The sequence below is a fragment of the Budorcas taxicolor genome, chromosome 6 (assembly GCF_023091745.1).
Source record: "Budorcas taxicolor isolate Tak-1 chromosome 6, Takin1.1, whole genome shotgun sequence".
Taxonomy (NCBI): Eukaryota; Metazoa; Chordata; class Mammalia; order Artiodactyla; family Bovidae; genus Budorcas; species Budorcas taxicolor.
The window spans coordinates 23,730,671-24,307,386 of NC_068915.1; the positions used below are offsets into that span (position 1 = coordinate 23,730,671).

General features: G+C 38.7%; 1 protein-coding gene across 2 annotated transcripts; it reads left to right on the forward strand.

The window, feature by feature from the left end:
• Nucleotides 1–82,251: 82,251 nt before the first annotated feature.
• PPP3CA (protein phosphatase 3 catalytic subunit alpha) lies at nt 82,252–402,365 on the forward strand. Of its 2 annotated transcripts, XM_052641688.1 has the most exons (14): nt 82,252–82,480; nt 250,347–250,547; nt 328,248–328,372; nt 336,492–336,603; nt 339,062–339,207; nt 342,259–342,398; nt 352,069–352,146; nt 354,718–354,812; nt 371,793–371,918; nt 374,796–374,870; nt 393,199–393,283; nt 395,150–395,247; nt 398,309–398,338; nt 401,488–402,365. In XM_052641688.1, exons 1-14 carry the CDS (start codon nt 82,423–82,425, stop codon nt 401,682–401,684), a joined length of 1,566 nt encoding a protein of 521 aa, XP_052497648.1. In that variant the 5' UTR covers nt 82,252–82,422; the 3' UTR covers nt 401,685–402,365. The 2 variants fall into 2 exon arrangements, with proteins under 2 accessions (XP_052497648.1, XP_052497650.1); XM_052641690.1 differs by lacking the exon at nt 398,309–398,338.
• Nucleotides 402,366–576,716: the final 174,351 nt, after the last annotated feature.

The window sequence follows — 576,716 nt, forward strand, 5'->3', positions numbered from 1 at the left end:
AACTCAAATTCCTAGACTCCCTTGAAGTTTGGACTCAGTTATATATATGTGTGTGTGTGTGTGTGTGTGTGTGTATATATATATATATATATATATATATATATATGTATATACTTTGCCAGGTGGCTCAGTGGTAAAGAATCCACCTACCAATGCAGGAGCCGCAGGAGATGTGGGTTCAATGTCTAAGTTGGGAAGATACCCTGGAGAAGGAAATGGCAACCCAACCCAGCATTCTTGCCTGGAGAATCCCATAGAGGAGCCTGGCGGGTTACAGTCCATGAGATCACAAAGCATTGGACATGACTGAGCACGCACACATGCGTGCAAGCCAAGAAAGGGAGTAGTCTGTTTATGCATCTTCCACTTTTTCTGGAATGAGTAGTAAGAAGACAACTGGTATTTGAGTGGTGAGAGTCAAAACAAGAGTGGTTTTCAAGCAGTTGCAAGTTGGTCATCATGAGGCAGAGGGTCCCTGGTGGCCCACCAAGAGCTGCTTTTACCTCCATGTACACTGGGAAGCAGAGAAATGACACTTTGCTCATTAGGCAAACTCTCTGATGTAGTTTTGGAATTTTTTTTTTTTTTTTTCTTGCTTAAGACTGAGAACCATGATTACAAATGGTGAGCCAAAATACTGGAAAACTTCATTCATATCTAAATATTAATAAATGTTGTCAGCAAATCATCATAATAATAGCTTTATGTTTAAAACAGAATCAAATTAAATATCCTAAAAATCTACACATCTAATTAGCTTAGCAGAATACCACTAAGTTGTTGAGTCTCAAGGTCAAGCCAACAATATTTAACCTGGAACAAAGGCCCTCAAAGACTTTTGAATGAATTTATTTTGCAGGAAGTTCCTCACTTAGGGACAAACTAGATCCTAAAAAGCATTTTAGATCAGATGTACAGAATATATATAATCTGTAGGACATGCATGCGTGTATGCTAATTTGCTTTGAATGTGTCCAACTCTTCGTGGCCCTATTTACTGTAGTCCACCAGTCGCCTCTGTCCATAGGATTCTCCAGGTAAGAATACTGGAATGGGCTGCCACGCCCTCCTCCAGGGGATCTTCTCTACCCAGGGATCAAATACACATTTCTAAAGTTTCCTACATTGGCAGGCAGGTTCTATACCACTAGCACCACCTGGGAAGTCCTATGTAGGATATATATATATATATATATATATATATATATATGCTAAAAACCATTTTAAGAGAGCAGTTAGTTTCCTATGTTTAACACACAGATGTCTAATATAGTACATATGAAGAATAATGTTACCAAGAGTAGGAAAAAAACTAGCTGAGAAAAACCTCAGGATATGTGCTACATGATCAAGAAATATATTGAGAAAATGGTCTGAATCATTAGGCCAAAGCAAAATATATCTCTTAAATAAGAATGCTCAAACCTTTAGAAGAGAGAAAAATGTAGCTTTATCTTTTCTGATAATTATAAAACATCACTATAAATCTGAATAGTTGACTAAAAGTATATTTTTTACAGTAAAAATTACCCTAAAATTCCAATTCATAGAAATAACTCCTATAAACAGAAATAGCTTCTGATTTATAAATGCCAATAATTTTTCTATGTATACATAAAGATATACATTAAAGAACTAGATCATAGTATTCATGCCACATTTAATTGTTACTAAACTCTTCCAACTATTGATAGTGAACAAAGACGTGCATTCTGCTGCTGCTGCTAAGTTGCTTCAGTCGTGTCCGACTCTGTGAGACCCCATAGATGGCAGCCCACCAGGGTCCCCCATCCCTGGGATTCTCCAGGCAAGAACACTGGAGTGGGTTGCCATTTCCTTCTCCAATGCATGAAAGTGAAAGTGAAGTCGACCAGTCATGTCTGATTCTTAGCGTTCTGACCTCTTCCTAAAAATCAAGTGAAATTTAATACAAAATGAAAAACAAAAAATAAGGAAATGAGGAGAGATGCAAACAATAAAAGTGCATAATTGTATACAGAAAATGTGGAAAAAGAAACCATTTGGATCAGTTAACATAACTGAATAGTCTGACTTTTCCTTTCAAAATACAGACTTTCAATTTGTTTCAAATGAAGAAAATTCAGCTATTTACCCCTGATAAGAAGCACTCCTAAGCGAAGTGTCAAAAAAGAGTAAGTGAAGTTAAATCAAAAAAGTACTTAATTGGAAAAAATATTTTAATGATAAATGATATATCCAATAAGGCATAACAATCATAAGCCTTTGCGCCCCGAGAAAAGGAATGTGTCTAGAATTACAAAGAGAAACTGACAAAATGATTACTGAGTATATTTTAACACCTCCTTCAGAATTTAAGAAACATCAATAACAAAAAATAAGCTACAACATACAAAATCCAAATATACCATGATGGAGCTTAAATTAATAGAAATAATAAATGTTACAACTGGAACACAGAATACATGTATATCCCCAGAACACGAGCTGATAAATTCAGGAAAAGCACAGATGAGTAAACAAAACCAACAGACAGAAAGACACAATTGGAACTAATGTAAGAGCCAATACTCTATAATATGCAATGAGGGACACACACATCAATAAAATGAAGTAATTTTTGAAGCTTAAAAGGATCAGAGAGGAACTTAGGGTGTCCAGCTCCTTGTAACGAAGCCGCTCCATCCTAACAAGTGAAAAGCTGAACAGACTGAACTGCTGCCCCAACCCTGGAGAGACAGAGCGCCAGAGAGAGGCAGTCAGGGCTTACCAGAAAGCAGACTCGCGAGGGAAAACCCCTTGGGAACCCGCAGCAGGAACCCTGAACTGTGACTGGTGAGCTGCTGGAGGCTCAGAGGAAACATTCTGAGAGTTAAGAATTCCAGGGGAACCTAGGCATAAGGGGGCCTGCACAGTATAGTAGGGTTTACCTCTCCCAGTAAAATCAGAGAAAAAAATTCCTTAGGGCTTCCATGAGAGGGAGGAGGAAAGGAACTATTTTGAAATACTCCAGAGCAGTTTTGTTTTGTTTTGTTTTTTCTTAACAAGGCCTGTCTTTAGGGGGAACTAATTAATAAGAGCCTAACCTGCTGGAGCATTATCAGAGCCTAATTGATCCAGGAAAATACACAACTGCAGTGGACTCCGGCCAATCTGTCCCACCTGAGGGGAGAAGAAAAAAACAAAGCAGGACTCATGAAGTTCACAGTCCAGAGGCAAAGGCTCAGCTGAGGGAGGTATGGATGCTGAACAAACTGCACATCTGTATCCAACACAACACGTGTGTTTTCTGGGGGCCGTACTATTTCTTCTACAGAAGCTATGCTAAGAATGTTGTTGAACCATTTTGATTCCACTTATGTGGCAAGGCAGAGGGAGAAAAGAGGAATCATTTAATGGGTAGAGAGTTTCAGTTTTGCAAGATGATAATGTTCTGGAGATCTGTGTTACAGCAATATGAATATACTTCACAGTGCTGAACTGTGACAACTAAGAATGGTCACAATGGTAAATTTTGTGATTTTAGCATAAGAAAGAAACTTAGTTTTGGATAATGTAACCTGACTACCATTCGCAGATTATTCAAAAGTGCAAAACAGGCCAAGTCCAGTGTGAGTACACTCTTGGCAATTAATTTGGCCTGATCAAGCCTTATATTTCTACCTCCTTGGTGTAACACTTCCACACACATTGCCCAGGCTTTTTCTAATAAAATCAATGATGTCTTTTAAGTTTTTTTTTCCTCTTAATTTTGTTTTCTCCTAAAAGTGATCTTATACCCTCAATGCCAGTCTAGGCTATCTTGGAATCCAGCTCTTAGACTCACTCGTCCTGGAGGCAATGAACAGATGAAGGTGGGCCAGGGAGAGAGCAGCCATCACCTTGAGAGAAAACTGTGCCAGAGAGAGTGATTGGGAATTTTTTATGTTGAGGAAGTCTGGTACCCTTAAGTGGCAGAGATGCCCCATCTCTGCCAAAAATGAATTTGAAGGTTCTGGGAGAATACAAAGGTTCCAAGTTCTCAGGCTTACCCATTTCTGCTAAAAAGTTCCCGTATCTTGGGTCTGTTCCTTCCCCACTCATGCCTTTACTTCAGCTCTTAAAACATAGCATTCAGTTGTCACTACCATTTTGTCATCCTGATTGTCAGACCGTAAGTGTGATCCTGAGCTGTATCTTCCCTGCACCTACAGCAGATGCCAAATAACTTCAGGACTGCAAGGAGACCTGATAATCTCCACATTTCTTCTCAAATGTGTGTTCATAACTTTCAATATCTCTATTTACCCTACTTACATCTCTAGACACATAAGAAGGATCCAGCTGACTCCTCAATCTTTATCATTACTACTGTTGCCATAGAAGCTGAGTGCTACAGCCACTTAATTTCCTAATTCCTGCTACTTAATATGTGATATTATTCTGTTGTATCAGTATCACCTGGGAGCTTGATACAAATGCAGCCTCTTAGACATCATCACAGATCCATTGTATCAGCAACAGATTTTAACAAGAAATTGCAGTGGTTTGTATGTATATTAAAATTTCAGAATTACTGTCCTAATTTCATGCCTTCCTCAGGCACTACTGCTGATGGCTGTTTGAGTAAGTCTAACTCCACTGCATGTCATAGATGTATTTGTGGCACATGTTTCCCTCACCAGAAAGTTCTCTCTGCAATTTTCAATTTTGTGGGCAACCCAATCTCAGATACCATTTTGACATTGTATTTTCTGGGACCACTTCTGGTACCAACTACTTTACTAATCAGGCTCCTGCAGAAAACAGTTAACACGAAAATTATAAGTTAAGAATCGTTATAAAAGGACTAATCATAAAATGTAGACAATAACGGAACAATAAATTATGAAGTCATCAAAGCACATGCACACGCACATTCCAGAGAGTTTCTTTCTGTATGAAATTAGCCCCGTTTAAACATTTGGAGAAGGAAATGGCAACCCACTCCAGTGTTCTTGCCTGGTGGGCTGCCATCTATGGGGTCGCACAGAGTCGGACACGACTGAAGCAACTTAGCAGTAGCAAACCACATTCCTCTTTAAATGTCATGTAATTTTTATATATCTATTTCATTTATCTATGTTCCTGCTTTGTTTCTGAAATTGAAGTAAGGAAAATGCACAAAATGAAGACAAAGTAAATTCACAGGAGAAAACAGACTGGAAAAACAAAGACATAACACAAAGTCAAAAATGAGAAAAACGAGACCAGTAGGAAAAAACTGTATGCCATATACTTAGAACCAATAATGGCTATAAACTTCTAGCAATGAACAAAGAAATGTGCACAAGGCTAAATATTCAGGAGTAACAGCTTCTCCTACTTGAACACCAGAAATAAATATCTTTTATTCAAAGGCAGAACAGTACGTAACATAACAGTCATGGCTCTTACTAATGACTTTATAAAAATTGCAAGTATCTCAAATTTGTAGATTGAAAGGTTAAATCAATATTGAAACCTTAAAGGCACTGACTAGCATGTAAATCCTTTTTCCCAGTGTCAAATACTTAGCAAGTCAAAAAACCAACAACAAAAAAGGTATCTACAGATCCATAATCCCTTACCTTAAATTCTTAGAAGAATATGTGTTTTGCATATAATTTAAATGTTTTCCAATTTTAGAAGTCCAGTACAGGGGACAAAAACAAAATGAGAAGACATTCCCAGTAGGCATTCAAAGCAAAAGCCCATAATCTAACACATCGATACATCAGTGAAATACATGAATATTCAAATGGAATGAGATAAATGTAGGCCTATAAATATCCTCATTTCAGTCCAAGGTGACTTTTACCACTAAACATCATAGAACTTAGGTTTTTGTTTTTGAAATTTTGGATTTTAGATTTGTAGTTAAGAGGTTATGGCTCTACATCAATATCTTTATTAACCAAAAATAGATTATAGTTGCTGTTTAGTCACTAAGTCATGTCCAATTCTTTTACAACCCCATGGACTGTAGCCAGCCAGGCTCCTCTGTCTCTGGGATTTCCCAGGCAAGAATACTGGAGTGGGTTGCCATTTCCTTCTCCAAAGGGTCTTTCCCACCTAGGAATCAAACTCACATCTCCTGCATTGGCAAGTATATTTTTTACCACTGAACCACTTGAGAAGCCCCATATTATATTTACTAATATATTATTTGAGGACAGCAATATGAAAAAAAATTTCCAAGTGTTTAGAATGTTTCCAAGAAATAATATCCTCACATTGTGGAAATAAGTCAGTCATCCTTATAGTAACCAACAGAGAAAGCCTCCCCAGGTGACATGTCAAAACTCAAGATCTGGAAGAGTTAACTACAGGAAATGTTTATTGACAGTATCCTGTCCCTGTGGATTGTGTGAAGCTGTGGAAGAGGATTAATTCTCTTTTCTGTTTTTGGATCTCCAGACACAGAGGAGATAATCTGAACCTGATGCAGTGACTACTATATATCATCTAACAACCTTGTACTCTGAGCTACAAGCATCGATAAGATGAAGTATCTGAACTGAGTCCCATAGAGAAGGATTGAGTATTTCTATATGCAGACGGAATAACAAAAAACCATTTTGTTTTGTATCAGATGAGAAAAGCAAATGCCTCCCAAATCATTACTGGAGTGAGTGCCTCCTTCGTCTCTCTCTTCTTCTGTTGCAGCAGTGTTAGGAGACCCAAGCTCCAAAATGCTGTCCCTTATATGAAGGAAGGTCATTTCATTTCACAATGAACTTTTAATAAAAGAAAAATAGCATATTACCGTATATGTCTGGTGGGGTTTGAGAGTCGCTATGGACAAGTGCCTGCTATATATACATTATTCTCTTCATATCCAAATGAAAACTTCATGGTGGTTAAGCCACTGAGATTTTAGGTCAGTCTATTTGTGTTAGTTATTATACAAGCAAGATAAGGAAATAGGGAAAAATCTGAGCTGGTAAGTATTTCCTTTAGGAAGGCAGTAATATAATAGTAAGGGATATGTATATCCCATTTACATCAATGGACAGATCATCAAGATAGAAAACCAATAAGGAACCAAGGGCTTTAAACAACATATTAGACCAGAAGGACTTACCAGATCAAGTAGAACATTCATCTAACAGCAGCAGAATACACAGTCTTTTCAGGTGCCTATGGAACATTTTCTAGGATAGATCAAATGCTGGTCACAAAACCCAATAAATTTAAAGTGAATTAAAATCATAACAGCATCTCTAGGCAACCAAAACAGGATGAGACTCGAAATCAACTACAAGGAAAAAAAATGCAAAAGCTACAAACACATCAGGGCTTAAAAAAAAAAAAAAAGCTCTACTAAATAGTCAATGGATCACTGAAGAAATCAAAGGGAAAATTTTTTAAAGTACCTGGAGATGAACAAAAGTGGAAACAATGATCCAAAATATATGGGGCACAACAAAAGCAGTTCTAAGTGGGAGGTTTAAAGCTATACAAGCCTACATCAGGAGACAAGAAAAATCACAAATAAACAACATAATCTTACATCTAACAGAATTAGCAAAAGAAAAACAAATAAAACCCAGTCAATAGAAGGAAAAAAATCATAAATATCAGAGAAGAAATAAATGAAATACAGACTAAAAACAAACACAAAGGATCAATTATACTACATGCAAAAATTCTCAACAGAATATTCGCAAACCAAATTCAACAATGAATTAATAGGATCATACACTATGATTAAGTGGTATTTATCTCATGGATGCAAGGACAATTCATGATTCAATCAATGTGATACACCACATTGAAAAAAAGAAAACTGGAGGATAAAGATCATATGATCATCTCCTTAGATGTACAAATAGCCTTTGCCAAAATTTAACATCCATTTATGACAAAAATCCTCAACAAAGTGGGCATAGAGGGAACACACCTCAACATAACAAAGGCCATAAATAAAAAGCCCAAAACTAACATCATACTCAATGGTAAAAACTTGAAAGCTTTTCCTCTAAGTTAGTTCAGTTACTCAGTCATGTCCGACTCTTTGCAACCCCATGGACTGCAGCACGCCAGGCCTCCCTGTCTATTACCAACACCCAGAGCTTACACAAACGCATGTCGACTGAGTCAGTGATGACATCCAACCATCTCATCCTCTGTCGTCACCTTCTCCTCCCACCCTCAATCTTTCCCAGCATCAGGGTCTTTTCAGGTGAGTCAGCTCTTCACATTAGGTGGCCAAAGTATTGGAGTTTCAGCTTCGGCATCAGTTCTTCCAATGAATATGCAGGACTGATTTCCTTTAGGATGGACTGGGTAGATCTCCTTGCAGTCCAAGGGACTCTCAAGAGTCTTCTCCAACACCACACTTCAAAAGCATAAATTTTTCGGCATTCAGCTTTCTTTATGGTCAAACTCACATCCACACATGGCTACAGGAAAAAAACATAGCTTTGATTAGATGGACCTTTGCCAGCAGAGTAATGTCTCTGCTTTTTAATATGCTGTTTAGGTTGATAATAACTTTTCTTCCAAGGAGCAAGCGTCTTTTAATTTAATGGCTACAGTCACCAACTGCAGTGATTCTGGAGCCCAAATTAAAAAAAGTCTGTCACTGTTTCCACTGTTTCCCCATCTATTTGCCATGAAGTGATGGAACTGGATGCCATGACTTTAGTATTCTGAAGGTTGTGTTTTAAGCCAACTATTTCATTCTCCTCTTTCACTGTCATCAAGAGGCTCTTCAGTTCTTCTTCACTTTCTGCCATAAGAGTGGTGTTATCTGCAGATCTTTCATTGATATTTCTCCTGGCAATCTTGATTCCACCTTGTACTTCATCCAGCCTGGCATTTCATATGATGTACTCTGTATATAAGTTAAATAAGCAGGGTGACAATATACAGCCTTGACGTACTCCTTTCCCGATTTGGAACCAGTCTCTTATTCCATGCCCAGTTCTACTGTTGCTTCTTGACATGCATAAAGATTTCTTAGGAGGCAGGTCAGGTGGTCTGGTATTCCCATCTCTTGAAGAATTTTCCAGAGTTTGTTGTGATCCACACATTCAAAGGGTTTAGCATAGTCAATAAAGCAGAAAGAGATGTTTTTCTGGAACTCTCTTGCTTTTATAATGAGCCAACAGATGTTGGCAATTTGATCTCTGGTTCTTCTGACTTTTCTAAAACCAGCTTGAACATCTGGAAGTTCAGGTTCATGTTGAAGCCTGGCTTGGAGAATTTTGAGCATTACTTTGCTAGTGTGTGAGATGAGTGTAATTGTATGGTAGTCTGAACATTCTTTGGCATTACCTTTCTTTGGGATTGGAATGAAAACTGACCTTTTCCAGTCCTATGGCCACTGCTGAGTCTTCCAGATTTGCTGGCATATTGAGTGCAGCACTTTCACAGCATCATTTTCCAGGATTTGAAACAGCTCAACTGGAATTCCATCACCTCCACTAGCTTTATTTGTAGTGAGGCCCAGTTGACTTTCCATTCCAGGATGTCTGGCTCTAGGTGAGTGATCACACCATCATGATTATCTGGGTCATGAAGATCTTTTTTGTATAATACTTCTGTGCGTTGTTGCCATCTCTTTTTAATATTTTCTGCTTCTGTTAGGTCCATACCATTTCAGTCCTTTATTATGCCTATCTTTGCATGAAATGTTCCCTTGGTATCTCTACTTTTCTTGAAGAGATCTCTAGTATTTCACATTCTACTGTTTTCCTCTATTTCTTCGCAATGATCACTGGGGAAGCCTTTCTTATATCTCCTTGCTACTCTTTAGAACTCCGCATTCAAATGAGTATATCTTGCCTTTTCTCCTATCTTTAGCTTGTCTTCTTTTCTCAGCTGTTTGGAAGGCCTCCTCAGACAACCATTTTGCCTTTTTGCATTTCTTTTTCTTGGGATGGTCTTGATCACTGCCTCCTGTACAATATCACAAACCTGTGCCCATAGTTCAGACACTCTATCAGATCTAATACCTTGAGTCTGTTTGTCACTCCCACTGTATAATCACAAGGGATTTGATTTAGGTCATACCTGAATGGTCTAGTCGTTTTCCCCACTTTCTTCAAATCAAGTCTAATTTGGCAATAAGGAGTTCATGTTCTGACCCACAGTCAGCACTCAGTCTTGTTTTTGCTGACTGTATAGAGCTTCTCCATATATGGCTGCATAAAATATACTCAGTCTGATTTCGGTATTGACCATCTGGTGAAGTCCATGTGTAGAGTCTTCTCTTGTGTTGTTGGAAGAGGGTATTTGCTATGACCAGTGTGCTCTCTTGGCAAAACCCTGTTAGCCTTTGACCTGCTTCATTTTGTACTCCAATGCCAAATTTGCCTGTTACTCTTGGTATCTCTTGACTTCCTACTTTTGTATTCCAGTTCCATATAATGAAAAGGACATCTTTTGGGGGTGTTAGTTCTAGAAGGTCTTGTAGGTCTTCATAGAACCATTCAACTTCAGCTTCTTCAGCATTCCTGGTTGGGGCATAGACTTGGATTACTGTGATATTGAATGGTTTGCCTTGGAAACTAACAGAGATCATTCTCTCATTTTTGAGATTGCATCCAGGTACTGCATTTCAGACACTTTTACCGACTATGATGGCTACTCCATTTCTTCTAAGGGATTCTTGCCCTCAGTAGTAGATATAATGGTCATCTGAGTTAAATTCACCCATTCCAGTCCATTTTAGTTCACTGATTCCTAAAATGTCAATGATCACCCTTGCCATCTCCTGTTTGACAACTTCCAATTTACATTTATTCATGGACCTAACATTCCAGGTTCCTACACAGTATTGTTCTTTACACATTGGACTTTACTTCCATCACCAGTCGCATCCACAACTGGGTGCTGTTTTTGCTTGGCTCTCTCTTCATTCTTTCCTGAGTTAGTTCTTCACTGATCTCCAGTAGCATATTGGGCACCTACTTACCCGGGGAGTTCATCTTTCAGTGTCCTATCTTTTTGCCTTTTCATACCCTTCATGGGGTTCTCAAGGCAAAAATACTGAAGTGGTTTGCCATTCCCTTCTCCAGTGGACCAGGTTTTGTCAGAACTCTCCACCATGACCAGTCCATCTTGGGTGGCCCTACACGGCATGGCTCATAGTTTCATTGAGTTAGATAAGGCTGTGATCCATATGATCAGATTGGTTAGTTTTCTTCTGTGATTGTGGTTTTCATTCTGTCTGCTTTCTTCTGGAGAAGGATAGGAGACTTTTGGAAGCTTCCTGATGGGAGAGACTGACTGAGGGGGAAACTAGATGTTATTCTGATGGTGGGGCTATGCTCAGTAAACCTGTAATCCAATTTTCTGTTGATGGGTGGGGCTGTGTTCTCTCCCTGTTGTTTGACCTGAGGCCAACCTCTGGTGGAGGTAATGAAGATAATGGTAACCTCTTCAAAAGGTCCCTTGCTCCCACTGCTGCACTCAATGCCCCCAGTCCTGCAGCAAGCCACTGCCAACCCACACCTCTGCCTGAGACTCCTGATATTCACAGGCAAGTCTGGTCTAATCTCTTGTGGGGTCACTGCTCCTTTCTCCTGGGTCCTGGTATGCACAAGGTTTTGTTTGTGCCCTCCAAGAGTCTGTTTCCCAGTTTTGTGTAAGTTCTGGTGGCTCTATGGTGGGATTAATGGTGACCTCCTCCAAGAGGGCTTACACCATACTCAGGTCTGCTGCCCCCAGAGCCCCTCCCCCTGTGGCAGGCCACTGCTGACCCGTACCTCCACAGGAGACACTCAAACACTCAATGGCAGGTCTGACTCAGTCTCTGTGGGGTCTCCTGTTGGCACACAAGGTTTTGTTTGAGCTGAGTGTCTCTGGCAGGTATTGGGTTTGATTCTAAACATGATTTTGCCCCTCCTACCATCTTGCTGGGGCTTCTACTTTGCCCTTGGATGTGGGGTATCTTCTTTTGGTCAGATCCAACATTCTCCTGATGACGGTTGTTCAGCAGCAAGCTGTAAATTTGGAGAAGTCCATCTACTCCTCCATCTTATTGTGGTTCCTCTAAGGACGGGAACAAAACAAAGATGCTAGGTGTATATCACCTGACATCTGATGTTATTGTTTTTCTTATTTTTTAAAATAAGTATAAGTAGAATCATGCAATATACATCATTATGTGAAATTTTGAGAAATTTATCAATGTAATATATATCTTCAGTTTCATTCACTTTTATTGCTGACTATTATTCACTGTAGAAATGTTTATTCTCTGCACTTCAGTCAGTTCAGTTCAGTTGCTCAGTCATGTCTGACTCTTTGCAACCCCATGGACTGCAGCATGCCTGCCTTCCCCTTACTCACCAACTCCTGGAGCTTGCTCAAATTCATGTCCATCAAGTCAGTCATACCATCCAACCATCTCATCCTCAGTTGCCCCCTTCTCCTCCTGCCTTCAATCTTTCCCAGCATCAGGGTCTTTTCCAATGAGTCAGTTCTTCACATCAGGTGGCCAAAGTATTGCAGCTTCAGCTTTAGTTTTACCATTTTTATTATTATTTCACTCTTTGTTTTACTATTGATGTATACTAGGTATATTATCAGTTTGAGACTATTACAATGAATATTATGCATACATCTCCTTTTATATACATGTGTATTCATTTCCCTTTGGTATATATACCTGAGAGTTCAATTGTCAATTGTATGGTATGAAAATTTGGTATATAACATCAAGTTGTTTTCCAAAGAAGAAAATCCAATTTATGCATAGACCAGTAACATATGCCAATACAGAGTATTATTTGCCTTTAAAATTTTAACACTTAAGAAAATCCATAGAAATGGAATATATTGTCTGTAACACCTTATATCAAGAAATTTTGCAAAATTCACTTATTAATTCTAGTAACTTATCTGTATTATTTTTGAATTGTTATATACACAAGCATACCATGACTTTAGGGCTACCATTTGGAGAAGAAAAGAAGTATCAGTCCCAGGAATGGTCAAGGCAGAAGTCCAAATATTTATCCCTACTCTCACCAGGGAGCAGACAAGAGAAAAATGATCACTTCCTGGGAATAGCCTCACTCAGTGGCCAAACTCTTTTACTAAGGGATGTAGACCAAGAGGAGGTGAGAAGAGTTAGAAAACCTTTTGAAACAAATTTTGGAAAGGTCTTTCCAAGAAATAAAACACAATGCTTGTGTATGGTAGGGAGTATGGAAGACCTATCAGATATTTTGACAATTGGCCCATTGTTGAGTGGCTTCTTCAATAAAAGCATACCACTGTCAAGATGTAAATGACGTAGATTTGTTTCATAGGCCACAATGGCTTGAGTGGTAATTTGAAAAAGTGTCAATACTAGTGAAAAATGAACAACAGTCCAAGAGTGGTCAAAGGTGTGATATAGCCAGTCAGTTAGTAATGTTCAAGATCCCATTAACCTTCCTCCCTAACAAACAAGTGGGTCAACTTTGAGCAGATTCTTTAAAGGAAATAAAATCAATGTCAACCTAGAATTCTATAACCAGCAAAGATAACTTTTAAGCTTGTTGACAGAAGCAGAAGATATGAAGAAGAGGTGGCAAAAATACACAGAAGAACCGTACAAGAAAGGTCTTCACGACCCAGATAATCATGATTGTGTGATCACTCCCACTCACCTAGAGCCAGACTTCATGGAAGGTGAAGTCAGGTGGGCCTTAGGAAGCATCACTACGAACAAAGCTAGTGGAGGTGATGGAATTCCAGTTGAGCTGTTTCAAATCCTGGAAAATGATGCTGTGAAAGTGCTGCACTCAATATGCCAGCAAATTTGGAAAACTCAGCAGTGGCCACAGGACTGGAAAAGGTCAGTGTTCATTCCAATCCCAAAGAAAGGCAATGCCAAAGAATGCTCAAACTACCGCACAATTGCACTCATCTCACACTCTAGTAAAGAAATGCTCAAAATTCTTCAAGCCAGGCTTCAGCAATACGTGAACTGTGAACTTCCAGATGTTTAAGCTGGTTTTAGAAAAGGCAGAGAAACCAGAGATCAAATTGCCAACATCCGCTGGATCTAGAAAAAGCAAGAGAGTTCCAGAAAAACATCTATTTCTGCTTTATTGACTAATGCCAAAGCCTTTGACCTTGTGGATCACAATAAACTGTGGAAAATTCTTCAAGAGATGGGAATACCAGACCACCAGACCTGCCTCTTGAGAAACCTGTATACAGGTCAGAAAGCAACAGTTAAGACTGGACATTGAACAACAGACTTGTTCCAAATAGGAAAAGGAGTACATCAAGGCTGTATATTGTCACCCTGCTTATTTAACTTCTATGCAGAGTACATCATGAGAAACGCTGGACTGGAAGAAGCACAAACTGGAATCAAGATTGCCAGGAGAAATATCAATCACTTCAGATATGCAGATGACACCACCCTTATGGCAGAAAGTGAAGAAGAACTAAAGAGCCTCTTGATGAAAGTGAAAGAAGAGAGTGAAAAAGTTGGCTGAAAGCTCAACATGCAGAAAACTAAGATCATGGCATCCAGTCCCATCACTTCATGGAAAATAGATGGGGAAACAGTGGAAACAGTGGCTGACTTTATTTTGGGGGGCTCCAAAACCACTGCAGATGGTAATTGCAGCCATGAAATTAAAAGATGCTTGCTCCTTGGAAGGAAAGTTATGATCAACCTAGATAGCATATTCAAAAGCAGAGACATTACTTTGCTGACAAAGGTCCATCTGGTCAAGGTTATGGGTTTTCCAGTGGTCATGTATGGATGTGAGAGTTGGACTTTAAAGAAAGCTGAGCACTGAAGAACTGATGCTTTTGAACTGTGGTGTTGGAGAAGACTCTTGAGAGTCCCTTGGACTGCAAAGAGATCCAACCAGTCCATTCTAAAGGAGATCAGTCCTGGGTGTTCATTGGAGGGACAGATATTGCAGCTGAAACTCCAATACTTTGGGCACCTGGTGCGGAGAGCTGACTCATTTGAAAAGACCCTGGTGCTAGGAAAGATTGAGGGCAGGAGGAGAAAGGGACGACAGAGGATGAGATGGTTGGATGGCATCACCTACTCAATGGACACGAGTTTGGGTGGACTCCAGAAGTTGGTAATGGACAGCGAGGCCTGCCATTCTGTGGTTCATGGGGTCGCAAAGAGTCGGTCATGACTGAGTGACTGAACTGAACTGAACTGAACTGAAGGCTGTTAATGATGATGATGATGATGACATGAAAACCCTTTTGAAAGGAAATTCTTAAAGATATACTTCAAACAAAAGGAAAGTATGCCTGAAAGGAAAGTTTGGAATTCAAAAAGAAAAAGAGGAGAGAAGCACAAATATTATTGGATATTCAGAGGAAGATAACAACTACAAACTTTACAGACAGTAAAAAATATTATTTTTCATAAATAAGTATAATAAGAAAAATGTTATCTTTATTAAAGATAATAAAAGAATATTATGAGCACCTTTATAGTAACAGGTACAATTTAAATAGATAAATTCCTAGACAGTTTAAACAAACTAAGTAAAGATCAGAGAAATTCTTTCATTGCCTTATAAAATTGATATTGATTTAAGAAATTGAGTCAATCATTGAAAATCTTCCCCCAAAGAGACCTCCAAACCCTACATGAACTCTAGAATCAATAAATTCTACAGACATTCAAGGGAAAACTAACTCTTGCTTTAATTATAGGGGATTCTATGAAATAGTTGGTGAATACCCTACAAAATTATTAATGTCACAAATACAAAGAAAATCTTGAGAAACTCTTCTAGAGTAACAATACAAAAGGGAAACAACAACTAAATGCAATTCATGACACTGGAGTAAATCCTTAACAAGAGAGAAAAATATATATGTGTAGATATATATTATAAAGGACAAAATTGGGATAATTGGCTAAATTTTATTATGAACCAATCAGACAATATTTTAAATATGTTAATTTTCCTAATTTTTCTGACTATACTCAAGTGATATAACAAAGCAGTCTTCCCAAGTAGCTCAATGATTAAGAGTGGTTACAAATCTGACTGCCAATGCCGAAGACATGAGTTCAGTCCCTGAGTTGGAACAATTCCCTGGAGGAGGAAATGGCAACCCGTTCCAGTATTCTTGTCTGGAAAATTCCATGGACAGAGGAGCCTGGTGGGTTACAGTCCAGGGGGATCACAAAGAGATACAACTGAATGACTAAGTACACAGGCATGATATAACAAAATGATCTTCTTATGTGACATGCGGTGCAATTTTTAAGAATAAAAGTTCATGATATATGCAACCTATTCTCAAGTATTTTAGAAAAAAATAGAGAATGATTATGCTACTGTGGCAATATTTTAACAATGAGTGAAACTAAACCTAGGTGAAGCATACACAAGATTTTTTTTGTTCTATCATTGTAATTGTTATGGAAGCCTAGATTTATTTCAAAATAAAATGTTTTTAATAAAGAATTCCGATTTTGTCATCTGCATGACCAACAAGAGTTAATGCTCTCCCAGTGTTAGTTAGCATCAATATCTTAATGTGCATAACTTCAGTCTCAAAACGTGTGGTCAGGGCGCTCAGTTGTTTCAGTCGTGTCCAACTCTTTGTGACGCTATGGACCACAGCCCACCAGGCTCCTCTGCCCATGGATTCTCCAGGCAAGAATACTGGAGAGGGTTGCCATGCCCTTCTCCAGGGGATCTTCCCAACCCAGGGATCAAACCTGCCTCTGTTGTGTCTCCTGCATTGAAGGCAGGTTCTTTACCCATTCAGCCACCTGGGAAGCCCATAGTCACAAAACAGCAGGAACAAAAAGGAAAATGACAGGCCAATGTATGAACGTGAATGGACACATTTCTAATCAAAATATATAACAAATTGAATGCAGAAACATAGAAACGGATAGTGCATCCTGAATAAATTTTACATATCCCATGAATCAGGGGTTAATATTTGAAAATCAATTAATGTAATCCACCATACAAACACAGAGATAGAAAAAAAAAATGATGATATCATTAAATGACAAAAGAGATAAGGTTAAATATTGTTTTATGAAATAAATTCTAGCTAGCTAAGAATAAAGTACAATTTTCTTAAATCTACAACAATCAATATAGTTAATAATAAAGCATTAGAAGATTTCTTTTGAGATTAGGAACAAAATATGGATGCCTCTATCACCACTTCTGTATAATAGGCAAGTAATGTTGGCCTACATATGACTACCACAGACCACCACATAATGAGAGAAATAAAGGTTTAAGAATTTGGAAGAAAGACAACACTGTCATTTGCAAATAATATGACTACATATTTTTAAATCTTCAAAATAATCTGTATTATTATTATTATTATTATTATTATTAGGATTACTAACAGTTTACCAAGTTGTAAAATAAAAAATTAATATATATAAATTTTTATTTCTATACCAGCAACAAGCAATTAGAAAATGAGGTTAAAATATAACATTTTCCACTCCATTAAAACATATGCAGTATACAGAAAGTATAATATAAAGAATGAATCCTACCATAAACTATGGACTTCTGGTAATAATGATCTGTCAATGTAGGCTCATCAATTATAAATCTCACTCTGTTGGGGGATGTTGATAATGGGGAAAGTGCTTAGGCAGGAGACAGATGGAAAACCCCTGTACCCTCTGCTCAATTTTGTTGTGAATCTAAAACTGCTCTAAAAATTAAAGTCTATTAATTTTTAAGTACAGTATTTAAAAATAAATCTAATAAGAGAAATACAAAACCTCTACAGAGAAACTTTATTGAGGAATATTAGAAGAGCCCAAATAAGTGGGGACATACCATAAACATAGGTTGGCAGACTTAATATAAGTTGTTAAATCCATTCAAATTGGTCTATAGATTCAATGCAACCCAAATCTAAACCCCAAGCCCCAAACCCTACCCTTCATTACCACTCTAGAATGTAATAAGCAAATTCTAGAATTAACATGAAGTGATATAAAGGACAAGAATAACTAAGGCATCCATGAAGAAAAAACATCTGGGAGAAGTTGCTTTACTAGACATCAAGACATAAATTCACAGAAGTGAAGAGAGTTTCAGGTTGGAACAAGGGCCATTGAACTGACTGAAAGACCATTAAAGAGAGTCAAGGACAAGGACACAAATGAACACTTAACTAGACAGTTCAGCAGGGAAGAATGATAAACAATTGTGACAATTTGGTACCTGAAAGCACAATTGGAGCCTACCTTCTCCAATACAACTATTCATCCTAAGTAGATGAAAGACAAATATAAAAGAACAAATGAAAAAAAGTTAATAATAAAATCTAGCTTCATGACTTCAGAGTAGGGAAGGACTTCTTAAACAAGCATAAAGGAAATAATCATAAAAGATAAAGATATATAATTTAAATTAAATTAAAATTAAAGAACTTTGTTCTTCAAAGAGACCTAAAAAGATAAAACTCTATCAGACAGAAGTAGGGAGAAACTATGTACAACACATACAACCTACAATTATTTGTATCTGAAAACTCAATAAGGAAAGACAAGCATCTAACAGGAAAATAAGAAAAGAATAGGAACCAGAACTCATAAAAAAGAAACTCTAAATTGCTGAAAAATGCAAATATGCTCAATTTCCTTGGCAATAGAAAAATGCAAATTAAAACTACATAGTAACATTTCAATTTCAAAGTAGCACACATAAATGTATAATATTTATCTGAATTTTCAGAATATGTGTGTACATATTACACACTTTATTATTATCATTATACCCATTACAGTTCTCAGAGCAGCAAAAATTATCCAATCGTGCAATATATATGCTTTAAGAAACTCACCAATTATTTGTACAATTGTTGCTTGGACCCCTTTAAATATAAGGAACTCTAAGGAAATCCACTCAATCTTTGAATAACTTAGAAAGATGTTTCTTTTCCTTGTTTTGTTGTGATTCATTTGCTTCACTTTGACAATATTTATCTCCCCATTGTTCTCCTCACTTATATTTTGTTCTAGACTTAGTCAAATCATTTTTACCTGACACAAAAGACTATAAACTAAAAGAATCCAGTAATAACAAAGGTTAACTTAGGTAGTCGGCTCCTACTAGACGTCACAAGCAGAGGATGGATTATCATTTTTTATGGTATGGTGAAAAGTCATATGTGTTAAGTGACTTCCCAAGACACTCCAATGATTTTGTTTCACATAAGTCAAGCAACAGCCAAAGTTCCTTACACCATTTCTTTGGGAAAACATATCCCTTGAACACATCCTTCCTTCTGTTTGCCTCCTGTAACTACGCTGGCAGGTACAGTGGGATGTTGCCAAAATGGCAGTAGTAGCTTGTTGGGCAGGAACAAGGGGAGCTCTGATGCCCAAAGACCGTGATACTTTTTCTAATCAAGGACTTGCCCGATCTTTATACATATGAAAGAGCAGTTACTCTAAGCCTTAGAGCTGTGCTGTCCAATATGGAGCCACTAGCCACATATGGCTATTAAGCAATTGAATTGTGGCCAGTAAAAAGTGAAATATGCTGTATGCATAAAATACATGCTAAACCTCAGACTAAACACACAAAAAGAGTGCAAAATAGCTCATTAATAATTTTTATAATGATTACACATGAAAAATGGCAATAGTGTGGATAACCAGGCTAAATAAAACATAAAAATTAATTGTATGTTTTTTTTATTTTTTAATAGAGCCAGTGGAAAATTTTCAGTCACACATGTAAACTCAAATTTCTATTGGACAGCACAGCCTTAGAGACTAAGGGAGGGCTCAAACCTGATACTTCATAAGATAAATTCTGTTCACAGAAGTGTTTTGTTTGTCCCTTATGATATTATTAAAATTTACACTTCATTGCTACCTTTGAAAAGTCATGTCCATGCTCATAAAACTGAGATTTTTTTTTAAAAAATTAATCTTACTTTTCTTGAAAATCTAGGAGATCCAACATTTTGGAGGCTAGTTTATTACACAGCAACTATTTTTAGGAGTTGGAGAGCTGCTGACCCCTCTTTAGACCAGACTTGCCACTTCACCATAGTCGTCCACATTCGCTTCATTCCTTTCAACACCAATGTTTAGTTATATTACCCGCCTGAGCACTAGATTCTTTTGAGTTTGCAAGCCCTTTCAACGTCAATATCTTGGTATTCAACCTAAAAGTGGGGATGGGATTGTTGCCACATTTGGAGGATAGAAGAAGTGGCTTTTACTGGTGCATTATTCTACTGGCCCAGTTTCTGAATCAAGTGTTGAAAACTAGAAATCTGTATTTGCATGTGTTGAAATCACCTGTGGGAATAACTGTTGCAATGAAATCAGTGGAATGAATGAAGTAGATGAGGGTTCTTATCCACGTGTTGAAATGTAGGATTTTGTTCAAAAGGTGTATGGGGAATCCCACATCCTGAGATCAATAGGGACTAGTGATGCATGCGTAAGCTAGAAAAGAACTCAGTGTTAAGTGGTTTGTTGATTCTTCTTGAAGAGAAACCAAATGGCAGTCACCCAAGCCTTCGAAACAAAACTCAAAGGAAGCTACAAAATCAGAACAAACAAGGAAACCCTAGGGAGGTAGTGCCTGACATGAGAGAAGCCCTTGTTCCTGTAAGATAATCAGTTTATAATATGGCCACCAGGGGAGACCTAAGACTTCCAAAGATATTGGTATTTACAATTACCTTGTAGTCAAGATGGTCAGATAATAGTTCATTACATACCCTGTCCTTCCCAACATGTCAGTGTGTCTCCCTAATTACCAGTTGGCCTTTTGGAGAGCTGGTTTTCAAAAAAGACACAACTGTACATTGTTTTCTAGCTCAACACTCCTCCTGACAGAATTATTGAGGAAGCATTATGCAAATCTATTGTTTACCAAAGCCATAAAACCATCTGGTCCTAGGGGTTCATTTTTTGTAGCCGACTTCTGGAAAGCAGCATGGGTTTAACTTCCTCTGTTCTTCCTATTCTAGCTGCCAAGCCACTGTTGACAAAACACAGGTGTTTGGAGTTTCTCATTTTTGACTGCTCCTCCCATCCTGATCCTTGCTGTATTTACCTTTGTTCTATTTTCTGTACACGCACCTTATCTTCAGCATTTACACGTCGCGTCAGTTTCCACACTACACGGAGGTTTCTTTTGAAAACCTTCTGAGTATTTCCAAACTTAGTCAAACATTTATATCTCAGAGACACAAAGCACATTTGTAGGAAGTTACGAAAATGACCTTGGAAATCAAACATGAGGGCAGAGACATAACATTCAGATGGCAATGTCTGCATGCACAAAACATGAACCATCATCTGAGGAATTTAGGTTTTCAAAATCAGTCTCTGATCCTACTCATAAGTTTATGCATTTTGAATAACAGGAAATCTAAGACCATTGCCGTTAAGTAAGCTTAATAACGGTATGTAACACTCAAGTTCACTATATAAAAGTATAGTCTTTCTTTCCGATTTTCTATGAGACTTTGAGATATTTCTTTTAGAATTTCACTGTTGTTTAACACCACTGTTCGTTCAAATCATAACAGTTCCTGCACCTAGCTAAGGATTCAAACTATATTTCTATCCACAGAATTCCTCCAACATAAAACTATGGAGGCTGAGGCAGATCATCACATAAAAGCTGCATGATACCTCTTCTTAGTCCCTACATACCCTACATTCAGGCAGCTGTTAACCTGGAGCAGTTGGGGCTGTCCCCTAATCTTGCTGTGTGAACATGAGCAGGAAGCAAAAAAAAAAAAGTTATCTTGGTTCCAGTGATTAGGACAAGTAAGGAGATACTTGCTACAATATTTATTTTCTATGACAGTTAAAATGTTTCCAACACTTAAGAACTTTTAAGACCATTGTAAACAATGTTAGATCCACTACATTGTCCAAGCCTAGCAGAACAGGTTGAACCTTCTGTGTGCTCAAAGAGCTGTAAATTGAAGTCAACTAGAGAAGAAATTCCAATGGTATTTTGAGATAACAAAAGATAGATAACTTTTAACATAGGAAGATAAATTACTTGATTATCACTTTTGCTTGGTATCACCCTGCTAGAACATTCTGGCCAAATGAGCTTAGTTATTTGAGATTTCCCATGCCTAATATTTCCATAACTTCTATGCCCTGTGCTCCGTACTAAGATTATCGTAAGAACTGCTAGTGAAAGAAGAGGATATGACAGTGATGCAAAGACAACATGAGCTTTTGGTAAACGTCAGAATCCTGGGAGTTGCCATCAGCTAAAAAAAGAACGAGTGGGAGGAGGATGTGGCTGTTGCTCAAAGACCTATAGTTCTGCTCTTGCAGCCACATCCTGCCTGTGGCTAGGTCAACCCAAGTACCACATCTTACTGCTTTCCTGACTGATAAAACACCACCTGCTACTGAAGAAGGGGTCTCTCTTTGCAATAAACCAATGCCCTTATGAAAGATGAGTAAACATTTAGGGTTACGGGAAACTCGGCCTCTTGAGTATTTACATATACATGTGAAAATGTCTGTGGCCAAGATCTTTTATTGATCGTAAAAAATAACGTGATCATAGAAGAGAATTTGGAAAAGTACATAAAGATGCAAAGCAGAAGTAATTCAAAGTCACCTCCTCTGATATACTGAGAATAGCATTTTAATCTGCCAGTATGCATGTTTATGTGAATATACACATATGTGAATGATTTTACTTTTAAGTATATGATATATATTAATATTTACAAAATAGAAATCATGTTATACATAATTCCTATGATCATACTAAATGTGAACAAATTTTATTCTCCTTTTGGTCATTTAATGTTAGGTTTTAAAAATTTTTCCATGCTAAATGTTCTTTGAAAACATTTTGAGGGTCTGTTAATATTCCAGTACATTGGTGATTCTCAAGCCTTTGTATGCATCCGAATTATTCTGAAGGCTTTGTGAAGGCTTGGTCTACCCTAGTTTCCAAGTCAATAGGTGTCAAATAGAGCCAAGAATGTACATTTCTAAGAATTTGCCTGGTGATGCTGGTAGTGCTTGTTTGGCGGTTACACAGCGGTTTATTAGATTATGTAAACATTTCTTATAATTGCATATTTGGACTGTTTACCATGAATAGTATTAGAATAACAATATGCATACATGACAGTTTCACTGGATAGGTTCCTGTAATGGGAATAACTGGAAAACTTATGAACTTTTGGGGTATCTTCAATATGTACGGCAATTTACACTGTGTGTGAATGTTCTTATTCTACAAATCCTGGTTACGTAGTATATCTATGTTTCCCAAGTATTTAGTGAAAATAACATCTTATTTCAGTTTAGATTTCTTTGCTTACCAGTGAAGTGAAATATTTCACCTTATTTGTAATATCTATTTGAAAGAACTATGAACAAAACTCCATGGCTATTTTCTTCAAGCTGTTGGGGTCTTTTTTCTCATGTATTCTAGTAATCCTTTATATGTTTAGGCTGTGAATCCCTAGTTTGTTCTATTTGACATAGATATTTTCTCACTTGGCTATTTGCTTCTTTCTTGACTGACAGTTTCTGACAGTGATTTATTCTTTCAGTTTTTCTGTAGTGAAGTCATTTTTTTGTGCTTTAGTTTGTTACTTAGAAAACAGGATTCCTAAAGTAAACATTTTCCCCTGTTTCTTGTGGTTTCATGCTTAGCATTTGCTTCCCTAACCATTCTGGGATTTCTTACCTTTCTCTTCCTTCCTTTCTTCTCTCCTTCCTTCCTTCTTCCCTACCTCGCCCTCTCTCCCTTCCTGTCTCCCTTCTTCCTTTTCTCATTCCTCCTTTCTTCTTTCCTTCCTTCCTTCCTTCCCTTCTTTCTTTCTCTATCTCTTGTCCTTCTCTTCCCCTCTCTTCCCTTTCTTTCTCTTCCCCACAACATGAAGTGTAGCCCAAGTAGTTAATTAATTACCCAGCACCATTTATTAAATAACCATTCCTTCTCCTATTACAATGTGATGCACAATCACATTTAAAAGTTAATTTGCAAGCTGGGAGATTAGTTCTCGGTTGGTATTTGTAGGAAATGTGATCTGGTATAAGATATTCTTTTTAGTAAGCACAACAGGAAACACATGTATGACATCAAATGAGAAAACCAGAAATCAAGCCATGGTAAGGCACTGGTAGTTCTAATTTCAACATGTGTCTTGGCTTCAGCTTAGATTCCCAATCAGGCATTTAGCGGGTTTCCTTGTTTTGCTCATTGCCTTAAATGTGATGCTTTCAAAGGGACAAAACAACATTCCGATGCCTTCAGGAAATACTGAGAGTTCAGTGTGTTTTCCAGTTTGAGGCAAAAGGGAACTTTTATTTAAAAATCCCATTGAATCATTGCACAAAACATTTTTGTTGTCTGGGCTTACTTTTTCTTTCATTTAGTCTGCCAAACACTAAGTCTTCTCTCAGTCTATTATTTTTCCCATTCATATCAGAAATGCATTATATTGTGTAACACAGGTTAAAATACTCTTAGTATTTGCTTTGATAAAGGTAATTTTTGTTTACAAATGTGAAAGTCCCTCGTGTGAGTAGCTGTGAACAGTTCTTCAATATTACTCTAGCTCTCTCCATCAGAAGTATCTGAATGTAGTGCTAGTTACAAAAAAAAAAAGTTGCTACAAAATCCAATCTCTGAAGCAGTGACAATTATTAATCACTTTTCCAGTTACAGTAAAAGTAATTGTCTTTAGAACCACTGAGTCTCAGTTACTACAAGGATAAAACTGAGGGTTCTGTCCGAACTTCACACTGTTTACCAAAGTAATGACCAATTCCCAGATCCTGATGAATGAATGGCAAAGTAATATATTATTTCTCCAACTTGATTTTTCTAGGAACTCACATCTTATGGATTTTGAAATGGGGAACATTGCTATTAACAAAGACAAAAAAATGCATGTCTAATTCAAAGTCAAATATATTTTTAAAATTATTTAGCAGTTATAAGTGTTTATGAATTTTATTTTTAAATTTTCAATAATTCTGTATATTATTCTGTATATTATTGTAATTCAATAATTCACTATAAAGATTTGTGAAGGCTCAGTTTGGGTTTTGTGCAAATTACATCCAGATACTATATGCCATTCCTCTTGTTCAGTTTTTTCCCTTTTTCCCACCTTCATGCTGATACTAACAACACCATGACTGATATATTTTATTTTTCCTTCACCTAGCCACTGTTACTGATATGAATCAAAGGTGGTAGATATACTAACCACGTGCTGCAACTTCCCAATTCTGATCTGATGATAGATATCACTAGTCAACTGCAACATCTTTCTCTTTATATTTGCTATATAGAGTCTTTCACCACTTTTCTAAAAGCAGTGAGATAACTAAGCAGTTCAAAGGTCATCCCTGACACTGGCTGTGCAAAGTGACCTTATGACCGACTCCAAGTAGACAAAAGGAAGTAACAATGTCCACAAGGAAGTAACAAAGTCAACAAGGAAAGCAAAATTGATGAGAACAGAAATAAACCTTTCTGCTGTAGCTTACCTGCTGGTGGTCACTGAAATAATAAGGACTGCAGGACCCCTGGTTGCTAGTGTTACAGGAAGAAGCTGTGTGCACAGTTCTCCTGGACTAAGTGACTCGCAAAACAGAGTTCTCCCTTAAGAAAGACTATACTGCCACAGATACTTAAACCCTAAAAGGAAGCCTTTCTCTATTTACAGGCACAACTTTATCCATATCATTCTACGAATATATCTAAGAAAGGACTGCCGTCGTATCTACTTAGGTATGTATTTATCAGACCCAACTTCCAAACTGATTTCTCCAAAAACAATGCAATCTATCTGATCATCAAAGCTGAGTAATAAAATATGAAAAATCAGCACACACAATTCAAAACTATCAAATACATTTGAAACTATAAAATATTTTCTCCTGAAACATTTGAAATAATAAGAAATATTTGATCCATTGCTGAAATGCATAAGGCCACATATTCTCCTGCCACAAAAATAAGTTTGCAACAGAAAGAACGTGAGCACGTGGCCTCTGCTCTCACATGGGGTTCCCGGTACTCCTGGCACAGGCATTCCCATGGAACTGGGACAGTGCAGGAACTCAGGATCTTGGAGATTTGAAAGTGTTTTGGCTCACCTCCTTTATTTGGCTGTCTGTATTTTGGTCATCACTAGCATTTTCCCAAGAGCTATATTCAGGTTTCTAATATAGCTGAGAGGGTTACATAGAGCTGGATAAAATATTTAGTATGTTCCCAGACACTTTTTAATCAAAATGTAACTGATATTCTCTACATTCCTTTTTTTTTCCCCCTCCTCACCCACCTACCAACTGTTACCATCTAGATCACAGTTGGCTGATGTTTGGCAGGAGGATTCTACTCCTTCCATCTGGCCTCATCTCAGCCATCACTAATGGATCACGGAATACTTTCCCATCAGCCTCAGAGCCCTTTCAACACAGGACTCTCTGAACAGCCTTTTCAAATAATCCCCAGTAAGAGATGAAACCAAATGAACTCCCTGAACCAGTTTGAGGTCATGTGGTATAAAGATGTTCTGAACTTGGCAATGTAAACGGAATCAACTGGACATAAAAGAAGAATATCTGAACCTAAGCTAAACCTATCAGGTTAGGATCTTCAGGAGTGAGAGTTCTAGAATTTACATTTTAAACAATTCACCAGGATGATTATTGTACAGCCAGCACTGTACCCATTCACAGATTAGTATCTGGTGAGACAGGTAGAGAGGGAAAAAATTAATAAAAAATTAATTTATTTAAGATCGCTGAACTTCAGTTTGCTCATCTACAAGAACAGTATCACCATACTTTCTTCAGTGGGCTCTTTGTAAGACAAAATGAAATCATGTGCTTGGATGCACTCAGTGCTCAACATGGGATTGGTGCTCCACACCCGTCCGTTCCCTCTGTTAGCCGACTCACTAGCAATCTGACTTCAAGGGAAATTGTCCCGGTGCAATTAACTCCTCAAGCTGCTGTCAAGAAAACAAAAAAACACATATCCCCTTCTCTCAAAGACCTCTGATCTGAGTAGCTCCTGATACTTTTGAAATTACCACTTTTCTTATAGGCAGGAAACCAGGGTTCCATCCCTGGGCTGGGAAGATCCTCTGGAGGAGGAAATGGAAACCTAATTGAGTATTCTTGCCTGGAAAATTCCATGGACAGAGGAGCCTGGTGGGCTACAGTCCATGGGGTCACAGTCAGACATGACTGAGCAGCTAACATACTTTGTAGGTATTTGACACCAGTATGTTTTTTCCCAATAGTTTACATATATACATATTAAAGTAAGTCTTAAAATCTTATTACCTTTTGTCACCTTGACACAGAAATGAAGAAATGACACATATGTCCAATACTGGCTGAACAAGGCCATGAAATCTGAATTGCCTCTAAGACAAGTGGATGAGTACAAATTAACCACACCTCTGAAATAATATTTTAGCAGTTTCCTTCCAGCCAACATCTTCACCAAAAGGCACAACTCACCTGGAAAGAAACAAAGGCATGACTGAATGGGAGATGCACATGTATATTCACTGAGATATGTTTATGATATTCCTAAAATCATGCCAAATTTAATATTTTGCATTTATCACTTGCTCACAGAGCCAACTTTTTCCCTCCAAGATCTTGAAGACTTTGAAGGAGCTGTATACACTGAAATGAAGGAGAGATGGTGTTAGGACAATATGATTTTTAAAAAGATGTGCATTCTACAGTACAATTGGCCATGTCAGAGTTATGTGCTCTCTGTTCATCCCTGTAATCTGGGGAGTGGAGGCTGTAGGTGGATGAGGAGCAGGCATGATTGTAAGCATCATCAAGTTGACATGAACTGATGGAGGGCTGGTTTCCCCAAGAAACAGCAGCCCCAAACAGCACACAATAGATACTCTCAAAATCTAAACCTTCCCTATGAGATCCAGATTTTTTTCTGATCACTTGTTATCAATATTTGCCTGGCTAAATGCATATTAGTGACAATGAGATACAAGCTTAAGCATCTATTGTTCATTCCTCATACCACATGTTTTGTGAAGAAGAGCTCAATCTAGAAGTCTAATCAAAACCAATAAGAAAAGGATCTCTCAAAAGTATCTAAATGCAAGCTGGTTGGCAAAATTAAATGGGAGATAACCCAATCATTGGAGAAGGCAATGGCACCCCACTCCAGTACTCTTGCCTGGAAAATCCCATGGACAGAGGAGCTTGGTGGGCTGCAGTTCATAGGATCGCAAAGAGTCGGACACGACTGAGCAACTTCACTTTCACTTTTCACTTTCATGCATTAGAGAAGGAAATGGCAACCCACTCCAGTGTTCTTGCCTGGAGAATCCCAGGGACGGGGGAGCCTGGTGGGCTGCCGTCTATGGGGTCACATAGAGTCAGACACGACTGAAGTGACTTAGCAGCAGCAATCCAATCATTGAAAGACTCCATTTGCTTGTCATCAAACAATGCAATTCAGCTCAATATAAAATCTTGTAAGTGCTCCTTAAAATTATATGTACCATGTTGAATATCATTAGTGACTAAGAGAGTGCAAATCAAAACTACAGCCACACACCCCACACCTACTAAGATGGCTAAAATGTTAAAAGGCAAACAATAAAAAGTTTTGGTGACTTCTGGTTTCCAATCCAGCGATTTAGGAGATTAGAAGTCACCTCTCTGCCCTAACAACAGGTTAAAAACAATGATCAAATGGAAAAATCAGAAGCTCTTCTTACACTCATCAGAGAAGTGAGGACACAGGGCAAAGCCCAAATTGAAGAGACAGACAGGTAGGTACAAGAATCACAATAGTTTGGAAACTCGTCAGTAGAACCCTCCAAAGGGAACCTATGGCAGGTGGGAAAATCTGAACTGTAGTTGATGAACTGCTGAAGGCTCTCTAGACAAGTCTAAGGGTTAAAAAATGCAAGGGACACATAGTGAACCAAGAGTGAACACTAGTGTAAACTACAGACTTTGGGTGAGAACCATACATCAGTGTAGATGCATCAATTGTAACAAATGTATCATGCCAGTGGGTAATATTGCTAATAAGGGAAGCCGAGCATTTGTGGGGACAGGGGGCATATAACACCCTCTCCATTTTGCTACAAATCTAAAATGCTCTAAAAAATCTTGCCCCCCAAATTGCTTTCATCTCCGGGAGAACCCAGTCATAGTAGCCGCCTCCACCCCACTTTTTGCGCATTTTATCTCCACAAACCTTACCAGGTCCTCACAGTGAAAATTCCCTGTTGATTCTTCTAGTGGGAAGGGGAAAGTACCATTTTGACACATGCCAGAGCATTCTGTTCTTCCTAACAAGGTCTGCCCTCAGACACAACTATTCTGCCACAGTCTAATCTGCTGTTAGATCCTAACCTACCTGGGGAAGGGATACCCAAATCTCGCTGGATCTATGTGAGGGGAAAGAAACCTCAACTACAGTTCCCTTTGTCCTTCCATAAGGGAACCAAGTACTCAACTCTAGGCCTCTGTCCCACCATATATGGGTAGGCTGGGGCAAAACTGAGAAGTAATTGTGAAGTTCACAGTCCAGGGGCTGAGATAATTATAGGACTACAGAAATGCCCCTCCTCTAACACCTTCAGTTCAGTCGCTCAGTCATGTCTGATTCCTTGTGACCCCATGAATCGCAGCACGCCAGATCTCGCTGTTCATCATCATCTCCCGGAGTTCATTCAGACTCACGTCCGTCGAGTCCGTGATGCTATCCAGCCATCTCATCCTCGGTCGTCCCCTTCTCCTCCTGCCCCCAATCCCTCCCAGCATCAGAGTCTTTTCCAGTGAGTCAACTCTTTGCATGAGGTGGCCAAAGTACTGGAGTTTCAGCTTTAGCATCATTCCTTCCAAAGAAATCCCAGGGTTGATCTCCTTCAGAATGGACTGGTTGGATCTCCTTGCAGTCCAAGGGACTCTCAAGAGTCTTCTCCAACATCACGGTTCAAATGCATCAATTCTTCAGTGCTCAGCCTTCTTCACAGTCCAACTCTCACATCCATACATGACCACTGGAAAATCCATAGCCTTGACTAGATAGACCTCAGTCGGCAAAGTAATGTCTCTGCTTTTGAATATGCTATCTAGGTTGGTCATAACTTTCCTTCCAAGGAGTAAGAGTCTTTTAATTTCATGGCTGCAGTCACCATCTGCAGTGATTTTGGAGCCCAGAAAAATAAACTCTGACACTGTTTCCACTGTTGCCCCATCTATTTCCCATGAAGTGGGATGCCACTTCCCAGATGCCATGATCTTCGTTTTCTGAATGGTGAGATTTAAGCCAACTTTTTTGCTCCCCTCTTTCACTTTCATCAAGAGGCATTTTAGGTCCTCTTCACTTTCTGCCATAAGGGTGGTGTCATCTGCACATCTGAGGTGATTGATATTTCTCCCGGCAATCTTGATTCCAGCTTGTGTTTCTTCCAGTCCAGCGCTTCTCATGATGTACTCTGCATAGAAGTTAAATAAGCAGGGTGACAATATACAGCCTTGACATACTCCTTTTCCTATTTGGAACCAGCCTGTTGTTCCATGTCCAGTTCTAACTGTTGCTTCCTGACCTGCATACAGATTTCTCAAGAGGCAGGTTAGGTGGTCTGGTATCCCCATCTCTTTCAGAATTTTCCACAGTTTATTGTGAGCCACACAGTCAAAGGCTTTGGCATAGTCAATAAAGTAGAAATAGATATTTTTCTGGAACTCTCTTGCTTTCTCCATGATCCAGCGGATGTTAGAAATTTGATCTCTGGTTCCTCTGCCTTTTCTAAAACCAGCTTGAACATCAGGGAGTTCACAGTTCACGTATTGCTGAAGCCCAGCTTGAAGAATTTTGAGCATTACTTTACTAGCATGTGAGATGAGTGCAATTGTGCAGTAGTTTGAGCATTCTTTGGCATTGCCTTTCTTTGGGATTGGAATGAAAACTGACCTTTTCCAGTCCTGTGGCCACTGCTGAGTTTTCCAAATTTGCTGGCATATTGAGTGCAGCACTTTCACAGCATCACCTTTCAGGATTTGAAACAGCTCAACTGGAATTCCATCACCTCCACTAGTTTTGTTCGTAGTGATGCTTTCTAAGGCCCACTTGACTTCACATTCCAAGATGTCTGGCTCTAGATGAGTGATCACATCATCATGATTATCTGGGTCGTGAAGATCTTTTTTGTACAGTTCTTCTGTATATTCTTGCCACCTCTTCTTAATATCTTCTGCTTCTGTTACACCTACTATCACATTACTAAAGGTGTACTTATCACATTTCCTTTTACCCAGTATGTCACGTCCATGATGAGCCATCCTCAGTTGCTCACTTGTGTCTGACTGTTTGTGATCCCATGGATTGCACCCACCAGGTTCCCCTGTCCATGGGGTTTTCCAGGCAAGAACACTGCAGTGGGTTGCCATTTCCTCCTCCAGGGGAACCTCGCCACCCAGGAATCAAATCCGCATCTCTTGAATCGCCTGCATTCGGATTCTTTATCTCTGAGCCACCTGCGAAGACCCCTGCTGCTGCTGCTGCTGCTGCTAAATCACTTCAGTCGTGTCCGACTCTATGCGACCCCATAGTCGGCAGCCCACCAGGCTCCCCCATCCCTAGGATTCTCCAGGCAAGAACACTGGAGTGGGTTGCCATTTCCTTCTCCAATGCATGAAAGTGAAAAGTGAAAGTGAAGTCGCTCCATCGTGTCTGACTCTTCGTGACCCCATAGACTGCAGCCCACCAGGCTCCTCCGTCCATGGGATTTTCCAGGCAAAAGTACTGGAGTGGGGTGCCATTGCCTTCTCCAGGGAAGATCCCTAGCTATCATTAAATCTTTACACAGCATAACAAAATGTCAATAAATATAGTTTGCAAAGACAAAACCAAGAGAGTCATATATGCAAGAATGTTGGGATTATCAAACAAGCAATTTAAAATAACTGATTAGCATGCTAACAGCTCTAACACGAAAAGTAGATAATAAGCAAGAACAAAGAATACTGTAACCAAGAAATTTTAAGAATCAAAAAGAAATTCTAGAAAAAAAAATGCTAGAAAAACACCATAGAAGGAATGAAGAGTGCCTTTGAAGGGCTCATTGGTAGATCTGACATAGCTGAGGAAGGAATCTGTAAGCTTGAGAATATGTCAATAGAAGCTTCCAAGACTGAAAGGCAAAGAGAAAAAACGACTTTAAAAATGGAACAGAATATTCAACGACTGAGGAACAACTATAAGAAATGTAAAATATGCATAATGGGAATACCAGAAAGGGAGGGAGGGAAAAGAGAGAGGAAGCAAGGAAGGAAAACAATATTTGAAGCAACAAGATGAAGAATTTCCTCCAAATTAACTCAAACACCAAACTACAGATTCAGGAATCTCAAAAAACACCAAAAACACAAAATAAAACAAAACTACATCTAAGTATATCATTGTCAAATTTTGGAAAATCAAAGATAAAAAAGTAATTTTGAAAGAACTAAAGGGGGAGAAAATCTCATTTATAGAAGAGCAAAGTTAAGGGTTATATCTTGACTTCTTAGAAATCATGCAAGTGGAAAAAAAATGTATTAAATATTTAAAGTAATGAGAGGAAAAAAAACCCACTAACCTAGAATTCTATACCTTGTGAACAGACGTGAAGGAGAAATGAAGGCTGACTTTCTCCCACAAACAAAAGGTGAGAATATGATGCTAGTATGCCTGCCCTTTAAAAAATTTTTAAAAGAGTTTTTTCAGAGAGAAAGACAATAATATAAGCAAGAAACTCAGATCTCTATAAAGAATCATAGATCTATATTCATCAGAGGATAAGTGAAGGTAAAATAAAAACTTTAATTTTCTTATTCTTAATTACAAACAAGTTTGCTCAAAATAATTGCCACAATGTATCTGATTATGCAAAGATCCTTGTGTGAGAATGTATATATGTGTGTGTGTAATTATATATAAGTGAAATGAATGATAGCAGTGATACAAGGAATGGAAGGAAGGATTTAGGAATATGTTGTTATTATAGGGTATTTGCACTAGCTATGAAGAGGTACAGTGTTACTTGAAACTAGACTTGGACTAGTTGTAAATGTTTGCTGCAAACTCTAGAGCAATAAAATGGGGGAAAAAGCATAACTGATACACTAGAAAAGGACAGAAACTGGAATTATAAAGACAGCAATGGAAGACAAAAATAGAAACAAAAGAACAAGGGCTACAAATAGAAAACTGTAACAAAGTATTAATAGATACTAATTCAAATATATCAATAATCACTTTAAAGGTAAATAGTCAAATAAACCAAATAAAAGACAGAGATCCTAGAATGGATCAAAAAACAAGACCCAAATATAGGTAGTCTACAGAATCCACTTTAAAATAAAGGTATTATGCCCACAAATTTCATAAACTAGAAGAAATGAACAAATCCTTGAAAGATACGATCTGCCAAAACTCATACAATAAGAAATAGACAATTTGAACTGACCTATGTCAATTAAAGACATTAAATCAATAATTAGTTACCTTCTAAAATATAAAGCATTAGGTCCAGATAGATTCTCTGGTGAATTCTATGAACTTTAAAAGAAAGAAATCATTCCAATTTTATATCAATACTTTTTCCAGTATTAGAAGTATTGGAAAATACTTCCTAACTCATTCTCCCAATAGGAAGTCAACTTTAAATGTAAAGATACATAGAGATTAAAAGAAAGAGAAGAATAAAGATATGCTCTGCTATTGCTAAACAAAAGAAATTAAAATAACTGTATTAATTTCAAGCAAAGCAGACTTCAGAGCAATGAGAATGTTCAAGAATAGAGAGTGTGTTCAGTTCAGCTCAGTTCAGTCCGACTCTTTGCGACCCTATGAATTGCAGCACACCAGGCCTCCCTGTCCATCACCAACTCCCGGAATTCACCCAAACTCATGTGCATCAAGTCAGTGATGCCAGCCAGCCACCTCATCCTCTGTTGTCCCCTTCTCCTTCTGTCCCCAATCCCTCATCAGGATCTTTTCCAATGAGCCAACTCTTCACATGAGGTGACCAAAGTATTGGAAGAAGCACAAGTTGGAATAAGATTGCTGGGACAAAAATCAATAACCTCAGATATACAGATGACACCACCCTTATGGCAGAAAGTGAAGAGGAACTAAAAAGCCTCTTGAAAGTGAAAGAGGAGACTGAAAAAGTTGGCTTAAAGCTCAACATTCCGAGAGGGTGTTACATAATTATAAAGGGGCCAATACTCCAAGAAGACAATAATAATCAGTGTGTATAGACCTTAAAACAAAATGTCAAGATACTTGAAGCAAAAACTGATAGAACTGCAAGGAGCCATTATAGTTGGAGATGTCAATTCTATTAGAAATGGATGGATCCAGTAGTCAGAAAATCACTAAGTACATGGTTAAACTCTATAGCCCTACCAATTAACTAGATATAATTGACATCAATAGACTACTTCACCCAACAGCAGCAAAATATACATTCATCTCAAGCTCACATGGAGCATTCACCAAGACAGAATACATTCTATGTCATAAAACACACCTTAACATATTTAAATGAATAGAAATCATAAAATGTCTGCTCTCAGATCTCAGGGAATTAAGCCAGAACTCACTAACATTAAGATAGCTTGAAAATCTCAAATACATAGAGACTAAGGAACACATGTCTAAAAAACATGAGTTAAAGAATACATTTCAAAAGATTTTATAATATTTTGCACTAAATGAAAATGAGAACAAAACTTAAAATTTGTGTGATACACTGAAAGCAGTACCTACAGGAAGTTTTAGAGCATTGAATGTACATATCAGAAAAAAAGCAGCTTTATCCCAGGGATGCAAGGATTCTTCAATATCCACAAATCAATCAATGTAATTCACCACATTAACAAATTGAAAAATAAAAGCCATATGATTATCTCAATAGATGCAGAGAAGGCCTTTGAAAAAAGTCAACATCCATTTATGATAAAAAAAAAAAAAAACTCTCCAGAAAGCAGGAATAGAAGGAACATACCTCAACATAATAAAAGCTATATATGACAAACCCACAGCAAACATTATCCTCAATGGTGAAAAATTGAAAGCATTTCCCCTAAAGTCAGGAACAAGACAAGGGTGCCCACATTCACTGCTACAATTCAACACAGTTCTGGAAGTGTTGGCCACAGCAATCAGAGCAGAAAAAGAAATAAAAGGAATCCAAATTGGAAAAGAAGAAGTAAAACTCTCACTGTTTGCAGATGACATGATCCTCTACATAGAAAATCCTAAAGACTCCACCAGAAAATTACTAGAGCTAATCAATGAATATAGTAAAGTTGCAGGATATAAAATCAACACACAGAAATCCCTTGCATTCCTATACACTAATAATGAGAAAGTAGAAAAAGAAATTAAGGAAACAATTCCATTCACCATTGCAACGAAAAGAATAAAATACTTAGGAATATATCTACCTAAAGAAACTAAAGACCTATATATAGAAAACTATAAAACACTGATGAAAGAAATCAAAGAGGACACTAATAGATGGAGAAATATACCATGTTCATGGACTGGAAGAATCAATATAGTGAAAATGAGTATACTACCCAAAGCAATTTACAAATTCAATGCAATCCCTATCAAGCTACCAGCCATATTTTTCACAGAACTAGAACAAATAATTTCAAGATTTGTATGGAAATACAAAAAACCTCGAATAGCCAAAGCAATCTTGAGAAAGAAGAATGGAACTGGAGGAATCAATTTGCCTGACTTCAGGCTCTACTACAAAACCACAGTCATCAAGATAGTATGGTACTGGCACAAAGACAGAAATATAGATCAATGGAACAAAATAGAAAGCCCAGAGATAAATCCACACACATATGGACACCTTATCTTTGACAAAGGAGGCAAGAATATACAATGGAGTAAAGACAATCTCTTTAACAAGTGGTGCTGGGAAAACTGGTCAACCACTTGTAAAAGAATGAAAATAGATCACTTTCTAACACCACACACAAAAATAAAGTCAAAATGGATTAAAGATCTAAATGTAAGACCAGAAACTATAAAACTCCTAGAGGAGAACATAGGCAAAACACACTCCGACATAAATCACAGCAGGATCCTCTATGATCCATCTCCCAGAATTCTGGAAATAAAAGCAAAAATAAACAAATGGGATCTAATTAAAATTAAAAGCTTCTGCACAACAAAGGAAAATATAAGCAAGGTGAAAAGACAGCCTTCTGAATGGGAGAAAATAATAGCAAATGAAACAACTGACAAACAACTAATCTCAAAAATATACAAGCAACTTATGCAGCTCAATTCCAGAAAAATAAACGACCCAATCAAAAAATGGGCCAAAGAACTAAATAGACATTTCTCCAAAGAAGACATACGGATGGCTAACAAACACCTGAAAAGATGCTCAACATCACTCATTATTAGAGAAATGCAAATCAAAACCACAATGAGGTACCACTTCACACCAGTCAGAATGTCTGCGATCCAAAAATCTGCAAGCAATAAATGCTGGAGAGGGTGTGGAGAAAAGGGAACCCTCCTACACTGTTGGTGGGAATGCAAACTAGTACAGCCACTATGGAGAACAGTGTGGAGATTCCTTAAAAAATTGCAAATAGAACTGCCTTATGACCCAGCAATCCCAGTGCTGGGCATACACACCAAGGAAACCAGAATTGAAAGAGACACATGTACCCCAATGTTCATCGCAGCACTGTTTATAATAGCCAGGACATGGAAACAACCTAGATGTCCATCAGCAGATGAATGGATAAGAAAGCTGTGGTACATATACACAATGGAGTATTACTCAGCCGTTAAAAAGAATACATTTGAATCAGTTCTGATGAGATGGATGAAACTGGAGCCGATTATACAGAGTGAAGTAAGCCAGAAAGAAAAACACCAATACAGTATACTAACACATATATATGGAATTTAGAAAGATGACAGTGATGACCCTGTATGCAAGACAGCAAAAAAGATACAGATGTGTATAGCGGACTTTTGGACTCAGAGGGAGAGGGAGAGGGTGGGATGATTTGGGAGAATGGCATTGAAACATGTATACTATCATGTAAGAATCGAATCACCAGTCTATGTCCAATGCAGGATACAGCATGCTTGGGGCTGGTGCACAGGGATGACCCAGAGGGATGTTATGGGGAGGAAGGTGGGAGGGGGGTTCATGTTTGGGATCACATGTACACCCATGGTGGATTCATGTCAATGTATGGCAAAACCAATACAGTATTGTAAAGTAAAATAAAGTAAAAATAAAAATTTAAAAAAAAATAAAAGAATGAACAGGGAGGGAGGAGGGCGTGGGGAGGGGGATTCAGGAAGGGGAACACGTGTATACCTGTGGTGGATTCATGTTGATGTATGGCAAAACCAACACAATATTGTAAAGTAATTAACCTCCAATTAAAATAAATAAATTAATATTAAAAAAAAAAAGAAAAAAAGCAGCAATCAAAAACTGAGAACCTAAACTTTACTCTAAGATGCTGGAAAAAGAGCAAATTAAATCCAAAGTAAGCAGAAGTAAAGATATAATAAAAATGAGAGCAGAAATCAATCAAATTTAAAACAGGAAATCAATAGATATAGTCAACAGAACCAAAAACTAATTTTTAACAATATCAATAAAACTGATAAGACTTTAGCCAAGTTAACTAAGAAAAAGAGAAGGAAGACACAAATTACTAGTGTCAGAAATGTAGCTGGGCAACTTAGATCTTCAGCTGAGGAAACTTTTGCATCTTTAGTATCAGATATAAAAGTAGGGAAATCACTACAAGCTTCATAGACAGAAAGGGATAATAAAAGGTTATTATGAACCACTCTATGCTCTCAAATTCAATAACCTAGAAGAAATAAACCAATCTTTGAAAGATACAGGTTAAATCTTTCATACGAGAAAAAGCTCAAATAAGAAAAAATATACAATGTGAATGTCCTATGTCTATTATAGAAATGTCATCAACAATTAATAACTTTCCAAAACAAAGAGCACCAGGCATAGATGGTTTCATGTGTGAATTATCCAAACATTTAAAGATGAAATTATGCCAACTTTCTACAATCTCTTTCAGAGGATGGAAGCAGAGAAAATCCTTCCTAACTTGTGCTATGAGGCCAGGATTGCCTTAGTTCCTTAATAACAAGAAAAAGAATACAACCAGTACAATATCTTTCATGAACACAGATGCAAAAATTCTCATCAAAGCATCAGCAACTTGAAACGTACTTATATAAAAACTATACACCATAACCAAATGGGATTTATTCCAAATAAGCAAAGCTGGTTCAACATTCAATTAATGTAGTCCATCCATCTACAGGTTAATGAGGAAAACACACACACACACACACACACACACACACAATCATACCAACAGATGAAGAAAAGCATTTGGCAAAATCTACTGAAAGACGCTTACTCCTTGGAAGAAAAGTTATGACCAACCTAGATAGCATATTCAAAAGCAGAGACATTACTTTGCCAACAAAAGTCCATCTAATCAAGGCTATGGTTTTTCCAGTGGTCACGTATGGATGTGAGAGTTGGACTGTGAAGAAAGCTGAGTGCCGAAGAATTGATGCTTTTGAACAGTGGTGTTGGAGAAGACTCTTGAGAGTCCCTTGGACTGCAAGGAGATCCAACCAGTCCATTCTGAAGGAGATCAACCCTGGGATTTCTTTGGAAGGAATGATGCTAAAGCTGAAACTCCAGTACTTTGGCCACCTCATGCAAAGAGTTGACTCATTGGAAAAGACTCTGATGCTGGGAGGGATTGGGGGCAGGAGGAGAAGGGGACGACCGAGGATGAGATAACTGGATGGCATCACTGACTCGATGGACGTGAGTCTGAGTGAACTCTGGAAGTTGGTGATGAACAGGGAGGCCTGGCATGCTGCGACTCATGGGGTCGCTAAGAGTCGGACACGACTGAGCGACTGAACTGAGCTGAACATCTATTCATCTCAACATTCCAAAAACTAAGATCATGGCATCCAGTCCAACCACTTCATGGCAGATAGATGCAGAAAAATTGGCAACAGTGACAGATTTTATTTTCTTGGGCTCCAAAACCACTGCAGAGGGCGACTGCAGCCATGAAATTAAAAGACACTTGCTCCTTTGAAGAAAAGCTATGAGAAACCTAGACAACATATTAAAAAGCAGAGACATTACTTTGCCAACAAAGGTCTGTCTAGTCAAAGTTATGGTTTTTCCAGTGGTCATGTATGGAGGTGAGAGATGGAACCATAAAGAAAGCTGAGTGCCAAAGAATTGATGCTTTTGAACTGTGGTGTTGGAGAAGACTCTTGAGAGTCCCTTGGACAGCAAGGAGACCAAACCAGTCAATCCTAAAGGAAATCAGTCCTGAATACTCATTGGAAGGCCTGATGCTGAAGCTGAAGCTCTAGTACTTTGGTCACCTGATGCAAAGAACTGACTCACTGGAAAAGACCCTGATGCTGGGAAAGATTGAGGGCAGGAGGGGGGGATGACAGAGGATGAGATGGTTGGATGGCATCACTGACTCAATGGACATATGTCTGAGCACGCTTCAGGAACTTGTGATGGACAGGGAAGCCTGGTGTACTGCAATCCATGGGATCTCAAAGAGTTGGACACAATTGAGTGACTGAATTGAATGTCTCTTCAAGATCAAAATACTCAGCAAACTACAAATAGAGGGGAACTTCATCAATAGCATCTACAAAAACCCACAGTTAATACCAAACAGGATAAATTACTATGAGTTTTGGGCACTCAACATTGTTTGCTTTTATAATTAATTTGGGAGAAATATTTGATGTTGGAGGTTTTAGAATGGAAAACCTATTAGAAACTGTCACAAAGGAACTAGTAAACAACTAAATGAGCTATCTTCTAGCTTAAAGGTAGATCATCAAATTGGGCATCAGTAGAGAGGAACTTTATTGAAACACTTAAAGTACTCTGAATGCCTTCTCAATCCAACTAGAGAAAGGATTTAAAAAAAAAAAAAAGCAAAAGAAAGGGCGGGGGTTGGGGGAAGGCCTCAAACTACCACAGTGAGTACAGTGAATGTACTCTTATCTGATAAGAGTAGGAGCAGTAGTAGCTGGTCAGGTAATCAAAAAAAATAAAAATCGAAGGTTAAAACAAATAATCATATAAAGTGTATTTAAGTACTTTTAAGAACTGTGAAGGCTCTCAGATCTTCCAGTCTCCTTACAAGCTAATATGTTTGCCTGCCACAGCTTTATCTATCCACAAAACACCCCCAAATTATGGGCAAAACATATTGAAAAAAAATTTAGTGCATTTCTGAGGCTGATGGAAAGGAAAAATATGAATCCATCATTGAGGCCAGTGACAGTCTAAAGACATTTTCCAACTCCTGGTGGCATTTGTCCTGTGCAGCTGGTAGATGAGGTGCCATGCAATTATGTGACTCAGGAACCAATCAAAAGCCCCATTTTCTGAACTAGAATGGGACATAAGTAGGTTATCATGGGGAGGAGGAGGAGTCATCACCATTGAGTCAAGACTGGGAGACTGAAGCTGAGCCTCAGCCTATGGGTAGGTATTAGGATTGAAGACTTGGAACCAACCTGAATCTGGGGATTTAATAACCATACACTTTAATTCTATTTTCAGTGAATTCCTATAAACATGGGTCATTTAATCCCACCTTAAGTTTATAAAATTGGTTGAGTTCTTGATATCCTAGAATGTTGTTGTTACTCTAATTAGCACCTTATTTATTTGTAAATTGAAAGTCATCTATACCAGGTTTGAACGAAATAATATATAACTCAAAGATCAGTTCTAGGAATAAGGCATACTTGTTTTTTCCCCTATATACTGAGAAGTTCAAACCTTATTTATTAATTACCAAAAGAAAAGAGAAGGTTTACTTGATACCTTCTCTCAGAAAGGGAGAAAGTTTTTCTATTTATCTCTATGAGTGAACTGAAAAAACATTTTTTTAAGTGACATGCAAAAAGGTCAACAGTATAGGAAGGGTTTTGTGTGTGTGTGTCTTTGGTGTTTCTCTGTTTTGTTTTGCTATCATTGGGTTACACTGTCATTGTGCACTTGGAGAATCTCCTGAATACTTTCACTCTCATCAAGAATGATTATTTTGGATAATTGATAACGGGCAGAATTGAGGCTGTAAATTGGTAGAGAAACTAATGATAACTAATCCTGTAAACTGAGGGTAAGGGTATTGAAGGGTCTCATTCTTCGGATGTTTACTCTTATTATCACCATTATATTTTTATTATCATTAAATTATTACCATTATTAAATGGAGAGGGAAATGGCAACCCACTCCAGTATTCTTGCCTGGAGAGTCCCATGGACAGAGGAGCCTGGTAGGCTACAGTCCCTGGGGTCGCAAGGAGTCGGACACAATTGAGCAACTAACACAGCAATAGTTTCTTGGTTTTGAGCTTTGTGAGAGCTCTTCTGCTTACACTGCAACATGACTGACAAGGTAGAATCCAGCCTGCTTCACATAGCCAGGTTGCCAAGAGTGTCACAAAAATTCTCTGCCAAATTTGTGGGAACTTTGCACATTGGCTGGATAAATGTGGATCTAACAGAGCAGTCATTCATCACTGCCTTCACATAACTTCTGAAGTACAAAATAATTAATTCACTTAGGATGATCCACTGCATTTGCTGCTGTTGGCTATGTTAGACATTAATTGATCATAAAATGCTTTCAGGATATTACTTACATATTGTTAATTTATTGGCACAGACTATATTACTGGGATTTGAGGAAAGTCTGGGTGTTCATTGGAAGGACTGATGCTAAAGCTGAAACTCCAATACTTTGGTCACCTCATGCGAAGAGTTGACTCATTGGAAGAGACTCTGATGCTGGGAGGGATTGGGGGCAGGAGGAGAAGGGGATGACAGAGGATGAGATGGCTGGATGGCATCACCGACTTGATGGACATGAGTCTGAGTGAACTCCGGGAGTTGGTGATGGACAGGGAGGCCTGGCGTGCTGCGATTCATGTGGTCGCAAAGTGTCGGACACGGCTGAGCGACTGAACTAAACTGAACTGAATGATAATGTCTAGGACTCAGTAAGGAGAGTACTTACTTTGTTCCTAAAAGGATATAATACATCGTGGTCAGGCAGGCTACAGTCTACTAAAGAGGAATATTTATATAATGCAGGATGTAACTTTTGAGAGGGACATCTGTTTGTTTTATTGCTACATGAACCATACAAGTTAAATATAGCTGGCTGTTTGAACCAGCCAAAAGACAAAAGGTAAGACAAAAGTTCTGCTTGGGTGAGAGATTTATGTATATTGTTCTCTCACACTGCTTTCATTGAAGGCTGTGAGGAAATTCTGCTTAATAATGCATCAAACAGGTACTTTTCTTAAAAACATAAGAATATCAATAGATATTGATTTTAAAGACCTATTTTGGGGAAAACTTAGTAAAAAGCCTTAAAAATTCCAACTAATTCATTTTTTTCAAGGATTTTAAAATTTTTTTATTGAGGCTTTGAATATGTAGCATGTTGAAGACACAAAATTTTATGCAAATAAAAATTAATGCTAAGAATCATCAGCAATATATTGTATGTGTGTGCATGTTTGTGTGTGTGACACAGAGAGCAAGACAGAGACACTAGACCTATGTGTATGTGTGTTGAGGTATTTTAAATTAGCTTGTCATTTTTAGACCACAAGTGTTTCTGAATAGAAGAAATAAGTTGAGATCAATTAAACAAAAGACAAAAAAAATTTATCTTTTATTTTGTGTTAATAAATCTATGTTTTCAGAAATGAAATCAATCTAATACTAAATATATAATCATGAGGACATGTTAAAAGATCAGTATAAAATTTCAGGTAAAACTCTTCTTCTCTGCCTCTTACCTCAGAACTCTTTGGAAGAAAAGCTATGACAAATCTAGACAGCATCTTAAAAAGCAGAAACATCACTTTGCCAGCAAAGGGCCATCTAGTCAAAGCTATGGTTTTTCCAGAGTCATGTACAGATGTGAGAGCTGGACCATAATGAAGGCTGAGCACTCAAGAATTGATGCTTTTGAACTGTGGTGTTGGAGAAGACCCTTCAGACAGCAAGGAGGCCAAACCAGTCCATCCTAAAGGAAATCAACCCTAAATATTCATTGGAAGGACTGATATTGAAGCTGAAGCTCCAATACTTTGGCCACGTGATGCAAAGAACTGACTCACTAGAAAACTCACTAGAACTGACTCCTGATTCTGGGAACAACTGAAGACAGGAGGAGAAGGGGACAACAGAGGATGAGATGGTTGGATGGCATCACCCGACTCAATGGACATGAGTTTGGACAAACTCAGGGAGATAGTTAAGGACAGGGAAGCCTGGCGTGCTGCAGTCCATGGGGTCGCAAAGAGTCAGACACAACTTAGCAACTATTCGCATATTTTCAGCGATTATTTCAGAAATTATTTTACCAATTCTTCCCTACAGAAGACCGATATAATGATGACTTTGCTTGAAAGAATGACAAGAAGAAAGAAAATCCAGCAACAATCTCCCCTCGGGAACTCTTCATTTGCTGCAGTAGCTCACCATGTCAAAGATGAATCGGACAGGAAGTCTGACCTCTGACTGACCTCAGAAAAGCCAAAAGAAAGTGAACTAACGCTAACTTGCTATTTCTCTCAAATATCATTAAAACATTACTACCTTTATTTTTCTGAAGGTAAATCTAATAATGATAACTTTGCATTCAGTATATATCCTTTGGGGCTAGTCATAAAGATATTTTCCATTTCTTTTTATAAAAATATTTGACAAAAGGATTTCTTATTTTGGTTAATGTTCCCCTTTCTCAAACAGCCCTTTCTCAATCACCATAATTTTTTCTCCACCACCTAACTTTTTATTATCCTGAGTGTGGCAGATGTAGTAACAATGATGAAAAGTTTAGTGAAGACAAAAATACAGAAAATGAAGAAGAAACAGTTTACTGAGTTTTATTTTGTGCCAGTCACTCTTTTGAGAGCCTTGAACATCTTTACTCATTAAACTTCACAAAAATTTTGTAATATAGATTCTATTTTTAATCACATTTTAGATATAAGAAAACTGAGGACATTGTCCAAGGTCACACAGCATTCCCAAACTGTGGGCTTTCTAAGCTCAGTTCCACCAACATGACTTGCTCCTGCTTCCTGTATTTTGTAAGTATACTTTTCTCCACTCTGTCCACTAGTAGGGCTTCTGGAAAGTTCAGATGTATACCTCTTCCTTCCAAAACTTACTAGAAGAGACTGGACTTTCCAGCTGGCTCAGGGGTAGGAATCCACCTGCCAATGCAGGAGACGTGGGTTCTGTCCCTGGTGTGGAAGATTCCCTGGTTCTATCCCTGGAGTGGGAAATGGCAACCCACTCCAGTACTCTTGCCTGGAAAATCCCATGGACAGAGGACCCTGGCAGGCTGCAGTTCATGGGGTTGCAAAGAGTGACACAACTGAGCATCTAAGCATGCACTTTATGCAGTGTCAAACTATACAACCTAATCTGGCGTAAGTCTAAAACTTCATACTCTTTTCTCTTTCCTCCTTATTCACTGACCTTTCATGCCAGATCACCTTTCTTAGAATCCTGGATTCAGGATAAGGCCCTCCTTTGTGTCGACTATCAAGATCCCTAATAAAGCCAAGTCTAGTCAGTCTCCCTCAGTGTTGGGCCAAACTCATCAAGGTCACTCCATTTAGCCTGTTTTTCTTGGCATCTCCTAACAAGATCTCACCTTAGATTTCATCAGTGGGTCTTGCAATCAAATGTAGTCTACAGAACAGCAGCAGCAACATTACCTTAGAGCTTCTTAGAAATGTAGATTCTTTAGTCTCACCAGAGACTTATGATTAATTCCCATCCATGCCATGTGCCTTTTGATAAATAGACCCATGTCTCTAATGCAGAGGTTTTTAAACCCCAATGAGCATTAGAATCACTTGAAGATTAAAACACAGATTTCTGGATTCCCACTTGTAGAGTGTCTGATTCAGTAGATCTGGGGAAGGGGAATCAAAAATTTATTTTTCAACTAATTCCCAGCTGCTACTGGGGCTGTCTGGTGGACCAGACTTTGAAAACCACTGCTTTAACTCTTCCTGGATTTTCTCCTTTTCTGTATTTAAAACTTTTCTAGAAAGTTGTGAGTTCTCCCTACATGGTGTTAGGAAGAACATGGCCCCTGCGTGATTCAGACATAAGAGCTATTGTCTGAGAAGAAGTTGTGGACTAAGGAGAGCCAACATGTATAGGGTGGGAAAGTGGGGGTGGATGTCTGCAATCCTGGCCCTGACCCTGATGTCTAAACCATTGTTTCTTCCATCACAGTAATTTCATAGGATAATTTTACTTCCATATTTAACTGAATGGTCACAATTACAAACAAGATGAGACAAAATAAAGAGTCTGTTATAGGAGTTTCTAAACGAATAATCATGTAATAAAAAGACATTTCATTAAGAAATCCAACAGCTGGAGGATCATGGTATATAAGCAGAATTAGGGATTGAAAAAGATAAAACGGTGAAGAATAATAAACTGCTTGGGTCTTTACTGGACAAATGTCTAGTGAGCTTCTCACTCCCAAATTATTTTAGAAATTGATATTTTGAACTTTCTCCATTGTATAAACCTATAGGTTCAGTTCAGTTCAGATGCTCAGTCCTGTCCAACTCTGCGACCCCATGAATCGCAGCATGCCAGGCCTCCCTGTCCATCACCAACTCCCGGAGTTCACCCAAACTCATGTGCATTGAGTCGGTGATGCCATCCAGCCATCTCATCCTCTGTCGTCCCCTTCTCCTCCTGCCCCAAGTCCCTCCCAGCATCAGGATCTTTTCCAATGAGTCAACTCTTCGTGTGAGGTGGCCAAAGTATTGGAGTTTCAGCTATAGCATCAGTCCTTCCAATAGTTGTTCTATATCAAATCACTAAGAAAACATAAAAATAAATATGAGTCAGTTTATCACTGGCATATAAAATAGAAAACATTTAAGGTGGAATATTTAATTGTGGAATATTTCCCAGAACATTCAAGCTTTATACAAGACAGCCTGTAAAAGGAAATGGCAACCCACTCCAGTATTCCTGCCTGGAGAATCCCATAGACAGAGGAGCCTGGCAGGCTACAGTCTATGGGGTCGCAAGAGTCAGACATGACTTAGCGACTAAACCACCACAACCACCATGCGAGACAGCTGGCGATTTTCCAACATGATAATCATTTATAACAGGGTTTCAGGGGGAATAACGAGAATGGCCAATTACTAACTCTTTCTTGCATTTCATGTAGCTTGTTAGAATTTAAAATAAAGGATTGGAACATTGAAAACATACAGATATGTGTATATCCAATAGCTAACATGGCTTCTTCAAGACTGTTAGAACTTGTTTGGAATAATGAGAAAAAGTGGCTTTAAAATCTATTTAGATTTTCAGATATTTTTCTATATCAAACACTATTCAAATGCATTGAGTCACCAACCAATAAGTGCAGATTTTACAATGGACTTGGACAGGAATTACAGGATAACGATAACTAACTCATCTCTGTAGTCTCCTTTTATACCTTATAGATAATTAAGAGAAAGCAGTCTACCGTCAAATCTCCAAGTCTATAAATATAAAGTGTAAGGTCTTTATTGGAGTGAAATTCTAAGCTAAAGGAGATAAACAGTGGAAATCTCTTTTGACATGAGAGGGCATAATAATGGCAAATGAGTTTCCATGTGAGAAAACCCAGAAAGAAAGTGGCTTATGGAAGGTTAATCCAGACTTTACTCATTGAATGGTAAAATGGTAAGCTCAAAGCCAGCAACAATCCAGATAAAGGACTAGGAAATTATTATATACCCTCTTCTAGAGACTTCAGTTCACTATGCCATCTCAGGGGGAAACAAATCAAAAGCTGGTTTCTTAAAAGAAAATAAAATAATAAAATAATTGTCTGGATATTGCACAAAGTCATAAGGACACAACAGAAACGAAACCCAACAACTGGAATCTGAGACCATAAAGTGGGTGGTTTAATGAGATAGGGATGCATGGATAAAATTTTTTAACCTGCAAAAATGAGGCACTTGGCATGAGATGGAAATCTTCAAAATGTGAAAAAAGAAAACATATTAAATGAAAGAAAGAGTTATTTTACATAAGAGAGAAATAAATTACTATTGTTTCCTGAGACATAGAACAAGCTAAGAGAAAGTGAAAATATTCTGAAAGCTTTCTGATGACACTGTGGGTAGAGGTTACAATGATGTTCTCATTAAGGAAAGATGGGGAGGGACAGATTTTTACTGAAAGGTCCTTAATCTTTGGAGTGAGAAAGGTCATGGATGACCACTACAGGCTCCTGGAGCCTCATGTATGAACAAAAGTCTGTGAAGACCTACAAGACCTTCTAGAACTAAAATTAAAAAAAAAAAAAAGATGTCCTCTTCATCATAGGGGACTGGAATGCAAAAGCAGGAAGCCAAGAGATACCTGGGGTAACAGACAAGTTTGGCTTTGAAGTACAAAATGAAGCAGGGCGAAGGCTAACAAGAGTTTTGCCAAGAGAACGCACTAGTCATAACAAACACACTCTTCCAACAACACAACAGAAGATTCTACACGTGGACATCACCAGATGGTCAATACTGAAATCAGACTGATTATATTCTTTGCAACCAAAGATGGAGAAGCTCTATACAGTCAGCAAAAACAAGACGGGGAGCTGACTGTGGCTCAGGTGATGAACTCCTTATTGCCAAATTCAGACTTAAATTGAAGAAAGTAGGGAAAAACCACTAGACCACTCAGGTATGATCTAATTCAAATCCCTCACAATTATACAGTGGAAGTACAAATACATTCAAGGGATTAGCACTGATAGATAGAGTGTCTGAAGAACTATGGACAGAGGTTTGTAACATTGTACAAGAGGTGGTGATCAAAACCATCCGGAAGAGAAAGAAATGCAAAAAGGCCAAATGTTTGTCTGAGGAGGCATTACAAATAGCTGAGAAAAGAAGAGAAGCAAAGGCATAGGAGAAAAGCAAAGATATATCCATCTGAATGCAGAATTCCAAAGAGAAGCAAAGAGAGATAAGAAAATCTTCCTCAGTGATCAATGTAAAGAAATAGAGGAAAATAAGAGAATGAGAACGGCTAGAGATGTCTTCAAGAAAATTAAAGATATCAAGGGAACATTTCATGCAAAGATGGGCTTGATAAAGGACAGAAATGGTATGGACCTAACAGAAGCAGAAAATATTAAGAAGAGGTGGTAAGAACACACAGAAGAACTGTACAAACAAGATCTTCATGATTAAGATAATCACGATGGTGTGATCACTCACCTATAGCCAGACATCCTGGAATGTGAAGTCAACTTCACATGTGAAGTTAACTTAGAAAGCATCACTACGAACAAAGCTAGTAGAGGTGATGGAATTCCAGCTGAGCTATTTCAAATCCTGAAAGATGATGCTGTGAAAGTGCTGCACTCAATATGCCAGCAAATTTGGAGCAGTCAGTAGTGGCCACAGGACTGGAAAAGGTCAGTATTCATTTCAATCCCAAAGAAAGGCAATGCCAAAGAATGTTCAAACTACTGCACAATTGTACTCATCTCACATGCTAGCAAAGTGATGCTCAAAATTCTCCAAGTTAGGCTTCAACGGTATATGAAACGAGAATTCCAGATGTTCAAGCTGGATTTAGAAAAGATAGAGGAACCAGAGATCAAATTGCCAACATCTGCCGAATCATAGAAAAAGCAAGATAATTTCAGAAAAACATCTACTTCTACTTCATTGACTATGCTAAAGCCTTTGATTGTGTGGATCACAACAAACTATCGAAAATTTTTAGAGGTGGGAATACCAGACCACATGACCTGCCTCCTGAGAAATGTTATGCAGGTCAAGAAGCAACAGTTGGAACTGGACATGGAACAATGGACTCGATCCAAATTGGGAAAGGAGTACATCAAGGCTATATAATGTCATTGTGCTTATTTAATTATATGCAGAATACATCATGCAAAATGCCAGATTGGATGAAGCACAAGCTGGAATCAAGACTACAGGAGAAATATCAATAACCTCAGATATGCAGATGACACCACTCTTATGGGGGAAAGCAAGGAAGAACTAAAGAGCCTCTTGGTGAAAGTGAAAGAGGAGAGTGGAAAAGCTGGCTTAAAACTCAACATTCAGAAAACTAAGATCATGGCATCTGGTCCCATCACTTCATGGCAAACAGATGGGGAAACAATGGAAACAGTGACAGACTTTTCTTGGGCTCCAAAATCACTGCAGATGGTGACTGCAGCCATGAAATTAAAAGATGTTTGTTCCTTTTAAGAAAGCTATGACAAAGCTAAACAACATATTAAAAAGCAGAGGCATTACTTTGCCAACAAAGGTCCGTCTAGTCAAAGATATGGTTTTTCCAGTGGTTATGTATGGATGTGATAGTTGGACCATAAAGAAAAGCTGAGTGCCGAAGAACATTTGCTTCTGAACTGTGATGTTGAAGAAGACTCTTCAGAGTCCCTTGGACTACAAGGAGATCCAACTAGTCAATCCTAAGGGAAATCAGTCTTGACTATTCATTGGAAGGATTGATGCTGAAGCTGAAACTCCAATATTTGGCCACCTGATGCAAATAACTGATTCATTAGAAAAGACCCTGGTGCTGAGAAAGATTGAAGGCAGGAGGAGAAGGGGACAACGGAGGATGAGATGGTTGGATGGCATCACCAACTCTATGGACATGAGTTTGAACAAGCTTAAGGAACTGGGGATGGACAGGGAAGCCTGGCACACTGCAGTCCATGGGCTTGCAAAGAGCCAGACACGACTGAGTGACAGAACTGAATGATGTACCATGCTAAGTATTTTCTTTTTTTGTTGGTCTTATTGTTCTGAAAAGTAGCTCTCTCTCTGGCCTCAGTCCTCCCCTGTCCTTGGGGTATTTGTGCCTGTGTCCCATCCTGTGTCTCTGCTCCCTGCTCCACGCCTTCCCTCTCTGTTGTCTTCCCACTATGCTTTATTTTCTGTTCTACAGTCTTGCATTCTGGTCCTCTTTCTGTCACTCTATCATTTCTCCTATCCATAGTTTCTTCCGTTACCAGTGTTCTAAACTCTCTTCTCTAGTTTTCTTTAACTCTTGCCCTTGATGTTTTGGAAATTTTCAGGGGGAGAAAAGTTGGGGAAGGCAGATAAGAAGAAGTTTAAAGGTGAGGGCAGAGCTTTGGAAATATATGTGATACCTGTTGAGTCTATAGCCAAAGAACTGTAGGAACACACAGAAAAATGTATTCTATCTCTATTTACCTCATTCCACACTGTTTCAACTATGCAGCCAATAGTTGGCCATATCCTTTTGAATTTAACAAGCTAGACAGATACTGAATCAAAGAAGAATACCTACAATGATCTAAAGAAGTTACTAAAACTCTCCTCCCTTTCTGAACTCCATGTCTCTGGGAAACTGGATTTTCTTCATATATTTCAACCAAATATTGCAACACATTGAATGCAGAAACATATGAGAATCCAGCACTTTCACATTAAGCCAGACCTTAAGGAGATATGCAAAAATATAAAACAATGCCTCTGTTCTCATTATTTTTCTGGAAAATATAATTTTCATGAAAATATCTCATGTTAAAATATAATGGATTTATTGTGACTATTCTAACATAAATTAATAAGCAAAAATTTTAAGTTCTTCATTTTGATCGATAACATAGCATATAATGATAGCCATTACCCAGAAAAATTAAACGTCTGAGGTCCTCAATAATTTTGAACAGTGTAATTTCTTCATAAATTGTATTTTGTTATTTTTAAATAACAAAGCAATAGTTTGTTTAGTATAGTTTGATATACTAAGCCATTTTATTAACTGGGCAATACTTTATATTTTTCAGGTATGATCATCAACTGGTGAAAAACCTAGACTATGGTTCTGCGCTGAAGAGTTTTGAGGTTAACTTTTCTTTTAAAAAATTTTGTGAATTGATGGCAATAAAAAATAAAAGCCCACTTGAGGAAAATCCGTTAAAGTCCTGGATAAACTTCTTTAACATAAATGTTTGAGTTCGGAAATAACTAAAGGAAATCTCTACTGTCTTCTAAAGTAGGAGAAATTGAAACCCAGTGTGATAGTCAGGCATTGGCAATTTGGCAGCCCTGGAGGTTTTGCTAGGCTAAGTAATCAAGAGGCTTGGCCTTTAAAGGCCACATGAAGCGCTGGGCACCTGTGAGTTGATAAGTTGGAATGAAGATGACTCATGCAACCACGACCCTTGAAGGACATCATCTACTATGAAAGTGTGAACTTCATTAAAATCTCTCCACTTGAAAATGGACATGACAAAGGCATTTTATGTCATCCTCGGCTCTGGGGAAAAACCAAACCAAAACAGCTCCCCTAAACATTGTTTGCATAGGCTTGCTTTAATAATTTCAAGGATTTAAAGTCACACAGTTTTCATAGTTTGGAAAATTAATGTAAAAGTATTTCCCCAATTAGCAGATGCAAATTACTATATATAGAATGTATAAACAATAAGCTCTTATTGTATATCACAGGGAACTGTATTCGATATTTTATAATAAAGCACAGTAGAAAAGAATATATGCATAACTGAATCACTTTGCTGGACACCAGAAACTGACACAATATTGTAAATAAACTATACTTCAATAAAAAATTTTTTTCGAAGTATTTCCTAAAGAGGTAAATGGCTAAAACTGGAAGATGTATACCAAAAAATCTACTCTCTAAAGAGAAAATATCAGACCATCCTCCCAGGATTCCAATAGATAAGGTCAACTGAACAGGATTTCCCAATTCAAAGTTACAAAATAGGAGGGAAAAAAATCCATAAGGAGCCAAAGTCAAAAAAACCAAACAAATGGTAGAAATGCAGTCTAAAAACCTTCAAATGAAAGATGTATCAGATATGTCATAAAATCTTGTTTAAAATTAGAGAAGAGATAGAGGAAACTAAACACATGGGAAACAAATAAGATATTTCCAGAAAGACCAAGCAGTTTGGAATAATATACAAAGAGAAATGTGAGAAATGAAAAAATGTAATGGGTGATTAAAAAAGAAAAAAACATTAGAGGCAAGAATTAGGTTAAAAAAAAAAAAGATTGGAAAGAACCTAATGAAGTTGAATATATACTGGAGAAATTATTCAGAATATAACACATGAGGAAAAAGAAACAGGGAATGGGAAAGAGAAAAAGGTGCCATGAAGCATAAAATGAAAAGAACAGCATATATCTATACGCATTACAGAAGGAGAAAAAAAAAAAGAATGGGGAAAGCCATTGTTCACAGAAAGATAAAGAAAAAAAGAGAGAGAGAAAAGGCACAAATGAAAAAATACTAAACATTTAAAAGAAACAGAACTATGCATACAGTAGGTTTAATAATATATTTTTATGCTGGTATATTGCAAATTCACACAGAATGGACAAATTGCTAGAAAAAAAATGTGTGTCGCTAGGGTTGTCTCAAGAAAACATAGACTAGCAGGAGAACAGACCTATTAATATGAAAGTAATTGAAAGAATAGCTAAAAATCTACAAATTAAACACTAGTCACATGATTTTACAGCGGAATTCTCTCAATAATTACATAACAGGAAATCTTTATTCTATGCATTACCCACTTGTATAAGACAAGTCTGGATCTATCCTTAGAATACAAGGTTGCTGGTAAGATTAGATAATCTATACATTTACTCATATGATAACTCTCTGTGATAATAATTGCAGGAAGAAAAATTATATTATCACAATAGATGAAGATCACATATTTTATAAAATTAAATAGTTTATATATGACAATAAACAGAAGACTAGGAATAGAAGGAAATTTGCATAACTCAATAAATAGTATCTATCAAATTTTGCAGCATACAGAATATTTAATGGTGAAAACTGAGAATTTTTTTCAAGATCAAGAGTAAGACAAGAACATCCACTTTTAGTGATGAGTTTTACACTTTTTTCCAGAGATTCTTGTCAATATAATATAAAAATGAAATTCAAAACTAAGGCATACAGACAGATTGAAGTGGAGAAACTAATATTTGCTTCTCAGACATTATGCGTTGGACATTTTAAATGTTAAATGAATATTAAAAAGTCACTAAGATAAGAAAGCTTAGCAAAGTTATTTGATGAAAATCAAGACAAAAATGTAATTGTAAGTTTCTAATAATGATGTAATTGCTTGCATTGGACTAACCCTTTTGCTGAAAACAATTGTACATTCTGGGAGAAAAGATTTAAACTATCTTTTGAACAGAGATGAAAAACAAAAATTTGGAGTGATCTAAAATTTTGAAGGAAGGAATCTTGCCTGGGACAAGTTAGCATTTAGATGGCTTTTTGCCTGTGGGAACCCCCTAATGGTCTCTGTGGAGCTGCTGTCATGCTGGGTTCAGTTGCTCTGGTCCTGTCAGACTCTCTGCCACTGCAGGACTATTGTCCACCAGGCTCTTCTGTCCATGGGATTTCCCAGGCAAGAATACTGGAGCATCTAGAACTAAATCAGAAAAGCAGTAGTCTCATTGATCTACTGTCTGTCCTCGAAGGATCTGTTTTTCCTCAGGTCTCAGGCTACTTGGCTGTCCTGAAACCTCAGCTCCTACCATCAGTTCCGTTCAGTTCAGTTCAGCTGCTCAGTCATGTCCGACTCTTTGCAACCCCATGAGACGCAGCAGGCTAGGCCTCCCTGTCCATCACCAGCTCCCAGAGTCTACCCAAACCAATGTCCATCGAGTCAGTGATGCCATCCAACCATCTCATCCTCTGTCATCCCCTTCTCCTCCTGGTATCAATCTTTCCCAGCATCACGGTCTTTTCAAATGAGTCAGCTCTTCGCGTCAGGTGGCCCAAGTATTGGAGTTTCAGCTTCAACATCAGTCCGTCCAATGAACACCCAGGACTGATCTTCTTTAGGATGGACTGGTTGGATCTCCTTGCAGTCCAAGGGACTCTCAAGAGTCTTCTCCAACACCACAGTTCAAAAGCATCATTTCTTCTGTGCTCAGCTTTCTTTATAGTCCAACTCTCACATCCATACATGACCACTGGAAAAACCATAGCCTTGACTAGACAGACATTTGCTGGCAAAGTAATGTCTCTGCTTTTGAATATGCTTTCTAGGTTGGTCATAACTTTCCTTCCAAGGAGTAAGTGTCTTTTAATTTCATGGCTACAATCACCATCTGCAGTGATTTTGGAGCCCAGAAAAATAAAGTCAGTCACTGTTTCCATTGTTTCCCCATCTATTTCCCATGAAGTGATGGGACCGGATGCCATGATCTTAGTTTTCTGAATGTTGAGCTTTAAGCCAACTTTTTCACTCTCCTCTTTCACTTTCATCAAGAGGCTTTTTAGTTCTTCTTCAGTTTCTGCCATGAGGATGGTGTCATCTGCATATCTGAGGTTATTGATATTTCTCCCGGCAATCTTGATTCCAGCTTTTGCTTCATCCAGCTCAGTGTTTCTCATGATGTACTCTGCATAGAAGTTAAATAAGCAGGGTGACAATATACAGCCTTGATGTACTCCTTTTCCTATCTGGAACAAGTCTGTTGTTCAATGTCCAGTTCTAACTGTCGCTTCCTGACCTGCATACAGATTTCTCAGGAAGAAGGTCAGGTGGTCTGGTATTCCCATCTCTTGAAGAATTTTCCACAGTTTATTGTGATCCACACAGTCAAAGGCTTTGGCATTAGTCAATAAAGCAGAAATAGATGTTTTTCTGGAACTCTCTTGCTTTTTCCATGATCCAGCGGATGTTGGCAATTTGATCTCTGGTTCCTCTGCCTTTTCTAAAACCAGCTTGAACATCTGGAAGTTCACGGTTCACATATTGCTGAAGCCTGGCTTGGAGGATTTTGAGCATTACCTTACTAGCGTGTGAGATATGATTTCGTTGTACATGCTTACTGTCACTTCAGTCGTGTTCGACTCTTTGGGACCCTATAGACTGAGACCCACCAGTGTTCCACTGAACCACTGCGGATGGTTCCGTTAGGGTATTATCATTTTGCTAGGGCAAAAGCACCATTCTTTCCCACTTTCTACACCCTTAGAACGAAGCAGAACTTCGCCACCCCCAACCCATTCTTTAGCAAAGCCCTGCTCACCTTCCAGCAGTGTCAGCTCACTCTTAAGGCTAGATTTCAGGTGCTGGTAGACAGATTGCCCACAAATCTATACTTCTAAAATTTAATATCACATTTCTTACATTGTCCTCAGTTACGACATCAAAATGAAGCTTCCTCAGCGCTGCCCTCCGAGCCACGGAGCAGAAGTGGCAGCGCTTGTGTCTGGCCACGTTGGGTCACGGAAACTGCGAGAAGACCTTAGGAAATTTGGGCGTGCAGGTCCCCACTTCTGCTCCTTAGGAGCCTCGCCCTCAGCCACATTAGAGGAGCCTTGTTTAGATGCTGTTAGTTTCAGGGTGTATTTGAATGGTGCTGGCACATTATGTTGCCTAGCCAAGGGGGACTGTGAGGGCTTGTTGTTTCCTCTCCTCCCCAACCTGCTCTGCATGGTGCAGCCATCCTGAGCAGAAGCCCATAGTTTCTTTTTAACTTATTTAGGCAGGGTTCATTCAGTTCATTGGTGCATATCAAATTTTACCCATTCTGGATAAAGAAGATGTGAGAGAGAGAGCAATACTCTTTGGCTCAGACAGTATGGTCTGAGTCTGAGCCTTGGCTCCGCCTGCAATGTGGGAGACCTGGGTTGGATCCCTGGGTTGAGAAGATCCCCTGGAGGAGGGCATGGCAACCCACTCCAGTATTCTGGCCTGGAGAATTCCATGAACAGAGGAGCCTGATGGGCTACAGTCCATGAGGTCGCAAAGAGGACTCAACTGAGCTGCCAAGCACAGCACACACACATAAAAATTACATAATGCCATTTGTAGCAAATAGATGGACCTAGAGATCATTGCTTCTAGTAAAGCAAGCCAGACAGCAAAATATAAATACAGTATGATATCATTTTTATGTGGAATCTAAAATGTGACACAGATGAACTTATGACAAACAAAAAACAGACTTGTAGTTGCCAAGGGGAGGGGGATGAGGGAGGAATAGATGGGGAGTTTGGGATTAACAGATGCAAACTATTATATATAGAACAGATAAATAACAAGCTCCTCCTGTATAGCACTGGGCAATTGTATTCAATAACCTGTGGTAAAGCATACTGGAAAAAAATATAAAAAATACTTATATGTAAAACTGAATCACTTTGCTGTGCAGCAGAAATCAATAACATTAAACTTGATTCTACTTCAATAAAATAAATTTTTAAAAAATTCTTGTCCATTTTGTGTTTAATAGACATTTGGATTGCTTTATTGACTAATTCAAAATAAAATAGTCAAGAATATCTTTGAAAAAGCCTTTAATGCATCCTACTGAGTAAGAACCTACATGTGAAACTGCTGGTCTTCAGGAATATGTATGTTCAAAGTGAAGAGATAATGTTAAATTATTTTCCAAATTCCTTATACAAATCCTTTTCCAACTATGTATAATAAATCCAGTTAATTCACAACTTGCGATGACAAGGTTTTATGATACTTTATAAATCTGAATATTCTGGTGAGTATAGAAAAATCTCATAATTACAATTTGAATTTCCCTGATAATTAGTGCAATGAATATTTTCATAAGTGCAATGGCTACTTAATTATTCTAAATTTGTTAAGTGCCAGTTAATGTTTCATCCATTTTTCATTTGTTCATTTGTCTTTATTTTTCTTACCAGTCACATATGTTAGCAAATATCTTCTTCACTTTTTGTGTCACTCTCTTAAAGGTATCTATATATGAACAGCATTTTGATGCAATGCTACTTTTCAACATTTTTTGTATCTTGTTTTCAAAATGTTTTTCTACATTCAAAATCCTCAAGGGATTTTTCCCCTTCAAGAATGTCTTAGATATTTTTAGTCCTTTGCATTTCTGTGTAAATTTTAGACTCAACTTGTTAAATTATATTTTAAAATATCTTTTGGCATTAGCTGATTTTGAGAATTTTCTTCCCTTTAATTTTCAGGAAGTTTTACTATAAAGTTTCCACATGTGATATTCTTTATATTTATCGTGCTCTGCATCTGCTGTGATTCTTAAATATGTGGCTATAGTTGTCTCACCAATTTTGCAAAAATTTCAGTATTTGTCTATTTAAATATTGATTCTTTCTCAATTTTCTCTCTTCTTCTTAGGGAGCATCAATTGCATATGTTATATGTTATAACTTTTTACTATGTTTCCATATGTCTCTTTTCTGTGTTTTTCCATCTTTTCCCTCATGCTTCAGTTTATTAATCCTCCTTTCATCTGTGCTAATCAGTTTTAAACTCATTTACTGAGGCTTCCCTGATGCCTCAGTATGTAAAGAATCTGCCTGCAATGCAGGAGCCGCAGGAGACACAGGTTCCATCCCTAGGTCAGAAAGATCCTCTGGAGGAGAAAATGGCAACCTACTCCAGTATTCTTGCCTGAAAAATCTCATGTACAGAGAAGCCTGGTGGTGTACAGCCCATAGGGTCACAAAGAGTCAGACATGTGTGAGTATGCAGTATGCATTGAGTCCTCAAATTTGATTATTGTATACTTTACTTCTAAATTTTTCTTAGGTTTCTTTTTGTGAATTTTAACTTTCTGTTAAAATTCATCTTGTCTTATATTTTCCTAAATATTTCAATCACAGTTATTTTAAATGCCTGTATTTCCCATGTATTTGTTTCTATTGTTGTTATTTTTTTAATCTGTTGTTTCAGCTCATGGTATAAATTTTATTTCCATACAGTATTTAAGTTGAATGTATCATGCTTTTATTTAATGCAGGAAATTTTGTATGAAAATTTCTAGAAATAACAAGCAGAATGATAATATCTTTATAAAGAATTTAACTTGCTTCTATCAGTTAACAAATGAGGGACAGGTTACCTTTATACAGTCTAGGTTTCAAATTGAAGCTGGCCCTCAGTTTTGTAAATTCTGTTCTACTATTATTAGCTATCACTTATAAAGTGTACCCATTCCGTCATCCAGTTAAAAGCCAAAGTTTCTACCAAAGATTCTTCTCCTTGGAGACCTTCACACTCTAATTTTTTTCTTTTTTCCTCTCTCTTCACTTGGTCACTGTGAGACTCCCTAAAGCTTTGCTTAGTTTCTTGACCTTTTGGTCACCTTTCACCCAGTTTACCTACTTCTGTTATATTCATCTTCCTGGAATCTAGATAGATGTTTAATACTTGGCAAAACAAGTCATGCCAGATGTTGGGCTAATTTCAGTTTCTATCTTCTCTCTTAGATCTGTTAGCCTGTTAGAATTTCATGACTTTCTGATTGCTCCCAGTTTTTAAAGTTTTGTTTTGCCTGACAAACTTATTATACTAATAAGAACCTACACAGCTGTAGAAGAAACTGGGAAACAAAGTTCCAAAGAAAGAAACTGCAGAATCAGAGACAAGTCACTAACTTGCACTCCTGAAGCCAGCTGCTCCGACTGGCTGAAGAGAGAACAGAAAGGGATGTTACTGGAGAGGCCTCTGAAAGGGCCAGTCCTTCTGGACCTGGTGTAGAGCTTAAGATCACAACTGGTCATCATGAAGAGGATCTAAGTGTAGTGGAGAAAAGAAAGGACAAGGGGGAAACATGGACAGCCCTGCAAGATGTCAGATCCTTCACTTCTACCTCCCAAATCTCATATAAATTTTGATTTGGCCAACTCTAAGCTGGAACCATCCAGAGAAAGGAATTCTGGGAAACATAGATCTAACATAGGCAAGTTGACATGGTATAAAACTGGCAAAGATACGAAAAAGAAAAAAGTACCCACAGAGAGACCAAATAGCCAGTATACATACTGAAATAACTAAACTTCACATTTACTCAGAAAAATGCCACTTGAAAACACAGTGAGATACAGTATCACAAGCATGTCATTGGATAAAATTAAAAGTGTTAAAGAAGATCATATAATCCTGGCAGAGTGTAAATTGGTTCAACCGCATTAAGCTGTTAGGAATATGAAATAAAATTAAAGATTAGCATCCACTGTAACCCATTGATTTTACTACTAGACATATACTAATCACACAAGTACACAGACAGAAGCTTACCAAAATGTTCACAGCAGTATTGGTTTTAACAGAAAAAAAGTAAAATTAAATGTCCCTTAGAGGGATTCTAGTAGATAAACATCTATTTGTTCATGTGCCAAAACGACTATCGAGTAGTCAAATTGAAAGAATTAAAACTAAATATATGAACATGAGTGAATCTTAAGAACAGTGTTGAAAAAGCAAGCTGCTGAACAATATACAGAATGTAATAGCATTTCTATATGTTTTTAAATATGCAAAATAATACTAGTACATATATTTATGGAATTCATACATATGCAGTAGAAATATAAAACATTCCAAAGAGTGAGATGGAATTCAGAGGAATGCAATAAAGGAGAGTTCATGAGAGATTTCAATTGTATTTGTAATGATTTATTTCTTGTCCTTCGTGCTGGCTGCATGGATGCTTATTTTATTCCCCCAATGCTTATTTTCTCTCCAAATTTATTTCTTAATCGTTGAAAACAGAAACTTGATCTTGCCAAGTATATTTCATCCCGCCTGCCTTTGAAAATTGTCAGTTTTTCTTACCTACTCACTTTACAAGCCAGAGCATCTTCCAAACCTAATTTCCTTGTTTATTTAAAGTTTTTTCTCTCTCTTTACATAAAATTAACTGTAGTGGTTATATATTTTTAAGGCATGGTTAAGGCTGAGCTCTGATTTTTTTAAATTTGATATTTTAAATCTGTGACTTTTACTTTATTAAATAAATGTGGATATGTTTGATATATTTTTCTCTCTACAGGTAGTGTCTTCTTTTGGAATTGATTTAAAATGGGATGGGGCATTTACTGAAGAGTATTTAGAGAATTTATACTTTTTGTAAAAAAATTGAGAATTCCTTTAACTTTTTATTTTGTAATGTAGTATAGCTGATTAACAATGTTGTGATAGTTTCAGGGGGACAGCATAGGGACTCAGCCATACATATACGTGTATTCATTCTCTTCCAAACTCCCCATATCATGCCAGATAACATTGAACAAAGTCTCATGTGGTATACAGTAGGTCCTTGTTTGTTACTGGTTTTAAATATAGCAGTATGTACATGTCAACTCCAAACTCCCTACCAAAAAATTGAGAATATTTGCTCACCAGACTTCTAGGCGGTGACCTGGAAGGAAGAGCAATCTGGTAGGGCTGCTCCATTGGAGAGAGGAGTCTATGACACAGGAGAAACCAACAGGGGCATCCAGGCTTTGGAAGCTAATAGAATAGAAGGGAAGAAACTAAAAGAAGAGGCAATATGGGAGAATGTCACAGACTGTGTGAAACTGTCCTCCATCACAGCCTATCAAACATTCAACATGTTCATGACATCACAAAATGCTAACTGAGACTGAGATTTTGAGGGAAGAATGAAAGAGCGAACGTTCGCATCCAGGTGTGACACAGCAGAGAACTAGAATAGCACACGTGCATGGCAGCTTGTGTGTGTGTGTGCTAGTCACTCAGTCGTGTCTGACCCTTTGCGACCGTGTAGATGGTAGCCTGCCAGGCTCCTCTGTCCATGGGATTCTCCAGGCAAGAATACTGGAGTGGTTGCCAGTTCCTTCTCCAGGGGATCTTCCCAACCCAGGGATCAAACCTGGGTCTCACACATTGCAGGCAGATTCTTTACCATCTGCCACCAGAGAAGCCTGTATAGGAGCTTAGAAGCAGAGAACTTTAGAGAAAACGCAGCAAATAAACACAAAATTTCAAGAGAGCTTTGAGCAAGTAGACAAGTAGAAAGCAGGCCATGTTTATTCAGTTTTCCAAAGGATAGATGCATCACTACTGATCTCCCTATTACATGAAAAGATCTTTAAAACAGACTGGACAGTTCCCATCCCCCTTAATACAGCTGATAAATAAAATTGAGGTATACTGCTTGTTTTCAGAAGAGTTGCTTCAGAGCAAACAAATTCAAATAATACATTTAATTGTATATGTTCTGCTTAGGCCTTAGCTGAAGAAAAACTGTAATGTTTTCCCAGAGAAAAATGTGAGTTAAAGACAAAGTCACATGCTAATTTCATTTTTACATCTAAATATGTAATGAGAGTGGCTTATTGCTTTTTGGCAAATAGACATAAGCTTTTGCCTCTCTCTTCAGGAAATGTAGATGTTAATACTGCATAATTCCTAATCAAGGCAAAACTCTGTGAATAAAATATGCGATACTTGAGAAGATTTTTTAAATTAAACATTTTGTACTTATCACAATTATAATATTTCAACAATATTAAGCATGCATGTCAATAATTTTCATTGAAACTATTTTTTTCTTATTCTATTTCTTATGAACTATTTAATCAGTAAAATTATTCTACTTTATTTTAAATTTTAAAAGTGCTTATATTATATATTAGAAAAAGAACTATCCTAGAGAAATAAGATAAGTAAAATTTCTTTGATTAAAAATAGTGAGACCTGTACTATACTAAAATTTTCTTTTATTACTAAGTGACTAAATTTTAGTGATTTTTGGTTTTACATATAATATTTGTTTCTTTTAATTCCTTGCTGATATGAGAACTGTCTCAAATTATATTATGTCTTGATGGTTTTCAATGAGAGGAGAAAGCTGAACCAGAAATTTCTTGGTTTTAAAGATTCTTTTGCTAAGAAATAGAAAAGCTTATCTTCTATCAGAAGTTTCATGGATGGTAAAAGTTAAAACAAATCTCCTTAGTATTAGAGTGCAAGGCTCTAGAGTCAAAATTGTGATTCAAAATAACTACATGGGTAAAGACAAGCAACCAGGATAGGCAGCACAGCACAGGAGCTTATAATCATTATCTTTTAATAACCAATAATGAAATATAATCTGCAAAAATACTGAGTCGCTGTACTGTACACCTGAAACTAACATAACACTGTAGCTCAACTACACTCCAACAAAAATTAGAAAACAAAACAATAAAATACCACTTGGGTGAACTGCTCAACTGCTTTGTGCCTCAATTTCTTCATCTCTAAAAAGAAAATACAACCGTATGTCTCTCCTAGGTCTGTTGGATGGCTGGATGAGATCAAGTGTGTAGAATTCCCAAAGTAATGTTGGACATAAACTAAGATTTGCTAATTGCTAGTTCTGCATCATTTAAGAAGATACAGGCTAAAAACGGCCATCACAGATGACAAAGTTATAAACATAAATATGTATGCATGTAAATATGTAGATACACACAAACATATATATATATATATATATATATATATATCTCCCTGTTTGTATAAAGATGCAATCTGACCGAATAGAATCAGCAGGGCACAAGGCCCAGGCTGGCCTGCTGACCAGCTACTTTGTGACTTGGTGAATTCAATTTCCACACATCCCACTTTCCCCGTTTATAATTTGGGAGTTTAGACCAGAAAATTTTTATGACTCTTATTCAGTCCTAATAGTTACTGATTCTTTCTTTTTTAATAAGCCAATAGTATCAAACAGGAATATGTGAAGTCAAAGTTTAGAGAAGAGTGACTCTCTAAAGAGAAAAACAAAAAGCTAGAGATTATCCTGTCAAATTTGCTGAGCAACAGAAGCTCAACAATAAATTCAAATATCATTTTTATAAAGAGCTGTTATGAATGGAATGTTTGTGCTCTCCAAAATCTGATCATTGAAATTCTAAGCCTCAGTATGATGACATTAGAAGGCGGGGCCTTTGGGGGTAATTAGGTCAGGATGGTGGAGCCCTCATGAATGAGATTAGTGCCTTTACAAGATGATTCAGTAGAGCTTTCTCCCTCTCTTTGCTCTCTATCACGTGAGGATACAATAAGACAACCACTTGCAAACCAGAAAGCAGGCCCTCCCCAGACACTGGATCTGCTAGCACCTCAAACTTGGACTTCCAACCTCCAAAACTGTGAGAAATAAATTGTGGTTTAAGCCAACCAGTCTATAGTTTTCTGTTGCAGCAGCCTGAACTAACGCAAAAGTGACTTCTTCTCAAGAGTGAACCTATTTATTCTCTCGGTCATCATCGGGCCTCTAGGTGAGGTGATGAGGAAAGAGGCCCTCATCTGAAGAAGGGGACCCTTATTTTCAGGTTGTATATCTTTTATTTATATACTCTCTACTTCTCAGTTGCCCTCTTTTACAAAGAGGAGAATTTTAATATCTACTTTATAGAATATTACAAAAGTGTAAAGAGTTTAATTATTAACTAAACTGAATTCAATTGATAGAAAATCTAATCAATTTGTCAATTTTTCCTTTTAGTGATGTGTATTAATATTTATTTGTATATTACTCAATATACTATTTATGTGTTATCCAATACATTTTGTATATCAGTGTGTATCTGCATAGGTAACAGAGAAAAGGAAAGAAAATGGATATTCTAGAGCATATTCACTATGTAAGGCACAATGACAGATGATTAATAAATATTTCAAAAAAATCATCTGAATACCATGGTAATTAGTACTGTTCACATTTTTCAGATTAAGAAGTTGAAACTCATAAATGTTAAGTAGCCTTCCTAAGGTCATATATCTGAAGCTATATATCCAAAGACATAGCTAGTAAATGTTAGAGTCTGACTTCATATCAGATTGGTCAGCTGCATAGATTGTTTACCCTGGACATGAAACCATGTGACATGGGAAAGAGCTGAACTTCACTATCTGGCTGTACTGTCTAAAGCCTAAACTTATGCCCTAACTCCATCACTTGCTACCTGTAGAACTCTGGAGCAAGATACTTAACCATTCTGAGCCTGGATTTCCTTATTTCTAAAATGGAAAACTGGAGATGTTGTTGGTGCTCCCCCCAGATCCGTTTGATCATCCAATCCAGAGCACCCATTCCCCTTCTGCTATCAGTATTGATTCACAATAACCCCCTTCTCCAGAGCTTCCCTGGTGTCTCAGAGGTTAGTGTCTGCCCACAATGCGGGAGACCGGGGTTCAATCCCTGGATAGGGAAGATCCCCTGGAGAAGGAAATGGCAACCCACTCCAGTACTCTTGCCTGGAGAATCCCATGGACAGAGGAGCCTGGTAGGCTACACTCCATGGGGTCGCAAAGAGTCGGACACGACTGAGAAAATTCACTTCACTTCCCTTCCAGAGAATTGAACCAGAGTAATGGTCAAACAGGAACTTCCGCGTGCCCCCAGAGATCTTGACCAATGCCTGATGGATACAAAAGGTCAACTTCTGGCAACAATGGGGTACAGATTGTGCTCAGTTTTTCAGTGGGAATAGACTGAGTCTCATGACCTGATGCTCAGTTGAAATGTTCTTTTTGCTTAGTTTTTATTTCCCATCCTGTCCTGCTTCCTTCATGCCCCTTTCTCCTGTGGGTAGTTTTTCAACTTTTAGATGACCTCAGACAAAAATATATACTAAAATAATATAAGAACAAGATGAAATAAATATATGGGAATGACTTTAACTGTCCAGTTCAGTTCAGTCACTCAGTCGTGTCTGATTCTCTGCGACACCATGAATTGCAGCACGCCAAGCCTCCCTGTCCATCACCAGCTTCCGGAGTCCACCCAAACCCATGTCCATTGAGTCGGTGATGCCATCCAGCCATCTCATCCTCTGTCGTCCCCTTCTCCTCCTGCCCCCAATCCCTCCCAGCATCAGTCTTTTCCAATGAGTCAACTCTTCGTGTGAGGTGGCGAAAGTACTGGAGTTTCAGCTTCAGCATCAGTTCAGTTCAGTTGCTCAGTCGTGTCCGACTCTGCGACCCCATGAATCGCAGCATGCCAGGCCTCCCTGTCCATCACCAACTCTCGGAGTTCACTCAGACTCACGTCCATCGAGTCAGTGATGCCATCCAGCCATCTCATCCTCGGTCATCCCCTTCTCCTCCTGCCCCCAATCCCTCCCAGCATCAGAGTCTTTTCCAATGAGTCAACTCTTCGCATGAGGTGGCCAAAGTACTGGAGTTTCAGCTTTAGCATCATTCCTTCCAAAGAAATCCCAGGGCTGATCTCCTTTAGGATGGACTGCTTGAATCTCCTTGTAGTCCAAGGGACTCTCAAGAGTCTTCTCCAACACCACAGTTCAAAAGCATCAATTCTTTGGTGCTCAGCTTTCTTCACAGTCCAACTCTCACATCCATACATGACCACTGGAAAATCCATAGCCTTGACTAGACGAACCTTTGTTGGCAAAGTAATGTCTCTCCTTTTGAATATGCTGTCTAGGTTGGTCATAACTTTCCTTCCAAGGAGTAAGTGTCTTTTAATTTCATGGCTGCAATCACCATCTGCAGTGATTTTGGAGCCCAAAAAAATAAAGTCTGACACTGTTTTATCTGTTTCCCCATCTATTTCCCATGAAGTGATGGGACCGGATGCCATGATCTTCATTTTCTGAATGGTGAGCTTTAAGCCAACTTTTCCACGCTTTTATTTCACTTTCATCAAGAGACTTTTTAGTTCCTGTTCACTTTCTGCCATATGGGTGGTGTCATCTGCATATCTGAGGTGATTGATATTTCTCCCGGCAGTCTTGATTCCAGCTTGTGTTTCTTCCAGCTCAGTGTTTCTCATGATGTACTCTGCATAGAAGTTAAATAAGCAGGGTGGCAATATACAGCCTTGATGTACTCCTTTTTCTATTTGGAACAAGTCTGTTGTTCCATGTCCAGTTCTAACTGTTGCTTCCTGACCTGCATATAGGTTTCTCAAGAGGCAGGTCAGGTGGTCTGGTATTCCCACCTCTTTCAGAATTTTCCACAGTTTATTATGAGCCACACAGTCAAAGGCTTTGGCATAGTCAATAAAGCAGAAGTAGTTGTTTTTCTGGAACTCTTTTGCTTTTTCCATGATCCAGCAGATATTGGCAATTTGATCTCTGGTTCCTCTGCCTTTTCTAAAACTTTAACTGTAGAACACTATAAAAGTTTGATATGAATATTATGCATAATTATAAAACAAGTCAAATACTTTTTATACCTTTCCCTGGAATATTAAAAACTATCACCATTCAGACCTAGCATGCCTGCATTCTCTCTTCTCTCACACGTATCAAAACAAAAAATTAGTTTATGCTTTAATTCTTTAGTCTTTTGGGTAATTATTCAAACTGCGGCAATCTTAAGGTCAGGGGGCATTCAAGAATATGAAAAGAAAAGATGGATTTGATCAGTCCCTCTTGGTCATACTGGTTTAGTCCAGGTGAATATATTTTGCTAATCTGGAGGCATTCAGTGCTTTTGTTCAAGTACCTCCAAAAATATTTTTTAATTGTATTTTTAGCTGTTAGCTAAAGTTTTATTTTTAAGGCTTAATACTTAAACATAAGTTCCAACAAATTTTGTATTGCATTTGTGTGTTAAATATTTTTCATCAAGACATTAGGGCAACAAATTAAACATATTTAATTTAGAAGAAAAATAGCTGCCAAAGAATTAATTGGCAAAGCCAGTTCTTAACTGTGAAACCAATAATCTAAATTAGACTTTTCTATTGAGAGAAAAAAACTTGATTTTTTTCAATCACAGTAAACATATAAATATGCATTCCCACTATCATTTAACTTCTGAATTCTAAGATACAGAAGTAATACATGGCTTGGGGGGATAGAGTACGTTGCAGGAGCCTAGCCATCAGTCTTTCCCCTATATAAGAAAGGGCACTTTCCTCTGTAATATTTTTCCTGATGTCTTTCTAGCTTTACCATCTTGTGATCTTCCCCATGTCACTTCTCAAATTGTTTCTTTGTTTGGTATCCCAGAAGTGCCTTGGAATAACACACTGTACTGATTTCAGATGAGTGAGGGGAAACCAGAGGGTCTGTGAAGAGAAATATGGGAAAGAATTGGCTCGTTCCAGGAAATGCTCTAACAGATCAGTTTTAAGAAAGACTTAAGTATGAAAATCGGAGAAGGCAATGGCAACCCACTCCAGTACTCTTGCCTGGAAAATCCCATGGATGGAGGAGCCTGGTAGGCTGCAGTCCATGGAGTGGCGAAGAGTCTGACATGACTGAGCAACTTCACTTTCACTTTTCACTTTCATTCACTGGAGAAGGAAATGGCAACCCACTCCAGCGTTCTTGCCTGCAGAATCCCAGGGACGGGGGAGCCTGGTGGGCTGCTGCCTATGGGGTCGCACAGAGTCAGACATGACTGAAGTGACTTAGCAGCTTAGCAGCAGCAAGTATGAAAATCGACCTCTGAAAATATTCCTACCTGGGTAACCTCTGGAAATCCTCCTTATATCTCCAGGACTATGCATGTCACCACCCCTGCCTCTTGGTCAACCCACAGTTAGCCAGATGGCTAGAGACAAGAAAGGTCTGCTGGATTCCTCTCAGGGGGAGTCCATAGCTAAAAAATGTGTTACTCTTTGTTTCCCTTTGTTATTTATTATTCTTTGGTTACAACCCAGCTTCCTACAAATGGGCATGAATTATAGAACACATTGGGGTCTCACGGAGCCCAAGACCCATCGTGAAGGACTTTGGAACGCAGTGGAATCAGGAAATGGAACACTAGCACTCTTTCTTCCGTCTTTCATCTCTGCTCTTCTCTGTATGTTTGATTCACATCTCTCTCTCTATCTCTGCTTTTCTGATCTATAAGGTAGAGTAACACGACTACTGAAAATGCTTTAGTATAATTTTGACCTGTCTTCCAGAGAAAGACTGAATCTGCTTCTTCAAAGAAAGGAAATTTATGGGGGAAGATGGCATCATATACTCAGTCTTGATCAGTCTTGATGGAACTATGCCCCCTTGATTCATGTAAAATCACAGGGTTGAATCAGGTTTGAAATAAGGCTTCTGAATAGATAAAACATTCAGCATACACCCAATGCCTTCCAAGGTTGGACAGAAGATCTAGCCATGAGCATTTAGGACAATTCTCAGCTCTGAGTTGAGCCAATATAATTCCTGTCTTAGGAATATTTTCATATTAGTCTGCCCATAAAGGGATAAAATGCTATATTCTGAGACATAAGAATGTTATACAATAGAAGGGACATTATTTGAGGATTGCAAATGGAACAAGAATGAGACCATCTGCCCATGAAATCATATCATACTTACTCCTAAGAGGGTAAGTCCGTTGGAGGTGGGAGAGAAGACTAATTTGAAGTGATATGAGAAAAGAGGTAATTTAAAAAAACTGCTTATCCTCAATGAGATATGTGGCTGTTTTCCTTGCTCTACTCCTCTATCCTAGTGGTTTTCAATCCTGAGTAGCAGACATTTTCAGTGTTTACTCATATTCTTTCCAAACCTTTTCCGTTTTTATACAAAACAGCTGTCTGTGTGTTTTTACCTGCATCTCTGCAAGTCAGAGTGATATCCTCAGACTTCCTTAACCTTTGCCTCAGTGTAGAGAAAGCAGAAAGGGCCTAAGAATTTATATCTCCACCACTGACTACTAAGTAAAATATTCAGCTCTCTGGTCCCTGATGGGGACAGTTTAGAGGTGTGACTTAAAAGTGCAGAAGTCACCTGTAGGATTGAGCCGAAGTTACCATGTGGGTGTTTGCTTAACCTCAGACTGTTGACTCGCTTCCTTCCCTTTCCTGTCACATGCCATACTTCTCTGTGGTTTTAACAACTCACTTTTATTTGAATCTTCATCTACAGGTCTACGTCTGGGGACCCCAATCTTAGATACTGACTGTCCAGTAGAATTACCTAGGAAGCTGGCATATTTGGGAGAATAAAATGCTTCATCCAGGCCATAAGTAAGAGAAACAAAGTGAATTTTTACCCTAGAGAATTAAATAAAAAATGTTCAGTTCAGTTCAGTCACTCAGTGGTGTCCAACTCTTTGCGATCCCATGGACTACAGCACGCCAGGCCTCCCTGTCCATCATCAACTCCTGGAGCTTGCTCAAATTCATGTCCATCAAGCCAATATGCCATCCAACCATCTCATCCTCTGTCATCCCCTTCTCCTCCTGCCTTCAATCTTCCCCAGCATCAGGGTCTTTTCAAATGAGTCAGTTCTTCACATCAGGTGGCCAAAGTACTGGAGCATGAGTCCTTCCAATGAGTATTCAGGACTGATTTCCTTTAGGATTTACTTGTTTGATCCCTTTGCAGTCCAAGGGGCTCTCAAGAGTCTTCTCCAACACCACAATTCAGAAGCATCAATTCTTTGGCGCTCAGCTTTCCTTATGGTCCAACTCTCACATCCATACATGACTATTGGAAAAACCATAGCTTTAACTAGATGACCCTTTGTCCGCAAAGTAATGTTTCTGCTTTTTAAGATGCTATCTAGGTTTGTCATAGCTTTTCTTCCAAGGAACAAGTGTCTTTTAATTTCATGGCTGCAATCACCATCTGCAGTGATTTTGGAACCCAAGAAAATAAAGTCTGTTACTGTTTCCACTGTTTCTCCATCTATTTGCTTTTCTACCTTTTAATAAATATATAATGTGTTCCTATGAAACATGTTTATTTGTGTGCATGCACATGTATGAGAAAGAGACATCATCAGAGAGACTGAGAGATACAGATGGATAAAGAGACATTCTTTCTTGTTATTTAAAATAACTTCTGGATTTGAATTAGGAAAAAAAAGTATGTATTGTAGGTATCAGTCAGGATTTGAAGAGAACAATTAGGAGATACATATATATGTATCTTTATCAGTTCAGCTCAGTCACTCAGTCGTGTCCGACTCTTTGCGACCCCATGGACTGCAGCATGCCAGGCCTCCCTGTCCATCACCAACTCCTGGAGTTTATATGTATCTTTACGTGTGTATATATAAAGAGGTTTGTTTATAAAGGATTGGCTTACACAGTTGTGAGCTGACAACTTTGAAATCTGTAGGGAAAACTGGCTGGTTTGAAACAGGCAGAAGCTGAGCACTGTAGTCATGAAGTAGAATTCTTTCTTCTCCAGGAAACCTGAGCTTTTGCTCGTTAGGCCTTCAACTATCAATAATTGGATGAGGCCCATCCATGTTATCAATGGTAATTCCCTTACTTGAAGTCAATCAGTTGTAGATGTTACCATATCCATAAAATACATTCACAGTACAACCTGGCCTGGTGTTTGGTTAACTGGGTATTGTAGCCTAGTTGTGTGGGTGCTAAGTTGCCTCAGTCTTGTCAGACTCTTTGTGAGTGTGTAGACCACTCAGTACATGGGATTCTCCAGGCAAGGATAGTGGAGTGGGTTGCCATGTCCTTCTCCAGGGAATCTTTCTGACCAGGGATTGAACCCTGGGTCTCTTTCATCTTCTAGCATTTGCAGGCAGGTTCTTCACCACTAGCGTCACGTAGGAAACCCACGGCCTAGTTAGATTGACACAAAAGACTACTCATCATACTGCAGGACTAATAAAATAAGGAAGAAAAAAAATAGTTTTGTTGTGTCAAATTAGCACACAAACATGGCATTCCCAGAAACTGCTTGGCATTTATGCAGTAATAAGTTCGCATATTATTAAACTGATCATATTCACTTCATACAAAAGGCAGTGACTCAAAAAATAAACTCTATATATGCTGTATATCTGTATATAGGTATATTCATATTTCTAAATAAAAATTGGAAAAGAAGTTAATGCCTTTTGTTGCAGCTAAGACACATTCAGAGGACATTTGTTTGTAGTCCATTCAGTATAATATTAACAACACTCAGGAATTGCCCAACAGCACCCATCTATAAAACACTGGAGCGTTGGTAGTGTTCGCACTACAGTGTTGAGAGTGAGGGAGAAACGAAGCCTTGGCCTAAGGTATCTAACAAGTTTGCAAGAGAGGTAGTGACAACAGGATTGCTGAAGAACCGCAGGCCCTAGAGAAGGTGTAGTGAGATCAAAATCAGGCCAAGCGGAGTATAACCGATCCAGTCAAGGAGAGGCCATGCAGTAGTCTAGCGAAGGCTCCAAGGAGAAGCAAATCAGGCCTGCAGCCAGCCACAGGCATGCAGGAGGATCCTGGCATGTAAAGCACAACTAAGATGCACGTTCTAGTTACTGCCTCTCACACACTAGCAAGGAAACCCCCCATGGGTTAGACCAGTTTCTTAGAACTCCTGACTGGTGTTACTGTCCTTCACAAGTATTTGGTCTCCTTTTAATTTTGAACATGTGGCAAGATCCCATGCCTGTGCCCACCTGGAAATTATGTGTGGCCACATGAGGCGTTCGAGTCACTGAACTGTGAGGGTAGTCATTCGTGAGTGTCACTTCCAGACAGAAGCACTTGTTTACTGGAGCTCAGCTCTCCAGGGCTCTCCTCTCCTGCTGGGTGACTGTGAAATGCTGATATGGGTGCTTCTGCTTGCCTGATTGAAGCCGGCTGGAATGCTGAGCCAGCACACGGGGAATGACTGCCCTGGAGGGTGGCCCAAGCCTGCAGAGGACTTCAAATTGTGTTAAGTGACTGAGATGGTTCCGTTTACTGCAGCATAGCTTATAACCTGCCTGAATGTGATGTGGAAACAGGCATAGCACATATTCAATTAAATAGTTACAGACTTACTAGGACTCTCAAGCAGTTAGTCTCTGTCTCTCTTATAAACTGTTTTGCTCTTTTGATTTTGGGCACTGAGTATGCTATAGAAACAATGAGGACAGGCAAGGAGGGAATGTATTATAGTCATTTTTTTCAATGAAGAAAAGGAGTGGTCACAATTAGAAGGTGTTAACTTTTGAAAACCCATGGAGGGCATGAAGTAAAAATCTTAGCAGCTCTTTCTGTCATCTATATGATTCAGTGAGGAGTTTCTGAGTTTGTAAAAATATAAATCTCAAACCAGCTCTAGAAAACAGGATTTGTGGTCAAGATATTGAGGGGTCTCATAAATCCAGAAGAAGTTGTAAACAACCAGGCCTTTGAAAGGACAAAAAGAAAAACAGATTAGGAATCTCTCTGTCTCTGTCTTTACCTCCTCCCTTCACCCCTGTTAACTCTGACCTATGGTCCTCCGATCTGAATAGTTTTATCTGTTTACCTTCCTTACACATGAATCATTTGCTAGTGGCCAAATTAGTTCCGGCCTGCAAGCCCTTTCATTCAAACAACCACACCCAACTTTCCTCCTTTAAGTTATATTCTTCCAAGTACCTGTTTAGCCTAGCTTACTTTGTTAATTAGGTTTGGGAAGTTAAGGCCACTGGTTGTTAGATGATCTCTAGTTAGACATTCACTTATCCTAGTTCAGTCCTCTGCAATGTCAGCAGTTGAACCTGTGAACTGATGATCACTTAGCAGGTGCTACGGCTGGGGCATTTTATCCAAAATGGGAGTGGGCAGGGTGGGCACCTGAAAGCACAGCTAGAACAACTTCCCTGAACGTCTATACTTTCGTGGGCTGGACATCAAGGACACCCTGAAAGAGAGAAGGAAACTCTTTTGAGGGACTGCTTCTAAACAACCACCACCCAAATTCTGCCCACTTCCTCTTTGAAAATTGCTAATGTCTGGCGTAACTTATCACCAGGGAATAATTTAGATGTTGCAAACAATGGAACCCTTTGTGTATTTGGAGAAAGAGAAACTGTGAGTAACACTGAGCCCTCCCCTGAATTAACATGAGTAATTATGCTTACAGTGGGGACATGTGAGAGACACATCTCATATGAAAAAGGATCTCCTGAATCCCCATCCCGTTTCTCATTCTAGAGGCATGAGTCAATTTTTTTACCCTATGAAAGTTGATTTTGTAATTAAAAAAAAGTCTAAACATGAATTTTAATTTTTTTTTACAAATGCATTGAAATGCTTCTTTTTCTTTCTTAATTCTATTGAGATATAACTGACATATAACATTGTATAGGTTTAAGGTATACAACATGATTTGATACATGTATATATGGCAAAATGATTACCACCTTAAGATTAGTTAACGACCCAGATAATCATGACGGTGTGATCACTCATCTAGAGCCAGACATCCTGGAATGTGAAGTCAAGTGGGCCTTAGAAAGCATCACTACGAACAAAGCTAGTGGAGGTGATGGAATTCCAGTGGAGCTGTTTCAAATCCTGAAAGATGATGCTGTGAAAGTGCTACACACAATATGCCAGCAAATTTGGAAAACTCAGCAGTGGCCACACGACTGGAAAATGTCAGTTTTCATTCCAATCCCAAAGAAAGGCAGTGCCAAAGAATGCTCAAACTACCGCACAATTGCACTCATCTCACGTGCTAGAAAAGTAATGCTCAAAATTCTCCAAGCCAGGCTTCAGCAATATGTGAACCATGAACTTCCTGATGTTCAAGCTGGTTTTAGAAAAGGCAGAGGAACCAGAGATCAAATTGCCAACATCCGCTGGAGCATGGAAAAAGCAAGAGAGTTCCAGAAAAACATCTATTTCTGCTTTATTGACTAATGCCAAAGCCTTTGACTGTGTGGCTCACAATAAACTGTGGAAAATTCTGAAAGAGATGGGAATACCAGACCACCTAACCTGCCTCTTGAGAAATCTGTATGCAGGTCAGGAAGCAACAGTTAGAACTGGACATGGAACAACAGACTGGTTCCAAATAGGAAAAGGAGTATGTCAAGGCTGTATATTGTCACCCTGCTTATTTAACTTCTATGCAGAGTACATCATGAGAAGCGCTGGACTGAAAGAAACACAAGCTGGAATCAAGATTGCCGGGAGAAATATCAATAACCTCAGATATGCGGATGACACCACCCTTATGGCAGAAAGTGAAGAGGAACTAAACAGCCTCTTGATGAAAGTGAAAGAGGAGAGTGAAAAAGTGGGCTTAAAGCTCATCATTCAGAAAACGAAGATCATGGCATCCGGTCCCATCACTTCATGGAAAATAGATGGGGAAACAGTGGAAACAGTGACTGACTTTATTTTTCTGGGCTCCAAAATCACTGCAGATGGTGACTGCAGCCATGAAATTAAAAGACGTTTACTCCTCGGAAGAAAAGTTATGACCAACCTAGATAGCATATTCAAAAGCAGAGACATTACTTTGCCGACTAAGGTCTGTCTAGTCAAGGCTATGGTTTTTCCAGTGGTCATGTATGTATGTGAGAGTTGGACTGTGAAGACGGCTGAGCACCGAAGAACTGATGCTTTTGAACTGTGGTGTTGGAGAAGACTCTTGAGAGTCCCTTGGACTGCAAGGAGATCCAACCAGTCCATTCTGAAGGAGATCAGCCCTGGGATTTCCTTGGAAGGAATGATGCTAAAGCTGAAGCTCCAGTACTTTGGCCACCTCATGCGAAGAGCTGACTCATTGGAAAAGACTCTGATGCTGGGAGGGATTGGGGGCAGGAGGAGAAGGGGACGACAGAGAATGAGATGGCTGGATGGCATCACTGACTCAATGGACATGAGTCTGAGTGAACTTCGGGAGTTGGTGATGGACAGGGAGGCCTGGCGTGCTGTGATTCATGGGGTCGCAAAGAGTCGGACATGACTGAGTGACTGAACTGAACTGAATACCTCACACAGGCACAAATTTTTCCTTTGTGATTAAAGCTTTCAAGAACTACTGTTTAAGCAACTTTCGAATCTGTGATATAGTGTTAGCAACTATAGTGACTATATTTTACACTACATCCCTAGGGGTTATTTATTTTATAAATAAACGTCTGTACCTTTTTTTTTTTTAATTAAGTGTCTGTACCTTTTGACTACCTCACTAAATTCTCCCTCCCCAACCTCCTTAAAATACTTATTTCAACTATTTAAAAAATAAGAAAAACTAACTTGGGCTAGCATTGTAAGCCATTCTTTTTACAAACAGCTTTTAAGCACCAGAGATTCAAATAGGAACAAGACAAATTTCCTCCTCCTCTCAAAGGTCATAGCATATAGTTGCAGGAAGATAGACAAACACATCATATGCATTACAGATATACACATGTACTGTCAACTAATTATAAACATGAATAAGGGCGTAAGTCTGTATAAAGAGGCAGAGACTGATGAGATGCTATTTTGGATAGGTATAAAGACTGAATTGTGAAGATCACCAGTGAACTCCCCTTTTGTCAAAACTGACAGTCAGTTCTCAGTTGTCATTTTACTCAAATTTTCAGCATTGTTAACACTTCATGTGCTTGACCTCAGAGACACCACATTTTTCCCCCAGAAGCTACTCCTTTTTGTCAGATTTACAGGTCCCTCCACTTCTGCCAACTAAAATAAAGGACTACTAAGATGTCATGTGCGGTAGTTTGAGCATTCTTTGGCATTGCCTTTCTTTGGGATTGGAATGAAAATTGACCTTTTCCAATCCTGTGGCCACTTTTGAGTTTTCCAAATTTGCTGGCATATTGAGTGCAGCACTTTCACAGCATCATCTTTCAGGATTTGAAATAGCTCGTGAGTCTGAGTGAACTCCGGGAGTTGGTGATGGACAGGGAGGCCTGGCGTGCTGTGATTCATGGGGTCACAAAGAGTCAGACACGACTGAGCGACTGAACTGAACTGAACTGAAGATGTCATGACTACCAATTTTATACATCAACAGCCTGACCCTTGCCTCTCAAGTCCAGAGTCATATACGCATTACCTACATGCCATCTCCACATCCATGTCAAATGTTCACCTCAAAGTTAACATATCTAGAACTAGTTTTAGATCTTCTTCATAATATATGCTCTCCATTTCCGATGATCCCTTTCTCAGTAAATGGTAGCTCCATTTTTCATTTGTTGAGACACCACCCCAAACTTTGGCGTTCTTTACTCCAAGGAGTCCTTTTGATTTTCCCACACACTCTAGCCAATCCATCAACAAATCTTTTAGCTTTACCTTTAAAATATATTTGGAATTGGATACATTTCACTTCTTCCTTCTCACTAATCCAAACTATCTTATTTCTAGCTTGGATTATGACAATAATTGCATCCAGAGTCAGTTCTTAGAAGAGACTGATGGTTTTCTCTAAGCTTGAATCATATCATATCACTTTCCTAATAAAATACTGCTTATTTCACCAGAATAATGTTTAGAATCTTTTCTATGGTCTATGTGGAGAAGGCAATGGCACACCACTCTGGTACTCTTGCCTGGAAAATCCCATGGACAGAGGAGCCTGGTGGGCTACAGTCCATGGGGTCGCTAAGAGTCGGACACGACTGAGCGACTTCACTTTCACTTTTCACTTTCATGCATTGGAGAAGGAAATGGCAACTCACTCCAGTGTTTTTGCCTGGAGAATCCCAGGGATGGGGAAGCCTGGTGGGCTGCCATCTATGGGGTCGCACAGAGTCGGACATGACTGAAGCGACTTAGCAGCAGCAGCAGCAGCAGCAGCTATGGTCTATGAGGCCTTGTATAATCTGACTCTATAGCACCTCTGTGACCTAATCTTGGACCACTTTCTCTAGTTCATCATGCTTCAACTACACTGGCCTCCTCTGACAATTCTTTACAAAGGTCAAACAGGCTGTTACATTAGGGCCTTTGCACATGCCATTTCTTTAACACAGAACACTCTTTTTCCAGATAGCTGCAGAGATAGCTGTACTTCATTGACTCTCTGTTGAAATATTATCTTCTCAGAGATGTCTTCCCTAAACGATCTGTCTACAACAGTGAGTAACTCTACTTTGCCAATCACTCCATTCAGTGCTGTTACCAGTATACATGATTTTTACCACTTAGCTCATCCAACATATTCTGTATGTGTAATTGCTCCTTTTTGTTGTGTGTCTCTCCTCACTGGAATGTAAAGTATATGAACGGTGAGACTTGGTATTTTCATGTCATATTCCCAGTGTCTGATATGTGCAGGTGTTCAATAAATGCCTATTATCTATAGGCTTTCCAATAACCATGAATACTAGCAAAATAAAATACCATTAATCAGAATTAAATAGAAAGATGGCTGGTCTGACTGAAAGACTCTTTTAATAAAATATTTACTTGCAAATTCATGAATTTTCCATCAATAATGGGCAAAAGTAACTTTGAGTAAGGTTAAATTTCTGCTGGCTTTGAACAGTAAAATCCATTTCTAATTACTAAATTGATTTGGTATATGCAAATGTGCTTTTAGAGGGCTTGACAAAGTTTGTCCTAAATTGATTTACCAGGTCTTCCATAACATGTTATCTTTAGTTTGATTACTAAGCTGTTTGCGGTAGTTCTTGAAGATGTTCTCAAAGCACTTCAAGTGTAAACTCCAGCTCCAGGTCAAATATTCTGAAACTCTGAGTTTAGAAAAGTCAGAATACATACAGTTCTACAGCATGAATAGTTCTTGGATGTTCAGTATAATAGCGTGCATATAGCTATTTTAAATGTAAACATGTATGACATGACACCCTTAATCTATTCATAATTTTAAAATTAATAATGAAGCTAAAATTAAAACTAGCTAGGAGAAAGGACTATAAGATTTCTCTCCAATGTGTGTGTATAAGTAAATAAATATACATATACATACATTAACAATATATTAATATATATTTCTTATATTAGGAATATTGAAATATTCCTGAGTATGCACTATGGTATTTAACCTGTCATATATTGGATGCCAATATACTTTTTAAGTTCATTCAGCAAAATGTGTTGAGCACTTACTCTGTGACCAGAATCGGGATATGAAATGATGATACAAATATAAATAAAACAAATATAAAAATATTTATTAAATGCAAATTAATGATTGCCCATAGTCTTGCCAAATTTTACATAAAACATATCCTCTCTTTATGAAATTAGCATAGAATTCCATAAGTTATACTTTGGTCCCTGACTGAAAAAAGACCCAAAACAAACAAACATATTTACTCTTGAACATATTAGTTATAACAACTTTCCCAAATGAGTAAAACTAACTTCTGGAAAAAACATGGTTCAATAAAATTTCAAGGGGAATCCAAAAGATAAACAATAAGAAGGCCTTTTACTATAAATCTCAAATAAAATCTATTTTGAATATATTTTTCATAGAGTTTCTATAGCGAATAGGGTAGAACATGTTAAAAGCGAGTGTCAGAGGAATTAGCTTTAAGACAATAAATCTAATTCTCATACAGATTCATGGCTCCATCAGGATTGGCTATATACTCTGCAGGTTCTTCAGCATTTAGCTCCATCAACTCAGGTGAAAATAGGACAGACATACTGCTGTCTGCCGTCAGCTACTCAGAATGAAGTGCGTGCCTCAGATGAATCAAAACCAGAAGCTACTATTCAACTCTTAATGTCAAAATGATAGTACTTTATCAAGAACCAACAGGAAAGTAAAAAATTTCAAAGACGGATATTCTCAAAACAGGATATAAAATGAAATATCTTTACTTTTTTTTTCCTTTAAAAAGTTGCTAGATGTAGTAGAACAGTTAATAGCAAATTAACATTATCCATTTACTATAATTTGTACCAATGGAGGTAAACTGTGACGGAGCATTTGAATGCATAGCTGACTCCAAATTCTCAATATTTTCTTTTTTTCCATATATATTTATATTCATAATTACTTTTGATGAAGTAGCACCGTATACCTAAATGTTTGCATAGAGTATATGTGCAACTCACATATAACAAGACTTTGAGATATTTATAAAAATCAAAGTTTTACGTTCATGTATTAAAAAGTAAATATATTTTTAGTCTCCTGGTAATTTTGTTATATAACAGATACACAATAATTCTGGGCTTTACTTTTGAACTAACATAGTAACTTTTGTGTGCTAAAGTGATATTTCTAATAAGTGGGTAGCATTGTTCTATGTGGTAGTTTAGGCACTCAGCTCTTTCCATGTGAGGTTACACCCTCTCTAGGACTCTAGAAGTCTCTGAATTCAGCTATAGATGGGAGCCCATAGGCTGGAGAATGCATATCTGCTGCTCAACTGCCTAGTCAAAAAGTGATGAAACACTTCAGCCCACATATTGACCAGAACTAGTCACATGGACCTGCTCAGATGCAAGCAGGTGCAGGTGGGAAACGGAATCCGTATCTAGTTAGACGCTTTGCAGAGAGTATACTAAAAAAGGGGAAATACAAATTTTGGTAGATGGTGAGGTTTTTTTGCCAAGTTTTTAAAATTTTTTCTTTTTTTCTTCACAGAGGATATTGTTGAATTCAGCATCCAGGCATTGCGGTAACTTCTTGAAAATGTAAATTCCATGTCTAAGGTGAGCTGATGCAAATGGTAATATAATCAAAGACAGACTGGGAAGTCTAACAGGATAAAAAGAAGCATGACAGTAGGAGATAGTACGACATCTAAAAAAATACCTTAGATTTGGCTCTATCAGTAGGCCCGCTATGTGGACATAATTGGTCTCTAGTTAATAAGCTTCTGTCTAGTTTTCCTTGGTGTAGGGTCCAATTTTCACTAGGAAGATGTGTCTGTGTTGCAACAGTATGGAACCAGACACATGCATTAAAGGCACCTGATGATAATAAGATGTGTTGTAAAGTGATTATGATTCATAACACTTTTTCCCACACATATTTCAGCTAGGAGGTGTTCTAGACTTGTAGCGGACTGAAGGGTGTGCCTGAAGGGTGTGCCTGAAAGGTGTGCCTTTATTTCCTATCTGCATCATAAAACTTTTCTATGGTGCTGACAGTTTAAGCCCCTGAGCTTGGTACTAAGTTTTTTTTTTTCCAGGATCTGAAAAGTGAGTCCAGACATCGGTGGGAATTGTATCTCTGCTTGCAGTATGCGGGAAAGAACATTGAGGAGTTAGAAGCAAGCATCCGTGGACATGGTTTCCTGATCTTTCCTCAAGCAGGCCCTCTTCTTCACCTACAGGTCTTGGCATCCTTGCCTTGCTCTGTGCCATCTGGCTAGGGGCCAACTTCCCAAATCTGCCTTAGCAACTAGCTCTGTCTGTGCTCAAGAGGCTGTTTTCAACAACTCCTTCTTGAGGCAATACCCTGTTCTCTCCGAACTCATATTTTCATGGCAGTTCTAGGCTTCATTACCCGCAAGGGCCCTTTTCATTACCTATCACAGTGTCTGGCATATAAAAAGAGCAGGATTCATATTGATTGAATGTATGGTTTGCTTAAATACCGCATAACAATCTTAGAGTTGTGAATTGGGCAGAAGAATTTGGACCTAGTGGCAGTCTCCCTGAGCCAGGGACAAATCCTTTGGCTAAAAAGGCCTCCAGGAGGCTCACCTAACCTCCAACTGTGAGTTTCTATTCCTTGCAGACCATACTGCTGAAGCCACACTCATGTCATCAGCCAATTTTTTAAAACTTCTTTTCGAGTTTGAACGTTAATCCTTGTCCCCGACCTTTGCCGGTCCTCGGTCCTTGGGCTGAGGTTGTCTGGGGAGATGGGCTGTGGCGAGGTGACCTTCTTGCTGACGGAAATCTGCTCCTCATTAGCAGTCCAGAAGGGAACATTCGGGTCACAGTCACTCTTTAGCTTCCCATTCTCTCCTTCACACTCCTTCCAACCCGAGGATACCAGAATGGGGACCCGCCTTGGGCTGCAGTGCCCTGCAGGTATTAGGAGCACCAAGTGGGTATCGGATGATGGACTGGAGCTGGGGAGGCGGATGTTGTGTCACCAGTCCCGACCAGTCACTGGGTGTGCAGTGTCAACAGTGAAAAAGGCGACCCTCTCCGCTGTTTCTCTTCCCTCGCTTTCCCCGCCTAGGGCTAACCTAGGTAACTCAAGAGTTGGCCGGGGTCGCGTGTCCTCCCGTCCCCATCCTCAGTGGGCAGCTCGCTCCCGTGCCCCGCACGCTCCGCCACGTCCCCGGCTGGAGACGCTCGAAGCGGCCCCTCCACCAAAGGTGTGGATGCAGGGGTGGGAAACATTAATAATCACGACACCCCTCCCCAGCCCCCCACAAAAGCCCCAGTAGCAAAACAGGCAGTACACCCATCACAGCGGAGCCCGTCTCTCCAAGGTAAGTTGTTGGTTCGTCGCCGTTTCGGCGATTCTCTCCGGACAGCTGCGGCAGCGACAGCAGCTGTGAGGCGGCCCCGGAGCTCCTCGCGCTCTTCCTTCCTCCGCCCTTCCTCGGCCGCCTCTCACCCCAACCCCCTTCCCTGCTCTCTTCGCCTCCTCCCTTCTTGCCCTCTCGCGGGCCACGCACGCACACACCCGGAGACACCCTCCGCACTTGGCTACTCACACTGCGGCTTAACCCAAGCCGGCAAGGCACGGTTGCCAAAGCGGCGTGGGGTGTGTGTGCGGGGTCCAGGGAAGAAGGCCAAATGGGGCTGGGGGGGTGCCATGGCAGAGCCTCTCTCCTCCCAGCCGCGACCCCCCGCCCATTCTCCTTCCCTAATCCCGGGCTGCCAGCAACAGTGACACCTGAGCGGGGGACTGGGCGGTGGAGGCAGCAGGCCCGCCGATCTGGCAGCCCAGAGAAAACAGAGCGAGGGGCGGGGACGACCAGGAGGAGCGGGAGGCGGGGCCAGAGGGGAGGGCGCCGCTAGCAGTGAGTGACGCTCACGCTATCCAATGAGCGCCCACAGCTTCAACGTCAGGGGCAGCAGGGGGAGGGCTCCGCGGGGAGGAGGAGGCCGCTCCGGCGCTAGAGGAGGGGGCCGGGAGGAGGAAGGGGAGGAGGCGGAGGCGGGAGCGGTGGCGGCAGCGGCGGCGGCGGCGGCGGCGGCGGCGGCCGAGGCGGTGGTGGCGGCGGAGGGTAGGTTGCGCCGGGGACTGAGTCTGCCGAGCTCCGTGGCTGTGCCTGTATGAGTGAAGGAGCGGCGCGGGGAGGCAGAGGCAGGCGCGGGCGAGCGAGGCGGCGGGACGTCTCCGGCGGCCGCTGATCAGCAGCGGCGCTCGGTGTGGGGAAGCAGCGGCGGCAGCAGCAGCACCATCGGCGGCCGCCTCTCCGCCGCCGGGGACGCCGAGGCGCGGCTAGTGGCACTGACATCGGCGGCCCTGCCTCTCCTTCCTCGCCCCCGGCCCTCCCCATGTGATCGGTCTTAATCCCAGCAGTGTGCGCGCTTGGGGCTCCATTCCGCGGTGCCCGATCTCCGTGCCAGGGTGGGTGCTCGTGTGTGCGCTTCCCCACCCCATCCCCCTTCCCCCAAGAATAAAAGAAGAACCGAGAGGCGTGCTTAGAAAATAAATAAATAACCACCACACACGCGCAGCCCGGAGCAGAGTCGGCAGGGCTGGCGGCGGCGGAGGAGGAGTGAAGGCGGCGGCGGAGGAGGAGGAGGAGGAGGGACGCGCGGAGAAGGCAGTAACTTTAAAGCCAGCTCAGAGCCCAGAACCTCCAGCCAAGCGGTTTGCAGCGCGGCGGCAGCGGCGGCGTTGAGTGTCTGGCCCGCCGGTCCGGTCGGGGTGTGCAGTAGGACGGACGAGCAGCGCGTCGCTGTCCCCCGGCGGCTGGAGATGTCCGAGCCCAAGGCAATTGATCCCAAGTTGTCGACGACCGACAGGGTGGTGAAAGGTAAGCGGCGCGCTGCGATCGCCTGGGTGCACCGTGTGCCGCAGGCACCCGGGAGGCTCGGCTCCCCTCCCCCCGCCTGGGGTTCTCTCCTCACTCCAGCCACGGACCTTCTAGGATATTGTGCAAGCCTCAAATCCCCCCTCTCTGGCGCGCCCTTCCCCCACGCTTCCCACCCAGCCCCACTTGGGGCATTTTTATTTACGGGGGCGTCAGTTGGCAAATGGCTGAGCCGAGGGGAGGCGGTGGCGGGGGTGGCGGGGGTGGCGGTGGCGGGAGGGGGCGCCCGGGGGGGTTGGTTGCTGGCAGGGTGTAGCTGCTGTGACAGAAATAGGAAGTGGGTGGCTGCTCGCGGGCTTGCATGGGATCGGGTTTATGGTTTTCGTTTGCAGAGGGAGGGGTGATTTATGGCTTTTAAAAAATTAATATGGCATTTTTATGTGGCCGTGGCTTTCCACCGCCTGCCTCGCCCGGGCAGGGTTCTCTCGGCGCTCTATTGCAGCAATTCCCTCTGCGCCCCCTCCCCCTTCCCCTCCCCCCGAAAAGGGCCTGCACAGGACTCGCGAGAGAGCGGGAGAGCGTGGGGGGAGCCCGGCGCTTCCTTCCGCGCGGGGCGGGAGCGGCCGCACTGAGGGGGCGGCGGAGGGCACGCGCCGGGGGTGCGGGGGGCGTGGGAGGCGGGGGACGACCCGCGAGCCCGGCTGCCGCCGCAGCCCCGGGATTCCCCGCCAGGCCCTGAGAAAGACAGGAAAAGCTGTTCCCCAGCCTCCCTCGCCGCCCCCAGCCTTCCCCCGCCGACCTGTCATTGCTGTCAATGCTGCCCTGCCGAAGCACACCTCCCCGGTGCTGGTAACTTCACCCGGCTCGCCCCTTCCGTGCCCCTGGCACCCGCTCCTGAACGGGCTATTTGATTCCTATCATTGGCTCTTCTCCCCCGCCCCGGGATCACAGACTCCAGGCAGCAATGGCTCTGGGGTTTTTGGAGGAGAGAAGCCGGGATGCCTGGGGTGTGGAAGGGGACAAGTAGTGGTCTTCTCTCTCGCACCCGGGAATCCATCGTCTCCGTTGTACTCGGGGAGTGGGGAAGGGACCATGCTATACATTCTGGAAGGATGAAGCAACAGAGCAGATATACCAGCTTTAAGTAGTATCCCTACTTAATGTAAGCGTCCCTACACTCCTGGGGTCAGGACTCAGCAGAGCAGGGATGGGCATGGGCTACACGCTGAGCGGGCCTCTGAAATTGGAAACAGCTCGGGCTGGTATAGAGAGAGAGTGTGTGTATGCTTGTGTGTTGTGTGTAGAACAGAGATTGTATCTAATGTGGCTTGAGCAAGCAACTAGAGTGCAAGGCAGTGGAGTCATGTGCACCATGAACACTTAGGTGAAGTAACCCAGCAGTCGAAAAACCATGCATAATGAATGCCTAAGTCCTTCGGAGACTTCAGAAATGTTCATGGCTCCACTCAGGTTTGCTCAGTTTTTTTGTTTTTGTTTTTAAAGTGATGTGTGTGTGTGTCTTGTCTTGTTTTGGTTCTATTAGAATCATTCCTGCTTCGGTGCAGTATTCATAGACCCATCAAAATAAGTAAGTAGTATCTCTGCCAAAATGACTTGAAATAGGCCTACAGATGCACAACTGTTCTTTCTGCAGGCATGGATTCTCATGTAAACAGTCAATTCAAATTCATTCAGAATTATGTTTTGTGTTAAGGGCCTGTGTTGACATTTAAAAAAAATTAAGACCTTTTGCTATCTCCCTTAAGGTGTGAAGTTTAGGTGTAACTCCAGTCTGTATGTTGAGATTACCTTTTTTCAAAACTTGATATAAAGCTTACAATTTATATGGCAGCAGTAAAATGTGTCAGCAATGAGGAAACACTCATATGTGCACACAGAAGATCAGTTCTCTGTTTTAAGTCACAAAATGTGGCTTCTTAATGTAATTGTAAAATTGTCATCAAGTGAAGATTGTGAAAATAATTGTTCATACATTCTGGCTCAGTGTCTTTAATGGTTTATGTGAAAGTGTATTCAACCATTCCATGGTTATTCTGTCTTGCTTTTTTACAGTAATGTATATATATGATCATAAATGGCTTTTCATTATACATACACACGACCACCCATAATTCAGAAAATTTAGTTTACATGTTTTTGCAGAACTGAAATGTGGATGAGTATAATAGACTCAAAATAGGAAAAGTTAATTTTGCATATTTTTTTATAGGGATCTTGATGTGAAATTTTGTGAAAATTTTGTTTATTGAAAATGTTTTATTGATGAATCCTGATTTTAAGTTGGAAATACTACTGCTATTCCTCTTATGCTTTCTTATAGACTTTTTACTGTTGGCTTAAGAGGCGTTATTGAAAGTTGGCTTGAACATTTTGTCATACCTATGAGTTTTACAATTAATTGAGATGATAATCTGTTTTGATTATCAGTCTTCTATGACATAGCATTTCCACATGAATATATATGTATATACTTAGCAAGTAGAAAGTACGTATTTTCAGAATGGAAAGCGGATTACCAAAAGATTTTTCACAGTTACAAAAATTTGATAAGATACAATTCATGAAGCCATGAAGCCATGACTTTTAATTTTGTTAGACTTTATCTTTGTGATCTGAGATTGACTCATTTTTTTAATGTAGGCAAGGGAAATTTTTGTGTTCCATAAGCATTTTTTCATTTTAAGCAGTATGGATAATATTTACTCTCACATGGGAATAAGAACTTGGATCATTATTATTGTGGCAGGCCATGGCATTTGTTTATAGTTATCTTCATTACTGTGATCTGGCTTTTATTGTATATTATATTGCTATTTACGAATAAAGCTGTGCTTGTGGTTTTGTTTGTAGTAATGCGATGATGTGACAGCTTTCTTGATTTGTGTTTCCAAAACACAACTTTAGAAAGATAGGTAGGCTGAGTTTTAGTCTCCGTTGTGCAATTTTTCAGATATTCAGCATCTTCTTGAAGGTGTTCACACATGCTGGTCAGTTCGTAAACCTAAAGAATGGAAGGGAATGGCAGCATTGGAGAGGGAAAGCGTTCATTTAGATAACATCAGAAAGTTACTTCATCTGGCTAAACTGGAGCGGTTTTATTTAGACTGTTCTTGGAATAAAAACAGTGCAAAGTATAAAAATTCAGAGAAAACATCTTGGTAGTGCCATTTGTTGGAAATCAGAATAACTTGATCCATTTACTGTTTGATATTTTAAAAAAGAAAACACTGTATAATTATAAGGCAAAAGACAAAGGGCAATAAGTAGAAGAATAACTGTGTCCCTGTCCAAGTGGTGCTCCATGGGCCTCGTTCCAAACTCTGGCTTCCCTTCATGCCTCTCTGCCTGGTCCTGCCTTTAAATCTTGTTCTGTGGCCCTAACATTCCCTATGGTCTGTGGGACTCTGTCAAACAGGTGGAGGAAATTGACCTGCATGTGTTGAGTCTGCTGTTTTGTTCCATCTCTCGCCCTTTCCTCTCTTCCCATCTTCAGGTATTTTGTAATGGGCCTTTTCTCTTAATCCAAATTACTTGAATGGTAGACATTCCAGATACTGTGGTGAGTTGTTGAGGGGTTAGTTCCTGGAAAACATTTTGGGGAATTTCTCAAAACCCTTAGATTGGAGACTCTTGTGCTTTCTGCCAGATTGCCTCTGACTCTTGGGAATGCAAACAAACAAACAAACAAACAAAAAAACCCCCAAAACTAGAGCTGTCTTTCTGTGTATTGTCAATTTATATAGTATTTGTGCAGACAAAGTACAGGTAGAGAAATTCTGGAAAGATATCTAGTATCTTATAAGCAAGATGATTGTTGCTAAGTAGAATATTAAGTAAATAGGGATTCATGCCACTAGTGTTTCTAGCTGAGAGAGCCTGCTATATCAGTGATAACTGTCATGTTTGGTTCTTCGAATATTAAATAATGCCATTTTTTTGCTGTGTGTCAGGAAGAGTTCATTGTGAATTTATTTTACTGATGTTTGTTAAAATCGGTTGAGGTTTTCCATGTATTTGGTTTTCCGTTTGAATTTAGTAAAACTGCATTAATTCAGTGTCACTAATTGAAACTTTGACTAAATTTCCTTGTTTGGTGGCTGGAGTTTACATCAGCACTGGATGTGAAAAAAGGGGTCTGCTGATCTAATTAATACTATAAGCAACATGATTTGGTCATAGATAATAGAGAACAAATTCTTATCAGGACTTAGTGAACAGCATGCAAATTAATGCTGTTAATTACAAATTAGATTGATCTATTCTTTAATCCTTTCAGGATTTCTACTATAAAGTAAATATAACACAAGTGCATTATTTTCAAAACGTTTTGTCGGCTTAAGGCAACAGTTGCAGCCAGGATTCTGGGAAACTCCAGTGACTCTAAAGTACCATCAGTTAGAAGAATTAACATTTAAAAAATAATAGTTTTTTGGGAACTGTGGGAAGAGCCTTTGCTTTAAAGAACAATCTATATTAAGACATCCAGTTAAAATGTGAAAAAAAAGCAAACACTAGGTTTACTCTAACATTTGTTTATATTAGTTTAGAAATATGTCTTGTAAAATCTATTTATGATGCATTTTTATTTGTCATTTTAGAGATATGAAATATGACTTTGATATAGTGTGCATTTGTAACTTTTATAATTGGCCTCTTATGCTTTTGCTTATCTTTTTTGTGGCAGCCATGTGTAAAGTTGAAACTGATTATGAAACCAAATAAAGAATCCATTTAGAGTGACCTCCTTGGAAAACAGCATTTTTCTAGACCTACTTTCCTTTCAGCAAATCCAGTTAAATTAGCATTTTGAAACTTTCAGACACTTCTAGAAATGTAAAAAAAATGATGATTCATGATATTGAACTTAGATAAAAGCTAGCAAATCATTTTGTTAATTTTTTCAGCAATTTTCTAGAGTCGCATTCTGTTGATGTTTAAGAGGAATTCAGTGAGATTTTTGAGTTCTAGCTTCCTATAATCCCACTGTTATGTGTTATAACGTCACAGGATAGTCCTGTATGTAAACAGGCAGCAATTGTACTCATCAGTCACTGGTGAGAACAGAGGATCATGAAATGGGAATAGAGAGCTGGGAAGGTTACCCTTGATCCACTCACCTGGGAACCGCAGTTCAGACACTGCTGACACAGAATTACAAATGACAGTGTGTTAATAATGTATTTTCAGGGTCACTCAAGAATAGTCAGAACCATTAATACTGAAATCCATGAATGCCTTGGCTCTGCAGTGGTAGCTCATGTCACATTTTATAGTTGAAGAAATGGAGACAGAAAAGATAGAATGGTTGGTCACAGGTGGGATTAGAATGGAGGTAAGTGTAAGCAAATTCTTCCCTTTAGCAAAGAGTCTCTTCTCTCGAGCATCTGTTTGGAACTGTCATCACTTCTTTTAGCAATATCTAGGATGTCACATTTTGTTTCAAAGTTTTCTTTACTGAATTACTGACTGTATAAAATAGTTTTATTAGAAGAAGCTTTTGATCTCTGTTTAGCAGAAATTTAAATTTTGATGATAAATGTTATAATCTGGTTTGATCTTGGCATGAGGTTAACTAAGGAAAACTGTCAAACATTGTTTCCTATTCATGTAAATATGTACTCGGAAACAGAAATAGCATACTTTCCTGTTAAGGAATTTTTTATACTTTTATTTTGTAAAGTGTTATTGTAAGACTCTTTGTCTGAACTACAGATAACAACCCATGTTGTTATTCTGGTTTGAGGATTTAGTTAATTTCTAGAGAGAGCTCAAGTGAAAATAGGAGCCATTGCTTCTTAGGTGTTTTACTACTTTTTAAAAATACAGTCAACTGGAAATGATGTATACTGAGACAGAGTTTCAGTTTGTAAACTGTCTTTAATAGTCTTTGCATTTTCAGCATTTTAAACCCATTTTATTTTATATTTCCATCTCCTGTATTCATACAGGCTGTATTTATCGATAAGCTATCAATTATATTTTATGTAAGAAATCAAATAAAAAATTTGATATTCCTCCATGGTGAGGGATTCTGAGTAATCGCTTAAAACAGAGGACTATAAACCTGAGGACTTAGACCTATTAGTTTAGTTCAGTCATTCAGTCCTGTCCGACTTTTTGCAACCCCATGGACTGCAACATGCCAGGCCTCCCTGTCCATCACCAACTCCTGGAGTTTACTCAAACTCATTTCCATTGAGTCAGTGATGCCATCCAACCATCTCATCCTCTGTCGTCCCTTTCTCCTCTGCCTTCAATCTTTCCCAGCATCAGGGTTTTTTTCAAATGAGTCAGTTCTTCGCATCAGATGGCCAGAATTTTGGAGCTTCAGCTTCAGCATCAAGGAACACCCAGGATTGATCTCCTTTATAATGGACTGGTTGGATCTTCTTGCAGTCCAAGGGACTCTCAAAAGTCTAATCCAACACTGCAGTTCAAGAGCATCAGTTCTTTGGTGCTCAGCTTTTATAGTCCAGCTCTCACATCCATACATGACTACTGAAAAACCACAGCCTTGACTAGACGGACCTTTGTTGGCAAAGTAATGGCTCTGCTTTTGAATATGCTATCTAGGTTGGTCATAACTTTTCTTCCAAGGAGTAAGCGTCTTTTAATTTCATGGCTGCAGTCACCATCTGCAGTGATTTTGGAGCCCCCCCCAAAATAAAGTCTATCACTGTTTCCATTGTTTCCCCATTTATTTGCCATGAAGTGATGGGACCAGATGCCATGATCTTAGTTTTCTGAATGTTGAGCTTTTAGCCCACTTTTTCACTCTCCTCTTTCACTTTCATCAAGAGGCTCTTTAATTCTTCTTCACTTTCTACCATAAGAGTGGTGTCATCTGCATATCTGAGGTTATTGGTATTTCTCCTGTCAATCTTGATTCCAGCTTGTGCTTCATCCAGCCCAGTGTTTCTCATAATGTACTCTGCGTAAAAGTTAAATAAGCAGGGTAACAATATACGGCCTTGACGTACTCCTGTCCCTATTTGGAACCAGTCTGTTGTTCCGTGTCCAGTTCTAACTGTTGCTTCCTGACCTGCATACAGATTTCTCACGAGGCAGACCTATTGCCGAATTTCAAATCCATTTCACAAATGCATTTTCAGGTATTTGAAATATATATATATAAGCTCTGAGGAAGGAGTTATCAGTTGTTTAAATGCTGTTTATGGAATTGGATGGATTCCTTTTGAGACTGTTAAAGGGAAGATTGGAACCTTGTGTTTTTCTTTTTATTTCTCTAGTCTGTTCTTTTGCCTGACAGCAAAATATAGTCAACTCTGTTTTAAAAGATGGTCTATCTGACTTTCTATGAACATTTATCCCTTGCAGCTGGAAATTCTGCATGTCTCTGCAAAAGAGAAAAATGAGTAGAAATCGAGATTTATGTTAACAGCTGCCTGGAGATTATGACATACTACCTTTCAGCGTTTGTCAATTTCAGATACTTGCTACAGTTGTGAAACCAGAATGATGGTTGATATTCAGAGAGAATGTTTTATTCATATGCAGTTAAATTAAAAACAATTCCTGTCAGTTCCAGGATTCTAAGGGTTAAAGACTTTGGTGACCGTATAGCTCCCAGTTTTCTTTTTGGGAGGAGCAGCTGCTTCTGATTTAAATTTTCAGTTGTCTACATGTAGTATTAGGATGTTTTGGAAATTATAGTATGTCAGTGTCTAAACTGTGTCTCCCAAGTTGTTGCATTTACTTGGAAGTTACATAAAATGATTTGTTAAAATATATATTCAAGGTTTTAGTTTGAAAAATATGGTCATTGAACCAATAGTGCCAAGCTCAATGCCTTGCTCTTTATGCATTGAATAAATTCTTGTTGAATGATTTGGGCAATGCAAAATTATCAGGTGCCTCCAGAAGCCATAAATGGAGACACATTATGTGTTTATATTGAGTTTATTATATCACTTCTGATTCTCTGTAAATGGTTCTGCCTGGTTGATTGGAATGCTTCCTTCTCCAGCCACATCAGGGAATGGACTAGGAGAAGGCATTACTAAGGTGACACAGTTAGATTGAGGGCAGTTTTGTTGTTTGGTCATTTGGACTGGCTTTATGCCAGCTGAGTTTAAAAGGCTAAATCCTTTTCAACTTAGCATATTAACTTGAAAGCTTTCTTTCAGTTTCTGCTGTATTTCTCCTTAGCCTGACCGATTTCTGACAAGTGAGAAAAGATATGTTAATCATTCAGTGTTTGATTTATTGGGTGATTTATATGTTTTAATTATTGTCCATGCATGGTCATGAAGAGAAAAATGACCTGGCAAATTTCATGACAACAAAAACAAAGCAAAGCAAGACATAAAAAATCCAAACCAAAACAAAGCAAAATCCTCTTCCTTTGTTTGCATCTCAATTTATCATTTTCTGTAAAGCTTTTGTAATCCAGTAATGCAGCCCTCTTCAATATAATTTCCTGCCCTGCTATGGCCCCTGTAGTGTCACTTGCTGCTATCTAGTGGGAAGATATATGGGCTGTGAGATGGTAAAAGGTGGCTAATTCTTCTGACTTCTTATATTCTCCTAAGTGGACTTTATGCCATCCTTTGACATTTATATTTAAACATCTTGTGAGCTATACCATTTTATCAAATTAAATTAAAAGCACAGTCTCTTAAAATAATAGAACCTGAGTCAGGGCTTCACGTTTGTGTTACAATTTTTCTTTTTTTTTTTGCAAAGGAATTACCTTTCTTTTTATTATTAAACCTGGCATTGTTGGTCTGCTATGTATACTTAATGCTAATAAAGTACATGCATACCTTGTCTGTGTGGGTCTGACTATGGGCATGATAACAGTTCTCATTATTTAATTCTCATGATTACAGCTTTAGTTCAAATGTTACCTCCTGGGGGACCCACATCTCCTGATACCTTCAGCTGGAGTAGTGAAGGGACTCAGTCCCTTCATATTCACAGTGGACACCTTGACTAGAGCCTGTTGCTGTGATGGTTAGTTTGTCTGTCTGGCTCTCCTCCCAAGGAAGTGGAGAACCCGGAAGACTGGGGCTTGGTTCCATTTACTTTTGTATTGTTAGCCTACCCTAGATTGTTAAATAAATGAAATGATAGATCAAGGATAAGAGGGATTTAAAATTTTGAATTATAGGGTTCTTTTCTATTTTGAAATTTTTTTTGTGGATCTTAAATCATGGGTGGCTCATAAACGTGAGGAGTTTCTTAATTTGTAAGTGCCAGTCCTGTAGAAGGGTTTTTTTTTCACATGAGTTTTGAAATGCTCTGTTTCATAGTGGGGGTCCTATGATTTCTATGCAGTAACCAGCTTGCAGAAGCTGCAGGCAGTGGTGGCTTACCCAGGGAGTGCTTGGTTTTCAGTGAATCAGTGTCAGTCAAAGGGTGTATAGGTTAGTTTACTCAAAGGCAGGGGAAGATTTTTCATGGGGAAGATTGGGGATGATGCTAGGTTGAGGGATGAATTATTGTGACAGGCATTGAGGAGGTACAGGGTTCACTTACAGTTGTATTGCTTACTTTAAGAAACGTGTAAATCCAGATGAATAAAAGTTAATACATTTTGGAGTCAAAATAGAGATGGGAAATGTGCTGCAGGCCCAGATATGAGATGTCTGTGTAATAATAAGGAAGACTTGCAGGCCCGGAATGCAGGCTCCTTGTGAGTCAGCTCTCCTGACGGCACCTCTGCATGGTGAAGCCTTTGAGAAAAGTGTGGCTTTGGGGTCCATGTCAACAGGGTGGCAGTGTGAGCAGGTGCCTGCTCTCCAAGGGCTCTTGTGGAGGACCACAGATGGATCTGCACTATCCCAGACTTGGTCATATGGCTCCACATTAAGGCGGGCCAGCCAGGGCTTTCCAGGCTTTGGTTTGTGAGCCAGGACTTAATGTGTGATAGAAATACGTTTCCGTCAAGGAAACTATAGAGAAACTATAGTTTCCTACATAACAGTCTCATCATCGTCAACCTTTGCCCGTTTGCATTTAGCAGCCAGGAGGGAACCACTCTTGTCTTCACCTCCACATTCTACACGAGTGCTGTCTCACTGCACAGACACTTCTAGAAACAGATGTGAAAAATTTGGAATATGTTAGGGGGGACAAAAAAAGAGAGATCCCCTCCCAGTGATTAAAGGATTTTAAGTTACGACAGCAGCTGGGATTCTTCAGTCTTAAAAAGAAAAGGCTGAGTGGTGATTTAACTATAGATTTCACATATTAAAAAGTCTCTACAGTTTCTGCATATAACATCACACTCAGATGTTATCTACCACCACTTTCAAGTGGATTAGAGAAAATGCTATTCAGAAGCATTGGGGATTCAGGTGATTTTTGTTTTTTTTAACCAGTTAAGGACATTTAACACTGGCATGGATTGTGGGGATCTTCTGAATGGAGAGACCACATGATCCTCATTTATTTGAGTGTAAATGAGATCTAAGTCTAAAATTATGGATGTTTGGAGTTAGAAGAAACCTTGGAAATCTAACTCCTTTTCGGCCTGAGCCAGTCCTCTGATTGTGAATGGGGGAGGGGGACGGGAGACCTTTTATCTCTCATACTTGCTCAAGTCTGAACCTAACAAAAATTAACAAATCAGACTCAGAATTGGAAGGTGCCCCAGAAATCTGGCTCAGGCCTTCTCCAGTATGGAACCCCTGTCCAGACTGCCTGCGGGATTGTATCCCACTGCCTTGTGAACACATCTAGTGAGAAAGAGCTCCCAACTTCCCAAGAGTTCCTGCTCTAACTTGGCCCTTTCTGCTCACCAGAGTTTTTCCTGAGGTTTGACGTCGGTGTTTGTCCTTCCTAGCTTTGCCCTATAGAGTTCGATAAAATGAACCTTTTCTGTCTTTTACAAAAGAGTTTATTTGATATTAAAAACAGCTTTCATGTTCTTAAGTCTTCTAGCTTCTTCCCACATGGCATGGTTTCTGGGCTTTTCCCTATTCCAGTAACTTATAAAACCACATCAAGTTGTCAAGGCCTCTTGAAACTGGAGAAGTGAGCAAAGATTCACCTTGGCTTACTTCCTCCTGTGGAACCTCCAGCACCATGGGCTGGGTTGCTTCACTCTTCTTGCTCTCTGTGCCCCCGTGCTAACCTTTGAACTTCTTGGAGCTCAAGTCCTTCACTGAGGGGCCCCAGTCTAGCATCCATCCCATGATGGCCCTTGTCTGGGTGAGGACCACCATGGTCTGAGGGCTCTTACGTCTCTTGCCCTTTCCTACTGAAATTTTCTTCACTCGTATCTTTTCTCAGTCCCGCAGTACCCCCAGCGTTAAGCTATTAAATACTAAATCTGTTCTGAAGTAGGACATTTCCAGAAAACCTGGCTAGCAGATGCATTTTAACAGTGATTTTCTGGAGGCGTTGCTTGTATTTTGCTTGCTTTTATTTGGGATACAGGCGGGTACTGAAGTCAGCATGATAGCCTGACACCATGGTGGTTTAGTGGTGCAATTGAGGACAGGCCAGGTTCCTTGTTTACTTTTCATATCACACCAGGAAGGCCGCTCAGCACCCCACTTGACCAGAGCCGGAACGTGCGTCTTCTGCCTGCCCTGACTCCTGGCACTCAGTCTTTCAAAGTTGTTGATAAACAGCTCCTAAGGCCATTGAATTTGGCTAACCCAGAGAGTCTGATTGTAATTTGATAACTAGTTTAAGTTTCACTGAGGCCTAAAAGAGGCCAGTGGCTTCCAACTGTGGTGTCACAACACAGGTCTGTGTTACACTCAGCTGTGAGGTATTAGCAGCTACTGATAACCTACAGAAGTTTGCAAATGACATGCTTTGAAACATCTATATATAAACCAGGGTGGATTCAAGTTCAACCTAAAAATGTTGCTTTCACTTGCATTCTGGTGTGTTTCCTCATGCGGGAGAAGAAGGGATGGAGCTGCAGCTGTCACGGTGGGTATTTGCATAGCTTGCAGTCCTCTTGATCCTGCCGATATGGCTTTAATCACAGTGGAGATCAGACATCCTTATAAGCTGGGGCAATGTTTGCCTTTGTTTCCATGAACGTTTTCGAGCATAGCTTATTGGAACCTGGGTTCACTCATGCTAGTGTTTTGTGCAAGTGAGTGTCATGTCATATGACTCTTGGTAGGAAAAAAGTCTGAGACTTGAGGTTCAGAAAACAGACCTCTGCTAGACAGATCTGTAGACCGAATAGGTCTTGAAACATAGAGGTAGACATTTTTGGAGTGATTTCAAAGTGCCCTATGAAGCTTTCTCTCTTCGAACATCTCCCATGGGCCACACCTGAAATTCCATGATTAATTATTTATTTAGGATAAGATTGGCCTTCTTTGATAGAGGTTTCAAAAGCAACTGATCTTTAAAAAAATAATTTAGTGAATTGATTTTTTTTTTTTTTGCCTTTGGGTGACACTGAATCCAGGAAAACTTCTGTATTACAGGAGCCTTTTTGAAAGTGAACATTCGTTTCTCTTTTTAAATCCATATCTCACGCCGCTCATATCACTCAATTTTCCATACTGCTTCCTTCAAGTATGACTCATTTTAAATCTCCCAGTTGGTAAATAGATTAAATAATGCATTATTGAGTGTAAATTGGCTGTTTTAAAAAATATTATTTCCTTCACTTACCAAACAATTCATCTCCTCATCCATCCTTCCATTCTTTCCTTTCAAACATCAGAGTTTTAGTGCCTCCTGGCCCTGTGTTGTGTTCTTAGGGCTTAAAATAAAGTAGACAATCTTGGAAGGTTACTGTCCAGCAGTGGGTGTGAAAGCAAGTCACAATGTAAGTTACAGTCACTTTAATAGCAGAAGATGTGGCATGCTGTGGAGTGCAGAAAAGGGAGTGATTAACTGTCTTCATAGACCGTACTTTCAGTTTTTGGCAAAAATAAATGAAATTAATATTAATTTTCTCTGTGTAGTATAATGGGAACATTGCTAAGATATGGGTTTATTTTAAAATAAAGATAGCATAAAAAGTGCTGAGCATTTAGATCTGGAATTCTGTAGCTATTATAGTTATTATACCTGTGAGCAAAGTATGTGAGAGAATCATGGGCTGGTGGACGTGTCTTTAAAAGTCAACTACTTCAACCATCTTCCAAAAAAAAAAGGACCTTCCTGTTAAATGGTTAACACATCCCCTCCCTCCATTTCCAGTGATGGGGAAGCATAATCAAAATGTGGAAAGAGGTTTATGGTTTGACAGAACCTTCATTTCAATTCTCCTTTCTCTATGTGCCAGCTGTGTGTTCATGGGGAATTTTTGCAATCATCCTGAACCCATTTTTTTCTTACTGAAAAAGTGGAAACAGTAATACTGATTTTGAAGGTGGTAGTGACTGTGAGAGGAATTGTGTTTGAAATGCCTTCCCCACTGCCTGCTTAGAAAGAGCCCTCAGGAGATGTTCGGTATTGTTATTTTATTGTTGGACAGCTCCCTGGAAAGCGCAGTGGTGTTCTTCTAGAAGTAGCCTGTATTAAAGCAAAGACTTCCTCGTCTCCTAACCACCGTCAAGTCCATTGTAGGTTGGGGGCCTCTGCCATTCCTCTGAAGCACTTGATGGAGGTCACCGGTGACTGTCCAGTTGCTGGTCTCTGTGATACTTGGCACAATGGGTCAACCTCTTTCTTCCTCAAACATTGTCCTCATTGTCTGTCATGGATTTCCTCCTCTGACTTCTTTGTCAGCTCGTCTTTATTGAGTCCTAAGTGCTGATGTTCTTTTATCCCTTTAAAAGTTCTTCCAGGCAGTCTTACCCCCTTATACACATAGGATTTACTCCGGCTTCTAGGCTGATGAGTAACACATCTGTATTTGCAACCTAGTCTTTTTTCTGGATCTTTCTCTCATAGCTTATATGCAGCAGTTGCTGTGGATGGGTAAGGATGAAAATAAAGTGGGTTATTTGTTTTCCTGTGTTTTTAACCCTGGGTGGTCTGACCACCATCTCTCCAGTTAATTAAATCTGTTATTCAGTTCAGATCTTTTAAATACTCTGCCCAGTGCTACTGTATCCTCCCAACATTAGTCTCTTTGCTTTCAAACTTGTCCTCTCTCTGATACTATCACTAGAGTGATCAATTAAAAATGAATATCTGATTCTGCTCTGCATATTTGATTGGTGACCTTTTCTTGACTGAATTGTAAGAACTCTGTATTATGGAATTTGACCCTTATCGCCTGCATATTGAAACTATTTGTAATATAGTATATGCCATATTGTACTGAACTTATTTTAAGTCTCTGCAGTTTATTACAGTGTTAGTTCTTGGGAACAGGGAGAATATTTTGTATTTATACGTGTATTCTGTGTGTGTGTGTGTTAGTTTTGGTCGGTATAAAGTTGATGGAACTAAACTGAATGACTTAAAACTCCCAGTAAAACCTTCCACGGCTTTCTGTTTATTCTACTTCGGCACTGACCCCTGTTGCTTATTATCCTGTCCTTCTTTTGTGTAAAGCTATTTTTCGGATTCCCTCAGGCATAGCTGTCTATGTTTCCTCTTATACTTTGTGCTGAAAGGGTGTCACAAACACTTGCAACACAACTTTCTCTTTAATTGTGAAATCTTCATAGGCAAGAATTTATTCACTTCGTCTCCCTAGGCTTAGCATGATGCCTGGAACATAATTAATCTTTTTTGTTTTTTTCCTCTCCAGCAAACAAATTGACTGGAAAAGCTATACCTGATCATCACTAAAATGTAACGATGTTAGTGACTTCTTTTTTTTTTTCCCCCTAATCTCATACTTTTAATTAATGTAGACCAAATTGGGTTACTTTTTCTGGTAGCCTTGGCTTATACAGACCCTGACTTCCTTATCCCTCTTCTCAGGCATTTTCTTGTAAACAGATAAGCCAGGTCTCCTTTACTCTAGATTTTTGTGATTATTTTATACAATTCTAAGCATAAAATTTAAAGTAACACCATAATTTGGTTTAATATTGCTCATCTTGTTCTCTGGTTATAACCTTTTCAATCTTTCATTTAAACACATGGATTATTTTACCTCTTCTTTTTAGTTATTTGCCCAAGTTATGTCCTTAGTAAATTTGCCTGGGCCTCTATCAAATAAGCCTGGCAACCAAATGAATTTTTGGAGCCAGTCAGTTTGGATGATTGAGTTCACAAATTTATTTTAGGTTCTGCATATATAACATGGGAAAAAATCCCACCTGTGTTAATAAGGAAGTTGTGGCTTGTATTAAAAAGAAAAACAAAAGGGAGATTCTTGTGTAATTGTTGTCCTTGACCTTTTCGTTACCTAATTGATGTATTTTTCTATAACTGTACTTTAGAATGATAAAAACATTTATTTTTCCGATGCCTTTGTCTACTCTGAGACTTATTTTAATTCTTTGTCATTTGAAGAAGGAGTGAATTTCCCTGGGATAATGATTGGAGAGTTGGTGTGTTTATTAATGGCATATGTCTTGTAATACATTATTTCACGTGATTATATTGGAAGAGAACACCTTGTTAACCTGTTAGCTGCTTTGTTTCCCTGTAGAATCTTGCTCAAAGTAGATAAATAATAAAATGGATTTATCTACTTTTGAGCTTCCTGTTCTGAAGATGTTAGGAATAATATTGTATATGCCCCACATGTGCATTAGCTAGCTCTAGCCTTGTAATCACTCTGAGGCCAGGGGAGCTTCAGTTCTCTTCCAGGGTCATGTAGTGAGTCATAGTGGTTAGAGCAGAGTTTTGGACTCCAGATCCTGGGCTTTTTCCACCAGGACGCTAGGTTGACATGCACTCAAGGCCAAATCCATTAGGTGGTATCAATGAATTGATGAAAAGCGAGGCTTTGTTTTTATATAAAATATTGTTTACTGCTGAAAGTCACTTTAGTGGAATATCATTGGCCTTTCCTGTGGGAGAAAAATGTAGCTGTCTTATGGGGCAAAGATATCTGCTTCCTTTTTAGAAATACGCAGCTGATATTCACAAACAATGGGGATTATTAACCAGGATTATTAACTTGGCTATTACTGACCTTGTCATGGTGCTGTAAGACAAACTAATCTGAAACATAAAAGAAAAAGTGCTAACTGTGAATTAAAGAAGGTATGTTTATTAGACCTTGAGTTTTTTTCTCTAGATTAAAACTATGAAAAAAAAAGTTTGGTGCTGGTTATTGTGTCTACTTGATGGCCCTTGTTGTAGAGTCTTTGCTTCTTTATATTCGTTTTCATATTTTTGTCACTAAAGCAAATAAAGGAAGCCACACATAGCTAAAGTGAAAGCCACTTCAAGGAGACGTCACATGAAACATTTTGAGGAGGGAGTCATGTGGTTTCAGCGTAGCATTTTAGATGCAAATGCGAATTGTTTTGAGATCAGAATTTTTCATTTACTGCTCATTGCCATTCTGTACCATGACGAATGCTCGGGACTAGCCTAGTTACACTTTTAAACTGATGTAATTACTTAAAAGGGTGATGATTCAGATTCAGAATTTTAATGCATCTTTGAGACAAGTGATTAGAGACATTTATTTCTTTGTTCATATGATTGCTGAACACATTTCTGATCTAGCCGAATCAGGCTGGACCAGATTCAGCTGTGATAAGTCCTGCAGGTGAAATAGTTCAGGTCATAGGCTCAGCTGGAACCAAAGATGAAGCAGGCTACCTGATGGTCTGTAAATTCAGGGAGCTCTAATTTCATACTGGGGCCTCTCAGTTTCCCTTGCTTCATGGCTAAGGCCTTTGTGTGTGGGAAAGTTTCTTCCCTGCTGGAATCAACTTGGTTTCATATTTTCTTTCCTCTCTTTTTTTCTCCTTGTGACATTTTTATGAACCTTGGACTTCAAATATGATTTTTTTGGGGGTGGTTGTTTTAAGGTGTGAACACATAGAAGAAAAAAATTAAATAACCTTGATTCTTAGAGAGGAGTACAACAAGGATGTTTCATTGACAGTTCTTGTTATATATATGTGTGTGTATATGTGTATAATATACAGGTATATATGCACATGTATGTGTGTGTGTATATATATATATTTATTTATTTCATGTCCTGAAAAACAATATACGTTACCGTTTTCCTGCTGTGTGTGTATATTTTAATCCTTGAGCCAGACCGTGCCTGAAATAAGTTTTACCTTTTAAGGAAATGATACTAAGATATGATTATGCCTAGTGTTTATTATTGCACATATAGATAATTTGCATGTTATTAGTATAAGAAAAATATCAGGTAAGTCTCTATCTAGATAGGAATATCTAAGTAAAATAACCAGGGCGTGAGTAAGCATTCCACTCATTCCGTATATGAACAATGTGAAAAATATGGAAGAAATGTGCTTGGTTACTTTAAAAAAAAAATGTGGCTTTAACTTGTGTCTTAAGAGTGAAATTGTAAAGTAGAAGATTAATATAGAGTGCTTCTTTTGAGAATTCTCCTGGAAAGTACAGCTTCTGAACTCACTTTACTGTTTTGCTCTTTCTTGAACTGAGGAAGGAGGCCAGCATATTTGCAGTATATTCCAGGCTTTAGAATTTTTTCTTATGGAAGAGAGGCATGATCCTTGGAGTCTCATTTAGTGACAACATTTGATTAGAATTCAGTTGGAATGGACATGAATGAGACTTGGCATAGTATTATTTCTACGTATTCTTTTGAAAATGAAAATGTGCATAAATTGCTTACTATATCTTTATTATTTTAAATAAATTTTCCCTTTCACTCTTATGCTAAACTGTGTATTGTGAAGTTACACACACTTCTTTATAAGTTTTCTAACTATGAGGTTTTGTGAATGATTTGATTTTTTTCTGGAATGATAGAATCGTCTCCAGTAATGTATATTTTTACATGTTTCTGTAATTATGTTGCAGTTATGTTAGAGATAATAAAACTACCACCATCCGTTCCTATTTGAACTTCTGTCCTGTGAAGAGACAGAACGAGGAGTGGTATTTTGCTTTTGATTATTTGGCATGTGCTCAAGGTACCCCTTTCCTCCTGAACTGCTGTCCCCAGCTGCTGTCCAGAGATTTTCTTAAGTGAAGGTAGTGAGTGGGAGAAAAAGCCACGGGACTTCTAGTCAGAGCAGTAGTGAGCAGTTAGACGTGATACTTGTCTCTCGGTCATCCTTAGTTGATTTATGTCATCTGTAAGAAACTTTTTATGCGTTTATTTCAGGATACGGCATTCTAGAGAATTCATATGTTACTCGTTGCTCTTTATGATGGAACTTGGTCCGTAATGTTAAGAAAGAGGTGATACAAAGGATGGTGTCACTTAAGTGGTGGCACACCATCTTCAGTTGCCATAGACCCCTCTGTTTCTGTTTTAGACACAGTTTGCCATTCATTTTGCTCCTCTTTACATTTGGCCCATTTGGATTAAAATTACATTTGTCTCCATGCTCTTTCCTTTAATCCCTGTGGCAAAGCTTATCAGGTGGTTAATGTGGAAAGCTGTTCTGCCGAAGAGTAGTTTGGGATCAGAGAAGTTAAATAATTTGTTCATGATCACAGAGCTAATGGTGAAGATGAGATTCAAAAGTAGAACACTTAAAAGTTATTTTGAAAAATTTCAGGTATATGTAGAAGTTGAGAGAGGAGGGCATTTAACCCTCAGGTACTTAACTCAGTTAATCATGGAGATATTCTGACTTTGCTACATTTGCTTTATATATAAATTCTTTTTTTCTTGACTTTTTCTTTGTTGAAGTGTTACAAAGACATCATTTTATCAAATGTCTAATTTTGACTCTGGGGCAAATGTTTTATCTCTATACCAAATGGTCTAAGTATAGGAGAGACTGTCCTAATGTAAACACTGTGAACAAATGAAAGACATGGGTAATCACCATTGCTACTCATTTGTTAATAAAATGGAGATGAAGTAGCGAATAATTATTGAGTACTGATCCTGGACTAGGAACTGCTCCTGTACTTTATGCATGTTAACTCGTTTAGTTCACAGTAACCCCATGTTCTAAAATCATTTCATGTGGGTTCAAATTGCTTTCTAAAAATGTTTATCTTTATAAAAGTGAAATATTCGACCCCACCTTCAACTGTAACATCTTTTCCACTTCTTCTCATTTTTAATACTGATTATAATAATGTATATTGATGGAGGGAAAGAAGGTTGCTGCCCCAGAGTGTTAAGTCCATAGAGCAGCAGGATCAGCATTACCTAGAAGCACTGTAGAAATACAGACCCTCAGGCCATGCCTCAGAACTTTTGAACCAGTCTGCATTGTGAACAGATCCTCAAGTGATCTAAATGCATATTAAACTTGGAGAAGCCCCAAGTAGCATGTAAACAGTGCCTCCTGAGCATGGATGTACATATGATCTCCTGGAAAATGTTTAAAGCTACCAAAGCCTAGTCTTCCTGCTGACCAATTAAATTAGATTCTCTAGGTGAGGCCCCAGCCTCAGTTTGTTTTTGTTTCTGTTTTTAAGTCTCCTGGTGATTCTTAACTTTGGCCAGGCTTCAGAATGCCCTGGTTTAATAGGGCTGCAGTATCTTTCCATTCTGTTTCAGCCACTGAACTCTAAAACATTTCATCTTGTAAATCATATATAGAAAATGATGCTATCAATATAAATGAGCATTGAAAATGAAAGATATTTTTGGTTTATACTCGATCTTTTTTGTGATGGTAATTCATTGATAATTCTATAGAAAATAATTCCCTTTTATGCAACTGAACTTCCTCACTCTTCTTATCCGTCTTTGGCACTAGGGAATGAATATATTGCCAAAATTTATTGTTTTTTTTTCTCTTTTTTTCCCCCATCCTTTCCTTCAGGTGAAGAATTAGACAGAGGGAAGCAGGGATTGTGGAATACCAAATGAATAAAAACTGGGCTAAGAGTCATTAAATAAATTTATGAGATTACACTGGATAGGAGTCTGTGTATTATAATTTGCTCCTGAGTTTGCTGCCTGTGCGTGTATATGGATATGTGTTTTTCTTTAATTCAGTGACTTCAATTCCAGACATGTATTCTGTTCGTTCAACTGCAGTTACTGAGTGCTTAGTAAATGCAGCCAAATGAACAAAGTAGTTGAAGGAAATGTAACAATGCAGAGAACTGCAGCGTTTAGGCACTCCTTACCCTGAAATGCAGATGGAGTGGTTTAGAGTCTGGTTGTTGTTATTGTTTAGTCACCCAGTCCTGTCCAACTCTTCGCACCCCCATGGACTACAGCATGCCAGGCCTCCCCGTCCCTCACCATCTGCTGGAGTTTGCCCAAGTTCATGTCCATTCCGTAGGTGATGCCTCTGATGCCCTCTTCTCCTGCCCTCAATCTTTCTCAGCACCAGGGACTTACCCAATGAGTTGCCTGTTCACATCAGATGCCCAAAACACTGGAGCATCTGGAGCCAAACTACCCTCATGAAATCCTAGCTCTGTTCCTTGTTTGCTATGTGACCAGGGGCAAGTTAATCATGCGCCTCAGGTTTTGTTTTTTAAATCTGTAAAACAGGATAATGCTAGCACCTACCTATAATATTGTTGTGGTGAGTAGATGAATTAATATATGTATAAAACACTTTGAAGTGCTTTGTATTTGCCAATAATATTATGATTATTACATTTTCCATACTCAGAGAACAGGTGGTTTATATATTATAGTATAGATCCTTCCAGGATATGGTGAAGGATGGGGAGCCTGGCGTGCCACAGTTCATGAGGTCTCAAAGAATCAGACTCGACTTAGCAACTGAATAGCAACGACAGACCCTTACCCTCATGATTTTAGCATTTGAGAGATTCTTCAGACTAAAATGAGATTTTTGTTTGGGGAAATCAAGTCCCTGATTAGATCAGGGACATTGTGTTCAGAAATATATGTCTTCTGACTCCATTTATTCCTGGTTATGTTGGGTGAGTGGATTAATCAGTCTAACCTTGACTGAAGGGGGGTGGAGTGGTTAGTAACACTTGTTACACAGATAGAATTAACCTTAGTTTGTTGAAGTACTTTATATTCCTTGAATATGAAGTGAGTGAAATTTGCCCAGTCATGTCTGACTCTTTGCAACCCCATGGACTGTATAGTTCATGCAGTTCTCTAGGCTAGAATACTGGAGTGGGTTAGCCTTTCCCTTCTCCAGGGGATCTTCCCAACCCAAGGATCGAACATAGGTCTCCAGCATTGCAGGTGGATTCTTTACCGGCTGAGCCTTGAATATGAGGCACTGATGAAATTCAGATTTTAGTCTTTAAAATTGATTTTCCAAAAACCCTGTGGTTGGATGTTTGAATGTTTTTGTAGCCATTCACTGCATTAGTTGCATTTTATTGTTTGGTTTCATTTGGGGAATGGCTTTAGACATAGAGGAGTGTGGTAGACAGATTAGAAGGCATTCATGGTAGGCCTGTGTTATTGGAGTATTAGAGTATTAGGACCATCAAATATGGATACGTTAAGGGCAGTAGTGAAAGTTGCTCAGTCGTGTCCGAGTCTGCGGCCCCATGGACTATATGGTCTGTGGAACTCTCCAGGCCAGAGTACTGGAGTGGGCAGCCTTTCCCTTCTCCAGGGGATCTTCCCAACCCAGGGGTCAAACCCAGGTTTCCTGCATTGCAGACGGATTCTTTACCAGCTGAGCTGTCAGGGAAGCCCTAAGACCGGCAGAGGATGAGATTTTTGGATGGCGTCACTGGCTCAATGGACATGAATCACAGCAGATTCTGGGAGACAGTGAGGGTCAGAGGAGCCTGGCAGGCTGCAGTTCATGGGTAGCAAAGAGTCGGATACCACTTAGTGACTGAACAGTACTACCATGGGACCTGAAGGTCATGGTTTAGCCCAGGGCCTTTGTTTTACAGATGACAAAATTGTGGCTGAAATGTGAAGGTTTTAATGCTCTAATGAGAAATGTATATTTTATTTTTACTTATTTTGGATACTTTTCTCATTAATTAAATGTATTTTATATACATAAACACATATATATGTCAAGTGTGGAAAAATAATGTAATAGGAACACTGAGTATTTTTGTGCCCATTTTTATATCTCTTTAAAGTTGTGATATCAACAAAATAGATTACTTCTTTATCACAGTGATTGCATGCATTTGGAATAAATATGGCTTCTATTTTCTATGGGCAAGTTTAGCCATGTTTTTGTTGGCACAGAAAAAAATCACGATGTGAAGAGAGTGACTATTATTTATTTAACATTTCACCTGAAAGTCAAAATGTGTTCAAAAGAGTTCATTTGACAAGATTCTAGGTCAGAGTATTAAAGGACAAATGAAACAAGAATTCCTTATTCTTAATCAGGCTTGGGGGAAAGTGCCAACCTTCTGCAGGGGAAATGACTATAAATGGTCTTTGCAGTTAAGACACTGTCTATTGCGACAGCTGTGTTTCTCGTTGGCCTGTTTTTTCCCCCTTTCTTCACAGTACTGCTACTAAAAGCACCTTTCTATTGGCACTTGAACTCTGCCATTTGACTCTTCAACATTCTCATTTCCTGAATGCAGTTAAATTTTCTTGCTCTTATCTTTGCAGTTTTGTGCAGCGTTGGTACCAAGCTTCTCTGCTTTGTTTTCGTGTTGTTCCCATCTTGTGGGTGGGTCAGGGGGGTGTTCACTGGTACTCAGTATCCTTGGAAGGGTTCCCTCATTTCATGCCAGATGAAAACAACAAATGAATCCTGCTCCTTCCTTCTTTTATAGTTAGCTTTTTGCAGAACCAAGTTTAGAGTTAGAAAATTGAAAAAAAAATTATACTCTTAACACTGAAGATAGAATGACAGTTATTCTCATTGATGGGACTCTTCGGTCTTTGTTGTTGAAATTTTTAAGTCTTTAGGATGAGGATTGCTTTTCCTTGCCTTAGTGATGTAAGTAACATGTATGTGTGCACGTGCTAAGTTACTTCAGTCATGCCAACTCTTTGGGACCACGTGGACTGAAGCCCTCCAGGCTCCTCTGTCCATGGGATTCTCCAGGCGAGAATGCTAGAGTGGTTTGCCATTCCCTTCTCCAGGGGATCTTCCCAACCCAGGGATCAAACCCGTGTTTCTTACGTCTCCTGCATTGGCAGGCAGGTTCTTTACCACTAGTGTGACCTGGGAAGCCCTAGTGATGTAATAGGGCATGCCAAGTCACACCCAAAACTATGCATTTACCTATGAAATGCTGTTGTGTTTGTTTTTTCAAATAAATGTGTATGGTTTCTGAACTATGTCTACTTTTTTAAAAAGTTGTGACTCTAAATCATTTGTCCTGAAGGACTTGTGTGTTTGCTTTTTATTTTAGTTAGGATGTATAAAAAATAAATGTGTCTGGACATGCTTGCTTCTGTAGAGCTGCTGTCCTGGAGTTGTTTATAAGCATTATCACTGGTAACATATAAGTGAGAAAATGGAATCACAGTTTGGATCACATAGCTCACTGGAACATGGAGGCACAAGTTATGTCTGTGGTATTGGATAAGAGTCATTTGATAGCAAATAACATTAAAAAGCATCAAAAATAGCTTGTCTTACAACTAGAAGTCCAAGGATAGATTTGGCTTTAAACACACCTATAAAGAGGTGTAAAGAGGTGTGGGTTTCCTCTTTATGCCTCTGGGATGCTTTCCTCTTAGTTGCTTTAGAATCATGCAGGCTTTTTCCATGTTGGAGCAGGGGTACCTACCAGGAAATCCAGACTTACTTGGTCCTTTCACTAGAGTTCTTAGAGTAGGTCTGACCCAGCATCTATCAGAATCCGTATGATCTCTCTCAAAAGATTCTTCTTGGATCATATGCCCACTTTCGAATCAGTCGCTGTGGAGGTCTCATAGGCCAAGCAGTTATTTATAAAATTAATTATAGCGTGATTACCAATTAGAGAACTGCCTGTTGAACTCTAAAATGAGGGAATCGCCGTGATTGTGTTCTGTTTTGGTAAAACTCTTGTAGCTGAAACACCTGTTTTTTTTCTACAGAAGTGTATTTGTTTCAAGGAACACATTGAAATATTACCTTTAAAAAATATCCCATTGGCTGTGCTGATCTGATTCTTAAATATTTTTTTAAGCACCTGTATTATTTTAATATCCATATGTCAGTGAATAATTTAGTTTCAATTGATTACATTTTAGGGTAGCTTGTAGGGAATGCCTCCCTAATGCTAGTGTCTGATTTCAAATGTAAACTATTTTAATCACAATTTGGGATAGATTACTTCTATATTTTATTTATATATATATATATATATATATATATACACACACACACACATATACTGGAAGAGTTGTGTGTATAAACTCTTAGTAGTTTTTATAAGATAAAATATTATTTCCCGATGTTGTTCCTAGATTTAATGATTCTTCGTAATTTTTTGGCCTGCTGTTCCTCTATTCACTGACTCCTGTAGAAAATGGGAATTGAGTGGAGGAAATGTGAGATACACACAGAATCTTATTCTTCACCATTATTCTAGGGAAGTAGCTTTCTCCTTTTGAGAAGAGAAAATTGATATAAAGGGGCTAATTGCACCCAACTCAGTATATTTAATAAATATAATACCATAAAGACTAGTGTACTTAAAAGTTTGGGCTTCCCTTGTGGCTCAGCTGGTAAAGAATCTGATCCCTGGGTTGGGAAGATCCCCTGGAGAAGGGAAAGGCTACCTACTCCAGTATTCTGGCCTGGAGAATTCCATGGACTGTATAGTCCATGGGGGTTGCAAATAGTCAGACATGACCGAGCAACTTTCACTTCACTTAAAAGTTTTTACTGGATCTACTTTGCCACACTTAGTAGGCTATTAATTTTGTATTAACATAAGTTTATTATCTCTTGGATGTTTAAACATATTCAGTAGTTGATACCTTTATAGTTTCATTCTGAACCCTCCTCTTAATATCCCTGAATTAATTCTTAACTCATATGTTTTTCAGCTAATTTGAGAGAATTTTTTTCTTTTTTAACCCCATCCTAGTGTTCTTGCCTGGAGAATCCCAGGGACGGGGGAGCCTGGCGGGCTGCCGTCTATAGGGCCGCACAGAGTTGGGCACGACTGAAGCGACTTAGCAGCAGCAGCAGCAGCTGAAAGAAACAAAGTGCTATTCCTGTCAATTTTGTATTATCATCTAATCTACTACCACCCATTCAAAATTGATGATTTAATGTTTGAAGGAGTATATTTATTTTGAAGGAACCTGGCTTGTCATGTGAAATTTTCATGTACTCTGGAGTAAGATTCATACAACTTCTAGCTGCTCTAGAAATTTATTGAAAGTTAATGAACACTAAACAGATGTTTATGGGTGTGAGTGAACCTTAAATGAGGCATCTCCACTAATTTGTAGCCTTTCCTTGGAGGTATGCCAAACAGCTGAAAATCAGTAGTCAGCTATAATCTTAATCATTTCAAAAATAGCATATCACTAGCTTTTAAAACTGATCATGCAGTTTGTTCCTCATTCTTTTGTGGGGCCACATATTACTGAAGGAATTTCAGATAACTTTCTCATCTGTTCTTCCTTTTGTAAGCCAGGCAGCTTTTTTCAATTTGAAAAATCTTTTTGAGAGCGAATGCTTTCAAAACCTCAGTAGCTCATAAGAGTGAGTGCCTGCTTTTAAAATAAAATTTTCCTCTTCATTATCATTCTCATTTGCTGCTAAGTTAATTTTTTTGTTTGTTTGTTTAGAAGTTGCTTGTCCAGAAGAAATGAACCTAGCCTACTTTAAGATGCTTGGAAACCTGTGTAGAACAATGTAGGCATATAGAAGATTTGGAAAAAGAATCTCCAAAGTAGTTATCATTATGCATTTCTTAGAATTTAGGTCGTGCAAGTGGTAGTATGTAGTGGACAGAACTTTGTAGCATCAGAATTCTCTTAAATTTATAGTGCATTTTATGTTCATTTGAAAATAGAGAATGCTGGCTGTATTACATTAGACCCAAGCATAAGGTTTTAGATCCCAACTTTAAGAAACCTCTTCTATCCTTAACTACAACAGAATACTTTAATGGTCTGTTGATAGACACCATCTATCATAGTCTGCTCTTAATATTTCCTGTATATCTTTATGTTACTACTATGTACAGGTCTAGAACAACTATTGTAGTCCTAAAGATATAATTTTAATCAGCCTAATAATTTTAATAAGGCTCCTAGATTAATAGTTTAAGATTGTTTAGGTAAGGGTATGCCTACATCTTATCAATCTGCCCTAAATCTAAACACATTACTAATGAAGCCTACTTACCTACCACTTCCATGATTTCTTTCAAAACTATTTGATTATTCAAGGAAGAATATATAATTCTGTTTCCTTTCATGGGAAAATAATTTTTACTTAAAAAAATACAGTTGAAGTTACAGTTCTAAAGTATGCTGTAAATTTACTTAAAAGGAATAATTTCATAAACAAATGTTAGGATATTTCAGTAGTGAATTTTTTCATACCATTTGTTTAAATATTTCAGAATCCATTACAAAGTAAAAATCCAATATTTATTCTAAAGCATGTGTGTATGCTATATTTTTAGTGAGTAATTTATATCCTAGAATGCTTTGATGTGTTATTTACTACACTGCAGCTATGTTTTAGAAAGTGAGAAATAATAATAGGCAACACTTGTTGAGTGGTTACATGTATCCATTACTGTTTCCGCCTGTTTTTCATGTGGCCATTTCCCTAATATTCAGAACAACTTCAAGAGGTAGGTACTCTGATCATCATCATTTTACAGATGAGGAAATTGAGTCACAGAATGAATAACTTGCCCAAGATCACACAGTTGGTAAGTGATGTTGGAATCTCAACCCAGTGACTATGATTCCAGAGCCAATTTTTGCTTTTATGCAATATGCCTCCCAAAAGATTATAAGATTGCTGAGACTGTTATCAAGTAGATCATCAGGTTGATCCAAATCTACACACACCCAGTTTCTTAAATAGTCTTCTCTGATTAGAAGAAATGACAAATAATATTGTTTAATTCAGATATTAGACATGACAAGCCATGCCATTATGGCACATATATTTTAATATGACATTATGTTTAATTTTGAGCCTTGTTTTAATCATGATCCTTGGAAATTATCTAAATCTAGAGAATAATGAAATGTACTGAAACAGCAAAATAGAACTATAAAAAGAGTTTGAAGTGGCAGGGGATGCTGAACCTAGCATTTAAGACTGCAGGGCAGTAAAGAAATTCATTTGTATGTTAACTTTTCACAAATACATGAAATTGAAGGAAAATTTCTACTATCTTGATTGTGATTGAATTAGTGGAAATTGCATCCTGTTACCAGGGGACAAATTGAAGAGGTTCATCTTTTTGTGTGCGCATGTGGGTATGCATGTACGTGTTGGGAGTGCTGAGATACAAGAGCCCCAAGGTTGTGTTAAAAAATATCACGTGACTTGGTTTTATTTTTCTGAGGGCTGTTTGTCTAGCTTTGTCTAGCTGAATGCAGTCAGATGGGTTATGGAAAATGATTGTGGGGAATTGAGCAGGTGTTTAATAGAGATGAGATGAAAGTGGAGAGTAGGAGTAATGAAACATTGGGGGAAAGTATTTAAAGAGATTTTCAAGGACATTTGCTTTGTTGTATGTGAAATGACTACTTCTCTATCCTCCAAGAAAACTTGAAAAAATCAAGTTTTTTGGTTATTGTTTTTGAGATGATGTTTGTGTTTTTCTCAAATGCTTCATCTTGTCATGTAGGTGACATCACGGAACAAGAAAATCTACTTACGTTCAAGTTACAGGTTTTTAAATACTGATTAACTATGACATATAAGGAAATACTTGGGCCTAGGTGAATTACTGCTGCACCTTTCAGATTTGGTTCCTTATCCCCATCTGCATTTTCTCCTGTTATTTGTTCATGACCTTGGGATATTAGACGTTTTAGAAGATCAGTTCAGTTCAGTTCAGTTCAGTCGCTCAGTCGTGTCTGCTTCTTTGCGACCCCATGAATCGCAGCACGCCAGGCCTCCCTGTCCGTCACCATCTCCCGGAGTTCACTCAGACTCACGTCCATCGAGTCCGTGATGCCATCCAGCCATCTCATCCTGGGTCGTCCCCTTCTCCTCCTGCTCCCAATCCCTCCCAGCATCAGAGTCTTTTCCAATGAGTCCACTCTTTGCATGAGGTGGCCAAAGTACTGGAGCTTCAGCTTTAGCATCATTCCTTCCAAAGAAATCCCAGGGCTGATCTCCTTCAGAATGGACTGGTTGGATCTCCTTGCAGTGACCACTTAAAGTCTGTGGCACTCCCATTGGTAAAACTTGTCATCTAATCCAGTGCCCTGTATTCTAACCCTGGAAAAAGATCACCATTTATAAAACAAATCTCACTTGATTTTTTTCTCATTGACTTAGTGGTTCTTTATAATGCAAATGTTGAAAATAAGTTGCAGAAATGTAAAATCACATTTATTCAGTGGATTGCCTATGATGAGATGAATCCAGTGGGGTAATGTATTTTACCTAAGAAATGACATTGGGTCTGTCATTCTCAATTATCTCTGACCTGCTTAAAGATGTTGATAATGTTCCCAGTGTATCAGAGATTATATGTAACTTTTTATGACAGTTTCATCTAGTTGCCTTCAAATATCCATTCTAACCTTCCATTTTAGTAATAATAAAACTCTGCTATTTTATCTCAGCACCTTGCTATCCTATCCAGTCAGAAAAACTACATTCCTTAACTTTCTTTGCAGCCAAGTGTGTGCATGTGACTAGTTCTAGTTATTGGGAAAAAGTTGAAGTACTGAGTGTTACTTTGAGACACATCTTTAAAAAGGATGACTAACACATTTCTTTTCCTGTTCCTTCATTCTGCTTCCTGGAATACAGATGTGATAGCTGTAGCTCTGACAGCCATTTTGGATCATGAGGATAAAAATCACACTCTGAGAGAGTATGGAGTAGTCAGCTAAAAGGAGTATGGGTCTTTGATGATTTTGTGGAATTGTCATACTAAATCTGGATTGCCTACCTTGATTTATTTTCCATGAGATGGAATTAAACTCCTATCTTATTTAAGTCAGTGTTAATTTTGGGTTTGTTGTATGTAGTTGAATCTAATTCTAGCAGATATAATTCCCTTCAAGTGCAAAAAGACTAGTGAATAGGATCTTTCTTGGATGCTTAATTGACTTTATTCTCATGGACTTATTTCTTCATCCTGAATGAGAAACTGATTCCCATGTGTAAATGTCAGTGAATAATGGGAAGCAGCAAAGTACGTATAAGAAGAAGAATGTGAACTTGACTTCAGATTCTACTGATTATATGTAAGTTATTTAACCCCATTGAATCTCAGTTTTCTTTTCTGTAAAACTGGGATTGTATTGTCCAAGGTTCTTGTTGAATAAAATATAAATGCTTGACTCAAAGTGTAGCACACAGTGGACTCAGAATTTACATTTGTGTCTTCATGTTTTTCCTCTATATTATGGGATCCGAGTCGGGTCAAATGGTATTTCACTCTAATGGTGGAGAGGAAATAAAGCCAGAAAATGGCAAAATGTTAAAGCTATTGGCAGAAAAAAAAAGTCATGAAACTTCTGCCAGAGAAGAGATAGGAGGACCTTCATCAAAGGGCAGTCATAGAAGGGTACAGGCAAAAAGTGATTATAAGAATTCTGTGCAATCTAAAATGAAAATGGGAATTTCAGGACCTAATATTTATGTTTTAAGGCTAGTTTCAGGGCTTTGTACACAGAGAACAGACATTTAGTGATGTAAGTTAAACTTTCTATAAGTAGGACTGTGACGCTTAAATGAGAAATCAAGCACTATTTCTTTCTAATTATTTTTTGAAAAAATATGATTCATTATGCTACTGCAGAACATCTTTTGTCAAAGAGGAGAGTAAGTAATGTTTCTTGTAATGAAGGAAGATGGCCATTCAGATAACTCAAAGAACCAGATTGGAGGAATTTTTGATTTTTACTTTAGTCTCCTCTCTCTAGTTTAAATAAAAAATGTAGAAAGTCGGGATTACTTTTATTCTCTTAAAATATATATCGTTTAGATATTTTTCATTAAATTATTTAAGATGATAAATGGCAAGATAATGCCATTATTTGTAGCTTTCACAACAAGCACCTTAAGTGTTACTATTTTGAAAATTGACTCTTTTGTTAACTTGGTAGGTTACATCTCCTTAATTAAAATATGATCAGTTAGAAGGCTAACTCCAGAACTTATTCTTTAGAATCAACATATGTTGAAATATCTATAGTAATGTTGCCAGTACAAGTGTTGGATTGTGTGGTGCAAACATATTTTTGCAAATATCTGATTTCCTTCAGTTTCTGGATTGTCTCCCAGTTTTAAATGTAGGGTAGGTGATGAAATCACTGGGCATTAAATGCACTTAAACGTTGCAGATGCATTCCGTTTTCTGTTACAATTACTTGAGAACCTCTGCTTACTCTTTCCTGTTGTACAGTAAGGACTTTGTTCTCCTAGTGTTTGTCCCTTAAGGGAAACGCTCCTCAGAATAAAGAGCTTTGGGGACCATTTCCCCCATTGTTCGTGTGTTTGTTAATCAGCTGGGATTCATATTTGGTTATGCCAACACTCATATTCACAGACATTTAGAAGTTAAATTTTAAATAATCCAAACAAGGTGTATGTTAAATTTTCTTTTTAAATTTAAAATTCTGTTAATTTATAATATACCAAAAACCCAGGGTAGCCATTTGCGTATAATAAATCATGCCTTCTTCTAGGAATTTTTAAAGTATGTTTAATGAGACTCCTGAGTAGACAGCTGTGCTGTCTAAATTGCCTTATACTCTGAAAGCATTTTAGATGGAAGTTGCTACCAGCATGGAGTGCTGATCTCTATACAGACTGCTAAAGAGGGTGGTTCAGAAAGGTAAAGCTGATATGTTTTCTTGCAACTCAGAGCATTAACTATACAAATTAAGAGAAAACTGTAAAAAAATCTTCATGTCTACCACGTTGGGAGATATCAGCTAGACAAATAAGAACACTAATTTGAACCTTCAAGAAAATGACCCTTCATTTTAGAATAATACATCTTAGAAAAGAGTCACCTTCTTTTCTTCAGAACCTCAATGGTATGGCCTAGAGATTAATTCCACATATAGGATTCTGTTAGGACTCAGAATATCCTGGTATATTTGTCTTATATTTTGGTTTATATTTCTAAAGCACTTTTTTATGCTCACTTGTGTTTTGATTGTCTTATAAATTGTTTGCAATTTGCCCCTATATCACTAATCTATACACTTTTTTTTTCAAATTATGGTTAATTATTTGAAATTTCATCAGAAAATGATTGTATATTTTTTTCAAAGAACCTTTTACTAAAGGAGGAGCTATTTTAACTATTTTGTTTTACACATGATCTTTGAACATTAGTAAAGTGAATGGCCAGTCATCCAATCCAACAGCTAAAAATCATTCATGAATGTTCTATAAGAATGTAAAAATATGATTCTAAATATTTTATTTCATACATTTGTATTTTCTTAGATAAATTTTTTTCTCCAAGGTTCTTTTAACTATTCACAAAATATTATTTGATTAATTCTGCCTTCTTTGGTATGTCTCTTCACATAATTAAAACTATGGTTAATGCACTTAGAATAAAAATGAAGTTGAATTTGTTGTAAAGATCCTTGTTATATAATTGCAGTATTTTGCTTCACAAAATAAGTATGCTGCATATGTGTATCTTCTTTATCAAGTTTTTAGTTCAAGAGAATATAGTTTAAATCAAAAGTATGTGTAATCGTTACATATTTTTTTCATTCACTTCTGATCGTCTTTTTCAACTGCGTATAGATTAGATGAGGTATTGGTGTGAGCCACCCAGAACAGCATTTGACAAAGAGTAATCCATGGACGGAGGAGCCTGGTAGGCTGCAGTCCATGGGGTCGCTAAGAATTGGACACGACTGAGCGACTTCACTTTCACTTTTTACTTTAATGCATTGGAGAAGGAAATGGCAACCCACTCCAGTGTTCTGGCCTGGAGAATCCCAGGGACAGGGGAGCCTGGTGGGCTGCCATGTATGGGGTCGCACAGAGTCGGCCATGAGTGAAGCGACTTAGCAGCAACAGCAGCAGGCATTCATTAAATGTCAACTATTATTATAATTTTGATATTTAAATGTATATTATGATATATAGCAGTGGGGTGGTAGAGGATTGAGTCTGGAAAACTTATGAATGGATTTTCTGCATTATCTCCATACCTACCTTGAGTGGAAAGAGATAAATTTAAGAAGAAACAATACATTCACTGGCTAACACAGGGTGTGAATGCACATGTTTGTTCAGAACATGAGCCTTGCTAACAGAAAAATGGCAGTATTATTCTGAGAAATGGTACACCAGGATTTAGTGCTGTTTTATAGTATAGTAATGGAGCAAGAGTTGGGGACCAGAACACCTAAGAAATAGCTGCATGGCTTCAGGTAACATAGTCAGTTTTTAAATATTTTCAAATTCCTCATTATATAAATAGGAGTAATACCGCTAAACTGATAGAACTGGTTGTAAAGAGCAAATGAAATAACATGTGTAAAGAATAAGGCACAATGCCTTGTCACATACTAGGCTTTTAACAGATTTTAATTCTCTTTCTACTAGGACAGAGAAGAGAAGAATGGCAGGAAGATGCCAGAAGTAGAAAGACAAAATTGAACACGGGGCACTGTGTTTGCATGAATTTTTTAAAAATGTACACTTAATTCCTAGAATTTTAGCTATACTTGAGTTCACTGGCTAATAAATCCTAAAATGATGGATTATCTATTTCACTGCTATGATTTATTTAATGTGAATGAGAATTGACTCTAATTCTTGATCTTTAAATTAGTCTCTTTTTATTAAGCTTAATTTTTGTGTGATTTTATTCTTTGCTTAAATGGAAAGATTTTGATATTTTTCACTGTTCCATTTAGTATTAACTGAATTTTCTGCCCATGCCTTAGGATGATGAATTTCTAGTAATCTGCTATTTCATCTCAAATATATTAATATAAATGTATCTTGCCAAGTAAATCTATTATTTCTATTTAATATGAAGCAGACCCTTGACTCAGGATCTTATGCATATGTTCTATAGAATTTTGTCATGGATTTCATGTATTATTCCATCATATTTTTTTTTCTGAATTGAAGTAAATAATATTAATTTATAAAATCAAACAAATTCCTTCTTTCTTTGGAAATGAAATTTCTGTAATTTACCTGCATTATTATTCTTGCAGGACAAGTATCACTCTCTTTGAAATAATTTGAGAGCTTGTGTGATTACGTTATTCCTGTGAGCCAAGTTAAAATAGAGCTTAATAATCATTATTATTGGCTACTGAGAATTCATTTTTTTAAATTAAGCCTTATTTTGTAGTATTATGTTAATTGTGAGAAACTTAAAAAACCTTGGCAGTGAGAAACAAAGTAACAAAGTAGTATACGGAAAATCGGGAAGTCAGTCATGGAAAGCTTTTCTTTGTGAAAGTTGCTCGGTCGTGTCCGACTCTTCGGCACCCCTTGGACTTTATGGTCCATGCAGTTCTCCAGGGCAGAATACTGGAGTGTGTCTCCTTTCCCTTCTCCAGGGAATCTTCCCAACCCAGGGATTGAACCCAGGTCTCCCACATTGCAGGCAGATTCTTTACCAGCTGAGCCACAACACTTACACAAATACAATTATTAGTAATACTTCAATTGAAAAAAAATATAATTGATATATTTTAGTTAAACGTTAGTAGATATTAGGTAATTTCAAAATCTGTTAAGTTTTTGTAATTGTACTTATTTAAACAAATCTTTGCATGTTAATCTTCTCATATTGAACGTGGGATATAGAATTAGAGTGTTTGGGTTTGTTGGATTATTAGGATAAGTTGACAAATACATGTTTTCTTTTAAAGTAGACTAATATGTACCACTTAAAAAGTGGTTTTTCCTTTTAGACTGGTGAGAATATTCTGTAGCGATACTCAGCTGAATTGTGTAGTTGAGATGGGCTCTCGTTTGATTGATTCTGACCACCGTTCATTCTTGTGTAGACTGTAAAGAGAATCAATCAACAGAATAATGTCTTTTCCTATGCGGTATGCCTAGATTTCTATTCAAAAGATACACAACTGGAATGTCCTCATGGCCCAACCTGAGAAATATTGTATTTTTTCTTTCAGCTGCTTTATTTTGTTTTGGTAGGGCCCTGTTTCTTTCTCTGTAATTAGTGTTTCAGGAAGTTTTTTCTGAGCCCTAGAGCAGGGTGAAGCTTAAGGGACTGTCAAGTGTATCTGCCCTCACCCCATGCATGTGTAGACACACCAACACATGCACACATTTTGCCTTTGGGTTTCAAGTGTTTATATGACACCCACATCACAACAGAACTACTTCAGAGCCTGGCTCTCCCCACTTCAGAAGGACTACGTTTCTTCTGTTCTATTATTTATGGGTTATTGTCAAGTAGAAAGCTTTGTCATTTTATAATATCCCCAGGAACAAAGCCCCGTACAATGGGAAGACACAGGAAGTAACAAGATAACACCTGATGCACAGTATCCTTTTTTTTCCCCTTTCTGTTCCCTTCCGTTTATAAATCATAGATGACAAAGGCCTTGCTCTCAAAGTACAGAAAGGGAATGGCAGAGGAAGATGGGGCTGAGAGAGCTCTTTATATACAACCCTGGATTCCCTTTCCTGGGATTAACTTTTTTTCACTAATGTAAAACTCTTCATCTCATTTGCATATGTATGTATAGTTTCACATCATGGAAAGTATACTTTAATTGGATAATCAAGTGTTCTGTAAATATTAAAATAAATTAATTTTTGACTTAAATTTTGTATAAAAAGTCATTGTGAAAAATGTATATGCCAGGTATGGTAATAACAAAAATATGAATATACTGCATATATTGTGCAGTGGTAAAAACACAAACTATTAGGCTTTTGTAGAGTAGTTTCTTGTTTCCAGCCTTAAAGTCTAGGATTACTTTGTCTCTGATATAGTCATCTTGGAAGAAGGTAATTTTAAAATTTCCATTTGCATAGCATGAAGAATTTCAAATGTGAAAAATATATGAAAATCTTGATAAATTGTTCTTAATTTCACATTCTAGGTGAGCTTTTCCACGTGTGATCCTTTAAGAGCTCAAAGAGGACTGCTTGTTACATGTAGACATGAGTCATTACAAGATGTGTTGTTGTTTGGGACACACCCAATAGATGAAAAGGCTAAAAAATGTGTAAGGTGTAATTAGGAAATTCTCTCTTGATTACTCAGGTGCCATTGTGCTTTCTTTATCATTAATTATTTGGGGATAGACAGATTCCGTAGATTCATGGTAAGAATTCGTATTGTGAAATGGCAGTGTGTGTCTTTTGCTGAAAACTGACTTAGCATAGAATGGGATTCCGCATAAAGTTGTTAACAAAAAGTATATCCTTTAAAAAAGCAGTGAATATTTTAGCTATAGCCTCACTGGTTACTTTGGTTTGTGAAAAATCACTGAACATAGTATTTTCTCTGAAGGAAGGCTCCACGTACCAAGCACCTAGCGCCCAGCTGTCGACCTCAAGACACAACTGGCAGGTTTAGAAATGTAAGAGAAAAGAGAAAATCCCAACCAAAAAATGTCACGTAGTTGACCATGTTTTAACCTTTTAAAAACTAGACCAGTTGTAACTACATTTTATCATCAAGAGAGTAACCATTTCTCACATAACTGAGACAAGTCATTTGTTAGGAGAGAACTTTTTTAGGGAATATGTTTCTCCATCTGCAGACTTAAGAATTCAGCAAAGGAAGGTTCATTTTGAGCTGAGAAGTCAGCTAACTGTGGTCACCTATCTGGTTTCCTAGGTTTGTGCTGCCAAACTACATTCTCAGAATTGTTTTGCAGTGTTAAAAGCTCCCAAACACTAAAAATATGGCAGTTATTCATCCTCATCTCAGTCTCCTCTCTATTCAAGTTCTCTTGGACCAGGAGAAGTGACGTTGTAACGACAGCGTTGACTGGGGCAAAAGTGTGCAGGGTGGAGTTCTGGCCTCAGACATTCTTGTTTTCCATGGCATGTGGGGTCCTTTGTGTAAGGACACTGTCTGAGTCAAGTCTGGTGTTCTTTGATTTCAAATGAAAGGGAAGTGATGTCTTTTAATTCGACTTCAGATTCCTTGAGTGTACACCATGATTTAAGATTAGTGTATTTTGTTGGGAAACATGATTTGCATTTTGGTAGAGCTGTTATACCTACAGTGCTGCCCTCCAGTGAAAGTACTTCAGAGGAAGAGAGAAGAGGCACTGCATCCACGGAGACCATCAACAGGTGCTTGTGGCTCAGAAGTCTTCCTGGAAGAGAAAGCTCTGTCCTTGACTCATATACCTGGTCCAGCTTGGAAACCTTGCAACTCACTGTTTTTGTCTATCTGTGCCATAATTCTCACATAGGCTTCAGCAGTACCTGAACCATGAACTTCCTGATGTTCAAGCTGGATTTAGAAAAGGCAGAGGAACCAGAGATCAAATTGCCAACATCCGTTGGATCATCAAAAAAGCAAGAGAGTTCCAGAAAAACATCTATTTCGGCTTTATTGACTATGCCAAAGCCTTTGACTGTTTGGATCACAGTAAACTGTGGAAAATTCTGAAAGAGATGGGAATACCAGACCACCTGACCTGCCTCTTGAGAAATCTGTATGCAGGTCAGGAAGCAACAGTTAGAACTGGACATGGAACAACAAACAGACTGGTTCCAAATAGGAAAAGGAGTACATCAAGGCTGTATATTGTCACCCTGCTTATTTAACTTCTATGCAGAGTACATCATGAGAAATGCTGGGCTGGAAGAAGCACAAGCTGGAATCAAGATTGCCAGGAGAAATATCAATAACCTCAGATATGCAGATGACACCATCCTTATGGCAGAAAGTGAAGAGGAACTAAAAAGCCTCTTGATGAAAGTAAAAGAGGAGAGTGCAAAAGTTCTCTTAAAGCTCACCATTCAGAAAACGAAGATCGTGGCATCTGGTCCCATTACTTCATGAGAAATAGATGGGGAAACAGTGTCAGACTTTATTTAAGGGGGGCTCCAAAATCACTGCAGATGGTGATTGCAGCCATGAAATTAAAAGACTCTTACTCCTTGGAAAGAAAGTTATGACCAACCTAGATAGCATATTGAAAAGCAGAGACATTACTTTGCCAACAAAGGTCCGTCTAGTCAAGGCTATGGGTTTTCCAGTGGTCATGTATGGATGTGAGAGTTGGACTGTGAAGAAAGCTGAGAACCAAAGAATTGATGCTTTTGAACTGTGGTGTTGGAGAAGAGTCTTGAGAGTCCCTTGGACTGCAAGGAGATCCAACCAGTCCATCCTAAAGGAGATCAGTCCTGGGTGTTCTTTGGAAGGACAGATGTTGAAGCTGAAACTCCAGTACTTCGGCCACCTCATGCGAAGAGTTGACTCATCGGAAAAGACTCTGATGCTGGGGTGGGGGTGGGGGTTGGGGGCAGGAGGAGAAGGGGACGACAGAGGATGAGATGGCTGGATGGCATCACTGACTTGATGGACATGAGTTTGGGTGGACTCCGGGAGTTGGTGATGGACAGGGAGGACTGGCGTGCTGTAATTCATGGGGTCACAAAGAGTCGGACACGACTGAGCGACTGAACTGAACTGAAACCAAATGAAACAGAAGAGAAATGAGAGGACATTTTCACAAAACGAGCAATCTGTATGAAATAAGGAAGTTGGATATGGCCCTTAAGTCAATAATTCTGTAATGCTTGATGTGTCAACTTCAGAATTAGTGTAGGAAAAAAGTGAATGAAATCTGTAGCTTTGCTACTACTGAGTATTTTTTCCTTTTGGGTCAGAGTTTTTGTCTTCATTTATTTTTCTGAGAAGTGAGTATGGTAGTGGGTGGTGGTTGTTCAGTTGCTAAGTTGTGTCTGACTCTTTGCGATCCCATGATCGCAGGTCAGCCTTCTCTGTATACAGCCCATATTCCTTTACTTTTTGTGTAGCTCACACATCAGTTATTACTGTTGGTTTCTTACTGGAAATTTTCTTCCACCCTCCCTTTGGCTTTACCTCCAAATGCCTTCTTCTGTTGGCTGAAATCTAGCACTGTAATTTGTGGCTTTCCGGAGAGGGAACCTCCATGGTCAGGTGGAGAAAGCAGGCTGCATTCCAAACTGGGAGTGAGTGGTAGATGTTCCAAACAGAGCTCTGATTCTGGAGTGAGTTGAGGCTTGGAGGAGCGGGGGGAGTTGGCTACTAATTCAAGCTTCACCTGAGGCAGTATTTTTGAAACAGAAAAGTACCCTCTCTAATTAGCTCCTACACTATGCAATTAGATTAATGATAGCCAACCAATATAGAAACATCTTCCAGAATAAGCTAACCAAAGGAAAGATCTTCCAAGGACATGACAAAGCACTAGTTTTCCTGCGTGAAAGAATTTGTAGCTTTACTCCTTATATTAGTTGTGGCCTGCCTCATCCCCTTATGATGCTAAAGTGCATTCTTCTTTTTGGGAGGCAGAGTTAAAATGTCCTTCTCCTGAATATGTCTCTTTATGGGGGAAAAAAATGTCTTACTTAAGCATACCATCCAAGTAAATCCTGCTCTCAAAACACTGTGTGAAGCTTTGAAATGAACTAGTGTAATTGGTAATAGAGTTCTCAGGTACTGGAAATGGATGTATTTCCATCATTTCAGATACACTGAATATGTGATCATTTTTGTGAATCAGGAAATACTCTTAGAAAACTATTTAGTTGTTAGGCTAGATATATTTCAGTGATAACGTAGTGTATGTTCTTAAAATATTTTTTATACTCTTAGATGCTAGAAGATGATATGTGTAGAAGTTAAAAGCTTTATCATCGATTTTTTCCTAAACTCTTTCCTCAACTCCAAAAAAGCCTTTGACAACTGTTTACTGCTTTTAAAGTGGGAAGACTGTGATGAATGATTTCATTCTGAAATTGCACTCAAATAGAAAGTTTTGATATTACTAATCTTATTTTATCCTATTCAAAGAATATGGTTACCTTTTACTTTTTATATAAAAAAGGGATGATCGTTATTGTTTTCCCTTCACACTTGTACTCTGAAAGAAGTGTCATCTAGGCTTTCTCATCAGTTAGCTTAGCCCTAAATTAAATCGTGGAAACAGGTCATTATGATTCACATTTTAAATATTTGTCGGTTTTCTAGAAAACTTCAATTATGATTAAAAATGACCGTTTAATTTCATTTTAACATCTTTTTCAGAAATGTGAAACACATTTCTGTAAATGGGTTTCCATAAACCATGAGTCAAGGGTTCAGACTGTTGTACTTCCCAAGTTATGCAGAAAGTATTCTTTATTTCCTTTGATCACCTCTTAAAAATGTGACTAAAAAGTGGTAGAGGATGACAGAAAGAGTAACACCTTTCATGGTCTCAAATAGTTCCGTTTCAAAGATTTACAGTTCACATGAGCAGAAAAGTTACTCACAAAGCAGTTAAGCTGTTCGAAAACCAAGCAGCTTTTCTCGCCTGGATGTAGTGAAACCTTTTCCAGCCATTCCAAACCACTGGGATCGTTTGCTCTGATTTCAGATAAGCAAAATAAAATAAACAGACTCTTACCCATGTGGGAACTGGTTCTGCAGACTCTTGTTCTGACTCTTCAAAGCCTGAATATCTCCCCAGTATCTTTGAATGAGTCTTATTGTTTATTTATTGTGCTTTTCACAAGTGCTTGTAACTTCATCCTTGTTTTACTAATAGCTTTCTTCTAAAGTGGATTGACATTTCAGTTAGTTTTCAAAGGCCTCAGTGTTTTTCCTTAAATTGGGCCTTACTTGCTGATGGGCCTGTTTAGACTGTCTCATATAAATTGTAGCATATCAAAATAAGGAGCATTTGTTAGAGATTTGTGAATTTGTTTTGTTATTAAAAATGTAGGGTCAAAAAATTTTTTTTCGTTCCAACTCTTTAATTACTCGTGTAGGTAAATTGAATAAATGGATATCAAGTTTAGAACCTATGGAAGTTGTGGATTTTATTTTTATTTATTTATTTATTTATTTTTTCATGTTCTTTTTTAATTGTGAAAAATTTGCATAACAAAATTTCTGGATTTTATTTTAAAACCTAGTGGATACAGCAGAAATTAACATAACATTGTAAATCTACCGTATTTCAATAAAAAATAAACGTATTGGATATGTAAAGATAAGTTTTCATTCATTTTTAAATACAAAACTGTCTAAAATCTTAACATGAAGAATTTAGAAGATTGATCAGTGACTTCCTTATCTGGATGAGCAAGCTTTAAACTCCACACGACATTCCGTGTTTGACTCTTGTTACAATAACTTTAAAAAACATAAATTAAAACTTTTTCACCTATAGAAAGGAAACCGCAGTAGAATGTTGCCTTATCCCAAGAATGAAAACGTACAAATGACACGGCGGTACTAGCACAGAAAGGAGCAGCATCAGGCAAAATTCAGAGACAAGTTCTAGTTCACCGTGAAAGTTACTAAACGATAAAAATTCAATTAAGTAGAAAAAGCATGGATTATTCAAAAAATCATATAGCTTAAGGGCTTATTCAATATCGTACACAAAAATAGATTCTAAATATATTAACAACATAAGATTAAAAGCAATCTAAATAAAAATGTTAAGAGAAAACATAGGAGAATATTAGTAAAGTATCCTGATGAAAGGGGTCTTTGGAAGCTTGCTATAAAACTTTGATGTATAAAGCAAATACTGAAAGATTTGTTTGTATAAAAAGTAAAAATTCTCACTTGCAAAAGATACCATAAACAAAGGCAGAAAAAAGTTTGCAGAAAATGTGGTAGAAAATTTATATAATTATGTAAAGGGTTTTTGTTTGTCTCAGTGGTCCTGTCCTTCTAGGAATCCATTGTACAGAAAATGCCAATACATATAATACATAAGGATAGAATACAAGGTTTCTATTGTCAATAACCTATGTGTTGTTAATATGAGTTAATTATATATGTTAATTTCTATTGTATATATGATATATAAGTTAATTAAAATGTATTTTTATTAATTAAAAAAGCGGTGAAAACTTTGTGAGCCAAATGTAGTACATTCAGGCTGTGGAATATTGTGCAGCTTTAAAAATAGATTTGTAGATATTGGCAAATGTACATGGTAATTTTGAAGAGAACAAAATAAATTGCAGATATTTGTGTACATAGATATATGAGTTTGTATTTTATATCATTTTTATTAATAAAAAATAATTATCCATACAATGCATACATTTTTATATTTTTCTGTGTGGGCATGCATGCTAAGTTGTTTTAGTTGTGTCTGACTTTGCAACCTGATAGACTGTAGCCTGCCAGACTCCTCTGTCCATGGGCTTCTCCAGGCAAGAGTACTGGAGTGGGTTGCGATCCCCTCCTCCAGGAGATCTTCCCAACCCAGGATCAAACTTGCACCTTTTACATGTCCTGCATTGGCAGGTGGGTTCTTTACCACTAGAGGCACCTGGGAAGCCCCTATTTTTGTGTACGTATAATGAAAATATGGAAATTTCCCTTGGGGTGAGTTAATGTGAGATTGTTGGCAAGCTGGAGGTAAAAGAAATGTGAGTATCCATTACATTTGTAATTTTCAAAGTACTGGTAAAATTGTTTTAAATAGAAAATTTGACCATTTAACTTGGAGGAGACATTAATTTTTAGCACGTCAGAATGAAACATTTCATGAACAAATTATTACTGAATTCAGATGCTAGTAGACTGTACATTCTGCATTGTACTTCTTATTTTGACATAGTCGTGGGACAGAGTGAAGCCCTTCTTGATTATGAAACATCTCTCTGGTTATTTCTTAATAAAAAGATGAATTTTGAAGTGGGATACAGCTTTGAAGGACACAGGCTTTATTTAATGGCCACTCCCAATCGTTAAGTGAGACATAAATTTGTCCCTAAACTTTGCACTTAGTTTATAACTCTGCCTTGGAGTGATTCAGGAGGCACTTACTCCATACTCCTAAAAGACAGTGGCTGAGAGCCAGGGACTTTGGATTTGTCTTGCTAGTCTCTGTCTTGCTGATATTTGGCCAAATTACTCTTCTGACTCTGAGACTCAATTTCTCCTTTTGTCAAAGGGGAATGATAATGTTGAGAATTAACTAGTGAGTACTTTTAGATTATTTGGAGCTCTGTACAAAAGTGTATGATAAGGACTGATTTAGACATGACTTGTGTTAATTATCTTTTTATCGGTGGATGCTATAACGAACTGTCATTACAGATCAAGTGTCATTTATTGCTTTGTGGTAGTATACTGATTTAGAAAAGTTTTGTCCTTACCCCTGGGATTATATAATTCTATTGGAAGACCTTGATGCTGGGAAAAATTGAAGACAGGAGGAGAGGCGGATAACAGAGGATGAGATGGTTGGATGGCATCACTGACTCAATGGACATGAGTTTGAGCAAATTCTGGGAGATAGTACAGGGAAGCCTGGTGTGCTGCAGTCCACGAAGTCACAAAGAGTCACAAAGAGTTGGACATGACCTAGCAACTGAACAACAAAGATCCTTATAACAATGTAATATTTCAGCAGATCTTCTCATAGTATTAGAGCCAGAAGGGACCTTGAAGATGAGGCTGGAGATACATTTCAAAGATCAAACTGAAGTGAATTCCCCGTCCATGGTTACAGAGCTGGGATTTCATTCCAGCAACGTGCTGAGAAGTATTTCTGCCATAAGAGAATTAATAAATCATCTCTTTACTCAATATAGAGCTCCTTCTATAGCGTTTATACATTTTACTTAATATTTCCCTATTTTCATACATGGAATAAGTATTATTCAGAAGTCCAGGTAATCTCTACCAGTGAGATTAATTACTGTTTCAAAGAAAAGGTGTACCCTTGTAGAAGCTGGTAGTTTTGGTTTCATTTTTACTTTTTTTTCTTTCAAATTGAAATTTCTTTAGGATATCCTACAAATTGTATTCAGTGAACCAGTTGCTGCAAAAGACAGATATGAGTAATATTTGCTTGCATGTTTTATTTTAATTAGGAGTTTCTTTTGAGCTCAAGTGATTTAAAATATATATATATATATACATTTAAAAAATAGTATCTTGTTATTTGGAGTAAGCCCTGTCATTAAGTATGTAAAATAAGTACAAGATAATTTTTAAAATAGGTAAAACACCCTTTAAAAACCTAAGCAAGACTATTTTTCTTAGAAGGAGCATTATTGTTACATTTCTTGGGTGAAGAATGACAAGAGCATTGGGTGATTCATACACTAATTTCACTGGGAATATTTGAGTAGGGAGGGCCTAGTATGTAATAAGCAGTGATGTATATCAATTTGATTTTGATAGTAAGTAAATTGAACTTTGTAGTCTCAATAAGTTTTGGACATTTGAAGGCATGGTTGCTTGCTTTATATGTCATCAGTGTGTGTGTGTGTGTGTGTGTGTGTGTGTAGTTACGTAAAGTAAACATTTTATATGAAAATATGTATATATGTGCATTTGTAGATATAGATGTATATAAATATGATTACTGTGTTGGTATCTGAGATGATTCTATTTTTGATGAATAATGGTGACTTCTGTTAAGGACTTTTGAAATTATTTCCTAAGTTTGAGTACTTTCAGTGTAATACTACCAAGCCCCCTTTTTTTCTTCTTCTAATTATCTGTGATATTATTGATATGGAGAGAACTCAGCATTGTTCAGAAATACATGATTTTGGGGGAGTGGATTTCCAATGCAGTCTGGAATAACATCTAAGACCTTATATAAAATGTTGTATTACGTGGCATAAAATGGTTTAAAATATTAGCTTAGAAGTAATGACAAAAATTGTAACTCAGTTATGCTAAAAAAAATGGCAATGACTATGTTTTATCACTATGGTAACGCACATGCCTTTTCCCTAGTAGATTGTCATCACAGTTTATGTTTTGATGTGATCTTTGTCCTTTATGTGTCAGGAAAACCTAAGCCAAGATATGTGACTTGGCCAGTCTTTGATCCAAACAGGTTTTCTGACTAAACATGTTTTATAATATTTCTATGATTCATATCTTCTGGATACAAAGTATTTACATGGGTAGTTTGACGTGAAAGCTTGGAATGTGCAATACGTATGTGTACGAACCTTTTTACTTTGTTATATAAAGTTGATATTTTAGCTTATTTGTTCTTGTGATTTAAGTTATTTGTCTCTCTGAAATAGCAGTCAGCATGTTAGTCTTATTTGCCTTTTTACTTTCCTTTTCCTCTCTTCCTTAGTAGACTGTGTTCCTGAAGGGCAAAGACCATTAACTTTATAAGCCAAGTTATAACCATCACAGAGCTGGGATACATATAGATATTGAATAAAAGTTTGTTGAGGAAAGCCTTTTAAAGTAGCTATAGGGATGTGCAGGATACCATCTTTGATGATAAAGGGGGACAATAGTACAAATGTGTCTTTACCTACTAATGCTTCTGATCTGATGAAATTAAGTTGGATACTTTGTAACAGAAATTATAACTCATTTACTCAGTATCACTTATCCATGCTTACTGTGTGTTTGTTACAAACTTTCTATCCTCCAGCATTTTAGAGACATAGAGAGCGAAAACTATAAAATTATTATATGTAACATTTATTTAAAAAAAAAAAGATTCCTGCTAGGTGTAGGTATTGACTGCCAGTTATTAGGTGACCTTGAATAAACATTCTTTGCCTCAGTCCAGTTTTAAAGGGAGTGTGAAACTCCGGTGCTGAATGACTTTGAGGTGTACCTTAGGGACACTTCAGTCTGATGGGGAACACCTTTCTGTGATGCCGGTGTAGAAGAAGCTGTGTGACCTACTGGCTTGTGCTGATTCCAAGACCTCCAAGGATCTTTGGACCTGAGAGGAACCTCTGGAATCATTCTTTGCAATTGGCCTGTCACTGCTGAGAAAACCTGGTGGGGATTTGCACAATTCAGTCTGAGCAGAACCTGTTCCTTTAAGAGCTGTTCTGATCCTGTTGCTTTGTATCAGCAGTGTGCTCTTGCTCCTGAAGTGGTGGCGATAAAAGTAAAAACAGCTGAACTATTCAAACAAAAGGAGCTATAATCAAAACATCACGATAAGGCATGAAAAACCAGTCCCCCCAAAATTACCTTCATGTTTTACTTAAAAATGACTAAAATAGTATGTGTCAGACTTTCAGTACCTGAGATTTAGCAGGGCAGGGGAATCCTCATTGCTCAGACCCGATTTTTGCACAGAACACCAGAGGAAAATGCTTGTGGAAGCTTCTGTTACTACGGATTATGTTCAGAGTTTTCTGCTAATAGCTGGCTATGTAGGGGGTGGGGGTGGGGGTGCAGAGTTTGGGGCTACATGTTTGACCCTATCCCAGGGCTGGTCACCCAGTAGATTCTCCTTCCTGGCAACCCAGGTGATTGGCCAGGATACCCTCTCTACAGTCAAGTTACAGGCTTCCTAAAAGACCTTGCGTCAGCTTCAGTCACCTCATATAGATCTGCTGATGTTATCCTGGTGAAGCAGTGACCTGCATTATGAAATTAATTCATGGTATCCATACAGTAATCACTTAGGTCATGGTAAATAAGTGTGATGATATTTTTTCTCCGTGCCTTGGGTTCTTTATTGTTGAAATGGAAGTTACCCTTTAACTTACCATATTGTGGCCACTTTGCTAAACTAGGTAGCATGTATCATTCAGACTACATCCCATTGCAGCCCTCAAAGAAACAGAGAAGAGGAGGGAGGCTCAGGAGACTTTCACTTGCTAGTATCACTGACAGAAGGCAACCACACTTTATTAAAAAGAACAGATCACAAGAGAAAGTGAAGAAAGCAGCAGTGTATAAATATTTCCTGCTTTGTCCCTGGTGGCTCACATGGCAAAGAATCTGCCTGCCAGTGCAGAAGATGCAAGAGATGCAGGTTTGACCCCTGGGTTGGGAAGGTCCCCCAGAGGAGGGCATCGCAACCCACTGCAGTGTTCTTGCCTAGAGAATCCCAAGGACAGAGGAGCCTGGCGGGCTGTAGTCCATCAGGTCCCAAAGAGTCAGACATGACCGAGTGACTAAGCACACGCACAGCCGTGTTTCATTTGCTACTGCCTCTAAACCAGAGAGATTTTGATAGGAACTTTATATGTTCCTGGAATGACATTGTGTCCAATTGTGCAGATATTAAAATTTTTCTAAGGAAGTCCTCAGCATTTAAATATATTGTTGTTTCACATGTTTTTATTTAACTTCAAAACCTTTCTACAGCAGCTTGACTGCAGACTTTAGAAGGGATTGTTGAGAAGGACACATTCCATGTCTTAGCAGTGTTTAGCTACAAGTCATTGACTAATTCAGACATGGTTTTAAGTCTCCTAACTTTGGGTATATGACTGTTTATCAGTGGTACATACCTTTGCATAAATGTAAATGTTTGCTCTGTGATAGTAAATAAACTTCAGAAAAGATACCCTTTATTTTTAAAAAAGTTATTGGGAAATAGAAACATAGTAATCTAATTGAAACTCTCAGGAAAATTAAGCCCATGAGTAAAATGCTTAAATAAAATGATATAATCACCAGAATCCAGAAGAATAACACTGAGGTTTCATCTTTAAAGAGAAAATGTACGTATTCTCCTAATTACTTCATGATTATTTTTGAGGAGGTTAACCTAACACGCACACACACATACACAAAAGATGAACTGGTTTATCAGAACCTGGAGTGTAATGAAACTAGCTCATCCATCCTCTTTTTATTCCTCCTTAGCTTTCTCATAGAGCTATTAAGGAATAGTGAAATAGATGAAGAATAGGCACTGGGAGACATATGGACCATGTTAGACTCTAGATGAATGATCGACTTTAAAATTTGCATGGGTATGTAATGCCTATGTTTAATCATAGAAACAAACATACTAGCCAATATGTAATGGTTAACTCCTATCTTCTGCAGAGAATGAGACACAAATAGAATTTAAAGTAACCTAAAGATTACTTTGACATTTATTAAATTTTATCTTAGAAAATTACTTTAACAAGCTTGGTAATTCTTAACAAAGTTTGGAAATTTCTCTCAGGCTGCCATGTAAAAACATCTTTAAATTGCATACTTTTATTTTTTTAGGGTTAAATGGTTAGTGTGTCTCTGATCTTGACACATTTTGCTTGAAAAACATAATATTCCTTAAGAAATTAAAAAAAAAATCACAGCCTTGCCTGTTTTCAAATCAGTTGCAAAGTAAAACTGAGTGAGAAGGAACAATTCTTGAGGCCTTGCAACTGTGGAGAAGTTTGTGTAAAGTTCATAAGATGCTGGGTCTGGTTTATCTGAGTGAACAGATCCCAGTCTCTAGTGTTTGACTTGAATTTGAGTGATTTTCTTTTTACACTTTCCTCTGGGATTTAGAACCAGTTAAGAGGTCTCGTGGAAAAAGATGGAAACATCTTTAAATCATTGTAGTTGCTAATGTCTACATAGCAAAAGTTATTTGTAGACTTGCTAATTATCTGGTTAAATTTATTAGTGTTGACAGCAAAAAGCTATAATTTAGACCCCGAAGAGAAAAGTTTGAAGCAGACTAATCCTATCAAAAGAATTGCCAAATTTCCTTTTTGTTTTATTCTGTCTAGACATGGTCTTAAATCATGGGATCCACAATGAGGTTTTGAATGAGGGTGTCCAGTTTTTCAAAAGGAAATTTCCAGAAATGTTTAGGAAATGTTATTTAGGCTTCTTTAAGTCTTAGACCATGTGTGTGGGTATGCTCATGTTTGAGGTTTTCCACCTGTGTATGCTTTATGTACAAATTAGAAAATTGATGCTTGTTTTGATAAAACTCATTTGTCTTATTATTCACAGAAGGATTTAAGGAACTAGCAAATGAGTGAATATCCTTTCAGATAAGTACTTCTTTCCCTTAAGTAATTGCCTATTAGTACTAGATGGTACAATGATAAAGAATCTGCCTGCCAGTGCAGGAGACACAAGAGACATGGGTTCGATCCCTGGGTCAGGAAGATCCCCTGGAGTGGGAAATGGCAACCTGCTCCAGGATTCTTGCCTGAAAAATTCCATGGACAGCAGAGCCCCGAGCACTATATCCATGGCTTGCAAAGAATCAGACGTGACTGAGTGATGAGAACACACACACCATAATTAGATAATTAAATAATTTTAATGTTATTCCCCTACTGGTTCCCAGTGTGGTCAGAATAGGGGTTGTTGGTAATGTTTGGAGACATTTTTTGTTGTCATAACTGGGGATAGGGATCAGGCACTGGTGCTAATGAATCGAGGCCATGGACGCTGCTAAACATTCTTCAACGGACAGGACAGCCCCCCACAGCAAGGACTTGTCCACCCACAAATTTCAATCATGCCGAGACTAAGAAAACTTATCCTAGATGGGAAATTCTCTCTCTCTCTCTTCTTTGCCATATATAGTTTTTGCATCAGTTTTAATTTTTTCATCATTAACATTCACAAAATATAATTTTAAGATGTAGTGGTATTAGAAACTTAAAATTTAGGCCTTAGTGAAATAAACCATTAAATTAGCTAAAGTACTCCTGGAAAAAATAATAAACAGATTTTATAAAATTTAGGATGTATTCTAGGATTAAAGCTGGAAGGGCCTTCCTCATTGAGGTGATATGTTGGTAGGCATCAGTGCTTCAGAATTACTTAATGAAATGAATGCCTTCCTCAAAAAAAGAATATTTAGAATTCCACTCTCATATGAAGTGAAGTGAAGTGAAGTTGCTCAGTCGTGTCCAACTCTTTGCGACCCCATGGACTGTAGCCTACCAGGCTCCTCTGTCCATGGGATTTTCCAGGCAATAGTACTGGAGTGGATTGCCATTTCGAGGACTATAATCCCATTTCCATTCTATTTTATCTTTGAGAACCGCTGCTCTCTTCTACCCGATTTGACATACAGGGTCAAAAATGATGGCATCCTCTAGGTAACAGAGTCTTAGTTCAGTGACTGGTGAACTGAAAAAGCAGATTATTCTTCTTTTCCTATTGCTTTAATAGACTTGCTTTAAAGATGTTGAAATACTATGTATGTTCATTCTCCATAAACATATAGAATGTCTCCTAGATACCTGCCAGGCCCAGTGCTAGCCCCTGAGAACTTGGACATTATCCCTACCCTCACTGAGAAGGAGAGAGACAGAAGAAACAAATGAGCCAAAAGTAGTAAAAGCAAAGCTGTAGCAATATTTAATAATTGGGAACAAAAATATTGAACTGCAAGCAGTCTAGCCATCATTTGGATCATCTGAGACCCAAGGAGTTGAAGTGATTTGCCCAAAGGCACCTGTTTATGTGTCCAGATGGAGGTGAAAGGAGGGCGTGGACCACCCACTCCATGCTAGCGGGCATGCAGGTTGGCACAGGGCATCGTCTAGGGAAAGTCCTGGAGTAGGAGGAGGTGCTGCCAAGAGAAAGGGAGCAGCCACTTCTTCCTTTCTTAAGGGGACACAGCCGTGGCTGTGCAGGTTGGGCTGTCTTGGAGATCTAAAGGATGAAGAAAGAAAGAGTTCCTGAGCTTGCTCATCCCTTGGAGTGGGCTCTGGGCGGTCAGTCACTGCCCAAATTGTCATATGGTAAAGAGGAAGTGTGGGAAGGTGAAAAAATGGGAATCATAATATTGCCTGGAGGGGAGCCAGGAAGTAAGCAAGGAGAAAACTAAAAGCTAGTGGGATTAGAGTGGAGCAAAGACAAGACCAGTTTCTCTGCTGCTTGCACTTTCCTGCCCCAAGCTTCAGAATGCCCTTGCCCACACGCCACACCCCAAGTGTGAGGTTTGTCTCTAGGCTAGCTTCCTGTAGCCTAATGTACCACAGTACCAAATGTTTAGTATTTTGAAATAGTGGATGAGATTTGGGCAGTATGGTTAGGAAATTGATTAATCAAACTTACAAATGATAGCCTATGAATGACCACATAGTTTGGGGAAGGTTTTTAAAAAATTCAAATTTTATAATCTGATACATGAGATCATCATATGGAAAAAAGCTTCAATACAAACACGATTCACTATTCACCATATGAGGAAAACATATTTTGTTTTTTTTCCCCTTTTGAATCATATCAGCTCTTAAGAATTCATGAAATTTTGTTCAGGAATATGTGTGGCCCACCCCTGCTTCTTGTTCTTTGATTAATTGTTGTTTGCTCTATCATAAGAACTAAAAGCTGTAGTTAGTTCCACTTAGTTCATCATTCTAAACATTTTTATTTAAATTGAAAACAGCCTGATGAAGGAGTATTGTGGCCGTTGTTGTTGTTGAGTTGCTAAGTCGTGTCTGACTCTTGTGTGACTCCACAGACTCTAGCTCCCTAGGCGCCTCTGTCCATGGGATTCTCCAGGCAAGAATACTGGAGTGGGTTGCCATGCCTTCCTCCAGGGGATCTTCCTGACCCAGGGGTCAAGCCTGTGTCTCCTGCACCTTGTGCCCTGCAGGCAGATTCTTTCCCACTGAACCACTGGGGAAGCCCACTGTGGCAGTAGACACTTTCAGATTCATTGCCACAGCGTCGTGATCCCTGTATCTGGTACTCAGAAGTGAAATTCTCTCAAGTAATTATCTCTTTGGCTTCTGAGAGTACTCCAGTTATTCCTGTTAGTGAAAGCAAAGCAGGAAGTTACTTTGACCCACAAAGAAGAGGCTGATTTATAGGCCATGTGGAGATCCATGGGAAGAGGAGCCTCTACTGATATCATTTAGGATGAGCAGCTCTGATAAGCTTTCAGCTGTCAAAACAGATAAGGGAAAATTAGTACTCTGTTTAAAACAATGAAATTTAACTAGGGCTGGAAATAGCATCTATGGTCCTTTTCAAAAGTTTTAGAACAAAACAAATTTAAAGTTAATAAACATTTATGGGAGACATTCCGTGTTATATGGTAGAAAGAACAATAATGGTTTTATAAAAGAATCTTTTTATAAGAAAAATTGGACCCAATTCCTGCCCTCAAAGACCTTAGGACCTTTTAGGGGAGAAAAGATTCTAAGGTCATTGAGGGCAGGAATTGTGTCCATATTTCTTATAAAAAAAGGGATGTTGGGGGCTTTATAGTAGGGCAGTAAATGAGTACCATCAATGGGCATAGAGGAAGTGAGCGAAGTTGTGGACTATCTGAAACATGTGTTGATTGCCCCAGCCTTCACTCTGTCATTGTCTTCTGAGAATCATTCTGTTCAAGCAGCCATTGGCCTGCATTTGCTTTTACAGCTATTATTGGAGTATTCCCCTTCCGTTTTGAAATGTCCTTAAGAACAAGGACTGGCCTTATTTGTTTTCTTCTTCTCAGTGCCTGCTAAACATTTATTTAACAGCTCAATGCATAATGAATGAATTAATAGTGAAGCTTTGTGGAACAGGCAAGAAAGTAGCATGTGAGTATTCTATGTAGGACTGTTAGAGATTTGAGGCTGGTAGTGGAATGCAGAGGAAATATTTCAAACTCAAACAGGGTCGTACTAGTGAGTGTGATATGTGCTGGGAAGACAATTTGTGTTATATTTATACAGTAAATTGGGATGCATGTCAGTATAGAATCATTAGATTGCAAGTAATAGGAAACTCAGCTCAGACTGGATGAAACAACATCATACCAGTGACTCTGACTTTTCCAAATGAGGAGGTGGCCCCTAAGAGTACTCCTTTTAGTGAAAGCGAAGCAAGGAGTTATTTTGCTGTACATAGAAGAGCTGATACAGTCAATTTAGAGGCTCTGATTGCCTGAAGCAACTCCATAGCTCAGTCGAGGGGCACATCTTTGGATGTCAGTTGAACCAGACAATCATGATGTAACCAGGGCGTTCTCTTGCTCTGTTTGGCTCTGCGTTTCTGCCTATGATGGATTATTCTCATGATTGCCAGGTGGCTACAATAGCTTCACATGGAACATGTTCACAGCACCAAACACAGTGGAGCTTGCTTGCTCCAAACTTGTGCATCCGAATGACTCTGATCTTGTTATCTGCACATCTCAAAACCAATCAATCACTATTTCCAGGGAGTCTTCCTGGAATATGGGATATGCTATTTGATTTTTGCTCGTCTGGCCCGTTCCATGAGCCAGTATTTATTGAGGGTCTGCATGTTTCCTTTTAGGTGCTGGAGATGGTGTTTAAATCACATCTACAGACCTCCAATACCTTGGGCACTCCGTATATTCCTGCCTTCTTTTAGTTTTCTTCACAGCACACGCTACATTCTAATACACTATAGATTTTACAGTCGTCGTGGATTGTCTTTCTCTTGTTGGAATGTGAGCTTCACCAGGGAACAATTTTTACCTGTTTTCACTAGTCTTCCTCCTCTGTGCAGCATATATAGGTGCTCAGTAAATATTCATTGGCATGAAGGAAAAAGAAACATGCCCTTAGTTTCATGTGGGAGAAGACATATATTAAATCAGTAAATAAAAAAACACCAGTTATAAGTATTGTTAAAAATTAAACATCATGATGGGACAGCAGACACAGGAGGGGTGTTTCACTGGGGTGGCCATTCCACCTTGAATGATTGTTAACAGCAGAGGCATGGATCACCAAAAAAATTCTCCTGACTGTACAGAAAGAGGCAGATTGACAGAGAGATGACAAAAGTGATGTTCCTTACAGTGGGGGTCTTATGGCTTTATCAAATTAGTAATACAGCTTATACCCTTTAGAGAAACCACAGTTTGCAAAATTTAGCTGGTTACTTCCTGGCAAGTCTCATAAAGTTTCGTTGAGTTTAAACTCTGTGTCACCCATCTCTCTTAAACTGTAGTTTACTCTTTTGTCTTTCTGGCTACAGTGTTGGTGTTATACAGTCTTGGTTATCCACATGTGGGACACACGTTTCTGATGTCAGGCTTACTCCCTTCCTAAACACTTTCTTGTACTGCAGTAGCGACATGATCTTAAGGCATGCAAGGCCATTTTATTACAGGTCTTAAGCATAGTTAGGAAGGTAATTCTCGTACACACACACTCATCCCAGTGTTTAAAGTTTGGGGATTATCTTCTGTTTTAGGTTATGCAGGAGTGGCTCCCTGAGTATTGATATAATTCTTAGTGATGTTGCTATACTGAGTGTATAACTGGAATTGAGTGATATTTGAATGAGACAGAATCATATTACAGAAGGCATAGAGGATCTATTATGGACTCATATTTGAAGATAGGAGATTTAGTATTGTAAAATGAAAAAAATATTAATCCTACATATATATATACATACTTATATGTACAAGAAGAAATACACTCCAGATTGTTAACAATGAGACTGGAGTTTAGGAATTGAGAGAACATTGATTTTACTTTTGACTTTGGCAAATACATATTTGAAATTTATCTATGTGCATGTATTATTTATTGAATTCTGAAAAGTGAAAAAAGCTAAGAGCATTTAAAAAATTGACTCCAAACTGTCTCAATATTGAAGTAATTATTGGATATTTGTTTTAATTTATCACTCTTGGTATTATAAATGGTGACATTTTGGAAAAGCAATGAGGCATTATAGTTACTAAAAAATTGTTTACAACTTTTGATTCATTAGGAAGAAATTATTCAGCTGAGGAAGGGAGCTATATTACATGAAGTTACTCATTGCAGGTTTAGCTCCAAATGAGAGAAAAAACAATTGGAAACACTCTTAAGTGTCTAAATAGAATCATAGAAATCATGATCATGCCCCCCAATGATGATTCCACGTCAAGCCCATTCTGTAAGAGGGCATTGTAGAAATAAGTAAGCAAGGGAATAAATAGCTTATTAAATTTGTGAAATATTTGGAATTCTTAATGAAATTATAACTGCAAATATGTGGGGCATATGGAAAGTATTATAATTTAATGTTAAATGAGAGTGCAGAATATAAAACTGTTAGGGAACCATGGCTACATCTATGTGACCAGTATGTATTTTGATATATAAAGACGAAGGAAATAGGAAAGTAAACATGCATATTCTAGATTTGAGCTGGTTTTTGTTGCAGTTGTACTTTATAATTTCTTTTTTTTTACTGTAGGTGTATCTTTTTAATAAAGTTAGATTAGCATTAAATGTATAATGGTAGTTTGTAAAACATAGCATTCTCACGTCCTTTTTTCAAAATTAAAACCAGCAAGTTAGAACTTCATGTTTTTTAGTCTCACTGTGCAGACTGTTGTACTGCCCAAGTTATGCAGAAAGTACCCTTTATTTCCTTTGATCACCTCTTAAAAGTGTGACTAAAAAGTACTAGAGGATGATAGAAAGAGTAACACCTCTCGTGGTCTCAAATATTTCCGTTTTCAAAGATTTACAGTTCACATGAGCAGAAAAGTTACGAACAAAGCAGTTAAGCTTTTTGAAAACCAAGGTATTTGTCGTTGACCCTGGCTTTCAGGACTTCCTTCTTGCAGTCAAGTTAGGAGGAAATGTCTCAGATCAAAAAGGGGAAGGAGGAAGGGACACAGGCACTTCATTGTGTGTGGTTGTGATTGTGTGTGTGTGTGTGTGTGTGTTCTAATGGGTTAAAACATCGCCTCAGCTTGGATTATTTCTATCCTCAGAACAGCGTAAGAACATTTCTTTTTGGCGGAAAAAAAAAAGCTAAAATGTTTAGACAGCTGCTTCCTTTAGTTTTTTAAATATACAAATATTTTTACTACCTCAGAGACATCATCATGCCTTTGTCACTAACCTGCTTTTGACTCCTGTAAACCCCTTAACTTTATTTCTGCTTTTGGTGGCACTATTTAAATATCAATCTCCTTCTCCTTTCTAAAAAAAGTATTAGCCATGAATTTATTTGACCTAGGGTGTCTAAAAATGAAGTGACATAATGATTAATACCATATTTAGTATCACGTATTGATGTTGAATTGCGTTAATTTCACACTTATTTACTTTGTATGGACACCTTTGCAATCTTTTTCTTTCTTTTGGATGAGAGTAACCATTATTTTACCTCAGTCAAGTAAATGGCCTTTGTGTATAAAGAGAGACATGTGAAAAAAGTAGACTAATGTCCTTCACCTGTAGCTCTGCAACATTATATAATATACTCTTTGGTTTTTCAGTCTGCCACTTGGCCATTTTAGTGTTTTATTCAGTTACCTCGTTAATGTGGGTAGGAGACGCGAATTCTTGAGCTCCTTCAGATATCGCCTTAAGCTTCTGTTACCTCTTTTGCGTTTTTGGCCATCTGAACTGGCCGCGCAGTGTCCTTTGCTTTCCCTGGATTCCTTCGGCTCCTATTTTTATATCAGATTCTGCTTTGGTTGCTGGCATGACTTTCACCTGGCAGGGCAAAGGGCTTTCTCGAAGGTGACTGTCTCCTCAACCTGTCTGACTTCAGTAGTCTAGGCAAGGAGGGGGAAAATAAAGGCACAAGGAGACAGGAACGGGGCTGTTGGAACTCTTGTTTTCGCTTGCATTTTTTTTTTGAGATTGCACAGAACTTAAATTACCACCCATTGATTAGCAAGACAACTTTGAAGTGTGTCTTTGGAAAAATTTACCAAGACATATTTAGGCATTTTCCGCACATTAATTAAAAGAAGTTAGGAGACCTAACTAGCTCTGTTATGTATGCATTTTTTTTAATATGCCACATGATCCATATATCTTGGAAAAGCAAAAAAAGTAATAATTCTGTCCCAGTTTCAATTGAAGCTGGGAACTGTTTGCTTGACTTGGATGCAGAATGTTCGGGCCTTTAAGCAGAGGACTCTGTACACTTGAATAGGAGTGAGTAGAAGATGGACTCTCCAGAGCATCTGAACTTCATCCTCCCACGTGGAGGGCTGGACCACATATCCAGGAAAATTAAATTGCTTTTCCACTGTTTTGATCAGAACCTTGTGTTTTCATGATGAGTATTTTCAAAACAAGATCCCTGTCAAGTAGAAAAAGTCATCAGTTCTTTCTAAAGACTCCTTTCTATTGCTTTTTGGTGCTTCAGCACTAAATATATACATTAAAAGGAGAGTAGAAAAATGATTGTGACTCTTCAGTTGTGTTTCTCATAGTTAAGCACATATATTTCAATATCTTTAAAAGAATTGAAGCCATAAAGCAGATGACTATTCCAAAAATGTTAAACTTTGCTAGAGAAAGATAAATTAGCTTGGGTATTTCTGCTCGTTGTTATTTGCCTCCTCCCGACTCCCCCTGAAGTAGTTGGGCTTGAGAAATGAAATATAGATTGGAGAATGATCTTTTATTTAATCTTTACACATTAAATGTTTAGTAAATGTAATCTTGAAGTGCTTTTCCCCCTTATTTTATGAGAAAAGATGTATCACTCTTTTATACACATGCACCTTTTTCCTCCTATGTACAGCCTAACATTGCTGGAGAAAATATATATGTCTTCCACTAGAAAAAATGTTACCAATGACTTTTTAACAACCTAAACATTCAAGTCCCAGCTGTTGGAAACTGACCCTGGGCTGCTGCAGCTAAGGCATTCTCTTTCGAGAGGCCAAACCCTGTCACAGGTGACAGCTGACCCACTTACTCAAACCTTGTTAAAGGACCAGGTTCCTTTTGTAGGTCTCCAGTCTCTCTCTTGATGGCTTGTCATAACCAGCTGGGGCTGCTGAAGCTGAATGGCTTATACTGAATTTTTATAGCTTTAGTGTAACTAATCAGTATTGGAGGGAGGGTTAAAATAAACCTTTGGCAAAATTCTACAGATAGAGTAGCCTGTAATAGTGTTCAGAGTTCCATTTGAAATGAAGAGAGGGCCTGCCCATGCTGTGAGTTTGGTTCAAGAGCCCCTTCAATTATGTAAGAAAGTTTCTGTTTTTTAATCAGTGGTTTGATTTTTATTAAAATAATAAACTCCGTAATTCCCATTCATAAGACACCATGATTTGTCCTCCTTTTTGGTAACTTATTAATGTAGTAAGTATTTCCAGGTGCAAAACTTTATGACCTGGCTAATTTGTGGCCCCACCCCCCCTTGCAGTGTTTCAGAGGAGTCAGGTGTTTGAGTGAAGGCCAAGATAATGGTTGGTATTGGCGATCATTTTCTTTAGGATATACTTATTGGTTTTTGTACGTTTTTCTCTACGGAGCATATGCACTAGCCTTGCAGTTGAGGTGTTGAAGTTCATGCTGTTTTGCTTTTTGGTTTTTCTTGTCCAAGTTACCTGCTAAAACCTTTGCTGAAAGACTGCAAGTTCTTGGCCTGTGCTCCCTCGACTCTTCTTCGATGATTCACACCACCTTTGATTAACGCATGATTCATAGCAGCAGTCACTAAGTGCAGGACTTCCCCTTGTTGACTTTGTGGGTCATGTTCTGTGATCTTGGGAGAACGCTTTTCCTGAGATAGAAATGGCCAACGCCCTACACGTTAGAAAACTGTTTGAAACAAGTGTGTGTGTGTACATACATATATATACGTATATATTTTATATACAAGTATTTATGTATGTACACATATATTGCTTGTGTTTGAAAGGGAAGAGAAAATGTAGTAGCATTGGCTAACTTGTTGAAATGTGTATCATTGCCTCAGAAAATTTGGAACTTTGGTTTATGTGATGTGATATAATCGGGGGAAACATTTGCTTGTTTATTCTTAAGAAGGAAAAATCATACAGAAAATGAATCTGCAGTGATTTGATACATGCAGGGGTTGTATTTTACTCCATTTCTTTATCAACTGGTCATATAAGATACAAATCAGTATATGGGAAAACATGTAAGCCATTTATCTTTATGGAAAGGGTGATTGGGAGGTCATACACAATAAGAATTGTTTGAAAACAATCCTTTCTGGAAAAATTAACATTGCATGATTATTGAATTCTGTATTTACCTTAAAGTAACCTGTAAATTCTCTCTGCTGGGTGGATGGTCACAGAGTTCACCCACAGTTAGGTGTGAGAAGTGAGCCTGATGGAATGTCAGAATCCTCATCTACTGCCAGTATTCAGATGTGTGATTTGAAGTGTTTTTTTTGTTGTTGTTGTTGTTGTTATTGTTGTTATAAAGAACACATATGCTTTGTGGAGATGCCAAGAGAACTTGCTTTAGCAAGTTTAAATCTAGTGATGTGTAGGTATGGCATTTTAATACACATATTTTAAATAATGTTCAGTTACTATTTGTTTCAAAGCAACTGTTTCAAAACATCTCCAGCTATCCAGATTTCAGTCTGTACAGATAGCTAATTATGTGGCCGATTTGAACATAAAGTTTCCAGTGCAGAATGAAAATTACAATAAAAATGTATTTGTCTGCTCTCTGATTTGAAAGTACAGAATGTATTCTGGGCTTTTTAGATATTCTGACATTGAAAACTATGGTAACCATTGTGAATGTACCTTACAAAATAAATGAGAAAAAAAAGAGAGAGTGAGAGATGGGGGTGGGAAGCAGGAAGGAACTGGTGTAGTAATAGCTTGGTGAGTAAATAAATATTTAAACTTCATGCCTGGTTACTTGTTTAATCATGAGATTTGCAGTTATGTTGTGTATTACTGTTTAGTTGGTTTCTTATTAATCTTGTCTTAACCTATTAAACTAAATTTAAGTGCTTTCAGAAACAAAAGCAAATTACAAGCTGTCTGGGTCTTCATTTCTTCATGTATGAAAAACAGGAAATCAAATTAGATATTTGCTAAAGTTTTCCCAAGTTCTTAAATTCCATGAGTCCGTGACTCAGGAGAAGTCCAGGAATGATGTGAGTAAACTTAAAAGTTTTGAAGTGACATTAACTCCAAGACTTAGGACCTCTGAGAGTACCCAGAAGTCCTTTAAAAAATTTTCATAAAGTTACCAGTTTGCCGCCTATTCAGACTTTTATGAGTGCACATATAAAATACATAGACATAAAACAAAACAAATTCTGATCCTTAGTGGCTTAAGATAAAAGAAAGTTAATCAGAAGGGTCTGGGGCAGTGTTTTTTAATAGGACTTGCTTTGATGATGAAAACACTCTCTAAATCTGGCCTGTCCAGTATGGTAGCCGGTAGCTATATGTAATCAGTGAGCACTTCAAATGTGGCCAGTTCAACTAAAGACCTGGATTTAAAATTTTACTTAGTTTTAAGTAGTTTAAATTAAAAGTGTTCAGTACTTAAAGGAATCCTGGGAATAACAGCCATCAGTATTAATGAGGGTAGAAAGGAGCCAAGGATGGCCCTAAGGACTCAGTATTGCTTTGGGGTCTTTAGAAGCAGGAGTGATGGACTCTATATAGTTGCTGTTATCATGACTTAGATGCTTCCAGGCTGTGTTTATCAGATCAAAATGACAGCTTTCAGAGAGGGACATTCTGATTGTTTTAGCCTCAGTCTTGTGTGTCTACCCTTGAATCAGTCAGCGTGGGTGAAAAGTCAGGTTGGGTTAAAGAATTACAGTGCAGGTATAGCTCTGCGGATGGCAGTAGCTCAGGGGAAAGGACGTGGCAGCGATCTTGAGAATTGTCTGCCACATTACTTAGATCTTGTTCTCTGCATGCATTGATTTTCTAAACTCAAAATTTTATTAACTCATACTGCACTTGGCTACTTACATTTTTTTAAATTACAAATTATTTCAGTATCTGTTGATAACATTTCCTCAGCTGGGAGACTAATTTATAATATTATGTAGAAGAAAGTCATTGAACATTTTCCAGCTAAAGGCCACATTGTGAGTGTATTTGTCTATGCTCTTTTTACAGGTGAGGAGAGGAAGGCTGAGGTCTTATGTTACCTCAAGGCACAAAATGAGATGCTCTGTTAGGGGCCGTATACTTTCTTTTATCTGAACCTATGTTGTTGATCAATTCAGTGGTAACACTGGGTATTTGAAAACCATCCCTTTGAAATTCAGGTCTTTTCTGAAAATTTGTTTTTTGGTAAAATCATAATGCTAAAAATGTGTGTGAAATCTGAGTAGAGCAGGTTTTAATTTTCAAGCTTTTAAAAAAATTATTGAAAGCATGAAGAAAAGAGTTGATGGCGATTGTGATATTTGTGTCACATAAAATTATAAAAATCACTGCTTACATAATACATTTCAATTGAATAATACTTAACCTAGGTAAGTCAAAAACAAGTAGAAAGTAAAGACACCTATGATGATAACTGATTGTGTGAACATCAGAATTTGAGTAGCTATTTATAAGCCCACAATCCATGTGTTGAGGACTTCCCCGGGAACAGGTTTGTCCTCTCTGTGGACCAGACGTGTTTTTGTTTTGGTTGTGAGCCATGCAGTATCTTAGTTCCCCGACCGTGGATTGAACACGAGTCCCTGGCAGTGGACATTCGGGCGCTTAACTGCTGGACCACTAGGGAAGTCTTAGTGAGGAGAGTGGGAGCCGTGGCTTACTCCCTGCACCTCAGCAGGTTCAGGAAGGGAAACTTGCTGAGGTGCTAGGTCCTTACAGCCCATATGTTAAATCACCCTGGTGGCAATCTGTGGACATCCCTTGGCAAGAAAATTATTTGGGGTTACAAAGTCAACGTGATGCCCATCAGGGTAGAAAAAACCCTGATGCTGGGAAAGACTGAAGGCAGGAGGAGAAGGGGACGACAGAGGCTGGACATGAGTTTGAGCAAGCTTTGGGAGTTGGTGATGGACAGGGAAGCCTGGTGTGCTGCAGTCCATGGGGTTACAAAGAGTTGGACACGACCGAGCGACTGAACTAAACTGAACTGATAAAGTCCACAGTCAGGTCAGAGAGGAAATAAGAGTCAGTGAGAAGCACCCAGAGCAAGTGTGAGTCAGACACTTACTCCTCATGGGAGGACCATGGGAAGCCCAGAAGTCAATCAGATAGCAGAGGACGTGCTGCATACCCCTCCTCTGGAATAGGTCCCCAGAGGTTTGTCCCGACTTGAAGTAGTCATCTGGGAAGCGCTCTAGACACATAGGTCAGACTTGAGTCCTCCACTGCATTCCAGGGAGGTCAGTCCATCACATCCCTCTCGTCCTAATCTTTACCATCTTCTGATTTTCACAGATAGGAGAGAAAAACTGTTGTTTTTCTGTCACCACTTAGCTCTGGCTTTGCTGCCACCAGATAGATATGAAGTGGTTACTAGGGCTCGGAAGCACCCCATTTCAAAATAAGTTTTAGCAGTGAAGCCATATTTCAATGATTTTTGTAGTGGGGTTACCTGTACTCACAGAGAATAATTCCAAGGCACTTTTAACTCGTCACTGAGGGGAAGATGATGAAAAGTTCTTGTTATCTGGACTAGATCTTCCCAAGAAAAGGTATGTGGTAGAGAACTACCAAAGTTAAATTCAATTTTTGTAGATATAGAAAGACCATGAAGCTGTACTTCTGGGTTAAGATCTTAGTGTGTGTTGAATGCAAATTCTGTCCTCCTGTTTGCCTTCTTGTGCTTTGTCATTTAGGAACCAAGTGCAGGAAGAAACACCCATGATAACTGGCAAGCTGCCTTTGTTAAGTGTTTTCACTGATTGAGTAGAAGGTTATTATTTTGTCATATAAAATTGAAACAAAATTTTGGAAGGATGGGAAAAGGAAAAGAAATTTAAATACCAACAGGAGTTTGTTTTCCTGAGTTGGATGTTGTATGTTCTACTCCATTCTCGTTATTACGTTTGATTCATTTAAACCCAGGTATGCCTAGCCCAAATAACTGAAGAATTTCAGAAAGTGTGGCAAGTTTTCCTGACCCACTGCCATTCCTAGCCAAGACCATTTTATTAAAAAACATAAACAAACCGAATCACCCTGTAGCCAGTACACATCAGTTTCACTGTGACAGAAAGATGGGGGAAGGGCAGACCCCCATCTTCACTAGATCTCACCCCCTTTTAACTACCTGGGGGTGGCACTGCCCTGGAAAGTTCCTCTCTCTTCTGCAGCATTATTTTCCCTCCTTACAGGATCTTTCCCATTAGCAGAAAAACATGCTATAATTTTTCTGTCTTGAGATAACAAACTCTTTCCTGAGCCAACGTTCTTATCCAGCCACTAGCAGAACCCTTGCCTGTCTAAATGAAATTAATTTGTTCCAATGCCTGCTTCCCTTTGCTCCTTCTGACCAGCAGCACTGGCTGTCGTGATGTTCCTTCCCCACAGAAAACACGCTCCCACCTCAAGGCCTTGGCATTCACTGTTACCTCTGCCGACCCTGCTCTTCTCTCAGATACCCAAGTGGCTCATCTCCCCATCTCCCTAATCTTCGCTCAAATATCACCACTCTCCACTGAACCACTTTCTCATCTTAATTTTCTCTGCAACACTTTTTTTTTGACATGCTTTATCATTGTCTGTTTTTTAACTATTTTTCATTCCAGTGACTTTGGTCCATTTTATTCACAAATGTATTCCCAGTTCCTACAACAGTGCCTGATCAATGTAGGTGCTCAGTTAGTACATGTTGAGTGGCCGACTTCCTGAATGCGCCTCCCGTAATGATGCTACAGTTTAATGCAGTGGCAAGAACTGAAGACTTGAAAGAGCTTCCATCAGTTTCTCCTTGGAGGCTTTGCTGTAGATTTACTTCTCTGGTAGAGACAGCAGCCCCAGTCCTTAAAGGAAAATTTCCATTGTGTTCTTTCTTCTCTGCAGCTGTCTCTGAGTTGATTGCTCACCCTTGCTGCTTCTTGGAATGAGTCTCTCCTCCTCTGAACTTGGCCTTGGCTCTTCCCTCTTGGAGCTTGGCTTCTGTGCACCGAGCTTAGTTCTGCTTCCTGACCTCGCAGAGCTTGCCCTTTCTATAGTGAAAAGTCTGTGGTGATGTCATCGGCTCAGCTGGTTTCAATCAAGTTTCAGACCAAGCACATTTGAGCTGGTAAATGACTCTGCAAGTTAATCTTTTGATGGGCCAGGCTCATTCTGACACAAGACAAGTTATATACAGCACTCATCCTTTAGCAGTTATCACACGCAAGTCACAGGAATGAATGCATTTCTTCACTGCTCCCTAATGGAAATTCTGAATGATTGTCGGCTGTCCATAGAGATGAAGCATGATCAGGTGCCTGATACTGCCGGTCATCTGCTCCCTGCCTCTCTCTGCTCCTACCCCTTCAGTGCCTCCTGAAGCATCTTTGTTGCCTTAGTTCATTCTGCTCTCTAAATCCTCAGACCCTTAAATAAACTACTGAAAACTCATTTCCCACTGAATTCTTACTCATGCCTCTGTTGTTCCTGGATCACTTTTTTTTTTTTTTTTTGGTCTTGCTATCTGTAAAATGAATTGGATGTTTTGTGGCCATGATTTCTTCTTTTTAAAAACTGACTTGAATTCCAGGTGCTCATCTTTACTATGAATCTTGAATTCCCTACAGTAGCTCCTACTGTGACTTTATAACATGTAACAAACTTTTCTTAGTGAGAAGGTGATTGGCTTGAGATTCTTTTATTCAAGAAGGATGTTACACTCCTAATTCTGATGCAAGACATTTTTATGGCACTTTTTAGTTGAGAAAATGCTTTAAGGGGAAGCCACTCAGTTTTCATAAAAAAAAATTTGTAGAAATTTAAAGTCACTCCTTCATAGAATATAGTGTAAGTGAAAACTAGTGGTTGTGGAACTCCTGTAGTTGGAGTTCCGTAAGTTTGACAGCCGGTGGCGTGAAGGGGCTGGGTATCGGCATGGGTGGCTATTTAAAGGGACAGTAGGGAATATGGAAAGTGAATGAGTGTGACTGGGTGCTTTTGACCATGGGGACCACATAATTTATTGTCTAAATCAAAAAAACTTTGAAGGTGAAAGTGCCATGGGCAGATATTAGGACTGCCTTACACAAACCCTACTTCTGACATTGCTAGCACAGGTCAGAGGTAGGGGTAGAAGGTTGACCTTCCGTTCTCAGGTCACAGGGAAGCTATGTGGTTTCAGGATTTGCTTTGTAGCAGAGAGACTCAGGAAGCACACAGTTCAGGAGCCCTGAGGTCTGTATGGAGGGGTCTGTTTCTGAGCAGGTGTTATTTCTAAACCACAGCAGACGGGAGATGGAGGGGCTGACGAGGAGGGCATCACTTTTCCCTCTGGATGTTTCAGTTCAGTTCAGTCACTCAGTCGTGTCCGACTCTTTGTGACCCCATGAATCGCAGCACGCCAGGCCTCCCTGTCCGTCACCAACTCCCAGAGTTCACCCAAACTCAGGTCCATCGAGTCGGTGATGCCATCCAGCCATCTCATCCTCTGTCGTTCCCTTCTTCTCCTGCCCCCAATCCCTCCCAGCATCAGAGTCTTTTCCAGTGAGTCAGCACTTCGCATGAGGTGGCCAAAGTACTGGAGTTTCAGCTTCAGCATCATTCCTTCCAAAGAACACCCAGGACTGATCTCCTTTATTTTTATTTTTTATTTTTTAAAATTTTTATTTTCACTTTATTTTACTTTACAATACTGTATTGGTTTTGCCATACATTGACATGAATCCACCATGGGTGTACATGCATTCCCAAACATGAACCCTCCTCCCACCTCCCTTCGAATGGACTCCCTTTAGAATGGACTGGTTGGATCTCCTTGCAGTCCAAGGGACTCTCAGGAGTCTTCTCCAACACCACAGTTCAAAAGAATCAATTCTTCGGTGCTCAGCTTTCTTCACAGTCCAACTCTCACATCCATACATGACCACTGGTAAAACCATAACCTTGACTAGACGGACCTTTGTTGGCAAAGTAATGTCTCTGCTTTTGAATATGCTATCTAGGTTGGTCATAACTTTCCTTCCAAGGAGTAAGCATCTTTTAATTTCATGGCTGCAATCACCATCTGCAGTCATTTTGGAGCCCCCCCAAAATAAAGTCTGACACTGTTTCCCCGTCTATTTCAGTGGACCTAATTCTGAAAGCTAGTGAGAGGCAGATTTGGAATAGTGAAGTTATAGTGCAGGGCTGATAAATGACAGGGAGATTAATAAGATAATTTTTAAATAAAATACATTGAAAGATACTGTCCTTATATGATATATAGTTATAACTTAATTCTAAGTTATAAGCTTATAGTTTTTTTAAAAGTATATGGACATATATACTATATAAAATAGATAACCGACAAGTAAGTCCTTGTTGGTTATCTATTTTATATAGTCTGACTATATAACCATACAGTTATGGTTGTGGCATACAGTTATGACTGTATGGCAGAGGGAACTATACTCAATATTTTGTAATGACCTATAAGAGAAAAGAATCTGAAAAGAACATACATATTCATCTAAAAACCTGAATCACTGTGCTGTACGCCTGAAACTAACACAGTGTTATAAATCAACTATACTTCAGTGAAAAACAGTTGTATAGAAAGAATAAAGTGAACACAGTGTTAAATTTATACCAAAACACTGAACTTTAAAGTCATAGTTAAAAAAAACTGTACTTAATTTTTTAGCTTTTATTCCTTTCTGTTTGCTGCCATGTAAGAATTGAGAAGTGGGTCTGTATTATAAATATGCATTTTTATATATTAGGCAGGCTCAACATTGTGACTAGGGAAAAATATCTGACTTATTTAGGCTTTAAGTTAAGTCAAAGTGGATCTCAGGAGATAGAAGAGGACTTATAAAACTAAAATATAGTCACTATCTTAGAGTTATGACTGATTGCTTCAGTTTTTGTGGAAATTTCTGTTTAAGGAGAACATTGTATGTCATTGATATAGAGAGAACTCTCGCCACTCAAACCACTGATAAACAGAAAGTAGAGACCCTGTTTGCAGCCAACTCCTGACTTATAGTAAATACTTAATAAATATCATTCATTGACTTTGACTAAGGATTGTCAGTGGAAAAAGATGAAGCCCGTATACATGTATGATTTAATTTTTGGTGAGCATTTTGCAAGGCTGTGTACATCTCTTCTGTAGAAGTGGTGGCTGACTTTTCTGTCTAATGGGGATTGTGTGCATGTTTAAACTGAATGTGCACCCCACTTAATCCTGCTTGTGAAAGAATCTCTGGAGAGACAGGAACCATTAGAAACTCTTACGTACTTAGTTATATAAATATAGGTAACTAATTGCAAATGAAAGAGTTGGCAGGAGTTAGGAAATTAGAAAAAAAGCAGGTATTAATTTTCTTAGGGAAAAAACAAACATAGCAACTATGCTTTTCCATTTTTACAAAAAGACCAACTCAACCAGAATAAGTTGGAAACTTATGTCCATGTAAAACCCTGCACATGAATGTTTATGGCAGCTTTATTCAAAATTGACAAAACGTGGAAACAAACAAGATGTCCTACAATAAGTGAAAGTGTAAACAAACTGGGGCAGAGATAAAAAAGAAATGAGCTATAAAACCATGACAGGGAAAAACCTCAAGTCTTTATTGCTGAGTGAAATAAGTGAAATCTGAAAAGGTTACACGCTTTATGATTCCAACTATCTGATTTTCTGGAAAAGGTAGAACTATAGAGCAAGTAAAAGCATCAGTGATACCCAAAGGCTCAGGAAGCACAGGAGAGCAAGAGTCAGCAATAGGTGAGACACAGAGGGTTTTTAGGGCATTTAAACTACTCTTTATAGTTTACAGTGGTGGATACATGACCCACATTTGTCACAACTCACACAACTGTACAACATGAAAAGTACACTAATTTTAACTGTGGATTTAGGTAATAATAATGTATCAATATTGGACTTCCTTTGTGGCTCTGCTGGTAAAGAATCTGCCTGCAATGCAGGAGACCTGGGTTCAATCCCTGGTTTGGGAAGATCCCCTGGAGAAGGGAAAGGCTACCCATTCCAGTATTCTGGCCTGGAGAATTCCAGGGACTGTATAGTCCATGGGATCACAAAGAGTCGGACACAACTGAGTGACTTTCACTGTTAACTTTCACTTTTCAATATTGGCTCAGTTGTAACAGATGTATCATGCTCACACAAGATGTTAATAGAAGGGAATACTGTGAGAGGTGGGCTGGAGGGAGGTCTGTAACTTTCCATTCTGTTTCCCTTTAAATCTAAAATTGTTCTAAAAAAACAAAGTCTTTTCATGTGTTCTTAAAATGGAGAATCCCATTTTCCATTAGACACAGTGGATGTCTAATTAATATGTAGTACATAAATGTAAGATGGGATGGTGAATTTAATGGATGAGAAAGTACCATACATTTTTTCACAAATTGGTGGGGGGGACTTAAAAAAACAGGACTAATGACGAAAAATTAAAATGTGTAACTGTGAAAAAAATTCAGTGAAAAAGATTGAGCTGGCATAAGAGGAATTTAAATTTTGATTAAAGACTGAAGCAATTTTAAAAAGATTGATCTTCAGGGAAAAAAAAATCAGTATTGTTTCCTTTCTGTCAAAGTCAACAACTACGCTTCCAGATGTATGAATTAGGTAGAGAATCAGCCTGCAATGCAGGAGACCCCGGTTTGACTCCTGGGTCAGGAAGATCCGCTGGAGAAGGGATAGGCTACCCTCTCCAGTATTCTTGGGCTTCCCTGGTGGCTCAGCTGGTAAAGAATCTGCCTGTAATGTGGGAGATCTGAGTTCGATCCCTGGGTTGGGAAGATCCCCTGTAGAAGGGAACAGCTACTCACTCCAGTATTCTGGCCTGAAGAATTCCAGGGACTATTCCATGGGGTCCCAAAGAGTTGGCCGCCACTGAGAGACTTTCACTTTCACTTTGATGAATCAAATTACTGCTTGAGTAGTTTGTTGTGTTCTAGGTTTAAGTTACAAATTTCAGCGTGTGGGGGTCCTTCTTTGAAGGTTCTTTTTATTTCCTTTGTTGTTTAATGTGGTAGGTTTCCATAACATTGATACAAAACCTTAGTTAAATGTAAATGCACCCTCTTTACATAAAAAGCTTCCAGCAAAGAAGGTTGAAAGACAATTAAAAGAAATAGATAGGGGGACGTGTGTGTGCGCACACCCGCGCTCAGTTGCTTCAGTCATGTCTGACTCTTTGTGACCCTATGGACTGTAGCTCACCAGGCTCCTCTGTACATGGGATTCTGCAAGCAACAATACTGGAGAGGGTTGCCATGCCCTCCTGCAGCGGATCTTCCCTACCCAACGATTGAAGTTGCGTCTCCTGTGTCTTATGCACTGCAGGTGGACTCTTTACACTGAGACATTGGGGAAGGCCCAGGTGGACTATTACATGCATAATATTTAATAGTTTGGGGTGTTTGGTCTGAAGAAAACATACCAGTTCTTTCGTTGAATTCTGGAAGAATTTTGGAATGAGTTTGGTTTTCAAGTTTTACTTTGAGTAGTTGTTCAGTCACTAAATGGTGGACTACAGCATGCCAGGCTCCTGTGTCTTCCACTATCTCCCAGAGTTTGCTCAAGTTCATGTCATTGAGTTGGTGATGCTATCTAACCATCTCATCCTCTGCCACCCCCTTCTCCTCCTGCCCTCTATCTTTCCCAGCACAGGGTCTTTTCCAGTGAATTGGCCCTTTGCATCAGGTGGCTAAAGTATTGGAGCTTCAGCTTCAGGATAAGTCCTTCCAGTGAATATTCAGGACTGGTTTCCTTTCGGATTGACCTGTTTGATCTCCATGCAGTCCAAGGGACTCTCAAGAGTTTTCTCCAGCACCACGACTCAAAAGCATCACTTCTTCAGTGCTCAGCCTTCTTTATCGTCCAACTCTCACATCCGTATGTGACTACTGGAAAGAACATAACTTTGACTCTTCAGACATTTGTCAGCAAAGTGATGTCTCTGCTTTGTAATATGCTGTCTAGGTTTGTCATCGCTTTCCTTCCAAGGAGCAGGCAACAGTACTGGAGAGGGGTGCCAGAAGAGTCACTGTTTACAGTGATTTTGGAGCCCAGGAAAGTAAAATCTGTTACTGTTTCCACTTTTTCCCCTTCTATTTGCCATCAAGTGATAGGCCTGGATTCTATGATCTTAATTTTTTTAATGTTGATTTTCAAGCCAGCCTTTTCACTCTCCTCTTTCACCCTCATCAAGGGGCCCTTTAGTTCCTTTTCACTTTCTGCCTAGAGTGGTATCATCTGCATATCTGAGGTTGTTGATATTTCTACTGGTAATCTGGATTCTAGCTGGTGATTTATCTAGTCCAGCATTTCATATGATGTACTCTCCATAGAAGTTAAATAAGCAAGATGACAATACACAGCCTTGTTGTACTCCTTTCCCAATTTTAAACCAATCATTTGTTCTATGTCTGGTTCTAACTGTTGTTTCTTGACCCACATACAGGTTTTTTAGGGGACAGGCAAGGTGATCTGATATTCTCAACTCTTTAAGAACTTTCTATAATTTGTTGTGATCCACGCAGTTAAAGGCTTTAGCATAGTCAGTGAAGCAGAAGTAGATGTTTTTCTGGAACTTCCTTGCTTTTGAAGAGGCAGAGGAACCAGAGATCAAATTGCCAGCATTCCTTGGCTCATGGAGAAAACTTTCAATAATATAATAATATTAAGTACAAATATCTGGGAAGATGTAGTGCTCTTTTTCTCATGTAAGACTTTTGTTGTAATTGAAAATAACGGTGGAGAATAGCTTTGCAGTAATTCCTCTTTGGGAGAACTTTGTTTTTTCCAGTATTATATCTTCTTGACAGTGGTCTATAGGGATGTGAGTGGTGAAAGGTTGTCATGTATTGACAGCCATCGTTCTTAGGATTTGTCGTGAAAGAAGGTATACCTTCTGTAGGCTATTATGGAGAACAAGCTGCTGTAGGAGCACAGGGGGCTGCCTACCCTCAGCCCTGAGGAGTCAGGGAAGGTGTCCTACTGGGAAGTGACAGCAGGACCAGAGGGACAGGTGGCATTTAGCTACATGCGGAGGTGCCACAAGAGGAGTGTGCAAGTGAAGACATAGTCTGTGCAGAAGTTTAGAGTCAAGCCTGAAGAGAGTTTGAAGAACAGGGAGGTGTTCTTTGTGCTGGAATATATACCGTTAAGTGAGAGGGTGATGAGGAAATAATGAGGCTAATGAAGAAACAGGATTAGATGAAAGACCTGCAAGCCATGTTATGTAACTAACCTTTGAGGCCATTCATTTTTATTTTTGAAGTTTTGAGCATTTTGTAACTAAGAAATAAAAATGAGATATTGATGATTGATTTTTTTTAAAGGCTTTAAATGCTTTTTTTCACACAACTTGTTTGCTATAAATTGTCTCATTGCTTAAAATGGCTTGAAATACAATAAATTACCTGTTAGATTTGTAGTAATCTAAATGGAACTTCACTTTAGCTTGATTAAAATGTTTTGTGAAGTGAAACATTGAGTTATATAGACAGGATTTGTGGGAAGGAAAACTTTCTTTAAGGCCAAAAAAAAAAAAAAATCTGAAGGATTTTACTAATATGGAAAATACATCAAGTATCCTTTTTATGTCATCCATGACTTTCATGCCAGAATATAGTAGATAGAAGGAGGGATTAAAAGAAAAAAGAAGAAAGGCATATTTAAACTCTAGAAGAGTGTCATTTCTAAAGAAGAAATTGGGAAATCAGAAAGTAATGTTGGTTGAGTATTCCTGCAGAATCAATTATGCCCTAAATTATTGAATAATTCAACAGATCTTTGATCCGATTAGCTGAAATAAAATAATTAAAGATTTTGGAAGTTGTAGAAAAATAGCTGGGATATCCTTCAATACTAATTGAATAAGGACTCCAAAACAGATTGAAAGTTGAACACATTTTCTCATGTATGGTTCTCCTTTTACTGTTCTATTGAAAGAGTTATTCTGCAGTCTCATTACACAAAGCTTTTCTCCCCCCCTCTTTCAGGTGCTGATTTACTCAAATAAATTTAAATAGCTCTAAGCTATAATAGCCAACTTCCTATTGTTTCTTGGTCCAAGATGTTTTCAAATTTCATTACTTTTCTCCCCCCTTTTAGTCTACAGTGTTGATTGGTGCTATCGTTCCTGTAGAGGTGGTAGCATTGTTAGCCATTTTAAAAAAGAATTCTTTCATTCTGCTCCTCATTCATTCTCATCCTAGAGATTTGAAGCTTGTTTCTGAAAAGAGGGGAAATAAAGCTACTTATATGTCTTATAATCTCCTATACTCGAGGCTCCATTTCATAAATGTGAGTTGTCTTAGTAAAAAAGAGTATTTTTAATTATTTTCTGTATTAAAAATAGAATTTTTGAGTGAAGAAGTTAGGTTTATTAATTCTTTAAGAGTAATAGAAACTCTTGTGCAGATAGTGGGGAGTTACAAAATATAATCTTGATTTAGAAAGTAACACATGCCAGTTTGTATTTTCAGAAGATTAATAATACATACCATGCTAAATCAGTTAAGGACTTATGTTAAAGCTGATGTTGAAGGACTGATGTTGAAGCTGAAACTCCAATACTTTGGCCACCTGATACAAAGAACTGATTCATTTGAAAAGATCTGGATACTGGGAAAGATCGAGGGCGGGAGCGGAAGGGGATGACAGAGGATGAGATGGCTGGATGGCATCACCAACTTAATGGACATGAGTTTGGGTGAACTCTGGGAGTTGGTGATGGACAGGGAGGCCTGGCGTGCTGCAGTCCATAGGGTCGCAAAGAGTCGGACACGACTGAGCTACTGAACTGAACTGAAACCAATTAAATCATCAGTTGGAGGATCATAATCAATATTTACAAAATCTACTTACTGAAGTAAGTATGATCTTAACATCTACTATTTTAAATGATCTAAAATCAAGTTGAAAAATGCTGTTTTGGAGAAGGTCTGAAACCATTTTAGTTTCTTTTTTGCTTCCTTCTCACAGCTGTTAGGTCTTCATTCGTACCTGGGAACAGTTTGCTCATTGTCCACCCTTTCACCTAGCTCCTTTGCCCTAAGGGCATGCTTAAAAGTATTTGGGTTACAAGGTGTTTCTCTATAAATAAAGAACATGTTGTGCTGTCAGCAGAGTTGGCCATTAAGCAGATTTGATACAGTCTCCCCATGAGAGTGTTTTTGCTTAACAAATACCTGGCCCTTCATACTCTGCCAGGTAGCATTTCAAGCAGACAGTGTTAACTTACTTTTATGAAGTAGAGGGTGTTATTATCCACACTGTGCAGATAAGGAAACTAAGACACAGAGAATTAAGTGGGGGAATTGGGACTGGAACCCAGATTGTTGAAATGTATAATCTTTGTGTTGTTTTGCCTAAGACAAGGATCAGTACCAAAGAGAGGTATGCTAATGGTCTGTAGTGTTGAAAACATTTTTCATGAATAAGCTTGTGTTGAATAGGTAAATAAATCTTGACATGATTACCTTATTACCCTATGCTTCTTGTATATTATAGGATGAGGCTATCTCTGTGAAGTACTCAGGCTTTGATGCTTAATAGAACTGGGTTTAAATCCTCAATATCACTTAGTTATAATTCTTATAATTACTTATGATTCTAGGTAAATGTCTTCAAAGATAAAATGGAGCTAATAATACTTCACGAGTTAGTTATAGTATTAAATGAGGTAATGATGTGACATGCCATGTTTATTAAAGGCATTCACTAATCCTGTGTAGTCTTATTAAATGCTTCATTAGAATGATAGAACTAGTAGCTCTGCGGTGGAGGACATCAATCTAAAAATAGAATTACAATATTGTCATATTTTTGACTAAGGACAGAGAGTGGAATATCCTCAGCCACGTATCAAGATATCTAACCTAACTTGCAGGTACGAGGAGTATGATGTCAGGGAAGTCTTTTTGAAGCAAATTAGGCTTAACTACTAATAAAGAAAATGTCATTCCTAATTATTGAGTTAATAATTATTATATCATTATTAGGAATGACTAAGATAACAGCAGTATGTTGTGTTAACTTTTTGTTTTTAGAAAGGTAGATTATGTGAATGAGCAATGTTGACATTTGTTTAGCAGAAGCATTTTTGTTGTGTTTTTTATTTTTGTCATGTGTTTAATTTTTCCCACCACATTTTGGGTGCATCTTTTACCCATGTTTGTGCTGTAGCTACAGTGTGTCATTCCATGGGGAGAAGACTTTTCCACTTTATAAACAGCAGGAAGCTGTCCATTTCTAGTGGTGCTGACTCATGCAGTAACAGGAAGACAAATAATGCCTGAAGATGGGAGGGGAAGGGATAAGAACCCCTTTCCCTCAAAGCAGGGCAAGTTGAAGCCAGAACTAAAAAGCAGTGTATACAATAGATAAGTAACCACAGGTCAGAAGTTTTTGTCCTTATTTATGGCATTTTTTATCTGTGTTTCATTCTTGTTCCATTGGCTTACCCATGAAAAAACAATTGTCAGTGCTTACTACCTTTTAAATTTATAGTTGCTTTGTCCAATTAAAAGGTGAACAGATAATATCATCTATACACATAAAATATTAACTTCAACATCTAGGTGGTGTATGTGGGAAAATAGATAACTGCAACTTACCTGTGGTCATTGGCACCAAGAAATTCTTATTGGTTGAATGAAACAGAATTGTTGAATGGATTTTATGTATACCAGAGAGAACTGTCTAGTTAAATGTATGAATTGTTATGTTTGTCGTGAGTTTATGTTGACTAAATGCTGCTTTTTAATTTTTGAGGTTTAGAAAACACATGGGGTTTTATAAAGAGAAATCTAGAGGACTTAACAAAATGGGTGGGGAGTGCTGATATCTGAAGAAGAGCATTTGTGAGAAGTTCTCTGAGGGCCCTGGGGAACGCATGTATGAAGGGGCAGGTAGGTTTGCCAGTGGCTAAAACCAGCTGCCATCACTAATCCTGACAGAATCATCTCTATTTGTGTACCTGTGAAGTCCAGAATTCCTTCTGTTTTTCTTGTCTGGTTTTTAAAATTGAATGCATATTGTGTTTTATAAATTTAGCCACAAGACAGTTTTTACAGGGAAGTGTGGCTTCGTTACATGTAAAATGAGTACATCTTATAGTAAATTTGATAGGACCGCAGGTCTTTCCTGTTTTGGAAGCCAGTTTTATAATGTAGGGTTCTAACAAAAAATTATTAAAATAGTTTTTACATGTAGTTTTTGGAACTATTCTTAAAAGTTCATAGAATTGCTACATTTATCTATATAGGAGAAAAAACTTACAAAAAAGGAGTTTTAAACCATGATTTATTTGAATGCAAATGACATTGCTACTGCTAATGAAAAATGGATCTTATCCAGTAGTTAAAGTTGTGATAGGGAATCAGAGACTGGACCAACTAACTTCTAAGTTAAGAAATAAACACTAAATTAAACAAGTGAATAAATTAAAGAAGTTGGACAGGTCCTTTTTGCCAGTATGCTGATGTGCTGTTTCTAAGAGATAAACTTTAGTATGTTCATTTAACTAGATTAAGGTTTACTTGAGAACAGCTTTTGAAACCTCTTTTAACATACTGCATCTCGTATGATTGGCAAGCAATTGCTTTGCATCAGTGAACATACTTTTAGAAACTTACAGCATTATGCAGTGAGCCTTTCCTTTTATTTCAGAGTTTGAAGGAAGCTCAGTTTAAACATTGGAGAAGGCAATGGCACCCCACTCCAGTACTCTTGCCTGGAAAATCCCATGGACGGAAGAGCCTGGTAGGCTGCAGTCCATAGGGTCACTCTGAGTCGGACATGACTGAAGCAACTTAGCAGCAGCAGCAGTTTAAACATCCTTACTTAGCATCTGATAGTGGACGCCTCTCTATGCCTTGTGATAGAGAAATAAACAGAGATGCACATTTGTCACAACTAACAAACTTTTTACTTTTAAAATGCACATTTTTGTATAGGTGCATGTGCACCTGTATGAATGATCTGAGCCCTTCACAGGTCTTAAAACGCTTCTTATTCTGCAGTATCTATTAGGCACTTAGAAAGTTACAGAGTTAAATAATAAAAGTGCTATAAATTCAGCTCCTTGTCTTTTCATTTTGACCTTGTATTTTGAAAGTTGCTGTCTTTGCACAGTATTCTTTAGAGAATTTGATTGCAAAGTCTAGTGTTCCCTGAAGCACATGAAGTATATTTTCCTTCCTGTCTCACATATTATGTGCCCTTAACTCCATTTGTCGGACATTTAATGAAATCCTTAGCAGCTAACTCTGCTATGGAGATTACCATGGTAAAATTAAAAAAAAAAAAAATTAGGAAATTTTTTAACAGGTTCTTAGAGAAACCTATGGCCAAGTTACTATAGAGGCTGGCTAAGTAAAGGCCCACCTTCTACTGACATCACATTCCTGGAGTGCTGCCATATTTAGACACTTATCTTACGGATACTTGTATGTTATCGCCCACGATGTTCACGTTTAAGTGCTTCATTATGACAATGGTGTACTTTCTGTGTTTCCCAGCTGTAAAGCAAAGTGGATTAGCACCACAGCATGCCTGCCTTCCCAACAATCCAACCTAATGAGTGCTTGTTAATACCAGGAGGTTTGCTGAGTTCTGGAAAGATAGCAGCTAAAAAAAGAAAAACGAAAGCTTTAAAAAAAAAAAGACAGTAAAAATGAATATATACAACATTCCCCGTTTGCATGGAACTTGAACTTTTTTCTTTTGATTAGGTTATTTATTCCGTGGGTTGTCCATTGAATGATTATTGAACAGGCTTTCTGTTTATGCCACTTTTGTGTTTGTTAGGAGAAGGAAAAAGTGAATTTTTATCCCTATCTTCATGGATGCGAATAACAATTTAATACTGTTTATTTGAATTATTGAGTATAACTTAGAAATAGATTTAAAAAGATAGTTTGGTGCCATACTGTGCAAAAGCCTTGAGTAACAAACTAAGAAGACTACTTCATTTACCAGAGAATGTGGAGCTAGTGAAGATTGAAAGCAGAGAGTGACATGATTGCTGCAGGGCTTCTGGAAGATTTTTCTGCCATCAGGGTATAGGGTAAATTGTAAGTAGGGACTGGTCAAGTTTATGGCTGGAAAGATTTATTATAGCATGTTGCAAGCAGTGGATTGATTAAGGTGGATGGGCTAGTTAGAAGGGTTTCACCATATTTTAGGTGCAAGTTAAAAGTGCCCAAAGCAAGGCACTGGCACTGAGAGGGATATTTGAGACAAATAGAAATATCAACTAAATATTAGACCTTAGTAACTGACTGCAGGCATTAAGTGACAGACCTGAATGGTCTTGGATGACCCTAAGTTTCTGACTGGTCAGCAGATAGAGCAGTGGGCATGTGGAAAAACAGGAACGTGAGGTGTAGGAGAGCATTTTAAGCAAAGTAGAAATGCCATAACCAGAATACCCAGGGGTGAGGTGGGGGTGGGAAGTGAGGAATTAGCAGGCTGAGGCAGTCTTTATTTTTAAGGCATTCATAGAGGGAAGAGGAGGTATTGTGTTGAGAAGGAACAGGATTAGAGGAAAGGTTCTTTCTTTCCTCCCCTTCCTCCTCCCATGGGGAGACTTGAGAATTTTTGTAGCAAGCAAAAAGGAGTCAATTCATCAGGAGACTCTGAAAATGTTTAAAGAACTATTCTGCTTAATTGATTAAAAAAAAAATTAGAGTGAGCAGTGAGGCACTTTCAAGAAAATGAGTGGAAGAGTCACCTTGACAAAGAGGAAATATGCTCAAAACTCAGAAAAAGGAGGGGAGAGGGAATTGAGGAAGCAGAGGGATTTGAGGTGGAGTGGATTGTGGCTAATGGTGGCTATGGAGTGTTACAGCATATAGGCTCCATCTTCTAGGCAGAGTTTTTGAAGGCAGGCTATAGCATTGTGACAAGGTAACACTAAAAATGAAAAATGCTGATTTGCTGGTAGTAAACATAATAAACGAATTTGGTGGCTGCCCTTCGATAATTTTTATAACAGTTTGCTCCTGAACAAATAATGTTTATAAACTTTGGGAAGCTACTATTTAGCAGGAAGTCCCATAAGCTGACTCAGTTAAAAGAAACAAGTGCCAAGATTGGGTTCATGAGCATGACATAGAAATCAAATCATGATACTGCCCTTGGCTTTTGTCCCATAGCTGTTTAAGGAAGATGTCTTAAACACACACACACACACACACACCTTGGACTTTTGGTTCATAGATATGTTACCGGTATGTGTGATGTTACACGTTAGTATAAATGATAATCTATTAGGATACTGTGGGATTTGAATCTTCCTTAGGTTTTTCCAGGAATGGAGGGGAGATAAGGTTGCAGTTTTATTATTTTTAGCTCATGAACAGCCCGGTGACTGCAGTGTTACTCTGTGTTTTGCTGAGTCTATCTCGCAGCACTCCGTAGTGTTGCTGGCATATCTAGGGCACTGCTGTAGATGAAGACGGTTTAATGTGTTTGAGTGGATGGCAGCCTTGTGGTCCCACAGCACTGTGGAGTCAGAGTAAGAACGAGAGGGCAGCGCTCTCCCCTCACAGCTGCTGAAGGCTCACTCGTCAGTATGTACCACCTGAAGGATACAGTCACTAAAATGTGACAGTCTTGCCTTATTTTCTAAGATTTCTTTCATTGATAATTCACTGTGCAGATCTTTTTGCAGACAAGAGACAATGTCTCTTTCTCATTTGCTTTAGTTAAATCTAGACTAACTGATGAGAATTTATATATATATTTTTCCTCCTCTATATTGATTTAATCCAAAACATTTAGTGTAGCCCTGAAAAGAGGAAATTATTAATTTAAACTGAAAGTGTTAAAAAAAAAAACAACTCAAATATTTTTGTGTGGCTTGGGTTTCTCCTACACTGCTGCTGCTAAGTCACTTCAGTCGTGTCTGACTCTGTGCGACCCCATAGACGGCAGCCCACCAGGCTCCTCCATCCCTGGGATTCTCCAGGCAAGAACACTGGAGTGGGTTGCCATTTCCTCCTACACTCACTGTGGTTTTTTCATGCATCTTGTGTGAGATGTATTCAGTTTACAGTGCTTTAGTTCTTCTCCACTAGCTTCTAAATGAAATTAAAGGCATTTTATCTCCCATTCCATCTTATCACTCTTTGTGTTAAAAAAATAATTTTTCTTTCTGAGACCGAATCATTCTGCTGTTAGGAGGAGCCACAGTTACTTGCTTTCCCAGAGCATGCCCCGGTTTTTCTGGTATCCCTGCTTCTGTGCCCTTGTTCATCTTGACTGTCTGTGACTGTCTTAAGATATCTGTGATATCTAAGATATCTATGAACCAAAAGCCCAAGGTGTGTGTGTGTGTATTTATGACATCTCACTGTCCACTCCCACTTCAATTCTCAAGTAGCTTTTTTGAAGAAAAAAAAAATTGTATTTGTTGGTTCAATTAATTGCTTAAATAGAAATGGGAGTAAGACTCTAATGATTAACTGGAATTTGATTTTAGATGTCATGTGGATTTAGTTAACTGAAGCCCTAGTATTCAAGGACTTCCCTGGTGGCTCAGACGGTCAAGATTCTGCCTTCAATGTGGGAGACCTGGCTTCAGTCCCTGGGTGGGGAGATCCCCTGGAGAAGGGACTGGCTACCCACTCCAGTATTCTTGAGGCAGTTCAGTATTATTCCTTTGCTTAAAGTCTTTTCATGGTTTCCCTTTACTTAAAGGATAAAGTCCAAGCTCTTTCTATTTCTGCGTTCCTATTTGCTTCTCCTTCCGAACACTGTTGCTTCAGAGTCTTTGAATGTGGGCTTTCATCTGCCTGGAGCACACTTCCCTCCACTTCTTTGCCAGATTGCTAGATTAGATGTCACCTCCTTTAGAAACCAAATCCCCTTAGACCTTCGTCCTCCAGTCTCAGCGTAGCATGGGCTTCAAGTACTTCCATTATTAAGCCTTGTACTTAGGACCCTCAAAGCAGGCGCCACAGCATAGGTTCTGCACTGTGCTTGTTTGATTTCTTGTCTTTCCCACTAGATTACGAGCACCTGAAGTACAGGGATATTGTAATCCCAGGTATGTAACACAAGTCCTAGCAATTCCTAGGTCCTGAATGCATATGGATTGATTATTCGCATTTATGAGTAATTCCTACATATTATATATTACATTGACTTAAGAAAACCTTTTCATTTAACAGAGGTGGAATTTTATTCAGCTGTTCAGTGTGCCATTAATTTTATTCTTTATCTAATGTATCTGCTGTGCAGTACATGAATTATCTGGCTTCCCTGATGGCTCAGTGGTAAAAAAATCCTCCTGCCAACGCAGGAGTCTTGGGTTCAACCCCTCGCTTGGGAAGATCCCCTGGAGACGGAAATGGCACCTCTGTCCAGTGTCCTTGCCTGGGATATCCCATGGACAGAGGAGCCTGGCAGGCTGCAGTATGGAGTCGCAGAGTTGGACACGACTTAGGACTAAACATGAACACCAGCAACACGAATTATCCACTAATGTTTCTTTTTCTGTAAGGCATCTGAGCTGTATTTTCTAGAACCCTGTACTCAGTATCTGGGTGTGGAAATCTACATGCATACATATTATTTCATTCCTAGGTAACCAGTGAAGCCCCAGGGCAGAAGCAGATTGCTAAGAAGGTGTTTATCTGACTTCACGTGGTAGTCTGATCAGTAGCCTGGAAAGGCAGCCAGGGGTGGTGATGTGGTACATGGTGTCTCCTGTTCTTACAGCATTTGACTTATCTGAAGGCAAGGGTTAGTTGGTCAGATTCTATAGATGAAAAAAGACATCAGTAACCAACAGTTATTGAATATTTGCTATGTCTTGTTTCCTTTCAGAATATCTGTTCTCTTACTTTTCTTCTTTGAATGTGTTTGTGTTTGATACAAATTACCCCTAATTTTATTCTTTCATTTGGTTGAACTCAAGTTCAGTTGGAAGACTTCGTTGTGGACCTACTTATTTCTCATCATATTATCTCTGAGTTTGTTGTTATAAAGCCATTTTCTTTGTTTTATTGCCAACCTTGACTTTTTGTTGTTATTAGGTATTTCTTAGTTATAAGTTTTTAATTTTGTCCTTAAGCTGTGGTTTGCCTTGACTGAGTTAATAACACATGATTTTAAATGAGAGACATGAGGTAGTGACTCAGTTTATAATAGTGAAGCTAATTTTTAACATATATTAGTTAACTATCACATAGCCAGGGCTATATCTGAATTTAATAGCTTTATTGAAAAACTATATTTACCTTATAATTATATTTGCTTTAAAAATACATTTGCTATTGCATGTAAACCATAAAAGTGTAGGGATGTATGTATGTAACTATTATTATTATTTTCTTCCTTTTAGTTACTAATGACTTTATGTATTTTGACAGTTTAAGGAAAGAAATAAGAGTTTGAGGATTTATGAAAGAAAATACAAGATTTTGCTGCAAAGTACGGTAAATGAAGGGAGGGAATAAGCTTTAAAAACAGTGTGGAATTGTCAGTTTCTATCTCAGGCACTTGGTAAGAAAAGTAGACTTGTTGAAGTATAAAATTATTCTACTTTCACTTCGTATATATGAAGGTAATCCATTCACAGGCAGAGCTGACATGTAAATTCCGCGTTTCCTCCTGTATGCTGTCACAAACACATTTGTAAAAATATAGGTGTTTTTTTTTCTCCTAGGTAGAACATGCAAATTGTGTCACCATAGGGATACTTATCTATGTCACGTCCCTTGATTTATTCACCTGTATTACAAAATTACGTCTGTCTCTATCTTACAAGCAGTTGACCGATGAAGTTTGTCAGATAGTTGAGTTGTATTCTTTTGGAATCTTGTTAAATAGGTTATGTTTGGTTGGAGGCAGTGTTTGTGTAACTGTTGTTAATCTCCTGTGATTGTAGCCTCTTACTTTTCATTCAGCTTCTCCCTCAAAATGTTGATAAAAACAGAGAGCATGAGTGAGCAAAATCTCACTGTTTATATTTATTCATGTTTCCAAGTGATTCATGTTCGGTTATCCATTCTCTGAATCACTACCATTCATTAAAAAAAAGCGGGGGGAGGAACAACAAGGTCCTACTGTACAGTACAGGGAACTATTGATATATTCAACATCCTGTAATAAGCCATAATGGAAAAGAATATAAAAATAATGTGTGTCTGTATCTATATGTGTGTGTGTAAATAACTGAATCACTTTGCTGTGTAGCAGAAATTAACACATAAATCAACTGCACTTCAATAAAATAAAAGAGAAAGGTTCAGTCTTCTTTTTGCTTGAGTTCTGTGTTTGCTTGAGAACATTTTCAGGGGTTCAGACCAAATTAGAACAACTCAAGATGAAATCTTGAAGAAAGCAGACACTAAAGCATTACTGCATAGGAGTTGACAGATGCAGACTACAGAAAAGCAAAGTTCAGGGGAAGGCTTATGGAAAACAGAAGTAATGTGAATTTTTTTATTCTTCCCTTGAATTATCTTCCTTTTTATCCTCTGGATCAGCAGTGAAGGCTGCCTCCTAGTTCAGAGAGAAGTAAGTAGCCTATGAAGAAATAGAAGTAGTTTGCATTAGTTTCTGACATATAGGATTAATAAGTTTCATATAAAATCTGACTTTTTATAGCTACCTTTTTTTAGTAAGGGCATTATTGCCAGAACCCCACCTTGCCTCCTTCATCTCTTCTTCCCTCCATGTACACATTCAATTACTTTGTCCACCTGCTTCCTGTAGGTATTTGAGTTGGTTATTCTTTCTTGGGTGATTAAATGGGGTATTTGTTTAATGATTATTTGAATGTGACAAAACCATTGTGAGAAATTGAGAGTTATTGGCCTGCTAGCCTGTGGAGCTGGGCATTTAGAACCTAGATTAACTCTGAGACTGAGTCACAAAGGTTAGCACAATAATTGGATTTTATGTGCATTTGTACATTGTGCATTTTTCTATGTTTTAAATAGTAATTGCTTACTGATTTTGAAAAAGTTATTCATGAGTAAAGTTCTAAAGGAAACTTTTTCTTCCTTTCATAGTCCCCAGAAGTCATTTCAGTTTTTGTTTTAAATATTAAAGAAAAAGTCCATTACCATTGACATTAAAAATGCCAAAATTCAAATAGTGAATTGTAATAGCTTCTTATTTATTAGTTAAGTATTGGATCATTTATAAAAAAGAGAGATAAATAGAAATAGTACTTCCCTTACAGGAACTTCTTATGGACAAAAAGAAATGAAAAGAGATTTATACTCTATTTGATTTATTTAATGTAAATGAAATACTTTAAATGAGGATATATAACATTTCTGCCTATTTGCCTGTTTTGAAGCCTGCACTTATGGGCAGAATTGCTAATTAGTAAGAGAATCGGTTCTAAATAGGAAAGGAGTACATCAAGGCTGTATATTGTCACCCTGGTTGTTTAACTTATATGCAGAGTACGTCATGAGAAACGCTGGGCTGGATGAAGCACAAGCTGGAATCAAGATTGCCAGGAGAAATATCAATAACCTCAGATGATACCACCCTTATGGCAGAATGTGAAGAAGAACTAAAGAGCCTCTGAAAAAGGAGAGTGAAAAGTTGGTTTAAAGCTCAACATTCAGAAAACTAAGATCATGGCATCCAGTCCCATCACTTCATGGCAAATAGATGGGGAAACAGTGGAAACAGTGGCTGACTTTACTCTTTTGGGCTCCAAAATCACTGCAGGTGGTGACTGCAGCCATGAAATTAAAAGACGTTTACTCCTTGGAAGGAAAGTTATGGCCAACCTAGACAGCATATTAAAAAGCAGAGACATTACTTTGCCGACTAAGGTCCGTCTAGTCAAGGCTATGGTTTTTCCAGTAGTCATGTATGGATGTGAGAGTTGGACTGTGAAGAAAGCTGAGCACCGAAGACTTGATTCTTTTGAACTGTGGTGTTAGCAAAGACTCTCGAGAGTCCCTTGGACTGCAAGGAGATCCAACCAGTCCATCCTAAAGGAGATCAGTCCTGGGTGTTCATTGGAAGGACTGATGTTGAAGCTGAAACTCCAGTACTTTGGCCACCTGATGCGAAGAGCTGACTCATTGGAAAAGACCTTGATGCTGGGAAAGATTGAAGGCAGGAGGAGAAGGGGATGACAGAGGATGAGATGGTTAGATGGCATCACCATCTCAATGGACATGAGTTTGGGTAAACTCCTGGAGTTGGTGATGGACAGGGAGGCCTGGCATGCTGCGGTCCATGGGGTCACAAAGAGTCAGATACAACTGAGTGACTGAATTGAACTGAACTGAAGAGAATCAGTACATTAAGATAATTGTGTGGAAAGATAGCATTGGATGGGGACTCTACCTAGCAATTCTGTTGTGCCATATCAGTTAAAGTCCTCTTTTCTTTATTTTCTGTGTCAGCCCAACTGACCTCACTTAATAATTGGGTCAAGTGAGAAGAGTGATCAAAGATAGTTTGCATAGCATATCTAAATTTCTGCTCCACTTTTTAAAAACCCTTGAATGGTACCTTAATGGACATGCTAAATAGTAAAGCTAATGTGGGTTAGATGATGATGTGGTTAAATGGATTTTTCCCTGTTTGAACAAAGGAATTGATATTTTAATTAATTGATCAGTGTCAGTCTAGAGAAGTACTTCTTGTGGTGAGCAAGGGACTCTGACCTTTGTGTATGTATGTATGTGGGGGTGGGGTCAGGGGGTGTTGGCATTTTGTAATTAATTGTGGGAAAAACAAACAACAATATCACCAGCAAAAACCAAAGTAGAAATGTAAAGTTTCTACAGTGGAAAATACGAAACCATTATTTTAGAAAGCTCCCCTCCTTCACGGTACGAAACACATTAATGTGTGTGTGTGTATGTATACTTGATGCCTATCATACCTATGTAAAGGAGATATTAAAAAAGCATGTATTTTTGATTTAATCATTAAATGAGAATTAACATGTATTTTGGAAATACAAGGACAAGAATGGCACTGATGCCTAGACCTTGCTCTTAAAATTCTGATATAATTGATCCGGGATGGAGTCCAGGTATTAGCATTTTGTATAAGCTCCTCAGATAATTTGAATGTACAGTCAGGGTGAAGGGCCACTAATTAAGTCATTTATAAGTCCAAGAGTTTTTAAGATGGACCAAAGATTGCCTATTCCCACATGTTTTGCAATAGCTATTGCTTAGTGATATATACTTGTTCCTGGATTTTTCTTGATAAGATATGAGAGCTGAATAAAATGAAAATATTCCTAAGAATATCCGATGTAAGTCTCCAGCTGAAAATGTATTTTCATAGGTACGAACATACACCCCAGTGCCTGTGTGGCCCTTTGTAAGTACATCGACTTCGTGTGTGCTATGATTACAGTGGTGTGTTCTCAGCCTGAGTTTCTCCGGTTTCTTGTTTTCCAGCACCACCTCCTCCCCTCAGGGTCCTCTGAGCCCACAGTGCCTAAGGGAGCATACCAGGGCCACTGGGTCAGCCCTGAACATAAAGGTCAATGCAAATTTTCTTCTCATCTGGCCCACTAGCTATGGGAATAAGGTGGTCATGTAGATAGTTATAGCTAACATCAGCCTGATTTGCATTTTCAAATTACTCCTAGAAGGCATTATGTATAGTTGAAAGTTATGGAGCATGCTATGGTCTTGGAAAATTAAAACCACGAGAGTCAGACCTGCATCATAGTCTCAAAGGCTTTGGACCCCCTTAACATTGTGACTTTTAGCAACTTATTTACCTGCCTTTGCTCCCTTTCTGTAAGAAGAGCAGCTTCAATACGGCAGTCACTAAAGTTCCTTCTAGCCTTTAAAATGAAGCATGCTGCTTTTATTATTAGCTTAAGAAAACATAGGCATTCATGTGTAGCTAAGCACTGTTTTCTCATCATTCAAAAAATAGAAAAAGATGCAGCTAAAGTGTTCCCCTCTGGTGAATGATGTTGGTAATAGGGCAGGTTATGCGTGTCTGTGTGGGCCATGGTAATGGGAAACCTCTGTCCCTTCTCAATTTTCCTATGAACCTAAAACTGCTCTAAAAAAAGAAAATCCTAAAACCAAAAACAAAATAAAAATTAATGACTTCAACAATGTATACAATATCATGGGTGCATGCATGCCAAGTTGCTTCAATCGTGTCTGACTCTTTGTGACCCTATGGACTGTAACCCGTCAGGCTCCTCTGTCTAGGGAATTCTCCAGGCAAGAATATTGGAGTGGGTCTCCATGCCCTCCTCCAGGGGATTGTCTCAAACCAGGGATTAAAATTGTGTCTCTTAGATCTCCTGCATTGGCAGGCAGTTTCTTTACCAATGGCACCACCTAGAAAGCCCATATATATACCCTTAATATGATATTAAGGAAATCTTAATATGATACTATGGAAATGGCAACCCACTCCAATATTCTTGCCTGGAGAATCCAATGGACAGAGGAGCCTGGCAGACTACAGTCCATGGGGTTGCTAGAGTTGGACATGACTTAGGGACTAAACCACCACCACCATACCCTTAATATGGGGATATTTTGATTGGAATGTGTCTTAGTCTTATGAATTAAGACTACATCAGTCTAATAGCACAGAGAACTCTACTTAATGCACTGTGATGACCTGAATGGGAAGGAAGCCCCAAAGGGAAGGGTATATATATATATATATATATATATATGTACAATTGATTCATTTTGCTGTACAGTAGAAATTAATAGAACATTGTACAGCTAGTAGACCCCGATAAAAGATACTTTAAAAATTAACAAGCAAACAAAAAAGACTACACCAGTCTAGAAATTTTTATGATCTGTGAGAGTGAAGGCCATGGGTATAGTCTTACTATTGTCTTCACTTAAAATACTTCTATAAAATATAGATAATATTGCCTTTGATTGCCTATTTGTAAAGTGAGTATTAGTTAAATGGGGGATGATCGGTATATTCTTCTTTTTTTGACTAAAGGACAAAGATAATTTAATATAAAAATTGTTATGTTAAAAAATACCTTTATATTTTACCCTGGCTCATAGTCAATATTCAATTCACTTAATAATTGTTAGAAAAATCTTTCAAAATCATTTTTTTGTTGTTGCTATGTAGTAAGGTTAATAATCTCCCTGAATATTTTGTTTAATCCTGTAGAAATATATAAGTAGTTAGAGTGCATTAAATAATTCTGGGGAGAATAAACATTAATGCTTGATTCTTTCTTTTGATAGCTTTTTTGGAGGGGTCAGCAACACATATAAAGCTTAAGTGTTTTTAAAATATGATCTTTAGAAGAATGTATGAGAAAATCTGTGATGATTCTATAATTAATTTGGGAATTTGCAGACCTCATAGTTAACTGACTATTTCTGAACCAATATGTAAATCCCTGGCCAGTACTTTGCAATGAGATCATTGACACTTTTGTAGCAAATGAAATTCTGATTTTTTAGTTAGAATTTGTAAAAGGATAAAGCATGCTTTTTTTCAGAATGTGGTACTGAGAGTAATTACCTTATGAAGTTTGCAAATGCTTTGGAAGAAATGCAGTTGCTTGAGACATGCCTTTAAAAAGTCTGAAACAGTTATAAAAATTGTGCAGTGATAATGTTATATTAAGATACAGTAGCTTGATAGATATTTTTGCCTCTTTTTATGGAATTCTTTATCAATATCCTATCAATATTCTAAGTCAATATCCTTTCAATATGACTGAAAACTGACTTTAAGATTCTTAGTCATTCTTGAAGGAGTTTTTCCCAATATGCTGTAAGGAAACCCTGACTCTGACACTTGTACCTCTTCTGATCTTGGTGAAATAACAAGGCTGCCAGACCTCAAGCTTCCTTACTTCTAAATTGGAGATAGTAAGGGTACCTAACTCACAGAATTTCATGAAAATTAATTAAAACAGTATGTATAAACTGTTTAGCTAGACACTGCACTATAGTAAATAGTCAGTAAAAGTTAGTGATGATGTTGTTCTCTTGTCTGTATGCTAAAATCATTTGATGGTTTCTTTTTGAAAGTGATACCTTCAACTTTTTTTTTCTTTCTTTTAAGATCTCTTGTATCCTTAGGACAGTGAAAATAATTAAGTGCTTTACTTTAATGGGTCTTCCTTTATAGCTCATTCTAGATAGGAATAATCAGAAAGTAGGTGACAATGTTAATTAGAAACAGAAATTAACATCTTTTATGAGGATAATTTACCTAATGACAGTAATTGAGAAGTGATTCTAAGATTGTCAGAGGGCAATTTATAGAATGATTACTTTAGATGAACAGAGGTAGATAGTTTGGACTTACATTAGGGAAACGTGGAAAGCTACAGTATGTGGCTGGCATTCATGCTTTAGTTAATAATTTGGCTGATCAGGGGCATACCTAATGGTTGGTGCAGAGCTTGCTTCTATTGATGAAAGACCATGTGAAAGTTTTAATATAAGAGATTATTTAGATGACATATCTATCATTCTAGAAAGATTTTGGGTAGTCTCAAATAGGCCAGGAAGATCTTTACTAGGGAAGTAAAAGATTTCCAGGAAAATGGAATATGCTGTTTTGAGGAATGAGGTTTATTAGGTCATTTACTTTCTTCCCTAGTGGCTCAGTTGGTAAAGAATCTGCCTGCAATGCAGGAGACCCAGGTTCGATTCCTGGGTCTGGAAGATCCCCTGGAGAAGCAACCCACTCCAGTACTCTTGCCTGGAAAATTTCATGGACAGAGGAGCTGGGTAGCCTGTAGCCCATAGGATCTCAAAGAGTTGGACATGACTGTGCAACTAACTTTTACTTTCTGTATTAGACTTTGAATTCTCTCTCTCTCTGTCTTTTCCTCCTCCTTTGCATTATGAAATACTCTTTTAAGACCAGAAGGGATACCAGCATATTAAGAAAGTTTTAAGCTATAGTATTTCTAATACTGTATATACACACCACAATTTCTTTGTTGTCTCAGAATTATCCAAGGAAAAGTTTAAATTAGAGACAGCATGAAATCCCACGGTACTGAGATCTTTATTAGAATAGCAGCTTTGCATCTTTCTCTTTGCCCTGTCTTCAGGAACCTGTGCAGCTGAAGATGAGTCATTAAGAGAAAGTAGCATCAGTAAACTTGCATTTTTACAGTAATGCTTTCTGAACTGGTCATCTAGCTAAAATTGACTGAGGCTGAAAACAGCAGTTTCTACCTTGAAAGGGAAGAGTAACTAGTATTAAAATTGGTCAGGAAATTTCTTATGCATTGGGCCTTGACAGCTCTTAGTATTTTATTAGCGTATACTTTGAAAACGGGTTGTGTAGATTACATAGTAGATCATAGGGACTCCAGGCTAATCGGACAGTAGCACATAAACAGCGTTTTCTAATCTCAGAGAAGGGAGCATAGGACTGAGGATGCACATACTTCAATTTGCCAGTGATCTACTGCGCTAGTAAAAAGTCAGCATGTTTTAGGATGGGGTGGCTGTTTTTTCATCCAAGGACTCTAAAATACCTTTCAGAATTTATAAGTTGTTATGAACCTGATTTCAGTGTAGCACTGCGAATAAATCTGGCAATATAATGAAGTGCTTTATAACCCTAAACAGGTTATTTTTATATCACGTTGGATATACTCAGATGAGTTCATTTGTTAAGCTAGTACTCAGATGCTTCATTTTTAGCTCTCATGAAAGAAAATCCTTAGCTAGTATAATGATCCCTCAGCTCGAAGGGCATGGTCTGCGCTGTGGGAACTGGCCTATGGGAATGAGGAGGAGGGTTAAAATTACTGGGATTTGTTGATCTTCCTGCTGATTCTGGTCAGAACAGCACCCATGCTCATTGTGATTGTGTATCTATCAACTGGGAGAGGAGGGAGAAAACCATTAAATGAAGAAGAAAGTGTTCAGCAGTAAGGTTCCTAACAACTGGGTTCATGGCCCATGTTCTGAGTGGTTTCCAAGATTTAATTTATTGCAAGAACACATGAGAGGAAATGGTTGGCATGTTGGGTGGCGGAGAGGATGATACAGAGAAGAAATGTACTGGTAGTGTTATTTTCTCCAGAGTCAAGAGAAGGAAGTGTTCAGAGTAATAAAAATATTTAAATATAAACTGAAGAAAACCTCGGGTTCCTGTTTTCGGTAGAGGGGGAAACCCAGAGCAGAGATTAAGAGGTATAATCTGCTCTCTTTATGGAGTCAGCTGACAGCTCAGAAAGCAGGTCTTCTGACTCTGCTGGGTTCTCCCTTTAGCACTGTGAAGTCCTGGGTGAAAATCTCAATTCAGAGTGGTTTATTGGGTTTCCAAAATGAACAGTATGCTTATCTAGTTTGTTCTCAAAGAGGCTTAATTTCCCAGAGATTTAATTTCTTTCAAGAAAGGAAACTGAAGAATTCACTGCTAAGCTCAAGAGAAGAGCTGGGCTTTCTGCTTTCTGAGTTTTATCAAAGGAAGGCTCACAGCGACCCTTTCGGGAGAGGAAGGGATAAGAGCACACATGGAAATGAGTGGTGACAGAAATGGTTGAGCCCAACAGTAGGTGAATAACAGAGCAGCATTCAAAACAATGAACAGCTCCTCAGGGAGAGAGATTATGGTTTTGTGTCAAAATCACACCTTTCTCATCAAAGCAAAGAAGTTTAGATGGTGTGTGCTGTTTCCACCTGGGAAGTTAGTGTCTAAAACACTGACAGATTTGGGGAAACATACAGATTACTTTCTTGTCCAAGAGGACGACGTCTCTGGATGATGCAGCCGCCTCTGACACGTGTTTCTGTTTCTTTTGCTAGGGCCTCATTGGTTCTTCACAAAATTTGGGCAAATTGACTGTAGAGGTATGGATGATAGTTCTTTCACTTCAGTGATAATTCATTTGCATGATTCCTTAAGTATCCTCTACAATAGCCACTTTCTTTGGTGGAGTTTTGTGAAATTGTCTTTTAGCTACTATATTCTGCAGTTTTTTCCGATCATTATGAGAATTTAGTATATGTGCTTCTTGATTAAAGTTGGGGTTTTGCTTTTCTAGTTGATCTTGTGTTGTTTTGAATGTTTCACTACTGCTGGGATCATGCCTTCTTTTTAAAGAATTATTCATTTATATATCTATCCATTCTTATTATAAATATTTATACCAGTTATACCAAAATATTGAATACCAGTTGCCTGCAAGCAATTACTTATGTTTTTCTGACTTTTGATAAGTAGGACATGATATTAATAAATTTGGTTTGAATGCTGTTTTGTTTGTGTACATAGTTTTAAAAAGAATTATTTCTGGTCGCTATTGAGAAACAATGATAATACATTCTGGGTTTTCTAGATGGAACATAGAGGAGAAAAGTTGAAAATGTTTCTGAATACATGCTACATATGAATAATTCATGCTCAGCAATTAAAGTTCTTGGTCTTCCTGGGTGGCTTAGCAGTGGAGGATCTGCCTGCAGTGCAGGGGATGCAGGAAACTCAGGTTCCATCCTTGGGTCGGGAACATCCCCTGGAGAAGGGAATGGCACCCCACTTCAGTATTCTTGCCTGGAGAATCCCATGGACTCCATGGAGGAGCCTAGAGGAGCCTAGTGGCCTGCAGTCCACAGGGTTGCAGAGTCAGACACAACTGAAGCTGCAGAGCACACACACATGCAATTAAAGTTCTTAGACCAAAAGTGAGGAGAAGGCAATGGCAACCCACTCCAGTACTCTTGCCTGGGAGCCTGGTAGGATGCAGCCCATGGGGTCAGACATGACTGAGCGACTTCCCTTTCACTTTTCAGTTTCATTCACTGGCGAAGGAAATGACAGCCCACTCCAGCGTTCTTGCCTGGAGAATCCCAGGGACCGGGGAGCCTGGTGGGCCGCCGTCTATGGGGCCGCACAGAGTCAGACACGACTCAACTTGACTTAGCAGTAGCAGCAGCAGCAGCATTAGCAGACCAAAAGTAAATAAGAGGTATGCTTGTGGGTTAAGCATGAATCCTTTTACACAGTCATTAATATTGTCTTTTAGGGTTTATGTAGTATTTTCTGGTTTTTGTGAATGAACATAAGGAAAATAAGTAGTACTTCATAGATCCTGCTGTATGCCAGACCCTGTTCCAAGTATTTTACATATATTGATTTATTTAATTATCAGAATGATCCCATGTAATAAATACTGCTTCTATATCAATCCAGTAGTCCCTGATTTGCACACTGTAGATGAGGGAGTATAGCCCACAAGCAGTAAATGAAGCAATAAATGTGCTTCACAGCAAACTGTTAGCAGATTCTAAATGTCAAATAAAATGGCTGATGGTTTTCTTATTAATCAGTGGACCTAGAGCACTGACTGAATGTCTCCTATGTTCGCCTTCTCTCCAACTTGGGGTGCAGGCAGCTAACCAACCCATTTCTTTAATGTTTTTCCCTTTGGAGCCTTAATATATCTAATTTCTATTAAGCAGCCCTCCACCATGCATTTATACAGGGATAAGAAAGAAGACAGCAAAATTAAAAGAATCAGAAATAAATAATAACATGGAAGTATCTTTGGAACTTGTTAAGATGTGGAAATTGAGTCTCAGAAAAAATGAAGTAATCAGTGGAAGGGCACACAGTGGGGCTCAGATGTGTTCTGAAATCACACGTGTTTAGACTCGAATCCCACCCCTTCCCACTTGAGTGGCCCTGGAAAAATTAATCCTTCATAGCTTCTGTTTTTTCATGTGTGAAAAACATAGCAAGGATAAAACTTAGTTTTAATGAGAATACTAAGCAAATTAACATAGTACTTAAAAATATCTAGTTCAGTGCTTTATTTCTTAGTGGTGGTGGTTGGTGGTTTATTGGCTAAGTTGTGTTGGACTCTTGCTCCCCCATGGACTGTAGCCCACCAGGCTCCTCTGTCCATGGGATTTTCTAGGCAAGAATACTGGAGTGGATTGCCATTTTCTTCTCCAGGGGATCTTTCTGACCCAGGAATTGAACCCGGATCTCCTGCATTACAGGCAGATTTTTACCAACTGAGCTATGTGATAATGCCAGTTTTCCTTGCTCCACACTATCTCACTCTCCATGGCTTAATCTGCTATCCTAGGACACCCCTAAGACTACCATGCAACTTATGGGCCAGACAATCCCATTGGCAAGCTTTGCCAACACACACAGCTGTTTCATAACAGGTCTATTGACTTCTTCCATCATTAAAATTCTGCAGTCATCATATCTCAGTTTAACTTCATCAGACTTCTTAACAACCATTTAAATGGAAATTGCTGTTGTGGATATGGTTTATTTGATATCAATGAATACTAACACTAGTGAACAGGCAGCCTTTACTAGCCAAATATTTGCCTTTGGAGTCAGCCAGCGATTGTGATTACTCTTCTTTTATAGCACATATGGTTTCACTTCCAGCAGGTGGACATTTGAAATTTCTAGCAATGTTTATGTATCATTATATAATTACCAACCTGTTGTAAATCAGCCAGCCAGTGGTGATTTGCCAGAATGAACAATAGCTGAGATTGTGCATTGCTGACTTTTGCATTGTAACCTGAAAGATAGCATCCTTTTTCCTGGTTGGTATGAAATTCTTCTGACATAAGATAATTTTTAGAAAGTTAACTTGATTAATTCTGACTCTGGTTTGATAGCAAAATAGTCTAGTGTCCATATTGGATTAGAAACAAATCTCTGTTAAGAATCCATATGTGTACTTTTGTTAAAATTCTTAATGCATGCTTTCAGTAAAAATCTTGACATAACAAGAGTGATGAATAGATAAGTGCCAGGTCCAAGGGCAGAAAGGAATATAAATTGTTAGACATATTAGTAAATCATCAATTATTTTAACCATTCGATGGCCATTGTGTAGACAGAAGAGAGAATAAAATGATTTTATGATTTATTATCCTACTTTTAAAAAAGAAAGAAAAAGGTAAGTAAGAGTAGATTTGAAGGTTATTTTATGATTTTCTTATGAAAAAGTAACATTAACATAATACCAACAGTGAGTACAGTAACAAGACAAAGGGCAAGCTAACATACTTATTTGGTATTTGTGCAGTTTTGGACAAAGTATCTAAATACATGTGGCACCATACAGAAGTGTAAGAAATAAAAAGGAGGGCAGGAATAAACAAACCTTTAATTTAAATTTAAAAAATTTTGCTTTTACTTTAGGACGATTAGCATTTAAAGAATAGACTGCTTTTATATTGCCAGATCTCAGTCACTTTTAGTTGATAATAAGACTTACTTTTCTTATTAATTTTCAAATAAAATTGATATTATAAATGACACATTTGATAACATATTGAAGAAGTGAGTTTGTCTTAATTTGTTTTCTGTTTCCATTGTTGCCTTTCTCATGTAGGCCTTAGCATTGCCTCAGTGCTAGGTTATAGTGAAAAATGTAATAACTGAAAAATGAAAAATATAGTTTTCACTTCAAGCAGCCAGAATAACATGGGAACATTATATTTTTACCTTTAAAAAAATAACAATGATAATAGAGAACTTTATTCTCGTGAAGTAGGAATCAACACAGTTCACTGAGTTGGGGAGAGCAGAGGAAGAGAAAGAAGGACAGGTATCAAATTAGAAATTAAGTGGAAGTGCTGATTCTGATTTCTGTGCCAGAGTGCCGTCTCTTTAAATTGTTGGCATGCCTCTCCCCTCCCTTTTTTGAAAAACAGAGCCAGATGTTCTGCCTCCACGACTTATAGAAATTAGTACAAATACCTGGGATTATTGGTTATTAAATATTGTATAAATGGAAGTTTGAATCAAAGATATAAAGGAAGATGAGGGGGCCCTAATCTTAGGGAGATTAGGTGTTGGAAAAGACTCTTGAGAGTCCCTTGGACTGCAAGGAGATCCAACCAGTCCATTCTGAAGGAGATCAGCCCTGGGATTTCTTTGGAAGGAATGATGCTAAAGCTGAAACTCCAGTACTTTGGCCACCTCGTGCGAAGAGTTGACTCATTGGAAAAGACTCTGATGCTGGGAGGGATTGGGGGCAGGAGAAGAAGGGGACGACAGAGGATGAGATAACTGGATGGCATCACTGACTCGATGGACGTGAGTCCGAGTGAACTCCGGGAGTTGGTGATGGACAGGGAGGCCTGGTGTGCTGCGATTCATGGGGTCGCAGAGTCGGACACAACTGAGCAACCGAACTGAACTGAATCTTAGGGAATGGTCCTCTGAGGGTGGATTTGCGGTGGATTAGAGCAGAGTCAGTGGGGAATAGGGAGAAACAGAATTAGAAGTCATGAGGGATAGACTTTTCCATTCAGCGATTTCAAATTTGTAAAATTTGAGGGTTTCTGGTTCCTCAAAAAAATCAAAGAAACATATTCCTATATAGCTTTACATGTTGATCCTGGGACTCATGTTTTTTTTTTTTTTTAAATTTCCTCCTGCTTTTTATGTTTATGGTATCATGGAGGGAGAATTTCTTCATTCTCAAATGGCTCATTTCCTGCAATTACGGATAAGGCTCTGTAATCTGCATGATGGAAGATTGAACCTGAGTCTCCTGCATTGGCAGGCAGATTCTTTACCACTGAGCCACCAGGGAAGCCCATGATGGAAGATACAAAGGTGAACTGGACACAGAATTTGTCTTTAAGAATGGTGTAGTTAGAGACAGAAGCAAGGTAAGGTCATTAAATGTTGAGTGACTAAATGAAAAAAATTTTGACAGTAACAGTGGCTGTAGGAATGCAATTTGTGAAGGGCAAGACTCAATATTTAACATTTATGCTGCTGGCCATTGGGGTTGTTTCCACATCCTGGTTAATATAAACAGAGCTACAATGAACATTGGGGTGCATGTGTCTTTTTAAATTACGATTTTCTCTGGGTATATGCCCAGTAGCCTGATTGCTGGGTCATGTGGTCAATTATACTTCAAAAACAAATAAAAATAGCAAAAGAGAAAAAAAATTAACACTTAGCCTAACTGAAGGAATGGTTAACTAGTACTTACTGATTTATTAAATTTACTAAATGGGCTTCCGTGGTAGCTTAGAGGGTAAAGAATCCGCCTGCAATGAAGGAGACCTGGGTTCGATCCCTGGATTGGGAAGATCCCCTGGAAGAGGACATAGCAACCCACTCCAGTATTTTTGCCTGGAGAACCCGCATAGACAGAGGAGCCTGGTGTGGTGGGCTGCAGTCCATGGGGTCACAAAGAGTTGGACATGACAGAGCGACTAAGCACAAATGAAGTTGGTCTTCAAAGTCCATTTAGACAGTGTTCTCTCTGATCATTTCTGTGTGAATCATTGGATATCGTTCCAGTTTTTTAGTGGTGTGAGGGCATGCCTTTTCTTTTAAATACAGATTATATTATTTATTCTTTATTTGTAGAGACCTTGCCAACAGCCATCAACATTAACTATTATAATAATTAATGTTTAGCAGTTGAAGGAAGTTATAGAGCAATCACTAAATCAATGACTCCTGCATTTTAAGAGTTTGAATGCAAGGGAGTTTTAGTGATTCAGGAAGATATGTAAACTAGTATCTCTAGTTCAGTTCAGTTCAGTCGCTCAGTCGTGTCCGACTCTTTGCGACCCCATCAGTCGCAGCACGCCAGGCCTCCCTGTCCACCAACTCCCGGAGTTCACTCAGATTCACATCCATTGAGTCAGTGATGCCATCCAGCCATCTCATCCTCTGTCGTCCCCTTCTCCTCCTGCCCCCAATCCCTCCCAGCATCAGAGTCTTTTCCAATGAGTCAACTCTTCACATGAGGTGGCCAAAGTACTGGAGTTTCAGCTTTAGCATCATTCCTTCCAGAGAAATCCCAGGGTTGATCTCCTTCAGAATGGACTGGTTGGATCTCCTTGCAGTTCAAGGGACTCTCAAGAGTCTTCTCCAACACCACAGTTCAAAAGCATCAATTCTTCGGTGCTCAGCCTTCTTCACAGTCCAACTCTCACATCCATACATGACTACCGGAAAAACCATAGCCTTGACTAGACGGACCTTTGTTGACAAAGTAATATCTCTGCTTTTGAATATGGTATCTAGGTGGTAATAACTTTTCTTCCAAGCAGTAAGCGTCTTTTAATTTCATGGCTGCAGTCACTGTCTGCAGTGATTTTGGAGCCCCAAAAAACAAAGTCTGACACTGTTTCCACTGTTTCCCGATCTATTTGCCATGAAGTGATGGGACCAGATGCCATTATCTTTGTTTTCTGAATGTTGAGCTTTAAACCAACGTTTTCACTTTCCTCTTTCACTTTCATCAAGAGGCTTTTTAGTTCCTCTTCGCTTTCTGCCATAAGGGTGGTGTCATCTGCATATCTGAGGTGATTGATATTTCTCCCGGCCATCTTGATTCCAGCTTGTGCTTCTTCCAGTCCAGCGTTTCTCATGATGTACTCTGCATAGGAGTTAAGTAAGCAGGGTGACAATATACAGCCTTGATGTACTCCTTTCCCTATTTGGAGCCAGTCTGTTGTTCCATGTCCAGTTCTAACTATTGCTTCCTGACCTGCATACAGATTTCTCAAGAGGCAGGTCAGGTGGTCTGATATTCCCATCTCTTGAAGAATTTTCCAGTTTATTGTGATCCACACAGTCAAAGGCTTTGGCATAGTCGATAAAGCAGAAATAGGTGTTTTTCTGGAACTCTCTTGCTTTTTCCATGATCCAGCGGATGTAGTACAAGTGGCTAAATTGTAACTCGAAAAACAAACCTTACTGGGAGTTGGAGGTGATTTAGGTCACACTGAGTATATCAGTTTGGATACATATCTTTACAGGTAGAATGATTTCTTTTTCTAATTTTATCTGACCTGAGTATGATTCAACTCTATAACTGAGTTACTGTAGAAATTAAGTGGAATGGTTACAGATTAGAGGGGGATGGAAAAAATGACAACAGCAATAAGATGCCTGTCTGTACTTTATCATTTTCTAGAGTATGTTATTTGCGTTTATTCTCACCAAGAAAACTGGAATTGATTTCTTGTTTTCCAAGGTGGATCCAAAGAGAGGGGTGGTATCTTTTCCTTTCTTTTTTTTTTTTCACATTTACACAGTGATATGATACAAGATGGATTCATTCACTGGAAATAGTCTGAGTATGGGGTGGTGTTAGGTTCTAGAGCTCTTATTTCAATCAGAATGCTATAATAATCTATTAATATATTAATCAGGTAATCTGCAAACTTGTAATTTAAAGTCTATGGAGCAAATCAAATTTATTCAATACATATTCATTGAACAAATAAATGAACAGATTGGGACATCGGTGGTTTTTTATTGGTATAAATGATGGTGAAATTAAGAGAAAGCTCTTTTATAATTATACCAGACATTCGGTTTCCTAGAAGATGATGGCCAAGGAGGAATGACGTGCAGAAAAGAGGTGTGAGAGTGCCAGAGAGGCTCCGTATGGTTGCTGGGGTTCAAATAATGATGGTTGTTTATGTGTTTCTGAAAATCTTGGAGTCAGGCTTAAAATGCTGTTTTGGGACACAGATACTCATTTAAATATGACTTATCATATCTTTGAAATACAGGTATCAATATATATTTGTATGTGATTTTATAAGCAAGTACTTGTATATGTGCCTTCTAGATTTGGATAGAGAAAATAATTGTTTAGAAATAATAGATTAAATGAATTATTAGAGGCTAAAAACATATTTCTTTAAATTTCCTTTTAGTATAGTGTGTAGAACATAGACCCTACAGGCAGGATGGTGTTTAAGTCCTGTCTGAGTTTGAATCCTGACTCTGCCTCTTTATTCAGCTGATTGGGGGAATTTAATGATCTCTCTGTTTCAGTTTCCTCATCTGTAAAATGGAGATGAATAGTCTTTCTTTTTGTGGTCAGGGGCAGCTTTACAGGTACTCAGCCAGTGCTCAGCTCATGCTCTGGCACTCAGAATTTGGCCCTGTGCTTGTTGAATGCTCCATGGTCAACATCTTGACATTTTTAGCAGGTTTTCCTTTGGATTTATGTATGTAATGATGTCAGATGGGACATCTGACACTTGCACTGGGGGCTTGCAGCTTTGCCTTATGTGTGGTTCTGCCTGCTCCTGTCTCCCCGCTTCTCTGGAGGGGTTCTGAGATGCCCCTTCTCATGCCCCCTCTGCCTCCCCAGGCCTCCAGTGGGGCCTGGGCATGGGCTCTGGGGATGTCAGGTCAGCTAATGGTGCACCTGCTGAGTGTCAGGGACAGGAGATGGTCCAAGCACCTGTGAAGATCTTCCTTCACCCTGCAAGCATCTCCTGATAGGTTGAGAAAGACCGTGGAAGAAAGGAAAAAAAAAGCTTTTATCCTTCAATTTTAACAAGGGACCCTGTATTTTTATTTTGCATTGAACACTGCAAATTGTGTAACTGACCTTGAATAGGGTGTTTTTAGGACTGATGTTAAAGCAACTGGAATGATGCCAGTAATACAGTAGACACTACAGAAAGCATTGCTGTTGTTACCTGACATATTCACATATTTGTAAGTGATACTTATATGTGTTATAATGTGTTTATATAACATAATAACTTTATACAATAGATGATTAATATTGTTTCCTAGTACATGTTGTCATGAACAGTCTTTATTGCATCTATATGGAAATAGATCATTTAACTAATATTATTTCCTTGTACATGTTGTCATGAATAATATTTATTGCAACTTGATGGAAATAGATCCTTAAAAAATAATAGATGGCTTCCAATTGGTTTTTAATATATGAAGTCTAGTTAAGTATTGTAGAATTCATTTTTGCATTTTTCAGTACAACTGTAAAAATATCTGTAAGATAAAAGTTATATGCCGATGCAAAGTATATCTTTTGTACTGCATTTAGATGTGAAACCAACATGTTGCAGATTTTCCTTCATTAACATACTTTATACTATCTGGTAGCAGATGAGAAACAAACTCAGCCCTGATGTTTATGCTTTGCTGTTTATCTTGTATATCCTCTTGTGGTGTATACAGTCTATTTTCTGTATCCCTGATTTAGCTATTTGGAACTGTGTTACTCTTTTTCTTTCTTGTCCAGAAAATATCTGTGGGATACTACAGAAATGAATGCTTTTGTTTAGGTTTTATTCAATAGAGTGAGATTATAACAGATTTTATATATCATAGATGAATACTTGCTGTATATATTGCAAATGTTGAGAGCTTAAGGAAGAAGGCTGCTCTTGGCTTCAACAATAGTGTTGTCTTTCTTTAATCTTTAAGTAACATTCTGAACTTGACTAGCTATACAAAGAGCAGATGGTGAAATGGTGTCAAGTTGACATTCACCATCTGCTTCTTACATATATAATTTTGTATGCTAAAAAATGATATAGCAGGGATCTGCTATTTACTGGTTGTTGGTTAGAGAAACTGTACCATTTGGGACAGTCATATTTCAGCTTGAATACCTTCATTACATAATCATAAGCAAAGAAACTTGTCATGATAGAGCTCCATATGTGGTTTTGTCTATTATTTGCATGTACGAAATTTCATTGTTGTTTATGATAAAAACTTGAGATAGGACCAGAAATCATAGAAGGATATATTTGGTGCTTGGTTGAGTTTGACAAATGCCTGGACAGATTAAACAGTGTCTTTGCCCGAAACTGGTAATAAGCATTCCCTGCCCTCTGGTTTAATTTAAACTGGGATGGAAGGAAATAAGGCTTTTAGCCAAACAATACTCAGTTCTTACACATAATTTGCGAAAGGACAATCTGGATTTCCGAGTTAAGCTATCTCAGAGTTGATCAGGAACAAAGCCAGGCCATCCATCCTATTATAGAAAAAGTGTGGATGGATGAAGAGAGCTTAGATTAACCCTTGCGTCCTACTTGCTCAGTCAGGATGGGTTTCCCATCCTTTGGAGGGGTCCCCTTCTCTGTTAGATATCCCAGAGTCCTTTTCTTTTGATATAAGCCACATGCCTTAGCAAGAGGCAAACTCCAAAGTCAGCTGCAGATAAGAGCCTCATCCCTCCACTGCTTCTCCTCACCTCAATCTTAAGTGTGGGCTTGATGGCAGAGTGAGACTGATGGGAGAGCAATTCTCTGCTAAATTAGAGAGATACATCATTGAGAAGTGCCTCAGAGGAAGGGGAAAGAGACATAAGTAGTTAGGCTTGTGAGCCAGGCTGCTAATGTATAAAGAATAAATTAATAATGACTGTAAGTTGCCATGTATTTTCTAGTATCTGTAAAGCAGAATTATACTATACACGGACCTAATATGGAGCCAATATGTAATCTTCAGAGGATCTGAGAATTCCAAACTTCCATGCAGCATTTTCTTTTTTTGTTTAGATGGACGCAGTTAAAAATCATTACCGTGGAGTTATTGATATGAGTAGAGCATTTTTTCACCAGTACCACAGTGGTGTGTCTTAGTTTTCATTGTTATCACTAGCCAGGGAGAAAAAATAATCACATATAAATCAGAAAAAGATGGTGAGAAATAACTATGTTTTGAGTGGATGTTTAAAAGCAGAGACATTACTTTGCCAACAAAGGTCTGTCTAGTCAAGGCTATGGTTTTTCCAGTGGTCATGTATGGATGTGAGAGTTGGACTGTGAAGAAAGCTGAGCGCCTAAGAATTGATGCTTTTGAACTGTGGTGTTGGAGAAGACTCTTGAGAGTCCCTTGAACTGCAAGGAGATCCAACCAGTCCATCCTAAAGGAGATCAGTCCTGAGTGTTCATTGGAAGGACTGATGCTGAAACCGAAACTCCAATACTTTGGCCACCTGATGTGAAGAGCTGCCTCATTGGAGAAGACCCTGATGCTGGGAAAGATTTGAGGGCAGAAGGAGAAGGGGATGACAAAGGATGAGATGGTTGGATGGCATCACCAACTCAATGGACATGAGTTTGAGTAAATTCCTGGAGTTGGTGATGGACAGGGAGGCCTGGTATGCTGCAGTTCATGGGATCGCAAAGAGTCGGACACAACTGAGCAACTGAACTGAACTGAAGTGAGACCCTATGTTGCTTTTTGCTTTGGGGAATGTTAAATGCCTCTTACAGCTGGCTAAAATTGATGTGTACTGAATCTTTGAACCTCTTGGCAAAGGAAGGTGTTATTAGAATTTACTGCAGTGGTAATTTTTATTGTACACCGTTAGTTCATCTGGGACTTGAACATTGCTTTCAATCTTTATGACATTTTTGTTTTATATTATTCAGGAAGAACATTAGACAATTCCTGTGGTTGGCAATTATGGGGCATTTAATAAATGGTCTTTGATTCTAGAGGATAAAATGTCAGTGTGAGTGCATGCTTCGTCACCCAGTCATGTCCAACTCTTTGCGACCTCATGGTCTGTAGCCCACCAGGCTCCTCTGTTCCTGGGATTCTCCAGACAGCAATACTGGAGTGTGTTGCCATCCCCTTCTCCAGGGATCTTCCTGACTCAGTGATCAAACCCAGGTCTGCTGCATTGGCAGGGAGATTCTTTACCATCTGCTCTACTTGGGAAACCCAAAATGTCAGCGTACTGTATTCCAAAGGAGTGATCCTTGTTGAATCCAGCTAATTTTTGTCCTATGTACCTTATGCAGATGTTTCCTTTTATTAATACTTTTAGCAACTGGGGACAACATGTCCATTTTCACATAGTAGAAAAATCTCTGGAATTGAGTTTTGTGGTTAGCAAAAAATAAAAATATGTAAGGCCCTTCATTTGTAGCTACTATGGTACTATATTGAAAAATAAATGTGTATGTGTATTTTATTATAATATTGTTATGTATTTTTTTTTTTCTGGTGAAAAACCTACTTAAGACTTTTATCCACTCACCCCTTTAATTTTCTTCTTACTACTCCATATTTTTCTCTATATATACATCATTTTATGATACTTTGAGAACTACAAAAATCATTGCTAGTTCTTTTTTGAAAGTTGATGTTAATGCATAAAAATGATAAGTAATATGAGAATTTTCTCTTGATTAAGTGGAAATGTAGTTTCTCTTATAAAATTGAAAGTGTTCTTCTCTTATAGACTGTAGTAAAAGATTATTTGAAAGAAAGAACCTTTTTTTAATGAAAACCATTGTATTAAACTAATTGTTCAAGATAAAGGCCACTTTGTAATTACAATTGAGACATTTTGCTGGACTTAAAAATGTTTTATTTCCATTTAGTGTTAAGGTCAGCAGTCCACTGTATTTACAAAGAGCATTACACTCACTCTTAAACCATATTAAAAATTTTACAGTTGGAAAAAATTAACCTAACTCAGGGAAAAAGAGCCAAGACTAATGAATAGAAAGGAAAAACATTTGTTAAAGTTACTTCAGATTAACAATTATGCTGATTTATTATGTAGATGGCAAATGTACAGTTTCAAATGAGTTTAAACCTATATGGAAAAATATATATGTTGAGTTTTAAGTAAGTAGCAAGTTAGGCAAAATATCATGGTGACTTACAGACTTACAAAAAAGTAAGCAATTTAGATTGTACGTAGGTCTTTCTTTAATAAGCCTTGAACTTCACATTTGTTTACCATCTTTTATGTACTATGGTAATACTCTCTTCAATTTATGTTGTCACTACAACATAAATGCTTATGATTATGTCCTTTTTACAGATGCAGAAACTAAGGCCATGGATGACACAATAATAAGTGTAACATAGCACAGAAAGGGGTGGGCTTGGTTAGTATCCAGGTCTGTTTGACTCTAAATTGTAGGCCTTCTCACTATACCACACTAACTGTGTGACCCTGACCGAGGACTTTATTTATTTAGGGAACAGTTTCTTAATCTATAAACATAAGATTTAGAAATTTATATCAGAAATCTCATTGCTCTCACCTTCTGATAACTTAGTTTCATTCCTTGTTTTAATATTTAGACCATAAAGTGTTTACAGAGGTTACATATTATATAATATAGTCAATAAAATATTACCTTGATACCTTACACAGCACTTCAGAATGATAATCTATGTTCATCTGAAGTTGAATTTTAAAAGGTTATTCAGTTTACCTTAGCACTGAGAAAAATTAGAGAAACAGTGAATTGCTATATAATTTATGGAAAAATTTACTAGAAAATTAGTTGGATTTTATTTTGTATTATGTTGTAAATGTATGGAGAAGACACTGAAATGTGAAAAAACTTCTTTTACTTTATGATAATTTAGCTCTGTCATATTTAAGCTATGTTTGCTAATATATAAGTAAACAGGGAAAGTTGATAATTTGTCATCTTTGTCCTATTTAAAAAATAAAGCTTAATAAATATAAACTTTTTAAAAGCCTATCTGTATAAAACGAAATAAAAGCTAATGTCTACCACAAGTTCTTTGTCATGTTCTTAAAACTACAGTAGTTCTGATAACTTTCAATGAATTTATCTAGATATTGCAAAGTTAACATGTTGTCCTCACAAAATAATAGCTCAACTTCTACGTTTACTCTTTTTTTCTGTTTTCCTTTGGTTTTTAATGAGGAATAAATGCAGTAAACAAACAAACAAAAAAAATGGAACACTCTCTTTCCTCTTGAAGTGGATGAAAAATTTCTAGCAATCCTATTTCAAAAGATTTTGTCATACTTTTAAATGAATGATTTAATATAAGGATAAATGATAACATGGACATTATTTTATATGACATAAAGTCGAATTTTAAAGCTCAAATTTATTTGTCTTATTTTTGCTTACAGTGTATTTAAAGTTATATCAAAGGTAGATACAGGTCTATAAAACAGGAAATTGAAAGCATCTAATTTTATAGTAATGTCTGCATTTTTTAAAAGTATATTAACACTCCCTTCCACAAAGCAAGGGCTTCCCTGGTGGCTCAGCTGGTAAAGAATTGCCTGCAATGTGGGAGACCTGGGTTTCATTGCTGGGTTGGAAAGATCCTCTGGAAAAGGTAAAGGCTATCTACAGCAATATCCTGGCCTGGAGAATTCCATGGACTATATAGTCCATGGGGTCACAAAGCTGGACACAACTGAGTGACTTTCACTTTCATCACAAAGCAATGATTTGTTTTTTCCTGTTGAGTGTTGCTTAACACCTAAGGGTCACTGACTGATATCTTCAGGATATTTTAATTCACATTTGAATTACAGAGTACCTGCTAATGAGGGACAGGCAGAAGAAAATAAGCAGAATTTCACTAATTAGAAGTTTGACAGTTTTGTTAGTATGTAACCGTTGGACAGCCAGATCATCATTAGTGCCTTTGGAAAAAAGAACAGAGATACTTTGAAATGCAAAAAGATAACCCAACACAAATCTTTGTTAAATCAAAAATATTGATTGAATTGATCTTAAATGCCAATCAGTCAGCATAAATGGTTGACAAAACCCTTTCCCCAGAGCAGTTTGATGTGTAGTGGAATTTGATAGGATGTTTACTATTTACTAAAAGTAAATATGATAAATATGTACTTTTAAGCAGCTGAGAGATGAGAATCCATCTTATATGGTGTGACATATGAGACTCTCTCTGAAGAACAGTGTCTCATTGTAACTCAATAATTGTAATTTCTTCAGCATGTTTTGCACGCTGTAAATGCATCATCTCTAATTATAACCAGAATAATTCAAGGAAGAAATTCTAATGTAGTAACTGAATGCACACTTTCTTCTATCTGGCTGTAAACTCAATTTCTTTTCTCATTGTATTGCCTTCCTGTGACTTCTGCAGTCTGAATTATAAAGTAACAGGATGGGAGAGATAGAAGGAGCCTTCAGTTCAGTTCAGTTCAGTCCCTCAGTCATGTCTGACTCTTTGCGACCCTATGAACTGCAGCGTGCCAGGCCTCCCTGTCCATCACCAACTCCCTGAGCCTACCCAAACTCATGTCCATTAAGTCAGTGATGCCAGGCAACCTCTCATCCTCTGTCGTCCCCTTCTCCTCCTGCCCTCAGTCCTTCCCAGCAGCAGGGTCTTTTCAAATGAGTCAGCTCTTCGCATCAGGTGGACAAAGTACTGGAGCTTCAGCTTCAACATCAGTCCTTCCAATGAACACCCAGGACTGATCTCCCCTAGGATGGACTGGCTGGATCCTTGGCAGCCCAAGGGACTCTCAAGAGTCTTTTCCAGTACCACAGAAGGAGGCTTAAGGGCCATCTATTCAGATCTTCAGTTTTACACCTTTGGAAGGACCAAAGAGGTTCATGAACTTGCCAGTGACGAACAGAGACTAAAACTTCAGTCTTCTAGTTCCTAGTACTTGTTCTTCCAAAGCCCTTTTCTAATGCCATTCAGGGGCAACTAATCGTATACCCTCTTGGCATGTAGCCTGTATTACTGTTTTTGATGTTTGTATGTACATGTGTATGTGTGTGTGCTTTCTAAGTGGTTTTAGTCATGTCTGAATCTTTGTGACCCCCATGAACTATACAGTCCGTGGAATTCTCCAGGCTGGAATACTGGAGTGGGTAGCCATTCCCTTCTCCAGAGGATCTTTCCAACCCAGGGATTAAACCCAGGTGTCCCGCATTGCAGGTGGATTCTTTACCAGCCGAGCCACCAGGGAAGCCCAAGAACACTGGAGTGGGTAGCCTATCCCTCCTCCAGGGGATCTGTCTGATCCAGGGATCGAACCAGGTTCTCCTGCATTGCAGGTGGATTCTTTACCAGCTGATCTACCAGGGAAGCCCTAGTTGGTCACAGGTGCTTTATAATTTAATTTAAAAAATTTTTTTCTTTTGGCAAATAGGCTTTGGGACATACAATAGAATGCAGATGTAACCAGTACAGGTTTTAGGATATACTGAATAGTGTTTTAGGAAGTAAGTCTTCTACAGATAAACTGGGTAAATTTATCCTGATCCAAGGAGGCAGCAGTGACTTTGGAGGAAAAAGGTAAACTCAAGACCTTTTCAAACAAACAAATAAATAAAACCCCCACAGCATGTGGTAGCAAATTAAATTAAATAAAGTGATGGTGAAGATTTATGGTATATAGATACCGAATGTAACTCTTGTCCCTATTAATGAGAAAAAGGTGAAAAATCAGAAGCCAGTCCTTAGTGTTCGCTTTGAGGGGATGGCAGTTATCATGACACCATTACTGAGACTGAGCTTGCAGTGTCCTGGGGCTGGAACCATATGGGAGAAGATGGTGAATTAAACACAAGGGAAGCAAGTGTGGTTGAATGCTGAGACTGGGGCATTGTGGAGCTCAGGGTTGTAAGTAGTCTTGGTCCATCTGTGAGCCTTCTCTTCTGTATAATTAGAATTGCATCTCTTAAAGAGATAGACTCTTTAAAAGCCTTGACGGGAATCCATTTTTAAAAATCCATTCAAACAAGTATAGAGACAGGATTCCCAATCTCATTTTTACTAGATTTCTTTGAAATATATGCAGGCTGATGAGTTGTGATTGTCCAACTTCATGTGTTAGTTGCTCAGTCATGTCCAACTCTTTGCAACCCCATGGACTGTGGCCCGCCAGACTCCTCTGTCTGTGGAGTTTTCCAGGCAAGGATACTGGAATGGGTAGCCATTCCCTTTTTCCAGGGGATCTTCCTAACCCAAGGATTGAAGCTGGGTCTCTTGCATTGCAGGCAGATTCTTGACCATCTGAGCCACCAGGAAAGCCACAGGTAAAGTCAGTTTTTCTCCCTTTTTTATTTTGTCAGTGTCCTGTGTAAAACTATGACCTAGCTTGGAAGTGATTTCAGATAGTTTCCTTTAAAGCTGTTTCTCACAGAGAGATGTATTAGGCATGTCTAAACATTTTACCAACAGGTATAGGGTACAGAGTAGACAGTTTTGACTTGGTGTCAGTTTGACTTCAAAGTCCATAGTAACAGCTACTGAAATATTTTAAACTCTTAAAATATAGAAAGTATGTGTCACATAAAATAGCAGGCTCCATTCTCTTGTTTTCCTGTGTGACCTTGGTGTGTCCCTGTAGGTGTGCTGTTGGGTCTCCTCCATTTGCCTGGGGACAGTGTCCACTTTGCTTGTGCTCATTAACACTGTAGGGAGAAAGTGACTTCTTACTTCCTCTTATTCCATGGACTTGATGAAAGCCAACAGGTTATGTATTCTCAGTAACACCTGACTCTTTTGTATGCTGTTTCTGGATTGTTCAACTTGCAGATGGAAGGTTAATTATATAGCCTCCCTGTTTCACTCATTAACATTTCAAAAATGATTAAGCAAGAAAAATAGGAGATCCTATAGATGTATATAGACTCTAACTTAGTTCCGTGTGGTGTAGAGTAGACTTTGTCTGGTGGAGAATGAAGAAATGCATATTGTTGGAAGTTTACCCTGGTGTGACTTTTTTCCAAAAGATATTTTAAGAAATAAGCTTGTGTACAGGAAGCATGTTTTAAAATAACACTTTGGAACTAAAAATCAGATAGTTTAAAGTCAAAGTGACTAATGTATTCCTCTAATGTTTGAAATGTTACCATTATTTGGAAAGTGTTATAATCTTGCTGTAGGTATTGAGAAGCAAACATATTTCTCAGTAAGAGACTGTGATCCAACCATCATGAGACAGAACATTTTTGATCCTATACAAAAGAACAGAAAAGCCTTATCCTGCAAATCAAAATTGTTGTCTTCCTTTAAATTCTTTTTTTTTTTCTTTCAAGAATTAAGGGTTTTGAGTGGAAAGTGAATCAGTTATTTATTAATCCAAGGTTCAGTGCATGAGAAAAGTGAGGGTCAGAAAGATGAAATAATCACCCAAGACCACACAGGCATGAAGGGAGGGACTGGGATTTGATTCAGGATGTCCAGCTCCTGGCCAAGAATTATTAACCATGCACTTTATTCCCACAGCTGTCTTCTGTAACTCACTGTGCTGTTTCTCAGCCTAGAGTTTCTATGAGTGTTTCAGAATCGATGGTCTTTTCTATAGTCTTTGCGTAAGAGCATGTGCTGTGTCTATGCAGATGTGTGTGCTTAGGTGTGTGCACACAGGTGTGCGTGTGTATGGTGTAAGGGCATCAGGCTGAGAGTGCCTGAAGCAGCCGGGCCAGTGGTGGGACTTGGGCAGTTTTAGAAAAAGGAGCAGAAGGAAAAATCAGAAGATTCTTCTAGTCTGTAGGTTGTGAAGCCTGGGATATAAGAGGAAATGATTGTTTTACGTGTTTTCCAAATTTTTGAACCAGTCTTCATTTAGAACCACCATCAACCTTTCTGCTCACTTCAACCCTGTAATATTCCATTGCATGAACTGCTTCTGTTTAGTGGATCATGCAATACTGATTCAATGGCAGAAGGAGTTCTTGTTCAAGGGATCAGAAACAGATTTCCTTTTTTTTTTTAATTAATTCATTTTTAATTGAAGGATAATTGCTTTACAGTGTTGTGTTGGTTTCTGCCATATATCACCATGAATCAGCCATACGTATACATACGGCTCCTCCCTCTGGAACCTCCCTCCCACCTCCCACCCCTCCAGGTTTTGACAGAGTCCCAGTTTTGAGTTCCCTGAGTCATACAGCAAATTCCCAATGGCTCTCTATTTTACACATGGTAATGTATGTTTCCTCTTGATGAAAGTGAAAGAGGAGAGTGAAAAAGTTGGCTTAAAGCTCAACATTCAGAAAACGAAGATCATGGCATCTGGTCCCATCACTTCATGGGAAATAGATGGGGAAACAGTAGAAACAGTGTCAGACTTTATTTTTTTGGGCTCCAAAATCACCGCAGATGGTGACTGCAGCCATGAAATTAAAAGACGCTTACTCCTTGGAAGAAAAGTTATGACCAACCTAGATAGTATATTCAAAAGCAGAGACATTACTTTGCCGACTAAGGTCTGTCTAGTCAAGGCTGTGGTTTTTCCTGTGGTCATGTATGGATGTGAGAGTTGGACTGTGAAGAAGGCTGAGTGCCAAAGAATTGATGCTTTTGCACTGTGGTGTTGGAGAAGACTCTTGAGAGTCCCTTGGACTGCAAGGAGATCCAACCAGTCCATTCTGAAGGAGATCAGCCCTGGGATTTCTTTGGAAGGAATGATGCTAAAGCTGAAACTCCAGTACATTGGACACCTCATGCAAAGAGTTGACTCATTGGAAAAGACTCTGGTGCTGGGAGGGATTGGGGGCAGGAGGAGAAGGGGACGACAGAGGATGAGATGGCTGGATGGCATCACGGACTCGATGGACTTGAATCTGAGTGAACTCCGGGAGATGGTGATGGACAGGGAGGCCTGGCGTGCTGCGACTCATGGGGTCGCAGAGAGTCGGACACAACTGAGCGACTGAACTGAATGTATGTTTCCAAGAACAGATTTCTTAATTTAATTCTGATAATGCCACATATAGGTAGCCTAGAAGTCATGTCAATCCATGATGTGAGAAATGGGTGGAGAATTCAGCTTTACTATTTTTTTTAACTAAACTTACATTTTTCTTACTGAACAGTTTCAGGCACATGGAGTAGTTAAACTTCACTTCTGCTCTGTGACCCTTGTATCTGCCAAATTTCACCATTTTTTTTCCCTTTAGAAGTTCAGCTTTTTACATTCAACTAGTAACATACCTGTTTTCAATAGTTTCTTTTTTTTTTAACAAATGGTAGTTTTCAGGCTCTCTCACATAAGTATGTTTTGTGACTTAATTCAGTTTTTAAAATAATCTTGATTATGTCTTTTAAGTGCTAGTGTGTCCCCATTCAGTGGCTAATGTAATGCTAATTGCAGTCAGTAGTAAATAAATTGTTAGTGAATGAAAGTCTATCTGTAGACATTCATGTAATTTAGGTGTTTCTACTATGATTCTTTAAGAATTCCTCATACTGAAGAATTTTCACATCTAATCAAACCTATTTAATATATGCCATTATAGATACATCTGGGAATTGGGGAAGGAGATACTTTGAAGCAGAGAGGAGTGAAACAAGGAGACCCGTATAATTGACACGATGCCCCTTTGAGTTAGCTCCCGAATAGGAAGGAATTTTGACTATACAATCCAGTTAACAATGATCCTGAACTGAATTTATCTGAAACTACTATCTTGGTCCTATACTGTAATGTTTGTACAGATAATGCTTACCAATTTGCCATTGAGTATCTGTGTTAATAAATTCATTTTAGTTTAAAAGCATGGTTGGTAGAGCCAGTTTCTTAGATTTGATTTCTTCCATTTGTAGACTCTGTGATCTTTGATGAATTATTTAGCCCTGTGTTCTGAATCAGGTCATTTTCTTTATCTGTGAATAAAGGCTTATAGATGAAGTAGATTCTAATAGTAGATTCTACCTCATGGAGCTGTTGTCAAGTTAATATTTCTAAAGTCCTTTGAACAGGGCTCAGCAAATGGTATACACTGAATTCTTATTGGCAATAAACTGTAGAGAACTAGGACATCCCAGAATCTAATGTTAAATATAATGTTACCTATTGAAGTCATTTGGTGATTTGGTCTTGGGTTTTAGAAATTATTTAAAAATTTTTGTTCTTTCATTTATCAGTTAGTTGCTGAGCATTTGCTTTGTACTGTAGATAGTAGCACTGATACTCCTCTGATATCAGTGCTACCTTCTGTCTGTTTCATGGTCTTACCTTTATAAAGCCTTTCCAAATGTTAGCTTATATGGCTTTCCAGTGAAAACTGTGAGATAGCAACCTAAATGTCAGTTGATAGAGGAATAGATAAAGAGCATGGGGTACATATATATACAATGGAATATTACACAGCCATTAAACAGAAGGAAATAATGCCGTTTGCAGCTACGTGGATGGATCTAAAGATTGTTATAATGGGTGAGGTAAGTCAGACAGATAAAGAGAAATATGATATTCCTTATATGTGGAATATAAAAAAAGATGATGCAAATGAACTTATTTACAAAGTGGAAACAGATTCACAGACTTAGAGAATAAACTTACGGTTCCTGAGGGGAAGGGTAGAGAGAGATGGGGGTAGTTAGGGAGTTTAGGATGGATATGTGCACACTGCTGTATTTAAAATGAATAACCAACAAGGACCTACTGTATAGCAGAAAGGACTCTACTCAATATTATGTAACAACCTAAATGGGAAAAGAATTTGAAAAAGAATAGATGCATTTATATGTATAACTGAATCACCTGAAACTGTCAAACATTGTTAATCAACTATACGCCAATATAAAATAAAAGTTAAAAAAAAACCCAAACTATGAGCTAAGAAAAATTATATTGCTAGTTTCTGGATGAAGTAACTTTTCATTGGGATTTAAAGATATCCTTCATTACAGGAAGTACAGTTTAGGTAATTTCTTTTCCTTCAACACACCTGTCTCATGTAGGAAAAGCCTTGCTTATTTACATTCCCTTGGAGCCTGCTGTTTGTTGCCTCTGCAGGTTTACAGGTGGATCACTTGGACCTGGAACAACCATCCATGTTGATTTGGGTTCGTCTAAGGCTGGACCACAGTAATTCTATCCTTAGGTTTTTTTTGTTTTTTAATTTGTAGAAAAAAATTTTCTGAATATTACCAATATTGCATTTTTAAAACAATAAATTGAACATATTTGATTTATTCACAAAACATTTTAATATTTCTGATGTTTCTGTTTATCCTGTTGTGTCTTTGGCTTAACCAAATCCTGGTTTCCTTTTTAATCTTTTATCATTTTGCATATCTAACTGCCCACCTTTCCACATTTAAATTCAAAGTCCGGGCTGCTTATTTTTCCTTCAACATAGACAGAAATCTGAATAGGATGGGCAAAGTAAAACTGCCCATCAGATATGTAATGGGCCTCTCTAATAGATCTGATTGAATTGATTACCCGGTGGAATAAAAACCATAAGGCACTTATCACTTAGTCATAAATTTATTCATTGCAAAGAACCACATCCCATTAATTTTATGTAATTGGTAATTCCCAGTAGCTGCTGCCGAAGTGTGCGTTCCCCCTTGGTTTTGTGTAGTGACATTCTCTGGAAGGAAGAGAACTCTATTGTGTATGTAAACTTTAAAGGGCTAAAAGATTTTCAGAGCATTCCCAATTTTAACTATTGCTTTGATCCTACTTCTATTCTCATTCTTAAAAATGCTTTCCTCCACTGTATTTCTAAACCCAAGTACTTGTAGAACTGTAGAGTAACATGACATTTAAACCAGTTGTTCTTGTGTTCCAGGAGCTACCTGAAGAAGCAGTTGCTATAGCCTCCTGTTACCCTAAACCTCTTTGGTCAAACTGTCCTAGGTTTTAGTCACTTAAGATCTAGCCCATCAGTGTACAGGAAAATCTGCTAGAGCCCACCACCACAGGGGAGCTACATTTTAACTGTTATTATGCTTGAAGAGTGAAGTGTTGGTGTGGCTTGCCGTGCAGAGAGAATCCCCATTGTAACTGATTTCCTAAGGGAAGTGAAATTTGCTCCGCCGTATCTGAATCTCCACATACAGTCCATGGACTTCTCCAGGCCAGAATACTGGAATGGGTAGCCATTCTGTTCTCCAGACAACCTTCCCAACCCAGGGATTGAACCCAGGTCTCCCACAGTGCAGGCAGATTCTTAGCCAGCTGAGGCACCAGGAGAGCCCCAGTTGATTCCCTAAAGGAGTGATAATTTTGACAAGTTAGTTTTAGGCTGTGTTGGAATGTCAACTTTTTGTAGTGAGAGTCTATTCCAACAATTTATCTTAATATACAGTCAACAAAAACAAGACAGGGAGCTGACTGTGGCTCAGATCATGAACACCTTATTACCAAATTCAGACTCAAATTGAAGAAAGTAGGGAAAACCGCTAGACCATTCAGGTATGACCTAAATCAAATCCCTTATGATTATACAGTGGAAGTGAGAAATAGATTTAAGGGCCTAGATCTGATAGATAGAGTGCCTGATGAACTATGGAATGAGGTTCATGACATTGCACAGGAGACAGGGATCAAGACCATCCCCATGGAAAAGAAGTGCAAAAAAGCAAAATGGCTGTCTGGGGAGGCCTTACAAATAGCTGTGAAAAGAAGAGAGGCGAAAAGCAAAGGAGAAAAGGAAAGATACAAGCATCTGAATGCAGAGTTCCAGAGAATAGCAAGAAGAGATAAGAAAGCCTTCCTCAGCTATCAATGCAAAGAAATAGAGGAAAACAAGAGAATGGGAAAGACTAGAGATCTCTTCAAGAAAATTAGAGATACCAAGGGAACATTTCATGCAAAGATGGGCTCCATAAAGGACAGAAATGGTCTGGACCTAACAGAAGCAGAAGATATTAAGAAGAGGTGGCAAGAATACATGGAAGAACTGTACAAAAAAGATCTTCATGACCCAGATAATCATGATGATGTGATCACTAATCTAGAGCCAGACATCTTGGAATGTGAAGTCAAGTGGGCCTTAGAAAGCTTCACTACGAACAAAGCTAGTGGAGATGATGGAATTCCAGTGGAGCTGTTTCAAATCCTGAAAGATGATGCTGTGAAAGTGCTGTACTCAATATGCCAGCAAATTTGGAAAACTCAGCAGTGGCCACAGGACTGGAAAAGGTCAGTTTTCATTCCAATCCCAAAGAAAGGCAATGCCAAAGAATGCTCAAACTACCACACAATTGCACTCTTCTCACATGCTAGTAAAGTAATGCTCAAAATTCTCCAAGCCAGGCTTCAGCAATATGTGGACCATGAAATTCCTGATATTCAAGCTGGTTTTAGAAAAGGCAGAGGAACCAGAGATCAAATTGCCAGCATCGGCTGGATCATGGAAAAAGCAAGAGAGAGTTCCAGAAAAACATCTATTTCTGCTTTATTGACTATGCCAAAGCCTTTGACCGTGTGGATCACAATAAACTGGAAAATTCTGAAAGAGATGGGAATACCAGACCACCTAACCTGCCTCTTGAGAAACCTATATGCAGGTCAGGAAGCAACAGTTAGAACTGGACATGGAACAACAGACTGGTTCCAAATAGGAAAAGGAGTACGTCAAGGCTGTGTATTGTCACCCTGCTTATTTAACTTCTATGCAGGGTACATCATGAGAAACGCTGGACTGGAAGAAACACAAGCTGGAATCAAGATTTCTGGGAGAAATATCAATCACCTCAGATATGCAGATGACACCACCCTTATGGCAGAAAGTGAAGAGGAACTAAACAGCCTCTTGATGAAAGTGAAAGAGGAGAGTGAAAAAGTTGGCTTAAAGCTCAACGTTAAGAAAACAAAGATCATGGCAACCGGTCCCATCACTTCATGGAAAATAGATCAGGAAACAGTAGAAACAGTGTCAGACTTTTATTTTGGGGGGCTCCAAACTCACTGCAGATGGTGACTGCAGCCGTGAAATTAAAAGATGCTTACTCCTTGGAAGAAAAGTTATGACCAACCTAGATAGTATATTCAAAAGCAGAGACATTACTTTGCCGACTAATGTCTGTCTAGTCAAGGCTATGGTTTTTCCAGTGGTCATGTATGGATGTGAGAGTTGGACTGTGAAGAAAGCTGAGCGGTGAAGAATTGATGCTTTTTAACTGTGATGTTGGAGAAGACTCTTGAGAGTCCCTTGGACTGCAAGGAGATCCAACCAGTCCATTCTGAAGGAGATCAGCCCTGGGATTTCTTTGGAAGGAATGATGCTCAAGCTGAAGCTCCAGTACTTTGGCCACATTATGCAAAGCGTTGACTCATTGGAAAAGACTCTGGTGCTGGGAGGGATTGGGGGCAGGAGGAGAAGGGGACGACAGAGGATGAGATGGCTGGATGGCATCAGTGACTCAATGGACGTGAGTCTGAGTGAACTCTGAGAGTTGGTGATGGACAGGGAGGCCTGGCGTGCTGCGAATCATGGGGTCGCAAAGAGTCGGACATGACTGAGCGACTGAACTGAACTGAACTGATCTTAATATATGATTGGAGAAAAATTGGGAAAGCAAAGATGAATCGTTAAATGATCATCGTTTTCCTCTCTACTCATCAGTTTGTATTTAGCTATTACCCTCGTGATTACTATCTACTTGCTTTTCTCCATTGCTGCTTCTTATTTCTAAATCATAATAATTAAATATCCTAACTTTCTGTAGATCCTCTCCTATATCTGGATAGAATTATATTCTCCTGGGATTGCTTTTCTTCTTTCGGTAAAGACAGAATTTTAAATTCTTTTTTTTTTTCTTCATGGATGTTTATTTGCTTTAAGTTGGGCTAATGAGATTTTGACATTACTGAGAAAGAGAAAGGGAGTAATCAACAGTGACATTAAAGTCCTTTAATGCTTTCAGGAATGATAGTAAACAAAATGTTTAAATTTTTTTTGGGAATTAGAATTCGGTGAGCCTGTGAATTTTTTAAGAAAATGATCTATTTGTTTCCGACAAGAATGAGATGCTTGTATTTGCATACAGTAAGGTCCAATGGAGGACCGAAGAACTTCAGTTACATCTGTAACCCCTCACAGTTATTGGCAGAAATAAACTTTTGTTTAAAGTTCTGCTGATGAGATTCAATTACTCCTCATAATCTGTTTCCTGACTTGTAGTAAACTTTCTTCGAATAATAGTATTTGTAGGAAGAGGAAGTTAATTTAATTGTTGGTGATAGATGGGTATGTTTCAGTTTTACTAGGGAGTACTAGCAAACGGGAGGATGGTTACGTTAGAGATTTAATCCTAAAAATAATTAGGAGTCATCAAAGTGCCAGTAAAGTAATAATTGTGTAAGACATTCAAAACATCTTAGGTCAGAGGAGAATTAAGTCTCAGAAGGCTAGTCGAGGGATAGATGATAGGATTTGAGAATGTAATTCTAGTTTCCGGTGAATAGAGTAGATTCTTTTTTTACATCCATTAAAATTGAAGGGCTTCCCACCAAAAGAAGATTCTAGCCTGTAGTCTGAGATAAATATTTATTTTTGAAGCAGATAAAACTCTAATTTTTGAATCCTAACTCTTTAAGCTATGTACTTTAAGAGTATAAATAGCCCCAGGAGAGTTAAGTATTTTATATGGAGGAAAGTAAGCTGGAATAATATTCCCTGACCTCCATATTTAGCATATTTTGCTTATTATTTTCATTTGGATACAGTTGATTTTCAGTGTTGTGTTAATTTCTTCCATAGAGCAAAGAGAATCAGCCCTACATACACATATATCCACTCTTTTTTAGACTCCATTCCCATATAGGTCATTTCAGAGCACTGACTAGGGTTGGTTGTCCTATAGAGTAGGTTTTTTATTAGTTATCTATTTTATGTTAAGTAGTGTGCATGTACCAATTCAAATCTCCCAATTATTTTTGGTTTTTAAGACTTTTTTTGATATATATTTAATTTTTGCCATTATATATATGAAATTAGTTATGCTAAGCATTTATAAGCTGCTGTTTTAACTTAAAAATAAGATTTTAACTTTGTCATAGCAGAACTGAATTCTTTATTTCTTGAATTAAATCATTTTTGTCTGTAACTAAACATTAGGTCTATTCCTAAGAAGAAAGTAGTTGGGTGTGATGGTCTTAAAGAAATGAACTGGTCCAAGATGTCTGTTTTAACCACACATTATTTTGTCTATAGAAATAAGAATAATTTTCTTGAGATACCCATAGAACTAATGTCATCAGCCTTTTAAAGGACTGGGGACTTGGAGTGAAGGACAAGATATTAAACCAGCTTAGGTAGTAATTTTTTTGTTTGACAACTTAACATGAAGTAAAACAGTGCAATGGAAAGATGACTATGTTTTTAAAGCTTGTCCACATACTTTCTAATCAATTTAACTGTTGGCTTATGCTTTAAAGATGTGTTCTTCTTTCGAAAGAAGGGTAAGTATGGCTCTAGTAGCAAAATCATTCATTTATTCTACAGTATTTGTTGGGCGTTGTTCATATGGCAGGTTGCTGGGGAACAGAGCTTGAAATTTTTGTGCAGGAGGTCTGCTGATGGATCTACACCTGTGAAGGAGTGAAGGGAGTAAGGATGTGAAGTAAGGAGAAGCTGAGTCATGATGCAGTTTCGATAGAGGTGTGTGCCGAGCCTATCATGAGCTATGGAGCTAGATGGTCCTGCAGAGTTGTCCCATGTGGAGGCGAGGGGGTGGGCGTTTGCAGTCCTACCTCAACCAGAGAAGTGGTGCAGCCTTGAGTGGTGCAGTTGTAAGCAGTCAACAGCTAGTGCTCTTGGAAGCTGAGGGGGCCGCGGAGAAGAGTAAATCGAGTCTAGAAGGGAGTCCTTGACTGGGAGATCTGGGCGTCTACTACCATTGCTCACCAAGAAGCTCACTTTGATCTGGTCGCTGGGGACACCATGTTGAGCAGAAGCAGAATGATCACTCTTTCCAGAAGTTGAGGTCTATTAAAAAAACTATACAAACAAAAGCAAACTTGTGGTTGTTAACAAACCTAATACATCTTATTATGAAGGACTGTATTAAGAAGCTAAGAATCTGTTATGATGCTATTGATAAAATTTTTAAGTATATTGATGGTAGTCAACCTAATCTTTAGGCACACTCATTACTGGTTTGCCTTTTCTCATGTGAGCTTGCTGCTGCTGCTAAGGCACTTCAGTCATGTCCGACTCTGTGTGACCCCATAAACGGCAGCCCACTTTTCACTTTCATGCATTGGAGAAGGAAATGGCAACCCACTCCAGTGTTCTTGCCAGAAGAATCCCAGGGATGGGGGAGCAGGCAAGAACACTGGAGTGGGTTGCCATTTCCTTCTCCAATGCATGAAAGTGAAAAGTGAAAGTGAAGTCGCTCAGTCATGTCCAACTCTTAGCAACCCCATGGACTGCAGCCCACCAGGCTCCTCCGTCCATGGGATTTTCCAGGCAAGAGTACTAGAATGGGTTGCCATTGCCTTCTCTGCATGTGAGCTTATCTTGTATTAGATTTTTCATGGTATTTTGTGTGGATATTGTTTGACTTCTTAATGACTCAGTCTCCATATTAATGCCCAAACCCTCCACTCCCCAGAATGCTGGGTAAATCTAAATCAGATGATTCAGCTGACACATGATAACACTATATTCATCTACTCACAGGAAGGTGTTATTATATGCATGTTAGATTTTTTAATTGGAAAGCCACAGTTGCAGTTGTGATATTTTGTGCTGGGCTTGAAGTTTCCAGGAGGACTTGTATCTTCAAACCAATAGAAAAAGGGTAGCCAATGAAGGAAGACTTCTGCTTTTAATAATAGTTATGACTAAAATAATAGCAACTGTGACTTCTGATTATACTGATCTAGTTGCCAAGTGCTTTGCATAGATTATCTTATTTAATTCTTATTAGTCTACTGTTCTAAGAAGTTCACATAGATTATGTGATATAATCATCATAATATCTCTAGGGAATAAGTTCTATTCTTATCCCAACTTTACAGGTGAGAACAGTATAACTATGGTAACTAGAGTCTTTACACAACTTGTAAGCATAAGAATGAAGATTTTTAGTTCTTTTTTAAAAAATTTATTTATATCAATTGTAGGCTAATTACAGTATTGTAGTGGTTTTGCCATACATTGACATGAATCCGCCACAGGTGTACATGTGTTCCCCATCCTGAACCCCCCTTCCACCTCCCTCCCCATCCCATCCCTCAGGGTCATCCCAGTGCACCAGCCCTGAGCACCCTGTCTCATGCATCGAACCTGGACAGGCAATCTGTTTCACATATGATAATATACATGTTTCAGTGCTATTCTCTCGAATCATCCCACCCTCTTCCTCTCCCACAGAGTCCAAAAGACTGTTCTATACATCTGCGTCTCTTTTGCGTCTTGCATATAGGGTCATCATTACCATCTTTCTAAATTCCATATGTATGCGTTAGTATACTGTATTGGTGTTTTTCTTTCTGACTGACTTCTGGAAGAGTGAAGATTTTTAAAATGGACATCCTGGGTCCAGAGCTTTCTTTAGGGACATGTTGGTCATGGTTATTTGAAGTAATGTGTTGGTAGCAGAAATATCAGGGATGGATGACACAAGAAATGTTCAGCAATTTAGAAGAAAAGAAACAACTTTAAAAAGTGCTCCCTTCTTACAGATATAGAAAACAAGCTAGTGGTTACTAGTGGGAAATGTGAAGAAGTGGAGGCCAAGAGAGGAGCAGGGATTAAGAGATACAAACTACCGTGTATCAGATGGGCTTCCCAGGTGGTTCCTGCAGTAAAGAACCCACCTGCCAGTGCAGGAGATGAAAGAGACACGGGTTTGACCGCTGGGTCAGCAAGATCCCCTGGAGTAGGAAATGGCAACCCACTCCAGTATCCTTGCCTAGAGAATCCCATGGACAGAGGAGCCTGGCAGGCTACAGTCCACAGGGTCGCACCGAGTCGAACATAACTGAAGTGACTTAGCACGTGTATAAAATACATAAGCAACAAGGATATATTGTCCAAAAACAGGGACATAGAACCATTGTCTTATAATAACTTTTAATGGAATATTATCTGTAAAAATACTGAATGACTGTTTCATACACCTGAAACTAATATAGTGCTGTAAAGAAACTATAGTTCAGTTGAAAGGCAAGGGTTTGGTCACCATCAGTTTCCATACCTGCTCCACACTCTTGTTCTCCACATGATGAGGAGAGACACCTTCTGTTGGATCTTAGTAGTCCTCTGCCTAAACCCGTTAATGACTTCCTATTGCACTTGAGTATATGTTCTTTGCTGCTTACTTGTTTAGCCGTAAATGGTATCCCCACCTCAACCTCCTTAAACTTTGCTCAAGTCAACAAGGTTTCTTTGGGTTCTTGTAAGTGCTCAGCTCTTTCCCATCTCAGGCTTTTGCTCTTGCTGTTTTCTGTGTCTAGAATGTGTTTCTTTCTGCTTTTCACATGACTGAGTTTTTCTCATCCTTCAGATCTTGACTGACATGTCATTTCCTCCGCAGAGTCTGCCCAGACCATACTACTGAAAGTCGATTCCCTTTTACTCTCTTTGTATCCCACTTCATTCATTGTTCTTGCTGCCATTTGTGATTATCTGTTCCTTTGGTTGGTTGTTATTCAGATACTCTACAATACAGACGCTGGGTGCAGGGCTGGTGTCTGTCTTATTCCCTTTGTTTCTTCAGTGCCTGGTAGAGTCTGAGGCAGGAGATAGATGGGTCCCAGGCTGAGCAGCTGGAGTCTGTCCCCTGTGGACAGTTGCTCTATGACAAAGATAATAGCAAGAGCAGAGAGGAGCTGAGCCTGGCCCAGATAAGAGATTAGGAGACCACATATTTCTCATTCTCGAGGTCAAGGCGAACTTCCCCACTACACATGTGCTCCTGGGGGTCAGAAAGGGAGGGGTGCCATCCCCACAGTAGGTGATGTCAACCTACTCATAGGCCTCTCTGCTAGAATCCATCTTGGATAAGAGATGTGTGTGCACACAGGGGAGACCCTGAGATGAGCCATATATGGACCCAGAGCCAAGCAAAGCAAAATGATTGGCCAGAGGAAACCCAGAAGAAATGCCTTCTATAAGTGATTCAAACTGCCATGAGGGCAAGACTCTTTCCATGAATCCTTCCATGTGTGTCTGTTCACATGTACTCTTCATAAACACTTGTTTTGCTTCTGTCTGTCTCTTTGTGGGATTCATTACTACAAAGCTGATGGGCTGGGGTCTTGTCCCTGGCCACTGTCCCTGGTGGTCTAGTAACTAGGATCCATCACTGTCACTACAGTGAGCTGACTATATCTATATCTGTATATCTATATCTGACTATATGTGTATCTATATACAGTGAGCTTCTATATCTGGCTGGAGAACTGAAATCCTGCTTCAAGCCACTGCAGACTGAGCCGCCCTAGGTCATGTCCATGTTCTTTCTGTATTGTTTCAATGAATCATCAGCTGTGGCTGTATAGTGGTTTTTAGAGTCAAGCCATGGTGAATTTTTACTTATTGTCCTTTTTGTAGTTCTTTCAAAGTAGAACAAAGATTTAAATTTAAGTACAGAAAAATTACCAATTTTATAACAAAACTGTAGATCCTACAGAGTGCAAAGGGTACATTGATGTTAAAAGAGTTAATGTTCATTTTAGTTGAGTCTATTACCTTCAGTAACATCAGCGAGGAGGTACCTTTCTACATGTAAAGTTAAACCAATTTTAGACAAGTTAATTGTCAAAAAACAGTTGCAATGCAGGAGACCTGGGTTCCATCCCTGGGATGGGAAGATCCCCTGGAGAAGGGACTGGCAACCCACTCTAGTAATCTTGCCTGGAGAATTCCATTGACAGAGGAGCTTGGCTGGCTACATACAGTCCACGGAGTTGCAAAGAATCAGACATGACTGAGGGACTAATACTTTCTTACTTATTTGGGGGTAAATGTTAATTATATGGGGCTTCCCTTGTGGCTCAGCTGGTAAAGAATCCTCCTGCAACGTGGGAGATCCCTGGGTTGGGAAGATCCCCTGGAGAAGGGAAAGGCTACCCACTGCAGTATTCTGGCCTGGAGAATTCCATGAATTGTATAGTCCATGGGGTTGCAAAGAGTTGGACACGACCGAGTGATTTTCACTATGAGAAATTGTTAGCAAAAAAATCTGATTACTTCAACTAGTTGTTAGATAAATTGATTGTTCCAAAAGCAGGATTTCAAAGACCATAATATACTGTGTTAATTAAGCATGTTTACTGAGCAGGCACCATGTGCCCAGGCCCCTTTATAGGCTTCAGGGATTTGGCAGAGAAATAAAAGCAACCCCTATCTTCATGAAGCTTATAGTCTAATGAGGGGATAATGTTTTAATTAACAGTCATCTTCCAATGCACTTGATTTTACATTCATGTCCTTGCCAACCCCAAATAGTCACAAGTGGTGTTAGTGATAAAGAACCCACTTGCCAATGCAGGAGACATAAGAAACTCATGTTCGATCCCTGAGTTGAAACAATCCCCTGGAGAAGGAAATGACAATCCATTCTAGTATTCTTGCCTGGAGAACCCTATGGACAGAGGAGCCTGGTGTGCTACAGTCCATAGGGTTACAAAGAGTTGGATACAACTTGAAGTTACTTAGCATGCACCAGTATTCTTGCCTGAAAATTCCATGGGCAGAGGAGCTTGGCAGGCCACAGTCCATGGGGTTGCAAAGAGTCAGACATTTCTGAGCACACATGCATGCCTCTGCAACCCGTTGAAAATTCTGAAGTGACGTAGATTGAAGCTGACTGATAACGGGGAATGGTTAACCTCAGTACTGTTCTTTGAGCCCCAAATGAGATGTGATAAAAAGCTATTTTAATTTAAATTTTCTTTTAAGGCAATTCAGCCGCCTACACCAAATGAGTTAGATAACTTGTAAAAGGGTTTAGTTTTTAAAATTGCATAAATTATGTAGAACTTGGGTAGTTTAAATTCAGGTATATACTTTAAAAAGTTTTATTATTTTGATTACAACTCACACAGTATCTTTCATGCATTAATAATTTATATGTTAAAAAGTTAACTATTCCTGTGATTCATTCACTAGTAATATATGTGTGATTGAAAAGTTTGCTGTAAAGCAAACCTCCTTGCAGTAATTATTTGTAAATAACTCCGTTGAAAGCTTCATGTCTTTTAAGCAGATTAATTCTTTGCTTCTTTCGTAATTTTGGAATAATACTTAGACTCTGTGAGTTCATGATTAGAAACAAACCAGAGGAGAATTTGGTTTTTAGGCAAAAAGCTATGACTAAATGAAAGATGCTTGTTATATTTATCTTTGTATATTTTTTACTTTGTGTCAATTTCTTGCTGCCTTAACTATTAATTGCCTTCATACATGTTAAAGTAGATAGACTTTCTATTACTTTTAATATCTTGCCAAGCAATTTAGTACCACTTCATGGTACAAAAGTAAAAATTGATTAATGGGAACTTAACCCAAAGTGTTTAATTAAAAAAAAAAACCAAACCTGAAGTTTTCTAGATTAAGATTTCCCAAAGTTTTTATCTGAATTAAATAGCTAATAATTTAGTTCATTTATTTTACTTGACCTTTAAACTCAGACATAAAGTCCAGCTAACTTGGTAGTATAAAGTAAAAAAGTAAACATTAAGACTAAATTCCTTAACTTACAGAATGGATTTTCAAAAGCTTTTTTAGGGCTTGTTTATTTATGTTTTCCTTAAAATCTACAAACAAAACAAGTATTATTCTAAAACATTATAGAAGATAAAAATGATAAAAGCATGCATTTTCTCTCTAAAATGTTTATGATTTACTTTTAGTTCACTGCTATAATAAGAGAAACTGAAGTTCCCAGTTTTCTATGTCAAGTAGGGAGATTTTTCTGGTTTTAGCATCTTAGAAAGACTTGCATTAGGGGAAATATTCTCCTCAATTCCAGGCAAGCCAGGATGGTTGGCTGCTATTGCTGCTAAGTCGCTTTAGTCGTGTCTGACTCTGTGCGACCCCAGAGACGGCAGCCCACCAGGCTCTCCCGTCCCTGGGATTCTCCAGGCAAGAACGCTGGAGTGGGTTGCCATTTCCTTCCCCAGTGCCTGAAAGTGAAAAGTGAAAGTTTAGTCGCTCAGTTGTGTCCTACTCTTAAGGACCCCATGGACTGCAGCCCACCAGGCTCCTCCGTCCATGGGATTTTCCAGGCAAGAGTGCTGGAGTGGGGTGCCATTGCATTGGCTACTCTAATGTAAAATCCTTCTTGTTTACTGTTCCATTCATGATTTCCTGATAGCCATTGTTTATGTCTGTATATTTAAAAATTCTTTCCAAGTTTTTAAAGATTCATTTATATTCTAGGTATAGAGTCTTAAAGTTTAATTATTAAGCATGGCCTTTCCTTTGAAAGTAAGTATATATTAAAAAAAAAAAGCCTCATTTTTGTAGTTCATGTTGAGTTTGTTTTGGGAGAGGGCAACATGATGTGTGAAAATGACAAATAAATGAATAAATAATAAATTAAGAGATAATGAGTTGGTAAGTAGTGAATTGATTAATGTCATTGTGATGTTTCACATTGATATTGTTGCCTGGAAGTGGAGTATCAGTTTGCATTGAAATCCCTTAAATGAATATGAAGAGAAGAGCCTGATTTTGTGTTACTGTTCAGTTTAATAACTTGCACTGTATTTTAGTACACATTAATAAATGTGTATAGTGTTCTTTATATATTACTGAGGATTTCTTTTCTTCTGTTGAAATGCTAGACTATATACTATTAAAAAATAGAATAACATTGTGAATCAACTCTAAGTGTGTGTGTGTGTTAGTTGCTCAGTCATATCCAACTCTTTTGCGGCCCTATAGACTGTACGCCAGACTCCTCTGTCCCTGGAATTCTCCAGGCAAGAATACTGGAGTGGGTAGCCATATCTTTCTCCAGGGGATCTTCCTGACCCAGGGATTGAGCCTAGGTCTCCTGCATTGCAGGCAGATTACTTTACCATCTGAGCCACCGGCTGAGCCCAAATTAACTATACTTCAGTTGAAAAAATAGAGTAACATCAATTTTGAAAACTGACATTTTCAGAATAAATGAACCAAAAGAAATAGTATTTTTTTAATTTAAGTTCGTGAAATTAATTTAAACTCAAGAGTGTTAGAAAGGAGGATTTACGTAGAAATTGGAAGGCAGTGGGTATTTCTTTCTCTATGTAGCTGGTCTATAGTAGGGCCAGAAAGCAGTTGAAAGGAAAGCATGTAAAATTCAGCTTGTAAATATTTGGTTTACATGTGGTCAGTCATAAGATAGTGAGACCAGAACTGACTCATATATGAAGGAATTGGAGATGATCAGAAGGTCAAAAGTCTCCCAACAAGAGATTAAACATTTATGCCTACTGCATATGCTCTTGGTTATTTCATTTTGCTTTCAGTATTGTCACTTTGAGTGAAATAGCTGCATTTTTTTAAAAGGAAAAAAAAATAATGCCCCCTCCCCACTCTGTGGCAAAAATTATAGCTTAAATCCTGGCGGGCTATATGTATAAAAAAAATGTGTGCCATAGGTCCCAGGAGGAACCAAATGGCTCAGTCAGCACAATTCATCATTACTACTGGAAAAAATAACTCAGCATGCCTGCTCTGCTCATGGTGAGTCAGTGGCATCATGTTCATATACTGACAGCACTTTTTTGTTTTTAGGAATTACCCTGTCTATCCTGGGCCAAAGCACATGGCAAGAAGATTAAGTTAGGTATCAGAGTTCCAAAGAGCAAAGGCCAGTATCTTTATTTAAAATTAGTAATTCACTCAAAAGTGTTGAAGAAAGTTGACCTTAGGTACTGAGGTGATGACAGAGGTCAGTCTGATAGGGATCCTAACCTTGAGAAGCTTTTGATCTTATAGAAAATATGAAATATACTAATTTTTTTCATGATGAACAAGAAAGATTTTATTTTATTTTTTCCTTTTGAACTTTTTACTTTCTTTTGGGATATAGTTGATTAACAATCTTGTGATAGTTTCAGGTGAAGAGTGAAGGAACTCAGCCATATATATACATGTATCCACTCCAGTGTTCTTGCCTGGAGAATCCCAGGGACGGGGGAGCCTGGTGGGCTGCCGTCTATGCGGTCGCACAGAGTCGGACACAACTGAAGTGACTCAGCAGCAGCAGCATTCTCCCCCAAACCCCCCTCCCATCCGGGCTGGCACATAATGTTTAGCAGAGTTCCATGTGCTGTACAATAGGTCCTTTTTGGTTATCCATTTTAAATATAGCCGTGTGTACATGACCTTCCTAAACTCCCTAACCATCCCTTCCCCCTGGCAACCATAATTTTGTTCTCTAAGTCTGTGAGTCCCTTTCTGTTTTGTAAGTTCCTATGTATCATTTATTTTTATAGTCCACATATAAGGGATGTCGTATGATATTTCTCCTTCTCTGACTGATGAAGGAATTTTTTTAGTATAGTAGGCAGAGTGAGTTACAAGTAATATGAAATGGTAATCTAGGAGGGAATGAGTAGTTCTAGTTGGGAGGTCTTTTATTTTTTTCCACAATATGATTACTATTGTGTTTTAGGAGGAATTTTTAACAAGGATATTTAATTGTAGCTCTGCTTGATCTAATAATCCATCAAAAATTGATTGAACACCTAGAATAAATGAGATATTTAAGAGAATAAGAGATAGCTATACACAGCTGAAGTTTTTTAAGCAAGTTATGGCCCAATGGAGTGAAACAGATATATAACTAGTATTGATATTTAAAGCAAGATATGGTAAATATTATAATCCATGGGTAAAGGATGTCATTTCTTGCTTACAGTGTGTTATTTATATGTGCTTTAAATATCTGTATATATTTTTTGGTCAAAGCCTCTAATACTGGATTTAGTTCAAATTGGAAGATCCTCATCATATTATCTAATAAATAAAGCTAGTCTTCATTTGTCAACCTAATAAGCCAAATCAGACTTAATTTTTGGTAAGAAAAAGGACAACTTCATTTTCAATTTAAGTAAACTGTATGTCCTTCTGAAAGCATCTCATTTCTGCTTGCTAATTCTAAGTTAGATGAATTGATAGGCAAACAGTTCTACCCTGCAGTAGATAAAGGCATGGAGTCTGACTATGAGTTAGTGGACAGTGAACTAAGAGTCTGTCTTTCTCATTTCTTACTTGATTCTTCCAGGACTCTTTCTCCAGACTAGAGCTCTTGAGTTGTTTCCAGTTGCTTGGTGATTTGGATGTTTTAAGCCCTGAGCAATGTATTCTTGTGAGATTTGTAAAGTGGAGAAGAATAATTGTGAAAGAAAGGGGTGGCAGGTGGGGAGCTGGTGGAAAAGAAGAACCAGAGTGTTTTCAAGAAGGTGATTTTAAGAGAGAGGAGATTTGAGAATTGAAGATTTGGAAATTGATTCTTATAAAATTACGCATAGTAGTGTGCACTTTGGGATGACTTTGTGTTTTGAAAATGCTTCGTAAATGACCTCGTTAAGAAGTGTGAGTACAATTTTCCTAGATGAGGAAGGTGGAGAGGAGAGTCAGTTTGTGGAAAGGGAGCATTCATATCATACATAGAAAGTCTTGAGAGAAACCTGCTGTTTATGAAAAGTAGAGATCCTCATTGTGACTTTAGGATGGAGTTATATTGTGAGAGTGACAGGAAGTAAGACTAAAGAGCTGATTTGGTTCAGTTTGTGAAAAACGTTGCATGCTATTAATATCTAATTTAGATTTCACTTATGCAGACAGAAAGGAGACACAGTGACTTTTCATCTGAAAAACGCTAGTATGTACAGATAATTCATATGGCAGAGTGAAGGATGGACAGGAAGTTGGGACAAGAGATTGGAGGCAGACAGCCAGCTGAGAGATTTTACCCATCATAAAATGAACACTTTCTCCCTCCACATTCTGTAATTGAGATGCATCTTACCACTGATAGAAGTTTTAAACTAACTGGCAGTATTTTTTTTATTTTCTTGGAGATACGTAAAATAATGATAAAATATTTTAAAGTCAGTGAAAACTATAATTCAGGTCGAGGTCCTAAACGTAGGACCTGAAATTGAGAGTTAAATAGAATTCAAGATCCATTTCCAGAGAAGAAAAATTTGACTGATAGAGTAAATTTGTTCTTTGACTTATGATACGAAGTTTCTTTCTTGCTTTTTTCTTTAAAAGAAGTTTCTAAGGATTGTTAAAATTTAAAGTTTAAGACTTGTCAAGGTGAAGGTGAAGGTGAAGTCGCTCAGTCGTGTCCGACTCTTTGCGACCCCATGGACTGTAACCTACTAGGCTTCTCCGTCCATGGGATTCTCCAGGCAAGAATACTGGAGTGGATTGCCATTTCCTTCTCCAGGCGATCTTCCTGACCCAGGGGTTGAACCCAGGTCTTCCGCATTGGAGGCAGATGCTTTAACCTCTGATCCACCAGGGATTGTTGAATAAAGTCTTTTATAAAAAACTCAGTATGATTTTTATGGGAGCTGGATTATTTTTTGTGACTGAGAAAAGGTTTAATAGAGATAAAATATATATGTGTATGTATATGTGTGTATGTATATGTGTATAAAATATATGTGTGTATGTATATATATGTATACATATATATACACATGTGTGTATTCATGTATATATATATATATATATATACACGTGTATATTAATATAAGACTAGCAACAAATGGTTTCAAATATAAGCCCTCTTTACTTTTGAACATCTTTCTTTTTCTCATTCCTTGGACTTTTTCTTCCATCGTTTCCCAGGTCTCCATTTATTTTCTTCTTAATTTCCTTTCTTGTCCTATTTACCTGAAAAAAACAACTACTGTCACTCCAAAAGCACTGTTTACTTATCTTTCAGTTCTCTCCTTTCTTTCCTCTCCCTTTTCCTGCTGCCCTTTTTACCCCTGTTTTGTGGACAGTACTGGGAATAATATATAATACTAAAGGGAGCAATTAGCTGAGCATTTGGCCCAGGGATAAGGTAGAGACTAAGTAGCTTGTGACTAAGTCTTAAGGGCTCAATTTATATTAATGCTGCCTTAAGATTTGCTTTCTTCACCTGACTGCACAGGACCAAACTCCCTAGTTGTTTATTCAAGTCAAGATTTACTTTTGCAGTGAATGAACCGATCCAAATAGGAAACAAAGTTCTTGAAAAGTGCCTGTTAGAAGAGGCGATCACAAGATCACACAGTTTTGCTAGAATGCTTATCACGATATATGATAATACTTGTTAACTGAATCCTGAAGAACAGTCAGTTTCTTAGCACTGAGAAATCTTCAGCTCAAAACCCTTAAAAAGAGGGTTGGCTTCCAAAACTAGTGTAGAAATTCAGGTACTCTTCTTTGGGACTGAATATTGGCCATTCTGTTCAAAGCTGTAAGGCATTGTCTCTCATATGTATTCTTATTGTTTAAATAATGTATGTATAATAATGAGTATAAATTTTAATTGTGAAAATTGTGTTCAGTTCAGTCTGAGGAGGCCTTACCAATATCTGTGAAAAGAAGGGAAGCAAAAAGCAAAGGAGAAAAAGAAAGATATACCCATTTGAATGCAGAGTTCCCAAGAATAGCAAGGAGAGATAAGAAAGCCTTCCTTAGCGATCAATGCAAAGAAATAGAGGAAAACAATAGAATGGGAAAGACTAGAGATCTCTTCAAGAAAATTAGAGATACCAAGGGAACATTTCATGCAAAGATGGGCTCGATAAAGGACAGAAATGGTATGGACCTAACAGAAGCAGAAGATATTAAGAAGAGGTAGCAAGAATACACAGAAGAGCTGTACAAAAGAGATCTTCACGACCCAGATAGCACAGTGGTGTGATCACTCACCTAGAGCCAGACATCCTGGAATGTGAAGTCAAGTGGGCCTTAGGAAGCATCACTACGAACAAAGCTAGTGGAGGTGATGGAATTCCAGTTGAGCGATTTCAAATCCTGAAAATTATGTTACCCTTTTGGTATTATAAGGTGTTGCTTTTCTGTTAATTTCTTAGGTTTTTCTTGAATTATTTTTTGTTTGGCCCCTAAAAAAAGAATTCTGTTTTATACCATTCTGCAGCACATATTTGGAGAGATAGAATTATTTACTGGATTTAGCATGTAATCTGTTTTATACTTCAGCCATTTGCATGCCAGTAAAGTATTATTATAAAAATGGCTTATTATTTCAGTGCTATTAAGTGGAGTAGTAGGAGTTACATGCTGGATGTCCCATCAAAAAAAGATTTCCCAGAGAGTCACTCACACCTTAATTGGAAAAGCAAAACCAGTATCTTATGGGATAGCACCAGCTGCACTTTTGGGCAAGATTATCTTTGTAGTGTTTGTATCTATTTCCAGGTCTTTTCTGATTAAATGGATCTCTTTCATAGTAGTTTATTTGCCATTGCCTATTGTTTCCTGGCAATTAATAAATGAGACTATTATACTATGGATAGATTTCACTTCTGTTAGGATTGCTTGGCCCTGTCCTGATTCTAAAGTTTACATCTTTAATAATTGGCCCTTTGTGAATTTCAGTAAGCACTTCTACACAAATTTTGAATTTGTTCTATTTCTGTGAAATGCACCTTTGGTATTTTGAAAGGAATTGCATTGAATCTGTAGATTTCTTCATTTAATGAGGACATTTTAGCAGTATTAATTCTCCCAATCCATGAGCATAGAGTATCTTCCCATTTTCTATTTTCTTCAGTTTCCCTCATCAGTGTTTTATAGTTTTCAATGTAGAGGTATTTCACCTCCTTGGTTAAATTTATTCCTAGTATTTCCTTATTTTTGATTAAATTCTAAATAGGATTGTTTTCTTAATTTTCTTTTCAGAAAAATTTTTATTAGTATATAAAAACACAACAGATTTCTGTATATTGATTTTATAATTGATGACTTTACTGAATTCACTTATTAGTTCTAAGAATTTTTTGGTGGAGTCTTTTTGGGGCTTTCCTGGTGACTCAGATGGTATAGCATCTGCCTGCAGTACAGGAGACCCAGGCTCAATCCCTGGGTAGGGAAGATCCACTGGAGAAGGGAATGGCTACCCACTCTAGTATTCTTGCCTGGAGAATTCAATGGACAGAAGAGTCTGGCAGGCTACGGTCCATGGGGTTGCAAAGACTGGGACACGACTGAGTGACTAACACTTTCACTTTTTTAGTTTTTTTTTTTTAATATATATAATATGTCATCTGCAAATAATAACTAGATATGTATAATATATAAAATAGTTTTAATTGTTCCTGTCTAATTTAGATGTCTTTTATTTCTTTTTCTTGCTTAATTGCTGTGGTTAGGACTTTCAGTCTTATATTGCATAAAAGTGATGAGAGTGGGTAGTCTTGTCTTAATGAATGGATTACATTAATTGATTATTGAATGTTGAACCATTCTTATATCCCTAGACTAAATCTCACTTGATTGTTGTGTATGATTTTTTTAGTGTGTTGTTGAATTTGGTATGCTAATATTTTGTTGAGGATTTTGCACTGAATTATGTTCAGCAAAGACATTGACCTGTCATTTTCTCTATTTTTTGTGGTGTCTTTGTCTGGTTTTGTTATAAGGATAACCGTGACTTAAAATATGTTTTAAAGATTTCTCTCTTCTTCAGTGTTGTGCAAGAGTTTTGAGAAGAATAGATATTAAATATTCTTTCAGTATTTTGTACAATTTGTCAGTAAAGCTGTCTGGTCCTGGCCTTCTGTTTGTTGGAATAAGATATTTGTTTTTAAGTCAGGAAAAGGAGCTTCCATTTATTTAAAATTGTTTAGCATATTGAGTTTTATTTGCCATACTTTACCTTATTTGCTTAATAACTGAATAGAGAATCATTTTGAAAAGGCCTGTTAGATGGTGATAGGAATTCTGTTCATTATCTTTGAAGGACCACTACTGAGATTAAAACATGAAGAAAAGTTAGAAGTAAATATTTATTCATTCATTCATTCATTCGCTTAGGTAATTCATGAGATACTTTTGAGTAGCTTTCTATCTGCTAGAGGTACTAAGTATTAAATGATCTGTAAAGCATTTCTAACAATTATAACGTAGAATGTGAGTCTTAGAATTTGTGTGAAAAAAAATCTTGCTAACATTTTTTCTTCCTCTGAATATGTGTGTTTATTTCAGTACAAAAAAAGATCTAGGTTATAATTACTATTTCCTAATAACTCCCGGTGGCTCAGAGGGTAAAGCGCCTGCATGCAATGCGGGAGACCCGGGTTCGATCCCTGGGTCGGGAAGTTCCCCTGGAGAAGGAAATGGCAACCCACTCCAGTATCCTTGCCTGGAGAATCCCATGGATGGAAGAGCCTGGTGGGCTACAGCCCATGGGTTCGCAAAGAGTCAGACACGACTGAGCGAGCTCACTTCACTCACTTCTAGTGCAAGAAGCATGACTGTGCATTTGGAACTTTAGTGATATTCTAAACTGGCAGGTTTACGGAGTTAGAGCCGTTTTGATTTTGACGGTTGTTGAAAGGATCTTTACAGATATTCATTTAGCAAAACTTTTCCCAATATTAGTAGTCTGCAGTCTCTGACTTCGGTCATTCTGCTACAGATGTACACTATTTATCTCAAGGAAACCTTTGCAATTAACATGCATGATTATTTCCTACCTATCGTATCAGGATGTCAGGAGTTCTTAAGTTTTTAATTTTGTCACTTCTTTTGGGAAATTCTGCTTAGGTGCTGGATGTCATAACAATTAGAACGGAGAAAGGAAGGAGACTGTGTGTACATGTGTCACTCCAAGGAGCCTGGATTCTCAGAAAGTTCACAGAAATCTGTTCATCGCTTATATTAAAAACTGTTAGAGCTCAGTTTCCATATCTATATGTGTTTTTTTTACATGTAGAAAAAATATTGTTATTTTAATGTTAGAATTTCAGTTTCAGGTATTTCATGACAGTATTGTATACAGCACACTTTATATCTGTAAATATTTTTTATTCAAAGCAGATACATAGTTTGTACTTGTACATCACCATAGCTTCTTATTCCCTACACTCACAATGTACCTCTTGATGGAGAAAACTGAAAACTTGACTGTCAATGTTTCTGATGTTGCAATTTGCATTTTTATGTAATTTAACACAAAGTACTCACTATTAAGTCTACATCCATCTGAGATGTTTTAGAGACCAAAAGTCTTTGTTTTCCTATTAGTATTTTATGTATAATTTCCTGTGAGCATTTTATATATAAAATGCATAAAGGAATACTTATTTTTTTATTTTAAATTCCTCTTAACTGATATAAAATGCATATGTTTAATATTGTTTTAAAAATACACTTAAACACATAATAAAAGTCTTATTTGCTATGCCTTTTACTGATAAAAAACAGTCTGGAACAAATAAATTCTTTGAAATCCAAAGAATTTTGTATTTCAGAGACATCTAAAAGGACATTTGCAAAATTGCCAACATTTTACTTGTAAATTTAAAATTGTCTTTAGGCAACCTAGGCATGTAGAAGGATTTGTAACTAGCTTGCCAGATTGCCAGGCATTTTCATGAGCTTAGTCCATTTAAGCTCACAAGTAAGAGCTACTATTAAGAATTTATTTATTCAACAAATTATTATTGAGCATTTTTAAAAGCAACAGTCCCTTTTCTAGGCACTGGAGTTACAGTAGTGAGCATATTCAACAATATCATCTTTGTCTTTATGGAGCTTGCATTCTGCTGGGAACATAACAGAAAAGTAAGATACATGATATATCAAATAGTGATTTTATAGAGAAAAGATAAAGTTAGACAGGAAGATGGGGAGTGCTGGGGGTATTCAATTTAAAATAGGGTGGTCAGGAAAGGTCTCGTAGAAATGACCATTTAGGGAAGACCAAAGGAGATCGGGGAGTGACTAAGTGCTTACAGGGGAAATGTGTTCCAACCAGAGCGTATTCTCAATCCCTGAGGCAGTGGCTTAGCTGGAAGTCTAGAAGGCTTGGAGAGTTGGGTTGACTGGTACTCAGTGAATGGAGTTGACTGATACTGAGTGAAGGAAATGGAGAAGGCAATGGCACCCCACTCCAGTACTTTTGCCTGGAAAATCCCATTTATGGAGGAGCCTGGTAGGCTGCAGTCCATGGGATGGGAGAGGAGGAGAGGAAGAGGTCCAAAGAGGTATTGTGTGCAGGAAATGGGGAGATCATATAATACTTTGTGAGGAGTTTGGCCTTACTCCAAAGAAGATGGAAAACCATTTGAAAGCTCTAAGCGTGAAGAGTTAATGAAAACATCTTCAGAAACCCTAACTATGCATTGTGTGGTGAAACCTCTTATTTATAATAACTAGTTCTTCTACGCATCCCTTTCACATTTCTTCCTTTATTCTGAACGTTGAATTTAGGAAGACTTCACATTTTGAATATACATACCTCAAATAAGCTGCGGTAGGCTTTTCAGAGTCCAGGTTCAGGTGATGCCAAACACAGAGCAGTGTATCGGTTCAGGCAGAAACCAGACTGCAGCTTTCTCTTCAGGGCTCTGGCCTTGACATTTTGAAATGGAAACACAGAGGCCATAAAACGGAGACTGTAGAAGTCATAGCTTTTAAAGGAGATTTTTAGACTACTACACTTTTCTTGCCCTAGTTAATAGAATAGGACATGCAGAGAGAAGAAGGAGTTAAGTGGCTTGACTAATATTTTCCTGGATTGTAAAAGAGAAGTAGGGGTAGGAGGGAATGAAGGGGAAAAAAAAAATCTGACCTAAAAAAAAAAAAACCAACTCGAGATGCTTGGGAATCCTTGAAAAAATCCAGATGGTGAAGACATAAAATTAGAGTGATCATATGTCCTGTTTATTTCCCAGGAAATCCCAGTTTATGCCTCTTGTTCAGTCTAATTATTAATAGCCCCCCCCCTTTCATTCCCAGAGGTGTCCTGATTTCAATAATGAGCTAATGTGGTTATCCAACATAGAGTCCATTACTGTTATGCTTCATTTATATTAATATCATTTATATTATTTGAAATCATTTTAATTTTTGGTGTGTTCATAATTTTAGCTTGATTTGGGCTATTATTAATGTTCATTATTTTAATATTTTGTCTTGTCTTTAACATTTTTTCTCCTATGGGAATAGCTTTATAGATTTGTGTTTAAAGAGACTGGAGATTTTTCCCTTTCTAAGTAATTCAGAAAAATATGCATTTTTTATTTTAGAAGATGCTTATATTTATTTTACTTAACATTTTTTTTCTATTGAATGAAAGACTATTTTAGAGTCAAAGTTTCTGTAGTGTTGCTGTTAGAGTAATGTTAAATAACTTTATTAAAACTGCAGTGTTATATTTATGTATAACATAAATTTATATCCTATATAAACATCACAGTGCAGTGATGTTTCCAATTGAGATACTATATTAGCAAAGTGAATGTGGGTACAGATATAAAAGCGTTCATTCCAGAAAATTCCCTCAAAAATGAAACCTTTATTTTTGTCTTCAGACTCCTTGCATAAACCAAAACTCTTCAAAGCTTTTAAATAATACATAAATAGTGGTGGTTGTTTAATTGCTAAATTGTGTCCGACTCTCGCAGTCTCATGGACTGTAGCCTGCCAGGCTCCTCTGTCCGTGGGATTTTCCAGGCAGGTATACTGGGGTGGTTTGCCATTTTCTTCTCCAGGGGATCTTCCAGAGCCAGGGAATGTTTATTATGATGTATATACATAAATATAACATTCCCTGGTAGCTCAGTTGGTAAAGACTCTGCGTGCAGTGTAAGAGACCCGGGTTCGATCCCTGGGTCTGGAAGATCCGCTGGAGAAGGAAATGGCAACCCACTCCAGTATTCTTGCCTTAAAAATTTCATGGACAGAGAAGCCCGGCAGGCTACAGTCCATGAGACTGCGAGAGTCGGACACAACTTAGCAGCTAAACCACCACCATTTTATGTATTATTTAAAAGCATTGAAGAGTTTTGGTTTGTGGAAGGAGTCTTAAGATAAAAATAAAGGTTTCATTTTCAATGGAATTTTCTGGAATGAACGCTTTTATATCTGTGCCCACATTCACCTTGCTAATATAGTATCTCAATTGGAAACAGCACCACACTGTAAATATTCTTGTAACGTTCTTATAGACATGGCATTGTAGTATCAGAGCAAGAAAACTTAATGGAGAGTCTGGAAACTTGAATTCTAATTTTGTTTTATCTAGTAAGTGGCTTTCTGACTTTGCCAGTATCATCTATCCAGTCTGTGCTTAAGGCTGTCTCTCTGGCCTAAACCAAGTCATAGGCTATTGTGTGGAGCCATGGACCTAATATATTTGAAAGAATTTTATAAATTATCATTTCTATCTGAATCTGAGATTGCATTAGATCTGTAGAAAAAAAGAAAACTCTTTTAAGTGAGATGGTTAAATTTCTTTCCTAAGGAAGTTCTGAACCAGTAAGTTAATTACCTCTTTCCCCTAGGGAATGAATCAGCTAATTATAAAGAGAGAGCCAAGGTCAAATTTAAGCCAATCTTTCCATTAGTCTAGGAGCTACTTAGTTCATCCATTGCATAGCGGGAATTCTGGAGCTAATGTGAACAGTTTGACAGACTTGGGAGTTTAGGCAAACAGACTTTTCATAATGACTTCATTATTTTATTGAAAATAATGTGTATTAATAGACTGTCAGAGATACCCAAATGTCTGTCTTTCACATACAAATACTTTGTGGATTATGTGCACCAGTGACCTGCACGATTGGCATAGATAATTAAATATAACTCTCTGTTTGCAACTAATCCAGCTTAATATCTGTGTTTCAGTGTAGGACATAGCTTTCACCGGAGATATTGGAGCGAGAATGACTGTTTAAATAGGCTTAAGCATATTCCTTTTTAATAATGTTCATTCACAGTTTTATTGTTTGATTGAGTAGGTCCACATTCTGTCCTCCTATAGTTGGTCTATCTTTGACATAAATGGTATTTTTATGAACTACATTTTCATTAGTGCAATGAATCATCCGTTTCTGGATATCTGCCAATAGATCAGTCGTGACCTTGGAATAAAATAACAATTGGGAAAAATAATCAGATTTCCATATGTGATGCCAGGCAATGTAAAGAGTATAAGGTGTGCCCTTTCCCTAGCACACACTTATTCAAACACACAGACATGAAGGAAAAATGAAGTTAACCTTTTGTCTGATATTATTTTTAAGGACTGGAAAAACAATGACTAATGAGAGCAGTTATGGTGTACCATTGTTATTGAAAATACTTTTAATGTGTGTTTGGGGTGGGATTGGGGTGGAAAGGTTTAGAAGCTGGGATATCTGATTTAGTGTAGAAATGAGTTCTGGCCATTTACATTTTAATGTTTTTCTCGTTGTTTTTGTTCAATTGCTAAGTCGTGTCTAACTCTTTGTGACCCCATGGACTATAGCACGCCAGGCTCCTTCGCTCTCCTCTATCACCTGGAGTTTGCTCAAATTCTCATATATATTTTTAAAAGTTAAATGGCTCTTTCTCCTACAGTAAAAGAAGAAAATGAAAGAAAGAAGGAGAAAAGAGAACAGAAGGAAAACAAGTGAACAGAAGCTTCTGAATAAGCCCTAGGGTTGGTTCTTGACTTATTAATAGCTTGTTCTAGGTTTGTTTTTTGTTTTACTGGTTCTGGTGGTGGTGATAGTGATGATTGTGAGGAACATGGGTTTACCTTTACCTTTAAATATGAAGTATCAGAATAAATAAACATAGGTTTTAATAGTGAACATTTCAATAGGTTAAGATTCTTTAATTCTTAACAATTCATCCTTAATATATCATTGAACCAAGCAGACACGGCGTCACATAAATGATTGCATGAAAGCACTGACTGAAAAGTATACTGAACTGAGAAAACCGCAGTAAAAAATGTTAGATATTTTACAGATTTTAAAATATAGAACTTTTAATAATTTGCAGTGTTATTCTCTCAACTCATGTTCATTTTTACAGAAAGTATTCCAAGGATGTTTCTTTTTTTACCCAGTGTTATCCAGAAAATGCTCCTCTAAACCTAGACCTCTGTTAGATGTAGAGATGGATTTCAGGTACCTGTGCTGAGAATTAAAACTGTCGTGAGAATGTAGCCGGGTAATGCATAGTTGAAGTACCAGCATTGTTCCTAACTGGTGAGCCCCGTAGTATCAGATGTGCCTTTCATTTTTGTTAATGAAAATACCTTGTAGAATTCCTAGGGTTGTGTAACTGTGTGCTTGCTCTAAGGACCAGTGTTACTTCAAATGACTTCTGATGTTATATGTATTAACAGGACAATGATTACCAAATAGTCTAAACATTTATCAAACTTGTTATTTTCAGAATTCCCATGTAATATGGGCTCCATAATTTAAATACAGGTTATTTTATGTCTACGAGGGAGAATGAAAAAAATTCAGTAGGGTAAAGAAAGAAAAGAAGAAATTAAGAAAATTTCTCTAAAGAAAACAAGAAGGAATTAAGGATTCATAGGATACCTCCACCTGGTGGGATATCTTCTATTTTTAAATGAGTTTTGATAGTGTTAAGAACACAATCTAAAAGAGAGCGCCTGTGTGAACTTTATATCATCTTGGCTATTGGGTAGTGATTAGTACATATATTTGCTTTCAGAATGAAGTGTGTTTTGTTCCTTAAAGCATTTCGAAAGTTACTAGCTGATAATGTTATATATTATTTTTATACAATAAGTATGTTTGGAGTTGTAAATGTTACTGTACACCACAATGTGTCTATTCTTATGGAATGCAGTCATCCGTAAAGGTTGATACTTGGGAATCCTGAGTATGCCTTACATTTTTTCTTTTTCTTTTTTTTCTTTCTATAAACTCATTCTATTTTTTAAATGTATTTTTAGTTACTAGCTGATAATGTTATATATTATTTTTATACAATAAGTATGTTTGGAGTTGTAAATGTTACTGTACACCACAATGTGTCTATTCTTATGGAATGTAGTCATCCCTAAAGGGTGATACTTGGGAATCCTGAGTATGCCTTACATTTTTTCTTTTTCTTTTTTTTTCTTTCTATAAACTCATTCTATTTTTTAAATGTATTTTTAATTGGGGGAAATTTGCTTTACAGTGTTGTGTTGGTTTCTGCCGTACAACAGTGCAAATCAGCCATAATTATATGTACATTACCTCCCTCTGGAGCCTCCATCCCCTCATCCCATCCCACCCCTTTTAGTCATCACAGAGCACCAGGCTGAGCTCCCTGTGTTAAATAGCAACTTCAGCCTTACGTCTCTCCATGTGCCTGTTGAGGATGTTGGATTTGATTTTTGTGTGTGGTTTTTAAAAAAGTAGCCTGCTTTCAATAACTTTTTAAACATTTATGCTTTTTAGCAAAAGAAAAAAAGCATAGAACTTAGAATTTCAGCTTGCAATTGTTGTGGGGTTTTTTGTTTTGTTTTGTTTTGATACCTATGAAGGGATGCTGACTAGAGTCTGTTTTAATTCTCAAAATACGATTTTTCCTTGAAATGAACTTTTAAGTGGTATGATCTGGAATATATCAGATCTGATAAAATGAGAAATCTTTCACATTGATGTAAAAAGTTTTATTAAACCTGTTTCTATGAACAAACATTTAGTTCTGTTATACATAGCAACTACAGAGGAAGCTGTGTATTTCATATAATTCCATGTGAGTCCTTTATAAAAGACACTATAGTGTGATTTTTTTAAATGACTTTTGGATAATCCAGTATAGCACTTCACATTTTTTACAATGTACAGTTGGAATCAGTGCTTTCTACCACTTAGCAACTAATGAAAAATATATATGAAACCGTGAATCTATACAAGAAAGTCATTTTGTAGGAGGATTTGGAAGGTTTTTCTCTTATCAAATTGTAATATGGATGATTTTAGCTTAGAATTGTTGAATTCTACTTGACATCATTTTTTATAATAAAATTTCCCTCTTCGCTGGAATTTCTGGTACAAGAGTTGTTTGGAGTGATTTGGAATAGAATACTTGGACTTTCTTATGGTGTAATTTAAACAAGACAATCTGAATAAAACTACAGGAGGAATTTAAGACAAAGATGTCCTTTGGGTTTAGCTAACATTTTGCAGTGCAGTCCTTAAGGTAAAACACTAAGTATATCAAGCTTATTGAAGTGACTAGCATACAGGCCATTATTTAATATGAATGGCTAGTTTAACCTTTGAATGAGTGAGTGTATATGTGAGTTATTGACAGATAATGCGTAAGGGGCCATTAGATAACAGACATCATTCTCATGTGAATTGGGAAACTGAAGAGGGAAAATTACCAGTGTTTAATTTCATTTGCATGTTGTAAGGGAAGAAAACTGCTTCCCATAGTGCCGATTGCAAACAAGTGTATTTTTCCTTGAGTATCAGAAAAACTAGATTTTTTTATTCAAAGCTGTTCATCTCCAGCTGAAAAAGAATTAGTAATTCTGGTAAATGAAATTTACTGTCAGTATTGTCTACTTAAAGATTATATTTTAGACTAATTATAAAAAAGGGGACTAAAATAGAAGTGTAAATGTTTCTGGTGAAAAAGGGATACGTTAATTTTCTCTCTCTCGTTGGACTATTATTTTAGCAACAAAAGAAAGAGAAAAAAAGGAAAATAAAAACCAAACTTGCTGTCAAGTAATTGTGAAAAACAAAGCATTGGGTATACACAGTATTATTCAAGTGTATTAGGCTGTTATAAAAATTAGGATACTAAATGATCTGAGTTCCTTTATGATGAAAATATGCATGTGTATTTGCAATCTTAGTGTACAAGTGGCAGTAATACATGTTATCTCCCTAAGTATGTTCATCTGTTTTATATTTAACTGGGAGAAAATTTCTTTCAGTTTTCTGATTATAATGATAACATGGCATGCAAGAAACCAGAGCATGTTAATCAAATCTCATGATTCTAAGTATTTAAGTTCATGGAAAATGATCATTACAGATGTTCAATAACAATCATTTGGCCACGTTTTATGTAAAGTTAGTTCCATCCTTAATACTATAAAGTTATGCATTTGTGTATCTCGCTAATGAAGGGAATTTGTAAATCTTCTGATTTCGAGTTTGAATCTCTCATTTCATTTTGCAGCTTAGAAATTACTTTTAGAAAATCATTATGCATTGTTATATGAAATATAATTTGTTAACTGGCTTCTTCCAAGATTGTAATGTGTATTGTTATTCATTTTATTCCAGGTGTTGAGTACTTTTAAGTACTAATTTGTTTAAAGAAAATAAACCTTCTAAAAATAAAAGTTTTATTCTATGCCATGGATGATTCAGAATAACATCATTTACTTTCTCATTTGAAGTAACTTATAAATGACATTTCCTTATAGACTCCTGTACTGAAATTTCGCTAGATGAAAGAGAAATATGTGTTTAACTTAATGATGAGATTTTATTATTACAATTATTTTTTTAAGAAGAGATAAATTCTCTTGTCTGTTTTTACCTTCATGTTAGTTTTAAATTTTATTCTTAAGGTTTATTCAGAAGCTAAATATAAATATTATAGCTTTACTTTTAATTATATTTCCACTTATCTGCAATGTTCATTTTGTTATAGACTACTTTTTAAGGAATGAAAATATTTTATTAACATTTCATGCATATATTGTTCATTGCTGGATAGTTACTTCTATAAGTAGAAAAATATGGATATGAAGTATTGATTTCATTAGAACATATGAGTTGGAGATGTCACAGGTATAACTAATGATCATCATTGAGATAAAATATTAGGTTTTTTTAAAAGGAATTAATGTCAACAAAATCCTGTGCATTTTAACCGCTAATTTTACCTTTAGATTTTCTTTAAGTATCTTATTATGGTTTTAGGCATTTCTGTGCCTTTCTAAATATTAAAGCTGGGCTGTGAACACAAATACTTGTCATTAAGTCATATACATTTGAAATATTTCTTACTGTGGCATTTTTCTCAATTTATTTTCTCTTTTATATTCCATGACTCCACACTATTAATGGATCTTGAAATTATTGCTTAAATGTTATACTTTCCAGATGCAGTGATGAAATGTTTCAAAATATGAAAAATATGAGCAGATGATAAAACGTAGCATCTCAGGCTTTAGCAGTGAATCTGAGAACCCCAATCTCACCTTTCCATCTTTCCCCTATTCTTAATCCCTACAGTAAGAATTTAACAATTGATTTGGTAACACCTAGCTCAGTGTCTGATACATAATAGACATGAACAAAAGCTTTTTAAATGAATGAAGAAACTCAGATCTTCAACAGAGTTTCTCAAAGGGACCATATGTTTATTTGTGACATGAATAAGTGTCTGGATATCCAGTAAAAACAGTGGAAGATAAATAGTGGTAGAGAACATTCTTCATTTGGTGTTGATTGCTTATGCCTCATCTGAGACTTTTTTAAAAAGTATGTTTCTGTTCATTTCAGCCCTCAAAACCGGTTACTTTTCCACATCTGGTTAATTCATTAGTTCTGTGTTTCATCTAGGGAGTAGTTGGCTTTGCAGTTTATCCCCACTGCTGAAATATTCTTATTTGTGTCCTTATCTGGATGATGGAAGAACTGGTTTTCCATTGTTATGTGTGATTTTTTCCTTTGTTTTCTCTAAATGAATTGTTTCTAGAAAGGAATTTAAACTAGGGTAATTATTATTTAATCTTCCTAGTGTTTGTGAAAACAAAAGTTGACCTCATACAGTGAAGGGCTATGGGAAAACTTGGGTGTAGCAAATATTTTTTTAAAAGTAAAGGGGAAAACAATTCAGCATTGAAGGCAGGAGAGTATGCTTCAGTTTTCCACATTTTACCTCCAAAAAAAAGGTCACTCAAAAAAAAATGTAGTTTTTAAGAGATTTTCCTTAGAGTACTTCCATTATCTGAATAATGTTTGATGGCAAAGATCAAACAACTTTGATTCAACTCAGGATATGCTGAGGGTGAAATCTTTTTCTTTTGTGGAAGGCTTCATTCTCCCATGAACACTGAGAAGGAAAACTTGGGTACATTCTACGTAACTCCATTTAATAAATTTTCCTTTTCCTCCTCCCTTTTCCCCCCCTCTTTCCTCTTTTATGTAACACCTGTCACTTTCTCCTCTTTTTTCCCCTTTTCCTTCCATTAGTGTTTATTAAGAGTTTATTTCTTGCTGGGCTCTTCTTCAAGACACATAGTTCATCTTCAGACTCCAGAAAGAGACAAGAAGTAGTAGAATGGTGCCTTTTCTTGTCCCACCTCAACAAACAAATCCTTTCTGGAGATATAGACCCTTTCGGCATCACTCATGGCCTCTGACCCACTGCCGGGATTAGAAAAAGCAGAGGGTTTTGCCGCTTTGGGTTGGAACAGGATTTCGGTCCTCAGTTTCTGATCCTCTGAACCCTTTTGTGCAATACACACACTGCAATGGAATGCAGCAGCCCCGCCTTATGCTGATTTCTGTTTTTAAATGTGTTCCTTCGAAAAATGTAGCCCTGGGGAATGCCCCTGGGATTTATGATTTTACATTATAGGTGAATACTTGAAACGCCTGTGTGGCTTTTTTTTCAAAATGTAAGCCTACTGGTATTGTTCCCTCGTTTAATAAACAAGGCAGTTGAGTGATTGAAAAGTGAAGTTATGTAGCCGTTTAGTGGCAGAGACCTGCCTGAATCGGTCTGCAAATCCAGAGACCCTTGCAGCTCAGTTACCATTATACCCTGCTTTTTCCCTCACTCAGCATATAGACAGAATTAGATTTGATAGTCTAAAAATGGAGTATGTTTCTGAAAGTTACTTGGAAAACCTATTTTATTTTATAAATTAGGTAGTTTAGCATGATCTAGTATAGAGAATCGTTACCAGATGTACCTGGGTGTGCATCCAAACTCTACCACTTAATATTAGAATGAACTTGGACCATGTATTTAACCTCTTTTTCTTAATCTGTCAAATGGGGACAATAAACACTCATATTATGTGGTAATGGTGAAACCAGGTCTCAAATCCAAGGATTCAAAGCTCCTGACACCAGAATAAAGTGCCCCAGGGGAAATGAAATCCATGGAGAATGTCTGGCCTCAATTTACCCACTAGTGTAGCTCATTTCTTTAACAGATTTTAGCAGCATTTCTCAGAGCTAGCACTATTTAATTGATTTGTACTCCAAATAGCATCCTTTACTTACATAATTTTGGAACATTTTCTTTTCACTGATTGTTGAAGGTATCTTATTTATATTTGGACAACACTTCAGGGAAGTGGTTTTTCAGTAGTTTCACTTTCAAAACGTTTTGTGATGTAGTTTATCATAGATGTATGTGGCGATTTTATTTAATTCTATGAGGTAGGCTCTTATAGTAAACTGGACTCTTTGTAGCAAGTGAATAATTCTAGAAAGTTCTGAAGGACTCACTGGTTTTTGGAATGCAGGGCCTCCAATCTGGAGATCAGCTGGTGAAGTACAATATACAGCATTGTGACTGGAAACAGTTAAGAAAATTCAGGATTCAAGAAAGTATAATTTCTCTCATTTGTTGCCACCAACTGTTCCTTAATATTGGACAGTGCCATTTACTCTGCAGATGGGAGGAAAATAGTTCGTAAAATTGAAGTGTATTTGAGGACTGTATTACTGTAGTTTTTCCTTACATGGTACAATGGCTAAATAATCTTCCCAACTGAGAAATCATATATAATGTTAGGCATTTTATTGATGGTGAATATCTTTCCTTTGCATTCCTATGTAGGTCAGCCAAAAACTCACCTCAAAGATCATCTCCATTCTTAGATTTTTCAGTATATTCATTGTTGGCACACAGGTTCAAGACATAGGGAATTTTCTCTTTTAATTAAGCCAGATAGTTGTTTAATAAAAGAGCCTCTACATTTGGTGATGCTGTAGGCTGTCATCTACTGAATATGTCATACTTCACTATTTAGGTGCTGCTCTTATTGAGCTTGGTTAGAAAACTTATATCTTAAACTGATCATGTTATTTTTGTAAATAAATAGATTAGCAGTGCTGTAGAGTGAATCCAGTATATCAGCACTGTGAGGATTTTTTCTGGAGTGAATTGTATTAGCAATATTAAATTAAGACTTGTAAACATGCTTAAATGAAAACAACTGAGGTTAGTTTTATTTAGTTAAAAGGGACATTAGAGTTAGCATGGTGAAGAAGTCCTTGTTTCTGAAACACATAAATGAACTTTCTTTTCCTTTTCCTTTTGTTTTTTATTTTACCAAAGGGATGAAAATGCTTGTGCTGTAACAAAGTAAGAAATTATATTTTGCTTACAAGTAACTGAATGGTTAATAGGTAATTAAATATAGGGAAAAATATCTATAGAAAACTTTTGATTCCTTTTCTAATATTAGAAATGAGGAATTCAAAAGAAATTAATACAATGTATTAATTAAAGCATTTTGTATTTTGGTAATACCTTTGTTCACTTACATACAAGTATTCCTTAGAAAAAGAAGTCTATTTTTAGTCTCATATTTTGCTTATTATCTCTGAATAGCTGAAAACTTTTTTCCTTTAACTTCATAGTAATGTACATTTCTTTTTAAATTTTCAAAATAATTTTCTCTTTTTGGCTTAAAGGCACATGTTGCACGTAAATGCAATATTTGTACATATTATTTTTTTGTAAATTATAAATATTATTATTGTAAAGATTACAAATGTAAGTTTTTCTTTGGGCCAAATGACATTTATTCAGTGCAGACTTTCTTGAGTGTTTCCAAGAAAAAAAGCTCATGAAAGGACATGAGAGTAAAAAGGTACATAGTTATTCTATTACACCAGAGGGATGGAAACACTCAGTTATTGCTATTAGGGTATAGATTGTGTTCATCTGCTAACATTCTTCTCTTGCATTTTAGCTAAGGAATTATATTAATGTGAACAAAAATGAAGGAAACATCTAGGAGGAAATTTGCTCTGGCTGATTATAGGTATGCAGTTAATCATGTGCCAATGAATTGGATTTCTATGTAGTCAGGGTTTATCAAAATGAAACTTACACAGCACAGCTTGTCTCTTTGCATTTGATCCCTGGTTATTTCAGTGAGTTTTCTCAGGTGATCTTGCTGCCTAGTTGCATCAGTCTCTCTTCTCTAAAGCATGAGCATGTGTGCTAAGTCGCTTCAGTCATGTCCGATTCTTTATGACCCCGTGGATTGTAGCCCACCAGGCTCCTCTGTCCATGGGATTCTCCAGGCAAGAGAACTGGAATGGGTCGCCATACTCTCCTCCAGGGAATCTTCCTGACCCAGGGATCGAACCCACAGTTTCTTTTATCTCCTTCATTGGCAAACAGGTTCTTTACCACTAGTGCCACATGGAAAGTACAGTTACGTCAGTATCTTTTCTGAGTGGCATTATCTGTTGTTTCAATGTTTGATACTTTTCTAAAGTTGAAAATCATAAATAAATAGTTCTTTGTTCCAAATGATCACATTAAGAACAGTCTAATTAAGACAGCTAGGGCTTCCTGGCTGGTTCAATGGTAGAGTCTACCTGCCAGTGCAGGAGATACCAGTTAGATCCCTGATCCTGGAAGACCCCACGTGCTGCAGAGCAGCTAAGCCAGAGCACCACAGCTTTTGAGTCTGTGCTCTAGCTAGAGCTGGGTGAAGCTCTTGTGGGCTACAGCTGGTGCTCTGCAACAAGAGATTCTCACACAGTGTAGCTAGAGACAGCCCGAGCAGCAGCAAAGACCCAGCACAGCCACAAATACATAAATGAATAAAATTATAAAAAGATTGGTTTTGAACTGAAAGTATTAGGGATTTGTTTATTCTTGATTTAAGATACCTTATAACATTTAGTATCTTCATCTCATACTGGACTTAAATCATTACTATATGACGGTCATCATTACCGTTAAGTAAACACTTTGCATTGTAAGGTAAAAGATATTAACTTTTATTTCATGGTCATACTGTTCAGTATTGTGCATGTATCAGTAAGTAGACATCAGAAATAAGCAGATTTTATACTTCTTTTTTTTGAAATTGTTAGATAAATACAGTATATCCTGAAGCTTAAGCTAACATGTTTATGATTTTGATTAAAATTTCTGGCCAGTTTTACTGATATTCTCTATTACTGAATATTCATGTCTGTGTGAACCGACTCACTTTGTCAAAATGGTTAAACTGGTTATTTGGTTATAGTAGGTTTTAACAAAGCATATGTATCAAGAAGACATTTTTATAGAGTTGAAGCATTTCTGATCTCCCTGCTAGATAGTTGCCAGACACAATAGTGTGTCCAGATCTATAAGGAAACCTGTCCTGAATAAACCCTTTTAACCATGTTAAACAGATATTCCAGAGTGTTTTTCTTCTCCAAAAATCCTTTCTTTTACAAAACAGCTATTATCCAAGAACTGTCTTTGGGAAATGATGCTGTTTACATAAAATCTGATGTTCTTGGAAGGCCCAATAGTTCTTGAACCCCATTTCATATAAGGGATTCTTATGTGAATTGCTCCTCTGAACCTTCCACTAAGGTCTCATTAAACTCATAGTAAGAATTTCATATATGCCCAATGATGACTTCAGTTCTTGATTAGACACCCTCTTGGGACCAAACTTGCCAAGATAAGTTTCTTCCTATTAGACCACCTATATGATAGAAACCGGAGAAGGCAATGGCAACCCACTCCAGTGCTCTTGCCTGGAGAATCCTATGGGCGGAGGAGCCTGGTAGGCTGCAGTCCATGGGGTTGGCAAAGAGTCGGGCACGACTGAGCGACTTCACTTTCGTTTTTTACTTTCATGCATTGAGAAGGAAATGGCAACCCACTCCAGTATTTTTGCTTGGAGAATCCCAGGGATGGGGGAGCCTGGTGAGCTGCCGTCTGTGGGGTTGCACAGAGTCGGACAGGACTGAAGTGACTTAGTAGCAGCAGCAGCAGCATGATTGAAACACATTATTTTTTTTTTGAGTTATAAATAAATAAGCCAAGTGTACATTAGAGTTTCCAGGTGACACAACCAAATGCTGATGTATGAAGTAAAGAAAATTCTGTGGGAATTCACTGAACCACATAATTTTTAAAAAATATTTAAATTTGAGTTTCTACTTCACACTAAGTGTGGTACAAAGCACTTTTTCAAGTATGGTCTCATTTAATCCTTTCAACAGGCTCCTGAGTTATATAAATATCTCCATGTTATATGTAAGGAAACTGGTTTGACGAGGATGTCTTAAGGATGCATAGCCCTTAAAGCCAGAATGTGAAGATAGGTAATTAGGAACGTCAGAACTCATCACTACTACACTTTACGGCATTTAGAGCTTGAATTCTACTCCATATGAATGGAAATTGTCAACGCCAACTGTACTAACTTGTCTCTTTAAGGAGTAAAGGTTGGGGAGGCACACCTTTAGCGAAATCAGAGGCTGGACTGAGAGGCAGCCAACAGTCATTCATGGAAAACTTTTGGACAGAACCCAAGTTCAGTGCTATGAGGAAACACGGGAGGCACCTCTTGCCTCTTGAACAACCCATCAAGAACCAAATTACGGCTGAGACCTTGTACCTTTCACAATCTAAATACTCAAGCAATTGTTCCTTGCAGTATTTGGATCTCTTTCAAGTTGGGAACAAATAGATAAGAGGACCAGTTCAGTTCAGTTCAGTCGCTCAGTTGTGTCCGACTCTTTGTGACCCCATGAATGGCAGCACGCCAGGCCTCCCTGTCCATCACCATCTCCCGGAGTTCACTCAAACTCACGTCCATCAAGTCAGTGATGCCATCCAGCTCTCTCATCGTCTATCGTCCCCTTTACCTCCTGCCCCCCAACCCCTCCCAGCATCAGTCTTTTCCAGTGAGTCAACACTTTGCATGAGGTGGCCAAAGTACTGGAGCTTCAGCTTTAGCATCCTTCCTTCCAAAGAACACCCAGGGCTGATCTCCTTTAGAATGGACTGGTTGGATCTCCTTGCAGTCCAAGAGACTCTCAAGAGCCTTCTCCAACACCATAGTTCAAAACCATCAATCCTTCGGCGCTCAGCTTTCTTCACAGTCCAACTCTCACATCCATACATTACCACTGGAAAAACCATAGCCTTGACTAAACGGACCTTTGTTGGCAAAGTAATGTCTCTGCTTTTCAATATGCTATCTAGGTTGGTTATAACTTTCCTTCCAAGGAATAAGTGTCTTTTAATTTCATGGCTGCAAGTCACCATCTGCAATGATTTTGGAGCCCTAAAAGATAAAGTCTGACACTGTTTCCACTGTTTCCCCATCTATTATTTCCCATGAAATGATGGGACCAGATGCCATGATCTTCATTTTCTGAATGCTGAGCTTTAAGCCAACTTTTTCACTCTCCTCTTTCACTTTCATCAAGAGGCTTTTTAGTTCCTCTTCACTTTCTGCCATAAGGGTGGTGTCATCTGCATATATGAGGTTATTGACATTTCTCCCAGCAATCTTGATTCCAGCTTGTGCTTCTTCCAGTCCAGCATTTCTCATGATGTACTCTGCATATGAGTTAAATAAGCAGGGTGACAATATACAGCCTTGACGCACTCCTTTTCCTGTTTGGAACCAGTCTGTTGTTGCATGTCCAGTTCTTACTGCTGCTTCCTGACCTGCATACAGGCTTATCAAGAGGCAGGTCCTGAAGAATTTTCCACAGTTTATTGTGATCCACACAGTCAAAGGCTTTGGCATAGTCAATAAAGCAGAAATAGATGTCTTTCTGGAACTCTCTTGCTTTTTCCATGATCCAGCGGATGTTGGCAATTTGATCTCTGGTTCCTCTGCCTTTTCTAAAACCAGCTTGAACATCAGGGAGTTCACGGTTCACGTATTGCTGAAGCCTGGCTTGGAGAATTTTGAGCATTACTTTACTAGCATGTGAAATGAGTGCAATTGGGTGCGGTAGTTTGAGCATTCTTTGGCATTGCCTTTCTTTGGAATTGGAATGAAACTGACCTTTTCCAGTCGTGTGGCCACTGCCGAGTTTTCCAAATTTGCTGGCATATTGAGTGCAGCACTTTCACAGCATCATCTTTCAGGATTTGAACTAGCTCCACTGGAATTCCATCACCTCCACTAGCTTTGTTTGTAGTGATGCTTTCTAACGCCCACTTGACTTCACATTCCAGGATGTCTAGCTCTAGGTGAGTGATCACACCATTGTGATTATCTTTGTCATGATATTAAGATGTTCAAGGAGATTACTGCACATTCAGGATGAATGTTATTGGGATTTAGAGAATTATGTTATGAGATGTGAATTGTATATCAGCATATCATTGGACAGTTTGTTTTTTTTTTTTGATTGCATATACGTTTTGGATAGGGAATAATGAACTCAAAATGAGAGAGCATGTTTTGGGGAATCTAGAGAACTAGCAATGACTTCAGGCTTTGCCTTTAATTATCTTTCGATTATAGTCATGTCTGACTCATTGTGACCCCATGGGCTGTTGCCTGACAGGCTCCTCTGTCTATGGAATTTTCCAGGCAAGAATACTGGAATGGGTTATCATTTCCAACTCTAGGGATCTTCCCGACCCAGTGGTGGAACCCACTTCTCTTGCATCTCCTCCATTGGCAAGTGAACTCTTTACCACTAGCACCATCTGGAAAGCTCTGGATCATTGGATGACTCCCGTCTTACCTACTGTGCACTGTAGCAAGGGTTAAAAGCACAGCTCTAGAGTTAGGGGTCCTGGTGTGAGCGCTAGTGTCTCTAGTCTATTAAGTTTGTGAACTTGGTAAAGTCATTTAATTTCTTTGTGCCTTGAGTTCTTGCATATGAAAACTAGATTAATAGTATCCACATCATAGGATTTTTATGAACTTAATGACATGTAGTGTAAAGTGTTTAGAATGGTGTCTAGGATATAGGAAGTACCATGCGTTAGTGATTATTTTATTATTGTTTTAATTGTTATTCTCACTACTACTCTTATTCTCTTTAAGCCTCAGTTTTTTCAACCAGAAAATTAGGGGGTGAAATTCATATACTTGAGATCATACTTTCAGATTTGTACACATTTACTGAATTTAGCATAAAGCTCTTCTAATGATTTTGTGAGGTACTTTAGAATTATAAAAGTATGAAAATTAATATAAGCTGCGAGTGCTTTCTGTTTTTAGGGCAAAAATAAACACAAAGCAAACATAAAGTTAAAAAAACCAGAAAATCTGTGATTGGCAATTGAAGAACATCTTATTAAGTGTTCATTTCTCAAGGATACGGAGGTTTTAGTAGATAGTAGGCTTTGCATCTTTTCAAAATTATGACATTTGAATAGGAGTGGTTAGGAAGTTGAATGCTTAAGAAGGTGAGCAAGGCATTTGTTAAGCATCAGGAATATTTAGGAAGTATTTGCTATGCCAGTAATGTTCCAAGCACTTTATAAATGTTAGTCTGTTTAATCCTCAAGAAGCTAAACAACTCACCCAAGATCATACAGTGGTTGGAACTGTGTGTAAACTGAGCTCTTTGGCTTCTGAGTGTGTGCTTTTGTTATGTTTTTTGACTGTGCTTTGTGCCATGTGAGATCTTAGTTCCCCGACTAGGAATCAAACTTGTGTCCCCAGCCTTGGAAACACAGGTCTTAACCGCTGGACTCGCAGGGAAGTCTGAGTGTGTGCTTTTATTATGCTTTTTGACTGTGCTTTGTGCCATGTGAGATCTTAGTTCCCCGACTAGGAGTCAAACTTGTGTCCCCTGCCTTGGAAACACAGGTCTTAACCTCTGGAGTCCCAGGGAAGTCTGAGTGTGTGCTTTTAGCTCCTTTGCCTCAGTCTCTGAAAGGCTTCAAGGAAAGTATGAGATTACATGGAATACTTAGAACATATTTTGTATAATTAAACATGGCCAGATCATACGGTTTGAGGATAAGATGTATTAAGGGGAGATAACTGGTGAGTTAAACAAATAGGCTGATCATTATCTTAATAATCTAGGTAAGAACGTCTTTGGAATTTGATTAGAATGGTTACCATAGTAATGTTGAGGAAGCTATTATGTTGGAGGAGATCTTAGCCTCTTTGGGTCAGGGGTCCTTTTGAGAATCTATTAAACACTGGATTTTCCTTCCAGAAATGTGTGCAACATTCAACATTGCCATAAAATTTCAAGTTTCACAAACACTTTAATTTATTTGTTGCTTTACACAGCTTGGTTTTCCTCCCTTATAATAATTGAATATTTTCGTAGACATCTACAGTGTATCTTTACATTTGTTTTGTGTTTTTGTGTTCTCTTTCAGTAATCATATTTTTAATATTTTTCTTTAGATACCTGCTCTTTGCATACTAATTTTTACAAAATTATAATTTTGGCATGTTCTTGACCAACTTTTATCACCTTTGTGTCCTTGCTGTATGAATAAATATAAATAAAGAATTGCAATGAAATTCCTGTAATTTTCTTGCTTTGTTGCTTGAATACAAAAGTGTTAGTAGACCTTGTGGCCAGTAGATAGTTTCTGCTGATCCACAACATTCTGTGTTAATTCACAAATAATTTGTTATTTGAATAGCTGTATCTAGAGTGGGAGCATTATTTGCTTTAAAAAAAAAATCAATCCTATTTGCAAAATGCAACTGAAATAACCTCTTGTGTAGAACCAGAGCCAAGATTCTGTCTTTGCTTTTAGAACACATTTCAGTCTCTTGAGCATGGAAACCCTTAGGGTAATTAAGAGAAGAGAGGTAAGGGAGTTCAGAAGAGGTTGGGTGACTGATTATCATTTGTTTTGTTTATCATTTGGTGTGAGAGTAATAATTGGGTCCCCCTTGGCTATGTGGGGACTGAGCATTGCCAATACCTACGGGAAATTGCTCTAGTAAAATTCACATGCTGTTTAGGATTTTAATGTTTTTAAAAAATACAGTCTCACCTGGCAGTTTCGTGAGCTGAACTCAAATTTCACTTCCATCCTGAGGTGAGGAAAATTAGTTCTTTTCTTTCTTTCTCCTTTTCCTTTAATTTCCCCCTAAACTTTTACTCCACTTAGCACTGTTAAAGTCTCCAGTACAAAATGAGAAATCATTTCTTTGTGTAAATGTACAAAAATCATGATTTTAACCAGTTAGTTTTGAAGACGAAAGTTAGAAAACCAACGTTAGAGATTTCTGTATTTTCTCAGACTTCAGGCTTATAAATGAAAGTTGTTTTTAGTAAGTCAGTTTGCATTTATGTGATGGATGAAATCTTTATGACATTTTTCTTTATTCAGTACTTGTGTGTACTCTATATATCATTTAAAAAATATATCTATTCTATAGAGTATTAGCAAATCAAAGACTATTTTGACTTTCCTTATGAATGACTAACGGAGAAGGCAGTGGCACCCCAGTCCAGTACTCTTGCCTGGAAAATCCCATGGATGGAGGAGCCTGGAAGGCTGCAGTCCATGGGGTCGTTGAGGGTCGGACATGACTGAGCGACTTCACTTTCACTTTTCACTTTCATGCATTGAAGAAGGAAATGGCAACCCACTCCAGTGTTCTTGCCTGGAGAATCCCAGGGACGGGGCATCCTGGTGGGCTGCCATCTATGGGGTCGCACAGAGTTGGACACAACTGAAGTGACTCAACAGCATGAATGACTAAATGCAGATTTTGGGGAATGAGGACCTTTTATATTCTTAAAACTAATTGACAATACATATATCCCTGCATGTGGGACTTCCCTGATGGCTCAGTGGGTAAAGAATCTGCCTACAATGCAAGAGACACAGGAGACAGGGGTTCGATCACTGGGTTGGGAAGAACTCCTGGAGAAGGAAATGGCAACCCACTCCAGTATTACCGCCTGGAAGATCCTGTGCGTGGACAGAGGAGCCTGGTGGGCTACAGTCCCTGGGGTCACAAAGCTGTACAAGACTTAGCAACAGGGGTAAACCTTCATGCATGTGCTTTGATTAAGGAAGGAGATATTTTACTGAAAGTGAAATTATCACATAACTGAGACATGGAAAGGACCCTGATGCTGAGAAAGATTGAAGGCAGGAGGAGCAGGGGACGACAGGATGAGATAGCTGGATGGCATCAATGACTCCAATGGACATGCGTTTGGGTGGACTCTGGGAGTTGGTGATGGACAGGGAGGCCTGGTGTGCTGCAGTCCATGGGGTTGCAAAGAGTTGGACACGACTGAGCAACTGAACTGAACTGAACTGGGACATATCTCTTTTAAACACTTAAATTATTTAAAATTCTATTTAATGAAAGTGTATCAAAATTGTATTATACCTTTTCTCTTCGTAATAGTTTATTGTCTGGTAATGTAGAATAAGATATGAAGTGTGGAATGTATATCATTATGAATACCATGGATGTGTCCTGCTAACCTCTACAGCTGTTGTGAAACATAGAACTCTGTATACGAATGCTTAGTCATGCCTGGCACCATGCTTTTCTAGTTAGTATTCTGAGAATGCCTCCATTCGCTTCCTATGGAGTAATGGGCACAGATGTTGTGGCCTTCTCAGCCTAGCTCAAGTTTTGATTACTCAACTTCTGAGTGTGTAATTGCACTGTGGTTGGTGAAGACGATGGGAACCAGAGCAATGGAAAGTGGAGTGTTATCATGTTTCATGGGATTTAAAAAATACACACACAACTCAGTCGTTAGAGTAACATACACTGGTGTACCATTTGATGTGTATGTGTGCGTATGATTAGTTTTCACTGGATGTTGCCTGTGTCTTACACTTGTATTAACCTGTGAGTAGTTATACTTTTAATCATGATTATTTCTTGAGCAGGGATATAAGGCAAGCCATGATGTTAATGATGTGGTAATAAAAAAAAAATACTATGCTTCCAAGTAAGTCTTCCAATTGTGAATTCTGCACATGTGACTTTAAGAAAAGCATTAACGGTGCTATTTAAATGATTCACCATCATGCTCAAATGAGTATCTGTAACTTGGATAGTGAAAAAATTTATGAAACTGAAGCTTTTGAGATGTTTTAGGGAACCATGACCCAAAGTCATATATCATGAGAATTGCGTTGCCCAGTTTGTCATTGTATATGTGCTTAGAATAGTTAGATAACCTAGTTTTTAGCTATTCTTGACAGCTGCATTTCACTATAAATTTTTCATTTGTGTCTACAAGTAAGATTTGAATTCATTCTGACTGGTAGTGATAGCTTGTCAAACAGATACTAAAAAGAGAGGAACAGAAGTCCTGAACCACTTCTGACACTTCGAAATGCTGAGGAAGTATTAGCCTATTAAGTCTCAGATATCTCAAGTTTAACAATGAAAACAGCCTTTTTTACTGACACATAATTCAGTATGTATATATATATATATATATATGATTTTAATGGCATTCTTATAAACTAGAAAATGTTCTTTTTAAAGGAAATGTTTGAACGGCTTCCTGAAATTCCAGAGGATAGTGCTTTATGAGCTTAAAAACACCAAAGGACTATTGTACCAATATGATATTGTCTTTATTATTATTGGGTCAGTTTTACATCACAGATAGCAACAGATTTCGTATACGATCCTCACATGTGGTATTAAAACATTCAGTCCTAGGGACTTCCCTGGCAGTCCCGTGGTCAGGACTCTGCACTTTAACTGCCACTGCTGAAGGTGGGGGTTCAGTCCCTCATTGGGGAATCCTGTGAGCTGTGCAATGTGGCCAAAAAGTTTCAAAGTGAAATGACTTTAAAAAAATTGAGTACTTCAAACTTTTTGTAGTGATTGTTTTCCTTTCCGGTCTTCTTTGTTGCTCCCTTTTGACCATGTCTGTGTGTTTTATCTTGGGAATTGTCCTCTAACTCTCACCGCACCATCTGACATTCTTGGTCATTTTCTTGTAATGACAAGAAATCTTGTAATGACTTTTAAAGACAGATTTTATAAAGTTTTCAGTTTGAGTTATTTTGGCCATTGATTATCCTTTTTATAATTATGTACATACTTTTAGATATAAACAAAGCCATTTTTTCCTATTTCTTCTTAAACTACAGATCTTCTTTGACTTATGATAGAATAAATCCATCATTTATTTAATAAATCCAATAAATCAATACTAAGTCAAAAATACGGTAAGTTGAAAATTTATTTCGTACATACATCTAATCTACCAAATATCATAGCCTAGTCCGCTGCTGCTGCTAAGTCACTTCAGTTGTGTCCGACCCTGTGCAACCCCATAGATGGCAGCCCACCAGGCTCCTCTGTCCTTGGGATTCTCCAGGCAGGAACACTGGAGTGGGTTGCCATTTCCTTCTCCAATGCACACATGCATGCTAAGTTGCTTCAGTCGTGTCCGACTCTGTGCGACCCTATGGACAGCAGCCCACCAGGCTCCTCCGTCCACAGGATTCTATAGGCAAGAATGCTGGAGTGGGTTGCCATTTCCTTCTCCTAGCCTAGTCTAGCCTACCTTAAACATGGTCAGAACACTTACTTTAGCCTACATTGGGCAAAATTGTCTAACATAAAGCCTATTTTTATAATAAAACATTGAATATCTCACATAATTTATTGAATACTGTACTGAAAGAGAAAAACAGAGTGATTGTTCGAGTATCATTAATGCTTGGCTGATTGGGAGCCTGGGTAAAAGAGAGTATTATACTGCATATCACTACCTGGGGAAAGATCAAAATTCAAAATTAGAAGTACAGTTTCTACCAAATGCATATCTTTGGTATCGTGGTAAAGTTGAAAAATTAAAATCATATGCTGAACTGCTGTAAATTGGGGACTATCTGTAGTACTAGTGCCACAGAAGTTTTATCCAAATTCTGAGTGAATAAGGAGGAAAAAAAGTCATTTTTGCATTCATTCAAAAACATATTGATTGAATATCTATCAAATGCCAGGACACTGGACTTACACCTTCAGTGGGACTTGATCGTTATCTTTCTACTTATTCTGATTTTTTTTTGGAATAGTGATGGTTGATTCATTAAAGGTTGAAATTTAGTGTTACCTGTAACTTTGCAATTGGCATTATAATCCCTGTAATCTATTTCTTTAGTTATTTGAGAATTTTCTTTATGCACCAAATATGTGCTGCTTAAGAGTGGAAAATCTTTCTTAAGAGTACTTCTTTATTGAGGAAGGGAATGCAGTCTGTTGCAGCTTTATTATGAAATCAGACATTCTCCATCGGATAGATTAAGAAATGAATGTTTGATTTAAAATAAAAACTGACAAGTACCTTTTAAGGATAAATGAAACACATGAAAATGAAGTTTGAGAGGGTACAGTTGTGGGTGGTATTCACTAGAGCATTCCAGGTTTTAATTAAATGTGTGAAGATCATGATTTGGGGAGTACATATTTGAGGTACAGAGCATTGGGACCTCCTGTATGCTTCTGTATTATTCATGTGAGTGGGTGGTTCTTAGAAAAGGCAGACCGGAGAGTGTGGATGAAAGCAGGTCTGGTCCTCAGAGTGAAGCAACCAGTGTAAGCATTACTAGAACACTGGGTGGCCCAGAGGGCCCGATGTTTCACGACTGAGCCCGTGGGGAGTCAGGGGCGCAGAGCGAGAAAGCTGGGCAATTAAGAGCAAACCTGGGAATTTAGCTTCTGCCCTTGGCTCTCTGGAGGGTGACTCTGAGGTAAAGTATTTCAATCTTTGCTTCATTGTGGCACACAGATATAAGGCTACGTGCCAAATTCATTATTTTTTGAACAGTTATGCAAAAGTGGTAACATGGTAACATCCTCAGATTGCCACTTAGAATTTACGTCATTTGATATCATTAGGTCATACGTTTGCCATTTCATCAAGATCTTTCAAAGAAGAGAGAGTCTATTCATTAAAAAAAAAAAAAAAAAAAGAAGTATTCTGATATCTGTAGGCACTTAATAACCACCGGGGATGGGAACCATGGGTGGGCACATGGGCATAGAAAATGTGTGCGCATTGACAGCTGAGTAATGAACTTGAAAGAACTGTGTGTGGGCATAGATTGATTTTTTTTTATATTAACTTACAAGTTTAGGATTGATGATTAAGAGGCACACATTATGTTTTTCAGGTTTGCTGTTTTAAATGCGCAGATTTCCAAAGTTTACATTTATAACAAATGTCTAATCAAGTAGTTCAACTCCAGTTCAAGTTAAATCCTTTGTTATATTTCATGTCTTAGGCCATGGAGTTGAGAATTTCTGAATGATAAAGTATGTCTTGGGTTAAATAAAGTTTTAGAATCCCTGGATACTCTTCATTCCTAAGGGATAATTATTGTGTTCATAGGGATATGCTCAGTTGGGAGATAAATTCATCTTGTCTTAAAGTGTCTTGTTTGTGTCTTGATTTTTATCTCCTCCCGTAACATATATCTCCAGAGAAAAAGAAAATGTTCAAGGCGAAAAATAAGTAAAAAGCCCTCTATGTAAGTGGATCCAAGTGAATGGAATTTAATGCATTGCTGTAAATTTACTAGTCCAGAGATTACTATAAATACCCTTTGGTGAAAATATTGCTGTAGCCATTTCATCTAGTTCTGAAATTCAGTATAGCTGGGGTACCTACTGGTATAAATGATATGGCTGTCTTTATTTAAAATCAAGACCAAACAAAATTAATCAAAAAAGATCACATCTTTTAAAACAATGCATCTTCAATTATATATTAAGACATTTAAAATAAATAATTTAAATATCTAAAATAAAACATCTAATATTTAATTTAAATTCTTAGTTTAAATATTCAATATCATGTATCAGTACCACTAAATATAATTTTGTTTTTATCTTGTACATATATAATTTATTATTGGCCTTACCCACAGGTTAATCACAGAACTTGTGCACATACTTTCAAATTTTAACTAAAAAACCATATTTCATTTTAGTTTTAACATAATGTTGAGATATTTTGAAAGTTAAAATAAGACTGTTAAGTAATCTTTCATGTTGAATCATTATTGCATAATTCATTATGTAAGCCACTTGCAATTTTTCTAGTAATTAAATGAGCTGAACAAAATATCACAACTTCAAAGGAGTTTTGTGATAGAACAGCCCAGGACCTCATGTGGAGTGAGCTGTGGACCATGTCTTTGAGTCCTCCTATTCAAAAATGTGTAGTGGCCAGAAAAATAAGAAGAGCTGTATGTGGAAAGGATAGGGAGTGGCTGTATATTAATGGGTATTTTTAAAGGAAAATTATTTTGAAATTCAGACAGTTGAAAGAGCTTCTGATCATTAAGGTACACATTTTCATTAATTACTAATCCCTTGTTGTTGGAAAAATAATTATTTGCATTAATTCATATCTGATCTTTATTAAAGAATTGCATTTAGTACATTTCAGATTTAGGTTCAGAAAGTACTGTGTATAATAATATGTTTTGTAAGTCAGAGAAATAAATTGCTTGTTTTAATAAATATCTCCAGTACCAGAGTGCCCTTTTATTAACATTTTGGGGATGTTACATAAAATACCATTGTGTTGTACATTATATGCATGTAAACATTCAAGAGAACCAAGTGAGGTGTTCAGTTTGCTAGTGAAATGATCAGTACATGTACACTGAATACATTTTAAAGCTCAGGATCTGTGCTAGTATTCAGAGAGGATGGGTGAAGAGGTATCTGCTAAGGATAAACGAGGAAAAAAAAACAAACCAACAATAATTTAATAAATTGAAGTTTTATTTATAAACCTCAGTGAAGAATTTTTTAGCTTAAGTGGGGCTGGATGTCTCTCTTTACAAGATTAATGGTCAACCGTACTTGAGATGGACAAGCATATTTTAATTTGGCAACCATTGATATCTATAATGGGCTTCATTGGTGAAGAATCTTCCTTCCAAGCAGGAGAAGCGAGTTTGATCCCTGGATCTGAAAGATCCCCTGGAGAAAAAAATGGCAACCAGCTCCAGTAGTCTTGCCTGGGAAATCCCATATGGACAGAGGAGCCTGACAGACTTCAGTCCATTGGGTCTCAAAGAGTCGGACACAATTTAGCAACCAAACAACCATCATCACCAATATCTATAATGAAAGCCATAGGCTTTCAAAAAACAAGTGATGAATATCCACAGGAGTAGCACAAGTAGGAACCTAGTAAATACCTTTCTACAGTTTTTCTTAAAGGCCAACTGTGGTTAATTTTTAAGCTCTCTTTCCCACACAACATGTTTTTTGCATATAGACATTCTGTGCATGGATAATAAATATGTAATCCCCATACTGATAGAATATTTTTAAACCTAGAAGAATGTAGAACAAACCTAATTGCTCAGTGTTAGAACCCAGAGAAAATTTAGTAAAAAGTCACTAGTATTTCCTTTTATGTACCCCATTACTTTGATTGGGCTTCCCTTGTGGCTCAGCTGGTAAAGAATCTGGCTGCAATGCGGGAGACTTGGGTTCGATCCCTGGGTTGAGAAGATCCTTTGGAGAAAGGAAAGGCTACCCACTCCAGTATTCTGGCCTGGAGAATTCCATGGACTATATAGTTTATGGTGTCTCAAAGTGTCAGACACGACTGAGTGACTTTCACTTCAGTCACTCTGTTTAGAAATAGGATCAGACTCCATGTATTAAATTACTGATGATGGAGCTACTTTTGTATATTGCAGCTGGAATACTGTATCTTACAATTAGCATATTCTGTTTTTTATTACTTAGTTTCAAGACAGAGTCATCTAAAGAATTAGATATTTATTCAGTACTTTAGATAAAAGAAATGTGTGACTATAGATAAGGTTTCTAGGAACACAAGCATAAATTTAAGGTACATAAAGACTTCTCCTCACTGCTTATATCGTCTCTCATTTTCTTTAAATTTTGCTCTTAGGTTTTGCAGTTTAACACTTTGCCATCTATCTAAAGCAAAAGCTAGTGACTATACTGCATAGCAAGCTCATTAGAGTCTGGCTCTGCTTGTGTTTGTTTTCCTTCGCTCACTTCTCCCCGACCCTTGTCACTGCTTAGCATGGAATACAGTGCGTGCGCGTGCTAGGTCGCTTCAGCTGTGTCTGATTCTTTGGGACCCTATGGACTGTAGCCTGCCAGGCTCCTCTGTCCATGAGGTTTTCCAGGTAAGAATACTGGAGTGGGTTTCCATTTCCTCCTCCAGGGGATCTTCCTGACCCAGGGATCGAACCTCTGTCTCCTGCATTGGCAAGTAGGTTCTTTACCACTAGCGTCCTAGCGTCCTAGATTCTTTACCACTAGCATCCTAGTGGTACCACTAGCTACCATTGCACCTGGGAAGCCCAATACAGTGCATAGTAGGTGCTTAAAAGACTTGATGGCCAATCGATCGATTGATTGATATGGTTAGATTAGAATAATAGCTTGTGACATATACCAGTGTCCAGGAGGGAATAAATGGAGTACCCGTCTGTGGAGGCCAGGTGAGAGTGTGTTTTAAGTTATGTGTGACGTGTGATCTTCTTAAGCTGTTCTCTTAGCGTGTGCTGACATAAGTATCTCAGACAGGCCTTGTGCAGACAGTAGCCATGTGAAATATGGGACAGAGTTGCTCCTGGACACGTTCTTATTACAGAGAGAGATGAAATAGAGGTCTGCACTTGCAGAGAGACATTGTATCTGCTGCTGCTGATTGACATGGTGGAGCATATGTTTAGGTGGGGGAATTAAACTGCCTGGCGTTTTGTTTGTCTTTACTTAGGATATAGATAGGTCAGTGAATCTCCGCCTGGACTTCACATTAATATTCTTGGGCTTCTGTTAAAAGCCTGCCACTGTCCTGACCCTACCCGAGAGAAATTAAATCAGAAACTCTAGAGGCTAAGCCTGGCATCATTTATTTTTAAAAGCAATTCCAACGTGCAGTCGTTTTTGAGATAGTTTGAAGTTTTGCAGGATCTGACATGGAAAGAGGAGAAACAGTGAAGAATATACTTTCCACCACTCACCCTGTTCTCATTTACTTGTTCAGAAGGCTGCATCACTGTTCAATAATAATGGAATATAAACCATTTATACAATTTAAATATTCTAGTAGTGAAATTGGAGAAGGAAATGGCAACCCACTCCAGTATTCTTGCCTAGAGAATCCTGTGGACAGAGGAGCCTGGTGGGCTGCAGTCCACGGGGTCGCACAGAGTGGAACACGACTGAAGCGACTTAGCATGCATGCATGCATTGGAGAAGAAAATGGCAACCCACTCCAGCAGTCCTGCCTGGAGAATCCTGGGGACAGAGGAACTGGTGGGCTTCCGTCCACAGGGTCGCATAGAGTCAGATACAACTGAAGTGACTTAGCACCAGCAGCAGTAGTGAAATTAAAAAGAGGAAGAGTTTGAAACAATTTTAATAGGACCTATTATGTAGCCCAATAAATCTTATTATTAAAACATGTAATTAGAATAGGAATGTTAAAAGGGATATTTTACAGTCTTTTCCCCCTTGTATCAAGTGTTCTAAATTCAGAGTGTCTTATTGCTTCATAGCACTGCTTGGTTTGAACTGACTACTCTCCAAGTGTTCAGCCATCATGTGGCCAGTAAATTCTATACTGGACAGAACAGATCTGGAGGGTAAAGTGTTGGACCAGGAGACCTAAATGTAGTGTTGGTTTTGCCACTGACTAATCCTGTGACCTTGGACAGTTCACTGTTCCTCTCTGTTGGACTTCATGTCCTTCATATTTACTGGAGGGGGTCAGCAGTTGGTTTAAATTGGGAATTTTCTTATTTTACTCCAAAGAGCCCCACGAATTTGTGAGCACTCTTTAACAGCCATCATAAGGAAGAAGGGAAATAAACAATCTGCTTTAGGCTCTTGTTTCCTTTGGATATCCTTACATTTCTGGGTGTCATTTTGTTTGAGGAAACAAACAAAAACTTTAAAGCCAAACCAAGATTTGAAAAATCACTTGGTTCAATGTTTTCTTATGCCTGTGGTTCTCTCTTGTCAGCATTTGTAAGACTAGTCTAGGAAGAGGTCAGGCAGCAGGTATCCTCCTTTTCCTTCCAGTAAAGGGAGGTGTCATCATGACAGTGACTCATGAATACTTCTTGTCAAATTGTAGGAATTCCTTCAGTAGTGGTCACAGTGGCTCAGAGTTGAGAAACAGAAAGTCAGGTACCTGGGTCTACCACAGAGTGATACGGATCACCTGTGGCTACTGAGGCAAGCTCATAGTTGTGTAAAACTGACCGCCAGCCCAACTCTCAGGGGACCCTGACCCTGGAGGTGTGGTCCACATAGTCAGCCAGAACCCAGGGCTAAGAATACTCTGGCTGCAGGCTTTCTTGACTTAGAATGAGTTTCTCTACTGGTGAATGCCTAATTGACAAGACCTTCAAGGTTAAAACGTCTGCCTGTAATGCAGGAGACCTGGGTTTCATCCCTGGGTCGGGAAGATGCCCTGGAGAAGGAAATGGCAACCCACGCCAGTATTCTTGCCTGGAGAATCCCATGGACGGAGGAGCCTGGTGGGCTGCAGTCCATGGGGTTGCAAAGAGTCGGACATGACTGAGCGACTTCACTTTCACTTTCACTTTCAATAATTGTTATATAGATGCCAATATTGGATGCATGTGACTTTGGTTCCTAGACTGTTAACCTTCCTCCCTATCAGATAGCAAGGCTTCCCAGTGCAGGAAATGCAGGTTTGATACCTGGGTTGGGAAGTGGCAACCCGCTCCAGTGTTCTTGCCTTTGACAGAGGATGCTGGCAGGCTACAGTCCATGGGGTTGCAAAGAGTTGAGCACGGCTGAGAGCACACACGAACACACGTACTCCATCAGGTAGATGAACACTCTGGAGGCATCAACTAATAGGAAAGAGACAATATTGTATGCTATCCATTGGAAATGAGTCTTTGACAGGTTTCCACAGTCAGTGACATGGGAACACAATCCTAGTCCAGCACGTTGTCTGCATTTAAAGACTTTGTAATTTGTGGCAGGAATCAAGCAAGGACTTACATGTCCCATATTTTAGCTACTTTGCTTTTATTTGACAACAATAACAAAAAAGACACTGAGTGGGAATTATGAAGTAGGGAAAGCTGAGAAGGTTTCTGGTTATTTTTAGGATGCTACTAAGAAGTCTTTGGTGACACCATATTCTTAACGGGCAATTTTAAGAAAATTGTTTTGGAGTCAACCCAAACATCAACAGTTATTTCAGAATTTTTATTAGCATGTGCAAACTTAAGTCTTCCAGTCTTGGCCTGCTTATGTACCATTGAAAGCAGCTTGTGGTCATACTCAAAGGGAAGGAGGGAAGGGATAATCCCATTTTGTTGTATCAAGTGTTGTTCAGTCTCTCAGTCATGTCTGATTCCTTGCAACCCCGTGGACTGCAAAGGCTTCCCTGTCCTTCACCATCTACCAGATCTTGCTCAAACTCATGTCCATTGAGTCATGGTTGAATGATGCCATCCAACCATCTTATTCTCTGTCATCCCCTTCTCCTCCAGCCCTTGGTCTTTCCCAGCATCAGAGTATTTTCCAGTGAGTAGGCTCTCCACATCAGATGGCCAAAGTATTGGAGCTTCAACTTCAGCATCAGTCCTTCCAATGAATATTCAGGGTTGATTTCATTTAGGATTCACTGGTTTGATCTCCTTGCTTTCCAAGGGGCTCTCAAGAATTTTCTTCAGCACGACAATTCAAAAGCATCAATTCTTTGGCATTCAGCCTTCTTTATGGTCCATCTCTCACATCCATACATGCCTACTGGAAACACCATAGCTTTGACTATAAGGACCTTTGTCAGCAAAGTGATATCTCTGCTTTTTAATATGCTGTCTAGATTTGTCATAGCTTTCCTTCCAAGGAGCAAGTGTCTTTTAATTTCATGGCTGCAGTCACTGTCTGCAGTGACTTTGGAGCCCAAAGAAAATACAGTGAGTTAATGGAAGAAATGTTTTCTAAGCACGTTGGACTGATTGGTCCTTGAAGTTTTTGTTCAGTATTTGGCACAGGTCTGTTTGTAGGACGCTCGGTGAGAAGAGAAAGCAAATAAATGTGACCTTTGTATGGCTGATATTTTCTTTATGAAGCCAAAAGGTGCACAAATACACAAATATTAGCCCACTCTTAGTTTTGTCCTAGAAAACTTCTCTCTGGCTGACCACATCTTGGTTCCCTGCAGACCTTGCCATCTGTTTAACTGGTTAAGGAGCCCATCCTATCGGTGTCTCTCTCATTTGGTTGGAAATAGAGACCTCTGATTGGCCTTTTCCCTCTTTTTTCTCACTGCCGTTTATTTGGAACCATTTCCAGTATCTCAATGCAGGTGGCTTTACCTTCGCTAGTTACCTTAGGAAGAGCAGTTACTGGCAGGTAAGAGATGCAGTGAAAGGTGGGAGCATCTGTTATTGCAGTGATCTTGGCCTTGGGAGAGTCTAGCGACTTGGAGAAAGTCTAATTCATGAAGGTCATGCCCTACCTGGGGTGCTCTCCTTTTGCCTCTCACCTTCTTAAATGCTTCAGCTCTTTTTAACCTTTGATCCCTTTAAAATTTAATAAGGCCACTAGTATGTGGTAGTGCTAATGGTAAAGAATCTGCCTGCAAAGCAGAAGACGCAAGAGATAATGGGGTTGATCCCTGGGTCGGGAAGACCCCTGGAGTAGGAAATGGCAAATCACTCCAGTATTCCTGCCTGGAGAGTGCCATCGACAGAGGAGCCTGGGGGCCCAGAGTCCACAGGGCTGCAAAGAGTCAGACACAGCTGAGCAGCTGAATACAAATCACGGTGCGTATGTGACAGAGACCCAGTGCCTGCCAATAAACCAGCCTCCTTGCCTTCTAGGTTCCTATGGTTCTTACCTGACAGCTTTGCAGAGTCACTTAAACCTTGACAGTTGTCCTTAGAAACTCTCTAGAGGGGGAAAAAAAAAACAAAAAAAACTCATGGTCTTACCCCAAGTGTCCTTTTGAAGTTCCCTCATTTCTACCCCTATGATACCTCTGGGGAATTTTGAGTAGCTACCAGGTAAGATGTTTTCTAATTTCAAACCTAACATAAAGACCCAGGTAAAGAAATGTGGCCACTGAAATGTTTGCACATTTTGTTAGGCAAGAAAAGAAGGGAGGGCAAAGAAACAAAATGAACAAAATACTCCCCAAGTGCCAGAAATCTAATGACTTCACTTTTTCTTTTTTCTCCTCTTCATTTAATTCTTGAACTTTCTTTTATACTATGCTTGATGTTATGCTTTTTTTTTTTTTACTCTTTTTTTATGGTATGTGATTAACAGGTCTTTTATTTGTGGTAGAGAAGCAGTTAGAATAGTACATATGCAGTATTCAGTACACACAATAAAAATTAAATTCAAAACCTGTATAAAACAAAACACTGGAGAAAAAAATCATACAACTTAAGAGATATAGTGGGAAAGCCCTCTGCTCTTTTGATTATAGTTTGTACCCAACAGGACTTACCACACTGACCAAAATAATACAGACATTTTAGTAATGGGTGTATTAAGGTTATCCATATTGGTTTTTACAGCTCTATGACTAGAAGATCCCCTGGAGGAGGGCATGGCAAACCGCTCCACTATTCTTGCCTGGGGAATTCGCATGGACAGAGGAGCCTGGAGGGCTACAGTCCATGGGGCTGCAAAGAGTTGGACATGACTGAGCAACTAAGCACAGCACACATAACTATGTAGACATTGTTCACGTCACAGCCAAATAGCGTACTAGATTTGTGATTCCTTTTCTGTGTGCATTTTGTCTTTTATTTCACCTTTTGCTTTTGTATTGTATACCTGTTCTACTATAAGCTATTCCAAATAATTTTTGAAAATAAAAGTGGTCTTTATATCTCTCAGGATTCATTGGAATTTCTGTTCTAGAAAGAGGTTTACTCATCACTTTTTAATTATGAAGCACTGTCTTAAGTACTTTCTGGGAAGCGGTGTGGCGAAGCTGTTAACACAAGTATTCTGGCATCAGACTGCCAGAGTTTACGCTCAGTGGGTCTACATATAAATCACTAGGTGATTATCTTGGGCAAGATACTTAAGATTTTTGTCTCAAGTTTCTCCCCCAGAGTAATGTTATAGGGACCAAATAAGGTTATATATAAACACTTGTACTTAGGCCTTACTCATCTTACAGCTTTATTATTGTGTCTGACTTTATTACCCAAACAATGCCTGGCATAAAATAAAACACTCTATAAATGTTAGCTACTACTGTTACTATTTACTTTAGTTATTATAAAAGTCCTCAGATAGATCTAATCCCCAGTTTACAGGTGAGGTTGTTGTTGTTCAGTTGCTAAGTTGTGTCCAGCTTTTTGTGACCCCATGGACTGCAGCACACCAGGCTTCCCTGTCCTTCACTAACTCCCGGAGCTTGCTCAAATTCATGTCCACTGAGTCGGTATGACTTAACTGAAGCCAAAGGAGGTTATTTAGCTTCCCAGGGTCGTGTAGCTGGTGAGGGCTCTGTGCCAAGGTTTGCACCCAGGTTCATCTGACCAAGAAAGCCCTACACATGCCGCTGCCACTTCATCTTGGTGGCATAGTTCAGTAGATATGCTTGGATTGTTAGGAAAACCAAGCATGCATCCATTAGTACATGTTCATCTCCTGATTTGTCTTCTCTCTTAAGTAGCTGTAATTTCTCTTGGATAACAAATCTGTGCTGTTAGATTGCACACAATGTCTTGGCATAGGTCTACTCTAAATCTTGCTTCTTTGAGAGACACTCTTAGGAGGTAAGTGGCCTACGTTTAATCCATAACATTAAGAGAGGAGCTCCATATGGAGTTCTTATGTATATGGCATAATGCGCATGGCAGGTGAAAGTTAATATGAAACAGTGTTGGTGCTTCTTCCAGATGTTTCTGATAGGTCTGAGTTACCCTGTAAAGGAACCCTTGTGTAAAATAAAGAAATAATGAGTTTCCCCCACTGAAGGACTTATTTGCCATTTATTAACCTTTATAATACGATCTCTGATCATGGACCTTTGGATGTCCTGGCACATTGTAGGAATTTAGTGACTATCCTCTGGCTGAGTGAGTGAATGAATGTATTCAGAGATGTGAAGAATGACAGTAGCTGCAAGAGGCTGTCTTACTGTTAAAAAGTCAGGTGCATGGTTGGAAGAGAGTATGTTTGGCTCTAAGTCTGAGCAATAAGTGGGATCTGACATTACATGATGTGGCTTCTCTGGTGGCTCAGACGGTAAAGAATCTGCTGTCAATGTGGAAGACCCAGGTTTGATGCCTGGAGAAGGGAATGGCAACCCACTCCAGTATTCCTGCCTGGAGAATTCTATGGACAGAAAAGCTTGGAGAACTATGCCTCTAACACTTTCTTAGGGCTTCTCTGGAGGCTCAGATGGTAAAGAATCTGCCTACAATGCAGAAGACCTGGGTTCAACCTCTGCTCCTAAATGCCAATGTCTCTTTTCAATGTCATACTGTCCTGCTGTTCAAGAGTTTTCTTTCATACATGCATATACAAGTCCCGATTTTCTGTTTGGTATTCGGTGCGTTTTTGCATTTTTAGTCTCAGATTCTTGCTCTCTCCTTAAACAGTGAGTCAGTCAGTTTACTCAGGGATGTGACTCCCACTGGTTAGAAATCTGGTCTGGCAGGCTGTTCCTCATTCCTCTTATCCCAGTGGAGGAGCCTGCTTTTTAGTGGAGAAACATCTTTACCTGAGTCAAAATTGAACGGATGGATGGATAGTAAGTCTTTTCTTTTGCTTTTCTTCTGCTGTTTCGCCGAACAAACAAATAACTTTTGTTTTTGTTATTCACTCAATCAGTAGCTTTTAGATGAATGAGATAGGTACTGGATGAATAAGAACTATACATTTCCCTTCAGCAGTCATATTACATCTTGAGTTGAGGAAGACAGTCTTTAGTTCTTGATAGCCCTGGATCATATTTTGACATGAACTTTAAAAATGCTCCAATAGGTGGTGAGTGATAGGGATAGATACTTGGCAGTTATTATTTCATCTTCTGTTGTTGAGTTTCAATTAATGTGATCCTTTGATTTCTTCTCTTTCAGCTGTCCCATTTCCTCCAAGTCACCGGCTTACGGCAAAAGAAGTGTTTGATAATGATGGGAAACCTCGTGTGGATATCTTAAAGGCACATCTCATGAAGGAGGGCAGGCTCGAAGAGACTGTCGCATTGAGAATAATAACAGAGGGGGCTTCAATTCTTCGACAGGAAAAAAACTTGCTGGATATTGATGCTCCAGTCACAGGTAAGGCCTGAGGACAGTCCACTTGGAACCCATCCTTGCTGTTTATAACTTCAAATCAAAAGTCCTAGATACCACTGAGTCTTCAAAGACCACCATCATCTTGCTCGTTTACCGCCAAATCTGTACCTTAGGAACTAAAGATTTTATACATATGTAAAATGTTTTTATTTTCATGTATTAAATAACCATATGATGTGATGCTCTATAGCGTAGTGTTCAGCTTAGAGGTGATGGAGGTGTTCTGAAGTTAAACCTTAACTAAGTGATATTTTGTCAGTAGAACACTAACTGTCATGAAGAATCCAAGGTATTCATTGGGAAAGATCAGACAAAGCATAGGAATATTTCCACAGTGGTTACGTGACTAAGTTAGAGCAGTAGCTCATCTTAGACTAGCATCACTGTCGTCATCACCTGGAAACTTATTAAACATACCATCTCAGCCCCCACCCCAGAACCATACTGCTCTAGATTTTTAGGGTGAAACCTAACAACCCGTTTCATCAAGTCATGTAGGTGACCCTGATGCACATGAAAGTTTGAGAACCACTGAACTTCAGGAAGAAGACCAAATTTCTCTCCTTCCTACAGCATTCTGTGCCTCAAAAATACGTCTATTTTTTGAATGTTTTTGTTCTTTTACTCCTTAAGAGCAGATTCATACTTTGCATAAGTGGAACTTCTCTTAGACAATAAAAATTAACTCTTGTCAAAAAGTTTAGTATGCTATGGAGGGTCGGTTAGTAGAGACTTTTCAGCTATACTTGGTGAAGTTTGCTAAATTTTCAGGTATTTGTTTTTAGAGAAGCTTAAAAACAAGTATTTTCTCCTTAATTATTATCATTCTGGCAAAGGGAAAAATTTAAACATAGGATTTTATCCTTTTATAAGTACAAAGGATTTTTGAAATACTTCATATATACTACTGATTGCTTCCTTCTTCCAAACCTTCATATACTTTTAATATTATTGGCTTTGAAATATATTTTTGAAGGTGACTGGTTGGAGCAAGATAAGCTCTCTTGAATATCAGACTGGACCTTCTTTGATCATAATACCTCTGAATATTCCTATTCCAAAGAAATTGACATATACATTTTGTTTTGGGTTAGCCATAATATTTCTCTTATTTGTAATTCAAAAAAATAATGAATGTGTTTGGGGCCAGGTAGCAGGAGAAATTGACTCCAGTGGTAAGTCAGTGTTGGGCCAGTGGTGAATAAATCAAGCTATATACTTGCCTTGTGTGCATGACAATGATCGCCATTTTCCAAGTGTTAAAATGCAGTCATGCCTTATTATCTTTGACTTACAGACACTGTGGACATATAAGAACAAAACAAATATGAGTATGCTTTACTTTCTTAGATACTAAAATATGAGAAAATTTTAACATCTAAATAGTAGCATGGAATCCATCAGCAAAGAAGCTACTTTAAAAAACTGACTGTATATTCCACCAATAAATAGATGGCTGAATAGTAGCTTTAAATGATCTCTGTATCATTTGGATTATTTGGTTTTGGTAAGAATGAATGGCTTAATATTTTACTCTGATATAATATAATATGATAAATAGTATATGTTATAATATCATTATTTTTTTCTCCATTTGACATGATAATGTGTGACTTCCAATGAAGAATTCATGTTAGACTCACTAATGAGCCAGTAGGTGTTAATGAAGGTGATAATTGTAACTAAAAGAAAACATGTGAAATAAGCATTTAAGTGAAATCGCTGAGTCGTGTCCAACTCTTTGCGACCCCATGGACTGTAACCTATCAGGCTCTTCTGTCCATGGGATTTTCCAGGCAATAGTACTGGAGTGGAAGGTGATAATTGTAACTAAAAGAAAACATGTGAAATAAGCATTTCAGGGAATGTATTTTCTTGGATGCACTCAGCTCATTTATTTGATGAGGCTCTGTCTTAAGAGAACACATAGCATTCTGTAAAGGTTAAATTCGTGATGTTTTGTCCCTGAACCTTTTTGGGGTCTGTTGACTAACTGCCCTCATGCTCAGTAGAGGTTGGGCGTCATTCTTTCTAGAGAGATAGCAGCTGTCACTTTGGCAAATTTCAGAACATACATATGAAGAGACTTTAGAAATCAGGACTCGATGATGTATAACTTTCCCTGGGGGAGAAAAAATACAAAGTCTTTTAAATAGTGACAGAAGTAGCTATGGAGACCTCACAAAATATGTATCACTAGTGAAATATAACCCAAGCAGGAAAACCCCTTTCACTGGAGAAGTGTTTTATTTCTTGATGAAGGCATGATTCTAAGGTAGAAGATTCCATTGCTGTGATATCTTTCCCCCTTTTCTATAAAGATATGGAATAAAAGTAGTAGGGGTAATTTATTTTAATATTTCTATTAAAGGGGGGGGGGGGACCTTCTTTTGCATATAATTTACCAGAAAGCTAAATTCATAGCTTTGCATTCCCACCCATGAGCTTGCAAGCTGAAACACAGAGGACTGCAAAATAAAATCAGGGTATACTGATTGGAGAAACTTACTGTGCCTTTGTATTTCAAGATACTTCTTAGAATTTATTTGTAACATTTTATGATATATGATTTTATTCTGAGATCTTATTTCATCTGGACAGCTGAACATGCAGCTAAATTTTTATTTTTAGAATGTTTATTATTTGAATAACTGAATCAATAAAGTTATACTTTACTGACACTAGGTTATGCAGCAAAAGGCATAGTTTATCTTTCCAAATCTTCAGGGTAGTGAATTCTTTATATAGTTCGGAATTCCACACTTAAGTAAAACGGAGACCTTAAAAAACAATTCAGAGGAGAAAGTAGAAGAGGAGAGGGAGAGAAAAGAAAATATTAGAGTTTATAAATGAGAATCTGTGAAAAAAGATTAAAGGGAAAGAATCAAGGACTTAGCAGAGAAGCAAGGCCTTCTAATGTAGGGAGAAAAAGCCTGAAGCCTGACCATGTGGTGGTTTTCAAGTGGTATTAGAAATACCACTCTCTCACGTATGTCAGATTCCTAAAATGTAAGGTGAGTGGTGTGGGTAGGAACTGACCAGTAACTTTCTTGTTTGGAATGCAACTTGAACTGGACCAGGTATGTAACATCACAAAACCAAACAAATGGCAAATATTTTATAATTATGCACAAAATCCACTCCCCAGCTTCCCCTCTTCTTTTCTTTCCTCTTACCTTTTATTAATAAAAGCATTTCACTCTTAGATGTTTAAAGAGGAGTTGTGCTAACATCCATGCATGGTTTGCTCCCACTTAAAGAAAAATCCAGATATTAGTGTCCTGTTAATTTGAAATCTGGACACTATTTCATTCCTTAAGCATTTTTGTTTTCATGTTTAAATTTACAAAGCTGTCCAACTTCCCTTATTCCCTCCCCTTCAATTGTTTTTAAAGTGGTAAAAAGTTTATGTTCATCTAGATTTTTTTCCTTTAAAATTCTGTACTTTTGATTTTGGAGGAAGACCAGGAAACTGCCTAGTCCCAACCTGGCTCCTCCCATGTGTCCCCTGGGGAAGGAGATAAAGCTCTGTGTACCTTACCCTCCTGAAGCATAGATTTAGATAAGCCGGAACCAGGGCCATGGGAGTAGAGATGAGGATTAGTTATGGGTCCCCAGTCAAAGCAAGGGAGGCATGAGTCACATTTTGCTCTTTTCTCTAAACTAACTTGCTTGATTGGAATGATGGCTGTTTCAGAGATTTAATTTGAAGTATGTGTTTCTATATTGGAGGCAATTTTGTGAAGGAAAGTATTTTCCTTCTTTTCGAATCTTTCTTTTTTTTCTTTTAATTGAGTTGAAGTTTTCTGTGTTTCCTTGCAAACATACAAATGGATCATTAAAAACTGTGACCAAATATCTGTGTGGCAATTTGTTATGAGCTGAATGTTTCTGTCCCCACAATAATCATATGTTGAAGCCCTAATCCTCTTTGTGATATTTTTGAAGGTGGCATCTTTGGGAAGTGATTGTGTTTAGATGAGTTCTGGGGGTGGACCCATATGATGGTGTGAGTGCCCTGATGAGACACGCATGAGATGAGAGCCCTCTCTCTTTCCTCCATGTGGGGATGCAGTAGGAAGGTGGCCATCTGCAAACCAGGAATAGTTAGTTAAGTCGCTCAGTCGTGTCCGACTCTTTGCGACCCCGTGGACTGTAGCCCACCAAGCTCCTTCATCCATGGGATTCTCCAGGCAAGAATACTGGAGTGGGTTGCCATAACCAGGAATAGAGCCCTTTCTAAACCCTGAATATGCTAGCACCTTGATCTTGGACTGTCCAGCTGTCCAGAACTGTGAGAAATCAGTGTTTGTTGTTTCAGCCACCCAGTCAAAGATATTTTGTAATAGTAGCCAAACTAAGATACAACCCATTTGGGAATTCAGTTTACCAAACATTTACCTGGTACAGGTTGTGTGTGTTATACACAAGTGAGTAAGACCTGGTCTCTGCTCTCCCAGTGGTCAGAATATAAGAAAACTGAAGCAGGTATTTGCTGAAATATATGTACATCAAACTACTGATTAAATGAAAAAATATGACCAAGATTTTTTTAAGCAAATTTAGAAATGTGCAACTGGATAGAGCTAACTTGAAACCAAAAAGTTTTCCTGTCTTCAAAATGGCTAAGGTTTCTCTGATAGAGTCCATTGATTATTATATTATGTCTTTGAGTTATTGGAACTGTTAAATAGCTTGGACCCTATTTGTCCTGAATATAGACTGAGAACACTTTCAGAAGGTTAGGAACTGTGAATGATGCAACACATGAAGCGTACATAGTCCTTGACTAGAAGACTCAAGGGGTCTATCTGGGGAGTTAGGTACATAAATAGATAATTACTATAAAACCTGTTAAGGATTATAATTAAGGAGCCTATAAACTAGTATGGGAACTCAGAACAAGGACTGCAGGGAAGCCAAGAAAGTCTTGACAGATGATATGATGTTTGAACTGGAGCATGTGTGATAAGTGAAATTTTACTATGTGAAAAAGCTAGCAAAGTCTATTCTGAGCAGACACAACAAACAGCATATTAAAGACACTGATATTTTTCATAAAGTGGGAAGGCATGATCATGGAGGTTTGCTGTGGATAGACAAGGTCTCAGAAGGGTGTGAGGAGTAAGGGTGGGGGATGAAGCTGAAATGGGATGGTCAGGGTCAGATATTAATCTCTTGTGAGCAGCACTCAAACATCTGGTTACTGTTCTTCAGGCACTGGGGAGTGGAGAGGGTCTTGGAGTAGGGGAGTTACACAGTCAAGTCTGTGGCTAGAATCCTGAATGAGATGAGAAGAGTGAGTGGGGAGGAACTCTTGGGAGAGTTGTTGATCAAGAACCTTTCATCCTTGATCAGGGTGTCCCAGCAATGATTTTGGCAGGCTAGGAGAATTGGATCTGATTTTGATTACAGGGCCTTTCAAAAATGATAGTTCACATTGATCTTAAAATGTTTGATTAACTTGTACCTAATCAGTATCCATTAACGACGTCTTGAATATGGTACGGTGATTTACGCAGGAATCCAATTTATTACATTTTGCCTTCAAGTTCTCATATTTTCCTGTTTTTCTCTTTGACTTAGCAGAGAACATTTCCCTCATTTATAAAGCAGACGCAGACCAGGAGCTTGGGTCTTTGAAAGAAAATGATTTAGAACTCATTTTCTGCTCTCTGGGCCGAGGGGACCGGCCAGCATCAGCTGGGCAAACTGCTAATCTCTCTGGTCTGTCTGTTTCCTGCAGGGGGGGATTTGTCCCTAGGGCAGCAAAGGATTCCCTCGGTGGCTGTGCCTGCCATTTAGCATGTCAGGCAGTTGCCAGGAGAACCCTCTGGCTTTGTTCCTGGATGTGAGAATGAACCAGTGGCCAAGTTTAAGGTCATGGCATTCCTTCCCTTACAGCAGCTGACGTCAATTAGGAGAATTCCCCGTGCCTTTCCTCTGGGGAGAGTGAAGTAGGGGGTAGGAATCCAGTGTCTTTTGAGAACTAAAAGATCAGTGTTTATTCTCTTTATACTATCATTTGTCACTATCAACGCAACGTGGCCTTAGTTTATATGAGGATAAAATATTACTTCTGGGGCATTTTGCCCACTTGTGATTTCAGTGGCCAAATCTTTAGGGCCTGCCCTGCAGCCAGAGGCCTATTTTGGTACCCAGCCCACTGCTGGCAGGTCAGCACATTTCAGGCTCAGCCTGCGGCAGCAGCACCTCCATTTTTTGATGTTTGTGTTCCCCTTAATTTGGGCCCTTGAGTTAAAAAAAAATTTTTTTTTTAATGATGGTAAAGGGATAAACGGTCACTGCATGAGCGTGTCCTCTTCCCTGGTTTGTTTTCCTCCTTTGTTTTGCAAGGTTGGTCTTAGGAAACCCGTCTTACAAATGAGAGAAGGGAGTCTCAGTTTACATCTGAGTTTCTTAAACTTGAACATGGACCAGAATCTCCTGGATGGCTTCATAGAACACAGATTGCTGAGTCTCACCTCCAGACTTTCTGATTTAGTATCTGGAGTTGTTGTTTAGTCACTAAGTTGTGTCATACTTTTGAGACCCCCATGAGCTCTAAGCCTCCAGGCTCCTCTGTCCATGGGATTCTCCAGGCAAGAAAACTGGAGTGGGTTGCCATTCCCTCCTCCAGGGGATCTTCCCAACCCAGGGATTGAACTTGCATCTCTTGCATTGGCAGGCAGATTCTCTACCACTGAGCCTCCTGGGAGGGCCAGTTCTGGATTAGGGCCCGATAGTTTGAATATCTAACAGGTTCCCAGGTCATGATAACCTCCTTGATCTGGGACCCCTCTGTGGGAACCACTGATTTAAGTATTGACTTGAAGTCTGATAGCAAGCTGAAGACCTTGTTATGCACAAGCGTCTCCCAACATGACTCATGCCAAGCTATTACACTATATTCTGCCTCTATATTAAGCTGAAAAAAATGAAGCAGTTCAGTTCATTTGACTGGAATTTGTCCCTGCTCATGACTGCAGAAAACATATTAATTCTAAGCTTGCTGTTCAAGGTTCTCAAGAAATAGGAAGAATACATTATTTTGACTCAATTATAATTTATGATATTTCAAATAAAAAATTAAAATAACGTAAGGGTCAAGACCAAACAATAGTGCTTAGTATGGTTGGGGCACAGTGTATATATAGTTTTTCCCAGTGAAAAAATTTTGTAGTGCTTATCTTTACAAGCTCTTTGAGAGTTGACTGTAGAAAGTTACTGCTGGGTCTGTTTTTAAACGAAAATGAAGGAAAACTGGAATCAAAAGCATCTGTAAATGAATTGTGTGGTAATGAATATAGTATTATTTACCATCTGAGCCACCAGAGTATTATATTAAGAATAGTTGAGCCTTAGGAATTCAGCATTTGTGTGCAGTATACAAGTCAGTAATAATCTGTTAACATCAGTAGACATATAACACCATCCAGAAGAAGAATTTGGTAGTTATTACAATTGCAGCATGATTAAATGTAGAGATACTTTTCTTTAAGACACACTGCACCCTGTTCGTTTTCAGTTTGCCATGAGTCCGTACATTTCACAAATAGTAACCTGTGTAAGTACTGTTTGTTAAGGCAGTGCCTGTAGTTGTTTCCATAGGAAGATAAAAATCCCCAAGCTATTGGGCTTAAAGTCTGACAGTGATCACTTGCAATGATAATACTCTGATGGTTTTGGAGAAGGTTGAAATGTATTATTCTCAATACTACTGTGACTTTAAGAGAAGTAGTGAGTGTTTTTAATATTTTTACATTTTTTAACTTCTAATTTTATAGGGGAGTATATTTGATTAACAATGTTGTGTTTCTTTCAGGTGTACAGCGAAGTGATTCAGTGATATATATAAATACATGCATCTATTCTTTTTCAATTTCTTTTCCCATTTAGGTTGTTGCATAATACTGAGCAGAAATCCCTGTGCTATACAATAGGTCCTTGTTGGTTATTCATTTTAAATGTAACAGTGTGTGCATGTCAACACCAAACTCTCTAACTGTCCCTCTTCCCCTCCTTTCCCCTTTGGTATCCATAAGTTCGTTTTCTTAATTCTGTGAATCTGTGAGAAGTAATGTTTCAAACAACACTGAAAGACTTCCAGGGAAGGAAAGAGCAATTTGGATGCCTTGAAAGAAAACTAGACAAACTTCCCTGTGTCTGCAGGAAATGCAGATTATATTCGTGTTTCCAGCTTATCTGACATTCCATTTTCTCCCTGAAGTATCCCTGTTAATTTTAGATTCCAATGATTTTATTTTCTTGTGATCCAGTAATGTTTACAGGCTTTTACTGGACATTCCCACATACTGGCCACAGACTTGTACTGGGCTGTAACAAAGTTTTCTCTGGTCCAGAATGAAATTGTCTTTTTTCATTTTAGTGAGAATGCTTTTTTTATGTACCTGAAACTATGGTGATGATAGGTAGTAATTGTTTTTTATATATTCCATTGGGGTAGGCAGTTAATGAGTTATTTTTTACTATGAGGCTGATATTTGTTAGGTTCTTTTTTTTGCCACTCACTATTATAAGCACTGTACTTTTTAACTCTGAGTTTTCACACAATCCTACGAAGGAAGTGCTGTGATCAGTTCAATTTACAATGAGGAAACTGGATCTCAGTGAACTTGAGTATTGTATCTAAGGTTATTGATTAGAAAGTCCTAGAACTGGTATTAAAGCCCAGGCAGTTCAATAGTGTCTATTCCTATTTTATTTGGGGTTAGAAATTAATTTTACGGGTTCATGAAATGATTAAACTTGGGAGTAACCATATAGTGTGGCATTTAACTAGAGCTGACCCTTGTTTAACTAGGGGTTGAAGGGTGCTGATCCTTTATAGAGTTGAAAATGCGCATATAACTTACAGTTGGCCCCCCATGTACATGAGGTTTTGCACCCACAAAGTCAACGAACCTCCAGTACTGTACTATTTCCTATTGAAAAAGAAAGAATCCTCAAGGTTCAAACCTGTGTTGTTCAAGGGTCAACAGTATGTTGTACTGAATTTTTTGTTGTTGTTTCAGGCTATTATCCTATTAAATATTAACATCTGAGACAATGGATTTTATGTTATGGTTCTGTGAATATTCCTCTGTTTCACACTGATTTTAATGTAAATACGGTGCTGATTTGCACATAGTAAATTGTGTGTGTATAATGGAAATGCACAGGAACCTTTTAAGCAGAGTATATATGTATTTATGCATATATGTATTTATGCATATGTTTCTGTGTTGTCAGTAACATCATTTAAATAGCAGTTTTCTTTTTACTCTGTTCTTTTCTCCTGGCTGAAGTGAGAGGTTTTTGCTAAATGAGATACCGGATAAATACATGAACTGGTCATAAGTAGCTTTTTATAGATGAATCTGTGGTTTAATTAGTGGATTAATATGAGAAAAATATTCAGTTTTGAGACAACTGCTTTACCATTATTTAAAATGACTATCTTCTTATATAAAATGTGTTCCTTAAAATATAAATTAAATATTTTCATGTACACATCTTGCTAATGTTAAAACAGATTCCATGAGAGAAACCCGTTAGGTAGTTAAGTGCGGGTGTTGGTTTTGTCTTGGGTGTCACGTAGCTTTTCCTTCTACTATGTCAGGCTCTCCACCAGCATCATGGAGTGAGCATCACCTCCTGAAGTCAGAGGTGCAGAATCCACAGACAGTTTTGAGACCTAATTCAGCTGTTAAGTAAGGAAAAAAAGGAAAACTCAAAAAGTCCAGTGTTCATTCCTCATATGAAAGCCTAGATGGTGTATATAGAATCCGTTGTTGTTGTTAAGCAGCTAAGTAGTGTCCAGCTCTTTGCCACCCCATGGACTGTAGCCCACTGGGCTCCTCTGTCCATGGAATTTCCCAGACAAGAATACTAGAGTGGGTTGCCATTTCCTTCTCCAGGGGATCTTCCTGACCCAGGGATCAAACTCGCATCTCCTGCATTGGCATGTAGGTTCTTTACCACTGAGCCTCCAAGGAAACTGATACACACACACGTACACACATTGACATATATATATCAATACAAAAATCCAGTCCAAGAATAAATTGCCAACTGTTAACAGCAGTTAACAACTTTATGTTGCTTTTACCATATGAAAATGACATTTCTAGTTAAAGGTATTTTTTAAAGTAGGATTTTACTGCTTTTGTGATGATAGAAAAAAGCAAGCAACACACCCCACATCCAGGGGATAATCAAGTCTATTTCAGAGGTTTCTATGAAACAATATTGTATTTTAGTATTCTGAATAAGATTTCAGCTCCTGTTATCACATGGTTAGTTTTTGACTCCAGTTCGGTGTATGATATGCTCCTCTGTCATTAATTTCTGTTCATATTTGACATTGTGGTCCAGGTACCAGGCAGTTTCAGACATAGCAGCATTGTTTCATTCTGTTCCTGAAGGTATTTAAGGTTTGGAAACCAAGTTTTTAAGTGTCAGGTTCCTGAGAGTCATATATGAAGGTGAAAGGAAAACATTTTTTAATAAGATTTTCTTAATATTTCTCTTAATGCTCTCTGCTCTGAACTGTCTTTCTTATCTTTGCAATAAACAAAGTCCTCTGATAGAGTAAAATTAGGATTCGTGGAAAGAAAGTTTGTAGGTAATAATGAAGGAAGCATAAACTTACTAACCAAAATTTTCTTTTTCTCCTACAGCACCATTTATAATGATTTATTTAAAAAGATATATCAAGGTCACCATTTTATTTACAGTGACTTTCTTTTCAGATTTATATGTTTCGCTTGTATTCCAGACTACATTTTTGGGTTGTTTGGATTTTACGATTAGTGTCGGATATTTTAATATTAAAAATCTATTTGGAATTCATGAATTTGATTCCATTTCACAAATGTCATTAACTCCTCATCTCTGAATATGCTATCTGATTTTAGATGCCATCTGGTGGTACGCATTTGATACATCTAGTGGTAATTTGAACCGCCATCAGTCTCATATCCTTTATTGCTCATGAAGGAGAACATTTTTGAAAAGACTTGCAAAGACTTTTGTTTCCACTTCAAACAAAGGATCCTTTTTACCTTGCTTTTCTGTTTTCTCAAAGTAAAATGCATGTTTGCTTTGGTCTTTAGTAACATAATCTGAGTCTTTCTTAAGACAGCATTGACTTTGAAAATCAAGTTCCCATTTTAAGAAACTCAATTTAGTTCAGAGAAATAAGTAGATATATAGCATTGCCCTTAAAATGCTAATTATGTATGTTTTTTATTTCATTTTTAAATGGTAAAATTTGATTGGCTATTTGAATATCATGTGATGAATAGGAGATTATCAGATAATCATCAACAGGAAACAGAAATTGTCCATTGAAAATTCTCTTCTTCATGTTTTAAACATTAAAGACCAACTCCTTCAAAGGTGGACCTTAGCTTAATCTTAAGTACTGCTTTTATCACCTTCTTCAAGAGATAAGCTGGTAATACTTATTAAATATATATCAAAGCTAGGTAGAAATTAGAAAGTAAATTACCTGCATTATTGATATTAAATATCTATTCCACTTAAGAATCTGAATAAAGGAAGTGTTAAAAAGTACATGAGTTTTTTTTTTAAGGTCCTTTCAAAATTATTTGTGGCTGGTTAAATTAGTATAGTAAGGTATAGAGACTGTGGGCCAATTTATAGATTCTGTGGTCTGTTCAACATTCTCTGATTATACCCAAAATTCTGGTCTAGCCATTTTAATCTGAAGGAAAAAAAAAAGAGAAATGGTGTGAAAAGAGGTGAAAAGAAGAGTGATTTCATCTCTGCTGTCCAGATGACCTGCTGAGGTATGTCTCCTAATGACAGTGCAATGGCAACTTTATTTTCATCCTATGTAGTGTGGTATCCAGGTTAAAAATCGTGGACCGCTAGATTAGCATTCAGGATCTTCAAGTTCCTAGCTGTTTACCGCTGGACAAGATATTTCACCTCCATAAACCTCAACTTTCTCATCTTTGAAGAGATGAAGTGTGAGTTCATGCCTGTCACTCAGATAAAGTGAATGCTTACCAGTGTGGCACTTAGCTAGAGTAAGTGCCCAGCAAATAGTAGCTGCTTTGTTATCATGGCTATAACCATTTTTGTCACGGCTATTATTGTTGTTATGCAGCTAATATTGCAACTATCAGTTCTTTTCTATTGTTCAGTGATTAGGAGCACAGAGAGCTGTTAACTATATCAGTGTGGATGTTATAGCAGACTCTGTATATTACCTTTGATGTATATTACCTTTGACTCTGTATATTACCTTTGTGGATGTAAGTGATTACTGAGAGGGCTATGGAAAGAAAGATGAAACACATAGGTCCTTATGCCTATAACTCTCCACTAATCCTTTGTAAATTGCAAGTGAGTTTTAATTTTAATTAAAGAGAAATACATTTTGTTTTCGTGGTCATGCTGTCAGTATATCAATTAGAAATAGACAATGAAAAAATGTTTTAAAACCTTTGTAATATGGGCTAGGATGTCTTTAAAAATTAGAAGTAATTAACCAAAAATGGGAGGATGGCCCTTGCTCAAGAGTCACTTCAAGTTAATAATACTACTATGAATTTGATGGCTTAGAATCATTCAGATGCAAATACATTTTCATTTCAAATTTGGATGATTGAGCTTTTAAAAATATAGGTCCCTGTGCTATATAACAAATCTGGTTGTTTATGTATTATATATATAGTGGTATGTATCTGTTAATCCCATATTCCTAATTTATCCTCCCCCCATTTTTCGCCTTTGGTAACCATAAGTTTTTTTCCCCCGATGTCTGTGAGTCTGCTTCTGTTTTATAAATATGTTCATTTGTATTATTTTTTTAAATTCTACATAGAAGTGATATTATATAGTATTTGTCTTTGTCTGACTTACTTCACTCACTGTGATAACCCCTAGGCTCATCTATGTTGCTGCAAAATGGCATTTTTCCATTCTTTTATATGACTAAGTAGTAATCCATTGCATATATACATATATGTGTGTGTATGTATATATTTCATTATAACTACATATATGTGTATGTATGTCTATATATATATATATATATAGTTTCTTCTTTATTCATTCATCTGTTGATGGACATTTAGATTGCTTTCATATCTTAACTATTGTAAATAATGCTTCTTTGAACATTTGGTTGTGTGTATCTTGTCAAATTAGTTTTCTTTTTTTCCAGATATGTGTCCAGTTTTGAGATTGCTGAATCCTGTGGTAGCTCTATTTTTAGTTTTTTAAGGAAATTCCATACTGTTTCCCCACTGTGATTGCACCAATTTACGTTCCCACCAACAGTGTGGGAGGATTCCTTTTTCTCTGCACTCTCTCCAGCATTTATTTTTTGTAGACTTTTTGATGGTGGCCATGGGTGATTGGCTTTTTAAATAACAGTTCATGGAACTTCCAACAAAATGTCCATCATCTGGATTTTTACATTCCCAAATAATGTCCTACTATAGATTACTCAGTGACATTTAAATCAGAAATATGTGACAGGAATTTCCAGTGATTCCTTCCATCCCCTGACTGGCCACCATAGTGCCAAAAAATCAGTGATGTGTCCTGTGTATAAGATACATAAGATGCATTGACATACTAAGATGATTCAAATATTTTTAAAATTGTCATTGATTGGGTTGAGTCTGAGGAATTAGGTTGGGAGGACTAATGGGGACATTTCCATTCATATGATGGATGTCTAGGCAACCTGAAGTAACTAGGGAGTTTAATGTTGAGTTTAGTGATGGCTAGGTAGACAGATGCTCATTACAACAGTAACAGACATGACTCTTTCGAGGATAGACTGGAATAAATTTGGGGTTTGACTCACGATGGATTTTCCAGCTTAGAGTGGTGGAGGAAAAGAAAAAAGCGATTATAGCAAAATAAGTGTTATGATTGATCAAAGAATCTGGGAACTGTCAGATGAACCCTTAGGAAAGGGAGCAAAGTACCAAAAGCCTGTTAACCAGGGGCCAATGGGAATGTGACTATATTTATCAGATTATGTTACTTAAGGGTCAGTGATGGTCATGATTTTAATTAAATCTTTTAAAAGTAAAGACAGTGTTTCTTTTGGAGCAGATTTCAATTTTCTGTTGAAGTAAGGCTTAATTCTAAAGCCATGAGGTATTCACTGTGTTCTTGGCAAATAATAAAATGAGTATCTATGGAGAAGGTGATACTGAAATGGAGCGTGGATGTGTTCAGTTGTGTTCTAGACTTTTACAAGCAGCATCTCCACAGTCATGAGAGTGCTGTCAGGTAAGGTGCTGTCTCCTGGTGAAGAGAACGTTGGCTCTAGAATCAGACAGATGTAAGTTTTAATCCTGCTGCTGACAGGTTACTTCACACATCCCTCTCCATTTACTCATCTGTAGAGAGGATTGAAATAATTTCTACCTTACACTGCTGTGAGACAGGAGGCAATGTTCAGAAACTCTTCGCACAATTCCTGAGACGTAGTAAGAACTAAGTGAATAAAAACGATCCTTTATTCCCACTGATATTGGTGCTTACGCACTCATACCACTGAGCCTTCTGAAGTACAGGGATGGAAAACTGTAACTATTTCGTAAGAAAAGAAAAATTGTAAATCTCTCTCTGTAGTGGCTTACACAAAATGATGATTAGTCATGGGCTTAGGGATTTTGTTATTTTGTCTGTTAAATTTAACAATCGTTTCTTGGTAAGAAATATCAAACACTTGCTGATTTATTCAGCAGTTACTTCATATTTGCCCTTTTGGTGCAAGTTGAAAATCATTAAAGTAATTTATGATCACAGATTCAAAAATACAACTCATAGAATTTATACAGACTCTCTTCTTGTCTTGCTTGGTTTACTGTCTTATCATCTGAATTCTACCTGTCTTCTGACTCATGTATGAGTTACTTGATATTTGTTTTCATTCCAAGTGGAAGTATAGTTGTTTTAAGGAGGGTCTTCTTGTTATTATTATTCTAAAAGATTATCTTCCTCCGAACCTAACAAAAAAGGGACAATGAAAATAATGATCTTGGTGAAAACAACTGTCTAGCAGCAGAGGGAAAGAGTAAAGGAGTATGGATCAGGAATCCAGAGAAGTAGTGCCAGTTCTGACAGTATCTTCCATTCATGGGAAGATTATTCTAGATGATCTCAATGCTCTTTTCAGTTCTGATTCCATAAATGTGTTTCCTACTCAAAGTACCCATTACCTGACTTTAGAATGAATACTTTGATGAGATACTTCATTATCCTTATCAGTATTTTCTCCTGCCACCCTTTAAAAACACCTCTGTGTCAAAGTAACTGATAACCCCAATTTTTGTTATTGTGTGAGTTCATTTCTCCCATAGGATGGTTTCCTGAACATTTCAGAACCACCGGTTCTGAACTAAAATATTTCCCTGCATTCTTCAATAACTAGAATGACCTCTGTCATTAACAGCATAACCCTTTTTGTTATAACTGGAGCTTCCCCACCCTTCCCCACACGTGTTTCCTTCTTTTTTTTTTAATAGAGAAGGGCTGCTGCTGCTGCTAAGTCACTTCAGTCGTGTCCGACTCTCTGTGACCCCAGAGACGGAAGCCCACCAGGCTCCCCGTCCCTGGGATTCTTCAGGCGAGAACACTGGAGTGGGTTGCCATTTCCTTCTCCAACGCATGAAAGTGAAAAGTGAAAGTGAAGTTGCTCAGTCGTGTCCAACCCTCAGCGACCCCATGGACTGCAGCCTTCCAGGCTCCTCCATCCATGGGATTTTCCAGGCAGGAGTACTGGAGTGGGGTGCCATTGCCTTCTCCAGAGAAGGGCAGTTTTCCCTAAACATTTTTTCTTTAAGTGTATACTCTTTTTAGTCTTCTAATATAAGTGAATTGACTGCTTTTTATTTTGAATAATTTTATTGTGACTATAGAAAAAGATGCATCATGAAAAGGGGATGGACTTGTGAATTTTAAGTAAAATATCCTGATATATCACTATAATATAAGAAGAAATATATTTTTGGTCCCTGCCCCAAGTTCCTAAAACTCATAACTTCCTGAATGGTGGGGCAGATAGAAGCATCTTACATAGCACTCCTAAACCCCTTGGAATTTCCTGGGTGATAGGAGTGTCCTTTGTTCTAGTGAGGTGACTCTTGGTGGATTCCTGGAGAGTTCCAGGATGTGAGTTGTTCAGTAGACAGACCAAGCCATGAATAGAAGTTTGGAACTTTCAGCCTTATCCCTCATCTTCTGGTTGGGGGAGAGGGGCCGAAGACTGAGTTAATAATCTATCACGTCTGTGTGATGAAGCCTCCATAAAAATTCCTTAACCACAGAGTTGGGAGAGCGTCTAGATTAGTGAACATGTCTCCATGCTGGGAGGCCGATGTGCCCCAGCTCCACAGGGAAAGAAGCTTGTGTGCTTGGAATCCTTCCTGACTTAACCAGATGTAGTTCTTCATCTGGCTGTTCGACTGTACCCTTTAGAATATCCATTATAAAAAACCAGTAAATAAACATAAATGTTTCCCTGAGTTTTGTGAGTCATTCCAGCAAATTTTTGAACCAGGAACAGGGGTAGGCAGTTGTGGGAACCCTTGACTTTGTAACCAAGGCTGATAAAAGAGTCAGTACCCTGGGGACCTGTTATTTGCAGGTTATTTGGTACCTGAAGGGCTCCACCGACTCCTGGAAGTTACTGTCAGAATTGAATTAAATTACTGGGCTGGAAGAAGCACAAGCTGGAATCAAGATTGCCAGGAGAAATATCAATAACCTCAGATATGCAGATGACACCACCCTTATGGCAGAAAGTGAAGAGGAACTAAAAAGCCTCTTGATGAAAGTGAAAGAGGAGAGTGAAAATGTTGGCTTAAAGCTCAACATTCAGAAAACGAAGATCATGGCATCTGGTCCCATCACTTCATGGCAAATAGATGGGGAAACAGTGGAAACAGCGTCAGACTTTATTTTTGGGGGCTCCAAAATCAGTGCAGATGGTGACTGCAGCCATGAAATTAAAAGACGCTTACTCCTTAGAAGGAAAGTTATGACCAACCTAGATAGCATATTCAAAAGCAGAGACATTACTGTGCCAACAAAGATCCCTCTAGTCAAAGCTATGGTTTTTCCAGTGGTCATGTATGGATGTGAGAGTTGGACTGTGAAGAAAGCTGAGCACCGCAGAATTGATGCTTTTGAACTGTGGTGTTGGAGAAGACTCTTGAGAGTCCCTTGGACTACAAGGAGATCCAACCAATCCATTCTGAAGGAGATCAGCCCTGGGATTTCTTTGGAAGGAATGATGCTAAAGCTGAAATTTTGGCCACCTCAGGCAAAGAGTTGACTCATTGGAAAAGACTCTGATGCTGGGAGGGATTGGGGGCAGGAGGAGAAGGGGACGACAGAGGATGAGATGGCTGGATGGCATCACTGACTCAATGGACATGAGTCTGAGTGAACTCCGGGAGTTGGTGATGGACAGGGAGGCCTGGCGTGCTGCGATTCATGGGGTCTCAAAGAGTTGGACACGACTGAGCGACTGAACTGAACTGAACAGTACTTTCCGTTGATGTCTGAAGAGTTGAAACACTGGTTGGTAAGGGGAAAGAAACCCACACATGGGGCATCAGAAGTGTTATGAATAGAGAAGCAATTTTCCTTTTATTATGCAGATACTGATGTTAGTGAATCTTTGGATTTTTTTTTTTTTTTTTTGGTATGGTAAGAACCCACCTGCCAATATAGGAGACATAAGAAATGCAGGTTCAATCCCTGGGTTGGGAAGATCCCCTGGAGGAGGCCATGGCAACCTACTCCAGTACTCTTGCCTGGAGAATCCCATAGAGGAGCTTGACAAGCTACAGTCCATAGGGTCGCAAGGAGTCAGACACGACTGAAGCGATTTAGCATGTACTCACCAGGCAGGGGGAGATTTTGATAATAGTTGTATCTTGGTACTGCTGCTGCTAAGTCGCTTCAGTCATGTCCAACTCTGTGCGTCCCCATAGATGGCAGCCCACCAGGGTCTCCCATCCCTGGGATTCTCCAGGCAAGAACACTGGAGTGGGTTGCCATTTCCTTCTCCAATGCATGAAAGTGAAAAGTGAAAAAGTGAAGTCGTTCAGTTGTGTCCGACTCTTCATGACCCCATGGACTACAGCCTACCTGGCTCCTCCATCCATGGGATTTTCCAGGCAAGAGTACTGGAGTGGGGTACTAGTTGTGATTTAATGAACACTTTCATTATTCCTCTAAGGGTTCATGATTTCTAATATAGCTGATCACTGGTCATATCATTCCATGTTATCAAATTCCTGACTTTTAAAAAATATTTGAATTTTTTTCCCTGTGATTATTGTGTCCTGCTACAACCGTCACCTGATTTTATTTGTAAAAGAGACTAGAGACTGCTTCCAGCTATCAGCCTCACAATGAGAACACTGCTTTGGGGCAGGGCTTGGGCATGGCAGTGCCACCCACAGCTGGCTCATGCTGAGTTAGACCCAGAACGCCGGTCCCCACCGCCATGGCCCACTGCCCTTTTGAGTTCTGTCCTCTATTTTCTTCTCAACAATAACAGAGAATGTGGATGCTTTCACTTCTGCACCAAGTCAGTGTTAATTTTCACAACTTAATTTCTGTTGCCCGTCTTGGATTTTAATGTATATTTATGTACTTTTTTGGTGCACTACAAGTTATTCCCTTAGCAAGAGATTTGAGTGTTTCTACTCTTCCCTAGCCTGTAGTTGACATAAACTCGCTTTTCCCCACTAACCTTTAAATAGAGTAAGCCCTCAATGTCCTTCTCATTTTGCCCTTGATCTGGCGCTTTCTTCTGCTTCTTACATCGTATCTGGCAGAAGGGCAGAGGTAATGACCTGCGAGGCGTGATGTTTGTCCATTTCATGACCCTCTTTATTTAACTGCCGGGAAAGTTTCCTTCATTTTCCCCCGTAATTACCTTTAAATATCTTCAGACTTGAGAAAGTAGGGTTTTATGGAGACCACAGAATTCTAATGGGAGTCTACCGCAGAGCTCCATTTTCTGTTTCCTGTGGAAAATGGAATAAAATAGAATGTTTTGAGTTTCTCAAGTATACCAGTCAACCCTATTCATGATATTTATGCGTAAAGAGCAAACAACATTCTGCTCCACTCCTTGCTGAGGTTTCTTCCTGGCCATCACATTTCTCCATTTGAAAACAAGATGTGGGGACTTCTCTGACGGTCCAGTGGTTGGGACTTTGCCTTCAAGTGTCGGGGGTGTGGGTTTGATGCCTGGTTGCGGAGCTGAGATCCCACATGCCTCTTGGCAAATAAAAAAAAAGAAAACAGAGGCAATGTTGTAACAGGTTCAATGAAGACTTTAAAAATGGTCCACATCAAAAAGATCTTGTGAAGAAAAAAAAAGAAACAGAAGGTTTTTCATACATCAAAGACCATGAGTTACCAGTTTCTTACCAGATCTAGGCCTACAAATCTTTTGATAGTGTGTTCATAGGTAAAATTGTCAAAACATTTGATATGTATGTATCATAGTTTTAACTTCCTTTGGCCTCCTGAGATACTTCTTTAGCAAACACTCAAATGGAACCGTAAAAAAAGTACTACATCTGGAAGAAACATTAAGGAGGAAAACAGCTCAAGCAGCTGAGTGAAGGGAGTGAGGACTGTCACTAATCAGCTCGAATAAACTCAGAGCAAATCACTTCAACTGACCAGGCCTGTTTTCTCATCGATAAAAGGAGCCAGACAGCATTGGTACCAGGATGACTCGCTCCCCACATTTCTTTGGTTTCATTCACTTAGTCCTGGTGCTTGCTTTGCCCAGGAGTCTGCCAGGGCCCCTCTCCTGAGTCCCGATTTCAGATATGATCTTGAACGTTCCCTTTCATTTCCCAGAAGTGTCTTTGTTCCGTCACCCCCTGTTGGTTTCTGTGGCTTCAAAAACAAGGGTAGTGTCTTGCTAGCTTGTTCTAACAATTCTTTATTTTCTTGCTTTTAGTCTCTGTTTTGGGCCTCCCTGGTGGCTCAGAGGTTAAAGCATCTGCCTCCCATCCGGGAGACCCGGGTTCCATCCCTGGGTTGGGAAGATCCCCTGGAGGAGGAAATGGTAAACCACTCCAGTATTCTTGCCTGGAGAATCTCTGTTTTAGTATTTGCTTCCAAGGGATTCTCATCTCCTTTTCTTCCATCATTATGGATTTCCTAGATCTTTTTCATATCTCCCAGGATTTTTCAGGACTTTAAATCTTACCCTGATCCTCTGATTTTCCCCTACCACCCCTGTTTCACAAAGCACTCCCCTTCCCAGTGACATGGTGTCTGATTCAAATCCCAGCTCTGTCACCCTCCAGCTCTGTGACTCTTCAAGTTACTTATACTCTCTGTGATTCAGTGTCTCTCTCACAGAATTGTTGTGGGGATTAAGTGAATTGGTATCTGTAAGCTCTTAAAGCACCATCTGGCACATGGTACATAATATGTGATTGCTGGCTGTTCTAATATTACTACCAGCATCCCTCCCCTACCCCCCTCACTGTTATTCTTGGCCAAATGAGGGTCTTATCTTCCTCTGACTTAGGTTGCGTATCCTTTTATGTTATTTTGGATCAGGAAGTACATAGAAACTGATGCCTACCGATTTCCCTTAAATACTTCAAATTATGCATAATCTCGTATTTAGGGCTGAACACAAACATTTTATATTTTTCTAGTCCTAGAACTCATTCTCACAATACTTAGGGCCTTCACATGTTGTTGAGAAGAAATGTCATACTTTAAGAAAATGTTTTAGAAAAGATTTAAACCAGACCACAAGAATACATAAATGCAAAGGATTTATTAAGTATCTTTTAACAAAATAAATCACATCCAAAGACTTGACCATTTCATGATTTTTTCCCCAATTCCAATTTTGTGATATCTTAATGGGAAAAGTTACCCACCAAGTAGTTTGGTGGTTTTGCTTCCTTGAAAAGAAATCTTTTGGGTCCATATTTTAAAAGAAGTAATATTCAACAACTCATACTAAAGGAGACAATCTAAAGTATCAAAAGAGTTTAAAAGAATATCAAAAGAGTTTAAAACCCTAGAGCTCATTGAATTCAGTGATTTCCAAACTGTTTGTTCACAACCAAGGTCTTTTAATGTAATGTTATGTAAAACTTCGTTATTATGCCTAACTCCAAACATAAAACAGAGACTGGTTGTGTCTGTGTTTCATATTTGTGATGCTTTCCTTCCTTGTGATCAAAGACCATACAGAGAGAGTGGGAAACATCTGGCTAAATTTCCCCTTCTACCTCTGAAGAAACTGAAACGCAATAGAGGTTAGTTTCATTACAAGGATATTCAGCTAGTTAATGGCTGAGCTGGGAGAAAATATCAGCTGTTTTAACTCCTCTGTGAGCATGATTTCCATAGTCCATTCCACTTTTGTCCCAGGAAATTATTCCTATCGATATCTGTAAGCATTTGGAAAATCATGTGTTTCACAGCTGGAATTATATGGTTAGATTGATCTAGATTCGAATTCTGGGTCTCCCTATTTTGTTGCTTAACTGCACTGCTTCTTATCTTATGGTTAAGATTTTCCTTTCTGTGAAGCAGGTATGATAGTAATAATGGCATGTACCTCAGTGGGTTTTAGTAATGCTATTACATCAAAAAGTGCTATCTATTATTAGCATTGATATGGTCATTGTTGATATTATTATATCCAGTTAGCTAGTTCTGTTAAATCAGAAATTATTTTGATTAAAAAATTAAAATTAACTTTAAATTGGATGAAGAAAAATCTCCCTGCCAAACTGTTATTTAAAACTTATGCTCACAGAAGATTTTCATCCTTTATTTATATCTGTGTCTCTATCTATATAAATCCTGACATCACTGCCTTTCCTGGTGCAGAAGAATAAGCCTGTGGATTAAATATAACAACATTGATATTGAGCTGTTAATAAAAATGCAGATCACTAAAGCTGGATATGAGTGTGGAAATCACCTAGAGTTTTATTTTACTGTTGCAAAAAATAGGCCCACTAAAGTTTGGATTTTTTTCCCTCTGCATACCAGGTTTGCAAAATCTTGTAGCACATCCAAACACTAGCTTCTCCCTCCTACCACAGGCTAAATAAACACTCTGCCCACCACGAATCTAAATATTACTACTCATAGCAATGTCGTTAGGCTTAAAGGACATTTTCATGTAACTCCTTAGATCCCCCCGCCCAAAAAAAAAGCCACATACATACACACCCACAAAACAACTAGCCAAACAGAAGCTTTGTTCTATTAATTCTTAAAAGCAATTGTCAGTGCCCAGAATCTGTCTTCAACCTCTTAGCCATGTTGTTGCCCTGGTCCTGTGGCTCTGCTCCTACACTAAGAGGTAAAGATGGTGGCATAGAAGAGTCTGAGGAGGATGCAGGCATATGAGGCTCAGTGTGTATGTGGGTTATCCCAGATCTGGGGATGCCGAATTTAAATATCCAGGTAGCAATCTCAGTGCAAGGAAGTCTCGTGTAGCTATGTAGCGAGTTGATATTTATTAGTCTAAATAGTGGTAAGAAAGCAGTGCTGCAATTTTGTAAACTTTTTTAAAAATAGGCTCATCCTAGAATGTGTTAAAGTGATGCCATTGTTTTTAGAAAGAAGGAAAATTTAGAGATTTATGTTTAACATGTCCTGATTTAAAAATTAAATCTGCCCCCCTTTGCATTAGTGAACCAGGTAATTTCATGGGAACACGCACGTCTATACCTACTAAGACTCACTGTAGAAGGAGCTGCATGGCTCAGAGAGAATCTGAAACAGGGAAGGGGTCACAGAGTCCCATTCAAGATTTTCAAGGGAAGGGGAAGTGGGAATAACATTTTAGAGACATTCAGTCACAAGGGAACACTGACTAACAGTCTGTCTCAGTCACAATGCTAGGTGCTTGTATACATGTTTTCATATTTAAAGCCTTTAACAGCACTGCAGTTCAGTAGTAAATTTAGTGCCAATGGGATGCCAAGCACTATTCTAAGTGCTTGGGATATATCCATAAATAAAAAGCAAGATCAGTAAATACCTCTCTTTATAGATGAGATGGCTGAAACTCAAAGATCCTAAGCAGCTTGCTTAAAGCCCAAGATAGAAATGTCAGAATAGAGACTTGAAAACAGGTCTCTGATTCCACAGTCCAGGTTTTGGGTCTGTGGCATGAATTGCTAGGCACACTCATATTGAGTTGCCTACAAAATATGGTTAATGATACCTCTGCTCCCTATGCCATTGGCGCCTTGTGAGAATCAAGAAATGTTTTGGATTTGATAGGTTTTAGTTTCTTTCTTGTGTCTCCCACTGATCTCTATGAGCACTTTGATAGAGCATTAACCATATGGGCTAAATCTGTTTATAAGTATGACTCCTCTGGTAGAAAATGCATGTCTGCAATCTGCAAACTTGTCATTTGTTCCTTCAGTCAACCAACAGATATTTATTGAATGCTTCCATGCATCAGGCTAAATATAGGGGTGCCAGCGTATACTAGAGATCTGTTTATTTTCACGTGATTCTTACGTCCTAGCAGAGATGGGTATTAAATAAATTATACATTGTTTATATTTATAATGCATATTACAGAAGAAAATAGACACACACCTGTCTCTCTTATATCTGTACCTGTTTTCCAAGTAAATTAGAAAATTAATGAATGATAAGGATAAATTCCTCTGCAAAGTGGCATCAGAGCACAGGGACTTCAGCATCATCATGTCAGGGGTTGGAACTGAGCTCTGCCGCTTACTGAGCTTTGGGACTTGATGCAAGGTTCTCAGCCTCCCATGTAGTTTTGCAAAACAAGAATACTGGTTATTGTAATAGTGGAGTGAAAGAATATCAGAATACAGTTTATAACACTGCAAGAAATATCATGAGTACAGGAGAAGATTTAACTGTTATGATACTACTATCACAGGCTTCCATGGTGGCTCAGATGGTAAAGAATCAGCCTGCATTACGGGAGATCTAGGTTTGATCCCTGGGTTGGGAAGATCCCCTGAAGAAGGGAATGGCTACCCACTCTGGTATTCTTTCTGGGCAAATTCCATGGGCAGAGGAGCCTGGAGGTATGGGGTCATGGGATTGCAAAGAGTCAGATGTGACTGAGCAACTAACACTTAAACTTTCATGCTACTATTATGTAATATAATGTTTTAGGAAATTTTCTTTTATCCATAGCCTTCACCTATGCTATTTACCTTCTTCTAAGGGTTTATTAAAAGGAGTTTTCTTAAACTGGAGTATGCCTCAGGACCGACTATAGGGCTTTAAAGAGTACATGTTTCCAGGCTCCATTGTAGAAGATTCTTTTTCAGTAAGTGTGGGTTCAGTAAGTTAGGGAATCATCAATAACCCTACTTTATACCCCAAGGTAAAAACGGATGACTTTAACAATGACACACAGAGAGGTTGCACACGTGGCAGAGCAGGAATGTCACCCATTGACAAGTATCCCAGGACCTAGCTTTGTGTAATCTGCCCCTGAGTGACTATTAACAGGTACTTGGAAAAATGCAATCAGTAAGCAAACAAATGCATATCTAAGAATTTCTGTAGAGTTTAGATAATTCTTTCAGAATTCCAAAATGATTTATTAATTGACCAAATGAGTTGACTAGCCTAGGACATGAGCGCTTAAAGAACAGGGCTTGGTATATATTAGGTGCTCAGTTAACATGAATTGAAGTGAATCGAGTGAATTTTGAAAGCCTTCAGATCTTTTGGAAGTGATAAGATGGATGAATTATAACCTGCAGGAATTTTCCAGGGATGATAGATGAAGCATGTTGATTATTCTATCAGGTGTCTGAGTAAAATCCCGATGTAGGTCTATCTAGGAAAGATACAGAGATAAGGAGCATATGCACTAAGTGTGAAGTTGATTGGAGCTGGGTGGACAGTGCAAATGTGAAAGTCTCATCTTTTCACCACCTTTCCCCTCACGCCCTTGTCCTTTTTTCCCAGCTCTTTGCTCCTTGCCAGCTAGTTAAGTTTTATTAATATTTAATCACTTGAGCTAACATATAAAATGTTTATTGCTTCTGTATTTTAAATCTGACTGATATTTGTGTTTGTTATGTGGTTAACTATGACTTGAGAATTATTATGAGGCATTACCTTCTTGAGAATCAGAGGGATTCAAGTCAAACAGCCCCGGTGCTTTGCAGTGTCTTCTGGCTTTTGATTCCTGTGATTTTCAGTAAGAGACAGGATAATTATGTAATTGTGGGGAAAATCATGTCTTGAGACTTTAAATGACTGAAATTCTGAGTGATATATATTTTTTAATGCCACTATTCTTTTGTGATTTCAGTAGATATTCCAGAAATTTTAAATTACTGTCTGTGGGACAAAGTCACTATTGTATCATGTATTATGGTTCCTAATTGTGATGAGGATAATGCAGAGCAGAAACTGCTAGAAAATAAATAGGGGATTTTCCTTGGAAAATTATCAAAATGGGGCAATGAGCCAAACAGCTTGGACTTGCCTGATAGTTCACTTCAGCTCAGTTCAGTTGGGCTTGGTAGTGTCCCAACTCTTTGGGAGCCCATGGACTGTAGCATGTCAGGCTTCCCTGTCCATCACCAACTCTCGGAGCCTACTCAAACTCATGTCCATCGCGTCGGTGATGCCATCCAGCCATCTCATCCTCTATCGTCTCCTTCTCCTCTCATCTTCAATCTTTCCCAGCATCAGGGTCTTTTACAATGAGTCAGTTCTTCACATCAGGTGGCCAAAGTATTGGCGTTTCAGCTTCAGCATCAGTTCTTCCAATGAATATTCAGGATTGATTTCCTTTAGGATGGACTGGTTGGATTTTGCAGTCCAAGGGACTCTCAAGAGTCTTCTCCAACACCACAGTTCCAAAGCATCAAGTCTTCGGCGCTCAGCTTTCTTTGTAGTCTAACTCTCACATCCATATATACCACCAGAAAAACCATAGCTTTGACTAGACGGACCTTTGTTGGTAAAGTAATGTGTCTGCTTTTAAATATGCTGTCTAGGTTGGTCATAGTATTTCCTCCAAGGAGCAAGCGTGTTTTAATTTCATGGCTGCAGTCACCATCTGCAGTGATTTTGGAGCCCAGAAAAATAAAGTCAGCCACTATTTCCACGGTTTCCCCATCTATTTGCCATCAAGTGATGGGACTAGACGCCATTATCTTAGTTTTCTGGATGTTGAGTTTTAAGCCAACTTTTTTACTCTCTGCTTTCACTTTCATCAAAAGGCTCTTTAGTTCTTCTTTGCTTTCTACCATAAGGGAGGTGTCATCTGCATATCTGAGGTTATTGATATTTCTCCTGACAATCTTGATTCCAGCTTGTGCTTCATCCAGCCCTGCATTTCCCACGATGTACTCTGCATATAAGTTAAATAAGCAGGGTGACAATATACAGCCTTGAGGTACTCCTTTCCCAATTTGGAATCAGTCTGTAGTTCCATGTCCAGTTCCAACTGTTGCTTCTTGACCTGAATACAGATTTCTTAGGAGGCAGGTCAGGTGGTCTGGTATTCCCATCTCTTTCAGAATTTCCACAATTTATTGTGATCGACACAGTCAAAGGCTTTGGTGTAGTTCAGTACCTCTACTCAAAATATGCTGCTGTGTGGCACTCACTGTAAATTGAGCAGTCTTTTCAGAGTCAACACTGATTCCCCAAACTTAAGAGGATAAAAAAGTCACCAACATGTCTTGAAAAGAGAGCTTTTGAATGATTTTTGAATCAGCATTGCTTAAAGGTGCTTGTCATGGATCGCTTTAAGGTTGCAAAGTCATCCATCACATACTAGAGGCAACATTAAGAAGGTGTTTACTGCTTCTGGTCATTAGCATTTGCTTGAGCAATCCCTGCCTTCTAGCAGTTTATCATCCAATGCTGCAAACATATTATGTTCACATATAGTAAGGTAAAATTTGTCAAACCCATCCGTAAGCATTTAGTAACTGTCTTCTCTTGCATGACACATCTTTGTAGGCCTGTTTTCAGTTTATAGCCTTCTCTATAGATATTAAGTATATAGGTGCCATTACTGCGATTGCTTTTTAACTTTAGGGTAAAAGTCAGAGGCTGGTAGATGCTCCCCCGGGCTGCCAACTATGGCTGGCAGCTTTGCACTACCGGTGTCATGACTTGGCAATCTAGGTGACCAGCATCCTCTGCACTGTACAGGGTACAACCTTCATGGTCCTTTGCAGCTACCCCAAGTGTGCTCACCATTGTTTCTTGTCTCCACTTCTTACTGACCATCTTTACTTGGCACTGTGCCAAATACATGTAGAAGGTCATGCAATGAATTGCTCCCAGCAGCAGCAGCAGCAGCTTCGTTAGGATTTAGGTCGAATATTCAGTTTCCTAAGTTGCTTACACGCTATGATCACACTGGACACTCAGTTTGATCTTCAATGAGCCAGGCAAGCCTGGTGGTTGACTCTTGTCTCTAGATGTAATTGCTTAGCTGCTTATCTGTAGTGCCTTATTGTAATGAATTGCCCTTGTGGAAAAGTGAGTATCTCAATTTCCTGTTTGCAGTAGTTATTAAAGTCTATGAAATAGCTTTATCATTTGTTTCATTTAATATGTATTATTGATCGCCCAGCAAATAAGTGTAAACGAGAAGATAGAATTATCAAGAATTAGCTCCTAGAGTTGACCATTGCTTTATCGGGCTGAGATGGTGGCTTTGGCAGATGGATCATGGTATCTGTATAAGCAGACATAATGAATACAAAACTCCTGGAAGTTTAAATGTCAAATAGAATATTTTGAGATTTTACTCTGTCTGCATAGGATGATACAGCTCCTAAAAAACTTTCCAAAGAATGGTATCTGTGTTTTTAGTAGGTAAGATTCTGTTTTATAGTATTTTAACTCTTTTTTTTTTTTTTTTTTTTTTTTTTGCCATGGGCCAATTTTTAGTCCTTCCTGTATTGGACTGCTTGGCAAGTTGACACTCCCTCTTTCTTCCAATACATTCTTCACTTGTTTTTCAAGAAATTAAGGGAAAAGCGCTCCCGTTTGTCCCTTCGTTTGCCACTAGATTTTCTTAATCTCCTTCATGGTTCTGTCCCCTCTTAGAGTATCCCAAAGTTTAGCCCTTAGATTGCTTCTCTGCTCTGTCTGCATGTCTTTCCTTTGCTCGGCCTGTCAGTTTTCTTGCTTTCCAAACCATCCTCAGTCTGTTGCTTCCTAAATATCTGTGTTTCCAAGCCAGTGTTTTTCTCCAAGTCCAGCCTCATGCTTCTAACTGCTTGTTTACCTCCATTTACCTATGTAAGAGGCATCTCAAATGTCCCAAACCGCACCCCTTTATAAGCCTGCTTCCTTTATAAGCTTGCTCTTGCAACTGTCCTTTTACTTAGTACCAACAGCTGTATTCTTAACATCTCTTTTCACATCCGGTATAGAATCTGAAGATTCTTATGGCTCTGTCTTTAAAACACACCCAGAATTTGATCATGACCTGTCCCCTCCTGCTCTGCACTGGCCTGGGATGTATCGTTGAAGTGGCCAGTGTCTAATGGTTCCCAGCTGCTCCCTAGCTTCACATTCTCAACCCATCTGCCCATGTTTTCCTGATGAAATATTGGTGGGATTCGACTTTTCTCCTGCTCAGTCCCTCTCCATTGTGGAAGTTGAGAGCCTGGGTGCTTGCCCTCATCTTTCAGGCTTTATGGATTCTGACCTCTCTTCCCTTCTGCCCAGTGTATGCATGCACACTCACTTGTGTCTGATTGTTTGTGATCTCATGAACTACAGGCCACCAGGCTCCCCTGTCCATGGAATTTTCCGGACAGGAACACTGGAGCAGGTTGCCACTTCCTACTTCAGGGGATCTTCCTGACCCAGGGTTCAAACCTGTCTCTTGTGTGTTCTACCTCAACAGGTGGATTCTTTACCTCTGGCACCACCTGGGAAGCCCTTGCTGCTCGTATTTCTCTTTAATTACATCTTCAGCTCCCCTCCCCCTCATTCATTCACCTCAGCCATGCTGGCCTCGTATGAGCTCTGTCTTTGCTAGAGAACACTTAGTCCATGCATCCATACAGTCCTCACCTTCTTCATATCTCTGCTCAGAAGCCACCTCCTCAGTGAGGCCTTCCCTGACCATTCTGTAGAACGTGGCACCTCCTCTCCCCCACACCCACTCACCGCCTCTCAGGTGGTTGCCGTCCTGCACTTCAATCTTATTTTCCTCCGTTGCACTTACCATGATACTCTGTGCACGTGCGCTTAGTCGCTCAGTCGTGTCCAATTCTTTGTGACCCTTTGGACTGTAGCCCACCAGGCTCCTCTGTCCATGGGATTCTCCAGGCAAGAATATTGGAGTGATTGCTGTTTCCTCCTCCAGGGGATCTTCCAGATCCAGGGAACTGAACCTGCCTCTCCTATGTCTCCTGCATTACAGACAGATTCTTTACCTGCTGAGCCATCAGGGAAGCCCGGTACTCTTTGGCTGTTTTATTATGTTTCTTTCTCCCTAAAATGTATGAAGGAAAGTAAGAATATTTATTTTTTTTCCATGACTCTGTTCCCAGTGTCTAGAATAGTATCTGGACTATAAGTGGTGCTTTGTAAATACTTGTTTAGTCAGTGGTGATTTGCATATTTACTAAGCTCCTTTTTGATGCTTTATACTAGAGCTGTCCAGCTGAACAAAATTGACTGGTAACCATATGACTGGGATTTACCCCCAGTGACTTCCTTGTCCCTGAGAATCTGAAAGCAGTTGGCTCTTAAGTTACCTTAACCAAGAGGCCCTGCTGTGCTGGCAAGAATCATCATCTCTGTTACCCAGTAGAGACTGTGGCTCCTCAGGCTATTAAAATAATAACCATCCACAGAGCCTAACAAATGATCTCTCCTACATAAATGTGCTTTAGTTTTGTCCCACTTCCTTCAGTTAATGATACTCTAAATAACATATTGAGTTGAAAGCATGGAAGTCTCGAGTTTGACTTCAGGCAAATAATTTTTCACTTAATTTTCTCCTGAATTCAGGTTAAAATGTTCAGTTGCAGGCATGATTAACAAGGAGAGGCAGGAAAAAGTGAGACTGTCCGTGGGTTATTATTTCAGTTTTTAAAATTGTCTTATTGTTCTCTAATGATCTAGCTCTTATTAACGTCAATAGTACAGGGTAAATAAGTCAAGTGAGCGATCTGGCTTCGAGACAGAGTAGCAGTCACTCAAAGGTATTAATGAAGCCTAAGGAAATATAAAATGTAGCACTTGCAAATATGACTTAGGCAATGAGAAGCTGAATTTGGAAAATCTCTTTTTTTTTTCTTTTCTTTTTCGTTTTTTCTGGTTTTTTTTTTTTTTTTTTTTTTCTCTTTCCTGGAGAAAGAATAGAGTCAGGAAAAAAATATCCTTAGGGAGCAAAAGAAATTGGCTGAAATAAACATGGAAAGTCTGTATTGCGACTGAATTTCTCATTGAGACTGATGAAAATGTGCTGGGTCGTGTTGGGAAAGCAATTTCAGGTGTTTAAGGATTTTTCCTCTTATTTGGGGATAAAGCAATAGGAGAAAAGGGTTTAATATCAAATTTTATAAAGTTAAGAATTAAGCCTGACTGGGTAGAACGGTCAGGCACTGCATGGAAGACATTACAGGGCTGATACTGGGTTCATGTCTCTGCTGCCGTCTGAAAGATGATACGGCAAAGAGTGCCACAACAAATATTTTACTGTTTTTGTAGGGTAAATTATTTGTTCTGTATTGACATTATTTCATGTGGTTGGATCCAAAACCTGAAATGTTTGGGAGAAGCACTTCACCCTGATGCAGAGAGGAATATGGAATGAGAAAAGGGGCTGTGACAGTATACCATATGAAGTTCCTGTCTTCTTCAGTCCAGTTCAGTCACTAAGTTGTGTCCGACTCTTTGCGACCCCATGAATCGCAGCACGCCGGGCCTCCCTGTCCATCACCAACTCCTGGAGTTCACTCAAACTTACGTCCATCAAGTCAGTGATGCCATCCAGCCATCTCATCCTCTGTCGTTCCCTTCTCCTCCTGCCCCCAATCCCTCCCAGCATCAGACTCTTTTCCAATGAGTCAACTTTTTGCATGAGGTGGCCAAAGTATTGGAGTTTCAGCTTTAGCATCAGTCCTTCCAATGAACACCCAGGGCTGATCTCTTTTAGGATGGACTGGTTGGATCTCCTTGCAGTCCAAGGGACTCTCAAGAGTCTTCTCCAACACCACAGTTCAAAAACATCAATTCTTCGGCGCTCAGCCTTCTTCACAGTCCAACTCTCACATCCATACATGACCACTGGAAAAACCATAGCCTTGACTAGATGGACCTTTGTTGGCAAAGTAATATCTCTGCTTTTGAATATGCTATCTAGGTTGGTCATAACTTTTCTTCCAAGGAGTATTAAGCGTCTTTTAATTTCATGGCTGCAATCACCATCTGCAGTGATTTTGGAGCCCACAAAAATAAAGTCTGACACTGTTTCCACTGTTTCCCCATCTATTTCCCATGAAGTGATGGGACCAGATGCCATGATCTTAGTTTAGTGGGAGAAGTTGGGATTTGAGCAGACTTGAAATCAGAGAGGAGGTCATCCAGGAGATCCATGGAAAAGGGACTCTTCTCCAGTGAACAGCTAGAGCACGGCTCTAAGACAGGACCGAGCCTGAGTGCCCATGGAGCAGCGTGGAGGCAAGCGTGGCTTCCACAGAGTGAGCGAACTGGAGGCTAGTGTATCTGAGCACTGATTCTCCTAGTACTGTCCTTAGGAATTTGCCACCCTAAAGAAATCCTGAGTTACTTTGCTTTTATTTGATTTGTTTTGGTAAAATGGAAACTTGAGTATGCGTTAACCCTGGTTTAAATTATTTAATGTTCTATATATAAACAAACAGCATTTTTATCAGTATTTTCTGAAAGTGAGTTTCAGTGGTAGAGAGAATACTGGCCTGGATGTGGAATGGTAAATACCAATCTTCTGTCATCTACCAGCTCTCACCTGAGGTCATGAGAGAAGTCTGTCCATTTATGATCAGTAGCTGCTGGCTGAGCCTTTGGCCCTGAACCTCAGGGTAGTGCTTGAAGAGCTAGGCTGAGCCACATGGAACTCTTTTCTGGTCCCTTGAAGTGGACCAAAAACAATGTAAGAGCTTCTTGACCTATTTCCACCCCAAATTCAACTAGAACCTCTACACTGTGACAAACCCATTCAGAGACAAAAATGGAAGAGAATGGGGAAGACAATGTGTATTCCCACCCCTAGAGCTGTGCTTCTATAACTCAACCCAGGCCTGTCACAAGTGTGAGGAGTAACAAGAGAGAAGGAAGGCGAATATGAGTGAGAGTGAACCTGCCCCATTCAGAAGGCCCTGTGAGCCTTGGGGAAAGGGTGGGATAGGAAAGGGCAAGAGAGTAGAGACCTGCCCTCTTTAAAGCCTCCACCAGATAATTTTGAGACCACCTAAACTTATGCTACATCTTTTTGTGGAATCTCTTTGAAAATTCCTGACTTGACTCATGAACAAATAAACATCTTGAAATTTGACAGATCTAAATCACTGGTTTTTCTTGGGAGAAAGGGTTCAAGATAGAAAATGGAAATACTAGGTATTTCAAATACCTACCAGGTAGAAACAGATTTAAAAACAGTGAATTAAGTACCTACAAAAATGGTTGGAAAAAGAGTATCAGAGTTCTTTGGTTGGTTTTTCTGTTTTTAATTGTCATTGTTTGTTGCACTGCAAACTATGAGCAAGTGTCCACGAAACTACTGCTGCCATCCACAAATGAAGGAGAGTCCTGACAAAGCTATAGTTGCTCCTAACCTTGGGAATGTGGAGTTGCCAGTCACTAAACGCTGTTAACCAAAACCCACAGGCAGCAGCCCTGTCAGATGCTGGGGTAAGGTTGACTTCTACATTCCTTCATTTTTGACTATCACATGAGTACATCTCATTGGCAAAACCTAAGTTATCCAGAACCCCAGCATCACAGAAATCTGGGAAATGTAGTTCTTAAGTTTCTAGCCCTCTCATGCATGGGAGAGTACAGAAGGGATTGTCTTCCCTGGTGGCTCCGATGGTAAAAATATGCCTGCAAATGCAGGAGACCTGGGTTTGATCCCTAGGTCAGGAAGATCCTCTGGAGAAAGGAATGGCAACCCACTCCAGTATTCTTGCCTGGAGAATCCCATGGACAGAGGAGCCTCATGGGCTATAATTCATGGGGTCACAAAGCACTGGACATGACTGAAGTGACTTAGCATACACAAAAAAGATTAGTAATGAGTGCTGACATTAAAATTTTGTCAAGAGCATGTTCATTTTAAACGAAGAAGTAAAAGCTAAGTGGAAATTCTTAAAGGGAAGAGATGAATCAGATTTGCTACCGAGAAATTTTAATCCCAGGAACAAGATATTATGAACTGTATGTATATAATTGTGAGCATGCATCTATGCTTTGGAATGCTACTCATTGAGTGGATCAACTAAGAAATTAATTTTCGAGGGTTATGGGGGGAAGTCCCATTTATCTTTCTTTCTTTCTTAGCTTGAAGCAACCTGTTTATTTATGAAACCATTATGTTGGGGAGCTAGATCCCTAACACTGGATGTTTGACAAACACAAGGATCTTGTTGATTTTACTCACTTGTAGCTCTAGTGTTTTCCACCATGCCTGGCCTATAGTTTGCATTCAGATAATTTTTGTTGAATGAATAAAAGTGAGTTTCAAGGATCACTTGCTTCAGAACTACCCAGAGTCCAGTAGAGTGCAGAATCCTTGGGGACCTTGCTTGTGGACCTGAAATCCCTGGGATGTCAGAACCCACACAGACCTGCACCCAGTGCTTCTTTCACAGGCTGCATACAGTCTCAGAAGTACTGAAATTCAGTCTCTTTACTTTGTCAGCAAGAAAATTGAGGCTAAATGGTTTGCTCAAGGCCACATGGCTGATGACTGAGCAAATAGTAGGACCTTAATGGTCAGGCCCTGAGAAGTTCATAAGTTTATCTGCTTCCTCTAGTTTCAATATATGGAAAGCAGAGAAATCATCTAGCTTCCAGTTTTTTTGTTTTATGTTGTTTTTTCCCTGGTAGCTAGTTAATTTGGAGTCCATTTCTCATTGTCAGTTCTGTATCACTTCTTCCAGCATTATTTCACACTTTGCATGTAAAAACATGGTAATCCCTAACTGACATTTGTAATTAAAATTAATTTTTGAAATGCTTGTCAGTACCTGTGGACTTCTAAGTTTTCCTTATTTCATGGAGTAGAGCTATGGGAAAGAACTCACTCTGCCTAATAGGGAAACTTCTGAAACTCCTTTGATATATTTTTCTCAGACTGTTTTCCCATGTTCCCTACGGTGACAGCCATTCTCATATGCCATTGTGTCTGCTTTGCAAATACCAGATTCTTAGACTTCCCATTTATGTATTTTCTTCAGTGTTAAACGAATAGACTTTCATTGTTGAGCTCACTGATATATTTCACTTTGTCTTTTTAAAGAAATTTGGACTGTAAAGGTAGAATCTTCCTGCAGAATGCATGTACAGCCAAGTTGGGTACAGACTTGTGCCTGTGAGAAAGAAACCAGCTTGCCTGCTTCAGAGCATCTCCTATTATGGTGTACTGGTGAGACACCAGCTTCCCTGTTCTTTTGGGAGCAAATGGGTTTTCTCTCGCATCTTAACTCCATCTGTTCCTTTTCCTAGTTTCTTCAGAAATTTGCCGCTGTAGTTGAATCTGTTCAGATTTCTTTACCAAGTATCGCAGGATCCCCATATCTCTCACCTTTATATGTTAAAAGAGATTTTAGAACTGGGTAACCCAATTGTCCATTGAGCATTTTTCCCTAATGTCTATATTTAAATAATTCTTCAGAATGCAGGTCTTCTAGAGCTAATGAATCCTTTCCCATATGGCAGCAGATAGCTACCATCCCCTTCCCATCTGATCATTGTTCCCATAGCAACACTAAAGCAGTCTGTTTTAGTTTCATTAACTACCAAAAGTATACCCTGAGAAAGTATGTAATATTATGCCATATCATAGCACCTAGTGAAAGCACTCATGGGTGATTGAATTCATTGTGGTGGTACTGTTGGGCAGTTTGTTCAAAAAATCAAGAAAAATATTACAATTTCTTTTTGTAAGGGAGAAAAACAAACCCTTGGAATTGGAGTTGTTATTTTGAACTTTGACAAAGATTTAGATTTACTTTTGATGGTAGCAGATCTAAATTTCCAGAATTTATTTTCTCTATATTCCTAAAACCTGTTCCTTTATTATCTATTTAGAAACTTTCACAGACATACATTTTAAAGAACACCTTCATTTCTCTGATTTAAAAGAAGGTTTTAAGGAACAAATACATTCTGGATATATAAAAACAGAAATGTCTGTTGATTTATGAAAATCAAAAGTGTACCACCATCTCTCTCTGCAGCAGTACCATGGAAAGGTCTGTGCCACTTGAGAGGGTTGATGTGCCAATTTTAAGCAAACCAATAAAAATCTGTTTTCATAGAAACTAACAAGGAGGATCAGTAATCATCTTGCAAGATATACTTTGCTTCCTAATAATTTACCATTATTAAATTATAGTGAGCTTTTCATTTTTCTCTTTAACATGACTAGACTTCTCCATATTTTATTTACACAGAAATTTGGAGATACTATTTTTGACCTAGTTAATGAATATTACAGTTTGAAGAGAATAAATACATCATGTTGTCCATCCCCCTGCTTCTTAAGATGTAAGACTTGGGGTAACATCATCTTGTACATCTTAAGCTGGACAATTTTTATTTGACAACTACACCTCAATAACACTGGGGGGAAAAAACCTCAAAAGTCAGAAAGCTTGGGACAGAAGGAGTAACTTATCTGCCTAACATTTTAAAGGGAGCCAAACCTTATTTTAAAAATTAGAAGTATTTATCTTTGCCAATGGGCTTTCCATGCAGAAGTGCAGGTACTTCAGAATTTGGTAAGCTACTTAATCACTGCAGTTGCTATGTAGGTTTATGGTTACCATACTGTTAAATTAAATGGCACATAGCAGTTCAAATAGAGTGAAGAATGTGGCAGGCATACACCAATCATACTTTGCTCTTTTTTTTAATTACTTTTTATTGGCATATAGTTGCTTTCTGATGTTGTCATACTTTCCTATTCTACTTTCTGAATTACTTTTTCCTTTGCTACTTTCCAAAGGTAGCTGTTACCTTAGCCTATCTTGATTATTTTATAAAGATGCATGCATGCATTTTTTCTTTTTCTATTGGGCTGTCTTCAATAAGAACCAGACAGACTGTTTGATAGACAGCTACAATTTTTGTAACTCTGAGAGGATTACTGCCTCTAGCAGTGGCCCCGTTTCTGTGTACAGATGGTTTTGATGTATATATTTCAGGTATCTGGAGCAATGCAGAAAAGAGGCAGTCCAGGTTGATACCTATTTTAGAATTAGTCCTACATCCCAAAAAGTATATTTTTGAAAGATTTATTTCTGGAATTATGCAGTCCTGCAGTAAGACGAAATTTTGTTCTGTGACTTTTTACAATAGTGACAGCATTACATAGTGTAGAGATCATTTTAAGTCTGGAGGCATTGTGGGGTTTCCTAAATCTATTTTACACAATAAAAATACAGGTGTCCATTTAGACCATTATTGACCATTACTAAACAAAACTGTCTTTTTATTGACTTTAGAAAGAAAGCCAGTCCTCTGCATGGAAAACAAGCAAAAACAAAACTTCTGGTTAAAATCCTATCAGAAGACTGGATCTGTTTGGGAGTAGAAGGGTTGGATTACTGTCAAGTCCCTCATCTCTTCCTCTGAGATCACGTGAATCCAGATGAAATCTGCGGCGGCCATTGTTCTTACCCTAGATCAGGAGAGGCAGGTCAGTGGGCAAGAGAGGGAGGAAAACTTGGAGTACCTGCTTAGGTCAGCTTGGTGTCTGCAAGAAAAGGAAAATGTGAAGTGCTCGTCACTCAGGCATGTCCGACTCTGCAACCCCATGGGCTGTAGCCTACCAGGCTCCTCTGTCTATGGAATTCTCCAGGCAAGCGTGCTGGAGTGGTAGCCGTTGCCTTCTCTGGGGATATTCCCAACCCAGGAATTGCACCTGTCATTGCAGGCAGATTCCTACCATTTGAGTCATAAAGACTTCCACATCTGGATGCCTGTTTTCCAGTTCTAGCGTTCCCCTCCTCGTGAACTCTCTGTGGACCGTGAGCCAGATAGCTAGGACTGGGCCACATTTTGGTGACTGTTGGGCCTCTTGGCCTTATGAATGTGAAGCAGTTACCTGAAAGTCTGAGCCTTAGTTTGCTTATCAGCATAGGGAGATAGTAATAGTACCGTCCTTAAGCATTTGTGAGGATTAACAAATCCTTAGAGTAAACTAAACCAGATAAGACTGTCCTGGTTTAAATTTCTTAACCATTTTTGTACTTTATTTTTCTCCATTCATAAAATGAAGTATCATGGGCAATGTGAAGATGAAAAGAAATGGACAATACTGGTAAAAATAATTTGGCAAGTATTACTGAGCTGTGAATTAACTTTGATTAAAAGGCTTTAACTAACTTATATTCTCAGGTGCATCAAACATTAGCATAACAAAGCTTTACTGTGTTTAGCAAACTGCATTGTATTCATGGGGCAGGCAGATTTGGGTGTTTAGTTATTGAGCATTACATGTGCCTGGTTCACTTCAGCATAATTTATTGAGCACTTACTCTCGGAAATCATAACTACTCTCACAGCTTGTCCTCAGGCGTCTTGCTTAATGATCCTATTGTGCAGCGGCTCCAAAGCCCCAAATATTGATATGAAGAGTAGAGCCCCCCCTTTAAAGCACAGTTGATCTCAGTATCCATTCTGTGTCTGAACCTCCAGCATTATCTTAAAACTGAAAAAAATCCCTGTCGTCTTAAGTTTTGCTTTGTAAACCTGCTGCAGAATGTTCCCCCCTTTCTCTCCTACTGGGCTTCTATTTGTGATCCATCTGAAATAACTATTTGCACATAATAACACACTCTCTGTTCACTGCTGATCTTCCCTGGAGCTGCTGCTACTTCCCCTAGGGAATACAGATGAGGCAGTGTTCCACCAGGAGCTGGCCAGGGGACAGAGGGATAAAGATTCTTTGTCATTGTGACTAATTCTCTCAGTTTGAATTCTCAGCAATTATAGTTTTGTTTTTTGTTTTTTACCTTCTTGGTTTATATCTAACTTTAATTATTCCATAGGATGTTTGTCACTCTGAAGCTGTTTCTGGAAAACAAAGGTGAAAAATTAACACAGGAAAGGTATTTCACCCCTGGCTTTTCTCTCTCCGTTATGATGGATATCAGTATCATTATTTAGACGCACAAAAGTTAAATCACTTGTTCCTCTCAGATACTGACTGATAATAGAGCTCCCTGGAAACTAGTCAAGAAAACTGGGAGTTTGGTCCCCATCAGGCACAGTTCAAAATTTAGACTGTGTATGCTTCCCTTGCAGCTCAGTCAGTACAGAATGTGCCTGCAGTGCAGAAGACCTGGGTTCGATCCCTGGGCTGGGAAGATCCCCTGGAGAAGGAAATGGCAACCCACTCCAGTATCCTTGCCTGGAAAATCTCATGGACAGAGGAGTCTGGTGGGCTGTAGTCCATGGGCCTGCAAAGAGTCGGACACGACTGAGCGACTAACACTTTCATTCTAAAAGAAGGGACAAAACTGTACAATTTTGATTTGGAAAATCAAGAATGAGAGTGCCCCCAATCTGCATTGTTAAAAGAGCAGAAGAAAAAAGTAGTAGATAAACTCCACATACTGTAGGATGTATTTCAGAGAACCCTAAAGTTACCCGATTTGATTCCCTTCCTCCAGACAAAAGTTCGCTTAAATCAGCCTTTGAGATCTTTATTTAGTGTGCAGACACCTGTCGCGTTTGCTTAGGTGCTCTGCACCCTCCAGGTTTTATTTCTATTCTAGGCGCTAACATGCTCCCTGCCTCCTAGGCCTGAAAACTTGACAGCCCATCTGGATTTCTTTGCTTTCATCTGCCGTCGCTAGTCAGCCAGTATGTCCTGCCATTCCTTTCTGATGTCTTCTTGTTTCCCTTTTCTCCTTAACTTCTGTTGCCTTCCTCCTTACAGGACATCTGGAATGTGGCCAGTACAAAATGCCTGGACATTCCCAAGGAATGAATGTGTCGGACTTTTATAATTCCGTCACCAACCCCATTGCTGTATCATGGTGCACTTGCGTGCATGCTAAGTCACTTCAGTTGTGTCCTACGCTTTGCCACCCTATGGACCTTAGCCCACCAGGCTCCTCTGTCCATGGCATTCTCCAGGCAAGAATTCCAGAGTGGGTTGCCATGCCCTCCTCCAGGGGATCTTCCTGACCCAGGGATCAAACCTGTGTCTCTTACGTCTCCTGCATTGCAGGCAGACTCCTTACCATCTGAGCCATCAAGGAAGCTGCTGTAGCTGAAGTTTACCTGGAAGCATTTTGCATAAAGGAACATCCGTCTCCACTTAATGAAACAGACTGAGTATGGGACCCTGCTGCAGTGTAGTGGGGAGATAAATCCCCACTGGGAAGCAGAAATTTCTTGTTAGCTAGTGCTTGCTAGCTAACTCTTGCTTTCAAAATTTGGCCTCATAACTCTGTGCCCTAGAAAAATTAGAAATGAGAACATTTGGAGATCACTTGGGACAAGTTGAAATTATGAATGTTCAATCTCTGATTGCTAAGGGGCTGTGGTATTTCCTGCGTATTTTGCCTGCAGTTCGTCTCTCTCTTCCAATTCTTTTTTTTTAAATTTGCTAGATTAATTTTTCTGAAATACCATTTTGCATTCTTCATCTCCTGTTTAAAAACCTGAAGTGACTCACCTAATATTAGTTTTAGAAATCAACTCAAAGGCCTTTGTAGAGATGCCTGTTCCATGCCTCCCACTGTTTGGCCCATACCTACTATGTCTCCTATTTTTCCTTCATAAACCTGCAAATCTACCCAAATTGGGTTGGTTTTTTTTTTTTTTTTGGCTCTGGAGTATACATTTGACAATCTCTCCCTTTTTATGAATTATGAATTTTCTGTAAAAATAGCTTTCCAGTCTGATTCCCTCTCTTTAATGTCTGCTGTGTCTGTGTTCAGGCCATCTTAGGACCTGTGTGGTAGAAAAGGCCACACTAGTTGAAATGTAGAAGTCTGTGACATAAGTAAGTGTCATTACATCAATTATTAATGTTTATCGATGCAAAAAGTTAATTGAATTACGACTGAGGGTTGACCACACACTGAAAAGAACCATTCAATATGCCGTAGTTGGGACCATTCCATAACTGCTTATTTTGATAGTTCTACTTGCTGTAGTAAAGTAGGCGTCATACATTCATAAGAAAAGCTAGTTGAAGCTTAGGGCAGGTACTGGAAGCAGATTGTCTAAGTACAAAACCTCCTTCTGAGTCCTTCTGATTGATATGGGGGCTAGTCTCCACGTCTCTAAATGAGCATAATAGTGGTACCTATCTACCTTGTAGTGTAGTTGTGAGGATAAGAACAGCGCCGAGCGCATAAGAGCTTGGTAAATATTAGCTATTGCCATCAGTATTAATAACAGTATGAATATTATTATAGCTATTATCTGATGAATTTGGTATTTTTTCTTTCAGCATTTACTTTGCCACATTTAATTTTGAGTGAAAAGATATTTCCTGTTTGAGAACACAGTCTATTTCCAGTTAGGATAAAAATTCACCTAATATACCTTAAAGTAATAATGAGGCATTTAGCACAGTGAAGTGATTCTGTGTTTCCCAAAGTGGGAACTTACAACAAAGGAGTCGTTTAAGCTTAACAATTCCTTATATTAGTCATGTAATTATCCCTTCTCTTGGAAGCCTGGGGCCAAATGGGTTTGTTCCCAAGAGAAAGAAGCTCTCTCTCCTGGCTGAACAAAGATTGGAGTATAAAGGCTGTCTGCTCTCGGATCCATTGCTACCTTCCTGATCTCAGAATGCCTTTCTCTCCCTTGAAAAAGGAGAGTGGATGAGGCAGCAAGTGCAGGAAGGACCTTTTTATCCTTCTTAAAGCCAGTCTGGAGCTTCCCTGTTGGCTGAGCAGTAAAGAATTCCCTTCCAATGCAGGAAACACAGGAGATTCAGGTGCAATCCTTGAGTCAGGAAGATCCCCTGGAGGAGGACATGGCAACCTACTCCAGTACTCTTACCTGAAGAATCCCATGGACAGAGGAGCCTGGCGGGTTACAGTCCATGGGGTCTCAAAGACTCAGGCATGACTGAAGCGACTTAGCACACACACACACAAAGCCAGTGTGAGGCCTAAGACACAGGAAGAAAGGCCTATCTGAGCTCTTCAAGCAAAGGGCCCAGGGAGGGTGCTCTGAGTGTGTCAATCTGCTCATTCATTCATCCGCTCTTTTATTATCTTTTCCATTCATCAGCTATTTGATATTAGACATTCAGTGGGAGAGAATAAGAGTTAGTTTTCTGCCTTGAACTTAGGGAGATGTGTTTCTTTGTTGTTGTTTGTGCGCATTTTAATATAGCAAGTCAATTTAAATATTAAAACATTTCTCTTGGGAATGAAAACCTTTGAAACAGATTTGTGTTTGCTAAACTCAATGCCAAGAGGAACAAATGTAATAACGTGTTTAAAAATCATAAAATCGGAGCATTCAAGCAATTGGAGAATCTCTTGTTGAAATCTCTTGAGATTCTTGTTGAGATCTCTTGAAGACAACCAGAGTTGGACCCATGATGACCAGGTAACTCTGGGACATCAATTCCCAGAAATCTAACCAGTGATTTCTAAGATACAGTCACCCTATATTTCTGTGATAAGATGTTGGAGTTTCAAAATTACTACTAGGCCATATGATTTTTAGATGTGTAGGAAATATTTTTATTGTCCCGTAGTATAGCTTTAGAGTATCTTTCCCAGCATTTCACCAGCCTGGGAACAGAACTGTCTCCAAATTCCTGTGCATTATAAGCCACATATGTTGCTTGATTGTTGGCACTCATGTAAGTTTTGATCCTGTTTGTAAATTTTCTGGTCAGACTTATTGCTAGGGTTGCTGAAGTTCATACAGGACTGCAAACAGTGTTTCAGTAATGTGAACTTTTCCTTACTAACTAGTAGGAAAGGACTGTTCACACTTTCTAAAGCACTCTGGCCTCAAAATAATTTGGAGAGGTGAAAAGAACTGTTTCTTCCAAAACTGGGAGGCAAGCAACCCAATTTTTTGTCTTAAAAGTAGTAGCCATGGTCTTTATGTAATAATTTGTATCAAAGAGCAGCAGACAAGGCCATGTATTATCCAAACTGTTCCAGTATTTTTTAAGGAGTGAGTTGTAGTGGTAACTTGGAGAACTGCAGAAAGTGTGCCCTGTGCTTCTGAGACTCTCGCGCTGCTTGTCTTTGTGGACTTAAGCCCATCAGGAGGTCATTGTAAAGGTAAAAAATCCTTTTTGTTAGCTCAGTTACATGTGGGTGATGCTTGGCTCTTCCAAATCAAGGAGAATGCCTAGTTGAGTGCTAATAGTATCCTTAGTTTGGTTTTCTAATTGGAAGCCCTAATTAAGCTCCGACAAGATCTCTTTCTGTTGATGTTTTGACATCTTCTCTGTTGACCTGTCACTTTGTTCAAGAGATCTTTTAGCAGCTAAACAAACAAATGTGCGGTAATGACTAGAATTTTATATTTCGTGTGCCCAAGGTACAATTCCCTTCTGCCACTAATGTATGATATCTTCAGAAATCTTTTGCTGTATGTGTGCTGTTGACATGAAAGTTATTAAAAAGAAAGAAACATAGTCTTTATTTTATTTCTGGTTCATAGTTGAACTTATAAGGGGATGCTCCTTTATTTGGTACAATATCACACTTTGTTTAGATTGCATGTTGAGAAGAAGCCTGAGTTCTCTCTTTCCTGTCACGCCTGCCTCATTCAGACCCACGCACAGAGTTCTGCACACACACGTCAGTCCCTGCTCCTACACAAATCCTTCAATAGCTTCCCTTCACCCTTTGGAGAGAATCCAGATTTCTTACAGCCCCACAGGACTTCTTTCTTCTCCGGCTCCTCTGAGCCCTTTTCACTTTACTGTCTATGCCCTAGCTTTTACTGGATACTTGATATGTCATGGAGTTTGTTAAACACCCCCTCTAACCTCTGCTGCTGCTACTGCTAAGTCACTTCAGTCATGTCCGACTCTGTGCAACCCCATAGACGGCAGCCCACCACGCTCCCCCATCCCTGGGATTCTCCAGGCAAGAACACTGGATTGGGTTGCCATTTCCTTCTCCACTCCAGTACTCTTGCCTGGAAAATCCCATGGACAGAGGAGCCTGGTAGGCTACAGTCCATGGGGTCACACAGAGTCGGACATGACTGAAGTGACTTAGCAGCAGCAGTTCCTTCTCCAATGCATGAAAGTGAAAAGTGAAAGTGAAGCGCTCAGTCATGTCCCACTCTTAGTGACCCCATAGACTACAGCCTACCAGGCTCCTCCATCCATGGGATTTTCCAGGCAAGAGTACTCGAGTGGGGTGCCATTGCCTTCTCCGCCTTTAACCTCTACAAGTCTTATTTTCCCTTTAAGTCTCATCTTAAATGTCATTCCTGTGGGACATCTTCTCTTATCCTCAGAAACACGCAGTCTTCTGACTTTACACTCTTCCTTACTGATGAGAACAGCGCACTTAAATTTACTTTGCATCAAACTTTCCATGGCCTGTTGTCTGTGTTCCCTTCTAAACTTTGTTTATTTCTTGCAAGGAAAAGACTGTATTAATTTCTCTTGGTCTCTCTTCACAATGTGTAACACTGTGCTTGCCCCATGGTCACTTACCTTAAATATCTGTTAATTGATTAAGAGAAAAAAGTACACAGATACTTACTATGTGCTAGAGAAACCTGTTTTTCAAGTAAAATCAATGTATTTTATTTTCTGCTACATAATCTGTGTTAATAGTTACGACTTTCTAACTTTAAATGATAAATAGATAGCCTTATAACAGTTTGTGATATTATAAAATATCTTCATCCAAGCACCTACTACATAAGAATATGGTGTTAGTCTGAATTAGCAATTTTTAATGATAACTCATGATATTTTTCATGCTACTAAGAGCATTATAAATGTTATTTACTTCTAAACAATTGTGCTGATAATTCTCAATTGTTCTCTATTTCTCATAAAGACCTCCACTAATACATCTTATTTATATACTATATGTATTTTCCAAGTATTTACTTGCATTTTTATATCTATTTAGTCCTGTTCCATATGTCTGCTTAGTCGCTCAGTAGTGTCTGACTCTTTGCAACCCCACGGACTGTGTAGCCCCCCAGGTTCCTTTGTCCATGGGGAATCTCCAGGCAAGAATACTGGAGTGGGTTGCCATGCCCTCCTATTCCTCATTCAAGTTCCTCTATTTTTTGCTTAAATAGCTTATTTAGAATTTAACAATTTCTCTAATGTGTGCTCATGGTTTCAAAGATATAAAATTACAGCATTCTCAATAGAAATATTTTTAAACTGCCAATATCTGAAAATCCACTTTTCCATCCCTTTTAAAAATATAATAGGAAATCTCAACAAGAGACATTTTGAAAATGTATCTTTATCTGTAATGCATTGTATTAGCAAAACAAAATTAGAATCATTACTTTGATAGATTTTTTTTTTCTTTTTAAAAGTCTAATGCTATTGTGCTTAAAAAAAATTTTTTTTTAATTTGAAATTTGATATCCTGAGAGAGTCACCAGCTTTATTACACCTTTTAACAGTGAAATATACAAAGTTTAAATAGTTACAGTGAACCTTTCAGAGAAGGCAATGGCAGCCCACTCCAGTACTCTTGCCTGGAAAATCCCATGGATGGTGGAGCCTGGTAGGCTGCAGTCCATGGAGTTGCTAAGAGTCAGACAAGACTGAGCGACTTCACTTTCACTTTTCACTTTCATGCATTGGAGAAGGAAATGGCAACCCACTCCAGTGTTCTTGCCTGGAGAATCCCAGGGACGAGGGAGCCTGGAGGGCTTCCGTCTATGGGGTCGCACAGAGTCGGACAAGACTGAAGTGGCTTAGCAGCATACTTACTTTGATATAGCTATTTAAAAACTATGCATTTAATTTGTGGAGATAGATAATTCAGAAAACATATTCTTTCTTCCTAGCCTTTATTTTTGTCATATATAGCTCAAAGGGAGTATTTTTTCCAGTTAAATCTTAAAAACTCTTTAAGACCTGCTTTCTTTTTTAATATCATGATGAGATTTAACTCAGTAATAATACTGCCTATGATGCATCCTAGGGAAAAAAAGTTTCTCTTTCACTTATATTTTGGATGAGGGAGTCCAGATAACATTTTAAGAAGAGATAGTTGTTGTCTGCAATAGGCCCCAAAGCAGAGAAATTACTTGCTTGTGTTTATTTCAGGCAGAAACATAGACCTTAGTAAAATAGGAGAAGACATCAAGTTGTTTACTTGACTAGATTTTGAAAATATCCCTCTGCCCTCACAGTGATGACTAGAGACGTGTCACAACTTGAGCAGATAGTTCATTAAGTTTCAATCTTACAGTTTTTAAATGGATAAATACTAGCTCTTTAATGGCATTGACTTTGATTAACCACTGTGGAAAAAACAGCATAATATATGGTATGCGATCTGAACCCATAAATTGCTTTGTGTGTGTATATGTGTGTTTATGTAGGGTATGCGTGAAATGTGGGAGAGTACTGGGGAAAAATGTGGCAATTGTAACAAATGAATTGAGTGTATTACAGTTTTAAAAGAATAGCTCTTGGAAAGAATCCAGATTGGTCCAATTTCAAGTAGCAAAGGTAATAATATCTGTAAATTACCTGTATGCCAACATTCTTGTATTATATTTCAATGGACTCAGCTTTTTCTTCTCAGTGTAATAGGAACTCTGTGTCTTTTTTTAGTTAGTGGCCTTTGATATTCTCAGATAAAAGGCATCCTTCTGAATTCTTTGATCATGCACTGCAGCACGCCAGCAAACTCTCACTCATGGTTATCTTTGAAAAGTACTTGTATTCTTCCAATTCATTTTAAATTGTAATAATACTGTGACATTTTTATAGACTATAAATTAAGCCAGAATTTAATTGCATGCTCTGATGAAGAATTAAGGAAATGGGAAATTATTGGCCAGAAAAACCCTAAACTCTAGATTCAGCAGCATATCAATTTTTGACTATTCACTGCATTTATTTAAAGGAAGAGAATCCCATGGGGATAGCCTCAACTTTGGGAGAAATCTGGGTTCAATCACAGCTCTGCTACTTAGGAACTCTGACCTGCACCAATTACTTAACCTTTCTCTGCTTTAGTCTCCTAACCTGAATGGTGGGCATAAAAATAGTACCTTTTTCTTAGAAGAATGTTGTCCAAATTAAATAAAATACTCAATGAAAAGCAACAGTGCTTTGCAGATAGTAAATACATTGTAAACTGTGGGCTCTCCTCTGATTTTGATTCCTAAACTTCCTAACTATATGTTTGGAATCATGCTACTTAGGTCATCCTTTGTAAACCGAGGGTAACACTGACCTTCAGGATTGCTGTGAGAATTATGAATGATATGAAAATCACCTAGCAGACTGCCTGACATGCAGAAACACGTGCCCACAGGCAGCTCTACTGCAGAGTTCCTACCCAATTTCAGTTACTCTTTGCAGTGATTTTGGATACATCACAGAAAACGGATTTTATGCCCTTAGGAAGTTTGTAGAGTGGTAGGGCCTAAAAGGACTTCCCAGGTGGCTTCGTGGCAAAAAATCTGCTTGCAATGCAAGAGATGTGGATTCGATCCTTGAGTCAGGAAGATCCTTTGGAGATGGAAATTGCAACCCACTCCAGTATTCTTGCCTGAAGAGTCCCATGGACAGAGAAACCTGGCGGGCTACAGTCCATGGGGTCCCAGAAGACGTGACTTAGTGACTAAACAACAAGTGCCTAAAAACACAGGAAATAGATATAGGTAGTTGAGAACATCCCAGCCTTAAACATGAATGCAGAAAAATAAACAACAAGTGCCTAAAAACAAAGGAAATAGATAGAGGTAGTTGAGACCATCCCAGCCTTAAACATGAATGAAGAAAAACTTAATGAATTTGAATGCTTCTAAATTTAGGTCCTTGACACTTAGATCTGGACTATGCTGAAATTTACCTTGAAAACATCTGTGAATGAAGTGTTTATCCAACTAAATAAAATGTGAGATAGTTCAAAAGGAGATGATTGACATATTTAACACCATAGCTTGCAAGCAAAGTGTTTTTGTATAGTCATTAAAGCCAGGACCTTCACAGATTTTTTTATAGTTTACAGCAGTGTGTGAATTTCAGAGAAGTAGCATGATATTTCTTTTTAAATATTCTATGATTTTTCCACTTATCTACATTGACATTTCTAAAGTATGTATAAATGATACATGTTTTCTGATAACATTTATTGTTAAATTTACAGTTAAGGTAAGAGAAATAGTTAGCTAATTCAGAAATTTGAATTCCTTAAATAAGATTTTTTTCTAAGATACTACATATACAGCAGTGTTTTTCAAAATATGTATCACAAGCCATAAGACATGAAAGCAGTTTATTGTTATCAATACAGTATTTTTAAAGTTTAATGCAAAAACCTAGAATAAGAAAGAGCATATCAGAGTTTGTCATGCTAAATAAGAAGTATCTATAAAATTGTTATTTATTTGTGTATATGTATATTTATAATGCCTCATGATGTAAATTTTCCAACTTTGGCTTGTGATCAAATAATTTTTGAAAACACTTCCTACAGCACAAAACCTTGTACAGACTTTGCATTGTTCAGAGAAATATATCATAGGCAATACCATGAAAGAGGTTTCCTTAAGCATGATAGTAAACCTCAGAGAAGTAGATTAAAGTGGACTAAATAGAATATGCATTCTCCTATTCAGTTGGGAACTATTTATTGAACATTTAAATTTCTAGGATCCACAGTCACAGAATTGATAAATATATAGCCTCTGCCCCAAATGGTATCAGAATTTACTAGATGTTCTAGATACTGAAGTAAATCTATTATGAAACATATGGTAGTGTAAAATAAAAACTATTTGCAAAGGTTAGAGGCTGCCAAGTGAGTAACTCTGGGTATAGTTCAAGAGACATTGATTCTGATGTATGTGTTAAAAGACAAATAGCTTATCTGGCACATAGGTTTAGAGAGGGCATTCTGTACATAGGAATAATGTGGTCCAAGGAGCAGAGACATGTTTCACCTTGGAATGTTTGGAAAACTACTAGAGCTGAAGGCAGATATCAAGAGAGACTAAAGAGTTTGGAAGGGAGACATCTCATACACTACAAATAAGTAGTTCAGACTTCACTGTGTACAGATACTCCAAAGCATGTTTTGTAAGGAAAATGTTTGCTCCTATGTGGTATTACTATTATGTTTTATTTATCTGGACATCACTCTGAAGCTAGCACTGGAGGGAGAAATGTTGAAGGCAGAAAGACCGAATAAAATGTCATTAACGTGGTCCAGACACGAAGCTAAGTCAAGACAGAGGAAGGAATAGCAGCAGTAGAAAGGATGAGATTTAATTAAATATTTAAGACTCGATATCAAGAAGGAAGTGATTGAGGGGACCTTCCTGGTGGCCCAGTGGTTAGGAATCTGCCTTCCAAGGCAGGGGACAAGGGTTTGATCCCTGATCAAGGAACTGACATCCCACATGCTTCAGGGCAGCTAAGCCCGTGCACCACAGCTAGAGAGAAGCCCACACATGGCCAGGAAAGATCACTTGTGCCACAGCTAAGACCCAATGCAGCCAAAAATAAATGAAGAATAAAATATTTTTTTTAAAGTAGGAAGTTATGGGTAGAAAGAGAAATCTAGGATGATTTTCAGCTTTCTGGTTTATGTGACTGGATAGATGGTGATGCCACCATCCAAGACTGAATATCTCTGTAGAACAGGTTTCAGTGAGAAGACAGTGGATTCATTGTAGACAGGTTGAATGTGAGTATCTTCTGAAAGACCTAAGCAGACTCACCCAGTAAGCTGCTCTGTATGCATTTCTCAAGAGTTCAGCAGAGAGGCCCCGATTAGAGTTGCTACTCCAGAGTTATCATTATGTTGTTGTTGTTGTTGTTTAGTCGTGAAAGTGAAGTCATTCAGTCCTGTCCGACTCTTTGTGACCCCATAGACTGTAGCCTATCAGGCTCCTCTGTCCATGGGATTTTCCAGGCAATAGTACTGGAGTGGATCACCATTTCCTTCTCCAGGGGATCTTCCCAACCCAGGGCTCGAACCCGGGTCCCCCGCATTGTAGACAGACGCTTTACCGTCTGAGCCACCAGGGAAGTCTTAAGTCACATCCAACTCTTTTGTGATCCAGCGGACTGCAGCACACTAGCCTCCTCTGTCCGTGGAATTTCCCAGGCAAGAATACTGGAGTGGGTTGCCATGTCCATCTCCAGAGGATCTTCCCCGTCCAGGAATGGAACCTGTGTCTCCTGCGCTGGCAGGTGGATCTTTACCACTGAGTCGCCTGGGAAGCCCTGGCATTGGTAAAATGAAAATGAATGCTGGTAGAGAGGTAATGACAAAGCTGGGAAAAATGCATCCACTTAAGGAACAATGAAAGGAAAAGGGACCACAGGGAAGCCTGAGAAGCTATGGCCAGAAGATTAAGCGGAGAATGACTACCGTCTGAATGTTTGGGTCCCTCACTCCTGGCCCAAATTTCATGAGTTGAAACCTAATCCTCAACGTGATGGTATTTGGAGGTGGAGCTGTTGGGAGGTGCGGGCCTCATGAATGGAATTAGTGTCTTTATGAAAGAGATGTCAGAGAGTCCACTTGCTGCTACTGTTGTGTGAGGAAACAGCAGGAAGATGCAAGGAGCCTATCAGATTTATCCCTCACAAGACACCAAATCTGCCAGTGACTTGAGTCTTCCAGTGCCTTGACGTTGGACTTGCCAGCCTCCAGAACTGTGAGAAATAAAGTGCTGTTGGATAAGTTAGTCTGACTTTGGTATTCTATTGTAGCATCCCATGTGAACTAAGATGGAAACCGCAAAGAGGGGATAGTGTTAGTGGAAGCTGAGGAAAAGGGAACTGGAGAATGCCTGCAGGGCTTGAGAGTTAGGAAGTAACTGGTGCTTTCTGTCCATAGAAAGGGAGCAGAGTGGCTGGGACAAAGACATTCCTGATCATGTGAGTGGAGATTGAATAGAGGGCAGAGGAAGAGAAGGCACCCAGGGTCGATCACTCATGCAGGTAGCTTGACTGAGAAGAAAAGCATGTGAGTAGCATGAGATTACAGTCAAGCAAAGAGTTTTTCACCATGGAAGATACTCAGCTGTTTCTAAGTAAAGGGGAAGAAGCCAGTAGAAAAGTCAGAAATATATGTCCTTGTTGTTGTAGTCGCTAAGTCATGTCCTACTCTTTTGTGACCCCATGGACTGTAGCCCATCAGGCTCCTCTGTCCATGGGATTTCCCAGGCAAGAATATTGAAGTGGGTTGCCATTTCCTTCTCCAGGGGTTCTTTTCGACCCGGGGATCAAACCCATATCTCCTGTGTTGGCAGGCAGATTCTTTTCCACTGATATGAGACAGAGTAAATAACTGATGATAGAGCATGATCCTTGAAAAGCCTCCTGAAGGAGTAGCTGTGAAAGACAAGTGACCAGAGGCAACGTAGAAAGGACGGCAAGATCAGCGTTGGGGTCAAGACATGCAGCCAAAGGGATCTTGCACAGCCCAGTTCCAGGGGTTTCCGTGCCTCCTCCATCGTGTATCATGGCCACCCTGCCTGAAGCTTTTTCTAGTGTAAATTCCTTATCTGACTGTGTTATTAAAGTTCTTCTTAAAGGTGTTTGCCTTTTTTTCGTTGTTTTTTCATCAAAAATCCACAAAAAGTAAACACTAAGAGGGTGTGGAGAAAAGGGGACCCTCCTACACTGTTAGTGGAAATATAAATTGGCACAGCCACTATGGAGAGCAGTGTGGAGGTTCCTTAAAAAGTTAAAAATAGAGTTGCTATATGATCCAGCAATTCTACTCCTGGGCTTATATCCAGAAAAAATGAAAACACTAATTTGCAAAGATACATACATCCCAGTGTTCATAGCAGCACTGTTTACAATAGCCGAGGCATGGAAGCGTCCATTAACAGATGAATGTATAAAGAATATGTAGTATATATGTATTGATACAATGAACTGTTACCCATTCATAAAAAGGAATAAAATAATGCTATTTGCAGCAACATTGTTGGACCTAGAGATTATCATATTGAGTGAAGTAAGTCAGACAAGGATAAATACCATATGATATCACTTATCTGTGGAATCTAAGAAATGATACAAATGAACTTATCTATAAAAGATAAACGGACTCACAGACATAGCACACAAATCTATGTCTACCAAAGAGGAAAGGAGTGGGGAGGTGTAAATGAGGAGTTTGGGGTTAGCAGGTACACTCTACTGTATATAAAATAGATAAATAACAAGGATTACTGTATAGCCCAGGGAGCTATATTCAATATCTTGTAACAACCTATAATGGAAACAATCTGAAATATATATCTATTTAACTGAATCAACTTTCTGTCTACTTGAAACATGGTAAATCAACTGTACTTCAATTCTTTAAAGGTATTTTACTTAGTTTTTTAAAAGGGGCTAAAAGGAGGGATTGCGAAACTTAAAGGAAGTAATGAATGTTCATCGCTCTGTACAGTGCTGGCTCTGTGGTGGACACTCCATGCGTGACAGGTATAATTACCATTATTGCTGTTGTTGTATGTGTTCGAACTATTCTTAGTTTTCTCCTTTCTCATTGTCTTAAATGTTCAGATGACATCACTCTTCCCCATCATTTCTAATTCACTGACCACCTCCATACTGTAAGTGAAAATCAGCTAGAGAGTAATAGTTATTCTAACTATTTGCTCAAACTCTCTGCAGTGAAATTTATAGCAAGTCAAAATTAGGCCCGTACTTCATCAGGTAGATGACGCCTCCCATTTCTGGTATATTTTGCTTCTCTGTTGATTTTGTGATTTGTGTCTTGAATGTAATATCCATTTTATTTACCTTCCCAGATAATTTATAGCTAACTCCAGTAATTTCTATTTTTTGAAATTTTTGGTTCTCTCACCCCTACCCCTACCCACCCCCACCATCTAAAATGATTAACATGTATTGCTTGCTCTTTCATATCATCTTCCATTGGCATGCTAACATTAAGTATCATTGTACCACAGTTTATGAAATCTATGAGATTATATTTGCTACTTTGTATTATAACTGCAAATCCAGCCTTTGTATCGCTCATCTCCTACATTCCTTTGTTCATTCAAGAACATTTTGAGCAACATATTGAAATACAGCGGTAAACAGAACCAAGTGTCTGTTCCCTGGGAACTGTTTTCTAGTCAAACCAGTTTAAAGAATATATAACATATAAGGCTGTGACAAGTGCTATGCAGGAAGCTAAAGAAGGAATGTGTCCAGTAGGGAATGCGAGGGAAAGGTTTCTGTGGAAAGGTGACCCATCAGCAGGATATAAATAAAGAGAAGAGAGGAGCATCTGTTTAGGAAAGAATTCTCCAGGTAGAAGAACAGCAAGTGCAGAGGTCCTGTGGTGGGAGTTGGCTTGCTGTGCTTAGGAAAGCAAGGCCGGGATAGCTGAAGCAGCTTGGTATCCAGGAGAAAGGGAAGCTGAGGTTAGAGGAGCTGGGAGCCCAGAACATTCAGGGCCTTGGCTTTTGTTCAGTTCAGATAGGACGCCACAGGGTTTTCAGCAGAGAAGTAAAATATTGGTCGTAAGACATCTTGAGATTTTCTGTCCCCACCATGTTTTAGCCTCTTTTCTGAATCATGAACTGCTAATCAAAATTGCTCACTGTTCTATGAAACTGTTGTACTAGGAAACGGTATGCCAAACATAGATAGGTTAAGGTCAAATCCCTGTCTACCCACTTCTGTTCATTTCATGCGAGTAGAATGCTAGAAACGGATGATATTATTTCTGTTAAATTTAATCACATGTTTTAGGAAATAAGTCTGTTAATAGAGAGCCAGACCCATAACTCCAGTGCTCTTGACTCTTAACTGGGACACCCTGGGAATTGCAGACCATCTACATAATAATTCTGGCACCATGTCTTTTTTTGTCCCTAATAAAGTGTTTATGTGCTGGTCACAGTTACATCTTTTACCCAAAGTAACTTTAAAAGAAAAGTCACTTGAATTTTTTTCTTCCCAAATAAAAGCACAAATTAGAGTCCATTTTTCCATGTTATTCTGAACCACATAGTTAATGCATCTTATCCAGAGAAGATTGTGCTGAAAAGGGGAAGAAGAGGGAAAAGAAAGATGTTCCCAGTGTCTAATAGTACATGATTAATGTCCTAAGAACCAGCAAGGAGACTTGTCCCAGCTGCCAACATGGGCCTATCATTAACGTGACTGGGTATCTGCGTGGAGCATGGTATTTGTCTGCTCAGATCTATGTCTTGAAAGTATAGTATTTTGCAAATGAGAATATTATCAAGTCGTTAGTACTGAATTCTGCACTTAGCACTCAGCATAGCTATACACTTCAATCAAAGTTTGAAAGCTGAATTGCAAAGAAGAAATATAGCACTGAGTTCCACATCACTGAAGATAAATGAACATTCTTACAAGTAATCTCCTTCAGCAAACTGAGATAGAATGTATTGAATAATTATTACCTTTTTAAAAACTGTTATGTAGATAAATAAATGAACAGCTTGAAATGGTGAATTCTTACTTTCATCTTTCACTTCTAGTCAGAAGGCTGTTAGTAAAATATGAAAGTACTATACAAAATTCATTGGAAAAGCAATGCAGAAGACATTAATTTATAACAAAAGCCTAGGATTATGTAGTAGTGTCATTTTTGCCAGAAGGCTTAAAAATACCGAAAGAGAACATGGAAATTTAAAGACTACAGAATTCATTGTATTGTCCTATTTATGTTAGTATGTCTTTTCAAGTAGTGGGAGTTGAAACAAAGTTTAATTCAAAGCCAGTAGAAAACAGAAATTTCTCAAAGCCCCTTACCTTATTTGTTCAGTATTTATAAGACAAATACAAGCAAAACTCCAAAGCTCTGCTTTGGGTAAGAATCCATTTCACTTTGTATCAGGACTCTATTCAGGTTCACTTCTTTTTGGTTTATACCTAAAGCAGTTATACATTTGCCATGTTCTTTGTAGGGTTCAAGCAAAATATTATTGAGCTCCCACAGTGGGCAAATACCAGACATAATATTGGATTCTGTAGAGAACTCAGACAGGCTGTCTTTGTCTTCTAATTGCCTCATCAAATTTGGAATATATGAACATTACTGTACTAGGAGTTTAGAGTCCTAGACCTGACTCTGTCATTAACCAGCCAGGTCACCTTTAGCTAGTCATTTAAACCAAAGAGTTACTTTCCACTTTTATAAAATACTTATATTTACTGTTCTTTGAAAATGTCTTTCATATGTCAGATTTTCATATTATTTTCCTATCATTCATATTATCATTTCTTTTAATTTTACTTTTATGTCATAATATGAAATTATTAACCAAATAAAGTTACATATGTAACCTTATTAGATATACAACCTTATAACTATGTATAAAGTTATATATGTATATATGTATATAACCTTCTGTGTAGCTATATATAAACACATATGTATTTATTACAAATACAGACTGAGTAGTAGGAAGAACAAGCCTGATAAGGCTCAAGACAAATGAAAATGCAGAGTAGAATGCTTTTGTTATAATAATAGTTACCATTTATATACATTAACTGTATGTCAGATAGGGTCAGGGTGATTAAATATAGTATTATCCAACAAACTAATGAGTAGATAGATATCTCATATCCCCATTTTAGAGATGAGAACTCTGAAATCCATTGGGGTTTGGTTACTTGCCCGAAAGTTACGAATGTAATGGCAGTAGAGACAAGATTCCAATCGTGTAATCAGTGCTAAAGCTCACATGCTTGACTATAATGCCAACTTCTTCTCAATGCAGTTGACTGGAGGCGAGGCTGGAGAGGAGAGATAGAACCAGATTGTATTGAGAAGCGAGGATATGGTGGTGCCATGATAGGGAATTTGGATTTTGTCATTTAGACAAAAGGCAACCATTGATTATATCTGCCCAGAGAAGTGACACGGTGAAAGCAATGCTGTTAAGATCTCAACTTGACAGAAGTGGAAATATAATTGCTCGTTTATTAATGATCTGTTTTACATAGCACAGAATAATGAAGCCAAAGTCCTTGCTGGTTTGAGTTTTTTATTTTATTTTTTTTCTTTGAGGACTGACAGCTGTGAGTTATAATGAGCTTCCCAAATTTATCCATGCCTCCTCTCAGCCCATGGAGAGTAGTAAATTGCTCTCATTCTCATGACACATTTAGATCAGGAGAAGCAGTAGGGAGAGGGGTGTGGAGCTACATCAACTAATTAAAACTAATGTGGGATGATGAGCCTCCAAAAAGAAGATCAGCAATGATGAAAAGAAAAAATAGCACCCAGGCAGGCATCTCAACCAGAGATGGTGTGACTCAGCTCTTCCCCTGGGCTTCTGCCTACCCAGCTCTGGGGAGCCCTAGTCTCTGCTTTGGTTCAGTGGGGAAGGGAGGCTGGCTTTGAGGTGGTCAGTCCACAAAGAGCTGTGGAGATGACACACCCAGGAGATCGCAGACACGTCTGTGTGTCTCACCTCATCTGGCCATGATGCCTTGGAACTGCGAACCATTCCTCAGATCAGGGCCACTCTGCTTTGTGATTCCTTATTTAAGGTGTTCTTCTGGTTGCATTTCAAGGCATGATAGTCACATCTGCACCCCTTCTCCCATCTTGCCTTTTTAATTGCTATGGGAAGTTCAAAAAGTAATTTAGCAGTAGTCTGCCCTAGATAATACTAGAAAATCCCTTCTGTAATGTGCCTGCCAGCCTCTATTCCATTAAACTTTTATTGAGTCCTTCTTTTATGTAGACACAGGGGTACGTGTTAAGACATACACTCCCTGACCATTGAGAAAGACTACAATACAGTAACCAAACAGTACTGTATTTCACCAATTCTAAAATGCAGTCTTTTCATATTCTTACTTCTCTGAAATTTACCTCCCATCTCTCAATCACTAGGCAAACAATACTCATGATAGAGTTGTCATTACCTGTTCAGGTATGGACTTGGTCAGAACTGTTCATATTGTTTTCTCTGAGTTACTATGTACATTGTTGGAACGCATCTGTTGAGTCGAATTGCTGTTTACACTGTCTTCAAAAATATTAGACTTTGAAACTAAATGCTATCATGTAGAAAGGCACAGAAATAGGACATTGAGGTCCATTAATTGGATGGCATCACCTATTGAATGGACATGAAGCTTCAGTGAACTCTGGGAGATGGTGATGGACAGGGAGGCCTGGTATGCTGCAATCCATGGGGTCACAAAGAGTCGGACACGACTTAGCAACTGAACAGCAACAAGTAGAGAAGAAAATATTCGCTATTGGAGGACTGTCTGCACTTTCCTATTTTCACACAAAGCCAAATCACATGATTTATAAGACCTGAGAAATAAAGCTTACTATAACATGCTGAAGCCCAGTTTTCTTGCCAACACTGGAGACGAGGATTGCCCATCACACACCCAGCAAGACAGTCCAGAAACAAAATCCTGGTTTTAATACTGGAGCACTTCATTAGAGACACGATATTATGAACACTCTTTATAAACATAGATGATGATATTTGGTGAAAAAACATCAATGACTCTGATGTGAAAAAGGTTTCTGATGAGTCGGTCTAAATGGGAGGAAGATTTAGAAATATATTAATCATTATTTCTCTTATGAAGTATGGAACAAAGAGTTTAAGTGACAAGGAAACAGTTTATTTTTTAATTGTTTCATTTAGAAATACACAAAATACTGGTATTTCTTAGAATCAGTGGTATCTTAAGGTCATTGAAATGTCATAGTATCTGACGAGCAGAGTGCAATATGCTTTTTAATCTTCGGACAGCCCTGCGAGGTGAGATTTTATTCTTTCCATTTTAGAGATGAGAGTATTGAGGTGACTAGCTCAGCATCTTAGAAAATTAATACAGACGATTCTCAACTCACAATGATGATTTTTTGTTTACAATGAAAGTGATACATGTTTGGTAGAAACCATACTTCTGACTTTGAAATTTGGTCTTTTCCTGAGTTATTGATGTTTACGATACTCTTCCCCTGATGCTGGGCAGTGAACCACAGTTCCCAATCAGCCACCTGATCACATGAGTGGACAGTTGATCCAATAACAACCATTCTGCAGAAATATAGCCATTCTTTTTTTTCGCTTTCATACAGTAGTCAGTAAATTACATGAGATACTTAGCACTTTATTGCACAACAGACTTTGTGTTAGATGATTTCCCCAACTGTAGGCTATTGTTAGTGTTCTGAGCACATTAAAGGTAGGTAAGACTAAGCTCTGATGTTCGGCAGATTAGGTGTATTAAATGCATTTTCAGCTGACATTATTTTCAGCTTGTGATGGGTTTATCAGGATGGAACCTGGGCAGAAGTTGAGGAGGATTTGAAAAACTAATAGTTGGTTAATGGTAGCTGCCACTTGAACCAGGGTTTAAGCTCTTTACCCAAAGTAAGTTACCTTAAATGAAGAGAATCATTAATCAAAATGAAGAAAATTAAGGACTTTCCTTGTGGCCCAGTGGTTGAGACTCCTCACTTTCAGTGCAGGGGACATGGGTTTGGTCTTTTGTTGAGGAACTAAGGTCTTACATGTGGCACAGAGTGGCCAAAAAGAAGAGAATAAAGGCGGGACACAGGGATGTGAAGAATTAGCAATAGCAACTTGGGGACTTCCTGGCGGTCCAGTGGCTAAGACTCTGCACTTCCATTGCAGGGGGCCCAGGTTTAATCCCTGGTCAGGGTACCAGATCCCACTTGCTACAACTAAGAGTTCACATGCCTTAGCTAAAGATCCTGCATGCCACAACTAAGACCCACATAGCCAAAATTAATTAATTGAAAATTAAATAAAATCTAGTGTTCAAAGTCAGATCTCAGAGGTTTGTTAGGAAATAATAATAATAAATAGAGTATTTTTAAAAATAACCACTTGTTGCTCCACTCATGGCTTAAATAATTCTAGAGTGGATGAGCACATTATACCACAATACCAGCAACTCCATTCTGAATGGTTTTCTTATTAGAAGTGAATCTTTTTTTTTTTTAATTGGACAAATGGATTTCCTTTTAACTTTTACTCAACCACCTTTATTTTGCCCTCCAAAAAAGAGAAAAAATAAACCAGGTGTCTCATTCATAAAAATACTCATCATGTTGCTATCTGTTTTGCTTCCTGGACCAAATTACCCCTGTTTCTTATAAAACATGTTTTCAAGGCCCAAAATAAATGTTTATCTATTCCCTTTGGATATTCTATTTTGTTTCTGTGTTTTTTAACATACAAGAGTTCAGAGTGACCTGTTTCATGAGGAGTTTCAACACAGACATGACACACATTGAGTCTGCAATCAGCTAACACTTCCAGGACCTTTTCAAGATAATGGATATAAACCAAGGCTCCCCTTTTCCTGAGTTTCTCTAAGAAGGATTTTCATGTCATCTCTGAGGGCGCATAGCCCATCTCTTACTAGGAAAAGTTTGTGACATCTGTGTGGGGAAGGTGGTTCACCATGAAGATTCAGATGCTTGTGGTGGTGGAAGTCCTGTCGACACAGCAGAGAGGTGGCGGCAGGCGTGAAGAGCTGTCCTCAGTAACTCAGGTCCCACAGTGAGACTGCCTGGGTGTAAATTTCAGCTCTGCCGCATATTAGCTTGGGCAGATTGCTTAACCTTTCTCCAATCCCTGTCTGGAAAATGGTGATTAATAATTGAACCTACCTCCTGTGATAATTTGAAGATTAATTGAACTTAAGCATATAAGATACTTTTGACATATTTTAAGGACTTTTCAGGTGGCTCAGTGGTAAGGAATCTGCCTGCCAGTGCAGGATTTGATCCCTGGGTCAGGAAGACCCCCTGGAATAGGAAATGGCAGTCCACTCCAGTATTCTTGTCTGGAGAATTCCATGGCCAGAGGAGCCTGGAGGGCTGAGTTCATGGGGTCACAAAGAGTCGGACACGACTTAGCAATGGAACAACAACAACCAGATTTTCCCTTCTTATAAGGACACCAGTCATAATGGATTAGTGCTCACGCTAATGGAGTATGGCATCACATTAAGCTGACATCTGCAAAAACCCTATTTCCAAAGAAAGTCGCATTCCTAGGTACCAAGTGTGAGAACACCAAGATACTTTTGGGGGACACAATTCACCTCATTATATCTAGTAGCAGAGAAGTTCAAAACAGAAAACCTGGGTGTCCCAGAAGCAAGTAGAAGATAGCAATAGGGAGAGGAGTGTGATGGGTGATCTAAGAACAGGTGATGTTTTGAGATTTAAGCAGTGAATAGGTACTAGAGGTTTCAGTAAATAAATAATGCAGTCCAAATTAAACCTCTGGGCTAAGATAAGGGAAAATAAGATTTCAGGTCCTCCTGGGGGCAAATTTGGACCCACATCCTAGAGGGCCTGCAGTACTGAACTGGTTGCCAAGAGATTAGCTGTAAACCCAAAGCTAGCGCTGAGGATCCAGGTCACTCATGGAAGTGCCTTTCCGCAAATGTGGAATAAATAACTTCTTGACAACTTGGTGGTGTTAATATAGTTTTAATAGCCATCATAAAAGCAACATTGTAGATTTTGATTGCCTGGCCAAATTCCAACCTACACAGTTAGATTTTGTTTATTTAAGATGCTTTCGAAGTCTCCTGGAAGGAGAATGTGTTTGTTTTCTGATTGAGACACTTCACTAAGAATTTACTCTATATAACCATTAGGTATTGTCTGCTCTTGAGAGCTTTACTGGTGGATAAATATGAGTTTGTTAGATCCGTAAAATGTTTAATGATACTGTGAATAAAACGTGCATCATATATAGAGGCTTATTATGATTGTCTGTGTCTGTACCATCATTATTTCCAGAATAACCAGTCTTGATTTTCCAAATAGAAGATTATGTTTGCAAGTAAGAAGCAGTATGGCCAAAATATTAAGAAACTCATCTCTTTTTGTGTCTTCGTCAAAAAATCTTTTGTAAATATCATATTAAAGACAACTGTGGAAAGAGAAACATGGAAAGTCTACTTAACATAGAATTTTCTAATCCTTACAGGAATTTGAATCAACGAAGATTAGATCATCCCCTAAGTGGAATTTTATATAGTTGTTTCGTTTCCAGTTTTCCATGCCTTTCTCACACTTGATCTTTGTATGAAGCCTGCTGCCATCTTCAGAGACATGAGTCATGGTACTTAAGATGTTTTCACCATATTTTAGACATCACAAGATACAGTAGGAGAAGAGGAGAGTCCTGGCATGCACAGTTTTTACATTCTAAGACCTGACCTTTTGCAGCGGTTCGTTACATGTTTTAATTTAGCTTATGCACTAGGCTGACAGACCTCTCAGTATCTGATTTCATTTCGGCATTTTCCTTTCGTTAAGTATCCCCTCTGTGTTTACCTGTGTATCTGTGTATGTGTGTCTAGTATGTCTGTATATTTCCTATGAAAAATAATCTCTATAAAAAGATAGCCACTCCCTTTGGAAGTAAGAAGTGATGAGGTGATGACTTATAGCCAGAAAGAAGAGCTTTAGGTAAACTGCCATGTTTTTTTAGGGATTTCTATCTATACTATAAATGAATCCATCAAAAGTTCTTTACAGATACTAGTTAAAGTGAACATTAAATCATTTCAGTGAATTTTCCAGATCTTGCCAACAAATGCTTAAATGAGAACTTAAAACTCTAGCAATAGCAGTAGAATGCCTGCAGAAATGATCTTGGAGTTAAACAAAAGTAGAAGAAATTCAATCTTTTTTTTCATTCTTTCTTTCTTTTTAGCGCACAAACCCTTGTTTGTAGTTGCCTGGAATATTTACCCCATTGTCATTCCTTTTGATGATAGACTTTGCCCGCTCCCATCAATAAGTGGGAAGGGTCACGTGAGCCAAGAATGGCCAGTCAGAGTTCCCTGCACACAGCACTTCATTCCGCAGCGCGTAGCGCCAGTTAATCCAGGGCTCAGTTTTGCTGGAAATGGTGGCTCCGCCTCTTAAGTCAGCATGCTGGCTAGACCCGATTTGGAAGATACTTTGAAGGAATCCTAACTTCAGTAACAGAAATTAATGTTTAGCGGGAAACTGACATGAGAGTGAAAGGACAGCTTTGTTTAAGCCCAGATTCATTTGTGCCTAAAGTCAGTGATTATTTTTATTGTGTTTTATGGGAGAGTAATATGCTTAGTAATATTTGTGAATTGCAGAATTTTCCAGAAACTTGGGAGCAGATCTTTCATGTGGCTTAAAGGTTCTGTGGTTCCTGTGCCCTCCCACCTGTGTGCTGACAAGCTTTGAGACTTCATTGTTATCTTCGAAGCTTTGATGTAGTCTAATTTTCTGTGTTTTTAAGAAATGTAGAAACTCTTTGTTTCAAATACATTGTATTTACAAACTGTGGAAAACACTGTGTGCATCAATTAATAATTCAGAAACCTGTGAATGTTTACTTGCTTGAATAATGAATGCCAGTTAATGGACTTCATAAATGATGGAAACTCAAAAGCATGGAAATAAAAACATGCTACTCAACACCAATGTAGTCATTTCGGTATAACTTATATATATATGTAATTCCTGTTTTAAATATTTCTGCAGTTATTTTTTTCTGATTCAGTCATGTTGTGGGGGAAAAAAAAAAAGATGAATAAGAAAGCAATGTTCCCCTTGCTTGCACTTTTAAAAATTTTTTATTTTGTATTGGGATAGTTTCAGGTGAACATCAAAGGGCATCAGCCATACATATACACGTATCCATTCTACCCCAAACTCCCCTTCTTGCTGTTTGCATCTATATTTATAAAGTTGGGACCATCAGCTACTCATTGAGTGTGTGTGCAAAGTCGCTTCAGTTGTGTCTGACTCTTTCCAACTCCATAGGCTGTAGCCCGCCAGGCTCCTCTGTCCATGGGATTCTCCAGGCAAGAATACTGGAGTGGGTTGCATGCCCTCCTCCAGGGGATCTTCCCACCCCAGGGACTGAACCCGGGTCTCTTACTTTCTGCTGCACTGGCAGGTGGGTTCTTTACCACTAGTGTCACCTGGGAAGTCCAGCTACTCATTAGCTGCCCTTAAATAAAAGGTAAATTTTAATATATGATATCCAGAACTCTTTATCCAGACTGATGATAGTGATACCTTACCTTTGAAATATCGTTGTAGTCATTTACTGGGGTGTAGAGGGATGGAGGCAGCTTCAATCAAACGGAGCAAAAAATAGCTATCATAGAGAAAAAGAACATACCTTTCTTTGAGTTACTAATCTGTATCAATTGCTACATTATCAGATCTCATCGTTCCAACCACAGTGCAAGGTAGCTGCTATTGTCCTTATTCTGCACATTAGGAACCTGAGGCTTAGAGAGGTAGCGTGACTTACCACAGGTAAGGTAGAATATCTCTTGCCCAGATTCCTTCGGTGACTCCTCTTAGGATGACATTCAGACTTCTTGACTTCGATGACAAAAACCTTACTCTCTGAACCTTCATCTTGAAAGCTTCACCTCTTTTCGTTCCTTACCTAGACTCCAGGTTTACAGGCCACATTTCACTTTCTAAAATCTGCCACAAGTTGTTTCTTCTTCTGTGAGTCCTATTCCCTCTTCCTGTTCTTACAATTCTGTGTCTAAGTCCTCCTTCTTAAGATTTCAGCTAACATAGCACATCCTCCAGGAAACTTCCCCAAGTCTACTGTGCCCACTGTGTGTTGTTCATAAGTTCACTCAGCAGATATTTCTTGAGGATCCCCTTTGTACCAGGCTCTGTCCTGAGCACTAGGAATATAACAGGGAACAAAGAAGGAAAAGATCTCTTCCTTTATGGCTTTTATTCTCGTGTTATTATTAATAACCTATTTAGTTCGGTATCCTTCATGAGCTGCATGAGAACTTTGATTATATCTAAGTTGTTTTGTTGCATTCTTAGGGTCTAACACAATGGAATATTGTTGAAATGTTGCCGGCTTGAATATTTATCAAATCAGGGCACAGATGAATGACTTTACTTATTATGTCATTTATAATGGTTCTAATAGAAGTACGAGAATGTTCTGTTTGCCCTCTTTTATCTTTTCACACTGTCACCATTATCATAGCAGACCTCATTGTCTTGTGACTGTATTATTGCAGTGAACCTCTAATTGGAATCAACCTTCTTTCAGTTTTTCTGCACCATTGAATTTTCCACACATCTGCCAGATTTATCTTCTTATATTACTGAAATTGTTCTCCTTCTTCAAACAACATGCTAAAAATCCAAGTCCCTTCATAATCTCATGATGCCTTTCTACTTGACTTTAACTTCTGCTATTTCACATATACCTTTTAATCAATCCAAATTTTTTTGCAGTCCACTTAGTCTGGTTGATTTTCACTTTCCTACCTGAAGATCTCTTTCTCTTATTCTCTCATTCTCAATTTATTACAAATGTTATAGCACTTCCTTCACTTCCCTTCAGTTCAGCCAATCTTCATTTCCATAATCTCTGACTTTTTGTAAGACTTCTGTCTATGTCAATAGTATTCATAAACAAGTTTCAAGCAGCAGAATCTATCCCATCTCCTGCTTCAGCACACACACACACACACACACACACACACACACACACACACACACACGGAGGGAGAGAGTGGGAGAAAGAGAGTGAGAAGGAAAGAAACACTGCCGGAAACTCCAAGAGATAAAAACAATAAAAGTAGAGCTGATTGTAATAGTGACCCCTAAAATTCCTCATGTCCCCTTCAGCTCTGCAGAACACATTTGAAGCCGGTATGTGACCTCAGCCACCCTGGTCTTTGTGCAGTCTTACTCTTAGCAAGGGAAAGGTTGAAGGTGGTCAGGATGACAGCACAGCTGAGAAGGAAATCACTTACTCCCGAAACAGAAGTAAAGGATCATACATGCTATACCTGCCTCAGCACGTTTCAAGTCCAGTGTTTTTGGCTTCTGACCACTTCCCAGGAAACATCTGTAGAACACAGAGAGTACCGTATGATTTTTAGCCCCGTCTGGTCCCTACTCATGTGTGTAAGTCTTATATCCTAAGTATATTTTATATTTCTTAAGGGAATTAATTGTATTTATGTTCCTTTAGTATAAGGTTATATTTTATATTTATATAAACTTGTCTTCCTACCAGTGTGAAATAATAATGATTGTTTTTTAATTCATAATTAACAACCTATCACAAAGAAGGTACTTACTAACTCCCTGCTATTTAGTCCTGAATTAAATATCCTCATTTCTGAAGTTAGCTATTGTTTAGGATTATAAACACTTTGCCCTATCTGACATGTGAACTCTCAGTATAAAGTAAAGTATCAGAACACCCTAGGTGAAATCAAGTGTGCTTTTGTAAAATGTAGTTGAATTTGTGATGTGTCTAATAACAGACATTTCATATTTTAAAAGATAGCCTTAAGTATTAAGAACCTTAAAGATTTTGTTTAAAATGTGTTAAACAGGTATATGAAAGATGGAAGGAGTTCTGGAAATTTAATGAGATAGATCTATAAGGAAATGCAACCTGAAATTATGTGATTTTATGAAGCAAACTTTTCCCTAGTTAAAATCACCTAGTTTAGTAACTCACCAAACACATTATGAACATGTTCTTCATTTTTTTAATATATATATTTTGTCAAAGGAAAGAAAAAGAGTTGATTGATAATTCTGACTGGTCTTTTAGCCATTCAAATATATAACAAACATTCATCATTTCTAATTGATGAAAATTAAACTAAATTTTAAAGTATGACTACTAATAAACCACAAGTTATGATGAGTTATCAGCAGCTATTTTTTGTTCCAAACACCTGCATTAGTTTGTGGTTATCGCTCAGCTTATATGCCATATATAACATGTTAGGAAATATGATTTTTGCATAATTTAATTAGATATGTGTTATATGCTGAAGGAACGAGAAATGTGAGGCATAATTCATGCTCAGATTGGAGAGAGTCACATGTTTAAAGATACAAAGCAATGCAAAGGCTCTATGGATTCTGTGATTTCCATCAATTTAGGAAATTGTGACCTCTCTTTATATTCATAAAGATTAACAAAATTGACAGCTTTTATCTTTGAAATACAATCAACCCTATAAAAGGAGTCTTCAGTATGAGGGAAGATTAGGTCTGACAGAAATGTGAAATAACCTAGAACAAGTTTTCAACAATTTCAATTGATGCCCTTTTTGAAAATAAATAAAGCAATCTCATCCCCTTTCTTAATGAATTTGAAATTTCAAAATAAAAAAAATCATTACTAAAAGTAAATGGAAAGTATTTGTAATTGGCTATTTATTTTTAGAAAAACTGTATGTGTTCCTCCCTCTGTTAAGAAATTTGACATGATAAACAGGTAATGAAATGATTTGCCCAGATGGGAGACCTAAGTGTTAAACCCATATTTCTTGATCATGAGCTCAGAAGTTTCAGGATGGAGACAGAAATACTCTGATGTCAGGAAGACAATGCTTTTTCATACCATTTGTATATGTGTGCCTCCTCAGGTGTACTCTAAATTTCTTGAGACCATTCCTTGCATGCCTTCCATTTCTTCATTGTTCCAGTATAATCAGCACAAATAAAAAGTACTCAGCCTTTAATGTTGTTTATTTAGCATTTTAATACAGCACTTTAAGGAAATGTTTCATGTTTTAATGTTTTATTCATTTTCCCCTAGATAATCTAGACTATTTGCTTAATGAAAGATAAACAAGGAAATGATAAATAGATTAAGGAAAACTAGGTAGAATTAACTAACGGAGAAGGCAATGGCACCCCACTCCAGTACTCTTGCCTGGAAAATCCCATGAACGGAGGAGCCTGGTAGGCTGCAGTCCATAGGGTCGCTAAGAGTCGGACACGACGGAGCGACTTCACTTTCACTTTTCACTTTCATGCATTGGAGAAGGAAATGGCAACCCACTCCAGTGTTCTCGCCTGAAGAATCCCAGGGACGGGGAGCCTGGTGGGCTGCCGTCTCTCGGGTCACACAGAGTCGGACACGACTGAAGTGACTTAGCAGCAGGTAGAATTAAGATAGGCTTATTGTCTTTGTCCGAATTACTTTCCCAGAAATTTTTTTTCTTCACTAATTTTCAAATGAATGTGTTCTAACATGTCTGTGTGGTTCATATGTTTTTAATAATTGCTGAATTAAGAATTAAAAGTTCCATTTCCAAGCATGCCTCAGATAACAAATAAACATGTTTTTACTGACAAAATGGTGTAATCAATATAATATAATCAATCCTTCTTTCCATCAGGTCATTAAGTATCATCTGTTAGAAAGAGCACTTACTAGCTTTGTTTACTTACTGCTACTGCTGCTGCTAAGTCGCTTCAGTCGTGTCCAACTCTTCGCGACCCCATGGACTGCAGCCCACCAGGCTCCTCCGCCCATGGGATTTGCCAGGAAAGAGTATTAGAGTGGGGTGCCATTGCCTTCTCCAAGTAGACATAAATAGAGCTGACTACTTCAAAATCTGCGATAGGTAAAAACCCTTATATGAATATCCCCACTGCCTAAATTGCCAAATTAGTGATGAAAATGTGGACTTTAGAATTAAATATCATTAGTTTGCTTTCCCTGAGTTTTAAAAATATTAAAAACAAAGTAATTTTTTACATTGTCAAAATTTGACAGATATCATAACTCAGAAGATTTTTCTTAACCAAGTTTTCCAGAAACCAAGGCAAAGTAGTTTTAAAAAAATTCCATTTGGTGAAATACCTTACATTTTTTCTGTTTACTGTGTCACTTTCAGCTTTTAAAACATGACTGCCATTACACAGCCAAGGAACAGAGTGGTCTTGTAAATGAGCTCTGCTAACAAAAGAACATGGGACTAACTGGAAACATGGTGCTGTTGCTGGCTGAAAGATGGGTAATATCACTAAAGCCATTTGGAAATCCTCCCACTCTTAGAAAATGGAAATTGTGGAACATGAGACCTAGGCTATTTGATTTCAGCCTTAACATCTTTCAACATATGACAGCATACATTTGGATAAAAAGTGAAAGAAAATAGAACAGTTTTGTGTATGTTTTATTTATGGCCACGTTGACTACAGTTGCTCTCCATCAGTCTAAATCTGGCGGCAGAGATGTTTCTTAGTAGACAACCCTTGTAATAGTGGCCACATCTACCATTCACCTTGCACCAGTGCGTTGCATGTGCTACGACATGCTGAGCTTTTTTATTCATTTATATTGGTTCATTTAATTGAAAAAAAAAACTTACTAAAAAAAAAAAGGTCTATTATGAATCCTCTTACAGGTGTGGCATTGGAAAAGGAAATGGCAACTCACTCCATCCAGTATTCTTGCCTGGGATATCCCATGGACAGTAGTGACAATGGAGAGAGCCACAGTCCATGGGATCACAAAAGAGTTGGACACGACTTGGCAACTAAACACCAACAACAGCATGGATGAGGCATCTGAGGCCTCCTACAAATAGTTACACCAGTAGCAGTTTACAGGGGAAAATAGTCAAAAGCTTAAAGAATTGTGGTAAAAAAGAATAGAGTGCAACTGCATAAGATTTGGAAAAGCCCATGCTTTCTTGAGATGATAAAGCTGATTCAAAGAGCGTTAATAAGAAAGTGATTAACAAAAACGTTACAACTTATTGATTAAGGTTAATCAGAAGGAATATACACACAAAACCGAAACTCATGAACAGCAATTATGAAACTGAGCCTCACAGACTGTGTTTTCAACCATTACACGCTACTGCTTCTCACCCAGGAAAAAATAACATGTCCAAGAAAAAGCCAGAATTCAAAGTATAATGTGGCCACAGCTCCCAGACAATTTAAAAAAGCAAAAAACCTTCCAGATATAACACTTTGGAAGAACCAGGATGGGAATGCTAAGGCGTAGACCTCTACCCCTAGGTCTGGTTACTATGATGGGAGCCCATATTTCAGGATTCTGGAGGGAGTTCATAGAATCTGAAACCTGGTATCAGTATTTCAGAGAGTGAAGAGAACAATCTTTCATTTATTAATACATATATAAATATGTTATCAAGTTTAATTACTTTTGGATGAAATTACATCATCTCACAGATGATCCGGTACCCTTGATTATCTGGTGATAACAATCGAGGGTTTACTGAACTACATAATGTGGATAAATCCACATATCAAATAAGCTATAGTTTTCAGGACTGATCAAACTTGGACACATGAACAGAGTCATGATCAAATTTAATTAAATAACACTGTAAGTATTGTATATGTTACTTATTGTTTCTATTTGCTAGTATCACAGCCATGACGGTGACTTAAAATAATTCAATAATGTTATTATTGATCTGTAACAGGCATGTTGGTAAACTATGAATTATGCTGAAATAGAAAAATAGTGATAACAGATGAAACAAAGTCATTCTTATTCAGTAGATTAGGTTATTCCAGTAAATAAAATTTGAAAAAATCACAATAGTGAGAAGACTCATCTTTAAGGTAAAAAAAACCACATACATTTCAGTAGTCAACTTTTCTGCTGATTAGAATACATGGTGAATATACCATGGTGCTGTGTATGCTTAGTTCTTCTGTAAAACAGTTTAAAAATATAGACTCTTCTAATTTTTTTCCATCTAATTATCGTTGTAACCTGAGGTTGAGAGAATTCATGAAGTATTCATATTTAGTACTGTATTTTTATTTTATTATCTACTGTAATCTACAGGATATCCCACTCTTGTTTTTTCAGTTGTCCTGTTTCATTTCTCATTAACACTGGCTAACAGTATATCTTTGTAAAACAGTGTCAAAAATATAAAGAAAATGTTTGAAATTATTGCTGCTAATTTACACTAGGGCTATTATTGTTTTGTATTTAGCTTCATAACTTTATTTTTTTCTTTTAAATCCTTGAAATGTCACTACTTTGTGAATTTTAATTTGATTTAGAGGCTTTTCATTATTGTTTTATACTATCAAGCCCTGATTAAGAATTCATATTTTATGTTTTATAAAGTACCTGATAAATGTGTAACATTTGAAAAATAGTATTCATTACGGTAAAAATATTATTTTGAAGTATACCTCTTTGATGAATTAAAACCATCTTAGTTTTTCTTATTCAGTTTATTTTATAGTTAATGAAGATTTCTAGATGTATAGTGAATGCCCTAGTGAAACTCACTTTTATCTCAGTAATTGCTTAATTTCAGAAGTTTACACATTCTGCTAATGAACCACACATATTCAGGCTGGCTGGTTTCTATCTGAATTTACCATCCACTAAAGTTACATAAGCCTGGATTGTCAACAGGGGGAAACAGATATGTGCTTGAGGTACCCGCTGTGTTTAGCATCTAACAAAACCTCTAAATGTAAGATCATTCTCTCCGAAACTGCAGATTTTGGAACAGAAAAAGTTGTAGCAGATAGAGGATTCAAAAACCAAACCAGTAAATTCAATAGGATAATCTCCTCATGCTGAGAATTATACATAATGTTAGTTCCTTAACATTAGAATGGGTATCGTCTTGGAAAAATGTGGCTATTATGGAAAAAATATTGGGTTGGATTAAATGAAGCTGAAAGTAGAGTGGACTTCTAATGGTGAAAATTATTCAGCAACTCAGTAATGTCTTCTCTAAAAGAAAAATTACAATCTGTTAAGTTTTGTGAGAACTGGAAAAACTTTTAGAAGAAGTTATTCTACTTTATATAATCTTCCAAGATGATAAAAGCCAGTATTTTGGAGGAACTAAAAGATCTTTATAGAAAAATAAATAGTGAATCAAGAATTAAAAACACTTGACTTCTAAGTCATAATATTGATGCCATTTTGAAATACCAGTTCATGAAAAATCTATTTTCACCTGTACTGTATTATTTGACTGTTTTTGTGGTTTGTTTTTTTAAAACTCCTCTGTCTCTAGACATCCTAATTTCTATAGGCATTCTTTAACATAGAATTCTATGACATTATAAAATTTTTGCTTAGCAGAAGTAAAAAGTTGAACTATGGATGTTCCTTGAAGAATTTACTTAGATATAGACAAGTAAACAGGGCCAAATGTGGATATAGACAAGTTCAGTCCAGTTCAGTCACTCAGTTGTGTCTGACTTTTTGCGACCCCATGAATCGCAGCACGCCAGGCCTCCCTGTCCATCACCAAGTCCCAGAGTTCACTCAAACTCATGTCCATCGAGTCGGTGATGCCATCCAGCCATCTCATCCTCTGCTGTCCCCTTCTCCTGCCCCCAATCCCTCCCAGCGTCAGAGTCTTTTCCAATGAGTCAACTCTTCGCATGAGGTGGCCAAAGTACTGGAGTTTCAGCTTTAGCATCCTTCCTTCCAAAGAACACCCAGGGCTGATCTTCAGAATGGACTGGTTGGATATCCTTGCAGTCCAAGGGACTCTCAAGAGTTTTCTCCAACACCACAGTTCAAAAGCATCAATTCTTCGGTGCTCAGCCTTCTTCACAGTCCAACTCTCACATCCATACATGACCACTGGAAAAACCATAGCCTTGACTAGACAAACCTTTGTTGGCAAAATAATGTCTCTACTTTTGAATATGCTATCTAGGTTGGTCATAACTTTCCTTCTAAGGAGTAAGCGTCTTTTGATTTCATGGCTGCAGTCACCATCTGCAGTGATTTTGGAGCCCCCAAAAAACGTCTGACACTGTTTCCACTGTTTCCCCATCTATTTCCCATGAAGTGATGGGACCAGATGCCATGATCTTCGTTTTCTGAATGTTGAGCTTTAAGCCAATGTTTTCACTCTCCTCTTTCATTTTCATCAAGAGGCTTTTTAGTTCCTCTTCACTTTCTGCCATAAGGGTGGTGTCATCTGCATATCTGAGGTTATTGATATTTCTCGCAGCAATCTTGATTCCAGCTTGTGCTTCTTCCAGCCCAGCATTTCTCATGATGTACTCTACGTACAAGTTAAATAAGCAGGGTGACAATATACAGCCTTGACGTACTCCTTTTCCTATTTGGAACCAGTCATATACAGGGCCAAATGTGTGGATCAGAGCATGAATTCAAGGCTTTTGAAAGTAGTTTTATGACAAAGTATGTATTTTATTTTTCTTACACTTGTTAATGTGTCTCCCATTCAGGATGGAATCTGTAGCAGAGTCTTTACAAACTCTCACTTGTATAGCAAGTATACTGGGACTTCATCCTCATATGTTCAGTATGGTCTACTTTTTACATTTTTCCAAGATAGCAATTTAGTTGCCAATGTGAATTTAAAAACAATGGAAGTCTTTGAAAAATAGTTAAAATATGGGTATACTTTCTTGCAGAATCATTAATTTAGGCATGCATTCTTCATTACACATATCACATATGTGTAGTTGTTTTGAGCAAGTATCCCTTTTCGACAGAGAGCGGCATTTCTCTTAGTCAGGAGATGCAAAGCATAGGCTTGATCTTCATTTTGGTTATCTTTCCAACTTGTCCTCCATACTCTGAGCTTATTTTCTCAAGAGGCCATTTGCCGTCAATATGCTGGCCATTATCTTCTCTCTTTAGCAGTGTGCCAATTCTAGGGACTCTTAGACTTGCCCTGTGACTGATTCATTGTCCAGTTTGTAGATCCCAAGAGCTTTCTCAGCTAACTACAAAGAGCCTCTTGTTCCTGCCCCAGCTGTTTATTGCTGTTTCTCTTTAGCACTACTTTGCTGTAATCTACACTGAGAAATGTCTTGAACTTGTTTAATGACTTCCTAACTGGTGCACTGACCACTAATCTCCAAATAATTCCTCCTTTGTGGTGGGTGGCTTTATACACACACACATTTATATTTATGTTTACATGTACATCAACCTCCTAAGTTTGTGATTTCAAAGTTTAATAACTAGCTCCCTAGCAATGATATGAGAAATAAAAGCTATTTCCTTTCCCAAGAAACACAGACAGATTTTTTCTGTACATTATTTTGTTTCCCCCTTCAAAATTCCATGCTCTTCTTCAGAAGACTTAGGTCAAAAATTATGAGACCACTCATATGAGGGTCATTTTCAATAAACTTTCATTTACTGTGGGCTAAAGCAGAGACATTACTTTGCCGACTAAGGTCCGTCTCGTCAAGGCTATGGTTTTTCCAGTGGTCATGTATATGTGAGAGTTGGACTGTGAAGAAGGCTGAGCGCCGAAGAATTGATGCCTTTGAACTGTGTTGGAGAAGACTCTTGAGAGTCCCTTGGACTGCAGGGAGATCCAACCAGTCCATTCTGAAGGAGATCAGCCCTGGGATTTCTTTGGAAGGAATGATGCTAAAGCTAAAGCTCCAGTACTTTGGCCACCTCATGTGAAGAGTTGACTCATTGGAAAAGACTCTGATGCTGGGAGGGATTGGGGGCAGGAGGAGAAGGGGACGACAGAGGATGAGATGGCTGGATGGCATCACTGACTTGATGGACGTGAGTCTGAGTGAACTCTGGGAGTTGGTGATGGACAAGGAGGCCTGGCATGCTGCGATTCATGGGGTCGCAAAGAGTTGGACATGACTGAGCGACTGAATTGAACTGAACTGAACTGAAGAGTCACCAGGGAATGGAAATAGTATTAAAAGGCAATTACTCAAAAGTGATTTTTGCTTTGGTATTACTTATTAGTTGGTTATTTAGGCATAATTTATGTATTCTCTAATAGTAGTTGAGAGAAAAGTAAGAAAAAAAAAAACATGTGAGCATCATAAGATGTTAGTCCCTCTTGCACTGTTTGGTTGTACTGAGGATGTTAGAACAGCCACATTCAAAACCACTTCGTCACCTGACTTAGAAAAAGAACCAAGAAGAACGTAATGACAACCTTCTCAATAACTCGATTCTACTGCTCAGTGTTCCTGGTAGTTCTTACTTGCCCAGTGTAAAAACAAGTAGAGGACTTGTTGCATCTCACAGGAAAAAGAACCATCATGCTGTAGCACATCAGGAATGGATTAGGGTACTAGTGGTCCAGAAAAAAAGCTCATGTTTCTTTTCATTATGTGTTAATTAACTATCATAGCTATACATTTCTTATAGAAATATGTTTAAGTCTGGTCATAATCTATTGAAGACCTAATATGTATTTTTGAACGTTCATTCAGATGGATGGATAATTTCATAGAGATGAGGAGTGCTTTCATTACATGTCCTGTATTCCTATATTTTTGGTGCATTTTCAATATAGTAGGGCTTTCAAAGCTGGCCCCTAGTCAAGTTCCTGCCTGCCAGCAGTGTTCCATTGGAAATGAAGAGCAAATAATGGGAAGCTGGGGGAATATGGGAAGCAGGAGTATTTGGTGAAGAATGAGCTTGCCTTAAGGTATAATAGAACTTGTCAAAGGCTGTTTGTTCTAGTGAAAGTGAAGTCACTCAGTCATGTCTGACTGTTTGCGACCCCATGGACTGTAGCCTATCAGGCTTCTCCGTCCATGGGATTTTCCAGGCAAGAGTGCTGGAGTGGATTGCCATTGCCTTCTCCAGGGGATCCTTCTGACCCAGGGATTGAACCCGGGTCTCCCGCATTGCAGACAGGCGCTTTACTGTCTGAGCCATCAGGGAAGCCCCCTGTTTGTTCTAGAAGTGCTGTTAAAACCAACGACATTCAAAATGAAAGGACCTGGCCTCATAGGGCTTTACAGGCTGTGAGCAACCAAGCACATGGTTTGCCTCATTAGCTAAAATTTGCTGGACTTTATTTCTCTCAATGTTTTAGGTACCCAAGAGGGTGGAAGGTGGGGTCTATGGCATTGCATAGATGGAAGGTTACTGGGCTGTACTTTTCACTTAACGTGACATGGTACCCTTCCCTCTGTGTGATGTCCTAACCCCACCCTCCATCCTTTGGGTACTGAAGCATGAATACCTCAGTATGGTGGTCACTCTCTTCTTGATTTTTGAAATCACAATAGTGAATGTTCCCAAATATTAGGACTTTGGGATGAATTCTTCATCTGAAAGCTGAAATGCACAAGGCCTGAGCAATAGCCACATTCAAATGCATGAATAAGTGTGCTCTTTGTTTTAGATTCATCCCTCTGTCCTAGACTCCATCAAGCAATCACTTCAATAGCATCCTTTCAGGTAGTAAGGATTTCTGATCTCACACCAACCTGGGATTAGCATTGAACAAAATTGCCTTTCCAATGTGTGTCTCTCCCACCTGTGCGTACTGTGAGGGGAACCACACAAGCATGCAGGGTGAGGGCTCAGTCTGCTAAGACAGAGGGTGGAAAGCACTGGTCTCTCATCTTACTGGCTAGATAACTTCCTCTGAAGAGCTTGTTATCAGTCTGCATCTCCTGAGATTCTGATTCAGGACCCAGGAATCTGTAGTTTCAAAAGCTCTAGAAGTGTTTCTGGTGTAGAACCAGGTAAAGAAATCACCATAACCTGCATGAAGGTCCCTCATTCTCCCCCAGTCTTGCCACAATACTGTTTTGAAAGCTGTGACTTGAAAGGCTTAAAACAAATACCATCTCAGACAAGTTGAGGACCTTCAGCTTCCACCAGAGCAAACTCCCACTGTGGTCCATCTCTGTTGGTCTGAGGGGCCCCTCAAAAGCTTGACTTCTGTAATGAATGGGTTTCCAAATTCAGCACAGCACAGGCCCGGTGAAGAATTCTAGGGTAGCACATTTCTCTACCACTGGATGGTAGGCACCATTCTCCATGTCCAGGTTACAGTGGACAACAGCTGACAGCTTCTCACAGGTTATAGTTCTTAAACAGCTTACAGTCCAGTGGGAAGAATCAGGGAAGAAACAGACATGCAAATTAATCAGCTAGATTATTCCTGAGAGTAATAAGTACTATGAAGAAAGTATAACAAGTTAATGGAAAGAAGAATGCTTTTGGAAAGAAGTATACTGACAAATAGCTCAGACTTACTGGAAGAAAAAGGGTCAGCCTGTGGGTGTACAAGAAAGAAACATGGCCTATTTGAGACAGAGAAGACTGGCATCTACTGAATAAGAAAAGCAATAGGGTGGTGACCAAATAGATATAAAAATGATTTTGGGGAAAAAAAAGATACATGGTTTTCACTTAAACTGATCTGGGAAATCCTTCAACCTTAGTCAAAATATCTCAATTATTCAGGTATATTCTATTGGAGCTACTGTTTCCTTTCGTTGGGCTTTGAGTATTTTTTATGATTGTATATGCAAGTTGCTTTTCTTTGCTGAAGATTATCATAAGTGGTCCTTACTATAAAAGCATGGTTTGAATTGCGTGGCTGGTGTAAGGTAAAGTCAGTGGTAATGTGGCCATTCTACTAGTAACTGAATTTCAGAGTATCTTGTTTCCCATGCCAGCTTTACTGCAGTTGCTCCCTGATCTTTTATATCATCAAGCCAAGATCCAGTAATTGTGGTGATCTTGTATTGATATATCATTGAGATTCTCTCTTAGCACAAAGTGACTGTAAGCCAAAAAGAAGAGCTTACTTTCCAGTTTTTATAAAATTGCATTCACAATAATGTAATTCTATACTCCAGTGAAAGAAAAGTTGTTCTTAATGTCTACATCATCTAGAGCCCATGTATTTATAAAATTGTGTGATTCTAGTTGTCGGATTATGCTGCAATTGTATGTCAGTAATTCCAAGTTCATGATCCACAACCTGAATTAGTGTCTTGGTATTTGTCATTGACATGACAATATAAAAAATAATGACCCATGAATTTCCAGCCGTGGCCAGGAATTGAAATGGAGGAATGGAAAGGGCAAGAGAGGATAGGAGGGGAGGGAAAAGTGAAGAAGATGCTCCAGAATGTTTTTCATTCCTCCTTCCTCCGTTACCCTGAGCACCAAAATCCCATTCTTTCTGGTACCTTGATATTTTTGATACAACTATTTTGAAATGCCACTTTGATCTCACAGTTTTCAAGTTCATACCAGGTTTCAGGAACTCTTCTAATTCCATTACATTATTGATACCTTTAATTCTCACAATAGCCAAGTAAGTTAAAGTACCAATATCATCCCATTTTACACATGAATACATTGAGGCTCAGAGAAGTTGAGTAACATACCCAGAATCTCTCAGGATTGAAGCCTGAGGGTCTTTTGCATGGCAAAAATGAGAATTTATATGGCATTTTTATTCAGCCATTGTTTTACAGTATTTTTTTAAATCAGTGAATCCCTTTGATTCATATTTCCTTCTGTCAGCTTTCATCACATAAAGGGATGAAGTTGAAGATATTTCAGCTTGCTTTCGACTACAGCATAGAATGTGTTAAGATAGCAAGCATCCTTTGACCTCTTGATTTCCTATTCACTGATACATTCATTCTGTGAACCTCTTAGCATGAAAGAAATAGCCAAATCATTCATCATTCAAGCATAAAATTGTCTTAAAATATTAAATATATACACATATGTAAACCCTATAAAATGTCAAAGATATTATAACATGATAGTTGACAGCAAAAGCTTTGAATTAGACAAATCTGAATTGAAACTCTGTATCATTCATTTTTAACAGTGATCTTGTCCAGCCACATAACCATAATGGAGATAATATTTATTTTTTAGAGATTTGAAAGTAACAGATGAAACAGTACTGAATAATTGGTTTTTAAACTGAGAGACTACATGGCTTTTAAGAATTTTTGTTTTAAAGAGAAGGTGAGAAAGTTAAGAAATTGCAATTCCCAGTGATTTTTTTTTTTTTACTGTTTTATAGGATTTCATTTCAAAATTTGAAAAAAGTTTGACATCTGATACTAGGGTTCATCTTATAAAAATGCTCATTTATGATATCAATTTAAATTTAATTGGTTTTTTTCTTTCTCAATGGTACCTAAAATAATGATGTGTTTTATAATTGATGACATTTTAGAGTCAATTAAATATAATTTTTATAATATGTATCAACTTTTCTTCAGGAGAAAATAACATGTAATAGATATGTTTAGATATCAGTATATAGGTTATGCCAAATTCTTTGTCTTTGACACATCTGCAAAAGGAAAACCTATTCCATGATATTGTTAGTATTAAATTACAAACTGTGTATAAAACTGTCAGCATAGTGCAGTTTTGTTAAACAATTCTGGTGCAGAATTGTTAAACACACAACAATAATAGCTATTATTATTGTTGTTGTTATTTTTCCATTTAATCTGTGAAGTGATAGAGACCTGGATGCAAAGCGAGGTTTGCCACAGATTAACTTTGGAAACTCTGTCTTACTTTCCTGTTTTGCAAAAGAATGTTGTGGCTAAGATGGCCTCTGAATTCCTTCTGGCTCTAAAATTTTGTAATTTTATTATCTAATTCAGAATTGGAACATAATATAACCATAAAATGAATTTTCTTTGTTTCTTTCAGTTTGTGGGGACATCCATGGACAATTCTTTGACTTGATGAAACTCTTTGAAGTGGGGGGATCTCCTGCCAACACTCGCTACCTCTTCTTAGGGGACTATGTTGACAGAGGGTACTTCAGTATCGAAGTAAGTCTGCATGATTCCTTTTAGCTGTTGAGTAATGGATTAACACTATTTTAGCAAGATAAAAGTGGTGAATATTATTGTGTTAAATAAATCCCTAGTCTGTAACAATAAACTCTAATACATATACTTTGGGAGATGCTATATATTCCTATTTTTCATTGATTCCTATGTGCTTCTTATTGCATAGAAATGTCAAGGAATTGGCTAATAGTAAGATTTTGCCTTTTGTACTTTTTATAAATTTGCAACTTTGCAAAAATTGCATCATATTTTACATTAGCTAATTCTGTCTCCTCTTGAGAGAACTAATAAAAGTCGATTAAATAAACAGATTTGTGCGGTTATATCTTAGGAGGCACTAAGTTATTTTTGTAAATGGATAATCAAGTGCATGTCTGTCTGTCTGCATTTGTGTGTGAGTGTGTGTGAGTACACTCACAGCTGCTGTTTTGTCTTGTATGGCACCTGTCATCTAACTAGGGTTATTTGTCAAAATCATTTATTAAAACAAAACAGATAACCTTTGAGTAGACGTTCATCCTCAGCCTCCCAACTGCTTCTGTTTCAGGTAAGTAGAAGTTACGTTCAAAATAAAGTCAAGGGTCTTGTTTTATTCACACCTTTGCTCTTCTTCCTGGTGCTTAATGTGGTATTTCATACATAGAAATAACTTATAAATACTTATTAAAAGAAATAATTATAAATAAGAATAAGTTTTAAAGAGCTCATGCTATAGCAGATGACATTATATGTACTCTTGGAAATAATACTTTAAAAAGGAAAACAATTATTCTTAAGTAAAGAGAGAAATCAAATTTACTGAAGACCCACACCAATGTAATATATTCGTAGTAATCATTTATAAAAGAAATTCTAGGTTTTAAAATTTTATCATAATATTTTATTATAGGAATATTTAACGTTTAAAACATCACTCTTAGACGGCTTTTACTTTTAAACTGTTACACTAACTTTTGAAGGGGGTGGTATTGCAATTCAGTTCACCTCCAGTCATTGACCATATGTATGTGTGTCTGTAGTGTGTGTGTATATATATATGTATATATATACACACACATTGTGTATAGCCATCAATATATTAATCACATTTAAAGATCACATGTTTCTTAATTATTCATGCTGGTAAGGGAGGGAGGGTTGTAGAAGTTCAAAAAAAGGAAATACATTTAGGTATTTCTACCATTTAGTAAGCAAGTTTTATCAAGCACATAAAATGTATATGCACGGTAATTGGGAGAATTTAAAGAAGTATACATCCTTGCTCTCCAGAAGCCTAAATCAATACAGGAAAATATAACTATAAAAAGCTCTATAGAATCAGAAGCCTAAAACAGATAGTCATCCAGGATTCAATTGTTATTTGAACTGGTTATTAAAATCTTGGGATAAAAGGGGTACAGAAGATAATTACCACTGGAATATAGAAATTTGGGAGAATTTTGAGAGCATATATGGCTGGGATAAGAAACAAAGAACAAGTAAGATTTAGCTCAGAGGAAAACTGAAGTGAGAAAAGCACAGAAGAAGAAATTAAGAAACCTTGTAAAACCTCATTCATGGGCTGACTTCACCAACATGGCAGAGAAGCGTGAAGGAGTACAAATTTTGTGAGACCTTGTATCACTTTAGGGCTAGTATCTGCCAAGAGTAAAGAAAAAAATAATGGTGGTTTTGAACAGAAGTTTATTTCTCTCTCAAGTAAAAACCCATAGATGGGTGGACCATGACTGGTGTGACTCAGCCTGGCCCCAGGGCCCAGGCTGTCTGCCTTATTGATCTGATGAGTGTGACCTCCTTCCAAAGTCAACCTCATGACCCAAGAGGTTGGGCCACACCAGCTTCAGCCCTCATGTTCTCACATTACATGCAGCTTGAAGGAAAAGAAGAGAGAAAGAGTATGCCTTCTCATTTGAAGACGTTTTCCAGAAGGGGCATAGTTATTTCCTGTGGGCCAGAGTTTGTTGACTTGGCTAAATGTGATTTCCGTGTGTAGACAGATTTGAGCAAGACTGTAGTAGACAGGAAACTGCAATGGGAGGTAAAGAATTTCTGTTCTTCCCTTAAATTAAGGTTATGTGGAATCTAAGTAAATATTTTTAAAAATTATTTTAGTGACTCAAATTGACATTATTCATTTGACATTTCTATGTTCCTATGAAAGGTTCAGAGAATGACTGCAATCGGTGTACTATATACTTCCTTTGAATCTCATCTTCTAAGCAAAGAATGGTGAAGACTCTCCTGTAGGGACTGATTATTTTTATCAGCCAAATGATGGAGTGTTGTGTTAGAACTTTTTTTCTTAACGTTACCAGTCCATTTACCTCTCGAAACTTCATAAACTCTCTCTAATTAGAGCTTTTTTAGAACTGTTTCTTTAAAGTAAAGAAGTTGAGAAGCAGTAATCACTAACTGGTTCCTCAGTAGATTTTAATTTTAGTCTACAATTAATCTAGATACTTGAACTATGATAGTTTATATAATATATATTAGTATCTTCTATAATTTAAGCAAAGAATAAAAATCTGAAAACAAACGTTGGGGAAATACCAAATGTGGCTATCAGAGGACACTGATAAACTTTAAAACTTCTGAGATGCATGTACCATAGTTCCCATCTTTAAAAACAGCTCTTTAATTAAACTTTAGAAGTCTGAGAGTACAGCCCCAGGGACTTGGCCACATGCACACAAAATGACAAAAATGTGATGGCCTCATAAGTAAAAATGATCCATTTTGATTAGATTGTGATCTTTGAGGAGTTTGAGGATGGCTCAGTGATATGATCCTATTTCAAACAGAACAGTCATTTATGTAAAATATACTTACTGAAGATACTGTGAGGTTTTTAATTGTGGGTTAAGGAAACTGACATTGTTTGCAAGTTAGAAATGGTATTGTTTGCCTAGTATAAATGATCTCATTTATTCCTCATAGCTCTTCAAGGAGCTTGTGAATGTCTTCCTTTCCAGCCTGCAAAACCAAGGCTCAGAGAGACTCGCACACACAGTAAATGGCAGTGCCAAGATTCAAAGTCTGTGCTCTTTCCAGTCCCATGCCTTGGCCATATATTCACTAAACAAGCCATAAAAAAATGTACACGTAGGTGATGCAGACACTTTTATATACTGTTTTATTAATTTACAGGTGTGCAAACATGCACACAGTCCACTCCCTCACCAATGTAATCTAAAGGGCAAACCTGTTGCTTTAAGACAAATCCTAAAATGAGAGCTCAGTTTTCCAGAGTGTACTATCTCCTAACAGACATCCTGATTCATCTTAATAATTCAGAGTTGCACTGCAAGTCTTCTCCTTTGGCTGTTCTCTGGGCAAAGAAGAGCACTTAAGTTTAATTTTTACCAAATTAGCTTTGAAGAGTAGGGTCAGATTTCATACAGTCTCATCTGGGCAGTATTTACAGGCACTGGGTAATGTGTTCTGGGCAGTACATGAAGATCATTTTATGAACTCCCTCCTCGCCTCTCTTCCACTCTTCTTCTGCCAGAATTAGAAACTGACCCCCATAAAGTTAGCCCAAATAAAACAAGCAAGCTTTTGAGTAGTGATAAGAGAGGTAATTTTGCCTGGGGGTCATAATTTGTCTCACATCAAATACCATCCTCTTTCTGATGCTGGCATTATGCTGTCTAATCTCTTTGTGTCTGTGTGTGTGTGTATGTGTGTGTACACACATATAAGCTTACATATATAGGTTCACGGCTGAATGTATTTCTATGAGAATGCACGGAAAACTCAGATTTGGAAGAAGAGGCACACACAGCTGTGTCCTTCTATTCACTTCATCGGGTTCCCTTTCTAGCCATTCTGCACTGCAAGACATTGCCTTGAGCCCCTCCCACAGTACTAATAACTAGATCTCAGCCCAGGCCTCAGACTCCTTTAAGTAGGAAGAATTGTATTTACTAGCTGTGAACCCATAGACTAGCATGAACCACGGTACGTCAGGCAGTGTTCCGTGCTTCTGCCTGAGAATAACAAGCAAACAGTGCAGCGGGTGATGTTAGGTGACAGAGTGAAGCCACAGACACGAGGAAGAGATTGTTTGGCTGTCTCCTCGAATCTGATGCTCTTTATAGTGCATTGCGAGTCCCCAGCCCTGCTTCTCCGGGTGCTTGTCAGACCAGGCAAATGATGGCTTAGAGGAGCAGCATTCGACATTTCACAAATCTGGATCTTTTCCCAGCCGATACACATCCCTCACTTGATCGTCCTGTGACTGAGAGACAGCATTTTTGATTGGAATGTTTCATAGCATGTATAGCTATTTTAGGGAGCTGCTTGATATATATCCAAGGCTGAATATATATATACACACACACATATATATGTTTCCTTTCTTGCTTCTTCTTTTACATCCTTCTTGACTCCCCATACAAGTTTTTAAGAATAAACACAAAGTAAATCATTGCACTGCTGTAGTCAAGCCAATTAAACTAATGAAGAAAATTATATCCTTAGTGCTGCTTCTCTGAGGAAGATAGATACATAAGAGAAAACTATGCCTGTGATAATAATTAATAAAAAGATTAGAGGATGCGCAAATCTTTTGTATTTACAAAACCAAGCTAATTTTTAAATTATAAAGTGAAAGTGAAGGCTCTCAGTCGTGTCTGACTCTTTGCAACCCTGTGGACTGTAGCCTACCAGGCTCCTCTGTCCTTGGGATTTTGCAGGCAAGAGTACTGGAGTGGGCTGCCATTTCCTTCTCCAGGGGATCTTCCCGGCCCAGGGATCAAACCCTGGTCTCCCGCATTGTAGGCAGACACTTTACCATCTCAGCCACCAGGGAAGTCCACGTTAAATTGTAAATAACTGTTTAATTACTTAGACAGGAAAAAATAGTCAAAGTGTTGTTGAAAGTGGTTAGTGCAACTGATTTAAATATCACCATGCAAAAAAAGCCAATTGAACTTGCCTCTGTTTCTACCTTACTCAATAAATCCAATGAAAATTTTATTCATATTAGCCATCTGATACCACATGGACCAAAAAAACAGCTATTTAACTAATTTTTATTTCATTGTTTATTAATTGTGATAATGTTTTACATGGGGTTTCTTTCTTTGTTTTTTTTTTCTTTTAAAGAATATCAAGTTGTAATTTTAAGCTCTTCAGATCTCCAGAATGTTAGAACTTTAGATGACAAAATAGTTGCGAGCAAGACAGAGTTGTGCTTGGCAGCTCTCTCCCACCAGATGTTGAGGGCGAAGGCTGGCGGGGCTCCACTCTCCAGTCCACCCCTTGCCCTGTCATTTACTGTGCCACTTATTCCATATTGGCTGCATTTGTGGTTTTGTTCAGTGTTTGGGAAGATATTTTATTCTTGCCACGGGGGAGAGGGAAATAAAATGTGAAAAGAAGACTCTTATTTTTAGGGTCCTCTGAGCCAAGAATTTGGAAACTGAGTTTTCTTTAGTGTTTTCTTTCCTCCTTCCCTCCTCCCTCCCTTCCTTTTTCTCTCCATCATCTCTCTTTTTTCTCCCCCATTCTCTCTCTACTCCCTCTCCTTTCTGGTTGTGTTCCTTCTCATTTATAGGAAAGGAGTCACTGTTTCCTAAATTTCTACTCCATGCAGGGAGCTTTATGTCCATTACATAATAAGGGATATGAAATGTGTATTGAATCGTTGAAAAGGTAAATAGATAGGATAAGGAATCCATAGAACCTTTGAGTTTTCAGTTATGAAAGAGCTATAGTAATTAAGACTAGAGGTGATAAAACCATGTGCTGATGTCAAAACATGATCTTTAACAGATGGCAGAAAAAGAGTATGTGGGCTCTAGAATGTGATTCCTTTGGTAGTATCTGAGTGGGGTTAAGTTGCAGTTTAGATTTTTGTTGGAGAGATTATAGCTTTGCTTTAAAATGCATTGTTATAGGTAAAACTAATCTAAAGAGTTCGGAACTGTGGTAACATTTTCCAAAGGATATTGACTGGGGGAGGGGCACAAGGGAGCCATCTGGATGCTGAAATGTAACTGAATCTGGGTGGTGGTTTCATGGGAATATACATATGGAAAAATTCACTGACCAGTACATTTAAGATATATACATTTCACTGCATATAAATTATGCTTTAGTGAAAACAAAAAACAAAATCTTTTTAAAAAGTAACTACAATATAGCCAAAGCACATAGTCTCTCTCCCAGTATATGCCTTAAATACAATTTCAACAAGTGAATGTAATTTTTAAAAATTTCACATACCCATTCCTATTCCAAATCAACATCCAATGTTAGCAATCTATTTGGGAAAGATATATGCATATATAATTTATAATTTAATTTATATTTTCAATTTATAATTTTAAATTACACTATTTATACATAATATATAAGCAAAATATACATATGATAACAGTCATAAATTTAAAATCAGAATGGCTCTCACATTGACGTTAATAACTGTGTATATCTTCTCTGAAATGTGAGACAAGCTTGATAATATACATTCCTTTTGCTAGAACACTATAAGTGCACCTCTAAACCTGATACATAAGAGAGACTCATTGAAACACCTACTACCCACTGAGATAATAGGGGATTTTTACACTTATCAAAAGATCATAATCCTTCCATTTGGCCATTGGTCAACTTCTCAGAAAATAGTAATATCATCTTTCACATCAACTTTAGGCAATAATTATAAGCACAAACTAGTCATTGTAAAATTATTTAATGTAATATATATATTTAAAATTTGATGTTAGCTCATCATTTTTGTTTATTCAGTTATAATTGCATAGTTGGGGACAGTATCTGGCTTGAACAACTCAATAATGCATATTTTTTCTTTCTTTAAAACTAGGGCTATATATTCAAACATTTACTTCCATTGACTTAATAAATAATCATATGGGCTGACAGAAATGATGATTGTTCATAGGCAGCACTACAGATGAATTGGCAGTAGCTTGTCCCTCATTCCTACCATATGTTAGAAAGCTCATTATTAAAATGTAAATATTGCATTATTTGGGGTTTTAGATTTTAGTAACTAGAATCAGACTTGTCTCAATATTCTTCTGGTTCTTTAGCTTCACTTTCAGAATAAATTTCATGAGAATTAAAAAGCACACTTGTTTTCAGTGTGATTTTCTCTTCCCTGTGGATTTTTAATGAATGCTATTTGAGGATAATGAAATTGATGTTAATACTTGAGTATCCCAGTTATCTTAATTCCCGCTTCTGGAAGACTGTGTCAAGGGAGGTTGATTCCAAGCCTCATTTTTATACAAACTGCAATATACAACTAATCATTTTGTGAGTTTTAAGATATATGAAAAGTTTCCCCTAGCTGTCCACAGCATGTGTAGTGAGATTCCTTGCCCTTCATTTTGATTACAATTATATATGAAATGAAAAGGTCAAGGCTTTAAATACCAAAAGCACTGAAATAAGAGACAAGATAATGGGAGAGAAGACTAGTGAAGGAGAAAAGAGCATAACAGGAAATAGAGACACAATCCAGGTTAGCCTGAGCTTATCAGTGCCTGCTTCCAAATTTTGTCAGGCCTTTCCTTGCTAATTCTTCCATTTCTATTCAAAATAATTCGCTTTACAAAGAGAAGTGGCTTTATTTTATTTATTAGCTGTTCATCACATTTCTTCTCATACTTTTACGCAAGTATATTTTCATTTTTAATATATTTTCATTTTGGGTTTATCCGACAGACTGTATGTAGTCCATTGTTTGTTTGGGTGTGTTGTCTAGATCCCCAGTGCAACATTTATATTTTAGTATGGATGAGCATTTGGAGGAGGAAAGGGCAACCCACCCCAGTATTCCTGCCTGGAGAATCCCATGGACACAGGAGTCTGGCAGGCTATAGTCCATGGGTGTGCGAAAGATTTGGACACAGCTGAGCAGCTGAGCACACATAGATGAATCTGGCTTGGTACCGAAATAATATTTTCTGTTTGATTTTCAATATCTTCCTTAAAAAAGACATAGTCTTTTGGAGACTCTTGGCCATACTAGCACATTTTGTTAATATCTTCCTGGTATGTGAGCCAAAGTATGTGTAACTATAATGGAAAATATTTATTTTTATATTATTCTTTTTTTTCTCAGTGTGTGCTGTATTTGTGGGCTTTGAAAATTCTTTACCCCAAAACACTGTTTTTACTTCGTGGAAATCATGAATGTAGACATCTAACAGAGTATTTCACATTTAAACAAGAATGTAAGTATACTTCTGGTTTCTCTTTTAACATCGTGTATGCTAAATAGTCATTTTAATCCATACAGAGTTTTACATTACGATCCATTGCTTAAAAGTAAAAAGCTCAAAAAATGAGACCATATCATTTCATATTACTTTCTGAGCATGGCGAGTTAAGAGAATTAAGAATTTCTTTTCAAAGTATAAGTTCTTTATAAATGATATAAAATTTGAATTAATATTTGATGTGATTTAGCCTAAGGTTTAGAAAAGGCACAGGAACCAGAGATCAAATTGTCAGCATTCATTGGATCATAGAAAAAGCAAGGGGTTTCCAGAAAATCATCTAAGCCAAAGCTTTTGGCTGTGTGGATCACAACAGACTGTGGAAAATTCTTAAACAGATGGAAATACCAGTTCACCCTACCTGCTTCCTGAGAAATCTGTATCCAGGTCAGGAAGCAACAGTTAGACCTGGACATGGAACAACTGACTGGTTCCAAATTGATAAAGGAGTACATCAACACTGTATGTTGTCACCCTGCTTATTTAACTTCTATGCAAAGTGTATCATGTGAAATGCTGGGCTGCATGGATCACAAGCTGGAATCAAGATTTCCAGGAGAAATATCAACAATCTCAGATATGAAATGACACCACCTGTATGGCAGAAAGTGAAGAGGTGCTAAAGAGCCTCTTGATAAGGGTGAAAGAGGAAAGTCAAAGAGCTGGCTTAAAACTCACCCCTCAAAAAATGAAGATAATGGCATCTAGTCCCAGCACTTCATGGCAAATAGAAGGGGAAAAAGTAGAAGCTGTTACAGATTTTATTTTCTTGGTCTCCAAAATCACTGCAGATGGTGACTGCAGCTATGAAATTGAAAGATGCTTGCTGCTAGAAAGAAAAGTTGTGACAAACCTAGACAGCAGATTAAAAGATGCTTGTTCCTAGGAAGAAAAACTGAAAAACCTAGACTGCATATTAAAAAGCAGAGACATCACTTGGATGACAAAGGTCCACATGGTAAAAGCTATGTTTTTCTAGTAGTCATGTATAGATAGGAGTTGGACCATAAAGAAAGCTGAGTGCTAAAGAATTAATGCTTTTGAACTGTGGTGTTGGAGAAGACCCTTGAGAGTCCCTTGAACAGCAAGGAGATCCAACCAGTCAATCCTAAAGGAAATCAATCCTGAATATTCATTGAAAGGACTGATACTGAAGCTGAAACTCCAGTACTTTGGCCACCTGATGCAAAGAGCCAACTCATTGGAAAAGACTCTAATGCTGGGAAAAATTGAAAGCAGGAGGAGAAGGGGGTGACAGAGATGAGATGGTTGGATGGCATCACTGACTCAATGGACATGAGTTTGAGCAAACTCCAGGAGATAATGAAGGACAGGGAATCCTGGCATGCTGCAGTACATGGGGTTGCAAAGAGTTGGAAATGACTTACCAACTCAACAACAACAACAAGCCTAAGCAACAAGCGAGTAAGTTATATTTTAAAGTAGTCAGAATATTGCCGTTCAGGATAATCCTACTTTTTAATCTCAAATCACTCAATAAAATCAAATGGAGGACAGATTGAACCTTGTGCTTCTCTTTCTGGACGCAAAGGATTTACCAGCCTCAAGTAGATTTTACAGAATTAAAGACAACTTCTTACAGAAATAAACTAGGGGTGAGGAGTACCTCATATAAATGTCATTTTCCTCTGTCTTAATTTCCCTCATTGTCTTTGGAAACTTAAATTTCTTTCTGTCATTCATTTAGCCCTATTTCAATGGAACACAAAACTTCTCTAAAAACATTAGTTGTAAGTTAATAAAGGAAAAGCAATGTGCAGTGATTTAGAAGCAACATTGGAAACTTTCTTGCTATCTGCTTTTCTATAAGAAAGTTCGGGAGAATCATCCAGTTTTGTATCTTCTTCCATTGATCTCCTAGTTTTTGTGTTCTGTTCTGTATTTAATATACATTTGTAGATAAATAGGACTTCTCTGGGGGCTCACATGGTAAAGAATCTCCCTGCAATGCAGGCGATCCATGTTCAGTTCCTGGGTCACGAAGATTCCCTGGAGAAGGGAATGACTACCCACTCCAGTATTCTTGCCTGGAGAATTCCATGGATAAGGGAGCCTGGCAGGCTACAGTCCATGGGGTCACATGGAGTGGACATGACTGAGCAACTAACACTGTAAATAAATAGCAGAAATGTATGTATGCAAAAGTTCTCTCCTCCATTATAGAAAAAATTATTAAAGATGGTCAAATATGGATGAACCACAAAAGTAAAAAACAGTAGATGTAAACGTTAATATATAACTTTAAAAAGTCTTTAATCATATTTAGAACTTTGCATGTATAGTTATATGCTAATATGATTCCAGCAAGAAAACAAAAAAATTAATTTTTATGAACCAATCCTACTTCTGAAATCATAAGAGTAAGTAATTGGTTTTTGATAATGTTTTAAAGGTAAAATAAAGTATTCAGAACGTGTATATGATGCCTGCATGGATGCCTTTGACTGCCTGCCCCTGGCTGCCCTGATGAACCAGCAGTTCCTGTGTGTACACGGCGGTTTGTCTCCAGAGATAAACACTTTAGATGATATCAGAAAAGTAAGTTCTGTTATTTTCCAGGTCTAGCCATTTTTAGTCCTTCAGTAATAAATGCATAACATTAATTTCCCTGCCTTTAAGATAACGTTTTGAATTAAAATGATCTAAAGTAGTCATGGGAGAAGGCAATGGCAACCCACTCCAGGACTCTTGCCTGGAAAATCCCATGGACGGAGGAGCCTGGTAGGCTGCAGTCCATGGGGTCGCTAAGAGTCGGACACGACTGAGCAACTTCACTTTCACGCATTGGAGAAGGAAATGGCAACCCACTCCAGTGTTCTTGCCTGGAGAATCCCAGGGACTGGGGAGCCTAGTGGGCTGCCATCTATGGGGTCGACCAGAGTCGGACACAACTGAAGTGACTTAGCAGTAGCAGCAAACTAGTCGTGAATATCTTCTTTGTATTCATTTTTTATCTAGAAAGAAGGATATATTTATACTTTAAAACTTCAAGGTTCATTTTGCCATGTGAAATGACATTAGAAATGTAAAATATTTGATCACGAAAAAGATATACATATATGCCTTTTCATTTCCTTTTGACTTGTTTCAAACAACCCATTGTATATTCATGATATGTTACAGTTAAAAGACATCGTTTTTGTCTTGGGGAAATATCACAACAGGACTTTTAAAATGTGTCCATATTATTATTCTTTAAAAAATCTGCTTTTGCAGCTTAAACTTTTAACGTTACAATCTAACAAAGGCGATGATGCTCTTCTATTGATTGTATTGAGTGGTGAGGTGACAAGCAGTTCATTTTTTACAAGAGATATTTTTCTACTTAATTTAACACTATCTATTAGCATTGTTTTAGCCAGCAGAAAAGATGAGTTAGGTTGAGTGTAGAAATACCTCTTTCATGAGAAAATGTAGCATAGGATATTTTTATTTAGTGGAAGAGACATCTTTTATTTCTTTGATTATGCTCAGTATCCTTTTAAAATGTCATTGCTTTTTAAAGGAAAATGATATTTAGGTAAGTAAAACATTTGAATTCTACCTGAATGCTCTATCGTTAAAGTTCAGGTCTTCAAATGTAAAAAATAAGATTGTATTTACTTTCCTGTTAGAAAGGAAATGCATGGGTTTTATTTTTAAATTGAAACGAAAGTACATTAAATAAGCCTGCTCTGTGTGCTTGTGTCCTTTTTTATAAGATGCCATTACGCATCTGCTTCCGGTGTTCTATAACACACAAAGGATTGGTATTTGCTTTACATTTAAAGTTCTGTGGAGACGGAACACTGAAATGTAGTCATTGAGTTCACGTACATGAGTCTGCATGAATGAAACCAATTTATTCTGCAATCTGATGGACTCCTGAAATCAGTAACTACATTTCTTATCACAAATTATGTAGATTTTTAAAATATCCTTTGCTAACCCTAGGACTTTATTTCTAGCATGTTTCAGATAGTGTGTTCAATTCTCTCATTATCATTATGCTTTAGACTTTGAGGTAGAGTGATTTTTGGTTTGCGTTTTCCATATGTCAGCGTTTCTGCCACACTTATTTTATTTAATCAGTTTCATAGTTGTTTAGCTGTAGATGATATGAATTTTAGAATGCATTCCATAACTTTTCCAGCATAAGTTCTGTACTCTGGTTGTTTTTACCAAAGCCCTAGCTGGGAAGCCACTTTTGTCAGAAAGTGTCTCCTTTATGGCTCTAGCCCTGATACTAAGTTCTTGTTTCTTAGAAAGAAATTCTGTATTTTTATGGACAAGCATTATTTTTCTTGTATGAATTATTCCAAAGCATAAATTATTTAAGTCTCTTAAGCAAGTCTAAGTTCGCAATGAATATTTTATGGATCACAAAATGGTTCAAATATAGAGGGTCTTGTCTTATTGAAGGTTTTCATTGGGTGTTGAAAATGTGAAATATATGCTTCGTACTTTTTAGATATTAGTAAAAAAAAAAAAAAACACTATGTAGCAAGACCATTATTTACATTACCTTGTATGTCTCAGAAAAAGAATTTCGTGGGCTGTCAGACTTATATATTCACCTGTCCCGTGGGTTATTTTTTTTAATATTGTAGTATCAAATATGCAGAATTTCAGTTCTTAATGAGTTTTCATAGCTGTGTTATGCTTTTGTTCGAGAGACTCCCTAGTATCTGCTAACTTCACCCCAAATCCTTTCATTGCAGTTAAATCAGGATAAACTATGGGAAAGTGACAGTGTTATAAAATTGTTGGTGAAATATCATTTTCAGTTATTATAGTGCTCACAGCTTCTAAATGTACGATTTTAAATTGAAATATGGCTTTGCTCAACGTGTATAGCTAGAAAATTCGAAAATTGATTTCATATGAGGACTTCAGGTAAAGCTAGGAAAATTAGGACTGTGAACTGAAAAATGACCTGCTAAATTGGGGTTTATTTTACTGCTTATTGTTAGGATTGGTATGTAAGGTAACTCTAATCAGCTTGGTTTTAATTAGAAACCTAACCCCTAATGAGTGAATACCCAAAATGTCATACAGCACGTACTTACTCTCAAAATGAAAGCTGTCTGTTCTCAAAATTATATTGTTAAATACAAACACCATAAGTTGTTCCCTATCCTGATTTCTAAATCACATTTCAATGGGAGGCAGTAACAAAAATTTTCCCCAAAATCAAGTAAAATAAAAGCTTCTCAAGAAATGAAACACAGGTAGAACATCAGTTGGTAATAACTAAAACACTTGGCTAGAATTTAAAAAAGAAAATAAGGAGGAGAGAAAGACAAAGAGGAAATCAGGAGGAAGGAAAAACAGGGTGGGAATTAAAGAGGCGAGAGGGAGGTAGAAATGAAGGTGAAATGAAGGCAGATGATAATTGAGCATCAGGAAGAAGAAGGAAGGAAAACGGAAGAGGTGAGGAGTAGAAGAATGGGGAGGAAAGACCTCAGAACAGGAGAAAGGTTGGGGAGTTCACTCTGCACAGTGACTGGGAAGCAAAGATGGGTTTTGTGAAATGCTGGTTTCTTCTATTTTCTAAGTTCCAACTTTCCAAAGATTAGTATTTTGCTCTCTGTCTTCTATTTTTCTTAGTTAGACCGATTCAAAGAACCACCTGCTTATGGACCTATGTGTGATATCCTGTGGTCAGACCCGCTGGAAGATTTTGGAAATGAGAAGACTCAGGAACATTTCACTCACAACACAGTCAGGGGGTGTTCATACTTCTACAGGTGAGGTCGGAGAGCTCCGCCTCCTGGAGCATGTCGCGTTTGTAACTGTTGTCATTGATCAGTCCATGCATTTGATTCATTTGTTATGTGTGTAACTTTTCTAGGAAACAAATACAAATGAAGGTTCGCTTTGAAAGCCTGGTTCAAATAGATTCTTAGCCCCTGGAAAATAAAAATATAAATAAATAAATTTATAGATAAATAAATGGATGTGTTGATATAGATGTATAGATACACTATCCGTGAAGAATAGAAAAGGCATAAAAGAGGCAAGTAGTTTCATGATGTCCAAGCAGCTGAAGAAGATAGTAGGGTTTAGCAGAAAGTTGGGTCTGTTTCAAGAACCATAGGAAAAAAAATCCAGCCTTGATTTTTTTTTCATTCAATTATGTGATCACTTAAAAATGTTTTTACCAGTGTTCATATCTTAAATCAGAAAAACAATTTTAAATTGGTTAACTAAATTATTTTCAAGTTATTCTTAAATTTTCCTAAGTTCATCAGACTTCCTGAATAATTAATTAAAATTAGTAGCAACCCAGTATATAAGTACCACCATAAATTTATTTTTAACACTTGACAAGCCATATTGACAAAATTTTTATAGTAATGTTTCTGTTTGCAAATGTATGGAGATTTCCCCATACCCATAGCATTTCAGAGCACTTCAGAAAGAAGTCAGCAACTCAGTTGGGATTTTTACATGTCCTCATGATCTTCCTGGTATCTTATTTTACCTCAGTTTTAGCCTACTGCATTTTATTACCCACAGTTTCACTAGGTTCCCTTATCAGATGTACAGTTTGATGTGAAAGTGGCCAGAATGAAAATGAAAAAGAGATTATGGAGAAGTTGAGAATTTAAGTTCTAGAATACAGTGTGGGTTTTTTGGGGTTTTTTTTCTCTTAACTGAAAAATCATACCCAGTAGTCATTGAAGTTTACACTCAATTCCTGCCCTGGCAGCTAAGCTAATGATCAGACTAGACGAACTCTGTGAACTGCATCCAACTACGTATCTTTCATCTCTTGAGTAAGCAGATATCATCCTCCTGCATAACACTGATCAGAGTTATTCTGGAATATTTTGTTCCATACATTGTTTTCCTGATGGGGCAAAAACGTTTCCTTTTGCTTATCTGTTGATGTGATTGAGGAATTGAAGTTTGTGAACAGAAAGTCTTGTTCACTGTAAACCATCATTCAAAGAATAGTCTTTGTTTTAAATATTAAGAGGTCTGTTCTAAGCCTCTTTATCAGAAAATTTACAGTTCATTTCCAAGTTTTAGAAACTTTGGCTAAAATAAAGGTGTGGTATAGTATTTCCAAAAAGCCTGAAGATTTCTTTTCACTAATTATTTAATTGGGGAGTAATCTTTTATTCAAGACTTCTAACTTTTAGGGAAAAGTTGCTTTGTTGAAATACAACTATATTTGCCAAGTGTTCGATTTTTCAGATCTAGTGTTAAATCCTTAATTATACCAAGAGTGTTTAAATTACCTACTTGATACCACTGAGTTGCACTTCAATAATACAATATCAAACAAAATATAAACCTCTTGATTTTGATATTAACACATATAGTATTAATCATTCTTTAATTCATAGTGTAACATTCTTCTGTTAGCTGAGTTAGCTGTTCAAATATGTCATCTTCTAAATAAAGTCCTGTGCTGAACTTGTATAAAGTTATGATATTTTGTTTTGTGACTGTAGACTTATATGTGTTTATATCAGAGATAAAGTCCATCAACTAGATAATTAGAGGATTATGTGTGCTTTCACACCTTTGTTCTCAACAAAATGATTGTTAAACTCATCTCATTAGAGGTTCTTAAGAGATAGTGATCTTTAGCCATGACAAATGCTGACTGTCAAAATCCACAGCCTGTGTCCTCTGACTAATGGTAAAGCAGTGTGGATTATGTCTTATCTGAAGAAGAGAAAAATGGCTCATGCATTCCTCTAGAACTTTTGGATTATTTTTTTCTTTCGTGCCATCTTGAAGGTGTCAAGTCATCTTCTACGGCCAAGGTTTATAAAGCTGGTCTAGAACAGGTACAGAGGGACAAGAAAATTGGTAGAACAATAAAAACAGGTAGTTACTGGCAGTTATTACCTGTTTGAGTTATTGGCAGTTACTTTCACCCACAACTCCTTACTTTCATCCACAACTCCCAGTTTTATTTCACATGTATCTGTAGTTTGTGTATTTAATTTTCTCTGCCACTCTGTCCATGATTTAATGCATTGTCTGGGCAATGGTTTAAATGAAATGAAGTTCCACGGACAAATGCATCTAGAAGGATTTGCTGATGCTGCTCATGAGTTATAGAAGATAGTGCATGTGACAGAGGAAGGCATCTCCTTTTGCTCCAGTGCTACCATTACCTTTAGAACCTTAGACCAGAGTTTGCACGCTCAGTGACTGTAAGGTTGAAGCAACTGAGATGCTTGAACCAGCCGTGAGTTAGATTGTAAAGATTCGTGAAGATCGTGGCAAATCAGAGGTATTAGAGCAAATGAAACTGTTGGCCAGACTTGGTGCTTTGGGTTGTTGTTGGCCTTGGGTGTGTCCTGTGAGCTTTGTGTTCTAGATTTAGCTTGCTCCAGGAGTAAGTTTAACTAACCAGTCTCACATTCCTCTAAGCACTGAGATTTGAAAAACATCTTGAGGGGCACTTAAAATGTGTTTTTGAAGCTGCAAATGGCAGCTCACTCCAGTCACCGTTGGTTTCTTAATCACAGATCGGCAGCCTTTCCTCTGTCCCCAAGCTGCCCCACTGCTGTTTTGCAATTGGCACTCCTGACAGCCCTTTCCACCTAGACATCCTGTGGCTCCTCCTTTTTCACAGATCCTGCTTGCCCTCCAACTTATCAGGCAGATCCCTGTCTGTTCCACTGCGTCTCTTTGTCTTCCTCCAGTTCTTGACAGTTTTTCCTTCACACTTTACTCAAGAACCACATCTGTGTCCTTAGCTTCACTGTAAACTATGAACTCTGGTTAGATTACCAGATCTGTGCCTGGTCCATTTATCTCTTTATCTTTCCTGAGCTTGCATCCTCTATTTCTAGTTTTCTGCTGGAATTTTTCATCTTAGATGTTCCTTTGTTACCTTCTCTTGAACTCACCTTGCTTGAAGAGGTTTATTGTTTACCTTTCCACTGGGGATTTCTCCTGGTTTTTCTGTTTCTATTAACGGTTTATTTTCCCATTTATACAGAGTAGCAAATATTTTTTCTTTTTCTTCTTGCATTGAAATCACCACTAACCAGTCATCATATCTTAATGGCCTTCTCTTTAAAATATAACCAGCCTCTGGACCATCCTGCCTTCCCTCCTTCCCACTCTGAGTTCAAGACCATTTTTAGTCTGTTGAAATCATACCTGCTTTCACAGCATCCTTCCCCTCCCCTCACCTCAATTCAGCTCTTCCAGATTCACAGGTATTGTTTGGAGAATTCATTCACTCGTTCAATTATTTAACAAATAGTAGCCGAACTCATACTATATATGCCTTCTGTGAGGTTTTATAGATGCTTGGAGTCCCTGCCTTTGAGGGAATGATAGTCTAGTGTCAGACTCTCTCTCTTACACACACACACACACACACACACACACACACACACACACACAAGGATGGACGGTGTTTAAGAGACTCCTCATGGTGGAAATATTGTTAGACCTGTGCTTTAAAGGGTGAGTAGGATATATCCAACCAGAATCAGTGGTGAAGTCTCTTGCAGGTAGGGAAAGTGGTGAAAAATATGAGGAAAATAATGCTCTGGGAATTCTAGAAAGATGACTACCCAAATGGTCTCACTGGACCTCCAGTCCCAGATTATAGGTAGCTGCTTTGGTACACACTAAAGCTGGACCCTCATAACTAAGCTATTCGACTCCTGTTTTTATATCAACTAGAAACGCTTGCACATGTGTGCCTAAAGACATATACAAGATTGTTCATAGCAGCAGTATTCAATAGCCAAGTAATAGAAACAGCCCAAATGTCTATTTAGTAGAATGAATAATAAATTGTAGAATATTTATACAGCTAAATACAGCAAATGAGAATGAGTTAACCAAAACTGCACAGAACAACATGGATGCATGTCGCAAGTATAATGATGAGCTGAAGAAACCAGATACTAAAGGGGATATACTTGGTGATTTCATTGAAATAGGAATTCAGCATTAGAGTAAGCAGATCTATAACATTAAAAACCAGGATGGTAGTTACCCTTAGTGAGGAGGTAATGGTGCCTCAAAGAAGATGTGAAAAGTTGCTGGGATTCAGGTAATGTTCTTTGTCTCGATACGAATGCTAGTTACAAGGGTGTCCAGTTGTAATTGTCTGATTTGTGCAGTCTTGTGTATCAATTTGTCATCTTCTCATTTGTGCAGTTTGCTGTTAAAATGTTGTACTTCAATAAATGTTTGCCTTAAATAAAATTCGCTCACTGCTCCTGAGGCACCTGGCAGCCAGGAGCAAGTAAGGGCTTAAGCTCTGGTGAAGTTCTGGCAGGAAGAGTTGGAACCCTACCAGACATGATCCTTAGTGGGTAAAATGAAATTAGTTAGAGCACCCTTGGGCAGAGAGAAAACACAGCACGTCCTAGGAAACAATAGTCTTGGCATCATCCAGGCAGCACCAGGACATCCAATAATCCATTGACAGGTCCCAAGGAGCAGAGAGGGAGCTGGGCAGGGGAGTGAGCCCTACCTCCTACCGGGCTGAGAGCTACAGAGGCACCAGAGAGGTGAGTGGAGGCTTTCTCTTGGTCCACTGGCGAGGGGTTGCAGGCTGGCTGCCTCTGCTCTGCTGAAGCGAGTGAGGGAGAGAAACCCTTTGCATCTCTCACTTATGTAACCGCCCATGTTGAGGCTACTACAACAATTGCATATGAGCATCAGTAAGCTGAAAAATTGCTGCTGAGCATTTAGGATATGAAGACAAATAAAAGTGCCTGTCTCTTAAGGCATTCATTCACTGTTACTGCAGAGAAGATGTAGAAACATAAATTACACTATGGCATGACAAGTGATATATTAGATTCATATGTTATGGGAACATGGTGGATGCGGCAATTTTGTACACCTCAGGGTGAGGTAGGTTTGAAGGGGAGGTTTCCCAAGTGATAATTTAGCTCAGGCTTGGCGGAAAAGTGGTCCTTCATGAAGAAACAAACGAACAAGCACAGGGGAAAGGATATGCAAAGGCATAGAAGCATAAAATAGCCATTTTAATAATGCTTGCTGGGTGTTAGCATGGTTAAAGCATCTGAAATCTACAAGATTTATTTCAGGGTCTAAAATATATTTTAACATAACCAGAAACAAAAATAAGAGCATCAGCAGAATGAGTCTAGTCTAGTAAGAGCTGTTTGCTCTGATGCCAAAACAGGTTTTTCTATCATTTCTCAAGATTTTGTCTTTTCTACCTCACCTTTGCTCACGCTCAGTCTCCTTCCTATTCCTCCGTGTGTGTGTGTGTGTGTGTGTGTGTGTGTGTGTGTGTGTGTGTGTGTAATTCTAGCACCTTACCTGTCTACTAATCCCCGTAAGTCATTGCCTCTGAGATCTAACACAAGTCACAACTGCTAAATGGAACAGCTACTGCTGGAATCTGGAGTTGCTGACTCACCATTCATTCTGTGGTGTATTCTTCCCTCCACACCATGGTGGTGGGGAGACAAATAGGAGACATTGCTGAATGTCTACTGCTTCGGGCCAGAACATCTACATATATTGCTACCTCATTTGCTGTTCATCTCAGTTCTATGAAATAAATAACACTCTCTGCCGTTCCCTAGCTCAGTCCTTTCTGTCAAGCTCCCAAGCAGGCACCCAAATACATATAGGGCAGTATTTGAGAAAATGGGGGTTTATATTTTAAATTCCACTCTCATGTTATAGTTATACTTCTGTTTACTTTATGGTTAGATATAGTCTTGATAATATGAATTTTGTCTACAATACTATGTTAATAGTCTCACTATTCCATGGAAACTTCCACCTTGTTTTCTGCTCTGAGAAGACACAATTTCTAGTGCTTAAGGAATACTCATATTCCAATAGAAAAAAAAGAAGCATGAAAGAATACAATAACTTCTTCCCCCAAATACAGCTACACATTGTGGTAAATGAATATCACATAGCTGAAAGCATCCCTGACCTTCACCAACCCTTGAAGCAAGTGTTGTTATAAGACCTGCTCAGGACACAGGATTAGATGAAACCTTTCCAGCAAAATCACTCTTGGCAGATAGGTTGTTCCTGAAAATGTGCCCCTGTGGAGGTGCATGGCGGGGGGCTGAGATCCAGCCCACCTTCTGCTCAGAAGGCTCAGCCATGGCCCCTTTTTGGATTGATCAGCCTGGAGGAAGAGACTCTTTCTTCTTGGTGAGCTCAGAAGCATCACCTTAGTAATGAAAAGAGAAAGAAAGACAAGAAAAAAGATCCAGTACAAGAGAAAGATTTTTTAAAAAGATTTCCTCAGACCCGCATGCCTCGTTTCTTGCTTTGTAATGTCTCTATGAAACTTTACTGTTTTATCTTTTATGTAGCTTTTTAATTTAAATTATGTGTTTTTCTTTTCCTACCTAGTACATTTTATCTTCAGAACAGAAACCATTCCTTGCACTTACCATGCCACCCTCCTTGTGTCTCATAACAGATGGGGAAAAAAATCACCAATAAGTCTTTGAAATTATTCATGAATTAATGATTTTCCAGCTGTCTCTGTGTTGTTAATGTGTTCTGAACTGTGCTTTTCCTACCACTCTACATGTATGTTTTTAAATGCTTTTCAGCTAAACACTTTGTGGTTTATTCTCATTTATATTTCCATAAAAATATGGTAGAAGGTTTTTATCTCTAATTAAAGAAATTATTTAGAAAAATGTTTGTAATTCTTAGGAAGTTCAAGTATGAGATTGTACATGCTTTTACATTTTGAAATATCTTCTTCAAAATGAGTTTGTTCCAAGTAATAATGCAAGTGTTCCTCACTTAAAGCTATTAACCTAGCGAATTACTGCTATGTTAATTTTATCTTCTTCAGATTTTCGTTAAAAATGACATATATTTCCATGGGAGAAAACTCAGATTAAACATGTAAGGTTTAGCATGAGGAAAATATATTAAAATTATATTTTCATAAGACTAGGTAAGTTCTTCCAAAAGGAAAAAAATAGATAAAAAAGAGCAGCCAAGCCATGCGCCCAAAGAAAATAAGTAACAAACCTAGACAGACAACCTTTGTCTTACAGTGGTACAAGGCAATAAAGTGTCTTTCTAAAGAACCGTTGTGAGGGCACATGAAATGTAGGTACACTGCTTAAGGAGATAGAGAAGGAGCATTTATTGAGTGCCCTTGGCTGGGCATTTTACAGCTTAATATGTAACACGCAAATGTACTGTATTTTGAAGACCAACCAGTGTCTCTGAAATTAAGGTTTCTTTTCTTGACACACTGGTCTGGAAAGGTGGTATACACACCTTCTCCCAAAGTAGAACTGTCTTTGAAGACATATGTTGGTCAACTCATAATCTAGGTACCCTGTGGACATATTGCCATGTAGACACTTGGGGAACCATCTCCTCTAGTTAGTAGGTCATGCTAATGTTCATCAATTAGATGGTTTATTCATTTATTGGAATGACCTGGAACACTGGGAAGTGAAGGCCTCATGGATGTCTCCTCTTTATCTCTCCCTAGTGACTTGCTAGAATATTCTAGAACACACATATATGCACACTCAGACACATGCGCACAAATATATGTGCACAGGCACAAAGACTGTTTTTGATTTCAGGTCAAAAAACAGAATCCTGTTTATCATTAATATCTCTGCAATGGTATGCCATTGGTATTTTTTTCCTATTCATCAGAGAATTCTTAGAGAATCTGTAGTATAAAAGCTGTTTTCATCTTTTGTTTTATAATAAATTATTTCAGTGACATACATTATTTCCCCAAAGAGCTTTTTTTATAATTGGGACTTGTTTACTATAGTGTACGTTGTTGTTCAGTCGTTCAGTTGTGTCTGAGACCCTATAGACAGCAGCACACCCCAGCTTCCCTGTCCTTCACCATGTCCCAGAGCTTGCTCAAGTTCATAACCGTGGAGTCAGTGATGCCATCCAACCATCTCGTCCTGTGTCTTCTGAGAAAGGTTCTAGTAGTTTAGATTCTAGTGAATATCTATAATTGTTTATATTTAAACAAGCATCGGTTTGCTATCCCTTGATTTGAATTATCTAAAATGTATTTCTTTTTATGATATACATTTTCTCATTAAAAATTCTTGGAGCAGAGATAAACTGACTGCAAAAGATGTTCCATGTTTAATTTATAATTTCAGTCTCATTTTTAATTACATTTCCATCTTTGGTTTTGAGACTTTCTTAATAGACAAAATCATCTTTATCGTAGATTTAATATTTTTATTGAGTCACAATCAAGAATAAGCCTTAAGATAAAATTCTGTTGGTCATATTTAAAGTTTTTTAAATCTTGTGAATTTCATAATTTTGTTTAGATTTTGAATGACATATTCAGTTGACTTACCCATAAAGATGTTGACAATTTGACTCTCAGAAGGCTTACTCTCTGCCATTCCTTAGCTCAGTCATTTCTGTCCAGCTCCCAAGCAGGCACCCAAATACATATAGGGCAGTATTTGAGAAAATGGGGGTTTGTATTTTAAATTCCACTCTCATGTTATATTTATACTTCTGTTCACTCTATGGTTAGATATAGACTTGATAATATTGACTTTGTCTATGAGTGGATACTTTTTCTAATTTATACACCTCCAGCTCTTCAGAAGTATAGCTGTATGGACTCCCCTGGCGGTCCAAGTGGTTAGGACTCCATACTTCAACTGCTGGGGGCCCGGGTTCGATCGTTGGTCTGGGAACTAAGATCCTACAAGCCTCCTGGCACAGCCTAAATAAACCAATTAATTAATAGAAATACAGCTATAGGCAGATGTAAACTACTATACAGTTTACTGGAGAAGGCAATGGCACCCCACTCCAGTACTCTTGCCGGGAAAATCCCATGGATGGAGGAGCCTGGAAGGCTGCAGTCCATGGGGTCGCTGAGGGTCGGACATGACTGAGCGACTTCACTTTCACTTTTCACTTTCATGCATTGGAGAAGGAAATGGCAACCCACTCCAGTGTTCTTGCCTGGAGAATCCCAGGGACGGGGGAGCCTGATGGGCTTCCATCTATGGGGTCGCACAGAGTCGGACACGACTGAAGTGACTTAGCAGTAGCAGCAGCATATAGTTTACTATATAGAATGGATAAGCAGCAGGTCTCAGTGTATGGCTTAGGATACTATATTTAATATACTGTTATAAACCATAATGGAAAAGAAAATTAAAAAGTATATATATATATATATAATTAAATCACTTAGCTGTACAACAGAAATTAACACATCAACTGTACTTCAATTTAGAAAAAAAAATGAAAGTTTGGCTATAGGTATTTTTTCTGCCACAGGGCAACACCTGTCCTTAGATCCAAGAAGTTTGTCTCATAAATGTTGCATGTTTGATTACACTTGATCAGATCACATGGATCTGGATGTTATAGGAAGTATGCTCTTGATGATTTTATAACAGATGCTTCTCTTTTCTTTCTCTCTGGCAGTTACCCGGCTGTATGTGAATTCTTGCAGCACAATAACTTGTTATCTATCCTCCGAGCTCACGAAGCCCAAGATGCAGGGTGAGCAGTCTTGGGGGTTTATGAAGACCATGCATTACTTTGTCATTCCTTCATGTGTTTGGCTGGGGAGGTTCCCTTTGCCAAACTCTCCCGCTGAAGGATTAGATCTAAAAATTGCCTTCTGGTGTCATAGATATGGCGGGATCCAGAGGAATAAGTGGTTGTGGGTGTACTGTGAAGTCTGCTTTTAAGTGCTCTGCTAGCTGTTTAGGAGCCCCTGGTGGCTCAGACAGAAAAGAGTCTGCCTGCAGTGTGGGAGACCTGGGTTTGATCCCTGTGTCGGGACGGTCCTCTAGAGAAGGAAATGGCAACCCACTCCAGTATTCTTGCCTGGAGAATCCCATGGACATGGGAGTCGCAACACGACTGAGAGACTTCACTTTCACTTTATGAACAGGTAGAATTTTCAACTGGCTGTTTTAAGCACAGTGAGGCCACCTCCTCCTATTTCTTTTAGTTCCCGCCCTTACCTTTGTCCTGTAAGTGAGTAAATTACCAGCTACTTTCCAGTCTCCATCAGCCACGTTGGTCTGAATTACACATTAGTATTTAACAGAGATTGCATTGTTGTGTTCTTGTTTAAAGAATATCATCCGCGATCCCTGTAAAGTTTTAAAGGGCAAAAACAGAGACTTCAAATGACGGGAAAACTCCTATATTCTAACTCACAAATACATAACATGATTTTGTAATGACTGGTAAATTTTTAAAACATAAACAGGTTGTAAGGACATAGAAATTTAAAAAATATGAGATATGCACTCTGATGGTACATTAAATCTACATTTGGGATACAGGCATGGGGGAAATAAGCATAATTAACTTTAGGATTTGAAGTCCAGTACCCTTCCCAATAAGCTCCACTGAAAAGCACGGTTTTGCCTTAAATGCTTAAACTCATTCCTTCATATTCTAAATTTTCTGAAAAGGAGGAACATTTATTTTTATAACCTGTGTACTGAAATCAGAAATGTAGATGCCAGCATTCTGAAGTAAACCCAAACCTGTGAAGGTTCTGAATCAAGGCAGATCCTAAATTTTTTTCAAAATCAGCTTTTCTCAAGCATCAATCAACAAGTATGAAATGATCCGATACTGTACACTCAGTGCTCTTGTAGCTGATATTTGCAGTAATCTATTGATATACCCAGCCAATCAAGTCCTCAAATAATCTTTTTCACTTTGGGGGCAATGGGGTCACCATTGTTTTTTGGCTGACTGTCCCAACTGAACATGTTCATAGCATGTTTATCTTAATCCCACAATAGACCTGAAATCCATCTGCTTATTTGAAAATAGGTTAAGTGCATCAGTTAAAATCAACAAATATATTTGTTTAAAATGAGCAGTTGATTGATTCATTAGGAAAAATTGAGGTTACTTCATCCAGATTCTTTGTTTTTATTTATTGTTAAGTAAGCACAGTCAGCCACAATTTATAAAGTCAGAACACTAGGATTGAGAGTGCCACCATCTTTTACGTTCTGATTTTCTGCCAACAAAGCTCAGTTCCATAAGCAGAATAAATACTTTGAGGCCATTCCGAAAGATTTTTAAGAGGATATTGTCTCCTGGGAAAAATAGTATCAAAATATTTGTAAAATTAGAAATTTTAAGGTGATTATTTATCTATCCAAAGGTACTGTTTGAGGCCCATATAGAACTCAGCTAAATTAGGCATGATTAGGCTGCCAGAAATTACTGACACAAAATAACCAAAGAATGATAAAATTTTGTTTTGCACTTTAGGAATTTTTCTAAATTGATATTCCTGGAATCTGTCACATGGAAGTCATGAGATACCTTTTCACCTTGATGGAAAAGAACCAAATCTCCTGTATTTTTTGATTATTTGAGGACTAGAGTCTTATTTTTGTCTCAGTAGGAGAAAAACAACTGGATTGTTGATTTATTTCCAAAGATCTTGAAGATGTTTCATTACTGATTGATTAAATGTTTATATGCTGAGATTATAATCTTTGACCTACAGATACCAGAAGAGACTGGCAATAAATAAAATTCTAAAACAGAAGCAGTTTCTGCTTGTAAAACCCATATATTTAACCAGATGTTCTTTAGAAAGCAGATCAGCCTAGGCATAATGGATTTATATAGCCATAATAGAATATTATAGATAAATAGAATAATCAGCTTGGTAATTAGTGGTAAAGTTTGTATATTACTCTGCTTGTTTAGTCTTTTTATGTTAAAAATATTGGCATGGAAGCATGGTAGGTCAGATATCTATGTGCAAAAAGTGTGGCCTCTATCCTCTCTATTGAACATATAGAAATGAATTATGATTTTTCTCTAAATTCCACCCTCCCTGGGTCTCCTAACCTTAGAAAAGACCTATTTGGAAATTGTACGTATGACTCTGTGTTTTTATTGTCACCCTGAAATGAATTGAAATCTCTGTGTAACAACAGAATTTAGTGAGAAAATTTTGTTTAATGTTACATAATTGAATTCTCTTTGAATGCTAAAAATTTAATTTTGTATTTCTAAATCTATAATGTGATATATTTTTCATACTTAGCCTTGTTTTGACTTGCATTTAATTGTTTTTAGGTACCGCATGTACAGGAAAAGCCAAACAACAGGCTTCCCTTCTCTCATTACAATTTTTTCAGCACCAAATTACTTAGATGTATACAATAACAAAGGTGAGTGTTTTCAAATCCCTCTGTATAGTATGTGCTGTAATTCTTAAGTTCTCTTTTGGTTTGGTTTTAATTAAGCATTTTTAGTCATTCTTTTTCTCCTTACTTTTTCATTTATTGTCTGATACAAATGTTGTGATTATCTTCAGAGTTCCAGGTTCAGTTGGTCAGAAGTGAGGCCCAGGCACTGTTACTTTTTAATTGTTCTCTAGGAGACTGTAAAGCTATAGAAGGGTTGACAACTACTGCTCTGATAGGTATAGGCTTTCAAAGAAAGAACAACTGAAAAGTAATCCAAAATCATGATAGGCATTTAAATAATAACGGTGGGAATGCCGCATGTAAAGGATTGAGAAAAATAAGCAAAAAGAAACTATAGCTTGAAATCCAAATTCAAATTTCATCTATTGAGACCCTACCACTAATCAGATCTTGTGCTAGGTAAGTATATTACTTTTAAATACTCATTTAAATGTCATTTCTTTTTAAAAATTGAATTAAACTTTAAATATCATTTCCCCCGCAGAGTAAGTCTCTATGGTAATTGCCTTGCCCAAGATCACTCAGTCAGGTAGTGATGGACCCGAACAGGATGACAGAGGAGCCTGGAGGGCTACAGTCCATGGAATCGCAAGAGTCAGACAGGACTGAACGGCTGAACAACAGCAGAGAGTCAAACACTTAAGTCCATTCAACAAGAAATGATTTTTCCAGAATGGTCAGGGAGGGCCTTGTTTAAGATAAAATACAATCTGAACGTGGAAGAATGGTTAGCATTTGATTAGAAAGAGGAAAAAATAAAGTCAAAGCCACTGTTTTTGCAACTTGTTTCTTTTTCAGCAGCAAACACTTTGTTTTCCAGACAAAATCTCAGTCTTGAAGCCTCTTATGTAAAATCAGTAAGAAGTAGTTCCCTTCGATTGGAAAAGTCTTCTTCATCTTCTACCAGAAATTCCCTTGTGGTACATAGAAGAAATGCAAGAACTCATTAGGTTGTCTTCATGACCCACTGTGATCGTGTTATTTACCAAAAGTATATAAAATATGAACACTTATGTTTGTATTGTTTTATAGCATTAAGCATTTTTTTTTTCTGTTATATCTAGTGAAAACAGTGCCCACATGAGTAATTTCTTGACAGAGTTTGATTACTAAGTAGCATGTACTATATTCACCAGCTTTATAAAAATTAAATTAAAAAAAAAAACTCAAAACAGGGCAAGGATGGGAAGGAGAGAGAGAGAGAGAGAACTGGGATTTTACTCCATGGAAACAGACCTAGCCTTTATCCATTCATCAGAATGCTAAGCAGTGCAGTTTTGCTTGAGACCAATAGCGATTTCTCGAATAAGATATGCATTGCTTCTTTGTCTATGGTTCTGATTTAACAAGGTAGAAACTTAAAAAACAATAGACATCAGGGCATTGCTGTCTTTGAGGTTCTGTGGTTCTTTCGCTTTTGCCTTTAGGGCAGACCACAATCTCCCAGGGAGGGGATAGAAGCATTTCATTTTGGGAACCTTTTCATAAAAGAAAAAAGTCTCCTGAGAGAAAAAGATAAACTGATAGGAAGAAGAAAGATATATTCTTCAGTTTGAGCACAGTTTCAAAAGACCTTTGTGTAAAATCTCTGAAGTACTTTCAAGCTATTATGCTAACACTGTGTACAGTATGTGGGAGTGGGAGTTAGCTATTCACTGTTGAAGGGAGGATTTGAATAAAATAAATGTTAACAAGAATTTTAAAAGGCAGTGCAGTAAAACTGGGCTGCAAGCACCTTCAGAACACAATCAGTGGAAAGAAATAATGGTGAAGAATTTCTGAGTTAACCGTTTGATTCTTAGAAACAGGTGATCATAAAGGCCTCTGGAATTATTACCTCGTAGTTTTGATTTGATTTTTAAAACTCTCGCGAATTTAGGCAGCAGTAATAGCTCTCTGGAAAAATGAAAGAATAAGAAAAAATAAGTTTATTCTGCTGTCTCTTTTTTTGATTGAAGTATAGTTGATTTACAGTGTCATGTTAAAGTATACAGCAAAATGATTCTGTTATACGTGTATATTTTTTCCTTTTTCAGACTCTTTGCCCTTACAGGTTATTATAATATACTGAATAGAGTTCCCTGTGCTATACAGTAGGTCCTTGTTGGTTATCCTATATATGGTAGTGTGTATCTGTTAATCCCATTCTCCTAATTTATCCCTCCCTTCCTGCCCTCTTTGGTAACCATGTTTGTTTTCCATCTCTGTGAGTCTGTTCTGTCTAAAAACTGATAATAATCCTATGATCAGCCTTATGTTTAAATGTCCAATAGTTCTGATTAGTAGTTCACACTTGCCTGCAATTAAAACCAGCTTTCGGAGCTCAGTGAGGACTGTACATGTCCCCTCCCCTCCTCCATTCCAAGGCCCACTTCAGCCCACTCCACTCTTATCCTCTCCAGTCTGCGCTAACACAGGCGAACAGCTCGCCCATCTTCCTGCTTCGCTTTCCTCATTCTGACAAGCCCTGCTTACTCCTGCAAGATGCCAGGGCCAAAGACGTAGCTCTGAACCACAGCTTTGCCATCAAACAACTAACTCATCTAAATTTATTGACAAATGGTGACATCTCTGTAAAAGGAGAAAAAAATTTCTTTTGTGAATAATAGATGAAATTACTTTGAAACAGAATGTTGTGCACTATTAAGATATTATCATCACTGAATATTTTATGTTGCTATAACAATGCCACGTGTCTGTGTGGGATTTCCCCGTGGCTGGCAGCATACTCCTCTTCAGCTTTATAGTTATGATTTTACTTTATGAGTCAATCTACCTTGGAGACCTATCTCTCTGCTTCCCTCTGTGTGAACCCTTTACTTTAGCCAAATTATTCTGCTCATTGTCTTGAATAACTTTCAGCTTTCCTGTTCACATTTTTTTCCTACCCACTTCTTTCCATATCTATCTAGAATACTTGTCTTGCCCTTCTCTTCCCATCAAAATGGACTAGACCCCCTCCACTCTTTTTCTTAACACCTGCAGTAACAATCATTTGCCCTTGTATTTAGTGTTTACTTTTGTTTCTTGTTAGCTTTTCCATGCATTCCTATAAATTCCCAGTCATATTATAATTAGTTTGAATCAGAGGCTTTCTGATACACATTATAAAGTCAAATAGCATGCCTTATGCACAGTAACACAGCCAGTATGTGCACTGATCAAAACAGTTTCTTTCTGGAAAGTAATAGCAAGATAGTGCCCAAAAGTATCCTATCAGTATTGACCCTCGGAGCTTTATCTCTCTTTAAATTACTGCTGTAACCAGTGCTGATATCCTTTCTCAGTTGGAGTTAAACATGCACAGAGCCCTTAGCACCTTCGGATTGTTTTTCTCCTGTGAAGATGTTGCTCTAAGGGAAAAGCGATTTCACAATTATCCAGGTACACTCAACAGAAGAAACATGCAGTAATGGCAGGTAGCTACTTCTTCTCCCCCTCTTTCTCCTCCTCATTCTCTTTCTTCTTTTTCAAACTAAGTTTCCACCACATGAAAATGGCTTCAAACTCATCCACATGCAACAAACCTTTATTGAGAATTAACTGTATACCAACTACCATGCCTGGTACTAGGAATATAAAATAAACAACACAGGCATGGTCCTTTCTCTAGTGAAGTTTATAATCTAGTAGTGTGATAGATGTTCAATAAAGAATTTCACCAATAATTATGTAAGTATATTTACAAAATCCTACGAAGAAAAGAGTGGTATGCAAGGAGAGTGGAAATTAGCTGGTGGAAACCAAAAAAAGCTTAACTAAGAAAGTGACACGTTAGCAATCTTAGAGTGAAATCTCTTAGTGTTAAAAAGTACAATGGCAGATGTGAATTCTGCTTTAAACAATTCAGTAGCTGAAAACTATAATAAACCTCTTTTAAAAAGTGTTTTTTAAACCTTTATGTCTCTGGTGATTATACCTGTGCTTCAAAAATATCAAAATTGTAGTAGATTCCCATGTAGTGCCAGTTCCCTATAGTTCAGATGAGCTTTCATATGGGTGAGTAAGTGGCTCGATGGGCGGATATATGCCATGAAAGTGTTAGCCGCTCGGTCCTGTCTGGCTTTTTGTGACCCCATGGACTGTAGCCCACCAGGCTCCTCTGTCCATGGAATTCTTCAGGCAAGGGTACTGGAATGGGTAGCCATTCTCTTCTCCAGGGGATCTTCCTAACCCAGGTATCAAACCTTGGACTCATGCATAGCAGGCTGATTCTTTAGCATTGGCACCACCAGGGAAGCCCTAGATATATACTATAGACATATAGACCAGGGGCACACAGCTCAGTTCTAAGAAAAACTACTGACAGCAAAATGAGGTAGTTAAGTAAGATTTATTAAATAAAATGTATTTTGGATTTGAGAGGAAAATCTAAATAGTTACATAACTAATGTAGTATCAAGATCAAAGATTAAAATGACAACCAGAAAAAAAGTCAATTCAGTGTTAAAGTAGCTGAAGGAAGAGGATGGACAAGAAAAGCATTGTTCACTAGAATTTTGAGAGTTTTTTTTTTTTTTTCCTGCAAAAGTCTACCCTTTGTGATAGAAAAAAAAAAAGTATTATAATGTTTGAAACTTGACAGCTTGATAGAATTGCTTAATGAAAAGTATTGTAGTCTTACCAAAGCTTGCAGTTTCAACATCCTTGAATGTTTTCCAATCAAAAAGTAGACAGGGACTTCAGGAAGACAAGCATTTATAAATTAAAAGATAATGTATACTTGGCAGGAAGATATCATTGTACGAGAGGCTTGAATTGTTAATGCGATGAACCCAGGTAGGCATCTGATTGGCAGGCGTGATTTGAACCCTGGAGCGAAGGCAGCATATCTGATGCCCACTTGCCTTGCAGTTCTCCCAGCAGGGGCTCTCAGGCCTCAGGGACCCACCAGCATCACACGGTGGCCTTGCCAGGCCTGAGAAGCCTTTCCCCCCTGCACCACAGTCCTTTCACACTGGGAACTTTTTTCACCATTCAGGAGTAACTTCCACAAGCAGAAATAGCTGGTACCCACCTGGTTTAGGAGTCAAATAAGAACCAGATAGATTCAATCCTTATCCTGAGTGGAAGAGGGAGATGGGCAGGGGCGTTTTTGGAAGGCAGTAGAGTCATTGTCCAAGCAACCTGAGTAGCACCTTTGCTCTTTCTCTATACCGTGTTTAAAAGCTTAGTTCCCTGCAAAGACCCACACACACACACATTTTATAACAAGGGACCATTTCTGTAGAGTGAGGCCTTCCTTAAGCATGGGCATGACCTTTAGCCTTGACTAAACATTTGAAAACACTTTGAAGCATTTGCAACCACAGCCATAACTATGTTCCCTAGTTGCCTTACAAACTGGATAAAAGTAATCTAGAGACTTTGTCCAGTGGCAATAGTTTTCACAGCCTTTACTTTATTCCTTTATTCATCTCAAATCTAAAGGTTTTCTTAATTGGCCTTGAGCAGCTGTTTGGCCAGTTCACTTATTTCAATATAGAAAATGTAAATACATATTCATGGTAGCATTTTCTTATTTGGTACTTGCTAACAAATACTAGAGCAAAACAATAAGATACACTCCCACCAAAAATATTCATTTCTTTGTTTATTTGATAAACATATGAGTATTTGCAGAATTACACACCCCAAGAAGATAACGTCTTAATAATGGTTATTAAACCTAGCACAGTCCACCAAGAGATAGTATGGAATATAAGAGTCTATGAAGGAGCAAAGCAGAAACCATGAAACAACTGTTAGTATTAGCTTCCTTTACTATCAGTATGAGATGGTAAGAAAGAAATTTAGGTAGACATTTAAAGGTCAAGAGAACTTGAAGTTGGAAGATTTTGATTGGTTTTCAGAGAAATCACTTCTCTGAGATAAATGGATGAAACTAACCACAGAAAGATTTCAATAGAATGGCCCCTTTACACTGCCTTATATAACCAAGACTTCAATATGCGGAACTGATCTGTGTTGTGATATCCTATACCTATAGCAATAGTAATAACTAATAATATTGAACATATACCATTGCCAGACAGTTATCTACATTTCCATGAATAAATTCATTTAATCTTTCAATGATTCTATGAACTACACTATAATTTTGAGTTCATTGATGAGAAACTGGGACACAAAGGAGTTACATACTTTTGCCAAGGTTCTTACAAGCTGTTCGGGGATTAGCACTGAGACTGAAATTCAGCAGTCTGACTCTAGGGCCCACAAGTTAACCTCCTTCTGTGCTCTTGTGCATCAGCTTTGTTATGTGAAAGCTTTCCGGGCAGTGTTTGCCCTGATCCTCTATTCAGCTTTCAGCTTATTGTGTTTAGGTGACTGACTATTCTTCAATAAGAAAGGAAAAGCTTTTGAAATGAAGAGTCATTTGTTACTACTTTAAAATTGCATGAGTGTTATACATCCAAGTATATACTTTATTAAAAGAATAAAGTTAGAGTATCTTTTATACTATTCTGAAATAAATAATCTCTCCCTTGAAAAGATATCCTCCCCACCCCCACCCCCCCCACAAAAGCACTCATGCTTTTGCTTTTGTTTGACTCTGCAGTGAAAGTGTCATTGCTGGAGGCCACTTTCTAAATAGATTAGTTTTAGTCCAGTAGTCACCTTGCTTACATTTAAACATTTAATTAATGGGAAGTGAAAGTGAAGGTGTTAGTGTGTTTGACTCTTTGCGACCCCATGGGCTGTAGCCCGCCAGGCTCCTCTGTCCATGTGGTGGAATAGAAAATCAAGATTTAAAATTTAGGAACTACTCTCACTATATATTTTAACTAAATTAAGCTACATATAATCTATATATCTTTGCTCTAACGAATGACCTGGATTTCTTAACCAGCACCACTACAGGATTGTTCATTTCAGCAGTTTTCAACAAAATAAGTCTAGGCTTCCCTGGTAAAAAATCTGCCTGCAGTATGGGAGACCTGGGTTCGATCCCTGGGTCAGGAAGATCCCTTGGAGAAAGAACTGGCAACCCACTCCAGTATTCTTGCCTGGAGAATCCCATGGACAGAGGAGCCTGACAGACTACAGTCCATGGGGTTGCAAAGAGTCAGACACAACTGAGCAACTAACACACACATAACGAAGTATGATGTGGCAGTGGGTGAGGTAAGGCTCGCTTTCGGCCACCCGACGAGAAGAGCTGACTCACTGGAAAAGACCCTGGAAAGCTGGGAAGTATTGAAGGCAAAAGGAGCAGAGGGCGGCAGAGGATAAGATGGTTAGATAGCATCACCAGTGGACTCACTGGACGTGCACTTGAGCAGACTCTGGGAGGAAGTCGTGAAGGACGGGAGCCTGGCGTGTTGCAGTTCATGGGGGGTCACAAAGAGCTGGACGTGACTTAGTGACTGAATAACAACCCTCACTTTTCCCGAAGTTCCGCCCGTAGAATCAGTGCTCTGTGAACCCTTATCCGGGGATGCAGACAGGCCCTCCAGCGAAGCTGAGTCCTCGGTCCAGACACACTGTCAGTGCTCTGCTCTCGCTTGCGCAGGACCCATTAAGCCTCGCACCTTCAGGGGTTGCATTCGTTTTCTCACAGATGGTTCCAAGATTCTTAACCTGAACTAAAACCAACTTCTCTAGAAGTCTAATTGTCAATAAGGCATTTAACAGGAGGACGAACGGGAGCCATATATATGTAACAAAGACATAAGTCAATGGATTATCACTTCCTTTTCATTATCTAGAGGTTCTAGACCTTCAAGAGAATCAGTGACTTACTTCCACGAATAAAGTAGATGACAAAAAAATAAAATAGTAGATATCAAGTATATGGGCTTAATATTAACTCAGTTCCAAGGAGTTAATATTAACTAGTCGCCAAGCAACTAGTTGCTTGAAGAAGGAAATGGCAGCCCACTCCAGTGTTCTTGGCTGGAGAATCCCAGGGACAGGGGAGCCTCATGGGCTGCCGTCTATGGGGTCGCAAAGAGTCGGACACAACTGAAGCAACTTAGCAGTAGCAGCAGTTGCCAAGCACCCTAGAACCATTGCAAGCTACAGGGTGGAAGAGTGTTCTATAATCGCATGTGGATATAGAAACAGATACAGATAAGATACAGGTACTAGTTTTCAAAGTACATCCCACCAAGGTACACTTAAACCCTTGTTATATATTTGGAGTGGGTATCAACAATAAGAGCAAGGAGAAGGGGGTGACAGAGGATGAGATGGTTGGATGGCATCATCAATTCAATGCACATGAGTTTGAGCAAAATCCGGGAGATAGTCAAGGACGGGGAAGGCTGGTGGGCTGCAGTCCATGGGGTTGCAAGGAGTCAGACACAGCTGAGCAACTGAAAAATAACAACAGTGGACACAGTGTTTCGTATATCCATGCCATCTCCTTCAATAGTTTAAAGCTTCAGCGAAATCTCCCTCATTTAGTCAGGGTTGATTAAGTCATGTTTTAGCATTGTAGTAGTATAGATTAGAACTTAAAGGAATGTTTTCAGTTCAGACTGATAGGGAAATCAAAACTGCTGATGACTCCTTCTTATTGATGTAGCAAAAAATATTTAACAGTAGCCATTCAAATTCTCTTGATGAAATTGTAATGGTAGAAATGATTCACAGTGTTTGACTGGACTTGAGCTAATTCCAAGGATCAATTTTTGGCTCAAATTCTCTGGACCCTAATATAATGATGTAACACATGAGGTAAGAATTGTAAAATGGCAAAATTATTAAAAATAGATAGCCATTCTCTCCTCCAGGAATTTAAAACTGAGTCGTGGTACTTTACATTTTTCAGGTGCCAAAGACTTTATCTGATTGTATATATTATGAATAGTAACATATATGTTATTAATATTTTATTTGATTTTCATACTCTAAATATGACAGAACAGCTCATAATTATAGGCTTTCCTGGTGGCTCAGGTGGTAAAAAAATTCTGCCTGCAATTCAGGAGACTTGGGTTTGATCCCTGGTTTGGGAAGATCCCCCTGGAGAAGGACATGGCAACCCACTCCAATATTCTTGCCTGGAGAATCCCCATGGACAGAGGAGCCTGGTGGGCGAGAGTCCATGAGGTCACAGAGAGTTGGCCAGGACTCAGCGACTAAGCACGCAGCATGGTGCAACTCAAATAAATAATGAGAAAGATTTGCTCACGTTCACATGGTTACTGTGCGATAGAGACAGTATTATTTCTACTCTTATCTAGTTTAGACTCTTACAGTTTTGAAACAGAATTCAGCCTCTGAAGTGGCATATTACTTTTTCCCAAAATTCTTTCAAGCATCCTTCAGACTTCAATTCATATGTGGTTGGTTATATTTTTAATATCCTGTTTTAAAATTTTTCTCTATTTTTTCTTTCTTCACCTATCTTCCTTCTTTCTTTCCTTCTTCTTTTTCTCAGTCTTGTCCTTTTCTCTCTCTCTCTTCCCTTAAACTTTTACTGCAACCAACACTATTGAACGTTAACCATGTGCCAGGTATGGTACAAAGCACAATAAAAGAAAACAAAAGAGATCTGTGCCCTCTTCATCCCTTCTGTCATCTACCTTCCACTTACTTTACTCAAAACGTTGTGTTTGAATAATACTTGATTCACAATTTGCCAGTGCAGTGTTAAGAAGGAAAACGCATAACACACATACAGTCATTCAGTGACACACAGACATAATCATAAGATTGGCTCAGACAATTTCACAAATACAGCTAGTACAGTCACCTGCCTTTGTGTAAGATAATATCATCTGCATTTTCTGTAGGAGACTGTGACAAAGCAAAAGAAGGTGTTCGAGGTGCCGTGAAAGAGGCATGTACAGGGTTAAGAGGAAGAATAAGGGTTAGACGCAGGCATAAAAGAGTTACATATACAGAAACACATGTGTACAAAATCATTAGCTCTTAGCTTCAAGATAATTACATATACCTACTATTTGTATCCAGGAATACTAAAATATTTCAGGTTGGTGAAATTCAGTCACTATGTGGAAGTCACTAAGCATTGCCTGTGAGATGTGCTATCTTAAGTATTGAATTGAGTGATTTGAGCATTAAATTTCTCAAAAAACACACACTGAAGATTATTATTATGACAAAATTACCTACAAATTGAAGACTTGAAGTCCATCTTAAGAAATGACTTGAATACTTACTTTTACCTGAACTTATGAGCCATAGAGTAAGGGTGAGTTATAAGAACAGCCCTTGCTCACCAAATATAACAACCCTCATGAACTAGTAAATTTCCTTTGACCTAAGTCATGCCTTTTACCTGGCTTACTAATAATAAAAAAGGAATCATTTTAAAACAAAATCCATCAGGCAAGTACAGGACATGGAGAAGGGAAAAAAAAGGAGAACAAGAGTTAGAAATCAGATTTCTACATGGAAAGAATCAAGAGAGATTGTGTTCATGGATGCTATAACATGTAGTATGATAACTATGCATTTATGTAAATGTACATATATGTCTTCCCAAATTTTTAAATTAAAATTGTCCCCCACCCAAAAATAATCTTTATGGGAAAAAATATATTTGAAAAAGCATACCAGCATAATCTTAAAACACCACCAAAGGACATTTTGAGTACATAGTCCTACCTCAAAAATTTTATCCATCAAGCTATCATGCCTCCTTCTGTGATGGTAGGACTTTGCCAAAAGAACACACGGATGCTAGTTTTTTTACTAGGGTGTCTGCGGGTAGGAGAGTTGAAAGGAAAAAACATCCTGGGACTATTATGCCTGGTTTTTTCTTGCTATTTCTGGTTCTGGATGTCTTACAGTGATTCTGAAGTGCCCTCATTTGCTTTCCTCTCATCTTTCTTTCCTTTCTGTCCTTCCGTCCTATCTTTTGAAGAGGGCAGTACACGGTCAATTAAAATTAAAGAGATGAAAAATGTTAGCAGAAGGATCAAAAGAATAAACTTCATCATTCCTCTTCTGGTGGGCTCTTCTCTTCTCTGCTATTGAACAACCCTGCTAGTAGTGTTGAGAATGCTTGAGGTTTGTTGCGACTATTACAGTTACTAACCTGAAGGCCTTCAGAAAAGGAGCTCTATGTTTCTCTTGAAATCCTCTTGGACTGCGTTGGGCCCATGATTTGGTGAGCTAGTCAGATGCATCTTGTCAGCAATATTCTGCTCGTCTTCAGTTGCCCCTTGTGTCCCACTCTTTGAGACCGCATGGACTGCAGCACTCTCCTGGAGCAAACTCACACCCACTGAGTCAGTGACGCCATCCAACCATCTCATCCTCTGTTGCCCGCTTCTCCTCCTGCCTTCAATCTTTCCCAGCATCAGGGTCTTTTCCAATGAGTCAGCTTTTCACCTCTAGTGGCTAAAGTGTTGTAGCCTCAGCTTCAGCATCAGTCCTTCCAATGAATATTCAGGGTTGATTTCCTTTAGGATTGACTACTTTGATCTTGAAGTCCAAGGGACTCTCAAGAGTCTTCCTTATCACCACAGTCAAATATTTAGATAACTTCTCTTAAACTAGAAGCTCTCTTTTGACCTTATGTTTTTGTCATTTACTGCCCTATCATCAGCCTCCCTGGTGATGGCAATTGTAAAGAAGATGCTGAGAAATGTTACCAAGTTTGTGTGAAATACTAGATTTTGTGTCTCATCAATATTTCAATTTTCAAGTAAGAGAGACCCCTTTACAGATTTGGATTTGGTCTAGCAAGTTAGTGCATGGTTTGATAGAGAAAAGACTGAATTAAAATCTAGATGCTGTTCCTCAGGTTTCACTATATTAGAGGGCCTTGTTATATCACTAGGTATGATAGAGGTCCAGTGCCCCTTCCTATTCCCAAGTGGGAGCAGTCTCCTTATTGCTGGTTTTATATCTATCTTCTGCATAAGCAAGATGGGACCAGTTAATTGGATAGCTTTGCTGCCATAATTTTGGTATCAGAAAAAGAACTGGCAGTCAGGTCTCCAGATCCAAACAGATTAATACTCTTTGTCTCATACCAGATTTCTTCTGACTGTTCTTCACACCTGCATGTGCAATGGAAGAGCATTTGTTGCCGTGCTTTCTGGTCTGTTCTGAATTATGGTCGGTAACCTAAGGCCCGTATGTGTGTCATCTCCTGTCCCCTGGCCTCTAATACAGTTGTTAAAGGACACGAGGTCATGTATAATTGCCAGCGGAATAAAGGAGGCCCTTGATGATAGACTTCATTCTTTTTCCCTCCCTCTATTTCTCAGACAAGATCTCAGGAGGTGATCTCAAGTGATTCTTGAAATACAACCGTTTGTATTATTTATGTGGCCGGTGGAGATAAATGTCTTTCAAGTACTCCAGAGGAGAGCATCCTGTTAGGGCTCCAGTTGAGCTTCGTAATTCCAGTGACAGAGGCTGGCGGCAGGGGCGGAGGATGTGGGAGGTGGAAGATGAAATGTTAACTGTGAATTTCGTGACTGGATATTTGGGACTGTTCTGGTTCAAATTTTTTTATATATTTTTGTGATATATATATTATACAAAAAAAATCAAAATTCATCAGTTATTAATGTACAATTATTCAAGAAGTATATTTGCATGAGTATTTTATGTGGCTGAAGAAGAGAATACATATTGCTGCATTTGCATATTTAAATGAAAGCTATTTTTTTTAATATATTGAAAATTAAGGGAAAAGGTTCTATTAATGGCTTTTAGAATTACTGAGAACATTCATCAGTCTTTGCATTTATGCTGAGATCTTCGTTCCAAAAGTCTGTTAACATTATTCAGATCTGAAAGAGGTTGTGTAAATTATCTGGATAAACCCAAGTAGTAAAAAGTGAGGTAACAGACACAGAGACATTAAGTGTTTTGGGGTCTTGTGAGTAATTCATGACAGCATTCATCTTTCAGTTTGGGCGCCTGGGCTTCCAGTCCAATGCTCCCTTTTTAAAAAAAGGAATGAACATGGAGGGAGAATCTGTGTCCAACACTTGGTAGACCTGGAATGATTTATGCAGTTAGGGTGAGATAATTGTGAAATACTGAAAAGATGAGGGACTTCAGATTCAAAACCAAACTGAGGTTTGCTGCTTCTCATGTGTGACCTTGGACAAATAACCTCTCTGCTTATTTTGAAAATGTAAGTAAGAACCACTTTTTTGAGAGATATTGTGAAGGTATTTGATTATTAAACACCAAATATAGTGCCTGGTATAGAGCAGATGGGCTTTCCAGGTGGCAGTAGTGATACAGAACCCACCAGCCAGTGCAGGAGACGTAAGAGACACGGGTTCAATCCCTGGGTCAGGAAGATCCCCTGGAGGAGGGCATAGCAACCGACTCCAGTATTCTTGCCTGGAGAATCCCATGGACAGTGACGCCTGGTGGGCTACAGTCCATGGGGTCACAGTGAGTCAGACACGACTGAAATGACCAAGCCTGAGCACAGGAACACATAGAGCAGATGCTTAGAAAATGTAGCGTGTATTAAATGGTATTATTTCTGTTGCTAATAAACAAAAATAAAATCTGTAAACAGAATCTGCATTATCAGTAGGCACGCAGATAAATTGTGTTGAGCAGTGTCAAATGAATAAATGCTTTGTGTCACCAGCAACAGAACTTCCGCTTTATCTATTGGACAAGCTTTATCCACACTAGTGAATGTGCATCCTATTTCATTTTTCTCAAACGTGTATTTTGGCAAAAAGCTAAAACATCTTTAATTTTGAACATCATATTCAAAGTTAAATTAGTATAATAGCTTGGACTGGAATTCAAATATTGATCACTTAGAAGAGACAGAGGGATGTTAGAAAGAAGATGGATTTGGTGTCAGTAAAAGCTGAGTTTGAATTGGGAGTGAAATCTTCTAGTTCCTTGTTGCATGATCCTGAGACAGTTATTTTACTTCTCAACCTCAGATCCTTAGTCTATAGCAAGAGGGCAGTCACATCTGTTTCTCAGATTTGTAATGAGGACTAAATGACTTATTATCGAAAGCCTCCCTTTTCTCCTGGGTACTCTCGGTTATAACACTTACTTATTTCTTCCTGCTGCACCACCCTAAGCTAATAAAAAGTGGGGAAAACTTAGAGAAGAAATTAGTCTTCAAAAAGACAACTTAGAACCTTAAAAGATTCTTTTGAAGATGGGAAAATCCATTCCTGCTAAGAATATGCAGTATTTAACAATAGTATAAATACCATTTCCATGAAGCTGGTGCTCAGAGACCAGGTAGCTAAGCTGAAAGGACTTCACCTTTCTCATCTAGCAAAGGCAATGTTGTCATTTGCCATGATTTTTTCATTTTGCATGTTTTTAATACTGTGTGAATGTATCCTTAGGCCAAATGACATATCAAATCAATGATAGGATAATGAAAGAATGAGTTTACAGAAGTGTATGGAGGATTCAGTATTCTATAGGAAAGACAGTAACTCAGTGTTGATTATACCATCTGTAATTCTTGTCCCCAAACCATCTGTGATTCTGTTCTCTGGAATTGGGTTAGTCAGCCTGAAATATGATTCAAAGAAAAAAACCTCACTGTTATCAAGTATGATTTTTGTTAAGAGTAAGCTGCTGAAAACATCCACTTATTATTCAGGTGCAGTATGATGTATGTAGTATGCAAAGCACAGAAAACTATACATTCTTCTCATACTCTGCACTGATCATCCCCAGCAAAATTATATTAGTTTTGAGCCGCACTTGAACAGTCGCATTGCTGGTGTGACAAACATCCAGAATAGGATGTGCAGGTTGAGGGAAAGGTCAAAGGGATTAGGAGGAATTTTCTTGAAAAAGATGATGGGGGAAATATCAAGATATGTCCTTAGCTTTTGAGCGTCTATGCTAAGAAGATGGTGTGTGAAATGTTGTTGTTCATTCACTGAGTCATATCCGACCCTTTGTAACTCCAAGGACTGCAGCACGCCAGGCTCCTCTGTCCTCCACTATCTCCCAGAGTTTATTTTAGATTCATGTCCATTGAGTTGGTGATGCTTTCTAACCATCTCATACTCTGTTGCCTCCTTCTCCTGTTGCCCTCAACCTTTCCCAGCATCAGGGTAGTGTCCTGTGAATAGGCTTTTCGCATCAGGTGGCCAAAATACCAGAGCTTCAGCTTCAGCTTCAGCATCAGTCCTTCCAATGAATATTCAGGGTTGATTTCGTTTAGGATTGACTGGTTTGATCTCCTTGCAGTCCAAGGGGCTCTGAAGAGTCTTCTCCAGTAACACAATTCAAAAGTATCAATTCTTCAGCACTCAAACATAAACACTATTAAGTCTGCTGAAGGGTACTTTTCCTTACAGACATAGGGAGACATTGGGCATATACATATATACATAGAATACCTGTATTTAAATTAAATAATAAATGCAAATAGAGCTATAAGTCAAGGGCTTTGGGAATTCAGAAGAAAGACACTCGTCAGAAGAAATCAGAGAAGATTTCAAAGAGGCGATAGTGTTTGAGCTGGGCACCAATGTATGGGAAGAATTTGGAAATTCAGAGGTTCTGAGAAAACATTCGAAGTGAAATAAAAATGTGGAGCTATGAAAACAATGTATGTTAAAGGTGTCATCAAGTAAGAAGAAAAGATGTTAGTGCAGACATTGATGCAAAAGCTCAAACCTAGCAAACTTACAGTAATTTTTCAAAAAAAAGAGATTTTTAAGGCCTATGTTTATGCATAGGAATCACATGCTATAACTAATCTTTCCCATGTAAAATCAGCCTAAAAATTTAAAAGTAGTAAGAATTAATTTTTCTATATTTTAAACCCCCAGACAAAGCCATAAAAACTCATTTGACATCATCTAGGATCTGTTCAGTAATTTCCACTAAGATAATGCTAATCATGGGCTTCCTAAGTGGCTCTACAGTAAAGAATCCACCTGCAATGCAGCAGCCGCAGAAGACGCTGGTTCAAATCCTGGGTCAGGAAGATCCCCTGGAAGAGGGAATGGCAACCCACTCCAGAATTCATGCCTAGAGAATCCCAGGAACAGAGAAGCCTAGCAGGCTATAGTCCATAGCGTTGCAAAGGTTTGGACACAACTGAAGTGACTTAGCACGCACACACCCATGCTAATCGTGCCGTCATAGAAGGTCTGCAGTATGAGAGTTTTGTTCTTAATGTTTAAAGAAACAGAAGTGTACTTGTTCTGTATTTTCTCAGAAGGGAGGACTAAGATCAGTAAGTAGTAAAGCTTTTGCTTCATTGAAAGTATTCACAGAGACCTGCTCACGCTGTGTCCTGATTGCTATAGATGAAATTCTGAACCTGGTTAGAAGGGAGATCAGCTGTGCTCTTAGCATCTCTTCAACCATAACATTCCATATGAGTTATCAGTCCAGCCTACAGACACCAGACAAACCAGAGTAAAGCAAGTAGATTTATTTTCCTATTCTTTGTGGATGGTGCTTCCTTCTCAGAAGTCAAGGGTGGAGTCAGATACCAGCATATTATTTAAGGCAGAATTCAATCCAAACATTTTACTTTATTAAGTCAAGATTGCAGTCTAGTTTAAATTGTTTGTCCAACTGTTGTGAGTTCTACTGGGAAAAAAAAAAGTGTGGTTTAAAAGCAGTAGAAATAAATTCTGTTCAGATATTTGAGATTATTAAATTATATTGTACTAACTTACCTATGCCACTTTTATTTGTCTCATCAAATATTAAATAAGACTAAAATATTCTTGGCTGCAAAAAAACTTGATCTAATTCCTGGTGTTTGATTAACTATTTTTTATATATATTTGCCAAATTATAATGAATTTTCATATATAGCATTCATATATTTTGCAATTATATATCACACTGAGTGAAGATTAAATCCATAACTAGTATAAACATTCATGACAGATGAAGCTATTTGCCTTGATATTTTGGAGCTTAAGTCAATTAGTTGAATTTTCTTGATCAACTCAAGTCATGTGTAGAAGCAGAAATACATGCTTGTGAATCTAATTTCCTTCTTTTTGTTTTTTTCAGCTGCAGTATTGAAGTATGAGAACAATGTCATGAATATCAGGCAATTCAACTGTTCTCCTCATCCATACTGGCTTCCAAATTTCATGGATGTTTTCACCTGGTCCCTGCCATTTGTTGGGGAAAAAGGTGTGTTGTGGAATCCTGGGATGTTCTTTTTTTTTCTTTTTCTTTAGATATATTTAAAACAAATTATTTTACAGTGTTGCATTGGTTTATGTTATAACAATGCAAATCAGCCATTATTATACATACATCCCCTCCCTTCCTAGCCTCCCTCCTCTCCCCTCATCCCATCCCTCCAGGTCATCACAGGGCACTAGACGGGGCTGTCTCTGCTACACACCAACTTCTCACCAGCTATCCAGGTGTAAACCTGGTAGTGTATATATGTTGATGTTACATAAAATGATACGAGAAGGAAGGAGAAAACGTGTGGCTCTTTTACCATGAAATATTCAGAAAGAGAAACCCTTTGGTCTAACCAATAAAACTCACAAGCTGCACCATAGGAGCAGTGATTTGAAAGTGTGTCATTGTACATATTATTAACATGTAATGGATGGAATTAAGGGGGAAATAAAAGAAATGAGAACTATTAGGATAATTTACATAATCTTACTAGAATAATCCAACTAAAAAAAAGTAACAGATTCATAATTTTGACTGGCTTCAAGCTATAATGGCTACCTTCTCTTCTTACCCCTTTGTATTATAATTCAAAAGTTCTATTTTATTTTACAAACTACCAGTCAAAAGGTTGAGATAACCATGCTTTCTTCACATTTCTGATGTTAATAATAATCATTGTATGAAAGTGATTAATGTTTACAATATTTTGAAACACAGCATGTACAATAACAAAAATATATATATAATGATGGCTTGACAGTAAAGAATCCACCTGCAATGTAGGAGACATGGGTTGGATCCCTGGGTTGGGAAGATCCCCCGGAGGAGGAAATGGTGACCCACTCCAGTATTCTTGCCTGAAAAATCCTGTGGACAGAGGAGCCTGCCACCATGGGTGGCAAAGAGTTGGACACAACTGAGCAACTGAGTGATGATAAATATTATGACCATTAGATGAGATTCATATTTTAAAAGTTGTTTATTAGCATGCTCCAGTTTTTCAGAACAATTGGTCTTTTCTTTCTTTCCTTCAGTCTCCCTTTATCTGTTTTTTATGTTTTGACCTAAACTGCAACAAAAATTTTGAGGAAAAGCCTGTACCCACTGAACTTGAGTTTCCCATTCAGGAAACATGATGGTGATAGTCTGGATAATTCCTCAGGCAGTCTTGAGCATCACAGAGAAAGGGAATAGACATTGTAATAAACATAAGAGCTTGCATATGTTTTAGAAAAATAATGGCCTATAGGGGAATTTTAGAGAAAAGCTGTACATTTTTCTGAAACATTTGTATATTTATATTCATACATATATGTAATATATTAATATTAATATATATAATATTTATTTTCCTACAATCCTTGTTTATTTTTTTAACTATCCTTTGATGATTAAACCCAAGAAGTTATGAATTGTCATCAAAGAAGTCTTCCCCTTCAACACCAAAACAAGTCAAAAGTAAATTTTAAGAGTCAGTACATTTTAATTTTAATAGATAAATGTTCCCGGTACTCAGAGAAGGCAATGGCAACCCATTCCACTACTCTTGCCTGGAAAATCCCATGGACCGAGGAGCCTGGTGGGCTGCAGTCCATGGGGTCGCTGAGGGTCGTACATGACTGAGTGACTTCACTTTCACTTTTCGCTTTCATGCATTGGAGAAGGAAATGGCAACCCACTCCAGTGTTCTTGGCTGGAGAATCCCAGGGATGGGGGAGCCTCGTGGGCTGCCGTCTATGGGATCGCACAGAGTCGGACATGACTGAAGTGACTTAGCAGCAGTTAGCAGTTCCCAGTACTACTCCATGTCACCACTTCCTTGCACCCATCAGATCACAGAATGGACAGAAAAGCACTGAGAATCCTGACAGCTATCCTTGAACACCCTTCACGTGGGTTGTTTCCATTAATTATTCAGATTTTTTGATCTGTGACAAAAGAATATAGCAATATATATGTGTACATAACTGACTTTTTGATAATGAAACTGAAGCTCTGGGTTAATGTTGGCCCCACTGAAGTTTCACCCTTTAACATATATATTTAATGCTAGAAGAACATTGATTTTAAAAATGAACTCTTGAAGAAATACTGGACAAGCTTCTTTTCACACTCATGATAGAACCCAACCTAACTTTTAAAAATGTTCAATGCAAATAACATGTAACTTAGTATAAAGTGTTGCAGTACTAATTTCTGTGTATAATGCTTTTATATAACCCTCTTTTAATCTATTTACTCAAGTGAATTTCTTATCAGTCTTATCTAAGCTTCATTTGTAAAACCTTTTTGAAAATGAAATTTAATGATATATATATATCAACACATTAATTTTTTAAATCATTACTCTCAAAGCTATCTCAAATATATTAGTTCATCAATTATCAGTTTTTCTTAAACATAAACCACATTTCTATCACTAAACTGAGTTCTCTGGGGGACTAAAAATTAAAAAGAGATCCAGCATTCACTTGGTCCCTGTGAACCTAATGTTTGTAACCTTGTCTAAATCTAACAGCCTTGCTGTACAAATAAATAAAAATTAAAAAACATTTTCTCCTTCATGGATGTATACTATATTCACATCCACATTTTTCTTTGGTCCACTGTCTATTGATTGATACCTGGTCAATGTTTCCATTAGATTTCATAGGCATGAGCTGATAATTTTAAGAATATAAAGTCTACATAGAAACACAAAGCCTGATATCTTTTATGATCTGAATTTTATAAAAACTATTATGCAGGAAATTCCATCTTCAATAGAGGTAAGGATATTACTGCCAAGCCTGCTCATTCACAGTGCTAGAGTAATAATTAATATTGCAGGAAATTATTTAGACTATTTTTTCTTTCTTCCCTTTGTCTCCTCAGTGACTGAGATGCTGGTAAATGTCCTCAACATCTGCTCAGACGATGAACTGGGGTCAGAAGAAGATGGATTTGATGGTAAGAGCCTGGACCTTTGAGCTAATTCAGTTTCCTAGGTAGTTATTGGCATCTTACAGGTAACCCTAAGAGTAAATTTCTAAGATTTAGATTATGTGTAAATAATGTACTGTTGAGAATGAACAATGTTATGATATTTTATAGTTGCCTTGAAGAAATATAAGAAACAAAATCCATGAGAGAATTTTCCGATCACCTTGCAAACGTAGTTGAAGCAGTAAAGTACTTTAATAACCATCTCTCAGTATCTCACATTGCTAAGTCACTTTTTTGGCTCTTTTAGTGAAATTGTTCCTGTCAGTTATTCAAATTTTGATGTCTATGATAAAAGATAACTTCCACATTAACATATTGATATTTGTGTCAACTTAATATCTGTTCATATCTGTAATAATTAAATACATTATTAGGGTTTTTTATTATTGTTTTTTTTAAATACTATTTGGTATTTGGTTACCTTCAGAGAGTACACTTTTCTATAAAAGACAAAGATTCCTGATGTGGATAGAGAGAAAAATTACTCTGGCTCTTACAAAAGGGCCCTAAAAGGGATGGTAGTATACAAAAATGTAGTTGGAAGAGGAAAGTACAAGAGCAAAGTTCACTTCCATAAATGTTTAATATGTGACTACTCTGCACAGGGCACTCAGGATTCCAAAATGCATTAAAGACTTAAGAAGTTGCAGTCTGATTAGAGAGACTGATGTGTAAACAGAAAATATCAATAAAATAAGACATTATCAAATAAAAGGGGATGGTAGCAGTGGAAACGAGATATTGTGACAAGTTTAAATTGATACAATTTTTTACCTTTTAGAACAGTACATGTGTAAAATGAAGCAAGATGTAGCCTTTTCTGAAAGTTACTGTCTGAACAGCATGATTTAATATTTATTTGAGCTTAATACAAATCACATCTAATTTGTATTAGAATACCTAACTCTTTGCAGAATACCTAACTCTTTGCAGAAAACCTAACTCTTTAGGCAAAAATAAAATGAAAGTGTCCGTTCACTCCCATACATACAGTCTATATACTTAGGTAAATTTAAAGGGTACAATTATTTCTACCATCTCAAGGTTTTTCTACTTCCTGTAACTTCTCTTGTCTTCATTACTTGTCTCCACGTTACTATTCTTTAGTCATATATCACATTGCAAGGGAATGTACAATACAGGGAAGACAAGAATTCTTTTTAAACTTTTACTAGGTTAGAATGAGCTAAAAAAATAGTTTGTAAGAACTTTCTTAAGTAAACAAATTGATACATTTTAAAATATTCAGAAAACCAGTGGATGTTCTGTGCTTTATCCAGATTCTAGCTGTTTCATATGTTAAAGCCACAGTTTGCCTTTGTTAACTTTTCCAGGTATAGTTAGATGGTTATATACCATATATAACTATCTATATATAGTTAGATAGTTATAATACCATCTAAGAGATATTAAATCTTCCTAATGGAAGGTTAGAAAGATATTCTTTTTCCCTCAAGAGAGAATACTAACCTGATGGAATTTAAATCTTAAAAGTCAACAAGCATTTTGTAATAGGTACCTTTCACTATGTTTCTGTAATTCCTCAGAAATGAAGATTAAGTAGCATTCATACAGAGGTGTTCCTCCGTTAACAAATCTCTGTTTTAGCGAGGTTTATTGACCAATAATTATTAAATATGTAGCACATGGTATGAAATAAGTAGCCCTGCATATGATTGTAATTATATGTTAATTCACTCATTCAGTAAAAATATATTGAGCACCTACTATGTGCTGCCAGATCCTAAAGCCAAAAGTACCTGCACATTTCAACAGTGCTGGTGTTACCTGCACAGTTGAGTATCACCAAGACTGCCTCAGTGTTTATTTCACTTTAGTGAGTTCCTTTACCCACTTGCTCAGTCACTTAATGAAAGGATGCATTTTGGAACTTCTCTGCTTTAAAATAATTAGTTCTAATCAATGTGCTGTGCTCATCAGCAGTTGCTTTTAAACCTGTTCATGCCAATGATAGAAGCGCATGTCCTTTCAGGGCACTTGGAAGAATTCTTTTCTTTCTAAGCAGACCAGTGAACTGTTAAACTACCATGTTTGAATCTTAGGTCATTTCTGCAGAGAAACAGCTCCAACTTCTAAATGCTCATATCTCATAAATTTGCTGTCTAAGGAAGAAAAAGGAAAACAGAAGTAAAGTTTTCATTACAAATGTGTTTAACTTAGGGTAGTATACATTTCAGAGTAAATCATCAGAAATGTTCTTTAGTGCTTTATTTACCACGACACAGAAATTATGGATTTCCTCAGAGCTACTCAGAGAACAACTTGAGAATCTTCCCAGAACTGTTTAACTCTTTTGGGGACAATAGTTTATTGAGAACATATCTTGTAGTTTTTTTTTTTTTTTTTTTTCTCCTCTCTTTTTGTATGATGTTATTTTCAACCTGAGGATCAAGGTTCCATTCTCCCACCCTGTTCCTCCTTTAGGCAGCCTGCAGTGTCTGTCTCTCTCTGGGGGCTGGCCCTATGTTCTATCAGGCTTCGGCACTTGTTGTTGGATCCAGAAGTGAAAGCAGGAATCAGAAGACATCAAAGGACTTAATTAAAGCTCTTCCTTAACTTGCTGCTTAGCCTAAAGAGAAAGCATCTCTTGATGAGTCTTTATCAAACCTTTCTCAATATTTTGCTTAGTATCCAACATCAGCTGTAAGATCCAGGATAGTAATGGTGCCTTCCCCTGGTGGCTCAGTTTTAATGAATCTGCCTGTTGCAGTGCAAGAGAGCAGGTTTGATTTCTGGGTTGGGAAGATCCCCTGGAGGAGAAAATGGCAAGCCACTTCAGTATTCTTGCTTGGGAAACCCCACGGACAGAGGAGCCTGGCGGGCTACAGCCCATGGAGTTGCAGAGTCAGACGTGACCTAGTGACTAAACAACAACAGTGGTGCCTTTACAGACCATGCCTCTCAGAGTACCTTATCAGGGGCGCTTGTTCGTGTTTACAGAGTCTGTCACAGATGGGAGTTCTCCTCGTGCCCTTGGGGAGTGCTAGGTGTGGGATTCATTTTGCTTCTTTTCCTCTGGGTTCTGTCAGCTCTCCTTTACCACTTGACAATGAAGGTGGCCACAGCTAACGCTTAGGTGTTAGACATCATTCCAAGTGGTTTATCTGTATTAACTCTTACCCTTTTGACCAGCAAAAACTTATAATTAACTATGATTTATGTTATGGAAAGTTCCTAGGTGATTTATATTGTCCCTAATCCTCAAGACAAGTTTTTGATACAGGTGCTATGATTATCGCACTTTTACATAGAGAGCTCAGGGCTGTGAGGTTAAAACCTAAGGTCAAAGAGCTAGTGAACTAATGGAGCCTGGATTCGTGCCAATGTCTGCCTGTTTCTCAGACTCTTGAACTTTCCACAAGCTATAGTTATAGTGCTTGATTTTTTTTTTTAACAGCATGATGAGGTTTTTTTCTTTTTGCAAAACAACACTATTAGCAAAACATGATATACTTTAGTTTGTTCTGTTAAATAACCATAAAATAAAGAAATAGATTTTTTTGCACAATCATTTGGCCATGAAAGTCAGAGCAAATAAAATAGTTTTGTTTTACTCCTTTAACCTTAATTCACTCCAAGAAGTTATGTGTTTGATAATGAGAAAAATTTTATTGCATCTGAATAGACAAAAAGTCTCCTGGCTTGCCTAGGCTTCTGCTGGGTAGAAATCATGTCATGAATTTCTGCTCCTCAGCTTCTGCTTTACAAATAAAGGAATTTGATAGCCTGTCTAGAAAAAGATCACTGTTTTAAATTGGTCTGTGGTTCTTTTCTGTTGAAAATAAAATACAAAACTTCTGTTATCTTGTAAAGTTTTGAGGCAGTTCAATGCCAACTGAATGTCTTTTGAGAATCTGGTTTATATGTATTGGGGTCTTTGATTCCTGTTTCCACTTCTGATTTTGGATGAAAAAAGGATAGTCTGGTTTTAATTTGGGTTTGTTATTCCCCAGTATATGTCAGAGAAGAATGAAATCCAAGTAGATATATCTCATTTAGTAGTTAATTCTCATTAATGAAGAGGACTAATTTCAGAGCACAGATTAGTAAGTGATCCCAAAGTGTGTGGAGTGGGAGGCAGAGAAGCTGACAGAAATCAAGCAATCTCTATCACAAAGCTTTCTTTACTGTTCAGTATTATAAGAAGGAGGTCTGGAATAGCATTAAAAGCCTAATGACAGTTTCATGAGTTAGAAATATTTATTTGAAACTTTCTTTTTGTCTAAAATCTTAGACTCTGAGATCACTATCTTATATATATGTATATATACATATATGTAAGCAAGTTATGTTTGAGACTGTGATATGTGATAAGTCTGGCTAAGAGGAAAGAACTGTGGAGGTAAAACTGAAATCCTGTAGAATAAGAAAGAAAAAATAATAAAAACTAATACATTTCAAGCCAAGTATAGTTTCAAGCTGCCCTGGAAAGACTTAGGATTAAATTAGAATTTATGTCTCTGCTTTCATCTAAAGGAGCAAACCACATGGCGGAACTCTTGTCCTTTGTCCACATTTTTGCCTTATCCTAATGTTAACCACAGGCAAGTCACCGAATATGGAATCAGAGCAGTTTTTTGCATGCCTCTACGAAACCATCTAAATTGTATACAAGAAAATTATCTTCCATCATCTGCTTTGGATTATTAGATAATTCTTCAAATCTAATATCACAGGTTCCAGAGTGTCTCCCCACTGCTTTCTAACTTTAAAAAATTATGCAGAACTTTTTAAAGTGCGAAGTTGGAAATTAGTAGGACTTATGTGACATCTTACTGGTCCTTGAGGAATACATCTTTAAGGACTCGGGTAAATCATTTTCTACCGAAGCTGTATTTGTTTGCCGTGATGAGTGTTTGAGATGAATGTCATCTTAAAAACTCCCTTCTGCTTTGTGCATCTGGCAGCACATATACTGAGAACCATTGGCTTAGAGCTCTTCCTATGGCTGTAATCACTGTCATTTCGGAGCAGCTCATTTCAGCATCTCACATTTCAGGTTCCCAATCTGAAGGGGAAAAAAAAAGTTATGTCCTATAATAATTGGCAGTTTGGGAGCAAAAGTATTACATTTAATATGAAAAAATTCAAAGAAATGTTTAGACATACTACCAAACAAAGAACTCTGAGGGCACAGTGGCCATATGATTCTTGTTCTATCAACTCTTAGCATAACCTGCCATCATCTTAAAACCTATGTTTGAGAAAAAGCAAATACTTTCTTCAAGCTTGGAAAAATGCTTGGAGAAAGAACAAAGGATGAGTTGGGTTATAATTTAGAAACTGAATAAAGTATTTCAAGGTTGAGGTGACTAGATTGGAACAATGATAGTCTTAACAATAAAAGGAAGAGGGAGCTATTCCAAAGAGCGGCCAAGGACTTAAAACTATGGACTCAGTGGGCAAAGAAAACAAAGCAGGTTTGGATGGTTCAAACCTTGGTACCTAGGAGGATGAGAACAGTTATGGAAAAACTTCATCCATTTCAGGAGAAAGATGAGTTTAGTGTAGCAATCCCCAACCTTTTTGGCACCAGAAACCTATTTCATGGAAGACAGTTTTTCCACGGGCCAGGGATGTGTGTCGGGGGGGTGTGGGGGTGGTGGGAAGAGTCTGGTTTAAGGATGGTTCAAGCGCATTACGTTTATTGTGCACTTTATTTCCATTGTTATTATATCAGCTCCACCTCAGGGTATCAGGCATTAGATCCCGAAAGTTGGGAACCCCTGGTTTAGTGGTAGACATGAGTTTGAGTAAAAGTGACATGGCTCTGGAAACATCCAGACAGGATTTGGAAATGAAGCCCTGGAAATTGGGAATGAAATTGGAGCAGGTGACTGAGGCTTTGTGTTAAAAGTCACAGTTGAACCTACTAAGAGTCAAATGTGCCTCCAAAGTTACTGATGTGGGAGGAAATATCAGAAAGTTGAGCACTGGTCAGGAAAATTATCCCTTGTTTATGAAGCTGAAGAAAGATAAACAAATGAAATAGAGAAAAGAGTGATGAGGGAAAGACAGTGAGAACCAGGATTGTGAAGCAGTTCAAGCAGCAGCTGTTTAAAAATATTTGCACCAAATGCATAAAAGTTACTATGAGATATAAATCTTACCAGAAAACCAGAAAATGAAACATTAGGGTATCATTTGGTCAGATAAAAGATTATTGGAAAGAGGCAAATAGCAAAATTTGTTTAATGTTTATAATAGCTAAAAAAGAAAATTGAAATTATTTTCTAAAATGCCAAATACTAAAATAAAACTCAGAGCACCTCAATTTTTATATCATGGTATATTTCTATTTTATTTTCAATATTATTTTTAAATTTCTATATAAAATATTCATAGAATACCATTTTCTGTATATTCAGTAGTAAATAAACACATGGTCTCTGCCGTCATTGAGCTGAGAGTATAGTACAATAAGAAACCAATTTTAAATAGGTTGCTTTCACAGATGATTTAGATGGTTGGAGGAAGGAGTATAAATTGGAATAAAATATGTGATAGTTGGAGGAAACATAAGGGCATCTTTCTTGTTCTCTTCTACTTCTGACAAAGAAAAGAAAAACACTTTGTGTATTTTACTGTTTTAAGAAGTATGACCATGTGAGAAATCCATGTAATTTTTCCAAAAACTTACATTTCAAAGATGGATATCAGCTTATCAGTTTTTAAGTTCTCATATCTTTTTAAAAATAGCTGAATTTGTATTATATAATTGGAGAAAGGAAAGGAAGACATCTATAAAAAGAAAGACTAGTCAATATTTTATAAAAGTCTTTGTGGTTGCTTGTCATACTTTTGTTAATTACTTTCCAGTTTATTGTTACTTTTTTAAAATTAATATTTCAGTGTGTGATTTAGAGGCTAAATCAGTTTGTTCACATAAATGTATCCTTTGTACTTTGTTCCCTTCATAGTACAGGTAATGGCCTTTTTTCATCATGATTATGCTATAAAAAGGAAACAAATTTTATATCCAGTATATTATTAAAACTGAAACATGTCTAAAAATGTACACAGGTATTTACTAGATACTAGGGTATAAATTCCCATCCGTATATAGGGCTATTAATATTTGGGGGCCTGGACTACCAAACAAGACGCCTGGGTAGCCATCATATTGTAGCCAGTATCATCAAGTCTGACTTATATGTGATTACAGTAATGAAAATCTTTTTAAGTTGCCAGCTTAAAAGGTATAATAACACAGATATTAAAGGTACTTTTTTCTCTTCTTAGTACTACATGATTTTGCACAAATGAGTTTATTAGCTGGCATGATTTTCACATTACAGAAAAGTGCAGACTTTGCAGAATGAACTAAATGTTATATACAGCTCTCTCCCTATTAATAAATAAGTGTGGTAGTTGCTCAGTCATGTCCAACTCTTTGCAGCCCCATAGACCATAGCTTGCCAGGCTCCTCTGTCCATGGGATTCTGTAGGCAAGAATACTGGAGTGGGTTGCCATTTCTTTCTCCAGGGGATCTTCCTGACCCAGGGATTGAACCTGGGTCTCCTACCTACATCGCAGGCAAATGCTTTAACCTCTGAGCCACCAGGGAAGTACCATTTTCTTTGTACTAAAGCATTTTGTGGGTCCAACCTCTTAATCTGAAGATTGTACTTAGAATAATTACTAACTGATTGAACAATGGCAGAGTTATTATAAGTCCAAGTTTTGTAAAACAGTCTCTCTATAATTGTTTGATCTCAAGTGGCATGTTTAAAGGCTATATGAAAAGGTTTAATAAATGCTCAGAAAATCTAAAGTTTAAAAATATTTTTCTATCAGGGTAGTCTTATTTTTGCTCTCCTAAAAATCAATTTTTCCCCTTCATTTCTACTTCTAGCTTATGAGACGCTATGACATTTCATCCAGTTTTTCTCAGAATTTTAAAGAAACAGAAATCTTGATTTTATTTGGTCGCCCATCTTTGTGGAATGGTTTTTCTTTTCTTTTCTTTTTTTTTTTTTGTTTGACTTAAAACAAAGGCATTAGCATCCTGGCTTCTATTCTTTCCTAGTGAACTAACAACATCTGTGGTCCAGCCTTTAGCCTGGTTGGCACAAAACACAACTGAGGCCCCCAGCTAGGCAATTTGATATTAATGAAGATCACACAATCAGCCTTTTAATTTACAGTGAGAAATGTAACTATTAGAAGAACTGGATTGTCCACCTCTGCACAAGCATTTGCTTCTTAATATAAAGAAAAGACATTTTTGAGTATCATGTATCAAAGATCTGTGCTAAGTGCTTCAGCAGGTAGCATGGTACCTGGCGCTGGTCTAAATGCATTCTTCCAGCATTTGGTATGTATGTCCAGTTAGGTCCTTAATAAATACATTGTTCAACTGTTATATCCTCATTTATATTCAGAACAATCCTTGATAGGTTAAACATCCAGGCATTATGAGTGTTTCTTCTATAGACAATACATCTCCATTATTAGCTTGACACTTGTTATTTCAGCTTATTTTGCCTTTATTTCCATTGTCAGTTCATAAAATTGATGCATATCTGTTATGATAAAGAATTCAGTCCAAAATGGCATCTCACATGCTACTAGTTTCCACCTTGGCAAATATAGATAAACTGAAATGTCCTCTGTAAGGCATAGGCTGAATATGTGAGAGTATCTCAAAAAATCAACCAAGCTTCCTAATCTAAAGTCTAATTTTTACCCAAGTTATAATTATGGTTATAGCCAATTTCTGCAGCTATACCAAGGAATCATTGAACAGATGGAACACAGTGTCTCAGAGAACAAAAGTCCGTGGAATCAAATTAACACTTGGAAATGAAAGTAGCTTTTAACTATGTATTTAAGATAACCAAATAATGACAGTTATTTGACATTTAGGAGTAGTCTGTACATTTTTAAGACTTCCTATCCAAAGAATCCAGTTATGTTTTATGACAAGAGAAATTAGAATAAATAGTCTAGGCTGTGCTAGCCTTTTTAAAAACCCACTACACAGGAGAGTCTTTATATTTAAAATATATATATATTTTCAAAGATCCTCTGGTGCTTTCAAAATGATATGTAAGACAGACTAGCCCTATGCCAAATATCACATCATTGTAGGGTCTATTACATGCTGAGATTTTAGTTGAGCTAAAAAGCATATGGAAGAAATTGAGAATATGTGGTTTGGAGTGGTTTGGAATGAGTAGTCATTATGTCCCAGTTTTATCACCTATAGATATGTGAAATAGTATTGTTAAAATCAAGATTAGAAAGGTATTCCAAATATTTTAGGTTGTAGTCCTCAAAAAGATCAATTTTTACAGAGATTTTTAAATTTGTTATCGTGAAGGTGTTTTTCTCCAATAGAATAACCTACATAAGCATACACACAGCTGTTATGTGAGGGGCAACACCTCCAATCTCATTGAACTAGGTTTAACCAGCACTGACCCTAAATGGATCAACAATGCAGGATTCTCCAGTTATGGCTGGACAAGGAGATCTTCCAACAGCTATCGCCTGTAGAAATTGGGTGATATAATTCTTGACAGAGCAGTTATCTTCATGCCAGAGTATTTGGACTACTGGGATTCCCCAAAGGGATTTCAAGAGGAGTAAGGGAATCCATTTTTACATCCTCAGCCTACATGTGTCTTCATTTCTAAAGACAATCAGCCTGGGACCTGATCTGAGCTTGCATCAGATGCAAGCTCACTGCAGTCTTTCCTTTCCCACCTCCTCATTCATTCTCAGTTGCTTTTCTCTTATTTTAACAGAAAGGCATGGGCCTCCCTAGATAGTCACCGTGAACACTGCCCAGAGTACTAAAACAAAGTGACAATGGAAAAACTCAGTGCCTAGGGGGTCTCCTTAATCAAGGCAGTGTAACTGCCCTTTCATCCTTATCATTGAGGGATAGGTTCAATCAAAGTATATTTCTGTGTTTTTTTGAAATATTCATGAACGTTTATCATATACTTGTGCTACTCGGTTCAGTTATGTACTACTAATAATCGTGATTTTGATTACAAAAGAAGTTGTAAGATGTAAGGCCTCGTCTCAGGCAATTTCTAAAAATAAATTTAAAGTTTTAAACATATTTTTTGGAAGAATAGTATAATGTGATAAAATAGTGTATATAATATACTAAAGTAAAATCAAGAAAATTGAAATGGAAATGCAATTTCAAAGAAAAAAGGACCAACATAAGAATTTTTTCTTTGAAAGGATGATAGGAGGAAATTGCTATGTTAATTATATACCACTGATTTTTTTTTAAAAAGTAGTGTTGTCAGTTCATTTTAAAATGGCAATGTTTACAACATTATATATTCCACTTAATTATTTAAACTTGGAAGTGAGAATAATATTATTTGGGGGGATAGTCTTTTGTAGATGCATAAGTAAAAAAAGGTAAAGACTGCATCATTATAGCCAGTGCATCAGAGTGGACACAGTTTCTCAGAGCCTATGATACCATCCCTAATTCCCAGGACTCAAGTGCCTGCTGCTGCTGCTAAGTCGCTTCAGTCGTGTTCGACTCCGTGCGACCCCATAGATGGCAGCCCACCAGGCTCCCCTGTCCCTGGGATTCTCCAGGCAAGAACACTGGAATGGGTTGCCATTTCCTTCTCCAGTGCGTGAAAGTGTAAAGTGAAAGTGAAGTCACTCAGTCGTGTCTGACTCTTAGCTACCCCATGGACTACAGCCCACCAGGCTCCTCCATCCATGGGACTTTCCATGCAAGAGTACTGGAGTGGGGTGCCATCGCCTTCTCCACTCAAGTGCCTAGTGGTATGGAAAAATATAGTGAAGCGCTTGTCAAGCTCACCACAGCCAAGGGCAAAACTGAGTAAATGTTTAAGTAATTTCTGTACAACATCACTTTGTTGAATATAGAAGCTCAAGACTTGTTATTGTTAAACTAGGTCAGAGAAAGAAAAGACAAGAAAATAAGTTTTAGGCACATGGTTTGGCTCCAAGCCTTATGGGGGCCAATTCAGAAAACATGTTCTCCCATAAAAGATGGTCTATATGCTTATGATTTCATCATCATTTGTCAAGGGCTATAAAGACCAATTATGCAAAGTTTTTAGAGGCTTCTGAAGACATGCTCTGTCTTTGCATGGTATCCTATTTCTAAAGTGCTGATTTTGGCACTTTTGTCTTAAGTGTACACAACAAAAGATCTTATTATCTCAACACTTTAGGCTTTGTTCCATCAATAACCTTTATTCAAATTCAGTACTTGCCCTATGTGTCGAAAAATAAAACCTGGAAACATGTCTAAACTCTGCTTAAAAGTAATGAATCATAATAAAGTTTTACTTTCTAGTGGCATAGGTGTCTTACAGAGAGGGACTTTATTATCCTTTAACAAATTTGAAAAAAGAGTTTTCTATATTATTCTGATTTTGAATTAAAAGATTTAAGATATTTGAAGCCTATCAGCAAGAATATAGTTCTTAAACTATATCTTTCTTCTGAAAACGTGTGAGATGTTAATATATATATATACACTCCTTTTAATATAATGTATTTCATTTAAAGACATGCTATGGATACACTTGTTAAAAGTCCTTTAAAGAAAGAAGCCTAAATAATAAAAAATTTGAAGCCAGTGTGAAAATGAAGTGGAATTGTCCCAGTACTTTCTCCATTAAATATTAAGCACTCAATTTTTTGAAAACAGCTTTTTTACCTTCTAATCATATGAAAATATTCCTATTTTATAAGATATTTAAGTGTAAAACTTTTATGTAGTTCATCATTTTCACTTCCTACATTTTCAAAAAGGTATCAGAAGCAATTAGATTCTGTTGAATTGGGCTTATACAACAAAATCTTAGCAGTCCAAATTCCCCTTGCAGCTGGTTGGAGAAGAGCGGGGTTGGAGGTCACTGCACTGAGACCTTTTCTTCCTGACCTCCTTTGTTGAGCTCATGCATCCTTCATATAACACAAAGAAAGGGCAGGATAGAGAGACCCCTGTTCTTAAAACTGCTATCTCCCTTTTCTCTCAAAAGCAAGCTTCTTCCAGATAAAATGGTGTGTTTGTTTTTTATTTTTTTTCCACATTTTATTATGAAATGTTTCAGACATAAAGGAATGTTGAAAGAACTGTATAGTCCTGCCCCCATCACTTACTTTTTACAATTAACATTTGAGTGTATTTGCTTTCTCACATCTCTGTCTCTCTACCCAGCCATCAGTCTGTCTTTTTCTTTCTTTCTTTCTTTGGAAAAGGGGTGGGTAAGTGCCAAGTATGTTCTCTATACCTGTATGATGAGTATGAAAAGTGAAGTGAAAGTGTTTGTTCCTTAGTCATGTCCAACTCTTTGGAACACCTTGAACACCAGGCTCCTCAGTCCATGGAATTCTTCAGGCAAGAATACTGGAGTGGGTTGCCATACCCTTCTCCAAGGGATCTTCCTGACCAAGGGACTGAACCCAGGTCTCCTGCATTGCAGCAGATTCTTTACCTTCTGAGCCACCGGGGCTTATATCTAAATGTTTTCTTGGTTCCTAGCGCTATGCTAAAGCCTTTACAGTTTAGCCCCAGGCATGCCTTGCTTCTCTTCCCACCCTACCCACACCCCAGTGTACCCAAACTCGATGTGTGCTGTCTGGCACATCTCATCTGTCATCTGAACATGACATGGATTCTTGCAGCTTCCACGTGTTTGAAAATTCTCTTCCTTCTATGGAGACTTTTCCCTCCTCCTCAACTCTACTTATCTTTCAGGATCCTTCAACTGTCACCATTTGGGTGAACATGTTTCTCCAGACAATTAACACCTACTTCCAGTGGTAAATGTTTAACAACCCATCACTGCAGAAAGAAAATGGCCCTCGTTTGTAGGACTTGCAGATTTTGTTGGTATAAATTCTCTTCCCTACCACTGATTTCAAGCTAGGGACAGGAAGTTCGTTACTGAACAGGGAGTTTAAGAAGAGATGCGCTCAGTGCACTCTCTCCAGCTGACAGCAGCGCTCCCCACTCCACGGCCTCTTCCTCTCTCACCCTTGTCACTGTGTGCTCTTGGTGATCAAGTGATCTCCTAAAGCAGAAACCATGGTTCACTCCTATTTCTGTTGCTAGCTGTTAGCTCACGGCGGGCAATAGAATAAAAAAGGATTCACAAGAACACTTAATGAATAAATGATTTGGGTACTAAATTGTATTCTATAGAGTACCTTCCAGACACTGCTGATTCAGTTAAAACTGAGGAATTACAGTAGTCACTCAATGGATGGATGGGAACCGTGAGCCATAGGGAGCTAGGGTCTGTAATGTGTGGCCGGTAGCCCCTGTGTTAGAACCTGCCTTTGCCCTGGCACTTGACCACTCGTCGCTGTGATGCTGCTGCAATTTTCCAGTTCCCTTCAGAGCCTGTCAGCATTCACTCAGCAGGCCATTTGGCATAGGTACCTTCCAAACTCTATGGGAGTCAGCAGGGCACTGAGTTAAGGTCAGGAAGGACACATGGTAAAAGCGGTAAAAATCTTTAAAGATTCCCTTGGTCTGTACATTAACCTTTGAGGAAAATGGAGTGTGCCAGAGTGCCTAGCTTTTGAAAATAGTAGTATAATACCCCAGGCATAAAAGAAGATTAGAACTTAAAAGGTAAAGCAGGAGAGAGGCCAAAAAAAGAAGTGGTAATTATTTGAATGGAAACACAAAATGTAATTTTACTTAAAATTGCTAATTGTTTTTAACCTTATGAAAGATTGCCTCTCAGTTTTGGACTTTCGAGTTAAAATAAGTGATTATATTCTTCTCTGAAAATTTGTTTACAGTAGTTGCCTATTAAAAATTGTTTAATGTATGGGCTTCTTGGGCTTCCATGCTGGCTCAGATAAAGAATCTGCCTGCAGTGCAAGAGACAGTGATCCGTTGGTGCAAGAGACAGTGATCCGTTGGTTGAGACTCCGCGCTCCCAATGCTGGGAGCACAGGTTCAATCCCTGGCTGGGGAACTAAGATCTGGCATGCCATATGTTTAACATAAAAGTATTTTTTGTGCCCTGATTATTCAATATTCTGAATTTTAAGCTGAGCTACTGTGATACATTTCCACAACCTAAATAGAGTTAAGTTCCAAGAATGTTAAATGTGACATTGTATTTGCATGTCACAGCTAGTAAAAGTCTGAAAAATATGCATTTTTCCTTGACCTTTCTATAGAATTATGGACTGTTGAGGGTTTGCAATTGAGCCTAAGTATTTAAATGAGTTTTAATGCATAACAATACTAAATATGCAAGAACCTTTATATCTGAACTTAGTTCTATCCTGCTGTTGTTCAGCTCCTCTAAGTTTGATTGCATATTAATTCAGATATTTTATTTGAATGTTTTACATTTTCATGGGTTGTAAAGGTGTGGGTATTCGTTTTGATTTTGATGATGTGGAAAATAGTGAAGGTAATTGCCCAGGGTAAAGCTTTGAGATATTCACTTTTAAGGTCTCTTCTTACTGTTCTTTGCTTAAGTTCACTGACTTTTTGAGTAAATACATTTGAATTTTATAAAAGATGTACTAAAACCTCTTACTTACCAGGGTTACTGAGAAATCTAAAGAGAGAGAGCATCTTTCATTAAGATGAATTATTTACCATTACCATATGCTGTGAATTACTAGTTGTTGGGAGCACGGCCATGAATACATCACGTAAGATGCCTGCTCTGTCCCCTTTACAGTACTCTCCAGTAAGTCCCTAGGTCTGAAAGATAAGGAATCCTAAACTGGCTCTGACTGTCAGAATGTTCTTTTACATTTAAAATTCCACAGTTATTTGAGCATTTTTCTGAGTTCCCTGGCTCATACTGAACTGAAAAGGACGGCTCTACATAATTTGCTTCCCTTCCTTTCCTATTAGTTTCTTTGCTTTCATTGCTCTGGTTATGGTTTTTACAAGTCCTTTAATGAAAATTTTCTAAGAGATTAGCCTTCTTAGATATTTTTCACTTACTTGACTTGACTTTTTCCCCCCTCTCATTCCTCTTAAATGTATCCAATTACACTTCTAGACTACTCTTTGCTGCTTTTCTTGTTGTGCTTCTAAATATAGTCACCAGTTTTGGAGTCCTCCCACATGTTCCATTCCTTGTGTCTGTTGGATTGATTTTATGATCTGGCCATACTGTTTTTGGAGAGGGTCAGACTCTTTCCCCTTACTTAGCACATCATGACTTCTGACAGACTGGGTCAGTCAGACTGGGGAATATTAAGCATAGAGTGGTAATAATACACCAGTTAGTCAGACTGATGCAGGATTTAACTGAACAACTAAAAAAATATGTAGGAAAACCACTATAAGGCAACTAATTGCTACCCCACATTTTTTCCCCCTTAACAAATGTCCTTTAGTAGGCTTAAATGTCCTTTAGTAGATCATAAATCATCTAAAATTCAAGCACAGAAACTTTAAACTTTCAAATGGCCTTTAGGACAGGTTTTATATAAAGAATCACAATTGCACATCATAGATAATAACAATATTATTAGAAACTCAGAATAAAGTTTTAGGGAGGGCCAATAAAGTTTTAGGCACACTCCATTTTCTTCTCCAAAATTCTAACCAATTAACAGACTTAATTAACAGAACCAATTATAAATGAGAATCCATGTTTCCACTTGGTTATCAGAAAAACAGGATTGTAGCCTAATATTGCAAGCTATTCTGCCTGAAAATGAGTGAAATAAGTTTAAATCCATATGGGAGAAAGCCATAAGTTCTAGTTTGAGAGATCAGTATTTTTTAACACCAAGTAAAAATCCCATTATCTGGATGGACCACAGTAGATTCACCTACTGAAGGATATCTTGCTTGCTTCCATTTTGGCAATTATGAACAAAATTAGTATAGACATCTGTGTACAGGAGTTTGTGTGGACATAAGTTTTCAACTCTCTTGGAAAAATACCAAGGAGCAAGAGACAGAACAGGCCTGTGTGCATTTCAAGATCCTGCTAGCATCACTTTTGCTAATGTTGCTTTACCCAAAGCAAGACATGTGGCCACGCCCAGATTGAGAGTGGGGAAGTGATGGGGAAAAATAGATGCAAACCGGTTAGATGTGTTGGGGGATACCTTCTATGGTGTCATTGACACTAGAGAAAAAGAAATAGACAAAAATAGGAGCTGGGTGAGGGCTTTTAAGTCAGAGAAAAGAGGAAACCAGCTCCCAGGTACACAGCTTCTAAGGAATATCCTCAGAAGGGTATGCATTAGCATCACCTCTGACAAATTAACCCACCCAGAAGAAAAAAGTGACCCATTATATTTTTACTTCCTTGGGGTGAATAGAAAATCAGAGGCCTTTTTCTAGCCATTTCCAAATTGTGTAGGTGTGTTGCTGTGAGTTTTCTTTCTTATAAAAGTGTTAGGTCAGTGATTAATTGTTCAGCCCTTATCAAACAATGAAAAAGGTTTCAAATCCAATTCTTGGAAGTCATAAGAAACAACAAAAATATTTCCTTCCAAAAAAAGGTCATAAAGCTTGTACTTACCATGAATTAAGAGACCAAAATGTATACCAATTATCACCTGTAGACCAGTCTCTGAACAAACTGTGTGACTTAAAGTGTTGAATTACAAACATTTCTGATATTATCTGATATGATCTGCTAAGAATATTTTGTTATATTCCTATTAGTGGCAGTAGAATTAGAAAGAAAATCTGCTTGTATTAACACTTTCTACAAAGTCCCATATGTTTAAAAAGGATATCTTATCCCTTTTGGCTTCCCCATTGGCTCAGGAGTAAAGAGCCTGCCTGCAATGCAGAAGACACAGGAGATTCAAGTTTGATCCCTAGGTTGGGAAGGTTCCCTGGAGGAGGAAATGGCAACCTACTCCAGTATTCTTGCCTGGGAGATTCCATGGACAGAGGAGCCTGATAGGCTACAGTCTATTGGGTCCCAAACAGTCGGACATGACTGAGTGATTGAGCATGCATGCCATCCCTTTTACTTTGACATATAAAAATCTTAAAAAGAGAACTTTTTTTTTTCTGTTTTGCACTTCTTCAAACATTACCTTGAAAATTTAAAAAGAAAGAAAATAGAGTCACTAAAGATCATATAGCATTATTCTAAAATTATATAAATAAAAATATTTAAAAAGCAAAAATGTTTATAATAACAATAACTTATGTAGATTGACCTTTTTAAATTTGGAAAATGCAGTCAGTGGTAAAACTTAGACTTATGTGTAACTTTTCTACATAAGTGCTAAAATACAAAATATGTGCCACCCTCTCTCACTAAATCCAGTTCAGTAGGTTTCTGCTTTTTCTTCTAGAATTTGTGCAATAACCAGTAGCTGAAGGAGTATCAAGCGCTAACCAAATGTTTTACGGCCACTGATACTATAGATGTTGTAAATACTATAGATACCCCTAGGGAACATAAAGGGTTAAGAGACTCCCTAGTTTGATCACTTCAAAGGACAGCTTTTGCAAAAGATGTTTCCTAAAGTAGTCGCCAAGCATGGAGACCGGAAAGGAGCAGAAGATCCTGGTGACTCACTTCCTCTTCGTGCCAGTGCACGTTATCTTTGTACAAACAGAAGAGGACAGGAACCTGCCTCATTGGAAATCTCAAAAGTTGCTCTTTGGCATTTTTGAGAACCTCTAAAGTATCACAGGCAAGCATTTATACCTGGAAGCATAAGCTTTTAAACTTGATTCACAGATAAATCCTTGGTTTAATCGCTGAGTCATATCTGACTCTTGCAACCCCATGGACTGTAGCCTGCCAGGCTCCTTTGTCCATGGGATTGCCCAGGCAAGAATACTGGAGTGGGTTGCCGTTTCCTTCTCCAGGGCATTTTCCCAACCCAGGGGTCAACCTGGGTCTCCTGCATTGCAGGCAGATTCTTTACTGACTGAGCCATCAGGAAAGCCCAAGGGGAACAAAAAACAAACCTGATTTGGCTTACAGCAGTATTGGAGAAGGAAATGGCAACCCACTCCAGTATTCTTGCCTCGAGAATCCTGTGGACAGAGGAGCCTGGTGGGCTGCTGTCCATAGGGTCGCATAGAGTCAGACACGACTGAAGCGACTTAGCATGCATGCATGTGTTGGAGAAGGAAATGGCAACCCACTCCAGTGTTCTTGCCTAGAGAAACCCAGGGACGGAAGAGCCTGGTGGGCTGCCATCTATGGGGTCACACAGAGTTGGACACGACTGAAGCAACTTATCAGTTTGTTATACATGTAAATTAGTCAACTAGTTAGAGTTCAATAAAAAGTCACCTGACTTCTCAACTGTGTTTTTAAAACGCAGGAGCAACGGCTGCGGCCAGGAAGGAGGTGATAAGAAATAAGATCCGAGCCATCGGCAAGATGGCCAGAGTGTTCTCGGTTCTCAGGTGAGATCATGGTCCTCTGCTCTGTTTTGCCTTTGATTATATGTTGCTGAATAGTGTCTTAATACTTTAGTCTGATCATTTAAATATGTTACTAGAAACTATTTTCTTTTATTTAATTCTATATATATATTTTTTAAAATTTTTTATAATATTGTAAGTTAACTGTTAATAAAAGTAAATACATAAATTAATAAATCTAACATTCTCTTTTGCTCTTCATAAAAATCGTCTCTCTGCTTACCAAGAACTCAAATAGATTTATTATATTTTAAATGGAATTGTTAGTTCCTCACTATTTTAGTCAAATTGAAATCTACTGTTATTTCTGTAGAGAAAGCCTCTAAGTGGACTGCTTCACATATTATGCCCTCTGTGTGCTGCAGCACTTTAAAACATTTATTTCACAATAGGTTCAACATATTATGAAATAGAACAGCTATTATTATCCTATTTTTCATTTACTCCCTGTAGTAAAAGATGAATCTATCAGGTGCATTTCACTAGATATCTAGGAAATGAACATGAACCATAAAGCTTGTTTATGAGAATCTATATTATTCTAATAAATCATTGAGAATGAAAAGATTATTTAGAGTTTCATTTCCCATATGTTAGTTATTTTTTACATGGATCATGCATCATGTTATTATTATGCATGGACTTAAGAAAACAAATATTTTCTTAAAAAGGATTAACTACTCTTTACTTAAATTCCATTATCTATTCTTGGATAATGCAAAGTATATTTCTCTTCAAGAGATTACTTTAATCTACAGTTTGATTATATGTGAGGAGTATAAAATCAGTTCACAATTATATTATTAACAAGGGTAAATAGGACCGTCTTGGGGAAAAGTCCATCTCCACATTGTATAATATCATATTCTAATTTTTGCCAGATTTTTTCCAACTCTTTTCCATGGAGTAGCTACAGTGGCTCTTTTGATTTCTCCTTCTTGCTATTTCTATCTCACTCCTGGTAGAGTCACTAAAGAGTAATTTAGTGATTTGATACCTAAAGCAGGGAGCCGTGAGCAGGATGAAAAGCACCATCATCCTTTCCCAAAGACACCAGATCAAAGTCAGTAATAACTGTGCAGTAGCAGCCAAATCTTGAAAAGTCATGTTAAAGCTGAAAATAGAGCATAGTTGCTCCCTGCGGCCTGATGAATAAGGCCACCTTTGCTCTAATGCTTTACATTCCTAACTGAACTTGCAGGACTCATTCATTCCTTCTCAACAAATGTAATAAAACTTAGAGCAGCAATTATGTATCATGAAGAAAAAAATTAAATAAAACAATGTAATAAAACTTAAAGCAGCAATTATATATCTTGAGGAAAAAAATTAAAGTATAGTAACTAAGAGGATAATCCATAGGTCAGATTTTTTAAATCTCCCTTTTGCTGTCTGGTTTTCTCTCCCAAGTCAAATCAGCCCTGCTTATTTTGTTGAGCCTTAGCAGTAAAACTTAAAACAGCTCTTTCCCTGGCTCATTTTTTTTTTTAAACATATTTATGGTGTCGTGGAAGATACCCAGCAACACTCTGTTTTGTGAGACCTGATTACAAAATCAGAATTGTTTTCCATATCTTCAGGATTCAGAAGCATGTGAACCCCTGACAGTTTTATAATTTCCAACTTTATCTTAGCAGTCATGTCATTTACATAACATGGCTTCTATATGAATGTGTGAAAATACAGTGTGTTCTAAGTAAAAAAAGGGGGAAAAAACCCAAAACAACAAGGGAGCCAAGGAAGAGGTCAATGTGAGTTCTTATATACATTTTTTCCCTGTAAGTCTGATCTTTTTCTTGAAAGAAAATAAAAGGTAATGTCCCCTCCGCCCCCGTTGTGCCTTTGCAGAGAAGAGAGTGAAAGTGTGCTGACGCTGAAAGGCCTGACGCCCACAGGCATGCTCCCCAGCGGCGTGCTTTCTGGAGGGAAGCAAACCCTGCAAAGCGGTAAGCAGGCCCATTGGTGCAACCTGTGCTGGCACCTCGATCTGCTGTGTCATTAGAGCCCTGACCTACTCCTCCATTTAAGCTCAGTCTTGGTCTTCAGTTCTTCTCAGCTGAAAGAAGGGCTGAAACCGCCCCCCATCGGTTTGACCAGTCATGCCCCAAATGGTAGCTCCTTCATTTGCTGGAATGTGGTCCTTACCCCACCCCCATGTCCTCATTTGCACACTAATCACAATTTCAGGCCTCACTGTAAGACAGCTCATTTAGCTCACCTACAGGCCCTATAGGTTTAACCACTTGGAACCAAGCAGTTGCTAAAAACAACTTGTTAATTGCATGTTTATTAAATGTGCTGGTTATCTACTGGAGTGATGAAATAAACACATGCACACGTAAAAATACATATGTAAAATGTAGGATTTAGTGGAGAATGGAAGAAGAGTATAGAAAGATGATCTCATTTTGAATAGAAGTTGAAGTCAAAGGTGTCTTTCCTCTGACTTACTCATCAAAACTTGAGAGTGATTAGAATCATATTTCATTTTTTAAAAAGGATGAAAACATTTCCTTGAAGATAGCTTTTGTATTAAAATCTATAGTTTTTTGGATAAGTGCTATCCAGTAGAACTTTTTGTGATGGTGGAAATATCTCTATCTGTGCAGGAGCCACCAACAACGTATGGCTATTGAGTGTTTGAAATATAACTTGTACAACTGAGAAACTGTATGTTACCTAGCTATCATTACTTTGATTTAAATAGCCGTATGTGGTTAGTGGCTACTGTATTAGACAGCCCAGTCAATATGCTCTTTTACTTTTGTTACTTTTGTTATCTATTTTTACCAATATTCTCATTAATTAAAGTACCATTTCAGCATACTATATGGATATTTTGCTTTTAGATTAGACCCTAACAGAAAAAAATGAAAACAAAAATACGCTCTAAGGTTTTAAAACAGTCTCAGCCTCTTGCTTATTTTCCTGTATCTTTCCCTGAATCTTTTTTTTGTTGTGTGTGTGATTTCTTTTCTATTCCTGTCCCTCAGTCTGGAAGATCCTGGTATTCCTATGGTTATGTTATTTAGATACAGCTCTTTTACATAGAGAGTGATGCGCAGCTTCATGGATACGGCACTGCTAAACGGTCACCTCCTAGCAGCATCACTAAAATTTTCTTTATTTTCATGTGAATTTATTCCAACATCAATATATTTGAGTTTCCACCAAAAGAAAAAGATTTCTAAATGAGAGTAGGAAAATATCACAGTAAATAAATAAATAAATCCCCTATTTAATTTATAGCTAAAAAAATTATTTTAGTAACTTTGAAGGAAAAAATGAAAAATTTTCCCACCAAAGTAAACATGCTCTAAGAACACTGGCATATTTATTTATCATATGCATAATCATTTATATGCACGAAATGCACAACTACCTAATTAACTAAAATCTGCATAGTTTCTGAGAAGCACAGTTTTACAGTACAGCAAGTGTATTATCAGAAACTATGGATCACAGTTGCTTTATAAGAATACACTTAATAATGGACAGTACACATGTCTAATATGTGTTGGTGCTGGTGCAACTCCAGATTTCTTTGCTTTACTTTTAAATTTAAGTGACTTGAGTTCTTACAATTGTGTTTTGTTTTCAGATTTTCACCTGTATTTTAACCTGGAATTTTTAGTTGTTCTGTTGTTTTATTTTAGATCCATTTGTTTGCCATTTGGTGTTGTATTTACACACACACAAGCACATACCCACAGCAGACATAAGGTTTTACAACCTTGTTAGTCCTGAGAATTTGAAAAGTCAGTGTATATTTTAAACAATGTACACTAATACAGTTTCAAAATTTATTGTCTGATTCACTTAAATTTGTCTAAGAGGGGGAAACTACTAAAAGTTTTACTGTTTGGTTTTTCTCCATAGTGGTAACCATCATACATTTTTATCATAAGGAATTTAAAATGCACTGTAAGTAAATTATAGTGCACATTTAGCAGTTGCTCTAGTCTTAAAACCTTAAATTAGAAGAAACATGCAAATTAAAGTCAAGGGGTAGGATTTTAATATTAAACATTTTGGAATTACAGAGAAGTTTTGCATTTTAGCACTTAATTAGGGAAATATCCCCTAACCTTAATAACATAGAAAAACTCATGCACCTGTATAGCAAAAATATAGACCCTAAGCTTATTATAAAAATTGCTGATAAAGCAATGGGCTTTTAAAGTTTTGCCTCTGAAATATGCTGAGGTTTCAGTATTTAGACTAACTTTTCTTTAAAATGCTAATAGAATTATTGCTGCTACTGGCATGTTACCATTTGATAGTGACATTTCAAGAGTTTTGTTTCTAAAAACAATATTCCAGTGAGGAAAACTAATTGTAAACTGGGTTACCTGGCAGAAGACATCCAGACTATCCCATCCCCTTCCTCTTCCTTTTTCCTTTCTCCCTCACACTTGCAACATGCTCAGTGTTTGTCTTTAGAGTCACAATGTGTCATCAACTCGGAGGCAGCTCTTAATTTGCATGCCCCCTGCTTTTCCATTCCACTAGGAAATTGTGCTATTTAATATTAAGTAGTGTGAATTATTCCACTGACATTATGGCAGTGCTTCAAGTTTTGCTATTTGGGGGGACATTTTAAAACTGTAAATCACCAGTCATAGCAGTGGATTTTTTCATACTTCACGTGAGTCAGATGCACATTTTCGATTGACCTAGTCCCTTGTAGATTCAATCTAAGTCAAAGAAACCTTTCCTGAGTGTTTTCCTAAAGGGTTAATCATGTGGTCATTTATTTAGTGAGCAAAATCCAAAGCGGTTCACTCAGATATGTGTATCCAGCTCATTAAAAAAAAACTTATCATTTTCGTGTGTTTTTTTCTTTCTTTCTTTTTAGCATTTCTGTTTTGTTGTCTGTGCCAGAATCCAGCACTTACAGGAACACTAATCACCTTAGCTCCCTTGATCGTCACTGATTTGTTCTTAGAGTTAAAAATCCTCTGCTCATTTTTCTCATTCATTTTGCACCCCCTTTCTTCTCTTCAGCTACTGTTGAGGCTATTGAGGCTGATGAAGGTAAATTGGCCAGTCCCCTTTCTGTTGTACTTGCAACAGATAAGGGCTCTGCTGGGTGTATTCATTTCTTTCTTTCTTTCTTTTTTTTTCTTCTTTCCTTTTTTTTTTTTTTTTTTTTGCTGTAGCTTGTAAAGAGTGTGTGGGTGTTGGGCTAACAGTTGTGGCTCAGTATTAACCAAAATGTTCTTGCTTTAAAGGGGAAAATGTCCTTTCCTGGTTTGTTTGTTTGTTTTTTTCCCTTAAAGCTATGTTTGACTTTGTATATAATGATCCTAATATAATCACAGAAAACAAAGGATAACAGATCTTGAACATGTGGGGTGGGGGTTATGGCAGCCGTTTTGACAAACAATGGATAAAACAATATTCTTTGAGCTGAACCATGTCCCTCCCTCAAACCACTTTCAGTCAGCACTGAAAAGGAGAGGATAAAAATAGCTTTATGAAACCTAGTCTTCAGAAATTTCTAGCAAAAAACAAAAGTTCACTTGAATAGTGCTTTGTTGTAGTTTAACATTAATTTTTGTCTCTAAAATATATCCCAACAAGAGACACGCTGTATTCAAGATAAACAGTTCTGCTAGTCTTATGAAATTTTAACCTACTGGTATTTGTAGGACAGCTGGCACCACCAAGATATTTTAGAGTTCAAAAGTATCTAGTGGCTGTGGAAGTGACCGGTAACAAGCATAGTGAATATTGTCATCACTCAGCTGGTTACTGTCCACTGAGTGTGTCTGCTTTGCACCATGCACTGTGCTGCGAGCCTCAGGAAAATCGAGATTCGTACATCACTGACTGTCCCAGCCCTGCTCAGTGACGACAGAGTGGACCTCTCGCAGTTTCTTCTGTGCTCTTTAAATGTCAAGTTACGAGAGAACTGCTTATCCAATAGTTTTTAATATGATATATACCATATCCCCTGAAAATTTAAAAAAGAATAATTTGAAGTTCCCCTTTAAAACAAAATTCTTCAGTTGTATTTTGTTCTTGCAAGATAATGTTTCATTGTTCCCAAAATTGTGTGATATGTTCCTTTGATATGATGTAAAATGTGCCACTTCAGACTCTCTCATTTGTATGTGATTTGGATACAGTAGGGGAAATGACAGCACTGTAAGAGAAAATACAACTGTTTCCTAAATAGCAGTGAATAAACTGCTATTTATGTGGGAATTCTCTATTCCTCTTGGCAAATTCTAATCTGCAGTGTGCATTCTCGTTGATAGTTTGGCTGTTTTCTGTGGTTTCTGTGACTCTGTGTTGTGTTAAGTATACTACCAATGTAAATTGCTAATACCCATTGTCTGACCAGCAACTACAGCAGAGCACACATTCTTCCAGACCAGGGTAGACAGAATGATTACAAATGGAGCCCTATTCCAGACATAGCCCTTGTTCTCGCTAGATTTTGAAATTCTATGCTCCCACTCTATTGGCTTTTCAAACCTTACACAACCTAAAAAAGAGATTGCATTCTTGCCATTTCAATTCATAAAGTCGCATCATCAATTATGATGACTAACTTTTTATATTTATTCATTATGATGAAATGATATTCACAGTAGTTTAGCAGAACAGTAGATACTGCTTTTGTCCCTGAAAATCACTGAGTTCATTTTCAGGGTGGGGGTGCTCATTAGACAGCTCTGTTATTTTTGTGATTTCTGACTGAATTAGAGAAGAATTAAAAAGCTTTGCTTTGGGCCTTGGTCTTTCCCCATTTCCCCATCTTCTTCCTCTCATAGTTGACTAATCACCATGATGCTAACCTTTAAAATGCAGAGGGGGACGAACTGTTTCTCATCGTTTAACGAGTTTGGAAGCAACTGTGTCTATCTTTTAAGAATCTCATCCATACTAATGAAAAGCACTGTACATTTGTGTGGGAGTGGCTAGCAAAGTTTCGGCTTGAAACTGCTTTCCTTTTTTTCTCAAATAGGGTAGGAAGGATAAAGGTACAATGAAATTGTCCTTCATCAGCCATGGAGATGCAGCCCAATTCAACACTGGTGATTGGCCCTTCAGTGTCTGGCTTGCGTTTTCACAGGGAGTAAAGCAATCTGGTGTTTCCCATTTATGTATGGTTCCCCATTTATGTACTTTATTTTCAGCTCACTGGTTGGTGCACCTATTGAAGAAAACCTTAAGTCTCTTGTGCAAATGCTTTATCTATCTCTGGAGCATAGTAGGATAACTGGAAAAAAAAAATCAAATATCAGTGCTCCCCTTTTGAAAATTCCATGTTTTCATTGGATAAGGCCCAAACCATTCCCATTCATTTTTGCTTAAAGTTGCATAAAGTGTTTTCCCTTTGTTATTTGTGAACCATCATTTAACATCTACACTGATCTACTAAGAAAAGAATTTTTCTTTAATTTATGCAGTAGACCAGATGAACATCAGTTTGGCCTGTTTGCTGCTGAAGGAAAGACCAAATTTTTCTGCTTAGTGATCTGATCTTGATTTTTCTCAATTTCTTTTACCTTGTCATCCACTCCACATATTTCCTGAGTGGAGAAGCAGGTGTTTAGAATTTCATTTTTTTTTTCATGCCACCGTTAAATTGTTTGCCAAGAAAATCTCTCTGAGATGCTGAGATGGCATGGAAATGCCCGAAGTTCATTCCTTTTGTAGCTCCTTTTGGTTTCTGCTCTAAGCTCTTTACTAGATTTTTAGATTTAGCTGCTTCAGTGAGTCTACTGAATTTGCCATTACTAGCACAATGGAATAGTAAAAGTAGGACCATGTCCTGCCTCTCTAGGTTAGGGCATTTGATACAGTAATTGTGCTAAGGATGTGGCCAGTGCATGCTGGGCCTAGAGACCTGTTACTGGTAGCAGCCTTCCTTTTTATATACTACTTCGTGGATCTAACCATTCATGAAGACAAGAAAAACCTTTACATCTTACTAACTTGAAGAGGACATTTTGGTTGGCAAGAGACATTGGCTGTTACCAAACCTCTTGGTTATCTTCGGGTATGGTAAGGAGTCTGTTGTGTTGTGTTCAGGTCCCGTCACTTTGTTCTCTACTAAAGGATTCCCTCTCTCACTGCGAAATTTCTAACATCACCTGATGCAACAGCTGTGCCCTTTGTGTTCCTCTAACTAACCCCGATTTTTCTTTTCTTAATGATTTTCCATTTAGCTATCAAAGGATTTTCACCACAACATAAGATCACTAGCTTCGAGGAGGCCAAGGGCTTAGACCGAATTAACGAGAGGATGCCGCCTCGCAGAGATGCCATGCCCTCTGACGCCAACCTTAACTCCATCAACAAGGCTCTCGCCTCAGAGACTAACGGCACGGACAGCAATGGCAGTAATAGCAGCAATATCCAGTGACCACTTCCTGTTCACCTTTTTTTTTTTTTTTTTTTTTGAGCTGCAGGGCATGATGGGGATGGCTGCGTATCAGCAGTTGGATATTCTTGCCTCTGATGGTAGCTTATTTGCTCTGGGGCCAGGAGTTGGATTCAGTTTACACTATCATTAAAAGAGGGAGAGAGAATTATAAACTATATTTTGGTGGGGGTGGTGATTAAACACCTCTTTTGGGTATGCCTTTTAAAAAATGCTTATAGGGAAAAAAAATTTAAAAAGAAAGCTAATGCTAGTATATACTGCAATGTTAGGGGAATGTACATGTTTTCCTACTGCATTGGGGGACTTCTAGATAGGTTAACGAGAGGTCTTTTATTATGTTACTGGACACGAAAACTTTGTCTAATTTCTTACTCTATTGTACGTTTACAGTTGCAGCACTAAAAATGGATGACATCAACCATTTTTAACAAAATGATGTACAAACTAAATAAGGACTATTTATTGATAATGTTTTGCTACTCTTGTCAGACAATGGCTATAAAATGAATTAGGCAGTCTTAAAAAAAAAAAAAAAAAAACAGAAAAAGAAAAAAAAAGAATGTTGCAAATTTGTTAAAATGCCAAAAAGGACAGTTTAATTTTGTACAGATTATGCTTACCTCAGGTTTCTTTAGTGTGCTTTGAATGCCTTTCTTTCCATATAACACGTATTACTTTAGCAATGAATATCTTTCCTTTTCTTTTCTTTAAGTTTTAAAAAACTGGAATAATTACTTCTATCTTTTTTTTTTTTTTTTGCTGTTTATATTTAGGGGTTTTTGTTGATAAATCAAGTCTTGGTTGTGGCTTGCTGAATTAAATATTTATGAGTGGTGCATTTTTAAGTATAGTAAACAAGACACCATATTAAGTACAGTGATAAAGCATCTATATTCTGTAAAAAAAAAAAAATCTGCCTATGCATGTTTTTTAAGAAACAAAATGGCTGTATCGGCCTGTATGAGACTGTAATGCGCTTAGTGGTCTGACATATACTGGAAATGTATGTATACTGGCGTACTTTATATTCTCTAAAATGCTTCATGCCTTTGAAATTTTGTAATCAAAAAAAAGCTTTGAAAAAATCTAAAGGGGAGAGTATTCTTAAAAGTTTTTAACATAAGCTTGTCAGTGCACATATAGATGGTTAGCATGTTTAGCAAACCTTGTGAAATTTAAATAAGTTTGTAGTTACATGTGGAACTCTAAATGCATGGTAACTGTTAATGTCATAACGGTTTAGTTATTTTGTTCTGTTCTGTCATGTGCCACAAAATATGTACTTTTTTCACTTTTTTCCCTTTGTATATCAGTTACGGGTTACAACTGGTTCATTCTGAAAACAACAACCACCACAAAAAGTCCATTCATATTTTTTAAAAATTGTATAAGTGCCCAAGTAATTCACTACAGCCTAAAGCCTTGCCTTTGTAATTTGACTTCTGAGATGTTGGCAATCAAAGCATGCACTTGTAACAATGAAAAAGAAAAAAGCATTTTATATTACTACTCAATAAAATGTGCATGAACTTAAAGAACTCTCCTCCTTTCCCTGAGTCTGCTGAAAGGATTGACATGCACAACCACCATGCTGTCTCTAGGTGCTGGGCCCACCACAGGCATCACAGATGACTCTAACTGGCTTGTCTGAGAGCCTCGTGCTCTCAGGTGTGGTGCCTACTTCCACTGTAAGGATCTTGGTGGCTCTGTGTGTCAAATCAGACACGAGAAAACTATTGAAAGAGCAAATGCTGTCTTCTGGCTCCCTTGAAGATGGGAGCCAGTTAAGAACCAGAGCATTCCTTTTTATTGAAAAAAAAAATTGTTATCAGGTTGTTTCAGTTGTATTGGATGCCCTGTCTGCTAAATCAAAAAGAACTCAGCTACTAAGTGCATTTTCACCGCAGAAGAGAATTGCATTTGTATCAATAGTGAAATTTGTATCCCGGCGCTTCAGCTAATATCTAATCACCTGAAGATTTAAGATACACCAAATATTAGTTTGTTTCTAACATTGTTTATTTTCAGTGCACTTTGTTTTATGTAATAAAGTATGCCTGTTATATTAAATAATAAGAATATGGCAATTAGTGATATAGTGTACCAAAACAAAGATGTTCTAGATATATTCTCTGACAAAGACTATCCCAAATTTATCTTGATGAATTCAAGGCTTTTTCCCCCTGTGGGTATTTTTCCATCCTTTAAAAAAATTACACCCAAGGAAAATATTTAGAGGTGATATTTATTAGAATGATATGAAAAAATGGTAATTCTGATACCAAGGTGTTTATTTTCTTTCTTATAACTGCAGAGAAAATATCCCAACCAAAAAAAAAAATCTTTTCTTTGGATTCCTTTCTTTTACAAATTGTGCTGAGTCAACTATGGCATAGAAATAAACATTTGACATTAAAATAAGTGGTTGATGTGAGTATTGCCTGGTCTTTCTGCTCAGTAGTTAGGAAAGTTATAGCGTATATTTTTGCATAATAATTCAATCTATCAGAGAAATCAATGTAGAGCTTAAGTTATTTCTCTAAAAGAGATAACATGCCTGATCATCAGTTATTAGCTCTATCTCCTTCGCCTTTGGGGAAACTGTTGGTTTCTTAAGTTGCTTATTCCAGTGACTCTTTGGCTAAACACACACACACAGCCTTCTGTCTTCTGCCCTTCTTCACCCTCCCCCAAGGTGACTTACATCTCATGGGGTTCAAACCCAGTGCAGAATTTTTATCTAGCTTTTCAAGGATTAAGAGCTAGGTTTGACTGACCCTAGGTCAGCAGGTTTTCTCACCTAAAATATCCTCTACTTATAGTCTTTTAAAAGGCTTCTCTGATAGTTCAGTTGGTTAAGAGTCTACCTGTAAGGCAGGAGACCCCAGGTTGATTCCTGGGTAGGGAAGATCTGCTGGAGAAGGGTGGGCTACCCACTCCAGTTTTCTTGGGCTTCCCTTATGGCTCAGCTGGTAAAGAATCTGCCTGCGATGTGGGAGATCTGGGTTCAGTCACTGGGTTGGGAACATCCCCTGGAGAAGGGAAAGGCTACCCACTGCAGTATTCTGGCCTGGAAAAATCCATGGACTGTATAGTCCATGGGGTCACAAAGAGTCAGACTGAGCAACTTTCACTTCTTCTTTCACTTCGCTTTCATAGTCTTTTAAAATATTTTTTGAAGAAAACAAAGAAAAATCTTCAGACACTAAACTTGTATGAGGAGCAGTCACGAAGGGAGGAACCTCTCTGGGTGTCGACTGTGGGGTTCCCAAGGATAGCATGTCAGAGGGGAAGCATCTTGTGCTAACAGCCCAGAGAGTGTCATGCTGATGCTGAATCCTCCAGAAGGATCTTGCCCCAGTACATTTCTTCCCTTCTCTCCCCTACCACATTTATGTGAAATTATAAACCTGAGGACACATCCATCTTTCTGCCTAGAAACTAGGGCCCCAACTTGAAGCCAGCACCACAGGAGGGACTGTACCATGGGGATGACTTGAATGTCTCAACACTTGTCCTTGACTAGGTCAATATCTCGCATGTACTGGATCCCTCTTGTCATACTCCGCTGAGAAGCAGGGACCTTGAAGCTAGTCCTGCCTGCCTACATTTATTTCAAGACCGGAAGCCCCTTGAGCTGGGAAAATCTTCGATACCCAGACTAACGTTTGTCCTCTTCCTATTGTAGGTAGCCTTTGGCTTTATTCATGCCACAGAAAACAGCCTCTGCTATGTTCCTCGGATTGTTCTAGGCTAGTATTTTTTCCACGCACACAAATGCCTGGCAATTTTGTTATTTAGTCGCTAAGTCGTGTCCAACTTTTTGCAGCCCCATGGACTACTTTCCCAAGCAAAAACACTGGAGTGGGTTGCCATTCCCTTTTCCAGGGAATCTTCCCAACCCAGGGATTGAGCCCATGTCTCCTGCATTGGCAGGTGGATTCTGTACCACTGAGCCACCAGGGAAACCCGACAATCTTGACAGCCTATCAGTTTTCATTACAATGTTAAATATTAGCATTCTGTCTGACTAAACCAGTAAGACAGTCTGGCTTAAGGCTGAGCTGCTTTATAATGCCATTTTTACTTGCTGTTTCATCTTTATTCCTTTTATATAAATTTTGAGGTAATGCCAACCACAGAAAACCCTGGTGAGGTCCTTTCATGATAAATTTATTTTTTTATAAGTGTATACCTAGTAATGGGAGGCAAAAGTCAAAAGTGAAAGTCAGTCATGTCCAACTCTGCGACGCATGAACTGTAGCTAGGCGCAGGCTTCGCTATCCAAGGAATTCTCCAGGCAAGAATGCTGGAGTGGGTTGCCATTTCTCTCTCCAATGCGAGAAAAGAAGTGGCCAAAGAAATGGTCGTATTCCTGGTGATGGCATTTTCAAGAGGCAATACTGGCAAATTGGAATCATGTGAAAAAACAGGGACCCAGCAAGGAAGAGGGGCTATTTTAACGAACAATTAAAGAAGCTTGTAAGAGAAAGAGACATAATAGCCTTAACATTGAGTTGATTATTCCAAAAGACCTTGCTTAAATCAGAATGATGCCTACTGACCATAGATGTTGCTAGTGAATGAGGCAGCTTAACCAGAGAGTAAACTTCAGAAGAAAGTGGAGGCCTCCCCTTCACTGGAAGGATTAACACCTAGGTAGACTCAACTCAGTGCCACAAGTATCTTCTGAACGATGCTTCATGGAAAGAGCCGTGCCAGATACAGCAGAAGGCGCTCTCTTCAGAGAGAATATTGAAGCTATGTTCCAACAGGAAGAGTCCAATTCCACCCAATTGTCCAGTCTCTGGGGAACACAGAACTTTGGTTTGCAGACTGTTCCTTGGAACCTCGTGTTTACAGGAATGTTATGGGGCTGAGCTTTCTGCATCAGCCAAAACAGCCTGTTAATCTGTTTTGTATGTTGTGTTCTATATAAGATGTCCGCTGAGAAGAGTCTCCACTAGATTAGAAAGCGCAAAGACTATTATATAAGGTTAGCGCAAAGCAAAGTTGACTTAAACTCCAGTTTTAAGACGTTCTTATCAAGTTATATTCTGAAATCAGTTTACATAAGTGCAAGGGACATGTAGGTTTCTTCCCAAACAGTTCCACATTCCAACAGCGCTAAGTCCAATATCTGCAAGGCGGCACATGAGGCTGTTCACAAATCTGACTCTTCCTGTTCTACCCCCACTTGACCCAACCGGAACTTGAGCTTCAGCCATGCCAGACATTTAACAGTATTCAGAAAACACCAGGTTTCCTTAAGCCTGTAGATCTTTATTTATACATCTTCTTTCTATGTGGAATGACCTCTCCGTTATGGATGTCAAATTTACCTTAAATACTCGGACCAGACATTTCCTCCTCTCTTAAATGCGTAGTGTCCTGTACTGCCTCTATTTTAGCATTTAATACACTGTTTAATTGTTCATTGTCTTTGTCTGACACTTCAGCAAGAATTGTTGCTTATCTTTGTTTTCCCAGCATGTAACAGTGCCTGGCATAATATTTCTTGGAAGAATAGCAGGGAGGGAAAGAGAATGAAAATGTTTTCAGCGTGATCTCAAGATATGGGTTATCCCAGAGTCCAAGTAGCAAACCCTTATAAAGGACAGTGAAAAAACTTACCCTACCTCAGTTTTCCCACTCTTTCTCATAAGTCTCTCCTTGGACCTGAAGGTCTGGAGTGGAATCTATATTTTAATGAGCATCACCAAAATTCTTATGATCAGACAAGATTGAGAAACCATGTCCTACTTTATTTCTACAGAAACTTTAAAGTTCAGTCCTCTCTAATTCAACAGAGTATCTGGCATGGACAAATATTTTACTGTTCACAATTGCAATAGCCTCCCAGGTGGTGCTTGTGGTAAAGAACCTGCCTGCCAATGCAGGAGACATAAAAGATGTGGGTTAGATCCCTGGGCTGGGAAGATCCCCTGGAGAAGGAAATGGCAGCAGCACACTCCAGTATTCTCACCTGGAGTATCCCATGGACAGAGGAGCTTGGCAGGGCACAGTCCATAGAGTTGGAAAAAGTTGGACACAAATGAAGCAACTTAGCATGCATGCATTGCTACTGCACAGAATGAATTTAACTTTTGCTTACAGTTTAATGAATATTTAGATGAAAATATGGAAACTCAAAGTATTTATGTAAACCTCAACACCCACTTCTAGACAGGTTATGGGGAGGATGTGGTGGCCTTTTCAAGTTTATAAGACTTACCAAAAAACAGAGACAAGGTGGTAACTCCGGATACTCTTCTGTGAAGAATCAATGAAAAAACCTCATGTGTCTCAAAGTGAAGGAAATGTTTTCATATTGAAATGACTGTTTCCTCCACATCACTCCTCCTATAACAATCACACTCACTATCACCACCAGCTGGTTTATCTTTAAGAATCTCATAGTGTACCTAAAGTTTTACTATGAGAAAGTCATTCCTTTGACTTCAACAATACTTTCTCCGAAAGTCCTTTATTAAAAGATTCACAGTAGAGAAGAACACGACAAGCCACTATCAGCTGCTAACACCTTAGAGAGAATTAACTTACCCCAGTTCTGACAGGACTGACCAAAGACTAATATAGATAGGTGTTTTTATAGAAAGGGTCAGGCTGCAACTGGAGCCTGGCATGTCACTTGGATAAGCAGGCAGGAACTCTGGCTCTCAGAGAAAAGGACTCCGATATGATCAACCCATCCATTTATTGTGTAGCTGTTTGTGCTAGGCAGGTGTGAGCAGAGGAACATGCAATGAACCTCAAGTCACAATCTCTCCTCTCACAAGATACAATAGCAGTGAAAAGAAATCAGTATTTTGCGTGACACATGTTCACTTCTGTGCAATGTACTCTATATGAGTGCCAGCCTGGAGTTAGAACTGAGTTGGAATTTTTATAGCTCTGCTACTTACCAGTTACCTCTGTGACCTTGATAAACTTCCTAAGCTTCTTTAAACCTCACTGTATTCTTGGTAAAATGAAGGCAATAAGAGTAATTAATTCATAAACTTTCTTTGAAGATTAAAAAGCATAGTGCAAATAAAGTACTTGCATGGTAACTGGCACAAAATAACCACTCAATAAACTTTAGCTGTGGATGTGGTATTTAGCAGCATACTGAGTCGTATGGGTCCTTAAAATAAATATTCTATAGATGAAGATTGTGTGTATGTGTGTCTGTATGAGTGCACTTTCAGGTATATGTGACTGTGGTGGGAGCTGGGAAGGTTCATGTAGTCAGAAAACCCTTCTAGAAGAAATGGTATTTGGTTGGGACTTTTACTATGAGGGTGGGTTGGTAGGTGAGGGATGATCAGGGAGGGGATCAGAAGACTTTCCAGCCTGGAAGAAAAAGTAAGAGCAAATAAGAAGCTCCAGAAAAATAGTGTTATGTCGACCACTATGGTTAGAGTTTCCCTGGTGGCTCAGATGGCAAAGAATCTGCCTGCAATACAGGAGACCCGAGTTCAATTCCTGGGTCTGGAAGACCCCCTGGAGAAGGGAATGGCTATCCACTCCAGAATTCTCGCCTGGAGAATTCCATGGATAGAGGAGCCCAGCAGGCTACAATCCATGGGGTCTCAAAGAGTCTGACATGACTGAGTGGCTAAGCACACACACAACCTCTATGATTAAAGCATAAGAGTGGTGGTCACAAAAGGAGAATGATAGATCAAAGGGGAACCAAGTCAGTTATTTGTATCAGGAGGTTTTTCAGTTGCAAGTGACCAAATACCTGATTAACTGTGCTCAAATCGTTAAGACATTTACAGTCTGTGACATGGACAGAAGGGACTGCATGGCTCCAGGGTTAGTTTGGTGGCACAGTATTATCAAGGATCTAGGCTCTTTCCATGCTTCTTCTCACACTTTCTCTTGGCTTCTGTCTTCACAGTTGCAAAAGACTATCACAATATATGAATTGGATGGCAGACATCAACACAATATTGTAAAGTGATTATCCTTCAATTAAGAATAAGTTAAAAATAAACCTAGAATCCTGAAAATGTTAAAAAGTTGATTCTCATGAAATAGTTTCAATTAGTTAAAAGTAAACTGATAAGCTATAAAAAAATTCTATTGCAGCTCCTAGTGTTACTTCCTTTCACCACGAAAATAAATTGAAAATAAAGCAAAGTTTATACTATTTCTTAATTTATTTCTTACCATGGTCATGTAAATACTCCCCTGGCAGGGTCATAGTAAATCTAAAAGGAGCAAACAAAAGCATAATATGTAAGAGAGCTTTGTGGGCTGAGGTGAATCTTTGCATGGAGGAACCTGATAAGAATTAGACAAAATTTAACAAAATAGTTTAAGACTGGTAGACGCAAGAAAGGAAGAGTTACTAAGTGAATTTTGAAGGGATAGCAATAAGTAATTAGGATAAAAATTATTTTGTCTCTTTAACTTTTTTCCAATGGTTTATTTAAAAAACTTGTTTAGTTGAAGTATAGCTGACTTACACTGTTTTGCTAATTTCTGCTGTACAGCAAAGTGATTTAGTTATACATAATATACATTTTTTCATATTCTTTTCCATTATGGCTTATCACCAGGTATTGCATATAGTTCCCTGTGCTATACACTAGGGCCTTGCTGTTTATCCACTGTATGTATAATAGTTTGCATCCATGATTACAAACTAACAAGCTTTTGAATAGAATAAAGCCCAGAAATAGACACACACAAATGGTCAATTGAGAAATGTGAAAAGCAGTTCAATGGAGAAAGGATAACTTTTTCAGCAAGCGATACTGGAACGACAAGTTTCATTGACGAAAAGAAAAAAAAAACAACAGTGAATTCAACCTCACATCTTATACAAAAATTAACTCAAAATGTATCATAGACTCAAATTTTGAAACACAAAGCATAAAATCTTTAGATGAAAGTGTAGGAGAATACTTCTGTGACTTTGGATTAGGCAAAGATTTCACATGTATGATAACAAAAACACAAGTTATATAAGAAAAACATTAATAAATTGAACTGCATAATACTTAGAAGTGTTTTTGCTTTGTAAATGAGCATTGCTAAGAAAATAAGGACAAAAAATAGTCTGGGAAAAATGTATTCAAATTACATCTCTATCAAGTGACGTATATATAAAAAATATATATAAATTTTTCCTAATAAAGCAACAACAAACATACTAACCAATTTAAAGATGAGCAAAAGATTTGAACAAACATAGCAAACAATTATACAGGTGGCAAATAAACATAGGAAAAGATGCTCAATATTATTAGTCACTGAGAAATATAAAATTACAATGAGAAAGCACTATACATCTATGTGAAATGGCAAAACACATACACAGAGCAAAATTTTTAAATTACAGTATAAAGTGCTTGCAAGGGTGGAGAGCAACTGGAACTCTTGTACATTGCCGGTGGAAATCCAAACTGATACAGCCACTCGGAAAACAGTTTCTTATAAACAGTTTCAGATAAAGTTAACATATGCCCCAACAATCCCACTCCTAGGTATTTATTTTAGAGAACATTAATATTCACACAAAACTCTATACACAGATGTTTATAGCAGCATCATACATAAGCACCCAAATTATACAACCCAAATGTCCTTCAACAGATAAATGGATAAACAAACTGTGGTACATCCAGTTCAATGAAATGAAAGCAAAAGGGTTTGTTAGTCGCTCAGTCCTGTCCGACTCTGTGATTCCATGTACTGTAGCTCACCAGGCTCCTCTGGCCGAAGCATTTTCCAGGCAAGAATACTAAAGTGGGCAGCCATTCTCTTCTCCAGAAGATCTTCCCCATATAGGGATTGAACCCATGCCTCCTTCATTGCAGGCAGATTCTTCTATGACTTAGCCACTAGGATGGAAGCCCCAATGGAACACTGCTGCTGTTGCTGCTGCTGCTGCTAAGTTGCTTCAGTCGTGTCCAACTCTGTGCGACCCCATAGACAGCAGCCCACCAGGCTCCTCTATCCCTGGGATTCTCCAGGCAAGAACACTGGAGTGGGTTGCCATTTCCTTCTGCAATGCATGAAAGTGAAAAGTCAAAGTGAAGTCGCTCAGTCGTGTCCGACTCTTAGTGACCCCAAGGACTGCAGGCTACCAGGCTTCTCCATCCATGGGATTATCCAGGCAAGAGTACTGGAGGCGGGTGCCGTTGCCTTCTCCCCAGTGGAATGAATACTACTTAACAGCAAAAGGAAACAAACTATTTGTTATGGGGTAGAATTATGTACCCCTCAAAATATATATTGACGTTTCCATCCTCAATACCTGAGAATGTGACCCTATTTGGGAATAGAATTGTTGCAGATGTAATTGATTAAGATGAAGTCAAATTGAAATAGGATGGACCTTTAATCCAATATGATCGGTGACCATATAACAGGATAGCCATGTAAAGACAGAGAAACACAAGGAGAATGCCACATGACAACCACGGCAGAGATGGCAGTAATAAAGCTGCAAGCCAGAAACACTAAAGATGATTGACAAGCTACCAGAAACTAGGAAGGAATGAGGAAGAATTCCCCTACAAGTTTCGGAGGGAGAAAGGCCCTGTTGATGCCTTGATTTCAGACTTCTAGCCTAGAGAACTGGAAGGCCATAGATTTCTATTGTTTTAAATCAATATGTTTTGCTGCAGCCCCAAGAAATGAATACACTACTGATACACACAATAACATAATGAATTAAAATGCATTTTGCTAAATGGAGGGAGCATCAAGAATCATGAAGGGTCTGAGGTCTTACTCAATTTGCAAGCTAACAATCTATCATTTTCATAGTTGGAGACAGAAAACAGGAATCAGAGACAAAGGACTTCATTTCTCACAGTGCAGCAGCTAGCATGAGTTTCATGTTGGAAAATGTTCCTCTAGCCCCTAACCCATGGGCAAAATGCAAGACAAATGTAGGTTTAAACAAAAACAGTGGATTTTTGTCATAGTTGAGGAATGACACCTTAGAAAACCCCAATCTTATAAAGGGGGCTCCAAGTAATCCTGCTCAACTTTTGCTTATAGAGAGACCTAATCCTTAAAATGGTGGTCTGAAATAAATCTTCCCCCTGTCTCTGTCTTACCAAACAAACTTGAAATTATCATAACAGAGTCTCACAAAGGTAGTCAGGAATAAAGTTTGTCACAAGACCCATGGAAAAGCAAGGGAGAATTGAGCCTCAACAGAATCCAGTCTATAAAGATTGCATGCTGTATGATCCCATATCCCATTCATATGACATTCTGGAAAAGCAAAACTGTTGTGACAAGTTACAGATAGGTCAATGGTTAGGGTGGGGGCTAAGGTCTGGTCAGGACAAGGGAATTCTCTGGTGTGATGGAACTTCTGTTTGACTTCATTGTGATGTGTTTCTGTGAGTGAATACATGTATTACAAGTCAGAACTGTACACCAAAACAGAAGCTATTAATAATTTTATTGTATGGGAATTAAAATATTTAAAAATTAATAGTATATTATTCATCTTTTTTATTGACATGGATGAAGTTGACATGTAACATTGTATTCATTTTAGGTATAAAGCAAAATAATTTGGTATGTGCCTGTATCACAAAATAATCACCACAATAAGTTTAATGTACATCCATTATCACACAGTTTTTTTTATAAATAAGCTTTTAAGATGAATAAGTTCTGAAAATCTAATATATAATATGATGACTGCTGCTGCTGCTAAGTCATTTCAGTCATGTCTGACTCTGTGTGACCCCATAAATGGCAGCCCAGCAGGCTCCCCCGTCCCCGGGATTCTTCAGGCAAGAACACTGGAGTGGGTTGCCATTTCCTTCTCCAATGCATGAAAGTGAAAAGTGAACGTGAAGTCGCTCAGTCATGCCTGACTCTTAGCGACCCCATGAACTGCAGCATACAAGGCTCCTCCATCCATGGGATTTTCCAGGCAATAGTACTGGAGTGGGCTGCCATTGCCTTCTAGAGTTACATAACTATAATACAGTGTTGTACAACAGAAATGCACTATGAGTATAGAACTTAAATGTTCTCGCACACACACAAAAGTAATCGTGTGCAGGGTGCATGTGTGCTCTGTCACTCAGTCGTGGCCAACTGTTTGTGAACCCATGGACTGTAGCCCACCAGGCTCCTCTGTCCACAGGATTTTCCAGGCAAGAATACTGGAATAGGTTGCCATTTCCTTCTCCAAAGCAAGGGAAAGGATGTGTTAATTAAGTAGATGGGGGAACCCTTTCACAATATATATGCATATCAATTCATTATGATGTACACTTTAAATCTATTATAATGTTATTATCAACTATATCTCAATAAAGCTTAGGAAAAGAAAAAGCAGTGCAAACCTGTTACTTAAAACTATAGAGGCTAAGAGTTGAAGAGTTCTGTCTAAGAAGCAGGGCTTCTTTTGAGGGCTGGAAGATACAGTATGGCAATGCCGCTTACCACCAGATAACACCACCCTTATGGCTGAAAGCAAAGAGGAACTAAAGAGTCTCTTGATGAAAGTGAAAGCGGAGAGTGAAAAAGTTGGCTTAAAATGCAGCATTCAAAAAACTAAGATCATGGCATCCAGTCCTATCACTTCATGGCAAATAGATGGGGAAACAATGGAAACAGTGACAGACTTTATTTTCTTGGGCTCCAAAATCACTGCAGATGGTGACTGCAACCATGAAACTAAAAGATACTTGGTCCTTGGAAGAAAAGCTGTAACCAACCTAGACAGCATATTAAAAAGCTGAGACATTAGTTTGCCAACAAAGGTCCATTTAGTCAATGCTATGGTTTTTCCGGTAGTCATGTATGGATGTGAGAGTTGAACTATAAAGAAAGCTGAGCATCAAAGAATTGATGCTTTTGAACTGCGGTGCTAGAGAAGACTCTTGAGAATCCCTTGGACTGCAACGAGATCCAACCAGTCCATCCTAAAGGAAATCAGTCCTGAATATTCACTGGAAGGACTGATGTTGAAGCTGAAACTCCAATACTTTGGCCACCTGATGTGAAGAACCAGCTCATTGGAAAAGACCTTGATGCTGGCAAAGATGAAAGCAGGAGAAGGGGATGGTAGAGGATGAGATGGTTAGATGGCATCACCCACTCAATGGACATGAGTTTGAGCAAGCTCCAGGAGCTGGTGATGGACAGTGAAGCTTGGTGTGCTGCAGTCCATGAGGTTTCAAAGAGTCTGACACAACTGAGCAACTGAACTGAATTTTGCTTATGTGGAAAGCCTTTTAGCAGTACTTGAATGTTTAAAACCCTGCACATGTTTTAATTGGATTTTTAACTTTTTAAAATGTTTCTATTTATTTACTCACCTGGGCCAAGTCTTAGTTTCCACACCCAGGTTTGCCAGTCTTCATGCTAGCATGCCAACTGTTTGTTAAGGCAAATGGAATCTAGTTCCTGGACCAAGGATCAAACCAGGCCCCTGCATTGGAAGCGCAGAGTCTTAGCCACAGGACCACCAGAGAAGTCTCTAATTGAATATTTTAAAAAGAAAATCCAGAAGCCAAAAATCACCAAACAATCCTTTTATCCTTCCCCAAAACATTGTTAAGTCATAGTGATATTTTTCTAGAAAGCTCAAAATTCTATCAATGTAAATATTATTTTTAAGAAAGAACTGTGATGGATAACTTCAGCCACCTATAGATGGATATAATTTTCTTATACAAAGAAAAAGGGAGGTTTAAAGCAATTAAGTTCTTTATTTGTGATATATTTCATGTTTCTGCTTTTAAAAAATTAATGAAAATCCAACACTAATAAACAAACATGCTTGTTATGAAAAGAGGGCATTGGGTCTGAAAGAGTTATGAATCACTGTTCTAACCATTCCTTCTATTTCAAGTCCACTAATCATTTCTGAAATGCTGCTTCCATTTAAGGGATCAGTGGTCAGAGGCAGCCTGGTATGAACCATTTACACAAGCCTAGGAAAGTTCATGTACACAAGTCCACAGGAAACACACACAATAAAGTCTTTGAGAATTAGAAGACAAACATTACCCTTTTAATGTCTGCTTCTGACATTTGCTCAATTTAAGAGGAGCAAGTCTTCAGGGGAAATGGCTCTCCAATTGTGCCAACTTTCAATTACTCTCAAGCAACCAATTACATGATCTGTTTCCTTAAAAGATAAAGTTTGACATGACCTCCTTGGCTGAATCAGAACACCACACTTTCTTGCCAATATGTAGGCATTTTTCATTTTAGAAATGAAATGAAATGCTATATTACACCTGACCTCTTTTCCCATCACAAACCAGGCCATCTACGCTGAAACTCTTTCCACTCCCCCTTGGTTTTAATTTCTTTTCCAATATTCTTTTTCTCTTGTAAGGAACATTTCCACTTCAAACCTTCTCAGACCCTATCCTAAGGCAAAACTGATGCTTTGGGGAACTTGCTTAGAAGGTAGTTAATTAATTTCATACCAAATGTTTTTGACCTCCTATTACACCAAGGCTTTATGCAAGGAGTGGATATTGAGTGCAAATTAAGCCACTTAGGTCAAAAGAAACAGTAGCTTAAAAAAAATGATGGAATGTTGCTGTGTTTAATTTAGCATATAAGTCTGACTTCTCACCTATCACTTGTTTTACATCCACAGTGATTAATTTCCTCAAGTTTGCTGACTCTCAAAAGAAGGAATAGAAAATAAAAATTTTCTACTGCATTTAGAAAGTCACTGAAAACAACGAGTTAATTTTTCTTGCTCCAGGCGGCATAGTGGTAAAGAATGTGCCTGCCAATACAGCAGATTCAGGTTTGATCCCTGGGTTTGGAAGATCCCCTGGAGGAGGGCATGGCAACCCGCTCCAATATCCTTTCCTGGAGAATATGGACAGAGGAGCCTGGAGGTTACAGTCCAGGGATCGCAGAGTCGGATGCAACCGAACTCATGTGCGCCCTCCTAGCTGCTTCTTCCAAATCAAACATTTTCATAGTCTTTTGGGTTCTCTGTTGAGGTCACCTTCCTTGAGTTGCTCTGAGTTCATCCTTCCTTTTCTGTTTCCTGATCATATTCAACAGTAAAGCAGAAGCTGGATTCTTGACTGACATTTATGCCATTCTAAGAGGGGTTGGTGTTATCTTTAAAAATTATGAATAAAAATGAATTTTCTTTTGCTTCATTTTAACTATTTTAATTTTTTAGCCAGGGATTTCTTTGCTCAAGTGATTATGCTGGGTTCTGGGGGTAAAATAGTAGATGAAATAGACATCACCCTTGCTCCTGTGGGCGTTCGGTGAAACAAGCAAAGTTAAATCCAGTTGCCTTTAGTAAGTTAGGCATTAACTATACCAAAGGAGTGAATGGTGTTTTAATTTAGGTTTCTGAAAGCAGAGTGAGAGACAAAGCTTAGGATGCTGGTAGTTTATCCCAGGAAGCAGGAATGAGGGAACAGAGATGAGCCGGAAAGATTGCTGACGTGGGTCAGGCTCACTTGATGTGCACAATGCCTCCTTGAAAGCCGAGACATGGGAATGTTAATCCACCCAGTCCCATGGAGGGTTGTTCCCTGGAAACATGAACGCTCCCAGGCTCTTGCTCCATGTTTTCATGTTGGCATGGCCTGTTTCATGTTGTTTTCATGTCCTGCCTTGTCCAAGAAGGATACAGGTCAGAATGCAGGAAGACGTCTGCTCGGGGACTGACACTAAGGTGAGTCGCTGAGCAGAGAGGACTGTCTGCTGCGGCTGCAGGGAACAGAAGGGCAGGGCTGCGGGGCTGTGACAGAGGCCCCAGGCATCCACTCCTAGTGACATTCTAAGACTGCCTTTCCTGATGCTGAACAAAAGCTTCAGGATTCAAGGCTTCCAGAAAAAAATATCCGAAGACTCTAAATCTGCTCAGCTGTTCTTAATGAAATTGGACTGGGGAGGAGTTCCAGCCCCCACGTGTTTTCTCTCCATTAATCATTTCCAACTGGGGAAATACCCTGACAACATCCAGTTTAAATATTTTGGTCCTTATGGACCCTTTGGTCCTTTTCTCCCTGTCTTAACCCCACATTCCCAAGGCCGTATGTTGTTTGAAGAAGAATTGACAATATGATAAAGGAAACACATGAAGTTACAGATGGAAGCAAACAGATTGATCGCATAGACCTTGCCAAAGGAACAAACAGGGACTATTTTTATCTACAAGAGTTATGCTCTCATTTGTATTTGAATAGTGTGTTCTAACTTATCCCAGCACAGTTTAATGCTGTTTTTCCCTGAATAATGGCAATGAGGTTACTTTCATCACTCCACACTTCACCTTAGATATTTTTTGGTCAGTAGCAAGAATTTGCAGTATTAATAAGTGGTATAGATGAGGGCAATAGTCCATGCTTTGGAGGCCGTGTTCATAGGCATTTGATATATTATTCTTTTTATACATGCCAGTATGATTAAAATACGTTCACAATGACATTTGCAACTTACTTTCTGTGGAAAAATTTTAAGGATTGGAAATTAAGGTGAAGGCTATTTTGGAGTATATTGTATTATTTTTATGACTTCTCCATAATTTTAAGACACTTTTTTCAAAATTAAAATTTAACAGATATTGCATGATATATAACTACATAAGAAATATGTGACTGATGAAATAAGGTAGAAAGTATAAACAAATGAGATTAAGAAATATGACTGCTCAAAAGAGAGAAACAGATTTTTGCTTTACAACCTTACAGATTTCTTTTTATGACCTACAAAAAGGAAATGGATTAATTATTCAATCAGTCAATTAAAACAGACACAGAGCTGAGACAAATAGGAGAATCCACATATAAGGACATTAAAATAATTATTATGATGGTATTCCAAATAGAGTGAGTTAAGCACTTGCGTATCCCTGAGGGCGAGTGCCTTCCTAAAATTGTGTCCCAGACATGTCTTATGTCTCACCCTAGTCCTGGTCCTAATTCCAGATGTCCAAAATTAAACCAAGACTTAGAAGATGCTAAAAAAAAAAAGAAGACTGAAAGCTCTGCAAATGGAAACTACAATGTATAAGATGAAAAAAATACACTGAATACTGAATAAAATTAATGAGAGATTACACACCATAGAAGAAAATATTAGTTACCCTGAAGTCATAATAATAAAAATTAGCCAAAATAAAATAATTTGAAAAAGAAAAATGGAAAGAAAAGCTGTGAGCTGTGGGTTAACTCTAGAGGATTAATATATACTTAGTTCAGTTCAGTTCAGTTCAGTTCAGTCGCTCAGTCGTTTCTGACTCTTTGAGACCCCACGAACTGCAGCACACCAGACCTTCCTGTCTATCACCAGCTGCCAGAGTTTACTCAAACTCATGTCTGCTGAGTCGGTGATGCTATTCAACCATCTCATCCTCTGTCGTCCCCTTCTCCTCGTGCCTTCAATCTTTCCCAGCATCAGGGTCTTTTCAAATGAGTCAGTTCTTCCCATCAGGTGGCCAAAGTATTGGAATTTCAGCTTCAACATCAGTCTTTCCAATGAACACCCAGGACTGATCTCCTTGAGGATGGACTGGTTGGATCTCCTTGCTGTCCAAGGGACTCTCAGGAGTCTTCTCCAACACCACAGTTCAAAAGCATCAGTTCTTCAGCACTCAGCTTTCTTCACAGTCCAATTCTCACATTCATACATGACTACTGGAAAAACCATAGCCTTGACTAGATGGACCTTTGTTGGCAAAGTAGTGTCTCTGCTTTTGAATATGCTATCTAGGTTGGTCATAACTTTCCTTCCAAGGAGTAAGTGTCTTTTAATTTCATGGCTGCAGTCACCATCTGCAGTGATTTTGGAGCCCAAGAAAATAAAGTCTGCCACTGTTTCCACTGTTTCCCCATCTATTGCCCATGAACTGATGGGACCGGATGCCATGATCTTAGTTTTCTGAATGTTGAGCTTTAAGCCAACTTTTTCACTCTCCTCTTTCACTTTCATCAAGAGGCTCTTTAATTCTTCTTCACTTTCTGCCATGAGGGTGGTGTCATCTGCATATCTGAGGTTATTAATGCACAGTTAGAGTCCACATAGGAAAAGGAAAGAGGAGTGAAGGAAAGTAAAAATAAATGAAAACTAATGATTCAAAAATTCCCAATTTGATGGAAATTATAAACCTGTATATGCAAGAAGCTGGGCTTCCCCAGTGGCTTGGTGGGTAAAGAACCCACCTGCCAATGCAGGAAATGTGGTTTTGATCTCTGGGTTGGGAAGATCCCCTGGAGGAGGGCATGGCAACTCACTCCAGTATTCTTGCCTGGAGAATCCCACAGACAAGCAGATTACAGTCCATAGAGTCACAGAGTCGAAGATTACTGAAGTGATTGAGCACACATGCATGCATGCAAGAAGCTTAATCCATAGCACAAAAATCATAATTAAAAGGACATTAGGATGTATCATAATCAAATTGCTCGTAACCAATTATAAAGAGAAAAATCTCAAAAGCAGCCACATTGCACATAGAAAAATACTGTAACAGATGCCTCATAGGAATCACTACAGATAAGAGGACAGTGGAATAATGCTTTTAAAGTACTGAAATTTAAAAAAAGAAAGAAAACTGCATCCCTAGAATCTATACTCAGCAAACATAAGCTTCAGAAAGGAAGGCAGAAAAAAATAATTTCCCAAACATACAGAGACTGGAAGAATCTATCACATACAGTCCCACACTCCAAGAAATCTTAAAGGAAGTCCTTCAGGCAGAAGGAAAATGATACTAGATGAAAATCTGGATCAACATAAAGGAATGAAGAGCCTCAGAAACAGTTATCTAGAATTAGGAATGGTTTGAGCTTTTACTGTGTTTGCAAGTTAATAAGTTAGACTTCCACAGTTTCATGGCTGCTGGCAGAAGATACAGGATTCCTCAGAGACAAAGAATTTTATCCCTCATAATACAGCAAGCTGCATCATTCTATGTTTATGGGGAGAAGATTCGGTATCGATAAGATGCCAATTATCCCCATATTACTACATATAGATTCAATGCAATTCCACTCAAACTTCTGCTGACTCTCTATAGATATTGAAAAACTGATTCCTATGAAATTCATATGGAAATGCAAAGTACCTAGAAGAGCTAAAACAATTCTGAAGAGGAAGAACAAAATGGGAGTATTAACACCACCTGATTTCAAGATTCATATAGCTACAGAAATCAAAATGATGAAACAGAAGAGAGAGTACTCAAATAGATCCACACATACATGGCTATATGAACAACTGTTTTTCTCAATGTAATTCAGTGGTAAAAAATATTTTCACAGATTATCCTAGTATAATGGATATTATAATAAGTGAACTTGACCCATACCTTGAAATGCACATACACACACACACTTAAAATAGACTGTAGACTTAAATGTATACCTAAAACTTTAAAATTTATTTCTTTGATAAGATACCAAAAAGAATGATTCATAAAAGAACAATTTGATTAAATGGACTTCATAAAAATGATAAGCTTCTACTCTTCGTAAGATATTATTAGGTGTGAAAGACATGCTACAGATTGTGAAAAGACATTTGCAAATCATATTTGGACTTATACCAAGATACTAAATCTTGGACTTAGACCAAGAATATATAAAAATCTGTAAAAACTTAATGATTAAAAATATCCAAAACTTTTTAAAAAGAGGGCAAAAGATTTAAATTGTCTATTTAGCAGTAAAAGATATAAAGATGGCAAATGAAAGGAAAGAGGCTCAGCATCACAAATATTTAAAGAAATGCAAACTAAAACCACAAGATACCACTATACATCCACTAGAATGGCAAAAAATAAAAAGATTGTTAAAACCAAGTTATGACCAAGGTGTTGAAGAATTAGAATTCTCATACATAGTTGGTGGGAATGTAAATAGTACAATTATCATGGAAAAGTTTGGCAATGTTACTTAAAATGTTTTTCCTGTCATACCATCCAGCCTAGGTATTTGCCCAGGGCGGGGAAAGAAAAAGCATATGTCCACACAAAGACTAGTACATGCACATTCACAGAGTTGTGTTTGTAATAGCCAAATCCCTGAAACTACCCAAATTTCTATTTATGGGCACATAGAAGGCAATGGCACCCCAATCCAGTACTCTTGCCTTGAAAACCCCATGGATGGAGGAGCCTGGTAGGCTGCAGTCCATGGGGTCGCTAGGAGTCAGACACGACTGCACTTTCACTTTTCACTTTCATGCATTGGAGAAGGAAATAGCAACCCACTCCAGTGTTCTTGAGTGGAGAATCCCAGGGACGGGGGAGCCTGGTGGGCTGCCGTCTATGGGGTCGCACAAAGTTGGACACGACTGAAGCGACTTAGCAGCAGCAGCAGCAGATAAACAGTGGCATGTCCATATCATGGAATCCTAATGTCTTAGTTAGGGCTGCTGTACGAGAATACCATAGACTGGGGGGTCGGGGGTGGGGCTTTAACAAATATTTATTTTACACAGATCTGGAGGCTGCTAGTACACCCACATAGCTGTGATCTTGTCAAAGATACAATCCCTGGTTTTCAAACAACCATCTTCTCACTGTATCTTCTCTGGGTGGAGAGAGAGGGCTGGGTTTCTTCCTCTTCTTATAAGGCTGCTAATCCCATCATGAAGGCTCCTCTATCATGGTGCAGTTACCTCCCAAATGCCTCACTTCCAAATACCATCACAGTCATATTAGGACTTCAATATGTGAATTGGCAGACAGGGGAGACACAAACGTTTAGTCCATAGCAGTTAGTCATCATTCAAACAGAATGAACTATGGACACGTGCTACAACATAGATAAATATTAAAGTAATTATTCTAAATGAAAGAGGCTAGACAAAAGAATATATTCTGTATGGTTTCATTCCAATCACATACTAGGTCATGTTTGTGGACATAGGGAGTGTCTGGGATGATTATCAAAGTGAGGTTACTAAGGGGTATCAGGGACTTTGAGGCATGCTGAATATGCTTATTATTTTGATAAGGATGATGGTGTCAGTGGTATCAATATAAACATATGTTATATGATATATGAAAGTTGTTCAGTCATATTTGATTCTTTGTGACCCCATGAACTAGTCCATGGAATTCTCCAGGCCAGAACACTGGAGTGGGTAGCCTTTCTCTTCTCCAGGGGATCTTCCCAACCCGGGGATCAAACACAGGTCCCCTGCATTGTAGGCAGATTCTTTAGCAGCTGAGCCACAAATGGTATATTTAAAATATGAGCAGTTTATTTTATGTTAGTTACACTTCAATAAATCTGTTTTTTTTTTTTTTTTAAGGCTACTGATTATTGTTGTTGTTCAGCCACTAAGTCGGATCTGACTCTTTACAACCCTCATGGAATGTAGCAAGCCAGGCTCCTCGGTCCTCTACTATCACCTGGAGTTTGCTCAAATTCATGTCCATTGAGTTGGTGATGCTATCTAACCATCTCATCCTCTGTCTTCCCCTTCTCTTTCTGCCTTCACTCTTTCCCAGTATCAGGGTCTTTTCCAATGAGTTGGCTCTTTGCATCAGGTGGCCAAAGTATTGGAGCTTCAGCTTCAGCATCAGTCCTTCCAGTGAATATTCAGGGTTGATTTCCTTTAGGATTGACTGACTTGATCTCCTTGCAGTTCAAGGGACTCTCAAGAGTCTTCCCCAGCACCACAGTTTGAAAGCATGAATTCTTATACTACTACTATTGATCCATAATACTAATTTTTGTCTAGTAAGATTCCCCCATTACTCTCTTAACAGAACCACTGGAGTCTGCTGGCTTTTCCTCATCCATGTGTTCAGTCCAGTTCAGTCACTCAGTCATATCCAGCTCTTTGCGACCCCGTGAATCACAGCATGCCAGGCCTCCCTGTCCATCACCAACTCCCGGAGTTCACTCAAACTCATGTGCATCGAGTCGGTGGTGCCATCCAGCCATCTCATCCTCTGTCATCCCCTTCTCCTCCTGCCCCCAATCCCTCCCAGCATCAGGGTCTTTTCCAATGAGTCAACTCTTCACATGAGGTGGCAAAGTATTAGAGTTTCAGCTTCAGCATCAGTCCTTCCAGTGAACACCCAGGACTGATCTCCTTTAGGATGGACTGGTTGGCGTAGCACTCATCAATCTAAAGGTGAAGGTGACACTTTATTATTTTCTTTTGCACATACTTGATTACTACTAAAATTTACTTTGTTCCAAATATTTAAAAGAACACTATTGCTGTTTTCAAATACAGAATAGAATTTGTCTAAGTGCTTTAGTTATAAAATTTGGGGGTAGAGTGATTCCCAAGAGACCTTTCATTCTGAATTACTTGGCAATTATTTGTATAAGTTAGAAAAAAAAAACAAAAGGAGACTGAAAATGAGTTGGGTCAATGTATAAATGTATTAAGTTGTGTAGGTTTTTTTAAATCACGGTGAAAATGCATCTGTGTGTTAAAAAAACCTTGCCTAGTAGAAGAGGGAAAACACAGAAAAAATGATCATTTCCTAAGCTCTCCTCTAGTCCAGCTGATTCCCCAAATCTCACTCTTATTTTGTATTTGACCAACGGAAAATGCAACACTCCATTCATGTGCCCAGAGTTCTTCCTTCTCCACTCCCCTTTGTTGCTTTCATAATGGTATAAAATATTTTTGAAAACCACTGAAGAAATAATATAATCTTTGTAACAAGTGCAACTGGGCCATGGCAAGGAACTGGTTGGAAAACTTCACTCTCCTCATGAGTTGTACCAATCATACCTGGCAGAGGGCATTACCACCCACTCAGCTCCCCTGGAGAGCCTCAAATGCAGTCTGCAGAGAAGCAATTTGGGGTCTAGAAGCAAAGAAAGCATTCCTCCTGTGAGGACTATCTCTGAATGTTGGGGTTTAGTATCTGGAACTCAGTAGAAATGGCTCTGAACCTCAGAGTGTTTGAAGCGTGCCCCATGAGGACACCTCAAGGCCAGTTAGGGAATATCGTATGGATCAGCCTGGGAGCTAAGTTAGGGAAAGTGAGGTGGAAAGGGAAGCAGAAGTTCTACTTTTGAGTAAGTGATACTCATCACCCTTCACTCTCATTTGCCTTTTTTCCCCCAGAATACATTTTATAACATATATACATTTCAATTACATACAAACACGTAGCGGATAGTATCTAAAGGTAGCGCTCACCCATCTTAAACAACAACTGGCTGTTCTTCATGAAACTTGAGCTTCTCAAAATACAATGAGCTTAAGAGTCAACCTGCACATTCAAATGTATTTTTTTAAATATTCATGCTTTGGTCTGAGATTTTCCATTTCTAATAAACTCCTAGAAGATATAGATTCAGTGGCCGGTGAATTACTCTTGAAATAGTTGAGTTCTACACCCCTAGCTACCTTTATCCTCACCCACTCATTCAATCTGAGGCTTCCCAGATGGCTCAGTGAGTAAAGAATCACCTGCAGTGCAGGAGACACAGAAGACCTGGGTTTGATCCCTGAGTCAGAAAGATCCCCTGGAGTAGGAAATGGCAGCCCATTCCAGTATTCTTGCCTGGAAAATTCCATGGACAGAAGAGCATGGTGGGCTACATTCCAAAGGGTTGAAAAGAGTAGGACACGACTGAGCGATTAGGCACAGACTTGTACTGAAACAAACTCCAGATATGTCATTTCATCCATAAATATTTCAGCAAGTATCCCTAAAATAGGAGTTCATTTTGAAAACATAGCCATGATGACATTATTTTACGTGCTAAGTTGCTTCAGTTGCATCCGACTCTTTGCGATCCTATGGACTGTAGCCCTCCAGGCTCCTCTGTCCATGGGACTCTCCAGGCAAGAATACAGGGGTGGGTTGCCATGCCTTTCTGCAGGGGATCTTCCCTAGTCAGGACTAGCACCACCTGGAAAGCCTTTATTCTACTTTAAAATTTAACGGTTGCTCAATAACTTTAAACGTTTAGTCATTGTTCAAATTTCCTTGATTGTCAACTTGAAGATGTTTTATTTTTTTCCCTCACAGTTTGTTGGACTCAAGATTGAAGTAAATTTCATACATTGCAATTGATTGCTTTTTCAGAAGTCTCTGCATATATATATATATATATATATTCTTTCTCTCTATCCCCTTTCCTATCTTTTTATATTTCTTTGCAATTTTTTGAAGAAATTGCAGATGTGTCCTGCAGTTTCCAATAGTATTAATTTTCCCAACTGCACAGCTTTCATTAGCTTATTCCTTTTTTCCTTGTATTTCTTTTAAATGGTAATTAGCTATAGAGGTTTATTTTGGGGGTGGAGCAGTCAGGAGTGAGAACGGCAAGATTATTTCATGGATGGTGTTTTGCAGATAAGCAAAGATCTGATTCTCTTCCATTTGGTCATGTTAGCAGATATTATTGTTCTTTGCTAAGATTCATGCATTAATTAGATTTGTAAATTGTGATAATCTGTCATTATTTTATCATTTATCTTCTGGCATAGATTTAGAAAAAGAAGCCTTCCCTATCAACCCTGTTTCCCCTGACATTTTGTATAGAAAAGATGAGATAAATACTTGATCCTTTCCCCTTCTCTGCCAATTTTTAAATTAGAAGTTTGATTACCTCATATGTGACCAGTGAAATTATATGTGTATGGAGAGGGGGATGATACCTTTATGAACACATAGCTTTAATTATATTTGATCCATTTCAGCCCATTGTACTAATTCTTCTCAAAATGTCTTCCCTTTGTCAGTCATAGCCTCCTCAAATTGACTTCCATGTAGTACTTTGCTGGTAAAGAGGCTCTCAAGGAAAGGGGGGGGAAAAGGTTGTAATATGTAACATTTGCCAATTTCCTTGGTGTAGATTCTCCCTACATGGCTGATCTCAAACAACTAACACTTTAACAACAGAGTCAGAAAATTCTGGATATTTAACAATCAGTTCTAATGAGCCTATATGTCCAGGTTCTAACCCATCATTGTGCCTGAGACCTGTTAGTACAATCACTGAAGCCTTTGAGTGCTTCTTTGCTGTCCTATATGACAAGATATTCCAGGCTTATCAGTACTTTTCCTGCTGTAGGCCTGTAATACTGAAGCCCTGTTTTACTTCAGTGAGATTTTGAGAATATGGGCAATATGGGAGCACATTGATTTGGGATAAGCTTTTTCCAGACCTATTCAATGTGCGTGGTTGGGAAAGTTGCTCCTTTTCCAAAGATAACCTATTTGTAAGTTTCTGCTGGTAATTTTCATGTAAATTCAGGATTACACTGTTTTCACTTAGCTTTATCTTCCATCTGTTTCTTTTTTCTCCCACACAGAAAATCCCGGTTCCCAATGAACCCATGTAATTACTTGTTTGATTTATCCCACAATTCATGTGCAAAAAATCTTAGAACAAAAATACCAATACTATTTCCAACAATGTGGTTACTGAAAATATTTTAAGATTTATTATTTTGTTTCACGTAATTCTTTTTGTCTTATGACATATTTTGTTAGGAACTTACAATCAATTTATTCTGTTGTGAAGTTGATTGAAATAACTCCTTCCATGCAGTTATGCTATTAACTTGAAAAATGCTTAATTTTGTTTGTTTTAATATTGCTTTTGATTTTTAGACCAAAATTTTGTTTATAATTATGCAAAAATTCAAAAGTCAAATTTACAAACTATATTCAAAGATATCTATGACTATACTTGATCCTTCACCCCATTTCCTCCCTTCCCTTACAAGTGATTTTTTTTTTTTTTTGGTTTTATCTTTCCATTTATTCATTCCCAATATTCATTTCTTTCTTATGTAAACTACATTATGCTCCATGGTAAATCAACTTTTTTCCATGGAAGTAATAGAAAATATTTTTGTAGGTAAACATATATTGGAGTAGAAACTTGTGTGATCATGGCATTTTTAATGATCAAATCTAGAACATTCCAAACCTTTCCAGTTTGCAGCATCCCACATGGTATGTGACACTCCTGGACGTCTGGGTGCCAGTTCATTCTCTCTTTCTGAGAGCACATGGTCCATCACTGTACGGTTTTCTCCTTGGAGCTGGTGGGGACCCTTTCTACCAGTCTAATAGCATTTTTGATGCTTTTGAACTGTGGTGTTGGAGAAGACTTTTGAGAGTCCCTTGGACTGCAAGGAGATCCAACCAGTCCATTTTGAAGGAGATCAGCCCTGGGATTTCATTGGAAGGAATAATGCTAAAGCTGAAACTCCAGTACTTTGGCCACCTCATGCAAAGAGTCGACTCATTGGAAAAGACTCTGATGCTGGGAGGGATTGGGGGCAGGAGGAGAAGGGGACGACAGAGGATGAGATGGCTGGATGGCATCACGGACTCAATGGACGTGAGTCTGAGTGAACTCTGAGAGTTGGTGATGGACAGGGAGGCCTGATGTGCTGCAATTCATGGGGTCGCAAAGAGTCGGACACGACTGAGCGACGGAACTGAACTGAACTGAATAGCACTTTCACAACCTACCTTCATTGAGCCAGGTACATAAATGAGGAGGAAAAAGAAAATGAGGAAGCTGCTAGCCAGTCCTGTCCCTGAAGATCATTTGGCTTTATTTTGATACACATTTAGGTAAAAGATAAAAGGAAGAGCAACTCGACCTCCTTACCCAAGAGAGACTGAGAAGTCTTAGGAGCTTCCTCTGCTGCCTGCCATGTAAAAGGCTATCACAAAATGAGAGGGAGTTGGGGTGAGTAGGAGTTGCTATTAAAAAAGAATTTCCCTCACTGTATTCAAGAGGAACAAATAGTCTAAATGGCTGTCACATAAATATCCGGAGACAGAACATCACATTCTAAAGAAAGACTAATTATGAAGAAAAGTTGCTTATGGCCTAGCACTGTGGTTCAGACTGAATGCTTTTTAATTCCTTTGAGGATCCATTAGCTCCTCTCTTCAGAGGAATCATGGGGATTAATCTCTAAAATCAACACAGAAAGTGAAAACAAAGTATGGAAATAGTTACCATTGTAACCCCCTAAATCAACCAATACAGAGTTTATGGAGTTCTATGCACACAGCCCTATACAGTGATTTCTTTGCAAATGCAGGATTTGAACAAAGGAAGAAACCAAAGAGCTGTGTGCAGATGTCTGGGCATTCAATCCATTTTGTTTTGAAGTTACCCATCAAATCTCTAGGAGTTAATAACAGATGAAAAGAAAACTCTAAACCTGTCTTGCTTGTGGGTTTATACCTTTCTGCTTAAATAAATCAACCTTAAATATCAAGGCACATATTCCAATGGCACAAAGAGGTAGGCAGAAGCTAGTTATTACAAAGTCTGTTCTGATTGGTTGGTGCTCATGTGTGGTTGTTGTATTTGTTAAATACATGGGGATAAGAATCGAATGAGATGTAAGAGTTGGAGCTTACCAGGTAAGGCACACTGGACATTTCAAGCTTTAGGTCACAAGAAATGATGTTTATATGCTCTAGTATTATTTTTCCTGATAAAATATCTTTGCATATCTTTGTCATCTTCTTAAGTTAGTATTATGACCCAAACTGTGTACCAAATGGGAAAAATGTGACTAAGTCAAATTAACCGAGCTGGCACTGCCAATAAAGCCCTAGGAGCTTGTTTAGCTAATTAAGATCAAAGGTTCTGAGGCTTGTTCATAACGGACAGTTTTGGAGACAAGCCTGCCTCTTGCTGCAACTTCCTGTTAAAAGTCTGGATGTTTGTGCTTTGGGAAGCCATGGTAGTTTCTGAGTTGGAAAGTTACTTAAATCCTCACGCAACCAAGAGGCAGAGTTAGTGGCTTACAAGTGGTGGAAAAATAAAACTGGCTGAGAAGTGTTTGGGGATGTTTTTAATGCTTTTGGATCTTTTGCCACAATATGCTTTTAGTTATTTGATCACCAAATGTGCCCCCTTCCAAAATGTGCTTTTTCTTTTTTCCCACTGAAGTATTTGCATAAAGTATGTGACTCGACCAACTATTTGAAGAGTGTGCAGTATAAAAAGAGCACAAAATAATGAACTGTATACACACTGACCAAGGGATTGGCAAGGCCGTTTGTCACACCCCAAGGTTTAATATCGGTTCAAACAAAAGCCTTTGGTGAGTCATGGAACTGAGGAATCCATTTGGAGAAACTTGTGAAAACTTGAGAATGGAGGACAATAACCCAGTGATAACTCACTTCAGACCATATGAAGCAGTAGCCACAGTGACAAACACATCCTGTCCTGGTACCATCACACTGCCTGAGTGACTGCTCTCTCGTGAGCACTCACATCTCCTGGGGGCTGTTGCCTTTTACCAGCACCTCTCTCCCAAATCATGCAGCCAATCAAAGTGTTTCTCTCAACCCCACAGCACTCATCCCAAGGTGAACTATCATAAGTTTATTTCATTTCCTTACCTCTTTGTCCTCCTTCTGAATAGATCCTTGGAAATGGCCCAGTTGGCTCTTGCATAGGGTTTGAAGCAGGAGCTGGGTGTCAGTCAGAACTGTTTTAAGCCCCAGCTTAAATCTTGCGATTTACAAGATAGGTGCCCTTGGACAATTACATTCTATAAGCCTCATTTTTTAAATCTGTAAATTGGAGGTAATCATAATACTAACCTAACAGAATGGTTCTAAGCATGAAATGAGACTTCATTCAAGTCATTTAATAGAACGCTGAACCCATAAGAAGTACTCTCCAAAGGTTAACTGTCTATAGCTTTTTAATGTTAAGAAGGAGGTTGAAATTTAAAGTTGAAATTCAAAGAGGTGCCATCTCTCTAATTAGATGCCCCATCTCTCTGATTACTTTGGAATCAGTTTAGTATTAGAGTGAACTATATGTAATTGCTGGTATCTAACAGGTTTTAACCTATAGAAATGACAGCTTTATATCAGCTGTCAGCTGATATAAATGACAGCTTTATGATTCAATATCATCATATCCAAAGAATTAGTAGAGACAAAGTATTAACTTAATGATTAAGAATTTTACAAGATGCTGATTCTGTGCCAAACATTTACTACACTAACCCATATTCTCTCAATTTTCTTCTCTGTCTTGAGATCTAGGTGATTACTGAAAGCTGCCTGCATTAGAATACAAGTTCTTTAAAAACAAATCTTGTGCCTTGCTGTATTTGCTCCTGAAAAATATGGCCTCCTGGACTGTAGCCCACCAGGCTCCTCTATCCATAGAATGCTCCAGGCAAGAATACAGGAGTGGGTTGCCATTCCTTTCTCTAGAGGGTCTTCCCAACCCATAGAACCTGGGTCTCCTGCATTGTAGGCAAATTCTTTACTGTCTGAGCCACCAGGGAAGCCATCTAACATTAAAAAGCTCAATATCATAAAAAATGTAAAAATTCTTTCAAAAGAATCATTAGGAGAATTCCAAAAGGGACAGAGAAAAGAGAAAGGAAAAATATTACTCTGTAATGGTTTTTTGTACCTCAAGCTTGGTCTTTATATATCCCTGTGGCTTTCTTGAGCAAAAACGATCAAGTCACTACCTATGTTGGAAAATACACTTGATTTTCAACATACTGTTCAAAGAAGCCTATTTTCTAAAACTCTTTCCATTGGAAAGAGAGGGAAAAAAGTGAGTTGGGTCTTGCAGACTAGCATCAGAAGGCAAGAGCTTTGGAATCCACACCAAGCATCCCATTTAGAGACTTCGGGCAAGAATCACAAAGCAATTGTACTTGTGGCAAAAGCCAAAGGGAAAGTCAGTTGTTTCTTCTTCTTTTGCCAATTCCAGTGGCAGGCCCTGGCCTGCAGATCTTGGGATTTTAAAATGTCTTTCCAGCGAAGAATTACTTTCATGTTTGTATCCTTGTTGCTTATTGGATCTCTTCTCACAACGTCCTTCTTGTGCCGTGTCCAGGAGCCCTTTTTTGTCTGGAAGAGTTCTGAATCTCCTCTTAATGGAAACCAAAGCCTCAGTTGGCACTTATCTAAATGTCCTTCCTGCCTCATGCATTGTGGAGCATACCTTGCCAAAATGCATTAAAAAGCAAAATCCAATTGAGTAAAGGCCATGAAATCAAACTGCTTATGAGCCTACAAGTTCTGGATCAAATCCTTGAGAATACCATTTTGAAATCTTTCAACAAGGAAGTTATCAAAATTCCACTTTTAAATCTTCCATCAAGGAAATTATCAAAACAACGGAGAGTAAACCACCCTAAGTGCCACCAGTGTCCTGATGGAGCTGTGACCCCTTATCTTCAAGATGTCTTCCTTCTCTGTTCACTTTATTACCTCCTAACATTTGGAACCCTACGTGGTTTTTGTAAGCTTTCTAGAAGCAGGAAAAAGAGCTTGAAGGACCAAGTCCATGCTTGGTATAGGGGAGCATCTGTTCTCATTCAACAGACACTGTAGATCCAAAGATCCAGGAAACACAATTCCTGTCTGGAAGGATTTCCATATCTAGTTCACAAGGAAAAGAGAGATTTCCAGAACCAGGATGAAGGCATGCTTATGCTGCCATGGGAAAACTAAAGGAGGTTATTATGGGGCTACAGGAGAAGATCAGTTACCTATGCCCTACCAGAGCAGCAGGGGAAAGAAAGAACAAAACAGCATATCTTCCCCCTAAGTAAAAGCATGTGCAAAAGCATAATCGGTGGTTGTTTCAGTTGGGACTGCTATGTCACAAATCCCGTAGGGGAGTACCTTATAGACGAAATTTATGTCCCACAGTTCTGGAGGCTAGAAGTCTCAGACGAGGGTGCCAGCAGGGTTGGAGTCTGGTGAGAACCCTCACCCAGTTTGCAGACTGCTGACATCTTGATGTGTCCTTACTTGACACAGAGATTGGGTGATCCCTCTGGGGTCTCTTTTATAACGTACTAAACCCATCCACGAGGACTCTGCCCTTCCTCATGACATAATCACCTCCAAAAGGCCGACCTCCTAAAAACCATCATATTGGGAGTTAGGATTTCAACATATGAATTTGGGGGAAGACAGAGGCAAACATTCAGTCTATAACAGTGGTATAATGCACAGGTTCTCAAACTTGTAATGGCAGGAAAAAATATTATTGATGCTTGAGTTTCATTCTTACAGATTTCATTGGTATGGTATTCTATCAATATCTGGGCACTGGGATTTTTAGAAGCTCCCTTTGTCATTAGAATGTGCTGCTCATGATGAGAACCACTGTCACTGATTACCTTCTATCTGGACTATAAAGTTGTGGTGATGAATAGCGATAAAACTTATAAAGGGCTTCCCAGGAGATGCAGTGGTAAATAATCCACCTGCAATGCAGGGGCCACAGGAGACATGGGTTGGATCCCTGGGTTGTGAAGATCCCCTGGAGGAGGGCATGGAAACCCACTTCAGGATTCTTGCCTGGAGAATCCCATGGACAGAGGAGCCTGGCAGGCTACAGTCCATAGAGTTGCAAAGAGTCAGACATGACTGAAGCGAGAGAGCACACACGCAGGGCTTATAAAATAGGTGGAGTTCACTGTATCAAGCTCAGATTTCAAACAAAGGTAACAGAGTGGTCCTCAACAATTCTGGACAGGTGAATGGCAAGATTGAATTTGTATACTAGAAGAACTTAGATAGGTGGCTGTTGAGTAGTTTATGGATGCAACATTGTGCATGTATGTGGGGGTCGGGGGGGGAAGGCAATGATCTTGGGGAAAGGAAATAGATTTCTTAGAGGGAGCCTGTGGCTGGGAATCAGGAAGGAAATGAGGAGAGCACCAAGGTGGTGTCACAGCTCCATAAATATTACGGGTGGATTGAGCAGTGACAGGTGATGAGCACAGGAGTTCTCACTTGGGTAATTACATCCATACATCCATATTTTCCAGGGCTTCACTATAAAGGAAAGGCCTTTTTTGATTTACCTGGATGGTGCTTCTCTTCATTTTGCTTGTGGAAGACAGTCCTCAGGGAACCACAGCTAAGCTCACAGCTAATCGGAGTAGTAAGCATCTTTAAATAAAGAAAATGAGGTAATTCGATGGGCCTTTCTTTCCTTCCTTTCTGTTTTGCAAGCCAAGGCACACTTCTTTGCTTTTACTACTCTTGCTCTTCTGAAAAACCTGCAGCAATTTTTAAAAGGTCATTTGCCTGAGTTCTCTGAGATTCTCTTACTTTCTTGCTGAAACTATTATACTATCAACTGTGGTGCCGATTCACCATCCCAAGAAGATAACCCCCTAGTTTTCCTTCGCCTGGAGGTGAGTTCTCTTTTCCCACAGAAGAAATTATTTCTTCTGGTACAGTCCTTAAACAGCTGAAGAGTTTGCAAGTACCCTATCAGATGAAGTATGGCCAGCAGAGATGTAGTCATGGCTTCTGGCTAATTGGCTAGGCGAGCTCTGGCTTATGTAACAGTTACCTCTGGCAGTTGGTCCCCACACCCCGTTTTGGCAGCAGCACTGTGTTATTTTTAATGGTAACCATTTGGCCGGCATTCAGCCAATCAGCTTGTTCATTTTGCTGGCTGCAATTAGAGTTACTGTTTCTTTCACCTTGTTGCCAGCCAGACCTGGTTCTGTAAATGTGTCACCAGGGATTTCAATGGAGCTGTGCTCTGCATCAGTCCCTTAAATCCATTATTTCAGTTCAAGGAGTCATTTTATCTTGAGGCCCCATGGTAGAGCTGACCTTAATCCCAGGTGTCAGGTGGACCTGTGGAGAGGGAGTTAGATGTCCCACATTGTGAAGGCACTTTACAATTTGGAAAGAGGATTTGAGGATTGTCAGCAGGGAGGAAGGCACCTGGGCTTCTGGGGTTGGGATTCATTAGAAGCTGCCTTATATCCTCATGTCACTCATCACCTGGTTGTAGGGAGCTGCTGTAAAAGAGGTGCTCAGACAGAGTGTGGAAAGGGGAAAGGAGAGTCGATTTTCTGGAATTCAGTGTCTCTTCTTTACCTGCATCACCCCTGCCAGTACTGACTGTGGACAAAGAGAAGAGCTTCCTTACTTACCTTTAGCAGACCCTGGAGTTTTCTTTAAAATGCACTTTATATTGAAGGGCAAAACGCTAGGCATATTATGTAAGAAGTGCACTTATAAAAGGAGCTTCCCTGGTGGCTTAGTGGTAAAGAATCTGCCTGCAATGTAGGGAACATGGGTTCAATTCCTGAATGCGGAAGATCTCTTCGAGAAGGGATTGGCTAACACTCCAGTATTCTTGTCTGGAGAATTCCATGGACAGAGGAGCCTGGTAGGTTACAATCCATGTGGTTGCAAATGAGTCAGACGTGACTGAGTGACTAAACAACAATAACAACAACAACACTTATAAAAAATCACAAGCACCAGGGAATTCCCTGGCAGTCTAGTAGTCCCCCTTCCACTGCAGGGGACACGGGTTCAATCCCTGATTGGGAAGCTAAGATCCCGCAAGCAGACTGGCAAGGCAAAAATGAAAAAGACATAAAAACAAAACAAAACATGAATACTGTTCTCCCCAGAAAGAAAATTAAGCCTTCCTTCATCTTAATTTCTCTGTGAAATTGAGAGAAAGGCAATGGGGAGGGCTCTTAAGAGAAGTGTGAGAAGAGGGACTCACCAAGGAGAGTCAGGCATGTCAGCTCCTGGCCTGCCCTCATTTCCCTAAGTAAGTTTATTGCTGAGGGAAATGTTTGGGGGAGAAAAAAATATATACATATATATTTATATATATATATGAGCACACATGCTCAGTCATCTTAACTCTTTGACCCCATGAACGGTAGCCTGCCAGATTCCAACGTCCATGGAATCTTTCCAGCAAGAATACTGGAGTGGCTTACCACTTCCTTTCCCAGGAGATCGTCTGGATCCAGGGGTCGAAACCGCTTCTCTTGCATGTCCTGCACTGGCAGGCTGAATCTTTACCACTCTGTCACCTGGGAAGCCTCTGTGTGTGTATGTATAAATTGCTACGGATAATTTGGGCCACATAAACAGAACAGTGTCAAGAATAAATTTTGAATGAATATATTTTGAAGTATTTTTGATCCCAAATAATGATAAGCAGTATCTGTTCATCTCCGGAATGATGTTTTTTTTGAATGTATTCTTACTATTCTGATGACATCACTTTAACTTTTTCAGTTGGACAATGAGGAACTATGTATAACCTGCTAGTCTCCATTTTAACAGGGAGAATCCAGATATTCTTCGTATGTCATCAGAAGAGATTTTGGGCATTGGGAAGAAAGAATAATGAAAGGGCCCTGGAGCCCAGCAAAAGAAGATCTATTAGTTACCTCAACTCTCCTCTATCTTTAACCTCACCTAGACCAGGCTAAGGGACTAGTCAACAGGACCACTCAAATTACTTGTACATTTATCCAAATCCTGCTGAAGTAGTCCACACTCTCAAGTGAAAATCGAAAAAAAGGAATCTAGCCAGCATCAGCCTAAATGGGTATTTTTTTTTCTGGCACACACATGCAGGCAAAGGAAGCTGAAATTATAAAACTAAATAATTCATGAGCATGCCTGATACTTCCTCTAGAAGCAATGATTATATTATTATCCAAATTTTAACCCGTTAAAGTGCGTCTCGGAGAAGGCGATGGCACCCCACTCCAGTACTCTTGCCTGGAAATCCCATGGATGGAGGAGCCTGGTAGGCTGCAGTCCATGGGGTCTCTCAGAGTTGGACACGACTCAGTGACTTCACTTTCACTTTTCACTTTCATGCATTGCAGAAGGAAATGGCAACCCACTCCAGTGTTCTTGCCTGGAGAATCCCAGGGACGGGGGAGCCTGGTGGGCTGCTGTCTATGGGGTCGCACAGAGTAGGGCACGACTGAAGCGACTTAGCAGCAGCAGCGGCAGCAAAGTGCGTCTCAAGACATAGATTGGCTACGGAAATCTCAAAGGAAAATCAAATGCAGTATGAAAACCAAAGAACTAAGGAAACATGATGCGGAACTGTTTCATAATGCTGAGTTTTCTTTGGCTTCTAGAAAAAACTAATTAGTGACTCCACACCAAGTTTTCTGCTTGGTGAATTACCACAAAATGAAGATACAAGGGCATGACATCAGATAAATATATAAATATAGCTTTTCCAGACCCTCAGAAATTTGAGTTAGAGGTCCCAAACCTGCAATAAAGGAAGAATATGAAATTAAAGGTAAACACATTTGGAAAGAAAGAAATAAAACTGTCATTTTTCATGCTGATACTATTGAATATGTAGAAGAAAGTCCAAGATTATCTATAAGTATTAAGATTATTAAGCAAATTTAGCAAAACTACAGAATAAAAATCAATATGCACAAATCAATTATATTTTTATATATAAATAAAAAACAAAGAATGACATTTTAGAAAAAATATTATTTGTAGTAGCATAAAGAATTAAATATCTGAAGTAGTAGTTTTCAAGGAATGATCCAAAGAGCCCCGAGATCCTAAAATCTAAAATTCCATTCAGATGACCCTCTTTTACCCATTCTTTCATGAGTGAATGGTGGAGTTTTCCAGACATGCTTGATGTCTGACGATATACCAAATGGAATGCAAAAGTAGATTTTCAAATCCAGCTGTTGTCTACCATACAAAGTTTTGAAGAGATTTAAAGCTTTAAAGGAACTTACAAAAGTATAAAACAATGCCAGTATTTTTTTTTTGCCTGATTAGACTATCAGTTAATAAGACATGCATGTTAAACATTTCCACAGAGTTGTAAATGTGTATATTTCTATACAAAAAACTTGTATATATAATTTTGATAGATTCCTGCTTTAAACTTTAGATTTACTTTATATATTTTAATTTAGAATTGCATTATTTTATGGTGAAGTTATTCCTGGGTGGCTCAGATGGTAAAGTGTCTGCTTACAATGTGGAAGACCCGAGTTCGATCCCTGGGTCGGGAAGACCCTTTGGAGAAGGAAATGGCAACCCAGTCCAGTACTCTTGCCTGGAAAATCCCATGGACGGAGGAGCCTGATAGGCTACAGTCTATGGCATTGCAAAGAGTCGAACACGACTGAGTGACTTCAATTTCACTTTCACCTTCACTTTCATGGTGGAGTGAATATTTTATCATTATGAAATATCCTTCTTTACTTTTGTTACAGATTTTTGCCTTCAAAGGGTACTTCATCTGGTGTTTGTAGTTATAACTGGTTACATTTTGTTAATGGGTTTTTTGACATCTTTTTAAATCCTTTTGCCCTCAGTATTTCTGTGTCCTAATACAGAAATGTTTCTTTTATTAATAATGTAAATTTTTATTTTATTTTTTACCACCAGTTTGATAACTTTTACTTTAAATTTGAATGCTTAGTGCCTTTATGCTTAATGTAATTATTGATGTATTTGTATTTACTCCATAACCTTACTATTATTAAATTTTTTCAATGTTTTCAATATTCCTTTACCTCTCATTTCTTATTTCTTTTGGTCAGTTTTTTTTTTATTTCACTTTTTCCCTCTACATTATTTCATTGCTACTTCAGATATTACAGCATTTACCTGTTTGAAATGTATTTAGTCTTTGTTTTTGAATATTTTTTAGACATGAAATTCTAGGTTGGCAGTTATTTTCTTTCAGCATTTTGAGGAATATTCTATTATATTCTGGCTTCTACAGTTTCTATGGAGAAGTCAGCTCTCAGTTATATTTTTGTTTACTATGAATGTAATGAACCTTTGTTTTCTTATTGTTCTGAAACTATTTTTCTTTATCTTGGATCTAAGCAGCTTTATTTTGATTGCTCTCAATACCATTTTATCTGTATTTGTTAAGCTTGGGATTCAGAACTTTTTGAATCTGTAGTTTAATGTACCTTATCATTTGGGGGGAATTTTCAGGATTATTTCTTCAACTGTTACTTCTGCCCTGTTCTGTCCTTCTCATTCTGAGACTCTAACTACACATATGTTTCACCATGTCCTATGTGTTTATTATCATCATTTCTGTATTTGTTATCAATTTTTCTGTTTTATTTGTGAACTTTTTTTACTAACACAATTTAAAATTTACTAATCTTCTTCTCAGTTTTGTCTAATATATTATTTAAACTAGACACTGAACACTTTATCTCAGTTATTCTTTTATAGTTCTTAAATTTTTATTTGATTTTTACTGACTCAGGTTCTTTTTATCTGAAAAAGTTCTAATATATCAATCATAGTAAAAGTTTATGTTTGGTAAAGCAAATGTCTAGATCACATATGGATCTATTTTAATTATCTGTTTTCATTTTTGATCAGTTGGTTCTGTGTGCATGGCAAGCTTTTATGAACTGCTAGATATTATGTATAAACAGTTGGAAAGATTTTCCCTTCAAAAAGTTTAATTTTGCTTTTGACAGGTAGTTGATAAGAGGTGCGTGCGTGTGTGCATGCTAGATCTCTTCAGTTCTGTCCTACTTTTTGATACCCTGTGGACTGTACAGCTTGCAGGCTCCTCTGTCCATGGGGTTGTCCAGATAAGAATCCTGGAGTGGGTTGCTATGCCCTCCTCCGGGGATCTTCCTGAACCAGGGATCTAACTCTCGTCTCCTGGGGCTCCAGCTTGCAGGCAGATTCTTTACTGATGAGCCACTGGGGAAGCCCTTGATAAGGGTATATTTTGTCAGTCAGTCTGGGATTAAACTGAATAAAGATAAATTTTATTCTATAGGCTTTTAGATAGATCCTATAGAATATTACTATTACTAGTTCATCTTTACTTTTATTGCATAGTCTTTTAGGAGTCCCAGTAGAAAATTTATGATGTTTACTAGTTCTGCTTCTTCTTGGTAGGTCTTGAACGCTTCGTTTCTCTAGTATTTATAAGAGTGTCATTCACTTTGTTTAGCTTCTCTATCTCTTTCTGTTCGGCTTCTGAGATTTTGGGCTCTAGTCTACTTATACCTGGCGAATGTATCTAGAGGGAAATTAACCAGAATACTTGACTCACTTTGATGCATTTTCTTTTCCTCTGGGACCTTGATCACCTCAAGTCCTGGCTGCTTTGATAGTTCTTAATGCTTTCAAATGAATATTGTCTTTTTTTTTTTTACATCTAGCTTTTCTTACTTTTTATGTGAATTTGTTTTGATGCTGGCTAATCTTTTTAATTGGAGGTAAAGTCCCCAGAGGGCACCATTTTTTTTTCTCCCAACCTGTAGATCTATTCAGTTACTAAGTTTTGAAACTTACATATCTCTTAAATCTCCCCTTTCCTTTCCATTCTGAGTGCCAAAACTTTTAGTTCAGGCCCTAATCTTTTACTACTGGATTACTACCAAATGCCAGTTAGTAAATATCTCTATCTCAATCTTTGTTTTCACTCTCCCTAAACTATGAATCACAACTGCATAATTAAACCTATCCTGAAATTTTATATCACTTATAAAATAATAATACAAGCTATATACATGTACAGGCATTGTAATATTAATAGATAGATGCTAGTACACAATTTTGGAGAAGGAAATGGCAACCCACTCCAGTGTTCTTGCCTGGAAAATCCCAGGGACGGCGGAGCCTGGTGGGCTGCCATCTATGGGGTCACACAGAATCGGACATGACTGAAGCGACTTAGCAGCAGCAGCAGCAGTACACAATTAAAAATTATAATACTTCTGTGATGGACAAAAAATTAAAACTGAATGAAATGATTGTACAAATAGGAGATAAACCAGTATGCTCCTAGAGGTTGGTTCAGGATTTTAAGGTCTACCAAAGTGCCTTGTGGAACTTGGATGCTGATGAGTGAAACTCAATCTCTGGAGAAAAAAACCTCCTTAGTCTTTCTCAGTTATTTTTCAGTCGCAATATATGTGAATATATGAAAAAGTGAGGAAGAAAGGCGAGTACTTTGGAGAAGCAGAGCATAGGCTATATACTTAGAACCTCTGACTCATAGGTACACCAGCTCTGGACCTGCCAGTTCATTAGCTGCAAATAAGAAATACAAAACAATTACTACAAATCACTTCTAAGTATTTACTCTGAGTTTAAGGATAGCATCCTTAGCAGATCCAGATTTCCAGACTGTCTATCTTCACATTTTACTGCTCCCCAGATTGTGGCCATGAAATTAAAAGGCGCTTACTCCTTGGAAGGAAAGTTATGAGCAACCTAGACAGCATATTCAAAAGCAGAGACATTACTTTGCCAACAAAGGTCCGTCTAGTCAAGGCTATGGTTTTTCCAGTGGTCATGTATGGATGTGAGAGTTGGACTGTGAAGAAAGCTGAGCGCCGAAGAATTGATGCTTTTGAACTGTGGTGTTGGAGAAGACTTTTGAGAGTCCCTTGGACTGCAAGGAGATCCAACCAGTCCATTCTGAAGGAGATCAGCCCTGGGATTTCTTTGGAAGGAATGATGCTAAAGCTGAAACTCCAGTACTTTGGCCACCTCATGCGAAGAGTCGACTCATTGGAAAAGACTCATGCTGGGAGGGATTGGGGGCAGGAGGAGAAGGGGACGACAGAGGATGAGATGGCTGGATGGCATCACGGACTCGATGGATGTGAGTTTGAGTGAACTCCGGGAGTTGGTGATGGACAGGGAGGCCTGCTGCTGGTGCTGCTGGTGCTGCTGCTAAGTCGCTTCAGTCATGTCTGACTCTGTGCAACCCCAGAGATGGCAGCCCAGCAGGCTCCTCCGTCCCTTGGATTCTCCAGGCAAGAACACTGGCGTGCTGCAATTCATGGGGTCACAAAGAGTCGGACAGACTGAGCTACTGAACTGAACTGAACTGAATATGTATCTTATACTCTGCTTCACCAAAATACTTGCCTTTCTTCCTCACTTTTTCATATACTCACATACATTGTGACTTTTGCCAGGGGTACATTTCTCTCGGGAAAGTCCCTAGTTACCATTTTGAATCTGCTCAAGTACTGCCTCTTCTAGGAAGACTTCCTGAACCATCTATACCTCACATTATTACTATTTTTAAAATAATTTTCACAGCAGCTCTATTGGGACATTTACCTCTTTGTAATTATTTGTTTATTTCTGTCTTCTTGGTAAGAACGTGTTCTTTTCAAAGGCAGGGTTTTTAAATCGTTTCTTTGTGAGCCCATGGCCAACATCGTGCTTAGGACGTAAGAAAAATTCAGTCACTATTAGCTAAATGAGTTGGGTTTTCAAAATTATTAAATTCAATGGCTCAGCAACAGTGAATTTCTTTATCATCTGGACGAGATATCTGGCAAAAAAATTGGTATTCAGGTATAGTGAAATTGAAAGTGTTAGTCGCTCAGTAATGTCCAACTCTTTGCGATCGCATGACCACCAGGCATCACTGTCCATGGAATTTTCCAGGCAAGAATACTGAAGTGGGTTGCCAGTCCCTTCTCCAGGGGATCCTCCCAACCTGGGCATCGAACCCTGGTCTCCTGCGTTACAGGCAGAGTCCTTACCATCTGAACCACCAGGGAAGCGAACTACAGAATAAGTATTCAGGTGAAATTTGTTCAGTTGATGGATTATATTAACTACTGAGTAAAAATTTACCTGAAATGGGCTTCCCAGGTGGCGCCAGTAGTAAAGAATCTGCCTGCCAATGCAGGAGATGCAAGAGGAGGCGAGTTCGATCCCTGGGTCAGAAAGATCCCCTAGAGGAGGAAATGGCAACCCACTCTAGTATTCTTGCCTGGAAAATTCTATAAACAGTGGAGTCTGGAGGGTTACAGTCCCTGGGGTCACAGAGTGTCAGACACGACTGAGCATGCACATGAAGATATAGGGTTTTTTGTTTGTTTTGTTTTTTAATAAACAACTTCTAAAGAATAACTCAAATTTGGAAGAAAGAGTTTAGAGACTTGAAGTTGGAGGAAATCATTTCAGAATTATTTATCTGGAATTTAAACTGAAATTCTTCTTTGTATTACAGTATTAAGAATGAAATCACCGGTGTATAGATAATTGGAGGAAACTCAGTTTGCTATAAAGCCATAAGAAAACTATGTTGATGTCCAAATACACAATTTATTTAAATTTTTGACTGATGAGAAATAAAAACTGTATTCTGAAAATGTTTAAAATCAAAGAGCACCCTGCCTACTTCATACAGTTCCTAAACTCTGTGAAACCTTCACACTGTGCAGGCAAAGCTCAGTTGCTGTGGGGCTATATACGGACACTTAATCCCTAGGGATTTAAAGGAGCAAGCTCGGCTCAGTCAATGAAAAAAATCACTGGCAGAACTTCTGGGACATATTTTTATGCACATAAAAATTAGCTTCCAAGATATGTAATTGTAGATTCTCATTACAAAATCTCTGGGTCAAATTGTATTTTACCAGAAGGTGCTGTAAGAAATTTTAAAACTCAGTCAGATGAAAGGATTGCCTTTTCTGTTAACAAAGCTTACAGTGGTTTCTTTTCAGGTACTGAAATCAGGACAGTTGGCTGCTTTGCATTCTATTAGAACTCTGCGTGTTCAAGAAAGTTGGTACATATATGTTAGCTTGATTGGACCCCACTCACACTCTCAACTTGACTTTCTGTGCGATACTAATTTCTGAGTTCATAGCATTTTTTATTGTTTCCACAACTGACGTAGGAAAAGGGGAAACTTAGCAAGTTTGGATTACATTAAGAAATTTTGACATATAGATGGTTATATATTCTGCAAATATCTGTTTAGGCACAACTAGTTTAAAATATAAGGTTTGAAAATCTTTTTGACATTAGTTATATATAATATTTTTTTATATGTATATTATTATATATAGCTTGGTCCATATCAGCACTCAAATCCTGTTTAATTCATAATATGACTGAAAGTTTACACAGTCATATTTATGAAAGAGAGTACACAAAATATAATCACTGCTTTAGTAATTAAACAAATTTAAAATAATATTAAAATTTAATTCATTTTTATTATTAAAATAGATACTTGAGAAAAATAAAAAGCAATAGCAGTAATGCAATATTTGTGGGAATTTATTAAGGAACTTCTAGAACTGTTATAGTTATTTATATTTTGGGAGTATCAATTCTTTACTATTTCCAATTTTGTGGGAAAATTATTGGGTCTTTTTCTTTTTCTTGGTTGAGATCTAATTCTGCCTCATGTTTACCAGCCAAGGTTAAGTTGTTATTTGGCTCCCTAATGGGAAAGAAATAAAAGGAAAAATAAGTAATTTTTCCAAAAGTCACCAGCATAACAAATCAGTATAGATTTTGAAAAGAGATTACTGAAGGATTGTCAGGGAATGTTTAACAGGAGGATTCCTACGTGCTGTTTCTCATAAATCCTCTGTTCCTTATCAGTTTCTGGCAACAGAAATGAGTGGAACGGCACACCGCTCCCAGGACTGAGGTCATAGGATGGGACGTGTATGAATCTCCTTCAGTAAACATTCTCCTTATGACAAAACTTCTTAGTCTCGATCCTCTTTCTTGAGATATGGATTGCCTCCTGACCTTATGACCATTGTTAATCCCTTGTTCCCTTGGTAACAGTTGCTGTACATTTGTTTTCTGATCTTTATCATTGTCAAAAGAAATTCCTTGTACAACAGCCTATATATACTCACAGAAAGTTCATTAAAGCACTTTTGCTCCATCAGAGCTTGGGTCCCCGTGTCTTTCTTTCTTTCTCTCTCTCTCTCTCTTTATCATTTTCTTATCTTCGACTCTGGACCACCAGGTTCCGGTCTATTAAAGGACCACAACAAAGGATAACTGAAAGACAGAATGTATATAGATGGAGCCAAGAGTCCAGAAAGTGCAAAATCTTACCAGAAAAGGAGACAGACTAGAAGGAGCTCTTCATGTGAACATTTCATGCTTATAATTCAGAAAGTCCATAGTCGTCTATATAAAATTCTCTTTATTAGTTTCAAAGAGATTATCTACGTTTTAGTCAACTCTTGGAAAACCTTGCTTTCAAATATATAGCCCTTAACTTCTTTTCCCAAGAAATGGGAATATTGATAATTTCAATTGATTATTCAATTGAATATTCAATATTCATTGATAATAAATGTCTTTATTGATGTTGCTTGTATTTTTTTCCTTCTTTGTTGACACTTTAAGATTTTGTCTACTTGTTACACAAGAGAAAATCTTTGAAACTACTTCCCCTAGTCAGGACTGTTTTTTAAATTAAAGATGTAAAATTTTAGTAGCTCAAAATTAATTATTAACTTGAATCAGGCCCTCTAAAAAGGGCCCTCTAAAAGACAAAATCAGGAAATGGAACAACTTTCCAGCTCCTCTGATGTAGGGATATCATATCATGTCAATGACATATATCCATAGAGACAGGGGTAGGAGTGGGCAAAGTTGACTCTCTGTTACAGATAAGAGTGTATATGGTCACGTGGTTGGAGCCAAGAGAGAGCACCCAGCAGTATGAAATACAAGTGGAAACTAGCTAATGGCTAGGATTATGGATTTGAGTTGGGATATTGTCAGGGATTGCTTATTTCTGAAGTTCTACATCAAGGACTTATTCAGCCATTTCTGCTGAGCATTCTAAGGGTTCATCTCTCACACCTCCTACCTACCTGTCCCTGTTCTTGAATCTTTTTCTTTTTCATGTACTTGGCTGAGTCAGGTCTTAGTTGCATCTTGCAGGATGGATCTTTCACTGTGGCTTGAGGGCTCAGTAGTTGTTGTCCTCGGGCTCAGATGCTTAGCTGGTATGTGGGATCTTAGTTTCTTGACCAGGGATCAAACCTGCATTGAAAAGTGGATTCTTAACCACTGGACCACCAGGGAAGTTCCCAATTCTTTTGAATCTTGATTAGAATTCTTTTTCTGCTGCAGTTGTCTGCAGTAGCGTGTAAAAATAGAGTATGGATGATGGGGTTTCACACCACACACACATTTTCCTATGTTAGGAGGTAAAGGAAGGTGCTGGCATTCCTCCTTTTCTGCCAGCAGCTCTGGGAAGTGGCAGTTTCAATGTCCATGTGATCTTGATGTGAGAACCTTCCAGGACTCATATAAACGCTACATAAAATCCTTTCTTCTAAATGATCTCAACCAGTACCTTCTTGACTCCCTTATTTGCTTTGATTTGAATACAAGATTATTAAACACACCCATATTCAAATAGAAATCTTTGCATGAAAATGTATTTCAAGCCAACAATAAAGAAGTTTTGAATGGCCAAACCATTTGGAATTATTGATAGTATATTCCTTTTCCCGGCATAGATAGCAGATACTTGGCTATATGTCTTATATACATGCTTCCATTTTTGTGTACCCTTTTTTCCTCTGCTGCTGGGAAAAAACTCAAAATATTGCTTTGGAGTTGTTCTTTTGATTCCGTACCCAGCGAATTTATTCCGGAGAATAAATTTGGCTACTTTCAAGCTGTGAGAATATGGAATGCATAAATTTTCCTGCTACAAAATACGTTTCTGGTGTATTTATGTAACACAAAACAGATGCATCTACAAAGTTTACACATAGAAACACAGATTACTGAAGGAAAAGAGTCAGGTCTGGCTTGGAGAAGATTTTGGTATTTTTACCCTTCAAACATTTCCAGTGTTTAAAATTGGTATAAGTGAGGGACTTGGATCCAATGGTTGGGTTTTGGGTAGATTCCTGTAAAATGGCACAAGATGAGCATCTGACTACAGGCCATGTAACGTTCAGGTCTACAATCTTAGGTGCAGCCATGTTTATTTTTAAATTGAATTGGACAAAAGTCAAAGATTTCTTCTGTAAGATTTTCTGAATAATGGTAGCATGGTCTAATTTGAAATTACATCAAGCTTAAAAGTTAAATTTTTCTGGCAGTTGATCAAATCAACAATATGGTAATTTGAATTGGTTGCTAAAGTGGAAATTAACTTAAAAAAAAAAGGTTTCTGGAGTCTAGCATTTATTAAGCAGGCCACAGTTTCTCTCTTTGGTGCAGAGAAATGTGATCTGAGTGTTGGCTCATGGGTTGAGGTATCCAGGTGGTTGAGCAGTTTCCTTAGAATAGGTATATGACTGCTATAATATTTTTATCCATTTGCTTTCTTAGAGGAGGGAAGTCTAGCAAACACATGGGAAGGAGAGGAGGGACTGGTGGATGCTTTGGCTTTAGCAATATCAGGTAGTAATTATCAAAATGAATAATGGTTGTTGTTAAGGTTAATAAAGGCTTCTCCAGTGGCTCAGCGGCAAAGAATCCGCCTGCAATGCAGGAGTGCTGAGATGCATTCAATTCTGGGTCTGGAAGATTCCCTGAAGGAGGGCATGGCAGCCCACTCCAGTATTCTTGCCTGGAGAATCCCATGGGCAGAGGAGACTGGCGGGCTATAGTCCTTGCGGTCTCCGAAGAGTCAGATATGGGTGACAGTTCAACACACAAGGTTAAAAAAGTATGTCAAATTGTGGGTGATTCTTTGGCCTTAGTTTTCCAAATTTTCCATACTACAGTTGTCAGTTCATAATATACTGATTTGAGATAAAACTGACTCGTACTGTTTAAAAAAAACATGCTTATAAAAGTGATTTAATTTTTCAAATAGAGATTAAATTTAAGCTATTTGTGAGACAGTTTTCAAAAGAACTACTAATAGAAGTCATTAGTTCTATTAAATTTAGAAATCTTTCAAAAATATAAATAAAATATAAAGTACATCAGATACTTACTCCCCAAAAGCTTTGTCCTGTTTTCAATAAATAGTCTATTGTGTTCTTATAACTCCAGGGATTATACACTTAAGATTGATCTGGTTTCATTCTTTCATTCAGTAGATATTTGTTGCACATTACTTTGTGGCAGGTAATCATTATTGCCCAAGGGTTTATATATTTATTTTTGGTGTCCTCTTTAAATTAATACGATTGAAAATACTAACCTTTTTTTTAAATTACAATTTCATTTTTTTCTATTCAAAATCTGATAAATTAAAGCAAGAATTTTTAAGTTTTTAATATTTTAAATTTAATTTCCACATTTAAGATATTTAGTTCTTTTAACAATTTCAATTATATGACTAAAACTTACAAAGTCCTTGAGAAGTTGTTTATTAAAATTCTAATATTGTAGACTCATAGTGTATCATAAGTTGCAGTAAAATATTTTTATACTATTCACTTTAAAATCACAAACATAAATTAGAATCCCTTGGACTGCAAGGAGATCAAACCAGTCATTCCTAAAGGAAATCAGTCCTGAATATTCATTGGAAGGACTCATGATGAAGCTGGAGCCCCAGTATTTTGGCTACCTGATGCGAAGAGCTGACTCATTAGAAAAGACCCTGGTGCTGGGAAAGATTATATGATGGGAAAGACTGAAGGCAGGAGGAGATGGGGATGACAGAGGATGAGATAGTTGGATGGTATCACTGACCCAAAGGACATGAGTTTGAGCAAGCTCTGGGAGATGGTGAAGGACAGGCAAGACTGGCATGCTACAGTCCATGGGGCCGCAAAGAGTTAAACACTTATTGTGCAAAACAACAACAACAAGAACAATTTTGAATTGTACTCATAATTTCTAATATGCCAAATTATCTGAAATGTGACAAATGTATGAAATAAAAAAATATATGAAGGTTATTTGTTAGTTTAATGCAAAACTATTAATTCTATGGATATACTTTCTCATTTCTAACCTTAAAAAAATTCTCAATTGTCCCAAGATTAAAGACATTTTTACTCACTAATTAGATGATTTTTCCTTTCCCCAAGCAATTTGTTATTCATCCCAAGCAAACTGGTGTTACCTTTTGAAAGGGCAAAGAATTTGCCTAGGAAATGAGACCTGTAGCAGCTGACATTCAGGGTGATTTTTCTCATGATCACAAGAGACAAACCCAAGCCCTCCAAATGGTGGATTGGATTTGGCAGTGGGCACCTATAATAAATGTAAAGTTTTTGGTTTGAGCAGCTAGGTGGAGAAAGGTGCCATTTATAGAACTAAGAAATATGAGAGAAAAAAAAACACACAGATTTCAGAGAGAATAATCTAGAACTGTGTTTTAAACTTCCTGGGTTTGTGGGGCTAGTGGACACTGAAATGGATTTGTTAAAAGGATGAAGGTAAGTCCTTGGGAAAAAGGGCTGAACTGGAAGTTTAGGTCTGGACATCACAGGAGTATAGATGTTCTTTGAGTCAATGGAGCTGAAGGAAAGAATAATAGGAAGAGAAAATAAAATCCAGAAGACTGAATGGGTAAGATTTAGGGCTCAGGGAAGAGAGGAAGAGCTAGGAAAGAACTCTGAGCAGGAATAATGATGCAGCAAGAAAAAAATAAACAGTGAGCAATAACACAGAGTCAAGAGAAGAGCATGCTTCAAGGAGGAAGAATTTCAAGAAGAAAACTGAGGAGAAAAGAAGTCACAGAAATGAAAACCATATTTAAGCGATTAGAATAAAAGCAACTGTAGGTGGGAAGATCTGCAGTAGGCTTAAAGACATTAATTGTACAAACTGAAAGTGAAAAACCCACAAAGATACAACAGTAATCTCAGAAAAAGAAATAGATGTAGATGATAAAGGGGGACAGAAGATAGAGAGTAGAGGACCTCAGCACATATGGAATAACAGCAAAAATGCCTAAAATATGAATAATGCAGGCATTTCCTGAAATAAAGAACAACTTGAATCAGAGATGACTGAGGTAAATTGATACAGGGCTGGTAATGAAAATTTAAACCCTAGTCAAATTATTGAAATTATTGAAGTAAGAACTGTGGAGAAAAAAATAACTGATAGAGTTGTTGTAAAGATTGATACATGCAAGGCATGAAGATGTGTGCCTGAAATATAATAAGTACTTGATAAAAGTTGCTACAGCTTTGGGTTTTCCTCCTTCTCTTCCTACGTCTATGTGTTTTATTCCTGTTACCCTGATTATATCTTCCTCTGTTCCACCACTGAATGTTGGTATTGTTCCGGACTGGTCTTAGGCCCTCTGTCTTCTCAGTGGCTTCTCCTTAAGCAATCTATTCTACACACACATTTTCAATTATGCTCTGTTCACTCAGTTCAGTTGCTCAGGCATGTATGACTCTTTGTGCTTCTATGGGCTGCAGCACACCAAGCTTTCCTGTACCATCACCAACTCCCGGAGCTTGCTCAAACACATGTCCGACTCTGTTCACTTTTGACTCCCAAAGTTGCATCTCTATTTGAATGGCACAAAGCACCTTAACCTCAAATGTCCACGATTCATCTCATGCCCTCCTCCCCTTCAGAGATTCCTCTGCTATCTGTTCAGGAAGTTTGATCCTCTTCCAGTATCGCTGATCTGCAGGAGCACCACTGCTTCCCAGGTAACGGGTCAGACGCTTCGGAGTCATCCTTAACTTCTCCCTCTACGTAAGCCAGTGACTGTATCCACTTCTGCCCTCACAGTAGGTTCCTCACCAAATAGCATTTTAAATATATAAGCCAGATTATGAAGTTCTTCTGAAAGAGTCTTCCTATACTTTTCAGCTGCACACAGAAAAGGAGTCTATGTCCTCTACTATTTCTCGGGCCTCATTTCCAGTGCCCTGCCCTCTTCCTCACTCCATAGCAGCTAGAGTGATATCTTTCCTTTTCCTGGCATATCCCAGCAGGCTCTCATTTCAGGTAACTAGCTGATTCTTTTGCTTGGAAAGCTCTGTGCACAGCTATCTACAGGTCTCCACCTGTCAGGGCTCAGCTCAATTGTTACCTTATTGTCTGGTCGCTTTTTCTTCCTCTTATTCTTTATTGTTCTTCCAAATACTTCACCACCACCTGAAGTTTCATGTGCATTATCTGTTTTCTGTCCTTTCATTTCCTAAGCCAGCTATACTTTCTTATTTTAATTACTTGCTGTTGCCACAGGGCCCTTGCAACATGATGTTTGCACTACTTGAAATAGTTTTTTCCATCTCTTTTTTATACCCATTCCCTGCCATTTTACCTATTTAATTTCTTCAACCACTTTCATTTTGGCTTGGATGTCACTTTATCAGAGCTGCTTTGCTTGATTCATAAGTCTTGTCATAACTATTTCTCTATGACTTTCTAAAAACATTTTTCCCTCACATTTATAGAACTCATCTATATCTATTACTATACACTGAATTATATATCTGATTATTTGACCATCACCCTGCTATGTCAAAGCCTTTGACTGTATGGATCACAACAAACTGTGGAAAATTCTTAAAGAGATGGGAATACCAGACTACCTGACCTGCCTCCTGAGGAATCTGTATGCAGGTCAGGAAGCAACAGTTAGAACTGGACATGGAACAACAGACTGGTTCCAAATCGGGAAAGGAGTACATCAAGGCTGTATATTGTCACCCTGCTTATTTAACTTCTATGCAGAGTACATGAGAAATGCTGGGCTGCAAGAAGCACAAGCTGGAATCAAGATTGCCGGGAGAAATATCAATAACATCAGATATGCAGATGACACCACCCTTATGGCAGAAATTGAACAGGAACTAAAAAGCCTCTTGATGAAATGAAAGATGAGAGTGAAAAAGTTGGCTTAAAGCTCAACATTCAGAAAACGAAGATCATGGCATCTGGTCCCATCACTTCATGGGAAATAGATTGGGAAACAATGAAAACAGTGACAGACTTTATTTTGGGGGGCTCTAAAATCACTGCAGATGGTGAATGCAGCCATGAAATTAAAAAATGCTTGCTCTTTGGAAGAAAAGTTTATGACCAACCTAGACAGCATATTAAAAAGCAGAGACATTACTTTGCCAGCAAAGGTCCATCTAGTCAAATCTTTGGTTTTTCCAGTAGCCTTGTACGAATATGAGAGTTGGACTATAATGAAAGCTGAGCACTAAATAATTGGTGCTTTTGAACTGGACACCTCATGCGAAGAGTTGATTCATTGGAAAAGACTCTGATGCTGGGAGGGATTGGGGGCAGGAGGAGAAGGGGACGACAGAGGATGAGATGGCTGGATGGCATCACTGACTCGATGGACGTGAGTCTGAGTGAACTCCAGGAGTTGGTAATGGACAGGGAGGCCTGATGTGCTGCAATTCATGGGGTCGCAAAGAGTTGGACACGACTGAGAGACTGAACTGAACTGAACTGAACTGATGGAGAAGACTCTTGAGAGTCCCTTAGACAGCAAGGATTTCCAACCAGTCCATCCTAAAGGAAATCAGTCCTGAATATTCATTGGAAGGACTGATGCTGAAGCTGAAACTCCAGTACTTGGCCACCTGATGCGAGGAATTGACTCCTTTGAAAAGCCCCTGATGCTGGCAATGATTGAAGGCAGGAAGAGAAGGGGATGACAGAGGATGAAGTGGTTGGATGGCATCATTGACTCAATGGACATGAGTTTGAGTAAGCCCCAGGAGTTGGTGATGGACAGGGAAGCCCGGCATGCTGCAGTCCGTGGGGTCACAAAGAGCTGGATATGACTGAGCAACTGAACTGAACTGAACTGCTAGTTTTTGCTCAACATTATATGTCTAGCTCATAACACACATTTCAAGAACTCAAAATATTTGACAAATGAATAGATGAGCCTTCGACCATTGTAGGCTTCCCCGATAGTTCAGTTGGTAATGAATCTGCCTGCAATGCAGGAGACCCTGGTTCAATTCCTGGGTTGGGAAGATCCCCTGGAACAGGGAAAGGCTAACCACTCCAGTATTTGAGCTGTATAATTCATTGGGTCACAAAGAGTCAGACACGACAGAGCAACTTTCACTTTGGACCATTGTAATAATCTTTTTGTTTATTGACTTTCTATCCCATCAATATGTTACTTTGCAATAATTAACTGTCTCCAACATCTCTTTCTTCAGTCTCCTTTACACACTATTTCCAATGAAATCCTCTTAGTTCAGTTCAGTTTAGTTCAGTCGCTCGGTTGTGTCCGACTCTTTGCGACCCCATGAATCACAGCACGCCAGGCCTCCCTGTCCATCACCACCTCCCAGAGTTCACTCAAACTCACGTCCATTGAGTCAGTGATGCCATCCAGCCATCTCATCCTCGGTCATCCCCTTCTCCTCCTGCCCCCAATCCCTCCCAGCATCAGAGTCTTTTCCAATGAGTCAACTCTTCATATGAGGTGGCCAAAGTACTGGAGTTTCAGCTTTAGCATCATTCCTTCCAAAGAAATCCCAGGGTTGATCTCCTTCAGAATGGACTGGTTGGATCTCCTTGCAGTCCAAGGGACTCTCAAGAGTCTTCTCCAACATCACAGTTCAAAAGCATCAATTCTTCGGCACTCAGCTTTCTTCACAGTCCAACTCTCACATCCATACATGACCACTGGAAAGACCATGGCCTTGACTAGATGGACCTTAGTCAGCAAAGTGATGTCTCTGCTTTTGAATATACTATCTAGGGTGGTCATAACTTTTCTCTTAAAGCTACTGCAAATCACATCCTATGGATGGCTTTTCATTACTTTGGTAAGAAAATGAGAACTCATTTTTGAAACCCTCCCTCCCTTAATTTGTGGTGTTACCTTCTTAGTATGGATAGCTTAAGATCAAATGTAAATTGTATTAATAAAAAATTTGTTTCATTATACAGGTGACAAACATCTGCCTAAAACAAACAAAAGTGAGGCTGCAGGGAGATGCTACAGCTTGTGTTATTTAGGAAAGACACTCAGGATTGGAATTGTTTATATTGTGTCATTTCTTAGGACATAGTATTACTAATGAAATACATAGCATGAAATAATACAGGTATTGCAGACAGTCACAGTTAGTTGAGCATCCTTACTTTGTTGGAATGTGATGTTTTTTGAGAACCTTTCTCCTATTTCGATTCTTGGTTTCATGATAGCCTATGGTTAAGGAAAATATTCTTTTCTCATTCTATGAATTTAACTTATTTTCCTTTGTTTTGTAGTTTAGTGTTTGGTTTTCTAAATTTGAACTCGATGGATCTCACTTTGGAATGACCTGATATCCTGCACATATTTTAACTGAATCGTCCTAAGAAACAGAAAGCAAGCCGTTTTTGTCTGCTGAAGTCAGCGGGAGACAGTGCCTCTCGCTGCAGGTCATCTGATGATAACAAATTTGAAAATGGTTTGCACTATTTAAAAGTTGTCACTTATTTGAAATAAACATTAAAAATGTTACATATCATAAAGATATGTTATGATTTATATGATATATGATGTATATCATACTCCTTTATATTTTTAGAAAGCTACATGGGCTGCCTGGTGGTATAGTGGTTAAGAGTATGCCTTGCATTGCAAGGGACACAGGTTCAGTCCCTGGTCTGGAAGATTCCACATGCCGTGGGGCAACAAAGCCCATGGGCCACAACTACTGAGCAAGTGCTTTGGAGTCCACGAGCCATAACTACTGAGTCCACAAGTGGCAACTACTGAAGCCTGCATGCCAAGAGCCTGCGCTCTGCAGCAAGAGAAGCCACTACAATGACTACAATGAGGAGCCTGCACATCACAACTAGAGAGCAGCCCCCACTTGCTGCAGTCAGAGAAAGCCCACGTGCAGCAGTGAAGACCCACCCCAACCCCAAAACAAAACAAAACACCAAAAACTACAATGTATGAAACGTGATACATGAAAGTTATTTAAAGATATCTCTTAAAGTATGTACAGCAGGCTCTATTTTAATGTTTTGTAGGTAAAGACACTGAAGCTCAGAGAACTCAATAGGTAGCAGAGTGAAACGCTGGCCCAGGTGTTTTGTCCTGAGTTGGTTTTGCTTTGTGCCACAATAGCTCTTAACAAAGCGTAACTTTACAAATAGTACTTTCAATTCAGACTTCTTTTGTCACTCTGAAGGACTCTGATATAAGCACTGGAAATGTAGAAATACAAGGTTTTTCAAATATTACCTAATTTTTTACTGCATCTGTCTTTGGTTTCTGAAGTGGTGAAGCAATATTGCACAAAATCCAGGGCTGTTGACTTGGCTTGGGGTCTACTCACAAGATATTTACTACAAAGAGGATTCACAGAACTGATGACTTACTTAACCTGCCTCTAGTCTCAACGGCACTTTTCTTGTTCTTCTGGGCCAGTGCAGATGCGGGTTGAAAACAGGACTTGGTGAGTAAGGTCTGAGATGCCATTCAACCCGAACCCACTCTCTCTCCCAGTGCTATTGTACAGGATAAGCCCAACTCAGGAATACTGAGCCTGCCTTTGACAGCATCAAAGGGGAGGAAGTGCACCTATTATTAGGCTAGGTTGCTTTCTGAGACCCCAGTGTCATTAGATTCCAAAGAGTCAGTCAAGTGTAGACAGTATTTTCTTCATCCTACATAACACTGAAAAAGTGCTGGCATCATCTTATCCATGGAGTCATATGAACTAGAAATTACCCAAGCCCATTTCTAGGTCTCTTCAAGGATGTTAAAGAAATTGCTTGGGTGAGTTCCCTGGTGGCCTAGTGGTTAGGATTCCAGGCTTTTACTGCTGTGGTCCTGGTTTAATCCCTGGCCAGGGAACCAAGATCCCGGCCATAAAACCAAACAAAACAACAAAAAGGGAAGTTGCTAGGAAGTCACCTGGCTAATATAATAATGCTACTATTTTCTGGATGACTATGGGACTAACAGATAGCCAACTGATTATGCATTCTGAGCCTCGCCCAGTTGATTATGGAAATTCTGGCCCAGGATCCCAGTACAGGTCTAAATGGTAGTAACACCTGAATGAACAGTTCATGAGAAACCTGTTCATGAGAACAGAGGAGCTTCTGAGGAAAATTCATTCTGAGCGGAACAAAATCTTAGGCAAGAGTTGGAACTATTAAAAAAAAAATTAGAAAGAACTTATCTTTGGACTGTGGTGGTGATCTGAGTTTGATTTGCTGGGTATCAGCTGAAACTATCTTGGGCTAGCCCCTGGAAAAATGTCTGATTCCCAGGCAAAAATAGAGTGATAAATAAAATTAAAAGAATATTCTGCTAAGAACCTTATAATTTTGGGATGGTGGTTCATGCAATTTAAAGATGGGTCTCTTGTGATAAAACATGATATGCAAGAGACAAGACATTGGGCCCCCCACATGCTTGAATACCCGGCGGTGCTACTGGTAAAGAATCTGCCTGCCAATGCAAAAGACACAGGAGACACAGGTTCAATCCCTGGGTCAGGTAGTTTCCCTGGAGTAGGAAATGGGACCCCACTCCAGTATTCTTGCCTGCAGAATCCCATGGACAGAGGAGCCTGGCAGGCTGCAGTCCATGGGGTCGCAGAGAGTTGAACACAACTGACCTACCGAGCATATGCATATACATAAGCTAAGATTGTATGCGGTCTGAAGATTGCTGTGGTTCTTTCACATCTCTGAGCCAACGCATGCACAATTAAGTGCTTAACGAGCCCATCTAGATGGAGATAGGAAGTTAATAGGGAGAAGCAGCCGTGCTCCTCTGCTTAGCAAGTGTCCTGGTCAATTAGTTTGAAGCTGCCTTTGTTAGGTATAAATACAGCTCTCTCATCCCAGGAACCTGAAGCTGATTCTCACTCTCAAGCGGTCAGTTTATGCTTCTAATACAGATATATTAAATACAAGTTGTGTGTGTCTTTCTTGCCAAATATGGAACCATGGGAAACATGGCTGATCCATCATCAAACTGTTTCCAGAGCCCGAATGTAATCTAAGTGATCTCCTCAACTCAGTGCTCCAGGAAGTGACTAGGAGCTAATTCGCAACCCTGTTCTAATATATTTTGGAACAAAAATATGATAAGATCCTGCCATCTGGGAACATAAGGTTCTTTGTTGGAAAGAGAAGTTATGTCCCAAGTCAAGCTCTATTTAGGCAGATGATCTGTTTAAGGTAGTTGCTATCTACAAATGGGGATTCCTTGCAGGAGGAAGAGTCTTTCCAGAGCCCAAGGCCCCATTTAAAATAACTCGTGCAGATTATATTTTGAAGCACTTAAGGCACTGCAAGTTTCTTTCAGCCTGTAGTTGCTAAATAGATATATTTTGTTTTAACACAGAGCAGGGGCTCCCCTGGTGGCTCAGAGGTAAAGAATCTGCCTGCCAATGCAGGGGATGTGGGTTCACTCCCTGGGTTGAGAAGATCCCCTGGAGAAGGAAATGGCAACCCACTCCAGTATTCCTGCCTGGAAAATCCCATAGGCAGAGGAGCCTGGCAAGCTACAGTCCATGAGGTCATGAAAGAGTTGCACATAACTCAGTAACTTCACAACAGCAACACCGGTCAGCACACCATTGGCTTTCAAAAAAGATTTAATCACAGGAATTCAGAATAACAAAGACTGTGTCATATAGCAGATGTACAGACAGGGGACTTTTCTGCTCCAGCCTTCTTAGAAGAGGTTCCACTGCAGGTCTAACGTGTGTGTGCATCTCGGAATGCAACCAGATGAAAAGAAGTGGGTCCCTGTTCATTGAGGGGCGTATAAACTTACCTAAGTGGATGACTTCAAAAGAGTGACATTATTTTAATACTCTTTTTAGTGTGAAGCATTGCTTTTCTTGGTTCATTCAAAAAGACCATAAACCACAAGGCTCTGTGGTGACCTAAAAATGGGAAGGAAATCCAAAAAAGAGGGGATATATATGTACATATACTGATTCATTTTGTTGCACAGCAGAAACTAACACAACATTGTTTTGCTTCCCTTGTGGCTCAGCTGGTAAAGTAATTATACTCCAATAAAAATTAATTGAAAAAAAGGTTACAACAAGTAGCTGGTCAGGACAAGCTCATCTGTCCATTAGTTATTGAAAAGGATAGGCAGAAAATTCTGTCATTAGCAGCAGGACCATCTTTGGATAGCACACAACAAGTAGGAAGAAAGAGCAGGCAACCAAGAGATAGACAGAAATAACAGTTGAGGTGCGTTCTTGGTTAGGCAATTTCCCAGTCAAGTGAGACCATGTGTGAAGAGTATGGTATTGGGCTGTAGAACTTGTGGCACATTGACCAAAGCGGTAAGGGATAGAGGTTCCAAAATGGGTGCATATTGAAAAGAAAAAAAGGTTTTATTACATTTTTTGATACTCAGGTAAGCTGGTTCCCCTGGCAATTAAAGCCCTCCTCACTTAGACATGCAGTCTACAGTAAATACAGATTACTTTTGGATTGGCGTACCAAGGTTTGACACTCTTAATTGAAAATTCCACTTATATATATGCTGGACAATGTGGATGGAACTACATACAGCAGAGACATGATACATGCAGCAGTGCAGAGGGACTGAACACCAGGGACGGTATTTAAGAACGTGCAACTGAAATCAGACGCCCCTGGCACTTACTAATGGAGTACATACGTGCATGCTGAGTCACTTCACTGTGTCCTACTCTCTGCAACCCCATGGACTCCAGGCTCCTCTGTCCAATGGATTTCCCAGGCAAGAATACTGGAGTGGGTTCCCATTTCCTTCTCCAGGGGATCTTTCCAATGCAGGGATCGAACATGCGGTTCCTGCAATGGCAGGCGGATTCTTTACCACTGAGCCACCGGGGAAGCCCCATATAACAGAGTGACATTAAACTAATTAGAAAACCTTGCTAAGCTTCAGTTTCCTCTTCCATAAACTGGGGATGCTAGCAACAGCAGCAATAATAACAAACAGTTTACAATACTGTTGTGAGGATGAGACAGTTTACGTCTCCTAGATAGGGTTGCCAGATATAATACAGAACACTCAGTTAAATTTGCATTTCAGATAAACAACCAATTACTCTTTTTATAAGTATACGCATGAAATGTTTAGGATGTACTTACATGAAACATTTATTGGTTGCTTATCTGTAATTTTGTTTGCTAAATCTGAGACCCCTGGTCTTAGAGGATGAGTGGGCACAGGGGCTTCCGCTGCCAGCACTGCCGGTGCAGGATGACTCAGGTACGACCCCTGCAGACAGCGCCCAGGCCAGCGGGTCAGTTCTCTCCAAGATTTTAATAACCTTGGTAGCCGATAGGAATCCAAAAGCAGAGTGAAAGAGTGGAAAAATGGTGGATTCTGTCTGATACCTAAAAATGTTTATGACACACTGATTAGACATTTGCTGGGGACTTCAAAGATTGAGAGATGGGGAAGGGAATGGAGATTTCACAACTGACTCAGGAGCCGAGGATAAAAAAAGTGCTGTTTATAAAATTTTTAAAAAATCTCCAGACACAATACTGTAGCCTGGAGAAACACAGCTACAGAGAAAATAGGTTTCCTCTGTGTGGTTTCATGGACAAACGAACCCTAACTCCAAAGAACACGGCAAAATAGGAGTGCTGGGTGAATATTTATGACAGAAGTGCAAAGCAGCCCTGAGCTTTCAACATGATTTAAAATGGCTCATCCATTCTTTCTCCCAGTGAAGAGGTAAGATTTAATAATTAGTCTATAGGCTGCTATTTTCCCTGGTGCTGTCCTTGTGGAAAGCGGTCAGCGACATGACTCCCTCCTGGGTAATGTTTGAATTTAATTACATTCAGGGACTACACAGAATGCATCAATTCATTAACCTTGTTTACTTCAAGATACTCAATTGATGCACTCATTCAAATCGGTGGTTTCACATACTCATCTTAGGCCACTTACTTGCAAAAGAAAAACATCATCTTTAGCAAACAATTATTGTTGAAAAGGCAACACCTAGGAAGTGAAGCTTTAGAACAGAACCATCAAACACTCCATTAGCAGCCCATCCTGGAAGAACCTGAAGGCCTGGCTGACACATTTTGAGCAAGAGGACCAACTGTACCTATCATCAGTCTATGTGGGCCACACTGCCAGCCCATGCCAACTCACGCTCTCAGTACGGCCCCTGTGAAAACTGTAATTTTTCCCGGTGAGCAACGGATGACCAGCTCGATAGATTTCAAACATGGGGGAGGGGGCAACAAAGCTATTTTTTTTTCCAAAATTCTCAACAGAAAAAAATTGCATCCACACTAGGTCTCTTTTTCTGTATTTTGCCCATTCCTCTAGAAAAACCTCAAAGTGTGCAAAACCTCTAATTCCATGCTTTCAGGACCCCAATCACTTCAGGGAAGTTTTTCCAAACCATGTCCCTTTCCATCCTTCTTTCTGTAAGAGCCTGCCTTGTAACTGGCTTCCATGACAGAGCAGTATTTCTTGAGCATCTGAAACTTGTGGCTTCTTGCTGCCCTAAATGCACTGACTCCAGACATCTGGGGTTTCTTAAGAAAAGTGAGCCCCTCATGTTCTTCTGGATAGCTTAATTCCAAATTGACTTTTGTCCCAACACTTTGGTTATTCCAGGAGTTTTCAAGGGCACCAAAAAACCCTTCACCTGTGAAATGAAATCTTCACAGCTGACTAAGCGGAAGGGATGGCAGGAGGCATGTGTCAAGACACACAGAATACATCCAGCCCACAGTGTTCCTTCCCCAACATTTCCCTGAACTTTCTCTGCTGCTCTTTCTTCCTCCCAGATGACACCTTCTGCAGTTCATCGCATGAGCTACTGAGACTCTGCAAACAGCTAGTTCTGTGTCCAATAAAACATGTGCAGGGAAAGAAAGGGACTGTATATTTCTCCACTCTCCCCCATCTGCCATGGCGAAGACATTGGGCACAAAGTTGGGACACGAGGCCTGAGTTTTCTTTTCCTAAACCTCCCTGGCCTAGAGCAGAGGCGGTCTATCCCTGGCATCTGTGCTGTACTCTAGTCGTATCTGCATTTCTGTACTTGTGATATGATTTTCCCACTGAGACGCTTAGGAATTCTGCCCACAGCACTAGACATCCACGTAGTTAGAGTTTTCCTGTGAGATGAAACTGGTTGTAGGAGTAGAATAGTATCCCTATTATGGAAAAATCACTCCAGTAGGCTGAGTCTCCATTTTCAAGTCCAATCACAATGGAAACAACAACACTGTACAATCATAATAATAATAGTAATAATAATGCTAGCCTCATGCTAGATGCATTCCACACATCTCTCGAGTCCTTACCATAGTCCTGCTGACATTTACAAAGAGGAACATGAGGCCCATGACAGATGAACAGCGTGGTCAAGGGCATAATACTAGGGATGAGCAGAGCTGGATTTACACTCAGGAACATTTGGGTCCAAATCTAGTGCTCTTTCTTCCAAAATATTCTGTCATTCCAAATTCTACAGAATGTTTTTAGGAAAACTTTGCATCTCAATTTGCAAAAGAGAGGTTATCTTTATTCCCTGTCCATATAAAGAACCACAAGTTTGGTTAAAGCCTCAGTCAAGTATCTTTTCAATCCCCAGGCTGAATTAAGGCTTCCTGCTTTGAGTTAATGGGCTTCCCTGGTGGCTCAGATGGTAAAGAATCTGCCTGCAATGCAAGAGATCAGAGTTCAATCCCTGGGTTGGGAAGATCCCCTGGAGAAGGGAATGGCAACCCACTCCAGTATTCTTGCTTGGAGAATCCCAATGACAGAGGAGCATGGTGGGCAACAGCCCAAGGGGTTGTAAAGAGTCAGACACGACTGAAAGACTAACACTCACTCACTTTGAGTTAATAGTATAAAGAATTACTCTCTGTAACTTATAGTTTTGTTTCTGTGAGCCCTAATCCCTTACCACTTTATTCACAGAGCACTCGGCTGACTCTGCCCTTTGAATCTGTTTCCGATGAAGGAGGCTGATGTTGCAGTTTTCATTTGAATGAGAAAGTAAAGCCAGGCTTTTTGTCGTTGATTTGTCTCAAGGCATGTGAAAGCTGGACACTGATGGGACTAGGGAACAGACTGTGGGCTACTGCTTTGATAGTTGTCGCCTCTGATGTCCATTCCTCTGAGCACGTTTTCAAAGCTGGGATGTGATACTGCAAAACATCATGGGCATAAATACTTGTACTATCGAAAGGAATATGTTCCAACAATTTGCTTGTTGCTGAAGACGGAGATATAAAAGATTGCCTCTTAAGTCTCAGTTTCTTCATGTATAAAGCAGTTTTGAACTTTTAAAAACTGTAGGTCTTTTTTATAAAAATAAAATCTTGTGCAGAAACTCCAAAATGTAAACTGATAAAAATGGAAATGCTGTGGTTGAAAAATAGGGTTGGGATGAGAACCAGAAGCCTCGCCTGGGAATCTCTGCTGGTCCACCTCCTTCATTGTCTCTGGGGCACCTGCTTAAAAAGTTCTGCAAGACACAGCATGACAACAACTGGATGAAACTTTCTTGAATATCCTCTCCAGCTCTGACATTCAAGGACCCTGAATCTCCCTCCCTACCGTATTTCTGCTACATCAGTTTCATGAAAGGAGGTTATTGCCTCCTTGTCAGTGAGAAACTGACTATAGATGTGCATCTCTTCCAGCGCATTCATGTGACGGTCCTACCATCCAGGAATGGCTGATGGCAGCTTCTTCCCCACTCCCATCCGCTGTACCAGAGAGCTCAGGGCCTGGCTTGTCTTGCTGCCTCTATTTCCCTAGGCACTGCTGTTGCTGACTTGCTCTAAGACACTTCCACTGAACCACTCTCTTCTTTCTTCTCATCAAGTATGAAAGCCAGGGCACTGCATGTCATTAGACAGTTTCCAGGAAATATTTAAGCACAATCTAGTCTTGATGGTTTGGGGAAGAAAGAAAGTGTTATACATTCACTTCCTGGTAGAGATGGAAACCCCAGCTCAAAGCAAGCTATGATGATGACTTGAAGGTCTGGTGTTGGGTTCAGAGTACGACTGCCTCCCAGTGGTCCTCCAGGCAGATCACAGATCACCACCAACAGAAGGATGAGAGTTCTAATGTGAAAATACCCTCAATGCAACCTTGTCCTATGTGGATGAGCACCTATCTGTTGGGACTTAGACACCACCAGAAATGGGCTGAGCGTCCTCTGAGCAAGTGTATTTTGGGATCTTCATTGTATCTCAGCTTTACCAAGTGGTAAGCTGTCTGAAATAGAGGAAATAAAATTCCTCTGAGAATTAATTTCTTTTTCTGAAGTGGAAAACACTTCCCTTGAAAGATTCTGTGAGAATTAAATGACACAGCATGCTAAATTTCCCATCAAGTGCATAGCACATATTTGGAGCTCAATTAAATGGTAGCTCTTTTTCCTTGAATAGAAGAGACACAGCTACAGACAGAGGACAAACTTTATAAATACATCCTGCTGTCAAAAGCAGAAAGATAATTTCACTAGTTCTTAGTAGGGAAAGTATCATGATTAATTTTCCCCCTTTTCAGACAAATATTCACTAACACTAAGGATATTATGCCATTTTAGTACAAAAATCAATGCGGTCCTAAAAGCTGTAAAACAGCCAATGATGTAATTCCCCCCAAAGTGTATCATATTTAATTCTCTTCTCAGAAAAAAAGAAAGAAAGAAATAGAGGCTTGACAAGCACAAAGAATCACATACCTTAAATACTGTCATGCGATGGAGTTCAATCCATAAATTATTTTTCTTTTCCTTTAGATAAATCTTCAACTAAAAATTACCAGGAGAATGCTGGGGATATTTCTTGGCTTGGATACCATGTTGTGGCAACTTCCTTTCTTTTCAAAAGGTCTTTCAATTTGCTTAAGTTGTTTTCTTGGCAAGTTTATCATAAGGAGGAGTCAGTGGGGGTGGAATGCTATTTGGGGATAATCTTTCAGCAAAATGATCCAAAACAGTCCACATGGATGAGCCAAATAAAAGAGCATTTGAAAGGTAAGAAGCAAAAGGGGTCAGTTTCGCCATTTCTATTCCAAGTACTGAGAAGTGATTGACAAAAGCCAGAACAGACAAATTATTCGTTTCCCATGTTGATTATCAGCTGAAATTTGATCTGTAATATTGCTTCCAGGATCATAACAAACAAATGATTAGAGACACACTATCTAGACAGGGAAGTTTTAAAGAAAGAGTGTTTACAAATGTGAACTGAAATACCCCATTTCACAAAAATGTAACATACAGGCAGATGTATATAGGCTCCAGGAATATTGTGTGTGTAAGTCTCTTCTCTGTGGCTAATTTGGACTGTACGCACATGCAGAGCTATGTTTAAGCAAAACCAGTTACCATGGTGACACAGAACCACTTCTAAATGCAGGATGTGATATCTAATTCTGTTTGTGTGTTAACTATTTAGCTGGAAAATGGGGGTCTCAGAAGGCACAGAGAAACTGATCAAAAGTCTCTCTCTAGGCTTCTTTATTTTCACCCTACCTCTGTCCTGATCAGTCTCTTCTCTCTTTAGACCAAATATTAATTTTTCTCCAGTACCTGATTAAGTAGATGAATATTGCTTTTTTCTGACTCTGACTGTAGTGAAAGTGAAGTCACTCAGTCGTGTGTGTCCGACTCTTTGTGACCCCATGGACTGCAGCCCACCAGGCCCCTCTGTCCATGGGATTCTCCAGGCAAGAGTACTGGAGTGGGTTGCCATTTCATCTTCAAAAATAATACAGAAAGGCCAGCTATTTATTCTATTAGGATAGGACAAAATTTCAACATGCTAAACAAGTAAATTCATTTTTAGAAAATTTCCTTGTTAGTTCTCATTAGAAGTGGCATTTTCAAAATAAATCCCTAATATTAGAGCTTGTTGATCCCTGTAATTTTAGTCTTTTTCCTCCCACACCCAGTCACGAGTTTTTCATTTTAGAGTCATGCTCTCCGGGTGAAGTATGGAGAGGCTGGTTCATAGAAAAAAAATGGAGCGCAAATACATGCCAAAATGAACAGGAATTGTACATTTCGATTCATTAAAAGTTATTTCTTTTATTTGCCACACACCGCAGTGTGCAGGATCTTAATTCCCTGACCAGGGATTGAACCCATGCCCACAGCAGAGGAAGCACCGGGTCTTAACCACTGGACAGCCAGGGAAGTCCCTAGAAGTATTGTAAAAAACTAAATATCTGATAATAGCTTTTTCAATAGTTATAAGAACAGATGATAATAAGCTGCTCTTTCTGTGATTTTGGTGGCTGGGCACTTGTTTGTTGGGTCATCATCAGGAGCATTTTCAGATGAAACAGGAAGGAGGACTGAAGGGGGCTAGCAAGAGCCTGACTACAACTGAATCTTGTTTATCCTTGGTCTAATGAGCAGCAATCACATGGGTCATGAATTAAACACATAATCGCCAGCCAAGCTTCCAATATAGTTTTTTATAACCAAATCTATTGGCTGAGTTTATGCCTTTTCCTTTTTCTCGTTTTGCAGTAGGTGCCCTAATAAATTTGGCTTCCAAAAAGCAGGTACTTAACATTCTACTTCATCAGTGGACAAACTAAAAAATTATGGCCAGAAAGCCCAAGGAAGAGCAGTTGCCTGTGACTTCTGTGTGATGAATTTTGTTTTCACCAGTTGAACCAAAGGTCTGTTTATGGAAACGCTCTTCTTAGTACTATAGTAAGTTACAAAACCCAACCAAACCGCTATGTGGGGACTTCCCAGTGATTAAGATTCTGTGCTTCTTCTACAGGGGGAATGGGTTCCATCCCTGGATGGAGAACTAAGATTGTGCATGCCACCTGGCTTTGCCAAACAAACAAACAAACAAGCAAGCAAACATACTCTATCTGGCCTTCTATGACCTTTCGATCTCGTGTAGAAATAGGAATATACAGTCTTGTAGCTAGGTACTAAATGTTGATCTTTGTGACTTTAAGGTCAAAATCCTTGGGAGATCATTTATGTAAAACGAGTAATTTGTTGACTATCTAGCTGGAGGTCTTCTCATTTTGAAAGATCTCAAGCTGTCCAAATTAGATGGTAGTAGAAAGTATAAATTCTAGTGCTGTGTCAGTATCCAACTAGAGACTGTTGGATATGGGAAGTATATTTTATGTGATCTCCTTTTTCTCTTTGTATAAGTAATCATGAAAAAAAAAATCTATTTTACCTGTTTGCACAGCTAAATGATCATTTCCAAGAAAACGAAACAATTGCTTTTGTGATAAGATTTCAGAACAATTTCACTCCAGATTTGGGGGTGACTCTAAACGGTAGATGTATCCTCCTCAGAAACTTAAACTAACATTAGGGCCTCTTTCTCCTGCTCAGGGCTAGTAAATGTATAAGCAAGGTACCATAGGCATGTGGGAGAGAAAGAGAGAGAGAGAGGGAGAGGGAGAGAAAGAGCGCATGCATACGGTGGGGGCAGTCTGTTCATTTTGCTGTGAATGGCATTCCTTCATTCTTTTTTATGGATGAGTAATATTTCACTGTATATCTCAATATATACCATATCTTCTTTATCCATTTATCTGTCAATGGATGTTTAGTCTTTTTCTGTATTATATCTCACCAAAGACCACTCCATTTTAATAAAACACAAGAGCAGGAAGAAAGAGGGAAGACAAAAAGAAAGGGAGGAAAAACACTTGCTAAGTGCTATCCAGAACTTTCGGCTCCTGTAACACATTTGTATACCTAAAAAATATGACCATATATAGATTACTCCATATTTTCTACATATTTTAAATTTAATACTACATTAGGGATGTATTTACAAGTCAGGTATCTTTAATGATGCATAAAATTCAATCATTTGAAGGTGTCATTTATTTAACAAATCTATTTTTGAACATGTAATGTCATTCCCGTTTTTAGTGTCATAAGCAATGTTACTAAAAAAAAAAAAAACCTTTGTGTGCATATTATACATACTAGAATGAGTATTTCAGTAGGATAAACTTCAAGAGATAGAATTGTTTCCTCAAGGTCACACGGAATTTTAAATTGTTATCCATATTGCCAAGGTGTTATATTGCCTTATCTAGTCCCTCAATAGAAATGCAGTTATTCAGATACCGCCCAAGTCCTACTGATTAGAAACTCTAGGGGTGGGGTCTAGCAATTAGCATTTTAAAAAACCCCTCCAGGGTGTCCTAAAAGGGTGAGTGGTACAGCTAAAGTGTGAACCTAGCAGCCCAGCACAAGGACTTCCGCGGCCGCCATTATGGCGCGTGCGCCGCAGCACCCACATCCGCTCCAGTTGAGGCAAAGCAGCCGAGGCAGCGGCGGCCCCGGAAATAAGAGGGAGCAATGGGGGCCGACAGCCCAGAGGAGAGAGATTCGTGTGGGGAAAATTTCAAAAGGTAAAAAAGCCCTCCAGGTGATTCAGGTGCACGGAAAATTTGAGAACTACTACTCCACGCCTACAGGACTCTGTTGTCTGCATCCATTGGGAGGATGGGGACAAAGACCACCTTCGTAAAAATCTGGACCCAAAATGTCACACACGAATGATTTCCTTTGCATTTTGCTGTCTAGAAGTCAGTAACATGGTCATCGAGTCTTTTCCGTAGAAGTTTTAAGTGCAAATTCATGTATTATTTAGAATTGTGTTTTGGGGGTGAGGTGTTGCTGTGGTGGAAGTTTCTGGAATAAGACTGGGTTGTAGAAGAGCTGTTGTGCTTTGTGGTGGCCCTGATAACGATTTAATAGATACTGGCAAGACTTTGGGGTAGACAAAACTTTCCCTGTATTTAATGATCTCTAGTCGGGGAGTACATTCTGTTTAAATAAGGTTGTTTAAAGCGGGAAATACGACTCCACCGTGAAGAATAATTAACTTAAAAAATAACGGAGCAGGAAGAGAAACATAACAGCTACTCAAAACACCTTGGCCAGATATTATTTTTTCGGAGGGGCGGAAGAGGATTTTTTTGGAGGGGGTGGGACGAAGGAGAAACAGATTAAACTTGAGCATGTGTCAGCCTCCTGTAGCGTGCTTGTTGAAGACAGAGATGACCTCCCCTCGAGTTTCTGATTCAATGAATGTGGGTGAGGTGGCAGGATTTGCATTTCTAACAACTCCCGGGATGCGAATGTCACTGCTCAGGGACCACACTTAGAGCGTCACTGATTAGGGACTGGGAAAAAAGTCTTTCAGATAAAACCTGGATTTGGGGAAACATCTTTCTTGCCCTGGGGCTTTTTTTGTTAGGTGTTCCCCTGAAGTGCAGGCCAGTTATTGTTTCCTTTTTTTTTTTTTTCCCCTTTGTTTTCCTGGCCAAGTTAGGTGTGTGCTCTTTGCTTGAGGGCTGGAGAGTAGATGTTGGCTGCTCTCCAAAGGGGGGAAAAAAAAAAACCTTGCATCTTTAGGGAGTGTTTGTTAATCCTCCTTATACCAGCAGTTCTTCCTGTAGGGAAACTAAGGAGCTAAAGGTGTAATTCACTTAATTAATTAGACAAATATCTTTTTCACTCACATAAGTATTCTGTTACTGTTTTTTCCATTCTCACCCTACCCACCATTTTTGAACATTGTCAAATATAAACAAAGAGATGTACACACACACACACAATTCCTTTTATCTTCAGAAAGTTTGGGGTTCATGTTACTGCTAAGACATCAGCCTTCACTATGGTCAGGTACATGCAGTAGGAAATTATCTTGCTTAATTTAGTTGTCTCCTATAGGAGACCTTGCCTAATAAGCATTGTTTTTCCTGCAGTTTAGAGTAATTTCACAAATTCATTGAATCACATTCTTGCTGCCTTCTGATCTTTAATTCTGTTGCTGATGTTGAATTAAAATTCAGTGTTAGCTGCAGCCCCACTCGTTGCAAACTACAGGACCTTTGTATTTTCTTTGTGTGTTACTGTTATTATGATATTAATTATAATATACACTATCAACTGAATGTCAGCAGTGCCCCAGGAATTGTACTGAGCAAAGATTTTGACAAGGTTCTTGCCTAGGGATTATGTAAAAGTCATTCAAGTAGAATTAAATTAACATATGACTTGGTTTATTGTGGCTGAACCTGAATATTGATGGATTTTTTGGATGTGAACTGAGTTTGTGGGAGAGACAAAGAAATGAACTACAGATTTTAGGATCTGTTTTTTTTAAAGAGTTCATGATTTCAACTAAGAACTCAGTGGCTCTGTGGAAGACAATCCTTGTTTTTCATCTTATTTCTTGATGTTGAAATAGTAGGATTTGTGGACTCAGTGAGCGGTAGCGAAATGCTAATGATGTTTCCTGTTTTAATCACCTCTTTTTCGTGTCCAACTACATGTTTTTTCTCCAGCTACTTAGCGTTAGTCTTCGTTCTGTCTTTGTGTTAAAGGTGGATGAGCTCTTTGTTTCATGTTGAAAAGGTTTGAATATTCGTCTGTTATCCTGATGTCACTTTCCCCACCTTGTTTAAAATTTTTAAGTGAAAGTTTATCAGACCTATGAGTAAAATGCAAAAGGTGCACTAATTGTAAATATATGGATTGATTTATTTTCATTATGCATACACGTGTATAGTCGCACCCAGCTATTCCCATACCATGAAAGTTTCTCATTTTCTAGTCACTGTTTCCCCCAAAAGGAATTGATTTTTGGATTTCTAATATCTTGGATTAGTTTTACATGCTCTTGAATTTCAGGTGTATAGTATCATAGAGTGTGTATTTTTTGTGTGTGTCTAGTTTCTTTGCACACAGAAATGTCTGGGAGAGTGTATATTTGCATGTCTGGGATTATGATCTCTTTATTGCTGTTTAGTATTTCATTTTATGGTCACAGACAATTTGTTTTCTGTTTTATTATTGGGCACGTGGGTTGTTTCCAGTGTGAGCCATTATGGCTAAAGTTGCTGTCAACATTTTTGTACATTTCTTGATTATCACGTTACTAATTATTCTTGAGCCATGGAATAGGCATATGGTTAGCTCTAATTTATAATTCCAGTATTCCAAATTGTCAGGCACGTGTGATGCTTCTCTGTTCTTGTCTCGTCACAACAATGATTTGGAGCGATGCACATTAAAGCCCTCAGCGCGTCACAGCTCTTGGGTCTTGAACAAACCGTGTCGTAGCTCTTAGACAAATCAGTGTTACAGCTCTATTTTATTTAGAGCCTCTTCATCCTCGAAGAAGAGAAGAGAGTGGAGGAGCACGCCAGTGTGCATGTGTATGTGTTGGGGGGCAGGCGTAGAGAGACAGAGAGAAAGAGCATATCATAGGCATGTGGGAGAGAGAGAGAGAGAGAGGGAGGGGGAGGGAGAGAAAGAGCGCATGCACACGGTGGGGGTGGGGGGGGAGGAGAGAGAGAGAAAGAGTGTGCGCACGTGGGAGAGAGTGAGAGAGTGCCTGGCTCCTCCTTTTATATGTTTTCTTCCCCCTGGGCCTGCCCTATGCAAATTGGGCTCAGCCAGGAGTGCTCTTCTACCTGAAGTCCTCACTCTGGTCCTCGGACCTTTCTTTGACCTTCCTTTATTCTATTTTTGTGGGTTTTTCCCTTCCTTGTCTTTTAGCCACTGCCATTTTGGACTCCTTTTCCCTATTCTGACTACCTAACATTCCCCTCTCAAGAGATGGGAGGCCCAAATCTTTGGAAATAGGGGTGTCGAGGTCTTTCTGGCTACTTTCTGCTGATTGGGATGGTGAGGGGTATTGGGCCTCCCCCTCTTGCTAGTCTCAAGCCTCAGAGTCCTTATAGCAGGGTCCATCTAAGGGTGAGTGATATTTTCCGTGGTCGGCTGTAGTTTTGTATCTTTGTTGAACTGGCACTGCATGTTGTAGCTTGTTGACCTGGTGGCAGAGGCTTAGCCTCGATGGTCTCAAAATCGGAGGCTACTGCATATCTGGCTGTTTTCCATCTAAGACAAAGCTGCTTCCGTCAGTGTACCAGATTTCCTCAAGATTGGTCAGAGGATCTTCTTACAGTCCCCCTTGGGGTTTTGTCCAGTGGTCCAAGGTTTCTAGACAAGAGTGAAAGGGGAGAGAGCCCTCGGGGGTAGGCAGGAGGGTGGCTGGGTTAGGAACCTCACAAGGGGATATAGTGAGGCCTGGATTTTCCATCAGCATTACTTGATATCTGAGGATTCTTTGATCAGACATCCATAAATGGCCTCTCCCATTTAGGAGTTGTTTTACTTGGTGGCTGGTAAAAATAGTTTGTCTCCAAAGGAGAGTTTTAAAGCATCTTCTATCACGATTGCAATAGCTGCAAGATTTAGAAGGCAGAGGGGCCAGCCTCAGGTGGCTGGATTGAGTCTCTTGGATGAGTAAGCTACAGGCTGGGGCTCAGATCCCCACCTTTGAGTTAACACTCCTAAGGCTATTCTCTCTCTTTCATGGACATAAAGTTGAAATGCTTTTTCTGGGTCTGGCAACCTCAAGGCAGGTGCCTGAGTTAAGGCCTGTTTTAGTGTAGCCTCTGCTTTCTTTTGAGGAGTTCCCCACATCAGTGAGATTGAATCATTGCATCCCTTTAAGCTCTCATATAAGGGCTGGGCAATTAGACCATAGTTGGGTATCCAGATTTTGTAATACCCAGTTAGCCCCAGGAAAGCTCACAATTGTTTTTGAGTCATGGGGGAGGGCAACTGGAAGATTCCTTGTACCTGATCAGAGGACAGCCTCCTAGACCCATGTGTAATCTGAACTCTCAGGTAAGTGACCTTTGTCTCGATCATCTGTGCCTTAGCACGGGAGACTATATCCCCTTTCTGCCAAAAAGTTTAGAACCTGAATTGCATGTTGTTGGGCATTTTCCTCATCTGGAGAGCAGATTAGTAGGTCATCTACGTATTGTAATATTTTCCTATTAGGTCCCAGGTCCAGATCTAGGAGATCCCATCTAAGGGCCTGTCCAAACAGGTGGGGGCTATCTCTGAACCCCTGAGGTAATACTGTCCAAGTCATCTGTTGGTGTTTTTCTCCTGGGGCCTCCCACTCAAAGGCAAAAGGATATTGGGATTCTTTAGGCAGTGGTATGCAAAAGAATGCATCTTTGAGATCCAAGACTGTAAACCACTTGGCACTGGGTGGGATTTCTCCCAAGATTACATAGGGATTGGGTACTGTGGGATGGAGGGGGACTACAGCTTCATTTATGATCTGGAGACCTTGAACCATTCACCAGGTTCTGTCCTTTTTCTTTGCTGAGAGGATTGCGGTGTTCCATCGTGAACTGGTGGGGACCAATAGCCCACAAGCAAGGAATTTATTTATTAAAGGCTGTAGTCCTCCCGAGTCTCTCTTTTGAGAGGGTATTGTTTCTGGTTAGGAAACCGAGTGGGATCTCGGAGGACAGTGATGACCAGTTCAGCTTGGTGGACTCGTCCAGGAATCCCCTGGTCCCATACCTGGGGGTTAATTTTATCTTCCCATAGTTTTTGGTTCCTCTCTATTGAAGGTGTAATGGGTTCTTCAGTAGTAACCATGAGCTGTAGAGCTCTAGGGGCTGAAAAACTTCCCATCACAAGGGTGGTCCCCAGTTTACTGAATTTATCTCTTCCCAATAAGGGAGTAGGACACTCAGGTACCATCAGAAACTGGTGGAAAAATATTTGTCCATCCCAGCAACAAAGAAGTACTTGGGTGAATCTTTTAGTAGTTGCTTTTTCTGTAGCACCCCAAATGGTACAGGTTTGGGAGGAGAAGGCTCCGGAGTAGGAGATCAAGACAGAGTAGGTAGCCCTTGTGTCAACCAAGAAATTCTCGGACCTACCTGCCACATCCAGTTGCACCCTTGGCTCCAGCCCTGTGATGGTTATCTGTGACAGGCGGGCTGGCTGGAGTGGGCTGCTTCAGTCCTGTTGAACCATCATGAGGGAAGGCTTGGTGCTTGACCTTGAGGCTCTTGGGTCCCGAGGTTAGAGTGCCACCCAGTGTCCCAATTGATGGCATTTGTGGCAAGCTGTTCTAGGAGACTTGTCATGGTTTGGACACTCTTCGGTCCAATGCCCTGCCTGTCTACAGATTAGGCATTTGCATGCCTTGTCCTTAATCGGGGTGTGCCATAGGACTTCTCTGGAGGGTAGCCAACATCCGGGCATGCCTTGTCTCTTTCCTTCCCTCCTTCTCCTGGGCCTTGGCCTCCTTCTCCTGTTCTCTGTTATAAAAGGTATTGGTGGCTGTCTGGATCATCTCATCTAAAGAGGCAGCAGGGTCCTTCTGCTGTAGCTGTTGTAACTTAATTCTGATATCTGATGCACACTGGGACAGGAATTTGCCCTTCAAAATCACCTGTCCCTCATAAGAGTCTAAGTCCAGATTGGTAAACATTTGGAGGGCCTCTTTTAGCCTTTCCAGAAAGACAGTGGGGTTCTCATTGGGCTCCTGAGTTATTGCTGAGACCTGGGCATAGTCCCACTGGTAATAGGCCTTCTATTTCCATGAGTGGACTTTGTTAGCGGTGAGTCTTTCTGAAGTTTATCTTACCCAGAACTGTTGCAACTCGAGAGCCAAGCGTCCCTGGGTCAGGGAGCAGATTCTCAGGCAGGCTGAGGCGTGACAGCCTCCTTGAGATCGAATCCCCGGGCAGGTCGAGGCATGACGGCCTCCCGAGAATTGGGTCCCTGGGCAGGTCGAGGCATGACGACCTCCTGGGACCCCTGGGACTAGTGGATCCCCAAGCAGGTTGAGGTGTGACAACTTTTCAAGGACCAGATCCCTAGGCAGGTCAAGGCGTGATGACCTCCTGGGACCCCCGGACTGGAGTTTGGGCATCCCTAAGGTCTCCAGCGTGACCAGTGCTGGGTAGAATTAAGGGGCTTGTAATCTTAACTCATTGCTAGTTTGCCCACCGCAGATGGGAATAGATATCATGATGTAAACTCATCCTACCTAGTACTGTTGCAACCTGAGAGCCAGGCGTCCCCCGGTCAGGGTGCAGATCCCCAGGCAGGCTGAGGTGTGACAGCCTCCTAGGGATCGAATCCCCGGGCAGGTCGAGGCATGACGGCTTCCCGAGAATTGGGTCCCTGGGCAGGTTGAGGCGTGACGACCTCCTGGGACCTCTGGGACTGGCAGATCCCCGAGCAGGTTGAGGCATGATAACCTTTCGAGAATAGATCCCTAGGTAGGCCAAGGCGTGATGACCTCCTGGGACCCCCAGACTGGAGTTGGGCATCCCCAAGGTCTCCAGCGTGACCAGCGATGGGTAGGATTAAGGTGTTGTAACTCATTGCTAGTTTGTTCACTGTAGCTGGGAATAGATATCATGATGTAAAACAATCCAAGCCTGTGCCCTGAGACTGGGAAACTGAAACAGTCATAAGCCTTGTCCTCTTACTCTAAGGGACTGTAAGTCACTGATTTCTTCCCCTGGTCCTCCTTAAGAGCAGGTTAGGGTGTCTCCCCTGGTAAGTATTTCATTGTCATAGACTCACTTTAGGTAATAACAGAAGTACTGACATAGGAGTGAGTTATCTGACCCTGTTAGGGAGCATTAAAGTATTTTAATTATAGGCTGGGTGGAGCAGCGTTGCCTACAAAGAAGCAGGGTCCTGATTGTAGGAGTTAATAATTGGCTTAAGAACCAGTTTGTTTAGAGGCAACAGACCAAATCTACCGTAAAAGAGGAGTGGAGATTTGATCCAGGGTTATGTTTATAACTTTAGGAGAAGGGTGGTAGGTGTTTGGGCCCAAACAGCCCACAGGGCTAACTCCCAAAGTGGCAAACATTATCCCTGGAAGCCCAATTGCCTTTGAAGGGATGCCAACTGATGGACTTCTAGCAGGCACTGTGTGCCTGTCACCCACCCTAGCGGGTTCACTGGGAGATGCTGACGTTGCACATGTTATAGGAAACATGGAAGGTGAAGGGCTGAATATCTAGAAGGGCTGTATATTATACAGTATTTCCCTCCCAAGGGCCAGCTGTTTTCTGGTTGTCCCTCCAGAAGATTGTACAGGTGACATTGTGGGCCCAGATGGGGCTGAGGAAAGGAGCATGAGATAGGAGGGAAGGAGGCAGAGCACAACCTTTGAAAGAATGACATAGCACAAGGGCATAACGTAAACCAATTAAAATCAATTGGGTCCAAGATGACAAGTTAAATTCAAGTAAATCTTAATCCCCAATATGTAAGCCAAAGACATACCCAGAGGTGGCAGGACAGCTCTAAGTCACTGTAAAAAGATGGAGGAGTGGGTGGTTCCCCAATGGTTGGGATGATCCTCCCACTCATTAGCATATGAATTCACCTAGCCAGGCTGCATTCCATGGCCCCAGCCCTTGCCCTGGGCACAATGGTTCACACCCTGAAGCATGGCTTCTCTCTGATCCTAACAAATCCACCTCTTACTTTTTGGCCTGGTTCGAGTCCCAGGATGGAGCTGAAGGACAGGAAGAAAAAAGAGTGGGAAAAACGTGCCAAGGAATACTCTTCATCAGTTCAGTTCTGTCGCTCAGGCATGTCCGAGTCTGCAAACCCATGAATCCCAGCACACCAAGCCTCCCTGTCCATCACCAACTCTGGGAATTCACTCAAACTCATGTCCATCGAGTCGGTGATGCCATCCAGCCATCTCATCCTCGGTCGTCCCCTTCTCCTGCTGCTCCCAATCCCTCCCAGCATCAGGGTGTTTTCCAATGAGTCAGTTCTTCCAATGAGGTGGCCAAAGTACTGGAGTTTCAGCTTTAGCATCAGTCCTTCGAATGAACACCCAGGGCTAATCTCCTTCAGAATGGACTGGTTGGATCTCTTTGCAGTCCAAGGGACTCTCAAGAGTCTTCTCCAACACCACAATTCAAAAGCATCAATTCTTCAGCACTCAGCTTTCTTCACAGTCCAACTCTCACATCCATACATGACTACTGGAAAAACCATAGCCTTGACTAGACAGACCTTTGTTGGCAAAGTAATGTCTGCTTTTGAATATGCTATCTAGGTTGATCATAACTTTTCTTCCAAGGAGTAAGCATCTTTTTAATTTCATGGCTGCAGTCACCATCTGCAGTGATTTTGGAGCCCCCCAAAATAAAGTCTGACACTGTTTCCACTGTTTCTCCATCTATTTCTCATGAAGTGATGGGACCAGATGCCATGATCTTCGTTTTCTAAATGTTGAGCTTTAAGCCAACTTTTTCACTCTCCTCTTTCACTTTCATCAAGAGGATTTTAGTTCCTCTTCACTTTCTGCCATAAAGGTGGTACCATCTGCATATCTGAGGTTCTTGATATTTCTCCCGGCAATCTTGATTCCAGCTTGTGCTTCTTCCAGTCCAGCGTTTCTCATGATGTACTCTGCATAGAAGTTAAATAAGCAGGGTGACAATATACAGCCTTGATGTACTCCTTTTCCTATTTGGAACCAGTCTGTTGTTCCATGTCCAGTTCTAACTGTTGCTTCCTGACCTGCATACAGATTTCTCAAGAGGCAGGTTAGGTGGTCTGGTATTCCCATCTCTTGAAGAATTTTCCTCAGTTTATTGTGATCCACACAATCAAAGGCTTTGGCATAGTCAATAAAGCAGAAATAGATGTTTTTCTGGAACTCCCTTTCTTTTTCCATGATCCAGCGGATGTTGGCAATTTGATCTCTGGTTCCTCTGCATTTTCTAGAACCAGCTTGAACATCAGGAAGTTCACAGTTCATGTATTGCTGAAGCCTGGCTTGGAGAATTTTGAGCATTACTTTACTAGCGTGTGAGATGAGTGCAGTTGTGCTGTAGTTTGAGCATTCTTTGGCATTGTCTTTCTTTGGGATTGGAATGAAAACTGACCTTTTCCAGTCCTGTGGCCACTGCTGAGTTTTCCAAATTTGCTGGCATATTGAGTGCAGCACTTTCACAGCAGCATCTTTCAGGATTTGAAAGAGCTCTACCGGAATTCTATCATCTCCACTAGCTTTGTTCATAGTGATGCTTTCTAAGGCCCACTTGACTTCACATTCCAGGATGTCTGGCTCTAGATGAGTGATCACACCATCGTGATTATCCAGGTTGTGAAGATCTTTTTTGTACAGTTCTTCCGTGTATTCTTGCCATCTCTTCTTAATATCTCTGCTTCTGTTAGATCCATACCATTTCTGTCCTTTATCGAGCCCATCTTTGCATGGAATGTTCCCTTGGTATCTCTAATTTTCTTGAAGAGATCCCTAGTCTCTCCCATTCTGTTCTTTTCCTCTATTTCTTTGTATTGATCGTTGAAGAAGGCTTTCTTATCTCTCCTTGCTATTCTTTGGAATTCTGCATTCAGATGCTTATATCTTTCCTTTTCTCCTTGGCTTTTTGCTTCTCTTCTTTTCACAGCTATTTGTAAGGCTTCCCCAGACAAGCCATTTTGCTTTTTTTGCATTTCTTTTCCATGGGGATGGTCTTGATCCCTGTCTCCTGTACAATGTCATGAACCTCATTCCATAGTTCATCAGGCACTCTGTCTATCAGATCTAGGCCCTTAAATCTGTTTCTCACTTCCACTGTATAATCATGAGGGATTGATTTAGGTCATACCTGAATGGGCTAGTGGTTTTCCCTACTTTATCACAGTAATCCAAGCCTATGCCCCAACCAGTAACGCTGAAGAAGCTGAAGTTGAATGGTTCTATGAAGACCTATAAGACCTTTTAGGACTAACACCCAAAAAAGATATCCTTTTCATTATAGGGAACTGGCATGCAAAAGTAGGAAGTCAAGAAACACCTCAGGTAACAGGCAAATTTGGCCTTGGAATACAGAATGAAGCAGGGCAAAGGCTAATAGAGTTTTGGAAGAGAATGCACTGGTCCCAGCAAACACCCTCTTCCAACAACACAAGAGAAGACTCTATACATGGACATCACCAGATGGTCAACAACAAAATCAGATTGGTTGTATTCTTTGCAGCCAAAGACGGAGAAGCTCTATACAGTCAGCAAAAACAAGACTGGGAGCTGACTGTGGCTCAGATCATGAACTCCTTATTGCCAAATTCAGACTTAAATTGAAGAAAGTAGGGAAAACCACTAGACCATTTGGGTATGACCTAAATCCCGTTCATAGCCTGCCATAAAATCTGCTAAATTCCTGACCTGTGCTTACAGATTTGATTGGCCTGATTCTTGGCACAGAGAAGAGTAAGAACAGAAGAACCCCCACTGGCTTGGGTAACAGCTACTGGGGCCCAGCAGATAGTGCCTTTGGAACATACCAAAGTGTAGCCTCTCCAAATTCCCTCAATTGCGCCCACTGCTGCCTGCCTGTTTGAGGGTGGTTCAAGGAAACAAGAAATGAGAGATTGTAAAGGAATTAAGACTTTGTTAGGCATGTTTCTCCAGCCATAGGAGCTAGGACCTCCTACCTTGACCGGAGGTCTTCTGGAATCAGAGACTGAGCTGTGTGAGCTTTCTGCTGAGTTCGCTTTTCACTGTCTCGGTTTCCAGCAGGATGAGACTTTCCCTGTGCTGGGTTTTCTTCATGTTCTGCTTCTACCAGCCATAGGAGCTAGGACCTCCTACCTTTTCTTCATGTTCTGCTTCTCCAGCCATAGGAGCTAGGACCTCCTACCTTGACCGGAGGTCTTCTGGAATCAGAGACTGAGCTGTGTGAGCTTTCTGCTGAGTTCGCTTTTCACTGTCTCAGTTTCCAGCAGGAAGAGACTTTCCCTGTGCTGGGTTTTCTTCATGTTCTGCTTCTACCACGGGAGCTTTCGCTGAGTTGGGCTCCTGCTCTGCTTGGCCTCTTCTGCGCAGAGGTTGTTTCAGCCAGGTTAAACCCGAGTCAGGGCACCATAGCTGTTAGGCGAGTGTATGCTTCACGGTTCTTGTCTCGTCACAAGAATGATTTGGAGCAACAGACATTAAAGCCCTTGGCTCGTCACAGCTCTCGGATCTTGAACAAACCGTGTCATAGCTCTTAGACAAATCAGTGTTACAGCTCTATTTTATTTAGAAGATAGAAGGGTGTGGAGGAGTGTGCCATTGTGCACATGTGTGCACAAAGGTGGGGGTTAGGGGTAGAGAGAGAGAGAGAAAGAGCATATCTAATGCACATGGGAGAGAAAGAGAGAGAGGCAGAGAAAGAGAAAGAGTGCACACACGCGGTATGGAGGGTGGTGGGGGAGAGAAAGAGACTACGCACACGGGAGAGAGAGGGAGAGGCAGAGGGAGAGAAAGAGTGCACACGTGGTGCAGAGGGTGGTGGGGAAGAGAAAGAGACTACGCACACGGGAGAGAGAGGGAGAGGGAGAGGGAGAGAAAGAGCGCACACACGCAGTGGGGAGGGGGAGAGAGAGAAAGAGTGTGTGCACACGGGAGAGAGAGAGAGCAAGAGAGCACTTGTTTCCTCCTTTTACATGTTTTCTTCCCCCTGGGCCTGCCCTATGCAAATTGGGCTCAGCCAGGAGTGCTATTCTACCTGAAGTCCTCACTCTGGTCCTCGGACATTTCTTTGACCTTCCTTTGTTCTATTTTTGTGGACTTTTCCCTTCCTTTTCTTTTAGCCACCTCCATTTTGGACTCCTTTTCCCTATTCTAACTACCTAACAAAACGATTATACAATTAAACTCTTGTTCATTAGCATTTTTCAAGTAATTTTATCTGGAAACATGTGTCTTTGCACCAAAATGGAAAAGTTGAAGTTAAAAACCTTTTTTTTTTCTTCCTGTTTTAATTCTTTTAGGAAAAGGCTATTGCTTATTCTTCAGAGGTTCATTAAGATTTTTCCTACTTACCTTTTTATCTGGGTCTTAGAGTATGGGCTAACTTTTTCAGAGACATTACAGTCTCATTTTTTAAAGAGTGGTGTTTGAAAATCAAGATTTCTGTGTAGGCTTAGAGACAAACAGAAGATTTGACAGAAGGTAATCACATCTCAGTTCAGGTACCCTGCAGTTTCTTTGTTCTGCTCTTCTGACAACTACTTTTGATCAACAAATAATGAATAGGAAAGAGCAATAGAACAATAAAAAAAGGAGCAATTGAATGCTCTGAGGTGGCTTTCAAAACATCCTTAATAATTGCCAGAATGACTTCTGTGGTTAAGCTCAAATACTGAGGCCAGAGAAGAAAGAAAATGCAGATAGAAGGAGAAAACTGCTATAGTAGTATGTGATATAGATGAGGTCCAATGAAGTAGTGTAATATAATTAATAAATACCAAGACATTTCAATGAAGGAAAAGTAATTATTTCAGTTCAGTTCAGTTCAGTTCAATCACTCAGTCGTGTCCGACTCTTTATGACCCCATGAATCGCAGCACGCCAGGCCTCCCTATCCATCACAACTCCCTGAGTTCACTCAGACTCACGTCCATCGAGTCTGTGAGGCCATCCAGCCATCTCATCCTCTGTCGTCCCCTTCTCCTCCTGCCCCCAATCCCTCCCAGCATCAGAGTCTTTTCCAATGAATCAACTCTTCACATGAGGTGGCCAGAGTACTGGAGTTTCAGCTTTAGCATCATTCCTTCCAAAGAAATCCCAGGTCGAATCGCCAGTCCATGTCCGACGCAGGATACAGCATGCTTGGGGCTGATGCACGGGGATGACCCAGAGGGATGTTATGGGGAGGGAGGTGGGAGGGGGGTTCATGTTTGGGAACGCATGTACACCCGTGGTGGATTCAAGTCAATGTATGGCAAAACCAATACAGTATTGTAAAGTAAAATTAAGTAAAAATAAAAATTAAAAACAAACAAACAAACAAACGAAGAAATCCCAGGGCTGATCTCCTTCAGAATGGACTGGTTGGATCTCCTTGCAGTCCAAGAGACTCTCAAGAGTCTTCAACACCACAGTTCAAAAGCATCAATTCTTCAGTGCTCAGCCTTCTTCACCGTCGAACTCTCACATCCATACATGACCACTGGAAAAACCATAGCCTTGACTAGATGGACCTTTGTTGGCAAAGTAATGTCTCTGCTTTTGAATATGCTATCTAGATTTGTCATAACTTTTCTTCCAAGGAGTAAGCGTCTTTTAATTTCATGGCTGCAGTCACTATCTGCAGTGATTTTGGAGCCCACAAAAATAAAGTCTGGAACAACAGACTGGTTCCAAATAGGAAAAGGAGTACGTCAAGGCTGAATATTGTCACCCTGCTTATTTAACTTCTATGCAGAGTACATCATGAGAAACGCTGGACTGGAAGAAACACAAGCTGGAATCAAGATTGCCAGGAGAAATATCAAGAACCTCAGATATGCAGATGACATCACCCTTATGGCAGAAAGTGAAGAGGAACTAAAAAGCCTTTTGATGAAAGTAAAAGAGGAGAGTGAAAAAGTTGGCTTAAAGCTCAACATTTAGAAAACGAAGATCATGGCATCTGGTTCCATCACTTCATGGCAAATAGATGGAGAAACAGTGGAAACAGTGGCAGACTTTATTTTTGGGGGTGCCAAAATCACTGCAGATGGTGATTGCAGGCATGAAATTAAAAGACGCCTACTCCTTGGAAGAAAAGTTATGACCAACCTAGACACCATATTCAAAAGCAGAGACATTACTTTGCCAACTAAGGTCTGTCTAGTCAAGGCTATGGTTTTTCCAGTGGTCATGTATGGATGTGAGAGTTGGACGGTGAAGAAGGCTGAGCACTGAAGAATTGATGCTTTTGAACTGTGGTGTTGGAGAAGACTCTTGAGAGTCCCTTGGACTGCAAGGAGATCCAACCAGTCCATTCTGAAGGAGATCAGCCCTGGGATTTCTTTGGAAGGAATGATGCTAAAGCTGAAACTCCAGTACTTTGGCCACCTCATGCGAAGAGTCAACTCATTGGAAAAGACTCTGATGCTGGGAGGGATTGGGGGCAGGAGGAGAAGGGGACGACCGAGGATGAGATGGCTGGATGACATCACAGACTCAATGGATGCAAGTCTGAGTGAACTCCCAGAGTTGGTGATGGACAGAGAGGCCTGGCGTGCTGCGATTCATGGGGTCGCAAAGAGTCAGACATGACTGAGCGACTGAACTGAACTGAACTGAACTGATGGGACTGGATGCCATGATCTTCGTTTTCTGAATGTTGAGCTTTAAGCCAACTTTTTCACTCTCCTCTTTCACTTTCATCAAGAGGCTTTTTAGTTCCTCTTCACTTTCTGCCATAAGGGTGGTGTCATCTGCATATCTGAGGTTATTGATATTTCTCCCGGCAATCTTGATTCCAGCTTGTGTTTCTTCCAGCCCAGCTTTTCTCATGATGTACTCTGCATAGAAGTTAAATAAGCAGGGTGACAATATACAGCCTTGATGTACTCCTTTTCCTATTTGGAACCAGTCTGTTGTTCCATGTCCAGTTCTGTTACTTCCTGGCCTGCATACAGATTTCTCAAGAGGCAGATTAGGTGGTCTGGTATTCCCATCTCTTGAAGAATTTTCCACAGTTTATTGTGATCCACACAGTCGAAGGCTTTGGCATAGTCAATAAAGCAGAAATAGATTTTTTTTTTTTTTCTGGAGCTCTCTTGCTTTTTCCATGATCCAGCGGATGTTGGCAATTTGATCTCTGGTTCTTCTGCATTTTCTAAAACCAGCTTGAACATCAGGAAGTTCATGGTTCACATATTGCTGAAGCCTGGTTTGGAGAATTTTGAGCATTACTTTACTAGCGTGTGAGATGAGTGCAATTGTGCTGTAGTTTGAGCATTCTTTGACATTGTCTTTCTTTGGGATTGGAATGAAAACTGATCTTTTCCAGTTGTGTGGCCACTGCTGAGTTTTCCAAATTTGCTGGCATATTGAGTGCAGCACTTTCACAGCATCATCTTTCAGGATTTGAACTATCTCCACTGGAATTCCATCACCTCCACTAGCTTTGTTTGTAGTGATGCTTTCTAAGGCCCACTTGACTTCTCATTCCAGGATGTCTGGCTCTAGGTGAGTGATCACACCATCGTGATTATCTGGGTTGTGAAGATCTTTTTTGTACAGTAAATTTGGACAACTGGGTATCCACATGCAAAAGAATGAACTTGGACCCCTACTTCATAACATATTCAAAAGTTAAACTAAAATGTATCAAATTGCTAAATGGTAAGAGCTAAAATTATAAAGCCCTTGGAAGAAAACATAGAAAAGAATAACTGCAAGCTTGACTTAGGCAATAGTCTCTTAGATTTGACACAAAAAGTACAAGCAACCGAAATAAAAATAAATACATTGGACTTTATCAAAAGTAAGACCTTTTGCATTTCAAAGGACTCAACAAAAAAGTAAAAGACAACCTGCAGAATGGGAGAAAATATTTCAAGCAAATATATCTAACAAGGGAATAGTATCAGAATATGAAAAGAACTTTCACAACTTAATAACAAAGATGTAAATTACCCAATTTTAAAAAATAGGAAAAGGATTTACATAAATATTCTTCCAAAAAAGATATGTATATGGCCCCTAAACACATGGAAAGATTATCATCATTACTCAGTAGAGAAAGCCATAAAGAGATATAATTCACATCCACTAGAATGGCTCAGATTAAAAAGTCAGATAATAGCAAGTGTTGGTGAAGATGTGGAGAAATGAGAACACATTCACATATTGTTCAGGAGACATATTGTTCATGTAAATGGTGTAGCTGCTTTGGAAAACAGTTTGGCGGTTATCATAAATTTAAATATAAAGTTTCCACAAGACCCAGAAATTTAGTTTATACACAAGTTAATTGAAGATACGTTCATGCAAAAACTTATACATAATGTCATAGTAGCACTATTTATAATAGCTCCAATTTATTAACAAAAACATGTCCCAAAATTGATGAATGGGTAAACAAAAGCAGTATATCCTTGAAGTGGAATATTATTCAGCCATGAGAAGGAGAAGTACTGGTATGTGCTATAACATGGATGAAATTTGAAAACAACATGCTAAGTGAAAGAAATAAGACACAAATGACCATATATTATACAATTACATTTACGTGAAATATCTGGAATAGACAAATTTATGTTGACAGAAAGTAGATTAGTGCTTCCCAGAGGAGAATGGAAATTGATTATAATAAATGTATGATTTCTGTTGAGGGTAATGAAAGTGTTTTCAAATTAGATGATGGGAATGTTTGCCTAACTTTGTGAATATATGAAAACCCACTGAAACACACACTTTAAAATAATAATTGGTATGTGCTTATATCAATCAAAAATAACCTAGAGAAAAAATTGTTATGGAATATGTTTATAGTAGAGAACCTTTATGCAATGTCCTTGTAGTTAGGACTTTGATATCACTTATTACTGACTAAAAATAGATGAGTTTAGGTTAGTTATTCAATCTTCGTAAGCTTTAGTTTTCTCAGTATAAAACTGATAAGTCAGTATTTAATGGGTCAAAATTTCAACATGAATCCATTAGTTTTCAATTATTCTTTGTTGAAAGATTATGGTCCTACAATTGTGTAATAAATATGAAATATTTTAACAGCAATTTGATTGTTATATATTTTATATGAAAAAATGTGTGAGAGGGAAGAAGGAAGAGAAGAGAAACTTCAAACTTTCTGAATAGATTTTTTGTAAAGGCGAATAATTTAAATAATTTCTTATCTACTTCCTTCCTATGCCACATCCTCAAAATTGTAAATCAACTAAAAGTATATGAATTATAAATGTGACTAGTGCTAAAATCAGTGTACAAATTTTAGGCTTTTTTCTTTTTAATGGTGCAATGGAAATTTTATTTTCTATTTGCATCTTTTACTGTGTTGGAGTATATGTATGACATATACTTAAGACAGATTTTTAGGACTTAGAATGTTATTTGACAAGTATACTTTGATAAAAGGTTGTTGTTATATTTTTGCTTCTTTGACATGCTGTTGGACATATATAAGATTTATCTGGATTCTGTACAAGCTGTGAAGCCTCAGATACCTAAGGCAAATGTGATTTATTTTTAACATGATTTCCAGGAATTCATTGGTATGAAATTGAAATGGAAATGAGTGAAAATAAAATCGGAATGAATTGAAATGAAGACAGGCCCCTATATTTAGATTCAGGGAGTTCCTACAGATTAAACTTCATGTTTATCACCAGAAGGAGTGATATGGGCTGTCCGTGAGTTGATGGTAGACAGAGTAGGTGTTGGGGACTCTGTGAAGTAGGGCATCAGGTGATGTAGTGAGCATGTCAGGAGAAATGCATACTAGGTTTGAGGGCAAGTGGGTAGTGATTAATACAAAATGATATCTCTGTGTTACTGACTTCCCAATTTGAAAATCCATATTAGACTTGTGAAATTTAATTACCATTATCAGTTACCAGTAACTTTAGAGAAGACTATTATTTTAACATTATTTTTATTTTATTATTGCATTTATCGGGAGGTGATGTGTGCATCATTTCAAAGAATCTCACACAATATATTAAATATAAAGGGAAAAGTGTGGCAAAACTTAGTAAGCACACCTTCACAAAATTTACCAGTTAAATCCATCATAATTAAGTTATATCAACATCAGGTATACCATATATGATGTAGAGGACACCACTTCTGTGATATTTTTGCCCAGAATGTATAGCGTAGGTCTAATGATCAGAAACAGTTAAAACTGCAAAACCATTCTGCAAAACCCCGCAACAGTTGTTTCCAAGAGTGTTATGAAAGGTCATGAAAGGCAAAGAAAGACTGAGTAACTGTCACAGATTGGAGGAAATTAAGGAGACCTGATAATTAAATGCAATGTGGTATCCTGGTTTAGATTCTATCTTAGGGACATCAGGAGAAAAACTGATGAAATTTGAATGAAGTAATATTTGAATTGATAGCAGTATGTACCTATATTAATATTTTGGTTCAGAAATTGTACTCTGAACATGTAGGACATAAACATTAGTGAAAGCAAGGTGAAAGGTGTGTGGAAAATCTGTATTAGTCTTTTGGGAACATTTCTGTAGGTTTAAAATTTTTTTAAAAATTTAAAAATACAATTAAAATCATGTGAAATTCTGAGTGAAAATGATATAAAATGACAATAACAATCTCCATAATTTCTTTCTATATGTGAGATGTATATATATAAGCAACCAGAAAAATTATCACTCAGTGGTTAAGAGCACGGACTCTGAAATAAGAGTCTTAGTTCAAAGACCAGTTCTCCTACCTGCTAACTTTGTTACTTGAGAAAAACTTCTCTTCTCTCTTTTGCATATGTAACTTATTTTTAAAATAAGAAGGGTAATGCTAGTAATATTCTTACAGAGTTGCTGTGAAGATTTTATGAGTTAGTATATTTGAAGTGTCTTAACATTGTGTCTGACAGTAAATTCTCAATAAATGTTAATCATGGTAAAGGTTGCTTACTGTTTTGTAACCCTAGATTGATTAAATATTTTAAGTACACTGATGTTCAGTGATTGTGTGTGAGGGACTTGGGAAGTAAGAGTTATTCCAAGAACAAAAGAGCCAAATTCTTGAGTTCCAGAATGTGACATTAACATAATTATCATGCCTTTTGCTTAATGGGAAAATATTGAGTTTGGACCTCTTCTGTGTTATCACTTCAGACTCTAAATATAGCTATACAACTGCAATTGACTTGTGTTTATTTTCCTGTTTCATAACATGAGCATTTTATTTAAACAGTAAGATGATGTCAAAATAGTATCAGTTCAGTTCGGTTCAGTCGCTCAGTCGTGTCCGACTCTTTGTGACCCCATGAATCGCAGCACGCCAGGCCTCCCTGTCCATCACAACTCCCGGAGTTCACTCAGACTCACGTCCATCGAGTCGGTGATGCCATCCAGCTATCTCATCCTCGGTCGTCTCCTTCTCCTCCTGCCCCCAATCCCTCCTAGCATCAGGGTCTTTTCCAGTGAGTCAATTCTTCGCCTGAAGTGGCCAAAGTATTGGAGTTTCAGCTTTAGCCATCAGTCCTTCCAATGAACATCCAGGACTGATCTCCAATAAATGGACTGGTTGGATCTCCTTGCAGTCCAAGGGACTCCCAAGAGTCTTCTCCAACACCACAATTCAAAAGCATCAATTCTTCAGCGCTCAGCTTTCTTTACAGTCCAACTCTCGCATCCATACATGACCACAGGAAAAACCATAGCCTTGACTAGATGGACCTTTGTTGGCAAAGTAATGTCTCTGCTTTTCAATATGCTATCTAGGTTGGTCATAACTTTCCTTCCAAGGAGTAAGAGTCTTTTAATTTCATGGCTGCAATCACCATCTGCAGTGATTTTGGAGCCCCCCAAAGTAAAGTCTGACACTGTTTCCACTGTTTCCCCATCTATTTGCCATGAAGTGATGGAACTGGATGCCATGATCTTCGTTTTCTGAATGTTGAGCTTTAAGCCAACTTTTTCACTCTCCTCTTTCACTTTCATCAAGAGGCTTTTTAGTTCCTCTTCACTTTCTGCCATAAAGGTGGTGTCATCTGCACATCTGAGGTTATTGATATTTCTCCCGGCAATCTTGATTCCAGCTTATGCTTCTTCCAGTCCAGCGTTTCTCATGATGTACTCTGCATAGAAGTTAAATAAGCAGGGTGACAATATACAGCCTTGATGTACTCCTTTTCCTATTTGGAACCAGTCTGTTGTTCCATGTCCAGTTCTAACTGTTGCTTCCTGACCTGCATACAGATTTCTCAAGAGGCAAGTTAGGTGGTCTGGTATTCCCATCTCTTGAAGAATTTTCCTCAGTTTATTGTGATCCACACAGTCAAAGGCTTTGGCATAGTCAATAAAGCAGAAATAGATTTTTTTTTTCTGGAGCTCTCTTGCTTTTTCCATGATCCAGTGGATGTTGGCAATTTGATCTCTGGTTCTTCTGGATTTTCTAAAACCAGCTTGAACATCAGGAAGTTCACAGTTCATGTATTGCTGAAGCCTGGCTTGGAGAATTTTGAGCATTACTTTACTAGCGTGTGAGATGAGTGCGATTGTGCGGTCGTTTGAGCATTCTTTGGCATTGCCATTTTTTTGGGATTGGAATGAAAACTGACCTTTTCCAGTCGTGTGGCCACTGCTGAGTTTTCCAAATTTGCTGGCATATTGAGTGCAGCACTTTCACAGCATCATCTTTCAGGATTTGAACTAGCTCCACTGGAATTCCATCACCTCCACTAGCTTTGTTTGTAGTGATGCTTTCTAAGGCCCACTTGACTTCACATTCCAGGATGTCTGGCTCTAGGTGAGTGATCACACCATCGTGATTATCTTGGTCGTGAAGATCTTTTTTGTACAGTTCTTCTGTGTATTCTTGCCACGTCTTCTTAATAAAATACCAAATATCTTTGACTTCCACTGACTTCCTTTTTGAAAGTTCAGAAATGACAAGGAATCAAAACAGAAAAAGGGAGTAAGCCTTTCTTCTGCCTGCAGTTCCGGTTGCCAGAAGCTGCAATCCCACATGTCTAGAAATCTCTTGTGTAGAAGCTACATGCTGAATTAGCTGGCCTTGAAGGGCAGCATCTCTAACAAGCTGAATAGACTTTGAGAATCTGATCAGCATTCTTGAAGTCAGTGGACACAGAGCCAGTGCTAGAACCCTGTCCAGTTACTTTTTCCAAATCTTCAGGTGAACAGTGGTGCATAGAAAGAAGGAAAAAGCATGGTTATTTTCTCTCTGGGCAAGGATTGGTTTTCCATTCTGTGAATTGAAATTATTTGGGACACTAAGACTTATCTATTTAATCTTTGTGAAGATGAAAACAGCAGCAATACCATACTGCTGGCTTTTCTTGTGTTCCAACCCATCCATATTATTCAGGCTAAAGCAGTGTTGGGTAGATGGACTATGTCCTGCAGGTTAGAGGAAAACATAGTAACAATTCAGCTAAAGCCCAGATTGGTAGAGAAAAAGTTTCAGGGGTACGTCTCTGTGTTGAAAACTTTCTACCTTGATAAAGACTTTAGCTGTAAAGCCCACTGGTGTTTTAGGAACATGGCAGCTAATTTAACCCAACAGTTTTTTTGGAAAATGTAGATGAGTGAACTCTTAGTTGAATAAATAAACACAGACTCATCCATAATGAATATACGAGCACATAGATTTGTCACAATAAATTGCCATGTTTTTGTTTTTTTCTATTTAGTCTTCTGTGTACCCCTGAGTTATGCCAATATCAGAGACCTTTGTATTGCCAAAAGTTACTTTTAACTGGTGTCATAGGAATCTGAAAGAATCGCCCTGATCCTCTCTAATGTAGTTCCCCAAAGTACAAGGGTATGTTGATTCACAGTGTTTTTATATCGTTCCAGTTCTTCCACTGTTTTCTTCAGTTGTAGTGCCCATATCATAGCAGGGTCCATGTCATGAAACAAGTCAAAAGCAGTCTCGAGTAGCCAGATCCCTTCTGCCAGATTGTCGCCTTCAGTTTGTTTTCTGGCACTGTTTCTTCTAACTCTTCTTCCTTATTTTCTGGCACTGGTTGAAAGCACTCATCTCCAGCAAGACGTCTTCTGTTAATTCCTCTGATTTGGTGTCGATTAGCTCTTGAATTTCTTGACCCATATTTTGAAACTCTTCTCACCACCCCCACCTTTGTTGTCATATCCACAGTCTCATGATTTCTTTGATTGGCACTGTTGTCAACCCTGTGAACTTGTGCACAGCCAGACACAGTTTTCTCAAGCAGGAATTTATTGTTTTAGGCTGCTGGCTGTCATGGCAGTGATGGCATTTTGAATGGTGTGATCCTTCCAGACTTTCCTGATGTTCTTTCTATCAGGATTCTCTTCCATAGTGTTGATGTGAGTACTAAGTCACTTCAGTCCTGTCTGACTCTTTGTGACCCTTTGGTCACTGTGACCCTGCCAGGCTCCTCTGTCCATGGGATTCTCCAGGCAATGATACTGGAGTGTGTTGCCATTTCCTCCTCCAGGGGATCTTCCCAACCCAGAGATCAAACCCGCATCTTTTACGTCTCCTACATTGGCAGGCACTAGGCATTCCCACTAGTGCCACCTAGGAAGCCTAAAGTCTTGACAGTCCTCTCCAGAAAGTGCTGTGTGTAATGAGCCTTAAAGTCCTGATCTAGAAGCTAAATTTGAAATATTGGTTTTCGGGCCAGGTTGACCACTATGTGGGCTTCCCTGATAACTGAGTTGATAAAGAATCTGTTTGCAATGCAGGCGACCCTGGTTTGATTCCTGGGTTGGAAAGATTCACTGCAGAAGGGATAGGCTACCCGCTCCAGTATTCTTGGTCTTCCCTGGTGGCTCAGCTGGTAAAGATTCCACCTGCAATGCAGGAGACCTGGGTTCAATCCCTGGGTTGGGAATATCCCCTGGAGAAGGAAAAAGCTTCCCACTCCAGTTTCCTGGCCTGGAGAATTCCATGACTCTATAGTGCATGGGGTCACAGATTCAGACTTGACTGAGTGACTTTCACTTTCACTTTGACCATTGTGATGCCTTCAGTGATGTTGAATTTAGAGAGTTCTGGATGAGCAGGGGCATTGTCCAATATCAAAAGAACTTTAAAAGGCAGTCCCTTATTAGCAGGGTGCTTCCTGACTTCAGGGAGAATGCACTGATAGAACCAATCCTAAAAAGGTTTCTCACTGTCCAAGTGTTGCTGTACAGCTGAAGACAGGCAGCTGGTGTTTATCTTTTCCCTTCAAGTCTTGGGAGTTAACAGCTTATAGATGAGGGCAGTCCTGATCATAAAACTAACTGCATTTACACAAAACTTAGAGTTCGCTTATCCCTTACTGCCTTAAATTCTGGTGCTTGCTTTTTGTCTTCCTTACTTATAAATGTCCTTTTGACATTTTTTCCCCTCCAAAATACAACACTTTTGTCTGCAACAAAAATTGTTCTGGCAGATATTCTCAGTGATTTTCTTAATGGCATCTGGGAACTCTTGGTCAGCAGAAACCACTTCTCCTATTATCTTATTTTTTTCTAAAAAAAAATCCAGAGCTCTTTCTAAAGTTATCAAACCATCCTTCACTGGCTTTAAATGCTTCAGCTTTAGATCTTTCATAATCCTTTTGCTTTAACTTGTCATGCAATGACTTCTTCATTTCTTGAATCATATTAGAGTCTATAGGTATGCCTTTGTTATAGCAATCCTGCATCTACATGAAAGTTGCATTTTCAATACAAGGTGGAAAGATATTTTGCAGAAAGTTGAAGGTTTCACACATGCTGGTGTACCTGCAGTGATGGCTTCACAAATTTCCTTTTCTTTTTTCTCAGTGATCCTTATGCAGTATTTATTTATCCTGAAATGGTGGGCACTCACACGTGCAGACCTCAAACTATTGTGTATTTCAAACAGTTCAATTTTTTCTTGTAATATGGTAACTTTTCCTTGCTTCTTGGGAGCACTTTCGGCATCACTGGTGGCACTTTTCTTGGGTCTCATGATGTTATTCAGGGTTTACAATATAGTGTTATACACAATGAAAAATACGTGAGAATCAAGAGTGATCACTTTCTATTGCAATATGTACTTTACTGGAGAGATAAACTATGCACACGGAGATGATTAGAATCACATTACAGCACTTTGGAGCAACACATAATAGCACCTACCACACAATTACACTTATCTCACACACTAGCAAAGTAATGCTCAAAATTCTCCAAGCTAGGCTTCTATAGTACATGAACTGAGAACTCCCAGATGTTCAAGCTAGATTTAGAAAAGGCAGAGGAACCAGAGACCAAATTACCAACATCCGCTGGATCAGAGAATAAGCAAGATAATTCCAGAAGAACATATCAGTTCAGTTCAGTTAAGTTCAGTCACTCTGTCGTGTCCAACTCTTTGCAATCCCATGGACTGCAGCACTCCAGAGTTCCCTGTCCATCACCAACTCTTGGAGCTTGCTCAAACTCGTGTCCATCGATTTGGTGAAGAACGTCTACTTCTGCTTCAATGACTATGCTAAAGTCTTTGTCTGTGTGGATCACAACAAACTGTGGAAAATTCTTAAAGAGATAGGAATACCAGACCGCCTCCTGAGAAACCTGTATGCAGGTCAAGAAGCAACCGTTAGAACTGGACATGCAACAATGAACTGGTTCCATTTGGGAAAGGAGTACATCAAGGCTGTATATTGTCATCCTGCTTACTTAACTTCTATGCAGAGGACATCATGCAAAATGCTGGACTGGATGAAACACAAGCTGGAATAAAAAATGCTAGGAGAAATATCAATAACCTCAGATACGCAGATGATACCACCCTTATGGCAGAAAGTGAAGAACTAAATAGCCTCTTGGTGAAAGTCGAAGAGGAGAGTGAAAAATCTGGCTTAAATGAATAAATAAATGAAGATCATAGCATCCATTCCCATCACTTCATGGGAAATAGATGGGGAAACAGTGGAAACAGTAACAGACTTTATTTTGGGGGGCTCCAAAATCACTGCAGATGGTGTCTGCAGCCATGAAGTTAAAAGACGCTTGCTCCTTGGAAGAAAAGCTATGACGAACCTAGACAACATATTCAAAAGCAGAGACATTATTTTGCTGACAAAGGTCTGTCTAGTCAAAGCTATGGTTTTTCTAATAGTCATGTATGGATGTGAGAGTTGGACTATAAAGAAGGCTGAGTGCCAACGAATTGATGCTTTTGAACTGGAACTGTGGTGTTGGAGAAGACACTTGAGAGATGATGAAACCAGTCAATCTTGAAGGAAATCAACCTGAATATTCATTTGAAGGACTGATGCTGAAGCTGAAGCTCCAATACTTTGGCCACCTGATGTGAAGAGCCAACTCATTAGAAAAGACCCTGATGCTGGGAAAGATTGAAGGCAAGAAAAGAAGGGGACTACAGAGGATGAGATGATTGGATGGCATCATGGACTCAGTGGACATGAGTTTGAGCAAGCTCTGGGAGATGGTGAAAGATAGGAAAGTCTGGTGTGCTGCAGTCCATGGGGTTGCAAAGACTCACACACAACTGAGTGACTGAACAACAAAATAGTAACAACAGGTGGTGGCTATGGAGTTATTACAGTAGCATAGTATAGGCTTCAGTTAAGATGTAATACCAAATCTTTACATCTGTTTACATTTCTCTCCATTGCAAATTGTGACATGTATAGTCTATGTTTGTGTGCAGATTTGACAAATGTTAACTTTTTATAGCAGATTTGTATATCTTTTCTAGTAGTAAATAATAAAATAGACTAATATCTACATACATTTTACAGTTTTATGATATACCTCTTTCTTTTGGATATTTCTAAGACATGCTGTTCATGAGTTTTTTCAAATCATCACATCTCCCCCAAATATTCAATATATTTATTAAGAAAACCCACATGTAAGGACCTATACCATTAAAACCATGTCGTTCAAGGGTCATCTATAGTTAAGTTTGAGGGGTGTCAAAGTTATATGCAAATTTTCAACTGCACAGTGTTGTGTCTCTAACTACTGTACTGTTCAATGGTCAGCTGTATCGCATATTATGCTACTAAGTCATAGTTCTAAATTTCCTTTAGGGATTCTCAACTATTACTTTAAGTTCCTATGAAAGCTTGTTCTATTTATAAGACTATTATAGACTGGATATTTGTACCTGTCTCAGCCCCCCTCCAGAGAAGGAAATGGCAACCCACTCCAGTACTCTTGCCTGGACAATCCCATGGGTGGAGGACCCTGGTAGGCGACAGTCCATGGGTTCGTGCAGAATTGGACACGACTGACTTCACTTTCACTTTTCACTTTCATGCATTGGAGAAGGAAATGGCAACCCACTCCAGTGTTCTTGCCTGGAGAATCCCAGGGACGGGGGAGCCTGGTGGGCTGCTGTCTGTGGGGTCGCACAGAGTCGGACACAACTGAAGTGACTTAGCAGCAGCAGCAGCAGCAGCCCCCCTCATATTCATAGTCCTTGAATCCCTAATTCCCAGTGTGGCATTTGGAGACAGAGCCTTTAAAGAAGTAATTAGGGTTAAGATTAGTGTCTTTTTTTTTTTTTTTGGTGGTATCACGTGGCTTGAGGGATTTTAGTTCCCCTAACCGGCGTTTGAACCTGTGCCCGGCAGTGAAAGTGCTGAGTCTCAACCACCGCCAGGGAATTCCCAAATTAGTGTCCTTTTTAAAAGAGACAGCAGAGACCTCATGCTCTTCCTCTTTCTGCAGGAATGGATGAAACAAAGGCCAGTGTTTCACATAACTGAATGGTGGCTGCTTACAAGCCAAGGGCAGAGGCCTCAGAATAAAAGTTATATTGCCATCTCCTTGTCTCCAGAACTGTAAGAAGGTAAATTTCTGTTGTTTTAGCCATTTGGCCTGTTGTCTTCTGTTATGGCAACCTGAGCAAACTCACACAGGGCCCATGGTTTATTCCTAAGCGTCAGACTTGCGTTAGCTGAACAGTGAACTTCTGAACTAACTTTTGTTATTTAGGATGTTAATTTGACTGTTAATTTGTTAATTAGGATTAGTTACATAACCATATAGCAAAGCCTAACACCTTTCCTTCTCAGCAAAGCTCTGCCCATGGGGACTCAATTTCATGCCCCAGGCTTCTCTGTAAGTCGCTCCTTGGTATATCCAGTGCCCTGCGTGTTATTATTCTGTAGAAGCTCTGACTATCCTAGGTTGAGTGTTCTGACATTGATGTCTTTCAGCTTCACAGAGTTGTGCTGTGAGCTTTGGTTTGCTTAAGCTAAGACTGAGACGACAGAATCCCTGCTCCCACAGGTGTTTTCCACCTTTCTTCTCATCTTCTTCCAAATCATAAATGAGGGCTCAATGGGAGTTTGTATAGTAAAGTAGAAAAAGTCAAAGTATGGCTTCAAAGAGCACTGGGAAGTCTCCTGGGGTGGGTTCCCAAAGTCTAGCCTGCCGTTGGCCAAGAAGAATTCAGTGTATTGAATATAGCCAGCACTATGCAATGAGTGACTACCATGTGGATCCTTCAGCTGAACAGGCAACCCTGAGATGCAGTTTGCATGGGAACCTCAGTGTGCTGAAATGGGGAAAAGCTGCCAGTGATCCATAAATTGTAAGACAGCAAGTCATGAGTGGTAGATTCTGGGGACAAGAAGGCTGTGGCATAGGCTGTGCTCCATGGAAGTAAGTGTGAATAAGCTGCTTGAGCTCAGTACTTATCAGGGCATCTGATCATCAGTAAAGGGAGCAACACATTGGAGCAAGCTTAGGAGAACCAAGAGCCTTGGCTTTGTTAGTGATTTAGCTCCGTCATAGGTGATGGGTCACGATAGGGCAACAAGACCCTGTCCATGGTCCTGAGAATCATGGTCTAAACTCAAAGACCTCTGTAGGTAATCACGAGGGGAAATTGATGCTGATCACAGTGGCTTAGGCTGTTCAGGCTGCTATAACAAGTTGCTACAGACGGAGTGGCTTAAATAGCAAACATTTATTTCTGACATTTCTGAAGGCAGAGAAGTCCAGAGATCAAGCAGCAGGCAAACCCTGTATTTGGTGAGGAATGGGTGTTTCTTTCTGTGTCCTCCCATGGGAGATGCAGAGGGAGAGGGAGAGAAAGCTGGTTTGTTCCTCTTCATATAAGAGCACTAATCTCATCATGAGGGTTCCACCTTCCTGATCTGTGGAGGGTGATTTTATGTGTCAACTTGACTGAGTTAAGGGATGTCTAGACAACTGGTAATGATCATGTCTGGCCCTGTTGGTGAGGATGTTTCTGGAGGAGATTATTGTTTAAATTGGCAGAATGAGTAAAGAAGGTAGCCATCACCAGTGTGGGTGGGCACCATCCAGTCCACTGAGGGCTGAATGGAAAAGAAGGACAGAGAAAGGGCAGTTTCACTCTCTACCTGAGCTGTGACATCCATCTTTTATCCTCAGACACTGATACTTCTGAATCTCGGGCCTTTGAACTCAGACTGAATTATACCTCTGGCTCACATGATCCTCTAGACAACTTCATGGCCTCCCCAAATTGCATGAGCCAATTCTTACAATAAGTCTCTCTCCCTCTTTGTAAATTAATAAATTTATTTTTTCTCTTCCTTTAGAGAACTCTAATACATGACCCAGTTATCTCCCAAAGGTCACATCTCCTATTGCCATCCCACTGGGGGTTACGATTTCTACGTGTGAATTTTGAATGGATATAAACACGTACTCCATAATAGCACATAGGCTTGCCCAGAATAGCCTTTCTGAGGAAGCAGAAAGAATTGGCAGTGAAGCCACCCAGGTGCACTTTTGGAGCTCTGGTGAGCAGGTGGCTTAGGGCAGCATGGCCCCAGGTTGCTATCCAGGAGAAGGATAGAAATGAGAAATAGTTGGATGAAATATTTTGACCTCCAAATAAATAAAGTGCCAGTGCCAGAGATTTTGTATAAAGTACTGTAGCAGGCAAGGCACTCATCTCCTGTTGGCTGAGCTCCCACAGTGCTGGCCTGGTTCTTCCCAGGCCACCTAGGAAAGAATGACAGCCCCTAGAAATGCATCCATATTTCTGTACCTTCCTTGTGCTTTTCCCCTGGAAGGGCCATATATGCCCTCTCTCACTGCTTGCTATGTCTCTTCATTTCATTTCTGACATGATCTGAAACTGAAAGTGGGCTTAGGTATGTTGGCATCATTAGATCTTTAGCGATTCCAACCCACCTTTATAGTTCTCTTCCCATGCTTTGCTGGCAAATCACATCTCCTCCCACACTCAGAATTCTGTTCAATCTGCTTCATCTCCATGGACCCTTTCCAGGTGGACTCTATCCTGCTTAACACCTATCAATCATTTCACTGTCTTCTCAGCACTTGTGTTTAAATATTGCTTGTTTATGTTCCTAACTGTACTCTTGCTTTTATTTTCCCTTTGCTGTATTCTTGTGAATTTTGTGGATGTTTGCCTTTTCCCCTTTAGCAATAGGAACAACAGTGACAATAAGGGCAACATGGTTATTTGTTTATTGAGATCTAACTATGTGACTGTTCTCTGTTACACATTTAGAAACAGATATTATTTTGTGGAAATCTCATGATAATCTTCTGAATTAGATATTACATTTTTTCTTTCTTGTCTTTTTGATAATACCATTTTGACAGGCGTGAAGTGATATTACAGTTTTGCTTTGCATATCCCTGATGATTAGTGATGCTGAGCATCTTTTCATGTGCCCCTTGGCCATCTGTATGCTTCTTTGGAAATACTCAGGTTCCTTTGGAACCTATTCAGGTTCCATGCCCATTTTTCAATTTTTTTTTTTTTAATATTAAGGTCTTTATATATTTTTGGAATTAACCACTTATTTGATATCTGAAGGAAGGATATCTTCCTTCTTTCAGCATGTTGCCTTTTCATTTTGTGGATTTTTTCCTTTGCTATGCAAAAGCTTTTTAGTTTGATATAGTTCTGTTCATAGTCACATTTATTGGATCTTTCTGGATTTTACCAGAAAAAGTCGATGAAACTCTACAGCTAAGTCTTATATTAATTCCTCAAAAATTCTTAAAGAGCTTTTCAACCAAATGTTGAAGGGATTGTAGTTGTCCAGTTATGCCATCAGAATATCAACCAAGATTGTACATGAATAGGTACAGTCATTGTACTTACATCGTTACTGATACGCAACTAACAGCAGAAGATACCATTGCTTCTTAAGATTCATCCCTATTTTAGAAGTGCTAAAAAATGGAAAATATGTCTTTTAGTGCAAATGAAATATAGGAGTATTAGTTCAGTTCACATATCTCAGTGGATTAAAAGGGAATATCAAAAAATTTTAATGACAAAAGTTATGTTTGTGAGACAACACTGTTATCTATTACAGAAAACTCACTGAATGTGTTTTATAAGAGTTGTAGTCCAGGTTTTGCCATTAAATCACTTATGACATTTTTATTTTACCTATCTGAATTTCAGTGTCATTGTTTGAAGAGTAAGAGCATTGACTTAAATGAAATCTAGAGGTTTTCCAGCACAAATAGCCAAGGCATCTGAAAGCAATGAGATCGAAGTTTGAAATCATTAACGCATACCTTTCCAAGAGAAAAATCCCTTGGACTACAACTCTGGCCTAGAAGTTTGAGTTTGTCTGATGAAATCTGGAATAAGCCATGTGTGGCAAAGGCTGGGCTCCTGGGAGATTGTATGCAGTCCTTAGCCATCAGAGGAGAAATTGTCCATATGCAAACATTCTTGGTGGAGGTGGAGGGGCTGAAGAAATAATCAAGAAAATTAACTTGAGAGCTTGTTTGTATGGAGAGAGTAGACTCCTGGAGATCTCAGTCCCCCCACCGTTAATATTGATAAAAAAAAAAAAGCATTCTGTTGGAAGAAAATTAGATTGCAAAATGGTTAATCCTCCCCAAATGGAAATCTGGTAAAGCATTTATGTGTGGAGCTTGAAATAAACAGAGGAGAGCCAAGTGACTCAGTCAATTTAGAAAAGATCACATTTTAATTAAACAGAGAGAGAAAAGCGGCAAAATATTATCCTTCTTTACAAAGATATGTAGAACTACTATAAATATGATAGGAAAGTAACATTATTTGCTTTTTTATGCTGCAGTCAAACCGTGCAATACAAACATAAGTGTATTTCCTTTTCATTATCATCACCTTTTTGCCCCTTTCCTTGGTAGTTAGTCCTCAAAATTCAAGCACCATTTCTTAAATTAAGTAAGTTACACACTAAGAAAGGTGACTTTAAAAAAATGAAGTGCGGGTGCTAAGAGGATTTAATGTTTTGTTCACTTTTACTTTCACATTAAACAAACAAATGAGTGCCATGGTTGGGTGGAACTGTGTTTTGAAAAGAACACCTAAGTGTGATTGAGAATTATATACTGGGACCATCTTGTTCAAACCCCCATATTAGGGATTTGTAATTGTACATAATCTACTTCATCAAATCTGAGGAAAAAAGTAGATCTGAAAAGATATTATAATCTTTGTGAAACTTTAAAGTTTTTAAAAAATATATTTGATTGAGCTCCCTAAATTTCAGTCTTCTAGGTGAGAATGGTTAATTACTGTATTTTGTTACATGCAGAATCAGAAAGCTTAATGCTTAGAACCTTGAGCAACTTAATAAGAAGGAAGCAATGGAAAGAACATGGATTGCAAATTTAGACAAAACCAGGTTCAATTTCTGTATCAGTCTCAATCCTTTCCCTCTTCTTCCTTTGACTCATTTGTGGTTCTCACTTAAGTTTTAAATGTCTCTGCTTTCAGACTATTGAAGAGGTGCCGTTTATAATATATTTACTAGAAGAGTTCTGAAAAACAAGCCATTAGTCAGCTACTTTGATATGGTTCTCTTAATCAAAGATTTATTGGGACAGTTTAGAAATAGTCAGATAAATGTTCTGTCTACCTGGGAGATGGAGGCATAGCAGCTCTCTGTGGAAGATTTATGCTGAATTGCTGTATGCCATCTTGCATTTGATTAACTTTTATCAACCGGAACAAAAAACCCTTTCCCAATGCATCATTTATATGAGCTTTATAAATGAACCGTCTTTCTGTTGCCAGCATAATTCACCATGATACAGCCATTTTAAAAAAGCCTCTAAGGAATAAGCAATTAACACCAAAGATGTTTGTGTGAAATTTTTGCAACAACTGTATTTTGAAAAACCTGAGGGTACTACTTTGTAATCTGGAGCTATAAAATATTTATATGAAGTTTTATGTGTTCCCAAGAATAGGTAGGACAAGTAAATGGTCCCACCCCACAACCCTCTTGATGCCACAAATTGGTTTTTATTAGAGCAAAGCAAGTCAAAGATTTAATAAAACACTTAGCTTATGAGATATGAAGTGAGTCCCCTGGGATCCAGAAGACAGTAAACAAGTCTGCTTTGCCATTTGTACAGATTATATTTCCTCAACCTATGATTTCAAGCCAATATGACAGTGGCATTTGTAAATCTCAACAACAAAACTTAGGTAAGTTGTTGTGAGTGCTCAATCATGACACTCAGCATCGATTTTTAGTTCCATCAAGAAAGATGCTCTTTAATAAATTAAAAGGTCATTTCTGGTGAATGTAAAAAAAATGTTAGGTCTCTCAGAAATACAAATACGTATCAACCCTTGCTGTCATTTTGCTTCATTAGTTATATCTTCTTAATGAAAAATTACTGACATAGACATTCCTTTTGTAGTAAAAAAAAATGTAAAAGGAGAATTAAGGTGAGGGACTTTTGAAAATACTCAAAGTAGAGATAGTTTCCAAAACGGTTTTGATTGTCCCCAAATGATTGATTGGTACCTTCAGTCTCCTTGACATCTCTGTGACCACAGATTCTTTTCAAATGTATGTGTAATAGAAAATTTGGTGTAAGATTTCTTCGTCTTGCTCCTGCAGATCAACTGTCTGGGTTTTCTCTTCTCTATTCAGTGCCCCAAGAGGCCGCCTGTTTGAACTCCTTTACCTTGGGTTTGGCCAGTAGAAACACTGACAAGATTGAAGACTGAGAGGGAAAGAAGTTGAGTATGTGTTCTCCTGATCTCTGACAGGAAGTGGCTGAGTTCCTCCACATCCACAGATGCTGTTGTGTGGCTTTTCTTTTATGGCTATCACTCTTGCTGCAGAACTTTGGTGTTTATTTCTGTTTCTTTTTTCATTTTTGTTTGTCTTTAGCCTCATAACCCTAAGGGTGCTATGGATTTCCACAATTGCAGTCACCACATCCTGTTGGTTTCCTTATCCTTGTCTTGTTCAGTCGCTAAGTTGTGTCTGACTCTGTGACCCCATGGACTGTAGCACACCAGGCTTGCTGTCCTTCACCATCTCCAGGAGTTTGCTCAAACTCATGTCCATTGAGTCAGTGATTCCATCCAACCATCTCATTCTGTTACCCCCTTCTCCTCCTGCTCTCAATCTTTCCCAGCATCAGGGTCTTTTCCAATGAGTCAACTCTTGGCATCAGATGGCCAAAGTATTGGAGCTTCAGCATCAGTCCTTCCAATGAATATTCAGGGTTGATTTCCTTTCAGATTGACTGGTCTGATATCTTTGCTGTTCAGAGGACTCTTGAGAGTCTTCTTCAGCATCAGTTCTTTGGTGCTCAGCCTTCTTTATGGTCCAACTCTCACATCTCTACGTGACTACTGACAAAACCATAGCTTTGTCTACACAGACCTTTTTTGGCACAGTGATGCTTCTGCTTTTTAATACACTGTCTAGGTTTGTCATAGCTTTTCTTCCAAGGAGTAAATGTCTTTTAATTTCATGGCTGTGGTCACATCTGCGGTGATTTTGGACTGCAAGAAAATAAAATCTGTTTCCACTATTTCACTGTTTTGACTTTTTCCCTATCTCTCTGCCATGAAGTGATGGGACTGGATGCCATGATCTTAGTTTTTTGAATGTTGAGTTAAGCCAGCTTTTCCACTGTCCTCTTTCACTCTCATCAAAAGATCTTTAGTTCCTCTTCACTTTCTGCCAATAGAGTAGTATCATCTACATATCTGAGGGTATTGATATTTCTGCCAGAAATCTTAATTCTAGCATATGATTCATCCAGCCTGGCATTTTGCATGATGTCCTCTATATGTAAGTTAAATTATATAATAAATAAATAGATAAGATATAACCTTGTCAATATGGAACATGTAGGGTTGAAGTGAAGTGTTAGTTGTTCAGTCATGTCTGACTGTTTGCAACCCCATCGACTGTAGCCTGCCAGGCTCCTCTATCCATGAAATCCTCCAGGCAAGAAAACTGAAGTGGGTAGCTATTCCTTCCCCAGGGTATCTTCCCAACCCAGGGATCAAACCCAGGTGTCCCACATTGCAGGCAGATTTTTTTTTTTACTGTCTGAGCTACCAGGGAAGCCCCAAAATAAGTGTTAGTCACTCAATCGTGTCTGACTCTTTGTGACCCCATGGACTGTAGCTCGTCACTCTCCTCTGTCCATAGAATTTTCCAAACAAGAACCTTGTCTACATGTCTGGAAATATCCTCTTTATTAGGCTATCTGTAATCAAACTCTTTTAGTCTGTCTGCTTCCTGTTGGGACCCTGAGTGTGTGCTCGGCATCTTACCCAGGCAGATGTGTGGTGCTGTGGTATATAGCACAAATATAACTAGAGTGAAAGAAGTGTTTCTGTAGAGTGAGAAATCACTCGCATTGGAAATTAATAACAGGATTCCTTCCCAGCTCTGGCAATAACAGCTGTGTTACTTTGATCATTTAACTTTCATGAGTTTTACTTTCTTTCTATGTAAAATATGATATTAGACTAGTTAGTTCAATATTCAGTTATCTGAATTTGAATAGAGATGTTAAAAATGGATTAAAAAAATCTAACTCAATGGAAAGGTGGGATTATTACACCCTTTACGGTATTTAGTTTGAACCTTAATTACATGGACACTAAACACTTAATGAAGAATATTATTCTGAGCGTTCACATTTGCTGACCTGTCCTAGTTCATGCTTACATGTTGTTACTTAGAATTTGAAGTCTGGAAAAAAGTAAGCTCTTAGTTTTTCACCTGCTTAACCCTTGTGGGCTTTGCTGGTGGCTCAGACAGTAAAGAATCTGCCTGCAGTGAAGGAGACCTGAGTTCAATTCCTGGGCCAGGAAGATCCCCTGAAGAGGGGAATGGCAACCTGCTCCAGTTTTCTTGCCTGGAGAATTTCATGGACAGAGGCGCCGTGGAGTCACAGAGTTGGAGATAACTGAGCAACTGGGCATGCAAGCACAACCCTGGTGGACTTTTATATGAGAAGTTTGATTGAGAAAAGTGGAATTAAGTTGCATTTCTTCAGAACTGAAAATATGTGTACAGAAAAGATGGCAAGGATAGAATGACAGGGACTTGATCTACCCTTACTCCAGATACAACTAAGAAACTCAGTAAGATGTACTAAAGAGCAATTTTATAGGCTCTGGACATCAGCAACAAAAGGAGAGTGATTGCTGAGTGACAGAAACAAGGGAAGCACTTTTTTTTTTTCACCCAACTAGTTTGAATGACTTTCTGGGTCACAGCACAGCAAGCAGACTTCAGGCAGAGCCGCCCAGTCTCCCTAAGTTGGGAGCTAGAACTTGACACCATGGAGACCAAAAATATCTAGAATTTGCAGGAATACCAGAAAAAAAAGCTACTCAGAAAGATAACTCTGGAGATTTGTTTTAGTAGTGAGATAAAATTAACCGAAATTTTGTTAGTTTACAGTATCCCATAGATACTACTGAACTTTGTTCTGGGATGCTGTTAAGTTACTTGGAAATAGCCTATTCTTGTCAAGTTTTGCTTTTAAACTCTTAGGCAAAGCTTTAAAGGAAGACTCTGAAGGATGAAACCGGTTGATACATTTGTAGCTTAACTGCATCCCAGAATGAAGCTCAAGGATATCTATAGAAATACAAATATATCAACCACCCCAAAAAGTAAAATTATTAATTTGTTATCTAATAAAAATTTTCCAGATACACAAAGAAGCAGGCAAATGCAACTCATAATGTAGAGAAAAGTTACCCAGTAGTAATTGACCCAGAAATGACACGGTTGATGGAATTAGTAGAAAAAGAAAATTAAAACTGGTAATATGACTGTATTTTGTATGTTCAAGAAGCTAGGAGAAAGATTAAATAAAGAAATGGAAGATATAAAACATTCCCTAATCAAATATTAGATGAAAACTTCAGATAGATAAAACTATGGCTGAGTTGAAAAATATAGTTGATTCCTGTTATTTTGGTAGTTAGAATCTATAAAAGTTGTTATGAACACTGAATTCATGAATACTGAACAATTGCTCCCAGGAGAAACATAGGATTAGGTTCCTGTGAGCCTCTGGTCATAAAATTTTCATCAGTGATTATGATATAATCTTACTCTATATGTGTTTCTGTTTAAAGACACCCTTCCTTCTTGACTCATGCTCAGTTCTGTCTGACTCTATGTGAGCCTACAGACTGTAGCCCACCAGGCTTCTCTATCCATGGAATTTTCCAGGCAAGAATACTGGAATGGGTTGCCATTTCCCACTCCAGGGGATCTTTCTGACCCAGGGATCTCTTGTGTCTCCCTCATTGGCAGGAGGATTCTTTACCAACTTTACCACCTGGGAAGCCCAAAGACACCCTATTTAATATCAACTGTTGATCCACTGGCATTGAACTGAAGGCCAACAGCACCATATTTCATGACTGAACAAAATTAATCTAACATATATTTTCTTTGTAAGTAATGTCACGACCTTTTTGTGCTTAGATATGCCAGAGAGCAGTTCAGTACTATGCTTGGGGGCCTTTCTGAGCAGTGAAATCACCAACACAAAGTGCAAAAATGCAAAAAAATACAACACTAAATATACTGAAAAAAAAGACACACATTTACTATATGAGAGCTGAAATAAGGCAGAGTGTTTCCTCATTTGACCTCAGCTGGGAATATATGTATCAGGAAACAGATTTTTTTTTTGCTGCTATGCACATGTCCAAGTGTGTGTTGATTTTGAGGTTACAAGTATATATTAGTAAGTAGGTGAGTTTTCAAATACAGAATCCACTAATAATGAGGATTGACTGTATCCTGATGGCAATAATGGTAGATGAGGCATTACTATAGATTAGGCATTCAGTTCAGTTCAGTTCAGTTGCTCAGTCGTGTCCGACTCTTTGCGACCCTATGAATCGCAGCACGCCAGACCTCCCTATCCATCACCAACTCCCGGAGTTCGCTCAGATTCACGTCCATCGAGTCAGTGATGCCATCCAGCCATCTCATCCTCTGTCATCCCCTTCTCCTCTTGCCCCCAATCCCTCCCAGCATCAGAGTCTTTTCCAATGAGTCAACTCTTTGCATGAGGTGGCCAAAGTACTGGAGTTTCAGCTTGAGCATCATTCCTTCCAAAGAAATCCTAGGGTTGATCTCCTTCAGAATGTACTGGTTGGATCTCCTTGCAGTAGGTATTAAAAAGCAGAGACATCATTTTGTCAACAAAGGTCTGTATAGTCAAAGCTATGGTTTTTCCAGTTGTCATGTACAGATGTGAGAGTTGACCCATAAAGAAGGCTGAGCATTGAAGAACTGAGCTTTTGAATTGTGGTCCTGGAGAAGACACTTGAGAGTTCCTTGGACAGCAAGGAGATCAAACTAGTTAATCCTAAATCAGCCCTGAGTATTATTGGAAGGACTGATGCTAAAGTTGAAGCTCCAGCACTTTGGCCACCTGAAGTGAAGAGCTGACTCATTGGAAAAGACCCTGATGCTGGGAAAAATTGAGGGCAGAAGGAGAAGGGGGCAACAGAATGAGATAGTTGGATGGCATCACTGACTCAATGAACATGAGTCTGAGCCAACTCTGGGAGACAGTGAAGGACAGGCAAGCCTGGTATGCTGCAGTCCTTGGCGTTGCAAAGATTTGGACTGAACCTAGGAACTGAACAACAACCACAAGGCATTACTGGGAAAAGATTAGTTAAATTGAAGAAATAGAAACCATCCAAAATAAAGCGCTAAAAAATAAGATGAACAACTTTAAGTAGAATAATGCACATATAATTGGAATTCCTAATGGTGGGGAGCAGAAAAAGTATTTGAGAAAATATTGGCCGCAAGTGTCCATATTTGATGAAAACTGTAAGCCTACTAGTACATGAAGTTAAAAAAACAAAGGCACAAAACTACACATACTCAGCTCCTCAAAAAATATCCCCAAATAAGAAAAGAAATATGTATAAAAGTCAGCAAGACACATCATAATCAAATTGCTCAAAAATAATGATTAAGACAAAAGTCTTAAAAGCAGTCAGAGGAGTAGGGGATTGGATTTAACTGTTAATATGTATAGGAAGAAAAACAAGCATCATAGCAGATTTCTCATCAGAAACAATTCAAATCAAAGAAGATTGTGAAGTAAGATCTTTGAAGTAATTAGAGAAAAGAACTGCTAACCTAGAATTCTGTACCCGGGGGGAATCTCCCTTAAAAATTAACTTTAAATAAAAACATTTTAGATATAAAAATGCTGAATGAATTCACAGTGTGTTAATAGTAAAGTAGACTTCAGAGAAAATGATATAAGCAGTGATAAGGAAGCTTATTTCATAACAACAAAGGGGTCAATTTATAAAGAAGACCTAAATATTTTATGTGTTTGTGTGCCTAATAAAGGTTTTTTAAATCCATTAAGTATAATTTGGTGGAATGCTAAATAAAAATAATAGACATATGCCAATGATAATTGGAGATTTCTACACCCTGTCCCAATAATTGATAGAGTAAGTAGAGATAAAATCAGAGCGGATATAGGAGGCTTGAATAACACTGTCAACCTACTTAACTTAACTGACATCTACAGAACACTCAACTCAACAGTGACAGAATATGCATTCCTTTTCAAGTGTTCAGGGAATATTTACCAAGATAGATCGTATTTGGACCATAAAACAAATCTCAGAAAAGTTTCCCGGCCATGTGTTTTGGTGTCCCCTTTTCCTGAACATCTCTTGCATTCCAATAGGACTTCTGTTTTTCTTAAAACCCATCTAATAAAGATGAGGGCTTCCCTGGTGGCTCAGTGGTAAAGAATCCGCTTGCCAGTGCATGAGACGTGGATTTGATCTGTGGGTCAGGAAGATCCCTTGGAGAAGGGAATGGCTACCCACTCCAGTATTCTTGCCTGTGAAATCCCATGGATAGAGGAGCCAGGTGGGCAACAGTCCATGAGGTCACAAAAGAGCCGGATATGACTCAGCGACTAAACAAAAGCAAATAAATAAAAGCACAGCAGATGCACTGCCAGACTGCCATCCTTGCCCAAAGAAAATAGGCCCTACTCTCTTCTCACCAAGGAAACAGACTCCAAAGTCATTGATATTTCTCAAACCAGCAGGGAAGTTTTCCTGTTGGAGGTAAGATTTCCATTCTTTATGCCTGTGGGAAAAATGCAGCCGTATTTCCAGATATTGACACCTACTGGTCAAGAACACGAACATCCAGAAATGGAACATGAGGCAGAGCCCTCCACGGAAAGAATAGTCAGAAGTCATCTCAGTTTATGGACTTCAAACCTTCATCAGTAAAAATGTTTAAGCTTTTAACTTGTATTATATGTATATTTTTATATCATGTATAAGCACTAACTTATACATTATAAAATGTATTTCAAATATAAAGATAAAGATTAATTTAAAATAATTAATTTTATTAATGGTGCCCAAAGCAATATTTTGAAAGCAGTGTGAGTGAATATCCTTCACTATTAAAAAAAATCTCAGTTTAACCCATTGTGATGGATGAAAGTGATTATTTGCTTCAGTTTATTTAAAATTCATTGACATAAATATCACTTTATTTTAATAATTATTCAAATTACTTTCATATCTAAAAATGTTACTGGTGAAAAAATCCATAAGTGCAAAAGGAAGGAATGCATATTGGCTGTGCTTACTAAATCAGTGGCTTCCACTCAAAATGTTGTATGTTTTGGCGAAACTTCGTTGTTTCAAAAAATTCTTGCAATAAATTTCCATCTCCCAGATGTAAATCAGTTGTTCTTTCTAGTTAATTGGAAAAGGTGTTTCATTTACTTTTTTTTTTTTTTTAATAAAAGTGTTTGAAATCTTTCAAAATTTCATTTGGAAGGTTCTGTTAACAAATTTTTAAAGAATGTAGATGGGTTTTTCATGTGACTGTTTTCAGCAAAAGAAATAATGAGGGAAATAATTTAAAATATCCACTTCAGATTTTCTCTTTTTACCTCAGTTTTCCTCCATAGAATAATCACTTTTACATTCATTGTGAAGATGAATGAAAACTGCCCATAAAGGGCACTTTACACAGGTTTGTTTTAGATTACTTGCATTGTGTCACAAAAGGGAAGCAAACTTGGAACGCTTTTTTCCCTTTTTAGACACAAAAAAATCTCTAAGTTATACTAAATATCTTTGACTCTGTGTGTTTTGTCACATGATATAAAGCAAACCTCTCTGTGAAACTAAGGATTTTTGTAATCATTACACATCTTATTACATCTATTGTAAAGATACTTTTTAATTTAAAGGTGTCATTGAAAGAGGCAAAACTTAACCTGATGAATGAGACTGTGGCATGTTGTACATTTTGGGCTTCATTTCTTTGTTGCAGTAGCTTGCTCATGAATGATGTGGTGACTGAATTACACATGTTTAGCTATTTCTGCGACCTTCTTCCAGAGTTCTTTTTAGAATCCCAAAGTGGCCACTGTTTCAGGGGTTAGTTTATACAGTATTCTTTGTCTCGTAAATTATGATGAGAGAAAAATAAATTGCTTACAATTGAGAAAATATCTTTTGCAGCACCTCTGTCCTTTAATGGCTTACAAATTGTAGTTTTATGTGTATTTTGTCACTGGAAGAGCATCTAGCGAGTACCATACGCCTAGAATGGTAGAAACATCAGTAGTTGGACCCAACTATCTAACAACTGTTTAACTGGTTCTAATACTTGTTTTTTGAAGGTCTTTACTTTTCTCTGTATCTTTGAACAGCATTTGCTAACAGTGGAATGAATGTTGATATATCATTATGTTGATTTATTTACATCTTTTTGGTCATTTCTGCCACAGCAGAATATGGAGATTTTCATGCTTTGATAATCAGCATTAGACCCCACAAATATGTGCTTAAGATTTATCATATGGCTAATGGACATTTAAAATTATTAGCTTGAGTATTGCATTGCTAAAAAATTATAGAGATATGCTTCACATCGGGGAACTTTGTAATATTAGCATCCTCTTCAATCTACTGTTTCTTTGCAAGAATCTTTTAAAAATGTTCCTCTACTGTGTGAGGATCTTGTTGTTGTTTATTTGCTCAGTCGTGTCTGACTCTTTGTGACCCCATGGACTCCAGGCTCCTCTGTCCATGGGATTTCCCAAGCAAGAATACTGGAGTGGGTTCCCATTTCCTTCTCCAGAGAATCTTCCAGGATCAGGGACAGAACCTGTGTCTCCTGCATTGGCAGGCAGATTCATTACCACGGAGCCACCAGGAAAGCCTGTGTGAGGGTTAAGTGAAAGTGAAGTCACTTAGTCGTGTCTGGCTCTTTGCAACTCCATGGACTGTAACCTACCAGGGTCCTCAGTCCATGGAATTTTCCAGGTAAGAGTCCTGGAGTGGGTTGCCATTTTCTTCTCCAGGGGATCTTCCCGACCCAGGGATTGAACCTGGGTCTCCCACATTGCAGGCAGATGCTTTACCGTCTGAGCCACCAGGGAAGCCAGAAAAGGCAATATCTGTAAATATGTTTGTCTGAGCACTCACTACCTTACAGCAGAGAGCATAATAGTCATGCTCATCCTCTAACACTGCTTCTTCTCCAGATGTCCTCTGGGCAGAGCGAGGGGCCTGTGCCATCAGTAACATATGCACAACACCTTATTTTAGAAATAAAACTAAGTACAAGTATCTCCCCTTTTTTGAAATTTTGCTTTACTCCACTTAGCTTTCATGAAACACCCACATTAGTACCTGCATTAGTAACTGAAAGAAATCCAAGAGAATTTCAGTTTTAAGATAAGAGGCAAAAAGTCAAAAGAGCACTCAGCTTTGGTTTTGTTGGAGATTTTATAGAGGTACTGCACACCCTAAACAGTGTTAGTACCACCAAGCTCCTTCCCCAGGAAGTACACTCAGCATCTCAGCATCAAACTGCCATAATTTAGAACAATGTCTTTGAGCATCTGTGCTGCTGCTGCTGCTAAGTCACTTCAGTTGTGTCCGACTCTGTGCGACCCCAGAGAAGGCAGCCCACCAGGCTCCCCGTCCCTGGGATTCTCCAGGCAAGAACACTGGAGTGGGTTGCCATTTCCTTCTCCAATGCATGAAAGTAAAAAGTGAAAGTGAAGTCGCTCAGTAGTGTCCAACTCTTCGCGACTTCATGGACTGCAGCTTACCAGGCACCTCCATCCATGGGATTTTCCAGGCAAGAGTACTGGAATGGGTTGCCATTGCCTTCTCCAGTTTCCTGCTGCTGCTGCTGCTAAGTCGCTTCAGTCGTGTCCGACTCTGTGCGACCCCATAGACAGCCCACCAGGCTCTCCCGTCCCTGGGATTCTCCAGGCAAGAACACTGGAGTGGGTTGCCATTTCCTTCTCTAATGCATGAAAGTGAAAATTGAAAGGAAGTCGCTCAGTCGTGTCCGACCCTTAGCATGGACTGCAGCCTACCAGGCTCCTGCATCCATGGGATTTTCCAGGCAAGAGTACTGGAGTGGGGTGCCACTGCCTTCTCCGAGTATCTGTGCTTTATCTCAATTAATTTTGTGCATCTTGTAGCAAGATGTGTTCTAAGGCAATTGCTTATTTGCTTTATGACAGTTTGACTCACATAGGTTTCATAAGAATGCTCTATTTTCAGATACTGGGGAAAACGTGTTTGAATAAAAGTCCTAATATTTTCTTTCTGTACTTCAAGCATCATTTTGTGTACCACGTTGATTTTGCATTCATCACTTTTGAGACCATTTTTACATGAATCTGTGTGAAAGACCAGAGTAAAGAGCCAGGATTTCTGGCTTTTGAAATGAATGATTGCAGCTTAAACGTTAAAGCACAGAGAAATGTTGCACTCTTGACAAGTAAGAAAAATGTTGAGATAATGAAGAACGATTTGTGTAACTGTAGTAAACAGTGGATTATAAAAATTTCTAGAAGCTGCCTGATTTTCACTTACCTTCATTGATTTATTTCTGAGATAACTGAATTAAAACTTGAGGGAAAGAGGATTTAGGAGAAGTTGGGATAATTGATGAGCTGTTTATTTATTACCTGTACTGGGAAAAATTATTTATTTAAAGAATATTTACACCCAATAATTAAAAAGCAGTATTGCTTTAAAATGTCAAGCTACCCCCTTTAAAAGAATATTAACATTGTTTTGATAAGAGTCTAATAAAGGATACAATAATAATGGAATGGGTTGTGGGGAGAACCAATCTCCCATTTTACTTCTGCTGAAAAATTGAGGTCTTTGAATAACTTTATCAAATACATTATTCAGCTTCCTCTCACTGACTACAGTTTGTATGCCAGAAGGTCAATATAATTTTAAAATGTTGGACATATACAAAATATATCATGAAATGGCAGAATCTGCATATGAAGATAGACCTCGTGTTTCAACTGCTTGTCACTGAATCAGTTTGATTTGGTTAGTATTAAGTGGTATTGGTTTAAAATAGAACCTTAAAGCAAAAATTTAGAAAGCCAGTTTGGTGGCCCTCCTTCAGTTCAGTTTAGTTCAGTCGCTCAGTCGTCGAGTCCGACTCTTTGCGACCCCATGAATCGCAGCACGCCAGGCCTCCTTGTCCATCACCAACTCCCGGAGTTCACTCAAACTCACGTCCCATCGAGTCGGTGATGCCATCCAGCCACCTTATCCTCTGTCATATCCCCTTCTCTTCCTGCCCCCAATCCCTCCCAGCGTCAGAGTCTTTTCCAATGAGTCAACTCTTTGCATGAGGTGGCCAAAGTATTGGAGTTTCAACTTTAGCATCATTCCTTCCAAAGAACACCCAGGACTGATCTCCTTTAGGATGGACTGACTGGATCTCCTTGCAGTCCAAGGGACTCCCAAGAGTCTCCTCCAACACCACAGTTCAAAAGCATCAATTCTTTGGCGCTCAGCTTTCTTCACAGTCCAGCTCTCACATCCATACATGACCACAGGAAAAACCATAGCCTTGACTAGACGGACCTTAGTCAGCAAAGTAATGTCTCTGCTTTTCAATATACTATCTAGGTTGGTCATAACTTTCCTTCCAAGGAGTAAGCGTCTCTTAATTTCATGGCTGCAGTCACCATCTGCAGTGATTTTGGCACCCCCCAAAATAAAGTTTGACACTGTTTCCACTGCTTCCCCATCTATTTCCCATAAAGTGATGTGACATATGCCATGATCTTCATTTTCTGAATGTTGAGCTTTAAGCCAACTTTTTCACTCTCCTCTTTCATTTTCATCAAGAGGCTTTTTAGTTTCTCTTCACTTTCTGCCATAAGGGTGGTGTCATCTGCATATCTGAGGTTATTGATATCTCCCGGCAATCTTGATTCCAGCATGTGCTTCTTCCAGTCCAGCGTTTCTCATGATGTTCTCTGCATTAAAGTTAAATAAACAGGGTGACAATATACAGCCTTGACGTACTCCTTTTTCTATTTGGAACCAGTCTGTTGTTTCATGTCCAGTTCTAACTGTTGCTTCCCGACCTGCATATAGGTTTCTCAAGAGGCAGGTCAGGTGGTCTGGTATTCCCATTTCTTTCAGAATTTTCCACAGTTGATTGTGATCTACACAGTCAAAGGCTTTGGCATAGTCAATGAAGCAGAAATAGATGTTTTTCTGGAACTCTCTTGCTTTTTCGATGATTCAGTGGATGTTGGCAATTTGATCTCTGGTTCCTCTGCATTTTCTAAAACCAACTTCAGCATCTGGAAGTTCACGGTTCACGTACTGGTGAAGCCTGGCTTGCAGAATTTTGAGCATTATTTTGCTCACGTGTGAGATGAGTGCAATTGTGCAGTAGTTTGAGCATTTTTTGGCATTGCCTTTCTTTGGGATTGGGATGAAAGCGGACCTTTTCCAGTCGTGTGGCCACTGCTGAGTTTTCCAAATTTGCTGGCATATTGAGTGCAGCACTTTCACAGCATCATCTTTCAGGAGTTGAACTAGCTCAACTGGAATTTCATCACCTCCACTAGCTTTGTTCGTAGCGATGCCTTCTGAGGCCCACTTGACTTCACATTCCAGGATGTCTGGCTCTAGGTGAGTGGGGTCAGATGACCCAAGGCAGCTACATACCGTTGTTCTCCACTGGGAGGTTAACTTGTGAACTAGGACACTGTGGCGGGATAGAGACCAGAAATTCATATTCTAGCATCATTGCGTTCCTGAGACTAAATTAGCATGCTTTTGAAAGAGTAAAGAATAGTGCTTTTTTTTTTTTTTAAGAAGAAGATAGTTTTGTCTGAAATACTGTGACAGACAAGTTCACTTTCTCTTCCTATGTTGGACTTTTCTGATGCCAGCGTAATTGCTAGCAATGCCATTTCCTCCTTGTGCATCACTACTCATGTTATCCTTTACTAGGTTTACAGTTTCACCACAGTGAATCTAAATGTGGATTAAAAACAAAATTCTGCTTGGAACCTGGTCAGCAAGTCAATCTTCCAATCTAAAAAAGCTTATCTTTTTGAACATTGTTTATCTCCCATGTTCTTTATTACTTTCTCTAGAGTGCTGGTTGTAAGTTGGAACTTCTTTTTTGATTCTCCTTGTCTATTTTTTTAAGATTTTTTTTTGATGTGACCATTTTTACATATTGAATTGTTACAATATTGCTTCAGTTTTATGTTTTGGTTTTTTGGCCACAAAGCATGTGGGATCTTAGCTCCCCAACCAGGGGTTGAACCCACACCCTTTGCACTGGAAGGCAAAGTATTAACTGCTCAACCACTGGGGAAGTCCCTTTGTCTATTAGCTTCTTTTTAATGGTTTCTATCTCTTTACCATTCTGTGCTGCATTCAAAATAATTTCATTCAAAATAATTTCTACCAATCTGTCTTCCAGTTCACTAATTTTTACTGTATCTAGTAAGCTATTTAGCCTAAATTTGAACTGTTCTTAATTTTGATTTGTTTTTTTTCCCCAAGAGTTTTCTTTTAGTTCTCTTAAATAAATCTGTTATTTTCTATATTATCTTATTCTTATCAAAGATCTCTATGATTGTTATCGCCTTGACCACTTTCAACATACTTATTTTAAGATCTCTTCCTTACTTTTCTATTATTTGTTGTTTCTCTTTGGAGTTCTCCAGTGTATTGCATCCGTGAGTATACTTTGTGGCAATTTGTTTCTTCACTTTTTTTTTTTTGGTAAGTGCAATTTGTGAATTTGTCTTTTAATAAATCGTTCCTGTGGAAGACCTTCAAGATGAAGATAGTGAAGTGGGATCAAGTGAAGATACTTCTGTGGGATTGTTTTCTGGTTGACTCTGCCTGTACTCTAAGAATTTTGGCAGTACTAAATCAGTTTTGTGTTAATTTCTCAAATTGGAATTTCCTACCTTTACACATTGAAGATTTGGATTCATAATTCCCCGTTCACTTTTCCAACCCACTGTCTGTAGTAGTTGGCCTCTATGCCATATCCTTTAGCCAGATGTGTGGCTCTAATACCCACGTGGAGACAAGGAGAAAAGTAGCGCTCACTTATTTCTCTGGTTTTGAGTTCTTTATTTCTATCATGTAAAATTTTCTTAAATTTGAACATAACTGTATTTTAAAATGTTTAATCATAATTTATCTAGTATTTTTAAGCAATATGAATGAAAAAGTCCTACATTCTCTAAATCTATTATGTAAATTATACATTCAGACTTATTTTTTATTGTATTATTTTATATTTGTATTTTAAAATTTGCTGGAGGAAGGAAGCCTTAAAAATCAATGGAAATACTTCATATAGGGTGATATCTAGGGGGATTCTTAGGTAACTGGATACAAGTATTAAATGAAATTCTCCCTCCTTAAATCTTTCTGTCATGGATGAGAAGTGAAAGTAAGGTTTTTGAGAATAATCACCTGTAGATGAGCCTCAGCCACTCTGGCTCTGGCCCATTGTTGACCACATTTTTTTTCACTTTTGTCTTTTGTTTATTTAGTTGGCTGTTGTACATGCTGGAAAAATATGCAAGTGAAATGTGCTCCTGTAAGTCAACACATTGCAGTGGTGAATAGTTGGATTAAAATAGTTGAAAGAGACTCAAAATTAGTGTAGGAGTCTGACCCACAAAGCTCTAAGATGTGAATGCTTCTCTGGACCACCCAAATTCCTGATTCAAAACTGAAGGATCGTCCATCACTTCTGGGAACGTTACTGATGCCCCTGAACCGTTTGATAGCCCTCTCTGGAAACTGCCTCGCTGCACAGAGCCACTTTGTTGGTGGTGTTCAGTCACTAAGCCATGTCTGACCCTGCGACTCTGTGGACGACAGCGTCCCAGGATCCTCTGTCCTCCACTATCTCCTGGAGTTTGCTCCAACTCGTGTCCATTGAGTCGGTGATGCCATCTCATCCTCTGTCACGCTCTTCTCCTTCTGCTCTCAGTCTTTCTCAGGATCAAGGTCATTTCCAATGAGTCAGCTCTTCACAACAGGTTTCCAAGGTAGTGCACTTCCAGTGCCTTGTCGATATGCAAGTTCAAAATCTTGTTGTCTGGGGTCTTGTTGTGACTGCATCAATGCCCAACTCTCTTGACCTTCCTTCCTGTCTACTGATCATGTTGATCTTGAGAATGCTGCCTAATAACCTTCTGGGCACTAACCTTCACTTTGTAATCAGCCTCCTGAGGGACCCAACCTGTGGGAATGAGACCCACCACCTATTTTTGAATCCTAAGTAGTAAAGTGAAAAGAGCACTGAACTTAGGTTTTGTTTTAAGACCCTAGGTTTAAATTTCAGTTTTGCCATGAATTGGTGGCATGATCTTGGGTAATTTATTTCATATTTCTGACTTTTCATTTCCTCATTTGTAAAATGTTGCTCAGTTGTGTGTGATTCTTTGCGATTCCATGGACTGTAGCTTACTAGGCTCTTCTGTCCATGGATTTTTCCAGACAAGAGTACTGGATTGGGTTGCCATTCCCTTCTCCAGGGGATCTTCCCAACCCAGGGTTCAAACCCGGGTCTTCAACATTGCATACAGATGCTTTACCCTCTGAGCCACCAGGGAAGGCCTAAAATGGGAGTGACTATATCAATGTGAAGCCACTATAAGAATAAATATGATAAATTTCCTGCACCATCCTGTAGAGACATTCTGTCTCATTTGATAGGCATGGAGGGAAAAGGAAAGCCTGGGCAGATGATTAGGAACACTGGTGGATGAAAAGGCAACATGTTCCCCCCATGGTGTTGGTAGTCAGATGATTCCTTTGTATGGCATTTGAACAAGATTATCTATTTAGTAAAGGCCAGAAATGTATCTTTTCCCTTTTCTTTTCTATTTATAATTTAGCAAAGTGGCTTGAAAATAGTAGCTGCTCAATGAATGTTTCTTATATAATGAATTACATTCTCCCTACAGAAGTCAAAGAATTTCATAGAGAGACACAGAAACCTGCATAATCCACTCCTCCCCCCCCCGCCCCAAAGAGAATCTAAATCCTTAAACTTGTTCTGGAAAATAAGATATGAATACATTTTATTAATAGTTTATACAGTTCATGATTGTATGATAAATGATGCTATTAGAAAATGTGTTAATAGAAAAGTATTCAAGAAACATAACTCCATTACCTTTCAAAACTTCTGGATAGGATATGAATAAATACTATGGTATCTTATGATATCTGATTTTATGTGTGTGTGTGTGTGTGTGTGTGTGTGTAGGTGGCCATCATTTCCTGAAGAGACATACTCGTTTTATAATATCTTACTTTCTTCTTAAACAGAATGTAGATAATGATTTTTGTTGGTGAGATCCTAGTTCTTTGGGAAGAAACGTAGTAGAATGGTGAGAACTCGAGGACCTGAGTTTTGTTGCTTCTGACTTATGAATCACAACATCGTGAACAGGATGTCTAACCCCTACAGCCTCACTTCCTTTACCTATATAAAAGAGAGAGTGCCTCACAGAATTGTGATAAAATTAAATGAGTTTATGCATGTGAACCACTTAGCAGAAAGTTAATAAATTCCTCAGAGCCAGATGATTGAGTCACTGGCAGCATTTACAGAATAAGTCATTCTTCCAGAGAAGTTTCTTTGGTTCCACTGACAACCACAAAGTAATTTTTCAGAAATGTTCCACTAGCACTTGTCTTTGCATCTGTCCTTCACAGTCTTCCAGCCACCACTCCCAAATTATAGTCTTTAAACCAAGCCCAGTGACATTATATTCCTGTGTTGTAATTGCTCAGCCTCTGATTGGTGAAAGGGTCTTCTCTCCACTTCAGTCCTGAAGTGGTCTACTGACTCATGTTTCTAGAGTTGACTCTAAACAAATTTAGTAAAACAAAGTTCAACAGAAATAATGACCATTCATTTATAACTCAGTATATACTAGCCACATGGTTTTCTTCAATATTTCTCAGTAACATTATGATACAGGTTTTTAAAATCCAGTTTTACTTATGATACTGTGGTTGAGTGAGTTTGAGTTAGAAACCCAGTGTCACGTTAACTGTTCAGATCAAAATCAACTGTTTCCTCTCATTTGTGACCTCCTTCTTTCTGATGGTGTATACAATACTTGTGCCTCTGTGTTCTCATTTTTAGATGAATATGAAGGCCCAACCACTAGCTTTACAGGCTATTGTGGAAGTCAATATAGATGGAAACCCATTATAGGAAATATGGTAGAAGCTCTTCAGCCTAAAATCTATTAGTGCAAAGAGAAGAGAGAGATGATTTCTAAATGCCCATTTAACATATTTGGTGACAATGCATATGGTTAATAACAGATTTGAGAAATGCATTGTTTGACTCTCCTGTTCATAATTGACATCTTATTCTAAGCACTTTGATAGAAAAAGTTAGGTTAATAATTGCTGGCCAATTTGTTGGCTCTTTAATAGGCTCATATAACCTCAAGAAAGGGCGAGTTCCTTGTCAAAAACAGTAAACTCACTTTACTCCAAGTAATAATGGAACTGAATGTGCTCATTTAAATTGATACCAAGTGCAGGGAGCCTGGTTATTTTCCTTGTTTGAAAAGAGTGAGGCTCTGCTCAGTACTGTGAAGCGAATGTGGTGCAATGTGAAGCAGAAGGCTGTCATCTCAACTGCTGTTTATGAGCTCTGTGTTTTCAATAGCCAAATAAACTCTGAATCTTACTTTTCCAACTAGCTTTTCATTAAAGCCATTACACACTATTTTTACTGTATTTTCCTAAGCCACACGAGGCTCTTGTTTACCTGTGTGGAACACAAAGAAGAGCAGGGGAAATGAATACTGTGCAATAATCAGGATTTCTGAGAGAGGCACAGTGTTCTACTACAGTCCCAGGGCCTGTTTGGCTAGAGAATCGACCAAGTCATGAGAGGCTAGGATTAGGATGTGCTATAATATCCGAGGCAGCCTGCCAAGGAAAGAATCAGAGTTTAGACCAAAATCTCTTAGGCAGAGCTGAGAAACTAATCCCAGTGAGACCAATTACAGACACCAGATTAAAATTGCCAGAGGTGGGATCAAACCAAGATGATGGAGCCAAGAGTTGAGGGTCAAATGGGGATGCCCTGAGTTTAAGGATAGATCAAATATGTAAGGTCCAGGGAAGTTTTCAAGAATGCCCTTGGAACATTCGTACATATCTACATGACTCAGTCTGTGCCTGGCATATATGTCAGTCTGACTGACAGGAAATCAGAATGCATGTATTGTTCATTCTCCCCTAGAATAACTGTGTGCAAGCAGCTGCTTGTAAGATGTAGCTGAAAGAGCATGTGGTCTGAAGTGTTATCTTTCTTTTGAGAATCTTCCCAGCACAACATAGTAACTCATCCTTCCCCCCCAGGATCTTACTGCATAGGGTTAGATATGGCATGGTTCCTCAAAAAGCATCCCCCGAAGGATTCAAATACATCTTTAGGTTAATAAGTAACGCCCCTTGAAATAGGTTTAGTACAAAAGATACATATATTTAAAATATATAACTTAAAAGCATTGCATTACAATATACAATTTGTATACTTAACCCCGAAGATTAATTTCTAATGGTAGGTCACTGGAGAGGGTCTGGAAGTATTGACTGATTGCAATACACCTTCTAAATTCCTAATCTGTTTCTGATACTGTTATTGTAGTTGTTAGGAAGACTAAAACTCAAGTGAATTTTGTCCTGTCAATCTACCGCACATTTATTCTACTCTAATATATTGTCAAGGCTAACTGTGTGAACCTGGAAAACAGCCTGGGAGAGAGAAGATATTGATAACATAAACCATGAATGTAAAATGAAAATCTCTTGAACTCTGGGAGATAGTGAAGGACAGGGAAGCCTGTTGTGCTGCAGTCCATGCTGTCGCAGAGTTGGACACAACTTAGCAACTGAACAACAACAATAAAAATAAACTTTGAGCGGCCACTCTGAAGAAAAGCAGGCTGAAGGGTAGTTCTTGAGCTTCATGATAATTTAAATTTGTGAAGGAATGGTTAATTATTACAATTTATTATATTTTGTATCTGTGGCCATTAATTAGCAATAATGCTTCCTTGAACACCGAGTTGTTTTTTTTTTTTTAATTCCTTTCTGTTCATCTGTAAGCATTGGCTCATTGGTACTCTAGGCTATGAGACTAAAAAAATCAACAAGATACTTGTTAGTGATAACTGTCAGTAGTCGGGATTTTTTCTTTTTTCCTGTTTGGTTGTTTTCTCTTTTATCCTGTTTGGATTTCTGCAGTTCTTTTCAGTGGACAAACATTACCATTCTAACAAGATCAAAAGTAACTATTATAAAAATATTTGACATTTTTTGCAACATGGATGAACTCGAAGGGAATTACTGTAAGTGAAATGTTACTGTATGATACCACCTATATGTGGAATCTAAAAAATATAACAACCTAATGAATATGACAGAAAAGAAGCATGCTTACAGATATAGAGAATAAACTAGTGGTTTCAGTGGGGAGAGAGGTGGGAGGGGCAATATTGGGATGGGGAAGTGGGAGACACAAACTATTAGGTATAAGACAGGCTCAAGGATGTTTTATACAAAGTGGGGGATATAGTTAATATTTTGTAATAACTGGAAATGAAAAGTAACTTAAAACAGTATACAAATAATTTTTAAAAAAATAAAAAATGAATTGGTGAACTGTGAAAAAACATGGATTAAAAGATAAAAATGATAGAAATTAAGAAATATTTTGCAAGGGAAATGAGAAATAATTTATGGAAGATAGATTAAAGTATTGGAAAATCTTTCTTAGGCTATGATAACAACCTCAAAATCTCAGTGGATTAATATAAAGAAGTTGTTTTTTTCTCTTCTAAGGAAGACCTTGTAACTCTTTGGTATCACTATTATGCACATGTATCAATTTAGTATTTCAGCTTGCTTTGCTCTTGCAGCATCTTCATATTAACAGCTGTGTCCAAACTTGCCAAGATAGAGGAAAATCAGAGGGTTATATTTTAAATAATCTACCTGTAAATGTACATATCACTTCTATTAATATTTTGTTGGCTGAAGAAGGGAGATAAGGAAATACAGTCCCCACAGGGGGCCTAGAAAGAGAGGAAAACTGGGGATATGAAGAGGCATTCATTTCTACCACACAAAGCTCTTCTCATCACCAGATGTTAGGCTCATTGTCATTGCTGCATGCCAAAGACACCCAGTCTTTCCCAAAGGTGACTCCAAAATACCATTGACCTGCAAATTCCAGGTCTTTCGGTGCTACGTGATTGTTTCTCCATTAGGCGTGATGTGCGTAGTCTTTATATCATGTCCAGATGTGGCAGCTCTTGGTCTGCTCCATACAGACTTATGGTGGTGAAACAGGGACAGTAATTATGACGAGCATGTTCATTCTGAAAGAGGAAGAGTGAGGGAAAGGGACCGACAGAAATTCCTGGGCTGTAGGAACATTTAATGTATCCTGAGAATACATTTCAGCAGCCCCCTATCCTGAGGACTTGGTTCTGCTTCTAGGAAGGCTTCCTCAATCCATCCTTTTTTTTTTTTTTATCATCCGTGGCTGTGCCCTCTGAGAGCTTCTTTACCTTTCGCGGCCATATCTATAAGTCCAGCAAGAATTATTGCAGAATCTTGTACTTCACTTTTACATATTTCACTTCCTGGGCAAGTCTCATGTGTGCTCCCAAATTCAAGTGCGTGAAGATGTGCAGTCTTTTCCTTTGTCTGAAAGAAAATTGGAAATATGAGTGAAAAGTACTCATATTCTACCATAGATGATTCTGTCTTTTATTAAAGAGAATTTTTATTTACTTCTGCAGCTTACATGGGTGCAAGCAACCTGAGGTTATTTCTGAAACAGATTTTCTGGGCTATGCAGATGAGGTGATAATTGGGCTGCAGTCTTTTTGAAGGTTGGTTAATTAATTCTAGTTTACCCTTAATCCTCAGATACAACTCTTTGGTTTCCTAAGCCAGTATAGGGGATGTTTTCCAGGTGGGTCTTTGACTTCAGTTTTTATCTCCCTCACCATTTGCGCTGTCGAAAGAACTTCTCAGCTATCTCTCCAGAACTGGCAAGTGCCACATGTGCAGAAGTAGCCCAAATGTTACTCCTTATCTCTGGAGTTCATATTTCTACTACATCGTGCTCTAGAAAATTTTCCATATTTTGCTAGTTTCCTAAGGCTTTCAAGCCAATGATTTTTATATTTTTTCCCAAGTTTTCTTGTTATTCTTAATCAGAGATTGCAAGAAACAGAAACCACTTAGATCAGCTCTTTCTACTCCTCCCCACCTCCATTTTTCCTATTTGATTAATGAGTCATTGTTTGGATGCCTTGCTGTTGGGAGTGCAGCTTCCCAGGTGGCGCTGGTGGTGAAGAACCTGCCTGTCAATGCAGGAGATATAAGAGGTGTGGGTCCAATCCCTGGGTCAGGAAGATCCCCTGGAGGAGGGCATGGCCACCCACTCCCATACGGTTGCCTGGAGAATCCCATGGAGAAAAGCCTGGCAGGCTACATCCCTAGGGTTGCAAAGAGTGCACATGACTGAAGCTCTGGCATGGCTGCTGGAGTGAGTGAACAGCTTTTAAATTTGTTTTCAGGGATATTAAATGACGGTTATAATGCATACTATGTTAGAATACGGCTGTGATTCCTTAGGCACTATAATTTGAATATAGGTAGCTGTCACCTCGGAGAAGGCAATGGCACCCCATTCCAGTACTCTTGCCTGGAAAATCCCATGGATGGAGGATCCTGGTAGGCTGCAGTCCATGGGGTCGCTAAGAGTCGGGCACGACTAAGCGACTTCACTTTCACTTTTCACTTTCATGCATTGGAGAAGGAAATGGCAACCCACTCCAGTGTTCTTGCCTGGAGAATCCCAGAGACAGTGGGCCCCTGTCTGTGGGGTCGCACAAAGTCGGACACGACTGAAGCGACTTAGCAGCAGCAGCAGCAGCTGTCACCTAGTAGATATGATGATCTTTAACATAGTATAAGGCCATGACTAATCTCTTTCCTTACATTAGGCTGTGAGAACCGAGCAGATGTGGACATGGGGCAGGGAGACAACACTGGGAAAGTCACACAAAATGAGAACATCTAAGTAGGGAATAAGGAAAGAATCTCAAGATAAGTCTGGGCTTTGAATTTTATGTAGGATTAGGGTTGAGATCAAGGAGCTACCTAGGAGAAGAATGTCTTCCACTCCTAAGGTTGAAGATAGGACCTCTCTGTCTTTGGGCAACCAAAGCTGGAAAGTGAATTGTCCAAATTAACTTGGCCTTCTTAACAATTTTCTCCTTGAAAATCAGTCTGTTGAAAATATTCCATAGGAGCACCTCTCTCTTGTTGCCTCATCTTGCAGATTATGTTGCATATTGTTTTATTTTTTTCCCTGTCTTATTTTCTTCCTGCTCTCTTGAACATGAGGCTTCATATGTGTATTTGAAGGCCCGGTCTCACACAGGACTTGGACCTTGGCTACCGACTGTGCCATACTAACCTGCCCCACTTGTCACTGTGTCTAGTACTGGCCCCAGGAACCTGAGTTTGAGATGGGTCCCTCTTACCCCATGTATGTCCCAGAAGGAATATCAGATGTAATTTACATCTCATCCATCAGAGCCTGAGCCAGTTAGAAGACAAGGAAATCTAGAAAATAATACAGAGCAACATGGCAGTGCAGGCTGTGAAATTAATGTGAAAAAGAGGCTCAAGATTCAGCTGAGAGGAAGTGCTTGATGTCATACCAAAGGCTGGCAGGCCAGGCCTAGGGCCATCATCTTACTCTTTGGTATAGTAGACTCTACTTTTTTCAGCCATGCCAGAGGGAGAAGGCATGCTTTATAACAAATTAGAAGTTGTAGAATTGAGAGTCCTAGCCAAAGGGTGCCAGATAAAAATAGGGGTATCTGGTAAAATAGAGTAGGAAATGGCAACCTACTCCAGTATTCTTGCCCGGAAAATTCAATGGACAGAGGATCCTAGAGAATACAGTCCATGGATTGAAAAATTATCCAAAATTAAAAGCTGGAGAGTCAGACAGTCAGACACAGCTGAGCACATGCACATGCACACACACACACACACACACACACACACACACACACACACACATCTGATAAAATTTGAATTTCAGATAAGCAGTTATTTAGTATAAGTATGTACTAGGTAATAGAGTTGCTATACTTATAGTAAAAAAAAAATCACAGTTTATCTGCAATTCAAATTAAAGTGGGCATTTTGTAGTTTTATTTGCTATACCTGGCAGCCTCTCTCAGCCTTGAGGAAAAGCTGCTGGACTAGATGAACTCAATAATGTGAACATTTGAGAGGCATTTTTAAGATTACAGAGATTATATGCTGATCAAAAAATGGAAGAATTTCAATTTGACTGGAACTCAGTTTGAGCAAGAGGAAGCATAATAAAAAGAAATGTCAGGATGAGAAGGGCCAAATCTTATAATACTTCCATCCATACTAAAAGTTGTGATCACTCAAAAATATACATTGTTAAGTGTTGAATTAAGAGTTAAAGGGAGGCAAGTAGCATTCAACAATAAACAGAAATGACAGAATAAGGATGAAAGAAATGACTGAAAAAGAATGAATAAGGATTGATGACAATACAGTCGATACAGTCTTGGTTGTTTAAGTGTGATTTAAAATTATGAATCCTTGTGTGTTTAAACTGATTGGCCTAGTTGCTATGCCAACATTATAATACTTTTATTATCTCACTTTTCAGGACATTGTTTAGAATATGACTACATTATTTTGAATTATGATTGCCGGGAATATCAAGATGCTGCCTATAGTTGGTCAGTGCAAGGCTCATTCATAGAAAACACAAAATTATAGTTTGAGGTAGCTAAATAAATGTGCATTACAGTGAAAGATATCATAAACATAAATGGCTATTATTAAAGTACCTCTGAGATATGATTATCCAAAATTTTTAAAAGCTGGAGAATAAAACATTTCTATAGATTTGATAAAAAGTTCCTAAACACTGTATTTTACTCTGGAGCTGCTCGGGCATCTGTTCAGCTTTTTGCCAGCTGCTCGCTGTGGCCTGTGCCTGTCTCAGAGCACGTTTTCATCAAGCTTTGCATAAGGCAAGTTGTGTTCCAAGCGTTTTTCAAATTTAGTAAAAGTGAACCACATGTAGAGGCCAAATTCTTTCTTTCCACATTAAAGTATATTATTTTAATGAAAATGTTTCTTAAACATACTCAGACATGAATGAATATATTAAAAACAGTACACAAGTTAAAAACAAACTTTTAAAATATATAATTTTCAAATTAGAGGCATTGATTTAATGTGGTAGATTGTATTGTTTGATGACACTGCTATAGCTCTGCTTGAACGATAACATGGTGAAGATGCTAAATCCTTTAAACTGGATGTTACTCTACTATGGGAGGTATGCTCACTCATTTTCTCATCCAGTTTTCTCTTTTCAAATCACTTCAAAATTTCTGTTCCTTTAGAGCATTATAATTACCATTTATATAAAAAATTACTCAGCCCAAAGATAATTAAAATCATTCAGTTCCTTAAATAGCTTCTCAATTAAATGCATAAACTGAGAGCATTTTTTATGCACAACACAGGTGAAAATGTCACCTGTGTTTTGCATCTTTGGGGGCTCCTACAGTAGAAAGCAGTTGCTCCCTGAAACATTTCATTTTCCACTGTTGACTTCAAACCCTCAGAAACTTGCTTCAACGTTCAGCCCACCTGATTTTTCTGTCTTTATCTCCAAGCTCATTGTGATGTAGGTTAACTTCACTTTTTGTTTTATATTATTATATTATATTACCAAGCTCCTCTACTTAAAGGAGAACTCAGCAAGTGCTAAAGGAGGGAAGGAAGGAGGGGTAAAATGGGGAATATTCAGGTATTAGTACTTTTTACTTCTGTTGAACACATTTCCTGAGTTTAAGCCTGCCTTTCCGTTTGGCCAAGTATTCAAATTCATTGTATCCAGTGAACTCATCATATTTCCATAGATCTGTGCAGATTCTCAATTCCTTGAGAGCCTCAAACAAGAGATGTGAGAAGCAGCCCACAAGTTGTCTGCACTCTGCTCCTGACTCCAATTTTATTTCTGCCTCTAAGGAACAGTTGGGGTTCACCAGACTGATGGAAGACACCAAGGGCTATCGAAGTTGGACTTCCAACAAACCAACATTAATAAGAGGAATGGAAAGCTGATATGAGGTGAAGACAATGATAGTTTCTTGCATAGCAGGAAATGGATGTGTATCCCAAGTCTCCGCTTTTAACAGCATTCCTTTCCGTTGTCTAATCACTGGCATTCCTGAGGGTCATTCTGCATAAGTGACAATCACAGCTTTCCTTTCCAAATCAACTGGAGTGTCTTACTTTGTTTCTGAATGCAGTTTGCTTAACTTTTCTTTTTTTTGTGTTGAGGCTTTGGAGACTCTCTTTTTCCTCCCTGCGGCTGCTGCTAAGTCGCTTCAGTTGTGTCCGACTCAGTGCGACCCCATAGATGGCAGCTCACCAGGCTCTCCCGTCCCTGGGATTCTCCAGGCAAGAACACCGGAGTGGGTTGCCATTTCCTTCTGCAATGCATGAAAGTGAAAAGTGAAAGTGAAGTCGCTCAGTCTATCCGACTCCTAGCAACCCCATGGACTGCAGCCCACCAGGCGCCTCCGTCCATGGGACTCTCCAGGCAAGAGTACTGGAGTGGGGTGCCATTACCTTCTCCCTGTTTCCTCCCTAAATATACTCAATTCAAGAAAGGACAACTTTTCCCAGTCCTCAAACCCCATGGGCTGCTCTGGGAAAGCTCCAGTTTCCCTTACTCATACCTTGAAAGTGAAGTTGCTCAGTTGTGCCTGACTCTTCACAACCGCATGGATAGTAGCCTGCACCAAGCTCCTCCGTCCATGGGATTTCCAAGGCAAGAGTACTGGAGTGGGTTGCCATTTTCTTCTCCAGGGAATCTTCCCAACCCAGGGATTGAAACCAGGTCTCTCACAGACACTTTACGGTCTCAGCCACCAGGGCGGTCCACCATTGAGATATTAGCTCTGTTCAGAGATCCCTGGCCTCTAATTCTGGCTTGCCTTGATTAGGTAATTCTGTATGCAGACCTAATAGGCTCCAAAGTAAGCCCACCATTTACCTCTTCCAAATCTCTGGTGTCATTATTCCATATCTAATTTTAATCTTGGTTAATAGTGTTAACACATACTTAATCCAACAAATTAGAGACTTTGATCTTTTCCTTTTCTTTCCCTAATAGTTGAAAATTAAAGCCATTTTCCTGCTTACTGTTAAATAAATCTCCTTAAAAAAGTTGCCTATACTCATCTCTATTATTATTTTATTTAAGTATAGTTACAATATTGTTTAGTTTCAGGTGTACAGCATAGTGATTCCAATTTTTTTTTTTTTTTTAGATTAGGCTCCATTTAAAGTTGTTATACAATGCTGGGCATATTCCCTGTGCTGTGCAATATATCCTTGTAGCTTTTATTTTGTACATTGTAGTTTATGCCTATTAAACTGCTCCCCATATCTTGTCTCTCTCACTTTCCCTCTCCCCGCTGATAACCATGAGTTTGTTCTCTCTATTTGTGGGTCTGTTTCTCTTTTGTTCTATTCATTTGTTGGTTTTATTTTTTAGAGTCTACATATAAGAGATAATATGCTGTTTTAGTCTCCTTCTGTCTGGCCTATTTCATTAGCCATAATACCCTCTAGATTTATCCATGACATTGCAATTGGCAGAATTTAATTCTTTTTTATGGCAGAGTAATATTCCATATATTCCACATATGTAATATTCCACGTATGAGTAACCTTCCACATATGAGTAATATATGTATGTATGTATACCACATCATATTGTTTTTTCTTTCTCTCAGTGGAAGATAACATTTATTAGTCACTTATATTTTAGCATTAATGGTACTATCAAATCTTTACCTGATAAAAGATTAAAAAATAATTTTATTGGAGTATAGTTGATGTAAAATGTTGTGTTACTTTTTGCTGTATAGCAAAGTGAATCAGTTATACATATATACACACACACACACATATATCCCTCATAGCTCAGCTGATAAAGAATCTGCCTGCAATGCAGGAGACCCTGGTTTAATTCCTGAGTTAGGAAGATCTGCTGGAGAAGGGATAGGCTACCCACTCCAATATTCTTGGGCTTCCCTGGTGGCTCAGCTGGTAAAGAGTCTGCCTGCAATGCAGGAGACCTGGATTGGATCCCTGGGTTGAGAAGATCCCCTGCAGAAGGGAACGGCTACCCACTCAGTATTCTGGCCTGGAGAATTCCAAGGACTGTATAGTCCATGGAGTTGCAAAGAGTCCACAGTCCATGGAGTCACAAAGAGTCAGACATGACTGAGTAACCTTCATTTCCTATATATATATAGGTTATTATAGAGTATTGAGTAGAGTTCCTGTGATATACAGTAGGTCCTTATTATATATCTTATATATAGTAGTGTATATATACCATATCTTCTCTGTTTATCTGTTGATGGGCATTTAGTTTGCTTCCATGTCTTCACTATTGTAAATAATACTGCTGTAAACATTGGGGTGATGTAACTTTTCAAATTAGAGCTTTCATTTTTTTTTCAGATATATACCCAAGAGTGGAATTACTTATTCCACTGAATATAAGTAACTCTATTTTTAGTTTTTTGAAGAATGGAATTCTAAATATAGGTAATCCTATTTTTAGTTTTCTGAAGAATCTCCAACCTGTTTCCCATAGTGGCTATGCCAATTACACTCCCGCCAGCACTGTACTAGCATTTCCTTTTCTACACATCCTCGCTAACACTTATTATTTATGGTTTTTTTGATGATAGCTATTCTGAGAGGTGTTAGGTGATATCTCATTGTTTTTCTTTTTCTCATTCCTTTAGATGATAGAATAGGGTTTTTGAGATTTTTCTTATTCCTTAAGGTAGGTCTCTTTTGCAATGAACTTCCTTCTGAGATCTACATACTTTTGCTGCATCCCATTGATATTGAAATGCTGTGTTTTTGTTTTCATTTCTCTCAAAATATTTTGATTTCTTCATTGGCGCATTAATGTTATTTTTTTTTAGTGTCCATGTTTGTTTTCCCCATTTTTCTTCTTGTGATTTATTTCTGGTTTCATACCATTGTGATCAGAAGAAAGTCTTGATATAGTTTCTGTCCTCTTAAATTTGTTGAGATTTGTTTTGTTTCCTAGTAGTGATCTATCCTAGAGAATGTTTCATGTATGTTTGATAAGAATGTGCATTCGCTGTTTTGGTTAAGATATTCTTTAGATATCTGTTAATTCTAACTGATCTAATGTGTCATTTAAGACTGTTTCCTTATTGATTTTCTGTATGGGTGATCTGTCTATTGATGTCAGTGGAGTGTTAAAGTTTCCTCCTATTATTGTTTTATTGTCAATTTCTCCCTTTATGTCTGTAATATTTGCTTTATATATTTATGTGCTTATTAGGAGCATATGTATTGAGTGTTGTATCCTCTTCTGGTATTGATCCCTTGATCATTATGTAACACCTTTCTTTGTCTTTCATTTTTGCCTGTTTTAAAATTTATTTTGTCTGATATGAGTATAACCTAGCTTTCTTGTCACTTGCATTTGCATGAAATATTTTTCCAGCTTTTCACTTTTAGTCTGTGTGTGTCTTTAGCTCTGAAGTCTCTTGTAAGCATTATGTGGATGGGTCTTATTTTTTATCCAATCAGACAGCCTATGCCTTTTGATCAGAGCCATCAGTCCATTGACAATTAACTTGATTATTGAAAGATTTATACTTATCTTTTTATTACTTGTTTTCTGGTTTTAAAGTCTGGCAGCCCAGGAAACCTACTCTAAAGTTCATTCTTGGTTGACACACAACTTGCCAGAAAAGTTTCTATGTGACTGATTTGTTATTTTTGTGAACTAACCCTGGGATTTCTTTGGAAGGAATGATGCTAAAGCTGAAACTCCAGTACTTTGGCCACCTCATGAGAAGAGTTGACTCATTGGAAAAGACCCTGATGCTGGGAGGGATTGGGGGCAGGAGGAGAAGGGGACGACAGAGGATGAGATGGCTGGATGGCATCACTGACTCAATGGATATCTGTCTGAGTGAACTCTGGGAGATGGTGATGAACAGGGAGACCTGGCGTGCTGCGATTCATGGGGTTGCAAAGAGACGGACACGACTGAGCGACTGAACTGAACTGAACTGAAGACTGCATGGCTAAAGCTAAGCCCGCTGCTATTCATATTTTCCCATTATAGTTTTCCTCTATGTTCTGCCATCACATGAACTTAACCCATTTAGAAAGAAAGCTGTGTTCTTGTGTGACAAAAATATTATGCTTTCAGCTGTCTCTGAGAGGATTAAATCACTGACTGAAACAGATGTTGTTTAAATCATTTTTATGCATAATATTTTCCTCTAATGGCCTCCTGAAAATAAGGTGTAGACAGTTCATGGTGATAGCTTTAGATGACAGTTTACTTTTAAACCCAATGGATTATGCTTAAATAACTTAATGAAATATTTAATGCACAGCTGCAAATTCTTCCTCCTATGATACAAACTTGGTGACGGAGGGTTAATCTGGACAGAAGATGACATCAGGTATTAGCTAATTTCAAAGGTAGTTTCAAGAAAGAATTAGATTCTAGAAGGAGAGTGTTAGGTTAGGACTGATAAATTTGACAAATGGTATATATCTACATTTAGCTGCAAAATGCTGCAGAGAGTAATTTAAAAACCTAGATAACTAAAAAGATATATCTATTGATGCTTCAGAACATTCATATTATTAAGATGACAAATTTCCCCCATTTTAGCTATAGATTCAATGTATTACTAATGAAAAGCAGGCTTTTGATGTATAACAAGCTGATTCTAATACATGAAAATGCATAGGATTAAGAGTATTTAAAACAACTTTATCAAAGAAAAAAATTGGAGTTCTTACACCACATAATTTAAAGGCTTATTATAAAGCTACAATAAACAGGATAGTGTAATACTAGCGTTAAGGAGAGGGTAAAGTAAACCAGTAGAATACAGTCCAGAAATAGACCCATGCATATATCATTAATTGATTTTTGCCAGACGGCCAGGAAGAGAAAAGATAATGTTCTCTACAAGTGTTGGAACAATTAGATAGTCGTTTGGAAAAATGAAGCTTATTCTTTTCCTCATGATATAAAAACAATAACTTGAAATGGTTTATAGAGTTTAGTGTAAGAGCTAAAAATATAAAACTATTAGGAGAAAATGTTCATGACCTTTGGTTTGGCAAAGTTCTTAAGTACAACAGACAAACCAAGAAGTATATAAAGTAAAAATTAAATAATTGAACTTCATTGAAATTAAGAACCTTTGCTCTTCAAAAGACACCCTAAAGAAAAAGAAAAACGGAGACACAGATTGATAGAAAATACTTACAAAATATGCATATGATGAAGAATTTGAATCTTTAATATTAAAAACTCTTACAACTCAATAATAAGTTTAAAAAGCTCAATAAAATGGGCAAAAAGATTTGAACCCACACTTCACCACAGAGGATATACAGATGTTCAGATAAGTACATGAAAAGTTCTTTTTCATCATAATTCATTGTTGCTATTGTTCAGCTGTGTTTAACTCTTTGTGACCCCATGGATCGCGACACGTCAGGCTCCCCTGTCCTTCACTATCCCCTGTAGTGAAGAGATAGACTGAGAAGACATGCTCAGATTCATGTCAGTGGAATTGGTGATGCTATCTAACCATCTCATCCTCTGCCACCCCCTTCTTTTGCCTTCAGTCTTTCCCAGCATCAGGGTCTTTTCCAATAAGTCAGCCCTTTGCATCAGGTGGCCAAAGTATTGGAGCTGCAGCTTCAGCATCAGTCCTTCCAATGAATATTCAGGAGCAATCAATTCTCTGGTGCTCAGCCTTCTTTATGGTCCATGTCTCACATTCATACATGACTACCGGAGAACCCAGAGCTTTAACTTAATGGACCTTTGCCAACAAAGTGATGTCTGCTTTTTAACACACTGTCTGGGTTTGTCATAGGTTTTCTAATAAGGGGCAAGCATCTTTTAATTTCATGACTGAAGTCACAGTCTGCAGTGGTTATGGAGCCCCAGAAAATAAAATCTGTCATTGTTTCCATTTTTCTCCATCTATTTGCCTGAAGTTATGTGACAGGAAGCTATGATCTTAGTTTTTGAATGTTGAGTTTTAAGCCAGCCTTTTAACTCTCCTCTTTCATTCTCATCAATAGGCTCTTTAGCTCCTCTTCACTTTCTGCCGTTAGAGTGGTATCGTCTGCATATCTGAGGTTGTTGATATTTCTCCTGGCGATCTTGTTTCTAGCTTGTGATTCATTGCCCTGGCACTTCGCCTGATGTACTCTGCGTGTAAGTTAAATAAACAGGATGACAGTATACAGCCTGGTCATACTACTTTCCCAATTTGGAATCAGTCTGTTGTTCCATGTAGGATTCTTACTGTTGCTTCTTGACCCACATACAGGTTTCTCAGGAGAGAGATAAGGTGGTCTATTACTCCCATCTCTTCATGAATTTTCCACAGTTTGTTGTGATCCACAGTCAGAGGCTTTAGTGTAGTCAATCAAGCAGAAGTAGATGTTTTTCTGGAATTCTCTTACTTTCTCTGTGATTCAACAAATGTTGGAAATTTGATCTCTGGTTCCTCTACCTTTTCTAAATCCAGCTTGAACATCTGGAAGTTCTCGGTTCACGTACTGCTGAAGCCTAGCTTGAAGGATTTTGAGCATAACCTTACTAGCTTGTGAAATAAGTTGAATTGATGGTGGTTTGTGTATTCTTTGGCATGGCTCTTCTTTGTGATTATAATGAAAACTGACCTTTTCCAGTCCTGTGGCCACTGCTGAGTTTTCCAGATTTGCTGACATGTTGAGTGCAGCACTTTAAGAGCATCATCTTTCAGGATTTGAAATAGCTCAGCTGGAATACCATCGCCTTCACTAGCCTTGTTCATAGTAATGCTTCTTAAGGCCCACTTGGCTTCAGACTCTAGGATATCAGGCTTTAAGTGAGTGACCATACCATCATGATTATCTGTGTTATTAAGACCTTTTTTGTATAGTTCTTCTGTGTATTCTTGCCACCTCTTTTTAATCTCTTCTGCTTCTGTTAGGCCCTTATCATTTTTGTCCTTTATTGTGCCCATCCTTTCATGAAATATTCCCTTGATATCTTCAATTTTCTTGGAGGTATCACAAGTCTTTCCCATTCTATTGTTTTCCTCTGCTTCTTTGCACTGTTCATTTAAGAAAGCCTTCTTTAAAGGCCTCAAAGGCCACTCTTCCCCAGTAGCACAGTGGACACCTTCCAACCTGGGGATATTATCTTCTGGTATTGACTTTCTGCTTTATCATACTCATATCATACTTTATCATACTTGCCATATCGTATGCTTTTTCAAGCTTTATCATACTTTATGGTATTCTCATGGCAAGAATACTGGAGTGGTTTGCCATTCCCCCCTCCAGTGGACTACTTTTTGTCAGAACTGTCCACTATGACCTGTCCTTCTCTGGTGGCCTTGCGTGACATGGCTCATGGCTTCATTGAGTTATGCAAACCCCTTTGCCATGACAAGGCTATGATCATCAAGGGGCATTATTCATTAGGGAAATTCAAATAAAAACACAATAAAATACTTATCACTATGCCCCCATTGGACTGGGTAAAAATAAAAAGGTGACCACACTTTTATGAGGATGTGAAGCAACTGGAACCTACAAACATTGTTTGTGGTAAAAGAAAATGGGAAAATGACTTCCAAGGAGTTTGGCAATTCTGTAAAAAAAAAGCAGGCATAGCCTTCTCATATGATCCAGTCATTCTAATCCTATCCAAGAGATGTGAAAGCATATGTTCACAAAAAGACATGTACATGAATATTTATAGCAGTTGTGTTTATAATAACCAAAGTGGAAACAATCCAAGTGACCACCAACAAGTTAATGCCAATTAGTTGTGGTATAGCCATATAATGAAATATTACTCAACAATATAAATAAATCAAATATTTATGCATTCAACAGCATGGACGAATCTAAAGTAATTAAGATGAGTAAAAGACTCTGAACAAAAGAAAATATATACCTATGATTCCACTTATATAAAATTCCAGAAGGTTCAAGTAAATATTAATGACAGAGAATAAATTAGTTGTTGCCTGTCTATGGCATGAAGAAAGAATGGGGAGGAAGGATTATAGGCCTGCTCTAGGAAACCCTTGCAGAATGGGCATGATTTTTATGTTGATTTGGTGACGGTTTCATAGTCATCTACACATGTCAAAGCTCACCAAATTGTACGAGAGTGCAAGATGGTGGCATAGGAAGACCCTGAACTCATTCTTCCTCCTGATTCAACAAATCTACAACTATATGTGGAATAATTCCCTCAGAAAAGAGACATGAAAACTGGATGAACAGAGCTTCTACAACAAAGGTTAAAAGGACAGTATTGAGATACAGGTGAGGCAGAGGGATGATCTTGCCAAAGGAAAACACACACACGTATACCTACCTGTGATATTCTACATCAGGGGGGATCACAAAGGTACCAGTCTTTTCCCTGAGGAACAAGAGGTTTGAGTTGTGCATCCCAAACCCTAGATCCTGCACAGGAGAGATGAACCTCCAAACACCTGACTTTGAAAACCAATGGGAACTACGTCCAGGAAAACTATAGAACTAGAGGGAGTGGAAAACTCTCTCTCAATGCATCTGTAGTCAAACTCACTCAACCCCAAAACCAGTGCAAAAACACTAGATTGAAAAGTACTTGGACCACAGGTGAAGCGGACCCATTTATCAACTTTGAAGCATCAGCCAGAGAGGCAAAACCCATCTGGGGTGCTAGTCAGGTACAGAGACACTGGCAAGAGCCGCTTTTGCAGTTTTAGGCCACCTTGCTAATTCAGGTGCTGGCAGGCAGCATTTTAAAATACTCTTTCTAACCTGTTAATGCAAGTGGGTGTACCCTGCTGAGAGCTTGCTCACCCCTGACTTTGGCTGGCCCCCACAGCCATCTAAGCAATGACCCTGCACACCAATGTGGCCACAGTGGAGGGTAGACATGGAAGCTAGTCTGAGGGCAAGCTCCATCCACTGGCATGCTGCAGCTTTAGCCATGGCCCCATCACAACAGGAGGGAATATTATCCAGCCTTAGAAAAGGAAGAAATCTTTCTATTTACAACATGAATGGACCTTGAATATATTATAGTAAATGAAATAAGTCAGCTGGAGAAAGAAAAATACTCTATGATTTCACTCATATGTGGAACCTACAAAAATAAAACAAATGAACAAACAAAATAAAACTAACTCGTAGATACAGAGGTCAGATTAGTGGTTGCCAGAGGGAAGGGGGTTGGAGGTGAGGGAAATAGATGAAGGGGATCAACTGTGTAGTGATTGATGGTAACTGGACCTGTGATGGTGATCATTTTGTATTTATATAGATGTGGAATAATAATGCTGTACACCTGAAACTTATATAATAAAAACAACTTATCAAATTGTGTACTTTGAATAATGCAAAATACTTAATGTTGATTATACCTTAGTAAGGAGAAGGCAACGGCACCCCACTCCAGTACTCTTGCCTGGAGAATCCCATGGACGGAGGAGCCTGGTAGGCTGCAGCCCATGGGGTCGCTAAGAGTTGGACATGACTGAGCGACTTCACTTTCACTTTTCACTGTCCTGCATTGGAGAAGGTAATGGCAACCCACTCCAGTGTTCTTGCCTGGAGAATCCCAGGGACGGGGGATCCTGGTGGGCTGCCATCTCTGGGGTCGCACAGAGTTGGACACGACTGAAGTGACTTAGCAGTAGTAGCATAAGCATACCTTAGTAAAGGTGTAAAACAAACCTGTTTAAAAGAAATTTTTCTTCTTGGAAATAAGATCAAGTGACTAAAAAGGACTAATAAAATTTTACTGGAAATGTTATGCAAATTCAGTATTTAATAGAAAGCTGAGCACTGAAGAATTGACGCTTTTGAACTGTGGTGTTGGAGAAAATTCTTGAGAGTCCCTTGGACTACAAGGAGATCCAACCAGTCCATCCTAAAGGAGATCAGTTCTGGGTGTCATTGGAAGGACTGATGCTAAAGCTGAAACTCCAATACTTTGGCCACCTCATGAGAAGAGTTGACTCATTGGAAAAGACCCTGATGCTGGGAGGGATTGGGGGCAGGAGGAGAAGGGGACGACAGAGGATGAGATGGCTGGATGGCATCACCAACTCGATGGACATGAGTTTGGGTAAACTCCAGGAGTTGGTGATGGACAGGGAGGCCTGGAGTGCTGCAGTTCATGGGGTCGCAAAGAGTCGGACATGACTGAACGACTGAACTGAACTGAACTGAACTGATAATATCAATATTTTGTATTTTGTTTCTCATAATAGAATTTTTTCTCCAAGTCATATAGAAACCCCCACCCCCCTCCCCATTTTCCCCAGTGTTCTGTGCAAATAACACAATTGTGTATGTGTGTGTGTCAAATGAACACGTTTAGGAAGCACACGGGAAAATGAGTTACTATTAAGTGTTAGAACTGAAAGATTTGTCTTCCTCTGCTTTTTTAAGTGCTTTATTATATTAAAGATCTACAGTGAACATGGATTTCTAACAGTTCTGCTTCACTCCAGACCTCTCTACTTCAAACCCTAGAACCACAAGCATATCCTGAGGGAAGGGGATAGGGTGAACTTCTAAGGAATAGAAGTAAACTTTGAATTTAATAGATTGTGAGTTAAAAGGAATGTGTTTGTCTTTTAATAACTAAAATGAGACCTTCCAGAAAAGTGAGATTTTGAGTCAAACTGAGATGCCAATTAGGAAACTGGGTACCCAGTAGGAAACGAGGTACCTTTGAACATGGAAGGTACCAATTATTGGATCAAAAGAATGCTTTTCATGTTTATGCCCCAGCAATTTGAGACTCCATAGTAAACGAGTCATATAGATTTAAAGTGCTTTGCAAATTTCATTCAAAATTGGTTTGGATACTCACCCTATACACATACTTTCAAACATTTCAATAGTATGAATCAAAACAAATAGGCAGCCTATGAGTATCCAGGTTTAACTTCATGCTTATCCCCTTCTTCTTATCCACAAACTTATATACGAAATAAAAATTCAGGCTTGCCCCTAAGGTTTGTGCAGTAATATATAACAAATTTTGCCTCCTATTTTGAGGCATGATTCCAGGACCGAATAATTCTGCACATAGCCAAGATGAATGTCATACAATGATGATACAAAAAAATATATATATATTTTCACGTATTTTGAGGGGAGATCAGAAAATGTATTAGTCATGATCCATCCTTGAAAATGTATTTTAAAAACTGCCCTATCAGACCAAACCATGTATTAAGGTTAACATTTCCAGAGTTATGAAATCATAAAAGAGACTGCTGATAAGTGAAAATGCAATTGAATACAAGGTTAAATTCTAAATAATTATAATACATTTAAATATTTTAAATAAAGGAAATATATGTAAAAATTAAATATTTATTATTTGTGGGTTGGATTTTAAAGTCTAAATCAGTGTTTTTCAAATTACATTCTGCAAGAAACTAGTCTCGGGCTGTTTTGTGAGGAAGGCTTACATAATGGTTACGTAATTTTTAGAGAAGCTATCTCTCTAGTCTCTCAGATGGTCCTGCTGCATATTAAAGGCTTCAGAAAGGTTGCCTCAAAGCAACAGGTTCAACTTTGCGTAAAGAGTATTTTCCACATTTATTTGACCTTAGAAAACTTTCTTGAAAAACCCTACATGTTAGGAAATCCTGTCCGAAAAATACACATTTTATCAAACAAAAGGAGGATTACATTAGGGAAGGATTACCATGCTTAACTACTCATTTGTTTTTGGATAATCGAAAGTTTTCGTTTAGCTCTCAACTTTGATATTAAGTAGGTATATGTGTGAAATAGGCAAATATTTATATACCCTGCATCAACAGTGTGGGGATAGTGATGGATTCATTCATTCATTTTTAGTTAATACTCTGACTTCCATAAATTCTGTTAGTTGTAATTTCATTAATTTTCTCTTCAGATCTCCCCAGTCCAGTTTATCCAAGAAACTAGACATTTACTCATACTATTTTTTTGATTGTCTGTTTTAATTAGAAACTATTTTAAAATTGATTTACAGTATCAGGTTCATTTCAGGTGTACAGCAAAGTGATTCAGTTAAACACATATATAATTATATATATTCTTTTTTCATATTTTTCCATCCTGGTTTATTATATAATATTGGGTAGCATTCCCTGTGCTATGCAGTAGGTCCTTGTTGATTATGTATTTTATATATAGTAGTATATATATATACATGTTAATCCCCAAATCCTAATTTATCCACCCCCTCATCTTTCCCCTTTGGTAACCATAAGTTTACTTTCTATGTCTGTGAGTCTGTTTCTGTTTTGTAAATAAGTATAATTTTTTAGATACCACATGTAAGTGGTATCATACAATATTTGCCTTTGTCTCATACTACTACAGTGAGTTGGGGGTAGGAGATTCAGCCTAATTCAATACACAGAAAACAAGCTGGGAGTTATCCTGTAGTAATCACGCTGCTGCCTTCACTTCTGTGTCCTGTACAGACGATGTTTGACAGGTGATATTATTTGTCTGCTGGCTCTGGTGTGTCCTTGCTTGCTCACATCCCTTCATATAGTCAGTGAGGTTTGTAGACTTCACACTGTGCTATTGTGAATTGAAATCACTGATACGGAAGCTGTAGAACTTTCAGCTTGAAGTCCGCTGAACTCTAGACCATAAGCTCAGTCTCACTGTAGTCAAGGTCATATTACTGTGGGTAGCTCTGGCTACCTTAGTGCAAATTGATGGGTTTCCTTTATTCTAAACTTTGAGTAGCAGGAATTGGGGGACTTTTAATCTCATATAAGGCCATGAGCTTCTTACACATAATGACCACTCACTCCTTGGAACTTCTTACCACACAGTGTTTAGCACATAACTCAGTCAATCAAAAAGCCCTGCGTGTCTCTACTGCAGGTCAGAAAGCCTGTTTGCATCATATTTATGTAACCAAAGTTGATTTCTCATGTTACTCTTCACAAAGTTTCAATTGGATTTTTTTTGGTTCTAAATTTTACAAAAACACAACTCATTTCTTTGCTTGCAAAAATAATTTTAATGTCTACAGGGAAATGCTGATAGTTTCCTATGCTAGCAGAATTGTGAATATGAAATATAATACATGGTCTTCCCAGGTGGCTCAGTGGTAAAGAACCCACCTGCCAATGTAGGTGACAGGAGTTTGATTTCTGGGTCGGGAAGATCTCCTGGAGAAGGAAATGGCAACCCATTCTAGTATTCCTGCCTAGGAAATCCAATGGACAAAGGAGCCTGGTGAGCTATAGTCTCAGCAGTCTCAAAGAGTCAGACATGACTTAGAGACTAAACAACATTAAAATATGTATGTGCAATAAAAATAAATAGTACATGTGTGTGCTCATGTGTGTATGACATGTATATCAGGAGTTTAGTCACTATCTCACTTGAGAAGAAATCTAGGGGTAGACCAGCGGGGGTTGTTGTTCTTGCTCAAAATGCCATCAGAGTTCCAGGCACTTTTCATTTGTCTGCTGTTCTTAGCCGATGAAATGTCTGTCATCACTGCATCATATGGTCGTGTGAAAGCTGTTCCACTCCAGTCTTTTCACCTGGAAAAATCCCACGGACAGAAGAGTGTGAAGGACCACAGACCATGGGGTTGCAAAGAGTTAACACAACTGAAGTGACTTAACACACAAAGGAAAGTCCTAGTGGTGAGAAAGGCCTTTTTAAAATCCTTCTTTATATGGAGGGGAAGGCTTTCCTAGAAGTTCCTACGGATTCTCTCCTGCTGGAGAGCGCACATCATTTAGGCTTCATTGATTAGAAACGTTTTACATGGTTATCTCCTGGGTGATGTTACCCCTCCAGAACTATGTCACGGAACTGTCACAAGACCATTCCGGAAATGTTTCTACGGCCATTCGTGAACCGTGTTGCATGGCCACCCAGGACTGCATCCTGTGGCCACCAGAGGCCTGTGCCACATCGCTACCCAAGCACCATACCCGCATGGCTATCCCAGGACGGTCACTTCACCATCCAAGAGCTTCTCACTTGGCCACTCTGGGTATGCCCCATCACCACATTGCCACCCCAGGACTATGTTACATGGCCACCCTAAAGCTATGTGACATCACTATGTCTAGTAGCTAGGAAGACTGGTGACTGACATTCTAGGTTCCTGTGGGAGGCAGACTATCCTAGCAAAGGAGAACAGAGGAGAAAACTGGGAACCATTGGGTAGACAACCAATCCAATTTTGTGTTACTAATTGCATATGTGTGTGTGTGTGTGTGTGTGTGTGTGTGTGTGTGTGTTTGTGTGTGAGATGTCAAAAGCAAAAGATAGGGAGAGACTGAGTTATCTTGAGATACAGGAAATGTATCATCCCAGATTGGGTTGAATTATGGAATGTGCAAAAGCAAATCATTATTATGGGGAGGGAAGAATGAATTTGCTGAAACAGATGAGAGAGGCAGTTAGTGGAGGAAGGCGGCAACCAGGTGCTGTGAGCTGTTTTCCATGTTCCAGTTGCTGTGCTTAGTTGGGCTTCTGGCACCTTCAGAAAAGTTCCCTCGCTTGTTCCCACCCCAGTGTAAAGCCCCAGGAGTTCACTCCAGGACCGAGGCTTCTTTCTTTCCACCAGGGTAGCATGGAGATTCAGTTTACCCAGCAGAGAACATAGCCCGCGGCAGTGACGTGGGCTCACCCAGCTTGTGTGGCTCCCATTGCTGATGCACAGTGACACAGATGCTGCTGCTATTTTTTTTCTCTTGGGTGAGGGCCAGAATCTTAGCACAAAAGTCAAGGAAGGTTATCCACATTCCATACTGTCCTTCCAGTGGGGCGGGAGCTGAGAAGCCCAGTTTGTTATCAGAGCAGCATTTCCCATGAGCTTCAAAGGCAGCGCTTGGAACATAGCATCTTGCTGGCCTGACGCTGGCAATCACCTTCCCGAAAAAAAAAAAAATCTTAATCTCAGTCACTAATCATGTCCATTTCTTGTGATGCTTCCTAAATATGAACTTACTGGTATTTTGACATATTATTATTTTTTTAATTAAAATTTCAATTCATTTCCCTCTTTACTGAAATTTTATGTACACAAAACCTTAGGGGTTATTTGTTACTGAAACTGTCTAGTAATTGTGAGAAAAAAACTCAGCTACATAAAAATGTTGACACATGTTCAGAAGGCTACTGAGAAGGAATATATATATATATTTCCTTTCTGTTGTCTTTAGTTCAGGGTAACATTGAGAGGCCACAGAGCCCTCTCTCCCAAGGTAGATGGTTATGGGGTAGTTTTCAAGGAGGATTTTGAGGGTAAGGTGTTGCCTATAGCCTCCTGACATCCAGAGCTTTTGTAAGGCAGCTGAGCACAGCATTTGAGAAAATTACAGAGCCGAGTTCCTGCGAGGAGCCTTCTTCCCTCCCACAGTCTAACTCCAGGCTACGGCGCCCACCGTGTTCTCCTTCGTTTCTGTTCAATGACAACCTGACTCTCAAAAGTGTCACTAATAAGCCGGTTCCCAATTAGCTGTGGAGGTTTTTCAGGGATCTTGGCAATGTTCCCGTAGCTTCTGGAGGCTGTTGCTGCCTACAAACGGAGGATCATTGCTGTTTGCACGATTCAAAGGTGAGAGCTACTGGGAAGGCAACACTCCGGTTTCATTATTCCTTTTTTAGCAAGAGAACAGAATACATTGTTTTTAATGCCCAAATATGTCATTTGAGGAAAAAATATGTAAGTCCTTCTGCCTGAGCCAGCTTTCTACCACTTATTTGTGCAAGTGCATGCATACAACCAACAGCCCACGGTGTCCTCACAGACGAGTCCTCAGAAAATCCTACACAGCAATTTAGAGACTGCAGGGTATTATAAAGGAAGCCCAACTTGAGGGTTTGCACTGAATCTCTAAATGAGGCAGCATCGGAATCTGCCATTAAGCTGTTGATGAAATAGGGACAGTCAGTCGACCTTGCGTTTGACTTGGGCTCCAAGTGGGAAAGTTAACTCCACTGGTGCCATGAGAGGCAGCCCCAAGTCTTCCAGTCTTCAGCCACTTTGCTGGTAGACAGTTAATCACTGCTTTGCAATTGTGTTCAGTGCGTGCTTAGGACAAATAGGAATAATGCCTTTTTGTCATCTTTGGAAGACAGTAGTGCATGGCTGTTTTTTCACCTATGGCCTCTAAATATAGAATTGAATCTCATTTATCCTCCAAGAACAGCTCAGGTATCACAGTCGTTAGTGCTTGTCATAGACCCTTCTCTAGGTGCCTGCCTCTCAGGCTGTTAGAAGCTGTATAAGGCAAATGTTAGTTTCCACTTCACAGATGATTTAAGTTCACATGGCCAGTCATGGGTAGAACACAGCTTACACAAGCCTAGTTAACTCTAAATCCCGTGCTCTTGTTATTGTATCATCTGTCGTCAGCCAGGGATTGAACCTATAGAGACCTTGGATAGGGTAGGTGAGCGTTGAGTCACTTCAGTTGTGTCTGACTCTTTGTAATTCTAGGGACTGTAGCCCACCAGGCTCCTCCGTCCATGGGATTCTCCAGGCAAGAATAGTGAAGTGAATTGCCTTGCCCTCCTCCAGGCCATCTTCCTAACCCAAGGATTGAACCTGCATCTCTTACGTCTACCTGCACTGGCAGGCAGGTTTTTTACCACTAGCTCCACCTGGGAAGCCCAAGAGAATAGGTAGTAAAGGAAAAAAGAAGGAGATTTCAGCCACTAATTAAGATCTTTGGTGCTTTGCACACCAACTTTTGGGAATGGTACACCAACAACGTTAAGAGTGAAATATTTCTAGTCTAATTTGAGTGACATGAGAAAAATTTAAGTAGAAACACATTATTTCTTAGCAAGGGTCTATTTACATGTTCCTGTCACTTACTGAATACTTGGCATGCAACAAGCATTGCTCTAAAGGGCCTTGAATACATTATTCATAACAAGTGCTTAGTAAATCTGTGTTCAGTGCTGCTGTCTTTGCCTGTGGCCACTCACACATAAATGGAAGAAATGGGCTGTGTCCCCTTCATGTGGTTGTTGTTCAGCCGCTCAGTCATGTCTGACTCTTTGCGACCCCATGGACTTCAGCCAGGCCTCACTGTCCATCACCAACTCCCAGAGCTTGCTCAAACCCATGTCCATTGAGTCAGTGATGCCATCCAACCTTCTCATCCTCTGTCGTCCCGTTTTCCTCCTGCCTTCAATCTTTCCCAGCATCAGGGTCTTTTCCAATGAGCTGGCTCTTCACCTCAGGTGGCCAAAGTATTGGAGCTTCAGCTTCAGCATTAGTCCTTCCAGTGAATATTCAGGGTTGATTTCCTGCATGTGGAGCTTTTCTTAAATAACACTTTGCACATTTAATCATTCGGGTGAAGTCTACGATGTTCAGAGTGAAAGTTCCATGAGGGTAGTGGCCCTTTGATTCTCCTCTGAATCCTCAGGGACTTGCAGTCTTGTAGAAGCATCATGGAGAGAGAATGAATAGATATTTGTGAATGACTGACTTACCTATTACCCGGTACTAACACATACACATGGCAAGGTGTGTGTGTGTGCGTGTGTGCTGATAGATTCCAATAGGGCCATTGTCCCATTTATCCAGGAGTAGCTTCAGGGAAAGAGACATGTGATAGGAGGGTGGAAGGGGAATCTTCTTCCTTGTCCACTAGTTTCATCTTGGGAATAGAGAACAGAAGTCGGTCTACCTCTTAAAATAGGAATAGCTTTGCCTTGTTCTAGTGCTTCTTGCCAATGATGGAAAACAAAATGTGTTATTGAACAAGAAAAAAAAATTAAATCGTGGTTTTCCCTTTTCTTGCAGGTTTACATACTTCTACCTCAAGTTTCTCTTTCAAGACATGCCACCTCAAGCTTACTTTCCTCTTCCTATGAAACAGCATGTTATAGAAATACAGCCTAAATTAGCAAATAAAGGAGAAAAAAAAGGAAAGTAGGCTTTTGACCCTGCTTTTCTTCATCTCTACTCCCTGCAGTGTTCAGGGCTGGGGGAAGGAAAGCCATTGGACATAAGCCAGGGTTAGAGAGGACAAAAGAATTACCTCTCATATAGGAAGGTCAACACAGCAAAAAACCTGTTGCGTTTGAATCGAAAAATTTGAATATGCGTCAATAATACAGCAAAACAGATATGACCTTTATGATACCATTACTCATATGGGAGTAGAATTTCTTTGATTCATTAAAAAAATATTTAAGCTTCTCATCTGAGTATCAATTAAATATTGATAACTGAAGCAGTGAATTATCTTTCATCACAGTTAGTGAGGCATATGTTACACTCCTGTCTCCTATTGGTTGTTTTCAGCACTGTTTTTCATTTTATTGTCTTACTAAGCATTAAGACAAATTATACATAATTATATTAGACTGAGTAATTGAGGAAAATTGCCAAATCTCCTCCAGACAAGTGATTTCAACATTGATAAGATGCTCATATTTTCATTTGGGATGCAGGTGGTGTACTGGATGATCATAATATTCCCATACACCATTATGGGGAAGTCAAGATTTTATTAATATGTTAGGAAACATCCAGGATTCATGCAATTCATTTTCTCTAAGGAAAAGTATATTTTCTATGTTTTATGAATTCTTATGCCATCTGTGAGGATCCTGTAGACAAAGATTTCTGTGTTTGCAAATGGGGTAGTTGAAGCACTGAGTGATTAGGGTATGGTTTTACTAAAAACATAATAAATTTCTCCATGCAACTTAGGATTTATATTGTCATCTTGCTCACTTGTGTCAAATCTCATTGCCTTAGAAACAGGAACAGGTGTGAAGGATGTTCACATTTAATTGGCTGCATCATTTGCCAGAGGAAGTGAATTATCAATTCCCAACAAGATGTAGTAGAACCAGGAGGCTGCGTGCACTTCTTTCTATTGAGTGTCCATCCCTCACTCTTCTCCCTCCACCTGGGATTCAAAAGTCTCCCTCCTGGGACTTCTTTGGAAGCTGGATGTTGGAGGGGGTGTTTCTTGGCCCTCTCTTTTCCTTCCTCCTTTCCTCCTGTAAATGGAAAAAAAAAGTCAGGCAGAAGGAATTTCTCTTGTTAAATTTAACTTCTCTTTTGCTGGAGTGTTGCCTATTGAAGCTTGTTTTTAATCTTCATTTCAGTTCAGTCGTTCAGTCGTGTCCGACTCTTTGCAACCCCATGAATCGCAGCACGCCAGGCCTCCCTGTCCATCACCATCTCCCGGAGTTCACTCAGACTCGCGTCCATCGAGTCAGTGATGCCATCCAGCCATCTCATCCTCTGTCATCCCCTTTTCCTCCTGCCCCCAATCCCTCCCAGCATCAGAGTCTTTTCCAATGAGTCAACTCTTAGTGTGAGGTGGCAAAGTGTTTTTAATCTTAATCGATGATAAATTGTTATCAAAATGTAAAAACCATTCAATCTTCATATAATAAGGTTGATGCCTTAGATTAGTATGTACTTAGAATATGTAATTTTATTCAGTTATTGCCTCTGAGAGGGTTCTATTCTATTGGTACGTTCAGTGAGACTCTGAATTAATGTTGGTTTCTGGGGAACCTCATCAGGCACCCAAAATGTCACTTTGTTGCCATGCATTTGATAGCCTGCCAGCCAGTTTTCAAGCCAATTTAAATAGATTGAATGAAATCTTAAAGGTTACTTTATGAGTTTGTCACCTGCCCACCAAATTCAGAATTAATCTTGTAGTTCAAAAAGAGAACCAATTTAGTGAGTTGATCACAAAGCTTTATTTACGAATCCTTGAAACTATTTATGAACACTATTGTAAAAGTGATAGTGATTTATTTCTGTACTCTATATTAAGTCTGTTCTATTTGAGATTAGAATTTATTTTGGTTAGTTATATTATTCAGAAAACATTGCTTCTTAACATTAAAAAAAATAAATTGTAACAAATTCTCTCAATTTTGACCTTTCCTCTCAAATTTTATAACATCTAAATTTAAGGTTCACTTTTTTCTGTTCCTTTTATTGTACAAAATCATAGAAATATAATTTAAAAAGATACCAATAGTTTGGAAAATATTAGCTATCTCCCTCATCTTCAAATACCCCAGCCAAGTTGCTATTAATATCACCTGCATTTTTCCTGTTTTCATCATATTTCCTCATTAGAGGTTTTAGTCACTCTTCATTTTTCTTCACTTATAATTTCAATCTTAAACTCTTTCCCCTTGTGTAATGTATTTAAAATTTCTATTTTTCTTTATGCACCTGTTTCTCACTCAGTTCTGCAACTCCTGCCTCATATACCTCCCCCCACCACTGGTTTGCCTATTTTACTTATTCGTTTTGTCACCACTGTCTTGCCTCCCAACTGGAAAATAGTTACAGATCAAATGATGCTGTGGAAAGCTTAACTTCTGCCTCTCATTTTTTCCTACCATAGGATTAGCTTTAAGTGATGATTTTTAAATATTTGCCTACTTCATTTAAAATTGCAATTCTCGAACCCAAGTGTTAAAACCCGCTGGTGTGATGTGATAAGTTGTGATTGGATTAGTGAGTTATTTGAGATGATTGATTTACCACAAGTTGTGCATGATTTACTTCTTTTTTCTTTAAGGGATTTTTAAATGATTGTCTAGTAATGTCATTGCTATATGTTGCTGTTCAGTTGCTCAGTCATGTCTAACTCTTTGTGACCCCATGGACTGTAGCATGCCAGGCTTCCCTGTCCTTCACCATTTCCCGGAACTTGCTCAAACTCATTTCCAGTGCATTCCAATTTCATTTTGGAATTGCACGGAATCCTGGGTACATTGAAGAGAAAGAGCCTCTCCCCTGTTCTCTGCCTTTGTCTGTCCTTTGGAAAAACAACAGTGGTGACCATCTGTCCCATTACACATTGTGAAATAAAAGAAATCACCGTTTCCCTCATTTTTACCTTCATATATTACATTTCATCCTCAATTTATTGATGCCATTATTGTCCATTTCCTTAAAGTCTCTACCAGTAGGTATGTAAGGATCAGTGTATGCTGTGGACCTCGTTAGGATTTTTTGATTTTCTGTACCAAAGGCAAACTCATTCAAGACTGTCTGTTCTCAGAGGATTGAAGGATGGAGACCCAGTCTTCAGAAAGATCTCCACACCCCTGAAAGCCAGGTGCCTGGATCCATTACTCTGTCCTTTTGTAGTAGCAGCTTGTTGAAAGGTCTGGGTTGGTGCCAATATTTCTTGGACTCAAAAACCTTGTTTTGGTTCATACCGTTGTTTTTGCTCTAGCACATCCTCAAGTAGCTTCTTAGGAAAAAGTGTATGTAAGTTAAAATATTTGAGTTCTTGCATGTCTAAAAATGTCCTTTTTCTTCCCTTCCATGGAGAAAGAAGTGCTGTTAGCTGGCCGCAGACCTGCTGCTAATAGTGATGCTTCCTATTCAAATGGACAATTTCACAGAACACCAACATTAGACAGGTTGACTCTGTGACCATGATGGAGCAAATAAAACACAGGATCACTCTGGAAAAGTGTCTGTGCACAGACAGCAATGAGAACACAGAGCAAATTTTAATAATGTCCAGCATCCCCTCTCCTAGCTAGCATGAGTGATTGCTGTTTCTGTACTCCTTAATCTTTAGACCTACCTGCTCCATGTCTGTGGAGTCCTAGATGAAAATTATTAAGATACCTTTTCATAGGATCCTTCCCACCACCGGACAGCACCTCAATCAAAGCAAACCCTACTTCCTGGCATTCTTTCCAAAATCACGAAGCACAAGCCTAAATCTTATAATAAGTATTGCCTTAGCACTTGCTTACAGATATCCATACCTCACCATGGGGTGAAACCTTTACTGCAGCCAGAATCAATGCATTCAGTCTTATTCAACTATAGGGATATTTCTGTTTTCTTTTTTTTTGTTTTTTACTATTGAATATTGACAGCTTATTTCTAATTTAGCTGGATATGCAATTTTAGGTTAAAATATCTCATTGTCACAGAACTTTGGAAGTATTATTGTCTACTAGCCTTAGTCTTTCTGATGAGGAGTCTGTTGCCAGGCTAGATTTTGTTTCTTTGTAAAATGTATATTTAGGTCCTTTGAAAGCTTTAGGGGGAAGAATAACATTAGGTAATACATGCCGAGCACTCATCATGTTTCAGACCTTAAACAATGTATTCTTCATGCCTTAGTTTATTTAATCCTCACAAAAGCCAAATGAGAGAGCTGCTACCTGAGGTTAATATAAATGAAGCAACTGGCTCAAGGTCACAAGGCTAGTTAGTGGCAGAGCTGGACTTCAGCCCAGATCTGTCCTACTCTTAATCCCTGAGGCTGCACAATTATGCTAATGACACTTGAGGATTGTCTCATGAGCATTCTGGCATAAAGCTTTACTTAGTGAAAAAGTTGAAACTACTGATTAAAATCAGGATTTGAGATTACATATGGCTTTCATTGGCAGGCAGCTCTCAATTTACAAATGGGCTTGGGTTTTAAAATTTCCTCATTCTTAGCTGAATGTAATTCAACCTTGGGGATAAGAAAGTCAGCAGCAAGTCCAAAGAGAATAGAATATGATGAACTTCTCTCTGCCCGCTTCCCCCACCCCCCAAATGCTGGAATCATTTTGAAACATTGGCATTTCCTGACCAACATGCTAGACCACAAGAGAAATTTGCATTGTAAAACCTAGAAATTTCATTTAGAATGAGCTAAGAACCTCTGTGTTATTTATTTATTTATTTTGTGGCATTTGAAATGCAAATAGGTGGTTACAACAAATGAGAATGTAAACTGATCCAAAAAAATGTTTACAATTACAATACAAGAGGTCTATGTGAGGGAGGGTGGAGTATAAAAATGGCTGCCAGACTAGGTCTTTGATGATGAAATCTCTACATGTGAAGTTCCCATCAGAGTTTCCAAGCTAGCATTCAGATCATGCTATGGCTGAACAACTACTCAACTCTCTTCAAAATCATAGCAACCTCAGCATATCTCTTTCCTCATTCCATGTTTCCTGTGTGACCTCTAGTTTTCTATGCTTTCATGAAAAAGAAGAGCAAGTGACCAGAGCCAGTTTTTTATGACACCATGTTGATGCAATTTTTAGCAAGAAGTCTCCCATTGCATCTAGCATTTAAACATGTAATGACTTCCCAGTTGTGGTAAATAGTGCTATACTCGGCTTTACCATGGTCAAGCAGAAAAGTCATAGGGTTTGGAATATGAATCTTGGCACAAGGAACATGGGACTACTCACTCATTGGCTAAGCGCACAGCATCTCTTAGTGATTCCTCTAGAAATTGTAGAGCAATTACAACCTCTGGGATTTCTTTGGAAGGAATGATGCTAAAGCTGAAGCTCCAGTGCTTTGGCCACCTCACGCGAAGAGTTGACTCATTGGAAAAGACTCTGATGCTGGGAGGGATTGGGGGCAGGAGGAGAAGGGGACGACCGAGGATGACATGGCTGGATGGCATCACGGACTCGATGGACGTGAGTCTGAGTGAACTGTGGGAGATGGTGATGGACAGGGAGGCCTGGTGTGCTGCGATTCATGGGGTCGCAAAGAGTCGGACACGACTGAGCGACTGAACTGAACTACAACCTCTCATTCTCTCCCATCTCTAAGGGGCTTTCAAAAATGAAATGATAACTCTTGTTGGTCTCTGGAGTGGGATAACTGTTGTAAAAATTCGTGTGTGTATGTCTAGAAAGAGATGTTTCCAGGGCATCTGTTCCCATTTCCCAGTAGGATGGTAGCTTGAGGATGTTGTGAGCCAGAGGAGGCAGAGGTGGAGGTCAGAATGAAGGTATCTTTCTGAACATTGATTTGCTCTGTTCCCTAGTGATGGTGAAAGATCAGTTTCAGTGATAATAAAGCTAGCAGTTTCTGTTAATCCTCAACTGAGTGCACACACTAGTTAGTAAAGCAAAGTTACAAACTCCTGTAACCCATTATAGGCAGGTCAACTGACCCTCTTTTATACAACACACACTTTAGTAGGAATATAAAGTTCTCGAAGAAGTCAAGGAAGATGAAGCCAACAGCCTGAATCCCACACTATTCTGTTCTGTAGGTGGAAAACTCAGGAATATTTCTTCCCCCAGGAATTAAAAAAGAATTGTCATTATCACTTCTACTGAATCCCTCAGGTCTCTGCTCTTGCAAGTTTTTTTTTTACTCTCTTTCAGGTATCTTGAGATTCAGAGGAGAGAAAACAGGATTTCCTTGAGAGCCAAATCTCTGGATGTTTCTAATGTGCTATAGCTCAGTTTTACTAACAATTTCTGATTCAATATGATTAGAGCTGAGTAATATTTAGATCCAGTGGCCCAGTCACTCCATCCAGCAATTTGATGGTGCTGCAGAGGGAAAGAAGTGAAGGGAAGTAATTGGAGTGAGTTGTAGGAAGAGGAGAGTTCTGTTTAGTTTCCTCTGACAAAAATGCTGATATGCCAAAAAGAAAAAAACACATCACACACAGAGCTGCATGTCCTACTATAGATTAAACTTCAGATTTTTGCTAATATCATCTGCTTCTCTTAACCAAAATCAAACAATAAAGACCAAAAAAAAAATGACAGAATGTCAAATCCTCTATCTCTCAAAGAATATATAAATCTTTTTGCAAATTAAACAGTAATTATTATTGATCTGAATAGAGTTATACAGGCTAAACCTTAGCCCTGAGATTCATTTCTTTTCTGATAATAGTCAAGGTGAAGAAATAGTTCATCATCTGCTGTATATCAAGATTCAATTCAGTCTCTCAGTCCTGTCTGATTCTTTGTGACCCCATGGACTGCAGCAGGCCAGGCTTCCCTGTCAATCACCAACTCCCAGAGCCTGCTCAAACTCATGTCATTGTGTCAGTGATGCCATCCAACCATCTCATTCTCTGTCGTGCCCTTCTCCTCCTGCCTTCCATCTTTCACAGCATCAGGGTCTTTTCCAATGAGTCAGTTCTTCGCATCAGGTGGCCAAAGTATTAGAGTTTCAGCTTCAGCATCAGTCCTTCCAATGAATATTCAGGACTGATTTCCTTTAGGATGGACTGGTTGGATCTCATTTCAGTCCATGGGACTCTCAAGTCTTATCTAACACCATAGTTCAAAAGCATCAATTCTTCAGTGCTCACCCTTCTTTATGGTCCAGCTCTCACATCCATACATGACTACTGGAAAAACCAAAGCTTTGACTAGACTCAACTTGGTCCATAAAGCAATGTCTCTGCTTTTTAATATGCTGTCTAGGTTGGTCATAGCTTTTCTCCCAAGGAGCAAGCATCTTTTAATTTCATGGCAGCAGTAACCATCTGCAGTGATCTTGGAGACCAAGAAAATAAAGTCTGTCACTGTTTCCATTGTTTCCCCATCTATTTCCCATGAAGTGATAGGACTGGATGCCATGATTTTAGTTTTCTGAATGTTGAGTTTTAAGCCAACTTTTTCACTCTCCTCTTTCACTTTCATCAAGAGGCTCTCTAGTTCTTCTTCACTTTCTGCCATAAGGGTGGTATCATCTGCATATCTGAGGTTATTGATATTTCTCCCTGCATTCTTGATTTCAGCTTGTGCTTCATCCCGCCTAGCATTTCACATGGTGTACTCTGCTTATAATTTAAATAAGCAGGGTGACAATATACAGCCTTGATGTGCTCCTTTCCCGATTTGGAACCAGTTTGTTGTTCCATGTCCAGTTCTAATTGTTGCTTCTTGACCTGCATACAGATTTCTCAGAAGGCAGATAAGGTGGTTTGGTATTCCTATAACTTTAAGAAGTTTCCACAGTTTGTTGTGGTCCACACAGTCAAAGACTTTGACATAGTCAATAAAGCAGAAGTAGATGTTTTTCTGGAACTCTCTTGCTTTTTCAATGATCTGGAGGATGTTGGCAATTTGATCCTGGTTCCTCTGCCTTTTCTAAATCCAGCTTAAACATCTAGAAGTTTATGGCTTCTGTTGAAGCCTTGCTTGGACAATTTTGAGCATTACTTTACTAGCATGTGAGATGAGTACAATTGTGTGGTAGTTCGAACATTCTTTGGCATTGCCTTTCTTTGGGATTGGAATGAAAACTGACCTTTTCCAGTCGTGTGGCCATTGCTGAGTTTTCCAAATTTGCTGGCATATTGAGTCCAGCACTTTCACAGCATCGTCTTTCAGGATTTGAAACAGCTCAACTGGAATTCCATCACCTCCACTAGGTTTGTTCGTAGTGTTGCTTCCTAAGACCTACTTGATTTCGCATTCCAGGATGTCTGGCTTTAGGTGAGTGATCACACCACTGTGGTTATCTGGGTCGTGAAGATTTTTTTTGTATAGTTCTTCTGTGTATTCTTGCCACCTCTTCTTAATATCTTCTGCTTCTGTTAGGTCCATACCATTTCTGTCCTTTATTGTGCCCATCATTGCATGAAATGTTCCATTGATATCTCTAATTTTCTTGAAGAGATCTCTAGTCTTCCCCATTCTATTGTTTTCCTCTATTTCTTTGCACGGATCACTGAGGAAGGCCTTCTTATCTCTCCTTGCTATTTTTTGGAACTCTGCATCCAAATCAGTATATCTTTCCTTTTTTCCTTTGCCTTTAGCTTCTCTTCTTTTCTCAGCTATTTGTAAGTAATATCAAGATTACTGCTAGCGAAAAATGGTAATTTTTGATTCAACCAAGGGTCTGTGGTTATTCACAAATTCCTTGAAAAGCTTCTTCTCCTAATGTGTCAGTGGTCTTTGGTTTCGAGAATAAGATGCCATTGGTAATCTTGCCTTCACTGTCTTTATATAATTTACCTTTTAAGTGTAGTTGATTTGTTCAAGAATCTACTACTGGTAGAGTAGCAAGGTGTCCTTTATCAGGTACAGGAAAATCAGGGTTTAACCGATCATTTCTTGTTGTTTGGTTGCGGTCAACTGTTTGTGACCCTGTGCACTGCAGCAAGACAGGCTTCCTTGTCCTTTACCATCTCCTGGAGTTTCCTCAAACTCATGTCCATTTAGTTGATGATGCCATCCAACCATCTCATTGTCTTTTGCCCTCTTCTCCTCCTGCTCTCAGTCTTTCCCAGCATCAGGGTCTTTGCCATTGAGTTGGCTCTTCGCGTCAGGTGACCAAAGTATTAGAGCTTCAGCTTCAGCATCAGTCCTTCCAATGAATATTTATGATTTATTTCCTTTAGCATTGACTGGTTTGATCTCCTTGCTGTCCAAGGCCGTCTGAAGAGTCTTCTCCAGCACCACAGTTCGAAAGCATCAGTTCTTTGGCACTCAGCCTACTTTATGGTTCAACTCTCACATCTGTATCTGAGCACTGGAAACACCACAGCTTTGACTGAATGGACCTTTGTCAGAAAAATGGTGTCTCTGCTTTTTAATATGCTCCCTAGGTTTGGCATAGCTTTTCTTTCAAGGAGCAAATATCTTTTAATTTCATGGCTGCAGTCACCATCTTCAGTGATTTTGGAGCCCAACAAAATAAAGCCTGTTGCTGTTTCCATTTTCCCCCATCCATTTGTAATGAAGTGATGGAACCAGATGCTGTGATCTTAGTTTTTTCAGTGTTAAGTTTTCAGCTAGCTTTTTCACTGTCCCCGTTTACCTTCATCAAGTCTCTCGTTAGTTCCTCTTCCCTTTCTATCCTATGGTGTCATCTGTGTATCTGAGCTTACTGATACTTCCGACAGTCTTGATTCCAACTTGAGCTTCATCCAGCCCGGCATTTCACATTTTGTCCTCTGCATGTAAGTTAAATAAGCAGGGTGACAATGTATAGCCTTAAGGTTTAAATTCAAGCTTTACCACCAAATAGCTATCTGACCATGATCTTAGACCTATATCTTCAGACAAGGAATATTAATAATATGTATTTCACTGAGTTGTTGTGAAACTTTACAGAGGGTATATAAAATGGTCAAACTTTGTATAACATGGAATAAGTGCCAAATAAATGATGTTAGGTTTACCCCTTATCAGGGTAAGTGAGATTTGGATACAATACAGATAATAGTTAAGACCCTACTTAGGGCTTAAGTTAATTCCGATTTTATTAACTCTTAGCTATGTCAAAATCTGCAGCAGAACCTTAATGAATGTGGATAATTAACTTCAGAGTTTCTGGAAAGTGGATCATTTTCTTCTAAGACCTACCTTCATGACTTTCTTAGACTTGAGGTTTAAAACGAGACCTAACCTCCATACTAAAAGCTAAAGTTGTTCTTTCTGAAGAGAAGATCTTTCTTTATTGTGAAGATTCAAGTTCTCCCAAGCTCTTCTCATATTGAAAATGTGTTTTGACTTTCTGACAGTTGCTAAAACAATAACAATTGTCACATATGACAAAAGAATTAAAGAAGACTTTGTGAACTCTCTCTCTGATTTGAAAACCCTTGACAATGGTTCTAGCTGCTGGTAGCAGTTTTCAGAGTGGGCCACCACAATACCTCAGTGACTATAGACAACCTTCTTGATGTTTGATTTTCTTCCCAGTAACTCAAGGATTTAACAGAAAGGTTAAATCTTTCACAGATTTTCTAGCTGCCATTCCTGCAGATAGCCTGGGGTGACTTTGTGATTAGAAAGAAGGTATTTGAAGGCCTGACAACATGGACTGTTGGATCCATGAATCTTCTTGAACCTTTAATGTCTCCTTATCAGAAAGTGTCCATATTTTCAACCTTACATACCATATCAACCCCTTTAAATACCCCTTGTTTATCATCTTTACTATAAAATGTTATTCCAGTCTGCCAGCAAATCCCTGGTAGTGTGCTTCCACAAAGCCCAGAGGATTCAGGCATGAGAAATATGTAAAATTACTGGTAACATTATTCTCTACAAATCATTAGAAGTCTGAGGTCTTGCCTCAGTGGTTAGAATTCACTGAAGCTGGACAAGATGAAAGTACATTTGCAAATAACAAAAAACTGCTAAACATCACTGCAGAATGTCTTTTCTCTTTTATAGATGCTGTTGGAATCTAAGCATTTCAATAAGAGTGCCTTCTTGCTACTGGGTGAAACCTGTAAGAGAAAATTGGATTTCATTGAAGTATGAGGTGTTCCAAACACTCATTGCCTCAATCTACTTGAAAAACAGCTCCCTCACCACTCAGAGATATATTAATATCCATCCCCTGTCAGTTCTTTGGGTTGCAACTAAGCCAAGAATGAAATTCACTGGAAGTTGTAAGTAACAGAAGATCTTTGTCATAAAAGCCAGAAAATTATTGTGGAGAAAAGTTACATTTCATCAGCATTTTTCAAAGATTGTTTCTTTTTGTGTTTTTTTCCTGTAAAGAGAAAAGAATTTCATTTCTAGACTGTGATAACTTTTCTACTGGCCTGGCCTAAGTTGAAACATGGAGTTGAGCGAAAACATTTGCAAAAAGCTTGGAACCTTTTACCTGGGGAAATAATATCCAAATGATCTGAGGTTTAGGAATGTCATATAATAACAGATTATGATTTTATGGCTTTAGGGGTTTACACTGCTTTTTCATACTTCAGGTAATGACACCTTTCAAAATATGTCCATAATCCTGATGTTTACATTTTCTTGAGTAAATGTTTTCCAACTATAAGCTGCTCTTTTTTTCCACATCCTCAATTGCCCCTGACATTTGTATAGCATTTTCTTGCTTTCTTTGGTTATCATCTTCTGCATTTTATTTGCACTTCATGAGCCCAAAGGTAGAGTGGTAGAGAGAAAATGAATAAGAACTTACAGAGTCCTTAGCGATATTAATGTTATCGATTTAAATATACGAGGATCAGCAAAGCCTGTCTTCTTGAAAAACTGATCCTGTTGCTCATCTGATTCTGCATTAAGGCAGTCTTCAGTTCAGTTCAGTTCATCTGCTCAGTTGTGTCTGACTCTTTGAGACCCCATGGACTGCAACACACCAGGCTTCCCTGTCCATCACCAACTCCTGGAGCGTGTTCAAACTCATGTCCATTGAGTTGGTGATGCCATCCAACCATCTCATCCTCTGTCATCCCCTTCTTCTCCTGCCTTCAATCTTTCCCAGCATCAAGGTCTTTTCCAATGAGTCAGTTCTTTGCATCAGGTGGCCAAAATGGAACTTCAGCTTTAGCATCAGTCCTTCCAATGAATATTCAGGATGGATTTCCTTTAGGATTGATTGGTTTGATCTTGCAGTGCAAGGGACTTGACTCTCAAGAGTCTTCTCCAACACCACAGTTCAAAAGCATCAGCACTCAGAAATTATGGTCTAACTCTCACATCCATAAATGACTACTGAAAAAACCATAGCTTTGATTGGACGGACCTTTGCTGGCAAAGTTAGGTCTCTGCTTTTTAATATGCTGTCTAGGTTGGTTATAGCTTTTCTTCCAAGGAGCAAGCGTCTTTTAATTTCATGGCAGCAGTCACCATCTGCAGTGATTTCAGAGCCCAAGGAAATAGTCTGTCACTGTTTCCATTGTTTCCCCACCTGTTTGCCATGAAGTGATGGAACTGGATGCCATGATGTTTGTTTTTTGAATGTTGAGTTTTAAGCCAGCTTTTTCACTCTCCTCTTTCAATTTCATCAAGAGGCTCTTTAGTGCCTCTTCACTTTCTGCCATAAGGGCGGTGTCATCTGCATATCTGAGGTTATTGATATTTCTCCCGGCAATCTTGATTCCAGCTTGTGCTTCATCCAGCCTGGCATTTTTCATGATGTACTCTGCATATAAGTTCAATAAGCAGGGTGACAATATACAGCCTTGATGTACTCCTTTCCCAATTTGGAACCAGTCTGTTGTTCCATGTCCGGTTCTAACTGTTGCTTCTTGACCTGCATACAGATTTCTCAGGAGGCAGGTAAGGTGATCTGGTTTTCCCACCTGTTTAAGAATTTGTTTTGATGTGATCCACACAGTCAGAGGCTTTGGCATAGTCTATAAAACAGAACTAGATGTTTTTTTCTTGAATTCTCTTGCTTTTTGTATGATCCAACAGATGATGGCAACTTTAGCTAATACTAAAATTGTTTCTTTAGAAATAATGGAGGTGAATGGATTCATGGCTACTATTTAGTGTTATAAGTTAACACTCACTAAGCCTCAGGCTATTCCTGATGAGTACTGAGGAAGGAAGCCATCCGGAATGCAGTTCTAAGAAACTGGATGTGAGCATGAGTGAGTGTGTGTACATGGGGAAACACTCACATGGCAGAATTGCCTAGAAGTGTACTTATTCAGTCAAAACCAAGTAACATAATCCAGTTCCTGTCTTGAATCAAAGAAAGATGACATTCTCCTTCATTTTCTGAAGGAAAGAATGAACATCTCCCCAACCTCTCCCAAAAGAGAGATTGAATGCTTTGCATATGATTTTAGCAAACCAATAACAACACAACATTTAAACTTTCCAAATTTTATTGGACAGATTAAATGTTGTATTGGAGAAGCGGTTTTTAAAATATACCTAGAAAACAAAAATGCCTTTTTAGCGACTATTAATGTTTTTTTAGTCACTATTAAGATCTGCTGAAATAGCATATTTTATGCTGTTTAAGTACTTATTATTTTTCAGCCTTTCTTAGCCTTGTCAATTTTGCTTTTCCAAACTGGAGAACTCAAGGTCGTTTTACGTTCTACTAAATCTTGTTGATTCTTCGTAAGATTTTTCACATGTATTCTTTCCCTTTCTGCTGTATTACTATTATCTAGGTTTTTTATTCTTCCACCCATGACCTTCTAATATCTTCCCTTCTGATCTCATGACTCTGATCCTTTTCCTAATCTATCTTCTGAAATAGTGGCCAATTGCATCTTCCTGAAAGACTTATAAGGCTCTTGGCAAACAAAGCAACCATTAAGTCTTTTCATTGATTTCTCATGCCTGGAGGATAAAGTCCAGACTTCTCTTTTGGGCGTGAATTTGCTTACTGATTCCCCAACTTGTCTAGAACATCAAAATTTGTACATCTTTACCTACCTGTTACTTTTCCTCTAGCTTCATCAAAAGGTTATCAGGATGTTCTCAGAGTCTGTTCAGTTAAAAAAATATTTTAACTGATGTATAGTTGATTTATGTGTTAGTTATATTAGTGTTAATGTTACGTTATTTTCTGATGTACAGCAAAGTGTTTCAGTTATACACATTATATTATTTTTCATAATCTTTTCCATTATAGCATATTATAAAATACTGGATATAGTTCCCTGGGGTACAAAGTAGGTCCTTGTTGGTTATCTATTTTGTATATAGTAATGTGTATCTGTTAATCCAAAACTCCTCGTTTATTTCCCCCACTACCACTTTCCCCTTTGGTAACCACTGTTTGTTTTCTATGAATGTGAGTCTATTTCTATTTTGTAAGTAAATTCATCTGTATCATTCTTTTAGATTCCACATATAAGTAATATCATATGATATTTGTCTTTTCTGTCTGGCTTACTTCACTTAGTACAATAATTTCTAGGTCCTTCTATGTTGCTGCAATTGGCATGAGTTCATTCTTGTTTAGGACTGACTACTATTCCACTGCATAGACTCACCACATCTTCTCTATCCATTCATCTGTCACGGGACACTTTGGTTGCTACCACGTCTTGGCTATTGTAAATAGTGCCACTATGAGCCATAGGGGTGTGTGTATCTTTTAAGGTTATAATTTTTCTTCCAGCTATATGCCCAGGAGTGAGATTGCTGGATGTTTTAGTCTTTTAAGGAAGTTCTGTACTGTTCTCCATAGTGGCTGTACCAATTTACATGCCCACCAACAGTGCAGAAGTGTTCTCAGGGCTTGTTTCTAGAGCAGGTCCAGTGATAGGGCTGCTGCTCCTGCTGCTGCTGCTGCTGAGTCGCTTCAGTGGTGTCCGACTCTGTGCGACCCCATAGACGGCAGCCCACCAGGCTCCCCCGTCCCTGGGATTCTCCAGGCAAGAACACTGGCGTGGGTTGCTGTTTCCTTCTCCAATGCATGAAAGTGAAAAGCGAAAGTGAAGTCGCTCAGTCGTGTCTGACTCTTAGCGACCCCATGGACTGCAGCCCACCATGCTCCTCCGTCCATGGGATTTTCCAGGCAAGAGTACTGGAGTGGATTGCCATTGCCTTCTCCGTGATAGGGCTATAGGGCCATTACTGATAGCATAGATAGGAAATGAACTTTAAAAAAACATTAAGTGAAGGAATAAAATTTCTTGTACTGGGAAGGCTAAAGTTGTGATCTACTTGGGGGAGAAATGAAGATGGTGACTAAGTGTTCACCTGCAGAATTAATACAGTGACTTATCAGACAGAGGAAATGCAGAGCAAAGTTTGTGGGCTGCATGAGTTTGCCAGGGCTGCCTTAACCAAGTGCCACAAACTGAGTGACTTAAACCATGGAAATATATTGTTTCACAGTTCTGTAAGCTAGAAGTCCAATATCAAGATGTCAGCAGGATGGGTTCCTTCTGAAAGCTATGAGGGAAGGATGAGTTCTAGGTCTGCAACTGGCTTGTAAATGGCTATCTTCTCTTTATATCTCTTTACATTTTCTCTTCTCTATGCATGCCTGTCTCTCTGACTAAATTTTCACTTGTTAAGGATACTCGTCATTTTAGACTGGAGCCCAACCTAATGATCTCATTTTAACTAGATCACCTTGGTGATTCAGTCTCCAAAATAGGTCACATTCTGTGATATTCTGGGGGAATATATCATAAATTAAAATAGATAGGTAAAGAGTTGTTTTGCTTGCTCTAAATAATTTTTTTGGTCATTTTAACTTACTATCTTCTGTGTTGCTTTATGACATCAACCATGGTTGCAAATGGCAATAATCTTAGATTTTTCCTGCTACTGGAAATTTAACCCACAGCTGACTTTATCATACTTTGCTTTTTTTTTTTTTTTTTTTTGCTAGTAATTGAAATAGTCCAAGCCCTGGAGAGAAGACATGGAGGTGGAGATGGAGTGCCTCCTCCTAGTAATACTTCCAAGGCCAGGATGAGTAGGAGTTTTGGCCATTCTTGAAGCCACAAATAGCTGTGAAGTAAGAAAGGGGTATGAGTTTGTGTAATGGAGGATTACAGGGCACAGGAAATGGACCAGGAAGGGGGTCCCCCCTTGGTCAAGCATGGACAACACTTTTTACTGCTCTGAGGAACAGAAATATCATTCTTGTTCTTGATTTTCTTTCCATGGACACACAAAGTAGAAACAGGGAGAAGCTGAAAACATACTGAATCAGGTTGTAGGCATCTAGCACAGAGTGGATTAAAAACAGGATGAAATATTCAGAGGCTGTGCCAACCCTCCAGAAATTGTGTAATTTTAAAAACAGTAATAATAAAATATATCCACATTGTGGTAAGTGTTATGTGATACTACTTTGAAAACACAGCTTGGTGCAGGCATCAGAGGGAGAGGTGTATGAGTTTTTTTTTTTTTTAACTGGTATATAACAATAACCACAAAATTAGTGGCTCAAAATAATATCTGTTTATTATCTCACACTTTCTGTAGGTCAGAAATTTTGTCACTACATAGATGGAGGTCCTCTGGTCAGGCTCTCACTACAATGAAATCAAGGTGTCTACAGGGCTATGTTCTCATTTGGAGGTCAGGGTCTGTTTCAAACTCATCCAGGTTGTTGGCTGAATTCAGTTCCTGTGGTTGTAGGACTAAGGTTCCTCCTTCTTGCTAGTTTTTGACCAGGGTTGCTCTCAGTTTCTAAGAGCTGCCCTTAGGTCCTAGTCATGTTACCTTCACAAAACATAATAGCTTACATTTTCAAAATCAGTAGGTGAATCTCTGTAGCCTCTTCTCACTGAGTCTTGGTATAATGTGGCACGATCATGGGAGTGACTAGCCATCTTGTTCACAGGTTCTGTTCAGACATCAGGGGAGGGGATTATTATATAGGACATGTATACAAGGTAGTAGAAATATTTGGGGCCATCGTAAAATTCTGTTTATGGAAAAATATTGAAATTTCATTAAAAGGTCAGATTAGTAAAACAGCATGATGTGTTTTTTCAAAACTCCCTCGAAACCAAAAATATTTCTCTGTGTATAGTAGTAGTAGTAGTTAAGTCGCTAAGTCGTATCCGACTCTTTCAACCCCTGTGGTCTGTAGCCTGCCAGGCTCTTCTGTCAGCATTATAAATTCTCAGTTATTGTGGGAGGTGAGGACTGAGATTTGCTCGTGGCAAGGGTAAGTGAAGAGCAGTTGTAATTGTCGTAATTAAAATTCCCTTCCCTGTTCTAACGTTCATCCTCCTTTGCATCTCCCATTCAAGGTCTGACCCTGAATTTTGCTGGTAATGAATTTCTCTAAAAGCTTAATTTTAATAAACAACTTGGCTGAAGTATGGAGCAAGGCATGATGTAAGAAGCCTCCTGAAGGCTCCTTCTATACAGATGTGGCCACAGAACTGTTTTCAGAGCACCTTTTGCCTCATCTCTGCTGGTGCATGCTTCTAGGTTGTCTTGAGATTGTATTCTTTCTGTCCAAGTAAATAGCCAGGGCAGTCTCATATGTGAATATGAAACAAGATAGATTCTCCCCCCGTTTCCCAGGACTAGTTGTAGTTAGATGTGTCCAGTTGGCAAGGTACGTGGCTGTGTTCTGGAGCTTTATCCCCTGGTGTAACTACCCTCAGTACCACTCTGCTGAGTAGTGGTAGCTACATCTAAGCCTGTCACTGTGGTTTCTCTGAAATCTACCTCGGCAGGTATAGGCGAAGCAGCTATATCATCTTGAGTTTGTCACTTGTAAGGACAGGTGAATAGTTTCCACCTCTCACGTCGTGTGCGTTTGCCTCTGCTCCATTCTCCCCCAGGATAGCTCACCAGGTAGGTGTTGCCAGCTTAGGCATCAGGAGGGTTTATTTTCCTCAGTGCTGGCTCCAACCCCGTGTTCCTGGCCTGTCCGTTTCATGTTTCCTGCCCGATGAAAGGTGTGGTCCTAGCACTTCTCAGCCTCCAGGGGTCAGGCTCCACTTTCCAAAGTGTGTGAATGCTTCGCCTCCCAAGAAGCCCACCTCTTTAAGTTATATCAGATGAAGACATAGGGGCTTATGTCTGCCAAGAATATTGTAAGCTCCTTCTTTAAATGAGGTCATATGCCCAATTTTGTGGTGACAGGACATCATTATTGGGCTAATAAGACTCTATTTAAGTATAACTTCATTGTCTGAGAATAGCCGATGATTTCCTATTAAATGCAAAAAGGTTTAAGATTTACACATATTTTTAAAAATTCAGGTTTGTTATTGTGTTGCCAGTCAGCGTTAATGTTCATTATACTAGGGATAATTTAGGTTGAAAAGATTAGTGACAATGTAAATATAAAATGTCTCAACCATTGTATGTGCTAATGTAGATTAGCTTGAATTTCTTGTTTTAGAAATACATCTAACTTTCTACTTTCTCTTACATATATGAGACACATACGTACTATATGTGTCTGTCTGTCTATCATTGTCACTGTTTCAGTTACCTGTTGATGCATAACACCGACAACATTTACTTTGCTCAAGGATCTGCTGTTTGGACAGGGGCTTGGTGGGGATCGTTAGTTTCTGTCTCACTGGGTATCAGCTGAGTGTCTCAAAGGCTGGGGGTTGGGATCAGCGGAAGTTCTTTTCCCCTGCATTTCAGGTGCCCAGATTGGGAAGCCTCAAACAACTGGAGGCAGGCCTCCTAGGGTATCTATCTGCACATGGTCTTTTCATGTGGTTTTTTAAAAAAATTAATTTATTTATTTTAATTGGAGACCAATTACTTTACAATATTGTGGTGGTTTTTGCCATACATCAACATGAATCAGCCACAGGTGTACATGTATGGAACGCCCCCTTCCACCTCTCTCCTCACGCCATCCGTCTGGGTTGTCCCAGAGCACACTGCTTCATGCATTGAGCATGCACTGGTCATCTATTTTACATATGGTAATATACGTGTTTCAGTGCTGTTCTCTCAAATCATCCCACCCTTGCCTTCTCCCACAGAGTCCCAAAGTCTGTTCTTTACATCTGTGTCTCTTTTGCTGTCTTACACATGGGGTCGTTGTTACTGTCTTCCTAAATTCCACATATATATGTGTTAATGTTTTTCTAGCGTGATTACTTCAGGGTAGCTGCCCATCTTACTCGTCTCCTTGGGCTACCAGGGGCATGTTTCCAGAAAGACGGAGAGGGAGAGAGGATGAGAAAGAGAGCAGGCTTCAGGAGGAGGCTGCATAACCCTTCACTGTCTAGCCTCGCCAGCAGACAGCATCACTTCTGCCACATTCTGTTTGTAGAGTCTGTCGTAAGGGCTTATTCAGTTTCAGAGGTGGGGAAGTAGGCTTCACATCTCCATGGGAGAGTAGCAAGCATCTAGAAGGGCAAATGGGGCTGGAAATATTGCTGTGACCATTTTTGAGAGGTACAATCTGCCATAATCTCATTACTGAATGTAGCAGGTGTGGAAACAGAAATCTGAGGGAGTGGATTAGAGGTGAGGACTGGAATTGCTGTCACAAGCTGAGAAGTGGTGCTGGTGTTGTGTATTAGTGAAAGTGTGCTGACTTTAGAGTCTAAAGAACTAAGTTTGAAGCACAGTTCCATGACACCCTGCATGTGAGGCTGTCAGCAAGTTACCAAACCTCTATGAGCATCGGGTTGCCCATCTGTGAGCATATATTGCTTCCTCCCCAGCATTGTTCAAAGATGAAATAAAGTAATGTACATATGAAAATGCATATTACAGTAAAAAGTGCTATAAAATGTTAGTGTAACCCTACAGGTAGCATCTGTAAAAGTGTTAGTGTAACCCAAATAGGAGACATTTGGCTTCTGTATTCCTCTGGGATGTGAGGGTCATCCTTCTCTGAAATGATTTTAAAAACCACCTTGAGCTCTGTGCAGAAAAGAGTTAACACAGCAAACCCGAGACTGCTGTCCTTAGAAAAGCCTGCTTATGAGGATGGCCCCTGCCTGGCATCTGGGAACTGCTGGAACATCTTGGATGCTGCTGAGTCCTGTGAGCCCTTCTGGCCAAACTTGAACCTAGGGATGGCATTGGATACCCTGACATAGGTTCCTAGCCTGCAGTTGGTGAGAATTCAGTTCTCAGGGGACAGCTTTTTCTCCTAGTCGCTGCTTGCTCCAGGTTCCACTTTCCTCTAGAGATGTGTTCTCCTTCCTATATTTCTGCGTCTTTCTGCTTGGACTGTCTTTCCTGCCCACCCCCGCCCGCCCCCTGCCAAGGAAACCCAACTGTAAGATGGAGCTCTGTGCTCTGCTGATTATTTCTGTATAGCACCCACTATCAGAAGCCAATGGGTGGAACAGACCATTTCTAAAGGTTGCAGACAGTCGAGGAGGATTACTGTGCACACCGGCACAAGACTTCACATGTAACATAAGACCCACATCTTAAGAATCTCTCAGCCAACATCACCTGTAGAAGATTTTCTCTGACCATTGTGTCCTCCACAGACATTACTTGGCATCTCCCCCTTTTCTCCTCATTGTGGTCTCTCCATCTGTTCTCCTTTGGCCTTCAGCAATGCCCCAGTTATGTCTGGTCTCTTCATTAAGTATGCCCAGCACTTGAGTTTCCTCTGTGTGTGTTAGTACTGCAGAGCTGCAGGACCACATACTAGTGTGTGACCAAGGAGCCAACCAAGATGGGTTTCTCTAAGCAATGACAGTTGAGGTAAGAGTTTTCAATGTTTCTGTTATCACTGATTTATGATTTAAATGTTGGTATTATATATCTACTAATTTTTTCAGAGACATAAACACTTATTTGGTCAAGGTAATTAATATCTGACTGTTTCATTGCCACATAGTTTTTCCTGCCTTTAGCTGTAACTTGAGGTCACTTAAGGGGGCTGCAGAATTCAACCAATGAAAAAATGGAATGAATTCTACAATATTTTCCTTTTTTGCAAGAAACTTTGATGAACAGAAACATTTTCTCTAGTTTGCTCTTGTTTTCTGTATCAGTATTTCGGATGTCATAATGAATATTTCTGATCCACCTTTGGCCAGATTACACAGTGCCCCTCTATCCTACATTCTGGGGTCTCCATTTGCTGATTTCCTTATTCTACTCATTTCTTCATTCTGCCCTTTGTAGTGCAGCGTAAAGGGAGAACTGATACTTACTGAGCATCTATCATGTACTAGGTGCTACTGCAGGCACTGTGCCTTTGAGTTTGTGTCACTTCATTTAATTTTCAAAACAGCCTGGGAGAAATAGGCATTGCCCCAACGTTGACTTCACTTTCACTTTTCACTTTCATGCATTGGAGAAGGAAATGGCAACCCACTCCAGTGTTCTTGCCTGGGGAATCCCAGGGACGGGGGAGCCTGGTGGGCTGCCGTCTGTGGGGTCACATAGAGTCGGACACGACTGAAGTGACTTAGCAGCAGCAGCAGCAACAGCAGCAGCAGCGCAGCAGCAGCAACGTTGTATATATATGGAAACCAAGACGGAGAAGTTAATCAACTCGGTCATCACTGCATAACCTGTTAGAGTGGTGCAGAGGGACTTGAAATTCAGATCTTCAGTTCTAGGGCACCTACTCTTTCCACCGATATGTGCTGAGTGGGAAGGACACAGAAGTGTGCTAAATAGTTTTATTTTTTCTTTGAAAACTGATGAAGTATGAGGATATTTTATTCATGAGATAGCTTCATCTACAAATCTGAACAGCTCTTTTTCTCCTTAAAAGTTATCTTTGCGCAAGTTTTCATAAGATGTTAAATCTCCATTTGGGGTTTTATTTCCTGTGTGAAAAAGTTAAGTTTCATGTATTAACATACCCTTTTCCTCCACTGCACTTAACATTCTGTTGCGCCAATTAACTCATCAGGATGTGACTTGCTGTGTATAATGTTGGCACTGTCTTTACCATGGATGTCACCGGTGTGCTCAGCCTTCTTACAGAAGTGCTGAATTTGGCTCAGGTATTTTTAGCTCATCTTCAGTTTTTTTTTTTTTAAACAATATACTGTGGTAAGGTGGGAACACCAATTTGCAGCTCAGCACTGAGGAGACAGACCTGATGGCAACGAGCCTTTTGAACACAATAAACGCGATGTTCCCCCTTTGCGTGTGTAAATATTCTTGAGCTCTGCCTTGGGAGAGGGTTGCCGAGCAGAACAAACCATCTTGCCTTCTGCTAAGGTTCTTTCCTTTGGCTTTAACCAAGCTGAAGCCTATGTAGAAAGGAGAAGCTCAGACCTTGCTTTCATGAGAGTGTTCTGCTTCCTGACTTTGGAGGTCCAAAAATTAACTATGCCTGTTGCATTGTCTGCTGCCTAAGCCACAGAACTGTTAAGACAAAGGAGCTCCTGGCATATCTGAAGGGCCCCAAGTCAGGCAGAGGCCAGGCCCTGTGTGGACAGGGAGGAGGGCAGGGATGGTGCTGGAAAAGACCCTCACTCACAGGCCATATTGTTTGGCTTATAGGTCAGCTCCCTTCATTTGAAAGAACGTGAGAATCAGCCCCATTGCTTTTCACTGCAGTGACCTTACTAGGGACTTTGAGAATTTAGATAGAGAGAACTGGGAGAATTTCATGATGGACTTTCAGTTTAGAAGGCCAATGTTTATACCTTATTTTATTATATTCTTGGCACGTCTCTTAGCTTCATTGATTTAGTCTCCACAACGAAGCGCGGTTGTCTCAACGGCTATTGATCCTGAGACTCTGCACTTGAAAGCGCCTTGTTATCTGCATGTGCCCTGCAAGTGTTTATTGTTAACATAAGTGCTATTTTTCTACTGTAGGGCTTTTGTCCCGCCAAGTCTAGCCGTGCTTGCCCTAATTCTTTAGAGCCCTGATAGTGAGACCTTTTCTTGAGCCTTCTGAGTAAACAGTTGCCACCATGAGCATGCACTTTGAGAATATTCCCTGGCCTCTGGCCAGCCTCATGTCTGATCCTGTTAGAGGTGTGAGAGCTCCATGGAGAATTTATAAGACCATTACCAGCCTCATTAGAGGCTCCAAACATCCAAGTCACTGGTTCAGTACCCTATAGAGAGAGAAGTAAAGCTGACAACAGATTTCAGATATCAGTGAGGGGTTCTTGAGGCAAAATTGTTTTCCTGATAAGTTGGCCTTGTCTGAAACCATCTGATGACGGCTGTAGGAAATTCCCAGGGCCCGTGAATCAGCAGATTCATGCACTGGCTTCTGAAAACAGCCCAGCTGAGGTATTTCTAGATTTCAGATTTGTCTCCTTCTAGCGTTTACTGTTTGGCATAATTTGGTAGGCAGCTAAAACGGAACCACTCTTTGGCTCTCAAGTGAAGCTTGATGCCAGTGTAGTATAATGAATGAAAGTGTGGGCTTTACGGTTCCACTGGCCTAGAATTCCAATCCCTAGTTATATGCTCTGTGAGCTTAGGTAGACTAAGTAAATCAGTTAAGATGAGATTAGCTGCTGTAATGAATACATGCCAGAAATGAAGCATAATAGAAATGTATTTCTTACTTACATAAAATCCAGAATGGTTCTTCTGGATCAGCTGGTGGCTTTTCTCTAAGAGGCGGTACACAAGCCAGGATCCTTCCCTCTTGTAGATCCTCCATCTTTAACATGCAGTTTTCAAGGTTGCCACAAAGGAAGAAAGCAGAGGGATGGAACAAGGTGGGGCTAGTGGACCAAGCCTGGAAGTAGCATAACCCTGGCCTCACACGTTCCACTCTACTCAGTTACAAGGCCACGTCTAGGCTGTTTACCCAATCTGCAGCTATGTGCCAGGAAAAGAGGAAACAGATTTGTGAGAAAGGAAGATGAAAATAGTAACTGCCTCAAAACAGTTGTCAGGATTCTTCATGACCATGTATGAGAAGGTGCCATGTAGTTAATGCTCAATTAATATATTATCAGTATTATGATGACCTTGGTTCCAACTAAAATTTTTATATAATAATTTTTAATACTAGGAGTGTAGATTCAAACCTTCATCATTTTCCAGTTGCCATGAGTGAATATTAACATTTCATGGATAGTAATTCTGAAATAATAAGAGAATCTCAATTTTATTAGACATGCCATATGCCAGATAATGTATTAACATTTATCTTCAGTTTCTCATTTAATCTTGTAAAAACTCTCTGAAGTCAGTATAATGTTATTATCCTCATTCACAAGAAGGTAAAGGTCAGAGAAACTAAGGGACTTACCAGAACCACTCAGCTAGTGAGTAGTAGAATTGGAGATCAGTACCCACTTACTAAATGCTAGGCTGGACGGCCTCCCCGTGAATGTAAGGTCATGGGCTCATTTTCTGGCTGGATTATCTCAAGTCAGTGATGCTTGAAGATAATCATAATTATTTGGAAATATTTCTAACATCTATTTGGATTCAAGGTGGAAAGCAGAAATAGAGCTTTGTTTGTAGGAATCTACAAACACCAATAACATGGACAGAAACACACTACTGAGAATACAACTTCATACAAAAGCATCACATATAAGTGTGATAGATTCCTTTTTTCGTAAACAAATCAACATCTTCTCCTCCCATATCCTAACCTTCCCCACCCCACCCCCATTTACTCCTTTCATTTGACCTAATTCCAGCAGAGTTGGTTCCATTTAATGACCTCAGCTCAGGAATGAGGGCAGGCAGGGTGGATACCGGAAATAGGTTCCTAGTGTGTCAGATTCTTCTATTCCAAAAGCACTTAAGCCCTTAATGGACCTAAGTGAGGATAGATAAAATGACTGGGACAAACAGTGGGAGGAGGGTAGGGTCCAAGGCTAGGAAGGCTAGGAAAATAATCCCTGGGACTTGTGAAGAGGAGACAGATGAACAGGTGATGAGTGTAGAGGAGTGGATAGTTCCCAAGGAACAGAACCCTGGGTTCTGTTTAGCAGGAAGATTTCCAAGGAGGCAATTAGAGAGTGGGAACATTGAGGCAGACAAGGCCACAGACAGCCTCACAAAGATTTCTTCTGTCTTAAGCTTGGTATAGAAATAACATACTGGAGTACTTCTAACTCTGACATAAAGATACCCTGGAGATCTGGTTAGAATGCAGACTCTGATGCAGTAGGTATGAAGTGGAGTCAGAAATTCTGCATTTCCACTAAATACCCAGGTGATACCAAAGCTGCATGCTTAGAATAACAATGGCATAGAGAGTGGCTGGACCTGAAAGGGCCACGTGGGCAGAACTGAGCACCTGGGGGTTGTGTGTGAATGGAATCATCCTCTGCAGATGTGAAGCATCATCTGAGCAAATCCAACAAATCCAACAGTAGTTCAAATTATCTTCACCTTTGGTCCACACTTTCCTTTGTCAATAATCTACCCCTTGAATAGTGACATCTAAGAAAGGTCAAGCCCATTAGAATCTGAAACCTTTCCTCCACCCACATCTGACTTATCCCCCATGAACACCCCTGGGACATCTTCCAATGACCATCTTGAATTCAAGCAAAGGTGCAAACCCAGAGAAGTGGTGGTGATGGGAAAGGCCCCTGCACTCACACTTGTGCACCAGTCTCTAAACCATAGTAGTTAATGTTCAGAACTAACAGCAACAACAACAGAGCCTTGGCTCTGGAGCTCAACACACCAAGATTTGCATTATGGCCTTACCAGCTTGCTAGCTGGGAAATATCTTTTCCCTGAAGTTTATTATTTTGGGGGGGCGGGCAGGGTGGTTTGCTAAAATGAGACTTTTTTGGGGAAATAAATAAGAGAATATTAGGTTTTTTCATGTTGGTGTTAGTGAAAACTGAGTCAAGTGGGTCAGAGAGGGAATGAGTTGGATGATCCCTAAGGTCCTCTTAAAATAGTTCAGTAGGGGCTTTTCTTTTTTTCTTTTTAACAGCATTTCATCTCTGTGCAAATTATATTCAGGCAGTTTTTAGTTCCCAAAACATAGAGTTCCTTTCCTGCCTGATGGTGTTGGATGTTTGGCATAAGAGCCTTAAAGGGAGCCAATTGTAAACCTTCTTTCTCCATCAATGATCCATTAGTTACTTATCCTACCTCTGCCTTTAGGCCACTTATCTGTAAAAGAAGTTTGCTTTTAATTTTGTTCTGTAGTTCAAAGCCAAGGCTATTTCCCTTAGTTACCTTGATCTCAAAGGAAGTAATTTCTTACTATCAAGATCTCTTATGATTCAGATTCAAACAAATCAGATTTAGACAGAATTGCCAGTAAATAGTGTTTCTGGAAGCTCTGGGACATTCCTTGCTCCTGCTCCATTTGTTTCTGGTCATGCTGTACTTTACACCAGAGATTCTGCCACATTTGCTTTAGTGAAGGTTAATTTTGCCACATATACACAATCAATGGCATTTTAAAGGAAACATTTCCCATTTACTCCTGTGATTAGGTTAAAAGGGTGACTGTAAGATTGGAGTTGGGCTTCCCAACTCCAGTGGCTCAGTGGTGAAGAATCTGCCTGCCATTGCAGCATACACTACAGAGGAGGACTCAATCCCTAGGTTGAGAATAGCCTCTGGTGTAGGAAATGACAACTCATTCCAGTGTTCTTGGCCTGGGAAATCCCATGGACAGAGGAGTCTGGCAGGCAACAGTCCATGGGGTCGCAGAGTCACACATGACTGAACACGCCTTCATGCCCAAGACTGGAGCAGCAGTAAAGATGCCTCCAAAGGAGAGACCAATGACCCAGTAGTTCTGAAAAGTGCAAGGACTCCCTTTCTAAGGAAGCGTAAGGTACTTGCAGCAACACATTAGTGACTAGGAACATTGAACTTTCCATGCTATACTAGGAATGGAAATGCTCTGAACATTTCCTTTTATGACAACATCAGTGGGCATACCAACAATTACCACTGATTGGTTGCTGCGGCAGCGATTGGTAATAAGCAAATTTGTTTGACACAAAAGATGAGTTCAAATGGGACTAAGAGATGATGAAGTTTAATGGAAAAAGGATGGATGTGCTAATAAGGAGCTTTCTTACAGTGATCAAGAATTTAGAGTGATTGAACCCCTTGCTGGCTTTTAGGCAGAGAAACAATATTATTATAATATATTTAAGGAATGTTGTTTCTGTGGTAGTGTGCTCTATAGATTGATAAAGGTAGAGATATCAGATAGGTTTTGGTGGTAGACCAAAATACAAAGTGATCATAATTTTTACTGTAATTATGTCTTTAAACATGAAATAATTATGTTAGAGATGTGTTTTAGGGAAAAAAAAAAACACCTACCAAAATATTCCTTGGAATGGATATTAAATGTGGAAAGTAGAAAAGGTAATATCAGCACTTTGTCACTTAAAAAATAATATAGAAAATATATTCTTTAGTGAGCATTTAATGGGTAAGACAAGGGCCATTTGACCAGTTATGGATAATAAAACTGGTATGAGCTAAAGGTAGAATCTGGCTCACTTAAAGGATTTGTTTGCACAGCACAGTTCAGTTCAGTTCAGTTGCTCAGTCGTGTCTGACTCTTTGCAACCCCATGGACTGCAGCACGCCAGGCCTCCCTGTCCATCACCAACTCCTGGAGCTTGCTCTGCCTCATATCCATCGAGTTGGTGATGCCATCCAACCATCTCATATCTGGCATCCCCTTTTCCTCCTGCCCTCAATCTCTCCCAGCATCAGGGTCTTTTCAAATGAGTCAGTTCTTTGCATCAGTGGCCAAAGTATTGGAGTTTCAGATTTCCTTGAAGCATCCATCAGTCCTTCCAATGAACACTCAGGAATGATTTCCTTTAGGATGGACTGGTTGGATCTCATTTCAGTCCAAGGGACTCTCAAGAGTCCTCTCCAACACCACAGTTCAAAAGCATCAGTTCTTTGGCACTTAGCTTTCACTATAGTCCAACTCTCACATACATACATGACTATTGGAAAAACCATAGCTTTGACTAGATGGAACTTTGTTGACAAAGTACTGTCTCTGCTTTTCAATATGCTGTCTAGGTTGGTCATAGCTTTTCTTCCAAAGAGCAAGCAACTTTTAATTTCATGGCTGCAGTCTCCATCTGCAGTGATTTTGGAGCCAAAGAAAGTAAAGTCTGTCACTGTTGCCATTGTTTTCCCATCTATCTGCCATCAAGTGATAGGACTGTATGCCAAGATCTTAGTTTTTTAAATGTAGAGTTTTAAGCCAGCTTTTTCACTCTCCTCTTTCACTTTCATCAAGAGGCTCTTTAGTTCTTTGCACATATCTGAGGTTATTGATATTTCTCCCAGCATTCTTGATTGCAGCTTGTGCTTCATCCAGCCCAACATTTCACATGATGTTCTGTGCATAGAAGTTAAATAATCAGGTTGACAATATGCAGTCATACTCCTTTCCCAATCTGGAACCAGTCTGGTGTTCCCTGTCAGAATCTAACGGTTGCTTCTTGACCTGCATACAGATATATCAGGAGGCAGGTAAGGTGGTCTGGTATTTCCATCTCTTCAAGAATTTTCTACAACTTGTTGTGATCCACACAGTCAAAGGCTTTGGCTTAGTCAAAAAAGCAGAAGTAGATGTTTTTCTGGGATTGTCTAGGTTTATCTATGATCCATGGATGTTGGGAATTTGATTTCTGCTTCCTCTGCCTTTTCTAAATCCATCTTGAACATCTGGAAATTCTTGGTTCACATACTGTTGAAGCCTTCCTTGAAGAATTTTGAGCATTATTTTGTTAGCATGTGAGATGAGTTGCAATTGTGTGGTAGTGTGAACATTCTTTGGCATTGCCTTTCTTTGGGATTGGAATGAAAACTGACCTTTTCCAGTCCTGTGGCCACTGCTGAGTTTTCCAAATTTGCTGGCATATTGAGTACACCACTTTCACAGCATCATCTTTTAAGATATGAGATAGCTCAACTGGAATTCTATTAGTAGAATTTTTGCTTCCTAAGGCCCACTTGACTTCGCATTCCAGGATGTCAGGCTCTAGGTGAGTGATTGCACCATCGTGATTATCTGGGTCATGAAGATCTTTTGTGTATAGTTCTTCTGTGTATTCTTGCCACCTCTTCTTAATATCTTCTGCTTCTGTTAAGTCCATTTCATTTCTGTCGTTTATCGAGCCCATCTTTGCATGAAATGTTCCCTTGGTATCTCTAATTTTCTTGAAGAAATCTATCATCTTTCCCATTCTATTATTTTCCTCTATTTCTTTGCACTGGTCACTGAGGAAGGCTTTCTTATCTCTGCTTGCTATTCTCTGAAACTCTGCATTCAAATGGGTATATCTAGTTCCTTGACCAGGGATTGAACTTGGGCCTTTTGCATTGGGAACAGAGTCTTAGCCACTGGACCACCAGGGAAGTTTTGCATAGCTCAGTATTTAGTTGTTTTCAATGACAGAACTCAATTCACTACTCTGTTGTCTTATGTGTAGTCACAAAATATAGCAGTTTACCTACCTGGACTGCATATACATTTGAATTTGTGACCTCTATATTACACCTTTTTTGAGATCCTCTTTCTCTAGTTTTATAGTGCTGTGCTTCTACATCATAGCAAAACTGCAAAAATTGCCATTGCCTTTCATCTTGTAGCAGCATGGTTACACAGCTCCCACACATAGATCCTGAAATTATGCAAACTTTTGGAAGTAGAAGAAAAAATAATGTTTCTCTATCAGTGTGTGGGCTACAGACAGAACATTAAGGTTCTCTTAAAATGCAAGCCATAAGGAAGATGCAGAAAGCGATGAATCTTTGCTCACGAGGTCTTAGTCAAGAGCAACCTTTAATCTACCCTAGTAAACAGAGGGACAGAAAGAAGGTAAAATCAGAGAAGAAGATTTGGCGTGGTTTTAGCGAGGAAGGAGTCACATAAATAACTATGGCTTGGAGGCCTCTCGGGCAAACTGAGTAAGAGGCCAGAGGATAAACCTAATGTCTAGGAGAGGGCCAGGACAAATCACAATTTTTCTCTCAGCTTGGCTTAAATTTTCAATTTTATGGTCCAGTCTTGTGCAGTTGAAGTGATGGACAGGAAAAGTGCTGATGGCTTATAAAATCAGGAAGGTTAAATGACACTTAGCTGGATTGAGGAAAGATACAGAGAGACCAACATGAACACGAGGTTGGCTCAGAATGTTTCAGGACAGTCAAGGGAGCCATAATAACATTTTCTCTTAGGACAAAATGTAGATATCATTTTAAAAAGGATTACTTTGTTAAAATACACCTTCACTAGAGGGAATCTTGCATGCTAATATATCCATCCTTGGGGCTTCCCTGGTGGCTCAGCAGTAAAGAATTCACCTGCAATGCAGGAGACCCAGGTTTGATTCCTGGGTCAGGAAGATCCCCTGGAGGAGAGCATGGCAACCCACTCCAATATTCCTGCATGGAGAATCCCATGGACAGAGAAGCCTGGCCGGCTACAGTCCATAGATTCACAAAGAGTTGGACACAACTGAAGTGACTTAGCATGCACACACAAATATATATCCTCATAGGAGAGCACTTAATTTTGTTTCCAAGAAAGCAAGTATAAAAGCTACTATTTGTTTGCTTGCTTGTTTTTTAGATAAAACCTAATGCAGGTTTAAGTAGACTTATAGCGTTCAGGTATACCCACTGTCCCCCTCTGTGCCACATTACCAGCTAGCCCATGGGATTTTAATTCCCGTTATTTTAACTGTTGTTTTTGTTCTCAAGAGAACAAGGTAAAACTGAATTTCATAACATTTTCTCCATCTGCCCTGAGGCTGCACAACTTCAGAAATCTGGGTTGGTACACTAAAACCTTGTGTTCCAAAGAGTATAATTATTTTGTACCAAGGCAGTAAGATGGGAGTATACAATGTAATCAAAATTCTTTCAAAGTACCTATTTAGATACTCAACTTTCTAATACTTTGAATGCTTAAGTGTTATAGCCTCAGTGTTGCCTCAGGATCAAGGAAATTTTATGGAGAGCTAAATTATAGCTTTCTTTCTAGGATGGCAAACACATGATTTAGTCAAGAAGAAAGGGGTACATTGGAGACCTTTCATTTGAAGATGATTTTAAATGATAGTATCTTAATTTGTGGATGTAGTCGTATATTCTTATTTTGAAATACCATCAACACATACTGAATATTTGCAATGCATCCAATACCATGATTAGTGCTTTTGCATGTATGGAGTAATTATTCTCTCTGTAGCCCTCTGGCTAGAGAGCATTAGCGTTGTTCTAACTTTCAAGATGAAAAACACTGATGCTTAAAGGAATTTGCCACAGTTAACAAGTGGCAAAGTGAGAATTTAAACTACAACTCTAACTTTTATTCTATGACATACAGATAAATCATTGTTCAAAATGCCTGTATTTCGGGAGAATATAGCAATTTCCTGTTGAACAATTTGAATGCACTGGATTTCCAACAACTTTGCTACTTTCTCTAGTTGTACATGCTCTGAATGTGTGTATGTGTTTGTAAATGTAGCTGATTTGGGGGATAAACTACTTTGTGAAACTAAATTCTCAGTTTGGGGAAACATTTGCTTAATTGTCATCTACCCCTGATTCACTGGTGGCTCAGACTGTAAAGAATCTGCCTACAATTCTGGTGACCCAAATTTGATCCTGTGTTGGGACAATCTCCTGGAGAAGGGAATGGCTACACACTCCAATATTCTTGTCTGGGAAATTCCATGGACAGAGGAACCTGGCAGACTACAGTCCATGGGGTCGCAAAAGAGTTGGACACAACTTAGCTACTAAGTAAGAATCCCTGATTTAAATGTGGCAGTTAAATAAATGAAATATTTTCTGAATTCAGGTAAGATCTTTCCTATTGTTTCCGAATGTAATATAAGTGATGTTGTTTCCCTTGTGCATCAACTGTTATAAAGTATTCTGACTAGTTTACTTAAATCAGCTTTTCCCAACTTTGAATGCTGTCAGATAAGTGTTTATAAAAGCCCTATTGCTATAATTTTCCTTCTTACTTAAAAAATTGAGTGGTTAAAAAAGTATTCTCATGTACGACTTCCTAGTTTCTTCCATTTATCCTGCCTGTTGAAAGGACTTTTGTCTTTGCTTGTTTAGTGCCTTCTCATTCATCCTCTTAGGGAAGGGGTTTTCAAATCAGATTTCAGGAGATTATCTAACAAGGGTGCTAAAAACTCCATCTTTCTTTTCACTAACCACGAAATAAAATTAAACATCTTCAATTATGAATTTAAGTGGCAACAAATGAAGGTAATGTTAGTGACATCGGAAGCTTTTCCACAATAGAAATACATTTACATATGTAAGTACATATTTATATATACACAGGTATTATATACATTTATATATATATTTAATTGTAGATATCTCAAAATGTCGTTTACACTGATCACTATTTTTAATTCTAGCAGCTGTTAATTTTATCATCAGATCCTGTTATTTAATGTATAGATAAAAGACATATATGTTGTTGTTTAAACACTAAAGCATGTCCAAAACTTTTGTAACCCCATGGACTGTAGCCCACCAGGCTCCTCTGTCCATGGGATTTCCCAGGCAGGAACACTGGAGTGGGCTGCCATTCCTTTTTCCAGGAGATCTTCCTGACCCAGAGATTGAACCCATATCTCCTGCCTTGGCAGGCAGATTCTTTTCACTGAGCCACCAGGGAAACCTGTATGCCAAGTCACTTCAGTTGTGTCCTACTTTGTGCGACCCTGTGGACTGTGGCCCACCAGGCTCCTCTATTCATGGGGTTCTCCAGGCAAGAATACTGGTGTGGGTTGCCATGCCCTCCTCCAGGGGATCTTCCCGACCCCACGGATCAACCTTGCATCTCTTGTGTCTCCTGCATGGGCAGGTGGGTTCTTTACCACTAGCGCCACCTGCGAAGCCCAAAAGACATATACTATGACACGATTATCTAATATCATGTTTTACTCACTACGTTTCAGTCTGTTTGGTTTTCTTTGTAGTCTAGTGTATTCTGTTTTAGGCATTTAGAAGCACTGTTCTGAGAGAGGTCCACAGGCTTCACTGCACTGCCCACCAGTTGATGGCACACATAGCATTATAAGCCCCTGCTGTAACGAGAGTCCAGTATTTCCTGGGGGACTTCAAGATTGCATAAAGGAGAAATGACGGATTGATAGAGGAGGGACAAAGAAAAGTGGGAAAAGGTAGAGGGAGAAAGAAAAGTAAGGAAGTGGGAGGGGGAACTAGGAAAGTAGGAGGGAAGAAAATGGCAAGTGTTGTGTGAGTTGGTGAAGAAACAGAAGGTGAAAGACTAGGGATAGGGAGAGACTATGGCGTTACGGCAGCCCGCTCCAGCACTCTTGCCTGGAGAATCCCATGGGCAGAGGAGCCTGGCGGGCTACAGTCCACGGGGTCACAAAGAGTCAGACACGAGTTAGCAGCTAGGCACAGCAAGCATGGAAGTTAAGATGGGAAGGAGAAAAGAAAGAGGATTTCTAAAAGTGTTGCTTTCATTACAAATAGCATCCTCGTTCATATTACAAAGTACCAGAAATACGATTGCTTTGTTTGCTGCTTTTTCTCTTTCGACTTCCCCTTGTCTTTCCCATTGCCCCTCCCTCCTTCCTTCCTTCCTCTTCTCTTTGACTCTATCCTGAACTGGGTTATGAGGGCACTGAGATTTATACCTTCAGTGGAGCACCAGTGAAATTCTTCAGGAAAACTTCAAATGAGTTAGCCTGGACTAAAATGCCCTGGAATTGTGTCAGCCTTTCAAATGTATACCCGTTCAGTTCCCAGCTTCAGTCCTGTATTTGAACCAAGTCATGCGTTTACTGTCCCTTGACCATTCCCAAGCATCTCTTACAAATATGCCTCTGCTATTTCTAGATTCTCTGCCTGAATTCTCTCCTTTCAACCCTTTCCCCATTTTTACCAATGACATAGGCCCAACTCTTCTACACCCACAAAACCTTCTGTAACAACTATCAGCAAACTGACTCTACTGCTAACTCACTTCAGTTGTGTCCAACTCTGTGTGACCCCATAAACGGCAGCCCACCAGGTTCCCCCGTCCCTGGGATTCCCCAGGCAAGAACACTGGAGTGGGTTGCCATTTCCTTCTCCAATGCATGAAAGTGAAAAGTGAAAGTGGAGTCATGTCCCACTCTTAGCAACCCCATGGACTGCAGCCTACCAGGCTCCTTCACCCATGGGATTTACCAGGCAAGAGTACTGGAGTGGGGTGCCATTGCCTTCTCCGAAACTGACTCTGGAAAATACAAAATGTAATAAATATTTTAGGTGTTGCATACTTAATCAAATCTCTGTTCAGTTCAGTTTAGTCGCTCAGTCATGTCCAACTCTTTGCGACCCCATGAATCATAGCACGCAGGCCTCCCTGTGCAACACCAACTCCCGGAGTTCACTAGGACACATGTCCACAGATGCCATCCAGCCATCTCATCCTCTGCCGTGCCCTTCTCTTCCTGCCCCCAATCCCTACCAGCATCAGAGTCTTTTCCAATGAGTCAACTCTTCGCATGAGGTGGCCAAAGTACTGGAGTTTCAGCTTTAGCATCATTCCTTCCAAAGAAATCCCAGGACTGATGTCCTTCAGAATGGACTGGTTGGATCTCCTTGCAGTT

Bases quoted from the DNA above. Each gene is read 5' to 3' on its own strand.
- PPP3CA (XM_052641688.1), top strand. From the start codon at position 82,423: ATGTCCGAGCCCAAGGCAATTGATCCCAAGTTGTCGACGACCGACAGG. The intron at 339,208-342,258 runs GTAAGTTCTGTT...TATTTTTCTTAG, and splicing joins CTTTAGATGATATCAGAAAA to TTAGACCGATTCAAAGAACC. The intron at 395,248-398,308 runs GTAAGCAGGCCC...TCTTCTCTTCAG, and splicing joins GAAGCAAACCCTGCAAAGCG to CTACTGTTGAGGCTATTGAG.